This window comes from Macrotis lagotis, chromosome 1, assembly GCF_037893015.1.
Source record: "Macrotis lagotis isolate mMagLag1 chromosome 1, bilby.v1.9.chrom.fasta, whole genome shotgun sequence".
NCBI classification, from domain to species: Eukaryota; Metazoa; Chordata; class Mammalia; order Peramelemorphia; family Peramelidae; genus Macrotis; species Macrotis lagotis.
The window spans coordinates 654,582,637-655,023,266 of NC_133658.1; the positions used below are offsets into that span (position 1 = coordinate 654,582,637).

The 440,630-nt window shown below is 35.9% G+C and overlaps 1 protein-coding gene and 1 pseudogene across 10 annotated transcripts; both read left to right on the plus strand.

Moving 5' to 3' along the window:
* Positions 1-20,926: 20,926 nt before the first annotated feature.
* Positions 20,927-21,781, plus strand: LOC141522459 (proteasome activator complex subunit 1 pseudogene; annotated as a pseudogene).
* Positions 21,782-69,701: 47,920 nt separating this feature from the next.
* ANKRD44 (ankyrin repeat domain 44) lies at positions 69,702-437,661 on the plus strand. 10 transcript variants are annotated; one of them, XM_074215415.1, is made up of 29 exons: positions 69,702-69,812; positions 225,153-225,236; positions 259,189-259,267; positions 275,713-275,783; positions 285,393-285,593; positions 286,241-286,328; positions 288,977-289,119; positions 291,656-291,868; positions 296,662-296,740; positions 308,294-308,408; positions 313,898-313,980; positions 315,173-315,236; positions 317,412-317,480; positions 321,809-321,949; positions 323,911-323,994; positions 328,526-328,637; positions 361,908-361,934; positions 376,288-376,359; positions 386,641-386,842; positions 395,912-395,999; positions 399,507-399,624; positions 400,949-401,165; positions 406,490-406,577; positions 408,019-408,102; positions 408,420-408,565; positions 411,772-411,854; positions 414,214-414,296; positions 419,302-419,393; positions 423,102-424,950. In XM_074215415.1, exons 1-29 carry the CDS (start codon positions 69,786-69,788, stop codon positions 423,356-423,358), a joined length of 3,210 nt encoding a protein of 1,069 aa, XP_074071516.1. In that variant the 5' UTR covers positions 69,702-69,785; the 3' UTR covers positions 423,359-424,950. The 10 variants fall into 10 exon arrangements, with proteins under 10 accessions (XP_074071516.1, XP_074071513.1, XP_074071517.1 ...); XM_074215412.1 differs by lacking the exon at positions 69,702-69,812 and adding an exon at positions 153,460-168,757 and having other exon boundaries at positions 323,914-323,994; XM_074215416.1 differs by lacking the exons at positions 69,702-69,812; positions 423,102-424,950 and adding exons at positions 153,461-168,757; positions 437,518-437,661.
* The last annotated feature ends 2,969 nt before the right edge of the window (positions 437,662-440,630 follow it).

Genomic DNA, 440,630 nt, shown 5'->3' on the forward strand with positions numbered 1-440,630 from the left:
CAATGGGTTAAGTGACTTGCCCAAACCCACACAGATAAGTAATTATTAAGTGTCTGAGGCTAGATTTGAACTCAGAAACTCCTCACTCCAGGGCTGGTGCTCTATCCACTGTGACACCTAGCCCCTCATAATCTAGATTTTTAAATGAGCCAACAAGAATTCTATTGTTTTTAGTAGCATCCTTAAGTTTATTGTTAACGATTCATTGTTCAATATTAATCCAAGAATTCCACCAAAGGAAGTTTTGAGTATCAGTAAGTCCAAGTGGACATCTTTTAGTATTTATTGGGAAGGTGGGTAACAAATTTTTAATTTAGGAACTGAGACCAAAGTACTAAATGGTCATTCTGATATTCATAAGAACGTTTGTGTACCAGAAGGGAGTTATTTTCATAAGCTAGGCAAATGTTTAGATTTTTAAATCTCAGGTGTCTTAAGCTAATCAATTCACACACTTTACTCCAAAATGGTAGGGTAAATAATACTAGCTAGGCATATATGCAGACTCTTAACATAATCCTACTTTAAAGCCTCATCCTGTATGGGAATGGCTGCATTCTTAAAGACTGAGCCTACTGGAATACAAATTGGAAAGTTCTAAACAGGGACCTGGTTATGTCATTGTCCAAAGCCCAGCCAAACTGCTTTTAAACACTTTAGTTTGACCTTAGGGTGGTGAACTTTTTAAATTTGTTTTTGGGAACTTTTTTGGGTCATAGGTAACTCTCTGGAAAACTTCGTAATCAACAGAGTTTGTGATCTGTTTGGTGGAAGGAATACCCACAGTTAGGAAATTACAAATCTTGATGTATCTATCTGAATATTTACTTAACGTATTCCCTAGTGGGTCTGTAATCTCCAGGGCTGTTCTCCAAGTCTGTTTTCCAAATCTGACCTGAAGTTCTTTGAAAATCTTGCCCCTAGGTGGTGCAGTGGATAAAGCACCAACCCTGCAGTCAGGAGTACTTGAGTTCAAATCCAGCCTCAGACACTTAATAATTACCTATCTGTGTGGTCTTGGGCAAGCCACTTAACCCCATTTGCCGTGCAAAAACCTAAAAGAAAACATCTTGCCCTTGGGGGTCAACACAACATAAACATACCAGGGAATATTCCTTGAGTTCTGCTACTATCTTGAAGACATCTGTATATTAGATTATGTAGTGCTCAATACATATGTATCTTATTTTATTGTGTGTATGTAAACCCTCATTTTAGAAGCTATCTTCTGCCTTATTCCATTTGCAAGTTTCATGTCACTATAAATTCCCCTTCTCATTGTTTTCTAGTCTCTTGGATTATGCAAACAAGTATGTTTAAATTTTAAAAGTTTCAGTTCAAAATTATTATGGTGACATGACCCCAAATACCTTTACCTTCATAACATTGAGTTTGAACTGTAAATGAAATGCTGTTATCAGCTAACTAAAATTCAGGGTGTTGTCATTAATTGGGTAGGCTTTCCAGAAACTAGTTCATAAATGGCTTGAGGTATTTTTTTTCTCAAAGGAGAGGGTATTTATCCCAGAATCAAGAGTCAAGACTGGCTAAACTTTTGTCAGCAGTTCGTTTTCCATGCTTGGATTAGGGATTGGAATTTTGGTAGTATTTCTTAATAGGGAGATAAGGTGATGGTACAAGAAAATAGACCTACATCTTTTCCTTGTGCTCTCAATTTATTGAAACCTGAGGATGCAACAGTTTACATTCTCAAAGACACCTTGCTAAAGCTAGATGTCTGGCAGCATATTTTGTCTGGATCCTATCCCCCCCCTTAGATAATACTTAAGGAATTTTTAAGCTTAATACTTGGTAGGTAACTTTGCAATTTTTATAACTTATGGCTAATTTTGAGTAAAACATTGCTCTTTATAAGATAAGTACATGTAAGCTTTACCTTTGAGGGGTAAAGAGATAACTGGAATAAAGATCCATTTTTGAGAATCAGGGTTCTCAAAATAGATGCTCTATAGATCTAGCTAGATACATATGTGAATATATCCTGTATTTGCAATAGGCATATTTGATAATTTATTAGTGAAGTCTGTATAGTAAGCCAATTATAAAAGTCTTTATAACCTGACTTATTAACATCTAGGCCCTTCTTGACCCTTTGTCTTGCCTTATTGTGAAAAAAAAATTATTAAACTGCTTATGTTTCAGCTTATTTTCTTTAAAAGTAAGGGAAACATTACTTCGGGTGGTACTTGTAGGCAAAATGTAATTTTGACTCTTCAGGTTCTAAAATACAAGTCAACCTTTTTCCAGGGTAAAGGAAAAGACAATGTTTAAAAGAGGAAGTATAATGTGGAAAAACTGAGTTCTAGAATTGCTACTAGTGGTGGGCACATGGATAAATTCATCTCTCCATACTCCTAATCAATTCTCTAAGAAAGACCACAAATTACAGAGTTCTCACACTGCTGAAGTCATTGATCCAAGAAGGAAAAAATAACACATTAAAGTCAAAGAGCTTTAGAAGGGGGGGAAGGGGGGTTGAACGTTAGAGCTTGTGTTGCACTAAGAAGGAAAAAAACATCAAAATTATTTTGAGCAAAAACAAAAAAAAATTGTGGTAGCATCTGGGGATTAATAACAAACCTGTCCACCTCCAGAGACCTTTGAACCTGTCAATAATTTCCTGATGTGAAAGATATTTCTGTTACTTTGTTATTTAAAGCTTCAGGGCAAGTACTAACCTGCCATTTGGGACCAGGAAAGCTTAAAAGGCAGTGTAGATAGTAATTAAACTTGAGATGATAAATGGTCAAAGGGTATGAACAGGCAGTTTTCAAACAAAGAAAGCTATAATATAAAAAATGCAAATTAGAATTATGAGGTACCACCTCATGGCTATGGCACAGTGATAGAGTACTAGCCTAGGAGAAAGGATAGGAGTTCAAAGCTGACCTCAGACATGGCTTGTAGTGTATGACTTTAGGTAAGTCACTTACCCATGATTGCCTTGTATCCAGGGCTCCAGAGGAGGCAGTGAGGCTGGTGACTTAACCCCACCTCACTCAAATCCAATTCATGTGCTTGTCATGGCATCACCTCCCTGATATCATGATCTTTGAAAATGAAGGACTAACAGATTCACTAAGGTGACAAAAAGGGAAAACAATGTTGGAGAGGTTGTGGGAGGATTGTGGGATATTAATGCACTGTTGGTGAAATTGTGAACTAATCCAACCATTCTGAAGAGCAATATGAAACTATGCCCAAAGAGCAATAAAACTGATTGATAACCTGTGACCAGGAATACCAGTACTAGGGCTATATCCAAAAGAAATCATAAAAAAATGAAAAAGTCCTACATGTTCCAAAATATTCATAGCAGCTCTTTTTAAGTGTAATGGCTGAACAAGTTATAATATATGAATATTATAGAATACTATTCTATAAGAAATCATGATCAAACTCTAGAGAAGCATGGAAAGAATTACAGGAATTAATGCTGCGGGAATAGAGCAGAACCAAGAGAACAATGTACACATTAACAACATTCTGAGTTGATCAACCTTGAGGGATGCAGTTCCTCTCAGCAGTACAGAGAGCTAGGATAACCCTGAGACCTGTTAGGGACAATGCCATCCATATCCAAAGAACAAAAACAAAAAAACTGCAGCATCTGGATGAACACTACATAAATTTTTTTTAGGTTTTTTTTTTTGCAAGGCAAATGGGGTTAAGTGGCTTGCCCAAGGCCACACAGCTAGGTAATTAGTAAGTGTCTGAGGCTGGATTAGAACTCAGATCCTCCTGACTCCAGGGCCAGTGCTCTATCTGTGCCACCTAGCCTACCCCATATTCATATTAAAAAAAATGTCTTATGTGTTCCGTTTCCTATCCTGTGGTTTTCTTTCTTTTTTCTTGTCCTAGTTCCTCATAGAAAATGACTAATATGTAAACATATTAAACATGAATGTACATATACAAAGTTCACTAGACTGTATGTTGATGAGGGGAAGGGGGTGGGAAGGGAGGATGGAAGAAAATTGTGTAACAAAAATGAATGTGGATGAGTTGAAAAATTTTCGTAACATAAAATATCAACTAAAAAATAGCAAAGACTTCATAGGACAGAAAGATTATCTATAAAACCAACCACTAATGCCTATTATATATACAGCTTGCTTTTTTTTTAGGATTTTTTTTTTTTGCAAGGCAAATGGGGTTAAGTGGTTTGCCCAAGGCCACACAGCTAGGTAATTAGTAAGTGTCTGAGGCTGGATTAGAACTCAGCTCCTCCTGACTCCAGGGCCAATATTCTATTCACTGCACCACCTAGTTGACCCTACAGCTTGCTTTATTAAAAAAAAAATAGAATGCATTAAGATACTTTCAAAATAGTCCTACTTGTCAGTTTTCTTTGGAACATCCTTCTTTTCTGTGCATTTTCAATGTTTTGATAACCTTTCCTTATTTTCTGGCTCACTTTTCCATCCCCCCTCCCAAAAAAAACAACCAAAGAATTAGTTACCTTTGTAACTAATAAACAGAGTCAACAAAACATCACTTCACTTACTTGTCTGAAAATTTATGTGACATTTGACAACTTGAATACATCACTTTATATGATTTATCGTTTGTTCCAGAGAGCAGGAGCAGGGAACCTCCTGTCCATAGTTCATTGTAGCCACTATTTCCTTGCGTTTGGTTCTGCCTATGAGGAATCATCATTCAGACTCCAGAAAGCAGCACTCAATTTCTACATTCATAATTCTCTTCATTGTTTCCCTGCATCAATATTATTTTGGTGCTGCCAAAGCAACTTCAGGTGGAACTCAAAATGCAATAAATCTGGGAGTTTTTCCTTGCTAAGAGGGTTGGAGCCAAGATGGCGACAAGAAGGGATCCAGTCTTAGGAGCTCTCTGATAAAATTCATCAGCTAAGGACTGTAACTAAACTTTCGAGAGACAGAACCTACAAAGGGACCCAGTGAGGCAGTTCTCCTACTCAAGGTAACCTGGAAAATAGCAGAAAGGCTCTGCTCCCCGGGGGTCAGAAAGGCGGCCCGCCAGAGGGGTGGCCCACCAGGGCCAAAGAACCTCAGCCTCCCGGAGGCAGCTCCAGGGTGCTGGGGGTCTCAGCTCACAGCAGCAGGGGAGTCTCCTGAGCTGCACCCCGAGGAGCACCGGGCACAAAGTGGGGGAACAGCGGGGGACCTCTGCCAGAGCAAGCACGTGGAGCCCAGCCCTCAGGGCACACAGCAAGCAGCATCCTCTTTCCCCAGCCCTGATCCAGGAAGCAGAAGCAGGTGGAACTGGTAAGCAGGAGCCCCCAGGGCATGAGCCCATTGAACCTAGGGAGGGGAGTGAAGAGAGAGACTGCCTAGCTCTGTCCTCTGCCCCTGAAACAGGACTCTGGGGCTCTGACCACATTCAGATCCTGACCACAGTCTAGGCCCCCCCATAGAACAGCAGCCCCCCCCCCCACATCAGCCCCTTGGCAGAGGGGGCCGCTTATGGTCATTCACAGACCAGGAGGGAGGACAGAGCCTCACACACTGAGACCCTTGTGGGAGTGTCCCAAAAGCTCAAGAAGCACCCCCCAAACCAGGCCCAGGCTGGGAAAATGAACAAGCAGAGAAACAAAAAGAAGACTATTGAGAAATATTTCGCAAATGAGCCCAAGAAGGACCAAAATACTCAGTCTCAAGATGAGGAAGCACAAGCTCCTGCATCTAAAGACTCCAAGAAAAACAGAAATTGGGCTCAGGCTATGATAGAGCTCAAAAAAGACTTTGAAAATCAAATGAGGGAGTTAGAAGAAAAACTGGGAAAAGAAAGGAGAGAGATGCAGGAAAAACATGAAAACGAAGTCAGCAGCTTAGTCAAGGAAATCCAAAAAAATGCTGAAGAAAATAGCATGCTAAAAACCAGCTTATGTCAAATGGATAGAACAGTTCAAAAAGTTATTGAGGAGAATGCTTTAAAAAGCAAAATTGGCCAGATGCAAAAAGAGATAAGAAAACTCTCTGAGGAGAACAAATCCTTCAGACAAAGAATAGAATTCAGGGAGATTGATGAATTTAACAGAAATCAGGAATCAATACTTCAAAACCAAAAAAATGAAAAATTAGAAGAAAATGTGAAATATCTCATTGAAAAAACAACTGATATGGAAAACAGACTTAGGAAAGATAATTTAAAAATTATTGGAATACCTGAAAGTCATGATCAGGAAAAGAGCCTTGACATCATTTTCAAAGAATTACTACAGGAAAATTGCCCTGATATTCTAGAAGCAGAGGGCAAAATAGAAATGGAGAGAATCCACCGATCCCCCCGAGATAGAGATCCCAAAAAACCAACCCCTAGGAATATTATAGCCAAGTTCCAGAACTCCCAAGTCAAAGAGAAAATATTACAAGCAGCCAGAAGGACTCAATTCAAATATCGTGGAGCTGCAGTCAGGATCACACAGGACTTAGCAGCAGCTACATTGGAAGCTCGTAGGGCTTGGAATATAATATACTGGAAGGCAAAAGAGCTTAGAATGCAGCCAAGAATGAACTACCCAGCAAGGCTGAATGTCCTCTTCCAGGGAAAAAGATGGATTTTCAATGAACTAGGGGAATTTCAAAGGTTCTTTTTGGAATGGCCAGAGCTGAACAGAAGGTTTGATCTTCAGATACAGGACTCAGGTGAAGCATGGAGATTGGAGGAGAGGGGGGATATATGAGGGACATAATGAGGATGAACTGCATGTATTCCTGCATAGAAAAATGACACTGATAATACTCATATGAACCTTCTCAGTTAATAGAGCAGGTAGAGAGAGCTTTTATAGTTGAAGCACAGGAGAAAGCTGAATTTGAAGATAAAATATGGTGTAAAAATGGAGCCAATAGAAAAAAAAGGGAAATGGAATGGGAGAAAGAAAAAGGAGAGGGGGAATAGTCCAAGATATTTCACATAAGATTTTTTTTTTTATTGCAATGAGCTATTGCAATGATATGGAAGGGGGGAAACAAGGGGGAATGAGGGAAACTGCTCTCATCAGAGACGGCTAGGAGAGGAAACAGCAAATATACTCAATGGGGTATAGACATCTGGAGTAAGAAGGAGGGGGGAGCAGGGGGAAGGGGTGGGGATGTGAATAAAGGAGGAGAGGATGGACCATGGGGGGAGAGTGGCCAGATACAACACATTTTCTTTCTTAATTCTTGTAAGGGGCTGGGAATGAAAGGCCTGCCCAGGACCATAGGGCCAGGTGGATTCTGGGCTTAAGGGGTGGTATGGGGGCTCAGGGCTTCTTGGCCCCGGGACCAGGGATCTGTCTGCTGCGCCACTCAGCTACCCTACAGCAGAGTCATAGTGAAAGGAGAGAGAAAATAGTACGTGGTAGTAGAGAAATAAGAAAGGAGGGAGTTGCGATCAGCAATGGCAATGGTGGAAAAATATGGAAATAACTTTTGTGATGGACTTATCATAAAGAATGTGATCCACCCATGACAGAGTTGTTGGTGTTGGAACAAAGACTCAAGCACATTTTTTGTTATGATTATTTGGGGGAGGGTGCAGGGCAAGTAGGGCTGGATGGCCTGCCTGGGGCCACATAGCAGGGTGATCTTTGGGTGTCTGGGGCCAGATTTGGACCCAGGTGCTCCTGGCTCAAGGGCCAATGCTCTGTCTGCCACCCAGCCACCCCTACTATTATTACTATTTTATTTTATTTTGGGTCTTTTTTTTTTTTGGTATTTGCAGGGCAGTAGGGTTGGGGTGGCTTGCGTGTGACATGGCTGGGTGATTGTTGGGTGTATGGGGCCGGATATGGGCTTGGGTTTTCCTGGCTCCAGGGCTGGTGCTCTGTCCATTGTGCCACCTGGCCATAACTACAATTATTACTATTATTTTTTTTTATTTTAATTTTTTTCCTCTCCCCTTTACTTTTTTTTGCCCAAACAAGTCTATCTATATTCATGGGGGGGAGGAGGGGTATTTTGTTTACTTGTAAACAAGAATATTTTATTAATGTAAAAAAAAATTTGTACAAAATGAGAATAAAAAAGAATTTAAAATAAATCTGGGAGTTTTTTCAGGTGAATCAATTAATGTTTGACCAAATATAGCCCGAGAGTGATGTTATAAATATCCAAATGGCCCATGGCAGAAAAAAGATTCTCCTTTACCCTAGAGTTTCATTTGGTCATTACATTGAATAGAGTTCTTAAATCTTTCAAAATTTCTTTCCTTTTCAATGTTGTAGTCATTGTGTATTGTCATACTGCTTCTGCTTACTTCATTCTGCATCAGCTCATGTGAGATGTCCCCCACATGTCTCTTAATCCGTTACTTTCATACAAACTTTATTACAGCAAAACAGTATACCAGAGTTCAGTCATTTCCCCAGTCTCTGGTTCCTTATTTGTTTTAATTCTATGCTACAACAAAAAGAGCTATTACTGATATTTTTGTATCTGTTTTTAACTTTCTCTTTGATTTCCTCAGGGGCATAAGGATTATCACTGTATGTATGGATCAAAGTTTATGTGCAGATTTCCAGAATGACTGGCTCTGTACACAGTTCCACTAACATGACATTATTGTCCTGCAGCCCACATGGCAACTGTCATTTTTTTGTGTATCTTTGACAGATATGAAGTAAAAGTTCATAATTGTCTTAATTTGCATCTGTATTATTTCATAAGGTTCATAGTTTTGCTTTCAAATTCTTCCATTATTGTAATAACTCCTGAAAGGCAAAAGAGGGCAGCAAAGCCCACTAAATGATAACAATTCTTTTAAGGTTATTCAGTTTCTCAAAGATAAGTGACAGAAACAGATTCCTGCTTTTGAATTACTTTAATTAGTACTACAAAAGAAATGAGAGAAATGAGGCAGTATTTCTTTGGGGTTACCTGACTTGATGGCCGGAAAAGTCGGTACACCTTAGATTGCCAGTGGGCCTGCATCAATGAATTGAGTTCACTGTTCAGATTGTCTTCCCCCAAGCCTAGAAGACAGGATGCTGCAGGGTCTGACCTCCTCTGAGGATTCCTTTTTTTTTCTTTAAATCTAGTATTCACAAGTGTTTAGCTTATCTCTTACTATGGATCCTTAGGCTGTTCCAAAAAAGCTTGGGATAAGATAAAGTACTCTCTTTCACCTTTTAGCAGACAGCTCATTTCTTTCTCTGTGAAGCTCTACCCTCACCCTCAAGTGATATGATTTACTTATTTAAACTGCTTTAACTGCTAAGAAGAAACAGGCCCCTTTCATATAAGTGTGGTACTTTGCATCTGTGCTGCTTAGTTTTTAAAGAATATTCACAGCCCTCACTCCATTACAACCTCACACAACTCCCCTGTTGAGTGTACAAGGCAATTGGTGGTATTTTCAATTTACAGATTAAATCTTATTAAATTTCAAATTAAATATTAAAATAAAGATTAAAAAAAGTTTGGGGGTGGCTAGGTGGCGCAGTGGATAAAGCACTGGCCCTGGAGTCAGGAGTACCTGGGTTCAAATCCGACCTCAGACACTTAGTAATTACCTAGCTGTGTGGCCTTGGGCAAGCCACTTAACCCCATTTGCCTTGCAAAAAAAAAAAGTTTGGTGAGACAGCTTGCTCAAAGTTACCCAGTTTAAGTATTATTGTATTATAGCTTCTAGAATAAGCAGGAACTGTGAAGATCATTTAAGGTCAGTTTAACTTTTTTTTACAAATTTATGCATTAATGGAGCACTAGATTTGGAGTCAGGAAGACCTGAGTGTAAATTTTGCTTTAGAGACACCCTAGTTGTGTGACCCAACCTAAGTAACACACAATTTTCTCAATTATAAAATGAGGGGGTTGAACTCAAAGGATTCAAAGGCCCCTTTTAGTTCTAAATCAATAAGCCAATGATCCTATGAAAGGAGAATCCAGAGGTGGTAAAGGAACTTGACCAAAGTCATGCAGATATGAATTGAGATTCTAACTTTAGATTCAGGGCTCTAGCCACTGTCATTTCTTACCTAACAAATCCAGACTTAGAAAAGAAGTCTCCTGTTTCAGTGATTTTCTATTCTATTTGGCCATCTTGTGATGGTGTCACACATGTATGAGTTACCGCCTTTTGTAAGTAAGGCTAGAGCTTCCGCATCAAGAATTCCCCTCTTGGATGAAATTACAAGTCCAGAAGGAAAAATACTGTATAAAGAGATAATGCAAGTACTTTCTCTGTCCTCAGGGAGAATAGCTCATGTAAGTGGAATAAGCTGTCTTGAGTTAATTTCCTATGATTAATAGTCTTCAAGCCGAGGTTGGAAGATCATTCACCTGAGATATGGAAGAGGAAATTCCTACTTAGGCAAGGGTTGGACAGAATGCTCTGAGGTCCCTTCCCATTCTGAGATTCTATGATTTTATGTTAGTGAAAAAGTGTGTCCTTAGGCATATTATTCTCTTTTAGTGACCTCTTCTTTGATTTTCAGGATTTCTATTTGTTTTAAAATGTGTTGATTTTCTAATTTCTTTAGTTGCATGTTCAGTACATTGATCTGTTCCTTTTCTTTTTTGCTCTCAAGACTGCTTTGGCTACATCCTCAAAATTAGGTATGTTGATTCATTTTTATCCTTATCTCTATTGAAATTCTCTGAGTTGTTCTTTGTTCAATAGCACTTTATTGAATATAATTTTTATTATATTATTCAGTAGAAGATGTTTAATATTTCTGCTTTGTTGCATTTTTAAGAGCTTTTGATGCCTTGACATAGGGTCAGTTTTTATATATACACAGCAAAGAATACGTATATCTCTTTTATTCCCATTCAGTAATCACCCATCTATAATAGCTAACTATTCTAAAATCCTATTGTTTAATTTTTGGTTTTATTTGTCTAATTCTAATAGGAGAAAACAACATTCATCAAGCAGTGATATCCAGAGAATGGGGTTATGATTTCAGAAGTCACAGAAAGGGTGAATGGAATCCTAAGAGAGTTGACATACCTTGTCTAATAGTAAGGTAGTATTGTTTTTGTTTTTTATTATTCTCAGAACAAGAAGTGGAAAAGGATGGGAAAAACCAGCAAGTAAGAAAATGAACAGGGTAAAAGTGGATGGATCTCTGTAGAGCCAGAACCAAGGTGATTTTGCATAAAGAGAAGGACCTATGTGGAAAAAGAAATAGATTTGGTGTCAAAAGACCCAAATCCTGGCTCTGCCACTAGTTTGATTTGGAGCTAGCTATATCACCTTTATAAGCCTCAGATCCTTTTATTCAAAGTGGGAATGATAATATCTGTGCAATTGAGAGAATTTATTAGTAATAACCAATGACTTGGGAAGATGCAGAGTTCCCCTTTTTTCTAAAGTTCTCATTTCAAATCTCCATCTCTTAAAGTTGAACTTTCTCCCTACCTAGCCTTACAAGGAGTCTAATTAAGGTGAAATCCTGTCCATAGTGTTCCATTCAAGCAAAGTGTCTAGATGTCTAGAGTTGGGGTGGGGTGGTGGTAGTCTGGGTATAGAGATAGTCTCTTTGTCTAAAAGTGATATGCTATCACTCTCCTGGTCCCTCCATATGAATGTACATATGAATGTGCAAAATCTGAGTCTCAAACATCAATCTGATCATTGCCAAGGTTCTTGCTTTTTCAGGGGAAAGAAACTGTCACTGCAGGAAAACAGGTAAGGAAACATGCCTATAATCTCTCAGCATAGAGATGGGAGAATAGCAAAATGGTATATACATTGTCAACTAGGGTGAATGTACTACAGAGATTTTTGGAAATTGTTTTTTTAGGGGTTGTGGATTTAGGTTTTTTGTTTGTATTTTGTTCATATAGTCAAATTCCATTTAGATGGATTTGGGGCATATTCAGAAATGACTATGTAAAAATAGAAGTTATCAATAAAACTTATTTTTAAAAAACACACCAGACAGTTTCTTTTCACTGTTGTAGATTCTACCCTAAAACTTAATGATTGCATATTATTCAATCTCTGGCATATTTAGGATTAAGGAAGTTCTATTAAGTTATAATTTTGTTTAGAAAATCTAATTTTGAGGGGAGGCTAGGTGGCGCAGTGGATAGAGCACTGGCCCTTGAGTCAGGAGTACCTGAGTTCAAATCTGACCTCAGACACTTAATAATTACCTAGCTGTGTGGCCTTGGGCAAGCCACTTAACCCCATTGCCTTGCAAAAACCTAAAAAAAATTTAATTTTGTCTTTAGAGTTTTGACTTACAAAGAAACCAATATTTCTTTATTCTTTGATGATAGTTTTGAAGTGAAAGGATCACAGGATTATAGATCTAAATAAAGCAAAACTCATCTGATTTTACATACAAGGGAGCTGAGGTCCCAAGAAGTTACTTGCTCAACGAAACACAAGTTGTAAATGGCAGAACCAGATTTGAAATTCAGGACACAAGAGCATAGATACAGAACTGGTCTTTGGTTCCAACCTACAGATGTGAAAACTGAGACACAGAAAGGTTAAATAATTTGTCCAATATCACAGAGCTGGTAAATAAAATTCTGAGGCAACATTTGAACCAAGATCTTCCTGATTCCACATTGAGGCAATTGGATAGCTCAATGAATAGAGCTTTGAGCCTTCAATCAGAAAGTCTTAAGTTTAAATTCAACTTCAGACACTTAGTCCGTGGGTGACCCTAAGCAAGTCATTTAACTTCTGTCTACCTCAGTTCCCTCAACATGTTAAATGGAAATGAAAATAGCACGACAAGCCAGAATTGTTATGAGGATCAAATCAAATAATATTTGCTTGCATAGCATATTAAAAGTGCTTAATAAAAGTTGGCTTCCTTCCTTCACAATTCCCCTCCATTAGTCATGTCAAACTCAAATAGAAATAGGGGCTGCTAAACAGTTTGTAAAGATATCCATGGGCTTCAAGCTGACTTAGAAAAATACATATTAACATTATTTATGCTCTATTTTATTTTCATTTATTTACTTATTAGGGTTGGGGTTTTTTTGTTGTTTTTTTTTGCAAAGCAATGGGGTTAAGTGGCTTCCCCAAGGTCACACAGCTAGGTAATTATTAAGTGTCTGAGGTCAGATTTGAACTCAGGTACTCCTGACTCCAGGGCCAGTGCTCTATCCACTGTGCCACCTAGCCATCCCAATTTTCATTTATTTTTTTAAAGCAATAGAATGTTTATTAAAGATATTACTTGAGTTTTACAGTTTTCCCCCAATCTTGCTTTTCGTTTATTTTTTAAAAATTTTTTTAAAGTTTTTTTGCAAGGCAATAGGGTTAAGTGACTTGCTCAAGGTCACACAGCTAGGTAATTACTAAGTGTCTGAGTTCAGATTTGAATCTAGGACCTCCTGACTCCAGGGCCAGTGTTCTATTCACTGTGCCACCTAGCTGCCCCCACATTTTCATTTATTTTAAAAAATATTTCCCAAATATGTTTTAATCTGGTTTGGATGTACTTATAAGAGTTGGCAGCAATGTGGCCAGCAGTCCTTAGTTAAATTCTCTGCTCTCCACCTTCAGTGCTTCTTGATTTCCCTTAATTATTGTTTTAATAATTTTTTTAAACCAATGTTATTTTTAAAATGAAAAAAAAATCAAAAACAACTCTCTGTTTTATAACCACAGAAACCCCCCCTCCGCTGTTAATTCTGCTGATGAAATGGAAATTTTGCTATCTATCCACATTTCACTTCCAACCATCTATTCTATTTCCCTGTTCATATTTTCTGAAATATGTTGATACACTTGAGCTCTTGGCCTCAAATCCATATGGCCCTTTGGACATGTTGTCTTTTAATCCCCAGAGCCTGCTGAACCTGGAAGGAATCTGGGAAAAGACAGGAAAAATTAAAGCGCCAAACAGAACTTTCCTTTTTTCTTCTTCCTTAATGGGTTGGAGCACAAAGCAAATCTCCAGGGGGATGACTGACATGTGTGTTGTATTTGAGCAGGGTCTGTAGAACCTCAGTTGTCATTCCTTGGCTGTCTTAGATCAACAGTGAGAGAAAGTAAGATCAAGTTCAGATAATTCTTTTCCCCCCCTTCCTTTCCCTAGAAGATACCTAGAATAATTTAGTCTGAGTCATGTACTGTTTTATAGGTTGTTTTTTTTAAGCAACCACTATTAATTGGCACCTTTTTATCACTTTGTAATAACCTTTCAAAATGGCAGACAATTTGGGTAGCCTGTCTAGCATCTGTGAGAACAGATAGAAATAGTAAATGAAGGCAGGTACTTTTTGTTTTGCTTTTTTTCCCACACTTTAATCAACCAAGAACATTTTGCAGGAGATTTTTCTTTTTTTCTCGTTGGGGCAGCTTTAGTTGTCAAGATCCAAACCAACAGCCACATGGTTTTCATTTCCTGTCCTTCTTCCTTGTGTCTCAGGAGTGATCCAAATGCTCTAAAACAAAGGCTCTATTTTCTGACTGAGAACTATGGACATTGTCACCTTCACTCAGAGTTTTCACAGAAGAGAATTTGAAATCTAGACATGAATAACATAATATATTCTTTTACCAGCTAATATAATATAAAAATAACAAAAACAATAAATTACCTAATAAAATAAATGGTCAAAACAATAAAATAATAAAATAAACAAAACAATAAATAAGCATTAAATCCCCTCTTCCCTTAAGTCTTGTTAGAGATTTAAAAAGCAAAAAGTTAATCGTTGCCTTGACAAGAATCTAGTTGGAGGAGACTGGATTTGGGACATTCATTGATAGAGCTAGAAAGAACATTAGAAGAATGTACAATTGAAACCCCTACCCACCTTCCTTACAATTTGAAAGAAGAAAATTGAGGTCCCCAAAATTGAAATGTTTTGCTCAAGGTTTCCCAACCAAGTGTTCTCATTTGAATTTGTCATAGCTTCCAGTATTTATAAGTTTAATAAACACACAAAATTGTTACCTGCTTGGGGCTTAGCCCTGGACAATATTTTGCTTTTTAAAGCTTGCCTTTAGAGACTATTCTCGCTTATTCTTGAGATTTGGAACTAATATCTCATTTCACCTTGAGCTGCCCTTCTAACTTTATCTTAGAATTTAAAAGGAAGTATTTCTTATATCAATCTATTTTATTTTTGTTGGGGGTTTTTTTGCCTAAGATTACACAGCTACGTAATTATTAAGGTCTGAGGCTGGTTTTGAACTCAGGTCCTTCTGACTCAAGTCAGTGCTCTATACCCTGCACCACCTAACTGCCCCAGATCATTTCTATTTTAGAGATCAAGAAACTGAGACTCAGAAAAGGAAAGGGGAAACTGAGTTCTATAGTTTGTTAATGTTTACAAATTTCTTTGTAAAGACTGAAGCACATTTTTTATTATAATTTTCTGGGGGGGGGTTGAAGGGCAAATGGGACTGGGTGGCCTGCCTGGGGCCAAACAGCTGGGTGATTGTTGGTTGTCTGAGGCTGGATTTGGACCTGGGTGCTCCTGGCTCAAGGGCCAGTGATCTGTCTGCCACCCAGCTGCCCCTACTATTATTATTACTATTTTATTTTGGGTCTTTTTTTTGTTTGTTTTTGTAGGGTAATGGGGTTGGGGTGGCTTGCATGGGGTCACACAGCTGGGTGATTGTTGGGTGTATGGAGCTAGATTTGGGCTCGGGTGCTCCTGGCTCCAGGGCCGGTGCTCTGTCTACTGTGCCATCTGGCCATACCTACTACTACTACTACTACTACTACTATTATTATTATTGTTGTTGTTGTTATTTTTAATTTTAATTTTTTTCTCTCCCCTTTATTGCTTATGTGGGTCTATATTTTCTTGGGGGGAGGGGGTATTATGTTTACTCTTAAACAAGAATATTTTAGTTATGTATAAAAAAGTTATTTGTACAAAAAATAAGAATGAATAAAAGTAAATATTATCTAAGATGCTTCAGAAAATCTGTAGTAAACACTTGTGATAAAAAGTTCAAGAGATGTAGTTTCTGAGTAACAAATAATTTTATTAATAATTCTAGCATTTTATTAATAAAAAGGTACAGCCATTTGACTGTCTCTGGGACAAAAGATATTTATAGCGGCAGGTTGACCCTTATATGCCCTTGGAAAAGTACCGGAGTGGCAATCGACTCTGATTGGATAACAAATTAATGAGAGCAGTACTTTATAAAGAGAAGTTAAAGCTAGAAAGGACCTTGGAAGACAATCCAGTTCTACTGCCTAAGTTGACAGAAAGGAAAACTGAGGTCAAGAAAAGAAAATCATTTGCCAATAATCACCAGCTATTTAGTGTGAGAGTTAGGATAGCACCAATCTCCTAAAACTATGTCTTAATCCAGTGTTCCTTCCCACATACAACTTTTGGTGTGAGTAAACAGTGATGTTGCCCTATGAAAGGGTAGGAATTGTGATTTCACTGATTAAGGACCCAAATATCATTCCTTTTACTTTCTCATTTTAAAAAAAACTTTGAATTTACTATTATTTTATACCACAATGGCATAAAAACTATATTCACACAGGAAAAATGAGTAAGATTAAATGGACAATACCACAGATTCCACTTTGAGTCATGTAACTTAAGGAAGTCATTGATAGGAAGAAACACCCCAAATACACCAAAATATTTATAGTTGCTCTTTTTTTAAATGGTAGCAAATAACAGGAAGCTAAGTAGATATCCGATTAGGGAGTGACCAAAGACATTGTGATACTTGAAAATAATCAACATTTCTGTGCTGTGGAAAATGTTCCATATGATGCATGCAGAGAAGCATGGAAAGACTTCAATGAATTGATACAGTGAAATAATCACAGTCAAGGAAACAACGCACAATTACAATAATAATGTAAATAGAAAGAAAAGTCACTCCAGAACTATCAAAAGTGAATACTACCAAATTACAGAGAACAAAAATGATGCCTAAGAAAAGGAGTATCTCTACCCCACTTCATCTCTTTGCAGAGATGGGATATACATAATGGAGCAGTGCGTACATTTTTGGACTTTTTTTTTAATGATTGATTTTGCTGATTTTTTTCCTCTTCCTTTAAAAAAACTGGTGAATGAGACACTCACTGGGAAGGAGAAGGGGAATACTGAAAGAAATTTAGATAATATAAAAACAAAAAATACCAATTAAAATTATTTTAAAGAATAGAATGAGCACCCAGTGGGACAGCACCCAAATTCTTAGAGGAGAAGCTGAAAGAACTACAGGAAGACATAGACAAAACTCTACTAGTGGGAGACCTCAACCTCCCTCTATCAGATCTCGATAAATTGAATCATAAAATAAACAAGAAAGAAATTAGGGAGGTAAATAGATTGTTAGAAAAATTAGATATGGTAGACTTATGGAGGAAACTGAATGGGGATAGAAAGGAATATACCTTTTTCTCTGCAGTACATGGAACTTATACAAAAATTGATCATGTACTGGGACATAAAAACCTAATGATCAACCGCAGAAAGGCAGAAATAGTGAATACATCTTTCTCAGATCACAATGCAATAAAAGTCATATGCAATATTGGGCCAAGGAGATATAGACCCAGAACAAATTGGAAACTGAATGACTTCATTTTAAAAAATGAGTGGACCAAAAAACAAATTATAGAAAGAATTAACCATTTTATCCTAGATAATGATAATAATGAAACAACATACCAAAACCTATGGGATTCATTCAAAGCAACTCTCAGGGGATATATTATAGCTCTAAATGCTTACATGAATAAATTGGAGAAAGAGGAAATCAATGAACTAAACATGCAACTAAAAAAATTAGAGAAAGAACAAATCAAAAATCCCCAATTAAATACCAAATCAGAAATTCTCAAAATTAAAGGAGAAATTAATAAAATTGAAAGCAAAAAAACTATTGAATTAATAAATAAAACCAAAAGTTGGTATTATGAAAAAAACAATAAAATTGATAAACCTCTGGTCAATTTGATTAAAAAAAAGAAAGAAGAAAACCAAATTCCTTGTATCATAAATGAAAAAGATGAACTCACCACCAATGAGGAGGAAATTAAAGTAATAATTTGAAATTATTTTGTCCAACTCTATGCCAATAAATTTGATAATCTAAGTGAAATGGATGAATATTTACAAAAAATATAAGTTGCCCAGGTTAAATGAAGAAGAGATTAAATACCTAAACAACCCTATCTCAGAAAAAGAAATTTAACAAGCCATTACTGAACTCCCTAAAAAAAAATCTCCAGGGCCTGATGGATTCACAAGTGAATTCTACCAAACATTTAAGGAACAATTGGTTCCAACCCTATATAAACTCTTTGGAAAAATAGGGAAAGATGGAACTCTGCCTAACTCTTTCTATGAAACCAATATGGTACTGTTACCTAAACCAGGAAGAGTTAAAACAGAGAAAGAAAATTATAGACCTATCTCCCTGATAAATATAGATGCAAAAATCCTAAATAAAATCTTAGCAAAACGATTACAACAAGTCATCACTGGGATAATACATTATGATCAAGTAGGATTTATTCCAGGAATGCAGGTTGGTTCAATATTAGGAAAACTGTTAGTATACTCAATTATATCAACAACAAACCTATCAGAAATCATATGATCATATCAATAGATGCTGAAAAAGCTTTTGACAAAATACAGCATTCATTCCTATTAAAAAAACACTAGAGAGTGTAGGCATGAATGGATTGTTCCTTAAAATAATTAGCATTATCTATCTGAAACCATCAACAAGCATTATATTCAATGGGGAGAGGCTAGAGGCATTCCCAAGAAGATCAGGGGTGAAACAAGGATGCCCATTATCAGGACTACTATTCAATATTGTATTAGAAATGTTAGCATCAGCAATTAGAGAAGAAAAAGAAATTAAAGGAATTAGAATTGGGAAGGAAGAGACAAAACTCTCACTCTTTGCAGATGACATGATGGTCTACGTAGAGAATCCCAACAAATCATCTAAAAAACTACTGGAAACAATTAGCAATCTTAGCAAAGTTGCAGGGTATAAAATAAACCCTCATAAATCCTCAACTTTTCTATATATGTCTAGCAAGATACAGCAGGAAGAGCTAGAAAGAGAAATCCCATTCAAAGTAACCTCAGACAATATAAAATATCTGGGAGTCTATTTGCCAAGACAGACTCAGAATCTTTTTGAAAACAATTATAAAACACTTCTCACACAAATTAAATCAGATTTAAATAACTGGGCAAATATCAACTGCTCATGGATAGGTAGAGCTAATATAATAAAAATGACAATTCTACCAAAACTAAACTATCTGTTTAGTGCCCTACCAATCAAAATTCCAAAAAATTACTTTAACGAGTTAGAAAAAATTGTAAGTAAATTCATATGGAGAAATAAAAAGTCAAGAATTGCCAGGAGCTTAATGAAAAAAAGTGCAAAAGAGGGTGGCTTAGCCCTACCCAATCTAAAATTATATTATAAAGCATCAGTCATCAAAACTGTTTGGTATTGGCTAAGAAATAGAGTGGTGGACCAGTGGAATAGACTAGGTGTAAAAGCAGGAGACAATTATAGTAATCTGCTGTTTGATAAACCCAAAGAGTCTGGCCATTGGGATAAAAACTCCCTCTTTGATAAAAATTGCTGGGATAATTGGAAGTTAGTATGGAAGAAACTTAGATTAGACCAACACCTCACACCCTTTACCAAGATAAGATCCAAATGATTACAGGACATAGACATAAAAAACAATACTATAAACAAATTAGAAGATCAAGGACTAGTCTACCTGTCAGATCTATGGAAAGGGGAGCAGTTTATGACTAAGGAAGAGTTGGAGAATATCACCAAAAACCAATTATATGATTTCGATTACATTAAATTAAAAAGCTTTTACACAGATAAAACCAATGTAACCAAGATCAAAAGAAATGTAGTAAATTGGGAAACAATCTTTACAACTAATGATTCTGACAAAGGACTCATTTCTAAAATATACAGAGAACTGAGTCATATTTTTAAAACAAAAAGCCATTCCCCAATTGACAAATGGTCAAAGGATATGCAAAGGCAATTTATAGATGAGGAGATCAAAGTAATCCATAGCCATATGAAAAAAATGCTCTGAATCATTAATTATTAGAGAAATGCAAATCAAAGCTTCTAGGAGGTACCACCTCACACCTCTCAGATTGGCCAGTGTGACCAGGAAGGATAATGACCATTGTTGGAAGGGATGTGGGAAGTCTGGGACACTATTACACTGTTGGTGGAGCTGTGAACTCATCCAACCCTTCTGGAGAGTTATTTGGAACTATGCCCAAAGGGCAACAAAAATGTGCATACCCTTTGACCCAGCAATACCACTACTGGGTCTATACCCTGAAGAGATGAGGAAAAAGGGTAAAAACATTACTTGTACAAAAATATTTATAGCAGCCCTGTTTGTGGTGGCAAAGAATTGGAAATCCAGCAAATGTCCTTCAATTGGGGAATGGCTTAGCAAACTGTGGTATATGTATGTCATGGAACACTGTTGTTCTATTAGAAACCAGGAGGGACGGGATTTCAGGGAAACCTGAAGGGATTTGCAGGCACTGATGCTGAGTGAGATGAGCAAAACCAGAAAAACACTGTACACCCTAACAGCAACATGGGAGTAATGTTCAACCTTGAAGGACTTGCTCATTCCATCAGTGCCACAATTGGGAACAATTTTGGGCTGTCTGCAAAGGAGAGTACCATCTGTATCCAGATAAGGAGCTATGGAGTTTGAACAAAGTGCAAGGACTATTCCCTTTAATTTAGAAAAAAAACCAGATAGCTTATTGTCTGATCTTGTTACCTCTTAGACTTCTCTTCTCTTTAAGGATATGATTTCTTTCTCATCACACCCAATTTGGATCAAGGTACAACATGGAAACAGAGTAAAGACTGACAGAGTGCTTTCTGGGGGTGGGGGAGAGCAAGATTGGGGGAAAATTGTAAAACTCAAATAATATCTTTAATAAAAGCAAATTTAAAAAATAAAGAGCCCTTCCCCCTGCTCCTGTCTCACTGCTCCACCTGGCCCCTTAGCCCCCCTGCCATGGCCACCCTCAGAGTCAGCCCTGAAGCCCAAGCCAAGGTAGAATTGTTCAGAAAGGAGCTATGTTCTCAGGCAGAGATCCTACTTGGAAGCTATTTCTCCAAGAAGATTTCAGAGCTGGATGATTTCTTGAAGGACCCATCTCTGAATGAAGCTGATTTGAGCCTCTTAAAAGCCCCCCTGGACATCCCAGTTCCTGACCCAGCCAAAGAAAAAGAGAAAGAAGAACGTCGGAAAGAAGAAGAGAAGGATGATAAGGATGGAAAGAAAAAAGAGGACGATGAAGATAAAGGTCCTCCTTGTGGGCCTGTGAGTTGTAATGAGAAGATTGTGCCCCTTCTGAATCAGTTGAAGCCTGAGATCAAAGATGTGAAGGAACAGCTCAATCTGGTCTCCATGTGGCTACAGCTACAGGTGCCCTGAATTGAGGATGGAAACAACTTTGGAGTAGCTGTCCAGGTGAAGGTATTTGAGCTGATGACCACACTCAGAACTAAACTAGATGGTTTCCACACGCAGATCTCAAAGTACTTCTCTGAAAGGGGTGATGCAGTAGTTAAAGCAGCAAAGCAGCCCCATGTGGGTGACTACCGACAGCTGGTTCATGAATTGGATGAAGCACAATATGGAGAGACAAGACTGATGGTCCTGGAGATCCGAAATACTTATGCTGTATTATATGACATCATCCTGAAGAACTTTGAGAAGATCAAGAAGCCCAGGGGAGAAACAAAAGGAATGATCTACTGAAAAACAGAGCCTGCCTTCCTTCTCCATCACCCCTTAATTAGGATTATCTGTCTTGCAGTTCTTGCCATTGAGAACTTCTTGGAACCAATAAATTTAGTCACACTCAAAAAAAAAAATAAAGAAACTTTGGACATGAAAAAAAACTACAAAATAAATAAAACAAATGGTAAAAATTTTACTCTAAAAGGTCAGGAATAGAATGACTAAACAATATATAATTTGGGTGACAAAGAATATTTGGAGGAATGTGGGTGATTATAAAAACAAAAACCAAAATTTTATCAACCAACAGATATGTTATGATTATCTCCTTAGATGCAGTAAAAGTTTTTGACAAAAATACAACACTCATTCCTATTAAAAACACTTAATAGAATAGGAGGAAATGATGTTTCCTAAATAATGATAAGTAGTAGCTATCTAAAACCATCAATATGAATGAAGGACAAACAACTATGATAACACAGCAATCTCACCTTAATCACTGAATGGGTACTTTCTTTGTCAAACTGAGACCTGAAAAGTCTTAAAAAGGCTAAAGTCTCTTACTGCCAACTCCATTCATCCTGATCTATATATTGCCACCAAAGACAGATGATTCTGGAAAAGAAAGTGAAATTGATGACTTTTCTCAGTTCTCCCTCACTTAAATCCAACTTGCTTGCAAGTTACTGGTACCACCTTCCTGATGTCATGGTTTTCTTCAAGAACAAAGAACAAACAATATCAATTTCCTCATTAGACATGTTATCTAAGAAAACACAAATAAAAAGATCCCCAGAAAAATTAAATAAAATGCAGTTTGATCTTCATTTAATAGCTAAAACTTTCATAGTTCATAGATCATCATATAATGTTACTATTACTGTATACAGTGTTCTGCTGGTTCTACTTACTTTACATGTAAGTCTTCCCAGGTTTTCCTGCTCATAATATTCCATCCCAATCTTATGTTCAGCCATTCCTCAATCAATGGACATTCCTTAAATTTCCAATTTTTCGCCATCCAAAAAGAGCTGCTTTAAATATTTTTGTACAAAAAGGTCCTTTAAAATTTTTTTCTTTAAGTTTCTTTGGGAGACAGGCCTAGTAGTGTTGTTGCTGGGTCAAAGTGTAGGGAGAGTTTTACAGCCCCATCATTATCTGGAAAATCCAGGTAAAAATTTTTGGCCCTCCCTTCATATTATAGAAAAAAAATCTGAATTATTATGGTATTAAAAGATGAAATATATTGATATTATACAATACTATACATTTTTTTTGCATTTCTGAGTTTCCAAACTTTTTCTGTGTCATCTGCTGGGTAATGCATATTATCTGTGACTTTGCCAAAACTCCTCCCCAAAACCCCCATTTAATTTCTTATGCCAACCTGTGATATAGCGAAACTGCAATGGGGAAAGTCACCATATGGAAGGGATAACTGTAGATTTGATTTCTTAATCTGAAAACTGCCTATTCCTATCTTTTGACCATTTATCAATTGAGAAATGACTTGTATTCTTATGAATTTTACTAAGTTCTCTATATATTTGAGAAATAAGACCTTTTTCATAGATACTTGCTGTAAAATCTTTTCTTCAATTTTATTGTTTCTTTCTAATCTTTACTACATTGATCTTGTTTGTATAACATTGTTCTCAATTTAATGTAACCCAAATCATCCATTTTATATCCCATGATACTCTCTCTCTCTTATTTGGCATAGACTTTGACCATAGATCTGACAGGTAAACAATTTCATGCTCCCCTGAATTGCTTATGGTTATCACCCCTTATGTCTAAATCACATAATCCATTTTGACCTTATTTTGGTATACAATGTGATATATTGGTTTATATGCTTAGTTTTTGTCAAACTGCTTTCCAGTTTTTTCAGTAGTTTTTGTCAAATAGTGAATTCTTGTTTCAAATACTTGTAACTTTGGGTTTATCAAACACTATTTGGGATCAATCAGCACAGGATTGTATAAGCTTTGTTACCACCTGACCTTCAGGAAGTGGAAGCTTTGAAACTCTTTTGACTTCTTAAAGATTTTATTTATTTATTTTGAATTTTACAATTTTTCCCCTAATGTTACTCCCCCCCCCCTCACAGAAGGCAATTTTCCAATCTTTAACATTTTTCCATGGTATACATTGATCCAAATTGAATGTGATGAGAGAGAAATCATATTCTTAAGGAAGAAACATAAAGTATAAGAGATCGCAAGATCAGACAATAAAATGTCGGGATTTTTTTTTCTAAATTAAAGTTAATAGTCCTTGGTCTTTGTTCAAACTCCACAGTTGTTCTCTGGATACAGATGGCATTCTCCATTGCAGACATCCCCAAATTGTCCCTGATTGTTGACTGATGGAATGAGCAAGTCCATCAAGGTTGATCATTGCCCCCCATGTTGTTGTTAGGGTATACAGTGTTTTTCTGGTTCTGCTCATCTTGCTCAGCATCAGTTCATGCAAATCCCTCCAGGCTTCCCTGAATTCCCATCCCTCCTGGTTTCTAATAGAACAATAGTGTTCCATGACATACATATACCAGAGTTTGCTAAGCCATTCCCCAATTGAAGGACATTTACTTGATTTCCAGTTCTTTGCCACCACAAACAGGGTTGCTATGAATATTTTTTGTACAAGTGATGTTTTTACCCTTTTTCATCATCTTTTCAGGGTATAGACCCAGTAGTGGTCTTGCTGGATCAAAGGGTATGCACGTTTTTGTTGCCCTTTGGGTGTAGTTCCAAATTTCTCTCCAGAAAGGCAGGATGAGTTCAAAGCTCCATCAACAATGTAATAGTGTTCCAGATTTCCTACAGCCCTTCCAACAATGATTATTATCCTTTCTGGTCATATTGGCCAGTCTGAGAGGTGTGAGGTAGTACCTCAGAGAAGCTTTAATTTGCATTTTTCTAATAAGTAATGATTTAGAGCAATTTTTCATATGACTCTGGATTGCTTTGATCTCTTCATCTGTAAATTGTCTTTGCATATTCTTTGACCATTTGTCAATTGGGGAATGGTTTTTTTTTTAATTTGACTCAGTTCTCTGTATATAGAAATGAGTCTTTTTTCAGAAACATTAGTTGTAAAGATTGTTTCCCAGTTTACTACATTTCTTTTGATCTTGGTTACAGTGGTTTTGTCTGTGCAAAAGCTTTTTAATTTAATGTAATCAAAATCATCTACTTTGTTTTTGGTGATGTTCCCCATCTCTTCCTTAGTCATAAACTGCTTCCCTTTCCATAGATCTGACAGGTAAACTAGTCCTTGATCTTCTAGTTTGCTTATAGTATTGTTTTTAATGTCTAAATCCTGTATCCATTTGGATCTTATCTCGATATTGGGTGTGAGGTATTGGTCTAATCTAAGTTTCCTCCATGCTAACTTCCAATTTTCCCAGCAGTTTTTTTTATCAAAGAGAGAGTTTTTATGCCAATAGTTGGACTCTTTGGGTTTATCAAACAGCAGATTACTATAATCATTTCCTGCTATTGCACCTAGTCTATTCCACTGGTCCATCACTCTATTTCTTAGCCTATACTAGACAGTTTTGATGACTGATGCTTTATAATATAATTTTAGATCAGGTAGAGCTAAGTCACCTTATTTTGGACTTTTTTTTATTTAATTCCTGGAAATACTTGACTTTTTATTTCTCCATATGAATTTACTTACAACTTTTTCTAACTCATTAAAGTAATTTTTTTTGTAATTTTGATTGGTAGGGTATTAAACAGGTAGTTTAGTTTTGGCAGAATTGTCATTTTTTATTATATTAGCTCAACCTATCCATGAGCAGTTGAAACTTTGCAATTCTTGCTGGCTTTGGGAAAAAAAGAAGAGTCATTGAAATCATGAGGGAGGCTTCACTCAGTTATAGTCCCACTCTGGTGGTTTCTAATAATCATTCTGAATTAGTGAAATCCCACCGCAAGTCAGAAATGTTTCTCTATATAAAAAAGAGGCATATAGCTTTCTCCATTCTATATTTCTTTATACAATGCAAATAAATCTGGATAAAGGAAAAGCTAAAGGTCTCATTTGCATATAATGTGTGTTGTATTGCCAGGTACAAAACACCTCAAATAAGTCTAACAAATATTAATGCAGTTACCTGTATCATAGGCATAAACCTGCCAGTAATAATTTTAATTAATTTATCATTATTTTAATACAAACATTTTTCTAATTTAGAGAGATGTGTCTAAATTGGCAGGGTCCTCTCATGCCCTCAGACATCTCTCCATACAAGTCATGTTTGAAGTAATATTTATGGAAATCTTAGACAAATTTTCACAATATGATATAACATAGTAATGCAATTCAGGGTGAGGTCTTTTTTTTTTTTGCTTCATCAATACAGAACAACAATAAGTTAGTCTTGTAGTGCTATTTTCCTAAAAACCACTTAATTCTTTTATAACCACTTTCTTCAAGGACTTCCCCATCCTAGTCTGGTTACAATCTACTTAATTCTTCTTTTATATAGATCAATTAAGAACTCCTAACCCTTGTCCTTGTATGTTCACTGATCAATTGATCTGAGAGAGTTTTCCTAGACTGATAACAAGAGAGGTAAGTAGGATGTTATTTTAGAATTGATCATTACAGAAAGACTGATAAGAGTTTCTCTTTAATATTCCTTCAAGGACTTCAGGCTAGGGCATTTTCTAAGCACTTTCTTAATATTTCTGGAAGAGTAAAATAGAATGTTGCTCAGTCTACTTCTATATGGAAAAAATCTGCAGAAACTACAACCTAACCAGGGTAATTCCTATATTAAAGTTGATAGTTCATTTAATATATAACAGAACAATTCCTAAATCTAGGTAAATAATGAGGAGGTAGCAAAAACAAATATGAATTAAAGCAAAGAATCACTTAATCATCTGAGGGGTAGCTTCAGAGATGTGTGCAAGAATGTACCCTGGGAAGAGTCATGCAGCATATAAATAACTCATGGAGTCTAGAGAAGGTAGGATGAATGAGGGAATGGGGGGGGGGGGTCTCGCAGCTGATACCAAGGCACTTCCAAAAGCTTCACTGTGGTCGTGACCAGTTGTCTTTTTATTTTTCCTTTTGGCTCTTAGAAGTCATATTGAAGACTGAAATGGTGTAATTAAAAAATCTCACCATGGAGGCTTAAATATTTGAGATCCAAAATGTTTATGAGGAATGTCAGCTAACTCTTTCATCATATTATTTCTTAGTATTAATTATTAGCTAAGAATTCAAATTTCTTAAATAGTTACTTTCCTTTTTCTTTGCACTAGGCCTTTCCTAATGGTACAGCATCCATTGAGAAATGACAAATTTCAATCCAGGCTCTCAGCTGCTGTTGGAGGTGGAGGATGGGGTAGGGGAAATCAGGGCAAAGAACAGAAAACAAACAAAACAACCCTGAATTGGTTCAAAGAATCCAGGAACTAGTCTTTCAACAGAAACCAGATGCTCTATTTGTCCTCTTCTTTTAAATTGTTATCAGCTGCTGCTCTTCTTAAAAATCATCTCTTCAAAGTGAAGACAGGAGGAAATGGCTTCAGGAAAGGGGTCTTAAAGATTGATGGGGAGGGGTTTTGTTTTGTGAAGAATTCACTAATCTCTGACTCAGGAAGATAAGGAAGGCTTAGTCTTTAATTCATAGGTTGCTCAAAAAATTTACTAGTTACTATAAAATTTCACAGATTAGGTTCTTTGGAGAAACAACAAAACAGTGAGTTTCGATAGAAGTAAGAAAAAGGTGGGAGAGTTTGGGAATCACACTGCCCCAGAGTGGGCTAGTTTCACAGCAAGACAAGCAACATAGGTAATTAACAAGATATGGAGTAGAGAAGGGCAAAGGGGTAGGAGAGTTTGGGGGATGACACTCCTCCAAGAGTGAATTGCCTTCCAAAGCAAGATGAATAGTTCAACTGAGGAATGAGCTGAGCTTTTTTTTTTTAGTTTCTACCTATCATTTTTTTGTAATGTTTTGAATTTTACAATTCCCCCCTCCCTCCCTCCCACAGAAGGCAATTTGATAATCTCTACATTGTTTCCATGCTATACATTGATTAAAATGAATGTGTTGAGAGAAAATTCATATCCTTGAGAAAAAATAAAATATTAGAGATAGCAAAATTATGTAATCCATATGACTTTTTTTTTTAATTGAAGGTAATAACCTTTGGTCTTTACACACCACAGCTCTTTCTCTGAATGTGGATGGTATTCTCCATAGCAGATACCCTAAAATTGTGCCTGATTGTTGCACTGATTAAACGAGCAAGTCCATTAAGGTTGATCATCACCCCATGCTGCTGTTGTGATATATAATGTTTTTCCGGTTCTGCTCATCTTATGAGTTGAGCTTTTTTTTAATTTTAGGGTTTTTTTTTTTTGCAAGGCAAATGGGGTTAAGTGGCTTACCCAAGGCCACACAGCTGGATAATTATTAAGTGTCTGAGAGACTGGATTTGAACCCAAGTACTCCTGACTCCAAGGCTGCTGCTTTATCCACTATGACACCTAGCTGCCCCATGAGCTGAGCTTTTAAAGATATTGAAGGCGGGGTGGAAGATTGTTGTTGGTGGCAGGCAGTAAGTAGCTCAAAGAGCAGAGATGAGGTAATGAAGGACAAGCTTAAAGAATTAATCCCTTTAGGTTAAGGCAGGAATCTATTGTTTTATTGATAGGGACTCCTCTTTTGCCTGGGAGGGGTAAGGTACTTTATTAAAAGCTCATTAACCTCTGTTGTAGCTTGAGCAATCTATAAGGGAGTACAGATTAAACATATTAAAACATATTTCTCTGTCTAATATTCCCCCTACTTCAAAAGAAAACCAATCACAGTGATATTTCTTGGCTAACAACTGGGACGCAGTCACAAGTGGAACTGTTTTTCTGTGAGTAGGACAAATGAAAGGTCTGCACAGGTCTATTGGAAAAGGTTTGTGTTCCTTTCCTTTACTTTTGTGAGATGAAAAAAATTACAGAATGAAACTACATTCAGTCAGTGTTTTCTCATCCATGTATGACTGGTGGTCTTGGGTTAACTATTCATTGCTACTGGACAAATTAGAATGGAGAAGAGATTTGTTCATTGAAGGCTATATCCCTAGAAGCCAGCTAGTCCCCATAGCCTCTCTATTCCTTTCTATTGTATCAATTATGCTCCATCTCTCCAAAAGCTGGGCTGTTACATCTGTCCTTCTGGTTTCAAATGCAACCTGAAGTGTTCATAAGGTGCTTTTTCTCTCCAACCAGAAGCTTGAGCCCCCATTGGCTGTGTTCTTCCTACTGTTAGGTGTCAATGAACTCCACCTCAGTTCTATTTACCTACTTCAAGCATCAATGAACTTTAAAAAGTGACATTTCCTTTGGATATATTTACTATGAAGATATACAAATATTTATACAATAGGTGTTTCCATCCTGCATCATCACAACTGACCCAGAAACAGGTTCCACAACTCCTCCATGTGAGGAGACACCTCAGGCACTTTGTATATCAGCAAGGAAGTCTTGCATATTTTAGCATAGTTATAAGACACACATACATATGTCAAATTATGTGTGGGTTGTCTAAACTTAGTGACAAATTTTGAGGGTGTCATGGATTTAAGGTCTGTCCCATTTTGGAGGAGAATAAGAGAGACAATAACCCATATTCCTGCACATTAACTGGGATGAAAATAAGGAATGGAACAGTCAAGGTTGAATAAATCTCTTGTCCAGTCTCCAAAAAGGATATCCTGCCAGAAGGATATCTATGCATTACACCTCAAATATTGGTAGCCTAGGAAGTCTGAATGATAACCATTTTCCTGATCACCCTTTAGGGGGTGTATAGCCCATTACCTTATATTCATCCTTTTAGCTCCTCTATATCAAAAGACAATTACAAGGGGCGGCTAGGTGGCACAGTGGATAAAGCACCGGCCCTGGAGTCAGGAGTACCTGGGTTCAAATCCAGTCTCAGACACTTAATAATTACCTAGCTGTGTGGCCTTAGGTAAGCTACTTAACCCCATTTGCCTTACAAAAAAACCTAAAAAAAAAAAAGACAATTACATAAAAGGCCATCATGAATAGAAAGTAAATAGTTCTATTTATCTGAGCAAAACAGAAGTCATTAGTTGGAGAAATTCTATAGTTTTTCAACTGGAATCAAGATAAGATCTCAACTCAACCAAGGACGGAGGGAGTTACTTTCACTCAGAGGAGGTTCATTCCAAATAGTCTGTAAAATTTCATGCAAGCCCGGTGATAAAATTGTCTGCCACAGGTAGTATGGAACCAACTCATGTAAGTCAGAACCAATTCCAATGGGTACCATTAGTAGTAGAACCACTTCTAATAGGTCAATAGTTTCATTTCTAGTATTCTCTCCACTAGTTAGGAATCATGTCTCCCTCAATATATGCAACACAAATCACAGGGCAGTCTCTTCTACAACTGGGTGCTTTAATGCCTAATCCATGTTTTCTAGTCAAGATTGGAACTAATCAAAGTAGTTAACTACCTGGTGCCTACATAAAAAGAGACAGTAATATTACTTTTTATAAATGTAAACTTTAATGCCATAAAGTTCCATTCTTTGTGTTGTACAGATCTTGATTTTTGTCATGACACAAAATGTGAGCAGTAACATACAGCAACAGTTTTCAACTCCAGAGATTAAGATAATCAAACTTTTTCCTTTGATCATAAAAGGTTTGCTTTGACTCTGTTTTAGGTATTCCCAATTATCACTTCTTTCCTTTTCAATAAGCCTTCCTGACTCTTGATGTTATGGTGTTTCTGACTAGTCTACCCTATGTTGACATTTCAATTTAATCTCTTTTTGGTATCTGGGGAAATAAAGATTTTTGTTTGTTTGTTTGTTTTACTTTTAAGAACAAGAACATGTTCCTTAAAATAGCAAGCCTTGTGATATCAAGGGAATACATCAGCAGTATTCCCAACACCCACAGCCCAAACAAGTTTCATGTCTCCTCCCAAACTTTCAGGGTTAGAAGATTGTATCCTTTCTTTCTCAATCAGTCATTTGTGATTTATTGAAGAAAATTTCCAGAATAAACTCCTATCTCCATACACCCAAGGAACAGTGAGAATTATACCAACCATTTGCGGAAATTTCCAGGGAAACAAACAACTCATAACTTGGGTTAAATAAATTTGACTCATCAAATAAATAGTCTCTGAAAGTCTTTGCTACAACTTAGTCATCTTCAAAAATGGAATGTTCTTTGTGAATCTTGAAAGCTCCCTTTTCCCCTGGCTTCTTCCAACTTGAAAATAGAGACTTCTGACATCTGTCCCAGAAGTCACTCCCTTTTTGATTTGAAAGCATATGGGTAAAGGATAGAAAGCAAGTCTTTGAGGCTGGAGATCCTGGTTTTAAATTCTACCTCTGATAAATGCTCTAGTCATGTGAACTGAGCAGGTCACTTAACTTCACAATTTTCTTAATTTATTAATTGTACAAAATGTCCTGACCTATAGTATTTAGGGGAAGTTTCTTCAGCCATTTCACTGAGTTGAGAAGAAATTCAAATCCAATCCCTATTTTATAACTTTTATTTATATTTAACTTTCATTTTTAAATTTATTTCTCCCTTTCCAAATAGAGAGAAATTTCTTTAAAGAATAAGTACTAGGGGCAGCTAGGTGGCACAGTGGGTAGAGCACTGGCCCTGGAGTCAGGAGGAACTGAGTTTAAATCCAGCCTCAGACACTTAATAATTTCCTAGCTGTGTGACCTTGGGCAAGTCATTTAACCCCATTGCCTTGCAAACACACCATAAAAATAAAGAATAAGGACTGGACCTGAGATTTTACAGGTATAAGGGAGCTCCCTGTCCAGGAAACCCTCTCTACACACTTTGGTAGCATCTTTTCTACAATTTATAATCTTAGAGAATGAGCACTTTGATGTTAAATGACTTGGTCAGGGTCACAGAGTCAGTATGTGTTAGAGGCTGGACTTGAATCCAGGTCTTACTACTCCAAGGGCAGCTCAAAAAATCTACTATGAGAGAGATGGAAGTAGCTCAATAAAATTAACTAAGATATCGACCAAGTCTGAAAACATCTCAAATATTCCTCAAGATAATATAAGATTGAACAGTTTCTATATTAAAGGATCAACAAACTTGGAATATGATAATAATGTTTTTCCTTCATTCTCAAAGAGGACCACAACATCAGGGAGGTGATGCCTCAACAAGCACATACATTAGATTTGAGTGAGGGAGGGCTGTATGTTAAATCACCAGCCTCATTTTCTCCTCCAGAGTCATCTGGGTACAGTGAATCAGTCCTGTATGCAAAGCAATCAGGGTTAAATGACTTGCCCAAGATCACACAGCTAGTTAATGTGTATAACGATGGATTTGAATTTTTGTCCTCCTGACTCTAAGGCCAGTGTTCTCTCCACTGCATCACCCAGCTGCCCAAAAGAGCTTGGGTTATAACCAAGAATCATCTACCTAACAAAACTGAATATAATCCTTCAGGGAAGAAAAATGGATATTCAACAAAATAAAGAACTTTCAATCAATCCTGTTGAAAAAAACCATAGCTGAATAGAAAATTTGACTTTCAACTACAAGACTCAAGAGAAACATAAAAAGGCAAACAGGAAATAGAAATCATAAAGGACTCAGTAAATTTGAAGTGTTTGCATTTCTACATGGGAAAATAATACTTGTAATTCCTAAAAACTTTCTCATCTCAAAGAAGACCATGACATCAGGGAGGGGATGCAATGACAAGCATATGAATTGGATTTGAGTGAGGGGAAGGCTGTGCTAAGTCACCAGCCTCATTTTTTCCTACAGAACTATCTGGGTTCAGTAGCCAGATATAACTCAGGACTACTGGAGATAGCTCTGGTTTTGAGGCAATCAGGGTTAAATGACTTGTCCAGTGTCACACAATTAGTAAGAGTCAAGTGTCTGAGACCAGATTCAAACACCATCCTTCAGACTACAAAGTCAGTGCTCTATCCACAAGGCCACCAGGCTGCCCCTAGGTGCACCTAGAAGGAGTATAGATAGAGGGTATGGATGAGAGTTGAATATGATGGGATGATAATCTAAAAAAAAACATTAAAAGGTGAGAAAGATGAATGTACTGGAAGCTGGAGAAAGTGAGAAGTAGAATGGGATGAATTATCTGACATAAAAGAGACACAGAAGAGATTTTACAATGGATGGTAAGATGGGGAAATTGGATAAAGCATTACTCTCATAGGAATTGGTTCAAAAGAGAGTTACATACACATTCAGTTGGGTGTAGAAATATTACCATACAGGAAAGTAAGAGAGGAAAAGGATAAGAGAAAAGGGGGGGGGGGCACAACTGAGAGGAAAGACTGATTTGAAGTAGGTAAAAGGCTGAAGTAAAAAACTTGAGAATGAACAGGTCAAAAGGAGAGAGACAGAGGGAATCGGATAAGCAAGGGCAAATAGGATGGAAGGAAATACATAGTAATCATTACTATGGAAAACAATTTTTAGCAAGTTTCTCTGATAAAGGCCTCAGCTCTCAGATAAATTTTTTTTTAAGGAAAAAAGCTTTAAATTTATAAGAATAAGAACTATGATTTAGATGAAGTAATTAGGTGAAGTAATCAAAGCTATCTATAATTATATAAAATGACTCTAAATCACTATTGATTAGAAAAATGCAAATTAGAACAATTCTGGGCTACCACCCCATACCTATCAGACTGGCTAATATGACAGAAAATGAAAATGACAAATGTTGGAGAGGATGTGGAAAAATTAAGACACAAATGCACTATTGGTGAAGTTGTATACTAATGTAACCATTCTAGAGAGCACTTTGGAAGTATGCCCAAGGGCCTAAAAAACTGTGCATATCCTTTGACCAAGCAATCCCACTACTAGATCTGTATTCCAAAAAGGTTAGGGGGGGAAAAAAAAGGAAAATGACATATATATCTCTATCTCTATCTCTATCTCTATCTCTATCTCTATCTCTATCTCTATCTATCTATCTATATATCTATACAAAAGCATTTATAGCAGCTCTTTTAGTGTTGGGAAAGAATTAAAAATTGAGGGGATGCCCATCAGTTAGGGAATAGCTAAGTAAGTTTGTTTGAGGCTGTGATGGAATACTATTGTGCTTTAAGAATGCATAAGCAGAGGGGCAGCTAGGTAGCATAGTGGATAGGGTCCAGGAGTCAGGAAGACCTGAGTTCAAATCCAGCCTCTGATCACTATGTGATCTTGGAATACCCCAATGCTTTGCAAAAAAAAAAAAAAAGAATGGATGAGCAGGATGTTTTCAGAAAGACCTGGAAAAATTTTTTTTTAAGGAAAAAGCTTTAAATTTATTATTTGTCTTATACTTGACAACTCTTTATTATATTCAACAGCTCAAAACTCCACAAACTTTCTTCTGTAGTCAACAACAAAGAAAAATTGTGGAATTAGTAGAGTCACATATTTAATTAGTGCCATGCTATAGCACTGCAGAAAATAATATTAATTTAACTTCAGTATGCAAGAAGGTTATTCCTGATAGTGACTCTCCATTGAATTAGAACTATACATCTCCTTGATTTTTTTTATTGCAGTGGAGATGCTGGGTATTTTATTTACTTTCAAAGTTTACATAATTCAGGGTAAATCTAAATCCCTTTGCATCTTTGTTGGAATAAAGGCTTAGGGTAGGTTCTTCTTATAACTATGTGCATACATTTCTGTTTATCTTTTTCTATTTCAGTCCAACAGGCATTAGAATAAAAAGTGAAAAACCTGAAATTGAAGCAATTGTGACTGAAGAATTGATGCAAGTGAAATGAGCAGAACCAGGAGAATATATATATAACAGCAATATTATATGACAATAAATTGTGAATAACTTACCTGCAATACAATGATCCAAGACAATTCTGAAGGACCTATGAAGAAAAATAGTCTATCCATCTCCAGAGAAAGAACTGATAAATATTGAATGCATGTCCAAATATACTTTTCTTTACTTTTTTCTTTTTTTGACTGTATTTTCTTTCATTATATGATTTACATGGAAATATATTTTGCATGACTGTATGTGTATAATCTAAGTCAAATTGCTTGCCTTCTCAATAAGGGACACAGGGGAGGGAGGGAGAGAATTCAAACTCAAAATTTGAAAAAAAGTTAAAATTTTTTTTACATATAATTGGGGAAAAATAAAATATTTAATTAGAAAATTTGAAATATTCCATATAATTGCCTAGCAATTGGAATTTTTGTTATTGTTCTTCTACTTACATTCTTGTAGTCTTTTAATATGTTGGTTTTCCTCTTTTTTTTTTTGCTTTGAAGTAGTTCATATGTCTCCTTATACTTCTCCTTTTTGATGTAATTTGAGAACAAAACAACATTGTTTTTTATGCTGTATTATAGGTAGCCAAAGCCTTTCACACATATGTTTCTTCTCTGTTTCTCATACCAACCCTGTGAGATAAGCAGGAAAGGTAACTTGATTCTTATTTTATTAAGAAGAAAACTGAGACCAGGTTATAAAACTCTGACTATAGACTTCTGCCTCTCCAACTCTGTCAGCCTTACTCTTGGTGATCTTCAGTGCCTTAAATGATCTCTCTTCTTTTAGTCTTTCATCACTATAGGACAATTACCCCACATTAGCCACTGTAATGTTTCATAAACTGCCGTGCCTATCATTTGTTCCTTTGATCTTCCAAATGTCCAAAAATTTTGGTATTTTATCCCTAGGTAATCCTTCCCTTCTGGTCCAACCCTATTGCATATGAAGAAATGGAGAAAAAAAAATCACAAAATGGAGCTTATATCTTACATTATCAGTTCATGGTATATCCACTTGGTTGGGTTTGAGAGTTAATACGCTCTACCCATATAAATTCCTTATCTCATTGTTAACAGCAGTTATTCAAAATCTTTTTTTTCCTCCCCACCTCCACCCCCTGCATTCTATCCTCATCCAACCAACATAACTGCAGATGTCCCAGACTCCCACTTCACTGAGAAGATTCCCTGAAGTCATCTGACATTAATTTCTCATCTTCAGTCTTCACTTCCTCCAAACCTTTCAGCAGACAGATCTTCTCTCCTTTCCGGTTAAAGAAATATTTTTCTTTCTCATAAAACTAATCCATCCTCTAGTGCCTTTGATCTACTAGGCTTCTAACCTCCTCCAAGACCTTGTGGCAGAAATTATCTTCATCCTCTAAACATTTCTATAAAAAAGTTTTTATTGTTATTCTAAATTTGACAATTAAAAACATCACAAATATCTCCATATACAAAGAAGAACAGAAATAAAACATTATTACATGTAGCCTTTTTTGAAGTAAAAAAGTAGTGCGCTGTTGTAAAGTATGAATTGATCTGGAGATTCTAGAAAACAATTTGGAACTATAACCTTTGATTCACTATGAAGCCTCTATTTCAAAGATATCAAAGAGGAAAAGGACTTATATGTATCAAAATATTTATGGCAATTCAATTGATTTTAGCAAAGACCTAGGAAATGAAAGATGAGACTAAAAATTCCCATGGAAAGTGGAAATGTATATTAATGTATTAGAATAGTATTGTACAACTAGGTAGCAGGTAGAGTGCTTGACCTGGATTCAGGAAGACCCAAATTCAAATTTGACCTCTGACACTTATTAACTGTATGACCTTGTATGACACACAATCTCTGCCAACCTCAATTTTCTTTTCTGTAAAATAATAGCATCTAGCTCTTAGGGTTATTGTGAGATACTATTTTTAAAGTGCTTCGCAAACCTTAAAGTAAATGCTTTATTTATAAATGCTTCTATTGTTGTTTTTTGTTTATCATAAGAAATGATAATAGCAACAGTTTCAGAGAAACCTAGAAAGATTTGTATGAACAGATGCAAAGTAAAATGAGTAGAACCAGGATGACACTTTATATAGTAGCATCATTGTAAGGAAAAACAACTATGAAAGACTTAAAAACAGATCAGTGCAAAGACCAAAGAAGATTCCAGCAGTTTAATTACAAAGTATACTATTCTCCTCCTAATGGAAAGATGAATATACTCAAGTTGCCAGATGACACATACATTTTAGACATGCCATTGGTAGATGCTTCATAAATGTTTATTGTCTGACATAGCTCTTTATAGTAAGTTTCCAGGACTGATGTAGTTATTAGTGAGAATTTCAGGCCAGTGAAGAAGATATGTATGTATTTGTAGTTTTGTTGATGAATCCAGTTTTATTCTTCATGACCCCATTTGGGGTTTTCTTGGCAAAGATACTGGAGTGGTTTGTCATTTCCTTCTCCAGATCATTTTACCCATTAGGAAGCTGAGGTAAATTGAGTTAAATGAGTTGCCAAGGGTTGCTAGTAAATGTCTGAGGTTGGATTTGAACTCAGCTCCTTCTAACTCCTTAACCAGCATTTGATACAATGGATTACCTGCATGTTATTATATGTAGGTGGCCTTCCTACTTCTGCCAGCTCCATTTGGAGACCCAAGTCTCTTACCTACTAAAGAGAGAGATTGCTGTTTTGTAAAAATCAAGTCCTGTATTATTCCCAACTTTACTAAGTAATTTTGCTTCTAAATGTATTACTTAATGTCTTCAATCATTTGCTTAGCTCTGGCATGAATAACTTTGCCCTTCTGAAGTTGGACTAAAAAAGATTACGCCTCTCCTGCTACAAACTATCTGAACTGTACAGTTCCATACCATCTGAACCTCATTTTACTATAATTTTTCATTATGCTAAATGAGATTGATATCATTGGTCATGCATTACTTTATTTTTAATGTAATAACTCCTCCAACAATGGAAACTTTATTATTTTGAAAGAACTTAATTCCCTTGCCTCATCTGGAAAGATTTTTTAAAAAAATAATCATGTGTGTGGGTGATACATTTCCGGATTTCCAACATCCCCCCCTTTCCATAAGATTATTTTAACAATGCTACTTCAATTCTTTTCCTTTGAAAATCTAACATCCCACACTTATGGGTTGGGTTGGGTTGGTGTTCTAAATCAGAAACATAACTAGGAATTTCTTCCGTATGTTCATTTCCTCCTATCTCCTGCTCCCTAATCTTTCCATTATCCTTTGAATCCTTTCTTCTTCTCCCTTGCTTAGAAAACATATGATGTGTTGATAGACAACAAATGGCTAAACTATGTCCATGAAAGGCAAGATTTTTATATCCTGGAGAAGTTAGAAAAAGCTTCATGAGTCAAGTGACTTGAAGTAAGTCTTGAAAGATGAGTGGTATTTGAATGGGTAGAGAGCAACACAGAACACATTTCAGTTGATAATAATAAAAATAAAAACCAATGATGATCATTGTCATTTACATAGCACTTTAAGATTTGTAGAGCACCTTGCACACATTATCTCATTCAGTCCTCTGTAAACCTCAAGCACTATTTATATGTCAATGTCATCATCATTATTTTTTAAATTAATATTTTATGTTTTCCAATACATACAATAGAAGTTTCTACCTATCATTTTCTGGAAGGTTTTGAATTTTACAATTTTTTCTACATCTTCCCTTCCCTCCTTCATTCCCACTACAGAAGGCAGTCTGATAGTCTTTACATTGTTTCCATGTTACACATTAATCAAAATTGAATGTGTTGGGAGAGAAATCATATCCTTGAGGAGAAAATAAAATAATAGAGAAAGCAAAATTACATAATACATAAGACCCTTTTAAAAAAAAATTGAAGGTAATAGACTTTGGTCTTTGTTTAAACTCCACAGTTCTTTCTCTGGGTACATATGGTATTCTCTGTTGCAGGTACTCTAAAATTGTCCCTGATTATTGCATTGATGGAATGAGCAAGTCCATTGGAGTTGGTCATCACCCTCATGTTGCTGTTAGGGCATACAATGTTCTTCTGGTTCTACTCATCTCACTCATCATCAGTTCATGCAAGTCTTTCCATGCTTCTCTGAAATCCCATCCCTCTTAGTTTCTAATAGAACAATAGTGTTCTATAACATACATATACCACAATTTGCTCAGCCATTCAGCATTCATTCAATTTTCAATTCTTTGCTACCACAAATAGGGCTGCTATGAATATTTTTGGACAAGTGACGTTTTTACTTTTTTTCATGATCTCTTTGGTATTGTTGGATCAAAGGGTATGCACGTTTTTATTTCCCTTTGGGCATAATTCCAGATTGCTCCCCAGAAAGGCTGGATGAGTTCACAGCTCCACCAACAATGTATTAGTATCCCAGATTTCCTACATCCCTTCCAACATTGAGCATTGTCCTTTCTGGTCATATTGACCAATCTGATAGGTGTGAGATGGTACCTCAGAGTTTTTTTAATTTACATTTCTCTAATCAGTAATGATTTAGAGCAATTTTTCATATGACTATGGAAAGCTTTGATTTCCTCATCTGTAAATTGCCTTTGCATATCTTTTGACCATTTGTCAATTGGTGAATGGCTTGATTTTTTATAAATTTGACTCAGTTCTCTACATATTTTAGAAATGAGTCCTTTGTCAAAAACATTAGTTGTAAAAATTGTTTCCCAATTTACTACATTTCTTTTTATCTTGGTTACAGATTTGTTTGTGTAAAACATCATCTTCATTGTTAACTGAAATGTTTTCTGTACTATGGGTATGTAAAGGTTTGACCAGGAGAAAGAGCTCAAACTTAGTGAGATTATGTCCCCTTAAACCGTGTGAACCTCTACAAGCAATCATATTACTTTGATGAACACAGGTCATTGTTTGGGAATTTGATTATGTGTGAAAGTGTCTTCTAGATAGGCACAAATGATCTTCATAAACTGATTGTCATTCATCCCCACAGAATGATTGGCTAATTATTAAGTCTTAGTCCAGTTGAATCAAGTCAACATGTACCAGAAACTGTATTAAGAGGTAGGAATACAAATATAAGCAGAAAGGTAGTGCCTACCCTCAGAGATTTTATCTTCTCATAGGAAGGCAACACATAAAAGGAAGCTAAAAGGGATAGGATGGAGGGAAGGGAAGTACTTATAGAGTAATGGCAGAGAATGTCCAGAGACAAAGTGGAGTGAAGACAGAGCTGGATGGGCACCTTCCTTAAAATGGAGATTCTAAAATGAACCAACTAATCAGAAGATGGGCTGCAGAAGCAAAGTGTGTTTTCAGCATTTAAAGGAAGGCCAGGGGTAGAACAAACTTCCAAAGTGAGAAGATTGTTGTGGGATAGTGTGGAAAGTTTGGAGAGTAGCCTGGAGAGAAATCTGTACCTTAATACCAGAGATATGATTAGCTCTGGTTATTGTGGATTCCCCAAAGCATTCCAAAATCCTATGCTAAAGTTGGGGGAGGGGAAGTGTGAGTGGTAGAACTGTCAAAGTCAGTCAGGCAAAATCCAAAGAGAGCTGAACTTAGACTAGATATTTGAAAGGGTTTCCTGGTGTGAATGAGAATAATGAAGGCTTTCCTTCTGTATAGCCTCCTTCTCCAGGAAGGCTGGTTAGAGACTGAAAGCCTTTAGGCTTAAGCCAAGCCATGAAATCCATGGAAAAGGGAAGCATGTAACTGAGTAGAAGATCTTCTGAACTCCACCCCCCCAGAAGTGTGTCAAGAATTCCTGGTCCACTATTGCAATAGAGGGAAAGAAGGGAGAAAGTGAGGACCACCTGAATCTTATTCTCATTGGTTTTGACTCAAAGAGGTATTCACACACACACACACACACACACACACACACACACACACACACACACACACAGTGAGTTTAGAAATTTATCTTACCTTTCAAGTATTAGAAAGGGAAAGGGGGGAGAGAAGAAGGGACTGACAGAATGGAGAGAAGGAAGAAGAGGAAAAGTGAAAGGGGAAAGAAAAGGGAGGGTGGTGGATAGAAGAGGTGAAATATTGAGGGAAGCAGTATTCAGAAGCAAAACACTGGGAAGGAGGCATAAAGTGAAAGGAGGGGAAATACAGAGGAGAGATAGCATGGAGGGCTGTAAAGAGTTAATAATTATAACTGAATGTAAACAGGATGAACTTTCTGATGAAATGGAAGTGGATAGCAGAGTGGGTTAAAAATCTACAATATGCTGCTCACAAGAAACATTAAAAGCAGAGATACACACAGAGGTAAGGTAAAAGGCTGGAGCAGAATATATTATGCTTCAATTGAAATGAAAAAAAAAAACAGGGGTAGCAATCCTTGTTTCAGAAAAAGCAGTTGCAGAATACATTCTCCTAAAAGATACACGGAAGTAATTTCAGGACTAAACATTTATGCACCAAGCACTAGGGCATCCAAATACTTAGAGGAGAAATTAAGGAGAAATAGGAAGACATAGACAGCATAACTCTACTGATGGAGGACTTCAAACCCCCCCCCCCCAGAATTAGATAAATGTAATCATAAAATATTTAAACATGGAGGAGGTTAAGGAAGTGAATAGAATGTTAGAAAACTTAGATGTGATAAATCTCTGGAGAAAATTGAATGCAATAGAAAGGAACATACCTTTTTTTTCTGTGGTACATGGCACCTACAGAAAAATTGACTATGTATTAGGGCATAAAAACATCATTATTAAATGCTGAAAGGCAGAAATATTGAATGCAGCCTTTGCAGATCATGATGCAATAAAAATCTTGTGTAATAAATGGCCATGGAGCAATAGACCTAAAACTAAATAACTTGATTTTAAAGAATGAGTGGATCAAACAATAAATCATTAGAAAGAATTATTGATTTCACCCAGACAATGACAATAATGAGACAACATACCAAAACTTATTGGGATATAGCCAAAGCAGTTATCAGGGTAAATATTATATCTCTAAATGCTTACATGAATAAAATAGAGAAAGAGGAAATCAATGAACTCAGCATGTAACTAAAAAGAACAAATTAAAAATCCCCACTTAAATATTAAATTAGAAATTCTGAAAATTAAAGGTGAAATTAACAAAATTAAAAGTAATAAAACTAATGAATAAATAAAATTGATTTGGTTTTATGAAAAAACAATAAATTAGATAAAGCCTTTGGTTAATTTAATTTTAAAAAAAGAAAGAAGAAAACCATATTACTATATCAAAAGTGAAAAAGGTAATTCACCACCAATGAGATCAAATTAAAATGATAATTTGGAGCTATTTTACCCAACTGTGTGCCAATAAATTTGTTATTCTAAGAGAATGAATAAATGTTTACAAAATGCAAACTTCCCAAGTTAAAAGGTAACCCCAACTCAGAAAAGAAAATTGAATAAGCCATCAATGAACTCCCTAAGAAAAAAATCTCCAGAGCCAATTTGATTTACAAGTGAATTCTACCAAACATTCAAGGAACAATTAGTTCTAACTCTATATAAATTATTTGAAAAAAATAGTTGGGGGTGGCTAGGTGGCAGAGTGGATAAAGCACCAGCCTTGGAGTCAGGAGTACCTGGGTTCAAATCCGGTCTCAGACACTTAATAATTACCTAGCTGTGTGGCCTTGGGCAAGCCACTTAACCCCATTTGCCTTGCAAAAAAAAAAAACCCTAAAAAAAAAGAAAAAGTAAAAAAATAGTTGAAGAAGGAGGTTTGTCAAATTTCTTTCTTTTTTTTTTTTTTTTTTTTAGGTTTTTGCAAGGCAAATGGAGTTAAGTGGCTCGCCCAAGGCCACACAGCTAGGTAATTATTAAGTGTCTGAGACCGAATTTGAACTCAGATACTCCTGACTCCAGGGCTGGTGCTTTATCCACTATGCCACCTAGTTGCCCCTCAAATTTCTTCTATGACATCAATATGGTGCTGATGACTAACCCAGGAAGAGTCAAAACAAAGAAAGAAAATTATAGAAATTTCCTTAATGAATATGCATGGAAAATTTTTTAAAATGTTACCAAAGCAATTAAAGCAAGTTATCACTAGGATACCAAGAATGCAAGTTGGTTCAATATTAGGAATACTATTAGCATAATTGACCATATCAGTAACAAATCTAAGAGAAATCATATGATTATCTCAACTGATGCTGAAAAAGCTTTTGATAAAATACAGCACCCATTCCTATTAAAAATATTAAGTACTGGAATAAATAGAATGTTGCTTAAAATGATAAGCAATATCTATCAGAAACCATAAACAAGCATTATATGTAATAGGGATAAACTAGAAGCATTCTCAATAAGATCAAGGATGAAACAAGGATGCCTATTATGACTATTATACAATATAGTTTTAGAAAAGTTAACTTTAGCAGTAAGAGAAGAAAAAGAACTTGAAGGAATTAGAATTGATAATAGAGAAAGAAAACTCTCACTCTTTGCAGATGATATGATGGTATACTTAGAGACCCCTAAAAAAATCATCTAAAAACTACTGGAAACAATTAGCAACTTTAGCAAAGTTGAAGGATATAAAATAAACCCACACAAATCCTTAGCATTTCTATATATTACTAACAACTTACAGCAGCAAGAGATGGAAAGAGAAATTCTATTAAAAATAACTTCAGACAACATAAAGTACTTGGGAGTCTACCTACCAAGACAGACTCAGAAACTTTATGTTTTTTGGGGTTTTTTTAGGTTTTTGCAAGGCAAATGGGGTTAAGTGGCTTGCCCAAGGCCACACAGCTAGGTAATTATTAAGTGTTTGAGGCTGGATTTGAACTCAGGTACTCCTGACTCAAGGACTGGTGCTCTATCCACTACATCACCTAGCCACCCCTCAGAAATTTTATGAAAATACCTATAAAACATTTTCCACAGAAATAAAATTAGATCTAAATAACTGGGGAAAATGTCAATTGCTCATGGGTAGGCTGAGCTAATATAATAAAAAGGACAATTCTACCTAAATTAAATTATTTGTTTAGTGCCACACTAATTCAGCTTCTAAAAAATTACTTTTGTGAACTAGAAAAATAGTAACTAAATTAATAAGGCAGAACAAAAGATAAAAAATATGAAGGGAATTAATGAAAAAAATGCAAAGGAAGGTGGCCTAGCCATAACAGATTTAAATTTTATTATAAAGCATCAGTTACCAAAACTGTCTGGTATTGGCTAAGAAAAAGAATGGTAAATCAGTGGAACAGATTAGCTGCAAAAGAGACAGCTGTAGATGACTATATCTACTGTTTGATAAACTCAAAGATTCTAGCATTTGGAATAAAAACTGGAAGGTAGTAGAATAGAAACTAGGCACAGACCAACATCTCACACCCTATATGAAGATAAGGTCGAAATGCATGTAGGATTTAGACATAAAAAAGTAATATCATAAGCCATTTGGGAGAATAAGGAATAGTTTACCTGTCAGATCTATGGAAAGGGGAGCAGTTTATGACCCAAGAAGAGATAGAGAATATTATTAAAAAACAAACTGGATAATTTTGATTACATTAAATTGAAAAGTTTTTGCACAAGCAAAACACTGCAAACAAGACTAAAAGGAATGTAGTAAATTGAGAAACAATTTTTTACAATTAGTGTTTCTGATAAAGGACTCATTTCTAAAATATATAGAGGTCTAAGTTAAATTTATAAAAATACCAAATCATTCATCAGTTGATAAATGGTCAAAGGATATGGAAAGGCAATTCTCAGACAAAGAAATCAAAACTATCTCTAGGCATATGAAAAATTGCTCTAAATCATTATTGATTAGAGAAATGCAAATTAAAACATCTCTGAGGTACCATCTCTTACCTCTCAAGCCTATATGACCAGAAAGGATATTGAACAATGTTGGAGGGGGTGTGGAAAAACTGGGAGATTGATGCAGTATTGGCGGAGTTGTGAACTAATCCAACCTTTCCAGAGAGCAATTTGGAATTATGCTCAAAAGGAAATAAAATGTGCATGCCCTTTTATACAGCTACCACTACTGGGTCTATACCCTTGAAGAGATCATGAAAAAGTGTTAAAAATTCCACATGTACAAAAATATTCATTGCAACTCTTTTTTTGTAGCGTCAAAGAATTGAAAATTGAGGGAATGTCCATCAATTGGGGAATGGTATATGTATGTTATGGAACACTATTGTTCAATAAGAAATCATGAGAGACAGGATTTCAGAGAAGCCTGGAAAGACTTGCATGAATTGATGCTGAACCAGATGAGCAGAACCAGAAGAACATTATAACATTAATAACAACATGTGGAGATGATCAACCATGGTGGACTTGTTCATTTCAGCAGTAGATAATCAAAGACAATTTAAAAATACTTGTGATGGAAAATACCATCCATATTCAGAGAAGGCACTGTGGAATTTGAATGAAGACCAAAACTTATTATCTTCAATTTTTAAGTTGTCTTATGTATAATGTCATTTTTTTCCCTCTCTCTGACATTTCTTTCTGCTGTTTGGATTTGATTCTTCTCTCATAATATGATCAATATGGATCTGTGTTTAGCATGGTTATAAATGTAGAGCTTATATCAGATTGCTTTCTGTCAAGGGGAAGAGGGAAGGGAAGCAGGAGGAAGAAAAACATAAAACTCAAAACCTTGTCAAAAAAAAAATTGGTAAAACCTACCATTACATATAGTTGGAAAAACAAATATTTTTTAAAAAGTTCCTGGTTCAAAGATTGAGTAAATGTTCCTGGAGCTGAATGAATAAAACCTAGACTTTGTCCTCTTCTGTTAAAATGAGTTATTTGAATGATATAGGTCCAATGGGAAGGGAATTACTTCTGTAGCAACTACAAGTTTATTTTCCTTCTGAGAGAAGTCCAAAAGCTAAAGCTAGTACTAGAAATCTTTTATAGTTGCTTTGGGTGGAAATGGAGGGAGTACTTTATTGTCATACATCTTCATGAATCTTTTGTTTTCTACATTTTTTTTCCTATGTAGGGAACCTGAATTCAAATCTGTTCTCAGACACTAGCTATATGACCCTGGGCAAGTCACTTAACCCTATTAGCCTCATCTGTAAAATGAGCTGGAAAAGGAAATGCCAAACCATTGCAGAATTTTTGCCAAGAAAACCCCAAGTGGGGTCATAAAGAGTCAGAAACAACTAAAAATGACTGAATAACATTAAGCTGCTAGGTGGCACATTGGAGCAAGCTCTGGGCTGGGAGTCAGAAGAGACCTGAGTTCAAATTTGACCTCAGACATTTACTAGTTATGAGACCTGGGGCAAATCACTTCATCCCCGTTTGCCTCAGTATCTTCAACTGTGAAACAGGGATAATAAAAGAATCTAGCTCACAGAGTTGTAAGGATCAGAGAGTAGGCTTTTAATATATGCTTTTCCCCTATTACATTATCATAATTTATTCATCAGTTTCCCAGTCGACTGCTTCTAATTCTTTGCTACTACAAAATATACTGCTAAAAAATATTCTCATATAAGGACAGCTAGGCAGTGCAGTGGATAGAGCACTGATCCTGTAGTCAGGAGGACTTGAGTTCAAATCTAGCCTCAGACATATAATTACGTGTGTGACCTTGGATAAGTCACTTAAAACCAATGCCTTGCAAAAAAAAAATATTTTTGTATATACGCCTTTTCCTCTATCTTTGATCTCCTTGGGAGATATGATCAGTAGTGGTATCATTGGAACAAAGATCCAATCGTTTCATGGCTTTACTTGTAGAGTTCCAAATTGTTTCCCAGAACAGTTGCACCAATTCACATTTCCATAAACAGTACATTAATGTGCCTGTTTTCCCATAGTCTTCCAATAATTAATATTGTCATCTTTGCAAATCGGATAAAGTCTCAGACTCCTTTTAATTTGCATTTCTCTTGTTAGTGATCTGGAATATTATTCTATCTGGCTGTTGATCAAATGAATTTTCTCTTCTGAAAACTTCTTGTTCTCATCTTTTGACCTTTCATCTTTCAAGAAATTGCTCTTGGTTCTATAGTAGTTTACTTTCCAACTACTTTTATATCCATTAATTCATTCACTCTATTCAATATCCCACAAAGTAAAGGAATAACTCATATAATTTGGTCCATTTAATTCTCAATATCTTTTCAGTGTAAGCTGGACAAATTACTTTGTTTTTATTGTTGCTTAGTCATGCCTGATTCTTTGTAACTCCAAGGACCATGGCCTGCCAAGGCTGTCCATGGGATTTTCTTGGCAAAGATGTCAGAGTGGTTTGCCATTTCTTTCTTCAGTGGATTTAGATAAATAGAGTTTGTGACTTGCCCAGGGTCACACAAGTAGTATTTGTGGTCACATTTAAATTTGGGTCTTCCTGGTTCTAGGTCCAGCACTCTATCTATTGAGTCACTAACTATCTTTATATATTTGGACCTAGTGAGGTTCAAATTGACCAGATTAAATTGGAAGAGAAAATAAAAGATAATAGAAAGATGAATAAAAACAATTCCATTGGGGCGGCTAGGTGGCACAGTGGATAAAGCCCTGGCCCTGGAGTCAGGTGTACCTGGGTTCAAATCCGGTCTCAGACACTTAATAATTACCTAGCTGTGTGGCCTTGGGCAAGCCACTTAACCCCATTTGCCTTGCAAAAAAAAAAAAACCAATTCCATCTTCTTTTTTTTAGGAAATACGTCCCATAAAAGACCTGTAGCTTTAAAAAAAATCAATATTAAATAATCAGGCCATTAAGTTATTGTATAAATACTGCACCTATTGACTCATGGAGCTATAATAACAATGTCTTAGTTGCCCTCTTGTGAAGAATCCATTAGGACATAATAAATAATGTCATTGTCCAAAATCCAGATAGAAGATACTGTCCCAAGTGTAATATCACAAGGGGAGCAGAACTGTCCTCACCTCAGTCTCCTGGGAAAATCATCCATTTTTGGATTTGGTCATACTCCCATACACATAGTGGGACTGGGTTCTTTCTCCTGGGTCAACTTTACATCCTCCAATGTCTTCTAGATTCTAGTAAAGAGAAGAGTGTGAAGAGAGGAGTTAAGCCCTTAATCATTGCTCTCTCATTCATTCTGGGGGTTAGGAGAATGCTAGCCCAATGTCACAGGAGAGAGGTGGTCCAAGCCCATTTTACAGAAAGGCAAAAGAAACATATGACCTACAATCTGCCTCAATCATCTCTTATATCTTTATTTCAATTGTTCAGGCAAACTGATCTTAACAATGTCAATGTCTATTCCTTTCTGTCTTAAAGCTTTTGCTCACATACTTCCTCATGTAGTGGAAAGGGTACGAGAGTTAGGGGTGTTGTAAGTTCGACTGCTGTCTGGGGCAGTGGATAAAGCACTGAGCCTGGAGTCAGGAAGACTCTTCTAAGTTTAAATCTGGAAAAAGACACAAACTGTGTGCCCTGAATAAGTCACTTGAACCCTGTTTCTCTGTTTCCTCCTCTAGTAAAATGAGTTGGGGAAGGAAATAGCAAACCACTCTAGTGTCTTTACCAAGACAGTCAAAGCTATATCAAATGTGCATTATTTTTTTAAATCCATCCCCAGGAACTGGAAATCTTGTAAAGATAATATCTTTTTTAATTGATATTTTATTTTTTCCAAATACAAGTTATGAAAGTTTTTCAACATTCATCTATATGCATAAGCATATTTTCAAGTTACAAAATTTCTTTCCATCCTCCCTTCCCAGCCCTTTGTGGTGAACAGTCAGTTTAATATTGTATATACACTCTTCACTATAACACCTAGCTGCCCAGCAGCTTAATAAAGAACAAGAAATATTTTAAATTGAGATAAAGTAGGGGAGACATGTATAAACTGATGCAAAGTGACATAAAGAGAACAAATAAAATACTTATACAATGACCATAATATTGTAAAAGAAAATAGCATCAAAAGACAATACAGCATTTGACTTCTGTCATCATCATCATCATCATCATCATCATCATCGTCGTCATCATCATCATCATCATCATTGGCTTAAACTCAGTACCCTAACTTCCTAGTTAGGATCTACCTTACAATAATAGATCTTCTCCCTCACAAAGAATGATTTCCAGATGCAAATTTCAGATGATGAAATAACTTCTTAAAACAAATTTCATACTCCTTTAGAAAGATACCCTCAGAAAGATGCTATTTGAAATGGCTCACAATTATGCTTTCTACTATAGCAAAACTATAATAAACTCCAATGGGATGAAAAAAAAAAGACAATACAGGACAACTAGATGCCCAGTGTATAGATTATCAGTCCCCAGAAGAACCCAAGTTCAAATCTGGCCATGGACATTTGACACTTACTAGCTATGTGATTCCAGGCAAGTCACTTCAGTTTTGTCTTCAGAGGACCATCTTAATAAAGCACCTCCCTTCTTCCCAGTGTTTGTGGGATAACGATCACAGGAATCAAGAGTTCAGAGTCTGTGTCACAGAACAGAAAAAAAAATTTTTTTTTTCTAAATTTTATTTTTTTATTCTCATTTTGTACAAATGTTTTTTTACACTAATAATATATTCTTGTTTAAGAGTAACCAAATACCCCCTCCCCCATGAATATAGACTTGCTTGAGCGATAAAGTAAAGGGGAGAGAAAAAAATTAAAATAAAAAAATAGTAATAATTGTAGGTATGGCCAGGTGGCTCAATGGACGAAGCACCAGTCCTGGAGCCATGAGCACACGAGCCCACATCCAGCCCTGTAGACCCAACAATCACCCAGCCATGTGACATGCAAGCCACCTGATCCCCACTGCCCTGCAAAAATGAAAAAGAAGGAAAAAAAAGACCCAAAATAAAATAAAATAGTAATAATAGTAGGGGTGGCTGGGTGGCGGACAGAGCATTGGCCCTTGAGCCAGGAGCACCTGGGTCCAAATCCGGCCTCAGACACCCAAAGATCACCCTGCTATGTGGCCCCAGGCAGGCCACCCAGCCTCATTTGCCCTGCATCCTCCTCCAAATAATAATAATAAAAAATGTGCTTCAGTCTTTGTTCCAACACCAACAACTCTGTCATGGGTGGATCACATTCTTTATGGTAAGTCCATGGCAAAAGTTACTTCCATATTTTTCCACCGTTGCCATTGCTGATCGCAACTCCCTCCTTTCGTATTTCTCCACTACCACGTACTATATTTTCTCTCTCCTTTCACTCTGACTCTCCTGTAGGGTAGCTGAGTGGCGCAGCAGACAGATCCCTGGTCCTGGGGCCAAGAGGCCCTGGGCCCACACACCACCCCTTAGGCCCAGAATCCACCTAGCCCCATGGTCCTGGACAGGCCTTCCAATCCCAGGGCCCTGGCAAGAAGTAAAAAAAGAAAATGTGTTATAACTAACCACTCTCCCCCCATGGTCCATCCTCTCCTCCTTTATTCACATCCCCACCCCTTCCCCCTGCTCCCCCTCCCTTCTTACTACAGATGCCTATACCCCATTGAGTATATATGCTGTTTCCTCTCCCAGCCACCTCTGATGAGAGCAAAAGTTCCCTCATTCCCCCCTTGCTTCCCCCCTTCCATATCATTGCAATAGCTCATTGCAATAAAAAAAAAATCTTATGTGAAATATCTTGGACTATTCCCCCTCTCCTTTTTCTTTCTCCCATTCCATTTCCCTTTTTTTTCTATTGACTCCATTTTTACACCATATTTTATCTTCGAATTCAGCTTTCTCCTCTGCTTCAACTATAAAAGCTCCCTCTACCTGCTCTATTAACTGAGAAGGTTCATATGAGTTTTATTAGTGTCATTTTTCTATGCAGGAATACATGCAGTTCATCATCATTAAGTCCCTTATATTTTCCCCTTCTCCAATCTCCATGCTTCACCTGAGTCCTGTATCTGAAGATCAAACCTTCTGTTCAGCTCTGGCCATTCCAAAAGGAACCTTTGAAATCCCCCTGCTTCATTGAAAGTCCATCTTTTTCCCTGGAAGAGGACATTCAGCCTTGCAGGGTAGTTCATTGTTGGCTGCATTCTAAGCTCTTTTGCCTTCCAGTATATTATATTCCAAGCCCTACGAGTTTCCAATGTAGTTGCTGCTAAGTCCTGTGTGATCCTGACTGCAGCTCCACGATATTTGAACTGTGTTCTTCTGGCTGCTTGTAATATTTTCTCTTTGACTTGGGAGTTCTAGAACTTGGCTATAATATTCCTAGGGGTTGGTTTTTTGGGATCTCTTTCTCGGGTGGGGGGGGGGGGACCGGTGGATTCTCTCCATTTCTATTTTGCCCTCTGCTTCTAGAATATCAGGGCAATTTTCCTGTAGTAATTCTTTGAAAATGATGTCAAGGCTCTTTTCCTGATTATGACTTTCAGGTATTCCAATAATTTTTAAATTATCTTTCCTAAGTCTGTTTTCCATATCAGTTGTTTTTTCAATGAGATATTTCACATTTTCTTCTAATTTTTCATCATTTTGATTTTGAAGTATTGATTGCTGATTTCTGGTAAATTCATCAATCTCCCTGAACTCTATTCTTTGTCTGAAGGATTTGTTCTCCTCAGAGAATTTTCTTATCTCTTTTTCCATCTGGCCAATTTTGCTTTTTTAAAGCATTCTTCTCCTCAATAACTTTTTGAACTGTTTTATCTATTTGACCTAAGCTGGTTTTTTAGCATGCTGTTTTCTTCAGAATTTTTTTTGGATTTCCTTGACTAAGCTGCTGACTTCATTTTCATGTTTTTCTCGCATCTCTCTCATTTCTTTTCCCAGTTTTTCTTCTAACTCCCTCATTTGATTTTCAAAGTCTTTTTTGAGCTCTGTCATAGCCTGATCCCAGTTTCTGTTTTTCTGGGAGTCTTTAGATGCAGGAGCTTGTTTCCTCATCTTCAGACTAAGTATATCCATCCTTCTTGGGATCATAGATAATATATTTCTCAATGGTGTTCCTCTTTTTTTCTCTGCTTGCTCATTTTCCCAGCCTAAGCCTGTTTTGGGGGTGCTTCCTGAGCTTTTGGGGCACTCCCACAAGGGTCTCAGTGTGTGAGGCTCTGTCCTCCCTCCCGTTCTGTGAATAACCATATGCGCGACCGTCTGCCATGGGCCTGAGGTGGAGGGGGCTGCTGCTGTTCTGTATGGGGGGCCTAGACTGTGATCAGTATCTGAATGTGGTCAGAGCCCCAGAGTCCTGTTCCAGAGGCAGAGGACAGAGCTCTGCAGTCTCTCTTCACTCCCCTCCCTCAGCTCAATGGGCTCATGCCCTGGGGGCTCCTGCTTACTGGCTCTGCCTGCTTCTGTTCCTGGATCTGGGCTGTGAAAAGACCAAGCTTCTCCCTGTGTGCCCTGAGGGCTGGGCTCCACATGCTCACTCAGGCAGAGGTCCCCCACTGTTCCCCCACTTTGTGCCCAGTGCTCCCGGGGGTGTAGCTCAGGAGACTCGCCCCCTGCTGTGAGCCGTGGCTCCCAGTGCCCTGGGGCTGCCTCCGGGAGGCTGAAGTTCTTTCACCCTGGCGGGCCACCCCTCCGGCGGGCTGCCCCTTCAACCCAGGAGCAGAGCCTTTCTGCTCTTTTCCAGGTTACCTTGAGTAGGAGAACTGCCTCACTGGGTCCCTCTGTGGCTTCTGTCTCTGGAAAGTTTAGTTAGAGTCCTTAGTTTAGAAGTTTTATCAGAGAGCACCTAAGACTCATCCTTTCTTGTTGCCATCTTGGCTCCACCCCCGAAAAAAACAAACTTAAAAAAAAGAGATAGATTACTTAGTTCTTGTCCTTCATTATTGAAGAAGAACAAAATGACATCACTATGTTAGAGACAAGTTACAGTGAATCCAGCTGTTGCTGATCAGACCAATATGAGCTTGGAATGTTCTACTACAGGATGGGCACAAATAATCCATATGAACACCTGGGATGTTTCTCTCTAATTTTATTCATTTCAGTTTTCCTTTGAGCTACTTCAATTCCATATTTCTTTTTTTTGTTTGTTTAGTAGTTTTTTTTTTAAGGCAAACGGGGTTAAGTGGCTTGCCCAAGGCCACACAGCTAAGTAATTATTAAGTGTCCGAGGCTGGATTTGAACTCAAGTACTCCTGACTCCACTGCGCACCTAGCCACCCCCAATTCTATATTTCTTATGGAGCATGGCACCTTCTCTAATGAGGACACACTTTGCTTGGTGGTTCTATGCCAGTATCTCCCTGCACAATCAATTCAAAGTTCTTAAGAGAGACCTTCGGAGCGTCCCTATATTGCTTTTTGTGACCCCTTGTAAGTGCTTGCTCTCTGTGAATTTTCCATAAAATAGGCCTTTTGGCAAGCATGCCTTTGACATTTGAACAATGTGGTCAAACCCATTATAGTTGTACTCTGTAGTAATATTTGAATGCTAGGCAGTTTAGTTTGAGAAAGAAACCCCGGGGTCTCGTATCTTCTTCTGCCAGTTAATCTTCAGAATCTTCCTAAGATAATTTAAATAAAGATAAAATTTAAAGTGATTCAATTTCTTGGCATGGCCCTGGTAGACTGTCCAGGTTTCACAGATATATACAGCCACGAGGTTAGCATAATAGTTCTGTAGACCTTCAGTTTGGTAGTCAGTCTAATTTCTCTTCTCTCCCACCTATCTCCCAAATACTGAGCTAGCTCTTTGGCAATGTCATTGTCAATGTGTACCTCCCTGAAAAGGACACTGCCATGGTAAGTGAACTTGTCCACAGTACTCAAAACTTCTCCATTCGCTGTAATCGATGGTTCCACATATGGATGATGTGATGCTGCCTGATGGAGCACCAGTGTTTTCTTGATGTTAGTTATTAAACCAAAATTAGCATAAGCAGAGAAAATTGATCCATACAAGATCATGCAGCAACACTCTCTCCACTTTGGTTTTGGCTGGTAGATTTTTTTTAATTTATTTAAGGCAATGGGGTTAAGTGACTTGCCCAAGGTCATACAACTAGGCAATTATTAAGTGGCTGAGGTCATATTTGAACTCAGGTCCTCCTGACTCCAGGGCTGGTGCTCTAGCTGCGGCTGGTAGACTTTTCAAGTTGAAGAATTTACCATTGGTAGCTGACCTTGATGCTGTATTCATCCTTAGTGAAGGTGTTTGATAACATGGCTAAAAACTTCAGTTTAAAAAGCATGAGAGCAAAGTCTTGTTTCACTCTATTGGTGACCAGGAAATCTCGAGAGCATCGTCCACTACCCAGAACCTGGACAAGCCATCACAGAACTGACGTACAATACTGATGAACATCTCCAGGCAACCAAATTTTGACATAATTTTCCATAAGCCCTCATGACTAATGGTATCAATGGCCTTGGTCATATCTAATAAAGGTTGTATTCAGACCTCTGTTCTGTTCCTGGTGTTTTTCCTGGAGTTGTCTGTCAGTAAACACTAAAGTGAAAGAAAAGGGGCCACTCCGTGATCAATAGGCCAGGGACTCACATCTCACCTTTGATATTTCCCATTCGCATCCCAGCTTTGTCATCTTTAAAAAACAAGTGGATTGGATTCAACCCATGCTCTGAGGTCCCTTTTAGATTTCAAATTATACTCCAATGATTTTATATAAGAATTGCTATGCTGATCTAGAGTGCAAATGTCATTCCAGACTCAACTCTAGTTAGTTGTACTGACACATATTAATTGTTTCAATTGCTTAATTGAGCAGCCTTGTTCCCTTTATCAATGGGCCTTATGTGATTAGTGGAAAGGTAATGATTCCTAGAAAACTGTGATTCTAGAAGCACTGATGTAGATATGTTTTTAAAAAATGTTTTAGCTGATTTGACCAAACCATATCTCCTGGTAGAAGTTAGGGTTAGGATATCATGGGACATAGCTATGTTGAAGTATGTAGTTGTATTGACTGTATGTTTTAAAAGCTCAGATCTTTAATTATAATTGACAATTTTTAAGCAAAGGACAAGATAATTAAATGCCTTCTCAAAGGGGAGGGGAGCCTGGGGAAAATTTACTCTGGATATGGTGATCACCTAGAATTTCAGACAGAAAACTGGGTCTAAAGTCCAGAATACCTGATTTTAAATTTGACCCTGGACACTTACTATCTGTGGGATTCTGGGCAAGTCACTTAACTTCTGTCTGATTCAGTTTCCATAACTGTAAAATTGGAATAACATTAGCATCTACTTCCCAGTGTTGCTGTGATGATTTTGAGATAACATTTGTAAAGTGCTTAGAACATAATGGATCCTAAGTAAATGCTTATCTGTCTCTAAAGTTGCTAATTAGGCACTAAATTCAGTTCTTTCAATATTGATGGAGGGACAAAGTATGTCAGTAGCCTTCTAAATTTTACTGCTCTGGGGTAAAGACCCAATCAATCTGGTTTAGTTAGTCTATTTTTTAAAAACACCATTAAGAATTAAAATTTTAAAAAATTTAAAAATTTAATTTTTAAAAAATTTAAAAGCTAAAAGTTTTAAAAGTGTACAAGATTTTTGTGAAGATCTTGCATATTGTCCTATACCATTTTCTTATGTATGTTAATCTTGTCTTCCCAACTAAACTATAACCTCCTTGATTAAACCCTATAGACTCATTTTTCTTATGTCTTCTACAGTACTAGTGAGAGGTCTTCTGTTCCTTCTCCAAAGATACTTGTTGATTACTGTTTTGACTCAATTCAATTCAAGAAACATTTATTAAGCATGTAGTAAATGCTAAGTGATATGAAGATAAGAATGAACATATTTCTATCCGCAAGAAGTTTACACTGATCATTTTATGATATAGGATTTAAGAATTATATTAGAACATATATAATTTGAAATTTTTCCTTTATTTTTTTCCTCCTAATTTCTTTATTCTTCTATTTATAGGCGCTAGGATCCTGGATCTATTCCTTTCCAAAGCCCTAATTTGATAGCGTAACTAACTTCAAACAGACTATATTTAAAATGACTTAATGTTTTAAAGGGACAATCTTAGAAAATTATCATTCTCAATAAGGGAAGTTTCTTCATACAAGCAGACACTTTTCTTGGCTCTTAGCACAGCCCCCAGAAACTTGTCAGTGAGTAATTTGGTGAAGTTGATATTTTCCAGGACATTTCTTCTACATAAAAAAAAAAAAAACTACACTATGACTATTGTACTGTAAGAAAATAGTGGGAGGGAAAAAAAACCAAAATATTTTGGGCTCTTGTGCTGTGCTATAGATTTTCTTTCTAAAGGTGTATCTGGCCATTCAAGAGGCAGACCTTAAATTCTAAATCTTTATATTCTCTATAAATGTTTTCAGTATTTTCTATCAATTTCTATTGTCATTGGCTGACAGTGTGGGTGGGAAAACCCAGCTGTGTCTCAGAATGTGACTTATTTTTAAGTATTTAATGTTTAATAAAACCCAAAATAACTTGGTCAAGCCGTTCTGTTGAAATATATAATTATAGAAAATGTTTTACATATCCTACTTATTAATGGTCTAAATTTTGTTTTGAAGAAGCTACATTATGTTTAGATCCTGTGGAGTCTTTAAAATATTTTTTAAAAAAATATTCTTAGGGAATAGAAAGTCACATTTTTCCAAAGCTCAAATTAATCTGAGCTCCAGAAGAATTGGCTTAGTTTCAAGTCTTTTGAATCCAGGAATCTTGAGTTAACTATAAATTTTAGCAAAGATGGTAGCCTTTATTTCTAATTTTCCCATTTTGACACTTTCTTTACTGTAAATCTACCTCTTAGAGACTAGGAAAATTGTATTTGTTATCCTTTACATAAATATACCTAACCAGTAGGGAAAAATCCTACAACAATCCCCTTGTTCAATTAAGTTTACATCCCTAGGTTTTCATATTGACAAAAGGGAAAAAGTAGAGTAGTACTAAAAAAGTTAAAGCCCACAGTTTGCCTTTTACTTTCTACATACTTTCTACATTTATAACCTTGGGCAAGGCACCTAACTTCTTTGGGCTTGATTTCCTCATTTGAAAAATGATAGGATTGGACTAAATGACATCTGAAATACCTTCCAAAAAAGATTTTTTGTTTTTGTTTTTGTAAGGCAATGGGGTTAAGTGGCTTGCCCAAGGCCACACAGCTAGTTAATTATTAAGTGTCTGAGGCCAGATTTGAACTCAGGTACTCCTGACTCCAGGGCCGGTGCTCTGTCCACTGTACCACCTAGCTGCCCCCCAAAAATTTTTTTAAAGTAATAAATTATCTTTTTTTTTCTATCTGGCTAGCTAGGGATGACCAAGCTGATCTGTTATCTCAGCTTTGATACTGGAATGAAATGAAACTATCAGAAGACATGCTAGATAAAAGGAGAATTAATTAGCAGGATGAAGGCTATTCAGTACTGATAAAGCTTTGATTCAGCTAAGTACAATTCACTAACTCAGGTTGCCCATGGAAGGAAAGAAGCATTAGCTCTATCTAAATATTATCTTATTTGACCCTCAAACTAACCCCCAAAATTAGATACTGCTATTATTCTGATTTTACAGCTGAGGAAACTGAGGCAAACAGCTGTTAAGTGACTTGCTCAGAGTTGCACAGATAGTAAAAGTCTAGGGTCAAATTTGAACTCAGAATTTTCCGTCTCTAAGCCCAGCACATCCATTGTGCCACAAACTGCCTTTGGCACTAGGAATTCCAGTTGGTCATCCAATCAAGAGCCAATAGGACTGCCTCGTGGCCTTTTGTACTCGTGACCAAAGAAGTCATGTCAATAGATTGACCCTTGCTTCCCTATAACAATTAAATATGGAAATATTTTCATTATTTTTATTTTTTCCCCAGGTTTCAACATTTACCTCCAAAACCTTAAGTTTCAAATTCACTTTGTTCCCTCCACCCCACGTCCCCCACTGAGAAAGTAAGTTACTACTTCATGTGTAGCTATGAAAGACATAACTATAACTACCTGTAAAAGTGAACACAACCCCCCACACACACACACACGCACAAAAAAAGAAAAACCTTAAAAAAATAGAGAAAAATTATACTTCAGTCTGTATTCAGATACCATCAACTCTGTCTTTAGGATGGATGGAATTCTTTATTATAAATCCATCAGAGAAATTGCTTTAATATATTTTTCCCACAGTTGCTATTACTAGCTATATTTCCCTACATCCCATTCCTCCCATTTATTCTATTCTCTTTCTCCTTTCACTGTCCCTACTCAAAATTGTGTGTTGCTTCTGACTACCTTCCAAGATCTTCCCTCTCTTCCAACACCTACACCCCCTCCCTATGTCCCCTTTCTCCCATCACTTTCATCTCCACTTTTCCTCTAGGTTAAGACAGATTTCTATACCCAATTTCATGTTATTCCTCTCTGAATCACTTCTAATGAGAGTAAAGGCTCACTCACTTCCCCTCATCTTCCCTCTCTTCCACTCCACTGCAAAAGCTTTTTCTTGTTTCTTTTCTTACCCATTCTACTTCTCCTTTCTCTTTCTCCCAGAACATCACTTTCTTCCCTATTAATTTCATCTTTTTAAATATATTACACCTTCAAATTCAACTCCTTTCTGTGCCTTGTCTCTAAATACTCCTTCTAACTGCCCTAATAAATGAGAAGGTTCATATAATTTATCAGTATCATCTCCCTTCAGGAATACAAGCAGTTCAACATCATTAAATCCCTTGTGATTTGCCCTTCCTGACCACCCTCTCTATGCTTTACCTGAGTCCTGAACTTGAAGATCAAACTTTCTGTTTAGCTCTGGTCATTTCATCAGAAAAGTTTGAAAATCTTCTATGTCATTGAATATCCATCTTTTCTCCTGAAAGACAATGTTCAGTTTTGCTGGGTAGTTAATTCTTGTTTGTTATCCAAGCTCCTTTGCCTTCTGGAATATCATATTCCAAATCCTACACGTAGAAGCTGCTAAATTTTGTATTATCCTGACTGCAGCTCTGCAATATTTGAATTGTTTCTTTTTGGCTGCTTGTGATATTTTCTCATTGACTTGGGGGTTCTGAAATTTGACTATAATATTGACAGTTTTCATCTGGGGATCTCTTTCAGGAGGTGATTGGTGGAATCTTTCAATTTTTATTTTTATCTTCTGCTTCTAGGATGTCCAGGCTGTTTTCCTGGAGAATTTCTTGAAAAATGAAACCTAGGTTCTTTTTTTGGTCATGACTTTCAGGTAGTCCAATAATTTGTAAATGATCTCTCCTAGATTTATTTTCCAGGTCATTTGTTTTTCCAATGAGTTATTTCACATTTTCTTCTAGTTTTTCATTCTTTTGGTTTTATTTTATTGTTTCTTGATTTCTCACACAGTCATTAACTTCCCTTAGCGCATTCTCATTTGAAAGAATTATTTTCTTCAGAGAACTTTTGTATCTCCTTTTCCATCTAGTCAATTATGCAATTTTTAAGGCATTCTTTTCCTCATTAGTCTTTTGGACTGTTTTTTTCCCATTTTACCCAAACTGTTTATAAAAAAATTATTTATTTAAAGCAATGGGGTTGAGTGACTTGCCCAAGGTCACACAGCTAGGCAATTATTAAGTGTCTGAAGCCAGATTTGAACTCAGGTCCTCCTGACTCCAGGGCCAGTGCTATCCACTGTGCCACCTAGCTGCCCCCAAACTGGTTTTTAAGATATTATTTTCTTCAGTAGTTTTGGTGCCTCCCTCACGAAGCTGCTGACTTGGTTTTCATGATTTTCCTGCATCACTCTCATTTCTCTTCTCAATTTTTCCTCTACCTCCCTTATTTGATTTTTCAAAATCTTTTTTTGAGTTCTTCCAAAGCCTGAGACCAATTCAAATTTTTCTTTGAGGCTTTGGATTCAGAAGCTTTGACTTTGTTATGTTCTGAGGGTGTATTTTGATCCTCCATAAGACCAAACTAATTGTTTCTAGTTGGATTCTTTTCTTCTGTTGCTTGCTCATTTCCCCAGCCTATGACTTGATTTTAACTCTTTGATAAGGTGGGACTCTGCTTCCAGGCTGGAGGATGCACTGTCTCAATTTCTGAGGGTTTTTGCAGCTGTTTTCATGAACACCCCCACCCCACCCCACCCCCGCCCCAGGGACCTGCAAGTTCTCAATTTTTCCAGGGTCTTCTTCTCTCCTGGCCTGTGGATAACCACAGGCACTCCCTTCTGCCCTGGACCAGTGAGGAGAGTCCCTGCTCCACTGTAGGCATCTGCTGTGCTTCTGCTCCTCCTCCTGGGACTGGGACCCCAGACTACAATCTGGATCTGAGTTTAGGCTAAACAACAGAGTCCTGCCACAGGGAATAGCAAAGATCTCTGTAATCTCCTCCAAGCCCTGTATCATTTGTGGGCTGAGTGCTCTGGAAGCAGCTTCCGGGTAGCTCCCTGACCAGTGGCTCCCAAGCCTACTCCTAGTCCTTGGGAGGCTGTTTCTGCACTGAGGCCTGGGTTCCACTCTCATTCTGGTGTGGCAGAGTTTTCCTGCTGGCCTTTCAAGTTGTCCTTGGCAATCCCTGGGCTGAGAGGTCTAGAAATCACTATCACTGCCACAGACCCAGGTGTTAGTTCCTGTATGACTACAGGCAGTTTGGTTCAGCCAGGCCCAGACTGTGCTGTGGGGCCCTTTCTAACTCTTCCCTTGGATCTTCTTATTTATCTTAGGCTGGAAATTGTTTCATTCAGTCTTTTTTGTGGGTTCTGCCACTCTAGAATTTGGTTGTGGTCATTATTTAAATGTATTTGGAGTGTTTGGGGAAAGAGCTCACAGGAATTCCTGCCTTTACTCCACCATCTTGGCTCTCCCACCCCCCATCCAGTTTCAATATCTTTTTTTTAGGTTGGTTTTTTTTTTTGCAAGGCAAATGGGGTTAAGTGGCTTGCCCAAGGCCACACAGCTAGGGAATTAAGTGTCTGGGGCCAGATTTGAACTCAGGTACACCTGACTCCAGGGCCGGTGCTCTATCCACTGTGCCACCTAGCTGCCCCCAATTTCAATATCTTTTAAGGAAAAACTAACCTAACCTATATGCATAGGGGTCTTACATTATTGCTCCTGCCAAAGGTGTATTTCATAGACCAACTAGTAGATGATTATGAAGAATATAACTTAAGAAAGCTAAAAATATCTCCCTTAAAAATTGTAAGTTTGTGAGGACAGAGACTTTATTTTTCTATATAAAATAAGGGAGAACATATGAAATGATAAAGAATGGAAATATAGAACTTAAAAAATCACATATATTGACTATAAATAGAACAAATGAAGATAACACCAAAAGGCAATAAAACTTAGATGAAATAAATATATTTGATTGGTGAATTAGTTGTCCTTCTTTCTCTAAAAGATCCAAAATGACATCATGATGTTGGGGGTTAAGATATGATGTGTTTGACTGTGACTGATAAGACAATATGAGTTTTGGAAGGCTCTACCTCATATTGGGAACAAATAATCGATATGAACATTTTTAGTGAAGATGTCTCTAAATTTGCACATTTTAGGGTTTTTTTTGAACTTCTGAAATTCTGCTTTGCTTCAAGAGCATCATGTCTTCTTTGATGATTGGAACTTAAATATTAAAGTTAAAGCACCATTGCTTCATTTCTTTTAACAAATAGTTACATGTAAGATTGCATGTACTAGCAGTTGTAATCATTCATACCATTTTGTTGAACTATTTTGGAGGATTGTACAGTGTAGAGCTGGTGATTTATTAAGGAGTTCATCAAAGTTTGTTGTGTAAAAACAAAATTTTTCAGTTTAAAAAAAAAAACCCTGATTATTAATAGTTCCCCTAGCTCATTCTGACCCACTTCCTACCTAGATGCAATCAAATTTATCTATCTTGCCTACAATGTACATATTGAAATTCTTCTTTTTATGTCTAGCTCATTACCACTTCTTCTATGTAGCCTTCATTGATATCCTACCACTCCACAATACTTTGAGTATTTCCTTTGACCTCATTATATTCTAGCTTTTATCATTCTTTTTTGCTCACATGTCTTATCCTTGGTAAGATCTTTAATGTCAGGAAAGGAATTATTTTTCATTTTTGCATATCCAGAGTCAAGGACACTGATAAGAGTATGATGATCTGGATCATTTTGACTGGATCCTGTATTTATTGTCTTAGTGCTGCCTAAGATTACATTGGGTTGCTTACTTGCCATCACAGATCCCATCGCATCTTGAGTTTGTAGTATATGAAAATCTTTAAGTCTCTTTCAAATGAAATACAACAATGTCAGTCTATATGTGTGCAGAATATGATGGTATCAACCTATCTACAATTTGTGGCATCTAAATATTTTTACTTAATGAATTGATTTCCTTTAAAATTTTTTGACATCAGCAATTTGATAATCGTATCACATAGTGAGTCATTGATAAAAATAGGGAATATATGAGGATAAAACCTCTGTCTTTGGCCTGTTTTCTCTTTCCACTTTATACCATCTATCCTTAAATCTCTTGGTTCAATTGTCATCTCTGTGCCAATGACTCAAATCTATAGTGTCAGCCTTAGTCTCTCTTTCTTGAGCTCCAGATCTGTATTAAAAACTGTTTCTTGGATACTTTTTTTTTAGGTTTTTTTTTTTTTGCAAGGCAAATGGGGTTAAGTGGCTTGCCCAAGGCCACACAGCTAGGTAATTAGTAAGTGTCTGAGACCCAGGTACTCCTGACTCCAGGGCTGGTGCTTTATCCAACTAGCCACCCCTCTTGGATACTTTCAACCAGATGTTCCATAGGTGTCTCAAACTCATTATCTTCTCCCTACAATTGCCTTCCTAAATTTCCTGTTGGGCATCCAGGTGATAGAGTAGATTGTTACCTGGAGTCAGGAAGACCTGAATTCAAATCTGTCTTCAGACACTTTATATTTACAAGTTGTGTGACACTGGATAAGTCACTTATGCTTGATTGTCTCACATCTAGGACCATTTCCACTTGCCTGATTCATTTCTGGCCACTGGACACAGATAACCCTGGAGAAGATAGTGAGACTGGTGACTCAGCACAGCACCCCCTCACTCAAATACAATTCATTTGCTTATCATGGCATCATCTCCCTGATGCCATAGTCTTCTTCAAGAACTAAGGACAAACATCATCAACCAATTTCTATTAAGAATAATATGATTCTTTCAACTACCCAGGATTTTTAAACTCATAATTCATTCTTCTTTTTCTCCCACTACTTTAAACAATTATTTGCCAGACTTTGACCATTATACCTTCACAGTTGGGTTTTTTTTTACAACTATTCCCTTTTGCTCTTCTCACACAGCTACTAGTTTAAGCTCTCACTACCTCATATTTATATTGGATTTTTGATCATTTTTCTTTTGAAAAAAAAGTATGAACTTGAAAAATTCCCAAACATGTCCACATATAAAAGCAATAGAAAAGGAGGATTAAGGATGAAACAGAGAATCTAGTAGTAGTTTTTCTTTCTTTTTTTTTTTTGGCAAGGCAGTTTGAGGTTATATGACTCCGTCCTGGTCACACTGCTGGTGTCAACTGTCTGAAGTCAAATTTGAACTCAGATCTATCTAACTCTAGGATCAGGGCTCTCTATTCATTGTATCACCTAGCTGCCCCAATACAACTTGATTTTGTTCAATGATATGTCAATAAAACTAATAATGTAAATGAAATAGAATATTTACAAAATTTTAAAAATTAATTAATAGAATGAGAAATTGAGAATTAAAGCAATTCAACTTCAAAAAAAGTTGAATAAGTCATAGATGATGTCTGAAAAGGAAAAAATCCTCATATCAGAAATGCTCACAAAAAATTCTATCAAATATTCAAAAAATTAATTCCAATATTACATAAACATTTTATAAAAATTTTGTAAAAATTTTTGTAAAAGAAAGAATTCTATCAAATTTCTTTTATTATACATACATGGTCTTTGTACTTGAACCAGGAAGAGTAAAATAAAAGAAAGAAAGCTATAACCCAATATCCCTAATGAACATTGATGCAAAAGTTTTTAATAAAATGTTAGCAGAAAGGCTATGTGTGTGTGTGTGTGTGCATATATATATATATATATATATATATATAACATGTATATACACATATAAAACATTATATATTATGACCAGGTGGAATTTATACCAAGAATACAGGGTCTATTTAAGAAATTTAAGGATTAGGAAAGTTTTAACTATAATTGTTCATATTAATAAAAAGAACAACAAAAAAAATAGAGACAGAAAAAAATTGTTGACAAAATATAACACCTATCTCTGAAAGCAACAACTCTACAAAACATAGGAATAAAAGCAATTTTCCTTTACATGATAAATAATATACAGGATGTTCCAAAAGTCTATGTAAGGTTTTAAGCTATTAAAGATTTATATCTAAAATCCAAGGCCAGTAAAATATGTAATGGAATGTACAAGAGTCCTATCCAATAAGATCAAGAGTAAAGTGAAGATGTTCATTGACATTATTACCATTTGATATAGTGCTAGAAATGCTAGCTATTGCAATAAGACAGAAAAAAGAAATTAAGGGAATAGTATGGTCAAACTGAAAATAAAATCATCTCTTTTGTTGTTAGGGTTTTTTTTTGTGGAACAAAGGGGTTAAGTGACTTGCCCAAGGTCACACAGCTAGTAATAATGAAGTGTCTGAGATATATTTGAGCTCAAGTCCTCCTGCCTCCATCTGCTGAGCCACCTAATTGCCCCCAAATCACCTCTTTTGGCAGATATATTGATATATTTAAAGAACCTGATAGAGTCAAGTAAAAATTAATTGAAATAATGAATTTCAGCAAAATTGCTGAAACAAATGTACATATATATTATCAGTATTTTGGCATATTACCAATAAAACTTAATAGGAAGGGATAGAAATAGACATTGCATTTAACAAAATTAAAGAGTGTATTAAATATTTGGGAATTAACCTACTGAAGTACATGTAGGAACTGTAGGAATATAACTACAAAACACTATTTATGGAAATATGTACAAATGTAACAAATTGAAGAAATAATAATTGCTCTTTGGTAGGCTAAGTCAATATAACAAGGTCACCATATAAAATAATTAATTTATTCAGTGCTTTATCCAATAAATCTAACAAAACTCTGTCTTTGGGATGGATAGTATTCTTTATCATAAGTCCTTTAGATACCCTGTCATTATTTATCATTTTGCAACAATTTCTGGATGAGACTTCCTTAAACTAGTAGTAGAGAAGATTCCCTTGCTTAGTCATGTCAGTTAGTCATCTCATCTATCTTCATTAGACTTTTTCTTGTAGAGTCACGTCAAAGCTATCATGTGTATGTCAAATCCTTATTCTTTGTATAATCATAAGTCTATAATTATAAATGTTACTCTTTAAGTGGCCTCTGATGAACTTTTTTTTACAAAAATTTGAAAGTTGACTAGAGCAACTTAAAGCACAAGATAGTAGTTATAATGAATTTTAATAAGAAACATATCAATATCTAAAACTTTAAAATATTCTTGGGGTGGCTAGGTGGTGCAGTGGGTAGAGCACCGGCCCTGGAGTCAGGAGTACCTGGGTTCAAATCTGGTCTCAGACACTTAATAATTACCTAGCTGTGTGGCCTTGGGCAAGTCACTTAACCCCATTGCCTAGCAAAAACCTAAAAAAACCCCAACAAAACCAAAAAACTTTAAAATATTCTTTTTTTTTAAAGGTTTTTGCAAGGCAATGGGGTTAAGTGGCTTGCCCAAGGCCACACAACTAGGTAATTATTAAGTGTCTGAGGTCACATTTGAACCCAGGTACTCCTGACTCCAGGGCCGGTGCTCTATCCACTGCGCCACCTAGCCACCCCTAAAATACTTCAATTTCTATTTTTTCCTAAGTTTGCAGCATTTATACTTCTGAAGTTCTTATGGCTTAAGCCTGCAAAAAAGACTTTTGGGACAATCTATACAAAGTCATAATCACCAAAACAATTTGATACTGGTTTAAAAAAATAGAAACTGATCAAAATACCAAATCAAATAGGGGTGGCTAGGTGGCGCAGTGAAAAGAGTACCGACCCTGGAGTCAGGAGGAACTGAGTTCAAACACGGTCTCAGACCATGATAATTATCTAGCTGTGTGACCTTTGGCAAGTCACTTAACCCCATTGCCTTGCAAAAAAAACTAAAATTAAAAAAAATACCAAAGCAAATGAAACCCACAGAACAATCAAAAGTTTGTAACCAAGGCTCTGATAAGCTTAAAGATCCTAACTATTGGGGAAAGCTTTGCTATTTGACAAAAACTGTGAAGAAAATTAGATATCAGCTTGACGGAAATTAGCTATACTATATACTATACATTATTCACTCCATATACCAAGAAAAGCTTCAAATGTATATATGACCTAGATATAAAAGGTCACATCATTGAACAAATTAAAAGAAGCAAGGAATAAATTAACCTTCAGATCTATGAATGGGGGAAGTTCATGACCAAATAAGAAAAAAGAATCACAGAAGATAAAATGAATAATTTTTATTATATGAAATTTAAAAGGTTTTGTGCAAAGAAGTCCAATGGAACTAAGAAGGAGAGAAATAGTTAACTGGGGGGAAAAAAGCTGCAGCAAATTTCTATGATAAAGGTATATAATTTCCAAATAATGATTTCCAAAATATACAAGGAATTGATTCAAGTTTATAATATTAGGAGCCATTTGCCCAATGACAAATGATTAAAAAAATGAATAGAAGTTTTCAAGGGAAGAAATACATGTCTTCTACAGCCATATGGAAAAAAAATGCTCCAAATCATTAATAATTAGAAAAATGAAAACTAAAGCAAAACTAATGTGCTACCACTTATCCATCAATTGGCAAAGTTGCCAAAAGAAGAAAATGACAAATATTGAAGGCACATTGATATATTGGTGGAATGCTTTGATTCCCCCAACAGTACTTTTAGGTCTATATGCCAAAAAAATCAAAGAAAGAAGAAAAGGTTCAATATGTATAATATATATTACATATCAACTTTTTAGTCATCTTATATATCATTCTCCTGTGTGTTCTTTTATATACCTACCTATTTGCTGTTCATGTCATTTGCCATTCCATCTCCCATCTCTAGGCCCTTGTACTGCTTGTTCCTTCTGCTGGGAATGCTTTGTCCCCTCATTGTTAACCTCTGCCTTTTAATTTCTTTAAGGCTCAGATCTAATCATTAGGTCTTTCCAGATGCTAATGCTTTCATTCTTCAGATGACCTTCACTTCTTCTATATAATTATGCTTTCTAAATCTCAACTTTTTTCAACTATGGCTAGTAAGTATCTGGGTTTGTTTATTTTGTGGAAGAGCTAATAAGTATGAGAGGTCAAATTTGACCTCAGGTCCTCCTGACTCCAGGGACAGTGGTGCTTTTATCCATTGTACCATTTAGCTGCCCCTGAAATTAGATTTGAACTCATTCTCGAGTGTTTCTTGATTCTAAGCTCAGTGTTGCATCCACTGTTCTTTCCCTTGCTATAGAAGAGTGAATTTAGGGGGAGTGATGGAAGGAGTTCCTCCTGCCTCTAGAGTAGAAGATGGTGAGAAATGAGGCATACATTTTTAGACTTGGTTAATGTACTGATTTGTTTTACTTTATTGATTTTTTATAAAAAAAGGAAGCTAAAATAGGTAGTCTGGGGATAAAGGGAAATGAGTCAATGGGAAATGACAGTGAACTTTAAAAAAGGGGGAAGAAAAATAATATGAAATAAAATTTTAAAAATTGTAAAGGAGAGGATAAGTAAGTTATATTCCTTCCACTCTGCAACAGTGTTATTTGTTGCCTCCCTATCTAATCACCAGCAAGAGTATAGGGAGGTCAGGGGAGGCTAGGTGGCCTAGTGGATAAAGCACTGGCCCTGGAGTCAGGAGTACCTGGATTCAAATCTGGTCTCAGACACTTAATAATTACCTAGCTGTGTGGCCTTGGGCAAGCCACTTAACCCCATTTGCCTTGCAAAAACCTAAAAAAAAAGTAGAAGGAACTAAGATGATGAAAAAGGGCAAAAACATCACTTCTACAAAAATATTCAAAGCAGCCCTGTTTGTGGTGGCAAAGAATTGGAAATCAAGTAAATGTCCTTCAATGGGGAAAGGCTTAGAAAACTGTGCTGTATGTATACTATGGAATGCTATTGTTCTATTAGAAACCAGGAGGAATGGGAATTCAGGGAAGCCTGGAGGGATTTGCATGAACTGATGCTGAGTGAGGTGAGCAGAACCAGAAATACACTGTACACGAAAACAGCAACATGGGGGTGATGATCAACTTTGATGGACTCGCTCATTCCATCAGTGCAATAATCAGGGACAATTTGGGACTGTCTGCAATGGAGAATACCATCTGTATCCAGATAAAGACCTGTGGAGTTTGAACAAAGACCAAGGACTATTAACTTAAACTTAGAAAAAAAAACTGGTCTGATCTTGCTATCTCTTTATACTTTATGTTTCTTCTTTAAGGATATGATTTCTCTCTCATCACATTCAGTTTGGATCAATGTATACATACCATGGAAACAATGTAAAGACTGGCAAATTGCCTTCTGTGCAGGGTGGGTGGGTGGAGGGAAGTAAGATTGGGGGAAAATTGTAAAACTCAAAATAAATAAAATCTTTTTTTTAAGGCTTTTGCAAGCCAAATGGGGTTGAATGGCTTGCCCAAGGCCACAAAGCTAGGTAATTATTAAGTGCTCTATCCACTGTGCCACTTAGCCGCCCTCAAAATAAATAAAATCTTAAAGAAAAAGTGGGGGAAAAAAAGAGTATAGGGAGGTCATATCCAAAGACAGAAATCAAGCCTCAGACCTTGAATCCCCTGTAACTCCTTTTTTTTCTTGGAAGAGATGGAGATGTCAAAGGAGGGAGAAGCGAGTACAGGTCCCGACAACTTCTCTTCCAAATATTGAAAGTTTTGTTTGAGAGATACATTATCTAAATATCTGTTTGCCGGTTGAATGAACTTTTACTTATTTGTTCTATAACCCACAGCACTATAATTAATAAAAAAAAACATTTTATGGAATTTAAGTTTCAACAGGGCAGGGGATGTATCTTTTCAATGACTTCTCTTTTCCTTTCAGCTGAGACAATGCCAGACACCTAGTGGGCATCCAGCGGCAAATATTTGGTGGAATTTGATAATAGATTCTGGGAACAACAATAATTACCGTGACTATTACTGTCATTATTTCCACTCTATTTGCAAACTGCTGCAGTCATTTATTTTAATCCCTTAAATTTTCCGGGCTATCTAACTTCAGATTGTGGGGGAACGCCTGAGGCTGTCTGTGTAAAGACATAGGTCGGCACCTCTACAGCCTTCTGGGGATAAGGTAGCTTCTGTTTCTGCTCTTCCACCACCTCCTCCTCCTCCTAGTAAGATCAGCTCTACATTTTGGGAGCGAGGACTGGACGTGAGTGTGGAGCGGGCCCTGGACAGGGGATTTGTGTCCGTCCGACGTCCCGGCGCGGCTCTTCGGGGGCCACCCCGTGTGGGCCGCCCTCTCGTAGAATGAACAAAGGAGGAATAAGGCATTCCGGCCGCTGCCCGCGGCCTGGCGTCCGGGCCAGGCAACGTGCGGGTGGCTTTTCTGGGATCTGACCCAGCAGCCGAGGGGGAGTCGTGAGGCGGGGCGGGAAGGGCCTGGGCCAGGTGAGCGTGTGCGCCCTCCGCCAGCCCCGCCAGGGGCACCCTCCCCGCCCAGGGCCCCGGCGCGCGGCGGGGCCCGTGATGGGCGTGGGGGCGCGCGAGGGCGGCGCGGGGGGCCCGAGCTGTGCGCCCAGAAGGGAGGAGGAGCGCTTTGGGAAGGGGCCGCCCCGGCCCCCCGGCGGGAGCGGCGGTTCGGAGCCGGGGCTGGCGGGGAGGCGCGGGCTGCGGGGCGGAGGGGGCGCCCTGCCCGGGCTGGGCCAGCGGCCGCCTCGCCCGCGGATGGGGGGCGGCGTCCGGGGCCCCGGAGCCCGCGAGGAGGGCGCCGGCTGCGAATTTGCGGGCTGCGAGCAGCAGGCGGCAGCCTCGGCCTTGCCTTGAGCGGCCTCGGAGCCGGGTGATGTCAGTCGTGGCTGGGCTGGCAGCGGTCTGGACTTCCTGTATAAAGGAAGGCTCGTCTGCAAACACCACTAGCCAGTCCCAGCTTCTTCTGACGGAGCCGCCGCCGCCGCCGCCGCCGCAGGATTGTCCAAGTCGGCCCCGGCGCCCCCCGCCCGGGATAAGTCCTTCGGCTTCCCCGGATCCCGCCTCGGCATCGCCGGCCCGGGCGCTGCATGCGTGTGCGTGCCGAGCGGCGGAAGAATGGCAGTGCTGAAGCTCACCGACCAGGTACGGCGGCCGCGGCCGGCCGGGAGCGAGCCGCGGGTCAGCCCCGGGCCGGCGCGGGCGAGGCTGGAGCTCCGGCTGGGGGACCGGCCCGCGCCGTCCGCCCCGCGGGGGCCAGGGCGCGCTGAGGACGGAGGAAGATGGATGGGGATGGGGATGGAGAGAGGCTCGGCCGGGCGCCCGGCGAGCTGTTTACACGGGGAGCAGGGGAGGAGTGAGCGGAGCTGCGCGCTGCCTTCCCAGCCCGGCGCTCCCGGCTCTCCTCCCCCTGGCCCTCCTCCCCGCCCTGCGCCGTCGGGAATGCCCCCGCTGCTCTCGCGCCCCCCGTCCCTCCCTTCTGAAAGGGGGGAGGGGGACCGCGCTCGTGTGTGTCTGTGTGTCTGTGTCTGTGTGTCTGTGCGCGCTAAGACCGGAGCCCCAGCGAAGGGGGAGGGGAGGCTCGGAGGTTCTCCCGGGGCTAAGAACGCGCCGCGCACTGTGGCCTCGGGCAGAGTTCTGCGTGGAAGCGCCACGGGCCAGGGCAGCCTGGGCCGAGGGCACGGGGAGCGGGGCTATGCCAGGCACTCTCCTAAGGCATGCGTGTGCTTAGCCACTGTCTGTCCGTTTGACATGACATCCTGACTTCCTCTTAAACTGCTCGCCTGTGAGTGTGTGTCGGTGTGCATTTGTGTGTGTGTGTGTGTGTGTGTGTGTGCGTGCGTGTGCGTGTGTGTGCGCGCGCCCTTCAAGGCTGCTCCTCAGCCGCTAGCTGGGGCTCGGTCTCTCCCGGTGAGGCGGACGGGGGTGAAGGTCCGTCCGGGCTGTCCCTCCCTGGCGGCGGCCCGAACCCCGGCCTCCGCGGATCGGAGACTCCGCTTTCCTTGCCCCAGCCCTTGCTGCTCTGCAACGCTTGCCGGGGGTGGGCCGCTTGTTTCCAGAGTGCCGACACCCGTGCACCTTCCGGGGCCCACCCTCCTCTCACCCGCACTGAGGAGAGGGGACTAAAGGCCGCCACCTTCGTGCGTGCCCCGCTGCCTCTCCCTGACCTCCCCCAGGACAGGCCCAGTGCCGGATCAGCTGCCCTTCGCTCCCTTCCACAAAGCCCCCTCCCCAGACAATTTACAATGAAGTGAACATTCCGTAGGAGGGAAGGTCTCTGCTGGCATTTGACACTGACCCACGGAATGAAGCCCATTCCACGGCCTTTCTCACCTCTCAGCACAAGTCGTAGCCCTCCCTCTCTCACCTCTATCGAAATGATTGGCTGCTGTTCAATCGAAGACATTGAATTTTGGGTCTCTTTCTCCAGAGATTAATTACCATAATGTCTTTTTGTCTCCACCTCTTTTTTATGTTAAAACACAAGATCCAAAGTTTTATAGATCTTTTACCAGACTATTCTCAATAAATTCATACCTAAGGTTTTTACATCTAACAGAGAGTGTACAGCTGGTGATTAGAATGAATTCTCTCACCATTGGTTTTAAAGCATTTAAAAATGTTTTGTAAGTTGATACTAGATTTTCCACTGTCTGTTTCGTTCATGTACTTTGCCAACTGTTAGACATTCCCTTGTTTTATTCTGCTAATTTTAGTCTGAGTTGGTCAGACATCTGTTCCCGTATACTTCAGTGTTTGCCCATCAATTTCTAAATCTCCCCAATGTAATTTGTATGTATGCATAGCAAAGCCTCCTTAAATAAGACTTACTTCATCACATGCTCTAAAGATAACTTTGAGATGGTGAAATAATATTTGCTTTATACTAAGCCTTGCTTTCTAAGCAAAGGTATATACACTGATTAAAAAGATTTTTACTCAGAGTAATCATTCTCTACTTGTCATCACAGAATTTACAATTCTGCATTAGTATTATTATTATATTCTGGAATGTTCTTTTTGTTTTTAGCCTTGGAAATAGAACTAGGAACATAAAAAGTTGCACCATCTCTATAACTTGTTTCTACCTCATAGATGAAATACACTTAAGAAGTAGTGAGGTTCAGGTAACTTCCCGGGGTAAAGGATCGAGGGGTACATGAAGTTGCTGTGGGGTAATAAAGGCAGTAAGAAGTGGAGTCTGTAGGGCACTTGGTACAGGAAGTAGGGCCCTTTCATCTTTATAAAGCTTCACCGTTTCAGGCTAATGCTCTAAGTTCTTGGAATCTTTTTCACAGTTCCTGTGAAAGCTTGAAACCTTTGCTTAAACCTCAACTTGAAAAGTCTTGTTTCATCATTCTGAGTAGAGAATAGCTGTGGTTTTAAACAACTGCTTTTTATTTTATGATGGAGAACGCTTCTTTCTATTTGTTAAAGCCTGAAATTATTTCTTTTTCTTTGTTTTATATCTTTCTGTGTGAAGTGAATCTCAGTTTTTAAGCATTAGCCCTTGGATTTTCTCCTGATATCCTCTTGGTCACTAGTATGGAAAACTACCAATCTTAGTTTTGAAATGTTCAGAAATAATGATCAATATTGATGCCAAATCCTCAGTTTTGTTACTGTGAGCTGGTTTGGGTAAGGATAGTCTTAGCTTGAATAACTAGATCATATAGTGACTTCCTAATTATTTAGTGAAAGGGAAAATGAAATTTCTTGTGTCTGTTGGGGATGGGGGGAAGGGGAAGGAGTCATAAATAAGTGAATGGGCATGCAGGTGTATCTTATCTTTCCCTTCCATAAAAAGTAATTTGAGGGGCAGCTAGGTGATAGTCTACTTTAAAGTGCCATACAAATCTTAACTTAGCATGATAACAACATCTGGCCTCCTTTCTTCCCCAACCCCCCTCTCTTTCTCCTCCTAGCTGTTTAGGATTCATTTATTTTCAAGTCTAAAATTTCATCCCATAGATAGTATTTGCCCCTTCCCCCCACAAAAAAAAGGAGCATTCTCCACTTAACTCCTCTGGACCTCAGATGAAATACATTGCTGGCTTAGTACCTGAAACTTCTCTGGTTAAGTAGGACAACCCATAGTTCGTGTTCTGTTGGAACCGTCTTTGGGAAACCCAAGTTACCTTCATATTATAATGGAAGGTACATAACTATCAAAGAATAGCTACTTTTGCTGCATCTTTAGTCTGTCACAATTTTTTTGTTTTAGGTTTTTGCTAGGCAATGGGGTTAAGTGGCTTGCCCAAGGCCACACAGCTAGGTAATTATTAAGTATCTGAGGCTGGATTTGAACCCAGGTACTCCTGACTCCAGGGCCGGTGCTCTATCCACTGCGCCACCTAGCTGCCCCTAGTCTGTCACAATTTAAAAAAAAAAACCAACATTCACCTTGAAAGATATTAAGTACCTACTAAATGCCAAATTAAGGAACAGATCCTTTTTCATCTTTCTCATTCACCTTACACTTAAGTAAGTAAATACTTATTGAATTGACTTATGACCTCTACACTAGTATTTAAGAGAGGTTAGAGAATAAAACCAATTTCCCTGCTCCTTTTAGCATCTATAGCTCTTAGTATAAACCTGATTTTTAAATAACGAAACTATCAGGACCTATTTCCATTGTCTAGCACAAGAGAAGCAAACAGGGCAGCAAGAGTCCATAATTGGTGGAAGAACTGAGGACATGAACTAATAAGATGTTTGCAATAGGAATGGGATGAGAAATTGAATGCAAGAGAGACTTGGGCTATGGAATTGCAGAATTTGGTAACCAACTGAATATCTTGGTAGAGTTAAGGATGATTCTGATGCTACAAGATTGAGTTACAGGCAGGACAGTAATGCAATTGATAGGTTTAAAAAAATTGCAGTGGGGAGAAGGCAGTTCAATTTTAGTCAGTTTGAAATGCCAGTAGACCATCCAAGTGAAAATTTAGGCAGTTAGGGGGTGGGGGAAAAGACTGGAGCTCTTGGGAGAAGTTGATATCCTTAGCATACATATGAGTTTTAAATACCCATTGATAAAATGAAGGAGAGAGGAAAGCTTAGGTCTTTGGGGAAGCTATTTTTGTTTAGGAGATATGAAGAAGATGACAAAGGAAGCAGGGAAGGAAAAATAGAAAGGTAGAAATACAAGAGTATAAAGGTAGCTAATGTAGGGGAGAAACTATCTGGGAGAAGATGGACTGTGGTGTCCAATGCCACAGAAATGCAAGAAGGATGAAGACAGAAGCAAATCTCATTTATATAACAATGGGCCATTTATTCATGGCTTTTCAGAGATATTTTAGTAGTCAGTCTGCAACCATTTTTCAGGGGTTAAGATTGAGTGTAAAAATTTTTTTTTGGAGTAGGCAATGGAGGGGAGACAAAAAAGAGGATGGCAATTTGAGAAGTTTGAGGCTTAAGGCAAGGGCTTTACATTTTTTATATTGATAAGAGCTGATTGTAGACTGAGGAAAAGAAGCTGATAGGGAAATATTGAAGTTTTGTGTGTGTGTGTGTGTGTGTGTGTGTGTGTGTGAGTGAGAGAGAGAGAGAGAGAGAGAGAGAGATTAATGAAGCCAGGCATTAGAAATGACAATTACTGGGGGGGGGGGGGGGTGGATCAAAGGTATAGGTAAAGGGATTAGTTTCTACTGGAAAGGGTGCTGCTTTGAGTTGTGGTCAAAACATTTGATTTGGGGTCAGAGCATTTGTGTTCCAATTTCAGTGATGCCTCTGACTAAATTTGACTTTGGGTAATCCACCCTACCTCTAGGAACTTGGAAAGAAATCTGGATGTGGAGTCAAATCCTGTTAAAAAGCCTAGAGTCAAAACCAGTTAAAAACCTGGTTCTGTTGCCTGTGTGAATGGATAAATTATATAATCTATCCCAATTTCATTTTTCTTGGCTGTAAGATGGATGGTTTGTACTATCATTGATAAAGCTTCTTCCTGTTCTAAATCTTATGATCCGCCGATGGAGAACATAGGGTAAGACAATTAATAGAGAGGAAATGTCATCTAAGAGTGAAGAAGTGGATGGTTCTACCTGAGGAGAGACTTGTAACAGTTATTGTGGGGGAGAGGGTTATGTGTCAATAACAAAACACTAAATAGATATGCTGTATGATACTGAGGGGCTAATCCAGATTAGAAAGCATAAATTTGCCTTGGACTGAGCATGATTTTGTGATTTAAAAGCTCTTCCCACTCAACATTTGGCAATTTGGGAGTATGAGCAGAAACAGGTGGTAGGAGTTACCCTGAGTTGAGGGGTTAGTGTAGAAATAGAAAGGAGGGAGAATGAATACAAAAAAGAGGAGAGAGCCTTATTGGAGTGACCTTAATGACCTTGAGATCAGAATTGGGTTGAAACACTAGGGGTGAAGAGGTTTCATTTCATATGGATCAAATAGCAAAATTCAAGAAGTGAACTATGGGCAAAATCAACCTAAAGTAATTAAGGGAGCAGTTAGTGGCATAGAATCAATTTGAGAAATGGTTGTTTTAACCAACTGTGTTATAGATTTTAGGTGGGGTTTTGTTTTAACACATGAAAAGCTTTTGTCAAGGCAACCTTATGTGGGATATGCTTATATAGCTAACTTTTCTAGAGTTTTATTTTTCACATTTTCCATCACATTTACAAAATATGCTGGTTTTCAAAGCACTCTTACAACAGTTCCTATTTAGGAATGTTGTTGAGTCTTTTTCAGTTGTATGAGTCTTCAGGATCCCATTTGAGGTTTTCTTGGTAAAGATTCTAGAGTGGTTTCCCATTTCCTTCTCCAGCTCATTTTATGGATGAGGAAACAGACAAATGGGGTTGTGACTTGTCTAGAATCACACAACTAATAGGTATCTGAGGTTAAATTTGAACCTCGTATTCAACCAAACTGTTCCCCCGTAGATGGGAATTCCATTGTCTGCCTCTGTGGTTATGAATAAGCTATCCTTTTTGCTTGTCTTCTCAACTTTTTGGAAATCCTTGGCTCCCTTCAAGCTCAAATGCTGCTTCTTGCAAAAGGTACTTCCAATTTTCCCAGTTTAGAGAGCTCCTGTCCAACCTCTAATTAATTTTGTACTTATTTTGTGTTTACTTGTATACCTATTATTTGCCCTAAGTAGATTTAAACTCCTTGAGGGTAAAGATTGCTTTACTTGATTCCTCAGTGCCTTAGTGCATAATGACCCAACCCAAACTTAATACATGCTTGTTTAATTGAATTGAACCAAATCCTATAAGGTATGTAGTACAAGTATTTATTTTTATAGATGAGAAAGCTGAGGCTCAGAGAAATTAAGGGTCTTGTCTAGTAACTGTGACAACACTTTTAGTGCTGAATTCTCCATGCCTCACTAATATATGGATTATCTAGATACCTAGATGTTTTTGAGCATTCTTTTGTCAATTAGTCCCAATCAGGATCTGTAGGAAATGGTAAAACTATCCATCAGTATTGATGCCTAAAAAAAAATAGAACTGATGGGGTGACTATACTTTGGATTTTGCATCCATTTCCCTTTCCCCCTCATTACTGAAAATTCATAATTGGATATTGGCTTAGGACAAACCCATCCTGGATGTTTCCTTTCCTTTTATGACTAGCTAGACTTTTTCAGACTGAACTGGTTTAAGATTTTGATTAAATGCCTCACCCTCACCCCCCACCCCCTTTTCTCTGAAATATTCTTTTAAATCTGGAATACTATTTCTGCTTCTATAGAACATGTAGGGCATATTGCCAAGCATCTGACAGAGCCCTAGAAAAAAACATAAAATCTGTCTAGAGTGCTAGTTGTGATTTGAGTGTTTCATATTTACTATATTAAAGTGAAAGAACCCTTAGTACCCAAGTTTAAATATGTTCCCAACCCATTGACTTAGGTCAAAAGCTGTGATAATTTTAAGTATAGTTGGACCAGCTGGCCAGTAAGGACCCTTCAAACTTTGAAATTCTATATGAAGAATTTGCTTATTCTAGCTATAGCTGTGGGATTTATCTTGTTTGAGTAAAATTACCACTACATTTTGCCAATAATTCAATTTCCTTTTCTCAAGAGAATTAGTGTCCCTACTATTGTGCAATTAGAAACCAGGAGGGATGGGAATTCAGGGAAGCCTGGAAGGATTTGCATGACCTGATGCTGAGTGAGATGAGCAGAACCAGAAGAACATTGTACACCTTAACAGCAACATGTGGGTGATGATCAACCTTAATGGACTTGCTCATTCCATCAGTGCAACAATCAGGCACAATTTTGGGATATCTGTGATGAAGAATACCATCTGTATCCAGAGAAAGAATCATGGAGTTTGAACAAAGACCAAAGACTATTACCTTTAATTAAAAAAAACCTGTTATCTTATTATGTAATTTTGCTATATCTTATACTTTATCTTTCTTCCTTAAGGATATGATTTCTCTCTCATCACATTCAACTTAAATCAATGTATGCCATAGAAACAATGTAAAGACTAACAGAGACTACTTTCTGTGGTGGGGTGGGGGTAGGGAAGCAAGATTAGGGGAAAAATTGTAAAATTCAAAATAAATAAAATCTTTCAAAAAATAATTATTGTTCTTCCTTAAGGCATCCATGTCTTTTGCTTGGGTAGAGTGAAAGTAAGGCAGAAAGAATTTGCAGTGACCATTTCCAAGGAGGTGTGAAATCTCAAAGTGGGCATTTGCTGGCACTGACTCATGCATATTACCTTGTCAGGGAAATTAGAACAGAACCCTCATGTGCTTTTTAACATGATCACCTCTGAATTTCCTAAGACCATATTTTTCATAGGGACAGTGCCATATTTTTCATAGGGACAGTGCCATATGTTTACATTGTGAGTCATTGACAGACACCCTGGTAGGGTTGGAATTCTACTTGTTCCTTTTTTTTTTTTTAAGGTTTTTGCAAGGCAATGGGGGTTAAGTGGCTTGCCCAAGGCCACACAGTGTCTGAGGCCAGATTTGAACGCAGGTACTCCTGACTCCAGGGCCGGTACTCCATTCACTGTGCCACCTAGCTGACCTTACTTGGTCCTTCTTAATGTACACATTAAGTACATCCCACTCAAGTCAGTATACCTTTTTTTTTTAATCAAATGACATTTAACTTACTTCCCTAGAACAAAGCTATTTTGTGGCCATTATTAAGTCAATTTTGGCTGACCTGACAATCATAGTTTATTAAATGAGAAGGTATAAAACACTAGTTCCTATCCAGTGTAGAAGATTATTGCTTTAATGTCTATGGTCTGAGAGTTAAAGATTGAAAAGAAAAATATTTACAGATAGGACTAAGGCGAGGAAATGGGTGAATCTTAAAGCAAGGCAGATCCTAAATTGTACTATTAGCAGCTAAGTACTTACAAATAATCATCTCATTGCATTTTGTAGTAATATATTCACTATTTGACAATTCAAAGCTACCTTAATGTTCCATCAAATTCACCATATTAAGATCCTGCCTATGTTACCCTGTTTTCTCTGGGCTTCCTTAAGAAGGGAAATAATATGCCTTCTGTTTTGAGTATTTCATATTTCTTTTAAGTAAGGACACAAAGCTTATCAGAGAGCTAATGTTTAGTGCAGTTACTCAGAGAAGGGTGTTTATTCTTGGAGGGTGGGGAAGAGCCTTAATTGATTGCCTAATAATTATTTGTTGAGCTAATACCCTTGTACCTCCCCTCTTATGAGAAGCATAAGATTGGACTCTTATTGTCAAAGATCTTATAGTCTAGTAGGGAAAAGAGACTAATGCTCATGTCGCAAAGATTTTGTATAAGTTATATTATGTAGTACAGAAACTAAAAATTTTTTAGGAGAAAGAATTTCAATAAGGCCTGTGGTTATCATGGAAGGCTTTGTGGGAGAAGTGGGGATTTGAATTGGATTTTGAGTGAGTGAAAATCTTTGGACAAGAAAAAGATAGGACAGATGATAGCAGGACACAGTATGAACAAAAAAGGCAGTCTTTTCTTTGAATTAATGATTGTGGAGAAATCTTCCCTTTCCTTTTGTGGTATGTGTGTGAAATAGCCTTCTTGACTACCTCATAGCACCTGATGACTAAAATGTTGCTTGAGTGAGTTGTTGACTATATTTAATGGACAAAGGTTGAATAAAATTTTAATCTACTGCTTCTGAACATGGAACCAAATTCTGAGAAAGGGACAGATGTAATAAGACATAGTTCCAAACCTCAAAGGATTTTCTCTTTCATAGGATCATGAATTTAGGTTGGAAAAACTCTAGTCCAATCCCTGGCCCCCTCTGACATGTACAGATGAAGAAAGTGAAGCCTTTCTAGAAAGGTTATGATTTGCCTAAGGTCAAACAGCTAGTACCTAGACTTGGAGTCAGAAAGAACTGAATTTGAATCTCACATCAGACACACTATCTGTGTGACCTTGGGCAGGTCACTTAAATGTCCTTCAACTTCAGTTTATCTGTAAAATGGAGACAATAAAAGCACCTTACCTCAGAAGGTTGTTATGAAGATCAAATGTGCTAATATATGTGAGGAACTATGCAAACCTTAAAAGGATAAGTAAATGTTATTTACTAGTATGATTAATAAGCATCACACCTAGGATTCAAATCCATCTCCTCTGACTCCAAATCTAGTGCCGTTTTCACTTCACCATAACCTGGCAAAATAACACAGTCATATATATGTTTTTAAAACTAACTGACAGACAACAGGACAGCAGTAACATTTTCTATATGAATGAATCATTGTGGGTTTGGAGAGGTGCTCCTCAGGCTACACAACTTCCTTTGGTCTTCACCATTTTTTCTGTTGTCAGTCTTCTCTCGACTCCTTTCCCCAATTACTTCTCATAAGATGAAAGGTAGCATTTTAGTAAACATAATATGCTATCTTATTGTTCAAAAGAAACCTGTGTTCTCTACTCTGTTGCCAAAAATAATTTGGATCATTTATGAGGTTAATACAGCAGTGATCATCATCACTCTGGTAAGATGATTGAGAAGCACTATTTTATAGTAACTTAGTATAGGTTGTGTGAGAGAAAGGTATTGGACTTGAAATTTCAAGGGAAACCCAGCTGATAGATGGTTGCCCCAATCTTCTTTGTGACACTTATTAACTGTTACCTTTTATATTAACTGTATCTATTTCAGATTTGACACTTCTTTATTTTAGCAGGTCTTAATATTAGAGGATATCATTTCTACTTTTTCTAAAAAGTAGAATTTTAATATTCCTATATAAACCAGGAAAACCTGCTACCATGCAGGTATGCTTAGGGGAAAAAGTTTATTTGATTGTTTTTTTCCAATCTGATATTTTATAAGGCAAAGACACTCAACTCTTTAATCCCAGTAAATATCACTACTAAAACTAGTTGGGGAGCTGCATACTGGTCTTTATTATGGAGCTATCTTTTTATTTGAGACCATTTTAGAATGATGTTTATGGGCATTTCAATAATTAAATTTCTACAGGACCAAAGTAACCTTGTAATAAATTCTCTTCTTCATCAGTTAGTTTTGTAGTGGATTTTGTGTTGTATTTCTGGAAAGTTTGTATCACTTTAAACTCTCCAACATTTCCCAAACTGTCTTAATAGTTAGCATATACTTGGCTTTTGGTAACAGTGGCCTTCCTCACTCATTTTCCTCTTTGGCTTTAAACTCTTTGTTTCAATCTGTCTCATTTTATTTGAAATTGCCAGATACCTCTATGAAAGAAAGAGATGTTTTACTTTGCTTCATAAACCTTTTGTTTCTTAGGACACATGTCTTTCTAAAGTAAATCAAGTGTGTTAAAGTTTATGTTTACTGGGTTTTTTTTTTTTAGCTCTGGATAAAGTAGTGTCTGGAGGAATCTAAATTTAAAAAAGTGAACCTGAGGTATATACAGTTTTTTCTTGCTTGCGAAAACAAAGGATTTTTGAGGTCTGACTTGAACTTTACTTCCTCTTTGTAAAAGTATAAAGCTGAGCCCTTTTTTTTGAGGAAGTTATGTAAAAACAAAATGGTTGGGGTAACATAAATGGACACTTTTAAAATGTAATCAAAATATGTGTGTGTGTGTGTGTGTGTGTGTGTGTGTGTGTGTGTGTGTTAATAATACTTGCTTTGGGGTCTTATATAATAGAAGAGAGAGAGGGTTTTTCTTTACCTATCCCTTTCATACTCAGGGCCAGTGAATTGCCAAAAATGAGTCAAACTACTGACCCCTATAAAAACGAATTAGTGAGGATTATGTTATTTTCTTTCTTCTTTTTGTATGTGCCAGACTCCTTTGGCAGTTTGGTAAAGTCTATATACTCCTCAGAATGATATAAGATTAATAAGAAAAAATTATACTGAAAGTTATTAAAATTAAAAAAAGTTTGTGGATCCCCAACTTAAGAATGCTTATAGAGGAAATGAAAAGGAAAAAATTAAAAACACAAAAAAACATGCAAGTTGGACACAGAATATAAACTTCCCAATAAGTGCGACAAATGTAAAGTTTCAGTTCTATATTATGATCAATTAAGAGCTGGGGTAAAAAAAGGAGAGTGTAGAAGATAAGAATTAAAGGAGATAGGATCATGGCATTTAGATCTAGGAGGGATGTTAGAGATAATTTAATACATGTTTCCTCTTTCCAAATGAGGAAATTTAGAGAGACGTTGTTTACCAAGGGTCACATAGGTAGCAATTTTCATATGGAATATAAACTCAGGTAATTTTATTTTAAATCTAGTGCTTCTTTAATATATATATATATATATATATATATATGTATATATATAACAGGAGAGTGATAGAGGAAGGATAGAGACAGAAAGAAATGAATAACTTATTTTTTTAAATTCTGAATGCAAAAAAAGATTCTATATGAAATCATGAATCTATTTCATATTACTCAGTATATGTAAATATATGAATATATATGATTATGTTTATACAACCATAAAATACACTTGCACACATCACCTTAAAAACTTTCCTGCATGTCTATGCTTTCTTCCTAACTTTCTTTTGTGCATTTAAAAAAAAAAGTTACAATAGTATGCACTCTCTCTTCTGTCTCTCTCCTCACTATTTCTAATCCCAATCAAGTCAAAAGTAAGAGGAAAGAAAGCTGCTGTAAAATACCTTGTAACAAAAATACATAATCAAGACAAACAAACCCATACAGTGATCATGTCTAAGAATGTATGTTTTTGCACCATGTCTACCACCTCACTATTTGGAGATGGGTACAATGTTTCATTATTGATTCTCTGGAGATGTGACTGTTTATTGATTTATCAAAACTCAGTTTTTCTTTAAGTATTTTCTGTGTATGAATTTTTCTTTCTTCATTAGGAGACAGTTCATACCACCTAGAATTCTTTGATTTTATTTCCTCATTTATTATGGCTCAGTAATATTTGTCCCTAATTACCTGAGAAATCAAAGGCAAACTCCCTTAGATTCTAGTTATTTTCTTTTCTTTCCTTCCTTCAGTCTCTCTTTCAAATCTGAAAGTTTGTTTTGTTTGTTAACTATTCCCTCTCCAGCATTATCCATTTACTGGTTTCCTTATTGAGTCTGATGTATTTCTACACCAGACTCTTTAGGTGTGTGTTCATCCCTCCTTTGGTCATTTTAAATAAAAGTGAGGCCTTCATTTGATCATTTCCTCCTTCCTTCCTTCATGCTTGTATACTTTTTCTCATGAATCCTAATTATGAAAAAGAAAACCCCCAAACCTATGCCCGTTTCCCTTTCTATAGTAATTTATTTCTTTCTCTCTTAAATTCTTGAGAACAGAACCATTCCATCACCAGTTTTTCCACCACCTCTGTTTTTCTTATTTAACTCACTTTAATACTTGAAGACAATAAGGTTATGAAGGGACACTTGGTTCTTTTCTTTCTATTAGAATGTTAGCATTGTAAAATCCTTCCAATTTGCTCAACTACTTTTACCTTTCTAGGTTTTTCTGGATTTCTCTGTTCTTTTCAGTAAAAATTAATGAAATTCTCCTATTCTCATAAAGATCTGTTCCCATCTACTCTCCCCACCCCCAGGATTATATTTAACCTTTCAGAGTAAGTTTTTGTTTTTGTTTTTGTTTTTGCAAGGCAATAGGTTTAAGACCACACAGCTAGGTAAGCATTATGTGTCTGAGGTCATATTTGTAAACCAAGATCTCTTTTGATTTTTAGTAGAAGCTACCAAGTCTTGTGTGATCCTGACTATGATTTTATGGTTCTAATAGATTTCTTCCCTACTGGACATTATATTTCAAAAATTCTTAAATAAAAACTAATCAAATCTATTAGAACCAGGGAAGACAGAGTGAACAAACTAGATTATTTCTACCTATTCCTGAAAGGAGCCCAGAAGCAAAAAAACCCTCAAAAATGTCATAGTCAAAATATAGAGTTCCCACATCAAAGAAAGTAATTCCAAATACCATAAAAACCATAGTCAGGATTACTTTAAAATGTAATGACTAGACCAGTATCAGTGCAAAGACTGGATGAAATAAAACTTAAGACCCAACTTTCAGGTAGAAAGTTAGGTTTCTAAAGGATGCAGTAGATAGAGTCCAGAAAGATCAGAGATCAAATTTGATCCCAGATACTTACTAGCTGTGAGATCCAGGACAAGTCACTTAACTTCTGTTTACCTCAGTTTGCTCAATTGTAAAATAGGGGTAATAATAACACCATTCTCACAGGATTGTTATGAGAATCAAATGAAATAATATTTATAAAGTGCCTAGCACCTTGTTGGTGTTTAATAAATTCTTGTTCCCTTTCCTTTTAACCCCTCCCCCCCCCCCGAACCTGAGTCTTCTATAGATACAACAATTTTAGGTAAGCAAAATCTAGTGTGTTTTAAATACACTAATGATGAGTAAGCTAGATAAGAATGTATTTAAGGGATTGGTAGAACACCTTTGGTGTCAAGAATCATGGATTCATTGGTAGAAGATAAACTTTATGAAGTAAGGGACGATTTTCACTTTGTCTCCTCAGAGTTCCTGTAAGGATTTAATGCTTGTTTTAATTGAATCAGTCATCCTTAGCATTTCTGCCTTGATACCTCTACTCCCATCTAGGGAAGGGGACTCAGTCTGACCCAACTGAGTCATTTGTGTATCTTTACTGTCTCTACTTCACCCACTTATTTCTCAGCCTTTCCTAATTTCACACTTGATTCCCTCCAAAAAAATCCCCCAAACTGCTTTCTCTGAGGTCAATGGTTCAGTAGTTTCTTAGTTCTTATCTTCTTTGACTTTTTTTATAATACAGACTCAATCAAGTGAGGGAATACACGAAAGATGATTTGTAAACCTTAAAGCACTGACTACCCTCCCTTCCTTTGCTTTTGTGAAAGAGCTCTATTCTACATCTGTCTCATTCCTCAGTTCTCCATGAAATGTGGGTGTTCTCAATCCAGAATCAATGTTTCCTCCTTGGTTATCTTACTGGCACTCCCCACTTTCAGCCATCTCACCAATCAACAAGCATTTAATACTTGTCTGTAAGGAAGGATGCCAGAGGGAGATACTTGCAGTAAAGGGCATCAGGAAAGGCTTCTTGCAAAATGTGGTATTTGAATTGAGTCTTGAAGAAAGCCAGGGAAACCAGGAGAAAGAAATAAGGAGGGAGAGAATTCTAAAAGCCAGGTGTTCAACAGATTGATCATCCCATTTCATCTTTAAAATTATCCTTGTGATGTAAGTAGGGCAATTGATTGATATCTGTTTTGAAGATGAGGAAACTTTTGAGGCTCAGATAGTTCAAGTAGCTTGCTTCAGGTCACAGAGCTACTAAGTAGTAGGGGTCAGAGCTTGACCTTAGGTCTCTTGATGGGATGTTAGAGCTCTTTCCATTTATTGACTATGCTGCTTCTCTGAACAGTTGTTCAGGAACAAATGATCGATGTTTTATCCTTAAGTATTAAGAATGGTATTAGGGAAACTTCTTTATGATAATTATGCTGTTACTACTCCTCCAGTTCTATGTGATCTATTTCATTATTTGGTTTAGTATTGTCTAGCATCCTAGGAGCAATACTAAAAGGCAGAGGACATTAAACCATTAAACTTGTGTTTGAAGCATGAGATAGATGTTTTACACACACACACACACACACACACACATACACACACACACGTATATGTTTTGATATTCTTTCTTGGTGTAGAAGTTGTTTTACTTCATAGGTTCTCTCACCCTTATGTCCCTGGCTTTAGAAAATATAATTATTTGGGTGCTGAGGATTTCTTTATTGCAGAATTCCTGTTTCTCTCCTCAATTCCTTTCAATTACAGGCTGCATTCAGAATCATGGTTGACCTGGGAATAAGACCTATATTCCCAAGAGTTTGTAATATATACTTTTACCCTTACAGAAGAACCACTATTTGCTAAGTCTCTGTTGAAAAAAGATGGGTCTGGAATTTTTGTCTTCTATTTTCTCTGACAGAGAAGGGTTGTATCTGCCTCTCTACTCCTCTACACCCAAAGTATAAATTCTATTGAAAGACAAAAGTTTATTTGTGTTCTGGCTCCTCCTGCCCCACCAGGAATCAATGTTAGAAGGAAGCCATATGTTTATATTTTAAATTATTTGCATTTTTAAAACTCCAGATGTAGACTTGGAAACAGTTAAGTAAGTACAGTTGCAGTGTTTTAAATATGTATAATGGGGGAGGGGAAATGTATGGTTCAGAACTGGTCAGTAGTTCTGTGATCTTGGAAATGGGGGCAATAATTCGTCCTATACTCAGATTAGATTTTGTCAGCAGAACCAGTCTCTGGAATCATATCTGAAGCTGTTTCAGCATGGTTCATCTTTGTCAGAATTTATTAAAAACTTAGGTTTAACTCCCTTACAATGATGTAGCAAAATATTTCCTACTCTCTACCTTTAAAAAAAAGGAAGTTTTAATTTCTGAGTAGGAAATAGCTATTACTTACAACAAACTATCCTTTTTAAAAATTAAAAATAAATTAAATGTAAGTTTTATTATAGTAGACAAATATTTTTATATAATAAACATGTATTATTTATTTGCAGATAACTTATATTAATGTAGAAGGTTTTGAGAATCTGAATTTGGTAATTAATTTTTGTATGAAATTTTTTCCTTTTGCATTTTATGAAGTCCTAGATTTTTTAAATTGCAGTTGGAAAGATACTTATGATCCAGTTCATATAATGTCAGATAGTTACTGCTGTCTGTACTTGGAGGATTTCTCTGATATTCTGAGGAGTTGGATGGGCATTTTTAACATAGTTTAGTGAGGAAGGAGGTCATTGATATAATGATACCTCTCCTCCTTTGTAAAGTATATAGAAATCAGTCATTTCTACCCCTTACTTTCTGTACTCCTTCCCACTGTTATATCTTTTTGAATTTGTGAAAGGAAAGAATCACAATTGCAGGTGTTTATTGATAACACCATTTTGTTGATAAATTCAGGTATACAAAGTAGTTGTTTTTCTACTCAAAATCTTTGAGATGTTCATGATTCACCTCATTAATTTTCATTATAAACCTAAGAGGTAGGGGAAGGTGTGAAGCACAGAACATCCACATTTTCATATAGGAAAAAAACTGAGACTCAAAGAAATAGTTACTTGGCTAAGGTTGTAAAACTGATTGATGATAGAAATACATGTATTTCTGACTGCTATCTAGTGTGCTTTTCATTTACTTGCCTGTGCTGTTCTAAGCAAAATACAATATGGTGGGTAATTTCAAGTTATATTTAGTTTACAGTCTATAATACAACCTAAAAGCCTGTTTATACTGTAAGATGTGTGATGTGCTGCCTGCATAATTACTGTGTGGTGCCAGCATGAGATCATCAGCATTATCCAGATTAGAATGTATCACTCAATTCTAGGTTGGTCCAGAAGAAGGAGCTTATTGTGACTGAGAGAGAAATTATATTACTCCATCTTTTCCTTTTGAAGAACTTTAACCTCATAGAAGAACATAGAGCTTCACTGTTTCTGAAACATAGAATACTGGGTATTTGCCTGGAATCTTAAAGGCTTTTCCCCTTCACACTTAGAAATGTGTGCTTTTTTCTCCTTTTAGAACCTGATAAGAAGTATCCCAACTCACCAGCTGTGCAGAATGTTTTTTTTACTCATGTGCCAAACTTAATAAGGAGTATTCTTTTACAGATGCCATTTCACAGTCTAAAAATAGCATCACTTAATTCATAGTTTTTGTTCTTTTTACACAGAAGGGGGGAAGTTATTTCTTTGAAGCTTCTGCTTTTTGTTTCAGTCCATTTTCAAGGCCTGAACTGGTGTCCAAGCTTGATCCCACTGAAGATCAAGCTTTGATCTCTCAGAAATCAATGTGTTTAAATAGTTTTTACAGGCTAAGTTTGTCATTGGATCAACATTCTGTAATTTTTTTGAATGAGTGATTCGAACAGGGTCTTTGCTGCTGTTGTTACTTCCTACCTTCCTCAATTCTGACTATTTTAATAACTCTCCTTTACAACTTCTTCCAAAGAATGAATGGGAGGAAGAAATGACAGGAGAAAGTCAAGAGAGTGTATTTTTGTGTTTGTAGAATCATAAAATGTAAGAGTTGGAAAGGTCCTTAAGTCACATCATGGTAGGGGATCATTATACAGAGGTCAACTGACTTATTTGCTCATGGATACATACATATATTCACACACACACAAACACACACGGACACACACACAAATATATGTAATTTAGCTGAACTAAGACTATTATCCAGTTTTCCAGATTTACTGTCAAGTGACTTTTTTCATCATAACATGCTCCTCATGTGTGTTAGCACATTATTTATGGGCTTATTTTTTTCAATGACCCATTTAATGGAAGTACAATTAAAAATGGATTCATTTTATGTCTTTATTATTTCTCAATAATACACATAATCCCAACAGTCCATAAGATATTATAGTTCCAAAATCAGTCAATTTTTGCTAGGCAAAGGAAAAGTACAAAAACAGCATAGCTATTCTTTTATCTTACCTCGGTATTTAAATGGAGAACAAGTTTTACATACAGTTTTTTTCATTTAAGACAACACCCTTCTTTTAATTTTTGTTAGATTAAAATTTTTCTTTGTAATTTTGAATTTCTAATTATCTCTATCCTTCCCACTCCTTCTGTACTCACTGAGGAAAAAAAAAACAAAAACAAAAATAGAGGAAGAAAATTATACAGCAATCAGAGTTCTGGAAGTGGTTTAAATTTTTTCATCATGAGTCTTTTAAAAAATTTTTTTTTAATTTTTTTTTATTTTTGTGGGGCAATAGGATTAAGTGACTTGCCCAAATAAGTCTCTTGGAATTGTCTTGAATAATCATATTGATCAGAGTAGTCAAGTCTTTCACAATTGATCATCATTACAACTTTGTTGTAATGGTGCACAATGATATCCCAGTTCTCACTTCACTTTGTACCAGTTCATGTAAGTGTTGCCATGTTTTTCTGAAAGCATATTGCTTATTCATTTCTTATCACACAACAGTATTCCATCACAATCATATGGTACAACTTGTTGAGCTATTTCTCAATTGGTAAGTATCTCTTTGACCTGCAATTCTATGCTAACATAGAAAGAGCTATTATAAATATTTTTGAACATATAGGTCCTTTTCCTTTTTCTTTAATCTCTTTGGCATACAGACCTGGAAGTAGTATTCCTGGGTCAAAGGGTATGCATCTTTTTAATAGCCTTTTCTGTGTAGTCCCAAAAATTGTTTTCAGACCAATTCACTGTTTCACCAACAATTCATTTTTGTTCAGTTGTTTCAATCATGTCCAACTCTTTATAAACCCTTGTGGGGTTTTCTTGCAAGGATTCTAGAATAGTTTTTCATCTCCTTCTCTACTTATTTTTATAGATGAGGAAACTGAGGCAAACAGTATTAAATGATTTGCTTAGGGTCACACAGTTAATGTCTTGAGGCCAGGTTTAAGTTTAGAAAGAAGAGTCGTCTTGACTACAGGCCCAACATTCTACTGTACCATCTAGCTTTCCACACAGTTCATTAATGTATCTGTTTCCCTTTATCCCCTTTTGCCTTTATCATTTCTGATAGGTATGAGGTAGAACTGTTTTAATTTGCATTTTTCTAATCAATAGGATTTAGAGCTTTTTTATATGATAATTTTGATTTCTTCTGAAAACTACTAGTACATATCCCTTGATCATTTAGCATTGAGGAATTGGCTCTTATTTTTACAAATTTCACTTCATTATTTAAATATTTGAGAAATGAGACTTTTATCAGAGAAACAATTTAATATTTTTGATATTACTTTATTGTCTATAATATTTTATTGTCTATGGTACCTTTTTAGCAAAATATAGTTTCCTTGATTGTTTCTCTTAATTTGGTCTAGTTTTGCTTTTGCTTTGCCTGAGATCATGACTGATAACTCTGTTAAAGCATATTAGATTCTGGTCTAATCCTTTATTTTTAGCTCTGTATGTGTCTTTCTGTTTCAAGCGTGTCTCTTACTGTTGGATTCTGGTTTCTAATCCATTATGCTATCTACGTCTTTATGGATAAGCTCATCCCATTCACATTCATTGTAATAATTACTATTTCCCTCCATCTTATTTTCTTCTGTTTAGTCTTCTCTCTTTTTATCATTTCTCTCCTCAAGTCTATTTTGCTTCTAACCTCTGCCTTCCTTAATCTGCCCTTCCACCCCTATCCCCTTTCTCTAATTTGCTTCCCCTTACATTTCCCTATTAGGTAAGATAGATTTCTATACACAACTTTGTGTGTGTGTGTGTGTGTGTGTGTGTGTTATGTATCTGTCTGTCTGTATCTGTGTCTTTGTAATAATGTTTCATTCCTCTTTCATTCTTGAAGAAGACCACAACATCAGGGAGGTGATGCCATGACAAATTCATGAATTGAATTTGAGTGAAGGCTATCCTAAGTCACTAACCTCGTTCTTCCCTCCAGAGCCATCTGGATCCAGTGGCCAGATATGAATCAGGAAGACTAGAGATGGCTCTAGATGTAAGACAATCAGGGAGAAGTGATTTGTCCAAGATTGCACAGCCAGTAGGTATCAAGTTCCTGAGGTGGGATTTGAACAACCATCCTCTTGACTCCAAGGCCTATACCACTTAGCTATCCATTGTATCCTCTTTCATGTTAACATTTTTTTATATTTCTCTTGAGTCTATTTAGCTCTGTTCTTTTTGTTAGGAATATTTGAAAGTCTTTTATTTTATAAAATGTTCATTCTCTTCTCCCCTGCATCAGTTTTGCTGGGTAGGTGATTCTCAGTGAAAATCCTAGTTTGCCTTCCAGAAAATCATATTCGAAGCCCTTCTGTCCTTTAATGTAGAAACTGCTAAATCTTGTGTGATCTTGACTGTGGCACCATGATATATAAATTATTTCTTTCTGACTACTTGCAATATTTTCTCCTTGATCTGAAAGATCTATAATATTCCTGGAGTTTTCATTTTGCAATTTCTTTCAGGTAATTGTTAGATTCCTTCAATTTCTATTTTATCCTGTATATCTAAAATCTTAGGGGAAGTATAATTTTATGTGATATGATACCTAGAATCTTTTTTATTATAGCTTTCAGGTAATCTAATAATTCTTAAATTATCTTACCTCAGTCTTTTTTTTCAGATCAGTTGTTTTTCCAAAAAGGCATTAATATTTTTTTTCATGCTTTTGACTTTGTTTCTTGATGTCCCATGGAATTATTAGTTTCTAGTTACCCAACTAGTTTTTAGGAATTATTTTCTTCATTGAGCTTTTATTCTTCCCCCCCTTCCCCTTTCCCCCCAATTTAGCCAATTCTGCTTTTTAAGGACTTCTTTTCAGTGAATTTTTGTGCCTCTTTCAAGAAATTATTAATTCTCTGTTCATAATTTTCTTACATCACTCTCATTTCTTTTCCCATTTTCCCCCTTATCAATCTTAGCTTTTTCTTCAATGCTCCCAGAAATTCTTGTAGTGCTTATGTCTAATTAACATTTTTCTTTGAAGCTTTGGTGGAAGCTGTTTTTGTATTTTTGTCTTCTGAGTTTATATTTTTGTCTTTCTTGCTGCCATAGCAACTTTTTTTTTTAAAAAAAAGGTCAAGTTCTTTTTGTATTTGTGCATTTTTCCAGACTTTTTCTTGATTTTGAACTTAATATTAAATTTGGACATTACTCTCCTGAGGTGGAGAATCATTGTCCAAAGCATCAGACTTTTTTGGGTTGCTGTTTTTCAGAGCAGTTCTTCCAGGTCTGCAAGTTTTTGGTGTTTTCAAGGTGGTTTGATCTGGGGAGAGGTGTGGTCATTGTTCTCCTGGTCTGACTTTTGATCTTTCCCAGAATGAACCCCTGATTCCTTTGCAGCCACAAACATTAGTACTTCTTTTGACCCTGAACTTTGTATAGAGTTGCCAACCAGCATCAGTTTAACCAGCACCACTGTACCCAGTGCTAACAAAGGATCCCCTGTAATTTTTTTTCTGTTTAGTTGTCCTTTCTCCTCACCATCTCTGGACTGGAAGCTCTTGAAACTACTTCAGCAGTTACTGTTACTGCCTTTGCATGTATGTTCAAGGAACAGGCCTCTAAACCCAGTATTATTATACTCTCCTGCAGACCTCTTAACTTTTCTTAGGCTGAAAAAATGTTTCACCTTGACCATTTGGTGACTCTACCACACAAAATTTTATTTGGTGCATTATTCTAAAGTTGTTTGGAGGAAAATGTTGAAAGAGTTCAACTGTGTTGCAGTCTCTAATCTGTAAGCTTGGCTCTGATCTAACAGTTAAATAGACATCTTTAGAAAATACTTATTAACGTGGATTTCTTGCTTAATGGGGCTAAACAACAAAGTAATGTCTAATAGGATTGCTTTGTGAAAAGTACAATATATTTGTCACTGCTAGTGACAAAGAAGTGAAGTGAATTGAAGAGAAAAGGAGTTGAGCTAGGTAGCCTCAGCAAGTAAAGAGAAAGTTCATTTGCCTGGTGCAACTATAGAGGAGAACTTCCAAACTGGGAGTGAGCCTAGGAATTCTTGATTCCCTTTTGGTCTGTCATTGTATTACGTGACTGACCAGTGAGTGCTCTGGTCTGATAGCATCAGAAGTTTATGAGTCTTTGATCATAACAGCAAAGCACAAATGCTTGTCTTTGTACTGCTTTCTAATAATATTCTCCTAATAATGAATATTTATTCTAATATACCCAAATCATTGTTATATCTAAATTTATATTATTGGTGTACTGAAAACTCAGGGGTGGGGGCAGAAAGCAGCATCTATTACATCATGATTCAGAAGAAAGTAATGATAGAATTAACTTAAGCTTTAAAGAATAATTATGAATTATTAGCAATCTATATTTTTAAGGTATTCAAATTTTTGGATATAAATGTTCAATTTTTTAAAATGTGTGATTATGAAAAGTTGGGTATTTGAAACTTTGGAGAGCAATACAATTTTCATTGCATATGAGCTTTATAGTTTTGAGAAAAAAGGATGGAGGATGATTCCATTTTATATGTGAAAATTTGGTATAATGAAACTAATTTTATTTTTTATGAAATACCAATTAGGGATTGACTGCTTCTAAGATGAGATTGATCAGATCTCTATGTGATCAGTCATTTTATATTCTTCTGTCAAGTAATTCAACAAGGGTCAAGGCATAAGTAATGGAATTTCTCATTATGGCTTAAAAATTTAATTAGGATTTGATGTATTTGAAAGTTGCTTTGCTCTAAAGACCAAAACTGTGCCCTTATAGTGGAGGATTAGGGGAGGTGATCTGAGTGTTATTTTGTTTTATTTGTTGATTCCTGATTAATTTATAAACTTAGTACTTTCAAGAATTGAAAATGAAGGTTACTTTATAAGATACTTTAAAAAATAATAGGTAAAAGGTGAAAACAATCTCTTGGTTTCAGTATCAAATACTGAGTGACATATGCTTGGGTATATTCATTGGATTACTTGCTTGACTTCCTATATTATAATATAATATATAATAACTCAAATATGCCTTATACCCAAAGATGAGAAGCCTAAGAAATCTTTGTTCAAGCCATTCATTTTACAAGTGAGGAATTGGAGGACTGAAAATATTATTTAACTTACCTCAGATCACTCTACTTACGCAACCTATGAAATTATCATTGTCAATATTCCTTCAAGTGGTATTGATTGCATCTGATCTCTCCTTCTATGAGATTCTTATGCATATTTTCATATATTAAGCCCCTACTTTGCCTTGAAGTAACTTGAGATAAAAAAAGGCAAAAAATGATCTTTTTCTCGGAGTTTACAAGTAAATGAGGAAGACAAGGCAGAAATTATTGTACACAAAAACATGTATACACAGGACAAATAGGAGATAATCTTAGAGCTAATGCAGTAACAATAAGGGTAAGCAAAAGGTAGAATTTTAGCTGAGTCATGGAGGAAGCCAGGGAAACCAGAAAGCAGAGATAAGGAGGAATAGATTTCAAAACATGAGGGACAGCTAGTGAAATGACAAGGAGTTGGAACTGGAATATTGTTCTTAGAGTATCTGGAGGGGTTGAATAGGGAAACAAAAATCTGCACTTTAGGTAGTTGACTGTGGCAGCTGAGAGGAGGATTTGCTGGATAAGGGAGACATTTGAGGTAGGAAGACCCATTAGAAGTCTGTTGCAAGAGACTAGTATCAGGTGAGGTTAGGGGCTGCATGAGGGTAGTGGCAGTGTCAGAGGAGAGAAGGGGATATGTATGTTTCTGATGATATGAAGGTAGAATTGACAGGATTTGGCAACAGTTTAATGGTAGATCTGGAAGGACAACTAGAATCTACTGATTCAGTGTCCAGTGCTTTTTTTTCTCCGCCATCCTGGGTTGCATTTCTTATTTTAGAATTTTGTAGTACTTACATAGAAAATACTTATTGTTGTTTAGTAAGTGAAGTATGCCTTGTTAGGAGGAAGGAGATGCAGAAATTTGAAAATATCCTTACATTATTCTCAGTTGCTTTTGCATTTCTGATCCCATAAATTCTTTTACCTATTCAGTCTCTTATGACAAGTGACAAGGAATTGCATATGGTGGAAAAAGGACTTTAGACATTTGTCAACAGATTGGCTTTTTTTCTTTCTCTTTAAAAATTTCTCAGTTGCTAGATCTAACTTTTTGTTTTGTGTGATTTTTTAAAAAAATACTATTTTTTCCTGGATGTTTCTAGTTTGTCCAACCAGAGGCCATCTGTCTTGGGTTTTTTGTTTTGTTTTTTTTAGGTTTTTGCAAGGCAAATGGGGTTAAGTGGCTTGCCCAAAGCCACACAGCTAGGTGATTATTAAGTGTCTGAGGCTGGATTTGAACTCGGGTACTCCTGACTCCAGGGCCAGTGTTCTATCCACTGCGCCACCCAGCTGCCCCTGTCTTGGATTCTTATGAACATCAAGAAGTGATAAATGATGATATATTATAGCTAGTGTTATGGATAGTGGACAAAGTCCTGGGTACAAGTCTTCAGTTTCAACATAATTAGTTGTGTGACTGATCATGAACAAGTTACCTAATCTCTCAGTGTCCAGACAGTTTTCTAAGACTATAAGTTATAGGTCTTGATCTGCATTAGTAGAAGTTTCCCTCCCATTGGGAAATTTCAGGTCTGGACCAAAAATTTCTTTACTATGCATGTAATTAAAAAACAAGCACAAAATTATTGTCAAATAATCATTGCTTTGTAAGACTTGCTTTGTGGTGATTAACTTTGTTTTTTATCTTGTTTAATGATAATTCAGAATCTATTTGGACAACTGAGTAGTCTTTTCTTAAGAGAAAAGAACTCTGTAATTGTCTGGGGGTCAAATTCTCTTCTCTATTTGGATCCCAGGGCTTTCACTTAGAATTTAAGTGTAATAAAAATTGTTGCTGTACTTGGCACCTAGATACTCCTTACTTCAGAAAATATTTAATATGGTCAGTGTGAAAATGCCCTTTTTTGACCTTTTCCTAATTCTTCCAGCTCTTAGGAGGTGATCTTCATGAATTGTTTTGCCCCAAATATTTCATCACTTGATAGCTGAATTTTTGATGATAAGCACTTTGGAACCTGAATAAAATAATGCTCAGACAGAAGACAAAGCCACTTTATGGATATGTAGACTTGGTCTTTCCAGTTTGATAGGACCTATGAAAACTTAGGTTCTTTTAGATTAGAAAATTCTTGGAGAACTTGGAGTCACTTCTGTGGTGTGATGGGGTATCATGTGAGACCTTTAGTGAATGTCTGTTATAAGCCTCTCTTTCTAGTTTGAAAATTTTTTAATATAAAAAATACCTTTACTGTGTTATTTTTTCCACTTGTAAGTAGTTAAAATTTCAGATGAGAGAGACTAGCTGCATCCCCCTACCTCCAATTGAAAAAAAAAGGAACTACTAGATTATAGGATTGGGATTTGGGACTGCTGGGTGAAGGGATTTGAGTGTTTTGTGTAGACAGTGTGATGGAAATGTTCTTTTTACACCTGGAGCTGAATGCCCACTTTGCTTGTCAAATGGACCAGCCAGCTTTTTTTTTTTTAACTGAAGCTAATACTTGACTTTTCCCTTTATCCTGAAAACTGGGATGACAGGTCTAGCAGATTCATCTTGAGCATACTAAGAAATCAGGCTTTGTTTGAGGGTTTAACAGTTTATTTGATTATTTCTACTAGGATTCAACATGTAGAAATTCACCCCACCCTGGCTCTGTCTGCAAAAGCTTTCCAAGTGTTGATTTAAAAAAATGCTTGTTTTTAAAAATGTCTGATACTCTTTTTCTGGCTTTGAGCTCTTGAGCCATATATAAGTTGAATGTCAGCCACATTGTTTATTTTTTTTTCATTCACTTCTTTTCAGTGAGCTAGTAACTACAATTTACTGCATAAATACTTCTAACCTGCTGACATGCCTTAGTTATAATCAACAGTTCAAATATTAAAAGCCTTTAGGACTTAGCTATTAGTAGCATGAGAGCTTCTTGTTATAGAAACAAGTCACAAACAAAAAGATTTAGCTTCTTGAAAATGAACAAATGAATCTAAAATTTTATGAAAATAGTAAGGATAATTACATTATTCTTCAAGATTCAAGGTTTAATGTTACAATAGCCAAATGAATGGTTTTCCATAGCTCCTTGGCAAGCAGTTTTTAAAACTCATACATCTTAGAACAGTGCTGTCCAAAATGCAGCTGCATGGAGCCTGCAGTGCTATTTAATGCAGCCTGCCTGTGGGTTTTTCCTAAATGCTTTAGTAAACGAAGCCGAGCTACCACGGAGCTCTTACTGAAATGGGAAATCACAATATATTGTCTATTGTTCCAATAAAAACTTTTAAAAGTAAGATTGGGAAGCCCTGTCTTAGAATGCTAGATTTGGAAGGAACTGTATTTCAACCCTTGTCTTAGAATGAAGAAAGTGAGCCCTAGAGCCTTAAAGTGATTTGCCCAAGATTCTGGGTAATCAGTAGTAGAATCTTGGTTTTCATCCAGATCTTTAATGCTAGCCAAGGCTAACATCATACTGTTTCAAGATACCTTGGAGTTAAGACAATTTTTCCCCTAATTACTTCAAAGGGTCCTGGGAACAAAGTGAGGCATAGAATCTGAGGAAATGATGGTCCCATATCACACTGGAGTATTAGGGTTTGTATGCTTTACAGATAAACCCAAAACATGGGGTCCATGTGATTTTTCTCAGACACTGTTCTGGTACATGGTCTGGTCTATGAAGGCCATAAATCATTTCCATATTAGCCAGTTATATGGTGTACTCATTTTTAGTTAAACTACTAAGTTGAAGCTTGGCATTGCTATTTTTCCTATAAGGAAGCATGTTCTAATCAAACTATTTTAATAAATTTATTTTAATAAATCAGAAAATCGAGAAATGTAGCAACTAAAGAGACCAGATATCTGTTGCTAGTCTGAGGTTTACATATAAACTTTGGTATCTTTCGTTTATTTAAATTCTCTGCAACTTATTGACTCTAAAATATGGATCACAAAGCATCACAGGTCCCACGTAACTTAATATGATCTCTTTTCTTCATTTTCTGCAGATTATTACCAAGACTAGACCCACCCAAGGGGAAAACAGAAATCTAGGAGAGCAGGCACTTTCTTGGGCCCTGAGTAATGTCCATTTCTTATCCATTTTAAATAAGCATGCTTTCTTAGATATTAAGTCTAGACAATGAAACACTTAGTTTTAGTCAGACATAAGGTGAACCCATTAATCTTTCAAAGTACATCTGCCTCTCATTATAAGGGTACCTAGGGATGCTGGAATCAAAACAGGTGTTTCACTCTCACTTGGCCTATAGAGAATAGGCTAATCTTTTTTAAAAAGTTGTCCCTCAAATTAACTATAAAGAGCATATGAAGAAAGATGCTATTTGCAGTCAGAGAAAGAACTGATAAAAAGATATATAGAATAGCTTTACATTGTGTATATATATATATATATGTATGTATTTATGTATTTATATATATATGTGTGTGTGTGTTTATATAAGTATTTATACACACCTATTTGTGTCTAATGATAGCGTGTCTAATGATAGCCATCTCTAAGGTAGGGTAAGGGGAGAGAAAAGAAAAAGTGTACCTGACAACTTTTTTATATATTTAAAAGGAATAAGGAGTTGTACATATTAGATTTGCAGTTTCATGTGCAATCATCTTTTATTATTATACAGTTAGAGAAATGTTTGTTTTATTCTATATATTAAAAAATACAATAAAAATTTAAAAGTTGTCCCCTCATTACATTCCCTAAATGATGTCTCATGCTTTCTTTTACCTGTTCTTTGACTAAGGTACCAACATGCATCCAGTTAATTCTCATGAAATTTCTTTGCAAAATTGACAGTTTGCATATGGAGCAGTTATCCAAAGTCAGCAAAAGGGAATAATGTACTTCAGTTGAAGAATGAAGTCAGCAGATGTCTTTTGGAAAAAGAGAGGGAAACAGTGTTAAAGCTGCTCAATCTATTTTTTGGGTAATATAATGATGTGTAGGTTGACTGGTATTTCCTGTATTAAAATGACACTGGAAAACTCTTCCCTCACCCCACCCCCAAAAACTTTTAAAGTTTTACTTATTAGCCTGACTTATAAAAAGCATTTGGATATTTGAATCTGAAACATTATCTCTATGAGTTCTCTGTCTTTCCCTCATAGCAAGTTAATAGCAAAATAAGAGGCAAGAGGGAGTGTGGTATGGATAATAAACAGTTTAGGATTTTTTTCCTTTTAAGCTTCATTTCTAAACCCTATAGCAAAAATATATGTTTGAGGCTATCATAACCCTCTTTAAGAATAGGGACTCTGGGGCGGCTAGGTGCATAGTGGATAAAGCACTGGCCCTGGAGTCAGGAGTACCTGGGTTCAAATCCGGTCTCAGACACTTAATAATTACCTAGCTGTGTAGCCTTGGGCAAGCTACTTAACCCTGTTTGCCTTGCAAAAACCTAAAAGAAAAAAAAAAGAATAGGGACTCTTCTATTCTTTGTATGGTATTTGAATGTCCAGTACCTGAACTAGTGCCTGGAACATGAATGGAACTGAATAAATGCTTGTTCTTTGATTAGAAGGGAGCAAGGTCTAAGTTTTTGTGGTCTAGCAACTAGAAGACAATTTTTATGCTAAATACAGGAATAACAATACTTGCATTACTTAGTAATTGTTTTCTACCTGAGGACAAAGGAAGGATATAGAACAAAATTTATTTTTTGTTTGAATGTTTATCCCCACTTTAATTTTTCTCTAGAAGAGTTCAATACAATTGATTCAAGTGGAATAAAATCTGGAGGTTTCCATGACCAGGAAGACCTTGGATAAAAATCTCTCTGATCCTCATGCTTCATTTTCTTCATCTGTTAAATGAGAGAGTTAAAAAAGTGAACTTTATTAGAATTCATCACCTTTAAATTTCCTTGTATCTCTAAATCTGGGATCCAATAAACTAGAAACTCTTCCATGGTCACTATTGAGTCCTGAACTTGGGACATATTTTGATGTTCAGCCTACTATTAATTATATGATCTTGGGTAAGATCTTTAACATTTCCCCATAAACCTCAGTTTTTTCATCAATAAAAGTAGAATAGTAATTGGAATAATCCTATGGAGTTGTGAATCTTAAAGTGCTGTATGAATGAGAGGTTATCATTTGGGGGTGGAGAAAAGGGGCATGAGATGAATAGCTTCAGAGGAATATTCTGGCAAATGAACTTTTGGATTGATTAGACCAGGGATGTCTGGAAAAGGAAATAGGAAACCACTCTAGTTTCTCTGCCAAGAAAACCCCAAATGGGGTCACAGAGAGTTGGATATGACTGAAAAATGACTGAACAACAATTGAAAAGACCAGGGTTTCTTAACGTTTTGTGTGTCAAAGATGCCTTTATCATTTTGGTGAGGCCTATGGGCCTCCTTCTCAAAATGTTTTTAATTCTATACTATACAGAGAATTTCAGAAAAACTTCAAATACATTGAAATAGTATGTGTGGTATATATTGAGAGAGAGAGAGAGAGAGAGAGAGAGAGAGAGAGAGAGAGAGAGAGAGAGAGAAGGGAGGGAGATGGGGAGAGGGAGGAATTGGGAGTTATAGTTGGGGACTGTTGGAATAATTCAGAGATAAGGGATAGCTGGAATGAGGTAATGTGGAAATGGAGTAAAGAAGGCAGCTGTAAGAGGAATTCTGGAATAGTATCAGCAATAATCTGGTTGGACTATTCTTGGGAGTAAAAAAGAATTGAAGCTGGGGTGGGAAGGTGGCAAGGGGAAGACAATCTTGGTTATTGGAAGGATGGTAAAACCCATAAGGATGTTGGAAAGAGGGAGATAGGGTAGGGAGTTAGTTCATGCCTTATTTTTAAGTTCTTTGGTACAGTGGAATATTTAGGGTCAACACTTAGATTTGGTCTGTACTTAAGTTGCAGCTACTAACTATAATACCCATACTCGACAAGTTTTCTTTAGTCCAAGACCTAGGTTTTGGAATATGTCCAAAAGTGTGTGTCCAAAAGTTAAAAGTATGGTTGGAGGCAAAGAGCTCATAAAGTAGACAGCAAATAGGACTAAGAAAATAGTTTCCTGGAGTACAAAAGACAAGAGATTCAAGAAAATGTTGTCTAGTAAACATTTAATAAATGCTTGCTGGTTTACTAATCTACTATTTTCAAACATAAGTATTATTGATTACCATTATCAAATATAGTATTAATAAATTTTTCTTATCAAACTCATTAAGGTCACCTAGTAATAATAATACTAGAAAATCTGAATTTTAGAATAGCTCAAAGGACAAGGTGTTGATTGGCATAGTGTCTTCTTAAATATAAAGCAAAGAAAATAGGATGAAAATTTTTATTTCAAAAACAAAATTATAGAGTTATTGCTATTATTATTATTGCTGTTTTTGGCATCAGTGGATGTATCTGGTCTTTATTAAGAAGATTTTATTTTCTTATTACATAATTTACGGCAGTGTCTACATTTTTTGTTCTTTTCTATCAACAGCAAATAAGAAGCTATTTTGATATGTAGATTTATGTTTAATTTTGTTTTGTTTCCACCTCATTCTGAGATAGGTTAACTCCTCTCACCAGCAGATGGAGACTGGTGAGAAGAGTTCATCAACCACTATCTTCTTTAATAACCTGCCTATACTTCAATAGTATAGCTCTGAAATATCATATAGAAAGTGTTTTTTGTTAACCATAATCATAGCTGATAACATTTACAAAGCACTTTATTACAGATGACATTTGATCACAGTGAAGAAGCCTACAATAATGGCATTTTGGGGGAGTTGGCTTTTGGATTTTGTATGGCATTGATGAAAATTTCAAAAAATAAAGATATGGAGTTACAGGTTTGAAGTTTGGTTCAACATTTCATCCATTTATATCTTTAATTTATAGTAATCAATAAGTAAGGCAATCAATGCAAGGATAAATTATGGTTGGTTGAGTACTAATTTAATAAACAGGTTATAGGGATTTTGTACTTTGCCCTGGTCAGACCCCATTTGCCATGTTGTATTCAGTTCTGGTGCCAAAAATTGGGAAGGTTATTGATAAACTGGGGAGTAAACTAGTTGTCCTCTTCTAAACTTTAAGGAGCCTTGAATTCATTATCTGAAGATCAATTGAAGGAACTGGGAATGTTTTACCTGGACTAGAGAAAATTTAAGAGGGAAATGATAGTATATGAAGTATATGAAGAAATATCACCTTAAAAAGGATTAATCTTATTCAACTTAGATTCAGAGGGAAGATCTAGGAACTAGAACCTAGAGGCACATTTAAGTTTGAGTAAAGAGAAACTTCCTAATGATTATAACTATTCCTAAGTAGAATGGTTTGCCTTTCAGGATAATGGCTTCCTTCCTTGGGGGTACCTAGGTGGCACAGTGGATAGAGAACTGGCCCTGGAGTTCAAATCCAGTTTCATACAGTTGCTTAATAACTGTATGACCTTGGACAAGACACTTAACTCCATTGCCTTACCAAAAAACCCCCAAAAAATAAACAAACAAAAAAGAAGATAATGGTTTCCCTCCTTACAAGCAGAGTTTGGATGACCACTTGCTTGATATGTTGTAGAGCAGGAATTTTAAACATTTTTTTTTGTCATGGATCACTTTGACAATCTGAAGTATAAGAACCCTGTATCAGAATAATGTGTTTTTTTCCCTTTAAATCACTGAAGCAAATGGTTAATGTCAGTTAGAGATTAGTGAAAGGAATCATCTGCCCCAGGGACCTTCTCATGCTGGAGACCCCTTCACCCTATGACCCATTCCTCCAATAGGTGAGTTATTCCTAGAACCTCATTTGAAGAAGTATCCATCCCAGTCATGGATCACTTCTAGCTGAGTTTACCATCTAATTTTAACTACTTTTTCATTCCCACTTGCCCATCCCAACTCGCTCTTTTCTTGTCTTTCCCCATTAACACATAGTTCAACTTTTGAATGTATTGTTCTGCTTTGCTGATTTTTACTCTCTTTTGTCTTTAAAAATATTATTTGCTATAGGAAGGCAAAGGGGAAATTGGGAGAATTTATGGGGAAGTAAAAAAGACATTAATAAAAACTTATTTTTGAAAAAAGAACATAAACTCCTTGAGGTTAGGGATTGCCTTTTTTTCCCCTAAATTTTATTTGCATTTCCAATGTCCTGGACATAGTAAGGGCTTAATAAATGCTTTATTTAATCTAGAATGAAAAAAAAAAAAACCTTTCTCATTCAAGTTCTGAAATAAATCCATGTATTGCTTGGAGGTAGATGGATCCCTGGTTTACAATTCCTACTGTAGAGGAATGTCTTTCTCTGCTATAGGGTAAGGTAAGATCCATTGCCATTTCTCATTCTCAAATTCTAAATCTGTAATTTGTTCTGAGGACTTTTCCCAATCGGTATTATTATATACCCAATCAAGGGATAGTGCAATTACTGTACAACTCAGATGGTTCTCCTTCAATCCCTCATTCCCTGGATGACAGTAATAATGTCAGATAAGTAACACTTCATAATTTTTGAAGATGGCTGTATGGCATTTATAAGGCAGCAGCATAGTCTCTGTTTTTGAAAAAGAATCTTTTCAATGGCATTTTTTTCAAAACCAGGTACTAGTTCTTCTAGAATGGAAAGAAAGGAGAAAAAGATTTTAGTTCTTGTCTAAGACAGATGTGTTACTAAAGTATGTTACTCTGGAGTCTATGAATGTATGTATGTTTTAAAGTAGATATTTCTCAGATGTCAAATAGTGTTTCAGTTATACAGTACTCTCAGCCATTCCTGCCCCCTGACTGGGACCAGATGTAGAAGTGTGGTTTTTTGGGGGGCAGGAGAGGAGGGATTTAAGATAGCACCTAATATGATAGCATCATTATATTTCTATTTTAGGGATCATTTGACACAAAGGTCTGGGAATATATTTATGAATAACCATCATATCCTAGTATAGGTAACTTGAACTCGAGACTCATTTTATATAGTATCTGGTCCAAATTTCCATATCACATTCTTTTCTAATTCTTTTGTTTTCCTTAACATAAATAAACTGGGCTTAAGTTTCCTGTGTCTTTGCATCCATCCTACAATTTGCCTTTCAAGATCCTGTTCTTCACATGCTACACAGGTAACTCAAAACAGATGTGCTGAGTAAAAGTATTTTCACTGGCTTTTTGTTCAGTTTTTTTCTTAAAAGGTTATTCTTTTATAAAATCACTACCTTTGTTATTTGTAGTATTTTCCAATGAAATCACTTTGCCCAAATTGAGTCTAAATATTTTTCCCACCACTCCACCATAATGTAGAGAATTAGTAGAGAATATTTTCAAACATTAAAAAAATAAAATACTAACCAGCATTTCTTGTTCCCTCTTTTTAGGCCACATATGACAGTAGAATCTAAAATGAATTTCTAGCATTGCAATTTCTTCTTATATTTCCATTTTTGTTTAAAAGTGTTTATTCCCTGATTATTTAAGATGTTTAAGTTGAGAGTATGGGAGATTTGTCCCATGTTTAGGTTAGAGAAGAAAATGTTTGGACAGAAGTGTAGAAGTAAGGTGATTTTACTATAGAAGTAATTTTTTAAAACAAATATTTATAAAGGAAAAAATCCCTATCATATATTGGGAGAAAATTCTTTTATACAAGCTGGAAAAACTATTGGTGTTTTATTGAGTAATTATTATACATATATATATATTTGGTACTGTTTAACCCTTGATATAGGATATTTCCTGCCCTCATGATACTTATAATCTAGTTGGGGGGTTAGGTCAGATACTTTAAAGAACAGAGAAGCTAAACATGAATTGAGTGGTATGGGCAGTACATGTTATAGGAGTCTGAGTGATGAAGGACTGGGAAAGCAAAAAAGAATTTTTTGGAAGTCCCATAGACTTTCATTAATAGATGGAGATACTTTTAGAACTGGACAGAGACTTTTCCAGGCAAGGGAATTGTGGGAGAATAGGAAAGTGGGAATATAGTTGATACATTCCGAGGACAATGAAACTATGAGTTAAATTGGAGGTAGAATAGTAAGATTGCAGACGTAAAGTGGGGCTGGATTATAGAAAGCCTTGAATGGTCGGATAAGGAATTTGGACTTTATCTTGTAGACAGTAGGGAGCATACTAGATGACATACTGGCAGTGGCATATAGTGGATGATTTGTTTAATGCATGAAATCAATAATGAGTGTTTTTATATACATATATATGTTTATATATGTATATATTACTCAATATAAACTCTATATATACTGAGTATAAACTAGTTATTTGGCACTGTTATTAGGCACTGATCATTTTAGTGTCAGACTTAGAGGGGATTATTTTATGATTTTTTTTCTCTTCAAACTCTTGGTAGGAATATTTTATAAATCTATGAAATTTGGGGTATATGCTGGATATGCTAATTGACCCTTAAATATAACTCAACATTGCAATCATGTGGTTACGAAATACCATTCAGTCAAAAACTATTTAAAAGAAGGAAGGAAAACTTCTGAATCTGGTCTATTAACAACATATAATCTGAGACCATACTCTTTTTAGGGTCTTAAAATCACTGCAAAAGAAGCTGAATGTGCAAAATGCAAATGAGAATTCCATGAAGAGGTATGCTCTGTATTAAAGATTTAATATTTTCTTCCCACTTTGAATTCTGGTTTCCAGACCACACAACTGGCTTAAAGTTCTGACTTATGTCTCCAAAGGCCAATGATCTTGTAGGCCTCATTCACTGACCCACATATTAAACCTACAAGTGGGGAGGTATGTGGTAGGGAAGTTCAAGATGGGCAGGGAATTGTAAATATATGTGTTTAGGTTTTTAAAATTTTATGAAATTTTTGTGACAAAGTTTTTTTGGTATTGAGGACAGCTGTTAAATAGTTCAAGTGTATACACATTCCCTCTTAGTTGAGGCTTAGATTATCAACTAGCATCATTGTTTAATACAATTTCTATAACAAAACACATCTCCTGGAAAAGAAACTAGATTTTGATTTCTCCCTATCAGCTTGGAATGTTAGGAACCAACATTAATTTAAAAAACCCAAACAAACCAAAACAACAACAAAAACTTGTTCAGTTGTCACTGTCAGACAGGGTCTGTTCATATTATAGGTTATCCATTTTGTCAATTGTGGGTTTGTTGGTTTTTTTGTTTTTGTTTTTGTTATTAGTTTTTGTAAGGCGTGGGGTTAAGTGGCTTGCCCAAGGCCACATGGCTAGGTAATTATTAAGTGTCTGATTTGAACTCAGGTACTCCTGCCTCCAAGGCCAGTGCTCTATCCACTACGCCACCTAGCTGCCCCATTCCCTCAATTGTGATTGGCTAAGATGAGGCTTATTCTGAGGTTTATTGTAACCAAATTTTGGACTTCCAGGTCTTCTGGGAGAAGGGTCACTTTAAATTAATCTGTTCCATAGCTGATTGAACCAGCTCACTTTCCCAATTCCATGTTGTTAATGATACGTTAGATTAGTTTAAACCTGAACCATCACTTGGTTAGAAACAGACTGAAAGATAGTGGCCTTTTGATTTATTTCTCATGATGTTTTCTGAGGTACCCCCCCCATCTTCAGATGGAGAGGTTGTCCAGAAACATATTCACCTTTTACCAGTTTCTTTCCTTTCTATGTGCAGATTAATTATACAATAGATATCTCTTGATTATGATATGTATTTTGATTTTTAACATGTCATGACATATCATGATTTGGCCTGGAGGAACATGGGAAATTCTTAGATTGACTCTTGTGCCACTGTTGGTAGAGGGACTCCAAATCTTGCTGAGAGTTCCAATCACACATAGCTATTTGTCTCCCTCCCCCCAAACATGTACACAGAACTTGAAGGGATCCTGCATAACATCTAATCAAGTATAGGGTCACAGAGCATGTATGGGACAGAGTTGAGAATTTGGGTCTTCTAAGTCTCAGTCCAGTGCTCACTGTACTATACTACCCTCTCTCTGTTTTTTCATGTCCTCTTGGTTGTGAAGTTATATGAGCTTTTGTCTTCGATATTTTAATAAAAATATGATCTCAACAAGGTACCTCTTCTAAGAAGGCAGATGATTGTTGTTAAATTAATTGTGTCTAACTCTTCATGACCCCACTTTGGGGTTTTCTTGGCAAAGATACTGGAGTGATTTGCCTTCTCCAACTCATTTTACAGATGAGGAAACTGAAGCAGAGTCAAGTGACTTGCCCAGTGTCATACATCTAGTACATATCTTAGGATCAATTTTGAACTCAAGTCTTCCTGAGACCCAGTACTATCCCCTAAGTCACCTAGCAGCACCCACCTACATCTTCTCATTCCAGTATGATGAAGATCTTCCTCTATATCTTTTGACATTATTTATTGTGGTTTGTAGGCTAATCATTGTTTGATCTGATTTCACTGTGTCTCTCTTTCTTATTTGGTCATACATCTTTGTTATCTTTTACTATTTTGGAAACAATTTATTTTTGGTAGGGATAGATTGTGTAAGCCTACTATGTCCCTGCACATCATTCTAGTGGTGGTAAGTGTTTTCTTTTGTTTTGTTTTTGGGGTATTCCATGTGTCACAACCATTCAGTATCACCAAAAGAATTTGGAAACTAAAAGGATAATGTTTTCTTTTCAGGTTGAACTCCACATTTTCCCAAGACCACCCAGTCTACTTTTTCCTCCTTATTCAGTTCTAGGCCCATCTCATTTTCTGTCTGCAATGCCCAAATTATTTGTAATGTACTGGTGGATTGGCCTATAGTTTGTATATCAAAGTATATATTGTGGGGGCGGCTAGGTGGCATAGTGGATAAAGCACCGGCCCTGGAGTCAGGAGTACCTGGGTTCAAATCAGACACTTAATAATTACCTAGCCATGTGGCCTTGGGCAAGCCACTTAACCCCCTTTGCCTTGCAAAAACCTAAAAAACAAACAAAACAAAGTGTATATTGTGGTCTAAAAAAACCAAATACTCTTAATTCACTTGTTTTTTTTCTGTGTGGATAATGACTTTAATATTGAATCACTTGACCATGGAAATCAGTTGTGTGAACTGAGTGGCTTTGGGTAAGTCACTTAACCCTATTGTCTTGCAAAAACCTAAAAAGAAAATCAATTGTGTATATATGCATATTTTATATGTTTACACATATTTATATATGCATATGTATTTGTTTATACATACATTTCATATATATAGAAGGAGAGACACAGGTGTAGAATAAACATGAAACAGCAGGTACATTTCATCTTTTCTATTCATTTTTGGCAATTTCTTTATTAAAACACTGAGTCCTTTGCAATTTAACACTTAGTTAAACTCCACTTAACCCCTTAGTACTGGCCAATTGCTTTCTCTGTAAATAAGTTTTCTCCAATGTTATCCTGATTAAGCAGCAGCCATTCACTATTAGACTTCCCTGGGAGACTTGGTGTTAAAGTAGCTTCCTGATTAGATAGGAATTGATTAAGTTCTTAAGTATGGCACTTGGACAAATGGAAAAACTGAGAGAGGCACCAAAAGCTGAGCTTCCATTCTGTTGTTCTCACAAATGAAGTTACTTTTCAATAATCTGGTAGCTAGCTACCCCCAGGGGATTTATAAATGCCCAATCTTATTCTAAGGAATTCTTTTCATCATTATGTTAATGACAGCATTGAGTAGTGGTGGCTTCCTGTTGTCCTCCTAAATGCTGGTGGCTACACTAATAGCTTATGGAAGTGCTTTTAGCAAGAAAGCTTACCTCTTGAAGCTGTTCTTTTCCTCCTCCCCCTTCCTCCCCTTCCTTTCCCCCTGTCCTCCTCTCCTTCACCGAACAAATCCTTTTAGCTTTATTCTACTACCTGGGTATGAACATTTGAAGGCAATGAAATAAATGACATTTATAAACATTATAAGCATTTACCCTGAAGTGAGAATCAGTCTGCTGCCATTTGGTCCTTGATTTTCATTCATTCAGCAATACTTATCAAACGGATGCTCTAGTGAAGGCACTGGAGTGTAACAACAGCTGCCTTAGATTGGGGCATAATGTTTATCTCAGTATTTGTGGTAGTAGAGTAGTTCAAGCTTTACCACAGTGATTTACTTGTACAGATATAGAAATTTCTGTGCTTTATTTATGTAAGGGTGTATGACAAAGGCCTTTTTAGAAGCATATCCGTGTGTGTGTGTGTGTGTGTGTGTGTGTGTGTGTAAATTCTCATTCCTTATTATTATTGATAGTATTTATACCAATTTACCAATTGTTTATAGATATGTATCTTTTTCCTCTGTCAAGCCTTTCCTGGTAACAAAAGATAAACATAAATAGTTCAGCAAAACTAAGAAGCTATTGACTATATCTAATTAGTATATTCAATATTAAACACTCATTTTCCTTAATTTCATCCATAACAAAGCTTGGTCGCTATAATGACAGCATTCTGGTTATTTTTGTTTGGGCTTCTTTGTTGTTGTTGTTTATATATCTATATAAATTATTGTACAAGATTACTTTCCAAATTCTACCTTCTTCATTTTTCAATTCTTATGGGTTTTTGAGTGTTTTGCTGTATTCTTTTTAAATGCATTTTTTTGGGATAAGATTCAACTCTTTAATTGGAGGCAGGATGGTGATTCAGAGCAGACCTTAAGAGTCAGGGGAAAAAATTAGCTTCAAGTCCCACCCTTGATACATAGCCTAGGTAACTGTTCAAATTATTTATCCTCCAGTGCACCCAAGCACATGTTGAAGACTATACATCTTTTTTTTTTCTTTTAGGTTTTTGCAAGGCAAATGGGGTTAAGTGGCTTGCCCAAGGCCACACGGCTAGGTAATTATTAAGTATCTGAGATCGGATTTGAACCCAGGTACTCCTGACTCCAGGGCCAGTGCTTTATCCACTACGCCACCTAGCGGCCCCTTATACATCTTGATTGCTTATACAAGTAAGAAATTTGCTTATCCCACAGTGGTAAATGAAATTTTCCTTACCAGGGGTTCCTTATATCAATAAAATTAAACCATCTTCTTCCTCCTGACCTCCAGTAGCTTAAAAGAGAGAAATTTTTAATGTATTGGGATCCTGGAATAGATATGGTTGTACTTTTTAGGAGTCCCTTCAGAAGAATATCTTTTATTATCTGTGGATGTTTCAGAATAATAATCCATATAGTCATAGTGTTAAAACTAGAAGAGATCATCTAGTAGTAACCCCTGTTTTTACTAAGGCCTTGCCAACTGGGGAAATAGCAGACTGTACAGTTTCTGTGTGGATTTGACATATACACTAAATAACACATGCTAAGGATGCTGGATCCAGTTCAGTAAGCATGTCTATGCCTTCTAGAACATGTTTTGTAGACAGACTGATAGTTTGTGTCTCTAGGCTACTTTAAGTGTATGCAGACCAGTTCTAAGACTGCCTCTGCCTGAAAAATGATTGCCTTTTAATCAAAGACAAGGAATTCAACTATTCTGTGTAATAAAAAAGGCAACCTTGTTTACCAAGTGGCAGATGACAATGGGAGTGAGGAGATAATAAGGTGAAAAACATACCTCAAATGAAGGCATAGAAATCTTATTATTGTTAGGACATCTGAATTAAAATAAATAGACCTCTCAAAATAGCCCTGATATTTTTTAGGGGGAGGGGGTTGGTGGTAGTGGTAGTGTCATTTATCTGACCTCTAGATGTGAAAATGTTGCTCAAAATTTGAGAGTACTTGAAATCCAAATCCACAAACTTCAAGAAAATTGAGCTAGTTTAGTTATTTTTGCATAATTCCATTTGTCAGTAATTTTCACTTGCACATTTAAAAATCAGTTCCTGGCTTCTTTTGGAACTTAGTTCAAGGACCACCTCATGGGGGGGGGGCTTACTGTTACTGCTTCTTTCCTAATCCTTGTTACTTTGTATTTACACTGAATGTATGTGTCTATGTATATGTGTATTTTCTTTCTTATGTATATATATTGTTTCCCTGGATAGAAGGTATACTCCTTGAGAACAGGGACTGTTTGATTTTCTTCTTTGATTCTCAATGTTTAGTACAGTGGCTGATACAAATTTAATGCCTAAACTTTGATTTATCAAGACTAAATGACTTCATACCTTGCCTGTAAACTATGCAGTATTATGGTTAACAAATATTGAATAATTGTTAAATATTAATAAATGAAGCATATCTCCAGTAATATGGACATTAATGTGAAGTTTCCTAGTATTTTTATTTAATGTTTAGTGATAGTTTAGCATTTCTCATTTTACAATACCTTGAGTTTTGAAATAATCACTTGCATTTCTTAATCTATCCCTCCACTGCCCACCCAGAAAGCTTTCTTGTATAAAAGAAAAAGTGAAGCTGCACAACACCCCCTACCTTAAATCTAACTTATTTGCATGTCATGGCCATCACTTTCCTTGATGTCATGGTTTTCTTTGAGAAGGAAGGACAAACATTACCCTTATAATAAAGATTAAGGGGGCAACTAGGTGGCATAGTGGATAAAGCACCGGCCCTGGAGTCAGGAGTACCTGGGTTCAAATCCTATCTCAGATACTTAATAATTACCTAGCTGTGTGTCCTTGAACAAGCCACTTAACCCCACTTGCCTTGCAAAAACCTTAAAAAAAGGCAAATATTTGTCATCTGATGTGACCACTGCTCCTTATACAGTTTCCAAGAGTCACAGTGAAAAGTTAAGGTGAATCAGGTGGACACCAAAGGTGGAAAGTAGTTCACAATGACTACAAAAACAAACAAAAGTAACCCTGTAGTTGATCACCAAACTTAACCAGAGCAAAGTGAAAAAAAAATGTATTTCCCTCCTTTCATTGCAGAGATGGAAATATACTGCCAGAAAAGCAATATATGTTTGGCCTTATTGAATTTTCTTAAAATGAACATTCCTTAATATTTTTTTTTAGGTTTTTGCAAGGCAAACGGGGTTAAGTGGCTTGCCCAAGGCCACACAGCTAGGTAATTAAATATCTGAGACGGGATTTGAACCCAGGTACTCCTGACTCCAGGATTGGTGCTCTATCCAATGCACCAACTAGCCACTGCTATTATCCTTATTTTGATGCAGGGTAAATTTAATTTTTTTTTTAGAAAGATTTCCCCCCATTCTTGCTTCCCTCCCCCCACCCCCCCACAGAAGGCATTCTGTTAGTCTTTACATTGTTTCCATAATATACATTGATCTCAGTTGAATGTGATGAGAGAGATCATTTCCTTAAGGAAGAAAAATAAAATATAAGAGTAGAAAAATTACATAGTGTGTAATTTTGCTATTTCTTATATTTCCCCCCCCTAAATTGAAGGTAATAGTCCTTGGTCTTTGTTCAAATTCCACAGTTCTTTCTCTGGATGCAGATGATATTCTCCATTGCAGATAGCCACAAATTGTCCTTGGTTGTTGCACTGATAGAATGAGTAAATCCATCAAGGTTGTTCATCACCCCCATGTTGCTGTTAGGGTGTACAATGTTTTTCTGATTCTTCTTATCTTGTTCAACATCAGTTCATGCAAATCTTTCCAAGCTTCCCTCCTGGTTTCTAATAGAACAATAGTGTTCCATGAATTATGTCAAACTCTTAAAAATGTTTTTTCTATTTCATTCCTAAGGAATTTGGATTTGTTCAAACTTTTTTTTTTCTGGATTTAAGATATGTTTCCAGATATTGGTTATCTCTGATTGAACAATGATATCCAGTTGAGAAAAACAAAGAAAACAAGACCATTACCTTTTTGAGGGGGGGGGGCAGGGCAATGGGGTTAAGTGACTTGCCCAAGGTCACACAGCTAGTATTTGAGTCTGGATTTGAATTTAAGACCTCCTGACTCGGGCTGGTGCTCTGGTGCTCTATCCACTGTGCTACCTAGCTGCCCCCTTTGGAGTTTTCTTGGCAAAGATATTGTAATGGTTTGCCATTTCCTTCTCCGACTCATTTTACAGCTGAGGAAACTGAGACAAATAGGGTTAAGTGACTTGCTCAAAGTTACAGTGTCTGAGGTCAAATTTAACTCAGGTCTTCCTTGACTGGAGGTCCAATATTCTTATCCCCTGCCCCACCCAACTGCCCATACTATTTTCTGCCATTTGCAGATAAGTGGATTTAAGATTTTGATGATATCAATCAGTCCTACCCCAATGGAGAAAAATCTTTGGGATAATTCAGAATTAAAAGAAGTATCAGCAGGATCTTTGGAAAGGGGTCATGAGGATAAGTATATGTGAAACCTACATTGCAGGTTTTGCTTCTGACCTCTGGGCTTATGTGGAGAGTCACTTAGGACCCAGGAAGTCTCAAAGACTGTCATTCATAGTAGAATTGCTCTGATATTAGGGAGGGTTAATAAAACAAACAAAAATTTACATATTTACATTTGACTAAGATCAAAAGATAATTTGGTGAATTTTTCAGTAGTTTGGTCTTATGGAACATTCTTTTATCCTAAATTGTGTAACTTATAATAAATTACATACTCAGGGCAAACACAAAGAACTAGATCATTCTTAGTCCGAGATTTATTTATAAGACTTACTTCAAGTCAGAGTCTATTATCCTAAGGCTTTAAATGCTTCTTCCCTTTGTGCCAGCACGAAGTGCTTGTTTCTTCATAGCATCTACAACTTATGTACAATGCACTATGACTACTAAATTTACTTATGGGGTGTGACTTTTTCACATCACTGAAGTTCTTGCAAACAAATTACATGGTAGGTGAAGAAGCAAGATAAACATCAATCCTGCTTTTTAAAGCCTCTAAGGAAAAAAAAAAGAATTAATTTGAGTAGACTATATACCTCACATACCTCAAACCAATAGTATTATATTAGATATTGAGTTAGGTAGTAGTTGGGTTAAGAAGAGGGTTGGTATGATTGATTATCAAATGCATTCTTTCTAATGCTGACATCCAGTTCCTCATTACTACAGATTGGCCATCTTCCATAGCTCTAATCATTTGCTTTTCCTAGAGGCATCCAGATCTTGGCCATCCACATGCTGAGATTTGATTGCAAGAGTTACAGCCCTTGTTTCCAAGGCAACAGCCTCTTGGCTAAAAGTGGAGTGTTTCTTACAGTGAATCTCCATTGTGGAATATTGAGAAGGATCTTTCTGCTAGTGGCTTTTTGCAGCACATTTTACAAAAGATGGGTTAAAATAGGGGATGAATTTTTAATTTTTTTATTATTTTTAATTGATATTTTATTTTTCCAGTTACATGTTATAAAAGTTTTTTAACATTCATCCACATGAATATGCAAATTTTAAAGTTACATAATTTTCTTCCACTCTTCCTTCCCACCCCCCCTCCCCTCAGTGATGAACAGTCAAATGACTATTGTACATACACATTTGTGTTTAACTTGTTTATAGCTGTCATTTTCTGTATGAGGAATTAGGATTAGGGGAAAAAAACCCATAGGAAAGAAATATATATATGAGAAATTTTTGAAAAGCGAATGTAGAATTCATTCAGATTCTGAAGGATTTTATTCTTTTGTTTTGTTTTGTTTTTATTCCTCTGTATGGGAATAACATTGTTAGGGTTGTCCTAGGTCTGGGAACTGCTGAGAAGAGCTGCATCCATCAAGGTTGATCAATTCACATTGTTGTTGTTGTTAATGTATACAGTGATCTCTTGCTTCTGTTCCCTTTGCTCAGCATCAGTTCCTATATATGTCATTCCATGCTTCTCTAGAGTCCAAACAGTCATCATTTCTTATATAACAATAGTATTCAGTAACATTCATATACCATAACTTGTTCAGCCATTCCACAGTTGATGGGCATCCCCTCAATTTCCAATTTTTTTGCCACTACATAAAGAGTTGCTATGAATATTTTGGAACATGTGGGACTTTTCCCATTTTTTATTATTTCTTCTGGATATAGGTCTAGTATTAGAATTGCTGGATCAAAGGGCATGATCAATTTTATTGCTCTTTTGGCATAGTTCCATATTGCTCTCCATAATGGTTGGATCAAAAGAAGTTTTTCACTGAAACAGTCTTTAGACTATCTAATTATTTTTAAATTCTGTTAAACAGACCTACTTTTATGAAAATGTGGTAGGTGGTACACTGGTTAGAGTCAGGAAGACCTGAATTGAAATCAGGCTTTATACACTCTTTAGTTTATATGACCTTGGGTAAATCACTTAATTTCTGCCTTTGTAGTCTCTAATCTGTAAATTATAGATAATAGTATCTACTTCCCAAGATGGTTCTAAGGATAAAAATGAATAATATTTGTAAAGTGTTTTATAAATGTTAAATTTCTATATGAATTTTAGGTTTTTATCTGAACATATTTCTATGGACTATAATTATTTTAAAGGCTGATGGTATTAGAATTCTTTTGAAATAGACCTAAAGTAATACTTCAATGGATTTTTATTTATAAAATGAGTTTTTACTTTTTAAAAGCAGCATTTGCATTTTTCTTGAGCTATATAATGTTCCATTCACTACCTACACTAAATCATAGAAAGAAATCTGAGATGCTTTGAAATCCTGCCTGATTTGTAAAGGACCTCATGTTTAACTGAGGTTTGGCATAGAAAACTAACATTAAGATGCTAGCATGATCCAAGAGGTATTGTGGAAGGATATGATTGTAAGAATACATGCCTGGAGTCTTAAGAAGTAGGCTTGAGGTCCAACTCTACTAATTACTAGTTGAATGACCACAGGCAAGCAGTCAGTCTTAGCCTCATCAACAGAGGCTAAGAAAAATGATTTTCTTGATTGTCTTTAACCATTAAGAAAAACGAAACACTTTGTGATTTAAATGGTGTTTTTTGTTTTTTGTTTTTAGTTTTTGCAAGGCAATGGGGTTAAGTGATTTGCCCAAGATCGCACAATTAGGGGTGGCTTGGTGGTGCAGTAGATAGAGCCCCGTCCCTGGAGTCAGGAGTACCTGAGTTCAAATCCAGCCTCAGACACTTAATAATTACCTAGCTGTGTGGCCTTGGGCAAGCCACTTAACCCCACTGTCTTGCAAAAACCAAAAAAATTAAAATTAAAAAAAAAATCACAGCGCTAGGTAATTATTAAGTGTCTGAGGACAGATTTGAACTCAGGCCCTCCTGACTCCAGGGCTGGTGCTCTATCCACTGTACCACCTAGCTGCCCTTCATTTAAATGTTTTATGCTTCTCTTAATTTCGATTTTAAAATCTCCCTCCCTCACAACACACATAGTAGAGGAAACATAGAAGGCAATTAATAATGTTTTTTGATTTATAGATTTGAGACTCAAGATACATAGTGACAACAATCTGTAGAGGGATGTATTTTCTGGTTTTAGGAGTGAGTGTAATATTCCCTCTTAAGAGTTAATATTCCTAGTGAAGTCCTCTCAGGGTTAAAAATCATTAAAATGAAGACAGACTATTACTCTTAGACTATTCTTAGAAGAAGGAGGGAGAGAGGCTTTGTATTCCCAGTCAGACCCCCTTTCAGACACATTAATTCTGTTAGGGAAGGAAATAGTGGAATACTTCCAGAGAAGAGACCTTGCATTCTTAGTTAGCCACCTATTTGATGATAGACTGGGAGAACAGTAGACTGCCTTCTCTTCTCTTGTTTGAAGGGAAGTACTAAACTAAGAAGGTAGTAAAGGTTTTTTTTTTGGTTTGTTTGTTTTTTTAGATTTTTGCAAGGCAAATGGGGTTAAGTGGCTTGCCCAAGGCCACACAGCTAGGTAATTATTAAGTGTCTGAGACCGGATTTGAACCCAGGTACTCCTGACTCCAGAGCTGGTGCTTTATCCACTGCAGCACCTAGCCGCCCCTATAGTAGAGTTTCTTAGAAGACCTTGCATACTCAGACATTAATTCATTTAGATAGATGACAAAAAACCATTAGAAATCATCTGGATCGTGAGGTAATATTCTACGAAAACATTTTATTATTCTCTTTGTTACTGGGTAAATTTTTCGTGTAAAGATTGTAACTCTGAAAATCTTAACCAATCAGGTTGGAAGAGAGGGGGCTGGGGGGGAGGAATCATGCTAGGCCATAGAATCTTGCCTGACTTACCTCAGGGCAGCATCTTGATCTTCACTTCCTTGTGAGACTTGGAGTGTGCCCTTTTCTTGAGAAAAACCAAAATAAACTTTCTTTTTTGCTCAGAGGAGTCTCAGTATTTTTTTAAGTGGATTTTTATCCCACACCAGGAGTCCCTAAAACTGCCTTTTTTCCTGTTCAGGATCTTTTCAAAAGTGAGAAGTAAAGGTGAGAGGCAGGATTTGAACAGATGTCATATAGCGAGGAAAGGTTGGGCTTAGAAATCAAACACAGATCCTGACTTGGAACCCAGACAGTGATTTTTCTACCACCTCACACTGCCTAACATCCTAATGTGAACTCGTGGGATTTATAGCATTCATCAGATCTATAACTTGTTTTCCTGAGGGCTCAAGTCAGATAAGATCTCACCAACTGTAGGATATGGGTGTATGATTGTAGGGGTGAGTGGGCAAAGGGTTACTTTGAGGTCCTATAGAGTTATGAAAAGAACATTATAGGTAAAAATAGATAGTCCTGACTTCATTTGTTTTGTTTTGTTTTTAGGTTTTTGCAGTGCAAATGGGGTTAAGTGGCTTGCCCAAGGCCTCACAGCTAGGTAATTATTAAGTGTCTGAGGCCGGATTTGAACTCAGGTACTCCTGAGTCCAGGGCTGGTGCTCTATCCACTGAGCCACCTAGCCGGCTGCCCCTCATTTGTTTTTTAAAAATAAAATTCTATTAAAATATTAGCTTCTTTGTATATACTTAATGAGAGTATTGTGTGTGTCTGTGTCTATACACACATTTACGTATTCCACACATATGTTGCTCAGTCATTTAGTTGTGTCTGACTCTTTGGGACCTATATTAAATAAGTTTGTAAGACTCTTGAGAGTAAGGAACTACATTGATTTTTCATCATTGTGACCTAGCATCTAGAACACTCCATTTAGTTGGTGCCAGAGCCAAAGGTAGCAATTTTTAAACCTGAAGCAAACTGTATAAAACACTCCCTCAACTCAACTTTGTAATTTTTCATATAAAAATGATAGAAGTAGGGGCGGCTAGGTGTCGCAGTGGATAGAGCACCGGCCCTGGAGTCAGGAGTACCTGAGTTCAAATCCGGCCTCAGACACTTAATAATTACCTAGCTGTGTGGCCTTGGGCAAGCCACTTAATCCCATTGCCTTGCAAAAACTAAAAAGAAAAAAAATGATAGAAGTATTAATATAAATTCAACTGAATAGGGGGATGAGCTACTATAGTGGTTTTTATCATGTTTGAATTGCATTTACATTTTTGTGCCTCTGTACAGAATTTTGTTTTTTTCTAGTTAGGCTCTGATTAGTGTTTATTAAATACTTTTTAACTGAATTGGCCAAGGTCACATAGTAAATTGGTTATACATAGAAGTGAGCATATTATGAAGTTTGTGTATATGTGTCCGTCCCTAAAATTAACTTCTTGATTATATTTTTCCAGTTTAGATCATAAATTTTAATAGTACCAACTGATTTCAACTAACTTTTTGGTTTTATGTGCCATTAGAAAGCCATTGAACTATTTCTATGAATTATTAGAGGAAGGTACTTTGAGTTTCTCCTGTCCTCCGAAATTATATCATAAAATACCTGGGGGGAAAAAGATTGTTTTTTGGCAAGGCGATGTGTTTAAGTGATTTGCCCAAGGTCATGTATTTAGTAAAGTGTTTGAGGTTAGATTTGAATTCAGGTCCTACTGACTCCAGGGCTTGTGCTGTATCCACTGAGCTACCTAGCTGCCCCCAGATTTTCTTTTTTGAAGAAATCTATAAATATGAAAGGGATGTAGGGTCAAGATGCTTACCCAGTCTTTATCTAATAACATGACATTGCTATATGAACTTGAATCCCACCTTTGGGTCTCATCCATAAGTGATCTATAAATGAGTTTATTAGCGAGTTACAAAGAATGTACTAGCATGTCTTACCTTGTCTTAAGCTCAAGGTATTTCTGTCTACTAGGAAAAGGTGTGTTTTTGTTTACAATCTTGTTATCTGAAACTATGCTTTTATCTTATCTGAGTTTGATTTTTGACATTAATGGCACTAATATTCCATTTATGTAAGTAATTATTTTTCTATTCAGTTTGTAAGAGATTGAAAACTTTTAATCTAAATAGATAACTATTTTGCGAATGAAACTGAAAATTTTAAATGATGAGTTGTTATGTTTTAAAAAATACTCTTATTTATTTTTCCAGCAATATGCAATATCCACCAATCATTTTTAAAATTTTTAATTATTTTTTTTTTGGCAAGGCAATGGGGTTAAGTGGCTTGCCCAAGGCCACACAGCTAGGTAATTATTAAGTGTCTGAGGTCAGATTTGAACTCAGGTACTCCTGACTCCAAGGCCAGTGCTCTAGCCACTGTGCCACCTAGCCACTCCTACCAGTCATTTTTTGCAAGGTTTTGAGTTTTACAGTTTTCTTCCTCCATCCCTTTCCTTCCCTCACCCTGTCAGAAAGCAATCTAATATAGACTGTACAAGTGTAATTAAGCTAAACATAGATCCATATTAATCATGTTGTGAGTTGTTATGGTTTTTAAAAGGATATAATGGTATTAGATGTTATATTTCAAGAATTAATAGCATATAGTGATGATCTGGTGACAGACATTTGCAGTGTAACGTTTTATAAATGGTCTCAATTTATAATACTTTAGGGACTAAGAAAATTTTTTGAAAAATTTTTAGAAAGTTTTGATTTTAAATAAATTTGAATTTCAAATAAAATTTTAATTTATAAAACAGTACAAAAGGAGTATTCTATATAAAACAGATCTCTATTTCATAGTTTTTTTGTATTTAAACTATCTCATGAGTATTTATTATTGAGTCAATCAATTAAAAACAAAAGGGCAGAAGCAGACTCTACAACAGTAATTTTTTTTTATTGTCTTTATTTATTTTTTTTAGGTTTTTGCAAGGCAAATGGGGTTAAGTGGCTTGCCCAAGGCCACACAGTTAGGTAATTATTAAGTGTCTGAGACCAGATTTGAACCCAGGTACTCCTGACTCCAAGGCAGGTGCTTTATCCACTACGCCACCTAGCCATTCCAACAGTAATTTAAAAAAAAATGCCTGTACCATAGTAAATAGCGTCTAAGAAAGTGACTTTTACTTTTTTATCAGGTGTGGTGGTGTGGTAAGAGGTTTGAACTTGGTGCATAATAAATATAAATGTCATGGTTTTAATTGTTCTTTATAGACCCAGATTGGCCCTTTTCAAGTATTTTCACTATGAGTTCCTGTTCTTATTGCCCCTTTCCTTCAAATCCACAGAGGAAGGGGTTGATTTTGTTTCTGCTTCTTTTTGAAACCCTCTTATGGGAAGACACAATGAGGTCACTGCCAAGCCTCTACAGCAATGGTATAATGGAAGAAAAAGGGGACTCCTTGCTTTAAAAAAGATTTAAAAACTATACTGCTTGTTTTCCCTTCTTTCTCAAATTCCTTCTGTTCCCTTTTATGCATTTATTATTTTTTTCCTTCCATGCTTAAAAAAAAGTTATAATGGAACTCTTTTTGTAGGGTAAATATAGATCCAAATTAAACATGTGAGTTATGATTTTTAAAAATATATAATGTGATTAGATGTTGTTATATTTCAAACATTAATAGCATATAATGCTTGCTACCTAAGGAGGTAGGAGCAGGAAAGGAAGGGGTGGGGGGAAGTATGCATAGTCAGATAGAAATACACCTACTTTAATGGCTGTCCAAAAAAGTATAGGTTGATATAAATTTTAAGAGCTAAGGAATTTCAAAACAAAGCTATCATTTTATTGTTGTTATTGTTATCAGTGAATGCAGGGGCAATAGATTAGACTGAAACTGATGAATGTGCGGCCTGCATTTCAGTAATTCAGTGAACTACTAAAATTCTCATGATGGTGTGGAAAACATTCTCAAAGTCTATAGCAGTGGAATCCAAGCTCTAGCAAGTCCTGTCAAGTTGCTAAGTTTTTATGTCTGGTTCCAGCAATGAGACAGCACTGTCCAGTCTAATCTATTGCCAGAAGATTGGCTACCAGGTAACAACATTTTGTTTCCCAAGTCATAGCAATTTATGAAGACAATCTACTGAGATGATGGAGAGATTGTAACAAAAAGGCTGCCTCATTGTTTGCTCTAATTTCCTTCCAGCCACAGTGCCAAAAACAAGTGAAGCAGAATCATTGGCAGGGTCTGAAATCATGGAGGTGAATTTTTAATAGGGAAAAAAAAGAAATATGAGCTTATCAATGGATAAATCTATGATGGTATTTTGTACCTGTTAATCTTTTCTCAGCTTTTTTTGACTGCTTCTAGTTCTTTAAATGGCAACAACTATTTAAAAATCTTAAATAATTTTTAGTATTATTTAAGGCAAATTGTAAAATGTATAAGAAAATGATCTGAGTCTAGCCTAGTGACCCACTTCCAAGTAATCAATGCCAGCTTGAGTTCTGGGCTTTGGCTTACTGAACTAGAGAGACATTTTTCCTTACCTTAAGGGGTAAAAGTATTCCTGATATTTCAGGGTCTTCCCTTTACTATTTTTTATATCAAAATATAGTTTATTCTGGATCTCTTTCAGATCTTATTCAAATTATAGCTATCAGAGTAATAACAGTGCAAATGGAAACTGAAACAGGGATATGTGTATCTAAGGGATGGTGGCATTGGAGTACTATAGAGTCAAAACACATCCTAAGAGTAATACACATGGTCCAGGAAAGCCTAGAACATCTCTATCAGTCTTCCTTAGTCAATAATCATGAAAAATGAATAAAAGTCCTTTAATAAGTACAAAAAGCTGTCATAGGATGGTTTTACTTTGACATGAAGTATAAGTTAACTTGATAGCTAAATAAATGATGCAGACATTTGAATCCAGTGCTGTAATTCCCTTTCCTATTTATCTTGTTTATAGCTTGCTTTGTACATTTATCCCTTCCACATTGAAGGTGAGACATCCCTACAAAATGGAAAAATCTGAGTAAAATTTTTAGACCTCCCTTCATACCAGAGAAGAAGTCTTTTTTTTTCTTTGTTGTAAAATTTGAGTTAAATATTTGTCATTTGCTGGCTTTTACATATTGTCTGTGTCTACTGTAAAACTCACCCAAAATTTCTCATGCTGACCCTTACTATATGAAAATCTCAATGGGAAAAGTTGTGATTTGGAAGGGATAACTGTATACTTTTGTTTCCATGTTATCTGCCACATTAGTTTGTATCCTCCTTGAGAGCAGGGCAGCCTCTTTGTATCCCCTATGCTGATATTTGATTCTAGTGAGTTGAAAATAATTGTACCTATTGTTGTATAGGAAATCATGAGTGCTTGGATTCTACAGAAGCATTCTGGAGGTATAGATTTCCAATACATCTAGTTTAAGTATATATATCTGTATTTGTCATAATCAACAAGGAAAGGAAACCACTTTGGAAATGGGGAGAAATATTTCATTTGGGTCACTAATCACTAAACATTGAAAGTTGTCAAGTGTAATGAGGGTTGGGTTTTTTTTTAATGCTATAGTTTAGGAATGGAACATAAATGTGAAAAACTCATTTATAAATCCTCTCTCTGCTTATGTAATCCTCTTAATAAATAGCATCAGGGCCTGGATTCTAAAGTGATTTTTATTCAAATACTGTATTGGCAGGAAACAAAATTAGAGATGCTCTTAGGTTTTGTGTAAGCTTCCTGTCTGCAGTGTTTGCTGTCTGCTCAGGGAGCTCCCTCACAGAGGGAACTGTTTTGTGACCAAGAAGATTGATTTGTACACAGACTGTGAGCTCCTGCCTCCTGGTTGGAAGGAAATGAACTCTCTCTAGTACTCTGAATCTTGCTCTCTCCTCCAAGCACAGCATACGCCTACTGCAAGTTTTGACTTGAATATGCACATCTTGGACATTTTCTCTTTCATCCCCTACTTCACCACACACCACACAAAAAAGTGCTTTTCATCCACCCATTAATTCATGTAAATTAGATGTTGGATTCCTTTCACCCCTTTCCCCCTTCCTTCAAAAGGATTACCTGGACTCATGAAATATCACACTCATACTGGTCTGGACACTTGAAATGCTTAGTAGTTTTCCAGTACTTCATGCTTTGAAAGGGGAGGGAAGGTGGTTTTTATTCCCCCCCCCTCCCATAATGTTTTGTTTTCAGTTTTGAGCTCATGAGAACTGAACCTCTATAAAATGGCTTCTTTACTTTTTTTTTTTATGGTTGGCTAAGGCCCAGGATTTGAACTGCAATTAAAATGCACATGTGTTATTGTTCTCGGTACATATTATCCAATTGTGCTGGGATGTGAGGATCAATCTGGATAGTTTAGAGCAAGGCTTCTTTACTTTATTTTTGCCCTAGACTCCTTTGGCAGTCTGTGAACTCCTTAGTAATGAGAATTGTTATATGTAATATGGCTCCTAAAGTTTGGATCTTCACAGCAACTCTCTGAAATAGGTACTATTGTTATCCTCATTTTTTAGATGAAGAAATTGAGACTGAGAAGTTCTTCTCCAGGATCTTATATCTAGTGTTTGAGAAGAATTTGAATTCAGGTCTTCGTGAATCCAAGTCCAGTCCTATTCACTCATCCTCTAGTTATCCTAACATCATTCTCAGAATAATGTTTTAAATGCATAAGATAAAATTCTAGGTTTATACAGGAAACTAATTATATTGTAATGTAGTTATCAAAAAATTCATAAACTTCAAGTTAAGAATCCCTACTCTATAAATTTTCTGATTCTCTAATTGCATGGCTTATCACATTTGAAACCACATTTGAAAGAGTTGAATATTTGTTGCTTAGTTTGTAGGATCTTTTGAGTTTCATCCACAGTGTTTGAATTTCATTTGCAGTGGGATAGGGCATGGTAGACTTGGACCTAGTAGTACATTATTTCTTTCTCTTCCTCATTGTATGGACTTGAATAGGCAATGCCTCTTGAGTATGAGGCTAAATTATAAAATTGGATATTGGAGCTAACAGGAAACTATAGGAAAGGCAAATTGACTTCTGGGTTCCTGTTCTCCATAGGCTCCAGATTTATAAGTGGGGCAACTGAGATTAAGTGATTTGCCTGAGATTGTCAAATCTCAGGTCAAAGATTTAGAGCTGGAAAGGAGCTTGGAAACTGTTGAATTCATTTTTCTTCTAAGGCCCAGAGAAGTTCAGTAACTTGTCCAGGATCACATACAATTTTTTGTTGTTCAGTTGACTCTCCCCATTTGTGGTGTTTTTTTTTTTTTGACAAGGATACTGGAATAGTTTGCTATTTCCTTCTCTAGCTTATTTTACAGTTGAAGAAACTGAGGCAGACAGGGTTAAGTGATGTGCCCAGGGTCATACAAAAAAGTAGATGTCTGAAACTAGATTTGAACTCAAGAAAATGGGTTTTCCTGATTCCAGACTTCTCACCTAGCTGTCCTTTATATAAGTATCTGAGGTGTCTTCCTTATTTCAGGACTAGCATCCTGTCTCTTTGTCTACATTGCCTCTAAGTTATCAGGTTATAATTTGCCTGCCCTTTTTGTAACTAAAACCCTGGTCCTCAATGTTTTTCCCCTTCCTCCCTCCCCTCTGCCCCCTCCCTCCTTAGGAAGGCTTAGATGATTTGGGGTAGTGAAAACAAAGAGAAGCCAAGGATATGGATTGGAGGGAGAGAAATTAGTTAAGGGGAAAGCAATTGAGTTTAGGAGACTTGGAAGAGAAATGTCTTGAATGGAATAAAAAATAAAATTTACTTGAGAATTGAAGTTGGATAAACTGAACAAAAAGCAGATTTATTCTGGTAGATGGGCAGAAGTGACCAAGGACATTACTAGGCTGGGAGATGGAGGCAGATGCTGCAAACTGGAGAAAATAACTAAGTTATATCACTAAATCTGGATTCCATCTCAATGCTTTATATCCAGTTTTGCTTTAGGAGTAAATGGTGGAGTCATTTCATTCTTCTTGTGGGCTATGATATTGTTATTGGTGGAGTGCAATGATTCCAACCTAAGTATCTGTTGCCACATTCTGAAGCTGATGAAGTAAGATGGAGGACATTTAGTCCTGGGTACCCCAGGCTCTTCAATGGCAGTCATTAAGGCTGCCATGAAGCTGTAATTTTTTTCTTTCTTCCTTTTTTTTTTTTTGCTAAATGATCACCACAGAATTTTAAACTCAACCCAACATTTTCATTTGCTTAGTTAAGGTCCTTAGGGGAATTACTTACTGGTTTTGGAGTCAGAAGACCAGGTTTCAAATCCTTTTTTTCTATTACTACCTATGTGGCTGGGAAAGCTATTTATCTCTCTAGTTCTTAGGTTCCTTATTTGTAAAATGAAATATTGGACTGGATAACAGCTTAGGGCCATTCTAGCTTTAAATCTATGATGCTATTAAATCTTGAGTACTCTTGTTCACTGTGTATGAGCTTCTCTAGATCTCTTTTGCCTTACTTTTGTATTATGAGAGAACTTTTGTGCTAGGGCCCTAAACTTCTTATACCTAGTTGAAACAGTAATGGAACATTTGACTTAGAGTAGAACATAATTGTAACAGAAATGAACTCTCCCCATGAACTTTTGAAATAATTGCTAAATATTATAGAAAATGTCCCATTTTTAAAAAGAGAATTGAAGTAAAGCTTTAGAGATCTCATATAACATATTTCACCTTTTCTTTTTTTTTAAATTAAAATTCCTAAAGGCTAAGTGATTGGTAGAAGTGTCAATACTGGGCAGTATCCAGGCCTTTTGCTTTCCTTTCCAATGTTTTGTTTTTGTTTTTATTTTTCCCCTGTGGTACCATACTTCCCTCAATGGGCTTTTTTGGTGATAGCCATGATCCCTTTTTCAAATGTCTTCTGCAGACCATAAAAAGCTGCTTCTTGAGCTATTCTAAAAATAATCTATGTTTTTGTTTTGTTACTCTTGAAACTGTCTATTATAGAACCTTAGGCTAACTAATGATGAGTTAATGTTCTCTGTTGTGGAAAACTCTGATTCTCATCCATCTGACTTCCTCTTCTAAGTGATGTGATGTCACTAACTTTTCAACATGACTGGAAAAAAAAGTGCAAAAATCATATAGAAGGGTTGGTATTCAATCAGTGAGACTCCTGGAATGTGTTTACACTTAAAACTACATTTCCGGGCCCATACATGTTCAAAGTATTTCTCTCATGGGAGATGTGTAGTAGTTGTTCATCCTCCATTTCTTAGGAAGAGGGGTTCTATGTAGATTGGTCCACAGAAATCTACTGCCTCATTTCCTTCTGTACTAGGTACAGTCTGATATCACCCTCTCCTTCCTCTCTTCCCAATCTGAAGAATAAGTCAGCTTTTTCTAAAAAGCAATGTTATTTTCTGTGGGAGCTATCTAAAATCTGGGGGTACAGTTATAATCATTTTGGAGTTCACACTCCCTTACATATGCTCAGGCTTTCTTGGTTATAATTTCTGGTAAAGTAAAATAAATTAAGTAATAAATAATAAAGTAAAACAAATAAAGTGATAATAAATTAATGTACTGAAATAAGTACATATGATTGTTCTGAATTTGTGGAAAGGTGATTGAGCTAAGACACAAAGTGAACAGAAATATTGGACTTGGATTCAGGAAGACTCATCTTCCAGTTCAAATCAATCCTCAGACATTTACTAGATGCAAAATGAGGATTTTGTGTTTGATACTGGAGGAGAATGGGAACCACTGGGGGGGGTTGTTGAGAAGGAAGGTAACATGATTGGACCTGTGTTTTAAGAAAAGCACTTTAATGGCTGAATGGAGGATCTATTGAGAAGAGAGGGACTTGAGTCAGGCTCTTTTGATAATCCAGGTGAGGTGATGACAGACCTTGTCAACAGCTTGAATATGAGGAGATAAGAGATAGAGGGGAATACAGGTTAGCTCCTATTGTGAACCTAAGGAAATAGGAGAATGGTGTTGACTTCTTATAGTATTAGGGAAGAGAGGAGGAGGAATGGAGACACTGGGGAAAAGATGAGTCCTATTGTTACATACTAAGTTTAAATATCTATGGGAAAAACTGTAAATCTTGGAATTATTACCAAGATAACATATAATATGAGGAATATGGACATTAGCTTAGAATTATATTTAATCTTAAATGCGATCTAGTAATTAGCTTGAAGTCTTTCTAAGTAAACTAAACATTAAATGTATCTCTGAAAAACTGTTTCTAAGATGAAGTTGTTTTCCCCACTGATCTCCATCATTATTTGAGGATAACTTATTACCAGTCCCTCAGCTACTGCCTGTTAGGCCCTATGGCCTCTTTTCTTTATTTTTTTTAAAGGTTTTTGCAAGGCAAATGGAGTTAAGTGGCTTGCCCAAGGCTACACAGCTAGGTAATTATGAAGTGTCTGAGGCCGAATTTGAACTCGGGTACTCCTGACTCCAGGGCCGGTGCTCTATCCACTTCACCACCTAGTCTTCCTAGGCACTGAATTTTCTTAAGGTTTTCTTTATTCTCCAGGAAAAGGAAGAATAAAGAGGAAATGAGAGTGAGTGCTGATCTGAACAACTGCTAGTCGGGTTCTGAGTCAGCACCCAGATCCAGACCTCCATGTAGGGCATCTTCAGGGGCAACAGCAGAAAAACATGTCAACAACCTGAATTGCTATGCAATCAGTGTTGTAGAGCCTTGGAGTTTCAGTTTGGTGACATGGGTTTGAGAGCTTGCTCTGCCACTGTCTTGGCTAGGCAAATCTCTTTTCTTTGTAATCCAAGAGAGGATACCTATGTTTTAGGATAATTTTAAGGCTTCAGAGTGATAATAGAGGTAGCATGGTATGGTAGAAGGAGCCCTGAACTAAGAGAACCTGGATTCAAATCCTGTCTCTAACATTTGACACTTCTGTTACCTAGGAAAAATCATAGTCTCCTGATCAATGACTCCTGAAATCTCTTCCAGTTTGAAATCTTTGATCCTAGGATCATTTTATAAATAGGAACTATTATTATTACTACAAATGAGAGACTGACATTTCACTTTTTGATTATGTCTTATCGAGATTCTGTCTTCCAAAATTTAAGATTGAAGTAATTCCTTGTTGCCAATTAAAATGGCAAGGAAACTAGGTAGTACAGTGGAGAAAATGCCTGGCTTGAAGTCAGTAAGGGTCACCTTTCTGAATTCTAATTTGACCTCAGACATTTACTAATTGTGTGACCCTGGACTAGTCACTTAACCCTATTTACTTCATCTGTAAAATGAGCTGGAGAAGGAAATGGTAAACCACTGAAGTATCTTTGCCAAGAAAATCACATGTTTGAAAATGACTGAACAACAACAAATATAAGGGATATTGGAATTTGATTCCCTCCTACTAGCAGTTTGCAGTTTTGTGGAGTTGGACTTAGCTTTTATTTGGTTATTTTATTTCTCTTCTTTTTTTGGAGGGGGGGGGAGGGAGGGGAAGGGCCAACACGAGCCAGTAGGGGTTGTCATTGGCCTCAGAACCCTTATTTTGGTGTTTATTTTGCAGTCTTTGTGATTTTTAGAAACCAACAAAGGCAAGTGTTAGTTAATCCTCCCTCAATTTAATGCTTTTATTGGAAAATGAATCACAGGATTACTGAGTACCCTCCAGTTGATTTGTTCAATCACATCTCCTTTTTTTGTTGTTTTTAACCTCATCATAGTATATTTTATTTCAGAGTTAGAGCTGATTCCCATTTCTGTTTTGTTAACTTCAAACAATATGCCAATACTTTGTTGTAAGAAATATTTTATGTAATGTTTTAAGATTTATGTTTGCCTCATAATAACTCTGTGAAGTAGGTAGTTTGTGTGCTTCCATTATACAGATGAAGAAACTGAGGCTTGGGAAGTGAAATTTTTTTTTAATGCCAAACAGATAATAAGTAGCAGAAACAGGATATGAAACCAGTTTCTTGGACTCCAAGGCCTGTGATCTTCCTGAGATATAAAACTTAGATAAAACACAATCCCTGTCCTTACTTTTAAACCCCAGTTTCCATATCTGTAAAAATGGGGAGAGTAGTTCTTTTATTTTCTACCTCACAGGTTTATGGTAGAGAAAGCACTTGAGGGTTACATAAATGTGAGTCGGTAATAGTAAAATAAAATAACAATTTATTATCATCACTCTTCCCTCAAACACTTAACATAGTGCTCTCTATGTGATAGGTTCGTGTTTCTCAAAAGTTATGCTGGGTCCATTAGGTGAAATTTGATAGATGTGTTGGAAATTGCATGAATGTTTCAGTCTTGTAGCTCTCTTTAATGTGTCCCTGAAAATAATAATGCAATACTGTGAGCTGAAAGACTTAGAGGACCATTGGAATGGGTGCTTCACACATGTTTGTAGGATAGATGGCTTCACACCCTCTATCACTGGCAGTATCTGAGTCAAAAGACTTTTAAGATTAATGTAAGATTCCAAAACAGTTTCAAAATTAGTTTCAATTAGGCTTTTGAATATATCTTGGGCACAAAATGTTTGCTAATAATTTTTGTCATGAAATATCAAATTTAAAATCATAGATTATCAAAATTGGAAGGAATTCTGGAAGTCATCCAGAGCAATCCATACCTGAAAGAAGCTCATCTACAATGGACCTGATCCATCTCTCAAATCTATTTCTTTTGTGTACAAAGGAAAAAGAAAAAAAAAAGATATGACTCAGAATGTCTTTAATGCAATTCTTCTCAATGTGTTGAAGCAATAAGACTAGGATTGATAGAGATGAAAAACTGGGTAGAGGACAATTGTGGTTGTCAGTTGCCTTTCCTTCCTCCCCCACAAAATGTCAACCATGATTATTTTCATTCTTTTGCTATCCTTCTCTCCTTGAGCAATCATAAAAAATGATTCCTTAGTATCTTGAACATTGTGATTGTGAGACCTCCAAGATGGATTTCTTCAGCATATTATAAGTCAGGTCTAGCCTTTGCAACACTATAGAAGATAGAGAAATCTAGAGAATTAATATATTGACTTTACAGAAACTTAAAGATTCTTCCTGCTTATGAACATACCTAGAATGTGGAGGATGAGGAGGAAAATGGAAGAGATAAGATTTTCAATTTTTTTGAAGTTCAGAGTAATGTAGAAATCAGATTTATTGGTGGCATTATTAAAAGTGTACCCACTACATTTGCTCTGTGAGTTATAGAAATGGTCCCACTGCTGGCAAGTTGGGCTACACAACTCCTCACTTTTCTTTCTTTTTTTCTTACTCCTTTTCTTTTCCTTTCTTCCTTTCCCATACTTTTGGGTGCTCAAAGGCCTAGTAAGATTTCTTGGGATTTATAGGTCTCAAATAATTCTGGTTCTCCTTAATTAACCAATGATAGATCTCAGGCCAGCACGGTCATTGTTTGAGCCCAGATTGACTAAGTGAACATAAATATTAATTGTTTCTGTTTTGACCAGAAATCATGAGAGTCTTCCCCTCTGATTGTTTTTTTTTTAATCACTGAGAAACAAAAGTGGTCATTCCTGGCTACTTTGCCTCATTTGTCTCTTACCTAGCCTTAATTACCGAATGGGGGCATTGCCTCAGTCAAACTGTGACCTGGAAAACTTAACTTAAAAAGATCAAGGTCTCCCATCACATCAAAAAATCATTTCTAATACTCCTAATCCATATCTGGCCAGTGGACCCAGATGACCCTGGAGGAGAAAGTGAGGTTGGTGATTGTGCACACTCCTCTACCCAAACCTCCTTCCTACTTAGATCCAATTCACTTTCACATCATGGCATCAGCTCCTTAGTACCATGATCATCTTTGAGATCAAAGAAAAAAAAACAACCACCACAACAACATCAATATAGTATGCTAATAATTTCTTTGAAGTTGGTAGGCAGAAGCATAGTATGTTAATTGGTTGTATCATCTGGTGTTTTTTATTTTATTTTTATTTTATTATGTGAATATGCTTTTTTAAACATCTGCAAAATAGAATAAATCCTGTTTGTTGTTGTCATTTTCAGTTATAGTTAACTCCTTGTGACCTCATTTGAGTTTTTCTTGGCTAAGATACTGGAGTGATTTACCATTTCCTTCTCCAGTTCATTTTACATATGAGGAAATGGAGACAGTGTTAAATGACTTGCCCAGGGTCACACAACTAGTTAGTGTCTGAGGCCAGATTTGAAATCAGGAAACTGAGTCTTCTAGACTTCAGGTCCTGCACTCTATCCATTGAGCCATTATTTTCCCTTAATATCATGGGGATTGATGAAATAACTCAGCTTTTCATGCCAGATGTCATACTTAGTGTGGTTTGTAGGGAAGCTCTATATAAAGACACAGTTTTGCTTTGTCACTGTTATTAACTTTTGCCTCTAATGAAGTCTTACTCTATTGCCTCATCATAGTTTGGCAGTGACCCTGTTCTTTAAAGCCCTTGTCTTTGAAGCTGGGCCAGGAGATGATGATTCTTTCATCATGCATCTTGTTCCTCATTGCCACTACTTAGTTCCTCTCCCTACTGCCCTCCCTTGGCAACTTTCTCTCATTTTAGGTTCACTCCTATCCCAGATGCTGGTGTCTGTAATCTGATCATTTCCCCATTCTGTGCTCTACTTCTCTTCATCCTTGCCATAGTTCATATTGTTCATCCTCACCACAATCTGTAATAATTCTACCCCTCCCTACTTCTCCAGGTCATCACTCTGGCTCTGGCCTCATTATCCTCCCTCTAAAGTCTCAACTTTTTAAAAAAACAACAAATCTTCTTTTGAATCCTTTGCTCCATTATCACAATGGGTTTATTTCTTTCCCAACTGTAACCCTGGCTTCCTAGTTATGTGTTTCCTCTATTCCTATTTTGAAGAAAGTTATGTTAACTATGCAAATTTGTTATTCTTTCTTAAATTGACCTTTATTGCCACACCACAATCCTTTTATTTTTCTTTGATCGACTCTTTTCCCATTCCTCTCAACAATTGTTTCAAATCAACTCTTCAAATTTCCCTCTTCATTCTTTTCACCTCCCATCTCCCACACAGCAGGTGACTATCTCATATATCACCAAATAAATTGAGGTCATTTCTCACAAGCTATCTTTCCTGTTCATGTCCATGCATCAAATTGTCTCATCATTCTTGCCCCTTCCTCTTCTTCTTTACTCCCATATCTGAGGATAAGGTGACTCTTTTTGCTACCGGCAGCCTGTCTATTTGTGCCCTGGCTTCCATCATCTTCTGTGTCTCCTGGCTATTCAATCTTCTCATTTCCTGTCTCTAATTTTAAAAAATGTTATTTGATCTCTTTTGTTTTCATTTCCTAATATAACTTTCCTAATTAAGAAAAATTTAAAAAAAGAGAAAAAGCAAAATATTTAATTCTTCTGATGGCAATAGGTTTTCTATACCCACAATCCCTCACCTTCACAATGAAGAGTGTTTACCTAATGATTCCTTCCCTACTGCTTCAAAGATTCTGTGTCCTCCCTCTTTATAATAAACTTTCATTTGATCCAAGCATTAAAATACTGATTTACATTCTATAGCCATTCATAGCCAAACTTCTAGTTCACACACTCATTTGGAGTATTTCAGTAGCTTCTTAATTGATCTTCTTGAATTCACTTTTCCCCTCTCCTATACATCCTTTGTCTAGTTGCCAAACCAATATTCATATCTTTTCCTATTGCCTCTAGGATTAAATGCAAATGCCTAGGCCTGGAATCTAAAGCTCTTTACAAGTCAACTCCAACCTATCTTTCTAGGCTGATTACACAGAAATTCTGACCTTGCATACTAGACTCAAGACAAATTGGCATACTTGCCATTCCTTCTCCATGACAAGCTCCTATCTTTCTGCCCTTTGCAAAGTCTGTCCCAACAACTCTGGGAGGTATTGGTTATTATTACCATTTTGGGGATGAGATAAGTGACTGAAGCAGTGTTAGCCAATTAAACAAATATCTGAGTCTGAACTCATGTCTTTCTGAGTCTAGGTCCAGACCTCTTATCTATTGAACTACCTAATTGCCTTTGTATATCCAGTTAACTGTGTGACTTTGGGCAAGTAACTTAAACTTTCTGCTTCTCAGTTTTCTCTTCTGTAAGATGGGGGAGTTGAATTTGATGTTTTTTAAAAACATCTAATTCCAGCACAAGAATTAAAGAATTTTAGATGTTCGTCTCTAAGTGTTCGCAAAGTTGTTGTGAAGGGGAAAAACTACTATGCAATGAAGTAACACTTTCATGGTTAAGGCATTTATAAACTATAAAGTAATGTGTACAGACTCTGATCACTGTACCTTGGAAAACAAAGTCTGAGGCTATGATAAATGTCCATTATTTTTTGGAATTGTTTTTTCTGGGCAAAAGCTGTGAGATTGAGTAGGGAAGCTGGGTAGAGACTGGAGAGGAGAATTGACATTTCATTGTTAACTAACATGACTATATTTTCCTATTTGAGTTAGATCACCCACAGTGAATTAGTTCATAGACCTGGAAGAAAATGTATGGATTATAGAATGTATTTACATTAATCATAGTAATTTGTAGTCCTTGCTATTTTTTTTTAACCCAAGAGGGAAAAAATATATCTGCTTTTCCAAATATCACTTTATTAGGTCTGTTTTCTTGGCAAAATCCCAGTCCTTTTAAAGTAATATTCTCAGGAAAGAAAAAAACTATCCAAAGTCAAATTTCCAGGGGGCAGCTAGGTGGTGCAGTGGATAGAGCACTGGCCCTGGAGTCAGGAGTACCTGGGTTCAAATCCCGTCTCAGACACTTAATAATTACCTAGCTGTGTGGCCTTGGGCAAGCCACTTAACTCCATTTGCCTTGCAAAAAAAATTAATATCAAAGTCAAATTTCCTTTGTGAATATGGTAAATACAATGAAAAAGTATAATGCTATTAATATTTTGATTGGTAGTTTAATTTTATATTATTGATTGTACAGGGAATATTTTGAATCAGCTTATTAAGTCAATGCCAACAGAGATAAAAAAGTCTCTGAAATAGAAGATGAAATCCACTAAAGTTTAGGCAATTTAAATCTTTTGTTCAAGAGACAGGTTTGGAAATACTGAGTTGTCGCCAGTTTATCACCAGAAAATCCAGAGTTACTGGAGAGCCGTGGCGCCTCACTGATATGAGAGAGAACCACATCCATAAGGCCACAGCATCCAATCTATCACTAGATAGTCTGTTTCCTATTAAATCAATCCATGGGATGATAATAGTTCTGGAAAAGGCAATGAGAAGGCTGTCTTTTCACAACATTACTTTCACTATAATCAACATAATGTACATGTCATGCCAACACTCATTTGATGTCATGATCTTCTATTATGAAGAACAACAATCAGTCAACACTGTCTAGAATGTTCTTTCTGTTCGCTTCTGCCTCTTGTAGCCCCTAGCACTTTTCAAGACTTTCAAGTATCACCTCCTTGAAAATGTCTTTCCTAATTCTCCCAGATGTGAGTATCTTTCACAGCAACCCTACACCTCCACCTCCATTACTGTGTATTTTATGGATATGGATAATTATTTAACAAATACTTTCAGTTGAGTAGGTGCCAGGTGACTGGCAGATCCTATCAACTTGGGAAGACCATGTATAGGCCAGTAAATAGACCATGTGACAGGCATCATAGGAAAATTTAGAAAAAAGTTCGACACCAGAAGATTGGCATTCAGATAATGATCTATTTTTGACCCCAGCAACTCATGAAATATTTTGTAAACTTACAAATACTATATAAATGTTAACTATTTTTATTTGTCTCAGTCCTTCATCTGTAAAATGATTTGTGGAAGGAAATGGCAACCCACTCTAGTATCTTTGCCCAAATGGGATCATGACCACAAATCTATAAATTATGGTTTTTTTTTTCAGTTTTTATTGCTAGGCAATGGGGTTAAGTGGCTTGCCCAAGGCCACACAGCTAGGTAATTATTGTCTGAGACCAGATTTGAACCCAGGTACTCCTGACTCCAGGGCCGGTGCTTTATCCACTGTGCCACCTAGCTGCTCCCTAAATTATGTTTTAAAAGAATTAAAAATGCTAGTTTTTATTATATTCTGGTAGTTAACTGATTTTTTTCCACTTTTGAAATAATGATTTTATTTCATTTCAGCATATGAAAAAATTATCCCCAGCCTTTTTTATTTGATTATATTTAAATATATTTTCTGTTTTTGGATGTTGCCAAAAGAGTTTTCAAACTACTCTTTCACAGAAGCCATTTCCTAATGATCTCATTTCCTAGGCTTCTGTCCATTTATTCTTTTCAAAGCAAAATGGTATAGTGTGGACCTTAATAATTTTCATGGTTTGCTGCTTAAGCAGCTTGTTAAATGTAAATAGGTACCAAGGAGAGAGCATGTGGGCTCTGCCAGTGATATAGGCAAAGTGTTATAAGCCAACATGAGATCCAAAGTAACTTCAGATTGACCCTGGGTTTGTTATTTTTGTACCATTCTTCCCCCCCCACCTTCATGTTGAATTTACATTCATTTACATTTACATTAAGGTAGTAAATTTGTTTTTACTTGTAAAATTTTAGGAAATTATAACTTTTCTCCTCATTTGGTAGATCTGCTCTTCTTAGTTGGAAATTATAATGATCAAAATCTCATAGTGATGTAAATTTGAAATTTTTTTGAATAACATTTGTAGGAGGTAAAAAAGACTGATGTAATTGGATTGCTTTCAGTTTGCATTATTTGAAGGGGTTCCTTCCCTCTCCACCATCCCCTTGCCCTTGAACAAAGGAGAACCTGAAGAAAATTTTCTCTCTTTTAACTCTATTTTTTGGTAGCAATTTGGTGTTGCGAAGGAAAATAGTATACAGTAGAAATTCAACTTTACTGTCATAACATTTTGTATCCCTAGATTCATTGACTAAGAAAGTGGGGCTATGATACTACTTTTAAAAAAACTGCAATGAATTCAATAACATAACAATCTAAGGGGGTAGCAATGAAGGGGATACTTTTTTTAATGCCTTGAAAACATTCTTGTTCATATCCTTATTGCCAAAGGTTGATATTTCTGCTTGATTTGCTGGGACGTATATGATGTGAATAAACTTGCTGAAATGTGTGACAAGTGGAATCTCTAAGTCTAGACAGACAAGTCGTTGAATTTGCATTTAGATGAAGGTGGAATGAAACAAACTTTGTTTTGAAATAACAATAATAAAAATAATAATAGCTAATGTTTATGTTGTGAGATTTGCAAAGCAATTTACATATGTTGTTATCTCATTTGAGCATCACAATAACCTGTGAGGTAGGTGCTCCTATTACTTCCCATTAACCAGATGATGAGACTCAAGCTGGGAGAGATTTATGGACTGTCTCCAAGTCACATATCTAATGTGTATTTGACAGACCTTGAACTTGAGTCTTCTTGACTCCAAGCTCAGGTTTACCATGCTGCCTAATAGAATAAGGCAATCTCTTCTTTAAGACTGATTTTGGTTGTCAATTAAGGTAAGTGGTTTACTAATTGGACCTGAAGAGAGAGTCAAGTCTGCTTTTTCTAGCAATTTCCTTAAAAAAATTCAGTTTGAGGGGCAGCTAGGTGGCACAGTGGTGGCTAGGTGGCGCAGTGGATAAAGCACCGGCCCTGGAGTCAGGAGTACCTGGGTTCAAATATGGTCTCAGACACTTACTAATTACCTAGCTGTGTGGCCTTGGGCAAGCCACTTAACCCTGTTTGCCTTGCAAAAAAAAAAACCACCCTAAAAAAATATTCTGTTTGTATGCTCAAGGGGCAACAAAAATGTGCATACCCCTTGATCTAGCAATACCACTACTGGGTCCATACCCTGAAGAGATGATGAAAAAGGGTAAAAACATAACTTGTACAAAAATATTCATAACAGCCCTGTTTGTGTTGGCAAAGAATTGGAAATCAAGTAAATGTCCTTCAATTGGGGAATGGCTTAACAAACTGTGGTATATTTATGTCATGGAACACTATTGTTCTATTAGAAACCGGGAGGGATGAGAATTCAGGGAAGCCTGGAGGGATTTGCATAAACTGATGCTGAGTGAAATGAGCAGAACCAGAAAAACATTGTACACCCGAACAGCAACATGGGGGCGATGATCAACCTTGATGGAGTCGCTCATTCCATCAGTGCAATAATCAGGGACAATCTGGGGCTGTCTGAAATGGAGAGTACCAGCTGTATCCAGAGAAACAACTGCGGAGTTTGAACAAAGACCAAGGACTATTACCTTTAATTTAGGAAAAAGAAAAACTGATATCTTATTGTCTGATCTTGTTGTCTCTTATACTTTGTTTCTTCCTTAAGGATATGATTTCTCTCTCTTCACATTCAATTTGATTCAATGTATACTATAGAAGCAATGTAAAGACTGGCAAATTGCCTTCTGTGGGGGGGGGGTGGAGGGAAGTAAGATTAGGGGGAAAAATTGTAAAACTCAAAATAAATAAAATCTTTATAATTCAAAAAAATAAAAAATTCTGTTTACCTCACAGACCTCCTATTATATGTAAGCATCTGTTGTATAATTAAGATTTGAGTCACTTTTTGCATATTTTATCTTATTTGATCCTTACTTCATTCTTGCCCATAAGTCAGTTAATTAGCACTGGGATCAGTGCTGAAGGATACAAAGAAAGTCCTGTGAGTTGGGGAGCAAAAGGTAGTATTTCCCATTTTTTGAGGCAACTGAGATGCAGACATTATATGAATTGCCCCTAGGGTCATACAGCTTGTAAGTGTCAGACCTAGTATTCAGACTGACTTAGAAATATAGGCCTTTTCCTACCAGACCACAGCTTTGTAAGTAGCATGCTTCTGTTGTCACCTACATTGAATCTTGGTCCTCTAAGTCTTTAAGCTAACTTAGTTACCATGAGCTTGTTGTCTTTTGTGAACCATCAGAGTTTTTTTAACCTTTGAGTAGAAAGCCAAGTGATATTCTGAGTAAACAGCCCTTCAGTGTTCATTAGGACCTTTTCAGTGTTGTATTCTATTCTGGACATTATATTTTTGAAAGGACATTGATTGAGAAACTGGAGTGGTCAGAGAAGGATGACTAAGGTGGCCAAGAAACCATACCATATGAAAGAATTAGAGATGATTATATGAGAGAAGAGATTTAGTGAGGACATAATAGGAATGATCAAGTGTTTGAAAGGCTACCATGTTGGGGATAGATTGTTCTTTGGGACCCCAGAAAGCAGAACTTGGTCCAATGAATGGAAGACTCTACCTTTCAAATAACTGAAAAAATCCTCACATTATTGTTGAATCCTCTTTTCCTAAGTCAGGAAAGAAGGTTAAGGCTGGAATTCCTTCTATTTCTTTGTCCTCAATTACCACTTGACCTTGAATTTGAATTCTCAACCTAAAGGATGAATGAGGCACCATTTTGATGGGTCAGCTTTTCTTAAAAGGATAGTGCCTGGAAAAAGTCTGCTTCAACTTCAGCTCCTTGTACTATAGTCACTGCCCTTCCAAGCTAGGGGGGCTAGATTTCCTGTTTTTGTGGTTTTTAAATTGCTTCCTTTTTCATTTTGGTTTAGTTTATAATAAGAAGATTGCTGGATAAAAATCAAACATGGAAAACACTACATTTTCTCTAGCCTTTCCTTAGAGTATTTCCTCAAAGGTTTGGATTTCCCCCCCCTACTTTCTCTTTAGGATGTATGGTTCTAAAAGTTAGGGATTAATTGTATGGGTTCTATATGAAGGTAGATAAATGAAAGAGTAATGAAATGTTTTAGTGTTATTATTTATATCTTTACCTGACAATAGTTTATTAATGTATTCTATATTGAACAGGACCTATTCTTTTCTCTCTTAGGCTATCCTTTCTCTGTTATAAACCCAATTCTTAACGATTAAAAATGGGAAAAGTACACATGTTAATAAAAAATATTTATGTAGCTCTTTTTGTGGTGGCAAAGAATTGGAAACTGAGGAAAAACTCATTAATTGGAGAATGGTTGAACAAGTTGTGGTATGTGAATGTAATGAAATACTATTGTGCTGTACAAAATCATGAGCAGGCAGATTTCAGAAAACCTGGATAATGAATGAAAAGAGCAGAACCAGGAGAACATTGTATAAAATAAAAAGAGCATTGTGTAATGATCAACTATTTTAGTTTTAGTTCTTCTCAGCAGTGAAATAATCAGGGGAAATTTGTAATAGAATATGCCATTCATATTCAGTTTTAAAAAACTTATGGAGGCTGAATGCATATCAAAGCTGATTATTTTCAGATTTTTTTTGTGGCTTTCCTATAACATGATTTCTATTTTTACAACATTATTAATGTACAAATATGTTTATATAATTGCACATATATAATCTAAATCAGGTTATTTGTCTCTGACAAACAAGGGAAGGGGGATGGGAGGGAGGGATAAAAAATTTGAAACTCAAAATCTTATAAAAATGAATATTGAAAACTATAGATATAATTGGAAAAAATAAAATACTATTTGCCAAAAAATGTATCACATCTCTTGCATTGATTCCTGAAACTTTGAGTCTTCTGCAAAGGAGAGATAACACAGATCTAAGTAGCTCACTTGGATATTGTGAAGAAATAGATAATAACCATAAAGTGCTTGGAAAATGAGATGCTATGTGCATGCCACACGTTCTGAATATACTGGATTTACTAAGTAGGATATCTGAGGCAAGGCAGCTTCAATCAGTAAGTAACCAATTTAAAGCCCCAATTATTCCTGAAGAATTCCATCAATATGTATGTGGGGGGGCCTCTCTCATAAAGTTGATGGAATTTCCCAGGAATGAAATTTGGAGTTATTAAAGAATGTCTTGAGTTCAGAAGTGAAAGAAGGAAAGAAACTATGAAATGAATGAATAGTTGAGGTGAGCTTGCTTTAGGCGCCTAGGAAAAGCTGATCTAACTTTCCAGGGCTCATTCTTGGCCCAAAACAATTTCTTCTACACTTATCTGATTTTTTTCTCCCATTTTGTCAGTGCACATAGGATTCTACCAATTAATGATTCGTTTGGAATAACAAGTTTCTTACTCCCCTCCCCATTTAATTAGTTTTCTAAGTAAAGGGACTTTTTTCTTTTGTAAATTACTGTGAATTACTTCAGACTACTTTCTCCTCATCCTCACCAGCCTGGAACAAGTATGAGGATGAGAATGGCAATCTGAATTTGGAGATGTGGGGAAGAGAAAGTTGATAATTTTGGAGCATAGGACACTTAGAACAGAGGTTCTTCGTATCTTTTGTATGGTGGGAAAGGGAAGGGAAGAAGCATTTATTTGGTGTCAATTATGTGCTGGGTCCTATGCTAATCACTTTACAAATATTATCTCATTTACTCCTCACAACCTGGGAAGTAGGTGCTATTAGTATTCTCATTCTATAGTTGAGGAAGCTGAGGCAGATTTGTTCAGAATTAGTGATTTGTTCAGAATCATATAACTAGTAATTGTCCTGGGGAAAGGTAATTGGGAGGTAGGAAACGGGATGTAGAAAAGAAAGTGCAAGGATGCCAAAATGAACTTTCTTTACAAATTTGTCTATACCTGACCTTTGACCTGTAGAAAGAAGAAAGAGTTCAGTCTCTTTCTGGGTTTCCTTACAGGTCCAAGTACTCAGATTGATCCTACTAACAGTCTTAACTAGGAGTTCTGGGCATAGGTCAAATACCATAAATAAGCTCTCAATTTTTTTTTATTGTGGAAAGGGGAGAGAAGACAGTGAGGAGACAGAACACTCATGACAGGCTGATACTCAGGAAGCCACAATTTGGGGAGAGGAGTGGATGGGGATGGGGAAAAAGCTCACTTCAGTCTCTGTTTTAATTATAATCTTTTTAGTTAAGAACAAAATTCTATTGCTTGCATCCATTTAACTCAAGGTGGAATTCTAGTTGCCTTGCTTGAGTGTTAGTCACTTCTACTTTAGGTCATCCACATTATGGGTTAAAAGGTCATTTGCAGGTGCAGCTAGGTGGCACAGTGGATAGAGTACTGGCCCTGGACTCAGGAGGACCTGAGTTCAAATGTGACCTCAGACACTTAATAATGACCTAGTTGTGTGACCTTGGGCAAGTCACTTAACCTCATTGCCTTGCAAAAACAAAAACAAAACAACAAGGTCATTTGCAGACTATCTTAAAAATATTGTCAGTTATAGCATTTTCTTCTGGAAACTACATTCTGAGATCTGAGAATTGAATTGGCAGCTAGGTGGGACAGGGGAGAGAGCTCTTTGACTCTGGAATCAAGAGGACCTGAGATCAAATCTGCCCTTAGACATTTAACCCTGATGGCTTTGCCCCCCACCAAAAAAAGAGGAGAGACTAGTTGTATGATTTCATTGATATAGGTAGGTAAGGAAACTCTTTACCATGCAGGTAAATACCTTTTCTTCAACTTAAAAGTCTAAAGGTTAAGGGACCTGTTCCCTGGCTTCCATCACCTAGATAGTATATATCACATGGAACTTGTAGTACCTTTTTTTGTCTTTGATGCCAGCATTGATGCTACTGCTTCTACTGCTCTTCATAACATGGCCCTTTTCCTTATATCTTACCCCTACATTTTCTGTGATCCAGTGACTCTAGCCTCCTTTTTCCTCACATTAGACATTCCTATCTTTTAACACTGAACATTTTTACTGGCTATCTTCCAGGCCAAAATTTCTCTCTTCATCTCTACTTCCTTTTCCTGCCTTCTTTGAAGTCTCAGCTAAAGTCCTAGCTTCATGTAGTCTTGCCCAGTCCTTCTTAATCTTCATGCTTTCCCTCTGAGATGTATATGTACATACATATATGTATTTAGGCATATTATATATATGCACAAACACATAAATATATAAATATATGTGTCTTGTTTGTACATAGCCATTTGCATATTGTCTCTCCTATTAGAGTATGAGCTTCTTGAGAGCAGGGACTCTTTTCTGATTTTCTTTCTATCACCAGTGCTCAATTAGGCAGGTAGTAGGCACTTATTAAATGGTAGTTGAATGACTGACTGGCTTCTGCTTCTTATTCATATGTACTCTAAGACATATATCATTATCTTCTGTTTATGCTTTTTTTTTCATTTTTGCAAGACAATGGGTTTAAGGGACTTGCCCAAGGTCTCACAGCAGCTAGGTAATTATTAAGTGTCTGAGATCAGATTGGTACTCAGGTCCTCCTGACTCCAGGACTGGTGCTCTATCCACTGAACCACTTAGCTGCCCCCAGTTGATGCTTTTATGTTGTCTTCTTGACAAGATTATGAACTTAAACCATGCTCATGTTTCATTTTCTACACTATTAGTGTCTAGCAAAGTGGTGAACACATGGTAGATGTTTCTACTGCTGACTTATATTTTGATGATGAACACTGAAAACCTCAGTAAATGAATCATTTATCCTGTTCATTATGAAAGATACAGTTGCTTGTCATCATTTCTTTAACCACACTATCTGAAGATTCAGCACATTAATCCAAAGAAAATATTGTCTTTCCTATTTACCATTACCATTACCATTTAAATTTATTTTTGTTTTTACAGATCTTTCAATTATTCCTTAAAGATCCTTGAAATTCTTTAAAATTCTGTCTTAAAGTTGAGGTGATAAATTATGAGTATGTGTGCCTGTGTGTGTGTGTGTGTGTGTGTGTGTGTGTGTATGTATGTATTTGCTGAGTTTGTTATTGAGGTTGTTTAGTCTGATATGACTCATCTATGAGATATATTGATCTATGAGATATATAGGTTTATTTTGCAAAGGAGCTTGGACAATAATGGCATTACTTCCTCAGATTTAATGCTAAGATTACTATCACCTATCCTCCCTGTTTCTTATCTGTAAAACAAAGACAAGATGACCTCTGAGGTCTGCTAGCTAAAGTCTTAAAATAGTCCCATTCAAAGGACTTGGGTTCAAATTCAACTTCACCACTGGTGAGGCATTGGACAAGTAATTTTTCTGAGCTTTGATTTCCTCATTTGTAACAAAAGGGATGTTGGACTAAATGACCTTTAAGGTTCCTTCTAGCCCCAAATTTATAGTCTTATAACTTGGACAAGAGTTCTACAGAATGAACAGTCAAGGATGAGTTGCCTTCTGCTTTGGTGGAATGAGAATTTTCATCAATTAGATTATAATCCTATAATACAGAGACTTGCCTAAGCTCAAATAACCAAGGAAGTCTCTGAGGTTAGATTTGAATTTCATCTTCTTGACTCCTAGTTCAGTGATGTACCACCACTTAGCTTTTTTCAATGCATCACCAAGGTATCATTTTTATGATTTTGCTTACTGAAGAATTTGAAACTTTTAATTCTTATGGGATGTGGAACTGTTCATTTGAGCTAGTTGGCCCAGAAGGCTCCTACTTCACTTGATCATGAAAAGAATGAATAATCACACTTAAAGTATTGCATGTGATTTCTTTATATGAGTTGGATACTTTTATCTTTAGTTGGATCAGTTATTCTGAGCCCCTGCTTTTAGAGCTAGTGCAGAATTTGTTTCTCTGTGGCTTTGAACATTAACCTTCTCTTCTTTACTTCCCCCCTTTCCCCCCCTCTTTTCTCACTTTCATTCTATGTCAGTAGTAAAAGTGTTAACCCAGAACCAAACTAGATCCTAGTGCCATTCCACTGGAGACAGTCTTCCAAATTGTAATGATTCCTTCCTGGATCTGGCTTTTCATTGAGTGCTAAATGAATCAAATTTTGCTATCATTTAGCTCTTACATGTGATTTAATCCAATGCTTTATTAAAATTTAATTTAACTATTTCAGCAGCAGTACCTTTATATTTTAATAGGCAAAAATGGAATAAGGTTGATCTGGCATGGCCAATTTTGATTTAGGCTATGTTGGGTCTTTCTGATTATTGCTTCGTTTTCTATGACTTTCCCTAACAATCGTTTTAAAACATGTTTCAGATTTTTGCTGTTGGGATAGAGTTTAAACGCTATTTTCTTCCTTTAAAAAAATTGAAATAGTTGCCCTTCTCTAGTTCTGTTGCCTCGCCTATTTGCCAGAGTTATCATAGCATAGTGGATAGAGATTTGGCCTTTAAACCAGAAAGACCAGTATTGAAGGTCTATCTCTGACACATGTTGCTATTTGACTCTGGGCAAGTCGCTTAATCTCTTAGGTTTCACCATAATTCTCTAAGATTATAAATGACAGAGAGAGAGAGAGAGAGAGAGAGAGAGAGAGAGAGAGAGAGAGAGAGAGAGAGAGAGAGAAATACTAAATTGCATTAGTAAAGGAAATTTCCTTTCTCTGAACTCTGAAACTAGAAATGGCTTGCTTCTTGTCTCCCACAGGTCTGACTTTGTCACTTCCTTGTTCAAGAAGTTTCAGTAGCTCCCTGTTGTCTTTAAGATAAATTCAAGCTCATCTATTTTATGGCAAAATTCTCCATAGTCTGTCTGTGGTCCCAAACCCATGTACATCATTGCTGCTTAGTAAGTGCTTTCTGAATTGAATAAAGTGATTTGACCAAAGTCAAACAGTTAGTATGAATGATAGTTTCTCTTGATTTCCAGTTGAATGAGCTGGACTATCTCCTCACTTGCATTGTTTTTCCTAATTATTGAAAGTAGGAACATAAAGGACGTTTTTTGGTGTTTTTAGTATTAAGTTTTAAAGAAGAAAGAATTCTGAAAAGATTTTGCTCTCTTTAGAAACAAAAATTGTTAGCCATCAATGGAGCTGTCTCTCATCAGAGCAGACTAACATACTGAGTCCTGACAGGAGGATACCATTCTGGGTCTATGACTAGCTCATAATGATTTTAAATATCTATGTTTTGTAAAATATTGCCAAGTAACTTGAAATATAAGATTGCTGAAATTCCCATATTTCTGCCTGAGGAGACTTGGATTGGATTCATCCATCAGTTAGAGCTCCTTTTAGGTCATGAGCTTGGTAGAAACAAAATCTTATTTTCCAGTTGGTTGATTTTACAACTTAAGTTTATTGCCATTCTTGATTCAGGGAAATCTGAACATTTCAGCTTTGTTTTACTCCACACACTCCTCAGTAATTGGTAATAATAATGAGAGCTGACATTTATACAGTACTTTAAATATCATGACTTTGCATATATTATCTCACAAATGACTATTTGACCTGAATAGCAGAATTATCTCCATTTCTCTCACAAAGAATCTTAGAGGAGATTGTGATCATACAATTAATATTAGGTGGAGTTTTTTTTTTTACTCCAAATCTAACAGATTTTTCTGTAGATCAGTCAGCCTATAGAGATTATATGTCAACTGTCAAATGCAATAGACTTCACAATTTGAAAGAACCCAGTAAAGTGACTCAGGAGCATGAAGGAGTTCCTTGGCCCACACTTTAAGAACCACCAGTCTTAAGTATTCTGTGAGACCAGAAATATTCTTTCTACCTCAGGAGAACCATCAGGGTTTAGTGAAATCAGGAAGACTTGAAATGAATCAATAAACATAAATGAAGCACTGCTAAGTTTAGCTTTTAAATTCAGTTTTAGTTTTTGTTAGATGATGGAATGTTTCTGCATACTGGAGAAGAAAAAAATTAGTATATATTAAGGGTCTGCTATGAGTCACACTGTGATAAGTGCTTTTCAATTATCTCATTTGATCCTCACAACAGTTTATGAGATAGGTACTATTATGCAATTGAGATTCTTCCCAATGTTAAAGCATATTAAATCACAGAATTCTAGAACTGGTTGAATGGCCAAACTCAAAGAATAGTCATTATTGGTTCAATGACAACTTGGAGGGAGTTCTCCCTTGGGATATCCTGACAACTATCCTCTTTAACATATTTATCAGTGACTTGATAAAGGGGTAGTGGTATACTCATCATCTTTGCAGACCAGAAAAAAACAAATGAACCAGAGAATGTTAAGTGGTGGAGTCAGAATCCCAAAAGACAAGAACACTTGTCTGAATTTAATAAGAAACATTAAAAATAATAAAATAAAAATAATAAAGTAAGATAGGGGAGGTGTAGCTAAATAACAGGTCTGATTAAAAATGATCTGGGGGGCTTCACTGGTCTGTAACTTCACTTTGAGTCAACAATGTAATATTATTGACAGAGAGCAAATGAAATCTTAGAGAAATTGAGAAGCATGATTTCTAGAATTAGGGAGGTTTTCCCCCAGTTTTCCCCTAGTCAGACTACATCTTAAATATTGTATTTACTTCTGAACACTACATTTTCTTCCTTCCTCATTGAGGGGTAATGGATGGAGCCCCTGGACTCTAGAAAATCCACACAAAACATTTTTGGCTCTCCTATTATACCAGAGAAGCCTGCATTAATGTGGTATTAAAAGATAAAAGAATGTTGATGCTGTACAATACTATACATACATTTTATGCATTTCTGAGATTCTAGACTTTTTGTATCATCTGCACCTTCCACAAACTCACCTCAAATTTCCATTTCATTTCTTATGCCGACCCAAGATTTATTGAAACTGAGGGAAAGTTGAGAGGTGGAAGGGATGATTGTAATAAGCTAGAGATTTGTACAGAAGAGAGCTGCTATGGTGGTAAATGGGCTTGAGAACGTGTCATGAGATTAAAGTATTGGCAGTGTTTAGCCTGGAGGGAAAACACCAGACTGATGTTTAGGGAGAACATGATAACTGTGCTCAAGTATGTGAAAAGTTAGATTTGTTCTCTTTATCTACAAAGGGCAGTAGAAAAATAGGAACAATAGGTTCAAGTTGCAAAGAAGCCTATTTCGACTTGATGTTAGGATCAATTTGCTAACAAGTAGAGCTAGCCCCTGGCTTCCAGAGGAGATGATAGGCAATCCTTCCCTAGCAGTCTTCAAGCAAAGACTGTATCATTACTTGTTGATTCTATTATGAAAGACATTTCTATTATAGAGGGGTATGAGTTGACCTAGGTTCTTTCCAGCCCAGAGATTTTGCGATGCTTCCCTGTGATTGAGGACATATCTGTAGATAGCTGGAAATCTGGCCATCTGGTTTTTCTGGTGAGTTACCCAACCTCATTGGTACTCACACCTACAGTGACATTCTGGGACTGATCTCTCTAAAAAGTATGAACAACTCTCTAGGTTGCTAGAGAAGACAATAACCTTTATCCCTGGTGGACCCTGCTTTCCTTCAAAACCTATATAGGCCCACATAACTTGGTTTCATTGGTCTGTAAATTCACTTTGAGTCAATAATGTGATATTATAGGCAGCAAGTAAATGAAATCTTAGAGAAATTGAGAGGCATGATTTCCAGAATTAGGGAGGTTATAATCCTACTATGTTTTCCACTAGTCAGACTACATCTTAAATATTGTATTTAGTTCTGAGTATTACATTTTTATCCCTTCCTCATTGAGGGGTAATGGATGGAACCCCTGGAATCTAGAAAATCCACATAAAACTTTTTTGGCTCTACCCCATATCTCTTCCTTAGCTTCATCATCCTCTAAATTTAGTAGCTCCTCCCTCTTTGCCATTCTACAGAAGTTGCCTCCAGTTTCTCCTGGAATGTACTTGATCTCAAAATTTATGGTCCCAAGCTTTCTTCCTTCCCTAACTGCTGCCGTCTTGGAGGGGAGGGGTAGTCATAGGAGGGAACACAGTCTTTCTCCTCTCTAGACCTTTGTGTTTCTGCCCCTGCATCTATTCTCCTTTTGCAAGTCCAAGTTCAAGAGTTTAGTTGAGTTACCTGAAATCAGGAAAGGAGCAAGGGCTATGTATACCCGGGACTACCAAGTTTACAGCTTTTATCAAAGGGCTATCTTTATTTAGGGAATTTAACTACTTGTTTAGGGGACAACAGAGAAATTCCTGGCTATGTCTTGCCTTCCACACAAATAATGCTTTGGAATAAACAGACTCCCTCAAAGAAGTCTAGGGAGACAGAGAAAAACTACCAACCTCTGTATTTACCAAGCTAGACTTTTTTTGGGGGTGGGGTAGGGAGAGCCTGAGAATACTTGACTAATTGCAAGGATCTTTGAGTTTATGATGAAAAAGAAGATGTTTGCTAAATTAACAGGAATGCTAAAAAAGGCAGTTTCTTTTTTGTACTATATTCAGGTTTCTCTCAGTTTCCATCTTATTTTGTGAGTAGTTTACTAAAGAGGTTCTGGGCAAAGCATCTAAAAATAATTCTTTTTTTTTCACTAGTGTTATTGGTGAGAGCCATTAGTAAGGTTGAATTGTTAAAAAGCATTTTCTTTCACTGGTCCAAGACTTTAGTTAAGTTAGTTTGAATTTCTTTGAACATCTGAGGGGGAAACTGTCATTTGTAAGGAGGATTTGATGCTTCTCCCTTGCTTAGTATAGAATGATTTTTTTTTCTCTCACACAGTTCCTCACTGACATGTTTTATGCCTGTTCTTTTTCAGAGTTCCCCATTGTTTATATCTTGTATATTGCTCACACCCACAAGGCACCTTTCCATTGTCCTCTGTGTGACATTCATTTTTAATTCTCCAGAAACTGTGTGTTCTATGACTGAGAGACTGGGAGAATGGTGATATTAAAATGCTGGGCTTTTCCATTCACGGGAAACTTGAGATCATGGAGGGAACTTGATGATTTCCCCAAGGCAATCCCTCCTCCTTTCCTCTTCTGTTTCAGTTACCAAAACACTAGCATGTTAAAATTATCAGAAATGAAATCATTTTAAAAAGGGAAATGGGGGGAGATTACAGAGTAAAAACAGAAGTTCATATATATATATACATATATATATGTATGGTACATTAATGTTTGCAAAGCATTTCTTACAGTCAAAAAAGCATTTCATAGTTTATCTCTATTGATATTTACAACAATTGTAGCAGATGGTAGTTGAATAAAGTGACTTGTCCAAATTCATCTTAAAAATAAAGAAACTGAAGTTCAGAGAGCTTAAAGATATGTCATTTTGAAATATGTTGTTTGGATAAAGATTTGGTCAGATCAAGAGTTGATTCATACCATGATTGAGAGTTTAGGTATTTAGAGGAAAGATTTTTATTGAGGACAAAATCATACCTTTTTTTTGGTAGGGCAATGGAGTGTTAAGTGACTTGCCCAAGGTCACACAGGTAGTAAATAGTAAGTGTCTGAAGCCAGATTTGATCTCAGGTCCTCCTAACTTCAGGGCCAGTGCTACCTAGTTACCTATACCTTTTTTTTGTTTGTTTTAATGCATAAGTTCTGAAGGTAAAGGATTCTAAGATTTCTTGTGTGTATGTGTTGTATATGTGTATTCTTCTAAAGGCCATATTACCTCAGTATATTTAAATTTTTGAACATTTTTAGGATAATAAATGATAACATATAATAGTGGGGTTGGAATGCATAGTAAGTACATATAAGATTTGAGGAATAACTCAAATTGTTGATTTAGGCTTAAAATAGAAAGTTATTCTCTATCTAGAGCTGATTCTTAGAGTTTGTCTAGTCTAACTCCCTTTTTTTTATGGATGGGAAAACAAGGCCCTGAGAGGTTAAAAGAGTGCCCATGGATTTGAATTCATATCTTATGACTCTCATTTCAGCCTTCTTGTTGCACTGGAAATGGATTTCTGTAACTTCACAGTCAGAAATTTAAGCCTCTTATCTCCCCCCCCCCCCCCCCAGCCCCAATCTAATCCAACACTTTATTTTATATGATGTTGCTGGTCAACTTAATTTCATTTGAATCCCTGTTTGGGTTTGGATAATGTCTCCCAGAAACCTAGTTTCAGCAGAGTCACGTAATTATAGTAGCCTAATATAATTTCACTACTTTGATAAAACTGATGATTGCTTGGCTAGTTACTTTCCCTAAGCTTGGTAGCCAAGCAATGTGTTCTTATTTCTTTTCTTTCAATCCCTGTAGCAGGATGACCCAGCTTCTCTAGTCCTGTGGTAGTTAACTTAATGCTACTGTAGACCTGACATAGGTATTTTCATGAAGTCTTTGGACTCTTTGTGTTCTTTTTTTTCCATCTTCTATGAATTCTTTGTTGTGGTCCTCTCTGGGGTATTTAGGTTGAAGGTTAGGCTGAGCAGGTACAGGGAGGACGTTTTTTTTTCATTTTTTCTGAGCTGACTGCCCACTGTTTTTCCCTAGAATCCTAAACTATTTTTTAGAGGACTGATTGCTCCACACTGACAGCTAGGAGGCAGGCAGACATATTTCCACAGCTAAACTACCTGTGGGGAACATCATTTAGACCCTAGAAACAGTCTCTGGAATTGGAAGAACACTACCTTTGTTCAGTGAAACTTCTGGGCAGCCTTTGCCAGCTGCAGAATTCAGGCTCCAGAGGATTGATTGACAGGGCTCCAGCAAGGAAGTCATTTGTTTGTAAACTCACCACCACATGTTTGGTCTGCTGCTAATCCAGCCTATTTTTGGAAATCTGGTCCTAGTGGAAGCTCAGGAAGTCCCAGGGTCAAGCAGCATGGGAAAATTGGCTTCTTGCCAGGGTTGGTTTGGTTTTACTTGTAGGGGTTCTAACTCTTCTTCCCTAAACACTCCAGACTGAATTAATTATCAAACAGAAGTTGGGGGGGGGAATAGGGAAGAAGAATGTGGTGTTGTTGAAATGTATGGTTTTTATAGCTCTAAATTCTCTCTGATTACTTTTTTAAATACCACTTAACAGTATTAAATATATTTGGCCAAGGCTGATGTTAGCAGATGAAGTGGGATTTGTGTATCAGTCTTTGATAAACGTGGTTATTGTTTGAGACATAATGATAGGTAAGATTTTGTTCATGGAGGGCAAAACAGTTGGGGGTAGTGTTAATATTCTGGAGAGAAAGTTAGACATTTAAGACAATAAATAAAGGAACAATAGGGACTTATCAGTTTAGAAGAGAAGGTAGGTGAATTTTCTTCAATTATGTATCTCCTCCCTGTCAGATGAATATTGTGAAAACATTTTATCATGTTTATTGTATTTCTTGGTATTTGTTAACTGTAGCAGAAAGCTATAAAGAGTTCCTTTTGTTCTTTTAGCTATATGGTAAATCATAGGAATGAATCTTTGCTTTTTTTATTACTCATTGATATCAGGGTCTAGCACATTGCCAGCAATTTCATAAATCTCTTTTCTTGTATGAAAAAAAAAATCTCTGGCTTTTAGTTCCAATAAAAGGTTTGTATTCTAAAAAGGATGTGAATTTTCAGTTTCTCTTAAGATACTCACTAGGATGCTGTGAGTATACTCTTTAATTTTTCAGATCAGATCTCTTGGCGGACCTCAGAGCACCCGAAATCCAGAAACAGGGGAAATTAACCTCAGGCAAAACTTTAGCTGTAAGATTCATCCTTGTCATTAGCATAGATAAATTTTTTTCATGTCTGTAGCCTATAGACCAAATTTATTTGTAGCTAACAGTGAATCTTGTTCCAGTAATTCTAAAAGCACTTAATTAAGCACTGATTTTGTGGCGCAGGTATCCTGATAAGTGTTGGGACTAAAAATATAAAAATGAAAATGACCACCATCCTCAAGAAATCTATATTCTATCAGGGAAGACAACTCATGCTCCTATATAGATGAAAAGTAAATGACACTAATTTGGTGAGTTATGGGCAGCTAGGTGACACAGTGGTTAGAGTTCTGGGGCTAGAATCAAGAAGATTCATCTTCCTCTTCAAATCTGACTCCAGCCCCTTATTAGCTGTGTCACCCTGGGCAAGTCACTTAACCCTATTTGCTTCAATTTCTTTATCTGTAAAAAAGAGCTGGAGAAGGAAATGGAAAACCATTCTAGTATCTTTGCCAAGAAAACCCCAAAGGAATTGTGAAGTGTTGGACACAATTGAAAAAATGACTGAACATGAACAATTTGGGGGCCAGGGAAATGTACTAGTAGTTGCAGGGAGATTAGAAAACACCTAATGTAGGAGGTAATATTGATATCTGTGTATCAATCAATATTAACAATATAGGAGACATATATTTATGCTGAATTTTGAAGGAAGCTAGGTATTCTAAGAGGTGAAGATGAGCAAGAATGCATTCCTGGCACAGAGGCCAGGTTGTAATGGAGACAGGAAATGGAGCATCTTGTTGAAGAAGAACAAGAGTGCCAGTTTGCCTAACTGTAGAATATGCAAAGAGAAGTAATGAATAATAAACCCAGAAAGGTTAGGTTAGAACCTGATTATGAATGACTTTAGAAGTCTCTGCTGTGTTAGGAATGCAAATTTGGGAATACTTGATAAATAGACAATAGATCAGTCAATTAGAAACTGGATAACTATAAAATCCCCAGATGATAATCAAATGACAATTTAAAAAACTATAAAAGAACTATAACATTATAGGATATGTTTAGGAGTAATTGACCTGATTAGAATGATATTGAAATTTTCATCTTAAAATCCCCCTTCCCCAAGTATACATATTACAAACCATCTGTAACATATAGTGTGTTTTTGACTGAAGGAGATTAAAAGACTTGCCCCGGTCATATAGCTAACTCCTAAGTGTCAAAGACAGGATCTAAACCCAGGTTTTAACTGATTTTTAATCCAGCATTCTAGATTTTATATCATGCTGCCTATCAAAAAAAATTTTCATCTGAAAATCCAGCCAGATTTCTTATGGCACAAATATGTGTGTGTGTATGTGTATACATATATATATATATGCATGTAGGTATATATATGTGTGTGTGTATGTATGTATGTGTATATGTATATATATGTTTGTGTGTGTGTGTATGACCTAAGCTATAATTTTTTTTAGCTTTCAAATTCTGAACTTATACATCAAAAAAGAAAGCATTTTCATATGTACAGAACCCCAAGATGAGGATTATATGGGAAGTCACAAGTCTTCATTTTATATCTCTTCCTTTATTTTCTATTCATCTTGCTTATAGCTTGGTTTTTTGTTTGTTTTTTTTTTAGTTTTCTGCAAGGCTATGGGGGTTAAGTGGCTTGCCCAAGGCCACACAGCTGGGTCATTATTAAGTGTCTGAGGTTGGATTTGAACTCAGGTGCTCCTGACTCCAGGGCCAGTGCTCTATCCACTACGCCACCTAGCCACCCCTATAGCTTGATTTGTATGAATTTGTTTGCATATTGTCTCCCTGATCAGATAGATTGTGGGCTCCTTGAGTTAGAACTGTCTTTTTCCCTTTATTTTTATCACTAGCACTTAGCACTGGCATATAGTAAATGCTTAAATATGTTTATTGACTAATTAAAAACAGCATATCATGAATTCCAAGCATTACCTTTAAAGCCGTCCTAGTATATGCTGCCTTTTGATTCTTCTTCTGTGCAATAAATGTTTCAATGGGTTTTTTTTTAATGTCATTGCTGCCCTTCTAATTCTGCTTCACTAAAAACAGAAAAAAAATGAAAAGAATAACCTGTAACAAATAAATATAGTCAAACCAAACAAATCCACTTGGAAATCATATAGAAAATGTCCTCTGAAGATGTGGTAGTCAGTTATTACTTTAAGTCATAGTTCTTAAGTCAAAGTTGTTTTTCTTTACAATGTTGTCATTACAAAAATTATTTTCCTGGTTCTTTTCATTTCAATTTGCATTAGTTCCTACTTCCCAGAATTCTCTGAAATCCTTTCCTTCATTTTGTTTTTTGTTACAATAATATTGCACTACTGATATTCAGCCTTTCCCCAACTCATGGGCATGTCCTGAGATTCCAGAGCTCTTTTTGTTTTCTTTTTTTCCCCTTTTAATCCCTCTTTCAGGATCAGGAAATTTGTTTTTCTTACAACATTCAGATTGTGTGATTTAATTAAGGGAAAGCTTCATTTAATCCGCCCCCCCCTTTTTCCTTTATGTTTGATGTGTTATTCTTCTGAAGGGCTTCAACCAAGCAAAATATCAAATTCTTCCCAATTTTTCCTTTCTCTACCATATATTCCTTTAAACCTCCCCCATTATTTCCTCTCTTAAAATCCTCAAAACAGAACCATTCCATTCCCACATAACTTTTTTTCTCATTTGATTCCTTTAATATCCTTTTGAAGACAATAAGGTTATGAAGACACATTTATTTTTTCTCTCCATTAGAATATTAGTACTTTAGTATCATACAATTTCTTCCACTTGTTCAAATTTACCTTTCTACTTTCTGTTGATTTTCCTCCTTGTATTTTATAGTTTCTATTTAGTTCTGTTCTTTTTATCAGGAATGCTTCAAAATCCTCAAAACTATTAAAGGACCACTACTACCCCACCCCCATAGAATTATACCCAGTTTTGCAGGGTAAGTTATTCTTGGTTGTAAGCCTATCTTTTTTTTTCTAGTTTTTTTTTTTTTAACTTTTTGCAGTCTGTTTTTGTTTGAGGTAGAAGCTGCCAAATTCTATATAAATCCTGGCTATGACTCTTTGATACACAAACTCTTTCTTTCTGGATACTTGAAGTATTTTTTCTTTATAGAAACTTTGGATTTGGACTATGACATTCCTGGAATCTTTACTTCTCTTTCCCTCCCTTCCCTCTTCTCCCCTCACCCCACCAGCAAATGATTAGTGGATTCTTTCTATCTTCACTGTGCCCTCTGGTCCTACTAGATCTGGACAGTTTCTATTTATGGTTTCTTGAAATGTAATTTTCAGACTTTTTAGAATGACTTTTCTTAGGGTCTAATGATTCTTAAATTATCTCTTCTTGACCAATTTTTCAAGTATTTTTTTTACATCAGATATATTATATTTTCCTTTATTTTTTCAGACTTTTGAATTTATTTTGATATTTCTTGTTTCATATAGTCATTGATTTCTTTTCAACTTATTCTAGTTTACAAGGAGTCTTTAGTTGGTGAAGATTTTTTCACCATTTTCTCTCCCAAACTATTTATCCTTCTTTAATTCTTTCCTCTAGAGTTTGATTTCTTCTTTTAATCTACTGGTTTATTTCTTCTAGGTATACACATGATCCTTGAGGAAGATCTATTTTCCCCTTGAGGCTCTATTTACAGTTATGGCATTATTTCTCATTTTAGATTTAATTTTTTGATAATTGTTATATCTATAATCTTTTAAAATTATATAAACATTTTATTTGTTTTCAGTTATTCAATAGTAGTTTCTGTCATTTTTGGTAAGTTTTGAATTTTATATATTTTCAGTGTTCTTCCTGTTCTGCTCATCTCATTCAGTATCAATTCATGCAATTCCTTCCAGGCTTCTCTGAAATCCCATCCCTTCTGGTTTCTAATAGAACAATAGTGTCCCATCACATACTATACCACAATTTTTAGCTATTTCTAAGTTGATGGACATCCCCTCAATTTCTAATTCTTTGCCACTACAAACAGATCTTCTATGAATATTTTTGTACAAGTGATGTTTTTACCCTTTTTTATGATCTCTTCAGGGTGTAGACCCAGTAGAGGTATTGCTGGATCAAAGGGAATGCACATTTTTATTGTCCTTTGGGCTTAATTCCAATTGCTCTCCAGAAAGGCTGGATCAGTTCACAACTCCACCAACAATGTATCAGTGTCCCAGATTTTCCACATCTCCTCCAACATTGATCATTATCAGTAGGCCAATCTGAGAGGTGTGAGGTAGTACCTCAGAGATGCTTTAATTTACATTTCTCTAATCAGTAATGATTTATAGCAATTTTTCATATGACTATGGATAACTTTGATTTCCACATCTGCAAATTGCCTTTGCATATCCTTTGACTATTTGTCAATTGGGAATGGCTTGTTTATTTTTATAAATTTGACTCAGTTCTCTATATATATTTTAGAAATGAGTCCTTTATCAGAAATATTAGTTGTAAAAATTGTTTCCCAATTTATTACATTTCTTTTGATCTTGGTTACAGTGGATTTGTTTGTGCAAAAGCTTTTTAATTTAATATAATCAAAATTATCCAGCTTTTTGGGTTTTTTTTTTTTTTAGGTTTTTGCAAGGCAAACAGGGTTAAGTGGCTTGCCCAAGGCCACACAGCTAGGCAATTATTAAATGTCTGAGACCAGATTTGAACCCAGGTACTCCTGACTCCAAGGCCAGTGTTTTATCCACTACGCCACCTAGCCGCCCCTCCAGTTTGTTTTTAATGATGTTTTCCATTTCTCTTCCTTGATCATAAACTGCTTCCCTTTCCATAATCTGAAAGGTAAACTATTCCTTGTTTTAGTTTGCTTATAATACTGTCTTTTTATGTCTGAATCCTGCACCCATTTTGATCTTATCTTGGTATAGGATGTGAGATGTTGGTCTAATCCAAGTATACTAATTCTTTATAGTGGTTGGTTTTTACTCCTCCCCTTGCCTTTAATTCCTGAATTGAAATTTTATTCCAGAATAAGGTTCTAGCCTATATTTTGCTTTTGAGTGAGTTGATTGTGGCTTTCCTTAACCTCTGTATTGTTCCCTTGGGTTCTTATTTCCATCTCTACCTCCAGGGCTTAGGCCACCTCTGATGTTCTAAGCACCACATCTTCAGGGCCTTTAGGGAACTCAGAGCTTCTGGGCTATTCTGGTTTGGGCACTGCCACCTACTTACTCTACTGGTAGTTGAATTTTGTTTGTTTTTGTTTGTTTTTTTTACAAGGCAGTGGGGTTAAGTGACTTGCCCAAGGCCACACAGCTAGGTAATTACTAAGTATCTGGATTTGAACTCAGGTCCTCCTGTCTCCAGTACTGTATCTACTTTGCCACCTAGCTGTCCTGATAGTTCTTTCTATTGGCTTTCAAGGCCTGACTTTTTGTGTAGCTCTAAGGTGGAAGTGGACCCTTACTGTAATTTCTCATCGGAATCTTTGATCATTATTCAATTGCCAACCCTAATGCTTTTGTCATTTCTGGAACATGCCCATTGTTTACCAAGAAATATATGACATGTGACCTGAAAGGATTTAAAGATCATCTAAGACAAAGTTCTCATTTTATAGATGGGGATATTACGATTTTCTTGTTGGTCATATGAGAGCCAGAAAATACCTCAGAGGCCATCTATTTTGTATCTTCTGTGCCTCATTTTACAGATGAGGAAACTGAGATCCAGAATGGTTAAGTGTCCTGTCCAAGATCATCCAGGTAGTATCCAGAAGTAGAATTTGGACTAAGGTCCTCTTGACTCCCGAATTGGTGCTCTTTCCATTATATCAAGAAATAGAAGTATTGGAATTTTAGCCCCTGATTCTTGATTTCAAGTCCAAGTTCTTACTGTATCATGTTGCCCCTTAAATCAAATGTGTTAAGTCATCTTGTGCAAAGTTTAGAAGATAGTTCCCCCTATTCCTCCCCCTTCAAAAAAATCTGTGTAAATAGTTTGCAAAAAAAGAGCTTCTAACATTATTTAATCAATCATTAACTATTTATTAAGCCTTTGCTATATGCCACATACCATATTAATACAAAGATGATTTAAAGAAAGACAAAACCACAAAAATTATCCATTTTCTTAAGATTCCAGCCTAATGAAGGAGACAGCATGTTGACAAATAGGTACATATAAGATGCAGAGAAAGTAGAAGGAAGGGAGCTACAGAGGCTTAAGTAGCTAATGGGAAGGCTTTTTGCAGAAGATAGCATTTGAGTTGAGTCTTTAAGAAGTCAGGGATGGCAAGAATCAGAGGTGAAGAGGGAGAACATTTCCAAATGTGGAAGATGATCAGTAAGTTCCAAGGTATGATGGAAAGAACATTCAACTTGGGATCAGAAGATTTGACTTTGATTCCCAACCCAATCAATAACTAATTGGATGATCTTGGGCAAGTCATTAAATCTCATAAAATGGGGATCATGGTCTACCTGGAGGATCAAAAGTGATCTGGTATGTTAAAGGCTTTATAAATGTAAAGTGTTATATATTTATTGTGTTTATTATTATTAATTATTAATTAGATATATTATATCATTGATTTAGGGATTTCTGTATAAGGAATTTCTTTTACCAATGCAGATTAGTAACTTCTCTAAAATTTAGTTGTAGAGAGTCATTTGAGGCACATAGACAATATTTTCTAAATGATGTACTCCATTCTCCAACCATTTTCTCTAACTTCTTCCCATCAGAACCTGGACTCTTCTCCTATCTCTTCCCTCTTGCTTTCTTTGTCTTATCTCCATATTTCTTGCCCCTTTCCAAACCATGCCCCATGTTGTACTTTGATAATTTCTCTTATCTATGTCCCACTCTACCCCAGGACTCTTGACCCTGATGGATGGAGTTTTGAATTTTCACTTTACCTTGTCCAGAACCAAGCCTTTCTCTCACTTTAACCATTTCCAGAGAATGAGGAAACTCTTATTTTTCCTTCTCATTTTCTTGTTTCCTTTTATGTGTTTTCTTCTTCGATTAGAAGATAAGATCCTTGAGGAAAAAATTGGCTTGCTGGCTTATATATTTTTTCTCTAGTGTATGGTTTGGTACAAAATAAATGCTTTAAAAAAAATTATCAGGTCAGAGATAGACTTGAACCCAGGTCTTTCTGACTCCAAAATTAGATCTTCATTTATTATTCCACACTGTCTCTGTTATTTATTACTATAGAGCATTTGATTCCTGAACTTGCCTAAGTTATAAATTTTAACACATTAAAAAAAAATTAGCCACCACAGATGTCACATCTTCAACCTGTTTTTCTAATTACCCATTGTAGCATGTTATTTATTTCATTTCATTTTTTTAGTTTTGTTTGAATAGTGATTAAAGTTGTCTCATAAATAAAGTGACAGAAAGTAACAGCTCTACAGGAGAAATTGTTAGGGTAATTCAGCTGCTCATTGATTTTAAAATCATCTGGCAAGATTACTGTTAACTCGAAATTCTAAAACAAAACAAATCATCCCACAAAACATTTCTCTTCTCCCAGGACCTTTGAGACACTATTTCATTCCGTCTTTTATCACATTTTCTTCTTCCCAAATTTTTTTCATTTGTTGTTCACTTGTTTTTCAATCATATGAGTGGTGATTCCATTTGGGGTTTTCTAGGCAAAGATGCTGCAGTTTTGCCATTTCCTTCTCCAACTCATTTTACAGATGAGGAAACTGAGACAAAAAAGTTAAGTGACTTGTTTAGGGTTCCTATAGTTTGTCTGGCCAGATTTGAACTCAGATAGATATCTTCCTGACTCCAGACCTGGAACTCTATCCATTATAGCTAACATGAATTCAAAGGGTTTATCTTTTGGTAGGGGACTTGATAATCTACCTAGTTACTATGGTGAAAGGAAAGTATTTCTTAATCTGGAACAATTGGATTAAATTCAATTCAAACTGAGGTTAATCCTTTCTTATTGTGTGGTCATCATCCAAACTCCTTTACAGTAGGATCTCCATTCCCTAGCCTAAGACTAACTCTGACACTATAAGAGTTATTCCTGTCCACATCCCTAATCACTACTCCTTTGAGGATTGTCATAAACTTAATGAACAATACATTCAGCAGGAAATACAAATCTTATGGGGGGATTATTAACTTGGGTCCCATTTCCCAAAGGGAAGAGAAAGGACATACAGCCAGAAACAATTAGAATGGTCCTTGAATCTGAGTGGCAGCACCAGACTTCAAAGGAATCCTACCAATTGGAGTATTTATCCTTATTTGACTACCTATAATTAGTACATTCAAAAAGGTCTGAGGTCTGTTCACCCCAGATTATACATTTGTAAAAGACTCATGCTTCAGATCTTAAGTCTTTTAGGTACCCATAATCTATCTGTGGTCTTTGCTTAAACTCTAATTCCTGGGCTACTAGGTAACCTGGTGAACTTTGTTTCCCTAAACCTGACCAAGAATGAGATCGAAGGGTGTTGATGGATTGAGTACATATCTTCTTGTATCTTTTTCTGTGTTAGGGAGTCAGGAAGACCTAGATTCAAGTCCTGCCTCTGATACATAATGTGTAACCCTTTTACAGGATTTCTAACCTCTTTGGGTCCAAACAACACTCAAGAGTTTCAGTGTAAGTACTGATATGCATTGACCTCACCAGAGACCTTCATTGTTGAAATAAGGCAAACAACAACAACAAAGAAAAGTTCTTTTGATTTTGGTTTCTATTCTGAGCAGTTACAGTGAGTATCATGGTTTGTCATTGTCCTTTGTTTTCCAAGGAGACCAGTGATGTCATGAGGTGATACCTGGCTCACTGTGGCTTAGATTTAAGTGAGAGAGAGTTGCACAAGTCATCAGTCTCATTCTCTTCCAGAGTCACTGAACTCCTGTGGTAGGAGCAAAGTCAAGCCAACAGGTGATTTAGGAAGCAATAGATGACTTTGATGTCTGACCAAATTCTTAAGTGTTTTCTAGTGCCTACTTCAACTTACTTCACAGCTCTTGGAACAAATTATTCTCTTCTGTCCATTCCAACAGGGAAGTCTTCTTAAAATTATGAGATGGAAGAGAATTTTTAAAAGTGATTGTATACATCAAAGGGTTAGAAAGGGAATGTTGACAATGTAGACAAAAAGAAAAACTGGTCTTACAGAATTGAGAGTGTAGTAGTTGAACTATGAATCCTATATTTTAGACAGGAACCTTGGAGTTTCTCAGGGCAACAAAGAAGGACTTCTAAATTGCCTTTTGGTTCTTTCTTATAGAAAATCCCTAGATGGAGGGGTGGCTAGGTGGCGCAGTGGATAGAGCACCAGCCCTGGAACCAGGAAGACCTGAGTTCAAATGTGGCCTCAGACACTTAATAATCACCTAGCCGTGTGGCCTTGGGTAAGCCACTTAACCCCATTGCCTTGCAAAAAGCTAAAAATAAAACAAAACAAAAAAACCTAGATGGAATACATTGTTTTAGAATAACCTATCCAGGTGAATTTTAGTATTATTTAATATGAGTTTTTAGAATAGATTTGTTCATTTTCTTAATTTTTCATATCTATGACAGTCCTGCAAGCAGTATAAAGCACTTGAGATATACTGGACACTGTGCCAGGCCTTGGAATACAGAAGAAGACAAAAAAATCAGTCCTGACTCTCAAGGAGTTTACATTCTAAAGGGGAAAGCAGTATGCAAACAACTATGTACACATGAGATAGGATGAATTGGAGATAGTCTCTGAGGGAAAGCACTGCATTTAGGGAAGCAGTTAAAACTTCTTGTAGAAGGTGGGGTTTTAGTGAGGTTTGAAAGAAGCCAGGAGATGGAAAGGAGGAGGGAAGGAATTCAGGCTTGGGGGACTGTCAGGGAAAATGTAGGAAGTTAAGAGATAGAATGAATAGTGGAGGTAGACAGATAAGGGTTGGTTTAATAATGGAGTTAAAGTATGGCATTGGGAGCAGGCTGCAGGAACAGAGAATTGGAGCTAGAAGCAATCTTGCTGGTCAGCTAGCCCAGTCCCCTCATTTTCCAAACAAGAAAACTGAGGTTCATAGAGCATACAGAGATAAGTGTTTGAGGCAATTCACAGAGGTCCTCTAAATATAAAATCTGCAATTCCATTGTACCATGTTCTATTATGATGCTTCCCTTTACTTCCAGTACCTCTGGTTTCTTGAGTTCTGCTACTGGTATCTTCTGTTTTATGTTCACAAGTCAATAAAGTTAAAATGAAATTTTTTAAGATCTAATTTATGCCCCCTCATTTATGACCAGAAATAATTTTGAAATTTGGGGGTTATTAGTACAGCATTAGTTTTGGCAGCTTAATTAAAGAATCTTCCTCTTCAACTTTCTTCAGTTTGATTAATAGGTGAGAGATTGTTGAGAAGATAATGACTCCAAAGTAAGAAGCGAAGTGAGCTATGACTGGGGCTGTCAAGTGCTAAAGGAATGTACAGCACCTAGATGCTGTAGGATATCCTGAGAGTACATAATCCTCTTTAAAAATGCAGTTATTTTAAATGCTGTTGTCTTAGGTGAGCTTATCATATTAAATGAGCTTATTTCATGTGGGATTTGGAATTTCATGGATTATTGACAGAGTTGAAAGGGACCTCATGGTCACTGAAGCCACAGACATCACTTTACAGAAGAGAACTTGGGGCCCAGAAAGATTGCAACTTGCCCAAGTTCATGCAGATAATGGTAAATTTATGATTTGAACTCAGTGCTTCAGATTGCATATATAGCACTTTCCATTCCCCCAAGTTGACTTTCAGTTTTATTATTTCCCATGGTTAGAGGTAAGGGTAATAAAAGGAAATGAGGCACAGCTCCTTGTAAACTCTTTTTGGTTGGTAAGGCATATAAGTTGCAATTTTTGAAATTCTAAAATTATTTTTTAAAAAACTAGGAATTCAGTTCTGTCACAAAAGAGAAAATTATGATATTAATTAAAAATTTGGTTATAAGCTATTTATTTTGCCACAGATATATTCTGATTTGCCTGTTGTGGATTAGATGTCATTGTAAATCAGACATCTGAAAAATTTAGACTGCTATCAAAAATTCATTAGTCTGCAAAGAGGTCATATTTATTGAAGCTTATACTGAAAATTTGAAAACCATGAAATTTTTTTAAATGACTCATGTTTCTTTCTGCAAAGTTCTATTAGAGAGAAAAAGAGATTACTACAGTTGTTTGAAGGTCAATGAATTTTGGTTTTGGATAAAATATTATTGTTATAGTACTTGTACAGATTTCATTTTTTCCAACCTTTCCTTTGATTTAACTTTTTTTCTTAATTTTACCCAATTGGTCCAATATATGACTTTCTGTCCTTTTGTAAATCATTCAGTCTTACTCATACCCTGTTCCCCTTCCAGTTCTTATCTTATTATTTTTATGATCTTCTTCTGGTGGAATGAGACTTTTTTCCCCCAGGAAATAATATTTTTAAATTTATTTTTCCAACTACATACAGTGGTAGTTTTCAACAATCAATTTTTTTGCAAAGTTTTATGCTTTACATTTTTCTCCTTCTTGCTGACAGTAAGCAATTTAATATAGGCCATACACGTATTACCATGCTAAACTTATATTTATCATGTTATGACAGGAGGATCAAATCAAAATAGAAAAAAATTAGAAAAAAGCAACTTAAATACCTAAGACAACTTTTAAAAAATGTCTGAGGTTGGATTTGAACTTGGGTCCTCCTGACTCCAGGGCTAGTGCTCTATCCATTGTACCACCTGGCTGTCCTCTGGAAGCTTCATAAAGACAGGAATGGACTGGCTTGCTTGTACTTAACATTCCTAAAACTTAATGGGTTTTTTTTGGAACATTGTTAAAATTTAATACATTTTTTTTCATTTTACAACTTAATTTAAAACAAAAACTATCTGGAGGAGGTAGCTTTCATGTTTTTATTGGTTCATTTTCTATACAGAATGTTGTGTTCTTCAAAGATCCATCTAGATACTGGTGCCCATTGGACCCCTTCATCTTTTTGTAACTGCTTTGATGAGATGTGGCAATTAACTCCTTTGGGGATAAGATGAAGAACTAAACTTAGTCCTTTGACACTTGCCTCTTTGGCTTGAGGGACCTACTAGAGTTTATTATATTCCTGGCATAGCCTTCTATGCTACTTATCAAAATAAAACTTTATTTGGAAGGTATACAATAAACTAACTGAAAATATATTCAGTCTTTGTCTAGGGATATATTAAATATTAAACATTAAATATTGGTTTTTTAAAGCTTAGAAACAAGAATGAAATGTTCATTGGGGATGTGTTAGGACCATTAAAGTTTATTCTTGGGGAGGAAGAATATATAATACCAGTCAGTTATCATACTGGCACAGTTAATCACAAGTAACTCTGGAGGCTTCAAGATTGGTTGTAACAATGATTCTCTACTGCTTCTCACCAACTCTGTCTGGTCTTTTACCTTGTATCTCTTCTGTTTTGGAAAAAGAGTATGGGTGGAACACTGTCTCATCCCTCTGAGAGTTCCATTAAATGTCTTGTTCCCTTCCCCCACCTATTTTCCTTTTCCAGTTTTTTTTTTTTTTTTTTTTTTTTTGCTTTGCCTTCTGAAGGAGCAAGCTAAAAGGGAATGTGCTCCAGTTCCTGTGTCTCACCATATGTTTTAGTTACAGGAGCTAGAGGATTGAAGTTATATTTAATGGGTCCTTTGCCAGTAGTTTTACTGGAATTTCTCCAGTTTTGTATACACCAGAAATGTCAACTATCCAAATCCCTGACAGTTACACTTTTTTCCTCCTCCTTATGAGAGCCAAGTGCTACAAAGTGGTATACCACAAGTGGTGACATGGTTAGGGGGAGAGAGAGAGGAGAAAGAGAGAGCTAGAGAGAGAGAGAGAGAGAGAGAGAGCCCTTTTTATGTTGGAGATAGTAAATAGGAAGGGGGGAGAGAAACTGGTATTCCCTTATAACATAAGCGCAGCAGCATTAGCCTTGTGGGGAAAAATATAGCCAGTCAAAGAACTCTTCTATGACTACTTAATAGCAACTTATAAGTCTTATTTTCTTTTTTGGTCTTTAGCTTTAACTTCAGTCCCCTTAGGGCTTAAAAGAATGATGGAATTGTTGGGTGAGCAGATTTTGGTAGAGGTATTTATTTCTTAGGACTGGGTTGAAAAAATAGTAGAGATGAACTGATAACTTTGTAATTTCAAAGACCTTTTCAGCAGTGAATTAAGGGGAGAGGTAGGGAAGCTCTCTGTTTCTTATGGTTTTGATTGGCAAGAAGCCTGCATGCTACTCTCTTGCCTCAATAGTATTTCATTTTCTATTTCATAAAGGATGTGATCTCCCAACTAGGTTTTTCCTTTCTCCCCTCCTCCCCTTCCCAAAATAAAACAATCACACTTTAATTTACCCAGCATTTCAGTTTTTTCCCCCACTCACCTCCCTGTTGTTTTGGTTTTTTAATCTTTCTCCCACTCAATACTTAGTGACTTCTTACTATGAAAAGATTTAGTGTTTTTAATCATTTCATCCTTTTCCATTTCTTTAATGGATATGTGGGATAATAAATGACTATATTAATTTATTTGCAATTTCTATGGAAAAAACAGTAAGCATAATATTTTAAAAGCCTTTCATTTTGAAACATGCTTAATGATATCCCTTCTCTATAGTCTATTATTCTAAAAATTTTATTAAGATTTAATTTCAAATTTGACTCACTACCAGGCAATTTTGGTAAACATTTGAAAATATGTAATGTGGTATTGTTTAGCCCTATTTAAATATGACTGTTGTCTAGACTAGTTAGTCATTGAAGCTATTCCACAAAGGACCTATTCTATAAGAGGTACTTTCTGATTGAACATTAATGAATTGGATGCAAGGTTATTTAAAATTTTTAATGATTTTCTTTTGATGAGTGTTCTTCTATATGTATCTCACAAATATATAACTTCTTCTGTTTTTAACATAACCACATTTTAATAAACCAATAATGAAATTACTGATAGTGAATCTGTTTACTTAGAACTTCCTAGTAAATTGATTACTCTAGTAAATATAGACTTATAGCAGGTATCTGATTTGACAGTGAAGTTATATTATTTTTACTTTGAATTTTAGTTTCAACATTAGTTTTTCTAAGTTTTATTCTTTTAAAATTTAATAAAAATAATTTAAGTATAATTTATCAAGAAAGGTTATGAGTAGATAGAAAATCATGTTTAGAGTCAGGATGGTCTGGCTTCAAGTAAATCTTGTCTCATTTTCTCATAATCAAGTCATTTAATTTTGTAATGCCCCAAGTGACTTTCTCTAATAATACAAATTATAGCAAATACCTGATCCTCATTGGTGTAGGGAGTTTCCAAAAGTAGAAACTCTTCATTGGGATGAAATCATTAGTCTGATTCAAAAAAAAAGAAATCATAAGACCAACTTTATAATAACTAGCAGTTTAGCAGTGATCTAGTCTGCCAATATGACTTTTTAGGGAAGAGTAGAGTAAAGGAGGGCTTTGTAAGGGCTTATACTTTCTTTTTTCTTTTTATATTTTCTTTATTTTTCCAACAACATGCAATGGTAAGTGTTCAACAACCTTTTTTTTTTTTTGGCAAGGTGAGGTTTTTACATTTTTCACCTTTCTGCTTCCTCTGACAGAAACCAATCTAATATAGGCTCTACATAAACATAGATCCATATTAATCAAGTTATAAAAGAAGAATCAAATCCAAATGGAAGAAAAAAACATTAGAGAGAAAAAAATATGATACATAAGACAACTTTTAAAAATCGAAGATAGTAAGCTTTGGTCAGCATTTAAAATCCTTCTATGGATATGGATGGTATTTTCCATCACAAGTCTTTCAGTATTGTTTTTGATTATCATGCTGCTGAAATGAAGAAGTCCATCATGGTTGATCATCACCCAGTGTTGCTGTTAGTATGTATAATGTTCTTCTGGTTCTGCTCACTTCACTCAACATTGTTCATGCAAGTCTTTCCAGGCTATTCTGAAGTCCTGTCCCTCATGATTTCTTTCAAAACAGTAGTGTTTTATTACATTCATATAGAGGGCTTATACTTTCAAATTTAAATTGATAAACATGGTTATATGTTTATGGGACAATTCAATTCTAGGAACTGAGAATTTTAGAGTTAGAGTATTTCCGAGTGGATTTTTCTTAGCAGTTGAAGGCTAATATGGAGACCTCTGAGGGCTACAGAATTATTTCAGATGAGAAGGGAATTCATGAATTCTAGTTCTGTAAGTATAAGTGATGAAGAGTGTAAGGTTGTTGTTGACATTTTAAAGCTACTTATCTCTGTGGTGTCAATCTGTAATGAGAGCTTTCAAAAGTAGAGTGTGTGCCTATTATAGAACACTCTGAACAGCTTGACTATCAAGAGGAAAAAGCACAATTATAGAGTTCAAGTCTGATGACATTTGTTAAGTACCTGCTGGGTTCAGAGATGGTTCTAGATGGAAGGCAACTATCCCTGATATGGCACATACATGGAAGTATAATAGGAAAAATTAATTCATAATATTTCCTCTGCTATATACTCTCAAAGTTGTGCCTGTTAATCATGAGTAGGCTATAAGATTTTGATCTGGACCCTTTTCTTCCTCTATACTATTTTATTTGGTGGTCTCATTATGATCCATGCATTCAATTGTCATATCTATGCAGATGATTCTCACTCTCTGTTAACTATCTATTCTTATTGAATGTCCCATAAACATCTTAAATTTGATATGTCCAATCCTGAACTCATTATCTCCAATCCTTCCCTTTCCTGAATTCCTTATTAGTATGGATTCCAACAGTTACCCAAATTTGCCACCTAGATGTATGTGATCTTCTACTTCTTACTCCCTCTCACATTCCCTATCCAACCTGTTGCCAAGTCCTGTAAATTCTGCTTTTCTGACAGCTTTCATATATAACTGCTTCTTCACTGACACTTCTCTGGTACCAGCCCTCATTACCTTATCATCACCACTGATATTTTTTTTTTTTAGGTTTTTGCAAGACAAATGGGGTTAAGTGGCTTGCTCAAGGCCACACAGCTAGGTAATTATTAAGTGTCTAAGACTGGATTTGAACCCAGGTACTCCTGACTCCAGGGCCAGTGCTTTATCCACTGCACCACCTAGCCACCCCACCACTGATATTTTAATTGCTTTTTGGTTTTGCCTTAAGTCTCTCCCCAGTCCATGCTAAAACTCAGACCATGTCACTCTCACTTCTCAATAATACCTGTGACTGACTGGCTATTACTTCCAGAATCAAATATAACATCCTTTGTTTGTTTTTTTAAGCTCCAGGCTTCTCTGTTGTTTCAGTCAGGACATTTCATCTTCTGACTCCCTGCATTTTCCCTGACTGGATCCCCTCGCCTAGAAAAAGTATCTATGTGATTCACCCTCTGACTTCTTTCCATGCTACCTTCTTCAAGCAGACCTTCCTGGTCCCCCCCACACGCACACAAACACACACACACCCCTTTCTTGTATTTTGTACAGGGTTGTTTGCATGTTGCCTCCCCATTAGATTGTGAGCTCCTTGAGAGGAGAGATTATTTTAGTTTTGTAATATAATCTCAACATTTTCATTTAACTTGGTGTCCAGTGTGCAGGAGCAGCATGGAATAGGTCTAGTTATAGAGTCACCAAGACCTGAATTTCAATTTCATCTTTGACATTTACTGTATCCACTGCTCCACCTAGCTGCCCATTTCCCCTCTATTTTAGCTGTTTTCTAACCTATTTACATATATTTAGTTTTCAGACAGTCAATATTTCAGGAACATGATCCAATTACACTTCTCAGACTCTCCAAGTTTTCAATGAAGATATAACTATGTTTCAATGGACAACTAACTGCACTGTCATTTAGTTTTAATTTCCTTCATCTGATTCTGAATATTCCAACATGATGTTTCATCTACATACACATTTTTTAGTTCCCATTTCCTTTGATTGCTACCCTTGACAGAGCAATATTTTATGAAACAGATATCTTGCCAATACAATGTACTAATCTGTTTGATCTAAATAGAGAGTATTTTCAAGGAACTGCTGACATAAAAATAATTGTTCTAGATATTAGAAAATAAAGCAGAACCACATAGTTTTTATTCCAAATATGTCATATCTCTCTCTCCCGTCCCCCAAGATTTTATCTTTTCATTCCAATTTTCTCCATGCATTTTACATTCTGGATAAAGATCTTCATTGGTGGTGAGCTAGTTGGAGCCAGATAGTATAGGACCAAGAGAATGGAAAGTTAAAATTTTAAATTGAGTCTTTATACTTGAGAAATTTGCAAATATTCCAAATAAAAGTTTGATTTATTATTTTGTTGATTGCAGAGATTAACTGGCCTACCCAAGATGACACAAATATTACATAGTAGAGCCAAGATGAGGAGCCCATTCTCTTTCTACATTGTCTCCTCCCTTAAGAGTCTCAATTTAAGAAAGTGATGAAAAAAATATTAAAAATGAAGATTAAATGTAAAAATGTCCTGAAGTTCATTTCTCAACCAGAGAGCCAGTTGTTAAAACATTTAACCAGCCACAACTGGTCTCAACCTAATGAAGTTTTGTTTCCTCCTTGTCCCACCTGCACCTTAATTTTTGTCAGATTTTAGATTAGGATTAAAAGTAGTTTATCTGAGGTGTTACTTTTTCTTCATTTCCTACAACAAAATGGTGATACTATTTGAAAGTTAGGGTTAGTTTATTTCTGAATGGGTACCTGCACTGATAACCCATCCCTTTATAGTCACACAATCCAAAATGTGTGCATTATAAGGTCAGCCAGGGAAACTAATTTCATTCAGAAAGTAGGGATGAGGAAATGAATGTAATCCAATTATGGCATATATAGATTTAAAATTCTTCTAATTAGCTTTAAATAATTTTGTTGTCACAGCAGGAAATGAATATGTTTATTAAAATAATTGAAAAGGGATATTTAGAGGTTCTGGAAAAATTTTCAGTTACCCATGATATCTTGTCAGATTCTGTCTAAAACTGGATTAATGCAAGTCATTTGACCTTCTTAGACCTCACTTTTTCTATCTGTAAAATGAAGGAATTGGATCAGATAGCCTTTGAGGTCCCTTCTGACTTTCTGATCTGTGATCTCTAAGTAAAAGTTAATAAGGTTGTAAACTCAAAGTTTATTGGGGAAGTATCCTTTGTTTTATATAGTAAGATATATTACAGACAAGATGACTTGAGAGAGGTTGTAAAGTGAATCTTATTTTCCCACTGGCTATATAGTTTCATGAGAAAATTCTCCAATAGAGTTACATGAAAACTTTAGGAAAGAGGTTGAAACTCTGGTCAAACCTGTAGTATGTTGGCTGTTAATGGAAATACTTTGGTGGCACTTTCAAAACTTTGCAGATCTTACTCAACTCTGGAACCTCCCTTTTTCTGCCCTTCCCCAGACCACAGGAATTTCTTCCCTCCTTGGAACCTCATAAAGTCATTTAAACATCTGGTGTTTGTTAAACACCCATTGTGTGTAAAGCAGCAAGGTAGGTGCTAGGGAGACAATGTGGAAAGAGAATGGGCTCCTCATCTTGGCTCTACTATGTAATATTTGTGTCATCTTGGGTAGGCCAATTAATCTCTGCAGGCCTTAGTTTCCCCATTTGGAAAATGACGGGTTTGGAACAGATGACCTCCAATGCCTCTCCCAGATCTAAAGCCTATGAAGGAGGTTACAGTTTAAAGGTGAGAGAAGACTTGTTTGTGATATTGAAAATGTGTGTGTGATTGAATTGAATAAACACTTTGTTCAAGGAGAGAAAGAGCCAAGTGTAAATGGGGGGGGGGGCGGAGAGTTCTGGCTGTTAGAGGCAGAGGTCCCTCTCAACTGGAATAATTAAGAAATAATATCATGAATCTGGGGCCAGAGCTGTGTCTTAGAGAAAAGGAAAGACTTCATTGGAGAAGGGATGTGGGAAGCACCTTCATTCCTGTAACTTCTGGCGTTGACTTCCTTTTCTTTTTTTTAGGATTTTTTAAAACAGTATTTAAATAGAATACTGCTGCAATATGTCATTGGTACCACTTACACATGATATATTCCTTCCTAAAAAGTACGTAAATTTGAAGCTGTTGGTTCTGTAGAACATTAGTGTCCAACTCAATCAATAAAGTAAGTTTGAGCTATATGTATTTAAAAAGCAAGGTTGGTCACTTCATTATTCCTCCCGGATACATTTTTGTATGGATTGGTGGTTGGATTGAGAGATGCTAGGGTTGGCTATTAGTGCTGGAGAACTGGTCTTCTTGCCCTGGGCAGGAGATGGAATGACAATGAGCCATAAAGGCTCCATTTAATTGGACATGATTCTGTCACCCTATTTGCTTATTCATTAAACCTGACTTGGAGAGAGAGGCCAGAATGCAGCCTCAGCAGAAATACAGTAGCTGCCATTGTCCTAGAACTTTTTTTTGCATCTGTGAAAATGTATAGTTACATCAAAAATGGATCTGAGGATTTATGATTTGCATGACCTAGGTGTATCCTGGCCTAGTTGCCTTATGTCCATTTTAGCCTGGGAGGTGTTTCCCATCGTCCAGCAAGTTCAAGTCTCAAAGACCCTTCAGTGGTGTCCATACTTCCCCCAGACTGTCTCCTAATCAGCCTTTTCCTTGCCTCAGCTGCCCCCAGGGCTGGCCTTAGGCAAAATTGTGAAGTGGGTGCTCCCCTGCCTTCTACTAGCCCCCCCTTTAAGGTCTATGCTACTGGGCCAGCTGTCACCTGTTCCTTCTTAAGGAGTTGTGGGAAGAAAAAAATATGTGTTTTAATTGGATTCCTTGGAAGACCTAACAGTAAAATCCTGATGGAAGAATTATCTCTCTACTAAGTTGACATGACAGCCCTTGGGGCTGAAGAGTGTCCTGGGATTTGGAGTCCTGACATTTTTTGCTTCCTACTTGTGTGTCCTTGGGCAAATTGCTTAGCCCTCTGGACCTCTTTAAGATAAGGGAGCTGATGGGCCGCTAGGTGGCCCGGCAGTCAGGAGTACCTGGGTTCAAATCTGCTCTCAGACACTTAATAATTACCTAGCTGTGTGGCCTTGGGCAAGCCACTTAACCCCATTTGCCTTGCAAAAAAAAAACCTAAAAAAAAAGATTAAGGGGGCTGGTCTTACTGTATCTCACTCTTTCTTGCAAAGAAAGTGTGGTTTGACATTTCCTTCTTCAGCTCATTTTACAGGAAAGGAAAATGGGACAAACAGGATTATATGACTTGCTCAAGGTCACGTAGCTAGATTTGAACATAAGTCTTCCTGACTCCAGGTTGAGCACTTGATCCATTTCACCAGCTGACGGTCCCTACTATCTTAGACTAAGCATCTTTTAGCTTTAAATCTGTAATCCTCTGATCACTGCCTTTAAAGGGTTAGAGTTAGGCCCTGGTGGACTATTTAGTAGTATTTTAGGAATAACTTCTTCTTTCTTCCTTAATTAAAGGGAGAATAAAGACTATTTTGATCACCTAGTCCAACCCTTCATAGTTGACAATTTTGAAGTCTAGAGAACTGAAATGACTTGTCTAAGGTGGCACAGCTAGTAAAATAAACCATAGCAGGAATTTCAACCAGGTATGTTGACTTTATTACACTCTGCCTTAGTGATGTTACTCGTCTAACCAGATGAAAGAATAACACCACCAATAATAACTGTGATTTATATAGCATTTGAAAGTTTGCAAAGTATTTTTATGTGTTTTATTTCATACTTCAGATTTTATTTCAATTTTACAGATGAAAATGGGGATCAAAAAATGTTAATTGCCTTGTATAGGGTCACATAACTAAACTAATAAATATCTCAGGTGAAATCTGGAAGTCAATCCGAGTTCTCTCCACATCATTAGACCTGAGGAGCATGGACCAAGGTCATAGATAATTGAGACAATTAAGTGGATTCTCTATTTCTGGGGACCTCTTAGAGAAAATGAGATAATGGGTGTCTCATAACCACTGACGAATCTAGACCTTAACCCCCCCCTTTTGAGGTTTAACAGTATCTTAATTTGCATTTATTTCAGAGAAACATTTGTAATGAAAAATTAGGATGGGGTGCTTAAATTCTGGTAATTGACATCTGATTTCATCTTTTGTCCTAAAAAAAACTGCTTGGAATAGAAGCCAGTTTTTTGAGGTCTGACAGTGTTCAGAAATCAACTTCATTCTTCTCTCCTTGAAAAATATGCTTCATTTTGTGTCTGTGCAAGTACTAAGTGAGACAGCTTTTTGGTGGACCCTTCTTAGTTCTTCCCTTTGGTCACTGCCCCCTCCCCCATTTGCCTATCTTGTGAGTTTGATGGTAAGGAAATGGGATGGTCTAAAAGAGAAAGTTAACCAGGAGGCATAATAAGAAAAAGGACCAGTAATCTAGCAAACAGTAACTTGCTTGTGAGCAGACTGAGATTTAGTTAAAACAATCAACCTAGGGCCAACTTGGGGAATTTAGACCTGTGGATCTGGGAAAAAAAGTCTTAAAAAGCAATGGAACCAGGGAAGTGATGCCATGATATGTATGGAATTGGATTTGAGTGTGGTGGGTGGGGGGTGTGCTAAGTCACCAGCCTCACTTTCTCCTTGGGAGCCACCTGGGTCTAGTGATGGATCAGGTTGCCTGGAGATGGACATGGATGTGATGCAGTCAGGGTTAAATGACTTGCCCAAGGTACACAGCTAGTAAGTGTAAGGTGTCTGAGGCTGGATTTGAACTCAGGTCCTAATTTCAGGTTTGGTGCTCTAATCACTGCACCACTTAGCTGCCTTTTGCTAAACAATTTACAAATATCTCCTTTGCTCCTCATAACAACCTGGAGAGGTGGGGAGGTAAGTGCTATTATTATTCATGAATCTGAGACAGGCAGCAAATTAGTGACTTGCCCAGGGTCACACAGCTGTTAAGTGTCTGAATCCTCTGACTCCAGGCCAACACTATCACACTTTGGCCCCATATTGCTGCCTAGGATAGGTTTTGATAAACTAACCAACAGGGATTTTATAAAGTATGCCTATTCTGGAGTGCCTTGTGCTGAATAAAATAGCATGGTGTGGTGGAAAGAACATTATACTTGGAATCAGGAGTTGTGAGTTCACATTCTGACTCTTACTTGATCTTGGGCAAGTTACTTAATTTCTATGAGCCTCAGTTGCCTCTCTTGTAAAATGTGAAGTTTGAGTTATTACTATTGAGTACTCTAGCTCTGAGTACAATGATGCTTTTTGGATCTTGTGTAGTGCTCTAGGTAGAAAAGGTCTGAATCACAATATTGGTTTGAAAGCTGTCTCCCTTAATTACATTACCTCCACTAACTTCTTATGAAATTTCTTTTCTAAAAGACCAGGGAGGCTAGGTGATGCAGTGGATAGCCCACTGGTCCTGGAGTCAGGAAGACCTGAGTTCAAATCCAGCCTCAGATAGCTGCCTAGTTGTTTATGTGGTTTTCCATCATTTGAGTACCTGAAGACAAGGTAGGTGGCAGCATTAGAAAGAGTGCCAGAGCTGAAGTCTGGGAGACTCATCTTACAGTTCAAATCTGGCCTCAGACCCAGCCTTGCTGTGTGACCCTGGACAAGTCAACTCAACCTTGTTTGCCTCAGTTCCCTCATCTGTAAAATTAGCTGGAGAAGGAAATGGTAAACCAACTACTCTAGTATCTTTGCCTAGAAAACTCTAAATGCAGTCTGGAAGAGTCAGAGGGACTGAACAAAAACCACAACCAATTGAATCTGAGAGCAGGAACCGTATTTTGCCATTGTTTTATATGTCCTACTGCTTAGCATTTTTCCTGGTTTGTGCTGACCTCTTAATAAATGAATGTTTACTTTATTTGATTTGTAGCATTTAATCCTGTAAACCCATGTGTTGATTGAAGGCAGGTGAATCAAGTTTAGTATGGAATATTTAGTATGGTTGCTTATTTCTAGATAGCGTTAGTTTCTTTGCCAACTCTAAACTAATGAGTTTATGCAACATAGAATAAGTTTAATTTTATACAAGAAATGATGCAAAAAGGACCTGAGTTTTATTAACAGTCAAGAAGACTTCCCCTCTAGTGATCTGTTCTAGGTTTAAGGTGCCACTCTTGGTTTGAGAGTTTCAAAAGAGTAAAATAATCTATTTCTATAGAGAACTCCTCTTCCCCAGGAATTTAAATAGTCACTCCAGTCACTCCATTAGCTCTCCCCAAAGTGGGGAAATAACTTGTGGTTGCTAGATTGTTTAGAAACTTTATACTTTAGTAGGTTTTGATTTCCTTAGGAATCCCCACAGTCCATATGACTCACAGTACCAGTTCAATTCACGGTCTATTTTACTGTTCCCTGGTTTCATTTCCAAAGCTCCTTGGAACTCCTTAGTGAGTGGTCCAACTTTCTTCTTATTTGGTCTGTATTCAGCATCCTATGCTGTCAACGCACTGAAATTAGGCTTCTTCAATAGAACTGACTCAAGTCTCCCATACTCCTCCTACCTGCTTTCCTCAGGGCTAGTCAACATATCACTAGTTTTTTTGTTAGCCTGTCAGCTTCTTCAGTGACATACAACACTGGTCAGATAGTCACTAAGATCCCCACTTCTCATTCTCTCAGTCTAAATTAAGGTAACTAAATTCTACAAATATTCTTCCTTTTCTCCTTTTCCTTTTCCTCTGCTCTTCCTCCCCCCCCCCCCCAGCTCCAGGTGTGGAAACTGATTCAAGTCCCAGATAAACTGAAGAAAGATGCTAGAAATATGGAGGTAGAGAGGCAAAGCTGGCTACCTCTGCTCAGATTTCAGCTGCCATGGCAAAGGTCATGGCCTTATTCCAGTTGCATAGAGCCTTTTCTATTTTTATGTATCTTGGTTTTCTAGGGTGGCAGGCATTATTGTTTTTTACTATTGTATCCTCCTCAGCTCATAATAGGCACTTAGTAAATACATGTTAAAATTTAGAAATCAGAAGCAAGAGGAAAATTGGCTGTTACTTAGACCTCTACTCTTTTCTTGCCACTAAATTCCATTGAAAATACCAGATCCATAATTTGAACTCTGTGTGAGTAGGAAATACATTTTAGAGTGCCAGAATTCTCCAATCTTTTTTTTCCCCTCTGGGACTTCAATATTTTTTCCATTGTTTGTGTGTGCTCTGAAATTTATTTCAAGTAATGTAAGATGGTAAGATCTTGGGGAGATTTATGGGAAAATGCTGTATTAGGAATCAAACATTTTGTGATTATTAACAAGAATAGGGAATGACTCAACTTTGAAGGCTTAGAAATTTACCTATCACTTTTGTTTCTCTAATTGCTGATAAGAATTATATTAAACAATGTTTAATTTTCAAAAGATGAGGAGGATATTCTATACACCACAGGGAGGAAGAGAATATTAAAAAAGCTTTTGTTTAAAAAAACAAAATTTTCCCATAAAAATTTGGAGGCAACCAAGTGGAATTTTGAGTTCAATAAGTTTCACATTCAAATCAGTTTCATATTCATTAAAAATTAAGTCTATAAAAATTTCCCTATAGTCCTAACTTTGGATCTTTTTTGGGAAGAACTTTTAGAATGAGTCAATAGTTTGTCATTGTAAAAATTTGCTTTATTTACTTTGTCTTGGAAAATGGAAAGAGCAGTTAGTCTAAGATTTTGTATCCATCCATCATTGTTCTTAGAATTGGACATAGAATTTACTTGCTTCAGGACATCCTCTGCTGAACACTGGATGCTTGATTCTGTAACATCTCAATGTTCTTATTAATTGCATGAGTCTAAACTAGGGGTGGAGAACCCTTTTTTTTTTTTGCTAACAGCCATTTGAATAGATAGATAGATGGATAGATGGATAGATATAAAACATCATTCACAGGCCATACAAAATTATCAACTTAAAAATTATCCTTCAGTATTTGATCAAATATTTAATTAATCATCCCTAAAAAGTTCCTATGTTTATTGAATTTGGAGTCCCATAAATGGTTGCCATAAAGCTTGTGGATCTTATGTTCCCAGTCCCTGATCTAAATCTTTGAGCTAGAAGTCAGAACTTAATTGGACCATTTATGAACACCTGAAGATTTTCATTGATTAGATGGGCATTTGTGGAAGATCCAGGAACCAAGTGGGAACCAATTATGAGACTATAATTTCTGATCCCCTTCTAATATTAAAAAGTCTGATAAGTCCAGTCCTCTTTGGACTCCCAGAAAACTTCTGAACAGTAAAGTTTAGGACTCAAACTGGGACCACAGACCTTTTGCAGGAGTTTGTGAGCTTGAATGGGATTCTAAAAAATTAATCTATTTTAAATTTAGAATTTTCTCCAATTATGAGTTTTTATAAAACAACATTATGAGAAGAAATTCAATAGACTTCACCAGATCATCAAGAGCTCCTTGATACACAAAAACGAAGTTATGAATTTCTTCCTTAAGGTTGATCCAAATCCTGGAGATACTAAATTATGGGTGTAGTGTAGCACACATTGTGTTGTGATTTTTTTAATTATCATAGGATGTTTTATATTGTACAAAGTACTTTTTTTTTTTTTTTTTAGGTTTTTGCAAGGCAAACAGGGTTAAGTGGCTTGCCCAAGGCCACACAGCTAGGCAATTATTAAGTGTCTGAGACCTTATTTGAACCCAGGTACTACTGACTCCAGGGCCAGTGCTTTATCCACTATGCCACCTAGCGGCCCCCCCCCCTTTTTTTTAGGAATACTTTTCTCTCTTTGAACAATCAATATTCTAGTCACCCATACTTCAAGCTCTGAAGTCATTTCAAATTTTTTCCTCATCCAATTAGCTATCAGTTTCTATTATTTCTTCCTTAACCATCTCTTCCATTTCTCTTATTCTCCACTCATACTCCTTCATCTGACTTCTTCCTGTACCCTTGCAGTGCTCATTTCTTATTGGTGAATCTCAGTTTGAGGTTCATATTCCTGGGCAAGTGTCTATCTTCACCTACACTTATCAGCTCTTTTTAAACATTTATTTATTTTTTGCAAGGCAATGGGATTAAGTGACTTGCCCAAGGTCACACAGCTAGATAATTATTATGTGTCTGAGATAAGATTTGAAGTCAGGTCCTCCTGACTCCAGGGCTCATGTTCTATTCACTGCCCCCTAGCTGCCCCCTATCAGTTCTTTGTAAAAAAATTATTGATCCTCTTTTTGTTCAGAGTAAATCAGTGTTAGAGCACTACTGAAATTAGGAATTATGAACAGCCTTATTTGTATCCTCAAAGTTTAACAGTTCTTGGAAAATATTAAGAATTTAATAAATGCTTGTCTTGGTTTTATTATTCATTTCCTCTTGCCTAGACTTTTTTTTTTAGTTTTTTTTTTTTGGCAAGGCAATGGGGTTAAGTGGCTTGCCCAAGGCCACACAGCTAGGTAATTATTAAATGTCTGAGACCAGATTTGAACCCAGGTACTCCTGACTCCAAGGCCGGTGCTTTATCCACTATACCTCCTAGCTGCCCCTTTGCCTAGACTCTTAACTGATCTTTTCACTTCCAGTCTATCCAATCTCCATTCCATCCTTGGTTTTACTGCCTGAATCATCTTTTTCTAGTTTAGTCTCATACCACTCCCTTTTCCTAATTCTATATTCTGGTCAGATTCTACTATACTACTCTTGGTCCTTTGCTCTCTCCTATCTCCATCCCTTCCCTCTCATTACCCCTCAAGCCTATTCTTGAAATGATGTTTTTCTCCTTCAGTTTTGATTTTTTGTTAAGGTTCTTTACAATTAGGCTTTTCTGAAGTTTTTCTGAACTCCTCCCTTTCTCGGTGATCTCTTCTTGCTCTTCAAGTTTCTCAGAGAACTTTGAACCTTGTCTTTGTATCCATAATTCTTTGCAAAGTTCCTTGCATGCACTAGTTGATTAATAATTTCTTTTTTGGTTAATTTGTCTCCTTTTTATACTTATTATATTCTTCTTTTATAATTGTGTTCGTGTCTTTATCCCCAATAGGATGTAGGTTGTAAACTTAACAACAGAGTCTCTGTTGTATTATTTTATTTTCCCAGAACATTTGTCCCTTGTGCATAGTAAGGTAGTAATTGGAAAGAGTTTTGTATTGCTTAGGGTCAGACAACATTTCTACCAGTTACTCTCCCTATTGACTTGGCAAGGCTTTTCATTTTACTGGACCTCACTTTCTCATTTTCAAGATTGTGTAGACTAGATGACTTCTAAGCTTACCATCTGGTTCTAAATATCCTTATGATATGTCCAAGATCATATGAATAAGTTATTTCAAGATGATATCCCTTGCACCTTAACTTACATTTTAGATCAAATTATATCCTTCATGTTAAAAGGAGTTCCAAAAAAAGAAAAAAAGAGGACAATTCCTTTTTTCAGAAAGGGAAAGACATGGGAAGCCAGCTGCTAATCAGAGCAGGTGTGTCCAAACAAAAGCACTCCTCCATTCATAGGTCTTTTGGGAGGAGATGTTTGTTGTTCATTGTGGGCTCAGAGCCCTGTAATATAGTTAGTTTGCTTAGGGGGTTCTTTTTCTGGCCTTTTGCGCAGAAGTCTTGTGGCGTTTTTTTTTTTTAATCATTCAGGTGATAGTTTTTCCATATCTATGAGGCATTGAATGCTGAAAAATTTGATTTCCACCTTTCAAGTAGGAAAGGAAATTTCCACTGAAAAACTTGTTCTTAATATATATGTCTTAATTGGTTTATGGAAATTGCCCATCATGAGTCAACACATTACTTAATACAAATAGGGTTTCAGATGCAAAAATTTGGGGGTAATATCAGCTCTTTCTGGGCTATTTGAATCCTGCTTAAGAACTGGAATGAGAAGGCATTTTTGGAGAGAGAGAGAGAGAGAGAGAGAGAGAGAGAGAGAGAGAGAGAGAGAGTTCAGTTCTAGGGAAGGCCACCAGACAGCTGACACATGGAAACTCAATTTCCTATCTCTCTGGACTTAAGGAAAGGGTTTTTTTCCCCCCTTTTAATCAGATAATCTAGTAGGGAGAGGTTTGGTGTCTCATTACCAGACTCTTAAGTCATCTGTTCTTTTTGGCATTGTGTTTCTTCTGATGATTCTGCTTCTTTGATTATTCTCATGCTGTGCTTTCAGAGCTTAAAGTCTTGTACTTCAGATTTATTCATGGGATTGGAGCAGAGGAGGGCTTGAAGTACCATAGCAGGAGGACTCTTTGATTCATCCTTCTTTGGTTAGTGATTCAGGCTTCTACCCTGTTTACTCCTGGGGTCATTTTCCAGTATAACTAGAAATATCCTGGAGAATGGCTTGGTAAATGGGGACACCTGCCCCCAATGGAATGTCTTATATTTCATTCTCCCCCCATATGATGCTAAGCAGCTGCCACCCTAAAAACCCTTTAATCACACTACTCATGGCCTTGGTTCACACTGGTGACCTGAGGGTGATAGGTTATGTGCATCCTCTGACTCAAGGAGTATTCTGCCACAGTTGGTGCTGATGAAAGGCATAGATTACTTGCTTTCTCAGTGTTCCTCAGATTTTTCCCTTGTATTTAAATTTCCCAATACAGCTTGGGTATGGTAGAACTATGCTCAACAAAAGAAACTGGATTGATATTCATACAGAAAGTATCTCCTGAACACTGATTTTGAACTGTCTGTTATCACTCTCACTATAATATGAATAATTTTTTTTTCTATTTTAAGGCAGAGGATGAGGAATAACAGCTAAACAGCTATTTTATTTTGGAAAGACTGCAGACTTTATGGTGCAGTACAGAAGGGGAATCACAGAAGGATCAACAGTTCTGTTCCTTGGTTTGGGTAGTTTATCCATTATGTCATAAAACTGAACAGATACATCTTTGAAAAATACTTTTGCTTGCCATCTTTAGTGAGATTCTGTCAGCCAAGATCTTTTGGTCTTTGCTTGTGATGCACCACTTCTATTTAATTTGTGCTGATATGACTTTGAATCAGAAGATATTTTTCAGTGCTCTTACTTTCAATAGATCATTGTTCTAGAACTTTTTGGATATCATCAGTTCAGTGCTCATTGTTTGGAGTGGGATTTGAACCAAAGTCTTCCTATCACCCATCTCAGTAGACAGGTTAAACCAGGTTGAGGGTAACCAACAGGCCTCAAACCTGTTGATAAGTTAGGGGATATTGACCCCAAGCACGTGAAAACCTCCTCTCAGTGAAATGGGTAGAGGAGAACAGTCTGTTCCAGGAGCTATGAACTTGACTTGAGGTGCTTAGAGTTTAGTCTGACATGGATATCAAGGTCATCCAGGCCATCTCCAGTCATTTTGATTTTTGTCTTGCCACTAGACCTTCAAGAAAGATTGAGGCAAACTTTGTGCAACTCTGCCTCACTTAACTACAATTCACATAACAAGTCAAGTCATCTTCCTCCATTGATATTTTTTGAAAATAATGGACAGACAACATTGCAAACCTTGTGGCTTCTAGTATTGGACAACCATGGACAAGTCACTTAAAATTCCAGGTCACAGTCTAAGACTTAGTTAATTGTAGACCTACAGTTATCCCTGCCATAGACTTTCCCCATTGTGGTTTCAGTATATTGCAGGTCAACATAAGAAATTTTTTTGTTTGTTTTTGCAAGGCAGTGGGATTAAGTGACTTGCCCAAGGTGACACAGCTAGGTAATTATTAAGTGTCTGATGCTGGATTTGAACTCAGGTCCTCCAGACTCCAGGACCAGTGCTCTAACCACTGTGCGACCTAGCTGCCCTACAAGGTAAGACATTAAATGGGAATTTTTTGGAAATTTTGCAGAAGCTGCAGGCAATATATGAAGGCCAGCAGATGATACAGAAAAAGTTTAGAAACTCAGAAATGCATAAAATAAATATTTAATATTGTACAGTTTCAGCCCAAATTTTATAATTATATCCCAACAAAGAAAAAAATTCAGATTTTTTTTCTCAGGTGCAAAGGGAGGGTCAAAGTGTTTTACACAGATTTTCCAGATCAAATGGATACTATACGCATCACCCCCTTGGATAATTGTATTGCAAATATGCATCTACACCTAGAAATCATAGATGTTGCCAACTCATAGGGAGTACTATAAGAATGGGTGTTTAGTAACACATCTACCTGGTGAAAAAAACTAGTTTCTTCAGGCTTATTTCTTTTCTTTTTCCTTTTTTTTTTTTTGGATGCCTCTGCTATGCTTTTCAAGATTTAACTGGTATCTTTTGACATTTCCAAGAGGAGATTATTTGTATCATATTTATACATTAAACTGAGCTGTCTGGAACTTCACATTCCTGTGGATTCTCTCCCAACCATTGTGTTGCTTTGAATGATCCAGCTTGGCAGACTGAGTGATGATGATATCTGCCTGTTTGGGCATCTCAAATGAAGCTTTTCCTTTCCTTCCTTTTACAATTCAGTTCATTCAGGCTTTGTTTGTATAGTCTGTCTAAGTCTGTTAATGCTGGTCATTAGATGGTGAATAGGGAAGGTAGCTGCTAGTCAGGAATCCTGTGTTACCAAATATTTGCTCTGGTTAGGAATATTGTCAGATGGATGAGCTGAGCTGTTCTTTGCAGAGAAACCACTCGTTTTTATAATAAAGATTTAAAATTTTAAGTCCTGAGGGCTGAGAGGTTGCCCAAAATCACAATGAAGGAATAGTAGAATAAATTAATCACTTAAAATCTAGAAGGGTTTTCACTAACCTTAGAGGAGGTTTCTAATAACCTTAGAGAATCCAGTGCCTGAAAGAAATTAGAATAAGACTTAAGGAAATCTTGTAAAGGAAAGTCAGAATTTTGAAAACATAAGCTTTAAATTCTAATACTCATCCCTGTAAAAAACACCATCCTTTACTAGGATGTGATGAAAAGATGGTGATTATTTGAAGATACTTTTGAAAATATCTGATTTGACGAGAATAGTGGTTTCCCAACCCTTTTGTCTTAGGATACCTTTACAGTCTTAAAAATGATTTAGGAGGCCAAAGAGCTTTTGTTTATGTGCATCTATTGAAACCGAGTTTTGAAAAATATTTATGAATTCATTTAAAACAACAATAATAAACCCATTTTATGTTAAAATAGATAACATTGTTTATTAAAACCAACTGTAATGTCCAAAACAAAGAAATAAAGTTGAATAGCTTTGTTTTGATATATTTTTGCAAATCTCTATAATGTGCAACTTAAGAGTGCAGCAGAATTCTCATATCTTCTTCTGCATGTAATCTTTTGCTTTATATTATTTTGGTAGAAGTAAATGAAAGAAAACTGGTCTAACAAAATTAAAGGAGAAACAATTTAGTAGGCAAGTAACATTTTAGTATTATTATGAAATTAGTATTGACCTTATGGACATCTTGAAAGGAAGCACCTAGGTGGATCAGTGGAGGGAGCAGTAGATCTGTAGTCAAGAAAAATTGCGTTTAATTCAGTCTCAGATACTCACTAGCTGGGTTACCCTGAGGGAAGTATATTTATTATTTTTTTAATTAAATTTTTTTTTATTTAAGGCAATAGTGTTGAACGATTTGCCCAAGGTCACACAACCAGGCAATTATTAAGTGTCTGAGGCCAGATTTGAACTCAGGTACAACTGACTCCAGGACCGGTGCTCTAGCCACTGTACCATCTACCTGCCCTGGTATATTTATTATTAATATTTATTTGCCTTAGGTCACTAGAGAAGGAAATTCTTTGCCAAGAATATACCATATGGGGCCTCAAAGAATTGGACATGACTGAATGACTAAATACCAATAACACCTTGAAGGGATTTCTTAATCTCCTATTAGTTTACAATATATTTTGAGAATTTTGGGATTAGAGGACAATTAAATTAAAAGCCCCCACATCTCCCTTTTGTCTTCTTATAATCAGAACTTTCTGATTCTGATGCTTGAAAAGGATATGTGAGTATGTGCACATATACATATAAACATATATAAAACAGTAACATATAATGTAGTACTCTCTTCCATTCCCTCTTCAGTAATAATACCACCTTAATTTGTTTCATTCATAAATATAAAATGATACTTTGTAGGAATTTCTTCTGAGGTAGTGAGGTTTCTGAGTGAGGAGTAGTTTTTGTTGAATAAGTTGTAGAGGATTTTTGTGGGATTTTTTTTCTAGAAAGATTTTATTTATTTTGAGTTTTACAATTTTTTCCCTAATCTTGCTTTCCTCCCCCCACCCCCCACAAAAGGCAGTCTGTTAGTCTTTACATTGTTTCCATGGTATACATTGATCTAAGTTGAATGTGATGAGAAAGAAATCATATCCTTAAGAAAAAAAAGTACAAGATAGCAAAATTACATAAGATATCATTTTTTTTAAATTAATGGATAATAGTCTTTGGTCTTTATTCAAACTCCACAATTTTTTCTCTGGATACAGATGGTATTCTCTATTGTAGATACCCCCAAATTGTCCTTGATTGTTGCACTGATGAGATGAGCAAGTCCATCAAGGTTGATCATCACTCCCATGTTGCTGTTAGCATGTACAAGTTTTTCTGGTTTTACTCAGCATCAGTTCATGCAGATCCTTCCAGGCTTCCCTGAATTCCTGTCCTTCCTGGTTTCTAATAGAACAATAGTGTTCCATGACATACATATACCACAGTTTTCTAAGCCATTCCTCAATTGAAGGACATTTACTTAATTTCCAGTTTTTTGCACCACAAACAGGGCTGTTATGTATATTTTTGTACAAGTGATGTTTTTCCTCTTTTTTCATAATTTCTTCAGGGTATAGACTCAGTAGTGGTTTTGCAGCATCAAAGGGTATGCACATTTTTGTTGTCCTTTGGGTGTAATTCCAAATTGCTCTCCAGAAAGATTGGATGAGTTCACAGCTCCACCAACAATGTATTAGTGTCCCAGATTTCTGTAGGATATTTTTAGGTGAGGTTTGAACTAAACTGCTGTAGAGGAGAGCTACTTTCATATTCAGAAATGCCCTGACTCCAAAGTTTTGGAGTCTTATAAGTAATGCAAAGCAGGAGCTATGATCTCCATTTTACAGAAGTAGAAATTGATCCTCAGGTATAGTGATTTGTCTAAGGTCCCATGAATAGTAAGTAGAGGACCTAAAATAATGTTTAAGTAATAATCTTAAAGTCCAGTATCTTTTCCATTAGGGCATGTCATTTTGAAATTGGATATCTGTTGACTTGGTGGCTGAATAGTTTCCTCTTCTGTAAAGTTGGGATAATTTTAGCTACTATCACCCAGAGAGGTTATAAGGATCAAATGAGTTAATGACGAACATATTTAACACAATGCCTGATACATAGTTAAATAGCTAACAATTATATAGCATACTATTTTATGATACTTCTGCTTCCCTGATCTCCCCTCAACCCTAGTATAGTCTAGGATTAGTTTGTATTACCTTTTGTCCCAAAATGAACCAACTCTTCCTCCTCCCACCTCTCCACCATTTAATGTTGCAATTTGGTGTTCACTCCCATGATACAATGAATTGGGAACATTAAGGAGACAGTCCCCTCTAAAGAGCCTACTTATCTCCCAAGACATGTTTATCTTTAGATGTTTGTTAAACTGGAGTTAGTTATTTTTTTCATCATTTTCCAGTGTCTGGACTATGGCCAATAATGCATGCATTAAAATAACCAGTAGTTTGGGCTTCCTTCCAGCTCCCCACATTGTATTAAACTTCTGACAGAAAACTCTAGACCACCTGTCAGCAAATGGTTTCTCTCTTATCCTAAGCTACCCTAAAGCAAGTTCTTTGCTTGGAAGCTTCTGCTTTGTTCCTGGCCCAGAAGTTCAGCTCACTGTGAAATTATATATATTTTTTAATTTTTAGGATGTAGATCATTATTTTTTAAAAAATAGATACACTGAGGGAAAGAGGCTGACAAAAAAGAAAGAAAACCATTTGTATTAATGGAGAATTATACCTCAGTTTCCCCAAAGGAGAGCAGGAGTAAAACATGCTCATAAGTTCCTAGGAATTAGAGCTGGGAGATGATTTATTCTAACACTCATTTTACAAATAAGGAAACTGAGGCTCAGGCTATGACACAATGAGGATTATCCCACCTTGCTTCCAGAGATGGTTGGATGACTTAACTTTTGTATTTTGCAAGGACTGCTTGTATGTTTGGGTGACTGTTTTACCCAACTAGATTATATGTGTCCACATTGTTCTTCCATGTGGCAGATTTGACTTCAGGGAGGCATCTCTTCCCCTATCTGTTTCCAAGGGATATTTTGATTCCTGCCAGGAGGGAAAGCAAGAAATTGGGGCTGGAGGCTGGCTATTCTGCTCTCCCCAGAGGTAGATAGCATTAGACTAGAATTATATCCATCTGCCCCCTTAAATAATATAAGCTTAGGGGATATAATTTTTAGGTTCAGTCTGAGTTCTTGAACACTGTTCCTTCATAGCAAAAGGAGCCACCCTTAAATACTATATCCACATTCCAGTCCTACAATAAAGACACATAGCAAATAACAAAGGAACCCATTTATCCACTTCAATAGCAAAATGGTAATTAGAGTAAGTTACACAGAAGAGAAAATACACTAAGCAGCACATAGAGTAAATGAGTTATCCTTTTGTGAGCAAGATAACTAAGTTCAATCATGAGAGAAATAATTCCACATCTTACCCAAAGGGGAAATTTCCTGAAGTTTCTAGTACAGTAAGGACATGATAGAGACTGTCAATTTCTTTCATTCAGAGGAGTCTTTCAGTAGTCTGCTCTCTTTAGTGATATGAAGAGGAATTAGAATGGATGCATCTTCTTTTTTGAATCTGAACCAGAAGAGTTCAAGACCTTTCTCTTAAAAGTACAGGGTGTTGAATAATCATTGAGTAGAGAGTCACGTATAATTTCCCCCTTGAGCCAACAGTTACATCTATAAAAATAATAATTTATATCTGTATATTATTTTATAGTTACATACTCCTGTGTTATCTCATTTGAATCAATAAAACAACTCTGTGAAATAAGCAGGTATTATTAATACTATTTTTAAACATATGAGGAAACAGGTTCAGGGAGGTTCACCTTTCAATGTCATATTGCCAGTTAGTAACAAAACTGAGACCAGAATGCTTGTCAAATCTGAGGCTAAAATAGATGTCCATTATTTTTTGTAATTGTTCTTGAGCTGTGAGACTGAGGGAAGCTGAGAAGAGGCTAGGGAAGAGTACTGACTTTTCATTGTTAGTTAACATGATTAAGTTTTCCTATTGGACTTTGTTTACCCACAGTGAATTGGTTCATAGACTTGGAAGAAAATGTGTGCATTGCAGAACATATTTAAATTGATCACAGTCATTTGTAGTCCATGTTACTTTTATTTTTTAATCCAAGAGGAGAAAAATACACCTGCTTTTCCAAATATTAAGCCTGTTTTCTGGGCAGAGTCTTAGTCCTTGAAAAGTACTATTCTCAGGAAAGAAAAATTCCCCAAAGACAAATTTCCTTTGTGAATATGATTAGCATAATGGTAAAGTATAATCCTGTTAATGTTTTGATTGGTTTATTAATTGAGTTTTCTGAATTAACTTATTAAGTCAGTCTCAAAAGAAAGATAAAAGATAAAGGCCTCTGAAATAGAAGATGAAGTCAGAAAGCCCCACCTAAGCTTTCAGCAATTCAAATCTTTGGGCCAAAAGTTTCATAACAAACTCTTATGAGACTCAGGGTGAATCTAGATTCTGACCACCTTGAACTTAATCTATTTTAGTGTCTAGAGTAGGAATTTGCTATCTGAAGAACCTTGCCCAAAATCCTGAGCCTATTGCATTCTTCCACAGAAGATCTAACAGTATGCTCATCAGAAATTTCAAAATCCTATTGTGTTTTTGAACCTCTTCATTTGTTAGGAGTCAGGGTTTGAGAGTAAGAGGTATCTTTTGTCTAATTAAGTCTGCTGATATTCCACAAAGTAAGGGAATTGTTTTTTTAAATGACCAATTTTCTTTGTTTTTTTTATTATTCTTCAAAGAGTAAATTCAATATACTGTTTTAGATAAAAAACAAGCTACAGTGTGGAAATCATTGACATTATTTTATTATTAATTTATGTTTTCTTTTTTTAAGGAGGCAAACTTCAGGAAATATAACATCTAATAACCTAAACTTGAATTCTAGTATTATCTCAATTTGAAGATAATAGCATTGCCCTTTACTCCCCATCCCCTTGTTTTCTAGAGGACTGTGTTGAAACCTGGGATATGAACTGATTTGCCACTCAGGGAACTGGTATTTGAACACAGGTTTCTATTTCCAAGTCTAGGATTCTTTCTAAGATAATTAAAGAAGATATGGAATGGTTTTAGATTAAAAAAATATTAAAGAACTCATATGTTATTGGGGTGGCTAGGTGGCGTAGTGGATAAAGCACCAGCCTTGGAGTCAGGAGTACCTGGGTTCAAATCCAGCCTCAGACACTTAATAATTACCTAGCTGTGTGGCCTTGGGCAAGCCACTTAACCCCATTTGCCTTGCAAAAACCTAAAAAACAAACAAACAAAAAAAGAACTCATATGTTATGTAAGAAGGAAAATAAACCTCTTGAAACTGGTATTACTCTAAGTGAAACTGAGATCTAAGTAAATCATTGTTGTTTAGTCATATCCAATCTTTTTGTTCCCATTTGGGGTTTCCTTGGCAGGGACTAGAAAGACATTTTCTTCTCCAGGTCTTTTTATAAATAAGGAAAATGAGGTGAACTGAGTTCAGTGACTGGCCTAGGGTCAGTGTGTCTGAGGCTGGTTTTGAACTCATGTCTTCCTGATTCTACCAATAATAAATATCCAACCCAACTCATTTTACAGGTAGTAAACATTAAAGAAATGATTTGAACCAAGTCTGAATTTTATTGTTGTCCTTTATTTTTATTTGTTCTTTGAAACAAAAATACCCTCATTTGGTGATAGGAGGCAGATAGCTCAGTGGATAGAAATCCTGGTCTGAAGTCAGAAAGACCTGAGTTTAAAGTCTTGCCTCAGACATTTATTAGTGATGTGGTCCTGTACAAATCACTTAATCTCTATTTGTCTCAGTTTCCTCATATGTAAAATAGGGATAATAATAGTACCTACCCAACAGGATTGTTGTGAGAATCCAATGAGATAGTAATTATGAAGCACTTAGTACTGTGTTTAGCAATCATAATTGTTGTATAAATATTAGCTGTTATTATCATCATCATCATCATCATCATCATCATCATCATCATCATCATCATCATCATCCTAGGTGGCATCACCTGAGCGAGAAACTAGATTTGATTCTTAGTCTGTAGTTCATTCTACCAAACCATATTGCTTGTCTGAAATCTAATTTCTAGTTTTAGACTATTCCGATGAGAGATCAGGAGACATTTGTTGTTTATTCACAAAAAATTAAGATAATTATGAATATATGAATAATATTTACATAGTTAATAACCATCTTTACCATTTGGGAAAGGGAAGAAAATTACCATTTTTCTGGTGACCTATTTTGTGTTTCAGAAAGTCCCAGAGAGTTTGGCTTGGGACTACTTTTGAAAATGATCAACCATGCTTGTTCAAAATGACTTTTCCAAATTCACTATATAAGGCACAAAAAACAACTCTCCTACCTAGAAAATAATTTGAATTATTATAAACATTTATATAGGCTTTAGTGATATGTAAGTTAATATATACTCTCCTTATGATCCCAGTTCTGCCATTTTCTACTGTTGTGACCTCAGAAAAGTTATTTGAACTCTCTGGGCTTCAGTTTCCTTATTTATAAAATGAAGGGGTTGTATTAGGCCATTTTCAAGGCCTCATTCAACTTGAAATCTTTCATCCTATGAGCATCTTAAATCTCATGTATCATATTTTATCTCCAGGGCCACTGATCAAGCATTTTATGTTTTTGTACAAATATAGGAGACAAATGCAAGTACTTCAGGCAAAGCCTATTCATTAAATGTAGATTGTTAAATTTATAAGAGCTTTTAACTTAGGATCCCTGGTGAGAGATAAAATTACAAATTGAGCCCTATGTGAGTGAAGCTATGTAATATGAGAAAGCTTCATGCTTTGACCAGGGTTATGAATTTGTAATTTTTTTCTTTCACTAATATACTTGCTTTATAAGCAATTTAATTTCGTATGTATCTTATGCAACCAAAATTCAGTGCCAAGATTTTTGCTAATCTGTATCCATATGAAATCTAACCACAAAGCAATGAATGGGTGGGTCAACATTTACCCATGACAATTTTTTCTCTCTACCTTTCCCCCTCAGTGAATTCCCTTCTTGACCTAAAGCACACAAATGAGATAAAGAAAAAAATAAACAAACAAGGAAACCAACAATCTTGTCTTTCAAGAATATGAGTTTTCTAGGAAAAAAAGAATGGCATACCAAGATACAAGATGTCTGTAGATTAAATCTTATAGGACATTATAAGATATATTCATGTAGGAAACATTGATGAAAATAAAATTCTCAGAGTGAATCTTATTGAAGGGTTAAATATATGATGAAATAAGATTTATATATGAAGAAATTAGATTTATTTTAAGAATTAAACAACAAGCATTTATTTAATCTATATTATATACTGGACACTATTAGACTTTGGGAATATATATTATTACATATACAAATATATGTCTATCTCTCTGTATCTGTCTAGCAAATAAATTCAAAGTAATTTGAGATGAGTTGGGAGGAAAGGCATGAGCAGTTCGAGGGGTACCTTAGGTAAGGCAGAGTCTGTGAGCATCTAAGAATTAAAGGTAAGGAGTGTATTGGAACACAGAAGATAACTTGTACTAAGGCAGAGAGAGGGGTAATGAAATATCTTGTGTAATATTTTAGCATGTAAAAAAAGAGAAATCATGTATAATAAACCTAGAAAAGTAGGTTGGAGTTAGGATAAAACTTGCTAAGTACTTTATGCTCATTATTTCATTTGAATTTCCCTATAATTTGATTAAGATTCATTGTTGTTCAGTCATTTTTCAGTCTTGTCTGATTGTTTTCTTGGCAAAGATACTGGAGTGATTTGCCATTTTCTTCTGCAGAATATTTTCAGATGAGAAAATAGAGACCAACAGGGTTCAGTGAGTTGTCCAGGGTCTCACACAGCTAGTAAGTGTCTGAGACCAGATTTGAACTCAGGAAGAGAAGAGTCTTCCTGACTCTAGACCTAGCACTTTATCCTTTTTGGTTTCCGAGTTGCCCTATCTGATGATGTAGTTACTTTGTAGTTCTGTAGCTAGTATTGTTCCTTTTTTGTAGTTGTAGAAAGTGGGGTTGTGGGGCGGCTAGGTGGTGCAGTGAATAGAGCACCGGCCTTGGAGTCAGGAGTACCTGGGTTCAAATGTGACCTCAAACACTTGATAATTACCTAGCCATGTGGCCTTGGGCAAGCCACTTAACCCCTTTGCCTTGAAAAAAAAAAATCTAAAAGAAAAAAAAGTGGAGTTGGTTAAATGACTTGCCCATGATCAATCAGCTAGTAAATATGAGTAAGAAAGGCTTGAGTTCAAATTTTACTTTTAGGAAAGGAAAAAGAAAAGAAAGTTTTGGTCAAAAAGTTAGAATGTTAAAAATGAAGTGAAACAAAAGAATCATATTGTGGCAAATGACTCCTTTTTTTTCTAAAATGTTTTAGCTAGTTAATGGTAAAAGTGTATGTGTCCTAAAACAACATTCATTGCGCAATCCTCCTAATTCACATGGACATAGAAATCTTATCCTAGGGTATTCTGCGGTTAAACTTTTAAAATAAGTGACTTATGTTTCAGGAACAATTTGGAGAGCAACTTTCTAAGTTCATTAGAAAAGCACAGAACATTTATCTACTGAGGATTTCACTATCTCTCTTGTTGCTTCCTTCCATAGTCTGGGAAGGTTTCTTTTTGGATTTGGAAACTTACCAACTTGGCATGATTCTGATTTCCTCTGTATTCTGTGTACTTCTCTTGGGAGATGGAAGTCTCTTTCTGGTATCTGTCTCTGCTCTCCTCACCCTTTATCCTCAGGGTGTGCAGAAAAACAAAGCATTAATTTTATTTGTCCTATCCCTTGGCTGAATACCCTCTGCTCTCTTCTAATTCCCAAAGTCTCTGAAACATCCAGTCATTCACCTGAACAGGTTATATGTTTTTCTTTTTGTTTGTTGTTTTATATGGCTCATCATAATATCTTATGTAATTTCTTTTTTTTTAAACCAGTAAAGTGGACAAGATTTTCCTCCCCTTCAAAGCATAAGATTTAGCCCTATTTAGCCCAGAGATAGAATCTCTGCACTTTTGGAGGACCTATAGGATTTCAGAAATAATATAGAGACCATGAATTGTTTTAAGCTAGTTTTTAAGCCTGGTAATGAAAAAAAGCACAATTTTCTGGTGTTTCAAAAAGTAAGAATTATTATCAAGCTATAATAGTATCCAAAATTTAAAAAATCCTCTTTTGTGTTTTTATTTGACTCTATGTATTAAACTTCTAACACAAATTAAAAAAAACAACCAAGTTACTGTTGGTATTGAAAATGGGGTAATAGTGGAGATGACCAGCATTCTTTCTCCCTTTTGTGCTATAGATGTATGATGTGGAATTCCTTGGAATGGTAAAGGAATGGGGTGAGGCTCCCAATAATCCAAATATCTTCAGCCTAAAAAGAGCTATCACACCCTCTTCTCTGAATTCCTCAGGCATTTTTGGTCAGCAGAGTTGAACATGGTTCATGTTCATGGTTGAAAAGTTGCTGAGTTTGAAATACTGGGGGACACTCCTGCCTCTGAATCCTAGTCTGACATTTGCTCATCAAAATCTTTTATCATCTTTTCTTTTTCTCCCCCTCTTGCCTTCCTTATTCCTTATTCATTTGTGAGTATGTTAAGTGAGGAGCACTGGCAATTTGAAGACCTTCTCTTTGGGAGATACTGAAATATAATACTAGGTCCTTGCTCTCAGGATCACACAGTCTGGTTAAAGAGATAAAGTTTTTGCATTTTTATTGTTGTCCTTGTTGTTGTTCAGTCATTTTAGTCATGTCCTATTTTTCATGACCCCATTTGGGATTTTCTTGGCAAAGTTACTGGAGTGGTTGGTTTGCCATTTCCTTTTCCTACTCATTTTATAGGGGAAAAAAAAGCAGGCAAACAGGGTCATACAACTAGTTGGTGTCTGAGGAAGACACCAATTCAGGAAGATGAGTTTTCCTGACTCCAGATTCTGCATTCTAACCATCTAGCCACTCACATCTTGCATGCATGAGAATATTGAGAAAATTGGATTGGATTGAAAAAAAAGGTACATAAACTTTTTTGCAACATAATGCAATTAATTTTTGCTATGAGAATTCAAGTGAGGATTGTGAGGATTGCTAGAAAAGACTAGACCAGGACTTCTTGCCTTTTTTGTGTGTGTCTAGTGGTAGTCTAGTGAAGTCACTGGAGCCCCTATTGGAATAATTAAAAAAATCTAAAATATACAGAGAACGTTTAAATATAAAAATACATAAAATATATAGAAGAAACCAATTGTATTGAAATACCGATATGATTTTTTTTCCCTATCCAAGTTCCCAGACCTCTCCTTAAAATCCAGGTATGAACTCTAGGTTTTGAACCCCTTCTAAAGAGTGTCCTGAAGCTTAGTAATTTCCCTTTCCATTCATTTAGCCATTCCTCAATGAAAAGACAGGGACAGCTGTCACAGTGGATATAGTGCTGGTCTGAAGTCATAAAGTCTCATCTTCATGAGTTCAAATCTGGTCTCAGACACTAAATGACTCTGGGAAAGTCACTTACTCTGTTTGCCTCAATTTCTTCATCTATAAAATGAGCTGGAGAAGGAAATGATACCAGCCACTCCAGTATCTTTTTTTTTTATATTTTTGCAAGGCAAATGGGGTTAAGTGACTTGCCCAAGGCCACATAGCTAGGTAATTATTAAGTGTCTGAGACTGGATTTGAACCCAGATTTGAACCCAGGTATTCCTGACTCCAGGGCCAGTGCTTTATCCACTGCACCACCTAGCCGCCCCTCCAGTATCTTTTCCAAGAAAACCCCAAATAGGATCATGAAGAGTGAGATATGATTAAAATGACTGAACAGAAACAAAAATGGCAAGCCTTATCTCTTTAACTAGACTGTGTGATCCTGAGAACAAGGACGTAGTATTATATTTCTATATCTCCCAAAATGAAGGTCTTTCAACTTACCTATTGTGAAAAGTTCTGCTTCTCTCCTAACATATTCATAAATGATTTAGGAATAAGAGAAGCAGGAGAGAAGGAAAAGAAAAGATGATAGAGGATTTTGATGAGCAAATGTGAGACAAGGTTTCAGAAGCAGGAGTGTTCCCTAGTATTTCAAACTCAGTAACCTTCAACCATAAGTTATTCTCCTTCAATGACCAGAAATACCATTCCATTATCTTTTCCAAGAAAACCCTAAATGGGATCATGAGGAGTTGTACATGATTGAACAACAACAAAGTGAATGGACATCAGCTTTGTTTCTGGTTATTTGCTCCCCTAAAAATTACTATGTTTTGCAATATGTGGGTTTTTTCTTCCTGTCATCGACCTCCTTAGGGTATATACCTAACACTAGGATATCTGGGCAAATCATGTGAATATTTTAGTCACTTTATTGATATAATCTCAATTTGAGAAAAATAGGGTATGTAGGTAACAAGTATTTATAAAATGTTTACTTTGTGCACTGTGCTAAGCAGAAGAGACAGAATTAGAAGCAAAAAGAAAGACAGTTTCTGTCCTTGAGGAAATACATTCACATTGGAGTAGACAACAGATAATTGTGAGAAGGGTACTCCAGTGTGGAAAGCATGGTGGGAAAATCATGAGAAGCATCATTGGCAGGAAAATGAAACATGATTGGGCTCAACCTATTTCCAACAATAGGGACCCCAAAAAAACTCACCTGTAGGAGAAGGTGAGAGATTACAGGAAGATATTTCAGGGAGGATTTGAGAACTCTTCATGCAAGAAATAATAGTTGGGGGCTGCTAGATGGCGCAGTGGATAGAGCACCAGCCCTGGAGTCAGGAGTACCCGAGTTCAAATCCAGACTTAGACACTTTCTAATTACCTAGCCATGTGGCCTTGGTCATTGCCTTGCAAAAAAAAAACAAACCTAAAAAAAATAAAAAAGAGAGATAATAGTTGAAGAGGGTGAGCAGAAAGGAACAAATGGGAGTGGGGATGGGGTATAGGAGAAGGTGTTCAAGACACTTGCTTGACTAGCTATGAAATATTATTACTTGAAACAGAGTTGCATCTGCCCCAAAGGAGACAATTGTGATTGTGTAGAAAACTTACTAATGTGGTAAATTGTTGGACCGTTAAAAGAATGGAATGTAAATGAAATGATCTCCATTTATCTCCTGAACTAGACTCATTCATATTTTACCACTGTAAAAAAAGAAAAAGAAGAATTTGATCTTGCCTTTGTTGCTGATCAGTCATGTCTGACTCTTTATGACCTTATTTGGTGTTTTCTTAGCAAAGATATTAGAATGATTTGTCATTTTCTTCTTCAGCTCCTTTTACTTATGAAGGACTGTGGCAAACAGAGTTAAATGACTTGTCCAAGGTCACACAGCTGGTGTTTGAGACCAGATTTGGACTCATGAAGATAAGTCTTCCTGACTCCAGGTTCAACTCTCTACTATGCTAACTGGCCACCCATCATATAAGTATCTGGAAAATTCTGTTATATTATTAATGAGTCTTCATATTTTGATAAACTGGAGCCACTGATCTAATCTTCTTTTTATGTGTAGCAGAAAGTGAGCAGGAAAATTTCTGCTCATTTATTTTCCTCATTTCTTTCTTTCAGGATAGCGTTCTAAATAGAGTGATATTCATCTTAGCTCCAGAATATGCTGGTAGTGGGAGAAAACTACATTTCCCAGGATTCCTTGTGCCAAAAGGATATGGCAGATAAGAATCATACAAAGGATCACTGGAAGGGATGGCAGAAGGGTGAGATTGCTAAATTTGAAGATTCAGATTCTGGCTCTTCCATTTATTACTTGTGTGATAGAAGGCAGTTGTTCAGGCTCTCTAAGCCTCACTTTCCTAATCTATAAGATGAATGGCCTGAACTATATGGATTTCCATAATTCCTTGTAGCTCTAAATACAAGATCCTCTGAAAGATGAAGTAAAAGCAGCAATCTCAGTGGGTAATGAAGTCACCTCAATGGTGAGGATGATTTTTTTTAATGGCAAGAAGGGGGAACCCAGCTACCAAATGAGAACAGCTAGCACTCGAGAAGAGATTAAAATGCTTTATTCACTGAAGTTTCCAGCCTTTATCTCTGGCTACAGAGATTTTTTGCTCATTGGCTCACCTGGGACCATATGTGTTTCATGAGAATTGAAACCCAAGTTTTTTCTGGGGGAGGAGGGCTGGAGAGGGAGGGAATTGAGGCCCAACTCACCAGGAATGTGGATTGTAATTACTATCCAGATTCATTATAAATAAATTTACAAAATAATTGAGAACCTAACAAGTGGGGCAACTAGGTGGTGCAGTAGATACAGCACTGGCCCTGGAGTCAGGAGGTCCTGAGTTCAAATGCGGCCTCAGACACCGTGCAGTTAGCTGTAGGACCTTGGGCAAGTCACTTGACCCCATGGCCTTGTAAAAAAACAAAAAAAAAGACGAAGAGGAGGAGGAGGTGCAGAGAACCTAACAAATAAAGTTTAAACTACTTTATGTCTGACTGATATATCAGGCTTTCCACAGTTTGCACTACTATGATAATCCTTAAAGTGCTCCAAAAATGAGAGATATTTCCATTCTTATCTCTTATTCCCCTGATGGAATAAGCATGATAGAGAAGACTAGTTCAGATCAGATAGCATATATAGTCCCATCCTCCTCTGACTTTCTATCAATCCAGCTCTTACGTTATTTCCTTCATGACCCCCCCACCATGAAGTTAGGTTTTTGAATTCTTAACATCCTCCAAAGCCCACCTAAAAGAACATCATTCCCCATCTTCCACCTATCTTCCCCTGACCCTACTTCACAAAATTCTTTATTTTTTTTAACCTCTCAACTACATTTATTATATAATATTATGTGTCTGGTTATGTGTTTGAAGGTTCTCCTTCCCTATTTAGATTGTAAACCACATGGAAGGCAAAGATCTTGTCTTCTTTAAATTTTGTATCTTTCCGAATGCTCTGGAGTGAGAGAAGCCTTGAATAATTCTTGGTTGAATTAATGAATGATTTAAGATTGAATGACTGATGGGGGCAGCTAGGTGGCACAGTGGATAGAGCACCGGCCCTGGAGTCAGGAGTACCTGAGTTCAAATCCGGCCTCAGACACTTAACAATTACCTAGCTGTGTGGCCTTGGGCAAGCCACTTAAACCCTCTTGCCTTGGAAAAAAAAATGAATGAATGACTGAATCCTTTTATATTAAAGAGACAGAATAGATTCACAGTGCTTATTAGTTATTGCTCATGTAAAAGCAGGCAGCTTTGAATTGATTATGTTGTCTATCACTCCCTTTGGAGCTATACCGAAAGAAGATTGAAAGGCACATTGCAGGCAAGTGAGACTTTTCTTTCCTTTTTATTATATTTTACACGATCTCCTTTGAAAGTGTTACAGAGAAGAAAATATTCTTAAAAATCTATCAGTTGTGAGCCAGTTTTTTTTTTTAATCTAGACAGAGAATGGGCCAGTTCAGACTGGAGAGGATTAGGAGATGTGGGGTATTGCAGTATGATGTCATTTTAATTGAAATAATCACAGGCATAAGTTATGAGAAGATGATACTTAGGGTAGAATCAGTGAGAAAGGGGTACCATACTCTTGACTAAGCAACCTGCTCCTTTCCTCTGATAAATGAAATGTCTTTCAGCTTGTAGAAGATTTTACATATCCTAGTATTTCTTTACTCTGACTTTGGATAATTTATTTCACCTCTTACAGCTTCAAAAAAATTATTTGGTTGTCTTTTGTTTTTGTACCAGTCATTTCTGGATATGTTGCTTTCCCTCATCACAAATAAAAACAGTTAAACAAAACCAAATGATGTGGTGACCATATATGACAGTGGATGTGGCATTGTCTCTCCCTGTGGTCTGTTTTTTCCAATGGAAGGAGCAAGGTGATTTTCTTTTCTTCTTTGGGACCAATATTGATCATTACAATTTCACATCATAGGCTCCATTTTCTTATTCTTTTTATTTCCATTGTGCTAAAGACTGTTTTATTTGTCTTCCTAGTTAAATTCACTTCGGTCTGCATTAGTTCACATGTCTTTCCATGTTTCTCTAAATTTTTTTAAAAATCTTCTTCATAGACTTAAGGGCCATGCCCTTTTAAGTAGTGGCTCAGTCAGCCTACAAAATTGTGCATCAGTGCAAATATTTGGTAGAACACTTTCTGCCAAGTGATCATCTTTTGCCAATTAATGACCAACATTAAGAGATAGACTGACTAGGTAAACAAAGTCCGAGTGAACTTAATATAAAAAGGAGGAAAAAGAAAAGTTTATGTATTCGAGATGTCTGGGTAGGTGGATATCATCACCACTCATTTTGCCAAGCTATAGCATTCAAATGAAAACAGTGGTAGGGAGGGAAACCACAGGAATGTGGGACTTGAGACAGCTACAAATAATCTTCTCTTTGGAAACATCTAAAGACACCAGTTTAGTACTGTGCCATACACTGTTTCCCATTTAACCCAGGCTGTTGAGTCTTGGGAAAGAATTGGCAGGTGTGGCTGTTTACTCAAGGTTGAGAAATCAAATCCAAATTGAGAAGGAAACTAGAGGAAAACGGGGAAGTTCTGATAGAAGAGCTTAAATGTTGTCTGTGCAACTCTTAGCAACCTTCCTTGTTGCTTATAATCAGGACTAAAGACCTCCCTTCAAGTGTATTTTCATGGACCACATGTTCTCATGTCATTAGTTTATGGGGTGAGATATATGCTTCCAATACATGATTTTTCAGTACTAGAGCATAATGTATTTATTTTAAAGTACCCCTACTCAGTCAACTGAAGGAGTATTTCTTCCTCATTCTCAGCATACTGAATCAAAAACCAGAACCTTCCATGCCCATTAGCTTTTGCCATTCATTGCTTTCAAAAACCATTTAAAGGTGAGGTTTTTTTTTTTAAACAGTGGTTTCAGGGATCAGTTAAGCTAGAAACATATGGGCTTGACACACTTTCTTTCCCATTTGCAGTGTTAACCTGTCTTTTAAAGAATATGAGTATATAGGATGACCCCTTGGGTTCCAGAAAGGCTTTTAAAGAATATGAGTATATAGGATGACCCCTTGGGTTCCAGAAAGCTCATGCTGCCACGAACTCCAGTTTCTGCAGCTCTGCAAATACCACACAAAACAGCCTTTGTCTGCTAAGAGCAGGAAAAGCTTTAGCTGAAAAACTAATGATGGTGGTTATAGTTTACAGAATCAGAAAGTTGGAAGGGACCACAGGGGCCATCTAGTCTAATCCATGATTTAAGCGTCTTCAATGTACCAAATTGTGTGAAGTGCTATGGGTATCTCCTCCCCCCAACCCCAAAACCCCAAAAGACAGAAAATTCTGTCCCTGTCCTTGAGGAACTACTAGGAAGATGATCAGCTATAAATGACTTAACTATTCTCTCAGCATTACAAAGATCCAAGATAATTCCAAAGGACTTATGATGAAAAATATTGTCCGCCTCTAGAAATTTGATTGATTCTGAACGTAGATCAAAGCAGACTTTTTTTACTTTATTTTTTTCACTTTTTTCTTTGTTTTTCCTCATGATGTGGAAATGAGTTTTGCATGATTGCACATTTCTAATCCATATCAAATTACTTGCTGTCTAAGAAGGGAAGAGATAAGGACTGAGGAAGAGAATTGGGAACTCAAAATTTTAAAAATTGTTTAAAAATAAGTTTTAAAAAAAATTTAAAGTTTTGAACTAGAGCTTGTGAATAATGAGCTGGAGGTTCACATCCTGCATCTAATGAAACTGGTTCCTGCACTCTTCTCTTTGGCCTGTAACCCTCAGGAAGGACGATTGATGAGTCTCCTCTTTTGAACTCCCTTTTGTAAAGGTAGGGGATGCTTTCTATTATACCCTATTAGAGTTGCAGGGATCTTGAAGAATCTATGAATAAAATAGAAATTTTATTTCTTTTTAACTTTTAGACACATAAGAATCAGCTAAAATTCTTGTGAAGAAACAGGAAATAGAGCAATTATCATTTTGGTGTTTAACAATAGAATCAATGTAGCACTGATTATTTTGTTGGGGTTTTTTTCCTTCTGGTGTTATTTCATTCAAGGGCTAAATTTCTCTCTCTCCTACATCTGATTTATTTGTCTCTCAGAAAATACTCTTTCACACATGAAATTTGGCCAACTTTAAGAAGTGAATTAAAAGTGGTTATGCACAGATTAAAAAATATACAAAAATTTTCAAGTATTTTAAAGTCTTTATGGTACCAACCTTAAGATTGCCAAGTGGGCCTAAGTTTTGACTTTATTCATCTACCATCTTCCTTTCTTCTCTGAAATCCTCTCGTTATTTTCTCTGGCTAGCCAAAGCTCTCAACTAGGTTGATCCACAAAGACCTTTGCCCCTATGGGATAGTAGATTTAGAGTTTGAAGAACCTCTACTGGTGATCAACTAGCTCCCTGGCTCCAGGTTCAAATATAAAGACCTCTGTTTATTTTTTAAAGACCTTTATAACATTATCTGCTCCTACCTTTCTTGTCTTCTTATCTCTATATCCTTCTACACTTTGCAGTCCAGGAGGCTGGCCTTCGCTCTTTCTTGCATCACACACTCCACATCCTAATTCCAGACATTTTCACATAGTATTCCTCTTGTCTGGGGCTTTCTCTCTCCTCATCTCTGCTTCCTGGCTTAGTTAAAGTATCATCCTACCTTTCACTAGAAGTATTTTCCAATCTCCTGAATACCACTACCTCTCTTCTATTGGTTATCTTCAATTTATCTTATATAGAGATTATTTGTGCATAGTTGCTTTCTTGGTGTTTCCCCTAATAGACTTTCAACTCCCCAGAAATAAGTGCGGTGCCTCTTATATCACACGTGCTAAATAAATGCTTATTGACTAGACTTGAATATCTAAGTTCCTCATTTTATTGATGAAGAAGTGACCTACACAGGGTCACACAGCTATTTTCAAATGTTTTCTTTCTTCACAAATAGAAGTTTGCCTCCTTCCTTCTTTGTTAGTATCAGAATTCCCATTTCTTGCTCAGTTCAAAAGAGTACCAGCTGATTCTTAAGGAAGCAAGCATTCTGGTTAAATTAATTTATACTAATGGATAAATAACTGAAATTCCACTCAGAGGTAGTTGTTTTAAAAGAAGGCAGGTAATTTCAACCACAGGGATCTCTAATTGGTTAAATTATGGTTAGCATAATTAAGTAAAGTATTTGGGTTCTATGACTAAATGAAGTATATTAGGAGTATCAGAAAATCATCAGAAGGATCTCAGAGCAGCTTCTTGCCCTGCTGAGGCTTGTTTCCTGGAATGTCCAAGCTGAGCCCTGCTAAACTCTTGTTCTTGTTTCACTGCAGATTTAGCCCTTGTCCTCTTTCTTTGTTCCTCTGGGAACTGAACTGTGATTCCCTGACTCCAAGTCTTTGCTTCCTGTGGTTTAACCCTTTCTTTAGAATCACCATTTTAATGGGATACAAGTTATAGAACTCCTACTATGTGCAAGAAATTGTGCCAACTTCTGGAGGAGATAAAAAGATGAGTAAGACAGGGTCATGTCTTGAAAGGGCACACAGTGTAATTGTGGGGAGAGGGATAAGATGCATGCAAATATTATATAAAACAGTGTAAAAAATATAGGGGAGAGGTAGGAGCAAAGTGTCATGGGGACTCCAGTGGAAGAATAAAAACATTTTCATTTTGGATGGGGATGTTTAAAGGAGATTTTGTGGGGAAGATAGCAAAATGAGTTGGGCTTTATAGGATGAGTTCAACCAGGCTAAAGAATAAGAAGTATGAACAAAGGCATGGCTTTGTTCAGGGTATGTTTGGAGTTGGGAAGAGGAAGAGGGTAGAGAGATTACAGGAAACTGAGGAAATCAGTAACTATAGGTGCTAAGCAATAGTTAATTTGGCTTGGAGAATATTAGTCATATTCACTTTGCTTTTATTTGAGAAAATTTCTTGATCTAATGAAAACACTGAACTAAAGCAAATAAGTGAACTGGAGCAAATAGATCTGCTCTTAGTGGGATTTTAGGCTATTTCTTTTTCTAGGTCATAGTTGGACATATTGAAAACATTAAAATGAAAGATCTTATGCTAAACAACATCCTGACCACTGCTCTATAGTCTGGGTTCACCACGTATCTGTGCAGTGAGAAATTTAAATGGTCTTTTAGTTGTTAAAAAATTTAAAGAATAATAACTCTTCCTAAGAGTTTTGCTATTTAATCATATTACCCTTTTACTAGAGCCAAAGGGTAACACATCGCCCTTAGCCAAGAAGAGAATCATTCAGAAGTCTGGTGTTGTCCAGATACATCAACAAGCATTTGTGAAGCACTTAACCAAGTTCAAGGGGTATAAAAACAAAAGGGAAAGCTTCCTTGCCTCACCTGGGCTTGTATTTTATAAGGGTAAATAATGTGTATGCTGTTACACACCAAGCAAGTAGATAATTTTTAGTCTCCATATGATTCTTCTAGCGCAATCTATGAAGATATCATATATCAATCACACTCATGATCATAGCTAAATCTGTGGATAGCCTTGTGTGACAGATACTAGAAATATTACCCTCATTCCTTGGATGAAGATGCAGCTAGTAAATAATCAGAGATGGCATATAATTAATAATAATAATAATAATAATAATAACATTTAAACAATTTTTGCCATGTACTAGGCAAATGTTCTGTTTGACAGCTCATTTGATTCTCATAACCCTGAGAAGTTGGTGTTATTATTATCCCCATTTTACAGATGAGGAAACTGAGGCAAAGATTAAGTGACCTGCCTAGAGTCACACAGCTAGTAATTGTCATTTGTATCCAAGTGCTCTTGATTCCATGTCCAACTACCCCCTTCCCTTTCACTCTGTAGGAAATGGAGCTTGGGGCACATTCTCTTTGGCCCTCTTGGCCTCAATTTTCTTATCAATAAAGTCTGAGGTTAGACTAGATTTTTTTCTAATGCTAATTCTTGTGTTCTTAAGGTTTCTGCTGCTAATATTACTTCTTAGGGTTGATCTTGTGCAGTTAGTGGTTTTGACTTAAATTCTTCACCTAAGTTTGATTGTTAAATTCTCTGCCACAGTGTAGAATTGAAATAGTGTTACTACTATTTCTACTCTTAATAATAGTTAACATTTACATAGTTCTAAGGGTGTGCCAGGCTCTTTCTTGGTCATGTCTCTGATCAACTGGAGTATAACTAGTCATTGTTGCAAACACTGGGGTATTCAGAGAGGACTAGCATCTCAGGTGAGAGGGCTTGTTGAGCCCTTTTCAAGGCTTCTCATCTACCTTTTGTGTCCACTTGTCACCCAATGCTCAGTCTCACCTGTGGCTCCAAGAAGCTCTAGCATGTGAGTTGACCCAGTAAAACCATCTCAGTAGACAGGTTAAACCAGGTTGAGGGTAACCAACAGGCCTCAAACCTGTTGATAAGTTAGGGGATATTGACCTCAAGCACGTGAAAACCTCCTCTCAGTGAAATGGGTAGAGGAGAACAGTCTGTTCCAGGAGCTATGAACTTGACTTGAGGTGCTTAGAGTTTAGTCTGACATGGATATCAAGGTCATCCAGGCCATCTCCAGTCATTTTGATTTTTGTCTTGCCACTAGACCTTCAAGAAAGATTGAGGCAGACTTTGTGCAACTCTGCCTCACTTAACTACAATTCACATAACAAGTCAAGTCATCTTCCTCCATTGATATTTTTTGAAAACAATGGACAGACAACATTGCAAACCTTGTGGCTTCTAGTATTGGACAACAGCTTCTTAGGCCTTTACACATTTTGTAACAAGGAAAGTACTTTTATTCTGACAATACAGAATATTTAACTTTTCTGGCACTGGTCCTATCACTTCTATACTGATTAAATTTCCTAATTGTTTCAAACCTTCTTCAAGTGACATTGTTTCTACAGATGAGGAGATCAAAGCAATCCATAGCCATATGAAAAAAATGCTCTAAATCATTAATTATTAGAGAAATGCAAATTAAAGCTTCTCTGAGGTCCACCTCACACCTCTCAGATTGGCCAGTATGACCAGGAAGGATAATGATCATTGTTGGAAGGGATGTGGGAAATCTGGGACACTATTACACTGCTGGTGGAGCTGTGAACTCATCCAACCCTTCTTGAGAGCTATTTGGAACTATGCCCAAAGGGCAACAAAAATGTGGATATCCTTTGACCCAGCAATACCACTACTGGGTCTATACCCTGAAGAGATGAGGAAAAAAGGGTAAAAACATTACTTGTACAAAAATATTTATAGCAGCCCTGTTTGTGGTGGCAAAGAATTGGAAATCCAGTAAATGTCCTTCAATTGGGGAATGGCTTAGCAAACTGTGGTATATGTATGTTATGGAACACTATTGTTCTATTAGAAACCAGGAGGGACGGGATTTCAGGGAAACCTGGAGGGATTTGCATGAACTGATGCTGAGTGAGATGAGCAGAACCAGAAAAACACTGTACACCCTAACAGCAACATGAGAGTGATGTTCAACCTTGAAGGACTTGCTCATTCCATCAGTGCCACAATTGGGAACAATTTTGGGCTGTCTGCAAAGGAGAGTGCCATCTGTATCCAGATAAGGAGCTGTGGAGATTGAACAAAGTACAACAACTATTCCCTTTAATTTAGAAAAAAAATCATATCTTATTATCTGATCTTGTTACCTCTGAGAATTCTGTTCTCTTTAAGGATATGATTTCTCTCTCATCACACTCAATTTGGATCAAGGTACAACATGGAAACAAAGTAAAGACTGACAGAGTGCTATCTGTGGGGTGGGGGTGGGGGGAGGGAAGCAAGATTGGGGGAAAATTGTAAAACTCAAATAATATCTTTAATAAAAATAAATTTAAAAATAGTGACATTGTTTCCAACCCTTTATCACCTGCTTGAAGGAGGAGGTCCTCTACCAAGTTGGATACAATTTAATACTATTCAATTCTACAAGTGCTTATTAAGTACTGAGAATGTTGCAAGGACAAAGTACATTCTACTGAGAGATTTCAATTTGTGTACTTTTTTCCTAAACTGTCCTTCTTGATGACAGTTCTAATCTGTTTCACCAAGTGTCTAGCTTAGTGTTCTGCCTGTAGGAGGAGCTTAATAAAAATTTAGTTGCACTTGAACTTAATCTAATATTATAGATATAGTCTTATTAGGGTAGATTTTCATAGAACTCTTACCTCCCTTTTTCATGGTTTTGAGTCCATTATTATCTCAGTTTACAGTTGAGGAAATCTCAGACTCTAAGTGACTTTTCCCCTGCTCCATAACCACATATCAGTAGGATTAAAACCGAGGTCTGTTGACTTTTAGTTCTGATTTCTTTTCATCCTGGAATTGCTTTAACATTGTTTATTTATCATGAGTCAAGAGTTGAGAAATATATTCAGATAATATAATATCAAATATTCTTGGTATTTATGATGCCAATGGACAAGTCCCAACGTGTCCGGGAAAGGTCATGTTTAACACATGTGACTGTGTCTCATTTCACTCTTGGCCAAGCTAACTGAAGGCTTTAGTCGTCTTAGAGATTTATCCTAACAAGAGAATGAAAAATGTAATAAGATGCCCTCAAGATCTATGATCAAGTATCCCACAAATATCTTAAATTGCTACAATCTTGTATGTTTTCTCAGAAATAGCACTTGATATTGAGAATTTTGTATATTAGAAGTAGATTCCTAAATCTCAATAGCCTGTATTAGGTCCTACAACATTAATAGTTGGTATGTGGGTATGGTAAGGAGAATGGAGACATGGGGTAACCTGTGTATTGGATTATGGTCCTTCTAAAGAACTGAAGGTCTTAACAACCACCTTAGACAATATTTTAAAAACATTAACATAGAGTCTAACAAACGTAGGTACTAAATAAGGGCTTATTTCCTTCCACTCCTATTTTTCTGCCTCATTCATCTTTCTAGACGTTAGGATTATACTAGATAGCTGCTGCCCTACCTTTTGCCAAATAGAAGCACACAGTGTAAAAGTGTAAAAGTAAAATATTATTTTTAACTTAAAAAGAGGTGATTTATTTTAAACTTTTGTTTTCTATAATTTGGGTATAGAGGGAACTTGAATGCCAAGTTCTAGCCAAAGTAGCCATCCTGGAAGTGAATTTTATTTCCATAGCTGTTTCTTTTTTTAAGTCTTGAGATATTTTGGGACTGTGGTGGCCCAGAAGTGGAAACTTTGGCTTGACTTGTTTCCCTGCAAATAAAAACCAAGTTCATTTTAAAACCTACCCTGGACTTATGCATTGAAGCCTGTGCCTTTGGGGTTTGGAATGTCCATCTATTAATTTAAGTAGATCCAATTTATTTTCAAGAATTTTAATGGTGGTATATTAAGGTATCAGATGTTTAGTCTAATGGGCACTCAGTACATTTTATTGATCACTGTTTCTGCTAAGTTTTCTATCTTCAGTAAAAGTCTATTAAGTATGTCTAGTAATCACATGGATTTAGATGCATTAAGAGGTCCAATGCTCTAAGATCCTGAAGATCTTAACTGGTCTTTATATAACATAACTGGTCTTATATGGCAAGTAAAAATTAGTCTTCTCAGGATGCTTGCCACATGGTAGGTGCTCAATCAATGATTGTTAATTCATTGTCTTCACTAAAAAGGTATTTTACTGGATTTCCAACTGTGAAAATGACTATATATTTTCTTTATTGAACTACAGTCACTTAACTTATTATCCTAAAGTTTCTTGTTATTTTCCAAATGGTCAAGAATAGCTTAATTTGAATCCTGTTGTTTAAGGGGCAGCTAGAAAGGATAGAGAGTCAGTCAAGCCTGGAGTCCAAAAACTTCTCTTTATATGTTCAAATCCAGTCTCATTCACTTTCCTAGCTGTGTGACTCACTTAACCCTGTTTGTCTGTTTCGTCTTCTGTAAAATGAGTTAGAGAAAGGGGCAGCTAGGTGGTGTAGTGGATAAAGCACCGGCTTTGGAGTCAGCAGTACCTGGGTTCAAATCCGGTCTCAGACACTTACTAATTACCTAGCTGTGTGGCCTTGGGCAAGCCACTTAACCCCGTTTGCCTTGCAAAAAAAACCCCTAAAAATAATGATTTAGAGAAGGAAATGGCAAACTACATCATTACCTGAGCTAAGAAGACTTCAATGAATGAATGAATAAGTAAAAATTGCAAAAAAATATGCAAAAGACAGTTCTTGTTGCTCAGTTTACAATTTGATAGATCAAATGAGGTAATGATTGTAAAGTACTTTGTAAACTTTACCCCCAAATGGAAGCAATTATTTTTATTATTATCCATTATCATTCTAGTCCCTGGCTACTCAAGTCTTTTTAACAAGTTCCCCCTTCTTTGCACAGATATCTAGAGCCATAAGGGATTTGGGGGAATCATCTAGTCAAAAGATTATTTGCTTTCATATGACAAGGTGCTTATAGTTCATCTAATCCAATCCTTTTCTTTTACAGATAAGGAAACTGAAGCTGAAGGATTATGACTTGCTTAAAGTTTTTGTTCATTGGTTTCATTTGTGTTAGATCCTTCATAACTTCATTTGAAGTTTTCTTGGTAAAGATACTAGAGTGGTTTGCCTTTCCTTTAGTTCATTTTACAGATGAGGAAACTGAGACCAGTACAGTTAAATAAATTCTCCAGGGATCACACTGCTAGTAATTGTCTGAGACCAAATTTGAACTCAGGTCTCTCTGATTCCAAGCCCTGAACTCTATCTTCCCTCTCACTTAGCTATCTATCTCTAGCTGATAAAGATGGGATCTGAGCCCAATTATCTCACTCTGCCAACTTCTATTTCTATCCTCCTTCTCCACCACACCATCCCTAATTCTTACCAATAAGGAAAAAAATTCAGTTCACATTTTATTATAGTTATCTAAAATAAATGACTAGAGTATAAAAATTAAAAAGGAACTAAAATATGGTTTAATTTCTGTTAGTGTATTTGTTTTTTATCATGCTATGAACATAGCCTTTTATAGGGCTTTTGGAATATTTGAGACTCAAAGGTCTGAAAACCAGTGGACTTTATATTATGGGAGCAGTGGTAAAGCTAGTTCCTTTAGAGGACAGGATGGTGGCTAGCATCTGAGTTTATGGGACTTCCTGTCATCTAACTAAATAGAGCAGAGTAAGTCTGAGTTTCACAAGAGAGAGAAAAAAAGTAAAGAAAGCAAATTTGCAAAACTTCCGCAGTTTTACTGATAGTCACTCCTTCCACATACTCAACTATTTTGGAGACAACGGTAATACAGTTTCAGTTTGAATATATCTGTTATCAGAAAACAAAGGATGTAGTTTGAGATTTAACTTTATGGGATTGGTAGAATTTGGAGTAAGAAAAGTATCTTTAAAGCATCCGCCCTGGAGTCAGGAGTACCTGGGTTCAAATCCTGCCTCAGACACTTAATAATTGCCTAGCCGTGTGGCCTTGGGCAAGCCACTTAACCCCGTTTGCCTTACAAAAACCTAAAAAAATAAAATAAAATAAAATCAAAGTCCATTAAAAATAAAAAATAAAAGTTCATTAAAATTCATTCAGTCCATAATCCTCATTTTTTTTTAGGCAGGAAACTTGAGGGAATAAAGTGTCTTTTTTTAAAAAATGATTTTATTTTTATTTTTTGGAATAAAATAAGCATTTCCATAACATAGTACAAGAAAAAAATGATTGCACATGAAATCGTTTATCTATTATGTGCAAATTGCTATTCCTTTTAAAAATAAATATAAAGTGACTGTCTTTGCCCATGGGCAGCTGAAGGGATATTAGAACTTAATCCCTTTACAGGTCCTGGACATTCTGAATTCCCTTACCCCAAGATGAGCAATAGAAGGAGATAAACACTGGCTGAAAATTTGAAAAACATCAAATAATTTGCATTGAGAAATTATAGTAAAAGAACCTACTTTACTATTTCTTTGAAGAGAGGACAATTATGTAATATTTATTTCCTATACCCACAGCTAGCAGAAGATAAAAACATAAGAGTCAGCAACGTGTTGAAGTGCAAATAATACTATTAATGCCATTAATTTGGGATTTTCTTAGCAGAATGAGAATTCAAATTGAGGAATTCTGAATCCAAATTTAGTAGGAGGCAGCTAGGTGGTTTAGCAAAAAGAATACTGAACCCATTGTTAGAAAGACCCAAGAGCAGTTCCTACTTAAGTGACTATGTATCCTTGGGCAAATCACTTAATCTCTTTTTTTTTTAATTTGCAAAATGAGAATAATAATATCTTACCTCCCAGGTTGCTGTGAGAATCAAATGTTAAATATTTATTAAGTGGTTTGCTATCCTTAAAACTCTAGATTAAGGCTAGCTATTAAGAGCAGCATTAGTGGTAGCATCAGACCTGGAGTCAGGAAGACCTGAGCTCAAATCTGGTCTCAGACTTTTAATAATTACCTAGCTGTGTGACCCTGGGCAAGTTACTTAATCCCATTGATTTAAATAAAAAAAAATAAAAAGAATTAATAGGCTGAAGGAAGAGAAGTGAATGAATGTGCAGTCTTAGTGACTATATAAAAAAAAATGGCTTCTTGTATTACGAGAAGATAATCTGCTTCTTAATGAGAAACCCAATTTGAAGTTTGGGGATAATTTTGCATAACTTGTCAGTCGATTCCATTTTTTTTAGTATGCAAAAAATAAATTGCTAATTCTCTCATGTCCTTTGAAATCTGGAATGTCCTTGAAAGAGTCAAGGAATGAGAAGTTCTGCCTTCTACTTCTGGTTCTAGTTTCCTCATGATTTCTGACATTTTTCCTCATTTTAAACTAACAGACATTAGTTCCAAAATACTTATCTTTTAATTTAAAAATAATTTTATTGATCTTTTGGATATTTTATTGCCCCAAATTCACCCTTTTCCACCTTCATAAGCTTTTCCTCTCCCAGAAAACCATACCTAAAACAAAACATTTTAAAAATAAGAAATAATAAAAGAAGAAAAAATCAGCAAAACTGATCAATATAATGAAAAAAATTTCAACATATACAATATTCCACACTGGCAGATCCTTCAAACAGTCTGAGGGTATCTTTGGGACCAAGTTTGTATATGTGTGTGTGTGTGTGTGTGTGTTCTTTCCATTTACAGTATCATGGTCATTATAAATATTGGGTTTTTTTGTTTTGTTTATATTGTATCAGTTCCTGTATTTCCATACTTCCTGCTCTGCATAATATCATATACATCATTTTTATAGCACAGTAATATTCTATTATATCAAATTACTTAGTTGATGACATGTCTTAGAATTTTAGAACTAGAGGGGAAGGTCATCTCATTGAATTGAATCACTCTATTAACTAATCACTATAAAGTGATTCAGTTCAATGAGATGACCGACCTTCAATCCTCTAGTTCTAAAATCTCTACATAGGAATTGAACTCCAGTTGGTATATAAGATCACCAAATTACCATGCAGTTTGGTTCTTATTTGTATTTTTTTTATATTTTTATTCGTTTTCAGTTGTGTTTTAGCTTAACTTATAACCTTTTAGAGTATCTAAATTTCCAGATACTATATGGAATTAATTCAGCTAAGTTTCAGTGATCTCAAGTTATTTGAAAAAAAAAATCATGGAAAGGGGAATGTGGGGACAGTGACTTGGCAGGAAAATACAGCATCTGGCAAAGTATGTCTCCCTTGTTTTGCTTTGCCCTTTATGGACGTGACCTATTTTTGAAATGTTGTGATTTACATTCAGCGTCTCGGTGGCAAGTGAGACAAAACAGAATCGCCTTCTTGGAGGTTCCTGGAGGACAAAGGGAAAGGAGCCAGGAATGAAAGGAAGTAACCTCTAGTTCACCTGGAAACATGAACATCTCTAAGGGCAGAAGATTTGGACTCACTCTCTCTCTCTCTCTCTCTCTCTCTCTCTCTCTCTCTCTCTCTCTCTCTCTCTCTCTCTCTCTCTATATATATATATATATATATATATATATATATATATATATATATATATATATATGAAGAGAGAAGGAAGCCAAGAGACTGAGCTAAAGCTAACATCCAGGAATAAGCAGCAATCACAGAATAGAAAATGTTATTTACTTTTACAGTGCCTAAGTCAGCAATTTTAGGGAAAACATAGATACAATTATTCCTTCCCCATCTCAGGGGATAGGAGCTTGGTGCTCCTGAAATCTGGAATATCTGTGTAAAATTTTTTGACCTTCCCAGAAAAGAAGTTTGATTTTTTTTTCTTTTTCTTTTATGGGATGTTTACAGTGCCTTATTGCAAAATTTAATTTGATATTATATAATACTATATATATATATATATATTATGCATGTTTTAAATTTTTAAACTTTCTGTGTTGTCTGTGGTTTTTGCAAAATGCCCTCAAAATTCTCATTTAATTTCTTATGCTGACTCATGATTTATCAAAACCACAGTAAGGAAAGTTGTGATGGGGAAGAGATAACTGCACATCAATCAGAAAAATTCCACTGAAGAAATTTTCAGTGAAAACTTGAATGTTCAAAATAGACACTTGGATTTAAATGTTTAAGATATCAAAATTTTTTTAAGAAAGATTTTATTTATTTTGAATTTTACTATTTTTCCCTAATCTTGCTTCCCTTCCCCCATCCCCCCATAGAAGGCAGTCTGTTAGCATTTACATTGTTTCCATGTTTTTATGCATTGATCTAAGCTGAATATGATGAGAGAGAAATCATATCCTTAAGGAAGAAACAAAGTATAAGAGACAGCAGAATTACATAATAAAATAACAGGTGTTTTTTTTTTAATTAAATAATAGTCTTTGTTTGAGCTCTACAATTCTTTCTTTGGATACATATGGTATTCTCCATTGCAGATATCCCAAAATTTTCCCTCATTGTTGCACTGATGGAATGAGCAAGTCCATTAAGGTTGACCATCATCCCCATGTTGCTATTAGGGTGTATAGTGTTCTTCTGGTTCTGCTCATCTCACTCAGCATCAATTCATGCAAATCCTTCCAGGCTTCTCTGAATTCCCATCCCTCCTGGTTTCTAATAGAACAATAGTGTTTCATCAAAAACATATAACAGTTTATTCAGCCAGTCCCCAATTGAAAGACATTCACTTAATTTCCAGTTCTTTGCCACCACAAACAGGGCTGCTCTGAATATTTTTGTACAAGTGATGTTTTTAATCCTTTTTCATAATCTCTTCAGGGTATAGACCCAGTAGTGGTATTGCTGGATCAAAGGATATGCACATTTTTGTTGCCCTTTGGGCATAATCCCAAATTGCTCTCTAGAAAGGTTGGATGAGTTCACAGCTCCACCCACAATGCATTAGTGTCCCAGATTTCCCACATCCCTTCCAACATTGATCATTGTCCTTTCTGGTCATATTGGCTAGTCTGAGAGGTGTGAGGTGGTATCTCAGAGATGCTTTAATTTGCATTTCTCTAATAATTAGTGACTGAGAGCAATTTTTCATATGACTATGAACTGCTTTGATCTCCTCATCTGTAAATTGCCTTTGCATATCCTTTGACCATTTGTCAATTGGGGAATGGCTTCTTTTTTTGAAAATTTGACTCAGTTGTCTGAATATTTTAGAAATGAGTCCTTTGTCAGAAATATTAGTTGTAAAAATTGTTTCCCAATTTACTACATTTCTTTTGATCTTGGTTACAATGGTTTTATCTGTGTAAAACTTTTTAATTTAATGTAGTCAAAATTGTCTAGTTTATTTTTAATGATGTTTTCCATCTCTTCCTTGGTCATAAACTGCTTCCCTTTCCATAGATCTGACAGATAAACTATTACTTGATTTCCTAGTTTGCCTATAATATTTTTTTATGTCTAAATCCTGATTCATTTTGATTTTATCCTGGTATAGGGTATGAGGTGTTGGTCTAATCCAAGTTTCTGCCATACTAACTTCCAATTTTCCTAACAGTTTTTATTGAAGAGAGAGTTTTTATCCCAGCAGCTGGACTCTTTGGGTTATCAAACTGCAGGTTACTATAATCAATTCCTGCTATTGCACTAGTCTATTCCACTGATCCACCACTCTGTTTTTTAGCCAGTACCTGACAGTTTTGATGACTGATGCTTTGTGATATAATTTTAGATCTGGTAGGGCTAAGCCACCTTAAAAGATCAAGATATTTCTCCAACACACTTTTATTTCTTTCATGCCACCCCTCCCACTTTTCCCCCTTTATTCAGAAACTGTCAGTGGCTTCCCATTGTAAGGATAGAATAGAATGTTTGAGGTAGTCCAACCCCATCCTTGTAGTGATAAGGAAACTAAGGACCAGTAAGGTGAAGTGACCTACTAGGTCATACATACCTCAAGTTAGTGAGAGTTATTTTTACCTCTATACCACGGCCACCCAAATGCTTACCCTGACATTTTAAGGTCTCCAACATTATATAGTTTCCACAATCGTTCCAGTTTTGTCTCCTTTTATTCCCTGGCATGAATCCTTTTTTTTATATCTAAGCTGTCTAATTTAATATCCTCATGACACATCCTTATTTAATCCTTTCTTCTGATAAGCTTTTGCTTTTTTACCTAGTAGATAGTGGGGGGGTTTAATAAATATTTGAAATGCCCCAATTGACAAATGGTCAAAGGATATGCAAAGGCAATTTACAGATGAGGAGATCAAAGTAATCCATAACCATATGAAAAAGTGCTCTAAATCATTAATTATTAGAGAAATGCAAATTAAAGCTTCTCTGAGGTACCACCTCACACCTCTCAGATTGGCCAATATGACCAGGAAGGATAATGATCATTGTTGGAAGGGTTGTGGGAAATCTGGGACACTATTACACTGCTGGTGGAGCTGTGAACTCATCCAACCCTTCTTGAGAGCTATTTGGAACTATGCCCAAAGGGCAACAAAAATGTGGATATCCTTTGACCCAGCAATACCACTACTGGGTCTATACCCTGAAGAGATAAGGAAAAAAGGGTAAAAACATTACTTGTACAAAAATATTTATAGCAGCCCTGTTTGTGGTGGCAAAGAATTGGAAATCCAGTAAATGTCCTTCAATTGGGGAATGGCTTAGCAAACTGTGGTATATGTATGTCATGGAACACTATTGTTCTATTAGAAACCAGGAGGGACGGGATTTCAGGGAAACCTGGAGGGATTTGCATGAACTGATGCTGAGTGAGATGAGCAGAACCAGAAAAACACTGTATACCCTAACAGCAACATGGGAGTGATGTTCAACCTTGAAGGACTTGCTCATTCCATCAGTGCCACAATTGGGAACAATTTTGGGCTGTCTGCAAAGGAGAGTGCCATCTGTATCCAGATAAGGAGCTGTGGAGTTTGAACAAAGTGCAAGGACTATTCCCTTTAATTTAGGAAAAAACAGATATCTTATTGTTTGATCTTGTTACCTCTTAGACTTCTCTTCTTTAAGGATATGATTTCTTTCTCATCACACCCAATTTGGATCAATGTACAAGATGGAAACAAAGACTGACAGAGTGCCTTCTGTGGGGGGATGGGGGAGGGAAGCAAGATGGGGGGGAATTGTAAAACTCAGATAATATCTTTAATAAAAATAAATTAAAAAATATATAAATATTTGAAATGAATTGTTGAATATTGTTCCCTTTTTGCCTTTGATTTCCCACCCTTAACCCCCTCTTTTAAGGTTGTCTCAAGATTCAGTCCTATCATCTATGATTTCATTGGAAACTGGCTGAATGTGAGCCAAATACATCAGTAAAGGTCATAGCTGAAACTAAACGGGACCTCAAGACATCTAATTCAACCCCTTTAGTTTACAGATGATGAAACTGTCAGAGAGGGAGCCTCAAAACCAAGTCTTCTTGAGTCTGAGTGTATCTGCCTAGTCAATAATTGTCATAAAAAGAATGATTAACATATAGCATTGTAAAGCTTACAAAGAGCTTTCTAGTTCTCTTCCAGGGTTGCAGGCAGAGGTGTTCCCATAACTTTATAAAATAAACGAAACAATTTTAATTTTTTAACATTTTCTCTCTGTGTCTTACTTAGGTTTAGCAAGCAACAAAACAATCAGGCCCTGATTTATAACTGGTTGCCATTTCTGAGATTTAAATGCTCACATGGAAAATTTAACAATGGCTTACTTGATATGGGTTGACTCCAACACTTCCCTGGATAGTGTAGGAATTAATCTTCATGTTATAAATGAGGTTCAGGAACTAAACCTTAGAAGGAAGGTGATTTATAGAGTTATAAATGGATTAGCAATATATGGACTCAATCCAGCTTGTGACTTCAAATCTAATGTTCTTTCTACTAAATCTTGAAACCTTCTAGCCCCTATGTGCCTCCTCTCACCCCTAGAGCACCTAATTTCTGAATTTTGGCATTTATCCTGTGCTTCATGGAGTTATTTGTTACTCTTAAAATACATAATTGGACTTCATCTTGCTCTGCACTGAGTTCCTGGAAAATGTGATGAAGTAGATTGTCTTTTCCTATGGAGGAACAACAGTACTTTCAGGGTTGTGTTTTAGACCAGATAGTGAGCATCAAATAAATCATAGCAATGACTTAACAGTGTGTGCTGAAAGCAAAGACATGACTACTTTATCTACCTCTTTAATCACTTAAAGTATTTCAAATTATGTTCTAAGTTTGAAAAACTAGGTATACTCATTTGTAAAAAAAAAAAAAAAAAAGGAGCCCCATAGGTTATAAAATTTATATCACACCTAAACACGGATCCATTATATTATAAATCTAACCTAGAACATCTTATTGTATGTTATAATAATGTAATGCTTAGTTTTTGAATGATGTTAATCAGTAGCATAGCATTCATTACGATTTTTAGGGGGAATTGTTCACACGACCCTATATTTCTTAGACTTTCCTGGACAGTTATTTGAAACTCTTATTTTTAAATTTTTTTTATTTATTTAAGACAATGGGGTTAAGTGACTTGCCCAAGGTCACAAAGTTAGGCAGTCACTGTCTGAGACAGGATTTGAACTCAGGTCCTCTTGACTTCAGGTCCAGTGTTCTATCCACTGTGCCACCTAGCTGCCCCTCATTGTTTTCCTTCATCTGTTTTACTCAAGCAAACCAATGCATTACAAATTATTCTACAGGCTCCACTGGGCTCCACATTGTGATTATCCTTTTAAAAATTAGTCTTTAATTGCCCACTTGGACCACTATATGGGACATTCATCTGTGGCATTTGTAGATAAAAGTATCATCATTTGAAATCTAAGTCTTAGATTGCAATCTAAGTGGGGCTGGGGGAAGGATAAGAACAAGGTGAGAGTGAGAGTCAATATGATACAATACAAAGTGACTTGGAGGTGCTATGGTACAGCAGAAAAATATTTTTAGAATCAGAGAACCTGATTTCAAACCCCAGCTCTGCAGCTTAGCAATTAAACAACAAATATTTATTAAATCACTGTTTTGTTGCCTGGAGCTGTATTATGTGCTAAGTGATTCAAAGATTGTCCCAGTCCTCAAGGAGGTTACTCTTATCAGGGAGACTTGTAAATTATCTCTTACCTTGGACAAATAAATTAATCTACTTAGGCCTTAGTTTTCTCATTTATAAAATGAAGGAGTTGGGATAAACAACATATGTGTCTCTTCTGACTCTAAATCTATAGACTTATGTCAACCTTTTGAGAAATGATGGGCCTTTCTTTGTATTCTCCATTTCCCCAACCACAGTGCATTAAAATTTGTTAGTTTATGTGTGTGTTGTGATAATTTTGGTAGGCTAGTGGTTGAAAATATTGACTTTTAAGGTTCATGGACTGCTTTGTAAATTTTAGATTTTAGTTATTACTAGGCATCATGATTCATTATGCTTGAATAAAACTGCTTTGGGGGATAGATAGAAAGTTTGGGGTAATGCAAGAGGATTTCAGAATAAACCTTCTTGCTTATCAGTGTTGTTGATCTGAATTTAACCATTTAAATATTTGCCTTATAATTACCCAGTATTTCCACTTTTCGTGACTGGTCCATTTAATACCCAGGCTGGATAACTTTCATGATGTTATGTAACTTTTCTGAAGCACAGCATGTTTTCTGACTGTTTGCACCACTGTTCCTTTCCTTCTATGGTTGGCCCCCAAAAGGAGGAGTGGACTAGATTAGATTAGAATCCTGGCTCTCCTGTTGAGCTGTTATTTCTAGCAAATGACAGAATTTCATGTTTTCCCTTCCATTGACTATGCCTCTTGGAATAGAAATATCTTTAAAGTTTCTGGGCTTGACAGCATTATTCATAATGCTATAAATTTTATAAAATCAAAGTGGGGCTAGGAGTGGGGGAGGGAGGGGATAACATAAATCAATAAAAATCCATAGACTAACTTGAGCCAGTATTGTAATTTTAACACTCCTTGTTCCCCTCTTCCCCTTTAAAACTTTTCACTCAAACCAGTATAACCAGGAGCCAAAGTGACAAGTTTAGTTTCTATCTTTTTAATTGCCTTGCTCACCTTCTGGTGCTAATGAAACTGATTCAAAATGAGTCAAAATGACCCATACTGATGGAAAAATGACTCAAAAAAGACCTCTAAAGGAGAAGAGACAAAAGTATGAATATTCTTAACTCTGGAAGACAGGTCTCTGAATAATTACTTATAAGTCTAATCATGTTAAACGCCTTCATGTTGGAAATGTTAATAAAAATAGGTATCTTTTAACATTCTTATCTTAGATGCCTTTTAATATGAGCAATCATTTATTAGGGTAGCTAGATGATGCGGTAGATAGAGTAATGGACCTTGAGGCAGAAAGCCCCATCTTTCTGAATTCAAATCTGGTCTTATATGCTTACTAGTTGTGTGATCCTGGACACTTAAGTGCTGCTTGCCTCAGAGTTGTTCTAGGATCTATGCCAAGAAAATCCCAAATAGGGTCATGAAGAGTCTGATACAACTGAAAATGATTGAGTTATTTATTGTATATGCATAGACTTTTTTAACCATATAATATTTCTTATTAATATTTAGAACACTAAAATTTAGTTTCAGTAATTGGAAGTATTGAAAAGTTTACATGGATAATATTTTTTTTAGAGACAAAATAAGTTTATTTAAGTATTGCAGTGATTAACAGAAATTAAGGGAAAGAAAGAGTTTAGGCAGGAAGTCACTGATCCTCTAAGGGGATTAGCAGCAGCTACAGTAGCTTCACTATACCATCAATGACATAAGCTGCTATGAGAAGATGACCAATAGCGTATCATATAAGAGTAGGAGATGTTATTTGGGGGCTCATGCTCACCCAGAGTCAGCTGGCCTCCAAAGGAAGATGAGTGACCCAACTGAGGAGTGAGTGAACTTTTAAAGGAGTGGGAAGATGAGGTAATTACATATATGTTTTATAGGGGCAGTAACTCAGAGAGCAGGGATGAGGTAATTAGGGATATACAGACTAGAGATGGTAGCTCAAAGGTTTAATCCCTTCAAGCTAAAGCCAGGATCCATTATTGATAGGGGTCTTGTTTTATGCCTGAGATTGGAATTTACAGAGTCTTGATAGGGAGGGGCAAGGTACTTTACTAAAAATTGCATTGATCTCCTTTCAGTAGTTTAGATAATAGGTGGGGGGGAGTCAGTGTTAATATAAGGTACATGGTCAGTGCAGAGGGAACCAATTAATTATATAACATTTCCCTTAACACTTCCTCTACTTCACTCCCCTCTCAAACAATTTTGAACCAAATTCATTTGGGAGTTTGGGCAAAGATACTCTTCTTAAGCTACTTCCAGCTGAAAAGGGAAAGAAGAGTTGTCACTGCCTAGCAGGTCCCATTTGAGGGGGAATTGGGGTGCATCCAGAAATAGGCTGAGGCAGCATCCAAGGGTGCTAGTTCCAGAGTTGTGTAGAGGTTGATACTGATAGTATTTCTAATTATGGGACAAAGTTCATGGTGATGTGAGGTATCCCTAATAAATTAAATTTTTTAATATCTTATGATATTCAGCACCTTATAACATTTAAACTCAGAATTTATGACATTATGACAAGCAAAACTTACTATTTAAATTTCATAACTTAAACAAAGTTTGACTGTCTCTTTTGCAAAACTGTAAGTACTGGCTGGTGCACAGATCAGTTGTTACCTAATAAAGGATTTCAGCTTATTTATTTAAGTGGATGATTTCAAGCAACAGTATTATTGCTACATCACCTATTAGTCAATAATAATGCCTTCCTTTCTTGCCTACAGATGGTCAGATGACAAAAGTCTGGACATGTGGGTTAGGAATATCTTGTTCAGTTAAGCTACTGGTTTTGTGTGTGTGTGTGTGTGTATGTGTGTCTCCATTTTCTTTTAGGCTTGAATGTTTTCATCACCCAATATAATCAGAAATTAGATAAACAAGATATCAAGAGATTTAAAGAAAGTTTTAAAGATGCACATCTGATCCTCAAAATTTTAGTTTCCCACTAATGTTTAAATTACAACTTTTTATTCTGTTGGACTTCTTTCCTAAAGTGGTGCTCTTTGAAAATTTAGTGGTGATAATACACTAAACACTTTGCTTGTTGAGTAAGAAACTCACTATAAATTGGGGACATCTTATTTCACATTAGAGAGCCTTGAAGTTTTACATTCTGAACACAACACACACACACACACACACACACACACACACACATATGTATACAGCTATAATTCTATAAGGTTTAAGATTTGAAAAGCACTTTCCTGACACCAGTAGCCTGGTCAGGTAGCAGTGCAATTATTATACTCATTTTATTGATAAGGAGAACTGTTCAAATTCAAGGGGTCCTTAATTTTAAGTCCAGTACACCTTACACTGCATTACATTTTGTTGTCAGTCAGTTGTTTCAGTTGTATTTGACTCTTCATGATCCCATTGAGGACTTCTTTGGTAAAGATGCTGGAATAGCTTATCCTTTCCTTCTCTAGCTCATTTTACAAATGAGGAAACCAAGGCAAATTAGATTAAGTGACTTGTCTGAGGTCTTATAGCTAGTGTCAGAGTCCAGACTTGAACTTAAGATGAGTCTTCCTGACTCCAGACAATACACTCCTTCCACTGTGCCACCTAGCTGCCTATGTCTCACATTTAGAGGTGGCATATTTTTGACTTTGTCAGTAGAAGCAACCAAATGACTAAGATTTAATTTCCCTGCTAATAATAATACTAGTCTATAGCATGGTTCTCTTAACAATAATGACCAGACTAAAAATAAGCTGAAATTTGTAAGGAAAGCCACAAATAATAAAAGAAGATTTTAGAAAAAAAAAGTTTTATTACATAAACGAGGATAATCACAAAAGACCTATCCATTGGTGAAGTGGATGGGTTTAAATAGCATCATTCTTGCTAAGACCTCAAAATGAAAATCCAAAGGCTCAATTAGATGTCGTATTTTTAACTGAATACTTATTTAGAAGTAACACTTCTGAACTCTCCATGTTCAAGGACTGTATCAAATAAGAACAGTCTCCTTTTAATTGTGTGATCTTGAGTATTTTTTTTACCCTGAATATCAGAAAGTTTACCCTTTTGTTCCCTCTAGTGTAAAAATTGTGGTTTAAATTAACCCTGGTTCAAATCCGAAAGCCCAGAGGAATTTGAATTCTAGTCCTTTGGGGTAGGGTCCAAGAACTACTATGTGGTATCCTATGGAATAAATTTCCACAGCTGAAGGGAAGCAAATGTGAAGACCCAAGAAGAAAAAATTCCAATGAGGAAAAGAGGGAGAAGTTAGCAGATGTGGCTGCACAGGGAACTCATCATTTTAGATTGTTTAAAAAGAGGTATGGGAAGGGGCGGCTAGGTGGCGTAGTGGATAAAGCACTGGCCTTGGAGTCAGGAGTACCTGGGTTGGGTTCAAATCTGGTCTCAGACACTTAATAATTACCTAGCTGTGTGGCCTTGGTCAAGTCACTTAACCCCATTTGCCTTGCAAAAAACCTAAAAAAAAAAAAGAGGTATGGAAGATTGAAGTAAAACAAACACAAGTGTGTCTTAGTCCTGCAAGACTAGTGTCAGAAATGCTAAAGCTAAAATTATGAACTGAATCTAGTAAGGAAAACTTAGGTCAATAGGTGTTTTAATGTTTTTGATCTTCATTAGGGAAAAGTGAAATCAAAAACGAATATGACCACTGAAGCATGATGAGGGTAACTAGAATGGAATGTTACATTAGAGACAAGGTAGAATTACTTAACTCTCATTTTGCAACTGTTTTTTCTGCCAAAGAGAATCTTGGATTGAAATGGACAGAGCAAAAAAATGAATAATAGGAAGTTAATAATGCCTATTATTGTAAGCTGTTTGAGGACTGGGACTATCTCTTGCCTCTTTTTTTTTTTTATATATCTTACCCTGGAGCATGGTAGGTTCTTAATAATGTCAATTGACTGATTACTATGAAGATAAATGAAGAGATAGTAAAAAGTCACCTAGATAATTTAGAGCAAAAAGTAATGCAATGACTATACATATTTGTATCGAGTTTTATTTTTCTTGCCTTCTTAATGTCTGTTCAGCAAAGAAAAGGGAAGGAAAGAAGAGCTGAAAATAAAAAATTTAATGCAAAATAAAAAGTAATGTAAATTCATAGGATCATAGAGCTAAAATAGAATATGTTTTGATTTCTTATTTTCTATATAATATTTATATAGCAGCACTTAAAAGCTTTCAAAGCTTTTATATATATTCTTTCATTCTTTAGGTGAGGTAACAAGGGTCCAGAGAAGGAAGTGTCTTGCCCATGCCTACATTATAGTAATAAATAGCCAAGAAAAAAAATTAATAATAAAAAAAGAATCTTTGTTATATGGATAGTTTTCTGAGTGGGAACAATGGAAAAGATGCAGAGGGAAAGTAGCCAATATAAAACCAAAAGATATAAATAAAATTTATTAGTTTAAATAAAATGTATATGGAAGGATTCAGACACTGAAATCCAATTCTTTTGACTCCAAATCCAGTATTTTCACTACACTACTTCCCAGGAAGATTGGCAAAGAGATGAACCTTTATCTTGTTGCTCATTGATCTCCTGAAACCTACTGGGAGATAATAAAAGTGACCTTTGAATCCAAAAATCCTCCTTTCCTTTCCAGCCTCAGCCTTCCTGCTGAAGATTGTCAGAACATAAGGCAGCTCTCCCTGGAAGGCTGTCAGCTACTCTTCTGGTCGAGCTGATCAGGGGACATTGGCAGATGCTCCTGAAAAACAGTATGCTATCAGTCAAGAAGCCACTCTGGGCATCTTTTTAAATGAACTTGAGCTATTTTGTCAGTGTTCTTTTTGCCTTCCTATTTGACCAGATGATGGTCCTAGTAACTTTAAAACTGTGAGAGGTGTTTCATTTTATGAAAGCTGGGCATGGCTAGAAAAACATTGTCAGTTGATAATGAAATAATAGCCACCCTAGAGTTGAACAGAGTTCTGTAATGGAAGATTTTGCCTGCTTTGACTCTTGCTACTATTTCATGTTTATTCAGTACTCCCTTTGCACTTCATTATATACATATTTAAATTTATTTTGTGCATTGCTACTCCTGAAATGTCTGAAACTTCAAATGGAAATACTTAAATACTACAAGATTAACACTATGTTGGTACAAAGGTAAAGGTAAGAAAGTTATACAGCAATCTCAGTTATATTGCTGTAGTTCCTTAAACAAAGCAAAAGAGGAAGAATTGAAAAAAATATAGAATACTCAACTGTTTTAGTGGGGTTGAGAATAAATATTCTCAACCACTGTGTGGGGTTGAGAATAAAGTCTTAAGCATTATGATTGAAATTGTTATAAAAAATTAAGGAACATTATCTGGATGCTGCTTTTATCCTTTTAGGTGGCAAGTAATTTATTGGAAGGATTAGCATTAGTCTGGACATTTGTGGGGAAGGGAGAAGGAGAAACAGAAGCTAGGGTGGAGCTAATGGAGCTTTGACCCAGTGCATCAAAATTTAGAAAATGTAGAAATTTATAGAAGGGAAGGTCCCAACCCATTATCTTTCTGGCTCTTGGCCATCAATATTTTATACATCTTACCCCAGACACTTAAAAAATGCTAGTTAGGATGGGGGGGGTGTGGGGGAGGGAATATTGAAAATATCTATTTAAAATACCTGTTTTAAAAACGGTATTAAATGCTCTAAAATGTTTTATATACTTACTGTTATCCTCATTTGTATGTATGTGTGTGTGTGCATGTTTGGGGTGGGGGGGATACATCTACAGTCCTCTAGAAATCAATGCCACTCAAATATTAGTTTTTTTTAGATAAGTTTTTTAAAACAGTGGTGATTATTTTATGGAGTGAGGCCATGTATGATCTGTTTGAACAGGATACACAAATGTGAATAATTTTGAATGTCTGATTTAAAATCATAGTGCTATTTGGGGACCTGACTGAAGAACAATGCCATGATCAAACTAATACCATCCTTGTGGTGTGTGCTGCTTTCTTCAGGCTTGAGCAAACAAATGATTTCTATTTCACTGGGAATATGTAGGAAGTGTATGTGTACATAAAACTGGAACTCCTAAAATCTGAGATTTGACTCTTTGTAGTTCTCTAAAGAACTCCCTATTGATGGATCCTTGTATAGAGTCAGTCACAGTGTTCAGTAGAGTAAATAGATTTAGTGGAGAAGAAAGAGCTATACAGAAACACACACACCACTTCTGTCCTACACACTGGTTTCGCTCTTTGGTCCAAGTGTCCCCAACAGCTCTCCTCGGGAACATTCCAGGCATAGTTTAGAACTGTTTGCTTTTCTTGATGAATGAATAAAAAAAGCAACAGTGTAGTCTACAGATTCCTTTAAGTATTTGAGGTATGCTCTACCTTGCTCTTCAAATTCCTGGCTGCAAAGGTAACTTAGAAAGATTGATTTCAATACAGTGAAAGGTTTTGGCTTCAGAATCTTGGTTTCACAGCTGTTGATAGAAGAAATTGGATTTTTCTTTCAAAATTCCTAAAATATTTGGATACTTTCTTTCATTTTCTTCATTGTTTAGGACTCAAAAAGGCATAAAATACTCACATTTGTGGCAACTTGATTTCACATTTTCCTAGCGAAGAGAGAGTGAACTTTCCTTTCATGAACTTTCTAGGTACATCCTCTTATATGCCAATCAGCATTTATTTCCTTGACTCCTCTTTTCTTGTTCTATTGAGAACCTACCCCGATCTTATTCCTTCCGACAAAGCCAAAGTTTAAAGAGAAATAGAAAAGAATTAGGGTGGACTGAACTTTTCTCTTCTGTTTCATACACCCAGGTCAGGTCATATCTTAAATCTCATCATTACTCAAAAAATAGCAAATTCTGAAATTCCTTTCTTTGCCCATAATATATTTTTTTAATCATATCCCTGAGTTTGAATTCCACTTTGGATATTTGTTAGTTGTGTGAATAAGACAGTTAAAGCTTTTCTTTGGTTTTCTCATTGGTAAAATGGGCATAACGCTGCCACGAAGATATCTGGCATTGTAGTATCAGTTTCTATAAGGATGACCTTAGTTCAAGTGTCAATTGTGTCTGATCCTAGTCAAATCACTTGATTTCTCAAAGTTATTCTAGACTAGAAGCTTCTAATCTATTTGGGGGAAGGAAATTTTATCATATTAGTTTAATCACAGATTTGGACCAAAGGGCTTCACAGGATTGCCATGAGATGTGTATGAGGTACAACATTCTGTTAATACTGACATAACTTAGTGAGAACAAGGAGAATTATTTAAAGAGCAAGGTCATTGATGACATGGGAAGGGAGAGGATGGATCCTTACAAACAGAGGGATTATTCTTTTTTTTTTAATCGTGCTAGTAACTGTCTTGACCTTTCTCTGGCCTTTAATCTCCTAACCCTCTGCCACGTGGCAATTAAAAAGGTTTGATAGACATAGTTTTTGGGTAATTTAATCACTTTATTCCTAAAACCAGCACATTATTAGTAAAAGGATGGTCTTTTAGCTGCTTCTCTTAACCCTAAAACAGTCTTAGAAATGGATCTGGTTTTATTTGTGTTTTGGAAGAGGAATGGCAATCAATTCTGATTGGTTGATACAGTGGGAGATGGGCAATATTAAAATGAGAGGTTGAGAGTGATAAGTCACACTTAGAATAAGAGTTTTTGTATTAAAATCTATATTTATCATCTATCCATCTATCTATCTTCTCCAATTTGGGGCAATCTAATGAAAAAGAACACCATAGGCTTACCCACCTTAGATTAAATCTGGGGGTCTGACCAAAATTGAGGTAATTTAATTCACTCTCATTATCAAGAGACTGAATTTTTAACTTTTTTTAAAATCAGGATTTTAGATGAAGAGGAGAATTCTGAATCTCTCTGAATAATTGGTTATTAATAATAATTTTTCTCAGCTATGCATACCCTGAATATCTATTCCTAGATGAAAATACTTTATTGTTATTGACCTCTTCCTCCACCGGTCCTCTCTCCCAGATGATGAAGACTGCTGGAGATAATGAGGAAATTTCTCATTGTCTTTATCACACATCTTTGCTGCAACTGTAGAGAATTGTTTTTATTCTTCTTTTATGGACTTTATCACTTTCTCCTCTATCTTCTATGACTTTGTTTTAAATAATCCCCCTTTCTTTATGTATCTTTAGTCTCTTCCTTATAGTATTTCTTCAAATTATATCTTTTGTTTCTGTTGTGTTCCTGTTCAAACTTCTAGAAAGAATAGGCTTCCTCAATTGTGGTAGCACATGCCTGTAATTCCAGCCTTTGGGAAAGCTAAGACACATACATATCTTGTTTTTGGAAATTCTGAGCTGCATTTGGCTATGCTGACACTGATGGGCATTACTATCGTGAATCCAAGGAGGGGAGCAACAGTATGGGTCAGAGATGGAGAAAGTTCCTGTGCCAATCAATTGTTGTATTGGATCCTTAAATAGTCTCTGTATTTCTAGCTTTTTGAAAAGATGTACTCTTTCTTTTTTAAAAAAAGATACTACTGGCTCATCACTCATTTTTGAACCTATTGAACCTTACATCAATCTCTACCACTTTATTGAAATAGTTCTTTCTCCAGTCAAAAGCTAATCAAATGGCATGTTTTTCTTTCCTTATTCTTGAATTGATATTATTTACCACCTCTTCCTTCTTGGTCTATTCCTTTCTTGGCTTATGTGACATTATAACTCTGAATTCTACTGCTTCTTTCTTTCTGACCATCCCTTTCTGTCTCCTTTTCTGTTTTTCTAACCATTTCTCTTCTTTTTGGAGTTCAGTAAGGTTTTTCCTTTGACCTATTTATTTTCTTCATATATTATCTTATTTTGTTATTTCTCCTGGCTTCAAATATTATCCCTGTTCAGATAATTTTAAAATCTATATCTCTACCCTCATGCTTCCCACAGCTAATCTGATACTTCCTGTGGGATAGCTCTACCTAAATGTTCCATACCCTCCACCTCAACATTCCAATACTGAATTTCAGTGTCTAGTTATATCAACTTCCTTCCAATGTCATTTTTAATTTGAAACTCCAGAGTCATTTTTGATTTTCATCTATTCCTCAGTTCTCATATCCAAAAGAGGCCAAATCCAGGCTAGATGCAACATGTCTTACACACAGCTTCTCTTCTTCTTTCCTAGGTTCAGGTCCTCACTTCTTTTTAATTAGATCATTATATAATAGGCTCCTTATTGGCCTTTCCAGCTCCAGTATCTCCTCTCTTCAATCCTCTTCCCATACTGTTAATGAATTAATATTTTAATATACAGCTATGATCCTGTCATTCTATAAATCTTATGTATTAGATATATTAAAATGTAGATAAATAAAAATATTTTTCATTTTAAAAATAATCCTGACTTGAATTCTTTTTATGTTACAGCCCCCACTGGTCCAAGCAATTTTCAGTGGTGATCCAGAAGAGATACGAATGTTGATCTACAAAACAGAAGATGTGAATGCTCTGGTAAGTGATGTTATTTATTAATCAAATAGTTTTACCTACCCCAGATCTGAAGATGTGAAACAATTAAGAAAATAGCTGCAAAAAACAAGAAATTGAAAAAAAAATCTGGTAGTCAATGATTTATGAATTTAATAGTTTTTAGAACTAAGTTGAACAAATAATTAAATATAGTGCCTGCTATTAATTCCCTTGATGGAACTTATTTAAATTTGTAATCCTGTCAATGATAGGGGACTTCTCTAAAGTTCTTAATTGTGAAATAAAAGTAGAAGAGTTAAAGCATCTTCAGTGTCTAATTCTGAATTGCAGTAGGCTATATTGACACTATAGTAAGATGGGTGTTATGATGTTAAACTCAAGGAGAGGAGCAGTATAGGTCAGAAATGGGGTATATACTTAATACTTAATATTTTTTTTTTAGGTTTTTGCAAGGCAAGGGGGGTTAAGTGGCTTGCCCAAGGCCACACACACAGCTAGGTAATTATTAAGTGTCTGAGGTTGGATTTGAACTCAGGTCCTCCTGACTCCAGGGCTGGTGCTCTATCCACTGGGCCACCTAGCTGCCCCTCCACATCTGTTTTCAAGGAACTTACATATAGGAGATGATATTTGAATTGACGTTTGAAGGAAACAAAGTATTCCAAGAGCTAACATCTTCCCATTATACATTCTTTATGATATCTTATCAGTAGTCAGTTATAATAGCTACTTTTTTGTGGGGGTGGGCTCAATGATTTTCTGGGACTTCATTTAGTGACCAAACTTCAGATGAGTACTTGCAAGGAAATTGAAAGAACACAGGGCTTGGTCAGGATTCAACCTACTTTGAATAGATTTGAATAAATTACATAGCCAAGAGGTAGATAATGTCACTACCTTTGAGTCTCAGTTTTCTTATCTGTAAAATAGTAGTTATGGGGGCAAGTGAATTTATAAAACTTGAAGTGCTATAGAAACATAAGAATTATTATTGATCTCACCAGCTTGCTATGTTCCAGACTTTAGAATTTTTTATAGGGTTTTCTTACAGATGATAGTGATCAAATGAATATTTTCATCATTGAAAAAGAAGAAATTGGATTAAACTAGCATGAAGGATGTGATAAGATAAAAGGCAAAATTCTGATTAGTGAAGGTTGTTAAGTATTGAAATGGAATGATTAGGAAGGGTGAAAAACAAAGCAAAACAAAAAACACCCAAACAAGAAAGTGAGGGAAGGCTGGGTGGTACAGTGGGTGCAGTGGGTGGAGTACCTGAGTTCAAATCTGGCCTCAGACTCTTGATAATTACCTGGCTGTGTGGCCTTGGGCAAGCCACTTGACCCCATTGCCTTGCAAAAACTAAAAAAAAAAGATAGTGACTCTTCTGTCTGGGAAGATTTAACTGTGGATATGGTGGAGATGTACACATAACTTTCACAGATCACATTAAACTCTTTGGAAAGCATGGTCTTGTGGGGAGAACACCAAGACTAAGTGTCAGGAAGACTGGCTTCCAGTTCTAATTTTGCTATTAACCATGTTATTAACCATGGGCAAATCATTTCACCTCATTTTTCCCATCTGTTAATGAGGTGATTGGCTTATCAGAAAAGTATCAGATACTTGATATTCTGATATTCCTAAAATCTTAAAATAAAGTTAACAATTGATGCTTTTCCCAAGCTTCCTGAATTTAAAAGAATTTCTTAAAATAACAAAACAAGGGGTGGCTAGGTGGATAAAGTGGATAAAGCACTGGCCCTGGAATCAGGAGTACCTGGTCTCAGACACTTAATAATTACCTAGTTGTGTGGCCTTGGGCAAGCCACTTAACCCCCTTTGCCTTGCAAAAACCTAAAAAAAAAAATAGCAAAGTAAAACAAAAATTGTGAACCAGAGATTCATACAGTCAGAGAATCTGAGTTGGAAGGAATTACATTGGCCATTTGTCACAGCTCATATGTGAAAAAGGAATCATACCCCCATCACACCTTAACAAAGGGTCCCCCATGTTGTTTTTTTTTTCTGGATAACTCTATTAGGAAGATTTCCCCTTATCTTGAGCCTACTTTTATCATCCCAATAACTTGTACCTATTTCTCTTGGTTCTGGCTTTTGAGACTTGAGATAGACAAGTTGAAATCCTCTTCTAAGTGACAGCTCTTTAAGAAGGCATCAATCAACCAATCAATAAACATTTATTAAGTCCCATTATGTACCAGGCATCTTTTTTTCCCCCAGGCTACCTATCCTCAGCCATTTTACCCAAGTCTCAGATTCAAGGTCCTTCACCATCCTGATTGCCCTCTTCTGGAGGAAGCTTATGATTTTCCTTCCTAAAACATGGTGCCCAGATATGAACAAAATATTCCAGCTGTGGTCTGATCAAGGCTATCACTAGACTCTGATTCCTTAAGCAAATAATTTAGTATGAAGAACTGAGAAAATACTTAAGCCAGAGAATTATGCTTTACAAATTAGGAAAACAAAAATGAGATCTTTGGTGAGATGGGAGAAGACTAAAAGCAGAGTATTCTTTGACATTCTGCACCTTTCTTCCTTGTTAAATGTAAAACCATCATCCGTTCATTGAGCTAATGCTATGAGTTCAGCTCCCTGAAATGGAAGCTCTGCTCCTTTGACCCCAGTCTGCTTATTTACGAAATTCCTTTTCTGGGATTCAGGGAAGGCAAGTTGGAGTTTCTCAGTTACATAAAGGGAAATTAATGATTTTGTTTTTGTGGGCAGATGCTATTCTTCATCAGGCAGTAATGGGATAAGTTGTCCCTTATTGGACCTTTGTCCAGACTTTGGGAATTCCATTTGGAATCTGTGCCCTGTTCTATATATAGAGTGATGTAGTAGCTCATGATGCCACTAAGTTGGGCACAGAGATGTCTTTTCAATGGCCATTTTAAATACAAAATTGAAGGCCTAATCAAGGCTTCTTCTGTCTGGTTAGCATCATTCTTTAATTATTCTTTCAGGACAACTGAACAGTGTGAGACACCCCATTCTTCAAGAACTGTTTTTCTTCACCCTGCTCTGACATAATGCCAGCTGAAGATGCCAAAGATTATTCAGACATTTTACAAATAGGAAAATCTTTGTAACTGTTGTAGGTTAGAGATTTAAAGTTCAATTGAGAATTTTCAAGATAATAGTATTGTCACTCTTTTATGTATGAGTGACAATTCCCTCTCTTGTAAGCACACAAACCACATAATATATCAACAGAAGATTTTACTTATTAATATCAAATTTTTGATAGTGATTTTCCATTTGTAAAGTACTCTCACAGACACTTTATTATTTAAACTTCACAAAATCCTGTGTGATAGGCAGGACATGTATTATTTCCATTTTCTGATGGGTAAAAAATTAAGCTAAGAAAGGTTGTGAGAAAGATCATGGTTTGGTACAAGAACATTTTTTTGGAGTCAATGGATTTGAGTTTGAGTCCCACCTCTACCATTTACTACCTATATGTTTTAGCTCAAGTCACTTAGCCCTTTTAGGTATCAATTTCATCATCTATAATGTAAAATTAGACTTGGTGATTTCTAATATCTCTGGATTCTATGCATCACTCAAATTCACATCATTAATGGACTAGCAAAGCATTGGTTAGAACCCAAGATACCACTATCTTCTTCCCAATTATTCATTCTTGCTTGCAACCTCAATATTGTCTTCAACTCCTCATTCATACTCTACATATCCATTCCATTGTCAGATCTTGTAATTTCTATCTCCACAATATTTCTTACATATGTCCCTTTCTCTCTAATCATATACAGTCTTCACTAGTTCAAATTCTTTCTCCTAGATTATTACAATAATTCCTATTTGACCTCCCTTCTTTAAGTCTCTTCCTATCTAGTCAATTTTTCACTTAGCAGCCAAAATGATTTTCCTAAGCCATCCCCTTTTCATCCTCTTCTCAATATATTATAATAGTTTCCTGTTATAATAGCAGTTAGACTTTGTATAGTGTTTTAAGATTTGCATGTGCTATACTTATATTATTTCATTTGAATCCTTAAAACAACATCTTTGTGAGGTAGGTGCTATTTTTAATCTCCATTTTACAGAGGAGGAAATTGAAGTTGAAAAAGGTTAAAGGTGATATATCCATGGTATAACAACTAATAAGAGTCAGAGGAAAGATTTAAACTCAGGTCTTACTTCTAGGAGCAAATATAAAATCTCTCTGTTTGGCATTTATAGCCCTTTATAATCTGATCTCTTCTTACTTTTCTGAGGGTGCCCTGCCACTCTATGATCCAGTTTATGCCCTGCCACTCTATGATCCAGCTACATTGGTCAACTTGCTTATGTGTAAGCATATGACCTGCCATCATTCCAATTTGTGCTTTGTCCTGGCTACCATCCATGATTGGACTTCTTCCCCTCCTTCTCTCTGACTCTTGGCTTCCCTGGATTCTTTCAAGACTCAGTTTAAATCCTACATTTTTGCTAGTGCCCTCTTTATGGAATTACTTTATATTTACACTATTTGGGTATGTATGTATGTATTTGTATATATACACAACTATGTATGTATGTGTATTTATGAATTTTCCATTTACATTACTACTTACATATCTCATCTATAAAAATGTGAGAATTTTGGGAGCTTTTGGGTTATTTTCCAGGTATATCTGACTCTTTACAAGATACTAGAGTTGTTGCCATCTCTACAGTTTATTTTATAGATGAGGAACTGAGGTAAACAGAGATAAGTGACTTGCTCAACTAGTGTCTGAGTTCAGATTTGAACTCAGGAAGATGGATTTTCCTGACTCCAAGCTCAGTGCTTGATTCAGTGTTACCCAGTTGCCCCTTCTTTAGGAGCAGGAACTGTGTTTTTTATCTTCTTTTTATCTCCCACTTAGGATAGTGCATTCAGTAAGCACTTAATCAAAGATTATAAAAAAGGAATAAATGATTGTTGACTGATTACCTTGGCAGACCATGACTTTTCCCTTATTGAGGTTCTTCCCCCATCCCCCTTTGACTAGAACTCATTTTAATAGTTCCTAAATGATTTATGCCCTGGAGGTCTGCCAGTAATCAACTTGAGGAAGGAGTGAAAAGGTAAAAAGTTTAAAGGTCTGAATCCTCCTTCAATCTAAGTAGGGTTACCTGACTTTGTTAGAAATATGTTTCACAAAGGAAATATTTCCTATCTCGAATACCCCACTTTTTGAATAATCTTAGTGTATATATATGTCAAGCACAAAAATGTGTGTGTATATGGAGTCATATATAGTGTGTATGTTTGTATATGCTCGAATTCTTCAGAGAAGCCATAAATTCATCATTGTAGGTACAATTTTTTCTCAAGGATATGAACCTTCTTTTTTTTTTTGAGACTTGACAGAGACTTTAATGATTTTCCAATCCAACCCATATAGCAAAAAGTTTTCTTAGTTTAACATAATAATAATAATTAGAATTTATAAGAGTAGATTTTATAAGAGTTGTAAAACATAACAAATATCTCATTTGCTTATTACAACAGTCATGGGAGGTAGGTGTTATTATCATCACTGTTTTTATACAGGAAACTGAGAGAGGTAAGAGATTAGGTGACTTGGCCAGGGCTATTGCTAATAAACTTCTGAGACCATGTTTGAACTTAGATCTTTTTGACACTTAAGTCCAGTGCTCTATCCACTGTACCACCAAGTTGCCTATTTTTTTTATTTTTTTATTTTAAATTTATTTTTTATTCTCATTTTGTACAAATGTTTTTCTTTACATTAATAAAATATACTTGTTTACAAGTAAACAAAATACCCCTCCCCCCATGAATATAGATAGACTTGCTTGGGCAAAAAAGTAAAGGGGGAAGAAAAAAAATTAAAATTAAAAAAAATAATAGTAATAATTGTAGGTATGGCCAGGTGGTGCAATGGACAAAGCACCAGCCCTGGAGCCACGAGCACCTGAGTCCATATCCAGCCTCGAAAACTCAGTAATCACCCAGCCATGTGACATGCAAGCCACCCGATCCCCACTGCCCTGCAAAAACCAAAAAGAAGAAAAAAAACCCCAAAATAAAATAAAATAAAATAAAATAGTAATAATAGTAGGGGTGGCGGGGTGGCAGACAGAGCATTGGCCCTTGAGCCAGGAGCACCTGGGTCCGAATCTGGCCCCAGACACCCAATGATCACCCTGCTATGTGGCCCCAGGCAGGCCACCCAGCCCCACTTGCTCTGAACCCTCCCCCAAATAATAATAACAAAAAATGTGTTTCAGTCTTTGTTCCAACACCATCAACTCTGTCATGAGTGGATCACATTCTTTATGATAAGTCCATCACAAAAGTTACTTCCATATTTTTCCAACGTTGCCATTGCTGATCGCAACTCCCTCCTTTCTTATTTCTCCACTACCATGTACTATATTTTCTCTCTCCTTTCACTCTGACTGTGCTATAGGGTTGCTGAGTGGCACAGCAGACAGATCCCTGGTCCCGGGGCCAAGAAGCCCTGAGCCTCCATACCACCCCTTAGGCCCAGAATCCATCTGGCCCTATGGTCCTGGGTAGGCCATCCAATCCCAGCCCCTTGCAAGAAGTAAAAAAAGAAAATGTGTTATATCTGACCACTGTCCCCCCATGGTCCATCCTCTCCTCCTTTATTCACATCCCCACCTCTTCCCCCTGCTCCCCCCTCCTTCTTACTCCAGATGTCTATACCCTATTGAGTATATTTGCTGTTTCCTCTCCTAGCCATCTCTGATGAGAGCAAAGGTTCCCTCATTCCTCCTTGCCTCCCCCCTTCCATATCATTGCAATAGCTCATTGTAATAAAAAAAATCTTATTGTGTGAAATAGCTTGGACTATTCCTCCTCTCCTTTTTCTTTCTCCCATTCCATTTCCTTTTTTTCTTATTGACTATATTTTTACACCATATTTTATCTTCGAATTCAGCTTTCTCCTGTGCTTCAACTATAAAAAGCTCCCTCTACCTGCTCTATTAACTGAGATGGTTCATATGAATATTATCAGTATCATTTTTCTATACATGCAGTTCATCCTCATTAAGTCCCTCATATTTCCCCCCTCTCCTCCAATATCCATGCTTCACCTGAGTCCTGTATCTGAAGATCAAACCTTCTGTTCAGCTCTGGCCATTCCAAAAGGAACCTTTGAAATTCCCCTGCTTCATTGAAAGTCCATCTTTTTCCCTGGAAGAGGACATTCAGCCTTGCTGGGTAGTTCATTCTTGGCTGCATTCTAAGCTCTTTTGCCTTCCGGTATATTGTATTCCAAGCCCTATGAGCTTCCAATGTAGCTGCTGCTAAGTCCTGTGTGATCCTGATTGCAGCTCCACGATATTTGAACTGTGTCCTTCTGGCTGCTTGTAATATTTTCTCTTTGACTTGGGAGTTCTGGAACTTGGCTATAATATTCCTGGGGGTTGGTTTTTTGGGATCTCTTTCTCGGGGGGATCGGTGGATTCTCTCCATTTCTATTTTGCCCTCTGCTTCTAGAATATCAGGGCAATTTTCCTGTAGTAATTCTTTGAAAATGATGTCAAGGCTCTTTTCCTGATCATGACTTTCTGGTATTCCAATAATTTTCAAATTATCTTTCCTAAGTCTGTTTTCCATAGCAGTTGTTTTTTCAATGAGATATTTCACATTTTCTTCTAATTTTTCATTTTTGTGGTTTTGAAGTATTGATTCCTGATTTCTGTTAAATTCATCAATCTCCCTGAATTCTATTCTTTGTCTGAAGGATTTGTTCTCCTCAGAGAGTTTTCTTATCTCTTTTTCCATCTGGCCAATTTTGCTTTTTAAAGCATTCTTCTCCTCAATAACTTTTTGAACTGTTTTATCCATTTGACCTAAGCTGTTTTTTAGCATGCTATTTTCTTCAGCATTTTTTTGGATTTCCTTGACTAAGCTGCTGACTTCATTTTCATGTTTTTCCTGCATCTCTCTCCTTTCTTTTCCCAGTTTTTCTTCTAACTCCCTCATTTGATTTTCAAAGTCTTTTTTGAGCTCTATCATAGCCTGAGCCCAATTTCTGTTTTTCTTGGAGTCTTCAGATGCAGGAGCTTGTGCTTCCTCATCTTCAGACTGAGTATTTTGATCCTTCTTGGGCTCATTTGCAAAATATTTCTCAATGGTTTTCCTCTTGTTTCTTTGTTCATTTTCCCAGCCTAAGCCTGTTTTGGGGGGTGCTTCCTGAGCTTTTGGGACACTCCCACAAGGGTCTCAATGTGTGAGGCTCTGTCCTCCCTCCTGGTCTGTGAATGAACATAAGCGCCCCCCTCTGCCACGGGGCTGAGGTGGGGGGGGGCCCTGCTGTTCTATGGGCGGGCCTAGACTGTGATCAGGATCTGAATGTGGTCAGAGCTCCAGAGTCCTGTTCCAGGGGCAGAGGACAGAGCTCTGCAGTCTCTCTTCACTCCCCTCCCTCAGCTCAATGGGCTCATGCCCTGGGGGCTCCTGCTTACCAGCTCCACCTGCTTCTGTTTCTGGGTCTAGGCTCTGAAAGACCAGGCTGCTGGCTGTGTGCCCTGAGGGCTGGGCTCCAGGTGCTTGCTCTGGCAGAGGTCCCCCGCTGTTTACCCACTTTGTGCCCGGTGCTCTCCGGGGTGCAGCTCAGGAGACTCCCGCGCTGCTGTGAGCTGAGGCTCCCAGCACCCTGGGGCTGCCTCCGGGAGGCTGAAGTTCTTTGGCTCTGGCGGGCTGCCCCTTTGGCGGGCCACCCCTCTGGCCCCAGGGAGCAGAGCCTCTCTGCTCTTTTCCAGGTTACCTTGAGTAGGAGAACTGCCTCACTGGGTCCCTTTGTGGGTTCTGTCTCTCGAAAGTTTAGTTAGAGTCCTTAGTTTATGAGTTTTTATCAGAGAGCTCCTAAGACTGGATCCCTTCATGTCGCCATCTTGGCCCCACCCCTCCTGAACCTTCTTTCAAGACACCTTTACTGTCTAAAAACTGGAAAAAGTTAGAAATAGCTTGAGTCTCAAGATATTTAGTATATGCATACATACTACCCCCACATATGTATATACGTGTGTGTATGTGTTCTCTAGTCTTCTATAGACTTGAGTTCAGAATCTAGAGCCTTTTAATGTTAATTTATTTGTCTGTTTTTTCTCTCCACATATTCTGAAAACTGAATTGTCTGTTCTTCATTCTTTAAGAAGACCATGACGTTAGGGAGGTACTGTCATGACAAGCATGTAAATTGGATTTGAGTGAAGGGGAGGCTATGCTAAGACACCAACCTCACTTTCTCCTCCAGTCATCTGGGTCTAGTAGTCAGATATGGATCTGGATGACTCAAGATAGCCCTGGATGAGAGGCCAGGCAATCAGGGTTAAGTGACTTGCCCAGGGTCACACAACTGGTAAATGTCTGAGGCTGGATTCAAGCTCCTCCTGACTCAAGGCCAGTGCTCACTCTACTATGCTATCTAGTTGCCATTGAGAACTAGAAACTACTAAAGGAAACTCAGGCCTAAGTTTTCTAGTTGTTTGCTGTTTTTTGTTGGCATGGCAGAAAGTTGAATCAGTACAGAAATGAAAGTTGTGGTAATGAACATGGTATTGGCCACCTTTATAGATAAATATACTATCCTTTTGCTTCAACCCCACCCTAAAGTGGTTTGGGACTTAAGTTCATCCAAACTCACTACTCTGCTGAGGCAAGGTTGGACTTGGTCTCTGCCTGAAGCTTATTTAACTCTCCTGGAGTGTCCTGGGACTGCAGTTTGTGTCTGCGATTGCCTTCTTTCTCTATTAATTTCTATGTCATCTGTAAGCTATTGCTTTTCAAATTAGCTCCAGGTTTCATCTCTATGCTGGTTTCTGGATCATCTCTCTCATATTCTTCATGGCTATCATTACTCCTATTACATTGGTGGCTGATAGGAGGACAAGGGTTGGAAACTTCCTGACTATCCATTTCATTGAGCCAGAGCAAAGGGCTTGAGCAATTGGTGGGGCCTTGGTGAGAAACCATATTCATCATATGTGCAGATCTTGCTCTTAAAGGAAACCTTTCCCTCCCTCCAGAATAGGAAAAAAAGGAAGGAAGAGCTATGCACAGACCAGTCCATCAAGGAGCTCCTTTGGATGTAGGAGCATGCTTAGTTTAATAGGGCATAAATGGCCAAAAAATCCAATATAGGACAAAACACCTATATGCACCACCCACACTGAAATCCTAAAGAACTCCTTGCCTCATTCTTTTTTTTTTTTCATTCTAAGACAGGGTCATAATCTGCAGCCTATGAACTTAAAAACTTTTTGTTTATAACTATATTTCAATATAATTCTTTATTTAAAAGCTTTATTCTGAAAAGGAGTCCATTGCTTCACCAGACTAAAGGGATCCTTGATAGAAGAAAGGTTAAGGGGTGGCTAGGTGGCACAGTAGATAGAGCACTGGCCCCAGAGTCAGGAGTACCTGAGTTCAAATTTGGCCCCAGACACTTAATAATTACCTAGCTGTGTGGCCTTGGGCAAGTCACTTAACCCCATTGCCTTGCAAGAAGAAGAAGAAGAAAGGTTTAAGAATCTCACTCCTAAGGAAAAGTCAGAATTTAGTGCTCTTTAGTCTGCTAGTTGTTACAGTGAATAGAGTACCTGACTTGGAGTAAAGAAAACCTGAATTCAAACCCTGCCTTAGACACTGACTAATGTGTGACTTTCATTTAATCTTTTAAGCCTCAGTGATTTCGTTTATAAAATGGGGTTGATAATAATCATACCTACATTATAACAGGATCATTATGAGAATCACATAAGATAGTGAATGTAAAATGCCTTACAAATCTTAAAGCTTTTTTTGGATGTTAGTTATTTGCTTTGGCTCTTTGGTTTCATAGCATCAGGAGAGTTAGGATGTAGTGGCAATTCCTTCTGTTTGATGGGAAGGAACTTTTTCTTCTTTCAGTATGTCATCCTTATTTTTTTTAGTTTTAGTTTTTTTTTTTTTTTTTTGCAATGCAAATGGGGTTAAGTGGCTTGCCCAAGGCCACACAGCTAGGCAATTATTAAGTGTCTGAGGTTCGATTTGAACTCAGGTACTCCTGACTCCAGGGGCAGTGCTCCATCTACTTCGTCACCTAGCCACCCCTGGAAAGTACATTTTATTCGAACAATTGGATATGTTATTTTAAGTAAAGGACCCTCACTAGGCTTTGACAAATATCTCACCACTTTATAAATTGTGAACAACTTTGTTGTCATATTCATTATTCCATATTTCCTTATTAGAGATTTTATGTCTCTTTCTTGGGAGGGAAAATGCAGACAAGAAATTTTTCCAACTTAACTTGGATGAATTTTTAGGACTTGTCTTCTGAGAAAGGCCCAGATACCCCCTTAGGGGCTATCACTTTGATATAATGGGATGGTTTGGCTTCAGGCAAGAGTAAAGAGTAAGTTCAGTGGTTTTGGGACCCATTTAAATACTCTCCTCATGTGAACTCTTCAGCTCTTTCATTTAGAAAGGTTCATTAAAGAGAAAACTCCACCAAGTTGTAGTTATTAAGGATTCAGTATTTTTTTGGTAGGGATGTAATTGAGAAGACATTTTGTAAGATTTCCTAACCATCTGCCATAGTTTGAGAGCTGTGATTCAGCAGCCCTTGCAAAAGTACTGAATTTCTCTACAAAGTCTAATTTTTGCCAGCATGATAACAGGAATGCCTTTGTTGAAATGTGGTTTGGGTCTGAATATAAGAACTATTTAAAAATGTTATTTTAAACTTCATTCTAGCAAAGATTTCCTGGTAGGTGCTTAGGGCACCTTTAAATTAAAGTCTAAGTTGTTTTTTCCCAAGGGATTTCCTAAGGTAAACTATGAATGTTTTTTTGAATCCAAATATGTCTTATTTAAAACCATATTTGCTTTGGTATTAGGATGTATCTTTCTGAGAGTTCGTAGGTTGCCACTGATACAAATTATAATTTCTCCCTCCAAGCCTTCTCATCCCATGATATTCCTTTCCATGTTTAACTATAAATTCTCCAGAGAGGATCTATCCAATGACCTGAAGATCTTCCTTTTACTCTTTTATGTCTTGGAGTATCATTGTAACACTCATTTGTGGTATCATTTACCTCTCTCTTTTTCTAAATGACCAATCTGTCTCTTTTTCCAGTCATCCATATTCTTGAAAATGTTCTTCCACTACCCTTCTAAGTAATTCACCATTGGTTATACAATGCAGCTAACACATGTGGAGAATATCCCTTTCTAGATCCTGTATGGAAGTTGGCTATGCCTTGAATATGCCCCTTTTTATCTATTTTTCTCTTTAAGGCTTGGCTCAAATCCTTTCTGCCTCTGCCATCTAGTTAATGCTTTCCAAGAGTTCTAGAAATGAATTAATTGACAGACTTTTTTAGACTTTGGCTATGTGCCAAACTTAGATTAGCCTGCTAGGTGACTCAGTAGATAGAGCTCTGGGCCTAGAGTCAGGAAGATTCACTTTCCTGAGTTCAAATCTGGCCTCAGGTACACATTAGCTGTTTGATCCTGGGCAAGTCACTTGTTTATCTCAGATTCCTCATCTGTAAAATAAGCAAGAGAAAGAAATGACAAACCAAACATTCTAGTATCCAAATGGCATGATGAAGAGTTGGACACAACTGAAATGACTAAATCCCTACCATGATAGGTGCTGGAATTATTGTGGTGGTATTTCTTCCCAATCAATTTTGAACCTAAGCTGTTGTCTGAGCATCTCCCCAATAGTCTCTCTTATAGTAGAACAAATGAATTATATTTCTTTTGCCTTGGGACTAAAGGTAGAACATGTCTATAGAAAGAATGCTGGCTTTGTACTCTGAATGCATGATTTCAAATCCAGGCTCATAAATATGTGACTTAGAGAAGTCATTTAACTTTCTAAAATTTTTCCTAATTTTAAAAATGATCCTGTATTTGTCTTTAACTTTAGATTTTATGCTTTCACTTAGATGTGTCTATAAATAGCCAAAACTTTCATATCTCACCTAAATCAGTTTTGCTGTAGTAGTTTCTTTGTCAGAGTCTTATTTTCTTGGTGGTCTATATCTGTCCCATAGGTTTGCTTATTAGGTACCATGCCACAGGATTGTGGCATGGAGTCTAGTAATTTGGAAGCGGAACAAGTATTTTGGGAACTGAGTGTGCTCATCCCTGACTTTGCTCATCACCACCCTTTCCATCAGTGTCTGTTACAGGGAAGAACAGGCAGCTTTGTACTCAAGACATTAGATTATAATATAAACAGACTTGCTTACTTTTCTTTAAGCAGATGTTTTCTGTGTTCAACTGAGCCTGTAAAATCTCATTAAGCTAATCATCAGCCTTGATGAAGCAAACACTGAAGTATTTGACTTGAAAATTTTAATTTCCTTTTTCTAATCTGGGTCAGCTGGCATAGGCAACTTCTTCAGTCACCATAATTTGCCTTTGTATCCTATTCCTTTGAAAAATACTCTGTTCAAATTGATTCATCTCTTTTGGCTCTTTTTTCTTCATCTGTAAAATGAGTGAATTGGGCAAAATGGCATACAAGATCCTTTCTAACTCTGAAACTATGAACCTGTGTTCCTTTACCTCAAAATATCTACTGAGTCCTTTCCCTCTTGCCTTTCTTGGTCCACATCTATAATCAAAGTCTTGAAGACTACAATTTACTGACAAGTTGCAACTATGCATAAGGAGTTTCTAGACTGGGAATTTTTATTTATGGATAAAATGATGCCCTACTTATTTCTATTATTTATAAGGCTCAACTTTCTCCTTGGGATCAATAAAAATTCATCCCAAGGAGAAAGTCTATAGGTTAGATAGGTGCCAAGAGACATAAAATTGATAATCTTTCTCTGATGTTTTTAGATTCCTAAACAGATACCCATCAGATGAGCCCTGCTTCATAACTAGAGATCCCCTCTTATCCATATCCTTTTAGAACACGAGATAAGCTAAATAAGTATTTTTCTTCCACCCTTCTATTTATCTCTAGTATGATTCCAGGTTTTTAACAAAGATGAACTAGATTGATTTTTGCAACTATTTAAAATGTAAATCCATGATGATTATTTCAGTATTGCCTGTTTGCTTTCTACAAAGATAAAAAGAGATAAGACTAAGTAAAACTGCTGCTTCCCTCAAGAGCTTAGACCTGATAAATATCACTATAGGCAAAGAATGTTAGAATTAAGTTAGAAATATTTGAGGGGCAGCTAGGTGGCGTAGTGGATAAAGCACCAGCCCTGGAGTCAGGAGTATCTGGGTTCAAATCCGGTCTCAGACACTTAATAACTACCTAGCTTTGTGGCCTTGGGCAAGCCACTTAACCCCGTTTGCCTTGCAAAAAAAAAAAAACAACCCTAAAAAGTTAGAAATATTTACTTAAAAGAAAAAAAAAATTGGATTCAGTAATGTATTAAGCTTGTACTGTGTGCAAAACACTATGATAGATACTATGAATAGAAAGATTTTGCCCTCAAGGAATTTTCATTCCTCATCGAAACTTTAAACCCTAACAGGTGAATTTATAAATTGATGTGATATAACATGATAAGATATGATATGATATAAAATAGAATAATATACCATGTGTGATGGGCACAAAAAAAGACATCAAAATGTTTAGGAAATATAAAAATGGAGAGAATGACATGAGAGGAGGGGGGATAAAACTCAGGATTTCATGGAAGAGATTCTACCTGAGATGATTCTTAAAGGCAGAGATGTAATTACACAAACTCAGTGAACCAGGAGATAGAAAGAATGCATACACTTTGTGAATTCTGTATTTTTTTTTGTTTAAGAAACCTTTCCTTTTCTTTCATTTGTGATTTTCTTTCCACCCAACTAAATTGTTAACTCCTCGATTTTAAGTGTAGTAAATATTCCCTGATTCTCCCAGAGTCCTGTTTGCTACATTTTCCCTTTTGGATCCAAGAAGGTCCTCTGAAAGTTTGGAGGTGCTTTTTTCTAATGTTATTGGCTTAAGTCCCCACTAGTTGTATTTTCCCGTTGGTTGGTGCCAGTAACTAGTTTGTTAGTTCAGCATCATTTACTTTTACAAAAGGATGAATACTTTCAAGATATAGCAAGAACAAACATAAACATTTCCTTCAATGCCTTGGGAGCATCTTATGCTTGATGTCTGGGGAAAGTAGAGTCATTCTTAGTGAAGTTCCAAATAGCAGCAATCCTACCAAATTTATTTCTAAATGAGACATTGCTTCTGGATCTTTGTCTTACCTACTGCTGAATTAGTTACGTAAGATTACTTCAGATCACATCTTGTTCCTTTCATTGATAATGAGCTGACTACAAAATCTGGATCTTGGTATAGTCAGATGCTACTCTCCCTTTGCCAAAAATGAAAAAAAAAAGGACAAGGTAGGCAAAGATCCCAGACAGGGTGATTTGGCCTTAGAGAAGAGAAGGTCTAGGGTCTTTCCCTTTATAGAATTCTCTCATTGGATACTGTAACCAAAGGAATTAAAGTGATATTGAGATCAAGCAACCTAACAGAATCTAAGTCTCTGGTTGTTAGTAATTTTGTTTGAAGGTGCACTCAGTTTTAGTTACAAAGCTAATTCATAATTTTTCTCCTAACCTTATATGTAGAGAACCTGAACTAGTTATAGATTGTCTAAGCATACTCATCTCTCAAAAATACATTATCCTATGTCTCCAGGAAGCAGACTTTCTAGTTCCTTCCATGTGGCAAACAACCATCTTGCAGGCTTACTTCATATGTACCAGTACCTGTTACACAAAGCTAAGTTAAATGTACATGATTCACTAGACTAGACAGTTTGAGAAATTCAAAGCATTTCCTAAGTTTTTACTAATCCTGAGGTTTTTGTGGAGTGAAAGATGAAGATGAGATGGGAACAAGGATGGGGCAGGAAAATCATTTCTATTATTGACATGATCTGTTTTCCTAGGTATCTAATTGGCAAGGCCTTTTTTGCTTCATAATATTCATTTGGCTTTGGTTGCCATAAATAAGAAGAACTTAATAAAAGTTGCAGGGGGTTGTTGGTGAGCTGGTTGTGACCAATTGATTTTCTCTTTTTGGTTTCTTTATATCAAGCAAGGTGGGGGGGAGTAGTGGAAATTATTAGTGAAAGACCAACCACTAGTACGATATTATTACTATAATATTAATAGTTCAATATATACTATTAATTATACCTGGTTGTCTTCTAGCAATATAGAGTTCTGAGGTATCAGAACCAGAATTTATATTCCATTTAAGAAAGGAAAGATAAATTTTTATTGACTGGATATTTCTTATTTATACTTTTAAGCATTATATTTTCCCTTAACTATGATATCTCTTTGCTGTAATCCACTAAGGGAAAAAATTTCTATTGACATTTCTCATTTGTGTAGCCTGAGAAGACATTTTGTTAAGTGTAATGAGAGATCTTTATCCTACTATGCTAATTTCTACCTCTAAATTAGAAATAAAGCTTTTCTAGTATTGGGTTGCTCAGCATCTTATACCTTAATTTGTACTGTAACTTTAAGTAGAGCTAGTGTTGAATTTGAATTTTGGCTTTTCTCAAATGAATTAACATTATTGTGCCTTATTTTGAAATTTTAAAGTGGCTCAGTTCTTTCTAGTAATTTAAGGGGATTTTAAAACTGAAAAAAAAAACCTTGTCTAATCCCTTCATTTTAAAAATGAGAAAATGGAGGACCAGAGAGGAGAAGTAATTTGCTTGAGATCACACAAGGAATTAGTAGAAGAAGCAGATCTTTAAAATCTCTTTAAAATAAACTATGTGGAATGTTTCCTTCATTGAGAAATTTTGTGGTGAGGCAGATGAGTGTTCCATTTTAAGTGATAGACTGTAGTCAAATTGGGAAGGAGTGCAAGGACATCCTGTTGGCTTAGTAAATCTGTAGCTACTGTATGTGTAGTTTATATTCCTTCTCATTCAGTTTAGCTTGGCAACCTTTTATTAATGTTCTATTTTGTACAAGCTAAAATTATACTATGGGCTAGGTATACAACCTTACATTTCACTGAATGGAGTTGTGGGGAAGGTTCAGGGTGTAATAAATCAATGAGGCATTTTCTTCTTGGATGGTTCATATGGAACCTGAAGTGGGCTTAACAAGTACTAGTGGACTTACCAAAACCCATAGTAGATCTTCTGGTCTCAGTCATTATTGGCAATGTTCTTAGTATAGCTACGTTTATTACCCACAAATTAGATTTCTCCTGGCAAAACAAGGGATGTTCTTAAGGTCTTTTGGCTTATTAGATAACTTGGCTAATTTTTTAATATTTATCCTTCCATCAATAGATTACAGCCCCTTCAGAACTTTGTAGATGCTTATGAGTTTCTTTGGTCAAAAAAAATCATCACTTGCTAGACTCTCCACAGTTAGCTAGTTTGGTCCTAGAACAACACATGTGTACACATAAAATCTGTGGCCAGGTCCTCAGTTTATTCTGACCTTCCAGACCTCACATTTTGCTGGCATAATCTTTGAGAATCTTCATGTGTGATGAGACATCAGATTTGGATTTGGATGGCCTATTCTTTTATATATGAGTATGTTTATGTATAAATACACATACACACATATCTATATACATGTACATATATGTATATATGCATATATATGATATATCAATATCTATAAATGATCAATTCTTAGAGAATCTTAATGCAATAAAATGCATTTAACACAAACTACATGGAACATAATCCTTCTTTGCTCAGAAAGTGCTGTAGGATTTTGCAGTCAACAGTGGTCAATTAATTACTGATTAACAGGTAATTAAGTATCTTCTAAGTGTCAGGCATTGTTAGAGGTTAGGTCTACAATTACAATGAAACAATGCTATTAAATTTATATTCTAGTAAGGGAAATTGCAAGTACATATAATGTTTATGTATCTGTGGAGGGAGGGAAGAAGGAAGAAAGGACTAAAGGGAAGGGAAGAAGGAAAGGAAGGAAGAAGAAAGCAAAGGAAAGAAGGAAAGGAGGGAGGAAAAGGGTAAAGGGAGGAAAAAAGGAAGGAAAGAAGGAAGGAAGGAGACTTGCCTTACTGAAACTGGACAATAGGGTCACCAATGTAGCAATGGACTTTTCATGCTATCCCTTGGATATCTCTACTAAATCCAAAATTGATTTCTGAGGGAAGAGGTAAAGGCAATAACTATAGTTAACATTTTGATGAAATAATAGTAATACATTAGTCTATGGGGTTTTTGATTGGTTTGATTTTTTTTTTAATATCTTCTGCAAGGGGCAGCTAGGTGGTGCAGTGGATAGAGCACCGACCCTGGAGTCAGGAGTATCTGAGTTCAAATCCGACCTCAGACACTTAATAATTATCGCCTAGCTGTGTGGCCTTGGGCAAGCCACTTAGCCCCATTGCCTTGCAAAAAAAAAAAACAACTAAAAAAAATCTTCTGCATATTTGCTAATGAAATAAATGATGGCAAACAAAACTTTCAGTTATGGACAGAGAAGGCAGTTTTATTATGTTAGAATCTTCAAGGACCAGTAGAGCATACTTTTTAAAAAATATATCTATAACTTTTATCACACTTCTGAAATCTCACTATTACTTGTATTCATTATGGGGATTGAATTTATTTATTATTCCTTATAATCCTATCTACTATATTTTCTACTATTAGTCAGTCAGATATCTTACATCAAATAGTAATTTCCTTACAATTACTCTATCAGGGTTCTTCAGGTTCTTAATTTTATTAGTGTTCCCTAGGATGATCATAATCTAGGAAATTGACTCTTTTTAATCAGATTTATGGATAACTAGATGGTGTGGTGGTTGATACACTGGGCTTGGTATCAAAATGACCTGAATTCAAATCTGGTCTCAGATACTTATCAGCAAATCACTTAACTCTGTTTGCCTCAGTATCTCATCTGAAAAAATGAACTGGAGAAGGAAATGGCAGACCACTCTAGTTTCTCTGCCAAGAAAACCCAAGTGGTGTAATGAAGAGTAAGATATGACTGAAATGACTTTATAACAAGAAAAGCAAAATCATATTTATGAGTCACTAATTTATAGACTTGAATACCAGTTTATTAATTTACAGTGGAAAATATATACTTGACTAGAGAATTGGATTAGTGATTTGCATTGGTAGGTTCATCCATATATATTATAGCAGAAATCATATTATAGTAGAAAGAGAACTGGGTTTGGAGTCTTCCTAGATTCAAATGTCACTCATACTACTTATCTATGTGAATCTCACTTTCCTTGTCTATCAAATGAGGGAGGTGAATTATAATGTCTCTAAATTTTCTCCCAATTCATACTCTAGTAACTACTTTACAAAATAGAAAGTTTTCTTTGGTGGCACCAGAATCAGAAAAAAGCAAATTAGACTCTGATAAAGGAATATTCCCATTAAGCTAATCTAATAATAAGCTTGATGTGTGATTTTTCTCTACTCTGAGGGTACTTTTTTCTAAAGAACTGAACTAACGTCTAGAATTTTGATTACCTTGGACTTTGCTGATATCCAGTTCTCCTTTTCCCAAAATATATTATTTTTACCTAAAGAATAAAAAAAAGATCCATTTGAGTAGAATCTTCTTCATGATCTATTAGAATTTCTAAGATTATGGTTTTTTGTCAAGCTAGAATTTTCTTAGTAAAGGCTATTACACTACTCAGCAAATCCTAGATACCATATAATCATTAAGTTATTAAGGACAAAGGAGAACAGTCAGTGAGTTTCTAAGTGTAAAAATAGGTAATGTCTCAGAATTTCTTTCATGAAAGAAGTCATTGGATTAGTAGGTAGCCCATAACATCTAAAAGAATTTAGTTCTGATTTTTTTTAAATTAACTTCCAAAAGAGAGATTGCAAAATTTATTTACTGAACTTGTCTTTCATTAGTTGACTTTTAGTGTGACAGTTTTTAAATAAAATATAGGGATATGTTTATCAGTAATAAAACTGTTACTTCTATTTTATTCCCTGCAGTGTGTACATGTGGGGAAGGGTTGTAAAGAAAGTCATTTTGTTAACTATAAAGCTCTAGCTAAATGTGAACAATAGTAATGAGTAGTTGCTGTTTGGAAGCTCTGGGACCTGACTCCTTTACTGACCTTTTTTCAATTACTAACCTTTCAAATTTAAATTAATTCTGCAGCTTTTGTCCTTACATTACTTACCCAGGCCTCTTAGTGAAAGATTCTAATGTATTCTAATGCAAAAAATTCTCTCTACATCATGGACCACTTTAACAATATGGTGAAAACTGTAGACCTCTTCTCTAAATATTATTTTAAAATTCATGTAATGGAGATTAAACATATCCTATCCTGTCCTATCCTGTCCTACCCTGTGCTGCCCTGTCCTGTAATGTCCCATCCTATCCTATCCTATCCTATCCTATCCTATCCTATCCTATCCTATCCTATCCTATCCTATCCTATCCTATCCTATCCTATCCTATCCTATCCTATCCCTCTGTCTATCTAGTCTCTCTCTCTCTCTCTCTCTCTCTCTCTCTCTCTCTCTCTCTCTCTCTCTCTCTCTCTCTCTCTTTCTCACATTCATTCTTTAGCCATTCCTTCAAGGCCTACCATCCTCAGAGTAAATAGAGTACTGTGTTCAAATGGACGTCCTTTTATCCACTGTCCCAAGATTTAGCATCTAAATATTTGGATTCCATTTCATGGCATCCTGAACCATAGATAATTATATTTGCACATCAGACACCATTGGATTACATGATTCCCCTTTGCTTTTGAAAAGGAATCAGTTACTCTCCTCCAAGTGAAATAGGCTTTCCTGGGAAGATCTCAGGAAGCTCTAGATAGTTATCTATGATACAAGCTACCAGCAACACTTAAATACTGGGATTTAAAGAATGGATGTAGTCATAGATAGACTCTGTGATCTATGTGACTCAGATTTTAATATTGATGATTAAGATTAACTCCCTTATTAGAGACTGTTGTTGAAATTTTCAACATCTCTACAGCTTCAGAGCTAACCTCTAGCTGAGCTATTGGAAGAATTCATCATAATTGACTGAATTTTATTCAACCACCAATTCATATGTTTATATATTCCTTTTACATTTTGATACTATTGTAAAAATTTTTTTTCTTTTGAACTAGTTTTATTTTTTCTTTCTTGAATTGCTATACTAAAAGCATTCATATATGGGCTTTCAGGTTTGCAAAGGGCTTTACAGATATCATTTAAACCTCACAACAATCTGGTTGTTACTGTTCCCATATTTCAAGTGAAGAAACTTAACCTGAGAGAAATTAAGTGATGTGATTGTCAGAGACAGTATTTGAATTTAGGTCCTGTTGACCTCTAGTCCTGTGCTCTAATCACTGTACCATCTAACTTACTCCAGAGTAACAATGTACTAGATCCTAGAGCAAAGTAATAGAACTCAGAGAATGCAGGCAGGGAAACTAAGAGAATCTAAGATTATCAAATAGCTGTTGGACAAAACATCTTTCTAACCTTTCATCTTCAATATATATATTCTGACCTGGATAAACAGAACCTGACAACTACCTTTAAATGAATTATCCATAAATACCAACAAAGCTATCTTCTCTAATCAAATTTATAGTCTGGCAGACCGACCTAGATCAAGGTGGAATCTGGATTAGGAAGTCTTTACACATCTAAAAGGTCAAGAAATTACCACAGAGAGATAAAAGAACTGGGGATTTACACAGAGACTGAGCTCATGGTTCCTTTGGAATGAGTGGTTCTTTCCAAATTTAACAACAATCTCTCAGTTGCCAAATCTCAAGACTTTTTCAAAATCCTCATTCTTTCTGATCTTTCTGCAGCATTTGACACTGTTAAACACTTTTCTCACCTTCTATATATTCTCTCTTCTCTGGGTTTCTGTGATATTTTTCTATTGGCTTGCCTCTTACCTGTCTGATCTCTTCTTTCATAGTTGCTTTTACTAAGTCACTCTTGGTATCATGCTTTTTCACTGTGGGTGTTTCCCACAGTGGGAAATACGTTTCAGAGAAATGGTCTTCCTGGTAAATAATTAGAATTTATTTACAGTGTTCAACTTCATGTTTTAATCATTTGCCAAGAGGCTTTATAGATGAGCACATTAACTAATTGAAACCTGCTATAAGATAATGAAGATCTTGGTACAGAAAATTGTGCCCACTCAATTTAGTTGCATTATGGGATAATTACTCGGCATTGATTCTTGATTGAGCCTACACAGAATTTTTTATCACCAGCATCCACTTGGACTGTTCTCTAAAAATTTTCAGAAAAACTGTAGGCCAGATGGATTAAAAAAGGAAAACAGTCATCAGTAAAGATTGACCAATCATTTAAATAAAAAGACTCTCTAATCACAAAGGGGGTTTTAGAAATTTCCACAGGGATAATAAAAGTGACCTACTCACTAGAATGGTTTTGTTCTATCTGGAATGGAAATTATTAGACAGTCTGTGGTTACGTGGTACCGCATTACAAGTAGACCCTGGTTTCAAATATCCACCTTACGTCATTTACATAGGCTCCCTGGAATAACTGGAAGCCTCCAGAACTCCCCTTCCCTGTCTGCTAGCTTGGGATTCCCCTTCTACCTTCACTGGCTACCACTTGGGACTTCCCTGGCTTCTCTACCCACTCACATCCCCTTCATCTCTGCCTTTTGGGCATTGTCCCAAAGCCAAGATTAAGTCACAACTGGGGCAGGTAGTGGCCTCTGGTGGTGGAAGGGAGAGGGGAAGAATTGAATCATAATTACTATCACATCTCCTCCCATATTCCACCTAGTGATATTGGGCCTATGGGCAATGTCCCTTCTCAGAACCCCTATCCTTCCTTTTATTTCAGTGTCCCAATACTTGCCCCAGAACCTCTAAAAAATGCTGCAAAAGACTTGAATTTGGTTCCCCCCCCTCCAATGGGCATGTAGATGAGTCTTATTCCAGTTCTTTTGTACCTAAAAATTCATCATTAACCACTTCAAAGAGTAAGATGACAGAAATGGAAAATGAAAATTGTTAGAAGTCTTATGGAAGAACTAGCACACTGATATTGGTGGAGATGCTATAGAGTGGTTTTGAGATTGTATGAAAAATCACTAAACTACATTTAATCTTTGAGACTCTAATAGGCATGTTCCTTTCAAGAGTACAAAGAGAGCCAGAAAGAACTCATAGATACAAAAACATCTTTAGTAACACTTTCTGTTTTAGTCAAGAATTGCAAACAGTGTAGGTGACCATTAATTGCAGGAATGACCAAAAACCTTATGGCATATAAATATAATATAATATTATTTTATTATCATATGAAATTACAAAAAGTGATGAATACAGAGAATGTGAGAAGACAATTATGAAATGATTGAGAGTAAAATAAGCAGAAACAGGAAAACAAATAGTACAATGACTTTAATTATGTAAAGAAAAATTATTGTGGAAGAATTAAGCACTCTAATCAATTCAATGACCAGTACTAACTCCAGAAATTTTATTGGCAAAGAAAATGTAGACTGCGGTTCAGAATTAGATGTACTCATTCATGGTTGATCTGTGAATTTGTTTTGGTTATCCTTACTTGTTACAAGAAAGAGTTTTTATTTAGAATTGGGGGGTGGATAGGTCAAGTCAACAAACATTTATTAAGCAGCTAGTACTATTGTAAAACATATTTAGTACTGGGGAAAGGGATAGTGGAAAAAAAGAAGTAAAGTTTTAGAATATTCTTGAAACATTAAAAATAAATACAGAGGGGTGGCTAGGTGGCGAAGTGGATGGAGCACTGGCCCTGGAGTCAAGAGTACCTTAGTTCAAATCTGGCCTCAGACACTTAATAATTACCTAGCTGTGTGGCCTTGGGCAAACCACTTAACCTCATTGCCTAGCAAAACCAATAAATAAATGAATGAATGAATGAATGAATGAATACATACATACATACATACATACAGAAAGGACACCTAGCTGGCTCACTGAATAGAGCATGGGCTCTGGAGTCAGAATAACTGAGTTCAAATTTGACCTCAGACACTCACTAGCTGTATGACCTTGGGCAAATCACTCAATCCCTATTGCTTGCCCTGCCCCCCAGCCAAAAAAAATCCCAACCCCCAAACTAAATAACAGGAGAATGCAGAAGGAAGATCTGCACAAGGGATACTTTGTTTAATCATTTTGTTACTGTAATGTTTAATGTTAGGGGTAGGGAATAGATATATGACTTTATTGGTATGAACTCTTAGGTGAGAAAACTTCCTTTGCCAATGCAGGTTGGCACTTCTTTGCAACTCAAAATGGTAGAGAGATTCCCAAGAACATCAAGAAGTCAAGAGACTCTCATCCAGAACTCAACGATGTAAGACACAGGTCCATACTGAACCTAGATCTTGTTCTCAGGGTTGACTCTCTGGAATAAAAATTCAGTTTATGTTTGGTACTGAGAAATAGAGTGGTGGATCAATGGAATAGATTAGATGCAAAAGAAATAGTAGTAAATGACTATAGTCAAAGATTTCAGCTTCTGGGATAAGAACTCACTCTTTGACAAAAACTGCTGGGAAAACTGGAAGATAATCAGAAACGAAGAATGCACCAAATCTCACCCCCTATACCAAGATAAGGTAGAAGTGGGCACACGATTGAGACAAAAAGGTGATATTATAAGCCAATTAGGAGAGCAAGGAATAGTTTACCTGTCAGATCTAGGAAAAGGGGAACAGTTTATGACCCAAGAAGAGATAGAGAATAATATAAAATACAAACTGGATAATTTTAATTACATTAAATTGAAAATTTTTTGCACAAATAAAACCAATGCAATCAAGATTAAAAGGGTAAAAGTAAGTTGGGAAACAATTTTTACAACTTGAGTTAAATTTTTAAAAAAACAAGTCAGTCTCTTAATTGATAAATAGCCAAAGGGTATGAACAGGCAATTCTCAGATGAAGAAATTAAAGCTATCTACAGTCATAATGGAAAAAATGCTCTAAATCATTATTGGTTCAAGAAATGCAAATTAAAACACCTCTGAGGTACTACCTCACACCTATCAGATTGACCATTATGACTAAAAAGAAAAATGATCAATGTTAGAGGGGACGTGTGAAAACTGGGACACTATTTCATTGTTGGTGGAGTTGTGAACTGATCCAACCTTTCTGGAGAACAATTTGAATTATGCTCAAGGGGGGTGGTAGTAAAACTTTGCTACACTTTGATACTAGGTCTGTATCCCAAAGAGATCATGAAAAAGAGTCAAAAACCTCATGTACAAAATATTTATGGCTGCTTTTTGTGTAGTGGCAAAGAATTGAAAATTGAGAGGATGCCCATCAATTGAGGAATGGCTGAACAAATTGTGGTATATCAAGGTGATAGAACTTATTCTTTAAGATATCATGAGGGAAGAGACTTCAGAATAGCCTGGAAAGTCTTGCAGGAACTCATGCAGGATCAAAAAAAAATACTATACATGCTAACAACAACATTTGCTGATGATCTATTATGATGATATTGTTTATTTTAGCAGCACAATAATAAAAGATAATTTTTTAAAAATTGTGATGGAAAATACCATCCATATCAAGAGAAAGAACAGTGGAGTTGAAATGCAAATCAAAGCTTATTATCTTCAATTTTTAGAAGTTGTCTTTGGTATTATGGTCCCCCACCCCCAATTTGATTTGATTCTTCTTTAGATGTATAACCTATATTGAATTGCCTTCTGTTAGCAGGTAGGGGGAGGGAAAGGAGGGAGGGAGGAAAAATGTAAAACTCAAAGCCTTGCAAAAAAATGATCATTGAAAACTATTGTTGCATGTAGCTGGAAAACTAAACAAAATATTAAATAAAAAAAGACTTTTGATGGAAGATACTATCCATATCCAGAGAAGGAACTGTGGAGTTTAAATGCAGATCAAACCTTACTGTTTCCAATTTTTAACAGTTGTCTTAGTTTTGTTTTTTCTCTCTATTTTTCCATTTTGATTTGATTCTTCTTTCATTAATCATGATTAATATGAATCTATATTTAGTATGATTATACATGTATAGCCTATATTGGATTGTTTTCTGTCATGAGGAGGGGGGAGGACAGGGAGGGAAGGAGAAAAATGTAAAATCCACAACCTGGCAAAAAAATGATTGTTAAAAACTTCAGTTGCATGATATTGGGAAAATAAATAAATAAAATATTTCCTTCATTAAAATAAAAAAGGAATTCACAGTTTCATATGCAGCCGTCTTTTTCTCTCTGTCTGTTGAGATGTTCATTATTGAAGACTTTATATTAAGTAATCTCCAAGGTCCTTAACCAGCTCTAAAGTTCTATGGTTTGTATGAGTTCTCTCAGAGAATGAATCAGGGCAAATAATGTTCACCTATTTAAGGAAATTTCACTTATTTTTACCCCTCATATATGTGGAAAAACAAGGCCTAGTTTATCTTTCCCCTTCCCTTTCAAACGATTAATTTCCTGAGAATTCCTGAATTTTTGTTTTTGTTGGAATTCACAAAATTAGCCTGTGCTCTTCTTAGGATCATGAACCAAACTGGACTTTGAAATCCCACATCATATTAAAGGAAATCCCAGGATAAGGAGAAAATGGGTAAAGAAGGGGAACAAATTGGTATCTGGAAAATCTCTGGATTAGTGTTAGTCCAGGGTCATTTCAGACACCCTATGGCTGTTTTTGAATATGGATAAAGGATTGCTCTCTGCTGAAATCTAGATATATTCATAATAAGATGAGTTTATGCAAGGTTTTTGTAGTATTTGGCTTCTATTATTCTGCCTATCAGATACTGTCTGAGTACACATAACATGGTTGCAAGAAGTGATAATACTTTAAGTTATATATGTTCATTGCTTTCTTTTTTTTCAAAGATTTTTTTTTTATTTATTTTAAGTTTTAAAATTTTTCTCCTAATCTTGCTTCCCTCCTGCCACCCTGCACAGAAGGCAATTTGCCATTCTATACATTGTTTCCATGGTATACAATGATCCAAAATTGAATGTGATGAGAGAGAAATCATATCCTTAAGGAAGAAAAATAAAGTATAAGAGATAGCAAAATTACATTATAAGATAATGGATTTTTTTTTCTAAATTGAAGGTAATGGTCTTTGGTCTTTGTTCAAACTCCACAATTCTTTCTCTGGATACAGATGGTATTCCCCATCGAAGATAGCCCAAAACTGTCCCTGATTGTTGTTGCACTGATGGAATGATCAAGTCCATCAAGGTTGATCATCACCCCCATGTTGCTGTTAAGGTGTACGATGTTTTTCTGGTTCTGCTCATCTCACTCAGCATCAGTTCATGCAATTTTCATTGCTTTCTTAACTCTGAGACAATTTATAATCAGGTTAAGGATTCTGTAATTGTTATCAGCATTTGGAGTTCCTTATCACATTTCAAAATTCTTAATTTTTTCTTGCCCTAAATAAAGCTTCTAAAATCAATACAATAATTATTGTATTATCTGTAATTTTTTATCATAAGCTGTAATGCCTGAAAATTCTTGAGAAAAATCAGCAATATTTCCTTTTTATTAAATATTAATCATATGGTTTTTCTTGCAATTAGCTTGTGAAGTGAGAAGAGAGCTTTTGATATCATTTATAATTATATTTAATTCCTATGGGTTTATTTTTGAATGAATTGAATAATTAAGAAATCAAGATTTAGGCTTTTGTTAAGTGGTAGAGTAAGAAGGCTGCTCGCTTGGAGACCTAGACTAGATTCTTGAAAGTTCCTTGCAACTTTTTCTAGTGTGGGTGTATGTTAAACTGCTTTATCATTAAATGCAAATGTTCATTTACATGAAGAATAATTGAACAAATTATGGTATATGAATATAATACTATTGAGCTATGAAAAAATGATAATTTCGGAGAAATGAGGAAGATGTTTGCTTTCTGGGGAATTGGACCTATTTTTTGAAGTGAAAACCAGGAGCTTTGGTTCACAGACTCATTTACTAACAAAATTTTCTCATTCATATCAGTGTAGAACTTAATATCATATATAATCAGATAAAAATCTCCTTGAATTTTATCAGATTAAAGATTCTAGGGTATAGTCATTTTTGAGAATTAGTGAAAATTATGGCCATGGAAAAATTAGCTCCAGTGAACAAGGCAACAGTAGGTAATAGTAAAAGCCTAAACTTTTGTTACTGTTGTTGTTGTATTTTTTGTGTGTGTGTGTGTGTGTGTGTGTGTGTGTGATTAAATTTCATTGAAAATTGAATTTTGACCTAATCTTTAGTATTGCTCATCTTCATATCTCAAAGCAGTTTTACTTAAATCCAAGTTTCTTTTCCTTTTTTTTTTTATAACCCATATGAATTATTTCTCTTTTGCCTGTGGCTTTCTTGATAAAAGAACATATCCCTTACAAAGTCCATTCTATTAATTACTGCTGTAGTTCAAAGATTCTTCTTTCTGTTGCATTTTTGACTTCTTGGCACATTGCTATGTCCAGGCAATCACCAATGCATCCCAGATGTCACATTAAGTTTGCTGGATCTAATTAGGTAGTTATTTCCCAGTGCCTCTATCCTAGTGGATGTTTTGTCTGAATCAGTTCTGAAAAATGAACCCTAACATTCTCCCTGAGTTAACCATATGTATTTTAGTTGATTTTTTTACAAGATTTTCTTTCTAGGTTTACTTAATATTTGTTCCTCAGTATGCAAGATGCTGAATATATACAGGGAAAGGTTTTTAAAGCAAATAATGCCTATAAAAAAAGCTCTGATTGCATTATTATACACCTCTTGTAATTCTACTTTTCACTTCTAGCTTTTTATTTATTAGTAATTATAGATTCCAAAAGACATGATGAAATTGATTCATCTCCACTAATAAAGGCAAGGATACTTCCTGTAGTCATTCTAAGTAGCATTTTTATAAAGTGTATTATCTAAGACTCCCTTTTGAATACCCTAACCTTTAGATTTCTTTATTTTCTTTCTTCTGTTTCACATATTGTAAATAGACAATTTAGAAACTTCTTCTCTCTGTGTTCTCACTGCTATGGTGCTCCTTAGCAAATTTTCAGCTCAGTAGACAGTTGTCCCCTTTATGTACTACCTTGCCATACCATGGACTATTAAAAAGAGAGAAGGTTTTCTTTGAATATCACAACATGGAAAATTCACTTTCAGTAAATAAAATATCTCTGAAATCAGTAGAAAAAAACAAAACAAAGCATAATCTTCTTCAACATGCGGAGTTGGATGTCAACATAAATATAGTTCCTTCTTTTTTTCTTTTTTTCTTTCTGTTGATCTATGAACAGAAGAAGTTTTTAAAAGCTAATCTGACATATCTGATATAGAAGAAAAAATGTTAAAAAGTCCCATTACCCATTTTATTTTATGTATATCTCAACTATTTAACTTTTTCTATCATATTCATGGTTGCTATAAAAACTTAAGTTTGTGATTTCATCTGTGTATAAACATTCTTTTGTAATAAAGTTTGGAAGTAAATGTGATAGAGCAGATACTATACTGTCCTTGAATAGGAATCTGATTTTGACTCATTCTCAGTATGGAAATATGGCCCAGAGCAAAACTCCACAGCACCAGCAAAAAATTTTGGATGTCCAGAGGATGGATTTAATTCATAGGCTAGATGAAAGGTATGGCTTGTTGTGGGATCTGCCTACCTTAAAAGGTTCTTTAGAGAATTAGAACTTGATGAGGATTTAAAGGCCATAATTTTGTAGATAAGGAAACTGAGATCAAAGGAAGTTAAATGTCCAAGGTTAAAAAGGCAATAAGCGACAAAGTGAAGATTTGACCTCAGATCCTGGGACTCTAAACTCATGGCTCTTTGCATTTCTCCACATTGCCTCCCTGCTTCCATGGTCAAATTACATCCAAATTCTAGAGGAGAACTACTCATAAGAGCTAAATGAGTTATTGGTATTTATTCATTAGGCAGGTCATCTAAAATCAATGTGAATAGGTCAAGGTAAGTGAAAGGAAACAGTGCTAGAGTATAAAATCAAGAATTTTTACCATATGATCTCACTCAACACACCCTTGTTATGTTATGGAAACTTTAGTTTGAACAGGTCATATTATAAAAGATGTGGAAAAAAAATCAGTAACTTCTAAAGCCAGCTAAGTGCTTAATGACAGGCCAAGAAGATTCAGAACAGACAAAAGCCTGGAAGATCTCTTGGGTTTTTCTTTTAGTGAAGAACTCCAATCAGAACATGAACCAGCAATTACTTTGCTTCAGGCCAGATTAAGTCACAATTAATTTGATTCCATTTCACTTCTTGTTTAAATCACTTAAGTAAAGCTTAGCTTGTTGAACCAGACACTGGAACCAGTTCAATTCACTGAAGAGTATGAAATGATGTAATTTTTGTCCTTGGATTCACAAGAAATGAATTAGGTAAATGTGGGTAAGAGTTGGAGAACAAACCAGGATGCCATCAAAAGTAGAGCATTTTGTTTTTAAATAAAGGTTTGATAAAAATTACCAAAGACAAGTTAACTTGTCTGGGTCATTTGTATTGCTCTTTGGGGAAATGAAGTAATAAGTTTATTTTGCTAAAAATAACAGCCATTTCCTCCCTAAGTATAGAATCTTTGAACCCAGATCCTGGGACTCTAAAGTCATAGCTCTTTGCACTTCACCACATTGTCTGCCTGTTTCCATGGTCAAATTACATCCAAGTTCTGGAGGAGAACTACTCTTAAGAGCTATTTAAGTTATTGATATTTATTCTTTGGGTAGGTCACCTAAAATTGGTGTGAATAGGTCCACATAACTGAGAGGAGTTTTAGTGCTAGGGTATAAAATCAAGAATTTTTACATATGATCTCACTCAATACACCCTTGTTATGTTATGTTTTAAAAGTCATTTAATGTGGTTACACTTTGGTGGAACAAGGACACAACCATTATACAGCAACAATAGCTATAGTACTTTACTGTTTTCAAAGCACTTTACAATTTATCATCACAGCTCTAGGAGATAGATTCCATCAGTGGCTTATTTTATAGATGAGGAAACTGAGGCAGATCTCTGTCTTGATTTGCCTACTAGTAAGTGTCTGAAGCTGAATTTGAACTCAGGTTTTTCTGACTCCAAACCTAGTACATTACTCACTGGGTCATCTAGTCACCTATTAAAATAATAGTAATAGTGATGGATATTTATATAACACTTTAAAGTTTGTAAAGTGCTTTACATAAATTGTCACATCTGATCTTCACAACAATTCTGTGAGATAGCTTCTCCAGTTAGCCTTCTTCTTCCCATTTACAAATGAGGAATCTAAGGCTAAGACCCTAAATGACTTGTCCATAGTCATTCAACTAATAGATGGAAATCCATCCTCTGATATAAACTTACTATGCTACATTGCTTCCTAAATGTCCAGCATGCCCTGTTTTTGGTTTTTTTTGTTTTTTTTAATCTTGTAATTACATGCATGGCCTACTTTCAATTATCCACAATAACTGTCAACAGGGATAATGTGTATACAGTAATTGAAATTCACAGGTATTCTCTCCTTAACCATTTAATGTCACCCAAGTTCTCCAAGACACCTTTTTGTCAGAACTGATGAGGAATAGCAAAATGGAGTGGTTTGAGTTTCAACTCTTATGATTTCCTCTGCCTTCCCATCTGGCATGGATACTAATGAGTCACGAAATGCCTAAAGAAATCAGAGCAAGGAGAAACAACAGTAAGAGGGTCTGAGCTGGCCACAAATTCAATAATTAGTCACTGAATAATAAAGAATTGACTTATTTGACTGTACAAATAAGTAAGTGCTAGCAGAAAAGGATCTTTAAAGAAAACTGTTAATCAAACTCCTGGGGATCCTTATAGCTTTCCTGAAACACTTGGATGGGAAAAAGTGCAAGGTGCATTAAATTTTGGTTAAATTGGTCTTCATTGGGGCGGCTAGGTGACACAGTGGATACAGCACCAGCCCTGGATTGAGGAGGACCAGAGTTCAAATCTGGCCTCAGACACTTAATAATTACCTAGCTGTGTGGCCTTGGGCAAGCCACTTAACCCCATTTGACTTGCAAAAACCTAAAAAAAAAAATTGGTCTTCATCTGCCATAATCACTGAGGAAGACATTGAGTAGAAAATTTTATGCTAAGGGAACTGCATGTTGACTAACTTTGGTGTTTAAAAATCCTTGTGGCACCTTGCCTATGTAACGAGCCATTTTTCTTTTAAAAACAAAACAAACAAAAGAATATTTTCAATCATGAATCATGTCATAGAACCATATGTAATGATTTCCAGAGAAATTGGAACTTATTGGAACTTATTGGAACTTACAACAATGGAAGATTGAAAGGATACTGAAAACCAGCATGGTATGTCCAAATACTTGATGTACCCTCTTGCTCCATTTTGCTTTGATCTTGCTTTAATAAAAGATGTAGGAAAGAAAGGATTGCATACAAAAAAATTATACACACATGCAAAGAAAATTATAATGGCATTTTAACTGGGTTCTTTGTCTTCTATTAGAACTATATCTAGAACTCATCATGTCTGGAACAGTCAGCTAAGTGTAAGGTATATTCAGGGATGAGGACAGTCCAAGTGTTGATTAGTCATATTGGAAGAGAAGGCAGCATTTCCCCCCAAGAGCTTGGTCCTGGTTGCTGTAGGGATCAGGACCAATGCCAATGGTGGTTGAAAATGAAATCTGTGGGGAGAAAGTATGGCCTCTTCAGGGAATGTGTGCCCCTTTAGATATCAATTCTCCAGGTAAGTGCCCAAATTCTTCCTAGTTATGCTTCTACTTCTAATATCTCTACTCTCTAATCTATCCTTCACACAGCTACCAAAAATTTTCTTAATGTACAAATTTGACCATGTCACAACTCTGATCAGATACTTGAAGTGGCTCCCTCTTGACTATAAGAAAATATACAAGGGGCGGCTAGGTGGCACAGTGGATAAAGCACTGGCCCTGGAGTCAGGAGTACCTGGGTTCAAATCCGGCCTCAGACACTTAATAATTACCTAACTGTGTGGCCTTGGGCAAGCCATGTAACCCCATTTGCCTTGCAAAAAAAAACCCGAAAAAAAAAGAAAATATACAACCTTCATAATCTAGTTTCAATTTATTTGTCCAGCATTATTTTACATTTTTCAAAAATAATTTATTATGTATATGTAATCTTATATATATATATATATATGCACAAGTGAAGTATAATAGATATTGCATATATTCTACTTTTTATTCCTATCAGTTGCTTTCCAAAATCAACATCGTCTTTTGCCTCTGAATATTCATGCTGTATTTTTTTTGTTCGTTTGTTTTTTAGGTTTTTTGCAAGGTTATGGGATTAAGTGGCTTGCCCAAGGCCACACAGCTAGGTAATTATTAAGTGTCTGAGGCCAGATTTGAACTCAGGTACTCTTGAGTACAGGGCCAGTGTATTTATTCACTGTGCCACCTAGCTGCCCTATGCTGTCTTTTAAAAAAAAGTTTCTGTAATGTTCTCCTTCCTCATTTTTGCCATTCATCAGCCTTCCTTTTCTTCAGGGTTCAGGTCATGAAGCCTTCTCTGATTCTCTCAACTAGATATATTTCCTCCTTCCTCAGATTTTCTAGAGCACTTTATCTGAAGGTCTCCTTCCCCCCTCCATGATATCTGTAATATATTTTTCTGGATGCTTGTCATTCTGTCAATCCTTAAAGAGCTGGGTTATAACAAACTTTTATATCTTTTTATCTCCAGGGCTTGGCATTTGGTGCCTTGCTCATTTGTTCATTCTGTTCGTTTAGATGGTGTATGTACAAAATAAATTTGTAACCTGAGTCATTCAGTTAGAATTTTTGAACTTTTATCTTAGCAGCTCTAATTAATGTTAATTTCTGTTTGCACCACCAAGGGTGTCTGTCAACCATCACCAGTTATTCTTTTTTTGTTTTCCCCCACCAGGATGCTGAGAAGCGGACTCCACTTCATGTTGCAGCTTTTTTGGGAGATGCAGAGATCATTGAACTCTTAATTCTTTCAGGTAAATCTCCCTGGAACTCAAAAAGACAGATCAAAGGACCACATTAGAGAAGACAACTATTACTATATTGCAAATGACCACATTAGAGAAGACAACTAAAGAAATGATAGCATTTTATTATGTTTCTGGGACATCATTTATTCAATTTTTGTGACTATATGAATATGTCAGTGAATACAGTTGTTTTGATTGAAGAATGACTCATCATAATAATAACTGATATTTATATGGCAATTGAAGGTTTTCAAATTATTGTAAATATATACTTTTGATCCTCAAAATAGCTCTATTCAATGGATACTATTATTATTCTTTTTTATGTGGATGGGACAATTTAAGCTTTTGTTTTTGTTTAGTCATTTTCAGTAATGTCCAATTCTTCATGGCCCTTTTGGGGCCATTTCTTGCTGAAATACTGGAGCGGTTTATCATTTGCTTCTCAAGCTCATTTTACGAATGAGGAAGCTGAGGCAAACAGGCTCAATAACTTGCCCAGGTTAACAAATTGGTAACTGAGACTAGATTCCAAGTACTGAGACTCAAGTCTTTCTGATTCCAGGTCTGGTGCTTTATCCATTGTACCATCTGATTGTCAAAAAAATAAGATTTTTAGTTCTTAAACAATGTACCCAGTTAATAAAAATATTAGCTGGGAACACTCTCAGACATGCTTCAAATTTAACTTCTTCCTGCCTCTAAGGTCAGGTTTCTTTCCTCTGCATCATGCTGTCTCTCTACAGTGTTGGATAGCAGAAAAATTTTGGGACTTGGAATCAGACATAGCCTCATTTTGGGTCCCATCTTTGTCACCTACATTAACATTATGACTCTGGCCATATGAGTACAGTTTCACCAACTATAAAATAAGATATTAAGACTTGTTTTTTATTAGACTCAAAGGGTTATTATGTTGAAAATGTTCCATAAAATGATAAATAAATTGACTGCAGGCCATAGAACATTAGGAATGATATATAAATTTATAGACCATAAAATGATATATAAGTTGGGGTTATTATTTCTCCAACAATTATTTTCTATTAATTATTTCTCTGTGTCTAACCAATAACAAAGTAAAAATTAAATAGATAGGCTCAATTTTTTTATTTATTAGTATGTTCATCTATTTTGCAAGTGGCTTCTCAGAGCATGAATAACTTCACAGATAATTTTGCCTTATTATTTTTAAATTTAAAATTTGTCTAAAAACTAGGGTTCTTAAAAACTGTTTACCAAATGAATTTCACAAAAAGATGATGGGCTTTCCTTCATAAGCAATACTGAACTAATCCTTCCCCCAGAATATAAATCAGTGTAAATGACCACAGTTGTCATTTCTCTTAATTCCTTGCATTTTCTGTTTGGGGAGGTCAAAATTCAGGAGGTATGGCTTTGTCTCACCACAAGCCTTTGGTCTAGTATAAATTTTTATTTTTTGTTTCCTGGAGCCAAAAGGCACCCATAGAATTCTTGAATATGTATTATAAAATACTTACAGGTATATTTGAAAAACTAAGAGTTATTACACTATGTATATCCTTTGATCTAACAGTACTGCTACCACTAGGTCTGTTTCCCAAAGTGATCAAGGGAAAAAGGAAAAAAAATATATTTAAAAATATTTCTAGCAGATTTTTCTGAGGTGGCAAAGAACTAGAAATTGAAAGAATGCCCATCCACTGGGGAATGGCTAAACAGTTGAGGTCTATGATTGCAATGGAATACTACTGTGCTATAAGAAATGATGAGCTGGTTGATTTTAGAAAGACATGGAAAGACTTGAATGAAATAATGAAGAGTGTGATATGATCAGGAATTTTGCTGACTAACTTCTTCTATGTATTATGAATACTCAAATCACTGGAAGATTCTATTCATCTGCAAAGAAAGAATTTTTTTTTTTAGGTTTTTGCAAGGCAAATGGGGTTAAGTGGCTTGCCCAAGGCCACATAGCTAGGTAATTATTAAGTGTCTGAGACTGGATTTGAACCCAGGTACTCCTGACTCCAGGGCTGGTGCTTTATCCACTGCGCCACCTAGCTGCCCCAAGAATTTCATATAGTATGGTTTTACATATGTTTGTAGTTTTCTATGTGTGTATGAGTTTGTGTCTGGGTCAAACAGTGGTCTTATCTTATGCATGGTGGGGAGGAAAAAACAAGGTCAGTTCAGAACTTGAAAAGGAACAACAAAAAAAGAAAAACTGAATAAGGCATTGTGGAAATAAAACAATTGAGATTTTTTTAAAAAGTGAGCTATATTTTAATTGGTAGTATATAATGTTAGTAATCTGAAAGAAGGCTATTAATGTTTTCCTCAAATGTTAAAACATTGTCAAATTTTTATGCTGTTATTGATCAAGAGATGTTCAACAGAGGTAATTATGGTCAACCACAAACTATGCCTTTTATTCCACTGGTCAAAGCAAAACATTAGACTTTGTAGGCCATAAGTCTAACTCATTATTACTTACCTCATTCTGTAACATGCTTCCCTCCCTCTGATCTCAGAAATACTGAAGTACTACTCCTATTAAAGTAAGTAAAGTTTTACCAGGTGAAGGCTAGGTCCCAAGGAATTTGTTTTGTTTGAGGTTTCTGCTCAATTTTTACCTGAAAGTTGGTCCAAATCTAGGCAGTTGCTTCAGTAGTTGAAATTAATCTAGAGGAGGCATAGAAACAGCAAGAATCTAAAAAAAATACTTTGGTCTAGAATGAAGAATTCCATTCCATAATATTCCATAATACACACCAACTATTCCTGCTATAGTTTCAGTAGCATGAGCATCTTAAGGTTACATCTTTACCATAGTGTTAAATTTTGAGACTATATTTTATCTCATTTGTTTCTATTTATTCAATACATATTTATTCACATCCCTCAATGTTATGTTCAGGCAAAAGAGATACCAAGAAAAGTTCCCTGCCCTCAAAGGGTAAAGGACTTTCTATTGTGAGGGAAATAGCATGTTCACAGAGAAGTACATATAAAGTAATTTAGGAAAAGAAAGATTATTAACAAGTAGGGAAATAAGGAAAAGTTTTACAAAAGAAGTAGGTACCCGAACTGAGTTTGGAAGCAAGATTAATAAGGAGGGAGTGCATTTTGGGATCGGACAGAGTTGGCTTGTGCAACTATACAGAGATTGGAAATGGGATGTTCAGTTTGAGGAGTAGTTAGGTAAAGGGGTCGGAGATTTACCTTCTAGGACTTCTTTCCCCCTCCAAATTCTGAGAAGCTGGAGTTAGAGGCAATCTGAAAAGGGTGGTCTGGGTCAATTAAGTACCCAAATCTCAGGTCCCCACACTACCCAGATTCACTCCTTATACATAGTGCAAGGTGATCCTTTTCATTAGATGAAAACCTTCACATGGAGGAAGTTCTTAGCTCCCGGTTGGAATGGAAGGCTCTGGGTTGCATCTATACAAAGGGACACCTTGAGAAATGTAGTCAAGGAAGGATATTTTATATATCTTCAGATCTGTGCCCTTGCTTATCTTTGGAATTGAGATTGTCTACCAATCTTGAATGAGTAAGATCCCTAATAAAATTTTCAGCCCTACTTTGGAACTTCTTTTCATACCCTTTCCATCCCTTTTGCTAACCTGAAAGTGAAAGAGACAGAAGTAGGAAAAGTTTCTAAAGCTTCTAATCACCTGTGAATTGTCTGATTCTTATTATTGTTTTTATAGAAAATTCCCTTTTTCAATCTGGGTTTTGTTTTATCCTCCTGAGGGAATATTATTGCAAAAATCATCATATTCATCATTTCATTATCCTTCTTGCATCTGGCAGTTGACTTTTAGGGAAACCATCTAAAGAATTTTCAGATTTAATAATGAATGAGGTATTAATTATTCCCGTGTTGGATAAGAGATAAAGATAAAGCTATTTGTTATTGCAATACCTTCCCCTTTCTGTACTAACATATGGGAGCATAGTATAATCTAAGTTGGCAGAATTCCTATTGATGATATCTTCTGATTTCCAAGGGAAATTTAGACACCTCTAAGTAAACCGTAGGAGATAGGTAATAGCAAAGAATTCAGGATATGTAGATGTGCCTGATATTTTCCCATAAACTGGCTCTCACTAACCATTAGTTTAGCTGCTGCTTTGGGAACTAGTTTAGACGGTCTTAAGGAAGAGGAAAAATTAAGAGCTAGTTAAATCAATAATTAGCTGCTTTTTGAGTAGGTCAGGTAATCCTTCAGCCAACAGAGTCCACAGAAAGAGAAGCAAGATAGTTAAGTCGTAGATAGTATATAATTGCCAGTTAGCTATTGTTATCTATCTACTATGTGGCAGGTGTTATGCTAAATTCTTTACAAATACTTTTGTTATTGTTGAATCATTTTAGTTGTGTCTGACTCTCCATGATCCCATCTGGGGGTTTTCTTGGCAAAGATACTGGAGTGGCTTGCCATTTTCTTCTACAGCTTATTTTACAGATGAGGAAACTGAGGTAGACAGGGTTAAATGATTTCCCCAGGGCCATACAGCTACTAAGTGTCTGAGTCTGGATTTGAATACAGTTGGCACTCTATACATTGCACACCTAGGTGCTCACATAAATTGTTGTATTTGCTCAAGTAGAGATAATATATGCAAGGTCAGACTCTCTCCAGTAATTGTTTAGAGATTGCATGTTGGAATAGACAAAAAAATAGAGAGCCTTAAATACTAATAAGAAAATAATAAATATAGACATTGGATGTATATAAGGTAGACACTATAAAATAAATTGATTTGAAAAAAATGATTGCACCACAGAGTCAAATGACTGTTGTTTGTTAGGCAATGGAAATATTCCAACTATGCTGCCATTGCTTGAGATATTTTGACAATTCCAGGATGAATATTGATAAGAACATTGGACTGGAGTGGCAGTCAGGTGATCAAGATTATGGTCTAGATTTTAATATCATTTACCTATGTTTCTTTGGTTAAGTCACTTTACTTTTTTTTTTAGGTTTTTTTTGCAAGGCAAATGGGGTTAAGTGGCTTGCCCAAGGCCACACAGCTAGGTAATTATTAAGTGTCTGAGGTCAGATTTGAACTCAGGTGCTCCTGACTCCAGGGCTGGTGCTCTATCCACTGTGCCACCTAGCTGCCCCAAGTCACTTTACTTTTGAATATCATCTGAAAAGTGAGTCGTGGATGAAGTCAAAATAAGAGTGTTGATTAGTGGTTTTTAGGGCAACCTGAAAGAGAGGTCTCCTAGTGTCATGTCAGAGATCTCATTATGGCAGGCATAGTCCTAGGTCCTGTTTTGTTCAATATATTTTGTCAATGATTTTGTTGAAGGAATGGCATGCTTATCAGTTTGCAGATGATGTAAAATCCATAGGGGTAGATAAATATATTGAATCACAGAAAAATGGGATTCAGAAAAATTGCCATAGCCCAGAAAAATAAGCTGAATCCAATAAGATAAATTTGAATAAAGATAAATTTAAAGTCTTGCACTTATTTTAATATATCTCCTGCATAAGCACAGGATGAGATACATAAGCTGACAGTACTTCATAACAGATATGGGAGTTTTGGTGGATTGAAAAATCAATATAAATTAACAGTATAACACAGCAACCCAAATGACTAATTTGAATTTAGGCTATGTTAATCAAAGTTTAATGTCCAATTGAATTCTTCCCTGATTACACCGCATGTGAAGTATTGGGTTTAGTTCTGTGCACCGTATTTTATAAGGTAATTGGCACAGTGGAAGACATGCTAAGGAATGAGACTGCTGGCAAGGAGAATTAAATCTTTGCTATACAGGAAATTGAAGGACCTCGGGGTTCCCTAAGAACTGGGGAAGAAAAGATTTCAGGAAATCATCCTTGCAGTTTTCCAGTAGTTGGGTTGTTACACAGAAGAAGAATTAGATTTGATTCTTTTTGGCTCTTCAAAGCAGAACTAAGGCCAATGGGTAGAACTACAGGGAGACATTTTAGATCATTGTAAGGAGAAAAAATGAACTAGATTGTCCTGGGAGTTTGAGAGGCTATATAGGAGAAGCTGTATGCTACTTAATAATAATAATAACTATCTTATAGTATCTTATATAATAATATAACTCTTGGAAGTTTGCAGAGTACTTCACATGTTATCTCATTTAATCTTTTTAACAGTAAATCTATGATTAGGTGTGATTATATTTTTCAGATGAGGATATTGAGACTAAGAGTGGGATTATACAACTAGTTAAGATAGGAATCAAAGATAGTTTTTTTAAGCACCATCTAATTGCTACTAACAGGAAACCAACACTACATTTTTTATATTATTTGATCTTTACTCTGATCATCTGGGATAGATTATATAAATAGCCCCACTTTATATATTCTATGTTTTTAGATAAGAAAACTGAAGCTAAGAATGGTTACCTGCTTTACAAAGGTTTATACAACTAGTAAATGTCTGAGATAGGATTTGAACTAAGTCCTCATTCTATCCAATATAGATAGCACTTTCAAATAGCTAACTTTTTATATAAGATTTCAAGTTTCTGTAAAGTACTTTACAAATATTATCTCAGAGAGGCTAGTTGGCACAGTGGATAAAGCACCAGCCCTAGAGTCAGGAGTACCTGGGTTCAAATCCAGTCTCAGACACTTAATAATTACCTAACTGTGTGGCCTTGGGCAAGCCACTTAACCCCATTTGCCTTGCAAAAAAAAACCTAAAAAAACCCCGAAATATTATCTCACTTAATCTTCATAATGATCCAATAAGATAAGTACCCTTATAATTCTTATTTTTACAGATGAGGAAACTGAGCCTGTGATTTTTGAGAGAGGCCAAGTGATTTGGCCAAGATCACAGAGATACTAATTGTCTCAGACAGGATTTTATCTGACTCCTAAATCCAGTGCTCTATCCACAATACCTCTTAGCTACCCATTTCACATTGCATTTATAAATCTCATATGCATTTGTATGATCATATATCTCAATTTGAATGAGCCTAGTCTTGCAAATCAGTTCACTAGGATTACGAAAAAAATATATGTTTGCTCTGGAATATTGGTTTTGACCTTGACAGTGTTTGCTAATGTTATTGCTCCTTTTCCTTCCCTTTACCATCACATCTCTCTGATAGTCCCTGTTTCTCAGTAGCTGAAGGAAGAGAAACATTGTCTCTAGATGTTTACTCTTTGAGTGTCTTGCTACTGTATTCTAGCCACTGAATAGAGCCATGAAAAAAGGCTGAGGTATAAGATACTAAGGACATTACACTTGTACTCTGGGTCTTTTGGGTGACCTCATTTCTATAAGGTTTGGAGACTTAGGGGATCATTGTTACCTTTCCTGGCTTCACCTTATCCAATGGTCTGGAAGAGAAAATGCCCTTTAAAGGAGGCATTGAAATGCTGCTTATATCATTGCTCAGTACACAATGGTTCCTGTCTGGCAGGTAAATAGAAGGCTGCTCCCTAAAAAGTTAGTTATAAATATTCATCTCGTAGCTAAACCTGTCTCTGTATGTGTGTGGGGTGGGGAGGAGGGGGTTGTGTGGGTGGATTTGTCTCCCTCTGATGTGTAAACAAGATGCTGAAATATGCAGAGGAAGAGGATGTGGAAGACACTAGTAGAAGATGACACTGATGATATACTGCCTGCTTCCGAGCCCAGATAATGACGCTTTTGTCATAATAATTTTCATTTGGGGGGAGGGGAGGTGGAGAAGAGGTTGTTTTCTTGGCTGCTACCTATTTAGCTTTTTTGAGAAGGGCAAGAGGATAAGTGAAGGACTTGACTATTGAGAGAAGCTATTTCCTGTGTTTCTAATCATCCTTTTAATTTTCAAGTGATCTTAGAGCAGCTCTAAAAAGCCTTCCTTATGCATTCAAATAAACTGTGTAGATTTAACTGTGTAGTACCCAATGCAACTTAGGAAACATGCCCTTCTGGGTTAGAACATTCTGCTCCTTGGCAGAGTCTCAGAACAAGAGCTCACATATGGATCCATTTGAAATTTAACTGCTGATGTGTGTTGTAATAACTAAGTGTATTCAAATTTTGGTTTCTTTTGGACTAGTCCAATTGACATGAATTGGATGAATCATTCAGCTCATAGATATTTTACCTGAGCAGATAATGTTTTCAAAATTGTGCTAATTGACAGGTATGTTGTAGTTTTTATTCCTTAGCCCTCCAAGGTTAGGTGGTATCCCAAGTTACTATGTGAAGTAGGAGCTTTACCAGTTTTTCTTTTGAATTACCTGAAAGTTTGAGATCTCTTCTTAAGGATGAAATCAACTAGCAGCATTTTCAAATGATTGGGTCAGAAAAAGTATCTAATTAATCCCCTTTTTGCCCCTAAGAGGAACCAGAAGGGCAGTGGATTATGGAGCTTCCTAATGACTAAAGAAACAAGGAGATTGCATGTTTTTGTGTGTGTGTGTGTGTGTGTGTGTGTGTGTGTGTGTGTAATATGATGAAAGGACATTTACTGATGATAGTAAAGATGAACTTGCAATTATAAAAGGAGGTGAAAATAGGAGGTGAAAATCTTAGTTACATGTCTAAGAAATAGACAAAAGATAAGAGGTAACTGGAGTGGGATGAAGCTGGGGTTTTTTTTTATTCAGCTGGGGCTGAATTTAGAGAACACTGTCACCATCCTCCCCCATAGGAAGGACTTCCCAGTAGTGATCTTTTGCTTATGTCTGTTTTTTTCCCTATCTTTTACCATAGGACAATGTTCCTGCCCAAAGGAGGGTATATTTCATACTGATCTGCCTGGGCAAGTGCTGTTTTATGGTTTTTATTATAGTCATAGAAATTCCTGACTAGGCTTTGAGCTGACTTTTGTCCTTTTAGTAGTTCTGCTTTTGCTAGTGAAGGAGATTGTGGTTCTGAGATACTGAGTTCAAGATATGATATTTTTGAAACTGTATTTGGAGAAACAAAATAACATGTGGCTCCTTTCTGGTCTTCTTCACTCTGTCGCAAGACAAAAGTTTTTGGGAACATTCATTGGTCTGCCTCAGTCTTTCTTTTGTCCAACTTTGGGGAAAGATATTTGGAAATCTTGTCTATGAGAATACATTAAAGTTTTAACGTGAAAACTGCCCAGCATATAACCCAAATGAATAAATGTATGTATATGCAGTTAGGTAGCATTTATACAGGAAAGATAATTGAATTTAAAATCAAAAGACCTTGGTTTGAATCTTAGTTATTTCCACTTAGCTTGTTAGCTGTGTGCCCTCAGACAAGTCACTTAACATTTCTGAACCTCAGTTTCTTCCTCTGTAAAATGAGATTAATATTCAATATGTTTTTCATGGAATTGTCATGAGACTCAAACAAGATAAAGTATGCAAATAAAGTACTTTGGCAATTTTAGAGCTCCTTGTATAAATAGAGCTAAGACTTTTCTGATATATTTTAATGACCTATAAGTTTGGGAAATCCAGATTAAGAGCTCTAAATTGGTCCATGTTGTTTTGTGGTAAGATTAGTATTTTTTTTAAATAGGAGGGGCAGAAGAAATCAAGTTGGTGGTGGGGTATCCTAAATCTTTAATGATAAGCCAAATGAGGAGGAAGCTAGGTGGATAGACCACCAGCCCTGGAGTCAGGAGGACATGAGTTCAAATCTGATCTCAGACACTTAATAATTACCTAGTTGTGTGATCTTGGGCAAGTCATTTAACTCCATTGACTTGCAAAAAACAAAACAACAAAAATGACCAAAAAAATGCCCAAAAGAGTAAACCAGACCAGTGCACTCAAACTCAGATGGAAACTATACATGGAGATGCCAGCAGGTGATTATTGGCTTAGAAAACCACATATAAATATTATGTGTTGTATTTTTATTTATTTTATTAAATGGTTCTTTCATTACAATTCAAGCTCCTTCACATCAAAACGATTTCTTTCAACCTCCTTTCTAAGTCATAATCTAGAAAGGATAAGGTTTTATCTTAGTTGAATCCCAGAGACTACAGGATAAAGTTAGAGACCAGCAGATAGTATTTAAGAAACTTAACTTTCTCTTCTCTTTTCAAACCTTCCATATCGTTATTCTCTCTCCCCTTTCAGATGAAGGGTCTAATATTATACTTCAGTGAAAAAAATTAAGGTCATGGCTCCTCTTCTTGTCTGACAGCAACCTGACATTACCTTTATCATCCTCTTGTTCTCTAATCTCAGTGGAAGAGATGGTTCCTCTTCTTGTCATACCCTACCCTCCATATATACCTTTCATCTCAGGCCCTATTATCTTCTCTAACAGATTGCCTCCACTTTTATCTTCTCTCTTTCTCTCTAATTTTCAATCTGCTGCCTACAAATGCATCCAGGTCTTCCCCCTTCCTTAAGAACAGAACAATACAAAACCAGGAGCAGCAACAGCAGCAACAACAACAAAACCATTAGTAGATACTAACATCCCTGATAATTATTATCCTGTGTCTTACCTCTTCTTATTATACCCCTTGAAAAATTTGTCTCTATTAGGTATATCTTTCACTACTTTCTAAACTTTCTGCAATCTAACTTCTAATCCTGTCATTTAGCCAAGATACTATCGGTATTACCAATGATATATCTCAATTGCCAATTTCATGGATCTTTCCTCAGCCTTCATCCTTATTGAATTTTTTTTATAACATTTGACACTCTTGACCAATTCCTTCCATAAACTGTCTTCCCTCTGGTTCTTCTGCTTAACTCCTACTCAGCATCTTTTTTTTTAAGAATTTTTCAAGGCAAATGGGGTTAAGTAGCTTGCCCAAGGCCACACAGCTAGGTAATTATTAAGTGTCTGAGGCTGGATTTGAACCCAGGTACTCCTGACTCCAGGCACAGTATCCACTGTGCTACCTGGCCACCCCCTGCTCAGTATCTTTTGATGGATCTCATCCATGTCATCCTCACTAGTTATGGATATTCTATAAGGGCCATCTTTTTTTTGTCTTTACTTAGTAATAGTTGATAGATGTTCATGGATTCCATTATCTCTAATAGATGACTTTCAGATCAATATATCTAGCCTTAGTTTCTCTCCTAATATCTGTTCTAAATAACCAATTGCCTATCTGTTGGGCACTTTAAACAATATCTTAAAAGCATCTCAAACTCAACAGCTCCAAGATAAAATGTCATTCCATTTATCCTGCCCAATATACCCCTCTTGTGAACTTCCCTATTTCTGTTGAGGGTACCAACATCTTTTCACTCAACTAGGTTTGTAACCTTGGTGTCATTCTCAGCTCTTTGCTTTCACTCCTCTTTCCCCTTACATCCAACAGTTGCCAAATCTTCTGTCTTCACAAAATCTCTCTCCTATTCCTTCATTCCTTTCTCTACATTCATATAACCAAGTTCAGACCTGGACTATTGTCATAGCCTCCTTATTGATTTCCTACAAATCTGTCTCGTTGAAACACAACTACCAAAAGTTATTTTCCCAATGTACAGGTATGAGCATCTCACCCAAGTCTATTCCATAAACTTCAAAGGCTCCCTTTTATCTCTCAGTTCAAATATAAATTCCTCCATAGGTACTTAAAAATTTTCATGTCTTGGTACTTTCTTATCCATTTTGCTTGACCTAATATTTATTTTCCAGACTGACAAACTATAGTAACTATAGTAATCAGACACCTAGTGATACCAATTTTTGAATATAATACTGTCCACATTTGTTTCAAGTTTCACCATATGGCTTCTTCATGCTCTGATAAAGAATTATGTTGAAGTTACAGTCAGTCTTCAATTTTCACGGGTTAATGTTCCTAGAAAATAGTGTGAAAGTCAAAAATGCAAATGTCAATACATTGAACCTGTGGGAATTAAGGGGTTAGGTTCCCATGACCACCAAAAGCTGTAATCACTTGCTAAAGATAGCTGAAAATGCACTTTTCTTCATATAATTCTCAATGACAAAACATTAATTCTGATAATATAAACTTTCCCTAACACAATATGTTAAATAACCCATAAAATGCAGGGGAGAGGCAACTCAGGGGTAGTAATGTCAGGAGAACAGTGAAGTTAAAAAAAAAAAAGGAGCAACCTGCCATCTCTAATCTCTCTTTTGGCTAACTGGTTGAATTGTTCCCTGATGAAAAACACATGCATTGAGGTGAGTCCCTATCCAGGTCAGAGCAGAACTTCCCCCTGGCAGCTGGGCAGGCTAGGCACAGCTTCTTGCCAATTTCTGCAGGGATGCTTGTGCTCACTTGTGACCACTAGTCTCAATAATGCACACACTTAACTGGTTTTCCATTTTTTCAATACCTTCATCATTCTGCTTTTATGAATCTTTTCCTCCTATTTGTGGATTGACAGATAGTATTTTCAACAACACCAAATTTGGGTGGATAGTATCTGCAGACATTCCAGAACAAAGTTTATCCTATACCTTTATTTTCTCACTAAACTCATCACTGACTTTGCACACTTGGACTTAGATCCTATAGAACTTATACTATGCTTTGGGGGGCATATGAGACTAGAAAACATAAAATTTGAGTTTTGAAGCCAAATAATGAAATTATGCAATGAATGTTGGGATTTCTTTACAATAGCAAGTTGAACAAGGCCAGTGAAGTGCCTGGTAGGGTACCAGCTGATCCACAAACTTGCATGCATTGGGCCTTTCATTTTTTTTTTCTCAATATATAGCTGAGAATGTGCATCAACTCAAGTTCAGAAAGTTAAAGGGCTAAAGTTAAATGAGCAAATGTTGAGGATTGACTATATTTTTTCTTTCATTAGAAAAAGGAAAAAAAAATCTGTGCCAATAAGGCAGTGTTGAATAGTGAAAAGCATGATGGAATGGGGATCAGGAGATTTGAGTTTCAGTCTTGAATCTACCATTATTCCACTGTATGACAATGGGTAAATTTCTCTTTCCAAATCAGTATCTATAGCTGTTAACTGAAGGGATTTTCTAGATAATTGTGTCAAACTGAAATAGAAATGGGGGCCACCAAACCATATATAAAGATCCCTGTGGATAGCATAGTGACTTAGAAAATTACATATTGACATTATCTTAGATTCTATTGTGTTTCAATTTATTTTATTAACTACTTTTCAATTACATTTGTAATCTGGTTCAGTAATACTCCCTAATGCAATAGGGAGTATTAGATGATGTCTGAAGTCTCTTTCATTTTCCATATTCTTTGATTTTCCTTCCTTCCTTCTTTCTTATCTTTTTTTCCTCCCTTTCTTTCATTCTTTCTCTTTTCCTTTCTTCCTTCACAGTTGGGATTAAGTGATTTGCACAAGGTCACATAGTCCATAAATGTATGAGGTCTGATTGGAATTCAGGTTCTCCTCCTACAGGGCCAGTGCTCTATCAGCTGTGCTAGCTAGCTGCCCCTTTCTATTTCTCTTTTAATCAGTGTCTTAAAATGCTTAAGTTACCTTTCAATTACTATACTTTTGTACTTTCTCAATAGTAATAATAATCATAATGGAAATAATTTTAAAAATGTACACAGATTGTTTTAGTCTCTTTCTATTTGCTTGGTTTTGTTCATGCCTTCTCTATAATGCGACCACCTTCTTCTTTCCCCTCCTACAGCCTTCTCTTTTACTACCCCACTCAGCTTTCTGAGGCTTCACTACTTACTTTGTTTCTGACTTCCCACTCTTAGTTCTTGTTGTCCTTCCTTCTTTGTTACCCTAAGGCCTAAAATAGCTTCCTCCCACCATGTCCACAGAGTGACCATGGATTTTTCTCCTCCTCCTTCCAAATAAAACTTTTTTATAAGAACATCTTCCCAAAAGTTGGGGGAGAGGGGAAAAAACTCAAACACTAAATCAAATTAAGGAAGCTCAGCAATTCTGTCATATGATCTTTCTTTAATGACAGAATTCTGTATATGTATATAATTTTACCTCTTGTGTGATATTTTCCCTATCCACCCTTTTCCTTTAGGTAACCATCATTTTTCCCTTGAGAGTTCAATTTTATCTTTTTTTAAAAAATGTATTTAAGGCAATGGGGTTAAGTGACTTGCCTAAGGTCACATAGCTAGGCAATTATTAAACATCTCAGGCCAGATTTGAACTTAGGTTCTCCTGACTCCAAGGCCCATGCTCTTTCCACTGCACCACCTAAGCTGTCCTAAATATCAGTCAAGCAGAGAGTAGAAATTTACTGGTGGAATTAACTAAAATTTTTAGAAAAATTTTAGAATATATTAAACAGAAGATGGAGATGAAGAGGGAGGAAATTTCAGACATGGAAAATATTCAGAGTTGGGAGATGAAGAGGTTAGAATGACTGGATTATTGAGAATATGAAGGGGAGTAAAATATAAGAAGATTATATAAGGAGCCAGGTTATGAAGATCTTTGAATGACAAAAAGAAGAGGTTATGTTTGATCCTCTTGGTAAAAGGGAGCCATTGGAGTTTATTGATATGGGGTGGTAACATGGTCAGAGGTGAGCTTTTAGCATGATAGCTGAGGAGAAGATGTATTGGGATAAGGAGAGACTTACAGCAGGGAGATCTAAGAATAGCCTATTTAGTAGTCCAGACTTGAAGTAAAAATGACCTGTGCCTTGTTGGCAGTGTCAAAAGATAGAAAATACCATTTACAGTGGCAGACCTTGACAACAGACTGGATATTGGAGGGAGAGAATGAAAGAGAATGAAGAGCTAGGGATGACACCCAGGTTAGGCACCTCAGTGACTGGGAGGATGGGGTACCATTTCCAGGATAATCTAGTATGAGACGTCCAATAGACAATTGGAGATATGAGACTAGAAAACAGCAGAGAGTTTAGGGCTGGATAACAAGATATGAGAATCGTTAGTATAAAGATTAAAAACTGGATCCATGGGAGCTGATGATTTTGTCAGAAGGAGAAAAAAAAAGAGCATCTATCACAGATCCTGTAGAATTTGCACAATATTTTATATCCACTTTCTAATTTGAGATGTTTACTGAACTATAATGTCCAAATGAGACAACATGGTTAGCAAAGAAGCTGACTTGAACATTACATTGAAATATTGCTCAGAACAAGGAAAATGAAAGTCCTATTGTATTATGATCTGGTTAAATCATATTTGGAATATTGTGTTCATTTTAGGGTGCCACAATTTAGGAAGAACATTGACCAAGAGATAAAGCCACTTGAGAGAAAATGACTATGTTTAACCAGGTGAAGAGAGGACAAGGGAGGCTGACTTTCTTCAAGCATTTAAAAAGTTGTCATATGAGAGAGGAATTAAATTTATTTTTTTCTCCCTTAGAGGGTAAAACTTAGAGCAATGAATGTAAGCTGCAGAGGGATATGTTTAGGCTTGGTTTCGGGGTGGGGGGAAACTTCCTAAAAGTTAGGACTATCTAAGATTAGATGAGTTGCCTTAGAAGTCTTTAACCAGATGCTAGATGACTACTTATCAAGAATATTGTAGTGGGAATTGCTATTAAGTAAGGTCTTTTCCAGCTCTGAGATTCTCAATTTCTGTTGCTTCTGAAATAGTTGTATTCATGATCATACTATAGTTCACAGAGTATTGTTTCTAAGGATTATCTGACCTTTTCCTGGGGTTTGAACTTGTTTAACTAAGTTAGGTTTGCAATAGCAGTGAAAAATCTGGAATAGGCCAGATTTTCCTTATACCAGGAAACTTGGAGAACTTGCTTGGTCCCTTAGTTTCTATAAGTTATTCTAGTATTGTAGTAGATTTTTTTGGTTCTAATTTGAACTATTTACTCCTTTTTTTCCCTGATTCTTTCAAACCACTACCAGTCTGTCCCTTTAAATGAGAATAGACAAGACTTCAATGTGTGCTAGGTTTGGTTGAAATTAAATGTCTTAAACATGTAATGAATTGGGGGCTGTTTGAACTGTTATGTTCTAATCCTAGCATATTGGGTACACTAATTAGTACAGTACACATGTTAAATGACCAAATCATAATTTTCATTCTGATTTCTTTACTACCAGGAATCTAATCTTCCAGGGAGTCTTAGAACACCTCAACTTGGACCCATTTTCTTGAATGCCCACCACATCTTTCTTCTGACATTTATCTACTCTATTCCTAAATACCATGAGGTCTTCTACCTTTCCCTGGTACACATCCAAACCAGTGGTGTCAGGCTCAAATAGAAATGGTAGTCATTAATTCATACGTGAGGATCCCTGCAGGTTGCATATTAACTTTGCTTTTGAATGTAAAGTTATCTATATTTTATCATATTTTTTGTATTTTATTAAATATTTCCAAATTATATTTTATTCTGGTATGGCAGCTCTGAAGAGTGTTGCTGGTCACATATTTGGCACCTCTGATAGAAACTACTTAAAATGCCCTACTCTTAAATGCATAGTAAAGCAGGTGAAGCAGTTCTCATCAAAATGAGAACAAGATATTGTAGTAACCTTGTTAGCAGATTACTCCATTGACAATATTTTATGTGCTAACTTACCCTCTTCTGTTCCAGGGGCTCGTGTAAATGCCAAGGACAATATGTGGCTGACCCCACTTCACCGAGCTGTTGCCTCCCGGAGTGAAGTGAGTTTCACCTGATACATATTTTAACACTTTATTCAACTCAGAAACATTATTTATGAGACTGTGTATTAGGAACACAAGGATATGACATAGCACTCTGTTTTCAAAATATACACTGTTAAATGGGGAAATTATGGTAAAAAAGTGAGGGGATGAGTCCCAAAGATTGGTACAAACAACTATGAGAATTTTGAATAGGGAAAGATCACTTTCACACAGAGGGAGGAAGGAAAAGGGTTGATGATCATAGAAGACTTTGGGGAGGAATGATACTCAAGGGATGTCCAGAAAGACTTTTTGACAGATGATGTTGAATTCTATATATGGGAGCCAGTATGAGGAAAGATGCAGACATGGGAGAGAAAAGAATGAGTGAGGGTCATCCAGTTTGATTGGAATGTAAGTACATGAAGAGGAATAAGTCCATAAAACTGACAAGGTAATTTGGAACCAAATGGGAAGACTCTAAATGCCAGGATCAGGAGTATAATCAATGAGTGTCAGAAATACTAAAGGTTTTTGGATAGAAGAGTGATATGGTCAGAGTATTACATTAAGATTATTTTTCTCTGACAGCAGCATGAAGAATGAGTTTAATTTAATAAACATGTATTGGCAACCCTCTTTATGCCTAAGCACCGGGGATATAGAGACAAAAAATGAATTAGTCTCTACCCTCAAGAAGCTTAAATTCTATTGAAGGGGCACAAACTGAAATACAAATAAATAATACAAAGTGATTTCAAGAAGGAGTGAACTTTACTACTCAATGGGGAAAAATGTCATGTATATATGCAGTGATACTGAGTTATGTCTTAAAGGAAGCAAGGGATTCCAGGCAATGGAAGTGAGGAGGAAATGTATTCCTTAACTGGACCACTTATGTAATGACACAAAAGTGATATAACATCATCTATATGTATGAGCTAACATGTCAGTTTTACTGAAATGGGAAAGAATATGAAATATGATCTTAGGGTTAAGTAAAAAATAAGCCATTATGTAGGACCTTCATTGCTAACCAATGGATTTTCTCAGAATCACATTTTATTCTGTAATAATTAAAGAGCCAATGAAAAAAATTTTCATTTGGGGCAGAGGGTTGACATAGAGAGATCTAGATTTTAGAAATATTAATTTGGAGTCTGGGATAGATGGATTGAAAGAAATAAAGAATGGAAACAGACCAATAAAGAAGTTATTGCAATAGTCCAAATGAGACATTATGAAGACCTGACTTAGAATAGATGTTAAAGGAATGGAAAGAAAATAACCAATATGAAAAATATCGAGATGAAATCAACAGAGGCTTCGTAACTGCTTGGATATGGGGGATGAGGATGAGAAAGATCAAGGATGAATCTAAGACTGTAACTCTGAGTGGCTAAAAAGATGATGGAGTTATGATTGGTTTTAGGGGTGATGGAATGAGTCCTGCTTTGTAGATGTTGAATTTGCAGAATCTTTGGACTGACTATTCATCTATTCATTTACTATCAGGTAATTCAGGACTGGAACTTTGAGAAATTAGTAACATTGGTCATCTCAATAATGAGATGAGAAAGAGTGCAGAGAGAAAAAAGAAGAGGATTCTGAGCAGAGCTCTGAAGAATATGTATACAGTGGGGGTAGGAACAGTCAAGCAAATCTAATAAGGATGACTCAGACAAGTATAAAGAGACCCAAGAGAGCAATGTCAGAGAAACTTTGAAAAAGAGACTCCCTAGAAGGAGTGAGTGGTTGACTGAGTTAAAAAAAATTACAGAGAGGTCAAGTAGAATGAGGTCTTTAAAAAGTTCATTGATTTAGCAGTTGAGATTGTTTATAACCTTGAAGATAGCTGTTTCAGTTGATTTCAAGGATCTGAGAATGTTGGAAGATGATCAAATATAAGCAATAAGTTGATGGAATTTGAATGTGAATGTGAAAAAATAGGATAAAATGAAGATTTTTGCATGATTAGGGAAACCTGGTTATGTTTGTAGGAGATAGGCATGGAATTGGTAGATAAGAAGAGTTCAAAAGTGAGACAGAGGCAATGATAAAGGAGAAAAGATAGATATAGTTAAACCTCATAAGAAGAAGCAGCTAGTCGTCAAATGATAGAAAAACAGAATGGATGGTAGAAAAGAGGATGTTTGAGATAAATAATGGAAGAAAAGGTAGTTTGGGATGAATGTCTTATATTTTCTCAGTAATGCTGGGGTTGAAATCTTGAATTAAAGTTAGCATTGGAAATACAGTTAAAAAAGGATACTCTCAAGAAGTTTATTTTCTAATGAGGGAGACAACAATTAAGGAAGATTTCAGTTGAAAGTTAGTTCCTAGTTCACAGGGTAGAACAAATGTTAATGCCTCTTCTTTAATGTTATTTACACTAATAAAATCATATCCATTTCTGATGTTGAATTGTTAGACAGTGCCTAGGACTTTGGTGGTAAGAACTTTCCTTTCTAGGTCTTCAGTAGTTATGGCTAAAGCATCAGTAGGAGCATTTCCCAGCCTACATCTTTTTGGGTGTTGCTTCCCAGGATTGTTGGTGGGAGTCATTGTCCTGGAACCAGTGCTAATCCCAAGAGTTTAGAGTCCTGAGTTGCCCCCATCAGAGGGAAGATGGTGATCAAAGTGGTGGTGCTGGCAACATAGCAGGTTTGAGGAGACAGGAGAAAGTGTTAAAATAGTTATTGTGGAAAATTTAATAAAGAATCTGAAAAGAATGAAAAGATTATTATGTAGCAACAAGGATCCACAGAGATAAGTCAACATGAATTTGTAGTGAAACCAGACAATCTAAATTAAATGAGACATTGGAAGCAAATAAAACTAGTAAAAGCTTCTTAGACTAATCTAGGTAAAAGAAGATATGGCCCTCAATTGAGAGTGGCTGCAGTGAGAAATGGGAAGAGGGGACAAATGCAAATGATGTATCAGACTTAGAATCAGAAGGATCCTTGGATCCTGGATTCAGAGCTGGAATAGACCTTGGAGTCCATAGAGTCTAACCTTCTCATTCTCTGGGATGAGGAAACTGAGAGAAGACTGAGGAAGTTGAAATTCATCCAAGGTCACACATAACTCTTGGGAATTGAGTCCTAATCCAGAATTCTTTCCACTCTACTGGGATATTCTATATCTTTAGTAATGATTTGGTCATTTCACAACCTTTCTTGTTAAACATTTTTTTAGAGCTCCTAGATTAGTGCTTTTGACCTTTTTTAGTTTGTGTGTGTGTGTGTGTGTGTGTGTGTCTACATATACATATAATACCAATAAAAAAGATCCATCAGCCTCAGAGTGCTTCTAATTCTTGTAGACAACTGGGAGGGGAATGGCTAGAAGTTTTAAACTAAACTAAGGTTAGAGCAGGCCTTTCTATTTAAGGAAGATTAGAAATCCCTTGATTTTGCACATCTGTGATTTGCAAAGGAAAATGTATTAGCTGCCTTTGACACAGGTCATAACTATGGAGGGAGGTGGGGGAGAAGAGAAAGGTCTATACACAAATATGGATTTATTCTTGACTTTTTCACTAAGCTTTCAAAAAGCAGACTTTTTCACTTTTGACTTTTATGTGTAGAAGTTATGATAGTTAAAGATATTAGTTCAGGGCTTACAAAACACAGGGTAGACTAAAGATATATAAGATTGGTTAACAACAGCTATCCAACTCTGGAGGAGCCCTGGCCTCTGAGTTCCATGGCTATCTGACAGGTATGGAATCATTCCTGTGACCTGGGCTGTGGTTTGCCATTTCTGGAGGCAACTTATAAACACTTAACTCTCTTATTCATTCACACAGTGTAAGGTTCCTAAGATGCCTGACTGACAGCAGCACCCTCTACAGGTCTGCAGAATGAATTCCCTGCTTCTTGAGTAACTTTAGAAAATAAATACAAACAAAATCTTGACTAAAAATAATCTCAGGCATTTGTAAGGCATCCAAAAATTCATGCCTTTTTACTAAGGATGGCCATGGCAAGTTAGTACCTTCCTTATAGATATTTAAATCTTCTTGTTTATTTTTTTAAATCAGATTTGTCTGTAGCTGACTCAACATCAGAAAGATGGAGGTTCAAATTTTAACTAGTTATGTGATCACAGGGAAGTCATTTGACTGCTCTTGAGTTACCTTACCTAAAACTTGGTAATCATTAGGCTGAAGTATTTAAGCACAGAGTTTTTGTGCAGTCTAAATGAGCTAATTTATGGAAAACATTTGGCAAGCTTTGAAATTAAATACAATATGCATATATATTAATTATGTATAATATGCACATTATATATATATATATATATATATATATACACACACACACACACACACACACATGTATACGTGAGTTACTCTTTTCTGCATATTTCATTCACTATGATATTCCTAAAGCACAGGTCTGATCTTCTCCAGAAGCTTCAGGGTGTTCCTAGAATAAAATACTAGATCTATTTGGTAAATGTCTCATATGACTGGACAATGGAATTTTAGAACTGCATAGGAAAAGTACCATTTGAGATTATTATTCTCAATGAATCTATATTAAGTGTTTACCAAGTCATCAGATAGCTAAGGCAGCTAGATGGTCAATGGATAGAATGCCACCCTGAAGTCAGGAAGACCTACCTAGGTCCAAATCTAGCTTCAGACCTTGAAGTGGCCAGATGACCCTAGGCAAGTCACTTAACTCTATTTACTTCAGTATTCTCATCTGTAAAAATGAATTGGCAAAGGACTTGGCAAACCAATCCAATATTTTTCAAAGAAAACCCCAAATTGGTTCACAAGATTTGGACATTACTAAAAAAAACTGAAAAGGAAGCAAGTCATATTTAGGAAAAAAAAACAATTGAAAAACCTTTGAAATTTAGTAAATGGAGAGCTTTGTATATAACTTATAGCATGTAAAACTAAGATTCACCATCCTTTGGAATTGCTTTTTCAAGTCCTGGGCTCTTGATTGTTTCCATTAAAATTCTGGACATGTTACAAAGTCCTCAGCAATCCCCTTTGGTGCTCTCAGCTCTTACTGTAATTGGCCTATGTAAAGAAAAATGCTGAGGCTAAGTATGATGATGGGTGATTTTAAAGGAACAATCTTGTTAATTGGACAAATAAGATGGGCACCAATTTACATAATTCCAGTCGAATGTAGGATAAAAGAATTTAATAATTAGAGAAATAGGATAAATGCACGTGGGGATTTGGGTCCTGCCATAGGCATTGTCAGCTTTAAAAGTTCTCTTAATAGATGTAGTTTGCTACATACAGAGTTTACAGTAGGATTATAGTTTAACATTAATTCCATACGTTTTGCGTCAATACTGACTTTGTATAAAGCTCTGGTGGGGGAGGCAGAGCACAAGATGCTTTAATGAAGAAAATAGGCTCTCTTTCCCTAAGGGATTTCCAATTTGTAAAATATGACACTGTTTATGCCAATGGTTGACATGTGTAATTAGAAACAATTATTTTTCAGCCATTGAAGTGCAAGCAATTTATATTGGTACTATTTTCAAGCATGAACTTCAAAAAAGATATTTTTATTAGACTTTCCAGAGATAGTCCTCAAATTGGGTCTTCTTTTTATCTCTATTGGTACAAGTAAAGAGAACACTAAACCTAAAGTCAGGAAGATCTGAGTTCAGATTTGATGTCTTACACTTTAGTTTTGTGTCCCCAGACAAGTCACTTAACCTATGATTGGGAATAATAGCGCCTACCTCCCTAAAAAGTAGGGAGGACCAAATGAGTTAACATTTGTAAAGTGCTTTACCTTTGTAAAGTAGAAGGTGCTATATAAAACCTTTCTTTTCTGTAGAGAGAAACCACTATACATAGATAAGAAAATGCAAATACATACACAATAAAGTATTAACTGTGCAACTTTGAGCCAGGATCTAAGGCTTTCTGGATCTTAGTTTCTTCTCATTTATAAAATAAACAGATAACTTCAAAAGTCCTATCAACAACAGCTAGCTTTTTGGTGGTACAGTGGTTGGAGCATTGGACCTGGAATCTGGATCTTTCCAAGTTCAAATCTGGCTTCAGACACTTCCTAACTGACCCTGGGCTAGTCACTTCACCCTGTTTGCCTCAGTTCCTCATCTGTAAAATGAACTGAAGAAGGAAATGGCAAACCACTCCAAAATCTCTGCCAAGGAAAGTCCAAATGGGGTCATGAAGAATAAGACATGACTGAACAATTTTAAAACTTTTTTGGAGCACTTGAAGGTTTTCAAATCCCATTTCTAACACATGTCAATTTATATAATCCCTCTAAAACTCCGATCTATGAAATGCTGAGTAATTTGGAAGGGTGGAGAAAAAGTAGAAGCACTCATAATTGGGGGAATCAGAACATTACATGTGAGAAATTTAGTTCCCTTATTTATAGTTGCTCATTCAAAAAGTAAAAACAATTGATTTTATAGTTAAAGCATCTACTTTGGTAGTAAGTTTCTATGTAGTTACTATTCTTGTTTCCTAGTCAGAGCCTCTGCTTTTATGAATGAACTCAGTGCTTTTATTAAACAATGTGGGATAGTGATAGAAGAGATTTTTTTTTCCTTTTTTTTCCTTGGGGACGTCATAAAACAGCTATAAAATCTTTTTCTGTCTGGAAAACCAAGGGAGAAGGAAGGATTTAAGAATTAAGCTTCTCAAGAATTTTTAAATGATTATAAAGTTGTATACTGATTTCCTTCACAAGTTTACTTTTTGTTCAGTTGTAAAAAATTTCATTGTGTTTCAAATAATATTATTAGGTAAATATGGGAAATTCACACTTCAAATTCTTTAATATTTTAAATGGTTGCAGAGATTTTAAGTTTTTAGAGTATTTATTTTAAGAAAATTTGCTGCTGCTTCCATTTTCACAACCATTTTAGCCCATTTAAGTTGGACAAAATATATTAAACTATGCAAGAACTTCACAGGGGAAGAATTTCCTGACAGATTCTTTTCTAGTTAGTAAAGTAAAAGCTATGCTACTCATTACATAATCCAAAGGTGGGGGGGGGGGGTGGAAAGAACTTGAAAAAATGACCAGGCTTGGGGCACCCTGATAAAAACAGAGAAATGCTTGTTCCTGTTTCCCCCACCCCGATCCGTTCTTCTGTTTCTCCATATTTCTACTCCAAATTCTACATGTATGAATGTGGGTGTTTGTGTGTTAACTCTTCTTTGCTTGATTCATGTAGTACTTATTTCTCTCTCTTTCCTTCATATTTGGATGCTGTTAATCTTGCTATCTCATTGCTGAAATAAAAATGGGAGAGTTGGGAAGCCATTTGTCCTATCATGTTGCTAGCTTAGTTTTAAAAAAAAAAAGAAAACAAAGAAAGAAAAGGACATTAAGTTAACAGTCCTACCCTAGGCTATAAAAGTCCCCCAAAGCTCATACTGCTGCTGAAGTAGTTCTTGAATTTGGAAACCTCTATATAATTCAGATGTCAAGAGGTATTTGGAGTGTACCAAAAGTCTTAGGACAGTTTTAAGTTTTAACTGCCTTGATGTATAAATACTGCAAACTTGCCAAGAACATCATTTCAAAGTTTATTTATTTTATTTTACACTAATCATTTAATTTTGTGAATTTTGAATTTTAAAATTGTGTACGGTTCAAAAATTTGTTCTTTGAATGATCTTAAGGCTAGGATTACAAATATAGTCTAGTCATTTAGTTGTAGATGAAAGGATTTTTGTTGCATTCAATCATTTCAGTGTTGTAGAACTCTGTGTCACCCCATTTAGGGTTTTCTTGGCAAAGATACAGAAGTGGTTTGCCATTTCTGTTTTCAGTTCATTTTACAGATGAGGAACTGAGGCAAACATGTTAAATACCTTACTCGCAGTCATATAATTAGTACATGTCTGAGACCAGATTTGAACTTAGGAAGAGGGAGGCTTCATGGCCTCAGGCTTAGCATTCTATCCACTGCACCACTTAGCTGAAAAGTTTTACAAGATTTGAAAATTGACTGGAGCAGTATATAGCATAAGATTATGATTATGTTGAATTTTAATAGCAACAATATTTTAAATATTTAAGTAATTAGCCTATTGATTTTTAAAAACTGTGTAGCATTTATATTCCTGAAGCCATTTAAGTCCTAAAACTGAATTAAGATATCCTTTATTACAAGTATTTCCTTTCTCACCTGTGTTAATAACTTCCCTCCACACTCAAATTACCTTCATTTTTATTTGTTTGCATTATTTATTCTTCCCATCGATATTCCAGCAGAATGTAAGCTTTTTTTCCCTTTATTTTTGGTTTTTGTAAGGCAATTATGCTAAATGACTTGCCCAGAGTCATACAGCTAGGCATTTATTAAGTGTCTGAGGTCACATTTGAAATCAGGTCTTCCTGATTCCAGGGCTGGTGCTCTATCTATTGAACCACCTAGTTGCCCCCAGAATGTAAGCTTTTGAGACAGTTTAGTGTTGCAATGGATTGCACACTTGTCTTGAGTCAGGAAGATCTGAGTTCAAGGTGTCAGACACTTCCTAGTTATGTGACCTTGGGCAAGTCATTTAACTTTTCTTTGTCTCATTTTCCTCAATTGACCTCTCAGGGTTGTTGAGGATTAATTGGGATAATATTTGTAGAGTGCTTAGCACAGTATCTGGTACATATAGCCTCAATAAATACTTCTTTCCTTCCTTTTTTTCTTCCTTTCTCTCTCTCTCTCTCTCTCTCTCTCTCTCTCTCTCTCTCTCTCTCTCTCTCTCTCTCTCTCTCTCTCTCTCTCTCCCTCCCTCCCTCCCCCCCTTTCTGGTTTCCTTCTTCTGTAAAATGAGAATAACAATAATAATAATAATAATAATAATAATAATAATACTTCCATTTTATAGTTGTTATGAGGTTCAAATAAGATAATATTCATGAAGTGGTTTGTAAATTTTAAATTTCTTTACCATTTACCATTCCTCTGTCCTCCTCAGCTAGTTCCTTTCCAATAAGACTTTTTCTATCTACTTTGTCTTTATTTTGCACGTACATAGTTGTCCCCATTCAGTTAGGGATATTATTTTCCGTTTCTTTGTGTCATTGCTATTTGATTGACTAAATGTCAGCTTATTATTAATGTACAAAAGTCCACCTTTTTTTTCAGCTAGACAACTTGTAAAAACAAAATTCCAGTTCTTTGATTGTGTAGTCTAGTCCTAGTCAACTTCAGGTCCCACTCTTATTCTCTTCTGTATAAACAAACTGGTCCACCCTTTGTTTCCCAAACAAGGAATATAATTTTTCATTTACTCATACTGTTCCTTCTGCTTAGAGGAGACCAGATTTGAACTCAGGAAGAGGAGGCATTTTTCCACTTCCCATTTTCCCACTTCTCTAAATTGTATCCTTTCTTTGAAATCCATCTTTCTTTTCTGTCCCAGGTTTCAGTGATTACTTTCTTCTCTGAACACCTTCCTATCATTATTATTCATGCAAAATAAGCTATCTTTTATTATATTTTGTCTTAAAATATGTATTCTCATTTCCCATCTAGATACTAAGGCCCCTGAGGCTTTTTTGTGTTCCCATTGCCTGGCACCTCTTGCAGGCTTTTCATAAATGTTGACTGGCAGTCATAGCTCAGGCTCTGCTTCTCTTCTAGGAAGCCGTGCAAGTATTGATTAAGCACTCAGCTGATGTCAATGCCCGGGACAAGAACTGGCAGACTCCTCTCCATGTGGCTGCTGCTAATAAGGCTGTTAAGTGTGCCGAAGTCATCATTCCAATGTTAAGCAGTGTCAACGTCTCTGACAGAGGAGGGCGGACAGCCTTACACCACGCGGCTCTGAATGGCCATGTGGAGGTGGGTGGGCAAGTCACAAGGAATGCAAACATCCACCCCCTACCCTTGGTTTGCCCATTGTGGAGATGCATATCATAATTGAGAATGGCATAGTGGAGTAACTTTTAGAGAATAGAATACCCAAGGACACTATTTCTATTTTTACATTTAGATTAATGGTGAATTGCAATAGTGTAATCTCTTCACTATACTTTCTCCTGAAATGAGAGAAAGTAGGCTGGAAGTGTATTTGTTTGGGCTCTTTCCACTGCCTATCAGATTCTTAATGTACATGCCAGGACTCTTGTTCATATAATCTTTCTGCCTTCTTTGAATCAAAGGCTTTTATTTCCATTTGGATGTTATCACTATTGATATTGCAGGTCCTCCATAGCAGAGATTCTTAAATTTATTTGTATTATAAATCCCTTTCTGTCTGATGATCCCCATGGATCCCTTCTCAGAATAATATTTTTAAATGATTAAAATAAATTATATAGGATTACAAAGGAAATTATTTCCATTGAAATGGAATAAAATAAAAAAATAAGAATAAAGATTTTTAAAACTAAGTTCCATATATCCCAGGCTAAATAAGACTTGTACAATAGGAAGACAGCCTGTCACAGAAGATATGTTTGATTTTTATTCTTGCTTGGCTTTTTCAGATGGTCAATTTGCTCTTGGCTAAAGGAGCAAATATCAATGCATTTGACAAGAAGGACAGGCGAGCTCTTCACTGGGCAGCATATATGGGTAAGAACTCTTAGAATAAAAGGGAAATGCTCATCAAATTAAACTTATGGTGAAGCTTGTTCAGAGCTGGGCTGAGTATTTATGTTTTCTGGCTTGGTTTCCAGGCCAGCTCAAACTTTGGTCCAAAGATCTGAGAGTGTCACATGGCTGGTATGAATGCTACTTTTTGAGATGGGGGCAGTGGCACTTTGGTGATTGGATTCCTTTTTGTGTCCCCATTACCTGACCATCAAGAGAAGGAAATATGCACATTCAAAATTGCATGGCCTCAGTGAGAGCTTAAAATAAAATATATATGCTTTCTACCAGGAAATAGAAGTGAAATGAAGCATATTTAAAGAAAGAAAAGAAATAGAACCGGCCTGCAAAAACAAGGGATCAAACATTAGTTGGTTAATATCTTGACTTCCCTTCTTTATTGTAGTTTTTTTCCCCTTGAGAAGCAATGTATTGTTATAAAAGGATCTCTGGTAGGATGGGGTTCAAATTCTTACACTAAGACTCAATTCCCTGAACTAAAAAATGGAAGATAAATAATATTTTATCCACTCTCACAACCTTATTCTAAGGATAGTACTTTCTAAATCTTAAAGTACTTTTTAAATATGAACTAGTAGTCTGTATTATTGACTCCATAGAACTGATTTGAATTGAGTGATCCTGTAATTGAGAAGAGTTGTAATATCATGTCTTCTATTCAAGGTGAAATTACTGTATGCAGTTCTTAATTCTGTCTGTTCAGAGGGAGAAATCTTAGTATTGAGGGGGAAGGATGGTTTTCTCTGCTCCTGTCCTCTTTTTTTTTTAAATCATTTAGATCATTGGCAAAAATGGATAGATGAAAAATTCCTTCAGTGCAAACATCACCTTCGTGATGTCATTGATCCTCTTGGAGAATGAAGGATGAACAGCAGCAACAAAACAGCATTAGATGTGGGTGTCTGGGTTTCACCAAAATACCCCCTAGTTAAAATTTTAGAACTAATGATCTGTGTAATCATGAATGCTAGTCATTTATTTTCATTCTCAAAACAGGAGTATTTCTTTCACCTAGTAACAAGACTTTTGGTATTTACTGAGTTCTTATCTATTCCTCTCTAAGTGCTTAGAAAATGGAAAGAAAGATAAACCGTTTTCAAGAGTTTTTAGTCAGATTGAAATGAGACTTAGCTAAAATTTTGACCTTACTGAAATCTGATTTGGTTTCTGGATAAGAAATGTAGGAATAATAACTTTAAAACACTGTATCACCATTCTTTAATTAGAAAAATTCCAAAAAAATTTGCCTTTGAAAATCCTAAAGGAAAAAAAATGTCTCGAGACAAAAATTTCAGGTAACTATATTTTTTCTTTGTATTCTACTGTTAGTAGAAAGAGACAAATTATAAGAAAATAAACCAAAATCAGAAATAATTTAAAATAATTATCATTAAGCCAATGTCCAGATTGTATATTGGCATTGTTTTTTGCTCAGTCTAATTTACCAAATCATCTATATCTACTTGATAAAGAGTGATATTAATGTTATATAAGAAGGATGTATGATTTTATAGGAAGTATGGATCTCCTTGTATGACAAGGCAGATCCAACTGTCAGCTTACAACTCATTTGTGGTGTAATATGATATAATAGATAAGTCCTAGAGAGTTGCCCAAGGCACCTAGAGGTTAGTTTACTTACCATTTTTAGCTTATATAGTCAATATGTGTCACAGGCTACATATGAGTCTAGTGCTTTCTTGACTTCAAATCTAGGACCCTATATAGACTACCTCTATTTTTATTTTTATTATATTTATATATATATTTTTAAGTATATATCTGTGTGTGTATATATATATATATATATATATATATATATATATACATACATACACACACACACACACACACACACACAATACTGGTATTGTATAACAGTCAATGACATTCAGTATGACTACCCTGAGACACTGAAAGATCTTTGACTAGCAAAGAAATTCATTTAACGTAGTGCTAGCACATAGTGGGAGTTTAATAAATTTTTATATATTGAATGATTGATTGAAAGTTAAATTCACTTTATTCCCATTAAGGCATGAAAATAGACAAATACAGCTAGTATTTAAAAAAAACAAACAACTATTTTGTTTTTGTCCAGAAGATAGGAATAGGGATAGGGACTAGGGACTTGATCTGTGATTTCAATGATATAGGGAACTTCATCTACTTAATCAAGTCAGTATTTTCTCTGCAATTCATAGAGTTGCAGTGAGTACTGAGATGGAAAGTGACTTTCTTCTGGAAGAAGAAACAGAAAAACAGGTTATCTTTGAAAGAAGCATGTTTTGGGGTGGCTAGGTGACGCAGTGGATAGAGCACCGACCTTGGAGTCAGGAGTACCTGGGTTCAAATCCGACCCCATTGCCTTGGGAAAAAAAAATCTAAAAAAAAAGAAAGAAGCATGTTTCATATTTAATATACTTAAAAGAAAAACTCATTGTTATTCATATAAATTTGCATTTTCACATAATCCTTTTTTTCCTGTTCTGTTTTATTCATGGGATTGTTTTGGGTTTGGTTTTGATGTTTGTAATCTTCAAGATTTTAAATTCAGAAAACTAAATAATAATAATTACAATGTTTTCTGCTGTTTCATCTTTTTAAAGGCCACTTGGAAGTGGTGGCACTGCTTATTAACCATGGTGCTGAAGTCACATGCAAGGACAAGAAAGGGTACACCCCACTGCATGCTGCAGCCTCCAACGGACAAGTCAATGTGGTTAAACACCTCCTTAATCTAGGGGTGGAGGTAAGCACTGGACCATCTCTGGATGACTCAGAAATGGATGACTCTGCTTATATTTCTGTTGTTGTTGTTGTTGTTAGAGCAATTACACAGCATATTTACATTTTAATTCAGGGATCAACTTCTCATAATCTTGTTTTCATTCTTCTTAAATTCTGTAGAAAAGTAGAAAATGGCCCTGTCACATAGTGAAAAATCAAAAAAAAGATGCTGACCTTTGCTAACCTGGAAAAATACACAAATGTTGTAACAGAAATCACATGTAAGGATGATAGCAATTAGCCTTAGGGTTATATAGCATTAGAGATTTGGCAAGGTCTCCTAGCAACTTGTTCCTGTCATCGAGGAGGAAGAGGAGGCTAGAAAAGTGAAGTGACTTGTCCCAGGCCCCATAAGGAAGTGAGGGGCAGAACTGATATTTGAACTTGGATCTTCTGTATCCAAGTCCAACCCTTTTTAGTAATGGGTATACGACTACAGAAATAGTTTTTGATCCATAATCCCATGCATTTGTGGGCCCTCGAAATATGGCCACATATTTAGGAGCTATAGATTTATTTTATTTATTTATTTTTTTTTGTAAGGCAAACGGGGTTAAGTGGCTTGCCCAAGGCCACACAGCTGGGTAATTATTAAGTGTCTGAGACTGGATTTGAACCCAGGTACTCCTGACTCCAGGGCTGGTGCTTTATCCACTATGCCACCTAGCCGCCCCTGGAGCTATAGTAGATTTATAAACATGTAATTTATAATTTATATAAAATATATGCAGTGATTTAAGTTAATTATTTCATATTGCCTAGGGTGTCTGGAAAGAGTTCTTCTTTAATTCATAATCTTTTTGATTATCATTCTCCTATGATTTGAGAATGATTTGAATAAAATTACTGATCCCCTTCTCTTCTGATCTTTGAAATGGTGATTTGTTAAGCATGGGAGAACTAGAGATTTAGGGATCATAGGATCTTAGAGCGAAAGGGACTTGAGAGATTATCTAATCCAACTCCCTCATTACACAGAAAAGTAAATGGAGATACAGAGATTGAGTGACTGGTAGAAAGTGTGGAATTTGAACCCAGAACCTTGGCTTTCAAATCCACTGCCCTTTCTTTCCCTCTATTCCATGCCCTCTTTGGCTGAGATGAGAGTCAAACTGAGTACTTCTTTGTACATTGTCTCTCACCCCTATGCTTCTTTAGCTCAGAGGAATAGGAGATCAGTATTATGAAAGCAACAGGGAAAGTCTTAGCTTCCCTATTTCAGTCAGGAGTGGGGGAGCAGCTGCTGACCAAACAGCCATGACTTATAAAGATCTAACAGTTTAGGGCCTGGCTTGATTTTAGCTGCCAGTTCCAGCACAGTGACGTCTTTGTGTGAAATGATTCAGACTAATAGATGAAAGTTGTTCTTGGACACTACTTTCTCAACTCTACTCTTATTTTAACTCTCAATTTTCTCTGGATTTTTCTTCTACTGTACCATCACCCACTCTTTTTAATATGTAACTTTGACTTTAAACCTTTCTTGTCTTACAACTTTTTAAAAAATCTCAAAGGGCAGAGTAAAAAGTGTTTCAAACTTGGGATTCAAATTCCATCTCTATTACTTATGGATCTGTTTGACCTTTGGTCAAATCATTTCTTGATTTGTAAGATAAAAATGATTAGATTAGATAATCTTCCAGCTCACAATCTTGTAATACTATTAAACTGGAAAATCAGAAACTTCTGTGAATTTATACATATTCTTGAAATAATGACACACCTTTATAATAAGAACACATTTATTTAGTGCCTTTTGATTTATAAAATTCTTTATTGTAAAATAACTTTGTGAGATAGGTGCCATTTATAATATTCCCATTTGCTGATGAAAAAAATAGGTTTAGAAAGGTTAAGGGACTTACACATGGTGGCTCAGAGCTGATAAGTGTGAACGCTGATCTGAAATTATCTTTTTTTTTTAAGGTTTTTTTGCAAGGCAAATGGGGTTAAGTGGCTTGCCCAAGGCCACACAGCTAGATAATTATTAAGTGTCTGAGACTGGATTTGAACCCAGGTACTCTTGACTCCAAGGCTGGTGCTTAATCCACTACGCCACCTAGCAGTCCCTGGAAGTATCTTGAACTCAAACCTAATGCAGTTTCTAACTTGCTCTCCCTATTCTTGAAAAATGTCTATTTTATATTGCAGTAACTGTTAGCGCTACATATTCATACATGGTAATGAGGCAATATAGTAAATAATGTCTATGAAAAATTACCCCTTCCCATATGTTGGCAAGCTCCTTTTTTATCTCATTTGTTTTATTTTGATCTTTAATTTTATATTGTAAGCATTTCCAGAGTAGGGGTCATATCTTTTCATCATAAATTTTGTACCATCCCCAGTACAGTGTCAAGTGCCAAATAGGCACTGAGTAATATATGTTGATTAATTGGAGTCACCTTCCTATTGCTACTGATATCCCGTTATTCATTATGAAAGGGAGTAAATTGGCCTCAGTAATTGAAATTGCCTCCTGTTGGTCTCATTTGCAGATTGATGAAATCAATGTCTATGGAAACACAGCACTTCACATCGCCTGTTATAATGGACAAGATGCTGTGGTCAATGAGCTGATTGACTATGGTGCCAATGTGAACCAGCCCAATACAAGTGGATTCACCCCTCTGCACTTTGCTGCTGCTTCTACACATGGTGCTCTCTGTCTTGAACTGTTGGTGAACAATGGAGCCGACGTGAATGTCCAGGTGAGGTTTGCTCCCAGGAGAGTATATGGTGAATGGTAACTCTTGGTTTTTAGATTTTCTAGATGCTGCCCATCTATTCTGTGAGTCTGTGTAGATGCAAAATTGATTACTCTGAGCACCCTACTACTTAAATTGTGTTGATTTAGAGAACCTTTAAGGTTTAGATGTGACATTGTCTGGTATTGTCACCCTGAAGGTAAACTGATCTTGGGAAGGTTTGTCTGTTGTTTTGTTGTTCTTGTTCATCCTTCTTCTAAAGGGTGATGTCTTGACTTGTGTTTTGGATTCAATCTCATTCTTTCCTCCACTGGCACTTGCCCCAGAATGCAGTTAGTGACCCTGATCTTTTTTTTTTTTTTGGCAATGGAGGCGTTTAATAGAAAAAGTCTGCCCAGAGATGTGTGCTGCAGACCCTGATCTTTTAAAATTAAGGTCTTTCCCAGGTCTGAGTTTGTCTGTGGCCAAGCCCATGTGACTATGGGCTAAGTAAGAATTGAAATAAAGGATGGCCCAATTTACATTACAAAAATATCACTTTGGGAGAGGAAGACACTCTTCCTAAGTCATCAAAACCTAAACAATGAAATATTTCCTTCTTTCCTGCCCAGTGACAATTCTCTATGGACCCTGCATCTCCAGAGTATTGAATCAATTTAGAATATTTCATTAAGATGAATACTTGGAGAATTTAGATTTAGATTAGGGAGATTAGAGAATTAGAAGGATTATTGGATTGTTATTGTTCTTCCTAGGGTCTCTGGACTAGAACAGTGGATATTCTCAAATACCTAAAGATTCTTTAGGAGTCCATTCCCCTTCACTGAAGCTAACTCCACATAGGGCTTCAAAATCATAGCATCAACCCATAGTTCCATCAAGTAGCATTGGCATTGAGTTTCTGCCTTTGCCTTGCTCTCACAATGCCTATTGGGTGTGTGTGTGTGTGTGTGTGTGTGTGTGTGATACATATGCATGTATTTCTTCATACCATTTATTTGTGAATCCTAAATTGTGGCAAAGATGCTGTATCTAAAATTCATTTCTTATTCTGGTTTAGACTATTTTTTTCATCATTCTATTTAAATGTTCCTGAAAGAGTGCTTATTTAATTTAGCTTAATAATACTCTTGATTTCCATTTTCTCTTATGAACTAATCATGATTTTATATTTGTGAACTATCTAAAGTGAGGCCAGGAATTGTCTTTATATATCATCATCATATTGTTATTATCCTTGAAAGCGGGGATTATTTTTTCATTCTTGGTATCTGTATTCCCCAGTGATTGGCATATAGGGGTCATTTTACTAAATGCTTATTAATTAATTATTTCTATTTTACCAGATTCTGATTTCATTGTTATGGGAAGCTACTGAGGAATATGCTCAACCAATGAATATTATCACCTTATTTGAGTCACTAAGACATCAGGTGACTTGCTCAGACTTCTTACAGTCAGTATTGACTCTGAGGCCAATCTCTAGTTATACTCCATTTTACATCATGTATTATTTCAAGTAAAACTGGGTTTGAGCCAGTTGGCCATTTTCCATTAATGCCATTTCATGCCCATCTTCCCTATCAACAGCTCAAACTCAAACCCCCATCCTTATCCTATTTTAACTTTCAGTATAGTGTAGGCCCTTGTTTTAACTCTCCTCTTGAAATACATCCCAGGGGCGGCTAGATGGCGCAGTGGATAAAGCACCGGCCCTGGAGTCAGGAGTACCTGAGTTCAAATCCAGTCTCAGACACTTAATAATTACCTAGCTGTGTGGCCTTGGGCAAGCCACTTAACCCCATTTGCCTTGCAAAAAAAAAAACACCTAAATAAAAAAAAGAATACATCCCAGAGAGCTCATAGGGCCTTCAAAAAGGATGTGCTATCCAGCTGTCAAATTCTGCTGGAATTTCCCAGGGTTGCAGGTGGGAGAATCCTAGGAAATGTGGTTTACCAGCATACATACTTCTGAGTACATTGAAAAGCATTGGGGCAAGATGGAGCCAAATGACTGAAGAAAATTGGCTGTAAAGGTTGTGATCTGAAACTGGGTCCAGTAAGTAAGGTAATTATTTCTGGACTATTTTTCCTTTGTCATTGACCTTGAGGCATTAGTGGACTATTGTTTTAACCCAAAAAAGCAAGGTGTCTGTCTGAGTTGACTCAGTTATCCATTGTCCCCAGTCATGCTTATCAAAAGTTGAGGGAGGCTCTGTAAAGAAGGAGACACCAAGTCTACAGTTTTTATCTGCCCTTTTTTCACATACCCCTACCTGCTCTCTTGGGGAGAAACCCAGATTCGAGAGCCCAATCTCTTTTGCTGAGGTGAACCTATCTAAAGTGTCTTAAAAGCTATCTGAAAAAGTTGTCCCTGACTTGAAACCATTGCTGATATTCAATGATCAGCTCTTCAATGTGTTGCTACCTTAATGTATTTATAATAAAATCCTTTTAATTGTTTTTGGACTGAGTTTTGCCCCATTAATCAAGATGGAAGTTTAAATGAAAAATTTACCTTTCAACATCTGAGTACAGTTTTTACATGTACACTATACTTAAACTTCCTTCCCCTCCCCTTTTGGGACAGATGTTAGGTGACCAAACTCTTACCCATATATTCCCTGTTAGCAATGAAAGTTAGAAATGCTCTGCTGAATGAGGCACAGCTATTAAAAGATGGATGAAAAGAGGTAAGGTTTTCTGTATGAGTCATGTATCTTACAGATATATAGTATTTAATTATTATTTTAATAAAGAACTTGATTTTATACAAAGGGGTGTCAAAGAAATTGTTTATCCATCTTTAATGAGGATGGTTTAGTGGAAAGATCTCTGAATTTTGAGTCACAAGAGACTTGGATTTAAATATTACCTCTGACTCTGACTTACTTGAATATTCTTTAGTACTTATATGATCATAGGAGCATAGATATAGAGCTGGATGGGACTTCAGAGTTAATAAAATCCAGTGTCATTTTATAAACGAGAAAACTATAGCACAGACAGATTAAAGGATTTTTTCAGATTTATATAGATAGTAAATATCAAATCCAGGATTAGAATTCAGGTTCTGCTGTCACCAGTCCTGTGCTTCCCACCATACTGCACTGCTGTATGAACTTAAACATTTTGGATAAGTTTTAAAAAAAAATTTGTTTTGAGGATCTTCAATATTAGAATATGCTAAGGAAAAAAATCCAACTTTGCTTGTTTATTCAGTCAGTTTTCATAAGTTTCATTATAGAACCACCATCAGGAATAATCGTATGGCATTTTAAGATTTGCAACAGTAGAAACTATTATTAATTTCATTTTACAAATGAAAAAACTGAGACTGACCAAGTTAAATGACTAGTTTATAGTCAGCTGAGATAGGACTTGCACTCTCCTCTTTCTGACTTTGGGACTATCATTCTGTTCACTACACCTCCTAAATTTTCCTTTGCTTTGGAGCAAGTACCATTAAGACCTAAGAGAAAAAATAATAATATGTGAAAACTCTCCAAAATCCCAAAAGGAAAAGTACCCTAATATGCAGCATATTATTATTATTATTATTATTATTATTATTATTATTATTATTATTATTATTATTATTATTACAATAATCTCTACTATGACCATTACTCTGATTTGGAATTTAAGTGTCATAAGGGAATTTGAAGGTCATCTAGTTGAACTGATACCTGAAAAGAATCCTGTCTATAACATACCCAGTAAATCATCTTCTGGTGTTTGCCTTTGGTCCATTAGTGAGAGGGAACCCCATTACCTTCTGAGGTACCTCCTTCTATTTTTGATCTTTTCTTATTGTTAGGAAGTTATTTTTTTATTAAGTCTAAATATTTTCCTTTGCAATTTTTCTCTATTATATTGTGGCCCTCTGGCACCAATATTTTATTTGAAAGTTTTAATAAAGTTATTTGTTCACAACTAATTTACAAATTCTGTCCTTTATCTGTGGCTTGGTCTCCTGGAGCTAGAATATTTGCCTTAATTAACTAATAAAAAGATGACCATCATTTTTGAGTCTTATATAAATTCAAACTCCATTATTAAATCCCTTCAAAATGTCAACTGTCAAATGGCTTTTGTATGCTGATTCTGTATCACTAACAAGGCCAAAAAAATAAGGGTCTCTCATTTTAAAAAGTGGGAAAAAAGATACTGCTTTTCAGGAGTATTGGATTTTATTAAATGGGAGTAGGTCCCAGGTCAGTTGTAAAATGTGACAGTGATTTATGGCAAGTGAGTTAGCCTCTGTTCAGACAGGACCCCACAAGTAAACACATCATTTGTCTTTTTCCCCCCAAGTGGAAAGTAAAGCCTTGAAGGATACTCTCTTCATTAGGTCACTCTTAGGAGGAGATGTTTTGTGGTAAATACCGTAAAAGATTTGAAGTCAGATTGCAGTTTCTACCTTCATCTCCAATCCTGAATATTATTTACCCCTGGGAGCTTTAGCTATAAAATGGGAAATTTTATGTTTCTGGCAGTCTAGTATGATAAAGTTTTTTTTTTTAACAAAAGATCAGATATTTAGTATTAAACAACTGCTTGAGAATTCTCAGAGAAAAATCTTTCTCCTTCATAATTATTTTTAGTCTCTCTGTCATGACAAAGCATTTATGTTGAGCTTTTGGATAAGAATTGTGTGCAATATCAATTTCTCAGTTTCATAGTTAGGGATGTTAGATGACAATAACTAGTTTGTGAACAAATTATCTTCTCTCTCTCTCTCTCTCTCTCTCTCTCTCTCTCTCTCTCTCTCTCTCTCTCTCTCTCTCTTAAAGAGTAAGGATGGAAAGAGTCCACTTCACATGACAGCTGTCCATGGAAGGTTCACACGATCACAAACCCTCATTCAGAATGGTAAGAGAAAAGCCTGTGCATTCCCCTTTCTGATTTTGGTTTCCAGTTATTTAAAAGTCAGAGGTGATGGTTGGGCTGGTGTTTTATTTTTCATTGTTTCTGAGGATTGTTTGAATAGCTGTTGAAAGTTCTTTTCCAAAAACAGCCAATGTATCATAAATAATTGGTATAATTATGAGAAACCTAAAGTTTTCAAGTTCAAATCTTAAGGTAAAGAGATATAAGTGCTTTGAGGTTGTAAAGGATAAATTTACAATCTCATGATCCTCCACTGACCACTTTAAAATAATATAATTAAATCATAAACATTTATTGATAATGTTTATTTACAAAAAATAATATTAAACATTGTCTTTTTGCCCCTAATTTATGAAAATCTTATTCAGATAAGCAAAGGGAGAAATGCTAAGAGATTCAGAGAAAGGTAAGTCAGAAAATGCTATGGCACTTGGGCTGGAAAATTCAATAAATTTCTTATCCCTATATAATTTATCTTAGTAACTCTCCTTTCCATGCCCACTATAGAAAACATAGTTTTAAGTCCTCCTCTCTTCTCATCTAGGCTATTCTAACAATTTCATAATACTTCTTCATTCCAGTCTATTTTCTCTCCATTCTGTCTTTCATGCTGTTGCTAGAGTAATTTCCAAGTCCATCCTCTGATCATATTTCTAGCCTCAAACACCTTCAGTGGCTCCCCATTGTCTACTAAATAAAGTATGAACTGGTATTGCCAATCAAATTCCTCTACCCTTTGTCTCCTATCTAGCATTCTAATCTTACATTATTATCCCAATGAAATATTCTTTGTTTTACCTTCTCCTGTATTCTTAGATTTGCTCATGTTGTCCCCAGTGACCATATCTGGAATGAACTCTCATGCTGAAGTCATATCTATTTCTCCATTTAAGATTCATGCCCTCTTTCTTGATTGTTTTTCTTTCCATCATATTACCTGCACTTTCCCAACCCTCAAATGAATGTGATCTCACTTTCCTCAGATTTCACATAGAAATTGGGTCCTTTCTTTTGTCCTAGTTGTTCTTTATATTGTGATATTTGTCTTTCATTCTTGAAGAAGACCATGACATCAGGGAAGTGATGCCATGACAAGCACATGAATTGGGATTTGAGTGGGGTTGTGTGTGTGGGGGGGTGCTAAGTCACCAGACTCACTTTCTCCAAAGCCATCTGGGTCCAGTGTCCAGATATGGATCAGGATGACTGGAGATGGTTGTGGATGTGAGGCAATCAGGGTTAAGTGACTTGCCCAAGGTCACAGTGCTAGCAAGTGGCAAGTGTTTGAGGCTGGATTTGAACTCATGTTTGCTGACTCCAAGGTCAATTGCTCTATCCACTAGCTGCCTCTCTTTGTTTTGTAGGTCCTTATTCATTACTTCTTTTGCTCTTTTAAAATGTAAAAACTTGAATCTATCCTTGGTGCCTAGTCTAGTTAGGTGTATAATAAATATTTGTTGGAATGAATGAATTGGGAAAAGTTATTTTCTACATCAGGAAGGCACCTAAACTATTGGTTGAGTTTGATTGAGCTATCATAATTGAGTATACATTCTGTTTCCCATTTAAAAGAGCTTTTAGGAAAGGGGACTCTCTAGTCTCTCAGAATATATTCTTCTATTATATAGGGTGAAACCATATAAATTTTGAGTCTACTGATTTGGAATTTGTGATTATCAATTATATCTTTGCTAAGCGTGTCAATAGGGTAAATAAAATTCTAGGAAGGAATATTTTTCCTTTGGCAAGAGAACATATGTCTTTCTAATATCCTCATGCATTATGAAATTCCTATTTATAAAATATCATTGTATACTAATTAGAAATCATTCCTAGAGGTGGCTAGGTTTCGCAGTGTATAGAGCACCGGCCCTGGAGTCAGGAGTACCTGGGTTCAAATCCGGCCTCAGACACTTAATAATTACCTAGCTGTGTGGCCTTGGACAAGCCACTTAACCCCATTTGCCTTGCAAAAACCTAAAAAAAAATCATAGTTGTTGATTAAAGGAGGTCCTTTCGATGTATCTCAATTAGATAAGTTTTTATTTCATTCTAGTTTTTTGTTTACTTTTTTGTATATATTATTTCTGTAAAAATTACATTTTATTTTTAATGGAATTTCAGAATCCAGTCTTCATTATTTCAGACAGAAAACGAATTCTAGAAATAAAATTTTTAAATCTGTAAATATATTTTGGTTCAATGATCATGTATTAATGTCATTCTCCTTCTCTCTTTAAACTGTTTCCAGTGACTTTTTCTTTTACCTAGAATTATGATTTCATTAGTACTAGGAAACTCCTACATGAAAACTTGCTCTCAATAACTTATCTCTAACTTAAAGTGTTGGAGATTTTTTTTTTTTGGCAAGGCAATCATGTCTGGGGATCAAATTGAATTCAAGTCCTCCTGGCTCTGGGACTGATGCTGTATCCACTGTGCCACCTAGCTGACCAGAAAATTTCTTGAATCACTGAGAGGCTGTGATTTGTCTCTGATAATGCAGCCTTTGTGAGTCAGTAAGGAACATGAACTGGACATCAATCAAAAAAGAAATAGGAAGCTGATATGTTAAATTTCTCACTTAGCATACCATCTTGATTTTCTTATTCTGACTATAAAATGGAGCATTCATTTTCTTAGTTACCTTAATAACACCCCTTCCCTTATAACCAAGTTTTATAGATTTCTGCTAATTCATATTAAACTAAAATTACAAATGTTTGTCCATTCAGAAGTCAACTTATAATTTATAATTTAAATATACATTTATAAATGTATTTAAATTTATTACTTACTAATTTGTTTTGTAAATGAAGACCTTTCATCTTATTGTAGTCATATTTAAAGCTTATATACAATATCGTTATGTATAATAAATATATAAGTGTAATGAAGATACATATTTTGTTCAGTGTTAATACATTCTCCCATAATTGTATTTTTGGACTGGGAGTCTCAGGGAGTCACAGAGTTGTAAAGACAAATAAGGGTTCAGGAAGAGCTAAGTGGAAAATGAGAGTAAGCAATGGAGAAGGAAGATTATAGATTGTAGATAGCAAAAAAGCATCTATATGTGCATGCATAATTTCATTTACCTTGCTGACCTCCACTGCCCAAAACTGTTCATTCCCTTGTGCCCCACATTTAAAAGAAACTATTAAAAACCTTTAAAAAAAGAGCCTCTCCCCAACCAAGATGTTTGCTAGTAGCAAAAAACCCTAGGGCACTTGATATAGTTAAACAAAAAAGTAAACAATACTCTTTCTGTTTCCCCTTCACAAGAGGTTGCCATTAAACATGATTCAGATTTAATAAGAAATTTTGATGTCTTGCCAGGTTCATTAAAGTAGGATTTTGTTAAATGAGTTTTCAAGTTTCCTGTAACTTTATCCTTATTTATAGTGGTAAATAGCTGATCACCATAATTTGGATACAAACTTTTTCACATACTTTCAAAATATGAAAACTTTGTAAATCCCCTTAAACTTTTCTTGTTTTCCCAATATTCCTATATTCTCTAGTCAAAATTATATAGTTTTTGGTCTGGATTTGTGATTTCATATTTATAACTGTCTCTTCTACCTCCCTCCTCTTCCCTGCCATGCACATTCATACACATTGTTTCTCACATTTCCCTTAAACTGGGAAGTCCTAAACTAGGGTTATGGAAGTTAGATACCTTAAAGATCTTATTACCTTTTTTAACGACTATGACTCAGGTTAGCATTTGTTGATGAACAGAATTTTTGAATCATATTACCTTGTATTTCATTCTGATCTTTGGATATTTATTCAACCAAATTTGCATAAATTTTTTTCATTTTTGATCTTATGGTTTTTTTCCCCATATTCCTCTGTTATTCTCTTGTTGTGAGTCTCCAGTGAACCACTACATCCTTTTCTTAGTCTGGAACTAGATCTTCCTTTGGAAATGATGCTAATATTTCAGTATTCCTTCTACCACCACCATCACCACTCATCCTGCTCCACAGTAACTCTCTAAATGTCTATTTAATTGGACTATCAGGTTTCCAAAGACTGAAAATTGCCTACTAGTAGGCCATTTGTTAGCTCCCATCATTTTATGACCATGCCATTTTGCAATACTCAATTGTAATTCTATTTCCTCACTATTATCTTGCATCTCTCAAGACCCATTGACTTTGAAACTTTAAGATCAGTCCTAGGGATGAGTCCAGATAGTCCTAGGAGGCTCCTCCAATAGGACCATTTCTAGGTAACTGGAAAGTCGATGAAATTTTTCTTTAATGTCTCTAATATTCTCTTTCTTAGTTGGTTCTTTGCTTCCTTTCTCACTACCATTCCCCAAATAAATTTTCATATGTATGTGATGTTCTTCTTTCTATCAAAATCTGATTTTCAAAGAAAGGACTTAATGCTATTTAAGCCAATGTTCTTGCCCTTTGTGCAACAAAGGATCCCCCCACCCCCACCCCACCCCCTGCCCAATGAAATTCTAAGCATCAGTGAACAGGTCAGGAGGTGGAATATAGCTTTGTTCTATACAGACCCTCATCTAAAGTGCCAATTTTATCATTCAATTCAGATCTAGAATTCCACCTTGAGACTAACCCCATCAGGGAAGGCTTGCTTGAAGATTTCCAGGAAGGTTGTTGGGTTCTAACTTCTTTTCTAAAAATCCCAAAAGATCCCAAACTGGTATAGCCTTTCCAAGAACCATCCCCAAAAAGATCAAAATGGATCTGTTTGGAGCATTCTCTAGACCTCTTAGAGTAAAATAAAATGAACTATCTAAATATAGACCTTCACTACTTCTTTACTGTCCTGAGGGGGTCTCTTGGTGCCACTCCAAACTGGTCTGGCTTCTGCAACTGATTTAATTGCAATAACCAGACAGTAGCTTTTACATACTATCCTGTTAGAGACGTAGTCTTGAAAAAGGATCAAATGAAATTTTAAAATGCTTATTTATCTGTCACCTTCATCCAAAATGAAAGCTGCACACAACTGAATTTTCTATTTAATTCTTGAGGAGGGACTATTGTTTATCTTCATTTTCCTTCATGTTTTTGCCCCTTTCCATACATACCTCAGTACCTTACACCCCCCATCCTTTATGAGATCTAACTCTTTTCCCAGTCCTTCTGCAACTTGTACACATCAGCAGGGTTGGGTCACTGTGAGAGGGATGGCAGATGGGATTTTCTCACTTACCACTGTCTGGATCCTATCCATTCCCAAACATAGAAACATCAAAAGAACTTGACCAGAGAATACAGTCCTTTCTCCCAAGACCTGAAAGCCATATAGTTATATTATGCTGGCCAGTGATTCATAAATTTAGGACAAAGAAGTCAGCTATTGAATAGAGTCTTTTTTCTCTCTTATTTGACTGCTGCTATTGAACTAGTAAATCCTTTCTTATTTCTTAGGGTATTTGATTTAATAATTATTTTCATAAAAATATTATTAAAGTTTAATTTTTTTTCAAATATTTTGCAACCAGGCAAAATGATCTATCTGAAAATATCTGAAATTCCCATTGCTGAGCCTTTGCACCAACTATCCCTCATGTTTAACCTATTTTTCCTCCTGCCATTTATCACCTGTATGAGCATAGGCAAATTACTCAAATTCTCTTGTCCTCAGGTCCCTGACTCATTAAACAAAGGAATGAAACTAATGGACCTCTGAGGTCCCACTGGACCCTGGAGCTATAATTTTGTGCATCAATAACTTTCATTGATATAACCCTTTAAGTGAGGCAGCATAGTAGTCAGAGGACCTCAGTTCAAATTCAACCTTGAATACTTTCTACCTATTTGATCTTTCCAAATTCACATTTCTTCCTGTTCTTCAGTTTCTTTATTTGCAAAATACTAAAAATTATACTAAAAGTTCTCTGATGATCCTATAAGTTGGGTTTTTTTATTCAACTTCCTCCCTGCCTAGAATGTAAGCTCCTTAAAGTCAAATTTTACTTTTGTATTTGTATCTCTAGCACCCAGCAAATTGTTGTTGTTGTTGTAGTTGAAATCTTGTCTGACTCTGAGCCCATTGGGATTTTCTTGGTAGAGATCCTAGAGTGGCTTACTATTTCCTTCTCCAGTTCATTTTATAGATAAGGATCTGAGGCATGCAGGGTTAAGTGACTTTCCTAAGGTTACACACGTAGTGAACTGTCTGAAATCAGATTTGAACTCAGGAAGATGAATATTCTAGATTCCCAGCATAGTATACTCTATTCACTGCAATATTCAACTGGCTGTACAAGTAGTAAGCATTTATTAAATGGTTGTGAGTTGATTGATTGATTGATTGGAAAGTGAAGTGACAGAAGCACCTTTTATTTTTTTCTGAAGTACTTGACTAAATATTTAATTATATGTGTGATATTATCCCATTCTCTTTTGTTAGACATTACCCTAATACTATCTTATCTGATGAAGAAACCAAGTTAGTATGAAAAAACAAAGAAAATCTGAGGCTGTATTTTATTCATCTTTTTTGGCTTTTTTGATACTTAAAACTATGCCTAACAGGTTACAAAAGTTCATGAAATGTTTTTTTCAATAGGGTTTAAAAATAAATTAGGCTTTGGAAGGAAGATTAGAGTGTTAATATTGGGATTACTCATTCTGACTTTCTTTGACCTTTTGGTATGGAATCCTGTGAGGCAAGTAATTAAGATGACCCTTCTTGTTTGTTCAATAAAATTCTAATTTTAGATGGATAATTAGATAATGTTACATAAATTATCTTTCCCTGCTATTACATGGCTATGACACTCCATGGCTAACATGGTATGCATACTGAAAAACTTTAGTATTTGTTTTTCTTCAACCAATTATTAGGCATTTAACTTGTACTTTCAGTGGAGATTAAATATATTAATTTGCATTTCAATCAGGTTTCAAAGATTTGCAGTTGAATGTTCCAAGGATTTTTTAAACAAACAGAATTTTAATTTAGCAAAATATTTCATAATATAGAACATATTCCTTACTTTTAATCATAAGACAGTTTTATTTTTCTAATATTTGCTCTAATTTTTCATCAGTTAGCTTCAGAAGAAGAAATAAACATCTTTGAAAGAGAAAATTAATTTAAATTTTTTCCAAGCTTCAAAGTAATCTTGAAAGCATTAGTAATGATAACAAAAATTTTTTTAAAAAATTCCTGCTTTCCCTTAGTAATCCACCCTCAGAAATGTTCATTTACTTTCCCAGCTACTCTTCTAGTTCTCTGAAAATAATTAATAATTGAGCCCAGAAGTTCCCTTAGCTTGGTCTTATGGATTAGAGCACTATAAGATGTGTGCATGTGCATTGTATGGGGGAAAGGGAGAGATGAAGAAAGCTTGCCCATGAGACTGGGATAAGACATTCCATCTTTCTTTGTAAGTTTTGGTACCTGGCAACTCAGAAAGTAGAGGAGTTCTGTCACTTTCTTATGTGTTGTTCTTTTTGAAACTCTTTACTAAGGACTTGAAGAGTTTAAAATTGTCTTATTTTAAGGCTGGGTAATCCTTTAACTAAGTATGGTTCTACAACTATCCTTTAGTTAAAAAAAGAACCCTGGATTTTATTTCTTGGGTTAGCCCATTTCCATTTGCCCAGATAGGATTCTATGGTGGCCATGGTTGGTAGCTGAAGTCTTATTTCTGGGGATGCCTTTTAGGATACATAAAAACAGTTGCTTCCAAATTCAATTTAAAAGAAGATAATTTCTTCTAAGTCTTTGGAAGAGCAGAAAAATAATTATTTTTACAACTTATGAAAATTTGTGGGAAGATCAAGATATATGGTGTTCTAGCCATTTGTAATTTTGTGTAATGCATAGGAATCAGAAGGGAAATATACAAACTAAAATAGGGTATATTATAGTATATGGTTTTGTTTTGAGGTTTTGGATTTTTTTTTTGTTTTTACAAGGCAGTGGGGTTAAGTGACTTGCCTAAGGTCACTCAGCTAGATACTAAGTGTCTGAAGCTGGATTTAAACTCAGTTCCTCCTGATTCCAGGGCCAAGAATTTATCCACTCTGCCACCTAGCTGTGCCTATAATATAGTATATGTAAGGAACATATGTGAATTAAAATTTTTAACTAAAAGTTTTTTTAAATAGGTCTTTCCAAACTTTAAATATTCCATGTTTGTTGACTGGAAGCAACTGAACATATTTCTCAGTTTTTATAGTAATAAGCATCTTCTCAAATTTTACTCAAATGCTTCATTGTGGTCTAAAGGTGACTCTTGAAGACTGTCTCAACAGACTCCAAGTGGTGGTAGGTTCCTCTATACTAAGCCAAGTTCACTGAAATTCCTGACAACAGACTGTGTCTACTGTCTAAGTGCCAGCCTGAGTACAAAGAGGCCGGTCTCCAGTAAGCCATTAGGTAATGAATTTTTTGGCCACAGCAATATATAAAATAAAGAGAAATAAATGCAAAATGGCTACCTTGTCTAAGCAACCTTGCTTTATACACACACACACACACACACACATATATGAAATGATAAAAATAATAGTTTAGTAGTAATTGAGGCAAATGTATGTATTTTTTCTCCTATGTCAGACCTTGACCAATGGAGGGGCTGGCTGGCCCCTCTTCTCTCTACTCACACAGCCATATCAATTTCAGTCTCATTACCTTTTACCTAGACTATTGCAGTAGCCTTCTAATTAAACTTATCTGCCTCAAGTCTCTTCTCACTCCAACAAATACTCCATACAACTCCCAAACTGGTATTCGTAAAGAGTAGATTTGACTAGATCGTCTCTCCAAACCTCCTCCTCCCCCCTCCCCAAACAATTAATAAACTCGTGTGGTGCCAATAAATAAATTCCTCTGATTGGTATTTAACATTCTTCACAACCTACTCCCTTTCTAGTTTTTCTAAATGCTACTCTCTTCAATTTACTTTATAACCCACCAATATAGATCTATTTGCTTTTTCTTGTACTGGTCACTCCATTTCCAGTCTCTAAGTCTTACTTTTTATTTCACTGTACCCCAACTGTTGGTTCTCTTTCTCTTCCTATCCACCTTCTTACTTCTTTCAAGATATTCAACTCAAGTCTTACCTCCTATAGGAAGACTAACCTCCAGATTCTTTAACTTTTCCTTCTAAAGTTATCTTTTGTCTTCCCTGTATGTATATACATATGTATGTATGTATGTACATATTTTTGTATGTACCTATTTTTGTTCCTGTATCTTGCCCATTAGAAAGTAAGCTCCTCAGTGGATACCCTGGAGTAAGGAGAACCCAAGTTCAAATGTGATCTCAGACCCTTAATACTTACCCAGATATATAATCATTACCTAGCTGTGTAACTTTCGGCAAGTCACTTAGACCCATTGCCTTGCAAAAAAAAAAAAGTAAACTCCTTATTGACACTATTTTTTTTTTAGGTTTTTGCAAGGTAATGGGGTTAAGTGGCTTGCCCAAGGCCACACAGCTAGGTAATGATTAAGTGTCTGAGTCTTGATTTGAACTCAAGTCCTCCTGACTCCAGGGCTGGTGCTCTATCCACTGCATCACCTAGCTGCCCCTTCCTAGGGCTTTTTATGAGGATAAGGTAATATATATATAGATAGATAGATAGATAGCACTTTGTAAATTTTAAAGTGCTATATAAATGTTAGCTTGCTTTCTAGCTAACTAGTAGTAGTAGTAGTAATAGTAACAGTACCAGTGGTGATGGTGGTGATGGCAACAACAGCATGCTGTTGATGAAGAAGGGGAAAGTGTGCTAGAGACTGCTTCAATTTTTTTCAGGTGGAAAAAATGAGGTGAGGGCCTTTGCTGAGGAGGGAAGGAAGTGGTTGAGTGGGTGGCTTGATATGAATAAAGAAGCAACTGTTATACTATGGAGTTCATCAAGGAAGAGCAAAAAACTTTTCTGTTACCTCTTCCTGTAAACCTAAACTTAGTATTACTTGGTTGTTGGGAGTCATTGTTTGAATATTTATCTTTAAAATGTGATATTTGTCTGATCTAGTCTTTGATATTAGATATGACTTGATTTTTTCCATGTCTTCCATGAACTCTGATTATAACCATAAATTAATATTCTCCAAAGAATCTATACATCTTAAAATGTATAGATGAAAATCATAACTTGAACCTGGGCCAGCCCATAGTTGTGCTGATTAAAACGATGAATAAAGGATTAAGATTTATGAGAGTTTTGTTGACCATTCTCTGAACCTTGAGGTTTCACCTATCTGCCCAAATTAAACTGACCTGTCAAGCATGATTTGCCAACTAATCTGTTGTAATCTTTGGTGCTGTGGGCCCCAAAGTTCCCTAAGGAAATTGTTGGGAAATTGGACTATACAGAGTTACCTTTTTGGATATTCAAAATATTTTGAGTGGTTTCTTTGGTATGAATCAATACTTAATAATATTTAAAAGTACAATTCATTTTATATCAAAACAAACATGATAGGGGGAGCTAGGTGGTACAGTGGATAGAGCCACAGTCCTGGAGTCAGGTGGACCTGAGTTCATATCTGGCTTCAAATATTTAACAATGGCTAAACTATGTGACCTTGGGCAAGTCACTTAACCCCGTTGCTTTAAATAATTAAAATTTTTTTTAAAAAAATTACAAACTTGAAAATTAATACTTTTTTCCTTGTTTGACTATTTTTTCTTTTCTCTTTGACTACATTTTTTTCTCACCCTGCAACCTTTTACTCAACTTTCACCACCAGGCAATTCTTTCTAGTCTTATGCACAATGTTCACACAATCAATATTTATTATATGAAAGTACCTTTTCCTCTATTACCTCTTCACTTCTATATTATTTTCTCTTTTTTAGATTATAAACTCTTTATTGATAGGGGCTATTTTCATGACTGCCATTGAATACTTCGTATATCACTTTAAGAATACTACTAAAAGCACTGATAGGTTATTAAAATGGAATTTTTATTAATTCGAATTTCAATTTCCTCATGCATGCTTTTACAAATTTTCACAGACCGCACAGATTTTCAGAACTGGAAAAGGACCTCATTGAAGACTATATGTTAAGCTAGGTAGCTAAAATACTTTTATTCTTATTTTTAGTAGTTTAGCTTATTCTCAGGTAAATATTGAGATGAAATAGGCTTCAGCATTTCATTTTTGTTAAATTTGGTTGCATTTTTAGTTTAGGGCAGAAATAAACTTGTGATAATGTGAGTTGTCTCAGGGGAATTTTTAAGGTAGTCTCTTTGGATTAGGCATATTTTGCCAAGTGTAGCCTCCATAGACAGATTCATTCTCTGTTTCTTTCTCTCATTCTCTCTCTTTCCACATATAGATACATAAACATATGTACTTTCCATGATTAACATTATATCTCTATTTAATGATGTACCCATAAAAAGTATTTTGTTACCTTGGGATAAAATGTGATGTCTTTACCATTAAGTATGAAAATGCACACTAAGCTGGGAAAAGTGGGTATTTTGTGAATATAAATAGCATATCATCCAACCCTGGAATCATCCTAAATTCTTAGATTATGCCATGTTAAAATCTCTCTTTCAGGAGGTGAAATTGATTGCATCGATAAGGATGGCAATACCCCTCTCCATGTGGCTGCAAGATATGGTCATGAGCTTTTGATTAACACCTTAATAACCAGCGGAGCTGACACAGCCAAGTAGGTTATAGAAAAAATACTGTTCAATAATTGTCAGATACTAGTAATCCTGCCAAATAGATTTCACCATGCAGGAAATTTATTCAGATTAGAGATAGAGCTCTAGTATTGCTCTAAAAACAAATTCAGTGTGAAATAAAACAGCTTTTAATGTCACATGTGACTGAGATGATTTTGTCTTTTAGTTACTTGAAGGTGCAAGTATATTTCAGCATACCTTAATAAAAGGTCACAGAATTTTAGAGTTGGGAAAGACTCTGAGGTATTATTTAGTCCAAATCCCTTCCATTTGTAGAAAGGCTGAGTGAAATGACTTGCTAAAAGTCTTTAAAGGATGCTTCTAAATTCTGCATTCTAATGATGCTGTTTTTCAGGTCATTTGCTGATTTCCTTCTAGAAAATTAGTGTTTGTTAAATCCTGGTCTGGGAGGGTCTAAAAGACTTGAGTTCAGATTTTACATCTGATACATTCTATATGATCAAGGAGCAAGTCACTTAATCTCCCAAAGCCTCAATTTCTCTATCTGGAAAATGTGTGTGTGTGTGTGTGTGTGTGTGTGTGTGTGTGTGTGTGTGTGTGTGTTATTATTATAGTAATTGTTGTAATAATTATGTGATTCAGTAGGAAGAATAATATTTTATATAACTAAGAAGATTTTATATTGGTGTTTACATTCTCCTCTTACTTTGTTTTGTTTTAATAATTTGACCACAGACTAGCAATTGGGTGTGTTTACTACATTATAAAAGATGACTCTGACAGTGTTTTTACATTAATTCCAAAATCATTCACTGAGTGCTTATGGTGGGTTTAGCACTGCTCTACATGCTATAATAGGAAAGAAATATATGACATGGTCACTGCTCTCAGGCTGCAGTCTTTTGAGGGATATAAGATAACCTGAAACATAAGATTATGTGATAAAATTCTCCCAAAATATAACCTATAGAATAGTACCTGATAGACACTGAAGATGAAGGAAATGGGATTTGAAGCATGAGATATATTTGGATATATGAAGCAAGCTGCCTGTGTCAGGCAAGTCTCGTAACTGTTTGCCTGAGTTTCCTCATCTGTAAAATGAGCTGGAGATAGAAATGGAATAATACTTCAGTATTTTTGCCATGATAATGAATAAATGACTATTGAGGATGGGGAGAGGTAGGAAGCTATAACCAGAAAGGTATGATAGTATGAGTAAAGTTGTGGAAGTAATAATGAGCAAAATGGGATTCACCCCCATTGAATCTAAACTCTCAAAGGCTGGGAAAAACTTGTATTTCTCTAGCTCTAGTTCAGTGTTTGTTCGGGCCCTTAAACATAGTAGGAACTTAAAAATGCTTATTGAATTGAATTCAATAAAAAGTAGAGGTCAATGAGTAGAGTAGACTAATTGAAGTGGTGGGCATGTGTTTGGAGACTAGTAGGGGGAAAGGTTGAATGGATAAGACAATCAGATTATACTGAAGATCTACAATATCAGAAAAGAATTTGGACTTGATATCATAAAGAGTGGAAAGCTATTAACTTTTTTTTTGCAAGGCAATGGGGTTAAGTGACTTGCCCAGGGTCTCACAACTCAGGACCTCTTGAGTCCAGGGCCAGTGCTCTATTCACTGCGTCACCTAACTGCCCCAATAAACTTTTATGATCAAACCTTTTAAAATCTCTATTTAAACCTTTAAGTTGTATGTTTTAAAATGTTAACTGTCATAAAATCATTCCTAAGATATAAAGAATCAATTTCTTAACACAACTGGCTTCAAGCTGCTTCATTCATTCAACAAGTGAGGTTATTTCTGATGAAACAATATGACTTATAATGGCTTATGTGAATAACCATAGCTCAAAAGAATATAACTAACCAAACTGATAAACTTACTTGTCTATTTTCTTTCTTATGGAATTTAGGAGCTGGAAGGAATATTAGATATCATCTTTTTTAGGTGAGGAAATTGAGGTTAGAAGAGAAGTGACTTGCTTTAAATCAATGAACTTGAACCCTGGTCTCCTGATACCCAGGCTAGTGGTCTTTCCCCCTGTACCATTCATTGATCATTCTTTAATCGATAGTGATTTGGTTTTTAGATCCTATTTATTTTGAAGTTCAGTAAGAAAGAAAGATATATGAGTGCTGAATCAGAAACAAATGATTCATTTTAAATGGAATTTATTTTCTGTTTCTAGTGAGTTATTCATTATTCGTGTGTAGTGTCATTTGGAAATTTTGTTTCTTATTTTTATACCTTGTTTAGAATCCACAAAGTTTCATTTTTGTGGACACAATTTTGCCACTTTATCTTCTGTATTTAAAGCAAGGAAAAGGAAAGATTTTTTTTTTCTTTTAAACTACACTGTTTTTAAAGTTCAGTTGAGAGTTCATTTCAATTAAACAAACACTCATTTTTCCTTTAATTTAAATCTTGAAGATAGGGACTTGAATCTTAGCAGCAGTAGCATCTCATTTGAATGTAAACAATGTTATTTGCATCTGAACTGAAATTTTTGTATAGTAGAGTACTGAGGTACAGATGCTGAAAGTACTGCTTTTGGTTAGGCAGAAAAAGAAATTGCTCCCATAATTGAATTTTCCTAGTGGTAAGTCCCTAAGTCAGTAAGTCAGAGGTGAGGTTTATAAATAGGAAAAAAAGTGAAATAATTAGCCAATAAATGTGATAAATATGAGTTAGAATGTTTAGTGGAAAGAGTACTGAATCAGGTATTATGAGGCAGTTGAGAGGTCAGGCTCTCAGCCTCTTATAAACTGTAGGACCTTAGGCAAGTCACTTTGCCTATAGTTTCTTCCTCTATAAAATGGGAATAATAACATTTGCACAGCCTTCTTTATAGACTGGGGGTGAGGATCAAGTGAAGCAAAGTATGCAAAGTACTTTATAATCATAGAATGTTCTACAAATGTAAGTTATTACTATTCTCTCCATCTGCTTGAGTAGGAAGTCTCTTGAAAAGCACTAAGTAAAATCTGCCAAGTCCATAATATCTTTCCTGGTGAAAGGTTACTTACCTTTTTTTGTATTCTTATTTCTAATTGACTTTTCCTCTGAAGTCTTACTTGAATATCTCATTATAGTGTGCAGGTAACTCAGCCTAATAAGGTTATATCAGCAGAGTTGAAGCTTTGGACATGTTTGAATTCCATGTTTTTCATCTAAGGACAAGCATGTCTAAATTCAAATACTCCCATTATTACAGGGTTGTCCACCTGTAATTTTTCTGGCCATATTAGCTTATAAAACCTTCCAGTGAGGTGTGGCATGTCTGCAACAATAAAATAGTGGATCTTTTGAAATACTTTTGCTCTATTTGCATTTGAGTATTTATAGCTTTTTGTGGTAGGTATTACTGGATAAATAAAGAATTATAGATCATCAAATGTATTTAATCATCTAATTTTGCCACAAATTCCAATCACAAAGCTATTCCCCCACCCCCACCCTATCCCCACAAAAGAAAGGATTAGATAAAATCAGGTTCACTTGGAGCTTCATTTACCAAGAAACTTTCAAAGCATGTGGCACATAAAAATATTTAATGGCTGCTTCTGTTCTCCAGAAGATTGAAAAATATCCTTGGTGGTATTTATAGAAAATGTGTCTTTACCATCCCCCCATTTGTAACCCTTTTGCAGGCATCAAGGTCAGTCACTGATGCAATTGCTTCTTAGGTTTTTTTTTTTTCAAACGATGAGGGAGGCAATTACAAGGATCTCTCCTCAACCTGACACTGCCAGGAAGATGGGCAAATTGCATTTCTTGATGGATGCCAGCCATTATAGAGACCAGTTTGGAAATCTCCATCTAGGAACAGTAAATGAAGGGAGAAAAGAGGAAAAGAAAATGCTAATAAATAGAAAGAAGCCAATATGATAAGAATGTGATATTTAGCATGATTTGTAAGGGCAATGGATATCATGAATCATAGGTATGTTCATATCCACACATACGTATGGATATATCTACATAATTACTTGAAGGATAGAAACTACATATCCAAACCTTAGAAATGCAAATTATATAGGCAATCAGGGTAGTTTTGTGGAGCATATGCCAATTTATTTCTGAGGCAGAGCATTGCTTGGCCAATTTGCACTAGAGGGGACCCATGGATAGTTAAGTCTGGCAGGAGGTAAATTTATATAGTGCTGTCACTGCTGGCTGCAGTGAAGTTGCAAAGTCAGAAATACTCTGTTCAAATAACAGAATGTGATATTGTGATGTCTAATTTTGATACTAATTGCCATCAAGGAGAATTGGTCATAAGATATATTCTGCCTGGGTGACACATTCAAATGGGCTTAATTACAGAAGTTTCCCAAGTACCTCATTATAAATAAGGCTGTCTTTCCATAACATGATCCCATTGTGTAGATCTTCAGGACAGCATTATAGTAAGAGTACAATGTTTTTTATTATTTTTGTAGTTCTTATTTTTCAAAACTATTTGGGCTAATGAAATGTACTACATTCCAAAGATTCATCTCTTTTAATTTTCATACCTACCTGTTTGAACAATTATATGTATGATTATATATATATATGTATATATGTGTGTGTGCATGATTTTCTATATCTGTCTATATCTATCTATCTATCTATCTATATATGGATGCACAACATGAAAAAAATTTTAAAGACTGCCTTGTAGAATCTGGTCCAAAGGATGAAATAGATGGAGTTTTTTCCCTTGTTTTTCAACTTCTAATATAATGATAGACTTAAAAATTTCTTGATAAATATACATTGAATGTTTAATTATGCATATTATTTTCCATTCCAAGAACAAGTCAGTATAGGTTTCAGAGTTAAGTGTTAGAATTGGCTAGCTTAATGAAAACTATAGAGAATGAAACCAGAAAGCGTAGCTACTATTGCAGCTATGATTCCCTTAACCTCAAGTGAATATTTTTAGCTTTCGTCAAGAAAAACTTTGAGGGGTGGCTAGGTGGCACAGTGGATAGAGCACTGGCCTTGGAGTCAGGAGTACCTGAGTTCCAATTTGGGCTCTGACACTTAATAATTACCTAGCTGTGTGGCCTTGGGCAAGCCACTTAACCCCATTGCCTTGAAAAAATCTAAAAAAAACCCCAAACAAAAAAAAAACTTTGAAAAGGTCAAAAGTTTGTCTAGGGATATTTAGAGGAATTATTTAGAGAAATATGTTGGTAGGCAACACAATGGGTAAAATGTTTGCTCTAGAATTAGGAAGATTTAAGTTTAAATTCAGCCTTGGACATTTACTACTTACGTGACCCCATGCAAGTTACAATTTCTGTTCTCTAGGTTTCCTCATCTGTAAAATGGGGATAATGAGGAATAATAAGTATCTACCTTCCAGAGTTGCTCTGGGGGAAAAAATAAGATAATATTTCTAAAATATTTTGTAAATCTTAAAGCACTATACAGACTACTATTGTTATTGTTTATTATTATTGTTGCTATTGTTATTATATAGGTCTCCTATTTTTCAGATGCGGTATCCACAGCATGTTTCCCTTACATTTAGCAGCATTGAATGCTCACTCTGACTGCTGTAGGAAGTTGTTATCTTCAGGTAGGTACATCCACTAGCCAGGATGAAATATAATTAATAGTTTGAGATATGTGGTGTTAGTGGATGGTTGAAAGCAGTACCTGCCTGTGCTTCTTGTCAATAAACTGGCTTAGTCACTAGGTTGTGTAAAGCTTTTCTAACTGCATGTTGATTCATTCCCCCCAGCCCTTAGTGCTGAAGCTCCTTTTAATTTCTCTATCCCCATCCAGTACTGAGAGTCATAGTTTAGAATCATTTAGTTTTGGGCAATATAGGACCTTTATTAAACCATAAGAAGTAAGTGAAATTTGAGACTGTTTTAGCATTTTATTCAAAAATGGAAAGACCAAATTATCATATTTGTATGTGTTCTGCAAATCTTTGTAATGAGCTTTTGCCAACTTATTTAAGTGTCTTTCTCATAGAACTATTTCAAATCGAAACATTCCTTTATAGGTTGGGAAAGATAGTCTTAGAACATTGATATTATGTAACTTGTGTCAAGCTTCTTGTTTATTAGGTTGCCACTAGGGATTCTGTTTTTTCCTCTTTATAGAACTGGAATTCATTTCCTATAGCTAAACTTCCAGATACAGAGTTTTCCCTGGGCTTCCAAAGGCAAGAAGGGACTAACCTGATTCCCAGACATACATTGTCTATGAACTAATTATTCAGACAACTCAGAAACCCATTCTTTATCTTGTCCATTGCCTATAGCTGATCTTGCTTTCCCAGCTTTGGGCGGATATAAAAATAAAAAATAAAAAAAAGCATGATGGCATGCTTTTTACACCTTCAATCAACCATAAAGGTGGGAATTCACTTAAAAAAAACACTTCCCCTATAGCATGTTAAGCTTTCTCCTTTAGATTCTGTGTTTTCTTCATGTCTCTGTCTGCCAGTCTACTGTCCTAGTTATCTCCAATCAGTTTCATAAATTTCTACCCTGTGATTGAAAAATGGTGCTGTGGGACATCCAGGGCTGATTGTGAAAATAAATTCTTCTTGACTTGACGGTTCTTCTTCTTATGGAATTGCCAAGCTTGAGCAGTTACTCTTTGTTTCCATGACAACCTCTTGCTGACTACAATTGCTTGCACTCTGGTTTTTCTACTAACTTATTTTTCTGTCTCTGCAATGTTTCTTGTGGTTTAACTAGGACAAAAGTATAGCATAGTGTCCTTGTTTAGTAATGAGCACGTGCTGTCTGCAGGCTTTGAAATAGATACACCAGATAAATTTGGAAGAACCTGCCTTCATGCCGCTGCTGCAGGAGGGTGAGTAGTTGATCATTTTGAGTTGTTGGTTCATGAATCAATTGCTGCTGTGTCTGTCTATTTTTTGGTCAACCAAGGAACTTTTTCTTGTTAAAGAGTGTCCCAGTCGTGTCTTATGGTTTGTCTCATACAACACATCTTTTGTTTCCAATCACTTACTTTTCCTTTTTTTCTCCAAAAAAAATTTTTATGAAATTTGAATAGAAATCCAATTCATATATAAAAATCAAGATTTTTTTTAAATTTAAAAAGGTGTTTGTCTTCAAATTTGAAGAAAGAAGCTGATAATCACATGCACAGACATTTAGACAGGCACACACACGCACACACACACACACAAACACACAAAACTACTATCTAACATTCTTTGGTTTTTCATTTTATCTTTCTAATAAATAGGTGATAGTGATTGAAGAGTAAAGCTGCATATATTCCCTTTCATTTCTAGCCATTCATTTCCTCTATTTCAGAATACTATCTTAAGACTTTTTTTTCTGTGTACCTAGTATTAATTTAATGTAGAAATGACGTAAGTAAAGAACATAAAATCATGTCCCCATTGTTCTTTTGGCAGAACTATTGAGAGTGTTATTTATCCAATGCCTTTATTTTCCATCCCAGGGATTTTGGGCAATTTCACTCAACAAATTGATAGATAAGAACATATTTACTCAATTTTTTTAAGTCGTTGCTGTTGAGTAAGATGATGTTCTTTTATCTATTTTTGTGGTCAGTGTATAACTAAGGTTAACTAAAAAGACATCTTTCTATGTTTTTATTATCTTTTCTTCCATTTGCTTCCCATTAAAGAGAATTATGCTCAATAACTGTTCATGTTGCACCAACCAAATGCTATGAATGGCTTGGAAAATGCTTATATTTCATGTTTGTACAAGCTTAAATAGGCTGTGCTCTAGGAAAGGAGACTGCAAACAGTTGAGTTGAATTTATCTGTTTGCCACCAAGAGAAATCAAACTTAGCTAGTGTTTAATGTTTTCTAGGAAAGGAGACTGCAAACAGTTGAGTTGAATTTATCTGTTTGCCACCAAGAGAAATCAAACTTAGCTAGTGTTTTATGTTTTATGTTTTACGTAGTGTTTTTATGATTTTTCAATACATTTTATGTTATCTTATTTGCTCATCCCACAACCTTTTGAGGTAGGTACTATTATTATCCTCATTTGCATGAGGAAAACAAGGCTGAAATAGGTTAAATGATTTATCCAGGGTCTCCAAACTGATAATGGAAAGGATTTGAACTCAAGTCTTCCTCATTCCATGCTCAGTATTCTTATCTACTACACCACCTAGTGGCTTAAACATAATGATTTATATCAGTTTATGATCATTAATATGGAACAGTGATGAATAATTTGTTTTCCTATAGCCCTGCTTTTTTAGAAACAGGCCTGCACACAAAGTGTTTATATTCAGTTCTGAATTTTGACTGAAACTCCCATCAGCATTAATATTTTGCTTAGCCTTATATAGAAAAATACACTCCAATGAACTTCTTTCTGTTTGCCTACTAAATGTGATTTATTGCTTCTGTGAATGACAAAGGAGCTTTGGAAGATTACTTTGCTTCATTACATCATTTTCAGCCATGGTTCTTGCACATTTATTTACCTAGATTACAGAGAGAGGGAAAAAGCAGCTGTTTTATTTTCCATTAAGGGCTGTCTGGGCTGAAAATGGTTATCATGGCAAACTCATTCAGTTGTGATAAAAAGTAATACTCATCCACTTTGGCTCATTGTTTAAAGGTGACATGAAATTATTGTAGGTTTAAGTGCCTAAATCTCATTTTTGATATTAAATGATTATGGTTTTTTAAAAGGGTCTTGGGATAAATAATGAATTATCATTAAAAATTTTGACTGCATAATAATTACTAAGGATAAATTAAAATAATATTCATGGAATTGAAACTACATAACTCGGTTATTAAGCTTTATTGATTTAAAGAACTTTTTTTCCCAAGAAGATTGTAGAAACTTTAACTGTCAGAAATGAAGTTAATTATAACCTGTTCACTTTTATTAGCAGAATTTAAGCCTATGGTTACAGTGGAGTCCTTAGCTTCATAGATATAGCTTCATAGATAGATATAAGCATAGAATAGAGCACAATTCACCTTTATTTTTTTAATGATATGTTTCCTATTTTTCCAGTAATGTGGAATGTATAAAACTCTTGCAGAGCAGTGGAGCAGATTTCAGTAAGAAGGATAAATGTGGGAGGTAGGTAATCAGGGATCCCTACATTGGGGATGTGTAAATAAAGAGGGGGTTGGGCAGGAGATGGTGGGATGTATTGGCAGGCATTTCCGTCTGGAAATCATATCACTGAATTTCAAATGAGAAACAGTGAAACAACTTGGGAAGATTGCTATCACTAAAAGAGAATTCCTCCCAGTGAAATTTCAAAAAGGCAGGTGCAATTAACACTAAAAGTCAACTGTACATTTTTTAGTCCTGTTTAAAAATAAGTTATTTTTCTTCCACCTTCCCTTTTTCCTCCCATGTGAAAATATTTTTAACTTTTCTGCTCAGACTATGCCTGTATACCTTTATAGGCTTGGATTTCTGTCTGTAATATACTCCTTAGCTCTTGTACTCCTTCATAGTAACTTCCCTGATCATAGGGCTTGGTTGGCCATGTTAGCTTATCTTTATATTGCTATATTGTCAGAAAGAATAAATTCTTTCACACATGTTTTGAAGCAGCAGGCAATTGGTAAGTATACCTAGGTAAATACTGGCAAAGACCTATCTCTAGTCACACTGATCTGAGGTTCTACTTTGTTAAAATGGATTCTTCCCAACCTTCATCTAGTCTTCATTATTACCATGATACCAAAGACTAGCATGTTGACTCAATATCAGAGGCATATATTTCTTTATAGTACTTAATAATTTTTTTAAAATTTTATTTATTTAAGGCAATGGGGTTGGATGACTTAAAGTACCCAAGGCCACACAGCTAGGTAATTATTAAGTATCTGAGTTTGGATTTGAACTCAGGTCCTCCTGACTCCAGGACTGGTGATCTCTCCACTGTGCCACCCGGGTTGCCCCCTAATTCTTTCTCTTGACTCAGAAAGAGAGTAATTTACTGATCAATAAAATAGCCATAAAAGTATTATAAGATAATTAATAAATTGTTCTAACTCAGAAAAATATTAAATTCAGTAATTATAATGGGTACAACCTTTAAAAATTAAAGAGGATTTCAGATGTAAAGTATAAAAATTAATCTAGTTTTGTGTCATTCAGCTCTTGCTAGGGAATTAATTTCACTGTGGGGGATAATGTTCATTTTATGAAGTTTTTTTTTTCCCCTTGTTGATTGATAATGGCTTTTTAACTTATTCTATAACTTCAAAAGGAAAAGATAAGGATTATTTCATTGAAACCTAGAGGAATGAAACCACCTTTTCCACCATTTGTATCTTTGAATTGCCTTGTATATCAAGACATTAGGTGACCTGCCTGAAATCACACAGCCAGGATTTGTCAGTGGCAGGAGTTGAACCCCCATCTTCCTGACTTTGAAGACTGCTTTTTGTCTTCTCTGCCATGGCTGACTCTCCATATGCCCCCAAATGGACCTGTAGTGGAGATAGAAGCACAGAACAGGACAGTGTTAAATGTAAAGGGGACCGTAGAATAATTTCTATCTACTACATTTTGCAAGAGAAGAAATTAAATCTTGCCCAATGTCATTTGGATTGTAGAAGAACTAGGAATTAAATGAAGGTCTACTACTTTCCAGCTCAGTCAAGTTTTCACCCCACTCTGCTACTTTCTACTTCCTTATCTCCTGAATAGGATTCTCTCTTGTCTGACTCTGGGAAATCATTTGTGGGTTTTAGAAGCCTCAAAATTTTCACTGACTTTGAAAATTTTTATGTGTGCTTCTTTTCCATCAAAGGTTGATTTTTTAATTCTGGCAAAATTACATTCCCCTTCTGCAGAGGAGGGAGATAAAGGAATTGATATCTTAGCATTTAAGATTTGGGGTTGTGCTATTTTTTTTTGTTTTTTTAATCATGTTTATCAGATTTGTGCTATGGCATTCTGGAAGTTAGCTTATTTTCTCCTCTGGTAAACTAATGAGCAACAGCATTGCTCTGATGTTGGTAGACATTGGAAGTACTGGTTCAAATTTCACAGTCTTATGCAAAAAATTACAAGCAGACATGCTAAAACTCCAGCTATAAGGTTCTTTTAATGACATTACTGTGAAATGCCCTCTCATTAGAAATATTTTATGGGCTGCATAAAATATATCAAGTTTTCTATAACTACCTTTTAAAATTTTTCATTGTTCCTTTGCCTTATGGGAACATTGACAGTTTGTTGGAGACAAATACCTTTTGAAACTGGTTAAAATACTCTTCAGTCCTCATTTACAAGGCAAAACCCAATTCGTTCAGTGGGAATACTTGGGGAAAAGACTATATATACATATACATATATATATTATATATATGTATATGTATATATAGTCTGAACCAATGCCTAGAGAATGAAGGCCAATAAAATAACCCATCAAAGTGTTGTGTTAAAGGGTAATTAATAATTTGTTCTGTAGTAGAGAAATATTGAATTCAATAATTATAAGGGATTATGTGTTAGGAGCAGTGGAAGAACAAATACTATAGTCTTAGGCTCCAGGAATTTCTAATCTATTGAGAAAATTAAACATGCATGCACATAAGTAACAGAAATACTAAGGACTATGTATGTTAACTTTGTTAAGTACATACAAAATATTATTGAACTTTAAAGGAAGAAGAGAACACTTCTAGGTAAAGTAATTAGGGAAAGTTTCACAGAAGTAAAATTTACATTAGGCCTTAAAGAATGGGTAGGATTTCCATAGGTAGAGGAAGGTTAGAAGGGGAAATCTAGACTGAGAAGACAACAGGACTAAAGTTATAGGAAGCCCTAAGTATGTTCAGGTAATGGAGATGGTCTTGGCTGAAACATAAAGTACAAGTCAGAGACAAGGGGAAGGTGAAATCCAAAGGAGGAATTAGCACCAGAATGTTCAAGGACTTGAATGGTAAAATAATTTATCTTTTATTTGGCAGGTCCTGGGGAACCATTGAAAGTTTCTGAGCTGAAAGAGTATATGTTTGTACATACGCCCAAGTGCATGTATGTGGAAAACTTAATCAAAATTGTGCTAAGAAGAGAGTAAAGGAAGAAAAGGCTAGTTAAGAGGCAGTTGTGATAATCATATACAAAGTCATAAGGGACTGAATTGGAGTAGTAACATAAGTTTAGAAGAGGGGGAGATAAAAGTGTAAGCTAGTATGGATCTGTGACTTATCCTCATTTTAGCATTATAGATTTTAGAACTAGAAGAGACCTTTGAGAATATCTAATCAGTCACTCATTTATATGGTCTAGATTTAGGATTATATCAACCTGAATAATCCCCAAATTGGGAATTTCTTTCACCACTGCAGATCAACATTGATCTTTAGGTTACGGTCTTACAGAGTTGCTCCATGACAATTCAGTGGCTTGGTCATAGCTAGTATGTTTCAAAAAAAGCAGAATTTGGATCCAGGTCTTCCTGACTCCAAAGAAAATTCTCTGTTCTCAACCCCTTCATTTTAGAGATGATAACAAACTTGGGATATTCATATACTACTTTAAAATTTTCAATGGGGGCGGCTAGGTGGCGCAGTGGATAAAACACTGGCCCTGGAGTCAGGAGTACCGGGGTTCAAATCCAGTCTCAAACACTTAATAATTACCTAGCTGTGTGGCCTTGGGAAAGCCACTTAGCCCCACTTGCCTTGCAAAAACCTAAAAATAAAAATTTCAATGTACTTTATACAGATTAGCTTGGTTGTGCCTCAAAAGAAACTTGCATATTGATAAGCTATGGATGTGATGGCTCCCCTTTTACAGATGAAATAAGAGGAAGTTAGACAACTTGCCCTTGGTCATCCACTTAGCATATATCGTATGTGGGATATCTGACTCCACTCTAGATATCTGAGTCCAAGTTCACTGTTCAATCTGTTATTATACCACACTGCCTTAAAGGAATTCGCCTTCCACAGAGCTGGAATGGAAAGTTCAGGTTTTCTGATTATGAAGTTCAGTTTTTTTTCCCCCACATCCCATCCTGAGGCAGTTCATTTACTCACCCGACAGAAATTTGGGATAGCCCTCTTTGCACCAATACCATGAATGTATTGTTGTTGTTGTTTTTAAATCATTTTAGTGATGTCTGATCCTTCATGACCACATATAGGATTTTCTTAGCAAAGATACTGAAATGGTTTGCCATTTCATTCTCTGATGGATTAAAGCAAACAGGGCTAAGTGATTTGTCCAGGGTCACATAGTGTGTGAGGCTGGATTTGAATTCAGGTCTTCCAGGCTTCAAGCTCAGAGCTCTGCCCAACTAGACACTTCCTATAAGAGCATGACATTTGTCAATCAGTAGATACTATTCTTTGGGAATGCTGCTGTCAGCGTTAGCAAACCTTTGTGCCTTTTTCAAGACTTGTGTCTGAAGTAACAAATTGTTTATCTTCCAGGACGCCTTTGCACTATGCAGCTGCGAATTGTCATTTCCACTGTATTGAGACCTTAGTGAACACCGGGGCCAACATTAACGAAACAGATGACTGGGGACGAACACCCTTGCACTATGCTGCAGCTTCTGACATGGATAGAAAGTAAAAACAAAGAGCTCCTATGGGTTCCCTCTTGGGGGTGGGGGAAGGGTTTGTTAAAGTTCTTTTCTCTCTCTTGCTTTCTTCTTTTTTTTTTTTTTAAATTTAAGGCAATGGGATTGAGAGCCTTGCTCAAGGTCATGCAACTGGGTAATTATTCAGTATCAGAGACCACATTTGAACTCAGTTCCAGGGCTGGTCCTCTATCCACTGCACCACCTAACTGTCCCTCTCTTGCCTTCTTAAAGGAAACCTGCTAAGGAAGGAAGGGATCTCTTCTATTCAGGCAGAGTAGTTTGAATTCCTTTGCCTTTGATCCTGGTTTCCCCTTGGTGCCCATACATTCCCCTGTTTTCCCATTTGGTTATCCTAAGTCACAGCATAATTTCTTCCCTCTCTTGCTTTGAAATATCAAATGAGACTGCCAGACTTAAGGTTTCCATTTATTAAAATCTGGTGTAACCGTTTTGACATACATTTCAGGTTCCATAAACGCTCCATTTGCCATTAAATTTATATTTGTTCGTATATCTGCCATCCATCAGAAATACTCTCTGCCTGTAATCTTAGTAGCCTTCAAACAGTGCTCCTTATGAGAGAATAAGGTGTTACTGATGTTAACCTTGAGTGTGAATGCCATTTCAGGAGCTGGATGGAAGGTCAGAGAGGAAATTGGTTGCTAGAGATAGGTGTGTTGTCAGGGTTCTGTGGGACCAGAAATGGAAATTAGATATAAAGTAACTGAATATAATAAACAAATGGTAGGTGAAGGGGATGAATAGCCAGTGCTATAAAGACCCTCAAAACCAGCGAGTTTTTTTGGGAAATATTATTCAGTTCCCCTATTTGGAGCATTCTGGTCTTTCCCTTTTCCCTAAGTTTTGGCAGTGGGTTCTTGCTATCACCACCAGCCCCTACTGGAGATTATATTCACAAATTGTTAACACTGTGGGGCATGGCTCTGTTTGCTGCCATTGAGAATCACAAAATCATTCAGATGTTGAATTTGATTCAACCCTTTGGAAGAAACAATAGTCAAGGTCTTAATATGTACCAGGTACCAGAAAGGATTTTATTTCCTGCCTTCAGGAGGGTAGCATTGGAGACAGTTTGCAAGTTTTACATAACAGATTTGCAGTTTCATGTGCCATAATGTTGTTTTATTATATATGTAATGAAAATACTTGATTTATTACATAAATTTTAAAAAACACACAATTTGCTTATATAAGATAAGTGTAAGTGGGAGGTAATGGCAGAGGGAAGATATTATGGCAGAGGGATGGGGATGGGGGAGGGAAGGAAGTAAGAGGGACCTGGAAAAAAATTTTTTTCAGCTGAGATTTTTAAGGAAACCAGGAGACAAAGATAAGGCAGGAATGAATTCTAGGCATAAATAATAGCCAGTAAGAATGTCCATAGTCAGGCGATGGAGCATCTTGTGTGACAGGCAGCAAAGATACAGTATCACAACAATTATAAAACGACACTGAAACCTTGAGTAATGACAGATTGTTAGTAGTCTTTCAGGGTCTAGCTGAAGAATGTTGTTTTGGGCCCTGGCTCCTAATGAATGAGACACTAAACAGGTTAGGGATCAGAAAGGGTCAGAAAAGTGCTATCATAAGTCAGAAGCAGTCAAAGATGGAAGCCCTATCATCCAAGAACTTAGACTGTGTTGGGGAGGTCATGGTCAATGGTTTTCTTGCTAAATCACACAACTTTGAATGTTTTTAAAGTTGTACTGATTTCAGTGAGAATCCTTTGGAGAGGGGTACTTGCTGGATCTCTCAACCGAAGAGCAAGTCTTTCCCTGAATCAGAAAAGCTCAATTCATCATTTAACTTTGTTTGCTTTCCTAGGATTAGGGTGGAGAGGGGGAGGGAAGGGCAAACCTTGCCTTAAACTGCTAACCACTTTGCATTTTTGAAAATGAGTTTCGTTTTTCTATCCCTTGTGCTAAGAAGAAAGAACATTTTGGGGAACACCCATGAAAACATGGAAGAACTTGAACGAGCCAGTGAGCTAAAGGAAAAGGAAGCTGCCTCGTAAGTGTGATCTCAATGTCGCTGCCCAAATCTGATTCTGTTCTTCTCTCTGTTGGGGTGGATGCTTTATGAGAACTCGACTTGGAGTTTTGAGACTAGCCTATCCTAATTCATGCTGGTCCAGCTAGTTCACTGTCTGAACTATGGATTTGTGGAGATGGACAATTTATGTTCTTAATGCAACTTTAAATAATTCTGTTTTCAGACCTGGAGCTCTGCATGTTTGTAATGCCACAATGATTTTACTAGGAGAGAGTGAATGTGACTTGTACTCAATCAGGAACCTTCAATATAACAAATAGTTAGCATGTGTAAATATTATCTCATTTGATCCTCACAACAAACCCTGGGAGAAATGATGCTTTTTTTTTACAGATTAGGAAACTGAAGCAGGCAGAGGTTGTGATTTGCTCACAATCAAACAGCTAGTAAATGTCTGAGGTGGGATTTGAACTCAGGTCTTCCTGTGAAGCCCTCCATTAGACTGTGAGTTTCTTGAGGGTAGGGACTGTCTTTTCCCTCTTTTTGTATCGCTAAGGTGCCTGGAACATAGGAGATGCTTAATGAATGTTTATTGTCTGACTGAGTGACTCTAGAATCTTCTTTCTTCTCACTAACCCACTTAGCTGCCTAAAAGCATCCCATGTGTAATTCCTGAGTCTGGTACTAACTAGTTATCTCAGGAGAAATGCCAAAAATCTCTCTGAACCTCCAGATTTCTATACTCATTCTATAAATGATCCTAACTGGCAGTTATTTCATCTTGTTTTTTTCTTTTTAAAATGTAATTTAATTTTTTTCCAATGACATGCAAAAATAGTTTTCAACAGTCATCTTTTTGTAAGCATTTGAGCTTCACATTTTTCTCCTTCCCTTCTTTTTTCCCCCTTCCCCATGTCAGCAAGAAATCTGATATAGGGTATACATGTGTAATCATATTTAACATATTAACCATGTTATGAAAGAAGAATCAGAAGTAAAGGAAAAAGCCATGAGGAAGAAAATAAAACCTAAAACAAGTTTTTAAAAAGTGAAAATAATATGCTTCGGTCTACATTCAGACTTCATAATTGGCCATTATTTCAATGAGGTTATTTGAGATCCTTGGGTTTTGAACTTATTTGTATGATTTGGACAGTGGAAGTACAAGCAGCTCATTTCTTCCAAATACTCCATAACATATATTTATTTATTTATTTGTTTGTTTGTTTTTTGGAAAGGCAATGGGGTTAAGTGACTTGCCTAAGGTCACACAGCTAAGTAATCATTAAGATATTTAATAATGTCTGAGGCCGGATTTGAACTCAGGTTCTCCTGACTCTAGGGCCAGTGCTTTATCCACCATGCCACCTAGCTGTTTATAGCTACTACTGTCTCCCATCTTCTTGAGTTTCTCATCAAACTTCCCATAGAGCTGTTAACACTGCCATCCTCTTGGGAAGCTAAATTTAGAAATTCTATTATTGTCTCCAGAGAGGGGTGCTGAGCTCACCACAACACCAGGGTCCCAGTCATTGGAAAGCCCCTTTACTCTTCCTTGTACCTCAACCCTTGTCTTATGCCATCACAATCAAAAATACATCGTCATTGAAGTCTTCTCTCATAATGATCATCTCTCCCCTTAGAAGCTGTAAAAACACCTCTTCTTTTTCCTCCTTGCTTAGTTAAGCCTTTTCTATCAGAAGAGCCTTTTCTCTATCCTATTTCACTTTCTTCCCCTTTCCCTTCCCCAGGTCCCCCCAAATTTCTTTAGAGTCAGTAGAGTGGAGATAGAGCATTGCCATTACAGTATGAGTGGATTTTATAATAGTATTACAAGTCAGCTTTCTGAGATGTCTCAGCAGCATAACCACCCTTTTTCATAGTTTCACTGGGAAATTGCATTGTAATCCCAGGAAGACTTGAAAACATTTTGAAGCATGATCCATTGTTAAATTGAGAACAGTCTATACCAAGAGGTCTTGGATGTTTTGGGGCAGATGTCTTTTTGGCAGTCAAGAGAAACAACTCGGGCTGTTGTTGGTGTTTCTTAGTTCAGAATTGAAGGAAACACTAAATTTCAATTAGTAAAAATAAAGATGTAATTTTTTTTCCCATCCAAGTTCAGAAACTCCACTAAAATTCATTCACAGACCACTGGTTAAACCTTTCTTAACCCTTATCTCTACAAAAAAAAAACCTTATCAAACTATTGGCTTCAGAGCTAAATTTTGTTAATAAGGTAGGCTCATTTTGAACTCTGTCTATGGCACCTTAGCTCCAAAAGTATCTTATATTCTCAAAGATAACATTATAGTAAGGTTAAAATATATATTTTAATTTGTTAATAAACATTTTACATCCAGGTCCCAATTAGTGTGAAAGATGAATCCCCTAAAGTGATGGCATATATTCTGATTCACACTGTTCAAAGTTATAATTATGTAAAATATGGTCGTTGGTTATAGCTCAATGGAAATATGCAATGAGAATCCCCACTTTAGGAAATTTATTACTAATAAATTGGGACCTAGCTATTTGCAAAGATATATGATATGTATTTGATTTTTATAAATAATTTAACTACCAGTTTAATGTCATTTTTACTATGAATGAATGCAAGTTTTTTTATTTTTGATTATTTATCCATTTTAACTTGTGCCAAAATTTTTGCAAATAATGATATGAGTTTTCAAAGAAGCTATGGATATTTTATGTTGACTGGTCATGTGAATACTCAATGGGAAGAAATGACACCATGTATTTTTTAAAAATTTAATTCTAGAGCAAAAAAAAGATTAATTTGACTTCATAAATGCAATAAAAATATAATTTCTTTGACACCAATATTGTAATTGCAGAATTGAACACATACTAATGGTCATCCAGTCACTCTGCATCCAGGCAAGATTATATCATTTTAAACAGATGGGTGGTCATGCTAGTTCAAGTTTTTAGGAAAAGCAATTTAACCTCCATTTTCCATAACCTGTTCCCATATTTACAGTTCTATCTAGAAGATTTTAAAAATTTAAACTAATCCCTAGTGGTGTAATTTAAGCCCATTTCATCATGTTTTGTGCTTAGGGTAATAACTCTTAATTCTTGAAAAATATTCACCCTTTTTCTTAAGCTTTCAGTATATTATAAGGGCTAAAATAACAGTCTTCCTTTTTAGCTGTCTTCTTGATACCAATTTATGATACTTCTTACTGTCATTTATAGTCTTCTTGAAAAAGTAAGATTTAAAACAAAAGCAAAACTATTTGAGGAGGGTTATGACTATTTGAAATAGCTGGACCATTTCTTTTACTTCTTTTTTTTTAAAGAAAGATTTTTATTTATTTTGAGTTTTACACTTTTCCCCCTATTCTTGCTTCCCTCCCCCATGGTATACATTGTTCTTTTTTGTTTTTTAATTTTTTATTAAAGATACTATTTGAGTTTTACAGTTTTCCCCCCAATCTTGCTTCCCTCCCCCCACCCCCACCCCACAGATAGCACTCCATCAGTCTTTACTTTGTTTCCATGTTGTACCTCGATCCAAATTGGGTGTGATGAGAGAGAAATCATATCCTTAGAGAGAACAGAATTCTCAGAGGTAACCAGATCAAACCATAAGACATCTGGGGTTTTTTTCCGAATTAAAGGGAATAGTCCTTGTACTTTGTTCAAACTCCACAGCTCCTTATCTGGATACAGATGGTACTCTCCTTTGCAGACAGCCAAAAATTGTTCCCAATTGTTGCGCTGATGGAATGAGCAAGTCCTTCAAGGTTGAACATCACTCCCATGTTGCTGTTAGGTTGTACAGTGTTTTTCTGGTTCTGCTCATCTCACTCAGCATCAGTTCATGCAAATCCCTCCAGGTTTCCCTGAAATCCCGTCCCTTCTGATTTCTAATAGAACAATAGTATTCCATGACATACATATACCACAGTTTGCTAAACCATTCCCCAATTGAAGGACATTTACTGGATTTCCAATTCTTTGCCACCACAAACGGGGCTGCTATAAATATTTTTGTGCAAGTAATGTTTTTACCCTTTTTCCTCATCTCTTCAGGGTATAGACCCAGTAGTGGTATTGCTGGGTCAAAGGGGATATACATTGTTCTAAGTTGAATGTGATGAGAGAGAAATCATATCCTTAAGGAAGAAAAATATGTCTTATTTCTTATACCATGGGACATGGATTTTTCCAAATTACAATTCCATGGTTTTGAGAGAGTAAGGTTACTTACACTGAGATATAATTGATAATTCCTTTTTGCCGAAGAATGACAGGAGCAAGATGAAGGAATAATTTTATTAAATGCCTAAAAAATGAGACATTAAAGGTTCACTTTGATGCATAAAATATGAATAATAGGGATTTTAATTTTAGAGGTACTTAGAAACACATGTGAAAATATCAAGAATTTTTTATGAACAAGTGAAGGTGGGGATGTCATTCTTTTTTGGCCTTGTTGACTAGAGATTATAAATTATTCTTTGATAATGTCTTTACAAACAAAAAACAAGCTAAAGAGTACCTCATTATCTATTTATAGATGTCTGGAATTTCTACTTCAAAATGATGCAAACCCATCAATTCGGGACAAAGAAGGCTATAACACTGTACATTATGCTGCAGCCTATGGCCATCGGCAATGTCTGGAATTGGTAAGTATCTTTTTGCCACCTTGAAAATGCTGAAACATTGATAATTGCCCAGAAAAAAATATCAATTTTCTCAAATGATCTGGAAAGCTTTACTAAGATAAATCTGCCAGTTTTTCATGATTATTTCTGAATACATTCTTTCTTCCTAATTTCCTCCATTCCTTCCCTTTTCACTTCCCCTTCTACTTGCTTAGCAAATTCTTTTTCTCTCTTGAATCTGCCATATGTTGACCTATTTTCCTTTACCTACAAACATTTTCTAGTCTTTACTGTCTTGAAACATTCTTTCCCTAAATTCTGATAATCTCTTTGAGTACTACCCTAACTCTTGCCTTCTTACTGTCAAACTTTTTAAAAACTTCTTCATTTATTCATTTTAAAGTTTCATTTTTTAGATTTTCAATTCCAAATTCTCTCCCTCCCCTACCATTGAGAAGGCAAGCAATATGTTATTAAATTACACATGTGAAATCATGCAAAACATATTTCCTTATTAGCCATGTTGCAAAAACAAAAAAGCAAAATTAAAGTTAAAAAAAAGTGCTTTATTCTGCTGTCAGATTATTAGTTCCCTCTCTGGAAGTGGATAGTATTTTTCATTATGAATCCTTTGGAATTGACTAACAAACTTCTTGAGAGATTAGTCTATACTTTTTTCTACTTCCTTGCTCAGCTTTTACAGAATCCAGTGTCTTAAAAAAGACACCAATAACATCCTAACTACCAAATCTGAAGCCTTTTCTCAGACTTCCTCCCTGACCACTTTTGCATTTGACCATTGCCTGATCAGTATTTCCATCTTCACTATTTATCTTCTCTCTTGGTTTCAATATCACTGGACTCTCCTGGTGTCTTTCCTTCCTCTCCCACCTTCCATATGCTATGGTACCCTTTATTATTTATCTCCTTCACTGGCTCTTCTTCCTCCTACCCTTTAAATGTTGACATACCACCATCTCTTCTGTCTCTGCTCTTTTGTCATAAGTTCTTCCATTTTTATGGTTTCCACTATCCCCATCCTCCTACCATGTGGATGGCTGAATTTGAATCAGTATCTCAAGTAGGACATAGCACATGAGCTATGTGATAGTCTTTTTCTAAAAATAATTTTTTCATGTATCGGTTTTTTTCATATGACCTATATTTCCCATGATATCCTTCACCTTTTGTCATAATATTTACTGGTCCTGCTGCCCTCCCTCCAAAGTCAGTCTATCTTATTCACTGTTGCCAAATTAATTTTTACTAAAGTATACTTATAATAATATGAAAACTTCCCTTCCCACTGAAACTTATAATGATTTTTCCATTGCCTACCAAATAAAGTTAAAATTTCTTGAGTTGACATTCTACCACTTGGTCTGAATTTACCTTTCTAGTCTTATTTTGCATTACTTCCTTTCCCACATTCAACTCTAGCCAAACAGTAGCTCATTCCAATCCCTGACCAGTTCCTGGATCTTCTTCTTTCTCCATTCCTTTGCTCCTTTTTCTCTGTCTAGCATACCCTAATAGTTCTCATAGTTCTTATCTAAACAATTCTTATCATTCCTTTTGCTGCCAGATTACATGCTGACTCCACACAACTTCCACAGAATTTGATACCTACCTCTCATATTCTACCTTATAACTGTTTGTATACATGCCTTAGGTCCTTTATTCAATTATAAGCTTTGTATGGCTATTATGAATAGGGAAACAGGTGCAGCTAAGTGGAGTCAGGAGGTCCTGAGTTCAAATATGGCCTCTGACACTTAATAATTATAGTTTTGTGACCTTGGGAAAGTCATTTGGTTTTTTGAAAAGCATTAGGCTTATGGGAATCTCAGAATATGATTCTCTGTTTTGAAGTTAGTAACTAACCGCTTGGGTTCCTGTCATTCAAAAGTACCATATGGATGTCTGTCCCTCTTCAAACTCATTCCTGGTAACAGCTGTATAAAATGTTTGGAACCTTCTGCCTAAGAGATGATGTCAATCAGTCAGCAAGGATTAATTAAGACTCTTAATATGGATCAGGGTCATGGAATCATTTCTAACTGGGTAATTTGAGATTCATCTTCTTGCTTTACTCAGAGTTGTTTTTAATTCCAATAATAATTTTCATTTAAATAAAAGAAAATGCTTGAATTTAATCAATTTCATAATCTTTTGAAGAATTGGTGAAGAATACAGATACATTCTTTTTTTTTAAACATCTAAATCAAGCAAATCTTTTTTCTGTTACCCAGGCCAATTAACAGCTTTTTTGACAAGCTTGAAGTATCAGCTCAGTTTAAATGGTACTGAATGCCATTTTTACTAAAGCAACATATTATAAGTACCAAAGGACTACTGTGGGAAAAATGTCTAATTTGATAAACCTGTCCTCTTAAAGGCCATACTCTTGGGGGTAAGAAACATTATCGCTCATATTCCATTCATTTAGTTTTTTGGTTCATCTGACCATTCATGAAGAATCCCCAATTCTTCTTTATGGTATGGTATGGTATGGTATGCCTGTCTGCACTGAATTTGGAAATGATACTATGGTCTAATGTTCATTTTCCTTCTTTAGTCTCACTGTAGCTCTGTAGAAAAAAAGGGAAAATAGCAGAGCTCTTTTGAAAAACCTCATTTAAACATTGTAATGACATTCATTTCTAGATGAAGTCTTTTACCCTGAATATCAGATTACACACCCTGAAATCTGACCACATGGTCAAGAATCAGGGCAGGTGTTGTTGCTCCTCTCCCCTAAAATTTGAATGATCAAGTTGACTTATTATTTGGTGTAGCACCATTAGCATATGTGAAAATATAGGAGAAACACCTGGCAGAATATATTTTTGATAAAAATCAAACTTTCCTTAAAAAAGGAAAGCAACCCATGCAAACTATATTCCACAGTGTATTAAGGGATAAACACATTTGCCAAAATATAATCACAAAACAAAGGTTTTTCTATTTGAAAATAAGTTTTTAACTAAATGCATTTAACTAAATATAACATCCTCATTGTTAAATGCAATAATTTTAATAAGTAGGATTTAAAGGGCAGTTGTTTTCATTTTTAAAGCTGTTAGTCCTGCCAATACCTTTGAATTCCAGAGCCTGGTAATTTTTAAAGAGTAATTTGCCAATAATACCTGCTTTAATATCTACTTTCATTCTGAAGGAGGAGGCATTTATATGACATTTTTGTCATCCGATGAAAAGGTTTTCTGTTAACCCAGAGTTTCACAAGGAGTCTTGCCTGATGATGAAATTATCCCTCTGATTAGATCAACACTTGGCTACCCTTGTCTTGTATGTTAGAAAGAGGTGGTTATTTATGGCAATTATAAGGCCCTGAAAAAAAAATTGAGTAGAGAGCTTCATGATCTTATTCTGTACTGCCAATTAAAAAGAACCTAGTTGTCGTCAGAGATGCCTGAACTGTGGGCATTTGGGGTGGGGTGGGGAATGGGTTACTCAGCTGTTTAGAACAAAGAATGAAGAGGTATGGGGCAAAATTGAGGAATTTGAATTTTCATTTATTTTCTTTAATTCAAAAACTGCATTTATTGTAGGATGAAATACTCCCTAAACTCTTTTGTGAGCACAATTACCGCTATTTGTGACTGATTGTTCAGGCATAAACATCCCTACTAACACCTAAAACCAGGTCTATGTCTTTGTATTTGTCATGGAAGCAGCTTGTTGATATGAATATCTTAAAGCTCTTCTCACTCTAACTTTCCCCCCTTTCTGCCTTTCTTCTCCTTCCATGAATATTCAAATCTCATTGTTGGAATTCCATAGATATAAAGGAGATATTTTTAGGTAAGAGATAAGCATCACTACTTGATCATACAGCTGTCCCTAGAGGAAAAAAGAGAGAGGAAAGGAGCCTCCCACAAGGATAGTTATAAGAGTTTTGCCTCTTGAAACTGTATGGGAATTAAAAAAATGAGATTGGGACAAATGTGAAGTCTGTCTTTTGAATCTCCATATTTCTCCTGCTATTTTTGCCACAAGAGCAATAATGCATATTATTAAATGTATCAGGTTGATTTTTTTATACTTTATTTGATTATGACATTGAACTCTGAACAATATAAACTTGGTCTTCATAGTTTTCTGATAGCAAACTCATGTGGTCTACTCAGATTTAGTTATTTAGAGGAAATATTGTTCTTGTATACCCAGTATTTTTGCTACATTAAAAATAGATATTTTTTACATTCTAAATAAAAAAAAAGAACTTGGAAGTGGAGAGACTTGGCTAATGAGCCCTTTGTACTATGTAGATAAGATTAAATTTGAGAAGGGAATCCTTGAAGGAGAATAGATCTTATTTTCTCACCTCTCACTAATCATCCCTTTTTCATGTCTGCTATACTTGTTTGGTAAGCAAAGAGAGGAAGTGTAGGAAATGAATCCCTAATTAGAATTTCTGTGTGTGTGTGTGTGTGTGTGTGTGTGTGTGTGTGTGTTGAGTTTACAAAGAATTACACTTTTTTTTCTTCATAACATTAATGAAATGGCAATGAATATAATGGTATTTATGCCATGTTATTGAAATGGAACAAATAGAAGTGCCATAACAGTTGCACAGATAGCAAAGAGAAAATCAAGAGTGTTTAAACATTTTTATCTTTGTAAACAGTTTTATCTTTTGCTTCCTTCCTCTATTTCTCTTTCACTTTCCATTCCATTTTCTTATTTACTCAGTTATACAAGAGATCGATCTCATATCCAATGTGACTTTTTGAGATTCCTTGGATAAAAGCAATGTTTTTAATGTGAGGATTTTCTCTTAAGTTCTGGGCACCTGTCAAGTGATATTGGTTCTGAATAACTACATGAAATATTAAATGCAATGTTTGTCTCAGAATGGAAGAGTAGGAATATGTATAAGAGCATATACTTAATGTTCATTACACTTAATTACATAGTCATCACCTGGCAAATATGGAACAAATAGGATATCTAGGCTAGCTAGATGAGATAACAACTAAGTCAGAGCTCAGGGACAACAAGAAAGAGATAGGGAGATGTCAGTAGTATATTAGCATATCCAGTATATGACTACTTGTTTGTGAGACTCTGAAAGAGCTTTTTTTCATTGATAATATTATTTTTAGGTCCTCAGCTTTGCAAAAAGATGGCCAAAAAAGTTACAAAGAATTTCAACATATTACCACTCAGGCCAGAAATGAATTGAAATTGTGTCCAATAAGCATTTTCTGAAAAAAAAAAGGAAGTCATTTAGAGGGGCTACTGGAGAAGTTAATGGGTACTCTCTCCTTGGAGATCTTCAGGCTGAGGTGAGATGGCCATCTATGTGGGATGTTATCCTCATCTATACAATGAGAACTTTGAGGATGAGTAGAAGAGTACATGGAAATTCAAATCTTATGCATTATTATGGAAGACTTTAAATAAAAGCTCAGAGTTTTTGAACCAGAATTTTGAAGTCAATATATATTTGTTTGATAGTTGAATGAAGCACTTGCTATATGGCACATACTATATATATAATGAGGGCTTGGGATATGAAGACAAGCAAGGGAAAATGATACATAAAAGAACATAAGAGAGATACATAAAAGGCAGTATGATCTAGAAATGGTCAGAATACATAAAAAGGCAAGTGATTCAGCTTTCAGACAGAGCCCAGAGTCTGGAGATCCTGGATGGAAGTGGTGAGGGATCATGGGGTAGAGTGGTGCCAGCACAGTTTGGAAATTTCCAAAAAGAGCTTTGTTGATGGTTTATAGCAAAGTATGTTCAATATATAACTTCGTCATAGAACTGTTTTTCAGTAAGGCCTTTGTGTGAAGATCTGCAATGAGACAAAGTCAAATCAATCGTATATACTGACCTATATGTGAATTTTGTACCTGACAGAGCTAAGAAGGACTGATTCATTAATTTCTTGGAAAATATAGAAGCAAAATTTAAAATAAATAAAATAAAATAAATCATTATACCTTTATAATAAATATGAGCTGTTAAGTGACAATCATATGTGAAAAATTAATTTTGATTCCATCATGGACATTGTAAATCTTAAACCACAGTATAAGTAGGAATTATCATAATTACAAAAACTAAAACTGTTAACCTAAAGGTTGTTGACTTTATTGCTTTAGATACATTGAGCTCTATCTTCCTTAATCCTGAGTACATGATGTTTTAGGAACATCTAATGGAGTGAATTCCTTTGTGATAGTTGGGAATTTTTTTTTAGTAAGTAGGTGTAGGATAAGTACCAGGAGTGAGACTTAAGTCTGACCCATCTTTTTTTCTTTTTTGCCCTTCACTCTATCTAACACTATCTCTGTAATGATATCCCCTTCAATATATATATATATATTCATAGATCTTATACCATGTTGTAAAAACATTTTAGTAAATAGCATATGTACTGTTATATAATTAATGATGAGTTATATATATATATATATATATATATATATATATATTAGATTTCATATACATACCATAATTATATACATGATATAACTGGCATATATATTCACAATATATTTTACATATAATTATAGAGTAAAATTGCCTGTATTACAGATAAGTAGTAGACTCTGAGTTGGATGGTTTGGGGTTTAGGAGAAAATGACAAGGAATCTTATTACTGGGTCAGAAGATTTTAAAGGCTATCCATCAAGTCTTATCATGAGAGATCAAGAGACTGACAGTAGGAGAATGGGAGGATGAGAGTATAGTTTAAAGAAAATATTTTGAAGAAAGTTACAGAAGACAATAGAAGTCTGAAGCTATATTATATAAATGAAGGAGAAATAAGTTATTCAGATAAAAGTTCTATCTGTTTTTTAGAGCTGTATTTAATTATTAGAGATATCTTTTTTATGTAAAATGGATGGATCTTGGCAAAGTGCACTTATAATAGGCAAGACCTCTAGAATATACAAAGGGACATACAGAGAAGACCTGTGGAAGCTCATTGGTATAACTAGATCATTGTAGACAACTCCTGAAAGGAAGAAATATGGATGATCTAAAAATCATATAATTTTAGAATATAAAATATATGTTGGGTTGGGTTTTTTTCTGTAACTAAGTCAGGTTTTACTTTTGCTTAGGTTGATATCAAGTTTTCTCCACTTAGCCACTTCCCTAGGGATCTTGTCTTGTCCAAGTATATATTAATAATGGAAGGAGACAATCAAGAGACCAAATGACAACAGGGAAACCCAAGATTAAAATTCCAGATTATTACTTATATGAATAAACCACTGTTTACATAGTCTACAAAGGAATAAAATAAAAGGTGGTTATAATTCTGATAGAATGTTTAATTATTTGACCCTTATTTTATCTAGCCCAGCTCTTAACAAGATCACTTTAACTCAGTACATGCCATCACATTTGAGCAGCTACTGGTTTACACTATTCATGCATACTGGATTTATAAAAAAGTGAAAGTGAAATGTCTGAATCTTGAAAGTCTTCCATAATTTTGAAAGAGTCTTTATTCTTTAGAGTTAGTATAATGCCTAATAAAATTCCATTAAATATTTCATAGATAGAACTACTCAGAAACTGAAAATCCATCTATTTATAAACTGCAATTCATTTTGAGGACCATAAGAGCCCTACCACTTTAATTAGGGGATGCCTGGGTTCTAATCTTAATACATTTATACAGTGTGTAGCCCTAGATGGGCATCTACCTCATATATATTTTCAGAGTCTCTACAAATCCTCAGCCCTTAGGATTGTTGTTGACAATGTGTTGTATGAACTATAATAACATGTAAGTGCCAGCTACTTCTGTTCTCTCAGTTGCAGTGAGCTAGTCCAGAATTACAGACATTGCCATTAGAACTGTCATCAACTTTCCCAGTGCTAGTAATGAAAAAAAAGTCTTCTTAGGCAGTAGTTTTTTGGTTTTAACAGTTCGCCAATTCACACTTGCTTCTTCTTTTGGATATTTTATTTTTACAGAATCTCATGGCTTCTATCACCTTAGATTAAAAATCAGATACCACTTATTAAGTACTTACTGTACTTAGCAGATTAAGAATTAAAGAGGGAAATTAAGAATTTAAGAAAAACACAGTCTCTACCTTCATGGAATTTAGAATGCTCTTAAGTAGTTGTCTATGAAGCGAGAGTCATAGATTCCTAAGAGGCAATGACTTGACCTTAAGAACTATGTGATAAACCAGTGAGAGGTGAGGAAGATAAAGCACATTTCATCCTCCCTACAATAGCCTAAATAGGTTTTATCTGCATTACAATCATGCTATCATCATCATCATCATCATCACCATTATCATCACCACAACTTGTATTTATACAGCACTTTAAAATTTTTAAAGAGTTCGAAAAATCCCCCCCCACACTTTTTTGCCCCCAACAACAGCCCTGAGAGGTAGATTATCCCTATTTTGCAGAAAGAAACTGTGGCAAACAGAAGTTACATGGCTTGTAAGTATCCAAGACCAGAATTGAAGTCAGATTTTTCTCATTGCTGGTCCAGTATTCTATCTACTGTCCCACCCACCTGCCTCTTTTCCCATTTATGACTAGCCATTATCTTTCTTCTTTCTACCATTTTTTCCTGAAAAAGACACTCCTGATCTTCTGTAGCATGATATAGAGCCAAATGTCTGCAGTACTTCAGTTCACTGAACTTTATAAATCAATCAGCTTCACAAGAGATTTTACCAAGGACCCTTTGTAGTATTCTGGAAGAATCATCTATAAATGGGATCATTTTTATTTTGTATTTTTATTATTTGTGTACATATTAATAATATTACCCTACTAGAAAATTAAGTTCCACTACTAGAGAATTAAGTTCCACAAAGGTAAAGATTAGCTTATCTAAACTATCTTCTTTCCTAGAACTTGGTGTATTTTGTATTCTGTGCACAATTGGTAATTGTTTAGTTTTTTAATTTACTTGAAGGAGCAGCATGAAAAATATAGACTTTAAAATGGCACCCAGGATTAAAAGAATCAAGAGAATTGGAGTCACCAGAACCAAGTTATCAGTCTCTTTCATACAGAAAAAAGTTAGAAAGATTCCTAACTTTTACTTCCCAACAATTATCACTAGATCAATTTAAACTCTATCCAGTAAATCAGAATACATCTCCTTACCTTTTCAAAAGTCATTCTAAGAACAAAAAGTCTTTCTAAATCTCTAAGCTAGTACAAGAATACTACTTATCATGACTTTTGCCAGAAATGATACATTCAAAGGGAAGACAGAAAAGTAATCATAGTAGTTCCTTAGAAAGGCATCCTGATAATACTTAAAGTTTATTTACTGTTAAAAAAAAAAACATTCCACAGCTGTAGCTGTGGGGAAAAAAAATCACAGAATTAAATACCAGGAGTCTTTCTGCTATGGAAGAAGCAATTTTCTTCATATTTAACCCTGAGACATTTGGTAGCTGGAGAGGAAAGAGTATATTTTGGGATGAAAGCTTTGCAGGATTTTTCTTGCAAGAAAAATATCATTTTTGTCACAAGGTTGATGCAACTGAGAATTATATTCATACTACCAAACAAAAAAGGAAATATGTTTTAAATCTTTGAGCCTCCAGTGACTCACCAGCTATGACATAACTGCTCCTGCTCAGGAGAATGAAGGGATAAACCTGTTCCACTGGCAGGTGGTCGTGTCAATCAAATGTGACCTAGCTCCACTCTTTTCTTTTGGGTTTTTTTGTTTGTTTTAGTTTTTGCAAGGCAATGGGGTTAAGTGGCTTGCCCAAGGCCACACAGCTAGGTAATTATTAAGTGTCTGAGGTCGGATTTTGAACTCGGGTACTCCTGATTCCAGGGCAGGGTGCTCTGTCCACTCTGCCACCTAGTCACCCTCCACTCGTTCCTTAAAAGCCATCTGGAACCCAAGACTGAGTGAAATTGTCACAAAATTTTGACTATGACTTGAAAAACCGTACCTTCTTCTGGCATTTGCTGATATTCCTTTTCATCTGAAACCTTAAATTTGTCTTTTCTCTCCACTCCTCCCCTTCACCTTTATGTTCATTCAACTTTCTACCTATTTGCAACAATTTATGGGTGTGGAAGAATTACCTTGTTGGTTAATTTCCAAAACTACACATTTCTTAAGATCTGTGACGTTCAAGACAATCAGGGTAGTCATTCTTCCCTAGTTCTTTGTTGATAAAGTATGACATTTCACAAATCTTATTATCATATGAACCTTCTATGCTGTCAATTTCTATTGTATCAAACCATTCAACTTAATCATTGTAGAATGGATATATATTTATCTACTGAACTTTGAATGGGTGATTGAAATAGAGTGCAGCACATTCAATATTTTACAAGAAAAGCAGTGATTTATCTTGGGCTCACTCGGGCCTAGATTTACCTCTGTCCTTGAGGATACTTGCTTGCCAGCCAGTTGGTCATACCCAAACCAAGATAATTCATACAAAAAATTTCTAGCATAAGGTATATTCCATTTTTATATATTCTGAAATACATGTGCATATAAATTTTTTTAAAAATTATGGAAAATAAATAATATTTTTTGAGCTCCTCTAATGGGCCCAGAACTGTGCAAGAAGCATAGTATGATAAGACTGAATGACTGCTTCAAGGTGCTCCTTATGGAGTAGATGTAGCTTGGCAGGATCCTTGTAATTAGAGGTCTGGTACTCGGTTTTTTAGCTCCCATGGGTATAAATGGACCCTGGGGGGGATGCATACAAAACAAACTCATAAAAGACTGATTGATAAACCAAAATTACATATTCTTTTACATTGAAAAATATAACTAGTGGATCAGAATTGTCTAGGCTACTGGTTCCAGTAGTACTTATGTGGGAAACTAAATTGAAATAAGGATTATATAGTCAGAGTAAGAGTAGTTTAATGATCTCAAGGAATATTTTCATCATATTCTGATCATTTGGTATAACCTTAGAAACACAGAAGACCTCATATCTAAAAGAAACTTGCCATCTCCATAGTCCTTAGATTGATAAAAGCCATTTAGTATACTTTCTAACAGAATATTTTCTATACAATCCCCTACAAATGATCATCCAGTGTCTGCTTGAGCATCTCCAATAACTGATAGATCACTAACTTGGATAACTTTTATTTCTGGATAGTTCTAGTTGTTAGGCAGTTATTCCTTATATTAAACTCCATTTTGCCTCCATGTAAATTCTTCTTGTTAGATTTGTTGCTGCCCAGTGTTCCCTGAGGACAGCAAAATAAGTGTAATTCCTCTTCTGTTTGACAAGGTTAGTGAGCTTGGCATTGGTTCCTGGCAAGAATCTAGAATTTTTTATTAAAAGCGTACAAAAAGAAAAGATTGCATCATTATAAGGAGTTAATATGGCTCCACCAAAAACAGGTCAAATAATACTTGTAGGTAGAATTTTTTAGAATCACACAAAGAATAATATCATCCCCTTAACCCCATTTGCCTTGCAAAAACGTGACAAAAAAAAGAATAATATCATCATAGGGATTTTGTAAAAAGTTATAATTTCTCATTGATTTAGGCTATTATATACCCCCTTTTTGGGTAGGATTATTAGATTGGTAAATCTAAGGAGTAAATATAATTTATTTAAATATTTCCCAAAGCCTCTTGGGCTATTATGTGAAAATGATGGAGAGAAGTGGGTTAGACAAGGGTATCACTAAAAGAATCAGAACCTATTAAATGGCTGGTCCAAAAGAATACTCAATGGTTTGATGCAGTAGTACACTGGTAAATGTTTAATAAACAGCCCTCTTGAGGAAAAAATATGCATATTACACTTTATTATTATTATTATTAGCATTTTCTCCAAACAAAAAACCAATAATCAGTGCTAAATCATTATTGATTAGAGAAATGCAAATATAAACAACTTTGAGATACTGTTCCCCCACCTATCAGATTGCTAATATGACAAAAGAATGAAAACGATAAATGTTGGAGGAAATGTGAAAACTGGGACATTAATGAGGTGATCCAACTATTCTGGGGACCAATTTGGAATTATGCCCAAAGGGCTATGTAACTGTGCAAGTGCTTTAATCCAACAATGCCATAAAGTGAAAAAAAAAGGGAAGAGAAGCCAAATGTATAACAATATTTATAGCAGTTCTTTTTATACTGGCAGGGAATTGGAAATTGAGGGAATGTGCATCAGCTGAGGAATGACTGAACAAATTAAGGTATATGAATGGAATGGAATGGAATACTATTGTTCTGCAAGAAATTATGAGCAGGAAGACCTCAGAAAAGCCTGAAAAGACTTGTAAGAACTGTTGTTGAGTGAAATTAGCAGAACCAGGAGGACATTGTACATATTAACAGTAACCTTGTGTGATCATCAGCTATGATAGACTTGGCTCTTCCTAGCAGTACAATGATCAAAGATAATCTAAAAGATTTGTGATAGAAAATATCCATCCAGGGGCAGCTAGGTGGCATAGTGGATAAAGCACTGGCCCTGGAGTCAGGAGTACCTGGGTTCAAATCCTGTCTCAGACACTTAATAATTACCTAGCTGTGTGGCCTTGGGGCAATCCACTTAACCCCATTGCCTTGCAAAAACCTAAAAAAAAATGTCCATCCAGAGAAAGAACAATGTACTCAGAATGTAAACCAAAGAATGGCATTTTCACTTTTTAAAAATTTGTTCTATGGTTATTTTCCTTCTCATGGTTTTTTCCCCCTTTTATTCTGATTCTTTTTTAACATGACTGATATGGATATATGATAAACAGAGTTGTACATGTATAACCTATATTAGATTACTTGCTCCTATAAGGGGGGGGAGGGAAAATAGAAAGGGAGGAAAAAACATGGAACTCAAAATCTTGCAAAACATAAACATTGAAAAACTATCTTTACATCTAATTGGAAAAAATAAAATAAGAAAAGGTGACAAAAAGCTTCAACTTCACAGGTTTAAGATGGAGATGTGTCTAGAAAACAGTTCACTTGAAAAAGTTCTGGGGATTTTAAGTGAACTACAAGTTCAGTATGTATCAAAATGCTGGGGGTTTCCCCCAAAAGTTAATTAAATGTTGGATTGCATTAAAATAGACAGTACTTCAAGTGATAATAATCCCCCTGTATTCTGCCTTGGTAAGAACACATCTATAGTATTGAGTTCAGTTATTTTAGAAAGGACATTGACAAGCTGGGAACATCCAAATGAGGGCAAAGATGATGAATTTGAGATCATCTCAAATGAAGGCTGGCTGAAGGCCTGGGGGATGGGTTAGCTTGGAGAAGAACACACAAATGACAAAGGGAATAGGAGTTCTTGAGAACTTCCTGAGGGCTCGTCATATGCATAAAAGATTTTATTTGCTCAGAATAGTTCAGAATTAGGGAAAACCTCTCTTTTTTTTCTTGACTCTGTTATTATGCCCTGTTGGCTTTATAACATCATGATATTATAGCATAGCATTGGTTATAAGCTTAGTACAACCTGAGCTATAATTTAGGATGGCTAAAGGAACTTGCAGTTATAGATCTATGATCCTTTAATCTCCCTATAAACATTCCTTTAATAATGTACTTTTGATAATGTTTGTGAATTTTTCTCTTAGGAGAATTGTAGTGATTCTAATGAAGTGACTGTAATATAGGCTTGAAATTTTATATATTTTAAAACTTTAAAACTTGCAATCAGTAGTTGTGATTATTATTATAGGTGTTTGTGACAGGATTAGGGTTATATAATGTTTTATACATACGTATATATATATATATATGTATGTATAGTTGATTATTATTAACTTATTAAATGTTAACTTTGCTTTGGGTTTTTGGGCATTATTCTGGGTATGTATCATAAACAGTCCAGTGTTATGGTTTTAGGTTCCTAGGATATATCTTTCTTTGTATTCAAGTAACCCAAGTTTGGATAGAGTGCCAGGCCTGGAATTAGGATGACTCCTCTTCCAAAGTTGAAATCTGGCCTCAGACATGTACTGTGTGACCCTGGGCAAGTCACTTAGTCCTATTCACCTCAGTTCCTTATCTGTAATATGAACTGGAGAAAAAAATGGCAGTCATTCCCATATCTCTGCCAAGAAAACCTCAAATTAGGTCATGAAGAGTCAACCACACCTGAAGCAATGACTGAACAACAACCCAAGTCTATCCTGGGTCAGAACACTCATAAAAATTTATTTCATGATAAACACTTTTCTATTTGTATCATTAAGTGTAAAAGGTGATCCCCCCCCAAACCTAGTTGTGTTAATAATTTTTAAATTAAGTGTGGGACTAGAAAAATGCTAACCTGGAGACCCATAAATGGTCAAGGTAATATTATCTCACTTGACATTTACTGAACACTAATCAGGAAAGTAGCCCATAAGACTTAGTGTCCCATACAATCTAGAATGTAATTTGATTCCTGGGGAAAGATGCAGTTCAACAGATAAAAAGAAAAGGTAAACATCTAGATGACTTTGTTATTAGCAAGGTAATTGAATAATTCCAAATAACTCTGATAGCATAATCAAATGGGTTTGCAAAAATAGTATTTTTTTTTAATTTTTTCATGGCAAATGGGGTTAAGTGGCTTGCCCAAGGCCACACAACTAGGTAATTATTAAGTGTCTGAGGTCGGATTTGAACTCAGGTACTTCTGACTCCAGGACTGGTGCTCTATCCACTGCCACCTAGCCATCCCCCAAAATAGTATTTTCTTACATAACTTCAGTAACTGAAATGAGAAGGCAAAGATATAATGCTGATTTGCACTATTGATTTTTATTAGGGATCCAACCACTGACAAATGCTATTTACTCCTATGTTCCTAGAAAGGAAAATTCGATGGAAATTCTTGGACTTGAGTGCTGGTAGTTTTACTCTCTAGTAAAATTTTTAAACCAGATGTCCAACAAAGAGCTGTTCTTTTTTACTGAAACAATCTTTCTATGTTTATGAAGTGTTGTACTTCACATATTTTTTTTTCTGTTTGCTCCTATGTATGTCGTAACATTTCATAGATGAACATGTCAAACGGAAATTGGTATAAATATTGTAGTAAGCATTGAGCAATTGAGCTGATTTGACACAATATTTGATGAAAATAAAGTATGATGTATAAATCTTGTCTTTAAAAAATACAGAGGTAAAATCTTCCATTATTCATATTGTAGTTAAATTAGGGGAAATGTCACAAATAATTTTAACTTTCACAAGTCATTTCAGAGAATGTATTTGTACCCTTGGTAAATGAAAGAAATGTTCTTCCTTGATTCAGTAAGGCATGGGTTTTGCGTATAAGTGCTTATGCTTCTAAGTTTTGGACTGGATGGGATTCATATTCAGGAGAGACTGAAGATGGAGGTAGAAGCCCTTCAGGATTATTACTCAGCTCATCTGAATATTAGGCACAAAATCTGGAAATGATATTCCAGTTGATTGCAAGTTCAGTGTCAGAATTTTATGAAGCTGGGTCCACTTCAAGGTTTCATAGAAAAAGCTATTTGTATCAATGCCTTTTCTTGTTTGCTCTTGCATAATCCATATCTATTTCTGTGTCTTGTGGTGAGATGAGAGAATCACTGCCAGAAATCAGTGTAATCCATTTATCTCCTCTGAGTTTGTCTTCATTTCATCATCCTGTCATTTGTATGAATGTGAGAAAGCATGCCAAATCTGAAATGAATTGGATTTTGTGAGGGTTATAGAGTAATTGATAGGTTATTAATGAAAAAGGAAGATCCTTTGACTTGGTTTGATAAAGAAATACCTTATTTTTTTCTGTATGGCCTCTTTCCCTTCCAGTGACATTTTGTATTGCCTGCCAAATGGGAAGGGCTGCAAAATAGTAAGTGACATAATACATTAGAGCAAAAAGGGATGAAGTGGTTGCTGCAGCTAAACTACATTCCTGAATTCCGTCACCATCTGTGACCAGCCATTCATAAAAGATTAAATGTAAGGCAGACACATAGCTGAATAAATGTGTGTCAGTCTCTCCCATCTGCTTTCATTTTGCTTGAAATAATAACAGCTTTCCATACATGCTTATTTAAATTTGTACTGATTCTTTTAATATTCATTAGCCAGAAGTAGTCATTGCAGTCATTAGGTAGGTACAGTTTCAGAATCCCACCAAGATTAGCATCATTGAATTATTATGAATTTTCTTAAAAGCTGAATTTTTCATTGAACTTGCCTATTATCATAAAATCTTAATTGATGCTCAGAGTGTGAAATTTAAACTGTAATTTCACATTAAAATACTGTCCAAAAGGCCATTTAAATACTTGGACTTGGCAAAGTCTGCTTCTTGTAGATTGAGAACAAGTTAAAAAAAAGCCTTATTGCAAGCAGTGAAATTTTTCATTGGTTTATGAAAATTAATGATTCTTTTTTACTCACATCTATTAGCTTCTTTGTTCTCTTTCTCTGCTTCTTTCTCTCCTCACTCCCCTACCACTCACTACCACCAAAAGAAAAATCTGCTTTAGGCAAATAAATTCCACCTTCAGCTGAGGCAGAAAGTGAATTAGTGTGAGGAATAATATGATTGAGAGTGGCCAGAGAACATCATTTGGCTGAAAAATCACATTTGATGGAAAAAGGCAAATTTAGAACCATCTTTTTCACTTAAAGAAGGCAAGCAGTCCATAGCTCTGTGGAAGCCTGGGATGAAATTTATTCTCTCCAGAAAGCAAAAAAAAAATGCTGTACTTAACATAGCCTAGTTAACATAGTAGATCTGCTCCAGCTTAATATCCAAGGCCTTGAAATATTTCTTTCACTCAGATTCCCCCCATGCTGCATCTTAAACCCATTTATTCCTCTTCAGTTGTCAGTGGAGATTGAAAATCATCCTTTGTATAAATAACATTTCTTTGACTCGGGGGCATCCATAATAGGATATCAGACCCAAGGTAACTCAAATATTATCTCCCCTATCATCAGCCCTAATTTTTTATAGAGGCAAAATCTGGTTAAAATGAACATCTAGGACATAGGAGCAATAGTAGCAGGTAGGAATTTTGCAGAATGAATCTATCAACCAACCAAAGGAGAGATGCCACAAAAAATATCATATGCCTATGGGGGCATGTGTTGAAGACAGAAGGGGAAATGTTAGTTGTTGCTAGGGCAACAGTTTTTTCAGAGACGGAGCTGAATGATACTGACTATTTACAGGGCATAATAAAATTTAGAAATTTTCACACCTTAATATCAATTTCAAGAAATCCTCCAAAAAGAAATCATGAAGAATTGAACACAACTGAAATGACCAAACAACAGTGTAATATTAGTATAATGCCAAATAGAATAAATCCCTAATTGAGTAAATTTGGTTCTTTTTAGGTAGAAATATAGATTATGGACAGGGGAATATATTTTAATTGAGCTTAAGAAGGAGGCAGTATATCTTAATGGGTAGGGAACTCTCCCTGGAGTCAGAGAGAGACCTGGGTTCAAATCCCTCTCTGGTAATGGATGAGTGACCCTGGGGAAATCTGTCAGGGCTCAGTACCCCATACAGCTACCTAAGATAATAAACTGCAAATTAAGTTCTGCTATACATTGGTAGAGGGGGATTACCCATGAAATCACATTACAGATGAGGAACCTAAGCAAAGTTAAGTTACTTGCCCAGGATCACACAGCTAGTAAAGTGTCTAAGGTGAATTCAAGAGGAGGAATATTCCTTACTCCAGGCTTTGGCACACTGTCCACTGAGCTGCTCTTCCTTCCCCTTCCCTCTACTCCCAAACGATGCTTATAAGTTTAGGAAGATTGGGGGGGCAAACTAAGGATGAAGGAACCTTAAAAGATTCAAGACCTGAGTTCAGATGGCAAATATTTATCATGCTTTCCCCAATTCAGAAGATAAAGTTCAGAGAAAAAAAATAGGAAAAAACCCCTCTTCATTCTTTTTTGTGGTTACCCTCAGTAAATTTTGACAGATTATTGAGTAGGTTGTTTGCTAAGCTCTAACCAGATAATCTGGTCCTAAAGGATTCATCCCAGAGTACTTATAATCATTTGCTGCCTGGGTGTTACATAGATGACACAAATATATTATGAATCTGTGATTTCATCAGCATGGAAATCCCTTCTACTAATGTGGGTTGCCACCAATAACAACTCTCCTAGAATAGTATACTAATAACATCTTAAAAACTTTAGTGGACCCCACTTTTCTCAAGGGCACAGCAAATTATTAATTGTATAAACTTGGTATCATGAGACTTTCCCAGCTCTGGTCTAGTTGCTTTGCTTGTTTGCATCTGTTTCCCATCTGTGAAATGTGGATAATTATACATACCAGAAATTTTATAAATAATTTACTCTGTCTACATAAAAAACATTGACATCTCAAGGTCTTGTGCAAGTAGCATGTTTCAGTTTGCTAGAATAAAAACAAGCATGACCTCATTCTTTGATACTTGAGTAATATTTCCATTAATGATTTTCTGGTGGTTGCCTTGACATTGGGTCAGTACCTCTGTTGATAAGAAGCATTGAATGAAATGACCTGCTTTGTTTTCCCCATGGGTGCCCACTTTTCCTCATGTGAGCAACCCAGAAACATGTTATTGAGTGCTTTGCAAGTAAGACATTCTTTTAATCACCATGATCCTGGTTAGTCATATGTCTTCCATATGTCTTATCTTTTGCATTTGTTGTTTAAACCCAGTTGTTTGCCTTAACTGGTTCATTTTTTGTGTGTGAAAGCGTATTTTTTCTTAGTATGTATCCTACAGATGCCCTGAACCTCCAATTAGAGGTTGCTTCATTGTGCCAAAATCTCAATATGATAGCTCTAATGAACTTGGCAACCTCTTTCATGATCTTGAACATTTGTTTCTATGGCGAGAGGGAGCGTCCTTGCTGAAGAGCTGCTGAATTTGAAGTCTGGAAGATCTGAGTTCAAATCTCACTTCTGATTCTAGCTCTGTGACCTTGAATTCTCTATAAAATGGCATCAATATTACCTTCAATAAATGTCTCATAGGGATGTTGGAAGGCTCAGATAAGATGTATCTGAAAGATTTGCTAACATTTAAGTGCTTTAGAAATGTGAATTATCATCATTGTATCTGGCACATAGGAGACCCATAATAAATGTTTATTATTTGATAGATTGTTATTTAGCAATCAGGTCTAACATAGACAATGATTCTATCTTCATGACTTCAGGACTGCCAGGGTTCTGGAAGGATCTCAGTTCTTCTCTCAAGCAGTAATTTGACCAAGTTTAGCACCAACACTACTTGTTCTGCTCTGTAAAATATGGAACACAGATTGATACCATGACTTTTCATGATAATGCTACAAACTCCAAACATTCCTGGCCCCGAGTTTTACTTAGAAATCCTTAGTGAGCTGAATGAAGATAGGAGGAGGAGAAATTTTTCTTTATTATGTAGCTGAGAGAACATAGTCTAGGGAAATGAAATTTCTTAATCAAAGATGGAGCTAGAACTAGACTCTAGGAGGGCCTTAAGGAAATGAGAAATGGAATATCTACATTTTGTTTAAGAGAGGAGGGGAAAATTTTTAAAAGGTCTACAACTTGGAGAACTACCTGGGGGAGAAAGGAATAGGGTGGAATGTTATCAATCAGTACACATCTATTAAGCACCTACCATGTGCACTAGGAATATAAAAAGAAACAAAAGACAAATTCTACCTTTACCAAGTAAATAGTCCTATTCCTGGTAACCACTCTAAATTCTAGAACTGCTAACATTTAGAAGGATTACTCTTAATTGAAAGAAGTTTCCTGATGAATCTAAATGAAAACAACCACTGGCCAACCATTTTTGAAGTTTGAAGACAAACCACACTTGAGTTTTTAATGATGTGTTTCTCAAAGAGCTGCAATCACTGGCTAAATGAGATATCGAAAAGTTCTAAAAGAGAATTGCCACAGGTAACTGAACATTTGTTTTGCCTTGGGCCAATACAGACTGGCACTGCCTCTCCTACCTTCTGTTCTTGTTACATTTAAAACTCTACCAGGGATATACAGTGATTGTTCCACAAGGGTTTGATGATAAAGATTGTTTTGGACCATCTTAACTGTTCCAATAGCATTAGTTGAGTGTTCTGTCTGTGCAGTTGATATTTTATTTTGGGGAAAATGCTGAATACTAAAATACTAAATCCTCTCAAAGAATCCATCATAAAAACCACAAGTGTGGTTTGTCTTTAAACTTCAGAAACTGCTTTTCAATTAAGAGTTGTCCTTTCAATTATTAGCATTTTAGAATCTAGGGTAGTTTTCAGGAACAGGACTATTTATTTGGTAAAGATAGAATCTAGGCCTAATTTCTGATTCAACACTGATATGGTTGTTTTTCATTATTGGTATGCATCAGGAAATCTTCAGTTGTTGGTTGAGAAGTGATACAACCCTCCCAACCCTACCCCACCAATCTAAGAGTATTGTCTCCCTCTTCATGCTTCTCATTGCCCTTTAGACTTGTCTTTGATACCTATACTTTTCTTTGTACCAGAAAAATATGTAAATCTGCCTTATTCTCTCATTAGAATTTAAGTTCTACAAAGATTAGGTAAAGTTTTATTTGATTCCCCAAGCTAGAAATCTAGACTGCCTCATAAGTCTCTCCCATTTTTTGTTTTATTTCCCTTATTTAAGTTAAGTAATGGTATTTTTATTTTTTATTACAGATATTTGTGTACATATCTTACTTTTCTTACTAGATTGTACTCTCTAGGATGATAAAGATATATTTTTCCTTTCTCTTTTCTTTCCCCTTTTACATAAAAATCCTAGACAAGAGGGTACTCAATAATTCTTTGTTGTATTAAATTTGACTTGCCCAAGATCACACAGCTAAGTAAGTATTAAGAGTCTGAGATTAGATTTGAACTCAGGTCCTTCTGACTCCAGGGTCAGTGCTCTATCCACTGAACCACCTAACTGTCCCTCTTATATTAAATTGAGCCCCTTTGGCATTTGTTGTGAATCTAAAGTAGATATCTCTATTTCCAGCTGTAACTTATATGAAAATTTAGAAGTGTTTACTATTTCTATACCATAAATAGGTACAATATTGTTCTAATGTAAATGATTCCCAGGAATTACATTTTCAGTAGCATGCCTCTTTTAATTTTCTAAGGTACATTAATAGGCTTAGCATGCTGTGTGTTCCTTTCCATATTTTGCAGCTCACTTAAAGATCAGCAGGTTCTAACCTCTTTTAGGAATTAATTTTTGCCTTAACAGCTGCCAGAGAACATAACCAGGCTTTGCTACTCTTTTCTTTTGTTTGTTAATGTACCATGGCATTTAACTTGGTCTGTCTGAGTCTTTTCATATATTTTATAAGTGTTTTTATGTAAGTCAAGAGCAGCTTCCATATTTTAACAATGAAGCATGGGATCTCAATGGATTTATATATTTTATATTGTTAGACATACACTTAGCCAGCTATAGGAACTACAGCAGGTTAACTTGCAGAATGTTAATATTCTCATTTTTCAAATTGGGGCATTAATTTAAATGACTTTTAATACTCTTGTTGGAAAATTCTAGGATCCTATGATTGTATCTGCATGTGTGATCTCATCAATTAAGCTGATGGAAATCACTTTTCATCAATGCCCGCCTATTCTGTGTCACTATTGTTCATATCCTTCCTTAAAGTTTGCCAGAGGAGTTTGCCTAAGATATAGGAAGCCTTCCTTGCTTTATCTAGATAATGAAAACATACCAAGGAAGTATTCTTGGAGCTCATTATCTCTTGCCCTCACCATGTGAACAACCCTTCTTCTCTTTAGATATATTTTTATTCTTGTTCTTAGAAGTTCCTCATCGGGTTTTTTTTTTTTAGATTTTTTTTTTCAAAGCAATGGGGTTAAGTGGCTTGCCCAAGGCCACACGGCTAGGTAATAATTAAGTGTCTGAGGTCAGATTTGAACCCAGGTACTCCTGACTCCAAGGCCGGTGCTCTATTCACTACACCACCTAGCTGCCCCTCTCCTTATTGTTTATATGCTATGGCTTGGTCAGGCCCACTATGCATCTCCTTATTGCCCTCTGTATTCACTTTTAATTCTTCAGTGATTGTTGTCTTCCATGTCTATGACATAGAGCAACCCTAGTTGAATGTTCTTATTAAAAAGATGGATCTTTGTTTAGGTTATTAAAGTGGTTTTGCAATTTCCTGAAGGCAGTCTAGTCCATTCTCACCCTCTGGTTCAACTGTCTCTCTCTGTACTGTTGGTCTCAGATACAGATATTCATTGATAAACTTTATAAATTTTCCATCTAAATGCATATAGTAATCTGAACATTTGACACTTTTCATTCTGAGCCTTATCTTTAAACATATCTTATATATCTAGATTCAATAATATATTATTTTTGACCTCATGCCTTTCCTTCTCTTTCTTCCAATCTAACAGAGTAGCTCTCATCTACCATTCTTCCCTCATCATCTTATTGCCATCTGTACTTACCCTGCAACATCTAACTGTCCTCCAGATACCCCGTGCTGAGGACTGAGAGACTTAATCTACTCAGTTTAGAATTGAGTCATCCTATTTTGTTAGTGATAAGTCAAATAGCCCACTATATATATATAGCCTGTTCTGCATCCAGTTATCTATTTTGTCCATCTTCTTGCCATCCTCCCTACCACCAAATGCCCATTTCGCATCTCAAATAAATATTAGTATTGCTTTTGGAAAGGGCATATTAATTTCCCTATGGTTTCATGCATGATCTCTGTGATGTATCACACCAAAACACCCTTCACCAGTCATCAGTCCCTTATGTGTTGTTTCTACTTATTAGGATGAAAGCTCCTTGGGAGTTAGAAATGTTTTAGTTAAGGTTTTATACCCTCCAGATTTTTGGTAGAGTAAGTTCCTTCCTGGGAGCCTCTATACCAATGAAATAAATCAAGTTCCAATCTCTCTCTTCCATAATAAGTATTTAAATGCCTTTCATTCATTCATTCCTCCTACCACTGTCACTGAGGATACTGGGTGTCTTTTGCTGAAGACAAGCCCTGAAAAAGTCATCAGAACATTAACTCCATTAAGCCTTTGCTGTGAAATCGTGCCATAAATTGACCCTATATGGGATATGATTGATCTGTATGTACTTTTAATTTTGGCTTCCAGGATAAATAGGTTTGTATCCTCAATATCCATTAATTTCACATATAGTCATAATATTCATACAGCTAGATGGCTCAGTGGCTAGAGAGCAAGACTTGAAGTCAGAAAGATCTGAGTTCAAATCTTACCTCACTACTTATGTGACCCCGAACAATTTACTTAACCCTGTTTGTCTCAGTTTTCTCAGCTGCAAAGTAAGCTGGTGAAGTAAATGTCAAACCACTCCAGTAACTTTGTCAAGAAAATGCCAAATGGGAGTCATGAAAAGTCAGACATAGCTAAAGCAACTGCATAACAGGGAGATATATTTGCATGTGTTTGTGTTTATAGCTATATCTTTATACAATTTCTAATTAAAGGGGACAACTAGGTTGTGCAGTGAATAGAATACTGGCCCTAGAGTCAGGAGGACCTGAGTTCAAATCCTGTATGAAACACTTAATAATTAACTAGCTGTGTGTCCTTGGGCAAGTCACTTAACCCCATTGCCTTAAATAAATAAAACTCAACAAACAATTTCCAATTAAAAATTGGACAAAGAAGTCAGAAAAATGTGCAGTTAGTAGAACAGGTAGTAAAAGGAGCATTGGTTTGGAAAGTAGGACCAAGGTTTTTGTTTTTTTTCTTCCACTGATAACTTGATCACTTCCTGACTCTGAATCTTCATTTGTCCATCTGTAAAATAAAGACATTTCCCTAGATCATAGCATCACAGATTTAGGACCTGGAAGAGATCTTAGAGATCATCTGTCCCAAACCCCTAAATTTACAGCTGAAGATACAGAGACCCAGGATCTCAAGATCCAGTGACTGAAGATCATGAAAGTATTGAGTGGATGAACCAGGACTCAAACTAAGAACCTACAACTTTTAATCAATCACTCTTTCACTGCTCTAAAATCTTTTAAAGTATAAAACATCTACATTGCCATGATATTATTATTATATTGGATTTTTAAAGCTATTTAAGAAATTATGAAAGAAGAAACTAATATTTTGATATTTGATTAGGAATGGAAAGTATTCTTTGATTTATTTAAACTATGGTATAGAATGTATTACATTTGGAGCATGACTGATAGCCAAATTTAGGTCATCTGATTCTAGTTTTCCTCTCCTTCTCCTTTATCGGTTAATCTGTTTAACTTCTCCCCACGCTTCATATCCCATGCTGCTTTAGTGGAGTTGTACTCTACCCTGGCATAATTACCAGAACAAATTAATGCTTCTTCATTCTGACCATTAATAACTCCCAACAGAACATACATCTTCTGTAGATGTGGACTCTTGCCTAATTTCCTATAAGTCTGCTAATTAGATGCTGAAAAATCTTTCCCTCTGAGCCCTGGCCAAATACACATGTATATATTATGAGTAAGAGGATTAAAACTTGGAAACTGTTTAGATCATTTTCTCAAGAGTAATGGAACTGAAAAGCCTTAAATGTCCTAACCACCCCTGAAATGCCTTAATATGGAGCCAAAAAGGGGTTATACTTTAACTCTACATAGCTGCTTTTCTTTAGTAAGCTTATTAGAAATTTGCTGTCTATTTTGTTTCTTCTTATTCTACTCACTAATTTTCTAAAAGATCAGACTAATGGTGAACTGTATGTATCTTTCTCATGAGCAATTATGGAAGGCAGCTGTTAGGTAGTAGGAGAGGACTCCAGTGTTGAGTGGGGTTTGGGAAGGAGTGGGTATGTAATGATTTCTAATCCTGCTTCTGATTAGTTTTCTGCCTTTGGGCAAACTGTTTGACATCTTGACCCCAGTTTCCTTTCATTTAAATTGAGTATAAATAGTATTGGCATAACATGCCCTATAGCATGGTGTGAGCTTCCAATAAGCAAATGTCCTTAAAGAACTACTTTCTTTCTTTCTTTCTTTCTTTCTTTTTTTTTTGAGACAGTGGAGTTAAGTGACAGCTAGTAAGTGTTTGAGGCTGGATTTGAACTCAAGTCCTCCTGACTCCAGGGCTAGTACTCCATCTACTGTGCCACCTAACTGCCCTCTTTTGCAATACTTCTTTACAAATCATAAAGTGCTATACACTCATCTGTAAGTATTGCTGTTGATTTTGATAGGGATGATTATGATGTAATTTTTTTGGTCTTGGGCCTGCTTTCCATGCCTTACTTGAATATTTCTATAAAAAGATATTGAACCAATCCCATAATAGAGCTATTTACAACACATTCTACTATTTTATTTTATTTTATTTTTTAAGGATTTTGCAAGGCAAATGGGGTTAAGTGGCTTGCCCAAGGTCACACAGCTAGGAAATTAATAAGTGTCTCAGGCCGGATTTGAGCTCAGGTCCTCCTGACTCCAGGGCCGGTGCTCTATCCACTGCGCCACCTAGCCACCCCTTTTCTACTATTTTATTGCCATAGATCCTGCTTGCTATAATTTCTCGTCTCTGGTGATGATCATAAATTTCAAAAGGTTGAAATGGATTAAAGACTGTGTCTATTTTCCTTTTAAATGACAAAATAAGGATAGCATCAGTGTCCCAGTGATACTTGTGAGGTAAAATTATGGCCAAATATTTATTCTGGGTCTAATTGGGATTCTTCTTTAAGCTTAGTGTTCTGTCTTTCAAGGGTGATAAAGTGAGCGGCAGTCATGGTGTTGTCAGGAAAGACTCAACTTTGAATTCTATGTGACTATTTTTGAACCTCTCCCCCTTCTCCTCTCTGAGCCTGTTTCCTCATCTAAAAATGGGGATCCCTTAGAACTCACCTCATAGGCTTGTTATAAGGAGCAAATGAGATGATTTATGCAAAGTTCATTTGCCTGTGTAAATGTCAGCAGTTAAGAATACTACCAAGTTTTCAGAAAGCATTTATAGAAAACAGAATTACATAATTAATTAATGAATCCATGCCAGAGTACAGAATCATCAGACTTTGACTGGAGTCAGTAGTTTTGAGTATGAGTATTTTAAGCATAAAAATGATACTCAGATCAAGAGTTTGAGGAAATAGAGCAGCTAGGTAGCGCAGTGGATAAAGCACCGGCCCTGGCATCAGGAGTACCTGGGTTCAAATCCGGTCTCAGACACTTAATAATTACCTAGCTGTGTGGCCTTGGGCAAGCCACTTAACCCCATTTGCCATGCAAAAACCTTAAAAAAAAGTTTGAGGAAATATTAGAAACCATCTAGCCCACTTCATTTGACAGAAGAGGAAATTGGTTCAGAGAAAGAGAACAATGCCTTTCCCAAATTCACATAGGTGAGGCAGCTAGGTGGCTCAGTGGATAGAGCACTGGCCCTGAAGTCAGGATTACCTGAGTTCAAATCCAGCCTTAGACACTTAATAATTACCTAGCTGTGTGGCCTTGGGCAAGCCACTTAACCCCATTGCCTTGCAAAAAAAAAAAAAACCAAATTCACACAGGTAAGTGGGTAACAAAGGCAAAATTTATAACCAAGTCCTCTGATATCAAATGCAAGGCTCTTTTTCCTATGCAATCTATACCGCCTCTCCTTCCTTGAATTTGTGAATTATATTACGCATCGTTATGTCTCAATGGCTCAGATCTGCTTTTCACTGGTACCATCTCTCTCAGAGCCCAGAAACAACAGTGAAGAAATCTCCTGGGAATATAGCCAGATTGCTGTTTATGCAATAACTGCAGAGGAGAGAATTTTCCCAAAGAAACCTGCTTCCTGGTTATCATTTGGCAGAGAAAGACTCCAAAAATAAGCTAACTGGCAAGAGATAACTTTTTTATTTGCCAGAAAATTAAATAAAGCCACAGATATTATAAATACATACTGGGAGAGTGGTAGAATGATACTATTATTTATGGTGAAAGGGAACCTGGTTCAGAAAAATAGGAAGGTAGAGAATCTGAATATCAAAGAAGATAGAAAATGGGCCAAGGTTTAGCTTTAAAGGAAGAAGAGTGTACAGTGATATGGAAAAATCGCCCTAGAGACATCCTAGAGCTTCCTCCTCCCCATCCTCTTATTTAATTCAATTCACTTCCAAGGTCAGATTCTCAAGACAGGAATCCAGAAAGCATCTGCTTAGCCTAAGGCACATATGACATGGATGTGTGAGAAGTCAAAGGAACTATGGGAACTTGCCTTTGTAGAAACATCAATAGTATCTAAATATAAAGTGAAAGAAAGATGGTGATGCTGTGGTTTATGGAGGGAATAAAATTTGAGATAATTAAAATAAAATCTAAGTAAGCTCCCAAGGATATAGGATCAGAGCAAGGCTTTCAGGTCACTTTGGAAATTATTTTTGGGTTTCCATTAACTTCCAGAGTAATTTTCTATAAACTTGCAGAGGCTGTGGAAAAGATTCTTTCCACTCAGAGTATTAGAAAGTTTAGAAACTCTATTGATTTGACATCAACAATATAAAAATTCTGTCTTAGAAAATGTTATTCAGAAATTAGGGAATTTTAAGAAATTTTTAAAAGAGTCTTAATGAAAATGTTAACAGATAAATGGGCAAGTTTTCTCTAAGAATATTAAATGATACTTCAAAAAAAGAATTGATGTGTATATTAGCTACTTACCTATTTGTTTATTCTTCTTTATTCATGTTACTGACTTATACTGAATGATGTGTTTTAATTAGAAGCAGGATGGGTTAAAGCATATGGGATTTGCATAGAGAGAAGTCCTGGTTTGTCCATTTACCAATTGTGTGGCTGATCCTCAATTTCCCCTCATGTCTAAAATTGTAATATCTATCTGACAAGCTTTTTATAAAGGAAAGCAATTAGTAAACTATCAAGTGCTATTTGAGTGTATTACTATTTTTTTATTGGTGATCAGAGACTACAGAAACCTGTCAGTTGAAGCCACCCTTAAAATATGCAGCTATGATCCAAAATAGAATATTATAGGAAAATGAGAAGTGTGGGACTGCATGAGAAAGACCTATTTTCAAGCCCAACCTCTGACATACACTGACTGTGTGACCCAGGGAATTTCACAAAGCCTATAGACTAATTCAGGCCATCATTTTAGGTTATCTCAGGGAGTCTAAATTGCAAAGCAGTTGCCAATCTGAATAGGCAAAGGAAGTTTCCTCACTGTAAGTTCCCTGAACTAATAAAAATAATAGGTTTAGCAAAAGAAGATCTTAAAGGAACCTACTTTTTCTTTTTTGCAAGGTTACTATTTGGCCACTGAAGGTGTTACAGCTAAGGATGTCTTCAGAAGGACTGTTTTACCTAGTAATTAATTGATTATAGGTAAGATTTCATTGGATGTAACTTGTAACCTGTGTGACCTCACACAAATCATTTCTGCTTCCTTATCCAAAAGATAGAGAAGTTATCTTTAGAAGATCTCTGAGACTTGTTATATCTGAGTTTGTGCCTAGCGATGGCAGACATACATGCCTTTGTACTTTGTTGGGAGGTAACAAGTCTGTTCTAAAACAATTACATTCTACATCTCTAAATGGCTAAGGGCAATAAAGGGAAACATCACAGAATAAAATAAAAAAAAAACCTGATGCTTTTCCATTTCCTTCCCCCCACCACCACACCCAGAATATTAGCAGCAAATGAAAAGAGTTACTGGATGAATTCAAAGGAAATCAAATTTAGTGAACTTATGGCCATGTTTCCTAAGAGTATCTAACCACAATAGCTGGTATTAATTAGAAAGACATTCATTCCATGGACATAACATGTAGGACAATGGCATGCCATTGTCACCATGATTAATTTATTCTAACACTTGTGCCTTAAATTCAGAAAACCCAAGCAGAACTCTAAGGCAGGGCAGCCTGGGTGGTGTTTCATGGCACTAACTCTAGGGGGGCTGACATCTCTTGCCACCCTTTAGCGGTGTGTGAATGACAAAGCTTAGCGTTTTGTTAGCTACAGACATTAATTACAATTGGGTGACTTCCTCCACATCCCCTACCACTTCTCCACTCAGAGGGAGATAAGATTCATGCTGTTTGCCCCAGGTACAAATTGTGGTCCTAGGCACAAAAATGCCAACTTTTACAAATCTGATTCTGGCCTGACATAATTAATTATGTGGCCTTCAGCAAATTACCTCCATAAGATCATAGATTTAGAATAGAAAGACTCTTACAGGCTATCTCATCCATCCTTATCTAGATGAGGAACTGAGTCCCAAGGAGGTTAAATGACTTGGCCAAGCTCATACAGCTAGAAGTAGAAGAGCCAAGATTCAAAACCTGGTCCTTTGATCCCAAATCCAGTGCCCCTTTTCTTTGTCTCCTTTGCTTCTTCAAGCCTCAGTTTCCTCATTTATTAAATTGGAATTTTGAATGGAAGTCACACAAGGTTATCTTTAGTGACCCTTTTGCCCTGGTATTCTATAAATCTCTGAGTAGCTATCATCAGGGTAGGAATTAAAACTTGCTAAGAAATGTATTTCTCTGTCCCAATCAGACTATCCTCTTCTGGGAGAGCAGTGCATTTTTTGGTTGAAGTCGTTCTTTTTTTCCTTCCATGGTTAGTGTTCAGACTAGCACCAGACATCTTATTTCCTTGTTTGGTTCCTCCTAGACCGGGCCTCACTTTATAAGTGGCTAGTATAGCCACAGTTTTAACCTGCCTTAGGGTGGGAAGTTGTGTGAGATTAGCTGGTGGGGCAAAGAAGGAAGTTGACTAGCCCTAGGGAGCTTTTAAAAGCTATTCAGGGGTTTATTTTGTGTTCCCAGATGACCTCAGTGCATAGTTGGGAAGGTATGATGGAATGGGAGTTCAGAAAGAAAATGCTATATTTTAGGCACTTCATAAGTCCTAGAAACCAAAAGAGCCTCTGAACAGTCCTACTTTCAGTGTAGTAACCCTGAGAGAGAGACAGAGAAAGAAAAACAGAGAGAGACCAACAGGCAGATGTAGACAGACAGAGAGAAGCTTTTATCAGGTAATAGAAATAAGAAATATTCAACTGATGAGATTATCCTGGAGTTAAGTAACAATATCTCCTGTTAAAGACCAAATTTTGTCCAGAGTAAAATGCTTTCAGAGTCATCTCATCTATGATGAACTGAACTCACCAGGAGTCACTTGAAAAGAGAGGAGGAAATGGGAGTATGTTGAAAATAGAATATTCATTCAGGAAACATTCATTAAGCAACTACTGCTAGTTACCGAGCTCTAAAAATGGAAAAAAAGGAAACAGTTCTTTGTTCTCAAAGCATTTCTAGACTGGTATGGGGAGGGGAGGAGAGTCAGTAATGACACAGTATGAGTTAGATGATATATACATGCAAACAGAGAGATGTGACAGATTTGAAGAAGAAAACATTGTCTTTAGGTCAAGGAATCAAAGGAGGCTCTAAGGAGTAACTAACACTTTAGTTGGGGCAAGAATTTCCAGGATACTTCACCCTGGCTGGGGCAAGGTGGAGATGCAACAGGAAGATTATCACAAGAAGAGAAGTGAGCACAGAGGTAACAGACACTGGCACAACATTAGGTGATCCTATTTGGGCAGAACATAGAGTGCACAAAGCAAAATACTTGTGGAAAGATAGGTGTCTAGCTTTTGTGGTTTCTGACTTCAAGATTCCTTAAAAGGGAGAGAGAATATCCCATAAAATTCATCTACAGAGGGCAGATTTTGCTGACCTTATGATACAATGAAACAGATTTAATCACTGACCCATCTCCTTGGTCTTTCCTATGTCACTGGACAATCATGTATCATGACCTGTTATCAATATGAAATTTTCCTGGAGATGCTTTCTACTGCAGAGGAAGTCATCCTTGTATCCCCAGATCCTTGCAGCTATATTGTTCTCTCTTGATAAGATCTTCTCTTTCTGTCTATCTGTCTCTTTACCCAGGGCTCCCCTGCCAACCAGGTGTATGATAGTAACTGCCCAACCTCAGAACAACCTCTGAAAAGTAAATATGTGAGAAATCTCTGTTTCTGTTGAGTGTTTTCCCACTTATACAGTCATCTCTGAACCTTCCTCATGATGCTAGCGTAAGATGACCCATAGCCACATTATAGAATGTGGTTTGGAAGTCCTTAAGTACTACTAAAGGTTTTTGAGCAAAACAATAAGCTGCATCAGTACCTTCAAAAGATTATTTTGACATCAATGTGAAGTATGGAAAAAGGAAAGAATAAAGGCAAGAGAGCAAGTTCACAAACTATTACAAAAGTACAGCCAAGAGATAACAAAGATCTGAATTAGAATGGTGGCAGTGTGAATAGAAAGATGGGAAGAGAGAAGAAAGACATTTTACAGGTTTAATTTCTAGGCCTTAGGAGCCAAATTAGATGAAGAGGAGGGGAAAGGGTAGTATTAAAGATGAGCCTGAGGTTTCAAGTCTGAGTTATCAGGAGAATGGTTTTCCCATCAACAGAAGTAATAAAGTGAGGAGGAAGTGCAGGTTTAGGAGAGAAGGTGATGAGTTCTGTTTTGGTGTTATTTGGGTGACCCTGGTGCCAAGTGTCTAGCCATGAGTTAAAGTTATGAGATTGTAACTAAGGGACACACAGTTGGAGTTAGAGACAAGGATTTGGTGATAAGTGAAATACATAAAAGTGATAAGTGAAAAATGGGTGTATGTGAGCTACCCAAGGAAGCAATTGCGAAGACCATTGTCATCTTATTTCTACTGTTGGTGGTTGACAAAAGAAAATTCTTTCTGTTCTATAGAAAATGACGAATCTGTGCAAAAGTTACAAATAAGACAATCTTAGAGGGCTTCATTGTAATATAATTCACCTTCCGCTCAAGGGACATGATATGAAGGTGAAGGTTTTAATTGTCAAATTATAGTGTCTACTCCAAAGATTTGAAAAACTTCCAGAACTTTCTTAGGTAGAAATCTGTTATCATTAGCACTGAATTTTTAATGGTTAGGTTTTTTTTCCCTCCCTCCCAAATAATTCTTCAGAACACAAATTTAGAAGACCCCCTCCCCTTGTTTTCACCCCAAAGCTACTTTCAGTAAAGAACTGCTGTCAAAGTAATCTCAGTGGGCTGTTTAGATCTGAGTCAGGTATAATAAATTTAGAAGTCTCACTTAGTCACTTAAGTGTTACTACTCATACGGTGCAGTGGTAGAAATATATGTGTAACACATACACAGAGTTGGGAACAGAAATACATTTCACTCATCAGAGAATGAAAGTGAAAAAGGAAGAAAGGGGAATTAGAGGTGGAGTAGATTAAGGGAAGGATTAGTCCTAAACAAAACAAATTAAGAATGTACAAAAATATTTATATTTTTTTGAAGTGCCGAAGAATGGGAATCTGAGGGTGTACTCATATATGGGGAAATAGCTAAACAAATTATGGTATTTAAATGTGATAAAGTACTAGCATGTGATAAGAAAGGATGAAGAGGATAGTTTTAGAGAAACTGGAAAAGACTTGTATGAACTTGTACAATGAAGTGACCAGAAGATAGAGAACAATTTACAGTAATATTGTAAAGACAAGCAACTTTGAAAGAATTAGGGACTTTGATCATCATAATGATCAACCACAATCCTAGAGAACTCATGATGACTCATACTACCATTCTCCTGATAGAGAAGTTAATTATTGTAAGTGTTAAAGGAGACAGATTTTTTTTTTGGACATGGCCAGGGTGGGGGTTTGTTTCACTTGATTATAGTTATTTGTAAACTTGGGTTTTGTATTATATTCTTATTGGGGGAGGAAAGGTTAAAATGCTAAGAAGAGAAGGAGGATTTTTGTTGACTGAAAAAATATAATTTTATAAAAATATGTATATAGAAACATTACATCTGTTATAAAAAATAAAGGAGAAGATATATTTTAGTTTGTATGAAAAAGTGAAATCCCCATCTCTGCTTTAAATAACATGACTGATTTAAAAGAGATACACAATAGGATATTGCCACTTGGCTCACTACTAAAGAACTTTATAAGCAAGAAATTCAGGGTGAATCATCAGGAGTAATACTAGGAGCAAGGCATTCATGATTGTCCACACAGATTAAATTGGATTAGCAACTGCTTTTTAGGGAAATTTAAACACACAATTTAGTACTATATTGTTGTTTTTTTCAATCAACTTTCCACTATTCTGAGTATTTTAGAAACAAGCTTATAGTCTGGAGAAATTTTAAAAAGATAAAGCTACAGTGGGATAATGAATCGTACTTTGTCATATATTCTGAGTATAATTGTTTTAATTGCCATTTTTTGCTAGATTGGAAGCAAAATTCCACTGGATATAGTAAGTAAATGAATAAAGCAAACTTGCATGTTGGGGATGTGTGCTGGGTCTGGTAGGACATGCTATCTATCTTGGTTTGGACTTGAACCAAATAATCAGTTTCTCAAAGCATGCCTTAAAACCCTATGATAATGCATGTGTTGATTTTTTAATTCAATCTTTTGCTGCTTCCTAAATATAAAAATGAAAACAGAATTCACGCTTCTATTATAATTTTTTAAATTTCCTGCACTAGATATACCTGTCTATATTTTATATATATTTTACACATCTCTAACCTGTGATCCGTATACACATACACAGCATGCCACTCTCTGCATCTGACTAGTAACAAGGAGTGGAAATGAGTGGTCTCTGATTTGAAATGTTAATAAAATCCAGTTAACGATATTTGTTTTTGAATGGACCATGATTCATGGATGTTTCTTTGCTTAAGAATTCTAAAACCCAGTCTTGGTAACTATGATTTTATGCTAAATGTGAGGGAGAGATAATAACTAATGACTACTAACTAGCCTTTATATAGCGCTTTAAGGTTTCCAAAATTACTTTACAATTATTACCTCATTTTATCTTCAAAACACCTCAGGGAGGCAGGTGTTATCATTACTCCCATGAGACAGAAAGGTTAAGTATATTTTCCAGGGTCACACAGCTTGACCTGAGGCCAGAATCAAACTCAGATCTTCGTGACTCTGAATCTCAAACTTTGATAACTTAACAACTTTGTTCCTATTTTGGAAATGGGATTCTGTGATTTTCATTGCTGCATGTCTTCTATACACTCACATTTCTTGATCATACTTTTTTTTTTAATGAAAAAGGTCCTTGTCAAAAATGATCTTCAGGCCTGTCTAGGTTTGAGTATGAAATGACTGCTTTATATGGCCCCCCTTCAGAGTATCAATTATAATGTTGTTTAAAAGTAGGAGTAAATGTATGCCTTTGAACATGGTAACCAGGAACCACAAGGACTGCATTCAAAAGTTCTTGAATTATTCTTTTTATTATCATAATTACACTTCTTTCCCAGAACATCCTTGTTCAGAGGGGATAGAGACCATATAAAGAAATGCAGTTTGTGGGGTCATCAGAAGAACTTTTTTTAGGCAATAATTTCAGCCTCTCTTCCTCAAATCTGCCTTTAGAGATTATTAGTAAGCAGTGGAATTGACCAATTTTGCATTCAACTTCCCCATCATTTTCCCACATTCAGTGGAGGTGCTGTCAGAACCACTAACAAAAAACCCGTAGCAGATGGCAAGAAAACTAGCTGTTGGTAATTCCACGTTTGATAAACATCCTCTGAAGTGAAACTGGATTGTTTCAGAAGAGCTCAGGTTTAAATGCTTCTGCTTTGAGAATAGCTATTTTATATGTAAAAGAAGCAGATTCCAAAGATTCTGTGAATCTGTCTATAAGTGGCAGAAGCACTGGCTATACCCCATGCCTAGAATATTCTCACCCCTCACCTCTACTTCTCATATTCCTTCTCTTGTTTCAAGTCTTCTGCCATCAAAAGCCTTTCCTTGTCCCCTTTAAGGTTATTTATGTATGTAACTTGCATGTATTATTTACATATTTTCCCATTCTTAAGATTGACTTCTCTGGCACAGTAGACAAATAGATTTGTTGCTAAACATAAACCATTTGTATGCAAAAAAGATAAATAAATATTAAAACACATTAAAGACAAAAAAAGATTGAATTCTTTGATATCAGGAACTGTGTGAGCCTCTTTTTTGTATTCCTACCACTTACACAGTCCTTATACAGTTTATATTAAGTAAACACTATTAATTGATTGATTAAAAGAAGGTAATATGATATATGTGGAAAAGCACATTTACTGGAAAATAAGACGACTAGGAAGACCTCTCAGGTTCCAGCACTAAAATTCTAAGAACTTCAATAGGTAGCACCTTTTTTTTTTTAATTTAAGAAAACTGACTAAATTTATGTGTGTGTGTGTGTGTCTGTGTGTGTCTGTGTGTATAAATATATGTTTGATTAACATGATAGAGAACAATTTCTTAGACTTTGTGTGTGATGTTTCCTGGACTGTTCAATTCTGTCTCCCTGTTCTATGCCTTAGATAGAACAAGATGTTATTTCTTCTAGGGAGAGACAGCATGATGTCATGGAAAGAGAACTAAGAGAACTGGACTTAAAGTGAGGAGAAATCTGAGTTTAAATCTTGTTTGCAAGTCACTTATTTCATCTGAACCTGTTTTTTTAAGTATTCATTAAGCATATCCTATGGGCCAGGCACTGTGGTAAACTCTTTAATCTTATAGTATAATTATTGTGTATAATGTCTTCAAGGAACTTACATTCACCTCTAAAATGAAAGATCTCCCACAATTGATATAATCAAATGAAATAATCAGTGAATGAAAGAGAAAGTATGTATGAAGCACTTTGTGATAGGTCCTATGCTAAATGATGGGATTTAGTCCCTGACTTAGAGTTTACCTCCTAATTTGAGAAGATGACAACATAGGAGAGTGGTGACAAGTGAAGAAAATTTGGTTCTAGAGAGGTTCAGTGGGGAGGATTACCTAAAGGAGGGCAGATGGTGAGATGACCTTGGTGTAGGACTGGATACTATAATGAAGATTAAGATCAATAGTAGATAGGGCAGGCAAAGTGGGCCAGTTTGCATACACTCAGGTACGAGTCAACTGGATTGGACTCTAGAACTCCAGGGGTTTGACTGAGGTTTGAAGACTCACATTTCTGGTTCAGGGTAAGTAATGCAGAGTTAAGAAAATAGGACATAATACAATATAGAATTGAATTATTATCAAAAGTACACTAATTTTTCTGATATAGTAGTTTCAAAAAACCCACACAGTCATGAACCACCACATTAAAGTACTATTATTTTTGGAAGAGACCATAGGAAAATTGTTATGAATATTTTTTGCTCAGAGAAAATTATTCAAGTGTACTTCTGCCTTTCAAATCTTTTATAAAACTCAGGACATGAGTAACAATATTTGTGAAATTATGATCCCACATTTGATATTTCAGATAGAGGTGTTTTTGGTTTTGTTATTCTGAAATTTCAATTTAATATTCCTACAGCCAAGAGCAATGGTATCTATTATCCCTTTCTATACTTGGGAGAGTCTCTGAAAGTATAATTAAAGGTTTCTATCACTAGCAGTCATATGGAATACTTTGGGGTTTGTTTGGGTTTTTTTTTTTTTTTTTGGCAAGGCAAATGGGGTTAAGTGGCTTACCCAAGGCCACACAGCTAGGTGATTATTAAGTTCCTGAGACCGGATTTGAACCCAGGTACTCCTGACTCCAGGCCTGGTGCTTTATCCACTACGCCACCTAGCTGCCCCAATATTGAATACTTTTGGAATGTTCAAATGTGTTCATGGTGGTTGCTAAAGATGGTAGTAGATAAAACATTACAGTCGCATATTAGATAATAAATGGAAAAAAGCTTTTATAATAAAAATGCATAATTTTTTTATCATTCCTTTTCTATGGCTTCTGAAAAATTCTTTTTAATTGTTTCAGCAAATTAACATATTGAGCTTGTCATCATAATTTTAATATTCAGAATTTTTTGTATCATTTGTCTTTAGACTAGGTCTATGCTTCTTTGGGTTAGGGGTGAAAAAACTTCAATCAATGCTGATTGGCAATTGTTTAACAATGTATAGTCTTGGGGGTTCTGAGGAGTCAAGTGATTTGAGACACACTAGTAGTATGTATTAAAGAAGGGACTTGGCATGACTTGATGGTCAGTTTCTATACCATACTGCCTCTCAGTGTTTTGTTATTTAAAGTAACAATTTACTTAATTTAAATTAGTTTCTTCTTAAACACTGAAGGTTATGGTCCAAGTATTCCAGTTTTCTTTTCCCAATAGGCTTCTTCTTGATAGGTATTAAGTATCCCTGTTGATATGATGTTTCGTTTTCTTTTGTTAGACTTAGTATTATAGAAAGTTAGAAAGGACCTTAAGTCATCTAGTTCAACTCCCTTATTTTACAGATAAGGAAACTAAGGCTTATTATTTCAAATCATATTGGAAGTGAGCAAGAGCTAGATTTCAAATTAAGGTTTTCTTACTCTAAATCATGTACTCTTTCCACAGTCCTGTATTGCCTCCTCTTTAATAAATGTCTTTGATAGAATCATAAAAACTTTTGGAAGATATTTTCAAAATTATCTCATCCAACCTCCCATCAAGAAAAAGGGATCTCTGCAGCAGCATCCCTGGCAGATTTTCATTTTGCCTTGGCTTAAACACATGCAGTCTTGGGGAACTCACTACTCAACACAGGAAACAATGCATCAATACCTTTATCTTGAATCAGCCTACACTTCCCTCTTATCATATTTGACACTGAAAGCATTTCTCTTTAAGAGCATAAGGTGGATTCATCTTTGTTAGCTGAGAAATAGGGGCAGCAAAATTATTTTTTGATGAGATATACCACACTTAAATGTTTTACAGGTACAGGAAATATATCCTGAGGAGCAGGGAATGCATAGAATGCATACAGCTAAGGCTGTATACCTTATATCATATGAATGATTTGTCTGTGAATTTTTCTGCACTGATGACTATTAGCACCATAACAGTGGGGAGAGTCTTGACTGTCTCTATCAACATTCTCTGAACTAGGGTTGTCAGCCAGCATTTTCATTTTTCTCACATGCTAATCATTAACCTCATGTGTCACACGCCTGCAGAGCACTTCTGACACTGTTTCATGACATCCATGAGATCTGATCACATTGGCCAATGATGTCTTCAATGTTGCTGTACCCCAGCAGGCTTGTCCAGGCCATTCTGCTAAAGGAATGAATCATTTCCCATGTAAATGTCTTAAAATTGGGCAAGCATAGCCTTAACAGTGTCATCTTAGCAGAGACATAATGCATTTGTTTTCATTCTAGTCCTGGGGATGGTGACCTTTCTCTCTTTTTCATTTTTTTTTTTTAGCATAGTCCTTCAAACATATAATTACGAAAAAGTAAGTGACCCAAGGTTCTTTTGCCACTGCTTTGCTATTTTCCCAAGACAATGAAAAGTTGCTGTCATCAGACAGTGCTATTGTGCTACTTTGTCCCTCAATTTATGTCAGTCTTTGTATTTATTATACATTCATTACTCCCTTTATTACAATCTATGATCCCGCCAATCTAACCTTCTTGCTGTCCCTTAATACAAAATATTTTATCTTTCATTGTCACATCTTTGCATGGTTGTGTTCTGTGCCTGAAATACACTTTCATTTCTGCCTTCTAGAATCCCTTTTTCCCCCAAATTCTGTTTGAGATACTTTATTTATGAAAAATTTTAGGTTTTCATCAACTGAGTGCTCTCCCCTCAAAAAATTTATTATGAATTTGTTTTGTAAATCTTTATGTTCATATTCTCCCTTCCCCCCATAGAATGAAAACTTCTTGAGAACAGAGTGTTTCATTTCTTCATTGTGTCTTCTTCCTTAACTCACATCAACATTCAGGTACACTGAAATTCTTTTATCTTTTTACAATTTTTTATCATTATGTACTTCCATCAGCCTTCCAATCTCTAATTCTGTTCTTTATCCTGTATTCTCACTCAGGTTCTTATTACCACCCAGCCTCCTAATGAATTCCAGTCCCTCAGATCTTTCTGAAGTCATCACCCTTACACTAGCTTCACTCTCCTCCCTCCCTTACCTCGACCCCTTGATGGATGAACTAGTTTAACTTCATACTATTTTCTATACTCAAATCTCTTCTCTCTTTGTTCTAGTACTGATCCTGCCTTGCTAAATCCCAAACTTGGATTATTACCACCATCTACTACCTTTTTTTTCCAATTCATCTAAAATTTAAAATTTCTTCTATTCATTTGAAAATTCCAGACTCTTCGGTTTACATTCAGCTCATTTACAAAGACCTTAGACATCTGAGGTTTGAGAGGAGCTTTCCATGAAATTGCAGAAAAACATGAAACCAGGCTGACTAGGCTCACTACAAAATTATGTTACCTAATCTCAACTGGGCCCTAATGGCAGCAGGGCAGTCCTTTTACATATTCCTAATCAATTCACAAACCAATAACCACAACATCTATTCCAAAAGTCTAGAAAAGACTGTTTTGTCCCATAGTTGAGATCTAGGGAAAAATCATTCGGTATGAATTTCAGTTGAACAAGATCTAGTAATTGTCACACTATACAACTATTTCATACTTATATTTTGCTGTATTAAATTAAGAATGAGTTGAATTTAATAAGTATTAATCAAGTGATATGTTAAAAGCATCAGAGAAAGCTCTGAGGTACAAAGACAGAACAAAAAACAGTCCCTTCCCTTAAAGAATTTTACATTGTAATGAGAAAAATAAATAAATGCAAGATAATTTGAGAAGAGAAACTTGGGTGATCAAGAAAATCTTCTTGAAGTGATATCTGAATTATCTTGAAAGATATTAAGGATTCACGCAGTGAATAGAGCACCGACCTTGGAGTCAGGAGTACCTGGGTTCAAATCCGACCTCAGACACTTAATAATTACCTAGCCATGTGGCCTTGGGCAAGCCACTTAACTCCATTGCCTTAAAAAAAAATCTAAAAAAAATATTAAGGATTCTGATGGCAGGTGAGGAGTGGCTACATCCCAGGGCTGTGGGACAGCCCATGCAGAGGCCTTGATATTAGAGAAGAAATGCCAACTCTGAAAAATAGCAAGGGAAAAAATAACTTTGAAATAGTTTGGTTGAAAAGTATAGTCAGGACATGTCTGGAAATAGAAGCAGAGTCTAGATTGTGAAAGATTTCAAATAGCAAACTGAAGAGGCAAAGCTAAGCAACCATTTATTAGGTGCATACTGGCATTGTACTAAGCTCTAGATATATAAATATAATTCAAAGATAGTTCCTACCCTCAAGGAACTTACATCCTAATGGAGTAAACATAACAAAAAGGAAAAATGAAGGGGTACAGTAAAAGGTAACCCAGAGAAGCATGATGTCCAAGTCTAGAAAGTCAGAAACATAAACAGCAAGGGAATGAAGGCTGGCTGGTCTGGACCTCTCCCTAGATTCAATGTCCCAGGAAGAACTCAACAACAATATGAGAAGGGGGCCCTGCCTGACACAGGAATGTCTCAGGGTGAGGAGGTCTCAGAAACTAAGGGAAGTTCCATGGCAAGCTAGCCATTAAGGCATGGTGGCAAAGTCCAGAAAGGATTAGAGGCAACAAGAAGCAACTGAAATTTCTTGTTCAGGGTAATGGCCTGGTCAAAAATCTTAAGAAGCTTATTTTGGCAACTGTTGGTAAGATGGATTGGAGAAAGGAGAGACTAGAGTAGAGACACAACTTAGGGAGTCTATTGCTATAGTCTGGGTGAGAGATGATGAAAGTCAGAGCTACAATTCCGGATGTATGAAATGAAAGCTAGGGGTGGATGAAAAGCTGTTTCCAAGACAGAATTGACTAAACTTGGCAACTGATTGAATATGAGAGGGGAGGGAGAATAGTGCCTTGAGTTCAAAACAAGTTTTAAACTTGAATGACTGGAATAATACTGAATCCCCAAATAAAAATATAAAAGTGTATATGATTTCAGGGACTGGTTTAAGGAAAGAAGATAATGATTTCTGGGAATCTGAAAAGTCCTACCATCCTTGTCTAGGTTTTCAGTTCAACTTGTACTACAATATCTACCTCTTAAACAGATTTTTTTTCCATCTCTACTGCCCCCTAGTTCAGTTCATCCCTAACACCACCATCTTGTTGCCAGATCTAGACAAGTCCTTCCTATACTCAACGCCCCCCCCCCCAAAAAAAACACAACTATTACAACTATTACTTCTCAAGAAATATTGGGAAAATCTATTTACGAGGCTGGGTGGTGATAAGAACCTGTATCAGGACCATAGCAGTGAGAATAGAGGGGAGGGTACTGATGTAAATACTTTGTTGCTGAGGCGTCATGGAGAGTCACAGATTAGATCTAAAAGGTGAGGGGCAGAAAAGAGGCAAAGATAGTACCCAAATTCCAAAACTGGGAGAATGTTTTAATTCTAATGATTCTAATGTTTGAATTCTAATTCTAAGACAAAAATAATGAAGTCAAAAGGAAAAGTAATTTAAGATTTAAGGGGAAAGGTCAAAGGTCCTTTTTTGACCTTGTTAAGTTTGAGGGTTTTGGTGACAAATCCAGGGGAGATGCTCTATACAAGTCTAGGGCTCAAGGGAGAAGTTGGAACTGGAGCTACAGTTATAAAAACTGAGTGTTGAGAGATTTGCCAGACACCCCCCATATATAAGTTCCTTAATTTTATCCTCATAACAATCCATGGGTATTATGATTCCTGTTTTACAAATACGATGTGAGGCTCAAGAGATGATAAAATATTTGTCCATGTTCATAAAGATTACAGAGTGTCTTCCTGTCTCCAAACCCAACTCCACCTCTCTTTCCCCTTTTCCTCCTCTCCCCACCATCCCCAATCTGGACACAGCCACTCATTGAGTTAGAGGTGAGTTTGAACCAGAAAACAGGCTTCTAAAAAGGTGTAGAGCCCTCACTACCCCATAGCACTGACTGATGAGTTGGTTCTCAAGACTGAGCGTGCATGCCTGAATGGTATTTCATTCTTAAACACTGCATTGTGGAATGTGAAAGAGAATTCCAAACAGGGCTGCCAACTTTCCAAAGGCAGCTTTATGTAGACTTGAAGCTCTTAAGTCTCCTCTCAGCCTTCATTTCTCCAAAATAAATAATCTGACTTCAATTTTGCCTTTCTTTATAAATTCTACTTTTCAGTACTCTAATTCTCTCTTGTTCAAGTTCATCTCATTCTTAAGTGGCAGAGCTCAGTGCTTTAGTAAGAGTTTAAGCAGGATGAACTGGGATGAAGACCACCCCATGTGGCCTATTCAGAATCATGTTTGCTTATTTTTTAACTGCATAGATTTATTTTCAGCTATTGTTTTACTGTAGTACCTTAATTTTTTCTTGCCACAATTTGAAATTGCCTCCCATGGTCCTTGAATATCTGTGATTTGGTTTTCCCCTCACAAATTTTTATGATTGTGATGGTTGTTTTGATAAACCTGTAGCAATTTTACTTCGTTTTCTTTCCAAAAATATTTTGAAGAACATTAGAGTGGAGAAAACACTTCCTCTTGAGTTAGAGGACTTGAGTTCAAATCCTGCCACTGGTGCTTACCAAGGAAGAGACCTTGGATAAATAACAAGATTTCCCTAAGCCTCAGTTTCACCTCTATAAAATAAAAAAATCCAGACTAAATAGCCTCAGCAGTTCCTTTCAGCCTTATGCTTATAATCCTGTGATGCTCTTGCAGCTTTGTCTCTTGGATTTAAGCCATTTAGACTCCCTTTGTTTGAGTTTTCAAATTCTGTTGTTACTTCTTCAATTCTGGCCATTTTCCATCAGTTCTTTTAACTTTGAATGTAGTCATATACTCATGTCAAAAGAAGTCAAGCACTTCCTCATTAATTTATAGATCTCTATGATGCCCAAAGGTGAGGACTTTCTGCTTTCCTACTCAGAAAATGTCTCAGAACAGTGAATGAGAGCAATGGTTACTGCATTGTTTTTTTTGGGGGGGGGTGGCAAGGCAAATAGGGTTAAGTGACTTGCTCAAGGTCACACAGCTACGTAATTATTCAGTGTCTTGGGGCTGGATTTGAACTCATGTCCTCCTGAATCCAGGGCTAGTGCTCTGTCCACTGTGCCATCTAGCCACCCCAGTAGCTTCATTGTTGATTGTACCTAACACAATAATAGAAATTAGTAGACATTCCATACATAATATTTTGGAAGCAAGAAGCTAGAATTTTGGAGAGAAAGAAGAATAAAAATTAGATAATTACTTTGTTACATTCTATTAAATTGTTGACTTTTATAATGGTCAACTTTCTAAGAAATTTAGTGTAATTGGTGTAATTGAAAAACCTATTATTGAATATATGATTTAGATTTGCAAGTGTTATGCTCATGCCTATGATTTGTAACTGAGAATATTGTATACATTTATACCATCTCTTCATGAGTTTGTTGCATTATGAGGTGATGGAAAGAACCTCAGAGTCAGAAGACCTGTTTTCAAGTTTCATCTTCAGTTTTTATTTGCTTCATGAACTTTAGCAAATCACTTATCTTTCTTTTCATCTCTAAGATGGTGGTGGTGGTGATACAGTACTTGAAGTACCTATCTTAGGGATTTGTTGTAAGGAGAGCATTGTGTAAGCCTGATAGCACTCTGGATGTGTGATTTGCTGTTGTAGGTCTAGTAGATATGGTGCTATTAGGAAAATACATTTCCTATGATGCTGTAAACTGAAGATAAATAAGAGACAGCACTCTCTACTCCACCCCCCCCCCCCCAAAAAAAAATAAAGGAAAGGAGAAGGGGAAGAGAAATTTCCAAGGGAATGACAGATGTAGGTAGAAGCTATCATTTAGGCAAGCAGTGGAAGGTTCTTAAGCAAAGTAGAATTTGCAGGTTCTAGGCTAGACAGGAATACAAAGAAAATGTTGATGAACAGAATTATCTGAGACTTTTACATTTATGGACATGTGACATTAATGGAATTTGTGCAGATGAACAATGGTTTGAGGATAATGACTTTAATACAAAGTGTACTGAGCCTGAGGGTGCAGAAATGACAAGGACATTGCCTTAGAAGTACCTAAAACTATCTAACCGAGATTCAAACTAACATAGAATGTCACTGGACCAGGTATTTTATGCAGTTCGGCTGTGCTCATTGGCCCAAGACTTTGTGCTGTTTTTGAGACAGCCTAGTGCTCAGACCAAAGAATGTATTATTATAAGTTGTATCATGTGGAATCAAAATATATAATACTATGTAATATATTCTATCAGGGATCCATATGTATATGTGGGTTAAATTGCAAGTAACTATATTATGTGAAACTGAATAATGTTGTGGAATATGTGCATAAAACCTGTACATGTGTATGCAGTTTAGATTACAGGAACAACAAATTCTTTAACCAGAAGAAAACATAGTGGATAAAACAATGGCAGGAAAAGACTACATTTCCCAAAATGCTATGGCTAGATAGTGTTTTGCAGAAAGCACTAAATAAGAGTGGCAAAGGAAAAAAGAACCATATGGAATAAAAATGAATAGAGAGAGACAGATAGGGAAGCAGTTGTCTTTAAGGCAAATACTAGGTTCCTAAAATGAGCCAAGATCCACAGGCAACTCTCTATCCACAGCCCTTCCCTTTCACTTCCTCTACACTCACCCACAAAAAAAAAAAGGAAAAAATTTCCAAAGCAAACTCTTCTCAGGTTTGTGTGATAGTGATACTGAAAAAAAAGGAAAGAGTCAGCAGTAGCCCATATGATGATCCTTATTTCACAGAACTTTTATAAGATATTTAAAGCCTCAAATTTGAAATATTAAAGGAAAAGAAATTATAAGTATAGATCCCACCTTCAAGTAAATTATTTGAAAATAACCTCTCCTTACTTTGTTTAGAGATTCTCCAATGCAACAGAAACTGGCAAAGTAAGGGAAAGTTGTTAAATCTATATTTCATTTAATATTGACATTAATTGGGGTAGCTAGGAGGTAGAGTGGATAGAGCACAGGCCCTGGAGTCAGGAGGACCTGAGTTCAAATGTGACCTCAGACACTTAATAATTACCTAGCTGTGTGACCTTGGGCAAGTCACTTAACCCCATTGCAAAAAAAATACTGATATTAATTACTTTATAACTCTAGAAGATCTTTGTCCTTAAATGAGCTGAAGATGGGGACAAAGCAAGACCCAAATGCTAGCGAAAGTTTCTTTTCTGCCTGTTTTCTCCCTTTAACAATCCCACTGTTTGCTGATTTACAATGAAAATATCAGGATGAAGGGGAAATCTTTCAGCTGTTTGAGTTGCATAACTGCTAATCACACTGAGACCTAGCTTCACATTTGTATTGCAGTAGCCAGTTAATATTTTTCCACAAAACCTTCCAAAATGAAATAAAATGGATTCAGTTTCAGGATAGTTACTATTAGAACTGTAATTGGCAATTTTGATGCCTGTGGCAAGCAGCATAGAAGATAACCTCAAATTAGTTTTATGATTTGTGATTTTTAAACTCATAAAAGTGAGATGAATTCAATAGAAAGGGAGGGAAAATAATGGAAGAGATGGGATACTTTCATGTTACCCTTAAAAAAAAAAACTAAATTTACCAGATTTTGAGTCCTGCCAGTGGTTGCCTTGGCAGGACCAGACCAAATGATTTCTTGGGTCTTATATGGTCTTTGAGCTATGGTCACAGAACTAGTGATCTGAGGCCAGATTTGAATTTAGGCCTTCCAGGCTGCATAAAGTAGCTTGAAATTTGCAATTGAACTTTTCCTAGGAGAGAAAGCATCTAATTCTTTAAAAATCTCATCTGAGAAGTTTTTCATTTGGAAGAGATTGAATGAAGAGAGAATAATATTTTGCTTTTCTCTTTTAATCAAAGTATTGAGACCCCAGTGGTGCTGAAATGCAGTGACTCCTAACTCAGGAGGAGAGGAAGGGAAGCCAGGGGACCTTTGACGCAGCTGAGAAGGGTCAACTGTTTCTTCCATACTACCCTACCCCCAGGGTGGATGACCCCTTTGCCAGCCTCATTTGATAACTGTAGGGGGATCAGAGAACTTCCAAAGCAAACACTTAGACTGTATTCTTTCAGTACTCTATTCTAACACATACACACAGAGACAGAAACAAACACACACACCCCATTCCCCAAACCTAGCAAAAAAAAAAAATTAAGTGCTTCTAAGGAACTTTGACTCTGGCATAGAACGATCAAAGTATTTATTTGTAGGGTGAAAGGAATCTATTAAAAAATAAATCTTCTGGAAACTTGCCTGGAATGTTGCTATAAACAGTATATTGTCTTCTTGTCCTTGTTTCTCATGTTTATGATGGGAGATAAAATGATTCTGTTTTCCTTTGATTAAAAAGTTCAAGCTAGGACAGGATTTGGGCTGGTACAACAAGGTCAATTCCCGGAAGCCTTGCAGGTGATAATGCTACAAAAAAAAAAAAAATACACACACACACACACACACACACACACACATACACGGTAGAAGAACAGCTGTCTCTGATTTCTGTCCCAGGCCAGTCTCTTTTCAAATGTTTATGAGAGTTTTTTCAAAGATATCTGTGTCCAAGCTAAAATTAAATATATTTTCATTGTACTAAGAAATCTGAAATTGCTGAAGTTCCAAATTCTGTTTAAATGTATTCAGTTAGAAAAAAGAGACCCACAACTCTCCCAGATTTTTTCATAACCCAATGCTACCATTGGGATTACTTCTTCTCTATTTTTCTTAAGTTTAAAATTGCCATTTTTATTTCTAATTTTACATAACAGTTTGAATGGTCTGCTCAAATTACAAGTTATAATCAGCATTCTATCATTATTATGTTTTGTCCAAAATTCATTGTAACTAGTCTAGGGTTAAACTGAGCATTGTTTTTTTTTTTAGTATGTAGGCTGCTATACATCAAGGCAGAAAGCTTAGTGCATGTCTGGGTGTGTGTTTAAAGATCAAGGTCTTTTTTGAATAGAAAATATCGAACCTTGATGAGGTAAGTTAGTTTAAACTCAATTCAGCAATTACTTGTTATGTTCTTACTGTGTTCAAATCACTGTACTAACATTGTGTGATGATCAATTTTGATAGACTTATCTTTTCTCAGCTAATATAGTGATCCACAATAATTCCAAAAGACTCTTAAGAGAAAATTCTATTCACATCTAGAGAAAGAATAATGGAATATGGATGCAAATAGAAATATACTATTTTCACTTTTTTTCTTTGTGATTTTTCCTTTTGTTCTATTTCTTTTTTCACAACATGACTAATGTGGAAATATGTTTAACCTGATTGTACATGTATAACCTCTATCATATTGCTTGTTGTGTTAGGGAGGGTAGGGAAGAGAGGGAGAAAAATTTAGAACTTAAAATCATTTAAAAAATGAATATTGAAAATTAACTTCAAGTAATTAGAAAAAATAAAATACTATTTATGCAAACAAAAAAAGGCACTGTGCTAGATGCTAAGATCTAAAGAGGAAAAAAATGAAGCCATCCCTGCCCTCAGGGAGCTTATATTCGTCATCTATTCTAATACTTTTAAAGTTTCTGTTTTATAAGTAATTTCACTGAATCTCTGCTATTTCCTCAAATAAAATAAAGCATTGCTTAATTTTTTGAAGTTCTTTTTCTTCTCTATATTACCATCTAGGAAATAGAGTTTCATGTGAATGGGAAGATTCATGGGACACTCTTCTTTTTCTGTTTCTACAGCTTTTGGAAAGAACCAACAACAGTTTTGAGGAATCAGATTCCAGTGCCACGAAGAGCCCACTGCACTTAGCGGTAAGTGTACATTTCAGCAGCTTTGCATGTTCTGGACAACTAGACATTTTTTTTCAGGCTTTTAAAAGTAATGAAACCTTGAACTTTTAAAAGAAAGAATGAAACTTTTAAGATGGTATCTTGTTTAACACATTTGAAAAACTAAAGTTGCTTGTGATGTCTAATAATGAAATAATGTTAAATATTCAATATTAAAATGAGTCCCTATGTGGAGTAGCTTACAGCTAAAAGATTTCACTCTCTTTTTTCCATCAGCCAACCCAGATGGCTACAGGAAAGGAGATAGCTTCTTTATCTCCAAATAATACATTCCTCCTTAAGTTTTTATTCATCAAAAGGTTTAGTTTATCACCTCTACTTTTTCTTTCTTTTTGAAGACTGAGCCTTATTTGCTCTTCCAGGCTGCAAGTTCAAGGGTAGTGGGCACTCTCAGGCCCAATCCTACTGTTAATCAGCACAGAAGTTTTTACCTTCTTTGACCTGGTCTCATTTACCTCTACTTAGGCAACCTTTTTGCCTTTTTTTTTTGCCCCAGGGTCTCAACTTACTGATACCAGATATGCTCTCTCCTGAGGTTTAGTCCAACATGATTAATTGTCTGTTAGATATCTCAAACTGGGTATCTCAGAGATATCTCAAACCTAGTATATACAATACAGAACTTAGAACAATACAGAACTTATGCTAGTCACAAAATACAGAATTTATAGATATACAGAACTTATAATTTCTTCATACAGAATACAGAACTTGCAATATATAACTTATTCTTTCTTCACTGACCCAATTCTCTTCTAAATATCTAGATTTCTATGAAAGATGTCATCTTTCTTTCTTGTTCTGTCCATTCCTCCTACCTCCCTCCCAACCTGTTTTAATTACGTTATACCATTTCCTATTTACCCTGAAGGAAATCAAGAAGTTTAGGAAGCAAAATCCTAGAGGAGAGAACCAATTTGTTCAGGAGCTGCTTGGATGTTTTATGTCAGCCATAAAAAAAGTGATTTAATCCCTGTCTGATAAAAGAAAGAAAAATCCTCAGTGATTCCCCAAATGTTTTTAATATGAATTAAGAAAGGAGAAAACAATCTTAATACCCAAGGAACACTTGTCTTTAAGTAAGTTCTTTTCAATTAACTGACCCCAGAAAGTGAAATGATAATATCCCTGTGCTTAGTAAAACCAAAGACTTGTACAGACAGCTTAATAATAACTTTGAGGACCAAGTTATTTTGGCTATTATAAACACGCAAATTAATTCAAAGGATATATGAAGGTAGATGCTATCTGCATCCAGAGAAAGAGCTGATAAATACAAGTATGTATAAAATGGCTTTGCAAACACACACACATGTTATACACACACGGGAGTTTATATATATGTTTATGTATATATACATATTCACTTATTTATGTCTAATGGTATCCAGCTTGGGGGGAGAGAAAAAAAGGGGAGAAATACCCTAAAGCCTATGAAAATTAAAAAAGCACAGGATTATGTATTAATATTAATTGCACAGTCCCTAGAATAATATTCATTCATTCATCAGTCATTTATTGAATAGTGCTGAATTAAAATTGAGAGGGTACAGAAATTACTAAGAAACATATATTAAAACATCTAGATAAGTAATCTAATTGTATGCAAATAAACACTTAGAACTGAGGGTATGATTACTGAGTAGTCATCTGTTTGACAAGCATTTATTATATATCTTCTATATGTAGAACACTGTGCTAGTTATTAGTGGGTGTTACAAAATATGAATAAGTTGCAGTCTCTGACCTTATGAATCTTATAGTTGAATGAATGGACAAATGAATAAATAAAATGTTTTGGAGTGAGGTAAAAAAAAAAACACTGAGGAACTTGATTGAATGTATCAAAATCCAAGTTCTTTTTTGGTACCAGCTATTAATGCCATTTTTCTCCCCAGGATAGAGTTCCTATAGCCGATGTCCCTTTTATTCTATTAGAGGTGACTTTGGGAAACATATAGAGTTATCATTCTCCTAAATAAATCATTAAGGGCTATCATAGGACTAAATTTGGAAGGTTTGCAATCTAGAATGCCAATGTATATATAACTAGTTTGTCTAAGGCTCTATTTCCTGAGGTATTAAAATCACTTAAAGTCTTTTAGCAACATATAAAGAGCCAGCTAGTTGGTCTAATGGCTAGAGAACTGGACTTGAAGTCAGGAAGAATTATCTTCATGAGTTCAAATTTGTCCTTAGACACTTATTAGTTGTATGATCCTGAGTAAGTCACTTAACCCTGCTTGCCTCAGTTTCCTCATCTATAAAATGAACTGGAGAAGGAAATGGCAAACCATTCCAATATCACAAAGAATTGGACAAGACTGAAACAACCGAAAAAACCAGCAGCATGGAAACAACATTCTAACCTAGTTAGCAAGAATGACTAATTAAAACAGGAAGCTACCACAATGGAGAGAAGTGTGTTTTCCATTATTACATGTCTCCATAACTTTCCCAGCCCTGGCTTAGGTGTCCTGCAGTCTCAACCTCCCCAAGGTAGGGCTGTGTCTTTCCATGTGTGACCACTTCACTTAGTATATTCTTTCTCCTACTTTTAAATCATAGTTGATATACTTTATTTTGAAATTAAGTGAATTTCAAAGTCTTCAAAAAATTCCCTTTTTTTTTCTCATTTAAAAAAATAATTTAGTGATTTATACTTAATGAACTTGAGACTGTATTGGAAAAAGTCAGTGGAGTGGAAGGAAGGAGACTTGGGTATTTCTCTTGGTTTTACCTCTGTGATCTTGGGCATAATTTCTGTGAACTCCATCATACCCGTGAAAGCACCTAATCAATCCAATTGTAATGAATTGCTCTAACTTCTTTTGTATTCTGCATCCCCTGAATCTGCTTTTCCTTTTTCCTTTTTTTTTTAAATTAATTTTTATTAAAGATATTATTTGAGTTTTGCAATTTTCCCCCCAATCTTACTTCCCTCCCCCCACTCCCCCACGCAAAGCAATCTGTCAATCCTTACTTTGTTTCCATGTTGTACCTTGATCCAAATTGGGTGTGATGAGAGAGAAATCATATCCTTAGAGATCAGACAATAAGATATCTGTGTTTTTCTAAATTGCATGGGATAGTCCTTGAACTTTGTTCAAACTCCATAGCTCCTTATCTGGATACAGATGGCACTCTCCTTTGCAGACAGCCCAAAATTACTCCCAATTTGTTGCACTGATGGAATGAGTGAGTCCTTCAAGGTTGATCATCACTCCCATGTTGCTGTTAGGGTATACAGTGTTTTTCTGGTTCTGCTCATCTCACTCAGCATCAGTTTTTTTCCTTTTTCTTAATTTACTTTAAATTGTGCAACTTAATGGGCAAGTTGTAATATATAAAATATGTTGTTTCTTTTTTGGGTTATTTGTCTCCCTCACTAGACCTATCTTCAAATTAATAGAAAAAAATTACCTAAATGTTTATTATCTTTGCTATAGAGAATGAAAAAAACAAAAACAAAAAACTTTGCATGATGGGATTCAGCATGTTTTCTTGAAAAATGTTAAGATGTTTAAAAAATGTGCATGTTATTTCAAGTTACTGACAGTGCCAAGTTTAGATATAAGCTAGTGAAATTTGAGTTTTAGTGTTAGCCTATATACATGTAAACTATCTTATATGTCTTATACATCTGTTCTTTTAGCCCATTCCCATCCAGTGACTTCTCCAGAAGTTCACTTCAAAATGTCTGTAGTTTTTTTGTCCTCTTTGAGCAAGGTTACCCATATGGAAAACTTCTTTTATCTTCAGATAACTTCATTGTTCTATCTTTTTGAAAGCATTATATCTCCATGGATCATAGGATGATAGATTTAGATTTAGGAGGAACTCTAGAAATCATCTAATCCAACCCCTCTCATTTTTCAGATGGAGAAATTGAAGCCCAGAGAGATTAAGTGATTTGCCTAAGTTACATAGTAAAATGTCAAAGGTTGGATTTGAGCCCAAGGTCCCTTGACTCTCCAAATCCAATGCTGTTCCCTCTAAGCCAAAATAACTTAAAATTGTATGCTTGAAGTCATGGACTTAGATTTTTTAGAGATTTATATTATGACCTTTAAATGTCCTAATTAAAAAGAAAGACCACTAAACTAAGAAGTGGAAATGTAACTATAAAAATTTATGTTTTTGTCAAAGGCAGCACAAATCATGTCCAGGGTAAGAGCTATAAGATGACCTTTGTGAACTTTTTTTTTTTTTTAGTTTTATTAATTTAAGGCAGTGGGGTTAAATGAGTTGCCAAAGGTCACATAGCTAGGCAATTAATTATTAAGTATCTGAGACCTACTTTGAACTCAGGGCCTCCTGACTCCAGAACCGGTGCTCTATCCACTAAGCCACCTCTTCATCAACTGCTTCCCTCTTCATCAACTTATTTTTTTTGGGGGGGGTCAAATTAATTTTATTATGCTCCATGATGAATTGCCACCAGTGCAACATCCTATTTCACTGTACATTTAAAAAATTCACATATTAAACAAAATTTCAGTTGATAAATGGAAACTTGAATGATTGAAAGTCTTTATGAATCTCATACATACAATAAATGGCTAGCTGATATTGTCTATCACATAGCATTTGGATACAAAAAGTCTCATGCTAGTTTATTAAATGCTAAGGCTATTCAGACAATCATTTAATTGGAATATATGCGAGGCTTTCAGACAATGTGCAGGGATAGTGTTCATCAACTTTGAAAGCCCAGAAGCAGACTCCATGAGTGGAAACTGTGTTCAAGTGTGGGAAGAGGAAGGTTTTGAGGGCACAGCTAGTTTGGGAAGGAGTTTACCTGGGGTGTGAACTCAAGCAGAAAGAGGAATGTATTGCTTCCAATTTTAACTAATTCTTTTTGATGACTGCATAATAAGTTCTCTCCCTCTCTCTTAGTCTTTTTTTTAATATTATTCAGGGACAGCAAAAGCTTTCACTATTCTTAGAATTTGTTGTCTTGAACCAAAGCTGTTTGTTGACCCTCTCTAGTTACAGATCTGCCTAGATGAGACAGTCACAATTCTAGTTCCCTCTTACTAGCTAATTGACTGCTTCTTTGTCAGCATGTGATTCACAATACCACAGAAGAAAAAAATTTTTCAAGTAAAGAAATCCCTTCCCAAAAGATCCATTTAGGTTCTCATTTAGAATCCTAAATCAACACATTCTCCCTTCCAAGCAAGTTTCTGGGCCTTCTTCCAAAGGCTCCCCCAACAGATGATGAAAGAGAGCAAGACAAAAACCCTTCAGTCATGGTACATCTCTATTGACAAACCACCACAAAGACCTTTGGGTGTTCTCTATCTTTCAGAAGATAAAGTTCTTGTTTACAGCAGTGCAAACCTAAGTATCTTCTCTCCTTGGAACTCCTCCCCTTTAAAACTACCCTTCCCACTGTTGGGCTCACTGAAGCTTGGCCTAGGGAACAAGTGCTTCTTGTTATTCAGTTGTTTCAGACTTTTCATGACCTGGTATGGAGTTTTCTTGGCAAAGGTACTGAAGAAGATTGCTATTTTCATCTCCAGTGGATTAAAGCAAGTAGAGGTTAACTGCCATCCCCAGGGTCTCACACAGTTAGTGAATGTCTGAGACCAGATTTGAACTCAGTTGTTCCTGATTCTAGGCCCGGGGCTCTATCCACTGAGTCACTTAGTTGCTTCCAGGTCTTTCTTATCAATTCCAAGTTCAGATATGGTGACTAACAGTTTTGATGTCCTTTCTCAGTCTTACTCTTGTAGAGAGAGAACACTATTAGCCATCTGAGAGTGCCCTCCTCTCTCGCTTAAAAGGCAGTAATTTCTCACTTTCTTGCTTATCTCTTTTTAAGAATTGAGATATTGTTCTGAGTCATTTTGCGTTTACTCAATCCCTCTAGGCTATTAATAACTACACCCAAATTACAGGGCTTATTTGGGGGAAATTAATTGATTTATTCATTCATTCATAAAGCATTGAGCAAGTATGCTTGACTTTTGTCTCCTCAGAGACAGAGACAAAATCTAATTTAAAAGCCTTGAAGAAGCATAAGAAGTTATTTGGTAGAAAGGCACTGACAACTAGTGACATTATTAAGGAAGGCCATCTCATGTAGGTGATAGGCAGCTAGGGGACTCAGTGGATAAAGTGTTGGACCTAAAGGAAGACTCATCTTCCAAATTCAAATCTGACTTCACACACTTAATAGCTGTGTGACTCTGGACAAGCAACTTAATCCTGTTTGCCTCAGTTCCTCATTTGTAGAATAAGCTGGAGAAGAAAGTGGCAAACCACTGCAGTTTCTTTGCCCCAGCTGTACTTTGTGGAATCACAAATTGCTGGACACAATTAGAAAATTATTGAATCACATAAGAACAATAAATTCATAGGCAATGGCACATGAGTTTTGAAGAATGCTCTTAGAATAGTGAAAAATATACTAGATTTGGAGATAGAAGACTTGCATTCAAATCTCAGATCTTCCATTTACTACCATGATCTTCAACAACTCCCTTATTTTTTTTTACCTTGTTTCCTTCTATCTCTCTTCTATTATTTAGGAAATTTGGAATTCTAAGAGGCAGAAGTGAAGAACATTCCAGGAATGGCAGTCAGCCTGTACAAAAGCACAGAAATAGTAAATAGCTTATGCGATAGGAGGAATCCGAATAGATCAATTCTGAACAATATAGGAGAGTAATAAGAAATAAATCCAGAAAGGAAGGCTAGAGTCAAATTGTGAAAGGCTTAAATAGCAGAGGAGTTTATATTGCCAGAGTAATAAGGAGTCACTGATCAGATTTGGTCAGACCTATGCTTTAGGAGTATTACCTTGCCACTGAATTAGAGAGGAGAGACTTGAGTCATGGAGAAGAATCTGGAGGCTGTTGTAGTAGTCTAAGTGAGAAGTAATTAGGGATAAGAGTAGGTCAGTGGCAGCATCAATGAAGAGAATGAGCCAGGGAGAAAGGTAAGAGAGGTCATGACAGTAGAATGAAGATGTCTTAGTAACTGAATGGATTTGACTGGGGTGTGGGGAAAGCATAGAGAACATTGAATAGGAAAGGAAGAGTCACTGTTGAAAACCTGGGTTACTAAAAGAATAATGAGGCTATACAGAAAGGGATTCTAGAAAGTGAGTGGAGTTTAGGGAGGGTATGATATAATGAATGAGTTCTGTTTTGGAAATGTGTTCCCTTAGGGGACATTACTCACCTTGAGAGGAGGAAGGGAAATGGTCCTTATATCTGTATCTGCTGCAAGTGATTGTGATGAAGGCATTTTAAATCACTATTCAACTATTAAATATTCAGCTTAGATGATTGTCTTCCTAGGTGATATTATTATAAAGATACATAATTAATAGATGTCACTAGCAATATTCAAAAGCTGACAAATTGTGCTTCTTTGGGAGGACTAGGCCTTGTCTGACTGAGCAGGGTTTATTCATATCCTATAATAGGAAGCAGAACTTTTTTTTAATAGAGTAATGATTAATGTAAATAATATTAGTACAGAAATCCTAATTCCCATGGGCTCCTTTTGACAGTAGTTTTAATTTAATCAGTCTGGGCCCTTTTGCCTTTTAGCAACCTAAAGGTAGTATGGGCAGTTGGGGGCAATGCAGAGAGCATGGATCTCTGTTGCCCAGCCCCTTGTTACAATCTACCAATGACGTTCAATTTGCCTGATGGGAGAATCTGGAGAGAAGTTCCAGTTCCCATCATGGACAGGACACAGGTTGGTATGAAATTAGGCCTGGAGTCAAGTAGATGTGAGTTTAAGTTGTGTCTCAGCACTTACTTGATTGTGTAATCTCTGGCAGGTCACTCAAACTCAGTTTCCTCATTTGTAAAATGGCAATAATATTAACACCTAACTAATGTCATTGTATTGAAGATCAAATGAAATAATGGTAGGTAAATTATATTGCAAATCTTAAAGTACTATGCAAAAGCCATTAAGACCATGAACATGTTGTCTTCTCTTGTTTCTTCCTCTTTCTTTCTCTCTGTTTTTTCACTCTCTGTTTCTTTTTCCTCCCTTTTCTCTCTATTCATGGTCCTCCTCTCTCAGTGAGACAAGCCAGGGCTCAAGTCCATTTGCATTAGACTTTTCTTATCAGAAGAAATTTATTACTACATGCTCTGTGCCCTAGCAAGGGGCAAATATTTGTCTTCTGACTTATAGTTTTGGGAAAGAAGACACATGGTTCCATATTTTTTTCAGGGAAGTTCCTAGAGGAAAGCCTCTAGGAAGAAACTAAAATCAGTACCAATATCAAGGGAGTCATCAGAACCTATATCAAATAGGCTTTCTCCCAAATTTTTCTGTCCCTTCAGGTACCTCTTCATGGAGAGAATCAGAAGTCATATATCTTTTGTCTGCAATTTCTTTCTTAAAGCTGGAAACCAAAAGACAAAGTTCTCTTTTTTCCCAAGTTCAGTCAGACACATCATCAAATAATTGATGCAAATTTATGCAAATTATCCTGAGCTCCTGGTTCCTAAGAATGGGAGACTGATTGACTTGAGTACTGGTCATCACTTTAGTTATATGACCTTGGGCTACTAATCTAGCAACAGATTCCTACTCTTTAGAAGGGAACCACATGATCTACCTTGACTCCCTTTCAAAATTTTTGTGAAGACTGAAAACTCTTAAGACCATTATAGAAAGTGAATTATTAGGGGCAGCTAGGTGGCGCAGTGGATAAAGCACCGGCCCTGGAGTCAGGAGTACCTGGGTTCAAATCCGGTCTCAGACACTTAAGAATTACCTAGCTGTGTGGCCTTGGGCAAGCCACTTAACCCCATTTGCCTTGCAAAAAAACCTAAAATAAAAGTGAATTGTTCATAGGATCATAGATATAGAGCTAAAAGGAAACTTGGAAGTCATTTAGGCTATCCTCTTCATTTTAAAGCTGAGGAAACAAGCTCAAGAGGTTAGTTGACTTGCTCTGAATCTTATAGGCAAGCTTACTTACAGATTAAATAGCTAAAGAAGGAATTTGAACTCCTAATATTTGCAAAGTATATTAAAAGTATTTGTAAATAGATAACTTATTTAAAAACTCAATCTTCGGGGCAGCAGCTAGATGGCACAGTGGATAGAACATCAGCCCTGAAATAGGAGGACCGGAGTTCAAATGCAGTCTCAGACACTTAATAATTACCTAGCTGTGTGACCTTGGGCAAGCCACTTAACCCCATTCCCTTAAATTAAAAAAAAAACAACTCAATCTTCTTTCTATGAAAATAATAATGAAAATGTTATAGAACCCCTTAGAGTCTCAAAAAATTACAAAATGGCCCAAATCTGTTCAATTTCAACAAACATTAGGTACCTAGTATGTGTATGAGAGAGGCAAAGTTTTTTGATTTTTTTTTTAAGGGATAGTGGTTCTTCTTTTGTGGAGTTTGCATTATTAGTTAGGTAACAGCATGCTAAATTGAAGAATCAGATGTTTTTCTTCTCTCCTTCCTCCCCTTCACATTCTGATTTAAAAATAAAACCTAAAGACATTAAAAAAAAGGTCCTACTAATGTGAAACCTACAGACATATATAGACCAACGCCCACATTTATTTAACTCTAATATCATCCCTTGGGCAAATGGTTTATTGATATAAAAAATGGATTTCTCATTATAACTAATATATTGTTTTTCTTGTATCCAAATGGTCATTGCAATGGAATACTAACATTTTTTTTCTTAGGTTGCTGCTTTGGGTCAGCTGCATTGTATGTTGTAAGGTTCACATTTTGGGAATTAGAGGTCCTAAATTTTTGTGCAAAACTTTAACTTAATCTTTCTAAGCCATCATTTCCTTATTAAGAAAACAATACTCGTACTATATTTATCATAGAATGACCATGGGAAAAGTACTTTCCATAAGAATTAAAATTCTTTAACAAACATGAATAGTTATCATACTCTTACATGTTCTTTATAATACTCTTGTTATTTAGTCATTTCAGTTGTGTCAGACTCTTGGTGCATTTGGGATTTTCTTAGCATAGATATTGGAATGGTTTGTTGTTTCTTTCTCCAGCTTATTTTACAGTTAAGGAAACAGAGGCAAGCAGTGACTTGTTCAAGATTATCCAACTTGTAAGTGTCCAAGGCTAGATTTGAATTCATGAAGATGACTCTGACTGACTCTAGGCAGTGCTCCCCATCTGCCCTACAAGATTCTTACATTGTGTTATATGTTATTGAGGTTGGTTTGTTTCTTAAATGACTTTGGTTCCATCTTGCTAGGCCTACAACGGCCATCATCAAGCCTTGGAAGTACTTCTGCAATCCCTTGTAGATCTGGATATCAGGGATGAAAAAGGCCGAACAGCTCTGGACCTAGCTGCCTACAAAGGACATGCAGAATGTGTGGAAGCTCTTATCAATCAAGGAGCGTCTATCTTTGTGAAAGACAATGTAACCAAAAGAACCCCACTTCATGCCTCTGGTAAGTACTACCTTTTCTTGGGAGAGGAAGGGAAGGGACAGAATGGGAAAAATTGTTTAATGAGTGGATTGGTCGGTTACCCTGGTTCTATGGCTTGCCTTGAGGTTAGCATATGCATATTGACAGCTCCTCTAATCTCCACAGGAATCAGTTCTTTTCCTTTGTTCAGATATTTTCTATTTCTCCTCATTATTTTACACTTTCTGGTAGTGGTCATAAAAGAACACTAGGGAAGGTGCCTAACAATTCATACTATGAGATAATAATGCCCACTAGAATTCATTGAATGCTTTGATTTCATAAATGAATGTACAGATATCATACATTTTATCCTCGCAATATCCTCTGGGAAGTAGGTTCTATCTATCCCATTTTTATGATGGAGAAACTGAGGCCACCTGAGGTTTCTGAGACTGGATTTGAATTCAGGTGTACCTTATTCCATGTATAGTACTTTACCCTCTACAACACCTCAGGGGCAATATATAAATATATATATATATACATATATATATATGGCCCTAGAATGTTTGCATATCTAATGCTTAGTAAATATTGAAGTGAATTTGAGAGATTAATGCAAGAGAGGGATAAGCGAAAAAAATAATAATGTTGAGGCAGCTAGGGGGATCAGTGGATAGAGCACTATGATTGGAGTCAGAAAAACCTCAAACACTGACTGCTAATTGACTCTGTATAAGTCACTCACCTCTGTTTGCCTTAAACCACTGGAGAAGGAAATGGCAAACCACTCCAGTATCTTTGCCAAGATATTTCCATAGAGAGTCATGAAGGGTTGGACACAACTGAACAGTGGAGCCAAGTACTATGCTAAGTGCTTACAAATATTTTCTCATTTGATGCTTGCAACACTCCTGAAAGGTAGGTATTATTATTATCCCCATTTTGTAATTGAGGAAACTTGACCAAGGTCACACAGCTAGCAGTATCTAGCAGTATCAAATTGAATTTGAACTCAGGTCTCCTTGACCTCAGACCCAAAATTCTTTTCTACTCTGCCATCTACCTAGCAGAGTTTGTAAGAGTACAAGAATATATAAAATAGAATTAACAACTAAACTAATTGGTGGAAAGGTAGATTATGTGCAAAAGAAACAGAGCCATAGAAGGAGTCATATATAGTATCATCTGTGTAGAAATTGCTGTGTCCCAAAGGGAAGCATACATCAAAGCATTAAGGATTAAAGGGAAAAGAAATTGAAATTATATAGACCAAATAGTTATATGACAACCCTATCCAAGTAGAGGAAATAGTTCATATATCCCTACTATAATTCCTAGAAGCAAAAATGTCAAAGACATGGTATTTCCATGACCTGGGTATCTTGTGGTAACCTAACTATGAAAAACAGAGTAACAGATAAATTCTTTTTTTTAATGTAAGGCAATAGGGTTAAGTGACTTGCCCAAGGTGATACAACTAGGCAATTATTAAGTGTCTGAGGTCAGTTTGAACTCAGGTCTTCCTGACTCCTGGTCAGGTGCTCTATCCACTGTGCTACCTAGCTGCCCCCTAAAAGATAAATTCTTGATCTACTTTGCTAATATCTGCATCCCTGAGAAAGTTGGAAAGGTAATAAGGACTCTGGACTCAATTCTGAGCAACTCAGTAAACATTTATTAAATACTGAGAATGTGCCAAAAACAGGACAGTAAAATGAATCTTTGGAATCCTCACAGTCATTTCTCATGAACTTTATACAAAACATTCCTTTGTTAAGTAAGGGATTGAACTAGAATGATCTCTAAGGTATTTTGAAACTCCAAAGTCTGATGGAAACTTAGAGTTCTATAAAAAGACTTTAAAAGACTTCTTTTATTGTGACTTTTTAAAAAATTTCACTACATTTAATTGTATAAATATCCCTCTTTTCCCATTCATTAAACTGCACTATATATCACAGGTTTTTTTAAATTGAAAAAAATTTCAACAAAACTTACTAACACATTAACATTGCTAGTATTTGCAAAATTTCCTATCTATAATCCATCTTCCTCACCTTGGTGAAGGGAGGAAGGAATATTTTTCAACCTTTCTCCATGACAAATTTGAACATTATAAATATTCATTATTAGAAAAGAAAATTTTTATTCTCTACTTCCCCATGATTAACAATAAACATCCTTGCCTCATCAAAAAATAACCTCTCAAGTTCTATATTTTTAGAACTTTAAAATATAAAATATATTAAAAATTAATTTTGTATGAAATTCCAGTCATTAAACCAATGAGTGTATTGCCTTAGCAATTTAACTTTCCAAAGTAATTTTTATTCTGATTTTTCAGCCTTTTGAAGCAAAAGAGTCTGTTAAGCTACGTAATTATTGTGCTAAATAGTTGATAACTTTTCACCTGTTCTGGTTCTTAGTTTTCCTCATCTAGCTCTAAAGCACTGATCCTGTGATGTTATTTTGTGTAGGGTTTTTTTTTTTTTAATGTGGTTGCTAATTAAAATTTTGGAAACATGGGACAGGATAAAAGAAAATGAAATGAAAGATCCTTTAACTTAAGTACTCCATAAATGCAGGTTTCTTGAACTGATAAGAGTTTGATATAGCAACCTTTGATCTCAGCTATGAGTATGCTTGACTCTGAAAATCAATTAAGAACTATGATGTTCAAAGTTCAAAGAATATAAGAGCTAGAAGGAAATTAGAAGTCATATATAGTGATAGATACTATCTCATGCTTATTATTTTACAAATAAGGAACCTGAGTCTTAAGGCTACTAAGTGACTTGCTAAGAGTCACACAGATGGCAAGTGGCAGAGTCAGGAATTGAACTCACAGCTTCTGGCCCAAATCCAGTCTATTTTCCATTTTACTCCAGTGCCATTGTATGGCAGAGCTGGTACAATACCAGCCCCCCCATTCCCCCCCTTTTTTTTTAGGATTTTGCAAGGCAATAGGGTTAAGTGGTTTGCCCAAGGCCACACAGCTAGGTAATTATTAAGTGTCTGAGGCCGAATTTGAACTCAGATACTCCTGACTCCAGGGCTGGTGCTCTATCCATTGTGTCACCTAGTCATGCACCACCCCCCCCCCATTCCCTTTCAGTGCATTCTTTTTATCATACCATATTTATTTCTGGTATCAGAAAAGTATATTGTAGGAACAAAGATCAACATTTAAGTGAAGGAAGTTGCTCAAAGGCTTTTATGAGTCTTGCAACTTTAAAAATGCTGTTTTCCTATTTTTGACTAATTAAACCTTAAGGAATTCTTTTTGTATTTGATTAGAGTTTTCCACATGGACTATGAAGATCATCTGAAATATTGGGTTGGAAAAAACACTGACCCTCTTTAATCCCCTGCATTATTTGATTAATTCTCCTAGTGGGGAGGGAAGGTTGAAATGTGAACTCTTTTGTCCCTATTGCGGTTGGTACCAGTCAGAGTCAGAAAGATGTGTGACTCTGGGTGAGTTGTTTATCACACTGAGCCTTAATTTCTTCATATGTAAAGTGAGCATTACAGTCAGGTTTGTCATGAGCATCAAGCAAGATGATATATAAAGTACTTTGCAAATTTTAACGTGTATTGTAAATGTCAGTTGTTAATATTATTGTTATTTCCTTTCCTCCCTTAGCCCCCTATATTTCTTAACCCTTCTTAGTATTTTAAAGTTAAGACTTATCTTATATTTCTTGCTGCTTATTCCTAAATCCAAAAATTATACTTAGTTACCAAGAGTAAGTAAAAACAATTAGCTATACAAAGGGGCTATTTTAAACATAAAAAACAACTGTTTTTGACAAGGTAAACCTTCCAGGACAGTTGCCACACTGTTTAAGCTGTGATCTAGCAGAGACCTCTAGTGGCCATGGGGATTCAATGCAGTGGGACTTTCTTAGGACCTCCCTCATTAGCAGGACCAGGCTGTCATTTCATTCTGTTTCCTACAACTGACTCCATTGAATCAGAATTGCAGCCTGGGGCCAGCTTCAAAATGCTGTCTCAGCACCTATTAGAATTCCCTTAGGATGGCCATATTTATGTTGCTACCTCCAGAGCCCTAGGATGGGAAGTTGGGAGGCTTTGATAGGTAAGCATACTTTGAATAGTGCAGAATAGACAGGGAGGGAATGGTCTGTTCAAATGGTCTGAAATAAAGTCATATTTGATATAGTACGGCTGAAGAGAAATAGGGATTCTCTTTCCTTAAAGACAAGTGGAAGGAGGTGGCTAGGTGGCATAGTGGATAAAGCACCAGCCTTGGAGTCAGGAGTACCTGAGTTCAAATCCGGTCTCAGACACTTAATAATTGCCTAGTTGTGTGGCCTTGGGCAAGCCACTTAACCCCATTTGCCTTGCAAAAACCTTAAAAAAAAAAGAAAGAAAGACAAGTGGAAAAGGGCAGTCTGTAGGAAAGACAAGAAAATTCTAGTCTGGCTGACCCACAAGCAATAAGTGGATCTATTGGTACTTCTTCCATGAGGGCCATTATGAACAGCTCAAACAGCCCTTTACAGCTTTGTACAGAGCATCAGAGAGAATATTTTGCTCTCTTCTACATTAGATAAGTTACAGAATTATAGGTTAAAATTTTTCCTCAGTCTTTTTATACAACATTCTTAGAGCTATTATAATCATGAGAGGAAAAAGAATATCAAATTAATATTCCTACAGGCCAGGAGTAGAGAGCCCATCAAAATATGCTATTCCTCTGTTTCTGAGAAGTCATCACCAGAGCTATTTTAGCTGTTAGCCTGTCCTGACAGTTTTCTCTCTGGTTTACATTAAGCTCTGTAGATCTTTGAGATATTATTGAATCTTCCATCAAAGGTGCTTGGTTTAATGTTACATTGAGAATTCAAAAGATCTGTGAGCTATGATTTCATCATCATGGGTTATATCCTATTTCTACCAATGTAAGTTGCCATCTCTCTGAGTCCTAGCAAATGGTTTTCTTAAATTACTTTAGCTAAAAATAAATAAATAAACAATCCATCACTAGGCAGATAGCCTTGTGACACCTAGTTTGAAGGGAGGAGAAAACAGGGCACCTACACCTGGGGCAGTGGACAGACCATGAAAAGCTACCCTAGAACCTCTGATATCTAATGCCTTTGCAGATAAGCTCAATGGAAACTGCAGAGTGATGGGATTTTAAATTTTCCCTTAAAATGTGTATTTTACTCTTGTTAAGTTAATTTGAGCAGTGCCAATAAATGAATTAATGATAGTATATTATTACTAAAGAATATGATAGTATGAAATGAGTGTCAGGGCAGAGTTGGTATGTAGTAAAATGGGCTGTAAAATCTGCTTACCAACTGGCTATTAATAAAGCTCTTTTTCTTCCTTCTCTAGTTATATCTTTGCCTCACTATATAAAAACATAGTTTTTTTAAATGCCATATAAGAAGAAGATAGAAGACACTGGAAGTATTTAGACTCATAAAGAGATTTTTTTTCCTCCCTCCTTTCAGCCATAGGAGAAGGCAGTAGGTTTTCCATAAGGCTTTTGAGTCAGTATATGTAAGGGATAGAATCATCCTTAAAGCCAGGAAGATCTGGGTGGAAGGCTTGCTTCTGACAATACTGATTGTAATCTGGGCAAAGGACTTAACTTCTCAGTCCCCTAGAAAACTCTTTAGGTTGCACAGAAGGTATCAACCTCCATTGGTAGAGGGAATTTCTTCACTTGTGAGTTCCTAATGCCAATTAAATCACAAGTTCAGTCCTAATCCTATTTTATTTTTACATAGTCCTCAGCAATATATTCTAGGAAAATAGAAAAAGATAACTTACACTTGTAATAGTTTATTTGATGATCTCTGCTACCCTTATCTTATATCATAACCTTACCAAAATAATCTGTCCTATCAGCATGTGTGTGCACACATACACACACAAACACACAAGCACACACACATTCTGACTTCTTTGGTAGACACAGCCCTAGGTACCATTTCTTGCTCTGATTTCTGTACCATAACAGCAGAAAGCAAGGCTATCCAGGGGCATGGTTTTTGAGAAATGATAGAAAAATACTCAGAACCAGCCATGTGTTCTGGGGTTCAGAGGAAGAAGTCACAAGCAACTTACAGAGCTATAACTATTATAACATAACCAGCATCCACTCAATAAAAGAAATCATGCCCGAGGGTTTCCACTCACTACCAGATACAAAGATACTAAGAGCTTGAAGGAAATACAGCAACAATGTCTGTAGTAACAATAGCATTAATGGATATCTTTTATATAGGATTTAAAAGTTCATGAAATGCTTTGCATGTATTACTGCATTTTATATTCACAACAATCCTGTAAGCTAGGTGTTATAATTAGTCCCATTTTTATAGATAAGAAAACTGAGGCTGAGGGATTTTAAATGGTTTACCTAGGGACACACAGTTGGTGTCTGTCTGACATAGGATCTGAACTCAGTCAGTCACTAAACATTTATTTAAACTATTGCCAAGGACTGTCCTAAGTACTGACAGTGCAAAGAAAGGTAACAGTCACTGCTCTCAAGGAGCTCAAAGTCTGGGGGTGGCATATATAAAGATTTATAAAGGAAAAATTGGGGAATAATAACCAGAGGAAAGGCATTAGAATTAAGAGAGATTGAAAAAGGCTTGCTTTAGAAGATGAGATTTTTTTTTCCTGTAACTCAAAGGAAACCAGAGTAGTCAAGAGGCTGAGATGAAAAGGGAAAACATTTGAGGTGTGAGAGACAGCCAGTGAAAATGTTTAGAACTAGGAAATAGGATGTTTTGAGTGAGGAACTAGAAGGAGACCAGTGTTATTATAACTCAGAATATGTGGGAGGGAGAGGGTATAGGTGTAGGTAGAGTAGAAAGGAAGGGCACGGGGTTAGATTATGAAGGGTTTTGATCATCAGCGAATTTTATATTTGATCTGGATGTAATAGGAAGCCATTGAACTTTAATGAAGATTACCTTGAAAGCTCAATGAGAATAGACTGGGGGGGGGTATTTGTGGCTGGAAGATGCATTAGAAGGCTTTCAGAAGTCCATGTGTGAGATGATGATGATGACCTATACCAGAGTGGTGGAAATGTCAGAGGAGAGGAAGTATATATATATTATGCAGGTAAAATTGAGAGACCTTGAAAACAGATTGGATATGGGAGGGTGAAAGAGAGTAAGGAGTTGAGCTGAGCCTAGGTTGGGAGTCTGGGGAATTAAGAAAATGATGATGCTCTCTCAACAATAACAGAAATGTTGGAAAGGAGGCAATGATTTGAGGGAAAAGATGTAAGTTCAGCTTTAGATATGTTAAATACAAGATGTCTATAGGATATCTAGTTTGAGATGTCTAATAGACAGGTGGAGATGTATGACTGGAGGTCATGCCAGGGATTAGGTTTGGATAGAAAGATTTGAGAATCATCTGCATGGAGATTATAATTGAATCCATGAGTGTTGATGAGATCATCAAGTGATATAGTACAGAGGGAGAAGAAAAGAGGTTCCAGAATAAAACTCTGTAAGACGTCTACTGTTAGCAGTGTGACCTGGGTGAAGCTCCAGAAAAGGAGGTTGAGTGGTCAAGAGAGGTAGAAGGAAAACGAGGAGAGAGTAGTTTCATCAAAACCTAGAGGGAACACAATTTCAAGAACAAGTGGATAATCATCAGTATGGAGAAGGTTAAGACTTGAGAAAAGGTCATTAAATTTGACAGGAACATTAGTAACTTTGGAGAGAGCAGTTTCAGTTGAATGATGAGATCAAAAACCAATCTATAGAGAGTAAGGAAGAGAATGAGAAGAATTGTTGATGCTCTTCTCCAAGGGTTAAGCCATAAAAGGGAGGAGACATATGGCAGCAATAACTGGCAAAGATGAATGAATCAGTGAGGGTTTTTGAAGATAGAGGAGGCATATGTGGTGTCTGTGTGTGTGTGTGTGTGTGTGTGTGTGTGTGTGTGTGTGATTTGTAGGCTGTTAGGAAGCAGTCAGTAGACAGAAAAAGTCTAGAGTTAGTCTTTTCAGGTCTTCTTGACTCCAGGACCAACTCTATCCACTACACCACCCAGCTACTTTAACAGAAGTAATAGCTGCAGCTACAGTGTTTACCCAAGAGCATAGGGTATGCTTTGCAATTCTCTCTCCCACATTCTCTCTGGAGTTAGAGGTGTATTCTATCCAATTTGAGAGATTCTTATGTATGTCATACTTCATCTGTGAGGGGTATGCCTACCTGATTTGACCATGATCAGATCAAATATTAATTTAATGCCTTACAGGACATGGGATATGAAATACAATCTAATTTGAGCCTCATTTTTTTGATCAGGCATATGAGAATAATGAAAGCAGGAAAATTATATTAAATTCAGGTGTCCAAGTAATGGAATAATGAGAGTAGTGGAGTATAATTGGGGAGATATGCCCAGAACAGAACATCAAGGGAGAGTCAAGGAGAATATGCAATAGAGACCAAAGAAAGAACATGTTCAAATCCAGGAACCCCAACAAAAATGATACATTCCTAAGAATCCAGTAAACTGGGAGCAGTTAAGGTGGTGCAGTGGATAGAGCACTGGCCTTGGAGTCAGGAGGACATGAGTTCAAATTTGACCTCAGAGACTTAATAATTACCTAGCTGTGTAACCTTGGGCAAATCACTTAACTTCATTGCCTTGCATAAACCAAAAAAAAAAAAAAGATTCCAGTAAACTTAGAGCATATAGAAAAGGATCAATAAAGTATGTACTAAGAAGTAGTCTTGGTAGCATAAATTTAAAAGACATGTAAATCAGGAACTGTTGAGAAAGAGTATTATGTATATGTTGTTGAGGGTCTTTATTGTGCAGTCATAAAGTTCTGATTTTAGAATCAAAAAGACTCAGATTCAAATCTTGCCTCAGATACTTACTATCTTCGTGACTTTAGGTAAGTCAATTAACCTTTTCCTCAGTTTCCTCATCTATAAAGCAAGGATTGTAATGGTACCTTCCTCCCAAGACTGTTGTGAGGATCAACTAGATTAAATATATAAAACTGTATAAAGCAAGTTATTGTTATTGTTAGTAGTAATAATGTTGGTCTCCTAAAATAATGTTGTTGCCTTTCAGTTATTAATGGTCACACACTGTGTTTACGACTGTTACTAGAGATTGCAGACAACCCAGAAATTGTGGATGTGACAGATGCCAAAGGACAGTAAGTAACATTCTTGTACTCTATGGTTTGTAACATACTATGGATAACTGCCATTATTGTTGGCTACTGAGGTGAGTCCTAGGATGAGCTTTGGCATTTTCTAGATTTGGGATGAGAAGTACACATACTTTTCTTACCTCTATAGAGAGTAAGGAAGAGAATGAGAAGAAAAGGAGTCAACCATTGTTAATGGTCTTCTCCAAGGGTTGAGCCATAAAAGGGAGGAGAGCTATGCAGCAAGAGCTAACAGAAGTAACAGCTGCAGCTCCTGGTCCTCCAGGAGCATAGGTTATGGTCTTTTCAATTCTCTCTCCCACAGTCTCTCTGAACTTAGTGGTGTATTCTGCCCAATTTGAGAGGTGAGAGTTAGGAGTGCTGCTCCCTTCCCCATGTTTTGCTTTCTTTTCATCCCCTCAAGCTGCTCTCAATCCATTCTTAGAATCATTAAACAAGAGTCTAGCATGGCTATTATCCTTATGATGCTTTTATTTTTTTCAAAAGGACCTCTATCTATTATTCTAGTTATTTTTCCCTCATCACAATATTCTTGTTTGGAAAGTAGATATTTTTTATGCCTGCCTTACAGATGGGAAAACTGAACCACCAAGAATGAATGATTCATAATTAGTTAATGGTGGAATAAATATACAATTCTGGCTTCAGATATTTGATCAGCTTCCCAATCAACTGCTCTCCCCTAGATTACCCTGCTTCCTATCTATCTGAAACCATCAACAAGCATTATATGCAATGGGGATAGGCTTGAGGCATTCCCAGTAAGATCAGGGCTGAAACAAGGATGCCCATCATCACCACTACTATTCAATATCTTATTAGAAATGTTAGCCTCAGCAATAAGAGAAGAAAACGAAATTGAAGGAATTAGAATTGGGAAGGAAGAGACAAAACTCTCACTCTTTGCAGATGACATGATGGTATACCTAGAGAAGCCCAAGAAATCATCTAAAAAACTACTGGAAATAATTAGCAATTTTAGCAAAGTTGCAGGTTATAAAATAAACCTTCATAAATCCTCAACTTTTCTATATATGTCTAGCAAGAAACAGCAGGAAGAGCTAGAAAGAGAAATCCCATTCAAAGTAACTGCAGACAAAATAAAACACCTGGGAGTCTAGCTGCTAAGGCAGACTCAAAAACTTTTTGAAAACAATTACAAAACTCTTCTCACACAAATAAAATCAGATTTAAATATTGGGATAAACATCACATGTTCATGGATAGGTCGAGCCAATATAATAAAAATGACAATTCTACCAAAACTAAACTACTTGTTTAGAATCCTACCAATCAAAATTCCCCAAAAAAATTATTTTAATGATTTAGAAAAAGTTGTAAGTAAATTTATATGGAGAAATAAAAAGTCAAGAATTTCCAGGGATTCAATGAAAAAAAAGTGCAAAAGAAGGTGGCTTAGCCTTAGCAGATCTAAAATTACATTCTAAAGCATCAATCATCAAAACTGAGTGGTATTGGCTAAGAAATGGAGTGATGGACCAGTGAAATAGCCTAGGTACAATTGCAGGAAATGATTATAGTAATCTGCTGTTTGATAAACCCAAAGAGTCCAGCTATTGTGATAAAAACTCTCTCTTCAATAAAAACTGTTGGGAAAATTGGAAGTTAGTATGGAAGAAACTTAGATTAGACCAACACCTCACACCCTATATAAGATCCATATGGATACGGATTTAGATATAAAAAACAATATTGTAAGCAAACTAGAAGATCAAGGAGTAGTTTACCTGTCAGATCTATGGAAAGGGAAACAATTTATGACCAAGGAAGAGATAGAGAACATCATTTAAAACAAACTAGATAACTTTGATTACATTAAATTACAAAGCTTTTGCACAGATAAAACCACTGTAACCAAGATCAAATGAAATGTAGTAAATTGGGAAACAATTTTTAGAAGTAGTATTTCTGACAAAGGACTCATTTCTAAAATATACAGAGAACTGAGTCAAATTTTCAAAAAAAAGCCATTCCCCAATTGACAAATGATCAAAGGATAGTCAAAGGCAATTTACAGTTGAGGAAATCAAAGCAATCCATAGTCATATGAAAAATTGCTCTAAATCATTACTTATTAGAGAAATACAAATTAAAGCATCTCTGAGATACCACCTCTCAGACTGGCCAATATGACCAGAAAAGACAATGATCAATGTTGGAAGGGATGTGGGAAATCTGGGACACTAATGCATTGTTGGTGGACACTAATATATTGTTGGTGGAGCTGTGAACTCATCCAACGTTTTTGGAGAGCAATTTGGGATTATGCCTAAAGGAAAACAAAAATGTGCATACCCTTTGATCCAGCAATACCACTACTGGGTCTATACCCTGAAGAGATTATGAAAAAGGATAAAAACGTTACTTGTACAAAAATATTTATAGCAGCCCTGTTTGTGGAGGCAAAAAATTGGAAATTAAGTGAATGTCCTTCAAATGGGGAATGACTTAACAAACGTGGTATATGTATGTCATGGAACACTATTGTTCTATTAGAAACCAGGAGGGATGGGAATTCAGGGAAGCCTGGAGGGATTTGCATGAACTGATGCTGAGTGAGATGAGCAGAACCAGAAAAACATTGTACACCGTAACAGCAACATGGGGGTGATGAACAACTCTGATAGACTTGCTCATTTCATCAGTGCAACAACCAGGGACAATTTTGGGCTATCTGCAATGGAGAATGCCATCTGTATCCAGACAAAGAATTATGGACTTTGAACAAAGACCAAAGACTATTACCTTCAAATTAGGAAAAAAACATTATATTATTATGTAATTTTACTATCTCATACTTTATTTTTCTTCCTTAGGGATATGATTTCTCTGTCATCACATTCAACTGAGATCTATGTATAACATAGAGCCCATATAAAGACTAACAGAATGCCTTCTGTGGGGGTGGAGGGAGGAAAGCAAGAATGGGGGAAAAATTGTAAAACTCAAAACAAATAAAATCTTTCTAAAAAAAAAAGTTATCCTGCTTCCTAGTATAACTAGGACTTTTCCAAAACAGATAGTCATCATTTTCTTAAAGTTGTCTTAGGAAAGAAATGCAAACTCTTCTTTGTCCTCCTATATATATTCATTTTTATAATTACTTGATTTTTCATGAATCATGAGGACACTTAACTTTTCAGAGTAATAGTAGGACATGGTGTGATATATATCAATATTGCCATGCCATGCAATTAATGAACCTTATTAAATTTGAACTGGTTTTAAGTATATTGGAAATAGCACATGGATCTGATTAATAAAACATCCCGTTGTGGACTTCTCTACCTCCTCCACTTTAAAATATATGTTCTTCCTGCTCAGAGACAAGCAGACTGTGTCTTTGTAGTATTTGGCACATTGTGGACATGGAGAAATTGTTAAGACTGAGCAAAAGACTATCTTTCCCCTGGGAAATGATTAATGGTTTTGATCTGTTTGTTAATAGCTTAATTTGTTCCTTTCTTCTAGAACCCCACTGATGCTGGCTGTTGCCTATGGACATATTGATGCTGTTTCTTTGTTACTTGAAAAAGAAGCAAATGTAGATGCTGTTGACCTCATGGGATGCACAGCTTTACACAGAGGGGTGACTGAATTTTTCCTGAGCTTTGCACAAATATTTTGACTATTTTTAAATGAATGTTTAATGTTAACATTTTAAAATGACATATTAGCCTAATAGTCAAAAGGAAATTTATTATTCCAGAGATGAAAGTAATGACAGTTATATTTAGATTAATTCAACAAATATTTATTAAGTGAGCACTGTTTAAGGTATTATGACTATACCAACTGCTGAGAGAGATACACAGTTTTGTCTTCATTTAAAGAGGAAGTAAGAGCGTGGCTAGGTGGCACAGTGGATAGAGCACCAGCCCTGGAGTCAGGAGGACCTGAGTTCAATGTGGCTTTGGACATTTAACAATTACCTAGCTGTGTGGCCTTGGGCAAGCCACTTAACCCCATTGCCTTGCAAAAACTTAAAAAAAAGAGGAAGTAAGACTGATACTTGGATTCAGCTTTTCATAGTTTGTATTTTATTATAGTAATCGGAACACTGTAGATCATTAAGATCATTATATATTCAGATATCATGGCTTTTGGAAATATATAGTCTACTTTATAATCTAGCACAGTGGTGGCTTTTTTTAAAAAAACACCAAAATCTTAGGGAAGAAATCATCTGGATCTTCAAGATCATAGTTGCTTCAAAAAAATAGATAGGATTAGAAGGGACCTTAGAGGTCATCTGCTTCAATCCCTTCATTTGACAAATGAGAAAACAGAGATCCAGATGAGTGAAGTGATTTGTCCAAGGTCACATAAGACCTTGGTAAAACTGAGATTCAAATATAGGTCTTATGTCATCAAATCCTGCCCTATACACCCTGATTGTTGCTATTTGTCCTTTGTTCTCAAAACGACTATGCCATCAGGGAGGTGATGCCACATCATACACGTGAATTGGATTTAAGAGAGGGGTGGTGTTCAAAGTCACCAGCTTCTCTTTCTTCTCCCAAACCATCTGGGTTCAGGGACCAGATATGGATCAGAATGACTGGAGATGACCCTGGATCAGAAGGAGACCATGGCCTTTTGAAACACAGGTTATCTTACTACAAATTCTGCCCTCAATACCTTGATAGTGAAAGAAAGAAGGCGGCTAAGTGTTTTAAATCAAGGGATACCTCCCACTGAATGTTTGAGGCAAAAGTTTTCTGTTATGACTTTCTAATTCCAAATAATACTGTAGCTCTGCCCATTCCCAATTACTCTTCCCCAAAGGCTCTAATTCTAAGGGACTCTTGAATTTTCCACCTCATGTTCTCACCTCCATCTTAGCCCTCTGTTCTCTGAGCTTTCCATCCATTCTAAAACCTGTTTGCTTGTGTTTAATCTTTATGCATTAGATCATGACTGGGCATGAGGAATGTGTCCAAATGCTTTTAGAACAGGAAGTCTCCATTCTGTGTAGGGATGTCCGAGGACGGACTCCCCTGCATTTTGCAGCAGCTCGTGGTCATGCTACATGGCTGAGTGAGTTATTGCAGATGGCACTTTCAGAGGAAGATTGCTCCTTCAAAGATAACCAAGGTTACACTCCATTGCACTGGGCTTGTTACAATGGTAAGTTTTTCATACATGTCTGGAGGATACAGTGTTGTTGATGGTCCCCGAAATGTTACATGTTGGTACCATTAAAATAAGCTGTGAAAAATATTCTAATAATACAAACTAGGTTGTAAAACCATGCAGTATAACTTCTGACTTAGTAAGGTCCTCCTTAGTAGGCAATTGGGGCTAGTGAGGAGTGAAGTAAAAGATTTAGCTTGTCATAGTCTTGAGACTACCTATGTTCATTCTAGTTTATGAAGCTGTTTTCTTTTATTCCATCACTTCTTTACTACTTAAAAATGTCCTTGATTTCATTAGTTGGTTTTCCCTCCACTGATACAGATGGAGATGCCTACATGCCTTGCATGATAAATGGTCTTCATGAGTTCCTATTGCCAAAATAATTCATCCATTTGTGGCCAGCCTTTGAAGAATGACCTCTTTCAAACTGAGTAACCTCAGCCTCAGTTACGTGCCATATGACTGAGCAAGTCACTTAATTCTCTGCCTTGGGTTTCTGATTTATAAAATAAGGATAATAATATCACCTACATCACAGGGTTGTCATAAGGATCAAATGAAATAATATTTATAAGTAATTTGCAGAAATTATAGCACATCACATGTGTTAGTTATTCTTCTTTGTCATCATTATCTTTGAATGCAGATTATTGGGGTGCACATGAAGTTTTTCTAATCTCCTAGGTCCTTGTATAATACACATCCATACTACAAAGAGATATCAAAGAGGACTTTAATGGAGATTCATCACTTCTTTTATTTGGAAAAAAAATTATCATTCTGTTACTTTTAAGTAAAGAGAAGTTTTTTTTAAAGTACAGAGAAGTTATAGTTTTTAACTAGTTCTTAAAATTGTCTTAGAAATAGTTTGAGACTCAAGCAATATCAATTAACATCAGAGTAAGAATTTGAACTGCCGTTAATTTTATATTGATGTTGATCTTAGTAAGGACCTACAACTGATCTATATTTGTTCATCATATTTTTAAATGTTTTATTTTGTATTTTATTTTTCTCCAGTTACATGTAGCTTATATACGAAGTATCTTTTCCCCTTTTGTTCTAATTCTAAACCAACCCCCATTCCATAAAAGTTGACTACTGCTGTTAGGAAACTCACTTGGAATCCAGAAATTACTGTAGTTTTGCTGTGACATAGAGAATGGATATTAACTATACAATAGTGAGTGAATTACCTGTGACAGTCTGTCTGTCTTCCCTGTAGAATTTGGGCATATTTATTTATGGGATGTCCAGAAAAGTAGTCTCAAGCTCTGGAAGATAAGATATGGTATTCTTGAGAAAGCACATAAAAGTAAATTATATTCTGAAGACAAAAAATGGAATAAAAAAAATCTCAGATTTAAAAAACATGTTACACTTATAATATATATATATATGTGTGTGTATATATATATATATATACATATATATATATATATATGTATATGTATATATTCTTTACCTGAATTGTCAGTCACTACAGTAACATTCTCAAAAAGTAGTCTTTAGATCACTGCTCAATCATTTCCATCAACTTATTATCTCCAAGTGCCTCCTGTTTTTTTAATTTGAGGGGGCTAGATGTTATCACACCTAGAATACTGGACCTGGATTCAGGAAGACCTGAAATTCAATATCTGCCTTGGACACTTACTAGCTATATGACCCTGAGCAAGGCATTCAAATGATATATTTGCCTACATCCCAGGGTTATTGTGAAAATAAAATTAGTAAAGTGTTTTGCAAACCTTACAGTGTTATAGGAAAACTTAGGTTTTTTGTTTTGGTTTTTGGTTTTTTTTTAGTTTTTGCTAGGCAGTAGGGTTAAGTGGCTTGCCTAAGGCCACACAGCTAGGTAATCATTAAGTGTCTGAGGCCAGATTTGAACACAGGTACTCCTGACTTCAGGGTCAGTGCTCTATCCACTGTGCCACCTAGCCACCCCAAAATTTAGTTTTTTATCATTATTTTTATTATTACCTCAACTCATTAGAAAGTTCCTCCCTGTATTGAAACAAAACTTGATTTTCTCTAATTTTTTTATTTTATTTTTACTCTGAATTTAAATATTCAAAAAAGAACATTTCCATATATACAACAGAACAAAGAGGCTTGTTCATGAAACAGTGAATCTTCATTTTTTCCACACATTGTTTTCAAAATTACCCTGCTTATTTTGTTTCTTTTTGAAGTTATTTTTTTCTTCTCTGTATTTTAAAAAATGTTTCAGTGACCCTTTTTATCCCCATCATTATTGCTAATCACCACCCTGCTGAACTGTTCAACATTAATTGAGTGAAAAGAAAGGAGGAAAAATCTCATACAATAAATAAGCAGTCATACAAAAGAAATCCACCCAATGGCTGCATCCGAAAAAGTTTTGTCTCTTCATTTTTTGTACCTCATTTCTCTATTAGGTGGTTGGTATTGAGTTTTATTATAAGTCCTCTGGAAACATGGATGGTCATGCTTTGATTAGCATTCTTAAGTCTTTTCAAGTTCTACCCAGGATTTTCTGAAATCATCTTTCACCATTTTTAAGGCATAATAATTTCCTTTAAAGTTCATATACCACAATTTGTTCAGCTATCCCTTAATTGCCTGAGGTGCTCAGACAATTTAAAGCACTCTCTTAAATTCTAATTCTTTTCCTCACTTTTAATCCTCCCTCTTAGGATGAGGAAGTTTGTTTGCTTGCAGCTATTCATTCCTTAGTTTTATCTTTCCTTTAAAATAGGAATTGGTAAATTATGGCCCAAAGGTCAAGTTCTGGGGTGAATTAAGAATGATTTTTATATTTTAAATCAATTAAACTTTATTTAAAACTATAAAAATTATTCTTGGGTCAAACAAAAACAAATGGATTACCCTATTGTCCACAGTTTGCTGAGTCCTGTAGACCTCATTTCCTCCTATTTCCATTTATTTCCCTGCAGCTTTGACATATTTCTGCACCAAAATGGGAATCTTCACTCTCTTTTGTTATTTCAGTTAAGAATTTGTTCCATCCCATTAGCCACTCCCCAACTTCCTTCCTATGTGTTTGCATATTCTTCATGTTTGCACCCCACTTTTGAGAAATATCAAGTTCACCTCTTTTTTCTTGTTAACTACATTAGTAAATTTCTCATTTCACCCTTTTATCCTTTCCATCTTAATATCCTCAGAACAGAACCATTCCTTCCCAGGACCTCTGTTTTGCTTATTTAACTTTTTTCAATACCTTTTGAAGACATTAAGCTTCTGAAGAGACACTTGTTTCTTCTTGCCTCATTAATATTATTCTTTCCAGTTGCACAAAGATATTTATTTTCTTGGTAATCTCTAGACTCATCTTTGTGTTTCAGAGTTCCCACTTAGTTCTGATCTTTTCATCAAGAATGTTTGAAAGTCATCTAATACATCAAAGATCCTTTCTTATTTCTTTGTAGGCTTATACTTAGTATTAAAAGGTAAGTTATTCTTGATTGGAAGCATATCTCTTTTGTGTTTTGGAATATTCTATCCCATGATCTTTTCTGGTTTTTACTGGAAACTGCAAGATCTTGTGTGGTACCAACTGCAATTCCTTAGTACTTTTTTTTAGGTATTTGCAAGGCAAATGGGGTTAAGTGGCTTGCCCAAGACCACACAGCTAGGTAATTATTAAGTGTCTGAGACTGGATTTGAACCCTGACCAGTTAGCTACCCTATCAATTGATTACTTTTCTACTACCTAAAAACATGCCCATGATCCTTCTCATCCTCAAAAAAAAAATCTTCACTTGATTTGTCTAAACTTGCTAGCTATTGTTTTATATTTCTCTTCTCTTTCATGGCTAAATTCTTTAGGAAGGCTGACTGCCATGAGGGTCTACTTCCTTTCCTCTCTCTGTAGTTTGGATTCTGACTTCATCAACTGAAAAAGCTCTTTCCAAAGTTATCAATGAACATCACTTGCCAAATCAAATGGCCTTTTCCTAATCCTCATTGTTCTTGACCTCTTTGAAATCTTTGATACTACTGACCATTATTTTGATACATTTTTCTCTAGATTTCTAATCTCTCCTGATGTTCCTCATTTGTGTTTGATTTCTCTTTCTCAGGCTCCAAATCCTACATTCTTTCTACTTCAACCTTCTGTCTCCCTGTGGTACTAACTTTTTAAAAAATAATTTATTTTCAATTGTGGAGTTTGAACAAAGTCCAAAGACTATTACCTTTAATTTAGGGGAAAAAATATTATCTTATTATGTAATTTTTGCTTTCTCTTATACTTTATTTTTCTTCCTTAAGGATATTATTTCTCTCTCATCACATTTAACTTAGATCAATGTATACAACAGAAGCAATGCAAAGACCAACAGACTGCCTTCTGTGGGGGGGGTGGGGGAGGGGGAAGCAAGAATGGGGGGGAAATTGTAAAATTCAAAATAAATAAAATCTTTCTTTAAAAAAATAATTTATCCCCCCAATTACATGTAAAAACAATGTTAACATTTTTTTTAAGTTTTGACTTCCAAATTCTATCCTTCCCTTTTTTTATTTTCTCTCATCCCTGAGATGGCAAGCAATCTGATATGAGTTATATGTGTGCAATCATGTAAAAGGAATTTCATATTACCAATCTGTGAAAAAAAAACTCAAAAAAAGAAAAAAAAAGCAAGAAAGAAAAAACGAAAAGGTGAAAATTGGTATACTTCAGGCTATATTCAGACTCCCATGAATTCTTTCTCTGGAGGTAGTTTTTTTCATCATGAATCTTTGGAATTATCCTGGATCATAGTATTGCTGAGAACAACTCAATCATTCACAGTTTATCATTGTACAATATTGCTGTTACTATGTATCATGGTCTCTGGTTCTGCTCACTTTACTGCATCAAATAAGTTTTTTCTCATTTTTCTGAAATCATCCTGCTTGTCAGTTTTTATAGCACAGGAGGATTCCAACACAATATACTATGGTTAGCCTTTTAAAGCACTTTAACATGAATATAATTAAAAGATTTGATTTGGATGACATAAATAACTAAAATCTTTTTTCCTTCCTCCTTTAAAATTTAAGCTTCAGGGCATGATACATAAGACTCTTAATAAATATACATTGATACAAAAATGAGGTCAAATTATATAAACCTTGTTTTAATTATATTCTGAGAGTTTCAAAACATCTCTAAATAGAATTAATAGCATTTCATGAAGATTATATGAAGTCTGATCAATAGTAAGAATTTTGAACTAAAATTCATCACTTAGGTACCCAAGGTTTTGCTTATTTTTAGAAGTTAACATATCTGAATATTATAACTGAACTTATTTGATTCTTTGCAGGTAATGAAAACTGTATAGAGGTACTTCTGGAACAAAAATGTTTTCGCAAATTTAATGGCAATCCCTTCACTCCATTGCACTGTGCTGTGTGAGTACACATATTAGATATTAATATAATTGTTGTTTTGTTATTTTAAAGTATATGGGGAAAATTGCCTTATTGCAGATAGGAAAGGAAACATTTTTAATATGACCTGTTGTATATTACATTTTATGGATAAAAAGTTTATGTTGTTGAAATTCTCTAACATGCAAAATCAAGTGGAAAACTTGAACTATATACCCTTTTAAGTGGCTATTTGAAGAATATCCCAAAAGTCTTAGTGCAGTTTTAAACTATTAAAGTACAAAATTGCAATGAGGCAGTTTTATGTCAGCTCCTGTATTAAGAAGTCAACATGCATGTATGTGTTATCTCTTCTATTTAAAATGTAAGCTTCTTGAAGGCAGAACTTGTTCCAGCTTTGTCTTTGTAACTCAAGTGCCTGGTGCTTGGTACACATAGGTGTCTTATCAGTGTTTATTTAGGTATTGATTGATAAGTTACACATCTAGATCAGTGGAGGGAATTATACACTGATGATTTCAGCATCACAGATCTAGAGCTGAAAGGAAACTAGGAAATACATTTAATCTAATCCCTTTATTTCATAGTGAGGAAACTGGGACTCAGAGAAGTTATATGACTTGTCCAGATGGCAAGTCATAGCAGAGATGAGATTTAAACACAAGTCCTCTGTCTCTAAATCTAGCACTCCCCTACTATAACACAGATTCTGCACCACCCCAGTCCTCCAAAAAGGCAAAATTGAAATTATGCACAAGTGTTCTGAACTCTCTAGTGAATGGGGGAAACAGAGACACCTGGGGAGGCACAGCATATTTCACAGTGAATCAAATCATCAAGTATTTATTAAGTACCTATAAGTTACTGGGCACTGTCCTGAGTTTGTAAAGAAAGACAAAAAAAGAACATGCAAACAAATTATATAAAAACAAGACATATCGTTTGAAGGTAACATCAGGTAATTTTTGGAGAAAATATCAGTCAAAAGACAATACCATTAGAGGGAATCGATCAGGCAAAGCTTCATGCAAGAGGAATTTTAACTGAGACTTGAAAGAAACCAAGGAAGACAAAAGATGAAGAAAGAGAATTCCAGGCATGGGGGACAGCTAGTGAAAATGCCTAGACTTGGGAGATAGGAATATCTTGGGCAAGGAACAGCAAGGAGGCTAGTATCGCTAGAACACAGAGTATGTGGAGGGGAATAAGATGTAAGAAAACTAGGAATGCAGGAAGGGGTGATGTTAAAAAAAAAAAAAGGTTTTAAAAGTTAAAAAAGGATTTATTTTATTCTTTAGCCAATAGGGACCCACTCGAGTTTATTGAATAAGGAGTTGATATGGTCAGACTTGAATTTCTTTGATTCTTTGCAAAACATGATTCTTCGCAAACAATAAAACCTTGAAACCAAAAAAATATTTTGGCCAATTTAAAGATAATGATAAAATGTTTCTATTTTTAGAATTAATGACCACGAAAATTGTGCATCACTGCTTATTGGGGCCATAGATCCCAGCATTGTCCATTGCAGAGATGACAAGGGGAGGTAAGTATCATAATGAAGTCTAGTCTCTCTTTTTAGAGTTTCATAGTAGTTGTTTAATCTTAATTCATGGCTTGAACCAAAACAATTGGCATGGCTTATTTTTCAAAGCATTTAATCTTTTTCTTAGTATTTCAGTATCAGCTAACAAAAAAAGGACAAAGACAAAAATGATTTGATTATAATTAAAGATGACATTATTACCCTTATAAAGTCATCACTTTTAAATTCCCAAGCTAAAAGGTTCATATTACTCAAGAAGGGATAAAAATAATAGTACATTTATTTCAAGTAAAAGCATATATTTTTTAAATCCTCAGAACCCCACTTCATGCTGCCGCTTTTGCTGATCATGTGGAATGCTTACAACTTCTTTTAAACCACAATGCACAAGTGAATGCTGCAGATAATTCAGGGAAAACACCACTCATGATGGCAGCTGAGAATGGGCAGACAGGTGCTGTGGGTATGTATTGGTTTGGCAGAATTGTTATTTTTTACCCTGTGGAAAACAATGAAAGAAATTAAATTGGAAAATTCAGTTAAATGTTAAAGGTGTGACACTGGTAAATGATTTTGCTATTCATTAAAAAAACCCCAACTAGTTTTGTTTCATTTGGTTTACAGAATGACAGCTATGATTGGTAGGTATCTACCACATATGTCTTTAGAATCCTAGCACTATAAGAGACCTCAAAGGTCATTTAGTCCAACTCATACTTGATCAATGACCCTTCATCATGCCTGCCTAACAAATGGACAGCCAGTATTCAACTGAAGTGCTCTGGCGAGGGGAAGCCCTCTATCTCTTGGACCTATTTAATTTTTGGATAGATCTGTTAGAAAGTGTTTGCTTATATTATACCTAAATTTGCCTCTTTGCAGATTGTACCTATTTTTCCTAGTTCACTTTGCAAGGGCCAAGAAACCTAGTCCTTCTTCCATTTGGCAATTCTTCAAATGTTTGAGGATGGGGCAGCTAGGTGGCATGGTGGGTAGAGCAACAGCCCTGGATTCAGGCTCCCTGAGTTCAGATTCAGCCTCAGACACTTGATAATTATCTAGCTGTGTGACCTTGGTTGGGTCACTTAACCCCATTGCCTTGCAAAAAAAAATAACCAAAAAAACCCCCCAAATACTTGAGGACAAAAATAATTTCATTTCTTGGGGAACAGGATGCTTCAGATTAAGCATTCCCAGTTTACTTATTCAACCTTCAAGTAGCATGATCTTAAAGTCTTTAAACACTCCAGTTTTTCTTCCCTGGATGCTTTCCTGCTAACTAATGTCCTTCCTAAAACTTTTTTTTCTAGTTAAATTTCATTTTGTTTTTCCATTTACACATTCTACATTCATCCATTTGCATATTTATGTTACACAATTTTCTTCCATCCTCCCTTTCCTCCCACCTCTCCTCAACATCTAACAGTCTAATAAATGTTGTATATGTACATATTAGTCATTTTGTGAATGAAGAATTAACTTCCTAAAACTTTTTGCCCATAAATGAACACAATTTTCTAATGTGATCTGACCTGGGTAGAGGACAGTGGAATTTCTAGCTCTATAGATTAAGAGAGTGAACTTCTTCTAATGCTTGGCCTCAGAAGAGTGTTTCAGGTGTTAGCACCTTTATACACAAAATCATTTTAGGTCTACCACCTGGTTTAACAATTAAGTACCCAAACTTGAGACAATTCAATAATATGTACTTAGTCAACAAGATATATACTTAGGAACACATCTTCTTGGTCTTCTGGGAAACCAGCAATGCATCACTTGGAAGAAAGATTATGGGTTCACAGGAGTCTGACCAGTTAAGTCAATACATCTGCAACTCCCATTACTCTTCTCTGCTTTAATATATATAAGCTAGTCTTGGCTAGATGGGAACACTGCCCAAATCTACTTTCTCCTTGTCCTCAAGGTTCAGTTATATTGCCTTGACCTAGCTGATTCAAAAAAAACCACTTGACTCCATTTACTATAACTACCCTCTAATTTCTTGATAATTCATAGAATAATGGAAGTGAATTGATGTTTCTACAGTAGGACCATGCCATATTATAAGAAAAATATTTTATTAGTAACTTTTTTTACTCAATTTATCAACAAGAATTTATTAAAGGCCATTAAATGTGTCAGACATTGTGCCAAGTACTAGGGATACAAAGATAAAAGAAAAAAACAACAATTCTTGCTCTCAAGGAGCATGTGGTCAATGGGGGGATTGGGGTAGGGCAACATGTGTGTGTGTGTGTGTGTGTGTGTGTATGTGTGTATTTGTGTGTGTATGTATATATATGTTTATATAAAATAAATATATATATATGATAAATATATGAAGTAATATACAATGAAGCTAGAAAAATAGGTCAGGTTAAAGAGGTTTAAAAGTCAAGTGGAGATAATATTTTATCCTTGAAGTAATGAGAGAGTCACTGGAATTTAGCTGATATAGAAGAGGCATGGGTACATTTCAAATTAAGGAAAATAACCTATGTGGTTTGGAGTGTAAAGAAAATGAAAGACTAGATAATAAATCATTGACATTGGCTAGAGGCGATGAGGGTCTGAGAGCAGCTAGGTGACATAATGACTAAAATGCCAGGTCCAGAGTCAGAAAAACTCATCCTCCTGTGCTCAAATCTGTTCTCAGACACTTTCTGTGTGACCTTGGACAAATCACTTTACCCTCAAAGATAACCTACTCTGACCTACAACACTCCCAAAGTGTGGCCCCATCCAAATTTTTTGAAATATATTGAGAAATAACCAAAGAAATAACAATATGTGCCCTCCATATCTAGATGAAAAAATAAAACAAACTGAAAACCATAGAATCTGAATGAATACTATGTTCACTTTTTAAAAAAATTTCTCTTATGTCTTTCCTTCCTATCCCATGATTTTCTTTCTTTTCCTTTAGTCCTAATTCTTCATACATAAAATAACTAATATGTAAACATGTTAAATACAAATGTACATGTACAATGTTCACTAAACTGTTCACCACAGAGGGGAGGAGGTGAGAAGGAAGGGTGGAAGAAAATTGTGTAACATAAATATGCAAATGAATGAATGTTGAAAAACTTTCATAATACAATTGGAAAAGCAAAATAAAATATCAATCAAAAAAGGAACAATATGATAGAATGTAGATAATGTTAATAAATGTGGTTTTCTAAGACAGCCTGAGGCCCACAAAGATCCTTATATATGTACTGTTTAGAGGCTCCTGTTTTTATTGAGTTTGACAATATTTTAATAAATAAATAAAACCCCTTAATACTTTTACTCTGAAAAGAAACAATTAAGCTACTTGACATTAATGCCTGGTGCCACTGGATATAATCAGTATCTTTTTTTCTCATCTAATATATAAAATATGATTAAGAGTTAATGCTTCCCAACATTAGGTTGTTTGCTTGAAAACTTGCTGTGAAGTAAAAATGTCAGAGGGATATAGTTTTATAAACTTCATAATCTTATATATAAACAACCCTAACTTTTGATTATGATTTATTCTTGATATTGTTGACCAGAACAATGTCATGTAAGTTATATCTATAAATGTTGCTTTTATCATAGTATTGTTTATTTTAACTTCTTCAAATTGCATATGATTAGCATTTGGTGCTAATAACTTTTTTCCTTTTTTTTTTTTTTTAGATCTTTTGGTGAACAGTGCCAAGGCTGATCTGACTGTAAAGGATAAGGACTTGAACACACCCTTACATTTGGCTTGTAGTAAAGTATGTTATTAAATTCTAGAAATTATGTTATTTATATCTGTGTATTAGAATACTTAAAAGGTCAGGATATCTATTTCCCAAAATACTGCCTTTTTTAAAGATGAATTTAGAGTGAAGTTGAAATCCATAAAAGACCACAGAACCGTATAAACAGTTTTGTTTTGTTTTGTTTTTTGCAAGTCAATGGGGTTAAATGACTTGTCCAAGGCTACACAGCTAAGTAATTAATTATTAAATGTCTGAGGCCGGATTTGAACTCAGGTCTTCCTGACTCTAGGGCCAGTGCTGTCTCCACTGTGCCATCTAGCCACCCTGTGTATATATTTTGCACATAGCCTGGAAGCTGATGCCTTTGCAACATTTCTCAGTTGCGCAAATTCAACTTTGGATTGAAGGTAGATGAAACCTTGGTGATACAGTCAAATATCTCTTCAGAATGCAAGAATTTCCACTTGGATTTAGGGGTTTTCACAGACAGTATATAAATGTAGTCTAAAGCAATTCTACCATGAAGTAACTGAATAGTATACTGAAAATATCTTTGACCACTTAAAAATTTTTTTTCAATAAGCACCTTTATTATGTGTTTCCTCACTTCTAATCTAAAAGGATGACAACCCTGAAATCTTGTAATACTATGCTAACCATCAACACGTATTTATTTTTCATTACTACCCTCATGTTACTTTTCTAAATTCTATGGTCAAATTTAAAAAAAAATGTTCTGACTTCTCATGTATCACCTACGCCAAATTGCCAACTTTTTCAATAAGGAAAGGGAAAAAATTTGAAAATCAATTTTAAAAAAATTCTTAACAATATTTTATTTCTTTTCCAATTACATGTAAAAATAGTTTTCAACATTCATTTATGTTAAGATTTTTGAGTTCCAAATTTTTCTCCCTCCTTCCTTCTCCCAAGCCAGTAAACAAACTGATATAAGTTATACATGTACAATCTTGTTAAACATATTTCCACATTAGTCATATTGTGAAAGAAGAATCAGAATAAAAGGAAAAATCACAAGAAAGGAAAAATTAAAATGAAAAATAGTATGCTATGATCTGCATTCAGATTCCATAGTTCTTTCTCTCAATGTCGTTAGCATTGTCTATCATGAGTCTTTTGGTATTATCTTGGATCGTTGTATTGCTGAGAAGATCTGAGTTTAGAAGAGCTGGTTCTCCTGGTTCTGCTCATTTCACTCAACATTAGTTCATGTAAGTCTTTCCAGGTTTTTCTGAAACCATCCTGCTCATTATTTCTTTATATCACAATAGTATTTCATTACACTCATATACCACAACTTGTTCAGTTTTCCCCAATTGATGTGCACCTCCTCAATTTTTAATTCTTTGCTGTCACAAAAAAGAGCTGGTATAAATATTTTTGTACATGTGAGTTCTTTCCCTTTTTTATGATCTCTTTGGTATACAGACCTAATAGTGTTATTGCTGGATCAAAGGATATGCAGAGTTTCAAAACTCTGGGCACAGTTCCAAATTGCTCTCCAGAATGATTAGATCAGCAAATCAAATTGTTTAAAAACTTGAGTAAAATTGTTTTTATTTGTGATTGGAAAATTTTTTAAAAATATGTTCCCTCCCAACCAAATGTTTACAGTCTGATTGAAAAATCAAGACCTATGACTATAAAAAGATCATTAATTTACATCATAACATAAATGCTAGATAAATGAGGACAGTAAATATCCTCCTAGTTCTTTATGGGACAGTATAGTCAGAGAAGAAAGACTCATGAAAGAGAAAGAATTATGATATTGCAAATTTCCCTAAAAGAATTTTAGGTTATTGTCCAATCTAATCATTATAGCACCTCAATAATCTGAGCTTTTGGTTGTGCACATAATGCTAAATGTTAGTGCAGAAACATCAGTTTCCTGTAATTCATCTTGCTGCAATAGATATCTAACAATTAAATCTTAATGGCTTTGAATTTTAATGGATTTGAATTTGACTCTTTTTTTATTTTAGTTTTTTTTTGCAAGCCAAACAGGGTTAAGTGGCTTACCCAAGGCCACACAGCTAGATAATCATTAAGTGTCTGAGGCCAAATTTGAACTCAGGTACTCCTAGACTCCAGGGCCGGTGCTTTATCCACTGTGCCACCTAACCGTCCCCTGAATTTGACTCCTGAAGCATGTACTATATCTATTCCAGGCAACTTTCTTCCATTTGACTTTTTTACTAGTATCTTCCTTAAGTTTTACAAGGCATGAAATTAATTTAAAATTTTAAAATTTAAATTTGAAGTCTCAAGTTAACTATTTCCTTCATAAAATTATTTCCCATTTATCTAACATTCTTTACCATTTTTATATATTTGTTTTCTTTATTAGGGTCATGAAAAATGTGCCTTGTTAATACTTGACAAGATACAAGAACAGAGCCTTATTAATGCAGCAAATAATACATTGCAGACGTAAGTACTTGCTGCTTTGAGTTTTGCTCTTAAAATAAAACTAATCATTTAAAAGGGGAAAAAATAATTCTAAAGTTGGAATTGAATGAACTGGGTTTGAATTCTCTCTCACTCTCATTAGTTTTATGAGTATAGACAAGTCACAACTCTTGGAACTTATTTCCTTATTTGTAAATGGGGATAATAATACCTTTGTTATGTGTCATCAAAGAACTTTCTCTCTGATCTTTCTTATAATTGATTTAGTGCAAGTACTCATTTTGACATATGAAACTTAATGTAGGCATGAAATGACAATGAAAGTATGAACAGAAGATGCCAAGAAATCAGGTGGCCAAATCAAGAATACTATGAAAAAGCCAGACAATGTTCAAACATTATGTCACCCATTGGCTGCCTGACAAGATTGTTGGGAGGATCAAATGAAATAAAAGATGTAAAACACTTTACAAATCTCAAGATGCAGGAAGAAATAAAGATATTGTTATCATCCGTGGGAGCCTCACTTAAAATAATTTTAGGAGGACTCATAATTCAAATCAAGTAACATTGAGTTCTCTCTTGGAAATTCTGTGGAGTCTTTATTAATTTTTGATATTCCTCTGTTGGGAAATCTTGTTGCATAGCTGTATTATCATAGGACCATTAATTTGAAGCTTGAAGGGATCTTAGAAGTCATTTGATCCAACTCTCTCAATTTATAAATGAGAAAATTGATGCCTGGAGAGGTTAAGTTACTTGCCCAAGGACACTAAGGTAGCAAGCAACTTAGCCAACAGTTTTACCCAGGACTTCTCACTCTCAAGCCAATACTCTTTCCAAATCCAGTATTATCATTGTGTATTGTTGCTGAACAATGCTGATTTTATATTTCCTTTCTCCCCATGGAGAACTTGTACTATGGAGGTCAAATTTCATTTGAATTCAGTTGAATTACATGCAATCATTAATGTGAAATATCTGAAAACTACTTAATAAGGAATCACTTTGACAACTGTATTGTTACTCAACAAACATTTATGGGGGGTGGGGGTGGTTAACAAAGATGTCAACAGGCATTGTGCTAAGCATTTTGCAAATATCCTACTGGATCCTCACAAAAAAATCCTATGAAGTAGGTACTATTATAATCTCCAATTTAAAGTTAAAAAAAACAGAGGCAGACAAGGTTAAATGCCTTAAGCAAGGCCACATTGGTAATAAGTGTCTGTGTGTAGATTTGAACTCAGCTCTTCTTGATTCCATCCCCAGGGCTTCATCTACTGTTACAGTTAACTGCCTAGAGGCTTCTATTAAACACCTGCTCTGTGTTAGACTCTGGGCTGTGTTGGTGACACAAAAAGCAATAGCAAAATAGTTTCCGTCATATAAGAGGTTGTTATTTCACTAGAAATAACATTTATAGAAATCATTATACAGACAATTTATACAAATATTATATTAAAGTGGGAGAATAGCAGTTTGGGCAGTTGGTGAAGCAGAAAAGGTTTCATATATAAAGTGTTTCAAAACCAGAATTTTGAAAGAAAGAAAGGATTCTGCAAAGTAAAGGTCAGGTACTTCATTTTAGGAATGTAGGACAGTTAATGTAAAGATCAAAAGACAGACCAGAAAGACCAGATGAAATGTGATGTGTGAGAAACAGCACAATGTTCAGTTGGTTGGATCATAAAGCATAGCAAGGGAATGAAATTGTAAAGTTGAAAAAGTAGGATGCTATGTTTAAATAGGAGAATTTATTGAGTCCATATTTAAGGAAAATTCCTCTGGCAATTGAGTAGAGAATGTATCTGGTCACTGGATCTAGTTGGCTCTGGAGGAGAAACTGAGGTTGGTGACTTAGCACAGCACCTGCTCACTCAAATCCAATTCACATGCTTGTCATGGCATCAAACCCTATATGTCATGGCCTTCTTTGGAAATGAAAGACAAATATTAAGGGGCAGCTAGGTGGCACAGTGGATAGAGCACCAGTCCTAGAGTCAGGAGTACCTGAGTTCAAATCTAGCCTCAGATACTCAATAATTACCTAGCTTGTTTCCTTGGGCAAGCCACTTAACCCCAGTGCCTTGTAAAAGCAAAAAAAAGACAAATATTTGTATTAGGGTGGGAGGAGACTTGAGGCAGAGAGAACTTGCCTCTCTATTAGGAGGCTAGTACAATAGCCTAGACAAGTGGTAAGAGTGCCTAAACTAGGGTTCAGTACAGAGATCTAAATACTAATGTGAATATAGAGAAGGGAATAAGTGGAAGAGATTTTATAAAAATAGAATGTCAAGATGATAAATAACTGCATGACATAATCAAAGTGAGGACTCAAGAATAATGCCATAGTTGTGAACTGGGTGAATGGAGGTATAGCACTGCCCTGTATTGAAAAAATTTTGAAAAGGGGTCAAGGTTGGGAGTTGAATAAAGATTTTTGTTTTGAAGATATTGAGGTTGAAAATCTCTAAAACATCCAGTTTGAAGTGTCCACTAGGCAGTTGATAAAATGTGACTAGATCTTGGGAAAGAGACTAGAGCTAGATTTATAAATCATAAAGCATTTGCATAGAAATTTTTTTGTTAATTTGACATTTTTTTCATTTCATTTGAAATTTATTTTGTTTCCTTCCAACCCAACTTCAATTTAAAAGAAAAAAAGAATTATTTTGTAACAAATATGCATGTAATCAAGCAAAACAAATTTTATCCACATTCAACATTGTGTTTTCTTCTGAATTTTGAGTTCATCACATCTCTGTTAGGAGGGTAGGGATCATACATAGTTCATCATCAGTTCAATGGAATTATTCTTTGTCATTTCAGGGAACACAGTTCTTAAGTCTTTCAAAGTTGTTTGTTTTAAAATGTTTTAATATGAATTGTCCTCAGTTCTGCTCATTTCAGTACAGTTTATACAAGTTCTACCAGTTTTCTCTGAATGCATACTTTTCATCACTTTTTATGACGTGATAGTATTCCATTATATTAATGTACCATGATTTGTTCAGCCATTCCCCAATTGAGAAGATAACTAAATCTTTATGACCTGAGAGAAAAAAGAGAAAAGGACCTAGTAGAGTTTTAGGATACACACAAAATGAGGGGGCAAGATATCGATAATGAATACAGCAAAGTAAATAGAAGAAGCTACAGGTAGACAAGTAGGAAAACCAAGAGAGAACAGTTAAATAAAAACCTAGGGAGAAGAAAAGACTGGAAGGAGAGTAGAAAGTCAATGATGTCATATACCACAGAGAAGTTTAAAAAAAAAAGATGAGAAGAATTTCAGTCATTTGATACAGATGGAATCCAAATTGTGAAAGTGAAAGAAGAGGAAATGTGTCAATGAGTAGAGACAACTTTCTTCCTAGAAAGTTGATAGTGAATCGAAGGAGAGATGTAGAACAATATAATGAAGGACTGACACAGTGGGGTTTTTTCCCCAGGATAGTGAGAAAGGAAGCAATAGAGAAAGAAAGATAAAAAATTAGAAGGGGAGCTGCTGAAGAAATCAGAAAGGCATGAATGATTTAGAGAGAAATTGAGATTGGTCTTGTCAAAGAGATCACCTTCATTCATCACAGACATGGTAAAGAAAGAAAGAACAAATAGTAGGTTTTGAGATAAAGAGTAAAAGAAGGATTTGATGCAATCTAATATAGAAAAAAGAATTTCTTTGAAATTTGAGACTCTAAAACAGTAAAGCATATTGGGGTTTAACATTGCAACTTTGTACTTCTAGGGATTAAGGATAGGAACTGGATCTGTCATTTCACTATAATCTAGGGAACTCTTAGTTAAGAAAATATCTTTTACTGATTCAGGTGAGCACTTTACATATGGTTTATAGCCCTAGAGATTTGCCTGGGATACAGTGGTTAAGTGAATTTCCTAGGGTCATATAGCCAGGATGTGTCAGAAGTGGGTCATAGTGGAGAGTTCTGACAGTGATCCAGTGGAGAAGGAAGTGACAAACCACTTCAATATCTTTGTCAAGAAAACCTCATGGACAACACTCAAATGATAAAAGAGATGAGATCAAAAGATGAGCCTCTCAGTTTGAAAGGTGTAAACAACAAAAGCAAACTTGGACTTTGAGAGACAGTAGGGGATAGAAGGGCCTGGCATGCTATCGTCCATGGGGTCACAAAGAGTCAGACACAACTGAATAAGTGAACAAAGACAATAACTTCCTAACTCTGAAGTTTCACAAAGCTAGCAAATCCTCACTAATAATCTCTTTTCCCCCTATGTCTAGGGTGGGGAGGGAATCCTGTGATAAGAGTTTCTTACAAGTTAGCAACTATTTAATAGTAATAACTGGCTTTTCTGTATGCTACATACATACATACATATATACATACATACATACATATATACCTGAATAAACAATAGTACAACAAATGTTGTTCCATTTTTGAAGATAATGGGACTAAGGCAATGAGAGATCCAGTAACCTTTTGGGGTCATTCAGGGAGTTAGTGGCAGAAATACTTTTACCCAAATCTATTGGATTTTTTCTCATGATGCCATGCTTTCTATTCCCTTTATATCAAGTGAGTATTATTTCTCTGTATTCTATTCTTGGTCCCAGTATCTAAGAGTTTTATTTATAAAGTAACTCAAATGGCATGCCATTTAGCAGAATGAAAATGATATCATTTAATATATATGATAGCCTGATTTTTTAATACATTCAGTAATGTGAACTAAACTTCTTCCTTTGTCTTATAAACAAGAATTTCCTCATTTTTATTGTCATCAGAATTTTTCGAGAGAGTATCTCTGCCTGAAATCTATCCATTTTCAAGTAGAGGATCTGAGCATAAATTGGAAGACTAGGTTGATCATTATCATCTGTGACAAGTTATATGAGCAAATATCATAAGAAAGTCTGAAAAAGAACTCAAGTTCAGTATTGTGGGCTATTTGATAAAGGTCATACCTTTATCTTGATAATATTTCTTTAAGGTAAGTTTTGGAAATCATCCTTGAAGCTGAGTGTTATGTTTTGTAGACCTCTCCATATTGCTGCACGGAATGGCTTGAAGATGGTGGTTGAAGATCTGCTAGCCAAGGGAGCCTGTGTCCTTGCTGTAGATGAAAATGGTAAGAGGATACAACCCTCACCTTCTTTTCTAAATCCTTCTGTATACTTTTAGAAGCCAGAAAAACAAAAGATAGATAGGAGATGGTAAAAAAAAGTCAAAAGACTGAACATACTCTTTGGAATCTCATTGTGTGTAAGGAATCAGACAAGGAGATCTTGCCCTGTCAATGAATCACATAATCTATACTCTATTAGAGTTTTCCATCTTGCATGTCCTACCAGCTGTTGGTCTCTAACTCCTCAGGGTAGTAGTTAAAATGTTTCAGACTTATTCAAAGTCTTTGAACTTGGCACAATAAGTATTAACTGCATGCCCTGAAGAGTTAAGGGTAATATATAGATATATCCATAGATATATCTTTATATCATTAGTGCATGTGTGAGGGCCCAAAGAATTGAATGTCTGCTTGATAGCATCCCAGATCATTCTGAGTTCAACTTTGGCATTTCCAATTGTCAGACTAAAATGGAGGTGCTATTAAAAAGATTCTAGCTATGGAATTTTTAGAGAAAATATATACATATACATATATACATAAATGTATATGTAAGAACTGAGAGGTAGCATGGTATAGTGGATCCACGTTCAGATTCTGCCTCTGACACTTTCTGGCTACGTGACCTTGGGCAAGTTACTTATGTTTTCTTACTTAGCCTCAGTTTCCTCATCTCTAAAATGAGGGTGTTGGACTAGATGACCTCTGTCATTTCTAAGTCTAAATCTATAATTTTATGATTTTTAGAACTGAATATATATTTCCTGAACTATAGAAAGCCCCTTTAAAAATATTTTCTCTTAGAGGGATCATCAATCTATTATATTAGAGATAGCTGTGGACTTAGAGGACTTGAGTTCAAATTCTGACTTTATAACCTAATAACTATGAGAACTTGGATATGGATAAGTCATTTAATCTTTTGGGATCTCATTTCTCTCATTTGTAAATTGATGTAATTAGACTAGACAGACCTCTATAGTTCCTCTCCTCTCTAAATATATGATTCTACAGTTTAAATCCTATAGGAAATTCTCATTTCTGCTTCTTAAGAAATTCTGAGAGACGTGACAAAGAGGATGTAAAGGTGACCAAACCAAAAGAGAACCAAACCAAAAAAGAACTAGGATCAGTGCTTCCCTCTAATACAACTGACTATCTGACCTTGGGTTTTTTCCTTAACCTTTTGGTGGCCTTAGTTGCTCTCCAGAACTGCAAATTTCAGATAAATTTCTGATATATGTTAGTGTAGGGAATTCCCTACACCAGTGAAACACTAAGTCTGGATTTCAAGCACATAAGTTTAGAGTTGAAGAAAACTGAAGTCACCTACTTAATCAGGCTCAGATTAAGAAAGTCGTTTTTCTGGCCCAAGATCACACTAAAATAAGAGGCAGAAATGGGATTCTAATTTAGGTCCTTTGACTCCAGATGCAGTATTCTTTCCACTACACTATGATACGCATAAAACATCTCAAATCAACTCTCAAACATTTCCTTTCTGGTAAAAATGAATACATATGAAATGTTAGGTGTCTTAATATTTAACAATTTTTAGGACAAAATCAATTTTGCTTGAAGCAAATAGAAAATTCTTGATACGTATGAGTTATGAAATAAAAAATGTGGCTCAATTGTAGCATTATAATTAAATGTATTAACATAACTCACTTAAATGCTTATTGCAGGTATTGGAATTAGCAGCGCATGCACATTTCTCAGAAGTAAGCAGCCATACTGATATCATTAGCAAATTCTATATTTTTGGTTGTTTAGCTTCATTTATCATAGCATGTGCCCTGCTCTGTCCCTTACCTGATTCATCGGGGGAAGAGGAGGGGGAAATTTGTCCCCTATCCATTTCCTTGGTTTTTCCTTTCCCTTTTTCTTCCCTCATTACTCCCCTTCTCCTCACCACTACCACTACAGTTCTACTTTTAGGCCCCTTTAATATAGTTGGGGAGTAGAGACAGATGAATTTTATGAACACTAAAGTTTAGGGATCCACGTCTGCCTTTGACAGCAATGGCCCAAACCATTTTAGAGCTGGGCATTCTTAACCCTTTTTTTGTGTCATGGACATCTCCTTTAGCAGTCTGATAAAGCCCAGGAACCCTTTCTCAAAAGATTGGGTTATTTTATTCACAATAGAAGAAAAGACTAAATTTCACTTTGAAATTATTAAAATTAGTAAAATTAACATTCAAAAACACTTTAAAATCTATTCATAAATCCCATGACTCCTAGTCATCCTATTTTTAGAGGCTGTTTTGTTCAGCATTTTGGAATCACAGGGCCTTTATCAACTACTTAACTTGTAAAGAATATTATACCTGATTTTTTTTTTTGCTTTCTCACCAATATGGGAGTGGGAAAGTGAGCAGTATATAATTTTGACAAAAGATAACAAACAAGAAATGAAGTGGTAATGACCCCTTAGGAATTATATTTGACAATATTCAGTGGGTTGAATAAGTTACTCCCTGATGATCCTAATAATAGTTCATTTATCTGTTAGCCCTTTGTAATCCTCCAACAATAGCTAGTGCCCAATGTTCTTATCCAGCATTAGACACTATAATAGTGCATGTTAATATTATAGTAGCTCACATTTATATGGTGCTTTGAAGTTTATATTTTCCTCATAGTAACCGGTGAATGTGGATAATGCAATTTATTATTACCATTTTACAAAGGAGAAAACTGAGGCAAAGTGAAATAATTTTCCCTGGGAGTATATCACTAAAATGTGACAGGGCTAGGATTCAAACCCAGGTCTCATGGCTCCAAGTTTGGGGCTTTTGTAGTATACATGCTGCCACCAAGTCGGTGATTAAGGCAGAATGCTATTCAGGTACTCAATTTGTAATAAGAGAGGATTTTACCTGCAGGAACTGGATCAAGTATTTACAAGAAATTGCTAAAAAATATTTTGTTTCTAATCAGATCTGTGAAGCTTGAATTGTTACTCAGGTTAAGAAGTCCCCATATCATTTTTCACTTTGCCGTATCTGCTGGATTATAGAGTTGGGTTTCTGTTCCTATTTATATTTTTCATTAATTAGATCCAACTCAAATACCAAGAAAAGTACATTTTAATTCATTAAGGACCAAACTTTCTCATATATCTGATTTACTGTATCTGCCCCAGCTGATACATTTTAGTCTCTTAAATATCAATTGATTAATGTGCATTGAATAATAAAACTGCCTGATTTGATATTTATTGACACCTAAAATTTTCTTTCTTATGCATATTTATCTACAACTGAAAGTCATTGTTCTCAGAATGAGATTTGTCCCTATGAACCAAGTCTGAATGCAGTATCAGGTTCATAGTGCCATGCGCGCTATATTGTATTCATCTCTGTTATTGTGGATCTATGTCTCCCAGTGTTTTTGTCCATTTAGTGAAGACTAAATTCCCCCTAACTTTAAATAGAGTGCTTGTTGTGGTCCATGAGCTGAAAACCTCCATAAAACCTCTCTTCCTCCCCTCCCTCTCCCATTCCCTGACCCCTACCTTCCTTCTCTCTGACCCAAAATCCTAGCATGTCTACTTAGTATAAGTAACTCATCTTGCCTGGCATGGTTTTAACTTGATATACATCTCTTGCTTACAGAATCATCTTGAGATGTATTTGTGGAATGCTCACTTTCCCCTTTGATTTCCCCAGTACTAACCATTGCCTTGTCTGCATTTATGCCCAGGTCATACCCCAGCCCTGGCTTGTGCTCCTAACAAGGATGTGGCTGACTGCCTGGCACTCATTTTGGCTACCATGATGCCTTTTTCTCCTTCCAGTACAATGACGGCTTTCAACTTCGTTTGTTTTAAAAAAGACCATTTGAGCAGGACACAGATCTGCGATGGCACCAATCTGAGTGGCACCATTAGCTCTTGCACTCACAATATAGGATCAGAGGATGGGTACAATGAAAATGATTCTGATTCAGAAACATTTTGACTCTGGACTTCAGAAGCTTCCACTTAATTATTTACATTAGGTGGAGAAGGTGGAGGAGTAAGATTTTTTAACCCCCAAATTATGTTGTGTTATAGTGTCAATGTGGACCCAAGCTTTGAGAAAATAGAGAGAGGGTTTTTTTTAAGTAAAGTGTGCAATGAGCCTGTAGGAGAGAACTTGGAGTTTTTGATGGAAAGCATTCTCACAAAACGTGCCCTGACTTTGATTTTCATCATATTTTCTTTATATCTAAAGTACTACTGTGAAAGTCTACCTCTCATCTTATGTAGGGAATTTTTTAAAAAGGCATTTTTTTATTTCTTCTTTTGAAATAATGCAACAGAGTAAGGGGCTATTATATCAAGGATTTTTTTTTTATGTCCTTGCTATACAATTAATTCTCAGAGGCTTATCAATATGGCTTTCTTGTACCAAGGAGGGGTTTGTCCTCAAATTTCTCCTCACTCTGATGTTTACTTCCTCAATACAAGCCAAAGGTAAAGTTCACCTTCAGAGATTATTGCCTGGATCATTGTTGCTAAGAGAGTTTAATCACTCACATGGATTTTTTTTTCTGCCTCTCTTATCTTTGTTGATCTCTGTTTTTCCCTTTTCTGTCTTTGATTATTCATATATACAGATATACATACCAACACACATGTCCAGAAGACATGTACCAAGAATCTTTGCCTAATAGATGAATAGTCATCTACAATTTGGTCTAATTTTTAACATAAATAACCGGGTTATATGATGGATTATTAACAATTTTCAGCTGATCACTTAAACTCTGAGCAAACATAGAAAGTTTTAGCTGATAATTACAAGGTCCATAAATCTTGTAGCAATTTGCCAGTTTCAAATACAGTAGGTTTGCTTTGTAATTGATTCTTCCTCAATTAAATCAGAATGCTTCCTTTTTAAAAAATAAATTAGCCACTAGATTGTAAAAGATATTTTTTACACTATATTAAGAAGTTAAATAATCTCTTTGGTCAAGAGTAATGCAAAGCAAGAAACAGTGTGGGTCCCAAAGTGAACATAAGCACAAAATGGGAAGTAGCAACATGAGACATGGAAAGAAATTGGCATTTACTTGATAAGTGGTATCAACATTGTGAATACTGTATCTGCTCCTTCTGCCAAAGTTTCTAGGTCAAATGGACCCCGTTCCTCACCTGGGACAGCTGTACAAAAAGAAGAATGAGACTCTGAAAAAGTATATATGTACATATATATTTTTCATTTATATATGTATACATATACATATGTATACATATATCATCAACCAACTAAATACAAGGACCAAAATACTTCAGTGTCTAAAATGGAAGATAAATTTTTTTCCTTCAAAATGGAAGTGAGAAATGATGTAGCTTTTCTAAAAAGTTAAAATGTAAACTTTTTGAGTCTTGGTTGTATTTTACATTTCTTATGTCACAGATTTATAGCTGATGGCTTAACATTTGTATCCAATGATGTGTTGACCACAATTTATTTTTTTTTTGCCAAACCAGAGAAGATGTTCATATATACTTTTGATGTAAATGTGTTTGTATTTATTTGAATTGAAGCAAAAGCCCAGGAATTTTCTCCATAGTTATGTTTTAATTGTTATGTGTTTTATCTGGTCTAACAAAAAAAAAATTTGACTCTGGGCTAGTCAGAATGCCTGGGGTCCCTATGCCCAGCATATCCATTGTTAAGATTTCCAGGCTAACCTCAGGTTCTTCCATATCTATTAGGAGAGGATACAGAATGCAGTCATTCCATTGTTCATATCTCCTCTCACTATAGCTTGCAGGGCATTGCTATCTCTCAGTAAGGAAGGTCAGACTCCAGGTGGGTATACTGTAGACACAGTGCTTGAGAGATGAGAATAGAAATGTGTGGTGGATGTATGTCAATATGTTTCAGAAAAGGTTTCAAAAATGATCCTACTAACCATAAGATTACATGTAGTCCCAATAAAAGGGTCCTAGCAGGAAAACTATGACTTGGACTGTCAGTTCATGATCTGAGAGAAGTTAAAAATCACCAGTCTATGCTTAGTTTTCCAATTGAGCCAAGAAAAAAAGAGAGAAATATACTTTATGAGGCGCTGTACCTCTGATATTTCTTTCTTTTTCTAGTTTAGCCCTGGATTTCTATTTTATAATAATCATGAACATTTTTTAAACAGTGTTCTATGAGATCTAAGTAAACTATGGATACTCGATTGTGTTTTTCAATAACTGTAAAATACCTTAATCTTTTAATATCTTGGAGGAGTTAAAAAATTGGAACTCACTTTACTCATCATGAATGAAAATTTGTTCCAAGGATTTGTAGAATTGGAATTAATTTCATTGAAGAAGTTCAATGACACTTTTCTAGAACTCTGAGGAAAAGGGAGTGTTTTCTCCTTTCTTCTCCTTTACATTAGTACTGTATTCCTTTTTTGAGAAGAATGATTTAAAAAAAAGTTGCTAACTAGCAATAACTACCTTATCTTTATTAAAGCACTGAAAATAAGGGGGAACCAGCTTTGAAGGAGAGCTGTATACTGTGGTGTCTTTTTCGAGAAGTGACTGGAAATCTCACTAAAATGGTATTTGATTTGGAATAAAAGGAAGTAGCCTTTTAAGTAGGAAATGAAATGTCTTCTTTTAGAGGACTAGTGTTGAATTTTTCTGTAGAAGAGCAGAGAGATCAGGTAATATTCAGCAAATCACAGTGATTGAGCCCAATCTCAGTGGAGCTGCATTTTACCTTTCTATTCTATTAAATTGCAAAGGAGGACAAAGTAACAAAATTGAAATATGCTTACCGGGAACTGACCATTTATTTTTTTCTTTTTCTTGGGTTATTTTTAATGACTACAAAAATTTGCTTTATTTAGGGTATAAGTTAAGATTCATTTCATTTTTGTATCTTCCAAGTCTACTCTTAGAAAATCTTATTTTTGAACAAGGCTCATTAAGAAAAAAAGTTTTTAAAAATAAAATTTTCAGATTCCTACATCATGGTGTTTATTGCTCTTACTTAAATACTTTTTTAAAAACTGTATTTTAACCAGAGACACGGGGATTTTTTGCATTGCACATAACTCTTCTTGTTCACCAGTGTCTGCCTATCTTTGATAATATGTTACTAGCTATCTTCAAATTGCCTAAAATCTGTTCTGATTCTACAGTAAATAGCTCAGGGGATTTCTATTTATCACTACTAAAAGGGCACCATAGTATGTTTGGTACTTTATGCAGTAAACAGCTGCTTGAATTATTATTTTATTATTAAATTAGAGCAAGAACATCAAATGAATTGCTGCAGTAGTTATTTGTACTGTTGAGAAACTTGGTTAGCTCTCTGTTGGTTTGGTTTAAGAACTTGTGTCTTTTTTGGTCTTGTAATATGAAGTTAGAGTGCCTTTTTATATTTGTGTATTCTGAAAATGTTTTGTGAAATTTATTGTATTTTTTCCATTTGAGTATTATCAAAGCAATATAATACCAGTCAGTTTTTATTTCAGACTTTCTTTGAATGTATAGTCTTTTTCCCCATTCCCTTTCACTTGCTTTCAATTTAAAACCATATGCTAAATTTCCATAGGAATGATGTATGATTTTTTTTTGCAGTGCTAAAAATGCTTTCTTCCTACAGAAACTGTAAACCATAGATCAGTGTTAGAAGGGAAAAGCATTTTAAAATAGTGACAATCTGAGTGTGTGTATAAAATGTAATTCTATGCGTTTCTTATGCAGTGATCTAAATATTCAAAGCCAATATCTTATGTTTGGTAGTTTTGTCAATATATTTTATGCTTTAGCATGTGCAATATATCTTTACAAAGCACGAAGATGCGAATCTGGTGCCAGTGTTATATTTTGCATAACATATTTGTAATGGCAGAAATTATTGGTTGATGGTTTCGGTGGGATTTTGTCTGTAATGTTTTATTATGTAAATTGGAGTTGAATGACTTCAGTAAATGTCATAACTGTAAAAATGAGTAAAAAAATTAATTCATTGAATGATCCAGTCTGAATCTTCTCAAGCACAGTTTAATATCCTTTTCAACTACTGAATGCTCTATTAATGTAATGAAATATGTAACTGTAAACTATTGAAATGCATTCAGATGGTTATTTTTACAAATAAAAACGGTACAAATATTATGATTTCAGTACTATTATTTTTCCAGATTATGTTGAATTAAACTTTAAAATAATCCTACATGCTATGTATTCTGTATAGTTAGACATATAGTATATATAAACTTTATTCTATTTAGAACATATACTCATATTCATTGTGCCTGCACACATATGTACATTTATACACAAATACATTTACATACACTACTTACCTAATTTTCCTGATTAACTGGTCAGAAAAATGTAGTGGCAGTTTTCCACAAATTCTAGTAGAAGATGCACAAATTATTATTATTATCTACATCTGTAGAGATTACACAGATATAAAAGAAAGTCAGACACCATAAGCTGCCTTAATCAATAAGCATTTATTAAGAATTAATATGGCAGACACTATGCTAAGTATTGGGAGTATAGCTAACATGAATAATGAATCCCACAAAGTGGTCATAGGTATTTGAATGTGCTCTATTTAAAGTTACAATTATGTAAAATAATTGACTCTAGCCTAGTGGAAATATGAAACTCAAATGTGAATAATATGACTGCTTCATGGGTTTCATTATTTGTACTAATACAATACAAAGCAAGGTACAAACAAGATCTGTACCCCAAGGAGCTCCCATTCAATGGGAAAGACAAAAGATAAACAGAGTAAATGGGAAGGGATCCAGAGAGAAGGCATTGTAATAGGTGGGTCAATAGGGAATCAGAATAGGCCTCTTGCAAAAGGTGCTTTTTTTTAAATGGAATGTTATTTTTCCAATTGCATGTAAAGATAATTTTTAACATTCATTTTTATAAGATTTTGAATTCTAAATTTTTCTCCCTCTCTCCTTCCCTTCTCCTCTCCTCAAGACAGCAAGCAATCTGATACAGGTAATACATGTGCAATACATTAAACATATTTCCACATTAGTCATGCTGTGAAAGAAGAAACAACAAAAGGGAAATCCATAAAGAAAAGAAGCAAACATAGTCTGGCTTGGTCTGCATTCAGAATCCTTAGTTTTTTCTCTAGCTATGGATGGCATTTTCTGTCATGATTCTTTTGAAATTGTTTTGGATCATTGTATTGCTGAGAATTAATTCTATCCTAGTTGATCATCAAACAATGTTGCTGTTATTGTGTACGATGTTCTACTTCTACTCACTTCACTCAGCATCATTTCATCTAAGTCTTTCAAGGTTTTTCTGATATACACCTGATCATCATTTCTTATAGCATAATAGTATTTCATTACATTCATAAATCACTATTTTTTCAGCCATTTTGCAATGATGAGAATTCCCTCAATTTCCATTTCTTTGTCACTACAAGTGGAGGTGAGGAGGGAGGGAGGGAGGGGGGAGAGAGAGAGAGAGAGAGAGAGTTAGTGTGAGAGTAGTGGGTACAGCAGGATAAAATGTAACAAGACTAGAAAGGTCAAAAGGAGTTAGGTTATGAAGAACTTTAAAAGCTCCTCCCCACTTTTTCTTAATCTGAATTTTGATCTGAAATGAATAATAGAGTTCTTAAGTAGGAAAGTGACTTGGTAGAACCCATTCTTTCAGGAAGACCACTAAGTGCTAAGTGAAGGATAAATGGGAATTGGCAAGAGTTTTGAAGCAGAAAATTTTGTCTAAGTCTTAATGAAACTAAAGACTGAATCTACAAACGCCTTTTAAGACTATCGATAACTTGCTATGTTGAATATCCCATTGTTGCTACGTCATGATGAAACCCTTGAGTTTTATGAGTGTAAGTTTCCTCAGTTGCAAAAATATTCAATTATGGCACAACCCAACCTATAAGGGAATAGGGACAATTTTAAAAACAAAAATGATGCAGAAATGTTCAATAACACGGTGGTGTTGATAGATACTAGTGTTCTCAGTGTCAAAGATAGTATAGCTATAATATTTGGAAATACTGTATCTGAGGTTGTTTTTGAAAGGTTCAATTTAGAAAAAATGAAAATTAAAAAAGGGGATATAGTAAATTTTTCAGTTAATAGTTCAGAAGAATAGCTCTGAGTTTCTTGTTACAAGCAGGAAAGTACATCCTTCACTAGGCCATTCTAAATGAATGAGGAAGTCAGTCATGTGGCACAATTTGAGGTAAGTTGACTTCATGGTTTTCAGGTACCCTTTAACTCTAGCAGTCATTCACATGGTGATTGGCATTTGCTTTGTATGTACCAAACACTCAGGATACCAGAGTACTTGCTTTTATGGAATTCACATTATAATTGGAGGGAGACAACACATAAAGTTCCACTGAGAGAATGGGGTTAAAGTTCTAGATCTGAGAAGACTCTTGAGCAATGCCTAACCCAGTGATGTCAAATTTGCAAAAAAAAAATCAGTATAGCCCAAACTAGATAAAGATATAATTGGAAAATGTTTAACAAAATAAATCAAAATATAATATGCAGCTCCCACATTATCTATTACTTTTGATTTTGACACCACTAAATCCAACCCCGTCTTTTTATACGTGAATTTGCCCCAAATCACCATAGCATAAGGTATCATATTCAGAATTTGAACTACCTTTCTCTCCTTTTTAATTTTTTAGATTTTTTTTTCAATTAGAAAAAACCTCTTCCTCCCTACCACCTTCAAATGTAAAAAAAAAAAAAAAAGAAAAACAAAGTCTTATAAGAAATATTCATGGATCTAGGAAAATCAATTCCTGCTTTGGCCATGTCCAAAATCTTTGTTTCATTGTGCAAGCTGAGTCTGTCACCTCTCTGTCAGGAGGTGGGAATTCTAGGTTTCTCTCCATAAAGACATTAATGCAGTTACATATTCACAAAGGAAGGGGACAGGGAGGACTTTATAATGAATTAGCTTCAGTGTTCTATCTGAGAGCAGCCCACTGTTTTGTCCTTTTGCAATTCAGGACCCTGCTAAATCCCAAAGAAATTGTTAATCAAGTTAAAAAATCATTGGATAGATTTTAAATACATAAGCATTTAATATTCCTTGTTCTGTTTCTGCTTCAAATTATCTTCCAGACAGCAGCCAAACTGTTATTCTTTTGTGAGGTAAAGTGCTCCCATGGCTACTTTTTTTTTCCTCCAGGATAAAATATAAACTTCTCTGTTTGACATTTAAATCCCTTCACAGTATCACTTCAGCCTGCCTTTCCAAGCTTAATGCACATTATTCTAATTCATGCACTCTATGATTCATCCAAATTGACCTTCTTGCTAATATGCAATATTCTATGTCCTATCCCCAAGTCATTGCATAGGCTTCACACTCTTCATACATCACTTCTGCCTTTTGGAACCCTTAACTTACTTCAAAAACTTAGCTCAAGCATCCCTTTTTCTTAGAAGACTTTTCTGATTCATCCTCAACAGTATACCCTAGTAGCTTGTGACTCTTTTTCTCCAACAACAACAAAAATGCCTTGCATTTCCTTTCCAAATAATAGTTAATAGCAAACATTTATATAGTGCTTTGAGGTTTGAAAAGCATGTTTCAAAAGTCTAATTTTATCCTAACCACAATCCTGGAAAGGTAGATGCTGTTATGATCTCCATTTTAAAAATGAGACAACTGAGGCAGACAGATTAAGTGACTTGCCAGAAGTCACATAGCCAATAGGTGTCTGAGGACAGATTTGATCCCAAGTCATTTTCCCTCCTCTCTCTCTCAAGGGGTTCATTCAGTACCTCAAGTTTCTTTTCCACCCAAACTCCTACCTTATATTAAGGGATATATAACATATTCTTCATATTCCCCTTCTACATATAATCTGCTATTCTTTCAACCATTAACCTACCAGTCCTCAATCTATTTAATTTTCATCCCTACTGTTCACTCTACTATATCTCTACACAAAAATATTCGTACCCTTAATCTTGCCATCTCCCATAATACTTCCAATTTCTTAATCGAGAACTATGAAATTTCTTTATCTAATCATTATTTCTTATCATTCTATTTCCTCTGTGCATTTACTTCCCCTAAACTCATTATGCATCCTCACCATGTTCTCTAGTTCCGCTACAACTCATTACTTTCCCAGGATATCAGCCCTGGTCTGGCTATCTTTTCATCCCTTCTCAATATCTACCCTATTAAACAATTCTCTCCTCTTTTACTATAGTCTGTTGAAAAAATGACCTTTCCTCTTTCCAAGCCCAAATCCTCTAAAAGTATGAAAAATCCTAATCCTTGATTTCCTTCAGCAGATTTCCTTCACTACCATTCCTTCTTGTGTCCTCTGACTACCAGGAAACTCAAAGGGCTCTCTCCTGGATTTTCTCCCAATATTCTTTGCCTTGTCTTAAACCTCATGGATTTAGTTAACTCTATTCTTATGGTCCCAAATCTACATATTCAGTCTTTTTTTTATTTTTTTAGGTTTTTGCAAGGCAAATGGGGTTAAGTGGCTTGCCCAAGGCCACACAGCTAGGTAATTATTAAGTGTCTGAGACTGGATTTGAACTCAGGTACTCCTGACTCCAGGGCCGGTGCTTTATCCACTACACCATGTCTTAAAATATGAGAAAGACTAACTAACTCCTGGCCAAGGATAAGGTTTATGTATCTAACAAAGCCTGCTAAGAATGTATTTATTTGCCTTCAGTCTTACCCATTGCCTTAAATAAAAATTTTTAAAAAGTCCTTGGAAGCATATTAAAAATTAATTGGAAACTAAACAATCTATTCTTTTTATGTATTTTTTATTTAAGGCAATGGGGTTAAATAATTTCCCCAAGGTCACACAGGTAATTAAGTGTCTGAAACCACATTTGAACTCAGATCCTCCTGACTCCAGTGGTTGGTGCTCTATCCACTGTGCCATTTAGCTGCCCCTAAATAATCTATTTTTTTTTTTTTTTTTTTTAGTTTTTGCAAGGCAATGAGGCCGCATTTGAACTCAGGTACTCCTGACTCCAGGGCCGGTGCTCTATCCACTGCGCCCCCCTAGCCGCCCCTAAATAATCTATTCTTAAAGATTAAATCAAAGAACAAATCATAGGAACAGTTGGTGTCACTAAAAATGACAACGAGTCAACATACCAAAATTTGTGACATACTAAAGCAATACTTAGGGAAAATTTTATTTCCCTAAATGTTTACATCAATAAAAGAAAGATCAGATCAATGAATTGAGCATTCAACTTAAAAAAAAAAAACTAGAAAAGAACACATTAAAATTCATCAATTAAACACCAGAATAGAAATATTAAAAATCAAAGGAGAGATGATTGAGATTGAGAGTAAAAAATCCATTGACAACAAAGGTGTTTGACACCTTTTTTCTTAAATAGCCGCCCACTTCCCAAATCTATAAAGCAACAATCTCTTCAGTGATGTGACATTAAAAAAAAACCCCAATGTAATCTTGGGTTGCTACATTGAGAGATAGTTTCCAGGAATAAGGAGGTAATATTCTCAATGCATTCTACTGACAGCAGACATCATGTGGAGTATTGTATACAGTTCAGAATGCCACAGTATAAAGAAGAAATGTCATTTTTTATAAGATAAAGTTTCAGAAGAAGGGAACCAAATAATGAAGGGTCTTGAGTTCATTTCATTTGAAAGATGGGAAGGTGTTTCACCCGAAGAAGAGAAGACTAAATGAAGATATCAGGTATTCATTGAGTATTTGAGTCTTGTGTTATTTTATTATTAAATTTATTTTCTTTGGCTCTAGAGAGACAAATCAGAAGCAATAAGTAAAGTAGCAATTATGTCTAGAAAACCTTTAAAACCATTTAGAAGCTAGCTAAAAGTGGAATAGATTATCTTGAGAAGTGATGTTTCTTTTCCTTGAAATTTATGCAGAAGCTGGATGGCCATTTGTCAGATATGTTATAATGTGGATTAGTAGAGCTTCTGGCATGTAATATGTACTTAATAAATGTTAATTGTTTGAGTGATAGATTTCTGAAATTAATTGAACAAACTGGCCCCTGAAGTTCCTTCCAACCGTCAATTCCATGATTCTTTAATTTTGCAAAATCTTTGCCTTTGGTTGGCAATAGTGGTGAAAATACCCCCTATATTTTTAAGGGTTTCCCTTTTTTCCCCTAAGAATTTATTATCTCCAGAAATGTTTTCTGTCAAAAGCTATCAGATAAATTACACTCTCATTTTTGCCTACATGAATCAATAGTAGTGGATTATAATTATCTGGTTTGATTTTCTCAAAAGTTTGATAAAACTTTTTGGTTTTAAAGAATCTTTGGATAAATTCTTTGCCCCAACTGGAATATATGTGCTGGAAAAATAACACACCTCTCTTTTGCAGCTATCAGATCAGCAAATAGATTTTTCAGTAATCCTTAATAGAGAGGCTCTAGTACTGCCTCTACTCACTGACTCTTCTTCCTCTCACTCTTACCTGATGATCCCTCATCAGCTAGCAAGTGCAAGTCTCATATTTCCTTGGAAGATGATAATCTGCTTCTTCCTGAGGGTGCTGCATCTTCTTTCTCCCATAGAAAAACTTTTTTAAGGGCAGCTAGGTGATGTAGTGGATAGAGCACTGGTGCTGGAGTCAGGAGGACCTGAATTCAACTCCAACCTCAGACACTTAATAATTACCTAACTGTGTGACCTTGGATGAGTCCCTTAACCCCATTGCCTTGCAGAAAAATAAACTTTTTTAATCCTAGTCCATCCTGTATCTGACCTATTGTATCTCTATTTTCCTCTGATCAATTTTTATATGAGTCCAACTTCCCTTTTAAAGACTAATCCTAATACTCATTGTGTGTGTGTGTGTGGGGGGGGGGGGGGCAACTGAGTCATGAACTGGAGGTGGAGCCAGAAAAAAGGACAAAAAGGATGTAGTATATGTACAATTCTCCTCCTGTCTTGGGAATTGTCAACATTCCTTAGGGTACCTTTGCATGCCCATAACATTTATCCCTGTTATTATCCTAGTCAAACTACTTTAGACAGTCAAAATCAACCACTCCATCACCTCTAATACTATTCAGATGTAGTTTTTTTTAATATTTTTGTTTGTCTTTGCATCTTTTGAAGTATTGGCTTTCCTATCAGAAAGGGGAATTATTTTTGCTTGTATTCCCAGAACTTAACATAGTGACTGCACATAGTAAGTACTTAATAACTGCTTGTTGAATGGAATGGAATAACTTTAGGCAATCATGTGGTCAGGACCAAGTTTTTGTCGAAACTAAAGTTCTGTTCCAGGAAAAATGAAAATGGTCACTTTGGACAGAATTCAAGTAATCACATTAATTTGTTAAATACAAACAAGACTTGGCTACTACACAGAGGCAAGTTTTTGGACCATATGGTTTAACCTAAATGTATTGTAGGTCTTTCCAGGAAACATTAGCAGATGGGAAGAAAGTACAGTGTGACTTAAAAGATTATGTATTGTAGTAATAGAGGAAATATAAAATATTGAGTTCTTCACGGAGGACTGAAGACTAGCAAGAATGAGTTGTTCATCCTTTAAGTAGAAACCTAGCAAAAGGAGAAACAAAATCTTGATCTTTTGCTTTAAAAACAATTGCCAAAATTGATATTGTATTTCCATCGGACTTCTGTTTTGGGCTAAAAAGCCAAATATTTATTTATTTATTTATTTATTTATTTATTTATTTTCAAGAAACCAATATGTAGATTAATATTTAGATTTTTCCTTTGGGAGCATAAGATTTTTCATCACTGTATAATTATTGTCAAAATTTTGGTTAAGCTTCACTTTTTCACAGCTACTTGTTAAACTGAGTAATATCCTGAACCTCTTTATTCACAAGGATTCATTCATTAGTAAGTAAATTTACCTGGGACTGCTGGCCTGATTAGGTTTTGGGCATCTCAATTAAAAATGCTTATTAAAGGACCATTTGGTGCTATCTGGGCTATCAGCTAGAAATAAGATTGAAATTATAGATTTTAAAAACTGTTAATTTTCTATAAAATGAAATATATTATGTATTAAACAAAAATATACACATATTTTTAATTTGCTAATATTAACAAGAAATCTCAATGTTCATTTTATCTACTGCCATTCCAGCTCATAAAGAATTCTTAACATATTTTTTTAGGAAATGGGAATTCAGTTTAATTAAAATGTTTATTGAGTGCCTACTCTGTGCAAGATACTAAGCAAAATGATACAAAATGATGCAAAAAGATACAAAAGCAAAAATGAAAAAGTCTCTTTCACCAAGAAATTTATCCTAGATACATGGATGCATGGTAATCTAAGGTAAGAGATAGGACTTTCAATGTCGTGGATCAGGGAAGAAAACTTGGAAGGGATGGCATCTAAGCTGAATATTGAAAATAGGACTGTGATAGATAGGAATGACTGAATATATTTAAGAAAGGGGAAAGCTTGTTTTACAATACCAGCTAGGCAACTGGTTGTCATAGTACATAGAGTTGGACTTGGAGTCAAAAAGATGCATTCAAATCCTACCTCAGAGTCTGAACTGAACCCAAGAGAGATTAAGTGGCCCTCCCAAGATCATAGTTAGTATGTGACCCTGGGCAAGCACTTAATCACTCTTGGTTTCAGTTTCTTCATCTGTTTATGGGGGTAGTATTAGCACCCACCTCCCATGTGAGAATCAAATGAGATAAAGTAAAATGTGAATAAAGTACCTTGCTTGCTGTTGCCATTCCTACTCCCTTCCTCCCAAAGACTTTGAGTGTGTTGATTTAGGGTAATCTCTGATCATCTTCTGGGCAGCTAGGTGGTGCAGTAGATAGAGCACCGGCCCTGGAGTCAGGAGTACTTGAGTTCAAATCCAGCCTCAGACACTTAATAATTACCTAGCTGTGTGGCCTTGGGTAAGCCACTTAACCCCATTGCCTTGCAAAAAATAAAAAAAAAAATCCATCTTCTGCTGAGAAAACCACTGCACTCCTTGTCACCTAAATACAAAATCTCAGTTATCATTATTGAATTTTATCTCTTCTTGAAACCTTCATTTCTATACAAATGCTAGCTGTTATTATCTATTATTATTATTATTATTATTATTATTATTATTATTATTATTACACTAGGTTTAAGAGGTTTATATTATATTCTATAAGAATAGGGAGCAATTGAAGGATTTTGCACAGAGGAATATTATGATCAGATACATGCCTTAAAGAGAATATTTCAGCAACTACCCACAGTATAAATTACAGAGGGAAGAGACTAATGGAATGGAGACTAATTAAGAGGTATTAGGAAGGGAGGCTAGGTGACGTAGTGGATAAAGCGCTGGCCTTGGAGTCAGGAATACCTGGGTTCAAATTCAGTCTCAGACACTTAATAATTACCTACCTGTGCAACCTTGGGCAAGCCATTTGCCTTGCAAAAAAAAAAAAACCCTAAAGAGGTATTAGGAAAATGTATGTGAGAGGTAATGAGGACCTGAACTAATATGACAATGTGAAGAAAGAGAAAGGGATTGTTATGATTTTCATCAATACTTGGCAACTAATTGGATATGAGTTGTGAGGAAGAGGTAAAGAAGTCATGATAAGTGAGATTTTGAACCTGGATGACTGGGAGGTGGATTTTTCAATGATAACAGATAAACTTAAATCAACATTGGCAAGGTCTTTGGGAGAAAAGTAGAGGGAGTGGGGACAATAAGGAACACTATAAATGGTAAACTGGTTTTCAATGTGTTCATTTTTTAAAAAAAAATTCTGTTGTGAATTCTTTCAGTCTTCTTTCCATCCCTACTCATTTTGTGGTGTAATTGATATGACTTTTGGAAATCTCTGTTCAATTAGAGTCATTCTGAATCAATTTGATATAATAGATGCAGGTCATGAATCTGGGTCTTAAAGGTACCTTTCATGGAGGTAGACATGTGTCCTAGCTTCTTGCCCAAAGGACATAGAAAAGTCCTTATATTGGTTCCCAGTGACAATGGTTGCCTCCAAGGTGACTGCCAACTGAGATTGGGAGTGTGGGAGTGGGAGGAACTCATTGTAGGAATATATAAGGGCAAATAGTCAGATGACTACAATTTCCCCTATTTCTTTTTTTGCACTTTCTTTCCCTTTAACTTCCAGATAGGGGAAAACTTTCTTTCCCTGGCCTCCTCTTTTCCATCTCCAAGAAGACAAAGGGTTAACTTGCATAAGAAACTCATGATAAGTGGCCTGAGGAAGGATTTCCTGACTACCTTCTGATTTTCTCTTCCCTTTTCTGATTTCAGGTAAGAGACTAACTAGAGATCTTGAGGATGACTATTTCTAGCCTTTGGGGGTCATCTGAAGTGTAATATTAATTTCAAGGGTTCTCAAGACCAAAAGTTTCTGGATTTTAGACTTGGACATTAATCCTGTAAAGGAGAAATTTCTTAATGAGGAATAGATACTTCATGGGGAACTAAGTGGCAGAGTGGATGGAGTGCTGTTGGACCTGAAGTTAGGAAGACTCATCTTGGGTTCAAATATGGCTTAGGATACTTCCAAACTATGTGACCCTGTAAGTCATTAAACCCTGTTTGCCTAGTTTTTACATCTATAAAATGAGGTGGAGGATGAAATAACAAACCACTCTGGTATCTTTGTTAAGAAAATTCCAAATTGGGGCGGCTAGGTGGCATAGTGGATAAAGCACCAGCCCTGGAGTTAGGAGTACCTGGGTTCAAATCCGGTTTCAAACACTTAATAATTACCTAGCTGTGTGGCCTTGGGCAAGCCACTTAACCCCGTCTGCCTTGCAAAAATCTAAAAAAAAAAAAAATTCCAAATGGAGGTCACTAAGAGTGACTGAAACAACTGAAACATCTGAATAACAAGAGGATACTTCAAAAATAATTATCTGCTGAAGGACTAAAGCCATGCCACAAACGGCCAGGAGAGCTGACAATCTTTTATGAAATTGTAGTTGGTTGCTTAGGTGGTGAAAATCCAAGGTGGATTGAAACAGTCCTACAAAGTGTTTTTATTATTTTTTCGTGGGCGGGGAAGGGGTAGGGGGAAGGGGATGTCTAATCCATATAATGAGTTATCCTTTTGAATTGCTTATTGAATTATTTGGGTTTTGTTTCTGTATTTGTTCATGGACTCCCTTAATTTCTATGCTTCTTATGAATTTTCTATGATGATGAGAGAAATAAAGGATTTCTCATCCTTAATATCCATAATGAATATTGAGTAATTAGTGGGAGTTTGGGAGCTTGTATCTGATTTTAAAGAAACTCTATGCATAAACTGAACCTAAACTTGATTCAGAGTTATTTTCCTGAAGTTTTAATTATCGGGGGCAGCAACAAGTTAAAGAACCCAGTTCTTGGTTAGGCCCCAAAAGGTATTTTGGGGTGCTTTTCTTTTTTTGATTTGGGAAAGGGAACAGTGCCTAGGCTGCCTCTCACTCTATCATCTTCCTGGGAACACCTCATAAGTGGAAATGGTGATCTGTAAAAACCACATCCTTTCCTTTGGTACGTCATGTCAGACTAACTTCTTTTTCATTTTTAACAGGTGACATATCAGAACCCTCCACTTAAAGAGTTCAATAAAACAAACTCTTATGAAGAGCATCAATAAGAAACCATAGAATATAAGAATTGTAAGGATTCAAAAATTATTGAAGACCAACTTACCAGAATTCAGAGGTCATCTAGACCAACCTATATCTGAGAATCCAGTAAAAGAAATAGTTTTTAATTTTCCAATTACATGAAATGACAAATTTTAGTAGTGATTTTTTAATAGATTGAGTTCCAAATTTTCTCCCTCCCTATTCTCTTAACCTTCTTAACATGATAAGCAATTTGCTATGGGTTATGTATTGCATCATGTAAAACTCACACAAAAAAGTGCTTTAATCTGCACCCCATACTCCATCAGTTCTTTTTCTGAATGAGGATAGCATTTTTCATCATGAGTCCATTGGCATTATTGCATGTTACTGAAAAAAAGCGAAGTCATTCATAACTAATCGTTAATGATCACTAATATCCTCTGGCACTTTGCATCATTTCATGAGTCTTTCCAGTTCTTTCTGAAATCATTCTACTCATCATTTCTTTTTACACAATAATATTCCATTACATTCATATACCACAACTTATTCACCCATTCCCCAATTGATTGGCATTCCTTCAATTTCCAATTTTTTTTTTTGCCACTATAAAAAGAGCTGCTATAAATATTTTGTATGGGTAGGTCTTCCCTCCACACCTTTTTTGGATATTTTTGGGATACAGACAGTGGTGGTATTACTGAATCTTAATTACAGAGGGTTATGTTCATTTTTCTTGCCCTTTAGGCATAATTCCAAATTGCTCTCCTGAAAAGCTGGATCAGTTCATGATTCCAACAGTGCATTGGCGTCCCAATTTTCCCACATCCCCTCCAACATTTATCATCTTTCTTTTCTGTCAATATTAGCCAATCTCATAGGCATGAGGTAGTACCTCAGAGTAGTTTAATTTGCATTTCTCTAATCAATAATGATTCAGTGCATATTTTAAGTATAATTATAAGTAGCTTTGATTTATTCATCTGAAAACTACCTGTTTATATCCTTTGACAGTTTATCAAATGGGGAATGACATATTTTTATAAATGTGACCCATTTCTTTATATATTTGAGAAATGAGTTCCTCTCAGAGACACTAGCAGTAAAAATTGTTCTCCAGCTTTCTGCTTTTCTTAGAATCTTGGTAGCATTGATTTTGTCTGTGTAAAATGTAATTTTAATATAAATTTAAATTTAATAATTAATTTATTAAATTAAATAATTTAAGTTTAAATTTAATATAATCAAAATTATCTATTTTCATTTTGCTATGCTTTATCTCATTTGGTCATAAATTTTTCCCTTATCTATTAATCTGTCAGGTAAACTACTCCTTATTCTCCTAATTTGTTTATGGTATCACCCTTTATGTCTAAATCATATACCCATTTTATCCTTATCTTGGTATATTATGGAAAATATTAGTTGATAGTTTCTGCCATACCCTTTTCCAGCTTTTCCAGATTTTGTCAAATAGTAAGTTCTTGTCCCAGAAATTGAGGTTTGCCAGATACTTGATTACTATGATCCTTTATTACTGTGTCATGTGAACCTAATCTATTTCACTAATTTACCATTCTAGTTCTTAGCTAGTACCAGATGGTTTAGATTAAAATATATCTTGAGAACTGGTATATCTATGCCACCTTCT

What these genes read in the sequence shown, in the direction of transcription:
- ANKRD44 (XM_074215411.1), top strand. Translation starts at nt 168,590, where the DNA reads ATGGGCTCCTCATCTTGGCTCTACTATGTAATATTTGTGTCATCTTGG. An exon ending in AGCGGAGCTGACACAGCCAA is followed by an intron (nt 308,409 to 313,897) that starts GTAGGTTATAGA and finishes CCTATTTTTCAG; the next exon opens with ATGCGGTATCCACAGCATGT. An exon ending in TGGGCAGACAGGTGCTGTGG is followed by an intron (nt 408,566 to 411,771) that starts GTATGTATTGGT and finishes TTTTTTTTTTAG; the next exon opens with ATCTTTTGGTGAACAGTGCC.